This window comes from Phyllostomus discolor, chromosome 6, assembly GCF_004126475.2.
Source record: "Phyllostomus discolor isolate MPI-MPIP mPhyDis1 chromosome 6, mPhyDis1.pri.v3, whole genome shotgun sequence".
Taxonomy (NCBI): Eukaryota; Metazoa; Chordata; class Mammalia; order Chiroptera; family Phyllostomidae; genus Phyllostomus; species Phyllostomus discolor.
This window is the reverse complement of record NC_040908.2, coordinates 34431484-35008199: the sequence shown is the minus strand read 5'-3', so window position 1 is coordinate 35008199 and position 576716 is coordinate 34431484. Positions and strand designations below refer to the sequence as shown.

The window sequence follows — 576716 nt, the reverse complement described above, 5'->3', positions numbered from 1 at the left end:
GCAACAAAATACAGATCCATCTCTAATCTAATTAGCTGTTGGTATAAATATCTTCTTTCTTTTAGGCACGATATAACATGTGTCTATGCTTGTTAACATGTACCCATGGCTTGAGACACACTGGAACATTTCTCTAGTATAGGCAATTAAGATCCCCAAACGATGAAACAGTGAAAAGGCTCTAAAATTAGGAATCGCAGGAACTGCGCTTCTGTGCAATTTTGGTGGCTTTTTGGTTACAGAGGTGGGTCAGAATTCGGTATTCAAGACGTTGGGCGAGAGGAAAGCTGAGACGGGTGTCCTGAATTGTTAACTTTGGCACCACTCTCCCTGTGAGCTCAGACAAATGACTTCATCTCTTGTGCTTGTTTTTTCTTTTTTTTTTTGACCTCCCAATTTCTATCCTCAATCTTTTATTTCCAGAGGTACATGTCATCTGAAGCCTTAGGCATTTAGCTTGGTACGGTAAATCAGGACCAATCTAGGAGGGAGACTGAGACAGACAGACAACTACCTGGGGGGGACACCACGTTTCTACAGAAACTTTGTACTGTTTTTTTATAATGTTTTAATCTTCACCTGAGGACATTTTTTTCCCTTGCTTTTTTTAGAGAGAGAAGAAGGGAGAGAGAGAAACATATGCATCCAGACTGGGGCAACCTAGATATGTGCCCCGACCAGGAAATCAAACCTGCACCTTTTGGTTTACGGAACTACGCTCCAACCAACCGAACCACACTGGCCAGGGCTGTGTTAAGTTTCATTAATAATGGTGTTACATGTGTTGGGTCATTTCTTATACATTTCTCCTGGCCCTTGGAAAACTGGAGTCTCTATGAAACACTCCATGAATGATCATCAGCATTATGTTCTCCTAAAAGAACTGGGACCTATTTATAAACCACAGGAAACTGTTCTTGCCCGGGACACAATCTGAATAAGTCATTTGATAAATGGAAAACAGTGTCAGTCATCCATATGTTTTCTCTATTTACTATTTTCCAAACTGGCCTTGAGAGTTCCTATCTCTGTACCCGTGTCCATGCTGTTGTCCTCTCAGTTTGGAATATGCCCACCCCTTGTTCAAATCCTCTCCTCCTTGAAGGTTCAGCTCAAATGTCACTTTTTTTTGTAGAAATTTCTTTACTTTTTGACATGATCTTGCCATCACCCTTACCCCAAAAACCAGGAATCTCTTTTTTTTTTTGCAATTATGAGTCACTTGTAGCCCCTACCACATCACTCAGCACTTAACTCCTACCCGATATTGTTTCTCCTTTTCACCATTAACATGAACTGGGATTTCCAGAGAGAATGCAAACTCCGACATGAAAAATCAAGAGCATCCAACACAGAGCTGAGAGCATGAACGGCATCCAGGGTTATTGGTATGGGGTGGTGGTTTTCAAATGACCTAAAGCCAAATGAAAGAAACCCATATAAGCCCAGCATGAAAATAAACAGAAGATGACCTACTGTGGCAGAAGTTGGGGTGAAGGTGTGTGGATTGGCATCCTGTCAGCTGGACCCCCAGCTCTCTGAGCAGGCTCTGAAGCAGCACCAGGGTTCCTTCCCCACCTGGCATCCCTTCTCCTCGCCCCCTCCCACCGCCCCCCCCACCACCACCCCAGCCCTGTTGGTGCCCAGTGTTCTCAGCCTTCCTTGCTGGGAACCTAGCCTTCCCCGGTTCCCCGGGCTGCCTCATTCTGTTCCCTCAGGGCACAAGCATAACTGTATCTGAGCTGAGCCCAGCTGTCAGGTCTCTCAAGTGCAAATGTTACCCAGCCTCACAAGATATGTGCGTTCTCAGGGAGTTTTTCTGAGGAGCTCATGTTCACTTGACCCACGGATCTCCACCTAGGCAGTTGGGGAACTCAGTGTGGCCAATCACAGGCAATCTTTTTGGCCATATTCCCTCATTCCTTTGGCGCTAGCATATTCCACCAGGAATGCCTGCATATTTGAAATTCTGGTATTCCTATCAACCCAAATTTTCAATCAATACAAACATACTCTTCCCCAGAAACAATTTCTTTCACCTTCATACTCTCAGTTAAATGCAAAAAAAAAAAAAAAAAAAAAAACAGAATAAACAACACTGCTGGTGGTACTTTTAATGGCATAAGACACATCCCATTCAGAGCAACAGAAACAGAGTGAAGAGTGGCTGTACCGCCCACTTCTTAGTCACTCATCACTCCATCACTTCAGAGTGCAGCACTGAACTGCACTCCTCCAGCAATGACCAGTGTGGCTGCCTATTTTTCCTGGTTTCATGCTTGCTTTCTCATTCTTCCCTGGCCAGACTTGATATTGGGCCAACAATAAGTTTGTCCCTGACTTCACACCCTGCTGACCTTGAATATGAGGATCCAGTTTTCATTTCAGACACTAACTCAGGCCCAGTGATCTTTGCCATTGTTCACTGACCAGTGGTTCTTCCAGGTCCACTGATTCTGGTCATGTCAGTCATTTCAAGACACCAGGCCCTTCCAACCATAAATGATGAGCCACACTGGCAAGCTAGAACCTGGGGCTATTTTCCAAGAGAACTTCTCACCTGGCCCTGACCTTTCTGTGCTATATGCGCATTTCCACTCAGTCCCAAAACCTTGACTTAGCAACCCCAACCTCAGTAGCCTCCTGACTTGGCACTGTACAGTTCTTCCAGCTGTTCAGACTTGTGCTGACTTCTAAACTAGGGAGCTTAGTGTCTCCCTGTGCCCTCTAGACCCCTTTGCCTGCCTTAGCCCCCAGTACTTGCCCCACAATAAGGAGCGGTCACACCCTCACAATCACCGATTTGGGACATTCCACTGGCCCCCCGTGACTGAGCATGAGCCAGCCCAGGAAATTGTTTTAGGAAGAGGGGCTTTTGGATTTCCTTAAATGCATGGTGTGGGTCAGGAGATTATTCTCTGAGGGAAATATAAAATAGGGGATGTGAGTCTGAAGTCTCTGTCCAGTCAAGAAGGAGGTACACACATTTTATAAAGGAAAAATGATTTAATCTCCTTCCCATCATTCTATCAGACGAGATAAGGCCTGCTGGGAAGTGTTACAAAGGAAATGTTTATCAGGAGGATAAGTAAAGGATTTAGGAATTTTGTAATTCATCTTCTGTAATCACTCAGTTCTTTTTTGTATTTATTTATTTATTTATTTATTTTAGGTAGGAAAATGTGTTGGCTTGAACGCCTAGTGCTTTCTTATGTAATAAAAAAGACAAGCAAAGGGCATGTCTTAGTTCGGCTCGGACTCAGCAGACAAGCCTGCATGATTCAAGTGCTCGGAGTTGGAGGCTCTTTGGCCCTGAAGGATGATTATCGTGCAATTGCTCCTCAAATGTTAAGCCTATTTCCATACAAAGGGAACATCTCCAAGGCAGGCCATTATTCTGCTTCATCTGTTGTTGATGTTTTAACAAGTGTTAAATAAATATTTATGCTTTTATTGTGAGATCACTAAATTGAAGGCAAGATTTCCAAAAGCAGTTTCCCTTCTAAATGATCATGGCTACACTACCTCACCCATGTAGGTCTCTATTGCTCATCTGAAAAATAATGAGGATTGATCCCAAGCAACCTCAAAGATGCCCTCCAGTTTCGAAATTCTCCAGCTTAATGATGAATCCTACTTGGCATCCGGTAAGCCAGGTAAGATATTCTAAAATTGAATATGTTGGTATCCCTTAGCAATCATAGTACTAATTAAAGTTTTAGCTTCAATAGGAAATCACCTTCCTCTTCTATGAATAACTAAAATTAAATGAGATGACATATCCATGGGAACGTCTAGCATGGAGGGACACAATACATTTCAGTTAAAGAGGTATTTCCTATACTTGCATTTCCCAATATATAATTCTAGAAATCCTCTTCTTTCACCTAGATTCACCAAGGCAATTGTGTCCTAAAAAAAAATCCTTTATAATGATTTTTTTTCAAAATTCATTCAGGCTTCAATCAAGGCTCACAAACTGCACCCAGTTATTGGTTCTCTTTAGCTATTATTTATTTTTCGTCATCTGGGAAAGGCTTCACTTAAATTAATGTGGCATAGAAAGATGTCCCACATCAGCCTCAGCTGCCCTCAGATGAGACAGCCTCAAAACTAGTGACCTGGTCGCTGGGTTTGAAGAATCACAGGAACATCATGCTGATCAGTGTAGAGGCTCCTCTCTTCCTGGGCCAGTGCAGGTAATTTTGGCGGGATACGCCCTGGGGTGCCAATTCCCTTCTAACGCATGGGCAGCCTGTGCCCCTGACCAGCTGGGGCCATGAGCACTCCTTGCCCTGCGTTCTGGAGAAAGAATAATCTCATCTGGGAAAAGAATAATCTCTCAGAGGGGAGCTGTGTGGCTCAGATGAGATGGGTAGGGACTTGGCTGGTCCACAGTAGGAGCTCAAAGGATGCCACAGCTCCCTCTCTAGGGTCTCTAAATATCATACTCACTAAAACATAAATTTCAGTGACTCTTTTGGTCAAAATCACCTGATTTTAAGAATAAAGTTAGCAGCCTTCATCTTGTCATTCAAACCCCTCCAAGACCTGATACCTGTGTGTCCTTGCACGGTGACCTTCCGTGTTCCCACCAGGAGGGAGCACGTAACTCTTAGAGCTCCAGCCCCGGCTCTACCCTCTCGCTCATGTGCCTCTCCAAACACACTACCGTGTTCCTATCTCGGCACCTTTGTTTGGTGGCAGACAGGCCTGAGTTCAGACTCTCCTCTGTATCATCCAGTTCTAAGCAGCAAATAACCGAAATCAGTTCTGGCAGATTGAAGCAGAAAAAGGATCTGCTAAAGAGGAGAGTGAGTCACCCCCGGAATTGCTGGAGAACTAGGCTGGGAGGCAGTTGAAAGCAACAGCTGAAAGTAATAGCAACCATTAAAGGAATAGCAAGCCCAACTCAGAATGACTAAAACAAGGAAATTCACAGTTTCCTGTAATAAGCTCAACTCCAAAGGCAAGGCAGCCACAGGGGTGATTAATTTAGGGGCTCTGTGATGGACGCCCAGGACCCAGGTCTGTCTCTCTGCTTTCCCCACCCCTCCTGTGGTCACAAGGTGGCTGGAGCATCATGTCCACATGCAGAGGAGAGCTGGGCTCTAGTTAGAGTAAGACATTTCTGGAATTAAGTGAATTTCCCAGCATTCCCTGGGCAGCCCTCTCCTTCTCATTGGCCATGTGGGCATCCCATGCCTAGACATTGACCAGTCATTGACAGGGATGTGGCCCAATCAGATGGCTTGTCTATAGCAGGTGGGAGAGCAGATTGGTGCTGCCACCCCTTTGCAAACAGGCTTGGTATGGCCACCCAAGGGTGGGTGTTTGCATCCCTCCTGACCCAGCAGCTGCACTGTGCCGCAGGAGCCGCGTGGCGAAGTGATCTGAGCACCTCTAGGCTCACTTGCAGGGCCGGGTACCCATCGACCTGAAGGGGAAGGAGTCAGCTATGGAGTACTCACCCAGCGCAGTGCTATGCGGCAGGGGAAATGAACAAGTGCAGCCTGTGCAACAGGATGGATGAGCTTAACAGTAGGATATTACGAGAGAAGACATGTTTAAAAGATTATAAAATGTATCAGCATGTTTTACTTCCTACGATCTAAAAAGAAATCGTAACTTTTGGCGATCATGCTGATGACGTAAGTCTACCTATGGAGGGAAGCAGGGGAGTGATACAGCTGGATCCAGTCAGGGCGCCCTTGGGTTGGGGACAGGCAGACAGACCCCCCAACCCTGTGCTGGACTCCGTTTCCAAGTCAGTAAAATGGAGCTAACTGTCTCCTACGTGGGTCAATGTGAGGATGCAGTAAGGCAAGGAAGGTGCGTGACCTCATTAGTTATTTTTAATCTAGAACAATCCCTTCTTTTTCTTTTTTAAATAATATCAATATATGTAAGGAGTCCAGGCTGGTTATCTTGTAGAATATCACAAAATCTGGATATATGTGATTGTTTGCTCATTTTGAGATTAAGGTTTAACATATTTGGCAAGAAAACTACTTAAATGAGGTTCAAATGATTATTTCTTTTAAAACCACTTGTATTTTACCTTTAATATGTGATCAGATAGTACAGAAACACATAAGGTAGACAGGGAAAGTGCTCCAAGATGCCAGCACCAGAAATAAGCAGTATTTAAATTTTAGTATATGACATTAGATTTTTTTCCTTTACACATACCAAAATGAAACCATATCACTTTTGTAACTTGCTCTTTTTAATACTTGTTGCCACACCTTGGAGCACTTTCTATGTGGGTATATGTAGATCTGCCTCATTCTTTGTAGTGGTTTGTTTCCAGTTTAGCTATTCTTTAAAATTGAATTTATTGGGGTGACACTGGTTAATAAAATCATATAGGGTTCAGGTGTACAGTTCTATGATCCATCACCCACATACTGTATCGTGTGTTCACCACCCCAAGTCAAGTCTCCCTCCATCCAGTTTTCAGCTATTAGGAACCACCATCCATGTACCTTTGTCTTTGTATTCTTGTGTGAATGTTCTATGGGCTGTGTAACTGGAAGTAAAATTTCTGGGTCAACTTTGACATTTTAAAATTACCACCACAAAACACTATATGAATTAATATGCTCACCAGCAGTGTATGAGAGTGACTGTTTCCTCATATCTTAACCTGGTGTTGCCACTCTTTTTAACCTTTGCAACTGGAAGTGAAAATTGCTATCTCATCATCGTTTGAATTTTTAAACTATGAGCAAATTTTAATATATTGTTATATGTCTGTTTCCTAGTTTTTTTTTTCATTTTTATGAACTATCTGTATATATCCTATGGCTATTTTCCTGTAGGATTATCTTTTTCTTATTGATTTGTAAGACTCAGTTCTATATTAAAGAAATTGGTCATTTGTTTTCTGTATGTGTATTTTGTCCAGTTAATTGGAGCACCTAAGTGACATCCTATGAAATATGTTCCAAAGAATATACCTAACTTAGAAAAAAAACATATTTAGATTCTTCTTTTTGAACTTTCCATATAGTGAAGAGAGCCAGGGCACCTACTTGATTTAAATCTGTGTGTGTAGATAAAGTATGTGCTATGTATTCATCCACTTATGTGTGTGCATTGTATGTACAACTGGAAAGTGGTTATAAAAATGTTTTCTCTGTTGTAATTTTCTTTCAAAAAGAGACTATGTTAAGATACTTTAAGGTAAAGTTTCAAAAAGTAAACTCTGTTAACAGACTTTAAGGTAAAATTCTTCAAATTCTGGGCAATTGTTATGAAGTTGGAAATAGGCTATAAATGGCTAAATCCCATGTCCACCGCTGGTCAAATCTTTTTTTTTCCCCCATATGACTGTATATAGTTCGGAGCCCATCGCTCTGGAAGGTCTCAGGAAGCTCTGATAAGAAGTGTATCTTCAGCAGGTAGACTCTGTCCACTTCCTTTTCTCCCACCTTGAACTGCTGGGTTCAGGTCCATGGCTGCTCATTGGCAGCCTGCACATTGCGCTCTTAAGTGCACTGTGGACCTCAATTCAATCTTGAGAAATCCTCCCAAACAGCAATGACGTGCAGGCTAAAGTTTCTCTTTTTTTTGTTTTGTCTTTCCTATCCCAACCAAGTTGGAATCCTTTTCTGACAATTTGGATCATGTCATTGCATTTTGTATGAGCAAAATTGTTAGTTTCGGAGATTCCTAATTTGGTGATAGTGAATTATGTTCAGCATTTTTACAACATTCTCCTTAATCATCTCTCCCAGTTAACTGAATGTGCTGGCTCTGTGCCGGGTACAAAAATTAAAGATTAGTTAACTGTTGCACTAGGTACATTGCCACCAGCTCAATTTAGGATGCATGATCAACTCTCTTACCTCCCCTAAGTGCTGCCTTCACTCCTGTGGCCTAAGAGTAACATAACCCTTTTTTGTTCAATACTATTGACTCCTCTATGGAAAGAAACAGGGAAAGTCTCCAACTTTTGACACCCCAGAGGTGGACTTGTCAGCAAACTGGGATACATTCAGTCTCTAGTAACAAAACATTTTCATACGTTGCTGAAGTAAGTTAGGATACATGTCCTCAGAATTTGATTTCACACATGTAAGCGGTCTGTAAGGGTAAATGTAAGATATCCACCCTCAGCCCTCAGCACAGCCAAGGAATAGGAAATAGGGAAACAAACATATTTTCTGAGTGTATTAAACTATGAAATCAACACATAATGGCACTGTGAAGAGATAGGTAGTCCCCTTAAAGGGACAGAAATCAGTTATCTATCCTATGCGTTTAAGACTGCCAGCTCAAGCATTAACAAATGTCTAAAGAGAAAAAAAATAACATACATTTTATTTGAAGGAAAGCAGAAATGTGACATGACACCTTTTTGATTGTTATGTTATATAATTTTTTTCCATCATTGCTTTTCTTTCCATTTACATTTTTCCCAAAGGAGATACTGGAATGAAAATATTTTTCACTTTTATTTTTTAAGTACCTCATTTGCTAACATTGTGGGTCTGCTTCAGAACTGTGATTACACACACTCATCTGACTTGGTTGGGATAGAAGCTCCTATATGTACTTAATTTGTTAAGCTACAGCTGAAATATTTTGATAAGAAAAAACAGGAAACAGCTCTGTAAATAAACAAAGGTACATTCAGGGCAAATCAAAACTTTTTCTTCATGGGAAATAAACAGAGATATCTCTGTTTTCTTTTAGGGAAAGAGGAGCTGGCATAGAATATGGATTATTGTACCACTGGCAAATTTATTTAAATCAGCTCTTATGGGTGAAAATAGTGGCTATCATATTCTTTGCTTTGACTCCCCAGCAGCTGTCCAACAAATTAGGCTTCATAAACAGAACATTGAGAAAAATATTTCTGCAGCTTCCTGGACACGCCCATGATACACAATGGTCTCCCCCACACCCTGGACTTACTCATTCTGTAGTGCATTGTAAACAGCCAGTAATCAAATACGTGTTGATTTGATTGTACCACGAGAATATTCATCCTAGCTAATCATCTGTAAGGGGTATTATGTATCTCCTAAAAGCTTTTTTTTTTAGATAAAGGGTTTTATTGGTGCTTTCATCATTTAACAAGCACGTGGCAAAACAAGTATATGGGGGGCAAAAGTAGGTTTACAGTTATGAGTACATGAAAAAGAGTTTATCCTTGCATTATTATTTATTAATTATTGCATTACTTTCCACACGAACAACTAACTGTAAACCTGCTTTTGCCTGTATTTTATAGACAAAACCACAGATAGGTGGTTAAGTTGGGCTGTCAAAATACATCAAATTCTGTGAGGCTAAAGATCTTTTCAAAGCAAGTCACCAAAAATCTCCTTCGGCAACCTTTTTTGGCAGGGTTAAAATACAGTTTCCACACACGTGCTTTTTAAGAAACTCATTTGCCACTTAAAACGAGGGGCCCCGTTGGCGATCTCCCTTCCTCCCCTCCCGAAGACAGGCAGGTCAGAGGGACCACTGGAGGCAACTTGCAACTCTAGTTTCTCCATTTAAGAGAAGAGAACAATGAGGCTCAGCAAGGTGAAAAGATCTCCTAAAAACTAATGGCTTGAGATTTTGACTGAATTTTGACACTCAGATTCCATGGTCCCCTACCACCCTACCAGTTAAAAGAGAGAGAGAGGAAAAAAAAAACAACCTAACTACTGCACTCCTCATTCTTCTGATTTGAGCGATTGGGTGTGATTACTTAATATGCTTTTCATACTTTGCGGAGGCATTTAAATAGCTCAGATGTTTAACTCCTGAAACAGTGGTTAGTAGTCACACATAGGAACTATTTCCTTTAAGAAGTGGCACAAGGATGTTTATAATTTATTGCTAGGCTTGTTCAACATGGCATGCAAACCAGCTTACAAAATTTCACCTTGCCTCAAATGTGATCTTAAAAACAAAGGCACTGCTCATGCCCATCAAAGCGGGTCCCCTCATTTAGCAACACCATGGCACTGCTTTTCCACACTCCAGCATTTTCCTATATATTAAAATGGTCCCATCGCTAGATGTCGCAATGCATGTACATGGTCAGAACCACAAACACAAGTAAAAGGTGGTCAGGGCGCCACACTCGGATTGTTCGTAGAGCTCCAAGCTGTTGGCCTAAGGAGAAGGGGACTCCAAAACAAAGGCCTTGATGGAAACCACGGCCACAAGGATTTAGTGGTCACTGCTCATGGGCTCTGGGGAACAACTATACAACCTGCCCCAAATCACAGTAATGCCAATGAACTTCCGGAGTCAGTTCCTAACATCATAACTGAAAGCACAAGTAGAAAAGCATTTAGGCTGAATAAATGGATTCAGAGGTGGAAAGGACTTTGGAATAGGCCTGCCATTGCCTAGGACCACCACCCTGACAAAAACCCTCTCCACTGCTGTCAGCTTTCTGAAATTGCCTATTTCTTTGGCTTACAGCATCCTTAAGCCTTTTTAAAATGAAAATATTTGAGAGAGGGTATGCTGTTATTAGTTATTCATGCCTTACTATGAATAAGAAATGAAACATTCCTAAGATAAATGTGCCTACAGAGCACAGGGCTGTAGGAAGAACCTGCCTGCAATGGGTCCTGGAGGACAGGATGCTCCCGAGGTGAAGAGCTGTGGGCTTGATGCTTTGCTAATGGCCGCCCTGGTACCCTTCTTAAGTTGCACTCCCATGGAGAGCTCTGGTATCTAAGCTGCTGATCCTTCACAAGGCTGAAGCAAACAGGGAGTGAGTGACCTGGGTGCCGAGCAGAAGCAAGAGCTGCAGATCCACAGGGGCGGTGTTGTGTAGCAGAAAGCAATAGGGCTTGCTGTTGGGAAACACTTTTATAGCTCTCTGTGCTTATAGGTTCCCATGTGGGCAAGTCTCCTCTTATGAAGGGTCAGCCCTCACTAGATAGTTACAAAATGAACTATTGCAAGTTAATTCCCAAAGCCAGCCCAGCCCTAAGAGTCTGCCAAGGCACAGGGCTGCAGAAAGTCTTCCATAGCAAGGAATGGCAATTGGTAAATCTCAGGAGAATGGCCAACATCCCTCCCCCATTCCTCACTTGCTGCCACCACCATGTCTCTGCCCAGAGATTTAAGATTTGTTTTGCACCTTTCTGAGTGGATCTCAAAGCCCTTTACAGACAAGAATGAGGGTTATCCCAGGACAGGACTCTTAGTTTGTATTCATCAGATTACACTTGGCCCAAGCAACAGTCGCAGTTGGAAGCAGGGACAGACTTCATACTTCCTGAGAAATCTTGTAGGGATTTTGAAATCACAGGATGAATCTGGAGTATGAGGCAAGTCTCAGAGTAATGGAGAAATGTTGCAGAGTTGTGTCTCATTGCAACCCACACACTGCATACTCTGTTCTCCTCAATCCAAATGGCCAGGTGGTGGTAGTGGGCAGTGGATAATAATAGCAACAACAACAACAACAGCTAACACTTACTCTGCATTTACTATGCTCCAGACGCTGTTCTAAAACCCTTACGTTACTTGATAACAACCCGTAAGACAGGCACTATTAGTACCCTCCCCTTGGGCATACAAGAAAACTGAGGCACAGAGATTAAGCAATTTGCCAAAGGGCATGTGACAACAATAGAACTATTTTACATTTAAAATTTTCACAGTAACTGCTACTGTTACTGCCTTCATTTTTCAAATAAGGAACTGGGGCTCAGAGACCTAAATTAACTTCCCGAAGGTCACACAGTGTTAAAATAGCAGCATGGCTCATCCTTCACATTTGGGGGCCCCAGAGCAAGGGTACAAATACAGACCCCTATTCCATGGCAAAAGTTATACATCATGCTAACAGGTAAGTAAGGTATGTTCTCTTACCTTTGAAAAAATAAACATTCATTACATCCTGGAAGGCCAGATTCAAATTTAGAATGTTCAGACTCCCTGTGCCGAGCCAGAAAGAGGTGGTACGGAGAGAGTCTTGGCCCAGTCCTGGCCCAGAGCCCTGTCTTCCCACTCCTGAAACTCAGATACCTGTGCCCCAGTAGGGACCATCCAGCTCTTGTCCGTACTCTCTGCGGACAGCTGCCCCTACGCCACACTGAAACCTACAGAATATACACCCTTGGGAGCACACGTTTGTGAAGAGGCCTGTGCAGGTCCTGGAAGCAGGTTCAGGGCCACCACAGGGAATCCTGTTGTCTCAGTACCTGAAACTTGGCCTTGAGGGGGAGAGAGGGGCCATGTAGGCATGTTCCTTTGACCTGATGTGCCCTTCACTCCATGGGGTGGAGCACGGCCTGAGGAGGTCCAAGAGTAGGACCCCCTAGGGCTCACAGCTCAGCGGGGAGGGCCCCCCTGCCTGGGTCTGAGAGTGGCATTGCTGGTAGTCGGGGCTCTAATGTGCCTGCCCAACCCTGATGTCTGTGCCCTACTAAGCCACTGTTAACGTTCCCCAGTTTTCATGGCCCAGGAACTTCCAGTGGTAGAGGAACACCACAGGAGGGAGGGTACCCTAAGAGTGGGGGCCAAAGCGGGTGAGGGGAAGGAGCCTGAGAGAGTTCCCCTCACCCACTCTCCCATTTCCCCTTTTCCACTGGGTCCTGCCTCTTGGCTGCCTGCCGGGGAAACAGAAGCCCTGCCCAGAGCAAATCCAAGTCATGGCCACACCCTTTCCTTGTTTAGGACACAAAGGAGGGAGAGAATAGTAACTGCCTTGAAAATGATTCTTACAGAAACTGTTAATTCTCTCTTAACGTAAAAGATAAGACTTCTGAAAAATAACTTGCCTGGAGAAAAGGCCCTTTTCTTCCTTCAGACTCTAGGACAGAGGGGCGGGGGGCAGGCGGGGAGGGTTGCCTCCCTGCCTAGCCAGTCCTTGCCACTGCCGTTATTTCCTGGCACCTGGCATGGGCTATTTACATGGATTTAGGAGGGATCCTGTCAATCTGTCCAGGCTTCTAAATTTAGTTTCCATACATAAATGCAATTTCCTGTGTTAGCTCTCGAAATTAAAATTTTCCACAGGCTTAATTTTGTATTGTCATCATACACGGTGTCATGCTTCCTTTCTTAAAGAACCATGTAACACCCCCACTACCCAACAGCTCGCAAGCACCTGGAACTCAGAGTTAAAACTCCAGGGGACAGTGGCTGTAAGGGCTGGGCTCAGTCACACCTTCCATCCTTTTCCAAGGCACCAGGACAGTAAAGACAGATCTTGCGTCCCAGTCCTGGGACTTCAGAAACCCACTCAAACCAGCATGAACAAAACATGATGTTTTGTCATAAAGAGTGGGCCATGATTGGGCAGAGAAATGTATCAACTCTCTCTAGAGGAGTGGACACAGGAATAGCAACCCCCTGTCCAGCCACAATAATTTATTGTATCTCTTTTTCATCCTTGCATCCACTCTTCTCTGCATCCCCACTCTCTTTCACCCCATATGTCTGAGCAGGCAGCCCTACAGTTCCTCTCATTTGGAGCATTGACTTAACTGTGAGCTTCCAAACTGAGAACATCTGATTGGCTCAGCTTGAGTCAGGTGTCTATGTCTGGCCCAATCAGCTGTGGCTTGAGAGGATGGGTGGAGTCAGAGACAGTACAAATAAGCCTGCAAGTTGGATCCTTAGGATGGAGTGTATGAGAGGGTCTAATCCAACAGGAGGTGAGCAAGTGCCCTAAAGGTAGGTCTAGTCACTACCCAGGTTGTACACATATTTAAAATAGAATATTACCTCTTTACCTTTGCCTTAACTTTTTTGAATGATGAATGGTTTGAGGTCAGATTTCACATCTGTGCTTGTTCTGTTGAAAATAGTTCACCCTCATTTATCAGAAATCATCATCATGGCAATATCCTTATCCTCCTACCTGTCTGTAGGAGACCGTTCTGCATGGCATGGGCCCTGCTCCCACTCAGAGATGCACAGGACCCACGCCCATGGATAGGTTCTCCTGTGGGGAATCAGGCCTGCAATGTGCCTAGGCCGCTTTGAGTTTTGCTCTTGCTAAAAAACTCCCTCACCCTGAATTGAGGACATTTACTGCAAAGTAACTTCCTAAAATCCATGCTAAACCTTCCAAGGATGAGTGTAACTGGTTCAATCACTTTTGCCTTTGCATTTGCAAATATCCCTCTTCTGTGATGTGATTAGCAGCATTGACTCCTTTGTTTTCTATAAAAGGTAACCACCTAAAGTGAACCTGTGCATAGTAAATGAGGACCATCATGTAATGTGCTGAGAAACCCAATAAAGGCTGGTCACGGCAAGGGCCAAGGCTTTTGCTCCTCTTGAGAGAAAAGCCATGCTGTCCCTTTTCCTCCACTGGACTCAGTAGTCCATGTGAATGCCTCATTTCATCCATAATGACTCAGACACTGCGGGCCAGTGGCTGCATTACCTCTCCTCATTAATACCTTTTCTGGCTTTCTATTATGGAGTCATACCTATAGCCCAAACTCAGTAGAAGGAAGAACCATTGTTGAGAATCCAGTATGATCACTACTTAGCTCTTTATCTGGTTTAAGCCTAATTGGAACTTGCATAGAAAATGACTATTGTCAACTTAGTTCACTTTTAGGCTCCAAGCCCAAGCACAGCTCTCACTGCATTTACTTGGCTTGTCTAATATGTAAAACAATAGCCTATTCTACACTCTGAAATATCATAAACCTCTCAGTTCATAAATCTCAGACTGGGCTATCTGAGGAATTTCTGGCAGATCCACCAAGAAACATGGCCAATCTAGATGTTAGAGGAATTTCTTAAGTTTCAAGCCAAGCAAGGACATTAACACTTCACCCATATTCCAGAGGAATGCAATCGTTTTGTACAGTTGGACAGTCTTTAGAGGATGGAAATATTACTATTATGTATTTTAAGAAACGTGCATTTTCTTTCCCCGACACTTGAGTTCATGGGGAACAAAGCAGTCATTGCAAACTCAACTTGGGGCCCGGCTTAGTCTGTGCAGACAGATTAGATTCATTTTCTTTAAAATTCTTCTTGCTAGAATGACTAAAGAAAATTTCTGTACCGAAATCAAGATGTGAACTCAATTTCATTAATCCCTTCCTTCGTTCATTTTCTGTTCATGGCACATTTGCTGTGTGGGGGCACGGCACTAGATGCTGTGTACCCTGAGATAAAGGACACAGTCTTTTCCCTCAGCACATCCCAGTCCAGCAGTGGAGATGGATTATAAACCAAAAAAGACGGTGCAGTGGGCTGAGGGCGATAAGCACAGACCACTAAGAGATGAAAAAGCAGGGGCTCCTAACTCAGCCTGGGTTGGGTGGGTGAGGGAAAACTTCCTGGTGGAGTAAAGCCTGAGCTGAATTTTAAAGTTTGCAAAGGAGTTAACCAGGTAGGTGAAATGGATGAAATGGGGAGGGTGATCAGGCACAGGGAGAGGGTGAAAGAGCATGATGCATTATGGGTATTGACTATGGCTTATTTAGGGTGGAGTTTAGGCTAGCAGTAGTATGGATAGGGCTGGACAGGTCGGGCTGGGACACCCTCGGGTCACAAAGGACTTTAGGCCAGGCTGAAGTATGGGGACTTTATTTTGGGGTGATAGGGAGTCTTCAGAATATTTCACTTTTAAGAAAAACTTTTATTGAAGTGTAAAATATATGCAGAAATGTGCACATATGATAAATATTCAGCTTAATGAATTTTCATGAACTGAACACAGCCACATAGCCTGAAACTAGATCAGAATGTAACCAGGACCCCTAAAGCCCAGGCTTGTTCCCTTCTAGTCCCTACTCCCCTCTCCAAGGGGGACCACCAGCCTGGCTTTGTTTTGCCTGTTGTTGTTGTTTTTTTAAACACTATTTAAGTGAATTTTCAAAGTATGTACTCTTTTGTGTCTGGCTTACATCAACAAGCATTATGTTTCTGAGCATCATCCATCCTGTCATGTGGAGACACAGTTTATTCAATCTTGTGGTTGTATAATCTATGTATGAATTTGCCATAATTTATTATTTATCCTTTCCATCAACACTGGAGCTCTTTTCAGTTTGAGGCTCTTACAAATACTGTGGTTGTGGGTGCACATGTCTTTTGGTGAGTGTATGTATGCGTGTCCACTGGATAAAATACCTAGGAGTGGAATCTCTGGGTCAAAAGCTAAGTATATGTTCAAATTTATTGGATCCTGCCAGTTTTACAAAGTCTTGGACTAATTTGGAGTCTCAGCAGCAGTGTATGGAGCATTCCAGTTGTTCTAGTTTCCAGCAATTGGCATTGTTTGTCTTTTCTGATCTAGCCATTCTGGTGTGTGTGTGGTTGCTGAGGACTGACTTGTGCCCCACCACCTCAGATTCACATGCTGAAGCCCTAACCCTACATGTGACTGCATTTGGAGTTAGAACCTTTACGGAAGTTATTAAAGTCAAATGAGGTCCTAAAAGTGGGGCCCTAATTTGATAGAATTAGGTGTCCATACAGGATGGGGTGAAGATAGGTTTACAGCTGTGAGTACACGAAACAGAATTTTTTCTTATATTATTATTTATTAATTTATAATTTTCCATATGGACAACTGTAAACCTACTTTTGCTCCACCCTGTATAAGAAGAGGAAGGGATATATTTCTCTCCCCCGACTTTCTTACTCTCTCTCTTCCCTGCTCCACTCCACACACAGACAGAGGAAAGGCCATGTGAAGACACAGAGAGAAGACAGCCACCTGCAGGTCAGAAAGAGGTTTCTTACCAGAAACCAACCCTACTGGCACCCTGATGGTGAACTTCCAGCCTCCACACTGTGAGAAAATAAATGTCTCTTGTTTCAGCCCCCCAGTCTGTAGTATCTGGTTATGGCAGCCTAAGCAGACTAATAGAGTAGACTTGCACTCTACTGTAGTTTTAATTTGTATATTACTCCTCAAAGTGTTTTAAATACAAGAAGGAAGTTACTAGATTTGCACTTTAGCTGCAGGGCTAGAAACAAGGAAACTAATGAGAAAGCTAAAGGAATAATCTAGGTAAGAGTTTGAGAGCCTGAACAAACTTAGGCCAGTTGGGTTGGATAGATGGGGTTAGGTCAATAAAGAAGAAAAAGGCAGATTTAGCAGATTAATTAAATATGGGAGTGTAAAGGAGAGGGAAGTGCCAATTTAGGAGTCGGACTGCGTAAATTCAAACCCTGGCCCTATCATTTACTAGCTGTGTGACCTTGAACTACGGATTTTACTATATTAAACTTCCATGACCTCTACTATAAATTAATGAATTAACAAAAATAATAACTTCCTTCTAGAGTTACTAAATGAGGTTATATAAAGTACCTATTTGTAAAAAATTAATATAAATCCCAAATATGTTTGATTCAGCCTTGATTAAAATTAGAGCTAAAACCAGAGGCTATAATTTATTATTAAAATGTTCTATTTTTTATTATTATACTTGCATAAATGAAAAAATTTAAGTCTGATGAGGACTTGCTTTCTATTATTTTCTTCATGAATACATATAATTGTGGAATACACAATTATATAAAGGTCATATCCTATTCTAAAGGCAGTATCTTAGTGATGTCAAAATGCACGTTATTGAGGATGACAATAAGATTATATCTTTCAGTTTTATTCACCCATATTTAGCTGATGAAAAGTATAGGAGAAAATAGAAAGTCCTTAAAGCCATCTTTTTGCTCAGTTCAGGGCAAGGGATTAATAAATCAAAGGACTCATTAAATGACCTTGTGACGGATCGTATATGGTAGGTCAAGGAATGCAGAATGACTCCCTGTTTTCAGGCTGAGGTGTCACAGTAGAAGGCTCCATGTACATGGAAATAAGGGTGATCTAAGGGAGTACCCTGGCCCCACTAGCTGTGACTGCACCATAGTACTTCCCCCTTGGTAGGCCTGAACCACTGCTGCAGACAGCTTGCATGGAACTACTTGCAGGAAACCAGCTCCTGTCAGAGTGTCCCGTCAGTTACTTCTGAGAGTGTCTTGGAGTGCCTCTCATTGGAGCTGCAGGAGAATCCCTTGGGTTCTTCTCCTCTAACCTTCTAATTTTGTTTCTTGGCTGCTGCTATTGCTACTGTCATTGTGCTTCTGAGATCCTCACTCCCTTCAGCTGACTTATGAGTGACCACTGCCTGTGGATTTCTATTCTGGCCTCGGAAATGGGCTGTGCACTCTTGAGACTGGTCAGGTCCACAATTGCTGCCTCAGTCCAGCATCTCGAGAAACTGGCCCCTTTTCTGCCTTTTCAGCCTCCATATGGCTGCTAAATCAGAAAGTTAGTGTTATCACTCACCATTTCCATGTAAGATTAGCAGTTCCTCTGCTAGGACAACTCTACATTTCTTCACATCTCAGAGTCGGACTTCGCTGGCCTTAGGTCCTAGATCTTTTCCGTAGTGCAAAGCATGCTCTGCGTCCCATTTCTTGTCCTAAGAGAAATTGCTTCACAGGACGATAGAGCAGAAACATACATTCTCTGCTGGGAAACACTCCCTCCCACACACCAGCAGATGGTCTTACTCCATTGCTCCAAAGACCCACATGTATTCTCCTAAGATGAATCTTGTAGCAAAAATTTCGGGGTTCTTTGCAACCTTTTTATTAAAATTCAAATAAATTAGGTTTATTGGATTTATTTTCCTCTGCTTGCCATAACCAAGGGACATGGGAGGGTCTGGGAGCCTTTTTGATTTCAAGACATTTCCAGGAGGAGCATGTTGGGTGGATGGTCTCTGGCCCAGGAAGCTTGATACCAGCTTTTTTTGCTTGTCCCAAGTAGCAAAAAAAAACTTGACTGCTTGTCGCATCAAAAAGTAAGATTTTTTGGATCTGTGTTCTAAATCACAAATATTGTATAGTGTTTATTTTAAACATGGTAATTTCTATTAGAACTAAATAGGAAGAATAACTGCTCTTATTGGGAAGTCAAATCTAGCCACTAGTATTATTTTCCACTTCAGCTCTTCAGGGGACCTCTGGTTCACAGTATCAACTTACTGAACAAGCCTCATTTCCCGACTGCTGTTCAAAAGCTCAAGAGACACCCCCATGGCTTAGGGAGTGAGCAGGAGAAAATTCTACTCCTTTCCTTCATTAGAGAGAGTGGGGGTAGGGGGAGGGCACTGCTAATTGAGTTCTCTTATTTTTTGATTTGAGTGGATTATGTGGCTGCACCCTGCAGAGCTAGAGTTCCGAATGGGAGCCATAATGAGTCCTCTTATTATGGTTGTTTATCTGGTGAGCCAGACACTGAGCCCCTGTTTACTGCCCTCCAGGAACCTGTGGGTCAGTGAAATGGCAGAACACTTAGTCCTTATCGTTACTCACTTACATGTATGACTACAGTCACCCAATGCTCCCTCTGGGCCCTAAATTAATAATTTCTTAAAATGGCATCTCCAGGGCTGTGACACATGTCCCAGCCACCCCTGCCCCCCATCAGACACCGGCTGGCTCATGCCCTCTGGGCTCAGACTCACTCTCTCCTTCTCCCTTTACAACTTCGCTTCCAATCACTGTCCTTTGCGTCCTGCCAATTCTCTGTAGCCAGACTTTCCTCTTCCTGTGAAGTAAGTCATCTAAGGAAATTATTCACATTTCCATTTTCAAATTACTTTCGCCTTCTCATGTGGGTATTATTCCTGAACAAATTGGTTCAGCAGTGAAAGTGAGTAACGCTTGGTATCACCTGCCTCACTTGGTTTTGTTTTCTGGTTTCTCCAGTAGACTAAACACTTTTTCCAATTGTCTCTGTTATTTGTGCCTTTTATCTTATTTCTTAAAAATATTTATTTTTGCCCTGGCTGGTGTAGCTCAGTGGATTGAGCGTGGGCTGGGAACCAAAGTGTCCCAGGTTCAATTCCCAGCCAGGGTACATTCCTGGGTTGCAGGCCAGAACCCCCAGCAACCGCACATTGAATCCTTCTCTCTCTCTCTCTCTCTCTCTCTCTCTCTCTCTCTCTCCCCCCTCCCTTCCCCCTCTAAAAATAAATAAATAAAATCTTAAAAAAAAGGATTAAAAATATATTTATTTTTAAAATAATTCACAGTAAAATAGAAGGAAATCTACTTTGTATTCTGTGTAATATAACCATGACACTAGATGTTGCGTTCATTATTATGTACCAATTTACATATTAAAATTCTTTTGATCCACCAGTCTCTTCCTTAGTACTGTATACACACACACCCATATGCACAAACATATACTTATTTCTTTCAGATAACTTACCTTTTTTTTTATATGCTTACTCTTATAATTAGTTAATGTATGGGAAAAATTCTAAGTAGCATTTTAATGCCAGGTTTTTGAGGTCACCTACTCACCTACACACTACATTAACCTACTGGGGAATATTTATTGAAGAGCTTTTCTTGGTTATAGACATTTAGAGAACAGACTTGGGAAACTTGGCAGAAATTGCTCATTGACCTTGAACCAGTCACTTAAGTCGATGGTTCCCCACGATGTCGGTGTTGTCATCTCCAAAGGACCTTGGTGAAATGGGAGAAGTAAAGTCAATATTGGAAGTTTTCATAAAACCAAGTTAATATGATTTTTTAAAACCATGAAATTAAGATATTTTTACTTTTTGGAAATTAAGTGTCCTTTGTTTTTTGACACAATGGTGATGGTGACAGTAGATAATAACTTTTCCCCCTAATATCTTTACTTGGCAAAATAAAAATAAAATGATTATGGTTTTTGCTCAAATTCTGGATACTTAGGGATTATTAGAATCTCAAATCTGGAAAGTGACTACTTCCTCATATTTTTGTATTTGCTAACTTCCCTCCTACTACACCCCATCCCCATCCTCTGCCCTCCTCACCATCCCAATGGCATTTCTTATCCCCAAGTACATGTTGAAATTCAAGGTCTGGTGGAGAAAAGAGACCATGCAGTTTTCAGAGATGCTGGGTCTGCTCAAATTCCAAGATAGATCCAACCCAGTCTCCCTCTACCTAATCAGTGTAGAGTAAGTTAAATGATTCCCCATTAACTAGATGAGTGGACGGTCAAACATTCCACCCATCCCTGTTTTAGACTGTTGCTGTCTTTAAAGCGTGTACTTTTTTTCTCGATGGCTTTGAAAAACATTTAGAGAAGCAGCACGTTTTTACATTGCTCTTTGCTGGAGTGGTGGCTGTGGGGACGGCCTGGAAACTGCGGAAGCCTGCCGCAGAGTATGGACTTACGTTCTATTGTATTATAGCCTTTATTGTTGTTGTTCTATCTTTGTACATCATTTGAGCAAAGGCATAAGACAGAACAAAAAATATTGGATTGGAATTTGGGAAAGCTGAATTCTGCTCCAAACTCTGAGCGAAACAAAATCTCCTTGAATTTCAAAGCTCCTCAAGTAAATGTGTTAGCTCCTGATATGTTAAAGTATAATTTTCGAAAGGGTAAAAATCATGTCTCTCAGGTGAATTTAATATGAATACATATCAAAGATTTTCTTTATTGAGAACATTAGGATGTTAAAACTGGTCAAAAGAGCATTGGAGATTGTGTGTCTGTCTCCCTATGTGTTTGTGTGTGTATTATTTAATTTAAAGAAAATTATAAGCTTGCCAAGTTAGATAAATAAAACTGATTAATGTTAAATGGACAATACAACTGTAATCTTTGCACTTATCTACTCTCTCTCAGACAGAAATTATTTGCTTATTCACCAGGCAAAAGTTGTCAGGTTAGCCTCTGCACCTACAGAGTTGTAAAGTAAATAAAAAATCGAGGTCGTCACAGGACAAAAAGAAGGTGCAGAAATCTTTTCTGCCTATTTTCTGCCAAATGTCAGATCATTTTTCTGACAATATATATGAAAATAATACTGGTTAGCATTCCTTGAGCACTTACTATGTGCTGGGTAACACTTGGCATATATTTTCTTTTTAGATGCTCAGCAAAACCCTATGAGGTAGACACATTTTTTAAATCCCCATGTTAGAGGACAGAAAACTGAAGCTCAGGATGGTTAATTAACTAGCCTAAAGTCACATAGCCCATTGGTGGCAGTGAAGCAATCAAACTGAGGTTTTATTCCTAAATCTTAATTTTAACTCCTACCTATTATAATTGTTATAATTAAGGGTCAAAAAGAAGAATGAATGCTATAAAGATCATGAATGTGCTATAAAATAAAAAGCATGATTGTCGAATCTAGATCCTTACTAATGACTAAGGCAGTAAAAGTTTTGCTGGCCCAGTGCAGAGGGAGACACGTTAATTATGGAAAAGGTCTGTTGTACCTAGAATGCCTCTGAGATTTTATCTTAAATCTCTTATTGAATTGAGTAGTTCACTTAACTCAGCCTACTTTTTCCTTCCTCCTTTTTTTTTTTTCTGACAGTGGATTGAGATGGTCTCTTAGCCCATTTTTATTAAGTGGGTGGAGGAGAGGCATCCACACTGAAACCTTTCCTCATCTCTCTCCGTGTTTTCTTTTCTTGACCCAGTAGAGTGGAAAGAACACAAGTCTCAGAACTGGAGAGGCCTGACTGAGCCTGAATTTCGGCACCATGATTAAGTCAGTGAGACTTGGAGTAAACTACTTAGCCAAGCTTGTCTCAATGCCTATCCGACTGCATCAGAATCCCTCGGGGGAGACCGGTATTGCTTATTCCACATGCAGGAGAGGGTCCTGAAGAATCAGAAATTTCAGGTCCTAGCTGGTGAAAGAGCAATATTGGTACCTGCCTCGTAGGTGGTTTTGAACATTGATATCTAGTAGGACATCGGGAATGTCAGTTCTATTCTTCCCATCTTCTTTCCATTTTCTTAATAATTTGCAATTCTTCTCTCCTCCTGTCCCTCCCTATTTCTGTTTTCTCCCTTCCATTCCCCTTTTTTCCTCTTCCAGTCCATGCATCCCCTCCTCTCCAGTCCCCTTCCTTTCTTTCCGTTCTCCTCTCACCACCATATGTTGCCTTTCTTCCCTCCTCTTGTCCCCACCCCTCCCCTCGTGGGCCTCTCCTCCCCTTCCCTTAGGAACTTCTGGGGCCCTTTTCTATTCCAACTCTCACTTTATTAATGAGAGAACCGAGAACAGAGAGATACGCCCAAACCCACATATTCAGTGCTCCCCCTAACACATCACCCAGCTGCCTCTGTATCTGAGCTTTCAACACATTATAACTCTTCCCTTTCTCACTTCACAGTGAATCAGGAGACTGGGAGAAACAGGGCGATGAATCACTGCTGTAGTTTGTGAAGAGTGAGGTAAATTCTTCTAACCACCGAGACCGCTAAAGAGGATGTGGCGCGGTGACAAAAAGGTCAAACTTCACCAGCAAATGCTCAGCGTCCTCCTTAGCTGGTCAGGAAATCACAGCAAACGTAAATTGCAAGGAAACTCATCTGTGGTCATTTCCAGAGACGTGCAGCTTTTACACTCAATGTCCCTGGGAAAGGAACAACACAGTGTCCTGCAGGAGATAAGGCTGGAGAGGAAGAGAGATAATGAACTTGGTGAAGGCGGCCAGAGACTGAGCCAGCACACTAACCATGCCTCCTGCGAGCGCCAGAGTGGAAAATGAAAACGCACCCCCAGATTTCCTTTTCGTGCGTTAGTCCAGGAAGGTGTGCTTCCTGCCCCGCCCTCGCATGCTCACGGTGCCGGTTTTCACTAGTCCTCCTCTCTTGGCTCTAAATATCAAGGAGGGAAGCTGGGAGGTGGGTGCTAAGACGGTGCCCACCTCAGGGAGGGGATTCAAGTTAGAATGGTGACCTTGAGAGCCCCACAGAGCAAGCTACCTGTTCTAATAGATATTTTACACGACTCTGTTTAATTCCTTGTGTTATCTCTGAGCCTTTGGCAGGCTGGTGCAGACGAGCGTTCCGTTATGTGCACTCTGGGGAGGGCCAGTGTCCGCACTGGGGCCAGAGCACTGAATAGTTGTTGCCCCTACTTACGCAGGCCTGGGAGGACAGCAGGGGTTTGGAAGGCTTCTCAAAGGGCAGGGTGGAGGACAGGCAAGTCTTACAGACACAGGAGGTAGAGTGCTGGTTGCCAGAGGTGGGGAGGAATGGGGAGTGACTGCCAGTAGGTAGAAAATGTTCTGGAATTAGAGAGCGGTTATCATTGCACAATTTTGTAAATATGTTAAAGACATTGACTTGTATGCTTTAAATGGGTGCCCTTTGTGGCATGTGAATTATATTTCAATAAAAAAGTTTTTGAGGAAAAGAAAAAGCAAAGGTGAGTTTCGGAGCAATGCTTAGGTTTGTCAAGGCCAGCTGCTCCTCCCCAGGCATCCTGCCTGCATATCGTAACTATTTTAAAGTGTCTTCTATACTTCCCATAATTTTCATTCTCATGGTGGGATAAAGGTCCTCTGTGTATCACAGTTCATAAGGTGATCTTTCCAATATCGGTGATTTAGGAATGTTCCGTTTTTTGCTATTGTAGAGCTCTCTTTCCACTCTGCCACAAATCTTCATTATCCACAAACTTCCTTCCAGCATCTCCATTCCCTCAGTGCTGGACTGCACGCTGTCCCTATTCTAACTCTCTGTGCCTTTTCTTCTTAGGTTCCCCTTGTCCCCTCAGCCAGCCTTCTCTCTGCTCACCCACCCCCATTGTCAAAATCTGGCTCACCTGGCTTCATCTGTGTTTGTATTGCTGGACTCACTGCACTATTTTGTGATGTATTTATTTACCTACCTGACTCCTCTGCCAGACTGTGAGGCCCCTGAGGTCAGAGGCAGTGTCTTTTTAATTTCTGATTCCCTGTTGCCTCTGCTTGGCAGGTGGAAGGTGTGAAATATATGTTAATTGAATTTCATTGAATTGCTAAGACTCCAGAGAACAGTGCTGAGTGTGTCCCTTTGCTTCTGTTGAATTATTCTCCTTAGTGCTAATTGCAAAAACTGGAATTACTGGGTCAAAAGGCAGGGATGTTTCTCCATGCTTGCCATAGTGCTCTCTCAAAGGCAGCACTAATTTGTAGCTGCCTCTGAAATGAATGAATGTGCCAATATCACTGCCACCTTGCCCGCCCATCATTTAAAAAAATGCTAATTTAGTAGGCATCGAATGACATTTCAAGGCTGCTTTAATTTGCGTTTCCTTGATCACTCCCAGGGCTGAACATTTTCTCAGGTGTTTATTTACTGTTTCTATTTGTCCTTGGGGGCATTGTTTGTTCATGTTCTTGGCCCATTCATATATCAGAGTAAAGAAATATAGCTAATAAATTTCAATAAAATCCTTTTATATTTTACTTATGACCCTATAGTCTGTCATGTTTGATATATATTTTTTAATATTCTATGTTTTGTTTTCTTATGTTTTACTGTTTTTTATTGTACAGAAGAAAAATTTATGTATGTATTTACCTATCTCTTTCTTTATGATTCCTTATAAAGTTTCAAGGAAAAAAAATGTTCCTCACAAATCTGCTAAATCTGTTATTCAATATTGTGTCCTTTTTTCATAATAAAAAATTAACTCATTAATCCATTTGGAATATACAGAGTACTTAGCTATTTTTTAAATGGATACCTCTTATCAAATGTGCCTTGTATGAGTTACCATTGTGTGACTCCAAATAGCAGTGGCTAAGTACACAGAGGCTTATTTTTCTCACTTTACAAGAAGTCCAGAGGTCGGTAGCTGTCCTGAACTGTACTTGTGGGGTTTTAATTCACAGTATGACAGTGACAACATGGAGAAATCAATGCCACTGACTGCCACTGAAAAGAGAGTTTGGTACTTATGTGTCCTGACTGAAGAGGACCGGCCTGCCATGACACGTGGGACCACCGGAGATGTGTCAGGTGGTGGTTAGAGCTGGAGTTGGGGAACACCTAGGGCTGCGTTCTAATTGTTGTTTCCAAGGGAAAGGCAAAAGCAAGGCAGGGTAGAGCGAACAGTTGAGGATTGGCTAGTTTGACTAGTCTGGCGGGCGTTGGGCTGCAGGGTGGTCCCCAGTTGTCTGGTCCCCAGCCCTGATGTGATTTAGGGCAGGGGAGTTATTGGCTTGGTGTATGACAGTTAGGTAAAGGGGGTGGTTGGCTTTTGTGTGAGAAGTTCACTTCTCAAGTGAGTAGTTTACTGTCTGTAGGTGCTGGCTAGCTCTGGGAGGGTGGTCTCTCCCTGGCCAGCAAGATTTTTAAGACATCAAAAACCTCATAAGGTACAGAAAATTTTAAAACAGATTAATATAGATTAATATAGTAGCTTCTGGCATCATTTCAGTGTCTCAGTGATGTTGGGGCTGGAGACTGAAATTTTCTTGGCTTTTCCTTATGTTTATCACCTCATGGTCCCAAAGTGGCTACTGTTCATTACAGAAAATTTAGTATGTCCTGGCTGGCGTGGCTCAGTGGATTGAGTGCCAGCTATGAACCAAAAGGTCGCCAGTTTGATTCCCAGTCAGGGCACATGCCTGGGTTGTGGGCCAGGTCCCCAGTTGGGGGCGTATGAGGCAACCGATCGATGTTTCTCTCACACATTGATGTGTCTCTCCCTGTCTTTCTTCTTCCCTTCCCCTCTCTCTAAAAAAAAGTAAATAAATAAAATCTTTAAGAAAAAATGTTAGTGTTTCTTTTGCAGGCCTTCCCCTCTACTGGTCCTCTCTCTTTTCCATATCTTTTTCACCTCTGAACCAATATTGCTCACCTCTGAACCAGTAGCTGTGGCTGGAGGTGTAAGGGGGAGATGGAATTGTGCTAGTTAGCTTAGACTTGAGTTGGGGGGTTAGTACTGTTTACCCCCAAAACACATGAGCTTCATGTAAAAGGTTTGGGTGCCCCCCCTCCAACCTCCACTGCCACATCAGGGTGGTCACCAAGAATTGGACAATAGATGTTGAGGAGGCAACCACACAGTCTACCATGCCTCAGACACCACTTTTCCCAAGACGCCTGCCCTGCTATCCTAAGTCCAGGTTCCAAGTCACACCCTAGCACAGGAGACCTAACACAGGAGATCACACCCCAGTAGATCTACCTGTTTACGTATAGGACCAGACGGAAAAAAATGTATTTATAGTTTCTTGGCCACCTTTCAGGGAGGGGATTTCTCATTAATAGGAGGGCCTTTACATCTGAGATGTAAGATTGAAGTCCTCTGATAAGGAAGGAAGAGCCATACAGCGCTCTGCAGGGCAGACGCTGGGCCAGGAGCCTGTCACTGGACTGGGATACTGGTGGTGGGGAGGACAAAGATGCTAATGGAGACTTTTGGAGAGGAAGTCTATGTGTTGTGAAGTATGAACCCTCCCCTGGGCATTCTTCAGTAAAATATTCTTTTCTTCCTGGCCTAAGAGAGTGAATTTACTTTGAGAGGATGAAGAGGGGGCAAAGGTTTGCATTCAAAGTGGCAAGGCAAGAATGAGGGTGGGCTTTGGGACACCATGATGTTTGAGTTTTGCCCATTTGTACTCCTCCCTGGACTTTGGGTCCTGTGAGGGCAGGGGCCAGCTCTTCCTTGTTCACCTCTTTGTCTGGCTCAGTGTCTGGTGCACAGCAGCTTACTAAGTATTTGTGAATGAATGAGTGAATGAATGAATGAATGAATGAACTTGCTAAAATCAGAGAAACCTCTGTCAAATCCTAAGTGTGCCATTTTATCATCAGTGGAATGGGGAAAATGATAATGACTTTGTAACCTTTTGCGAGATGTAAGTCTAATTTAATAAACACAATTACCATTATTACCTCTTTCCAAATTCTACCAGCTAACCTACAAATACTGCTAATAATGACAACAACTAACATTTATTGAACATTTTCTTTGAGCAAGACCTTTTGGTGAGCACTTCACTTGTGTTACTTCCTTTCATTTTAATCCTCCCAACCACCCTGTAATTATCCAGATGTCTGCTATTCCTCCAGAACATCCCACATGCCCACCATCCAATAATATCTACTGTCACTCACAGCACTGAAATCTACATAGGAAAAGAAAGAATCCTTTGCAGCTCTGTTATTTGCTGCTCCACTCCCTAGAGATGCACAGCACAGTTGCCCTAATAAGATTAGATAAAATGTAAGTGACTGGCAGTTTACATTCAATAATGAAATGTGATAGATTCATGGTTGTTATAGCAACGAAAACCACATGACCTTAGAGGCAGACAGGGCCTAAGCCTGTGGTCATTAGTGATGGGAAAAGTCAAGGGTGGATTTATCAGCTTCAAGAACTGGGCTTTACTTTCTGGCAGGCTCTGTTTCTGGAAATAGCTGAAAATACTGAGGGCTAAATTCAGACTCCTGGGTGAGTCTCAAAGATTGCCTGGTGAGAAGGAGGAGAGAACAAGGGATCTTGTTCCTGTTCATATAGGTCCTCTGGGTATACAGAGTCTGTCCAGAAAAAGTCCAGCCATTGTTAATATAACAAGAATGGTTTACACAACATTGATGTAACCTGGCAGCCAAGGAGAGTAGACTGGAATGCCTGTGTGAACAATGACAACTTCACTGTACTAGTCAGGGGGGCAGTAGGTGCTGTTGAGTGAGCATGTGCACTGTGTGGTCATCATATTAAAAATGACTGAGCAAGTAGAGCAACAAGTCTGCATCAAATTTTGTGTTAAGCTTGAACATTCTTCCTCTGCAGAAACCACAGAGGAGTGTTCAAGGCTGCAGCTATCAGCAACTGCTGATTGGCAGCTTCATCATGTCAATGTGCCCACTCATGCATCACATCTCATGCAGCGTTTTTTTTTGGCAAAATATCAAATCACCCAGGTGACTCAGCTCCCCTACAGCCTAGATTTGGTGCCCAGTGACTTCTGGCTTTTCCCCAAACTAAACTAACCTTTGAAAGGCAAGAGCTTTCAGACCATCGATGAGATTCAGGAAAATATGACGGGGCAGCTGATGATGACTGGGAGAACTGTGTGAGGTCCTAAGGTGTCTACTTTGAAGGGGACTGAGGTGTCATTGTCCTGTGTACAATGTTTCTTGTATCTTGCATCTTCTTCAATAAATGTCTCTTAATTTTCATAGTATATGGCTGGACACCTTCTGGACAGGCCTTGTATTAAGATGTTGAGATGTTAGTTTTCTCATTTCTAGAATAGGAATAATACTATCTGATTCCTCATTTCTCATAGGAATATGTGGGTGTTTAAATTTCTCTGTGGAAAAATGCTACAGAAATATAAATTATTTTAGTAAGTAAGTATATAGGAGCTCCAGGTACACTCTGAGCTGTTGAAGGAAAGACAACACTCATTAAGATGACTTCTCCATGAGTTTCAGATCTGCGATGTATGCTGAAATCTCCATAGTCATACACTTACAGTTCTACACATGTATATAGGGTATATATAATGTATAATAGATGTACTCTTGCTATCCTGGGTGCTCTTGGGTGCAGAATCATGTGTTTGTTGCTGTTCTTAAGTCCTTAGATTTCTGACTTTTCAGAAAATAACAAGTGATCAATTTGACAATATTGTCACTTGCTTTCCAAAGTCAAAGGGACTGCTCAAAGCTTAAAGCAGCTGGTAAAAAAATAAAATGACATGAAAAGCTGACTTTAAGGATTTCAAATCCTCTAGACTAAAATAACTCCACTGTGCAGTAGAAGTGTTTTAATTGTAAGTAGTAGAAAATTTTAATCAAGAGTGCTAATGGACTCTGGTTGGTGTGGCTCAGTGGACTGAGCGCTGACCTGCAAACCAAAAAGTCATTGGTTCGATTCCCTGTCAGGGCATATGCCTGGGTTGTGGACCAGACCCCTGGTTGGGGGTATGCGAGAGGTAACTGATTCATGTATCTCTTACACATTGATGTTTCTCTCCCTTTCCTTCTCCCTCCCCTCCCCTCCTCTCTCTCTAAGAGTAAATAGATAAAATCTTTAAAAACAGAGTGATAATGGGACAGTTCCAGGGACACAGCAGTGAGGTCTTCATTATCGTCTCTAGACGTGCACCTGTGGAAGTTTTGACTCCCCGAGTCCTCCTTTCCTCCTTACTACTGCCCTGATGTAGGAGGTTGTAGCAGCTAGAGAAGCTTCTGGGGTGTCCTGGGCAGAGGTGGATCACAGTTGTCTGCCTCTTAGAATGGGCAAGGGAGCCTATATCACACGGAGTCGTATGGGCCAGGGTAGACCCTATGGGAGCAGCCACTCTGCGACACTGTGGCAGCTTCTCAGGGGGCTGGTTCAGCTCTCCACTTCCCTAGCTCCTACACCAGGTCCCATTTGGGGTCCAGGCAGCAGTTGGGCTGCTACCCAGGGCAGAGCAGACCAACCTCAGGGTTCTCAACCCCAGGGTTCTCAGGGTTCTCATAGGTAGGGACACCTACCCCTTTCCCATCAGGGCGTGGTAGGGAAAAAAAAGAATGTCCGATGAGTTAGAAAGTTATTCAAGCCTTCATGCCTGAAGACCCTGGGCTAGCCTAAAATCAGTTGCTATAGTGGATATAAGCCAACAACACAGCAACACCCAAACATTCACATGTAAAAACGGAAGATACTTTTGTTAACATTTCTGAAATTCTACTGGAAGCTTCATGTGTCAGATCTTGGACAAAACTCTCACTTTTGCACTTAAGTTGAACCTCAATTGAGTGACTTTGATTGAAATTAGTTAGATCTCCTTGGTATTTTTCATCATATCAAATATTGTTCATATTAGAGAAGACATATGGTAAGATAATTTGCAATATTTAGCTCTCTGAAAGTGCCTACCACATTTTAGAAGATTTACAGTTTTCAAATATTTAACATTCTTGGTTATATAATGAACATCTGTCTTTTACTCTTTTTCATATACTTTAAAATAAACAATTTTTTTTCTAAAAAAAAGAGTGATAATGATAGAATGATGATGATTGTCATTAAGTTTTGGTGGTTAAAAGGAAGGAGCTTCAGTTGCCTAAAACGAGTCTGCTGACATGGGAGACTCCGTTCTGTAACCGTGAGCTTTGTTGTAACTACGTCTAAAGATTTTATTTATTTATTTACTTACTCACTTTTAGAGAGAGGGGAGGGGAGCGAGTTGTAATGACAAGGAATTACAACAACTGTGAAAGCTCTTGCTACCAGCCGACTGGTCCTTCCTTACGTAAAGACAGATCTAAATGTTGTCAATGTCACACTTTGAAATAGTCCGGGGAGAGACGGTTGCTGGGATTGTTTTCAGTGGCTTTTTATGTATCTTAGGCATTTGGGAGTTTCCCAAGCACATGATTGCAGATCAATTCTTAGTCTTCATCTTGCTAGACATTTTGGTAGCATTTCACTTGGTTAATTGAAACAGTGCTTGAACAATTTCCTCATCTGGCTTCCAGGACCCTGGACCCACTAGGTTTTTCTTCCCTCTTCTCTGGCCACTCCTTCTTATGACCCTTGCTGGATCCTCCTCGTCCTCCTCTTCTCCCCTGTCTCCTCGTCTCCCCTTGTGAAACAGCCTCTTTTCTTCTCCCCCTGCACTCCCTTGGCGATCTCATTCAGGCTTGTGGCTCCAACTACTAACTATATGCTGGTGATTCTAAAATTAAACCCCCAATCCGGCTCTCCGCTCTAAATTCCAGACTAATATATTCAACTGCCAACTCAACATCTTCACTTGAACAACTAATCTCAGACTTAAGAAATCTGAACTTCTGATCTTCTCCTCCAAGCCTGCCCCTCCCACAGTGTTCCAAAATGCAGTAAAAGGCACTACAGATTCACTTGGCCAAGAACCTAGGATTCATCCTGGATTCCTCCCCACCCCGCTTACACGCCAGATTTCATCCATCAGCAAATTCTGTCAGCTCTAGCCTGAAAAGTTACCCAGAATCTGGCAGCTGTTCACCAGCTCCATCACCTCTACCTTAGTCCAAATCCCTCTCACCCAGGCACCTCTCACCTAGACTATCGCAATAACCTGCAACTGGTTAGTCTCAGCTTTCACGCTTGCCTCCAACATCCGCAGCCAATCTATTCTCCAAACAGCAACTTGTGATTCCTTTAAAATGTAAGTGATTGCAAACCCAACTACCTGTCCTCACACTTGGGACACAATCCCAGGTTCTTACCTTGGTCTGTGAGAGCCTGTGGGATCCTGCTTCCAGGTTTCCCTCCCTCACTCCAGCCTCACCAGACTTGTCCTTTTTTTAGCACATCCAGCATGCTCATGCCTTAGCACCTCCTCACCTTCTCCTCACTCAGTCTGCAAAACCATTCCCCCAGATACCTGCATGTCTCATTTCCTCACTTCATCCAGGTTCCATTCAAACGTCAGCTCGTCAAAGAAGTCTTCTCTGACCTGCTATTTGAGAGAGAGGCTACTTCTTCCATACCTTCTCTCATTGTTTCATAATAATAGGTAACCTTCCTTTCTGGTTTAGGACTTGTCTGTTGTGTTTCATGCTGCACCCATTGCTTACAATAATGGTTGGTACACAGGAGGTGCTTAATAACTGTGTAATGAATGAATAAATCAATATAATAGTTACAAATGCACGTTTTAGGACATGAATAGATAATTCACTCAGGAAAAAACAGTAACAGTAAGAAAACACTTTGGGATAACAATCAGAGGAACAATCTGTTCTTCCTTTTGCCTTGCTTCAGGGGCTTATGCAAAGTAGCCGCTGCAGGCTCCTGTTTCCTGCATCCTGTCTGCTCCATTAGCATGCTGCTTCAGGCTCTGATCTCTTGCACTCCCCACACAGAGGCTGCAGGTCCACCTCTGCAGGCCTGCCTCAGGCTCTCCACATTCTGTTGACCTGTTGGGGCCCTTTTCTTCACTCATACCCCTGTGCCAGTACTATCAAAGATCAACACATTAAAAGTAAAATAACAGATTGTAATGGCTTTATTATGCTCATTATTAAAGCCATACAATTTACAGTTAGAAAAAACATAGAGAGAATATAAAAATCTCTCTCACTCTTCCGAGATACCTTTCAAATGACTATTAACATTTTCCGTATCTATTGATAGGATCATGTGATTTTTGTCTTTGCTTTTGTTTATGTGATGTAGTATGTTTATCGATTTGTGAATATTGCACCATCCTTGCATCCCTGGGATGAATCTCACTTGGTCATGGTGTATGATCTTTTTAATGTGTTGTTGGATGCGGTTTGCCAGTATTTTGTTGAGGATTTTAGCATCTATGTTCATCAGTGATATTGGCCTGCAGTTTTCTTTCTTTGTTGTGTCTTTATCTGGTTTTGGAATTAGAATGATGCTGGCTTCATAAAAAGAGTTTGGGAGTTTTCCATCATTTTGATTTTTTGGAATAGTCTGTGAAAGATAGGGGTTAGCTCTTCCTTATATGCTTTATAGAATTCTCCTGTGAAACCATCTGGTCCAAGGCTTTTGTGTGTCGGGAGTTTTTTGATTACTACTTCAGTTTCATCTGCTGTTATTGGTCTGTTCAGGCTGTCTGCTTCTTCTTTATTCAGTTTTGGAAGATTATATTTTTCTAGAAATTTGTCCATTTCACCTAGGTTTTCAAATTTCTTGGCATATAGTTCTTCGTAGTAATTTCTTACAATCCTTTGTATTTCTGTGGTATCTGTTGTAATCTCTCCTCTTTCGTTTCTGATTGTGTTTATTTGGGTCCTCTCTCTTTTTTTCTTGATAAGCCTGCTTAAAGGTTTGTCAATTTTGTTTATTTTTTTCAAGGAACCAGCTCCTGGATTCATTGATCCTTAGAATTGTGATTTTAGTCTCTATGTCATTTAATTCTGCTCTGATCTTGATTATTTCCTTCCTTCTACTTGCTCTGGGCTGTCTTTGTTGTTCTTCAAGTACTTTTAGGTGTAGGATTAGGTTGTTTATTTGAAATGTTTCTATCTTTCTTAGGTAGGTCTGTATCACTATGAACTTCCCTCTCAGGGCTGCTTTGGCTGTGTCCCATAAGTTTTGGATTGTTGTGAGTTCATTTTTATTTGTTTCCAGGAACTTTTTGATTTCTTCCCTAATCGCATTCTTGACCCATTCATTGTTTAATAGCATGCTATTCAATCTCCATGATTTTGAGTGTTTTGGGTTTTTTTCCTTGGGGTTGGTTTCTAGTTTCAGTCCTTTGTGGTTGGAGAAAATGCTTGATATGATTTCAATTTTCTTGAATTTGTTGAGGCTTGTTTTGTGTCCTATCATGTGGTCTGTCTTTGAAAATGTTTCATGTGCATTTGAAAAGAATGTGTATTTTGCTTCTTTGGGATGAAGGGCTCTATATATATCAGTTAAGTCCATTTTATCTAGGGCCTTGTTCAATGCCACAATATCTTTGTTGATATTTTGTTTGGAAGATCTGTCCATTTTTAACAGTGGGGTGTTAAAATCCCCTACTATAATTGTATTGCTGTCAATATCTTTCTTGAAGTCCTTCAAGATTTTCTTTATGTATTTGGGTGCTCATATGTTAGGTGCATATATATTTACAATGTTTATGTCTTCTTGGTGGATTCTTCTCTTGAATATTATGAAGTGGCCTTCTGGGTCTCTCTTTATGGCCCTTTTTTTGAAGTCTATTTTGTCTGATATGAGTATTGCTACCCCGGCTTTTTTTCCCTGTCCCTTTGCTTGGAAAATTTGTTTCCAGCCCTGCACTTTCAAAGTGAATATCAACATTTTAGATTAGCTCAGCTCCAAGTAGGAAACTCTCTTGCCCCAGCTATGGTCATATGAGATCTGCCCTGTCTGGTTTAGTCCCTTGGTCTCCCAGACAGGATGAAGGAGAATAATAGAAATAATATACACTGAAGCATATTATAATTGGTGAATCAACAAAAAGAGAAGCATGTATAGAATGACTGGTACTATGCTAGTGAGGTTGTGATTTTCTAATCTGTATACCACTAATAACATTTTAAATTAGAACAGTATTCTGGTTGCATGACACTATGACAATATTTTGTTATAGAAATATGCATGGCTTTTTTTACATTTAAAATAATCTACTGGCAGAAAAAACTTACATGCAAAAAGATATTGCAGATAACCTATTTTAGCCAAAATATGGAAAATCATTTCCAAGTTCAATAATGGGGAAATAGTTAAGTAAATTGTGGTATGTAAATCTTTTTTTTTCTTTTTTTTTAAATATATTTTATTGATTATGCTATTACAGTTGTCCCATTTCCCCCTTTACTCCCCTCCCCCCTGTGCCCCCTCTCCCACCCATCTTCCCCCCCTTTAGTCCATGTCCATATGTAATACTTATGAGTTCTTTAGCTTCTAGATTTCCCATACTATTCTTGCCCTCCCCCTATCTATTTTCAACCTACATTCTATGCTACTTATTCTCTATACCTTTTCCCCCTCTCTCCTCCTCCCACCCCTACTGCTAGCCCCCCCCTTGTGCCCTCTATTTCTGTGGTTCTGTTCCTATTCTAGTTGTTTACTTAGTTTCTTTTGGTTTTGCTTTAGGTGTGGTTGTTAATAATTGTGAGTTTGCTGTCCTTTTACTATACATGTCTTTTCTTTATCTTCTTTTCTTAGATAAGTCCCTTTAGCATTTCATAAAGTAAGGGCTTGGTGATGATGAACTCCTTTAATTTGACCTTATCTGAAAAGCACTTTATCTTCTCTTCCATTCTAAATGAGAGCTTTGCTGGATAGAGCAATCTGGGATGTAGGTCCTTGTCTTTCATGACTTGGAATATTTCTTTCCAGCCCCTTCTTGCCTGTAAGGTCTCTTTTGAGAAATCAGCTGACAGTCTGATGGGAACTCCTTTGTAGGTTACTGTCCCCTTATCTCTTGCTGCTTCTAGGATTCTCTCCTTCGTTTTTACTTTGGCTAATGTAATTATGATGTGCCTTGGTGTGTTTCTTCTTGGGTCCAACTTCTTTGGGGCTCTCTGCGCTCCTTGGATTTCTTGGAAGACTGTTCCCTTTGCCAGTTTGGGGAAGTTCTCCTTTATTATTTGTTTAAATAACTTTTCCACTTGTTGGTCTTCCCCTTCTGGTACCCCTATAATTCGGATGTTGGAACGTTTAAAGGTGTCCTCAATGGTCTTAAGCTTTTCTTCGATTTTTTGAATTCTTATTTCATCATGCTCTCCTGCTTGGTTGATTCTATCTTCCTTCTGGTCCACTGTGTTGTTTTGAGATTCAGATTCCTTCCTTTCACAATTGGCTCTTCTCTGTGTGTCTTCCTGCATCCCTTTTATGGTAATCTGCATTTTTTCATGTAATTTGGATCCAAAATCCACCAGTTCCGTGAGCTTCCTGATCACCAGTGTTTTGAACTGTGCATCTGATAGATTGGCTATTTCTTGGTCACTCAAAAGGATGAGTCCTGGGGGTCTGATCTGTTCTGCTGGAAACATATCTTACGTCTTTTCCCGTCTCTCCTATTATTTTACTTATTTATTTATTTTTTCTCCGGCCTGGTCGCTCTTGTTACAGTGGGGGGCGGAGCCTTAGGTGTTCACCGGTGCTGGGCGCCCCAGTCGCTAGCTTGTGACGTTATATGTGGGGGCAGGGGCGGGAGCGGGGACAGGAGGGATCAATGGCGACCCTTCCGTTCTCCTGGAGTCAGACATTTCCCTGGGCTTCTGGGCTGTGAGCTCTGCCCTGATCCCCAGTCGCTGCCCCACTGATTCCCCCAGCCGCCGCTTGCGTACTCAGGGATCACCGCTACACCACTGCGCTCGCTCCTGCGTCCCGGATTGCTGTTGCGCCGATTCTGCGCCAAATTTCCCCCGACCTACACGCGCCTGCGACCCGCGCCAGCCCCACGCCTGCTCGCTCGGCTCGTAGTCCCCTACCAGTCTGGATGTACGGGTCTACTTCAAGTTCTAGGCTGTCCGACTTCCATTTAGATAAATCCTCTGACAGTTCTGATATTATGACTGCAAATCATTGTTGTAAATTATTGTGGTTCTGTTCTTGGTTGTGCGAGGAGGTACGGTGCGCCCACCTATTCCTCCATCTTGCCGGAAGTCGATGTGGTATGTAAATCTTAATGAAAATTACTTTTCCATTAAAAATTAAAATTATGAACAATATATACAAAATGATTATGATTTAATATTAAATAAAAAACAAACAAAATTAGATTTTAAAATAGGTAAACATATTCATGAATATGGACAATGGAAAGTGAGTAGAAGACAATACCTCCCCCAAAAGAAAGTACTATTTGAATATATATACTGTCATTGTTTTGATATATATCTTTTGTTTTATTACACAAGGACACAGAGAGGAAATAAAAATATGTTATCAGTGGTTTCTCTGCAGCAGAGATAGATGGCCATGGTGTGCCTGACAACTGTTTCCAACACCCTCCCTCCTTGCCAGTTTCCCACACAAAAGGTTGAAAATGCTGAACTGGATGTCCCAGCCCCTTTTGTGGCCAGTGCTGGCCATGTGACCCATTCCTAGACAGTGAAAACCAAGGGGAAGCCTTTGGAGTGCTGCTACAAAACCATTTCCTCCCGGATAAAGAAGCAAGGCCCATAAACAAAATCCTTTTTGCTTTTGCCTTTTTGCAGTGGGCAATCTTTTTTGCTCTGCAATCTTTGCAGAGCAATCTTTTTGCTCTGACTTTGTACTTAATGACGACTGATTCTGGAAGCTGTGGCCACCATCTGGCAATATCACCAGCACTCTGAGTAGGGCAGGGTGGGATGATAGAAAAGACCCTTAATACTAGACAGCATCACTGAGTCACTGAACAAACCCAAGGACAGACTGTCTCAAGAATTCTTTTTTTTAAAGATTTTGTTTATTTATTTATATCTTTCAGAGAGGGGGGAAGGGAGGGAGAAAAAGAGGGAGAGAAACATCAATGTGCAAGAGAAACATTAATTGGTTGCCTTTTACACCCCCAGCTGGAGACCTGACCTGCAACCAAGGCATGTGCCCTGACTGGGAATTGAACCAGCAACCTTTTGGTTCTAAGGCCAGTGCTCAATCCACTGAACCATACCAGCCAGGGCAGTCTCAAGAATTCTTGATAATGAAACAGTAAATGTCCTTTTGTTTCAAACCACTATTAGGTTTTTTAGGTTTTCTGTTATTTGTAGCTCAATGCATTCTAACTGATACCATTCTTTTCTTAAAAAAAAAAGATTTTATGTATTTATTTTTAGACAGAGGGGAAGGGTGGGAGAAAGAGAGGGAGAGAAACATCTATGTTTGACTATCTCTCATGTGCCCCCTACTAAGGACCTGGCCTGCAACCCAGACATGTGCCCTAACTGGGAATTGAACTTGTGACTCTTTGGTTCATAGGCCAGCACTCAATCCACTGAGCCACACCAGCCAGGGCTAACTGATACACATTCTGACTGATACAGCTAGACAAAAATAAGATTCATTGGCACACACATAGGTATTCCAAGTGTATAGGAACCACACAGTGACAGGAAACATCACCACAAATGTACAAATTAATTTAAAAGAATGTTACACGTTAGCCCTGGCTGGGTAGCTCAGTTTGTTAAGCATCTTCCCTACACACCAAGGTTGTCCACTAGATCTCCAGTCAGGGAACATACAAGAAACAACAATGAAAGTGTAAATAAATGGAACAACAAATTGATGCTTCTCTCTCCCTCTCTCTCTTTCTCTAAAATCAATAGATAAAAAAGGGTTTAAATGAATGTTATACCCTTTTACAGAAGGGAGTAAAAAACCACAAATATATTAAGTACTTATTTGTTGTAAGGTTCCCTGGATCTATTAATATCCTTGGTAGAAAAAATATTATATATATAATATAAATATAAATATAAATAACATAAATATTATAAATATAATATTTAGGATTAAAATAAGACAAGAATCTGTATATCTTTTTTTGGTGTGTACGTGTTAGGAAGCAGCCAGTCAGGGCATGACACAGCGGCTATTGTCTTCCTCTTGACAGCCTCTCACTCCTGTCCCCGGTGTGGAGTACTACTGCACTATGTGAGGTGGGGCCCCCTGGGGTTTGAGGACGTGCTGCCCAGGGGGTGAGAATGGGATTCCTTTATTGATCTGGTGTCAGGAGTCCCTTCAACCCATCCTCTGTCTCTCCTCAACACAGATCTGGTTTTGGAGATGATAATGAGTAATTGAGTTTGCTGAGAAGGGAAGTGATTGCCTAAAAGCCAGAGAAGTTGGTGACAAAATAGCTTGTTATAAATGGACGCTTTATTGGAAACACAGTTCTCACTTATCTTATTTTTTCTAAATGGCAAATGGCACAGCACATTAGCTGACTCTTAGGTTAAACAGGAAAGCCAGGAGAATGGACTCTGATTATTGTCTATGAGGTGGGGAATCCTTGGCTTGATTGAGGCAGTGAGAGTGGCTTTTAAATAGCATGTAAGCAGTAAGAGTGAAGAAATTGGCTGTGCCCCAGTGTTATTAAATGATGGGGGGCAGGGGCGAAATGACCACAACACATGTCATCCCTGTGGTCACTGGTGTTGGTTTGGAGGCTCGGGTTGGCTGGGGGGTGGGGGCCGAGGCAGGCTGAGGCGCCTCCTTCACCCTTTCCTGCTTCATGAAGCTCCCTCCTGAAGCTGCTTGGGGACACGGGTTTGCTCTCAGTTCAGATCCCAATTATCTGCATGTAACAGCAAACCCTTTCCGAAGAGTCTTATACAAACGTCTTCCTATTTTGTGTCTGTTTTCCCACACAACAAGAAACCCAGGAGCAGGCCGATGCTTTATTAGCTCACTGGGTGATCGACATTACCACCAGGCACCTGGTCTCTCTTTCTATATGTCTGTTGCTCCATCCTTAATGCACCAATTTTCACCCTCAGCTCTTCACGATTGCAAGATGGCTATGTCTCCATCATTTCCAATTCAAGGCAGAAAGAGGGGAGTGGGAGCACAGGCCACTACTAGCTATACATACTTCTAAAATCTGGAAAGCAGAACAATTCAAGAGACTTCTGTTTATGTGTTATGGGTCCAAATTGTGTCACATGGCCACCCAAGTGCCTGAACTTATTATGCAAAGTGAGTGCAGCATAATTTAGCTAAAGTGTAAAGATGATAAAGGTAGTAAGACCACTCCAAAATTACTTCAAGAATGGATATTTGGAGTCAACAAAACGTGAGTCTTCATTCTTGGATTGAGTGAAAAACAAACTGCAGAGGAAAGAAAGATTTCTAAAAACCTCTTTTCCTTCCTCTCATAAAAAGAACATTGGCAATCTCCATTGTCAAGCAGCTGTGTTGGAAACTGCTCTTATTCATCTAAGTTTGGGGTTATTTAAGATCTTGTACAAGTCATGACCCGTATACCTAAGTCTGATCCAAAAGAAACTCTCATGTTAAAAGAGGAAAAAAAAATCATTATATTCAGGAAGAGTTCAGCCATGGGAACAATGCCGAGATTTCCTAAAGCGTTTCCCAGATCTCACCAACTCTGTGCATAAACATGCATGTAACCAAAATGTAGTTTTGCGGCTTCTGGGCAGCTCTCGTAATTTAAAACATATCCTTTAAAATCAACAGACCCACCCATGTAGAAGAGTCAAATAGATTCTCACTGCTTTGCTGGCCAACAAGATCATTGCTTTTCCTAAGAAAACTTCTTCTCAACACATCCTGTAATGTGGGGAGGCTGACTGGGCAGATCAGGGGGCCTTGGTGGGCCCTGAACTGCCCAGCTCTAACAGAAGACTGTCAGCGGGCACTTCCAAAGGTGAAGGTTGTGCCCTGACCACACGGTGCTTATTAACCCATCCGGGGGTTGTTCACATCACAGAACCTAAAGCCAACTTGCTGGAAAACCTTTAAACTGCTCTGAGCGCAAGAAGAAAAGTGGATGACACTTGTGGTTCAAATTCCAGGTGTTTGGCTGAAATAGAAATGGTTCAAGTGTGATTGGGGGTTCCCCATCCAGGTGAGACTAAGAGACAGGTTACTTTGACCTTAACAGTTGTAGCCTACATTCTTTTTCCTTTATTTGCCAACGTGGACTCAACCAAGTCAAGTTAATATATCCATCAGAGTTTTTCCAGAGAAGCATAGTCTCTAGGGGTGACAGCATAAGGAACTTATTTTAGGGATTTGACCTTATTCACTGGTGGGAGCCAATGAAACAGTCTCTGGAACTTGAAGTTTGCAGGCAGACAGTGGGGGAAGTGAAGACACATGTGTGAGGATGAGGCAGAAATGGAAAGGATGTCTGGGCCTCAAACTGGACTCTCAGCTACCACAAGCCTCCAGGTCTATGAGGCAGGTGACCTGCAGGATGAGCTGGTGATTCTGTCCCGTGGAGAAGAGTGCGCCTGGCCTTGGAGCTGGAGAAGCTGACATAGGAAACCTGGTGCAACCTGGAGGAGCTCACACCAACCAGAGGAGCCACCAGATGTGCAATGATATGAGTGGCATCTGCATCCCATGCCAGTAGCATCCTTTGAGCACAAAAAGAATATGGCTGCCTCATTTCTGCATTCTGAATCTCAAACAAAATTTCTCTTCTGACCCTAGCCAAAGGTGCATGGAGCAGAATTCTGGGAAATGTAGTTCCAGCTTAGCTAAATTGACACACTACACATCCACCCTAAGGGGAAGAAGGCAGCTGGGTAGACTGCAGAAGTATTAGTATCTTGCTAGTGTTTCCAGATGGAAAACTGGATATAAGTAGCAACTTTATGGTCAAGTAGCCAGATTAATTGAGGGTGGGAAAAGGCAAGCATTTTCACATTACGTGACAAAAAACAATCTGAAATGGAGCCTATAAAAGCTAAAAGTTCCACATAAATTATTCAAATTATCAAAAAGACACCGAGAAAACGAATAGACACCTTGAGTAGAATCAAAGTGCTAAAGGCAATTGAATGGTCCCGAGGAAGGAATGAGCTTCCTTGAGGGGTCTTTAGTAGCAACAGGAGCAGCAGCTCCAGGGGAGAGGACCTCTTGGTCTTCACCCACGTCCCTTGGAGCAAGGAGCAGGGATGTATGCGCAGGAGATGAAACCACGGAGTTATTTTCATAGTTTCCTCATGGAGGAAAGAGATTCAGCAGCTCTAGTCAACAATCCGTGTCTCTGGAGAGGGAGTCTCTGCTAGATCCTCCGAAGGGTAAGCCGAGGCAGTATGCCATGATCCACGATTGGCCAGTCTCATCACATGATCAGCAGTTTGGGGGGCCAGTGGTGGATTTCTGATTAGCCTCCTAGTCAGAGGCTAATCTTTTTTTTTTTAATCCTCACCCAAGGATATTTTCATTTACTTTTTTAGAGAGCGAGAGGAAAGGAGGGAGGAAGAGAGAGACAAAAGCATTGATTGGTAGCCTAGGTACACACCCTGACCAGGGATCCATGCCAGGACCTAGGATCGCACACTTCTACATCCGGGGTCGCATGTGCCCATGCCCAGCCTGGGATGAACCCACAACCTAGGTTTGTGCCCTGACTGGGAATTGAACCCTCAACCTTTTGGTTATGGGAGGACATTCCAACTATTGAACCACACCAGCCAGGGCGGCCTCCTAGAATTCTTAACACATACTCTTTCTCAGTCTCTCTCCCTCCCTCCACCCTTTGATATTTCTCAGTCCCCATAATTTTCTCTAAAGGGAAATTAGAGTCTTGAGTCACATTCAGATGCGTAGAATGAATCAGCCATTCACTTTTAAGAAGAGACATGGCAGTTCTTTAGAACTGATACTGTGATAACTGCTAACAACAGACATTCTGAAATGTTTCAGAGACATTTGAAGGATGTATATTTAGCTACAGAGGCTTATGTTATTTGCAACTGTCACTTTTTCTATATATCATTAAGCTGTGCATCCTGCTAATTGCCTATGTACAGTCACCCTCAAGTGCACTTACCCGTGACCTGCCCTTGTTATAAATACTTCAGATCCATGAGCTTCTCGTCTGAAGAGACGACTGTGATTCATCCTTTCCTCTCTGGGTTGCAAACCAGGTTGCTCCTAACAACTTGAATAGAAAGCCAAGACCTATTATATAATATTTTATAATAATATTTTAAAGGGAGTGGAACTTTAATTAATATGAATAACATAAAATATAAATAATGACTGCTCATTTAAAAGGGAAATTAATGCCATGAAAATTTTAACTAAGAGGATATATATATATAAAACCTATATATATATATTATATAACCTATATATATATATATATCCTCTTAGTTTACATATATATATATATGTAAAAAGATAGGCATCTTGTTGATACTATAAAGAAACAAAAATTTCTCCCTGGATATCCTGCATTATCTACTCTGAGATCATTGTTTCAATGTTTGACAAGTGCTAGCTCTCTACATTTACTAGGTGTTAAGTGTTATTTATATTGACTGTCAATTCTTTCATTTCTGACCCATGCAAACTGGAAACATCTTCAGAGCACAAAACATGTATCAATTATTGAACATCTCAGCAACATAAAAATATTGAAATATTAATACACAGACTGTAGTACTTAACCCAAATATCCCCTGGGTTATTTCAAGATCTAATATAGTTCAAATCAATTTCTATCCAGAGATATATATGGTCACCCTTCTATGGTTCAACATTGTTGACATCAAAAATAGAATTTTAAATAAAGGCTCATAAGAAATGGAGGCTTGTAACTGCTTAAGGTCTCTAACGTGAAAGGGATTAAGATATATCAAGTTTCATCTGAAATGGAAGGTTTCTTACATGGTCCAAAGAGCCAAACAAACCTGCCATTTGGTATGAGTGGCACGCTCTCAGGACAGCTTCCTTTCAGGGGTAGAACGCCCCCAGCTCCTCTGGCATGGAGGCGCCTGAAACACAGGTCAGCCGCAGACCGCATACCTGCCCACAGCCTTCGTGCTGAGTCAGGGGGCTACCGTGGGTTTTTCTGATGAAAACATAACATTTGAAATTTTACACATAGGGTTTAAAATATGGTGCTCTTTCATTGGCTCATGGAGTCAAAACACAAATGTACCAAGGCACCCAAGTCCAGGGTGCCTTCCCATGTAAGCAAGACATGTCGTTGCCTGTCAAGCCCTTTATTTTGAAACACAAGTGTCAATTTTTAAAAACCAGTCTTATTATATCCAGGCAATTGCATGATATGTTAGTGCTTAAGAGGAGATTTTTGTCCAATAAAGAGTCAAGATTTTTAATGAAACCAAATCTAAAGTAATATTTGAGACTAAAATAATAAGCATATTTAGATGTTTTAAAAAATCTTTTCCCTTTATGTAGTGTTATGAATAGTTAACATTTGCAGCTGCACTGCTTTCTTTGTGCACAACAAAAAAAAGACTGATTTAAGAAAAAAAGTGAGTGGGGGCGGGGTAGGTAAAGGCTATTGAGACTGGATGTGGCCAGATGGGGGGACTACTGTGTCTCCAGAGGTAACTTCCTGGTGACCTTTATTTTTAAAAACAGTTCTTTGATTACAACAGGCTCATCTTCCTTCCCTCCACTCTTTTCCTTCTTCCCTGCGATCAAACGGAATGGCTATTTGAATGAACGCTTCTTCTCTCGCCTTTAGATACTACCACCTGGACGGGGGAGGCCCCTGTTCCTTATCCTTCTTTCCCTACCTCCCACTGAAGAACACTGACGCAGTTATGGGTAAATTGTCCATTTTCAAATCAATGGCATCTTAGTTTAATAAAATAAAATAGATTCCCCTGCGGGTAAAAGCAAGGCCTTCACTTAGTCTGTGAGCAACTCAACACCTTTCCGGCAGCTATGTAGACTTGGAAGGCGTCCTGGTGCCCCTGTGTCCCGGTGCCCCGGTGTCTCAGTGCCCCTGTGAACTTGGAAGGCAGCATAGCCTGGAAAATCCATGCCCATGTAGCTGCTGTTCTCCAGCAGTGTACCCTCTGCAGTACCCTTGGCCTGAGGGGGACGGAAGAGCATGGACTATTCCTGTTGATGCCTTAAGGGGAGCGGAACAAGGCATGAAACATTCCCACCACCCCAGAGGGTTCCCTTTAGACACCATTTTTGATTGTCCCAGACACCAAATGGGCTCTGGGTAGCTCTGAAACTAACCAGAGACTTCCGGTTTCAGAGAGAATCACAGCAAAACAGTGTGATACTGGCGACCCAGATCCCCAACAAAGGATCACTAGCCACAGAAGCAGATTAAGCCTCCTCTGTCCCTCTCGAAGCCTCTCACAACTTCCTGAGAATCAAGGGGGAGGCAGTGTCAGAGCCAGGTCCCATCCCCCACACGGCGCGGCACACTCCAAGCCTACTCTGGAGGAGAGAAGAGCTTTGAATCCCTTATGAAATTTGTTCGGACAAATTTTTTTGTTTACTAAAAGTGACTTAAGGGATGTCAAACATGCCTAAAATGACATTAATGAATGGGAAGGAAAATTTGACAACAGGGGATTGAAAGTGGTGATTAAAAAATATATATAAAGCCATTTTCTGCCCTGGCTGGTGTGGCTCAGTGTATTGAGCACTGGGCTGTGAACCAAAGGGTTGCCAGTTCAATTCCCAGTCAAGGCACATGCTTGGGTTGTGGGCCAGCTCCCCCGTGGGGGTATGCGAGAAGCAACCAAGCACGGATGTTTCTCTCTCCCTCTTTCTCCCTTCCCCTCTCTCTAAAAATAAGTAAATAAAATCTTTAAAAAAATAATAATGCAAATATACTATTAAAAATATATATATAAAGCCATTTTTAAATATTTTCTTCTTCAGGTTGAGGCTCCTCAAATAAATTGGTTATCTAAACGTATAATAGCTTAGTTTCTGTAATTTTTAAATGTAGAGATAAAACACCACCACGGAGAGAAAAAGAGATGGGCAAAAAAGCTTAAACTGTTTTTAGTTCTCTCCCCTGAGGACATTTCACCTGTCTGTGGAAAGGAACACCGAGGCAGCCTGGGATCACCGAGCTCGTGGGGCAGGGATTCGAGAGACCAGGGCCGAGACTCCAGCAACGACAAGGTCGCAAGCTGCCACAAGCCCACCGCCTCCCCTCGCTCGATTTCCTCCTCCATCAGACCGCCCCACGGCACTGCTTCCCCAGCTGCTTCCAATTTCCCCTTGACTTGCTCGTGAATGACTCATAACCTGATCTTTTATAGGGGCCCGAGCATTTGAAACACATCAAATGTAGCTTAAATATAACTCAAATAGTTATCCCAAATAAAACACCAATCATATAAGTAAAGAAATTCCTTCACTGCAGGGTTTGTGTGTTCCTCTGGAAGCCAGATTACATCTCTCCCATGGTCCCAAGAGAACTCGCTGAACGCACATCGATGACGCTACAGGAGCCTGATGTAATTGATGGCTGTGCAGGAGTCACCTGGGACCCCTGAAGTCTCCGCCCCATCAGCAAGTGCACCCTGGCCCCCAGCAGCAGGCTTCTCTGCTCAGGCCGTTGATATCTCAGTATTAAAGCTCAGCAGAGAAAACACTCCCACGCACCTACCGAAGGAGATGCTCATGGCTTTTTTTTCTTTAAGTTTTTAGAAAGTTAATTAGTATTTCTGATGAACAATAAGGTAAAGATAAAAATATAACAGCACACATCAACCTATACCTAGGTTTTTAAGCTATTAACATTTGACCACATTTGCTTCAGATAAAAAACCAACAAAAAGGCCCGCCAAGATGGAGGCGTGGGTAGAGACCTGTTGCTTCCTCGCACAGCCAAAAGGAGGATAACGACCAATCTAAAATCAATAAACAACTCAAAGCGCCAGAAAATTAAACTGCATGGAACTCTGACAACTAAGGAATTAGAGAAAAAATCAGCCAGAAAAACCAGACTAGTAAGGCAGTGAGTGGACCGAGCTGACTCAGAAAAACCACAGTGAAGCGGCATACTGTGGGACCTGGACTGAGTGCCAAGCTCTGCAGGCTTCGAGGGAGGGGCTGACTTAAGGACACTCAGAGGTGCTGTGGGCTATGGTGGTTGCAGCTGTAGCAGAAGCTCCCAGTCTCACATGGGAGTAGGGGAGCACGTTGAAAAGTGCAGAATGAGACCAGCAGGCGGCCACACTCTTCCCTCTCTGGCTCCTCCCACATAGGCAGTGGGGGCAACACAGGGTTGTCCCGCCCTGGTGAATACCTAAGGCCCCTCCTCCTTACAACTTATCAGCTACACCAAGACAAAGAAATATGGCCCAAATGTAAGAACAGAGTAGAGCCTCAGAAAGAGAGCTAAGCAAGGAGGAGATTGCCAACCTATGTGATGTAGAATTTAAAGCCCTGGTAATCAAAATGCTCACAGAGCTGATTGAGCTTGGTTAAACAATGAAAAAACAAATGAAGAATATCCAAAGTGAAATAAAGCAGAATGTTCAGGGAACCAACAGTGACAGGGAGGAAACCAAGACTCAAAGCAACAACTTGGAACAAAAGGAAAAAAATAAACATCCATCCAAAACAAAATGGAGAAACAAGAATTCAAAAAAATGAAGAGAATCTTACAAACCTCTGGGACAACCTGAAATATTCCAATATCTGAATTACAGGGGTGCCAGAAGGAGAAGAGGAAGACCAAGAAACTGAAAACTTATTTGAACAGATAATGAAGGAAAACTTCCCCAGTCTGGTGAAGGAAATAGACTTCCAGGAAGTCCAGGAAGCTCAGAGAATCCTGAAGAAGTTGGACCCAAAGAGGAACACACCAAGACACATCATCATTAAGTTACTCAAGGTTAAATATAAACAGAAAATCCTAAAAGAAGCAAGAGGAAAGGAAAGAATTATGTACAAAGGAGTTCCCATAAGACTATCAGCTGATTTCTCAAAAGAAACCTTGCAGGCAAGAAGGGGCTGGAAAGAAGTATTCCAAGTCATGAAAGACAAGGACCTACATTAAGATTGCTCTAGCCAGCAAAGCTTTCATTTAGAATGTAAGGGCAGAAAAACTGCTTCCCAGATAAGGTCAAGTTAAAGGAGTTCATCATCACCAAGCCATTATTATATGAAACATTAAAGAGACTTATCTAAGAAAAAGATAAAAACTATGAACAGTAAAATGATAACAAACTCACAAATATCAACAAATGAACCTAAAAGAAAAGAAAAACAATGAAAACAAAAACCAAGCAAACAACCAGAGAGGAACAGAATGAGAGAAATGGACATCTCACAGAGGGATTTCACTGGGGAGGGGGAAGGGAGGAATAGAGGGGGAAATGTACAAGGAAGAAGCCTGGTTAGTAGGTATAAGGTAGACAGGGAGAGATAAAAAATGGTATGGGAAACAGAGGACTCAAAGAACTTGTATGTACAACCCATGGACGTGAACTAAGGGGGCGGGTAATACTGGAAAGTTGGCAGGGCGGGTGGAGGGGGGATGGGGGGGAAAATTGGGAAAACTGTAATAGCATAATCAATAAAAAATATTTAAAAAACAACAAAAAAGAAGAAAACATTTTAGTTGCAGTTGAAATGCCTCCCCAGTCTCAACTGAGAAGATATTACCTCTTCTTAAAGGTAACAACGTTTCTTGTTGTTCATGTGCACTTTCCCTGCTCTCATGTTTTTATAATCATCCTACACATTTGTTTGTGTGTTTTACATAACAGGTATCATACTGAAAATGACTTCTGTAACTTGCACTTTTCCTTCAACATTATGTTTGAGATTAATCTGTGTTGGAATATGTAGCTGTTGTTTTTTATATATTTTAACTGCGTATGCATTTCATTGTATCATGATGAGACCATGATGATCTGTTCCACTGTTGGAGGTTAGAAACGTCTCCAAACTATTCACATTACAAACAATGCTGCAATAGACACCATGCATATATCTCCTGTACGGAGCGGCAAGTACCTGGAGGGAAAAGTGAGTCCTTGAAGGGTGTGCACACCTTCTACATTAGAGGATAATGCAAAATTGCTTTTCTAGGTCATTGTGAGAATTTACACCCCATCTGTCATATATCAGAGTTCTTGCTGCTCAACATTCTCCCTAACTATTGGTACTACTGAACTTTTGGATTTTAATCATTCTGATAAGTGTGAAATGGTATCTATCTCATTTATGCTTATAATAGGCATTTTCCTGACTGCTGGAGAAGGTGGGGATTTTTTCATTTATTTCTTGGTCTTTAGAGGCGTCTCTTTCATTAACTGTTTATATCTTTTGCTCGTTTTTTTTCCATTGGGTTGTTGCCTTTTTGTTATTGATTTGTATTTCCTGCTGTTTGGGGACACTCATCCTTTCTTGGTTGAAAATATGAGTTGCAAATATGTCTGTGTGGCTGCCACTCTTGTTGGAGTAGTAACTACTGAGGCTTGGGTTTGGAGTTGGGGATGGAGAGGAAGAGTCAGCTTTTCATTTGGCTTTGGCTTTGGCTCTGGCTCTTCAGGTGCGTACAGAACGCTGGACTTCCATTAGGTCCAGCCTTGCTCACCACAGTGCTGCAGCGAGATTAGGGGCTGAAGCTCCTGCAAAGGTTACTTGTTTTGTTTTCTCCTCTGTGCACCACTGTGTAGGAAGGGGTGGGTATAAGGAAGGGATTAGGATCCCAATGATCAGAGACCTATCACTGCTACTGCACATTCAAGTCACCCAGGAACTTCTAAAATTAATATGGATAACCTGGCCTTACCCCAGGACAATTAAATCAGAATTTCTGAGGGTGGATTCCAGGTATCAGTATTTTATAACTCTCCGGGTGATTTTAAGGTGCAGCTGGAGTGCTGAGCCTTTGCTTTAGACAAACACCTCTTAACCATGTCCCATGATTATTTCCAACACTTTGAACTTTAAATCAAAATGCCTGAGGATTAAGACTTATTAATTAACTATGGGGAGAGGTTAAGAGTTCTAAGATATAAAATAACAATGCATGTATTTTTAAAAGGCCAAGAGACTGATTACTATGTGATACAACAAAGCTTTCAAACCACTTGCAATGTTAAGGTCAACAAGCTAAGGAGTCTGTATTCCCACTCCCCACCCCCTCCATTATTTGATCTTTGTTTTGGCCTCCTTGGAAGACAAAGATGCTCAGTCTGTAACATTTTGGCAGCTGGAAGGGTGGTCCCTGGAGCCTGAAGGCTTCCTTTTTCTGAGGGTTGCAATGGTGACCCTGGGCAACTCACAGTATATTTCTCTCCTGATTACTCCCCTCTCTATTTTCCAGTTAATCCCCCCACCGCCCCACTCAGAATCTTCTCTGCTGTGTTGTGCTGCATTTTAGTTCCACAAAGGAGCCTCTGGCACTGACCTTCGAAGTCCCATTCTCCAGGGCATCTGTGAGCCTTCCTTGGCTTTGAAGCCTTCCTGGAGGTTGCGCCAAATGTCTCCTGCGTACATCGCAGGGGAGAAGAGAGGTTCTTGGAAGATGCTGGGTCTCAGAGGACAAACTGTTTCCAGATTTCCCTTTCGCACTGGCAGACTGTTCAAATGCAGTCCCAGGAACCCTTGGAGTACATGAACAGAAGGTAACTGGACTCTTTTCAAAAGGACTTGTGACTAAACTCTTAGAAGGAAATGCCTGCTGAAAAGAATCACTAGATGCTTTCTATTTTACTCTCAGAAACTCACTAATTGATTACGGAAGGCCACAAATTTCACTCTATCCGTCTGCCAGGTCTACACTGGCTTAGGGTTCCTTCTTCACCATTCCCCCTTCAACAGCATTAGTTTATTTTTTTTATTCTGATTTATTCTTTATTGTATTTTTTCCATTACCATTTAGTCCCCTTAGCACCCCCCCCAAGCAATCACCACATTGTTGTCCATGTCCAGGAGTCCTTTTTCCTTTTTAACAGTGTTCATTTAAAACTTCAACTACAGTGATGCTATTTAGCCTCTTCCGTGAGCCTTTCCCTTTCCCATGCTTTCCACTTCATCTCTTATTTTTTTTCTTTTCTTGAAAAACCGTTGTCCTTTATCTCACACTGCTTGTTTGCTTTGAGGTTTGGGTTTCTTTAAAAACCTTTTTTTACAGTACCCTCTTCAGAAGGCTTACCCCACCCTGCAAGCAGTGGCGTTAGTTACCTCAGGGGGAGTGAGCTGGAAGGGGACAAGAGCATTCACCTTTTCTTTATAAAGCTTTCTTAAAATGGGCACATTTTACTTTAACAAAAAAATTTTTTTAATGCTGTCACAAATAAAACTTTAAAAAAGCACACCCCTCGTTGGAATTTAGCAGCCCCACCCTGTGCACAATTTGTGATAAGTGTACATATACATGTACGTATATAAGTGCATTCGTGTTTATAAAGCATTTAGAACACCACCCAGCACATAGTGAGCCCAGCACATAGTAAACAAAAAGAAATATGTGTGCCATCATTTAACTAAAGCAGTTTTTGCGTTAAACTCATAAGCGAAAGGAAATTCCAAGTTCAGGGTGAAAATACAGTGCTCAGCCCAGCGTGGAATGTACTGCACTGCGGATGGGTAACTTCTGTTTTCTTTGTTCTCATTTGAGAAACTGGAATGAGTTAAATAAAGTTAAGGAACATGCTGAGGTTTAATTCGTTCCATAGTTCCAAAGTGACACAATGCATGATTTAAAGCCAGACAGCCTGTCCAAGCTTTTAGTCCTTAGCGGAATTGTCTGTCTTTGATTGATTACATAGGACTGGGGGTTCTGAACACCTACTGTGACTGACCCAGGGGTGAATGCACCCAGGCAGATGGTTTGCTGCATCCCCATAATTTTTCTGGTTCCAGTCAAAGCCCTTGGATCTGAGTAGCTGAGGGATTGATCTGGAACTCCTTGGCTGCTGCTAAACCTGGCATCCACTGCTATGGCCCCAGATGGTCTGGGCTATTTCCAGGCCAGATCAGGGCATCCTGAACCTTGGTCATATGAACTGACATGGGCTGTGGGCCTGACCTGTGCTTGGGTCACCTATGGAACTACAGCTGGGCTCTAAGCTAAGCACTGCTGAGGGTGGCAAGTGGGTTCAACCAGGAGCAGTCACGGCCGGCCGGGATGGCCTGAGACAGAGTCCTTCTCAGACTCCTGCCCCGCAGGGAGGTGAGGCTGGACCTGCTCTGACCTCAGCTCAGTGGGTGCTGCTGCCCCTGGCTCAGCTTTGGTTTAGGCTCAGTTGAGTTGACGTCAGTGCTGCTCTCGCAACTTAAAGCTTTCCTTGAAGGCAATCAAAAATTGGAGAGAATTACATTTGCAAGTATATAAATTTTTTTTGCAAATATATCTTTCTGATGTTAGTACTTTGTAGCTGCATTTTTTATTAGAAAAAATTTTTCCTAATTATAATCAACCAAAAAAGCTTACCCAGTGTTTACCTTGGTGGTTGGCAATGGTGCTCTTGCTTGCCTTTTTTTTTTTTTAAGTGTAACTTGCTTTCACTGGAACGGGAAATTCCGCAGGGACTTATGAAAAAGTACAGGGGCTTCTTTTGTGTTCTTAGGCACTAATTCAAAGAATTCAATTGCTCATGGATCAATAATGCTACAACTTTTATAACTTCTGAGAGAATTCATCCTGCTGGGGTTTCTTTAAGTTTAAAAGAGAATATTTTTATGAGGCTTACTTTAATAAGGAAGAATTAAGTGTGGATTCATGATTGCTTAGGGAGGGATAGTTCTGGAACTTTCCAAATGACTCCATTCAGAGTGAGGAGCCAAGTCCAGCCCCTGGGACTACACACGCATGTCCTTCCGGCTATTCTAGCTGTGGAGGGGAGTCCAGGAGCACCTCCTGTCCAGAGACGACTGGTTAGGGCGGGGGCCGGTCAGTAATATAAAGTGAAAGTTTGACATGTTCTTGCCAGCCATGTCCCAGGCCTAAGTTCTTACTGGGTTTCTTTAGCCTCCTGCTGCCCCTTGAATCAATGCCCTGTGAGGACGTGGCTCTCCCAAAGGGACAGGAGTTTATTTATAATGACTGCAAAAACAATCGACCAGGCTGGAAATTAATTGTATGCACGTTTAATATATAAAATAGCTACACATTTCAATTTCATTCTCATTTCATTTCAATTCTTCAAAGACATTTCCTGGCCAAAATATTGATTGTAATATTCAGACATGGTCTGGGTTCTTCTCTCTCTTGCTCTCTCTTTATTAAGGACAGATGTGCTTGTAGTCGAAGAGTGATTTCTCTTGCAGGCTGTGTCCATTTGATAACATAGCAGACATTCAACATGTACTTGTTAAATAGATGAGCAAAGAATAAGGGATATGTTCAATTCTATTCTGAAACATTTATCGAGTGCCTTGTATGTCTAGGGAGAACGAACACAAGCAGCTGCCCCCAAATCTGGCCAATCTCAACCTCACACTAGGGGTGTCATCCAAACAATTAAGATGTGATTCCCCTCTCTCCCCCACCTAAGCAGTTGTTCTGTGAGCACAACTTAGGGTGAATTTCTATATATTTACAATGGAATCATCGCACCTATATCAGCGTTTCTCAGCTTGGGCACTATTGGCATTTTGGACCAGATCATTCTTTGCTGTGGGGCCTGTCCTGTGGGATGTCTCACAGCCTCCCTGGCCTCTCTCCACCAGATGCTGGCAGGACACCCCCCGCCCAAGTCAGGACAATGAGAATTGTTTCTGGACACTGCTGCGTGTCCTCTGGGGGGAACCACCCTGTGCTGGAAACCAGGAATCTATATAAAAGAGTAATATGTGGTTAGACCATGTTAAACAATCCTAAAATTACAAAAACGCTCGATAACCCCCTTTTCCCCTCCTCAGTGAAGGAGTTCTGTGATGTTCTGTTCCAAGGAACACACATTGAATGCACTTTTCTCTGAGTAACAAGGCTTTGTTTATGGGAACAACAAGTGTTGCTTTAGGGCAGAGATTTGTAGTTCAAAAAACTTACAAAAATAATATTTGATTTCTTTGGAAACAGAGTAATAGAAAAGTGAAGACCCAAATGCTCACAATCCTCACTCTGATTAACTAACATTATAAAGGTGAAATTATTCAGTACAGGTGGTAAAAAATTAACACAAGAAGGTAAAAATAGACAACAAACATCTCCCTCCTTCTGCTCCAGTCCCCCTTCCCCTCCCCAAAGCTAAGCACTTTCAATATGTTTTATTGCATAAAAAATAGTTTGCCGTGTGAAAAGGTTATGCTTTCCTTTGGAGGAATTGGGAGAGACACAGGTGTGAACCTGAGGTGGAAGCAGGGTGGGGCCTTGAAACTAAGCCAATTCTGAACAGGCCAGAAAGGAAGACCTGGGCTTTACTTTCATGAACAGAGTCTGAGACTATTCATTACTTATCTCTCCTCCCTAGGAAGGGATAGTCTTCTTTTTCCCAGGGTGCCCTGGCTGCATATTTTGGAAATTTAGCTGTTTTTAGTTTAAATATGATAGAGTTTTCACTCCCAGAGCCAGCTTGCTGAGACCATTCGTTCCCTTGGCAGAGAGTTCTGTCCCCATCTTTGTTAAGGCTGACCTGTTGCGGGGGTGCCAGGGACTCATTTAATGCCCTTTTCCCTCAGCACACAGGGCACCCACTCTTTCACTGCATTATCGCGCTGTTCTGGAGTGAACAATCCGGCCTTTGTCATGCCGCTGAGGTTCCCGGCCAGGCCCTCTGAATGGATGCAGGTTTCTGGCGAGATGGGCACCCAGGGTACAGTAGTTAATGTCCTCTCCTTAAAAGGTGCCCATGGATTCCAGCAGCTTCCCTTAATGAGTCAGCTCCTCAGAAAAGTCCTGAATTTGTTTGATGTCTTGAGCACTTGCAGCTCTTTTTCTGAAAATACAGACATTATGAAGAATTCTCTAAGCATGCTTTTCATCCAGTGAATGAATCTCTTTATATGTCCCAGCCGCTAGCACCCGAAAGTTCAGATGCATACAAGTGAAAAGGGGCATTTGTAGGAGGAAGAGAATATTTCAGGACAACAGAGTGTTCTGATTATTTGTGAGCTTTCATGACATTTCCCATTTTAACATGTTACCATTTGTTCACTCACTTATTCATGCAGGCACAGACATTGATTAGACAACAACTGTGTACAAGAGACTTGGCTGGGCGCTGTGTGGGACACAGAAATTAAAGGAGGGAGCTGATCAGTGTGGCTTTGAGCTTGAATCTGGGGATCAAAACACTTTTCAGCTTTGCCCTTCTGGGCTATGTAATCTTGAGCAAATCACTCCACTGCTCTCAGTCTCAGATTTCACATCTGAAAAATCAGAAAAATAATAGAATCAACTTTACAGGGTTATGGTGAGAATTCATTGAGATATGCTGGCAAAGCCTGTGCTACAAAGCATATTTTAATAGCAATTTTGATGTTTACTTAAAAAAGAAAGCAACTTGTAGACTAAATGAAAAGCAGGTATTTATGCAGTAATTATATCTTACGTGGTAAAGAATAATAAATGCTATGAGAAATAGAAAGGAGGGTATATTAATAGAGTAAGTGGCACTAGCTACTATAGTAAATAAGCCCCAAGCCTGTGGATTAACACAACAAGGATGTTTTCCTAGTATGAAATTGGACATGCAAGTGACTCGGGCATTCTGGGCTTCTTCCATGTTATGGCCTTTGAGAGCTTCAGAATCATTCACCTCAAGGTACATGAGTAGACAAAAAGAGAGTGTGTGTGAAATAGTGCTGGGATGTTATATATAACTAGGCCTATATATTAGTTATCTATTGTGTGACAAATCACCCAAATTTAGAAGCTTAAAACAACTCAGTTTCTTTGGATCAGGAAGTCTAGAGCATTTAGCTGGGTGGTACTGGCTTTGGGTCTCTCATGGGGCTGCAATCAAGATTTGGCTGGGCTGCAGTTATCTGAAGACTTGAATGAGGTTGGAGCAACCTCTTCCAAGACAGCTCACTCACATGGCTTTTGGCAGAAGGCCTCACTCAGCTCTTTGTTGGCTGTCGGCAGAGGCCTCAGTTTCTTGCCTGTGGAGCTCTGCATTGGGCTGTTTGAGTATCTTTACAATATGGCAGCTGGCTTCCCCCAGAGCCAGGGATCTGAGAGAGAGAAAGAGAGTAAGGAGGAAGCTCTAATGCCTGTTGTGATCCAGTCTCAGAAGTCACATGCTGCCACTCCTGTTATATATGTTCATAGAAGAGAATTACTATGCCTGAGCTACATTCAAGGGACAGGAAATAAGTTCCAATCCTTCCTTCCTTCTTTCCTTCCTTCCTTCCTTCCTTCCTTCCTTCCAGAGAGGGGGGAAGGGAAGGAGAAAGAGAGGGAGAGAAACATTGATGTGACAGAGAAATATCAATCAGCTGCCTTTCCCAATGCACCCTGACTGGGACCAAACCTGCCACCCGGGCACTCAGCCTGACTGGGAATCAAAGTGGCAACCCTTCACTTTTTGGGATGATGCCTAACCAACTAAGCCATGCCGGCCAGGACTAAGCTCCAATTCTTGAAAGGACAATTGTCAAAGAATTTGAGGACCAAATATGTATTGAGCACAGAGCTCTTGAAACCCTTGGAATTTCTTAAGTGATAAGCAGATGAAGGTGAATGAAGTGTTTTTGGTTATTCATAAGAAGCCCCTGTTGACCACACAAGAGTTTATTTTAATGAGGTGACTTTTGGAAAGCCCCTAAGGATGGTGGGAGGCTAGTTGCCACAGAAACCAACCATGTGATCAGAGAGCTGGAAGTTTCAGCCTCACTCTTTGCAACCTCCAGTGAGGGGAGAGGGACTAGAGGTTGAGCTAATTACCAATCACACCTACATGATGAAGCCTCCATAAAAATCCATATAATTTGGGGTCCAGAGGGCTTCCTGCTTGGTGAACATCCATGTACCAGGAGGGTGGTGTACCCCAACTTCATGGGGACAGAAAATCCTGTGCTTGAGACCTTATTGGACCTTGCCCTGGGCATCTCTTCACCTGGTTGTTTATATCCTTTAAAATATAATAAAGGATAGTTCACTGGCAAATGTAAGTAAGTGTTTCCTTGAGTTCTATGAATAATTCTAGCAAATTATTTAACCCCAGAAAGGGGTCATGAGGACCTTGATTTATAGCCAGCTTGTCAGAAGTGTGGATGACAACCTGGGATATACAGTTGGCACCTGGAGTGACGGGGTGGCCTAGTGGAACAGGGCCCTTAGCTTGTGGGAGCCCAATGCTGATGCCAAGAAGACAGTGTCAGAACTGGATCCAACTGTGGGATGCCCAGCTGGTGTTAGAGATTGGTAGGTGGGGGGAGAACCCCACATGGTTGTCACAGATGTGAGTAGAGAAGTAGAGGAAAACAAATTTTCTCTTCATAGGTTCTGGTTCCTTCTTTGCTCTTCACTAGCTGTGTACCTGGGGCAATCTACTTAGCCTCTCTCAGTCTCAGTTTCCTCATCTCTGCAACGGGAACAATAATAGCCCTTTCAGTGGTATTGGGAGGATTTGAGAAAACATGCATAAAATATGTAGGGCAGTGAATGGTAATCCAGTGATCAATGGAGCCTCTTTATGGTGAATGAAGAAATGAGCCTAGACAGTTTTTAAAACTTGCTCAAAATTGCATAAGGAGGTAGTTAGGAATTGGATTGGAATCTCACATCAGAACCGGTATGAACAAAGGCACAGAGGTCAGAAATATTACCTGGGTCTGGGACAGAGGTGGCAGAGAATGGTCTGGGCAGAGAGGGGTGGGGCAACACCGGCCCAAGAAAGTAGGAGAGGAGCTTGAGCTTGAGGCAGTGAAGAGGATCTTCACGTCTAGGGCAGGGTGGTGTTGTATTTGCAGCAGGGTGGTGCTGCAAACGTATTCTGAGATTCAGTTGCAAACAGATGAATGATAAAATTAACACAGTAGACTTTGAATCAGGTCTAGGAATAGTCATTCAGCCACCAAGCTCCGTAGAGAAAGATCTACTCAAAAGCACCCAGAGGCTTTTCTCATGATTCTCAACCTGTAGTCAGGGAAACAAAGAGACTAAAAAAAGATATCACCAAAGAAACGCTGTTTTAACAATATCTATAAATGAAAGAAGGAAACCAGCTACATATTCCATGCCCACGTTCCCATGGTAGTTCATGTCTATATGGGTGATCACACCCATATAGTATGAGTGTGATCACCCATATAGCCCAGGTGTAATCGTGTGTGTGCTGGGGCTGGTGTGGAGGACCTACACCTCGTGCATGTGCCTCTGCAGTTGGGAGAGGGGTATAAGTACACGGGTCCCCTGTGGTGTTCCACAGGTGGATAAGAAATTCCCAGGGGCTTTTTTTCCCCTTCTGAAAACTCTCAAGTTTATACTGATGCCTGAACTTCTTTTCTGAGCTTCAGACCTAAATCTGACCTGGTTAGCAGACATTTTTATTTGAATGTCACATAGAGGTCTCATACTTCACATCCAAGTCCAAAATCATGATTAAGACCATATTCCTTGTTAAACTATTTTAACCTAATCTTCAGCATCTTAGTAAATGACACCACATCTACCCAGGTATTCAATCCAAAAATCTGGTCATCGTTTTTGTTCCTCCTCCTGCCTCACGATGTCCTGTTGTTTTAACATGCCAGGTGGAAGCAGCAGTCTTTTTATAACCTAACATCAGAAGTAACATAGCATCACTTCTGTGGTGTTGTTTTCACTAAACATAAGTCATTAATCCAGACCATACTCGAGGGAAGGGGATTGCACACTTAGGGGCCGTATTAGAGGCTGCCCATGACACTCCACCACTGTTGGGGTAGGCATGGCGAGATTGCTCTCATCCTCCTGCAATGGTCCAAGCCTCGCCAGGAGCGTCTCTTCTTACATTGCCACATGGTCTAGTGGAAGCAGTTATCAATGTTTCTTGTGGATTCCAGTGCTTGGCTTAGGGCCTAGCAAGGACCAGCTGATCTGAACTCAATTGTGTGTCTCTAAGGTATGGCCAGAGTATGTAAACAGTGCTGGAGGTTGGAAGTAAACTGAGTTGCTTTCTGAGATTTTCGCATTATGGCTAGTGAGCTGTGGAGTAGCATCCCAGAGGTCAGTTTGGGGCAATACAGAAAGTATCAGCTGGAACCTGGGATCTTGAATGCATGCAAATGGAAGCTGGTCTGAATAGGAATATGGTAGGCAGTATATGTCATGGAAAGAACTTGGTTCTTTTCCATGGGTCAGATGAACTTGCTTTGGAAACCATCCTTAGTTCTAACTCATCATAGGGTCTTTGGTAATTTGTCTCCTCAATATGTTAGTGTCTGAGGCTTATCAGTGACAGAAAATAATAAAGTCTACCTTTAGTGGTGTTGTGAGAATAAATACAAGTACCTGGCATATGGGAGACACACAACACATTCCTCTTTCCTTTTTTCTAAGAGTCTCAAACTTTAGAGTAGATAAGAGTCACCTGGCAGATGCTGACCTGGCCTCATGCCCAAGAATCTGCTCCACTAGCTTATAAGTGGAGCCCAGGAATCTGAATATTTATAGGGCCACAGGTGAGGTGATCACACAGCCACACATTGGAAAACACTGTCCTAGAGGAATTAGGAACTGCAGAAGAAATAGAAATCAAAAAATAGATCTCAAATGAGTACCAGGGTCCTTTCCTGGCTATTTGATTTCCCAAGGGGATGAGGAGGAGCCCTTAGGAGCAGCCAGATCACTTCCAGAGATGTCAGTCCCAGGGGCCTGGAGCCAATAAACTACATTTAAAGCAAAAGCCTTGTTTTTACGTTGAACCAATGTGATCTCTTTGCGTAAGGTCAGATGAGGACACTGAGGGCCACAGAAGTTGTACTTTGTCCAAATCCATAGTTGTTCATTCATTTGTGATTCTTTGGTTCATTTATTCATTCATGAATCGGATTGCCTGTTGCATGAAGTTACATAAAAGTATAGTACATGTTTTCTTGCCTCAAAAACAGAGGCAAGAAATATGACTAAATATGACTGTTTGAATTTCTATAAGGGACAGCAGTACAGAATGAGGACAAACCAAGCAGTATCAATAACAAGTTCTATAGCTACAGGAATTCAGGAGATGTGGGTCCACCAAAGTTCATTGGAGCCTGTGGGAAACTGCCTGGGATTTGAAAAGGAGCTTTAATCTGAACAGACAGAACAAGTGAGGGGGCACTCCAGCTTTCCCCCTTCATTGGACATTTTTTTATTTATTGTTTTGCAAATTGTCATATATTCTTTGGTCTGTTTTTAGATGTGTTACTAAGTTTTCTAGTTGTTCAAACCAGTACCTTGCACTGTATCATTAATTATTAATATGCTCTATTTCCTGGAAAAGCTGGGCACTCCTGTATTTCTTCTTTTCTAGACAGCTTTTAAAAAAAATTTTGTGATTTCATTTGTGTATTTTCCCCAACACATTTTAAAACAAATTTCTGATGTTAAAAAAAATTCCATTATCATGAGAAAAGCATGTGATTTGATTAAGTAATTAAGGAAGAATTCAGATTGCTGCAATCCCTAGTTTTCCAACTCAGAACATTAAAAACTCCTTTCAGGCTCACTTAGGTGCAGGCCTAGTGCCCTGGGTAAGCTTGTGCAGTGGCAAAGCTGTGTGAGGCTGAGATTTTTCCCAAGAAGGAGCAGTGTTGGTTTTCCAACGTTGGTCACTCAGAGGAGGATTATTGTCACAAAACCAGGACAGTTCTATGTCTAGAATCTTCTACTCCACAATGGCAGCTCCAACTGGCAAGATTAAACTACAGACGGTTGCCAGGCACCAGAATGATAAAGTCAGTGTTTCTCCCAGTCTGATTCCCAAATCAGGTAAAAAAGAAAAGGAGAGCCAGTGCCAGCCTGCCTAGTCCTGCAGGTCTCTCCAAACAGCTCCAGTGAATACTGAACGGCCGGGGTTCTGTGGAGATGCTTGTTAAAGAGAAAGGTGCTGATTGGCATTAAGCTTTTGCCAACGGGCCAAGTGCTTTACATCTATCATTGGTCCTTCGACCTCACACCTGTGCTGAGTTTACGTATGTTCTCTCCCTGTTTCTTCTCTTTCTTTTTACAACAATCTTGTAGGTAATGTTATTATATAATATGTAATATAAAACATAGAAAATAAAGAGCCAAAGGTTAATTCATTTGCACATTGACACACAATAGTCACCAATCCATTTGGCTTGAACATCCAGGCCTTTTCTCACCTACTGCACTGTCCAGCACCAGCACCAGCACCAGTACCCAGGCCAAGGAGGCATGAATACAGACACAGGCATCAACATACAGACGCCTCCTAAGTACATACGAACAGACATACATACTGTCCAAGCATAGGGAGATCTGGGTTTCCATTACGGAAATAATGGCTGCGATTTCTCCAGGGAAAAAATATCTGTAATATCTTGCAGCGTGGCCATATTGGGGAGCACTGGAGCCGGCTTGTATTGGCGTGCAAGAGCTAGTTGTTAAAATTTCAGGAATTTTGTGAGCCAGCTGTTATACCCAGTCATTATTAGAAATTAAATGATATAAACTTAGGATTAAAGAAATCATATTAAAAGGACATGTCATACATGCAACTCATCACTTCTTAATTATTTTATTACACTTTATTCTTACCTCTGCCCTTGAGGTCGGAAGTACTATATGATGGTATGCTATTGTGCATATCTCTTCACTGCTGGCATTCGGTAACATTGTTTTGGTGCCTGAAGTTGGCCATGGAGTTGTAGCTACACTACAGAAATTGGTAATTATTACAAACTAGGGCATAGTTTCTCCAGGAGAGCTGTTTTTTCTTTATTTTTTTATGTTTTAAATTGATTGTGCTATTACAGTTGTCCCATTTCTCCCCCTTCATTCCCCTCCACCCTACATACCCCCTCCCACCCATATTCCCCTGTTTAGTTCATGACAATGGGTCATACATATAAGTTCTTTGGCTTCTACATTTCCCATGCTATTCTTGCCCTCCCCCTGTCTATTTTCTACCTACCATCTATGTTACTTATTCTCTGTACCTTCCCCCCACTCCTCCTCCCACTCCCCTGTTGCTAACCCTCCATGTGATCTCCATTTCTGTGGTTCTGTAATTAAGGAAGCTTCCTGTTCTATTTGTTTGCTTAGTTTGCTTTTGTTTTAGGTGTGGTTGTTAATAATTGTGTTTGCTGTCATTTTATTGTACACGTTTTATATCTTCTTTTTCTTAGATAAGTCCCTTTAACATTTCATATAAGGGCTTGGTGATGATGAACTTCTTTAACTTGACCTTATCTGAGAAAAATGTGAAGCACTTTTCTGCCCTTCTATTCTAAATGAAAGCTTTGCTGGATAGAACAATCTTGGATGGAGGTCCTTGCCTTTCATGACTTGGAATACTTCTTTCCAGCCCCTTCTTGCCTGTAAGGTCCCTTTTGAAGAAATCATCTGAGAGTCTGATGGGAACTCCTTTGTAAGTGACTGTCCCCTTTCAGAACTTTATCTGTGCACGTGCACACACATGCTTATCTGCACCTCTGAAAATACGTAGGTGAAATACTGGATCATGCTGTCACTACCAGTTGTTTTGTGTCTTGCTCTGTTCACAATTACCTTGGAGAAGGTCTAGCTCATACTCTGAATGTATAATAGAGAATACCATTGTGCAGATGTACCATAAAGTATTTAGAGAGCTTTCTGTTGAAGACCTTTGACGTTTTCTTCAATTATTTGCAAATAAAATAATGTAGTAAATAAGCATCCATATAAATACATTCTTGCACAGTTATTCCTGTAGGATAACTATTAACGAATAAAATGATAGGGTCAAGATGCTGTGCATCTACAATTTTGATAACTTTTGTGAGTTTTCCTTTAAAAGAGTTGTACCTATTTATACACCTACAACATTACAGTAAAGTACCTATTTCTCCCCTCATTTTGACCAACACGTAATATGAATGATCTTAAATTTTGGCCCATCTCAGGTGAACACTTGTATCTTGTTCTTATTTTGCGATTATCTGACATCATTAACTTCTTTTGTATTTCTTCTTTGAATTGCCTGTTCATGCCCTTTGCTCATTTTCCAATTAAATAGACTCAAGTTTATTTAACTAATTTGTATGAGGTCTTCATATAGAGCCTTTTATATCTTTATATATTTGAGATATCACTATTTTATTACATGCTACAAATATTTTCTCTCATTCGCAGGCTCTTTTATAGCTAAATCTGACCTGTTCCTTCATGGTTTCTGGGTTTGGGGGGTCTTCTTTTGGATATTTTTAAAAGCTGGTAAGGCAATTAGAAAAAAAGCCCTGGAAGTTTGATCAATGTCATAAAAAGATAGCCAGCACTTAATACTTCACTAGATATTCTATTACATATGGAACCAAAACAAAAATATTTTTCCAATAAGATTAATAAAAGCTTTTTACAGATGAAGGAAGAAAATTCAGGGCGGAAAACTATATAGCCTTCTGTGAAACCTTCTGGAGACCCAAACAGGAGATGGAAGGGGTGTCCTGAAATGCATTTTCATTTGCCCTGGAGTCAGAATTTCGCACTGGTTTCATCTGTCTCTATCTGCCATGAGAAGAGGGTAGAAAGAAACTCTGAAATCTGTCAAGTGCTCTGTGTTTGAAAAGTGAGCATGGCTTTCCAGCTCAGGCTCATCCCAGCTTTCTTCTTCTGCTCGTGTTTTGGAAAACATGTATAATGGTTCTCTCAAGGGACCCAAGTGTGATCTGGTTAATGTTTAAGTTCTTTAAATGGAAACAAACTACCATATTTTGTTGTGTATAATGCGGTTCTGTGTATAATGTGCACCCATGCTTTTAGCCCAGACTTTCAGAAGGCAATCATTTTAATATTTTATTTTAATTATTTATTTATACTCAGAAACAGTCAATTATCATTTTCCAGGGTATTATTTTGCATACAAATATCATTAGTGCTTTCTAGAATTATACTTTTAATGCATAAGCATAAATAAAAGAATTAAAAACATTTATATAGATATGGAATTAGTACTACCCATATATAATGCACATCCTTATTTTCCCCTCTAAAATTTGGGCAAAAAAAGTGCACATTATATATGGAAAATATGATATGTTGTTATTTTGGAAGGTATTAGTGATTCTCTTAGAAACTTAGGATAGGTGGACGCACCGTGCCTCCTCGCACAACCAAGATTAGAAAACCAATAATTTACAACAATAATTTACTATCAGAATAACACCCAGATCCGGCAGAGGATTTATCTGAATGGAAGTCGGGCAGCCAAGAAGTTGAAGTAGACACGTTCATCCGGACTGGTAGGAGAAGACGAGCTGGTGGGCACGGGGCTGGCTCGGGTCGGCGGCTCGCGGAGGTCGGGGGAAGGTTTGGCGCGAAATCAGCGCAAAAGCCATCCGGCGCGCAAGAAGGCAGCGGTGATCCCTGAGTACGCAAGCTGCGGCTGGCAGACCCAGAGGGGTAGCGATTGTGGACCAAGGCAGAACTCGCGGCCCAGAAGCCCAGACAAGGGTCTGAGTCCAGGGGAACGGAACTACCGCCATTGTTTTCTCCCGCCCCGCCCCGCCCCCACATATAACGTCACAATCTAGCGACTGGAGTGCCCAGCCCCGGTGAGCACCTAAGGCTCTGCCCCCCACCGTAACGAGAGCAACCAGACCGGAAAAAAAAAAAAAAAAGGAGAGACAGGGGGGAAAAAAAAAAACAAAAAACAAAAAACAAAAAACTATGTTTTCAACAGAGCAGATCAGTCCCCCAGGACTCATCCTTTTGAGCGACCAAGAACTAGCCAATCTATCAGATGCGCAGTTCAAAACACTGGTGATCAGAAAGCTCACGGAACTGGTTGATTTTGGACGAAATCTAGATGAAAGAATGCAGATTACCATAAAACAGATGCAGGAAGACACGTGGAGGAGAGCCAATAGTGAAAGGAAGGAATATGAGTCTCAAAACAATACAGTGGACCAGAAGGAAGATAGAATCAACCAAGCAGGAAAGCATGATGAAATAAGAATTCAAAAAATTGAGGAAAAGATTAAGAGCATCCAAGACACCTTTAAACGTTCCAATATCCGAATTATAGGGGTACCAGAATCGGAAGGGGAAAAGCAACAGATTGAGCACATATTTGAACAAATAATAAAGGAGAACTTCCCCAGTCTGGCAAAGGGAACAGTCTTCCAAGAAATCCAAGAAGCTCAGAGAGCCCCAAAGAAGTTGGACCCAAGAAGAAACACACCAAGGCACATCATCATTACATTAGCCAAGGTGAAAACGAAGGAGAGAATCCTAGAAGCAGCAAGAGTTAAGGGGACAGTCACCTACAAAGGAGTTCCCATCAGACTGTCAGCTGATTTCTCCAAAGAGACCTTACAGGCAAGAAGGGGCTGGAAAGAAGTATTCCAAGTCATGAAAGACAAGGACCTACAACCCAGATTGCTCTATCCAGCAAAGCTTTCATTTAGAATGGAAGGGCAGATGAAGTGCTTCTCAGATAAGGTCAAGTTAAGGGAGTTCATCATCACCAAGCCCTTATTTTATGAAATGCTAAAGGGACTTATCTAAGAAAAGAAGATAAAGAAAAGACATGTATAGTAAAAGGACAGCAAACTCACAAATATTAACAACCACACCTAAAGCAAAACCAAAAGAAACTAAATAAACAGTTAGAACAGGAACAGAACCACAGAAATGGAGGGCACATGGAGGGTTAGCAGCAAGGGGGTGGGAGGAGGAGAGAGGGGGAAAAGGTATAGGGAATAAGTAGCATAGAATGTAGGTTGAAAATAGATAGGGGGAGGGCAAGAATAGTATGGGAAATGTAGAAACTAAAGAACTCATAAGTATGACACATGGGCATGAACTAAATGGGGAAATGTGGGTGGGAGGGGGGTACAGGGTGGAGGGGAGAGAAGGGGGGAAATGGGACAACTGTAATAGCATAATCAATAAAATATATTAAAAAAAAAAAAAAAGAAACTTAGGGTATATCCATTGGTTCTCTAAGCATTATTTTGCCTTTAATTAAAATATTAAAATCCTTATGCTTCTTTTGCCCTGAGATAATTTTTCTTTTTACTTTAAATGCCATAAATGACCAACGGCACTGTGAATGTCCAAACAATTATTAAATATTATTCCTCAACTAAAGAACTCAAATTTCATTACTCAAAATACCTTGTTTTAAATAGGACTCCTAGTACATGGGTATATAGTTGCTTAAAATATCTCATAATAGAGTGAGACAAAAAAAAAAGACTTCCATTTTCAGCATTTCAAGAATATATGTATGGCAAAACAGTGCTCAGATGAAACTCTACAAGCAGTTACTATGGACAGTATTGAGGATAAGTGAGAAAGGAGCATTGCAGGAGGCATGTTGCAGAGTAAGATGGCTGAGCAGAGTAAGGCTAAGATGATTGGGAAGGAGGCAAGAAACAATACATCTGTGCTCAGATGTGCACGTGCCATTGTCCAGGCAAGGGGCAATAATGAAAATGAACTTGCTATCTAACACCCAGAAATAAATATGACCTCATGGGCATTGCTGAGACTTGATGCAGAGACTTAGGGACAGAATAGGAGTGAAAGAATAGACTTTGTCCAAGAAAAAGAAACTATTAGGGAGATGAATATATGAGTATAAATTTAAAAACTCAGAACAGTGCTGTGCGGAGACTGCCTGGGTCCACACAGAAATAGAGAGGGTCAGAGCTGCACAGAGGTGGCCAACGTGCTGGCCTGCCCGACGTGTTAGACTTCCACTGTTGGACCGTTGCTCTGACTCTCTAGCTCAAGACGTAGGTGTAAGTCACAGATACCACCTAAATTCTTTGTGGGGAGGTGATCTGCTGGGGACTCTAGCTTTAAGAAGACAAACTATTGGGCTGGCCAGAAAGTCTGTATTTTTTTTCCCATAAAATAAAAGGCACATTTTTCATTTTCACCTATAACTTTATCGACTTGGATATTTTGAGTATGTCAGCTCTCTCCTATGTGGTATAGCAGTGATTGTTCTCAATGTTTTGATTTGATTGCTATCAACTTCAGCTGGTCTACCAGACTGTGGAGCTTCATTCAGCAAGAAATCTCTAGCACAAAACTTCGCAAACCACTTTGGACATGTTTGATCAGTCACAGCATCTTCTCCATACACTGCACAAATCTTTTGTGTTTTAGTTGCATTTTTACCTTTCTTGAAATAATAAAGCATAATATGCCAAAAATGTTGTGTATTTTCTTTTATCTTCACTATTAAAGTGGCTATACAAGAATTCACCAATTTTGATTAAGTGTTTTTTAAAATGCACGTTGATATGACAGCTCTTGCAATACAATCTAAAAAAATTGTTTCAAATGAAGTTAAAGACAACTAAGTGCTACTAGAGCCATCGTCCAGAAAAACCAAACAAACTTTTTGGCCATCCCTGTATTTTAAGATGATGACTATTCTGTGATTTCAGGTAGCAGCAGTGGAATCGGAGAAACATTGACTATATATTGCGTGCCAGACCAGCTACACAGTAGGCCCCACAGACGCAACATGTGAGACAAACAACCAAAGTGACACACAAACTGGGAAGCAACGGAAGGTGCAGGCAGCAGCGGTTGGCTCTGACTGGGGTTGATGGAGGGGGAGTCTGAGTTAGGCAGTGGAGGAATGAGAAAATGTTACAGATGTGGGGGCGATGTGAGGGCCAGGCAGTCCAGGCAGAGGGGACAGCGTGGATAAAGGTACCGCAGCCCAAATATGCCTGGCATGTCCTGGAGAGAGCAAATAGCTCCAGATATGAACATGGGGCTTTGGCCTGGAGGCATGGCTGCTGGAGAGGCTCCCTGACTGTGAAGGTCTTGTAGGTCCTTCTGGCAGCAATGGGGAGCCTGTAGAGAGTTTTCAGCAAGACTGAGACTAATCAGACGTAGGTGAGTCTGTAAAGACTGATTCCAGCAGCAGTGAAGAGAAGGGGCCACAGGGTATGGGAAGTTAACGGCAGGCAGGTCAGTGAGGAGACCATTGCCTGTGGATGTGTGGAGTGCCAAGTTCCTGCACTAATATGGCAGAGGCAGTGGACACAGGAAACAGGAAACAGATGGACAAAATAAATCTTGGTGACTAATTGAGAGGGAACATGAAAGTTTCTGACCCATTGGGTGACCTATGATGTAATTAACCAAAAGGCAGAAATACAGCAGGGGGAACATAGGAGGCAGGGATGGGTCTGGCTTGGGACATGTGAATATTCCAGTTATCTATTGCAGTTCAATAAACAACCTCAAATTTAGTGGCAAACAATAGCCATTTTATTATGAAGTGGGTGGGGTGCATCTCTGTTCTCCAATGGAAAGCCTCCCCTGGAAAGACTGGGGATGACTCACGCGGCTGGGACTGGAAGAGCTGGGGACCTACCTGCAGGAGCCTCTTCTAGGGCGACTTTCTCACCCTTGTGTCCAGGTATACCTGGTGAAGAAGCCTGGGTGGCTGGGCTCAGCCAGGGCTGTGGGCTGAGATGCATGCGTGCGGCCTTCCCTTTGTGGCTGCCTCTCGGAAGTCAAACCTCTTACATGGGGGCTTCGTGTACAGGTGAACAATGGCCTTTTATGATGTCACATTGGAAGTCTGATGTCATCTTCAGCCTTGGTCTAATGTGACTGCTCACAAGCTCCCCCAGATTAAAGGGGAGGGAGACACAGACTCTTCTGCCAATAGGAAAAGGGCCAGAATGTTTCAGGCCATGCTGTAAAGCCACCACAGTAAGTTTGAGGGGGAAAAAACAAGAGGGCAAATTTGAGACACCAGTTGATGCCAAATACCTTAGCAACTGATTAAATATTAGGTACAGGGGAAAGGAAGCCTCAAAGATGAGTGTGAACATTGATACTTCTCACATTATAATATCATTACCAGGCTAAGTGGACAGACTTGGAGTTAGACAACCTGGGTTGGAATACCAGCTCCATTCCATATTGACGGTTTGACCATAGGCAAGTTAGTTATTATCTCTGTGCCCCATTTTTCTTACCTGTTACCCTGTTTTAATGGGTATAACATCAGTAACCTGCCTCACAGGGCCAGTGAGGGTTATAGTTAAGACACGTCATGCTCATAGCACAGCACCAAGCACACAGCGCCCTCAGTGCATTCTAGCAGCTGTTATTGTTTACAAAGCATTGTTTTCACATGTATTATCTCATTTATTTCTCACTAACACCGTCTGATGATGTAGCTGTCCATATTATCATCATTTAACAGATGAAGGAACATGACCCTGAGTGGTTACGTAACATTATCAAGGTCACACAGCTGGACAGTGACAGAGCTGGAGCTTGGAGACCTGCTTTCCTGCTTCCCCAGTGTTGGCTCTTCCCACGGCAGCACAGCTGCTCCCTGGGCAGGCCCCCTCCTGAGCCCACCCACAGTGTGGGATTAGCTGCCTGGCAAAGCTACTGTGTTTCTGGCGCTGATGTCGCCCTCCTGGGAGACACCCCTATGGCTGCATCGGCCCTCGCCCACCACTGGCATGTCTGAAATTTACTAGAAGCAAGAAGCAGACAACTGTGACAGCAGGTGTGATTCCTGCGGACACCCAGCCGCCCTGCTTGAAGGCTCCAGACTGTTGCTTGTGCTCTGGAATGGGGGTGGGGTAGGGCATAGCCCTTTCCCCAGAGCCAGTCAGCACCCAGGACTGGACACATCAATGTATCCTGCGCTCCCTCCAGATCCAGCACCAGAACCAATGCCAGGCCCACATGTTCCTGCCCTCTTTCCCTGCTGGAGGGGAAGGCCCGATAGCTGTTGGGGGAGTGCTGAATAAAGACAGGCCAGCTTTCTGCCCCAAAATCCAACACAAGCCAGCAGCCTGGGGAAGGCTGTCAGCCCCCAGAGGTGGTGCCCGCAGGTTGGGCCTCTCACTCCGTGCCTCTTACCATGGTTAGCACTTTTCCCAGTCTCAACCCACGCCATCTTCCATTCTGGGGACTCCACATCAAACGAGGAAATATTCGGAGCAGTGACAGGTTTTTTCTTCCCCTTTGAACAGCCTAAAACATTGACCCCTCTGTGAGAAAATGACTCTCTCAACCCACCCGAGCCCCTGAAACTGCCTGGAAAGGAACAACGTGTCCTGCTTTCTGTTAAAGGTCACAGTCTAGGCCCTAAGGAATTTTTTCTGAATTACAAAGCAGGAACAGATCAAATGCCTGCCATAACACACTTCAGAAAACAAGGAGCAACCAGAAGTTCCCATTCATCTAAGGAATCCTTGAAAATCCTGCCTTGGGTGGAGCGACATTTGGTAACAATAAAAAGTTCACTTGGCGAGTGGCCCTGGGCGTGGCCAAAGCTCTGGGTAGACTGTCCCCTCCAGGGAGCGAGCCTCCCCTCTCAGGGCTTTCAGGAAGTTCCCAAGAATGTCAGGAACCCTGTCTGCTGTTGGTGGGTTCCAGCCTGCCTGCCTCCCAGGCTTCCTCTCCACCCACATCACAAAGGAAGGGGCCTGTGAAACAGAACTTTATTTTTCTAAAGACCAATGGGGCTTCTTCACCTTTCCCCACAGCTGAAGCTGACTGGGGTCAGTGTAGGAAGACGCATTCTAACAGATGTGTGTGTGTTTCCAAGAAGCTATTTAGGTTCCTGCCCAAGCCAGATTCTGAGGGGTGGGATCCTGGATGGCAAAGCCGAAAAACGTCTCCTCAGCTATGGGGTCTGAGTTAACAAATCTGCCGCTCTCCTTTACATTTTTTAAGCACTAAATCGACAACTAATATGTGTAATGTTCTTTCAAAGGAATATGCAGAGTACTTTCTATAATTCACATCTCACCATTTGCACACCATTCTTGTAGAGGTGGTAGGAAATTTTACCTCCTTTCTCTCTGCCTCCTCTGAAAATGTAATTTTGACTTTTTTGGGGGGTGGGTAGCTAGAAGCTCTAAAATATAACATAGGACTAAAGTAGGATAGAATTACTGTTTTTGTACTGTGTGAATTTACTGACAATAATGGCAGAAGCAAGATGAAGACAGGAACATCCTACTCGATCATTCTGCAGTGGGACGCCCTGCACTGCGCTCAGTGAGTTCTTTGGGCAACTCTAACAGCTGTGGTGTGACTGGTGTGTGAGAAATGTCAGCAGGACGTTGATTTACAAACTACCCTGTGGCCTGAGAAGAAAAATTTTAATATATGTATATATTTATATCATAAAATATGTTTCATACTTATAATACTATAATTATATTTTAATGTATTTATATATTTCATATAAAATATATTTCAATGTAAATATAATTACATTGAAATCTAAAAAATGTAAAGTATAAATATATATTATAAAATAAATGCATTTGGACAAAGCCAAGGTGGGGTAGGATTGAGGGTAGGAGGTGGGGATGGGTGGGTGGGGGAGGGTGATGAGGGGAAAGTGGAGACAATGGTGCTAGAACAACAATAAAATTTTTTTAAAGAACAAAGAGAAAGAAAGAAAGGGAGAAACATTGATGTGTGAGAGAAGCATCAATCGGTTGCCTCTCACAAGCACAAAAATAAAGAAAAAATTAAATAAATGCATTTGGTAAAATTCTTTTTTCTTCCTTTAAAACCCTCCTTTCCTAAACCACGGAAGTGGTCTAGTTATTTAAACAAACATTTTTATTTGCTCGTTAAAATTTTCATAGGATCATGGCTTTGAAGATGAGATAATGAAACCCCACATCTGTATGCTGCTTTATAAATTTTAAAGCATTTTCAAATCAATTCTCTTCTCCAGTTTGATCCTTAAGATCACCCGTGACTTAGCACTGAATAGAATCATTCTCACTTCATGGATTAGAAAACCGATGTTTATATAGATGAGGTGGTCTTGGGGATGGAAACTAGATTTTTCAGTATTTGGTTCAGTGTTTGGTCCAAGCTGTCAGAGATTTTCAGCATTTTTCTTTTAGCCCCCTGAGAGGGGATTACTGTTAGATGATACAAGTCAAAATGTCTATAAGTCTAGGTTCATTTCACTTCAGACAGACGAGCACATGCACATACACACTGCTCTTGAAAGTTTTCTCCGTCTATTTTATTTTATTTTTCAGTAAGCTGAGGATGTAAGTGCTTTTTGTGAAAGGAATGTTATTCCGTGACCTGGTGTGATGGTTGAAGTTTCCTGTGGCCAGGTGTGCTTCATGTGCGCCAAGTGTGCAGCGCAGAGGTGAGTGAGGAGTGTTAGGGTCATCGGACAGCCCCTGAGGAGGCTGGGCCTGGTTTTCAGAGGACTCAGGGTTTCCAAGAAGATTGGGAGGACAGTTGAGCTGGTCTTGATTGAACCATCCTATTGGAGTTGAGTTGGAATTAGTAGTTCCAGGTAAGGAAAGGGTGCATCAGAGCAGGGTGTAACATGGTTAAGAAAATGCCCCAAGTTCACTCCTGGGGCTCTCCTGACCAGGTCCTACATGTAAGAGACAAATGGGGTAACAGACAAGAGGTGTAACCCACTTCCATGGGAAAACCCCTCCCTTGTGGGTCCCCTTCCCAGCTGGGAGGACAGTGTGAGCTGGGAGGCTTAGAGGGTGGACACCTTGGGCCTAAGGTCTTAACCTGACAGCAGTGGTATTTTATTTGTTGAGCCCTATATTTACAATATTTCTGAACTACAGTGTTTTTAGAAAGAGGCTGGATTCCATTGTTAGTTATGGGTTCAAGCACCACCTTTTGTCTTTCTTTAATAAACAACTTTATTGATATACAAGTTCACCTGCAATAAAAATTTACCATTAATTGCAAAACAATTTCATCACCTCAGCAATAAGCCTTGAACCCATTAGCAGTTACTCTCCACTCCCCATCTCCAGCCTCCAGGCCCCCAGCCACTGCTAATCTAATTTTTGTCTCTATGGATTTGCCTATATTGGACATTTGCTCCAAATGGAATTATACAACTTCTGGCCTTTGGCATCTGGTGTCTTTAACTTAACTTAATATTATTTAACATTTATCCATGTTGTAGCATGTATCCATACTTTATTCCTTTTTATGCCCGAATAATATTCCATTGGATGGATATACTGCCTTCTGTTCATTCACTCAAACTGATAGACACTTGGGTTGTTTCTGTCTTCTGCCTATTATAAATAATGCTGCCATGACATTTGTGTGCCTGTGAGTGGGGGTGCTGGGTCATATGGTAACTCTATGGTCAACTTTACTTTTTGAAGAACTGCAAAAACGTTTTAAAGTGGCTGCACTATTTTATAATCCTACCAGAAATGAATGAAGGTTCCAATTTTTCCGCATCCTCAATAACACTCTTGTCCTCTTTTTGATTTTGCCATCCTAGTGGTTGTGAACTGATATTTCATTGTGGGTTTGATTTACATTTCCCTCTTCCCCATGATGTTGAGAATCTTGTTGTGTGTCTATTTGCCATTTATATAGCTTCCTTGAAGAAGTGTTTATTCAAAACCTTTGCCCATTTTTTTAATTGGGTATTTCTTATGGTGTATAATTCTTTTATTTTAAATTAACTTTATTGGGGGCAACATTGGTTAATAACATTTTATAAGTTTCAGATGTATAATTCTGTAGTACATCATCTGTGTATTGCATTGTATGCTCATTACCCAAGTCTAGTCCCCTTCTGTCACCATGTATTTGATCCCTTTTACCCTCTTTATTCTCCCCCTAAACCCCTTCCCCTCTGGTGACTACCATACTATTGTCTGTGTCCATGAGTTTGTTTGCTTGTTGATTTCTGTTTTATATCCCACATATGAGTGAAATCACATGGCCCATGTTCTTTTCTGTTTGACTTATTTCACTTACCATGGTACCCTCAAGACCCATCCATGTTGCCCCTTATGGCAATACGTCATTATTTTTAATGGCTATATAGTATTCTGTTCTATATATGTACACCTCTTCTTTACCCAATCATCCATTGAAGGATACTTATATTTTTTCTGTGTCTTGGCTATCTTGAATAATGCTGCAATGAACATATCTTATAAATAAGTGTTTCAAATTTTTCTGGCAGATACCCAGAAGAGAGATTCCTGTGTTAGATGGTCTACTCTTAATTTTTAAGGAACCTCCATACAGTTTTTCATAGAAGCTGCACCAATTTAATTCCCACCAGCAGTATATGAGGGTTCCTTTTCCTCCACATGCTCACCAAGTTGTTTCTTGTCTTACTGAGAATAGCAAATCTAACAGGTATGAAGGGGTATCTCATTGTGGTTTTAATTTGCATTTCCCTTACAGCTAGTGAAGTTGAGCATCTTTTCATATATCTGTTGGCCGTCTGTATGTCTTCTTGAGAAAAGTGCCTGCTCAGGTTGCCTGAATTGGGCATTTTTTTTGGTTCAGCTTATGAGATGTTTATATGCTGTGGATACAAACCTCTTACATGTTTGCAAATATTTTCTGTATTGGTTTGACTTTTCACATTTTCTACAGTGTTCCCTGAAGCACAAGTTTTTAATTTTGAAGTCCAACTTATCTGTGTTTTCCTTTGTTTCTGTGTGTGTGTGTGTTTTGGGTGTCATATCTAAGAAACCATTACTTAATCCAAGGGATAAAGATTTATATTTATGTTTTATTTTAAAGACTTTTATAGTTTTCACTCTTACATTTAGGTACATTTTGAACTGAGTTTTGTGTGACGTAAGGAAGAGGTCCAACTTTATTCTTTTGCATGTGGTCACCCAGTTGTCTGGCACCATTGTTGAAAAGACCATTCTTTCCCCATTGAACTGGCTTGGCAGCATTGTTGAAAATGAATTGACCAGAGTTGTATGAGTTTACTTCTGGAATCTTAATTCAATTCCATTGACCTATATGTTTATTCTTATACTAGTACCACACTGCTTTGATTTACTACAGCTTTGTAGTATGTTTTGAAATTGCAAACTATGAGTCCTCCAACTTTGTTTTTCTTTTTCAAGATTGTTTGGCTCTTCTGAGCTCCTTACATTTCCACATGAATTTTAGGATCAACTTCCATTTCTGCAAAAAAAGGCACCTGGGTGCCTGTTGCGTTGTGTTGACACAACACAGGTTGTTGTGTTGACTTTGTAAATCAGTTTGGGAAGTGTTGCCATTTTAACAATATAAATTATTCTAATCCATGAATATGTAATAGCTTTTCATTTATTTACATAGTCTTTAATTTCTTTTAACAATATTTTGTAGTTCTCAGTGTGAAATTATTATACTTTTTTGTTAAATTGATTCCTAAGTATTTTACCTATTTTTGAGTGAATATCACAAAGTTAAAACACCACAAAGCTCACTGTTCTTCCAGAGATTCAGCCATTTTTTTATTGAATCAATGCTCTTCCAATTGTGGGAAGTCTTTGGTGAATTTCCAGAGTTCTGAAACAGTTGCTTTTGACAATTTTTTCCAGTGTTCTAATTTCCTTTATGGAAGAGCGGACTTGCAAAAGTCTTCTTTACCCTGACATACCAGGAGTCAGAACTGCTTGATTTTTATACCACTGCCTTATTTCTACCCATGGTCTTCACATACTTGCCTGGGCTCTGAGGACATTTGAGTTTAAGGTAACATCTAGAGCAGGGGTGTCAAACTCATTTTCACCAGGGCCACATCAGCTTCATGGTTGCCTTCAAAGGGGCTGAATGTAATTTTAGGACTGTGTAAATGTAACTACTCCTGAACAGTTAAGCAAGAGCTCAGAACTGCCGCTGGGTAGAAACAAGGTGCTGGGCTGGATAAAACAAGGTGGAGGGCCAGATTTGGCCTGTGGGCCTTGTGTTTGCCACCTGTGATATAGAGGCAGGTTACTGGCAAACAAAAAGGTGTGCAGAGTAGTTCCTTGGGAGTTCATCTTGGTGATTGTCAAGGTTATATTAGCAGACAGATATACTGAGCAAAAATTCCCATCACTGAAGCCACAGGTGTTAGAAATTGTTCCTCAGTGATTGGAAGTGAGAAAGTAATAAAGTGTCCAATAGTGAGGCATATTTTTCATGTTCCTTGGTAGAGGCTCAACCCAAGAGGAATATCATAAAACCCCAAATGTAGGGATGACGAATGCATTTCAAGTGTCACCTTTAATCAATTCTTAGTTTTAACTTGGAGCTCAGTGTTAAGAAAATTCCTTAATGTGTGTGGCCTTAGTGCCAGTCACTGTATGGGTCAGGGCCAGCCATCAAATTGTGCCACTAGTAGGGGATGAATGAGGAGAGTTTAATAAGGGAATTACATAGGAAGCTATGGGAAGAGTTAAAAGAAGTTCATAAGGGAGGGTGTTATACTGTTGGCCAGAAATAGTGATTGCCAGTCTGAGGCTTAAATGTCCTTTATTAGGATTGATTAAATAAATGAGAGTTTTAATGATTAATGTAGTTAGTTCTTTTGGCCATTTCATAGTACCAAAATTGAGATTAATTGTAGTAGAATCAATACTTTGTCTTTAAATTTTTCAGAATTTCTTGATTGAAAATACTTGGGAATATTTTTAGAGCTAAACAAATACAATTTATTATTAACCTCTCCTATCAACTACTTCAACTCCATCTAATATAGTGAGAGATTCCACATTTCCCAGGAGTTTCACTATATACTTCATTATCTTGCTTAATCCTCACAGCAAATAAATCAGCATTGCAAAGTCTGAAAGTCTCCTCGACTGCCCTCACTCTGACACCAACTGTGAGTTCAAGGGTCCCCAAGAGGACCCTCAGGTTTGATAATTTGCTAAAAGGACTCATAGAACTCACTCAAAGGTCTTACACTTATGGTTATAATTAATTATAGCAAAAGGACCCATGTTTGAATCAGCCAAGGAATGAGGCACATGGGGCAGCGTCCAGGAAAGCTCCAAGCATGAGCTTCCTGTTGCCCTCTCCCAGGGGAGCTGTAGACAGTGCGCACTTCCCTCAGTAATATGTGATGATACACACGGAATATTGCCAGCCAGGATGCTTACCTGAGCTTTGGTGTCCAGAGTTTTTACTGAACTTAGCCGTATCATCATGGTTGACTGCCTGCATGGCCACCTTAGTCTCTGTCCTCTCCAGAGTTCAAGCTAATACTGTGTGGCCAAGACCCCCCACAATAAATCACATGGGTTCACATAGACCATCTGGCATGGCCTAAGACCCCCAGGTAAACAAAGACACTCTTATCAGGCAGGATATTCCAAGGTCTTAGAAGTTACCTCACGGAGCCAATGGCAGAGGCCAGGCCTCTCCTTGAGCAAGGTTAATCCTTTACTACACAAGTGTGTTAGGGTTGTAGAGACCCAGTATAAATCCTACAGGCAGGCAGACTTCTAATAGGGATTTCCTTTCATTCTTGTTGCTCAGTGACATTTTTAGTGTATGTAGGAATCACTACACACAAACTTGTGTATATTGGATGTCATGGGCTAAGGGAATTTTGACTATAGGCTGACCCTTAAACATACCTTCTATGTCCAACTCCAGCCACAACAAAAAACACTGAAGCTGCTGGTGCTATAAAGAAACAAACAAAAACCAAAAGCACCCGGAAAATGAAATTGTTTTTATAGAACTTAATCAGAAATTTAATTTCTGTGAGAGCTACCATTAAGAATCTAGCCACTAAAATGACATTAGGTCATACATTTCTTCAACTCATTTGCTTACGATTGTGAAACAAAGAGCTAAGAAGCCTGGGGAACATTTTTGGGCGTCTCCTTCTAGTGCAAAGTGAACTAGAGACTGAGGAAATCATGTGATCCATGAGATTATTTCAGAGGAAAACATTAGGCATCCTCCAGCTACAGAATGAAACCAGATAGTTGACAGCATCCCTTGGAGAAAATGTTGTAATGAGGAAATTCGCTCTTCCAGAGGTGTTCGGCATGGTTATCCACCTTTGACTTCCGTGGGAATGCAGCAGCTCCGGGCTCTGCCTTCCTGGCTGGAGTATTGTAGATCATCCTGATATAATTTATCAACCCAAAGCATTCTCTCCATAAATCTTAATACATTAGCAATGAATTTCTGTGGTGCAAAGGCTTTTTTCTCCTTTTTTTTTTTACATTTTGATTTATGTCACACCCGTGGCTGGGGCATGTTTCTGGGAGAACAGTGACTCTCACTAATCGTTGCATGCAGCCTACTCTTGCATCATGACTGTGAATGCCCGACAAAATATTCTGTTACCAATAAATATGTTTTATTTGACACATTAGCAAGTGCCCTTTCGAATTTGCCTTTTCAGAAAAAAAGAAGCACAACTTTTGTTGCACAATAAATTGAACCAATGGCTTCCAGACTATGTGACTTCATTTACCAGGAAAATCATTCCCAAAATCACAATTTTGGGGGAACTGACAGAGAATTGTCAAATGTTTCCTTTTGCCAAAGGAAGACACTGCAAGGAAAAAATGTCCTGATATCTAAAATCAGAGTCATCTCACGAAAGAAAGTTTTTGTAGGTTTAAACTTAGTTTAATCAATGTGATTTGGTAATTTGTCTTGTTTTCTGCTTATATCCTCTAATTTCTCTTCAGGTCCAATATCAGTCTTCTAATGACATCTTCTAGTAGTTATTTCAAAGGAGATTTGTAACTAACTCTCTTAGTCATGGAAGCAGCAGAGCATAATAATGAACACCATGGAGTCTGGAGCAGAATGCCTGTGCTTGACCTTGGGCAAGTTGCTGAACCTCCCTGCATCTTAGTGCCATAATCTATAATGTGCTAATATTAATATGATCTCTCCCAGAGGGTAGTTATCAGGCATCTCAGAGTGTGGGGATTAACACTGTGAGTTAAAATATACCAAGGACTTACAACAGTGCCTGGTAAAATTATACAAGCACTTGCTATCACTGTTAATCTGTGTATGTCTGAAAAATCATCCATATTTTGTTCTCATTCTTGAATTATAGTTCAGTTAAGGATGAAAGTCTGTGTTGACTATTTTTGCCTTTAGCATCTTTAAGATATTACTCCATTCTCTTCTTGAATCTGTTGTTGAGAAGTCTGTCGCCATTATGATTGTCTTTCCTTTACAAGTAGGAAGCTTTCTCTCTGATTTGCTTTTAAGGTTTTTCTCTTTTCATTTGATTATCTGTGGTTTCGCTATTGTTGTTCATGTGTGGATTTAATTTAATTTTTCTAGCTCAGAATTCACTTTGCTCCTTCAAACTGAAAATTTATATTTTTCTTTAATCCTAGAAAATTCTCAATCACTGTGTACTTTAGGGTTAGGGCCTCCTGCAAATGATTGAAAAAAAACCCCACTTCTTTAAATCAGAGTGGTTTACACAAGATAGTTTATTTCTCACATAAATTAGGCAATCCAGGTGGTGTTTAATGACATCAGGGGCTCAGGGACCCTTCTATTTTACTGGCCTACCACTCTTAGCAAGTAGATTTCTGCTCAAATAATGTCATCTCTATTCCAGCCACTAGGAAGGAAAAAGTACAGGGAAGGGCCAGCCTGCTCTCTTTAAGCACCCTTCTGGAAGTTGCACAGACTGCTCCTGTTATATCCCATAACAGAGTCATTTGGTCAAGGCACCTTGAAGGGAAGCAGGAAATCATGTTTTTATTTGAGGCAGCCAATTCCCGGTTGAAAATGGGTGATTCTATTAATAAGGCAGAAGGAGATATTTGTTATTGGTAACAAGTAGTAATCTCTGTTATAGCTATTTCTATTTCATATTTCTCCCCTTCATATTCCTTCTATTATATCCTCTGGGAGTCTTAGTAACAGTCTATTCCTTGTGTCTCTTCTTTTTAGGATTTCTTTTTATCTTTTTCTGTTGTACGCTCTGAGGTTTCTTCACCTGTCTTCCAATTTGCAGATTTTCTCTTAAGCAATATATTGTCTGAGTTAAGTTTTTAAAAAATTATATATTTTTACCTCTAGATTGTCTATAGCACCCCCATATGCCTATTTTTATGGTATTCTGACTTTTCAACATAGTTTTTATTCTTTTATGTCCTGAATCTTTTTATGCCTGTCTATGTTATAGTCTGTTTGCTCTATTGCCTGTAATTCTTGGGGCATGAATTCTGCTAACTCCCTTTCTAAAAGTTTTTCTTCTTGCATATGTGTGTATGTAACTATATATGGCATCTCATTGTGGGTGTGCCTTTCCATGAGGCTCATGCATCCAGGGTTATAAAGTGTTTGTTATTATAGGACAGTTTCGTATTTACCAGGGTCCTTCATGTTTCCCTGGTTCAAACTATTTTTTCTGTTGCTTTCTTGGCTTGGACACTGGCACGACTCATGAAGGCACATTTGACTCCCACTCCTGTGTACTGTTTGGGAGGTGTGTCATCTGAGTGGTAATCAGTTCGCTTCCTCCCCACATTCTCAGGCTAATGGGAGGAGATATTCTAGAGTCCTTCTCACAGCAGCAAAGCTCTTCTCGCATCCTGGCTCTCTGTTCAGCTCCAACTCCATGGCACATGAGGCCTCATCACCCCTTCCAGCTCAGCTATTAAAACCCCTGCCCCTAAATTCAACTTCAGATTCCATTTCTCCAGTTGCCTGTGCAGCCTGACCTCTTGTTCACCACTTTAGTGACCTCTTCATTTCTGGCACTCAAGGATTTCAATTTCTTATTTTAGTGCTTACTTGTACATTTCAAATGTTTCTGTTATATTTTAATCTGTGTTAGGAATGACAGATGCTTCCCAAATGGACTTAGTCCATTATAGTGTTAAGTAGCACAAGGAGCATCTTAAGTCCCCAAAAGCAGTAAAATGATAACATCTCAATAAAAGTGTTAGAATTATTTTCTTGATACTTCTTATACTGGCCTTGCTTTTTCATTTGTAATGGGCCAGTACTGTCCCATTGGTTGACATTTGGAAATACAGGTGAATTGGACTAGGCATTGGGAAAGTAAGGTTCTGGTCCTGGTTTTATTGCTTGCTAACTGCAAACTTGGGGAAATCACTGAAGTTCTCTGAGTCTACATTTAGTTATAAAATTGGCATATTATTATTTGCTCTGCTCATAGGCTTATTATAAGGATCAAATGAGATAGATAACAGATTTGAAAATGCTTTAAAGCTTAAAACATTGTACAAATTTATGGTACTAGTAATAGCAATGTTAAGGGTTGAAAACCATTAGCACATTCATTAAGGTATTCTTAAAAATATTAAATTAAATGAAAGATCATGTTTTTTGTTTGGTTTGGTTTGGTTTGGTAAGCTGAAAAAAAATTCTGTATCTTGGTAAAGGCTATTATTCTATTACAATACCTAATAAGGGAATTACTGTACTTGAAAAACATCTTTCTTGTGAAATTTAAGAGCATTATCTGTACTGACAGGCCATTATAACTTCAATGGACTATGAAATTCATCACAGAGAGATACCCTTAGCAGTTAAAAACAAAGACTTGAACCTGGAAATCATCATTGCATTTTGTTGTTATGTGCTTTCTCAAACAATGGATACTGAAAGTTTTATTACTGTTTTGTGAGAGACCATAAATATTTTTTTTAATGCAGAAAATATGTCCTTTTTTTAAAAAAAAAAGCTGAGAACCACCATCACAGCCTGTGGTAGTGGCCCACTAACTAGGCTCTTTGGCACCAGACCCTTTATCGCTCTCTAAAACATATTCTCTGAGAAAAAGGTCAGTTCTGTGAGGTTTGTCAGTAAACTGTGAGGCCTACTGCAGAGAATTTATTTACTGATGGTGGAAGTATGAAGTTTGCAAATGATTTACTTAAAAGGAAACTAGAGATTGACTCAAAATGGCAGGCAGATACACACATCTACTGTTTATTGCCCGCTAACTCTCAGGAAAATACCTGTGGATGGATATAGATAGTAAAAGAGTTTAGTAGCATTGAGAAACTGGGAAACTTACTGTCAGAAGAAACGCATTTTTAACTAATTAAAGATATTACAAGAACAAATGTGTGCCGGAACAAAACTAAAGGAAACCACATCTGGTCCGTGTAGAGACGGCTGCCGTGGAAGTAGGTCTTAGGAACGGTGGGCTGAGAGTCCATGGGTATCACGAAGTAGAAGGGACTCGGGGCATTTATCAGTTTGAGAAATTAGGGAACACCATGTGGAGCAGCAAATCAGTCATCCCCTCCCTGTGCTGCTTGTGCTGAGCACCGGGCAGCCGTGGTGGGAACTGAATCATCTCTGGGTCTGAAAAAGCAAGGTGGTGCCTGAGTCCCTGGGACCTCCAGGAGGACCAGAGACCCTATCAGACAAATTGTCCTCAGGTCCTGTCTGACGGCATATCCCAACCCTGTTCCAAAGTCAGGCCATAATGGACAGAAACAGCTTGTATTGACAGGGATCTCGAAATCTCATAATCAAAGAAGAGTATACAACCAAGAATCACTGAACATTGAAGAAAAAGGTACAATACCAAGAAAATGAGGCATTGCACTGAACAAACAAAACTTAGTAGACTTAAGAGAGGAAACAAAAGACTTACAATATTCTAAGGGGATAAGAGAGGCTGTTATATCTATATTGTAGGAAAGGTCTTATGTATTTAAGGAGCATGCATAGATCTTGGAAATTTAAAATAGAATACTAAAATTTTATAAATTTCAATAGATGGCCTGGCATAGTAATGGACATGGCTGGAAAAAAAATTAGTAGAAAGTTGGTGTTAAGGGGTTGTTGCATTGTTTAGTGAAGTACCAGGAGAAGAATAATGAGAGAAAAGTTAAGAGGCATAGAAGATAAATTCAAGTTTTCCACCATTTCAGCTAGTAGCTGTTCGAGAAGGAAAGAAGAGAGAGAATGGAAGGGATGGAAATAACTGAAAAGGCTGGAGAATAAAATTTTCCAGAGTGGGAGAAAGACAAGAACCTTCAAAGTGCACGTGTTTGAATTCTTTCACTTTTGAGGTTTGAATCATCCTCTTGGCTGTATTGCAAACAGAACAAGATTCTGTTTGATCTTTTTTGTGTGATTTGTAGTTTTCATTTGTGACCTTGTCTTTAATAGGGACTGTTTTTTCCTGTGGGTTGTGGAAATAGACTTTTGCAGTTGTGTTGTCAAGTACCTAAGTTATCACCAGCAGGATTTTCATGTTGACTTTGTGTCCAATGAGATGTCCTACTTATAAATTTAAACTCCAAACTGGAATATGGCACAAGCTTAAGACTATACTTTCTAACAAAGATTTTATCCACTAACTGTAGTTCCAGACAGAGGCAAACTTTCTTGCTGTCTGCCTGGTTGTATGAGTAGAGTTCTAGTCTGCCTTGTACCTTATAGGCCAGCTATTTGAGGGATCTAGCTTCATGCAGGTTTCAATCCCAACTCTCTACTTTGGATGTCATAAGTTTCCATTGATGTTCCAGTGCAGATTAAAACTCAAATTCTTAGCCTTTAAGACCTCTCTCTCAGTATGCTAACAACTGTAATGCTCTTTTACAAATGCACCAAAGTTTGCATTCTTATGCTCCAATTATAGAATATATAATAGAGTATACTATGGAATACTATGCAGGCATTAAAATAATAAGGTAGTCTACATGTGTTGACAAGGAAAGATCTTCAAGATATATACTGATACGCAAATAAATTCTGTATTTTGGAACATGAGGACTTCTCTGTTTTGTGAGCTTGGCTATACATTTGTTTGTTGTTTCTGTTTTTTCCCAGCACTTCAAGGTGTCTGTGATGGAAGGGATTCACTGTTAATCTTAATCTGTTATGTAAGAACTGGACGACCCCAACACACAAATGTATAATAATGGTATTTGTTTGTCATCTGTTAAAATTTCTGTAGTGGAGGAAAAAGAAATACAGATACACCTGCAGTCTTATTGATAGTACAAATAACAGTGTGCAACTGGTATGTTTCCATGGACATTTTGGCGGGGCTTGTAAATACTCTTTTGGCAGCAGAGGGATACTTCACCTACCTCTACTCATGCGCGACATATAGTTTCTCGTAGATGCATTCTGGCACACCATATGTACCAAACAGAATAGCTGGTAGAATTAACCACACTAAACTCACCCAAAAAAAGCAAAGGTTGACTCAGTGCCAGAAAGGATCTAAGTAATATAGAACACAATTTAGAAAACATTTTGATATTCTAAGTACCCATATGTCTTTGGATTGTGTGTTTTATACTGGAAGAGATGTCCTAAGATTTTCACACTCTTAATTACATATAGAGGGATTCAGAGTTTTAGAATAAGGAAATGTTAAATTTACCAAAGAATATTCTCCTTAAATTGAAATTTAATTATAGTAATAGTCATGATGTGATTACATGGGTCACTGATAGATCAGTGTGCATAATCTCATGCTCAATAAACTTATGAGGTCACTATCATTCTAATTTTACAGGTGAGGAAACCGAAGTCTAGAGAGATTAAGTAATTTACCCACAGGGTCACACAGCTCATACATGGCAGAGCCCAAATTTCAACCCAGGTTTGTTTGATTCCAGAGCCATAACTAATGACTATCTAAAGAGCCTGTCTTCTAACAGGTTAATAATATTTATTCATAAATAATGTGACATAGAACCCTGACTGGTGTGGCTCAGTTGGCTGGGTGTTGTCCCACAAAACAACAGGTCTCTGGGATTCCTGGGCAGGGCACATGCCTGGATTACAGGTTTGTTCCCCGGTCAGGGCACCTATGAGAGGCAACCAAATGATATTTCTTGCATTGATGTTTCTCTTTCTTTCTTCCCACCCTTCTTTCTCCCTCTCTAAAAAAATAAAATCTTTAAAAAATAGTATGACATAGAAATATGTCTCATAATCCATAACCTATTGGAGACCACTCTTAAAATTTTGGTATGTTGCAATTGTCTCTTTTTTATTTTCCCATTTATGTAAATTGTATGTTCTGAGGTTATTATTAAGAGAAAAAGCAAATGCAAGGGCCTATATGATGACTGTGAAATTTCTCTACATTCCAAGGATTGTATCTTTATCTCAAGAAGATAATTTATCCCAACTTTTTATTGGTGGACTTGAGGGACTGTGTTTGATTTCAAACGACTGCAGTTGCTTGAAAGACGTCTGCAATCTTCTCCCTTCTCTCAGGACTTCTGGGGCGTGCCTTGGCTGCCTCTCTGACGTCTGTTTCTGATAAGTGAGTTTTAGTCTCTAACAGCTCTTGGGGATTTTGTCGGAAGAGGCAGAGACCCGGTGAGATCATTTTGCTTTCTGCTGAATTTCCTTTCTCTGTTGTTTTGGACTGTTCTGAAGAGCATGACCCTGGAGCATTTAGTAATACCTCTGTTCCATTAGGGACTCTTGGCCTACTCCCTGGCTTTATCTCTTTCTGAATGAAGACTCCGTGTCGCTGGAAAGGAAAACAAAGTTGACATTAACCAGGGAGCACAAGTTGCTGGAAATGCGAATGAGTTCATGTGTTAGATCAAGACCTGGTGATTCAGGCACTTAGCTTTCTGCTTCTTCACCCATGATAATTACTGGTGAAACTTTTTTTTTTTTTTATTTCAATCATTGTTCAAGTACAGTTTTCTGCCCCCTACTCCCGTCCCGTGGTGAAACTTTTAAATGAATTATAAAGGAGGGTGCCCTAGAAAATGAGCAGGAATGGAAAAGCAGAAAGTCAGGGATGCAGTGTCTCACTATCTCACATGCTCAACTTTGCTGTCATATGGACTGTGTAAGTCTATCCCTATCAATTTTCATGTCTTCCTGTCTGGGTTGTGCTAGGGATACAATAGAAACTACAGTCCATAGACCCGAGGATTGATGAGTGCATCCCAAATGTCCACTAGTTCCAACAAAAGACTTAGCTACAGTGAAACATGAAAACAAACATTCGCAGTTGGGAAAAATCCAGCAGTTGACTATTACATTTCTGTTTGATCCTCCTGCAGCGCACACGTGAGCAGATCAAAAGTTATCAAACTGCGGCTTTGCTGATATTGAAAGTGAACGATTTTAATTATTTAAACCACATTCCAAATGCTGTGATCCAAAATTATGACATCATTCCTTAGTTTTAACTATGGCATGGTTGAGATTTTGTCTTATTAGTAACCATGTTAACTTGTTTAAATAGAGTTTGAGAAAGGTGATTATGGTTTGAAAAGGTTTAAATTTAGTTCTCATGTAAACATATCCCTTTCTCAAGTATTAAATAATTGATTCTAAATATTGTCTCACCTTGCCCCTGAAAGGCTCATTGGGAGTTTTCCGGGCATCATATTGGTGTATAAAAGATATGCATTCTATAAAATTCTTTTGAAGTTCTGCAGACGCATCAGGACAGGCAAGTGGAACTAAGAAAAAAAATGAGATTTGTGAAGTCTGGACAAAAATTACATTTGTGGGTGGATATAAAATCAGCATTCATAATATTCATGCTTCATCAAAAAGTGCTAATAAAACTAAGTTACTTTAAGCATGCAAGTCACTTACATATATCTAAATAATAAATGCAATGGATTATTTCTCTATGAAAGGAACCAAATTAAACTCAACAAATGAGCCCCACATGTGCAATTACTAGAAATTTAAAAACTAATATTAATGCTTTAAAAATCTGTTAGGTATACTTCTTGCACAGATACCAACCAAAGTTTTCAGAAAAGTGTAAGTACAATATATTTTTCAACTTAGTTTTACTCCTGGAAAGGCTATGAGAAATGTATACATAAATTGTTCCCAGCTAACACCAACAGAACAAACTGGAAGACCCTGGGGCTGCTGCAGTTGAAAACCTAATTCTTTTCATTTCTCATTGACAGGAGCTCAGAAAATTTGTAAGAGTATTAAACCAAGACTTTTAAATAATCAACCTGGGTGATGGGCAAATAGGGATTTTTATATTGGTCTCTCTACTCTATATTTAGTACTTTAAATAATCTTTAAAGATTTTATTTAGTTTTAGACAGAGAGAAAGGGAAGGAGAAAGAGACAGAGAATGGCGCTGATGTGCAAGAGAAACATTAATCGGTTGCCTCTTGCACACCCCCAACCAGGAACCTGGCCTGCAACCCTGGCATGTGCCCTGATGGGAAATCGAACTGGGACCTCTCGGTTTGTGGGACAATGTTCAACCCAGTGAGCCACACTAGTCAGAGCTAGTATTTAAATAATTTTTAAAACTCACTTTATTTTTAGCATTTAAGGTTATGTAAGAAGTCAGGATAATTCCTAATTTAGTGGCATAAAATTCTATTAAGCCAAAATTTGAAAATTCCCCATTTTATAAAACATATGTACATAACCCCTTGCCAGTGTGGCTTAGTGGTTGAGTGCCGGCCTGCAAATCAAGGAGTCGCTGGTTCAATTTCCAGCCTAGGACACGTGCCTGCCTTGTCAGCCGGGTCTCCAGTTGGGGGCACATGAGAGGTGGCCTTACCTTGATGTCTCTCTCCCTCTCTTTCTCCCTTTCTTCCCCTCTCTAAAAAATAAATAAAATCTTTAAAAAATATATGTACATAAGACCTTCTGTACACCTACCATATCTATGAAATGATAAGAAACTGGCAAGAGTGGTTTTGTATGGAAAGAGAATTAGCTGACTGAATGATAGAGGTGGATTCACTCTCACTGTATATCCTATTGTAACATTTGAATTTTGTACTGTGTGCATGAGTTACCTGTTAAATGTAAGATTTAAAAATTTTAAATCATGTCTTTAAAATTCGGGAGGATATACATGAAGGAAAAATATGTTGGTAAATGCACATTTATTAGGAATTCATCAATTCAGTATTCAACCATTGATACAAACTAATGTTACCAAGAATGATGAGTGTTCAAATATATATTACCTGATATGAAATAACAATCTTTTCCCAGTTAGTTGGTAAAAAACAAAATGCTAACTGATAACATGTACTTGATTTCCAATTGAGATCAGATATTCAAAACTCATTTCCTACCTAATCATTATCTTTCTCTTCAGATTTGCTAGCACACAAAAGAACAATAGGTGTCAAAGATTTAATAGAAATTTGTGGAAAATTCTAACATTGAAAATTCTAACCGTAACTACTTCTTCCCATCAATCGGAAAAAAGACTACCAGTTTCTGGGTGAATGCCTTGGACCAGCTCACAGGACATCAGTGTTTTCAGAAACACAGTTTGATAACTTTTTAAGTAACATAAAGCAGCTTTAAATTGAGGTCTTACTCAGGAAGGGTTAATGAAGTACCCCAAGCCTGGGCTTTGGGAGAAGACAGACATGTTTTCCCATTCCAGCTTCACCACATTTCCTAGCTATGTGACTTGGAACAAAGTCATTTAACTTCACTGAGATTCAATTCCATCCTCTCTAAAAATAGGAATAGAAGTAATTTGCTTTCAGAATTGTGAGGATTAAAGACAAAGTCTCTAGGATGCTGGGGTCAGAGTCAGGCAGGGGCCAGCTCTTCCGTGTTCTGACAAAAAGGGGAAGCTGTGGAAGGGAGAAGCAGCACAAACCTGACGAACTACCAAAATCTGTGAGGTGTTAGTGAACTGCTATAAAGGGTTGGTAGTAGCTTGCAGGAGGGCAGGGAGGTCAGGTGCAGCCAACAGAGAATAGGTTGGGGAAAGCTTTTGAAATCTGCTCTTGACTTTCCTGCACATTGCCTTGGGGAGATCACTGCTTCTTGCAGGGCTGCAGAAACTGGCAGAAACTGGCAGAAACTGTCTAGCCATCTGTTGTCAATTCAATAACATCAGAAGGGCACAGAAGTCCCTTTGGATAAGAAGGTGATCAAAAAAAGGTGTGTGCTGCCCCTTTGGGGATTTCCTTCACCATTCCCCTAGCAACCATCAGTGCTGGTGAAAAATGCCAAGAGATGTCCTTCTCTCAGTGATGCTTAAACTCTTTTTAAGAGTTTAAAGGGGAAAGAAGCAGAGTGCTGACCTGAGAACTGGTCTAGAGCAGTGACAATTGGAGATGGTCAACATCGTTTCATGGGGACTGATGCTCTCCAGCCCGACCCTTACTTTCTTTCCTGAAATTCAATGGGAGGCATGCAAGCCTGTCTTTAGTCTTTGCCTGCACAGGGCTGCTGATTCCCCTCAGGGAACCTGACCAACAGGGGTGTCCTTTTGGGGTCTCTGGGCCACCCTGGAAGAAGAGTTGTCTTGGGCCATACATTAAACACACAAACACTAACAAAAATGGAAGAACTGATGAGCAAAAAAAGTTTTAAGTAAATTTATGATTTTGTGTTGGGCCACATTCATATCCTGAGCTGCAGCGAGTTAGACACCCTGGACTATAAAAGAAAGACAACAAAATTTAAAATATATACTATGGGAAGTAGTATTACTAGAATCTAGGAACTAAAAATTAAAATAACCATAACAAATATCCTCAAAGATATAGAAGATATTATTATGAAACAAGAATTAGTGGTCATAAAAAAGAATCATATGAAATATTAGAAATAAAAATAATTAAAATTTAAAAGATAAGATAAATAACAAGATTCATGAGGTAGACAACCAGACTAACAAACTCTTCCAAAAGGCAGCAGGAAAGGATAAAAAAATAAAAATATAAAATAGAAGCTAAGAGACATGGACAGTAGAAGTACCAATGCTAGAATTCAGGAGATCTAGAAGAAGAAATAGAGAGAAGGAAATATTTGAAGAAATAATGCTGATAAATATCCAAGAATTAAAGTTCAAAAGCCTCAGATTGAGAGGGCTCACAGATTACAACACAGGTAGCAGGGCCAGGAGTAAGTGAGGCAGATGGGATGCAAAATTTAAGGGGTGCTTACATGATCCTGGGAGTGAGAGCCTCCTTAAATTTTACACCCTAGCCTTCTTACTTGCCTCACTCTCTTCTCAATCCTGTAGGGTAGATAAGGAAAAACATCTAAGACATTTACAGGGAATTTTAAGGTCATAATTCTAAATGTCTTCAAAGAGGAGAGGTAGGTTACCAACAAAGAAGAAGCAGATTTATATCAAATTTCAAAACGACATTGGATATAATGGTAACTGATTTAACATTTTAAAAATATTAAAGGAAAAGGATTTTAAGCCTAGAATTATTATATCCAACTAAACTGTCATTTAACTCTGAAGTCACAATAAAAAATATTGGGAGGTAAAGAAGGCCTCAAAAATATTTTCCCCTCAAAAAGTCCTACTTTGAAAAATTCCTAGAGGAAGAACTCAAGAATAGAAATAAATCAAGGAGGGTGCCTGAGGAGTATAGAAGAAAATACAATTTTTTTGTCTCCTTAAAAAGACAAAGACTAAAGAATAGAAAAATAAGTATCATACCCATAACACTGAGAACTAAAATTCTGCTGTTTAACATACTAATGGAGATCCTGGTGAATATTATTTTAAAAAGAAAAAAGTAGTATAATTATTGTAAAGAAAAAAGAAAAAGTTCCTTATTTGTAGGTGATTATAATTACCTGAATAGAAAAACCAGTAGAATCAATAAATGATGAGAATAAGGGTGTGGCAAGGTAAGCAGTAAGTGTATAAAAATCAAAAGCATTTTGCTATAATAACAGTAACCTACTAGAAAAGAAAATGAAAAATAAGATACATTTTCTGTAGGAACAGAATCAATATAGTATAAAGTTTCTAAAAGTTAACAAATAATTCAGAAGATCTCTATAGAAAAATATTTAAAGTTTTAACTTAAACAAAAAGAGTAGAACTAAATAGACATTTCATACACTTAGAAGGGGATATAGTATGTTACCACAAAGGAGACAATTTTTCCTAAATTAATCTATAATGTCAATACAACCCAATCGAAGTTCCCGCTGGATACTTTGAGGAATGTCATGAATTCCAAAGTTTAGATGGAAAAATAAAGGTCCATAAATGGAGGGGTCAACTCTGAAAAGGAAGAGGAAAGAATGGAAACTTTCCCTGTTAGATATTAAGAAAAACAAAAAGTTCATATAATGAAGACATTTCAGTACTGACCAACTGAAAATTAACCTAAGGAACAGAGCTCAGAGACAAACCCATTTATATAGTGAACACTAAGATACAATCAAGGAGGTCCCACAAGTCAACGACGGGAGTGTAGATTGTTTAGTAATCGGTGTCCAGAAAACTTCACTCCATGGAGAAAAATGGAAAAGCTCCCCTATTTACCACCACAGATAAAGGTGGAATCTAGGTCTAAAGACATAATTGTGGAAGGTAAATTGTTAAGAGAGGAAAATATAGAAGAATATTTTTGTGACCGAAGGGTAGGAAAACTCTTCATAAGCGACCAGTACACAACCCGTAGATGTAAACTTGATAAACCTGATCACATCAAAATTTAAGATTCCTGTTCAGTGAACAGCACCATGGGCAAAGCTAATAGAGAGATAGTAAATTGTAAATATTTGTAACATGAGAATGTAAAGGGATAGGACATCATGCATTTCATTCATTAAAGAGAGCAATTTAAAGACATTTTCAGACACATGTAAGGAGTGGGGCATTCCTAAACTCTCACAGAAAGAACCATGTAAGGACATTACAGAGTCTGTCATATTGGTGGCCCCAGTGAACCAGGCATCCCAGTATTCACACCCTCGAACAGTCACCTCCTTGTTAATAGGAACTGGCCTTGTGATTGGTTTTAGTGAATAGGATTTGACAGAAGTAGCATGGTGCCAGCTCTAGGCATAAACCTTAAGAAAGCCTTAAAGCTTCCGATTTTTCATTTTGGAGGGTCCTCAGCTGCCAGGTAAGAAGTCCAGCTACCCTGCTGGAGAAATCACATGGAGATACCACAAGGAGATGGAGAGGCCTAATCATTCCAGTGCCCTTATCTGAGTCCAATCTTCAGACAACCTGCCAACTGAATGCAGCCACGTGAGCACCCACCAGCCAGGCCAGCTGAAGAACTGCCCAGCTGAGCCCAGTTCAGATTGCAGAATTATGAGCAAATAAAGTAGTCGTTCTTTAAGCAACTAAATTTTGGAGTGCTTTATTATGCAGATAACAGATATTTCAGAAGGAGGTCAATTAAATCAATTTAAATGAATCATTTTATATAGTAGTGATCTAGAACCTCTCAAAATCTCAAAAACAATAACTTAAAAAATTTTCTTTATGCAGCCCAATAAAAGGAGAAGGGTAATATCAGATATTATAGAGAGAAATTCCTTACCCAGACATTATGCCTGTCAAAATTAGACATAACTGCCATGTTCACTTATGCAAATATACAAGACTTTTAAAGAAACCCACAGTAGTGAAGAACATCTATATGAGAAAACATCTCTGGGACTGGCATAAGAACAGACACATAGATCAATGGAACAGAATAGAGAGTCCAGAAATAAACCCATGTCTTTATGGTCAATTAATATTTGACAAAGGGGACAGAAGTATAAAATGGAGTAAAAATAGCCTCTTCAACAAATGGTGTTGGGAGATCTGGACAGCTATGTGCAAAAAAAATGAAACTTGACCACCAACTTATACCATAAACAAATGAAAGACTTAAATATAAGTTGTGACACCATAGAAGTCCTAGAGGAGAACATAGGCAGGAAAACCTCAGACATCACATGCAGCAATATTTTCACCGATATGTCCCCTAGAACAAGGGACATAAAGGAAGAATAAACAAATGGGACTTCACCAAAATATAAAGCTTATGCACAGCCAAAAAAAAAAATCAACAAAATGAAAGGGAACCAACCATATGGGAAAACATATTTGCAAATGATATACCTCAGACAAAGGTTTGATCTCCAAATTATATAAAGAACTTACATGACTCGACACTAGGAAGACACACAATCCAATTAAAAAGTAGGCAAAGGACCTGAACAGACACTTCTCCAAGGAGGATATACAAAGGGCCCAGAGACATATGAAAGGATGCTCAGCATCACTACTCATTGGAGACATGCAAATTAAAACCACAGTGAGATACCACTTCACACCTGTCAGAATGGCCATCATAAACAAATCAACAAACAACAAGTGCTGGTGAGGTTGTGGGGAAAAGGGAACCCTAGTGCACTGTTGTGGGGAATGCAGACTGGTGCAGCCATTGTGGAAAACAGTATGGAATTTCCTCAGAAAACTAAAAATGGAACTGCCTTTTGACCCAGCAATTTCATTGCATTTCACTACAATTTTACCCTAATAACCCTGAAAGACCAATCCAAAAGAACCTATGTACCCCAGTGTTTATAGCAGCACAATTTACAATAGCCAAATGCTGGAAGCAACCTAGGTGCCCATCAGTAAATGAGTAGATCAAAAACCTGTAGTATGCATATGATCTCACCTTTAACAGGAACCTGATCAACAAAACAGAAGCAAAATATAACCAAAGACACTGAAATTGAGAACAGGCTGACAGTGTTCAGAGGGGAGAGGGGAGGGAATTTCAGGGGAAAAGGGGAAGGGTTTATAGGAACAATTATAAAGGACACATGGACAAAAACTAGGGGTGGGTGGAAAAGGGAGGGAGGTGGGGAGGGCTGGGTGAGTGGGCCAGGATGGGAGTAAAAGATAGAAAACTGTACTTGAATGATAATTAAAATAAAATAAAAAATAAATAAATCTGTGGTATGTCTACACTATGGAATACTACACAGCAGAAAGAAAGAAAAAGATCCTACCCTTTTTGATAGCATGGATGGAACTGGAGATCATTATGCTAAGTGAAATACACCAGGTGGTGAAAGAGAAATACTATATGATCTCGCCTATAAGTGGAACCTAATCAACAAAACAAACAAGCAAGCAAAATATAAGCAGAGACATTGAAATTAAGAACAAACTAGACTTCCGGCAAGATGGAGGAATAGGTGGACGCACCGTACTTCCTCGCACAACCAAGAAAAGAACAACAATAATTTACAGATAGAATAACACTCAGAACTGACAGAGGATTTATCTGAATGGAAGTCGGACAGCCAAGAAGTTGAAGTAGACCCGTACATCCAGACTGGTAGGAGAAGACGAGCCGGGCGGACGCGGGGCTGGCGCGGGTCAGTGGTGCGCGGAGGTCGGGGAAAATTTGGCGCGAAATCAGCGCGACAGCCATCCAGGGCGCAAGAACGCAGCGGTGGACCCTGAGTACGCAAGCTGCGGCTGGGGGACCCAGTGAGGCAGCGATTGTGGACCAGAGCAGAGCTCGCAGCCCAGGATCCCAGAGAAGGGTCTGAGCCCAGAACAGAACTACCACCATTGTTCCCTCCCGTCCCTGCTCCCGCCCCTGCCCCCACATATAACGTCACAATCTAGCGACTGGGGTGCCCAGCCCCGGTGAACACCTAAGGCTCTGCCCCCCGCCGTAACAAGAGCGACCAGACCAGAAAAAGAAAAAAGGAGAGATAGGGAAAGATATAAGATATGTTTCCAACAGAGCAGATCAGTCCCCCAGGACTCATCCTTTTGAGTGACCAAGAAATAGCCAATCTATCAGATGCACAGTTCAAAACACTGGTGATCAGAAAGCTCACAGAATTGGTTGACTTTGGGCGCAACTTACAGGAAAGGATGCAGGTTACCATAAAAGAGATGCAGGAAGATATATGGAGGAGAGCCAATAGTGAAAGGAAGGAATCTGAGTCTCAAAACAATACAGTGGACCAGAAGGAAGATAGAATCAACCAAGCAGGAAAGCATAATGAAATAAGAATTCAAAAAATCGAGGAAAAGCTTAAGAGCATCCAGGACACCTTTAAACATTCCAACATCTGAATTATAGGGGTACCAGAAGGGGAGGAGCAACAAGTGGAAAAGTTATTTGAACAAATAATAAAGGAGAACTTCCCCAATCTGGCAAAGGGAACAGTCTTCCAAGAAATCCAAGAAGCTCAGAGAGCCCCAAAGAAGTTGGACCCAAGAAGAAACACACCAAGGCACATCATCATTACATTAGCCAAGGTAAAAATGAAGGAGAGAATCCTAGAAGCAGAAAGAGATAAGGGGACAGTAACCTACAAAGGAGTTCCCATCAGACTGTCAGCTGATTTCTCAAAAGAGACTTTGCAGGCAAGAAGGGGCTGGAAAGAAGTATTCCAAGTCATGAAAGGCAAGGACCTCCATCCAAGATTGCTCTATCCAGCAAAGCTCTCATTTAGAATGGAAGGGCAGATAAAGTGCTTTTCACATAAGGTCAAATTAAAGGAGTTCATCATCACCAAGCCCTTATTTTATGAAATGCTAAAGGGACTTATCTAAGAAAAGAAGATAAAGAAAAGACATGTATAGTAAAAGGACAGCAAATTCACAATTATTAACAACCACACCTAAAGCAAAACCAAAAGAAACTAAGTAAACAACTAGAACAGGAACAGAACCACAGAAATGGAGGGCACATGGAGGGCTAGCAGCAGGGGGGTGGGAGGAGGAGAGAGGGGGAAAAGGTATAGAGAATAAGTAGCATAGAATGTAGGTTGAAAATAGATAGGGGGAGGGCAAGAATAGTACGGGAAATGTAGAAGCTAAAGAACTCACAAGTATGACACATGGACATGAACTAAAGAGGGGGAATGTGGGTGGGAGAGGGGGTACAGGGTGGAGGGGAGAGAAGGGGGGAAATGGGACAACTGTAATAGTATAATCAATAAAATATGTTTAAAAAAAGAAAAAAAAAGAACAAACTGACAGTAACCAGAGGGGAGTGGGGAGGAAGATAATGGGGAAAAGAAGGGGAAGGGTGTCAAGGAGCACATATCAAGGACCCATAGAAAAGCCAAAGGGGAGGAGAATGGAGGGTGGTAGGTGGTGGTGGGAAAATGGAGACAACTGTATTTGAACAACAATAAAATAAATTTAAAAAATCAAGATTTAAAGAAAATTAAAAAGATATTCAAGTTCTTAGTGGTTACTCTACCTAAGAATTCAAATCAGACCCAAACTAATTACTTAAAAGAAGCCTTGTTAGTTGAGACTTACAAAAAATAAGGCAAAGTCTATGAAGAATGTTTGAAACCCACTGGTTCTTAGAAACTTGATCAAATTAAAATAGAAATTCTTCTAAATAAGGATACAACAAACAAGTTGGCATCTAGCCTTCTATAGTTTATTAGCAAAGCCAAGATTTATTCAAATACACAACTAACTGCTTGCCTTGGAGGAAACTTAGCCTTTACTCTGAGAAATTTTCTTAGCATTTTGTTTGTGTCTACTTAAGAAATATGAGTAATATTTGTCTGTTAGAAAGCCCATTTCTCTAAATAATATTATTTTGATCTTACATGAAAAGATTATTAATGTAAAAATAATAGTACAGGTGAATTTCAAAATATAGTGAAAAAAATAAAAAACTTGAAAATAATTACAGCAAGTAAATGTTATGTTACCCCTTGGTTCAGAAAAAGCAACACAAACTAAAATCTTATTTAGAAAATTATTTTTGCCTCTGTACCTGAATTTGAAATTCAAAAGAATGTTAAAATATCAAGTAGTTGATAAATAGCCAAAGTTTCATTGAAATATGAAATACCTCCCTCACAAACTAGATCAGCCTGTCCCATGTATAAAGTTGTATTACGTAAAACCCAGAATGAATACTTATTCTTACAGGGACTCAGATATGATGGACCATAGTCATTTGTTGGACTGGCTGTGGACAGAAGCCAGGAAACTGTGTGGTGGTGTAAGGCATAAAGGGCACTTTCACTGTCAGCACAAGATGACATTGCTGAAATGCCAAGGACCAGACGTAATTAAGTGGGCTGATGGAGCAGGATGACTATGAGATGACTTTTAATTGACATTAGTGCCTGTTTATATACACATTTTCTATGTCCGCATGCATAATCTGGCATATATAGACTAGTTTATACACATATTTCAAAAATTACATAAAATATTCTTTTCAAATCACTTTTACCTAATGTACAAATACAATCTAAAATATGAATAAATTGCAGGCCTATATTGGTGTGCTTGTCAGTTAAATTACATTATGACTTTAAAATAATCTGTTGGACAATATGTAATTGTCATTAAACTAATCAATAAATGTTGGTTGAGTCTGGGCATTGTGCTAGGACCTGGGATAAAGGAGTGATCTAGGCAATAAGAAATACCAATAAAAGAACAGACCGAGACAGAAGGAGAGGGCCAGGAGGAGGGAGAAGAAAGGAGGATAGGAGAGAAGTCAAGTGGAGGGAGTAAAGAAGATGCCTACCCCAGGTTCCCAAAGCCAGACTCTAACTCAATACTTAATTTAGTACAATGCAATAATTAATAGTAATAGCTACCATTGTTGCTCACTGTGTACTAAGAATGGTAGTAGGCACTTTATTTCTCATAACAGTGAGAAGTAACTGGAAGATCTAAAGGAGGAGAGTGGTATCACTTACGTTTTTAAAAGATCCTTCTGATGATAGTGTGGAAAGCAAATTACAGAGGAGAAAGGATGGAAGCAGGAGAGCAGTGGCTGCACTACATTGGTAAGATTTGGGATATATTTTGAAAACTGAGGTATCAAAATTTGCTGATGGGACTTCCGGCCAAGATGGAGGTGTAGGTAGACATACTGCACCTCCTCGCACAACCAAAAGGAGGACAATTTAAAAACAAAAAAACCCAACCAGAACTGACAGAAAACTGAACTGTATGGAAGTCTAACAACCAAAGAGTTGAAGACACACTCATCCAGACTGGTAGGAGGAGCAGAGTCGGCAGCTGGGCAGAGGGGACACACAGCAAAGCGGCGGCTGGCGGACCCAGTGAGGCAGTGGATTGTGGAGGGGTGCAGCACACAAGGTGGCTGGCGGACCTGGCAGTCCCACATTCTCATGCAGATAAACCAGGTGAAACTGGGGAGTGAGACAGACCCAGAGTCCCAGCTCGGGGAAATAAAGCCTCAAACCACTGACCGAAAACACCTGTGGGTGTTGAGGTGCCCAGAGAAACTCCCAGCCTCACAGGAGAGCTCACTGGAGAGACCCACGAGGTCCTAGAACATGCACAAGCCCACTCACATGGGAATCAGCACCAGAAGGGCCCAATTTGCTTGGAGGAAGCAGCGGAACTGACTGAAATCCCACGAAGAGCCGAGCAAACACCATTATTCCCTCTTGGACCCCTCCCCCACATACAGCATCACAACCCAGTGACGTGGGTTGCCCCACCCAGGTGAATACCTAAGGCTCTGCCCCTCACTACATAACAGGCACATCAAGACAAAAAGAAAATGGCCCAAACAGAAGAACAGATCAAAGCTCCAGAAAAAATACAACTAAGCAACGAAGAGATAGCCAACCTAACAGATACACAGTTCAAAGTGCTGGTGATCAGGATGCTCACGGAATTGGTTGAAATTGGTCACAAATTAAATGAAGAAATGAAGGTCACACTAAGTGAAGTGAAGAAAAATGTATAGGGAACCAACAGTGATGGGAAGGAAACTGGGACTCAAATCAATGGAGTGGACCAGAAGAAAGAAAGAAACAATCAAACAAACAGAAAATAATGAAGAAACAAGAATTCAGAAAAATGAGAGGCTTATGAACCTCCAGGACATCTTTAAATGTTCCAATATCTGAATTATAGGGGTACCAGAAGGAGAAGAGGAAGAGCAACAAGTGGGAAAGTTATTTGAACAAATAATAAAGGAGAACTTCCCCAATCTGACAAAGGAAAGACTTCCAGGAAGTCCAGGAAGCTCAGAGAGTCCCAAAGAAGTTGGACCCAAGGAGGAACACAGCGAGGCACATCATAATTACATTACCCAAGATTAAAGATAAGGAGAGAATCTTAAAAGCAGCAAGAAAAAATGAGAGAGTTACCTACAAAGGAGTTCCCATCAGACTGTCAGCTGACTTCTCAAAAGAGACCTTGCAGGCAAGAAGGGGCTGGAAAGAAGTATTCCAAGTCATGAAAGGCAAGGACCAACATCCCAGATTGCTCTATCCAGCAAAGCTTTCATTTAGAATGGAAGGGCAGATAAACTGCTTCCCAGATAAGGTCAAGTTAAAGGAGTTCAACATCACCAAGCCCTTATATGAAATGTTAAAGGGACTTATCTAAGAAAAAGAATATATAAAACATGTACAATAAAATGACAGCAAACACAATTATTAACAACCACACCTAAAACAAAAACAAACCAAGCAAACAACTAGAACAGGAACAGAACCACAGAAATGGAGATCACATGGAGGGTTACCAACAGGGGAGTAGGAGGGGGAGAGAGGGAGAAAAGATAGAGAATAAGTAGCATAGATGGTGGTAGAAAATAGGGGGAGGGTAAGAGTAGTATAGGAAATGTAGAAGCCAAAGAATTTATAAGTATGACCCATGGATAAGAACTAAAGGGGGGGAATATGGGTGGGAGGGGGTGTGCAGGGTGGAGGGGAGTGAAAGGGGGAAAATGGGACAACTGTAATAGCATAATCAATAAAATATTAAAAAATTGCTGATGGATTGATGTGGAGCATAAGAGTTCTAGAATGCCTTCTAGATCAAAACTTGAGCTATAGAAGTGGTATTTATTGAGATAGGGAAGGGTAGTGGAGGAAGGTTTGGATGGGGGAAATGAGATTTTCTGTTCCATCCATGCTAAATTTGAAAAGGAGATTAGATATCCAAAAAGAGATGTTAAGTAGGTAGGTGGATAATCTTGAAGTTTAGTGAAGAGGGCAGGGCTGGAGCAAAAATTCGTTCTTATACTAGTTCCTTGGACTTTACCCTTACTATTGTATTCCTTATTTCATCTGCTTTGGATAGTATCTCGAGTGTGCATGTTAAATAATATTAGCACCCTTGTCTCCTACTTCTCATCTTGTCACCTGTGTATCCACTTTCTTGTCAAGGCTGACAACATAATTATGTTCTGTAACCATATCCAAATTTTCTATAGTGTTTATAGATTGAGGCTAAAAGTTGACACCTGCTAAATAGCATTTACAATGTAACTGAATTTTGTTCACTTATGGTCCAAATATTGTTCCAGGACTACATTTCTTTCTGTGTCTAATGCCCCATGCCACTTGAAAAAAAGAATCTAGTGTCCATGTCAAATAAATCCTCTTTGCTAGGTGAAAAAATTATTTCCCCTGAGAACACTGAAGATGTCAACTACATTGTGTTCTACACTTGGTGCTGCTTGACTTTATATTGATTCTTATTCCTTAGATGGTGACTTATTTTTCTTTCTCTTTATGGCATCTTCTCTTTGCAATTGTTATTTTGCTATTTCATTGTGATATCTGGGTATTTTTTTTCTTTTATACTTTGAAGCACTCAGAAGACCCTTTTAATACCTCTTTTATTTTTTTTAAATTGTATTTTTCCACTACCATTTATCCCCCTTACACTCCGCCCCTCCCCCCCAGTCACCACACTGTTTGTACATGTCCATGAATCCTTTCTTGCCTCTCTTTTATATTGGGTAACTTCCTTACTATTATTCTAGAAGCTGTGTAGAGCACTGGTTATTACAGGTATTGGAGTTAGACTGACTTCAAATACCAGTTTTTGGCTGTGTATCTTTGGGCAAGTTACTTAAATTCTGTGCTTGCTTTTTATCTGAAAATTGAGAGTATTAATTGTATTACTATACTAAGCCATAGGGTTTGTGTCAGAATTGAATGAGTCAATATTTAGAAAGCTCCATAAAATTCCCCGCAAATAGTATGTTCTCAATGAATGTATTGTATTGTTACCAGACACCCTTGTGCTATTCCAGAAGAGCCAGTGGGGTCCTACCACTCACCGCCCATAGGGAAAAGCTCTGGAGATAGAGTCTGGTGGAAAGGAAAAGGAATCTTTTATTTAAAGTATATACAGCTTGAAATAATGGCAGGTTTCTGCTTCAAAGCCCATTTCCTTTAAAAGGTCCCAAAGAAAATTACCCTGCCACCCTCTGTCAGCTCAGTTCAACGTTGCACCAGGAACCTCTCCTCCCATCCAAAGTACCATCCTTTTTATACTTCCGAGTCTGTGCACCCAGGCCCAGGCCCCCTACCCGCATGACGCTTTCCTTTTCCTCTTGCTGCTGCTAATCCCACGCATTAGTGTGGTGGGTCCAAGGCCCTGCCTGGGCAGGAGGAGCAGGCTGAGCGGCAGCAATGGAGGAAGCTGCCGTTGTCTGGACCCTGGCTGGAGGATTGTGTGGGCGATACAGGGGCACTGCCTTCATGTTTTCCTGGCAGTGAGCCACTGATCTGCAGGGAGCAGCACAGGGCCAGCTGCTGATAGGCCCATACTGCAGGCAAGAGGGTGGCCACTGCTGATGGGACCCCCATGGAGAAGAATGCAGGTGGTGGATGGGTGGCCACTACTGATGGCTTCTGTAGGTTCCCCGCACAGAGGAGGACCACGGGGCTTGTGGCCCACCTGCGCTGCCTCCTAGTGTACTCTGGACCAAGCCTCCTCACCTCCACTCTTACCAGCCTAGCGCCTTCAGTGCTCCTGCTATGGCAGGTCCTGCAGCACTTGGGGAGGGGCGTGGGGAGTGCTACCAGACAATGCTGCTCCTCCAAGTCCAGCGGGTTCAGGAGCCTGAGCCCCTAACCACCCATCAGCCAGCTAGGGAAGGCGAGTACAGATGCATGCATTTTCTGTGCACTTGCTTTTAAAGACCCCATTATCCTCCTTGCAGAGGAAGTAGTTGGGAGGGAACGTTGCTCCCATCCAATCACCTCCCTAGCTCCAAAAGTCAGCCCTTTGTGCTGCTTTTGGTATGCATTGTCCTGGTTGCTGCTACAACATACACATGTGCTCGCTGGCCTGGCACTTTTCCACCCTTCCCCATTTCCGAGGGTGGGCTCCCCTGTTACAATATTGATAATTGTCTAACCTTCAATTTTTACTCTTTTTATTCCTGGAGCTCTGGGGAAGTCGGATCTTCCAGAATGATTCTCCATTTTGTTTTTGTCATCTCATATTTTCTAGCTTTATGTTATTCTTTTATGCTCTGTGATATTCAAGTAACCCTCTGATCCTCCCCACCCCCTTTCCCTTCTGTAATGCCTGTTGATTGCGCCTAAAGCCACTCGGGTTTTCTGAGGCAGATTGGCTCATGTTTACTGCATCTCCTATGTATTCTAGGCTATTGCTTCTTTGCTCTCTTCTATCCATTAACAGGCTTTCATTATTTTCACATTCCAGAAGATTCTTCCTTACATTCTCTTTATTTTTATGGCCAATTGATTTGTTATTATTCCACAGGGTCTTGGGAGGCCAGAGATTCAGATACAGTCATACCTCCGTACACGTTGGTTTCAGATTCGTCAAACTCTACCCTTCGCATTTTGATGAGAAAAAAAAATGTTTCAGCACGCAGCGCTTGCTTGGGACTCACTGCACTTGCTAGAACTTGTGAGTCACGCCACTGCCCAGCAAGAGCAAATGCTTCATTGTTCCGAACTCATCGGTTTGGCACTTGCAAGCTGTTTCAGAACGAATTAACAATGAGTACGGAGGTAGTACTGTATTTGTATTCTGTTTACATCCTAAATCAGAAGAGGAAACATTATTACCCATTATTACCTTTCTAAACCAGAGGCCATTGTTACAGGTTATCTGACAGTTAGCCCTCTCCCTTAAACACCACCATTAAGGTGACCATCATACTGAAAATGACCATTTGTCCTGACCTTCAACTAGCTGCCTTTTGTATGCTTAACTAGACTGGCCGCATCACAGAGGCCAGGAGGCTGAAATTAAGTGAGGGGTTGTTGACCTCTAAAAGTAATTCTTTGTTGTCTACTGTCGTGTTTAGAAGATTTGAAGTTTGGCTTATGAAATTTTGTATGGAGTGGGGACCAGAGTGGGTATTCAGAAATACTTTTTTTGTTTTTACTTAATCCTGCACTTCTTTAAGACTTGCTAAATCCTAATCCAGAAACAGAAATGACTAGGACATGGGTTAAGAAACAGATACAACTTGAATAAATGTGAACAACTGAGTTTATTATAATAGCGTGGTCAAGCAAAACAAATTTTGTATTTGAAATTGTTTTAATAGTGTGTGTAACAGTTCGAGTATGTCCTACGTTATGTTTTGTGGGATATCAGACAAGTGAGATGACACCCTGAAAAATGGCGAAGTGGGAAACACAGCATTCTTTACTCCTCTTCTTGGAAATTCATTATGTTTATGCTTAGAATAAGGGTTTTAAGAGCTTTGTAGTCAAATATATGTGTGTGTGTGTGTGTGTGTGTGTGTATCCATTTAACTGTATAAATTCAGTTTTTGCAAAAGTTACCTGACCACTTCCTCTGTTTTTTTGAGCATCTATAGACATAAAAAAGAGCTAGTGCCCCTCTGAATGCACTTTGAGAAATACTGCCTTAGAGTATTGCCTACTGTTTTAGTAGTTACAATTTTTAAAATTAGGTGGCCATAAAGAACAGAATGGTACTAAGTCTCTGACATGGAGTGTGGTGTTTAATGATCAATACAATTTTATTATATTAAATATGTTTGGAGATAAGCTGTGCCCCAGGATGAAGAACAAACTTGTCAAGGGCTGCACTTGCATAGTGTCAACTCCTGTAAAGAAGAAAATTTTTCAGGAGCTGCTAGCAGGTCTAACATATCTTAAGTGACAGGAGTAACCTGAGATAATAGAGAAGAGGTTTTACCACGGCTAACCTTACCTATTCCACAAGATGGCTTTTGCAACTTGCTGTGTTTGACTGGCAAAACCAATGGACATGCTGGTTTTTGGAAGTCAGTCCTCTGGGTGCTCTTAGTATCATAAGGTGGTTGGAAGTGATGTTCTAGTCCTTTATCATATGACCACCAGTCACCCTGTGTGGAAAGAAAAGGAAACACAAAGTTGGAAACTGTAGGACATTTCTACGTGCTTGTTGAATGTCTTTGAATGTTCTATAATTTGATTCAACAAGTCACGGATATTCTAAAACAAAGTTCTAAAATCTAGGAACATTTTTTCACATATTTTTAAAGACATCTGAAAATGAAATATATATATTTTTAGTTAAAATACAGATGCTAAATTCTTAAACTACCTATTAACAGATGGAGTTATAAAAATCAATAAAATAGTTATATTTCTGTTTTACACAATTTTATTATATATGTACACATGTATGTATATATTAAACAAGATTTAATATAAAAATTATGTTCTATATTTTTCACTATGGCAATATGATAATGTATTATTGTCCAAAATGGTGGTTTTCCAAGGTTGCAGTCCATGACCTGCACCGTGAAATACATTTTGTATTGTTACGCAAGAGCACACAAGGCATACACATACACAGAACTCAAACAGTATCGCAAAAACAGTACTTATTCGTACTGCATGCAGTGCAGTTAGCTATTTTTCTATTTTGTTTCATTACTTTTGCCTTCTATTTTATTTTATAATGCCTGTTGCAACCCACAGGGTTTTTGGGTTGGAGGGGGGATTCTGTTGGAGCAAGAAATCAATGAAAGGCTAAAAATTTGGAGAAGTACATTCATCAGAGCTTAGAGTCAGAGCTGCTCAACTGTAGGTTCTTTGAGAAGGGAAATTCTCTTCACAGTGAGAAAGATGGGATGAACACGCACAGATGAAGAGAGAGTTAGACCTCACTTTGCAACTTTAAATGAGTGCCAGCTATTGGGACAATGGCACATTGTAACCAGAAGTAACAAATAAATTTGCAGAGATCAAAGAAATTTAGGAAGCAGAGAATTTTGGAGAATAGGAGAGACCAGCTGCCTCTTTTTTCAGAATGGGTTAAAAGGTGAGTTACAATAAATAAAACTACTTGATGTAGATCCTAGGGATCCTAGAGCACAGTACTGAACAGATGGTGTCTTCCCACTATCTGGCGGAAAATAGCCGGGTTTTACTATTGTCAGCATGCCTGGTTCTTGCAGCCCCATGATTATGACAATGCTCATTACACCCAGAGGTCTAGGATGCATAGGCCTGCTCTCACGCTCACCACAATTCTACCAGGTAGGTGCACCCACTTGACAGATGAGGAAACTGCTGGCAGATTAAGTAACTTCCCAGAGGTACATCACCAGCAGGCAGGAAAACTGCCACAGTGCAAACCCCACCCACCCATGCATGCCTCTAATTTCCACACCACACTGCTGTATCAAATCTGCTCTGGAATGCAAAGCCAGATGAGCACACACTTACTTAAATTATTTCAAAAGTAAAAATAAAAGGGCAGGTGGGGAGAAAAGGCAGAAAACTGTGCTTGAACAATTAAAAATATATATTAAAAAATTAAAAAAATAAAAATAAATAAAAGGGCACCAAGTGGGTATCCTCAGAAAGATCTCCTGTGATAAGATTTTAAGGACTTGCACTTTCTATCATCTTCTTTTGTTGATTAGAAATCTTTTTGGCTAGTACCTAATAACTAGGAAAAATGAGTCTGGGAAAAGTGAACTGCTAGGAACTGCCTGGCAGATATAAATTAATTTCTCTTTCCTCAAACAGGAGTGTAATGCAAAAACTATTTTCAAAGTAGATACTGATTCAGCTTTCAAGAATTCTTTTGAATTTAGAATTTTACCAAAACGATCTCTTTAGTTGCACAGAGGAAATAATGAACATTTTTTCCTAAAGTGTCATTGATGACTTTAAGACCCCATAGTTGGTGCAAATGCCTGGTTAGTGCTGTAAATTGAATGGATTTTCATTTCAGCAGGATGAAATCCTATAGTTCAGAACATGTTTTTATCATTTCTATTTCTGGATAGGGTGCCCTGTCCCTGAAAAGTCTGGTTTGTTCCTGGAAGAGTGAGACAATGTTTGCAGAATGTTTGCAGCCCTGCACACATGCTTGCCTTTTTGGTCCATGCATTTGCTTATAGGAGATTATAAGATTAAAGATATAGGTGGAGGCTCTTTTTCCCCTTCACATCGTTCTAAAAAGAAAGACTAAAAACTTATTGCTCTGTCTACCATTTGTCTAGGCTTTAGGGGTCAGACCACAGTGGCAGATGGTAGAGGGGATTTTGTCTAAAAAGGATAATTGTTCCCAATTCAAAACTTTGAACCCAGCCCTGGCTGATGTGGCTCAGTGGATTGAGCATGAGGCTACTAACCAAAGGTCGAGGTTTGATTTCTGGTCAGGGCACATGCCTGGGTTGCAGGACAGGTCCCCAGGTGGGGGCACATGAGAGGCAACCACTGATGTTTCTCTCCCACATTGATGTTTCCCTCCCTCTGTTTCTCCTTTCCTTCCACTCTATCTAAATAAAATATTTTTTTAAAAATAAATAGAAATAAATACAATCTTTAAAGCAGCCATACAAAAAAGACTTTGGACCCAAAGATAGAAGTCAGTCCTCCCCTCTTCCAGCCCAAAACCTGTCTCTTTTCTTGCCCCAGGATGACAGTCTTTGAGGTTCCATGGTAGGGTGATGCCAGGAGGTTCCTCATGATGAGGTTCCCATTAACCCTGGCCCCTGGAAGGCCTAACAACCATGACACTATGAACCTGTTAGTCAAATTTGGAATCCACTGCAAAGCAGTCTCTGTGTTATATATGTGTTATCTCTAAGCCTTCAGAAATGTGTTAGTAAACATTGCTTATTTTCCATTCTTTGGGAAATTAAGGGAGAATCCTCAGGAGATAAGTAGTAAAATTAAGTGAGACATCCTGGAGAAACCAGTTGAAAGGAGCAAGAGGTGGTAAGCTGAGCCCCACAGCAGAGCCACAGTGAGCCAAGGGCTGGGCCAAGATGGCTGCTGGTGGTGGTCAGATGTGGGACTTAAAATCACACTTGGGGGGTTCCTAGGAAAACGAGGACTTTTTAAAAATCACTTTCTAGTGTTCAATTACAGTTGACATACAATATTATATTAGTTTCAGGTATACACCCCAGTGATTGCACATATAACTTACTAAGTGATCATCCTGATAAATCTTGTACCCATCTGACACCACACATAGGTATTAGAATATTATTGACTATATTCCCTATGTTGTACTCTATGTCCCTATGACTATCCTGTAACAACCAATTTGTAGTTCTTAATCCCTTCACCTTTTGTGCCCATCCCTATAGCCATCCCCTCCCATCTGGCAAGTGTCAAAGTGTTCTCTGTATCTATGAGTCTGTTTCTGTTCTGCTTATTTGTTTACTTTGTTTTTGGATTCAATTGTTGATAACTATGTATTTATTGCCATTATATTGTTCATATGTTTATCTTTGTTTCTTCTTAAATAAGACTCTTTAACATTTCATATAATATTGGTTTGGTGGTGATAAACTACTTTAGCTTTTTTGACTGGGAAGCTTTTTATACTTCTTTCTAAACAATAGCTTTGCTGGGTAGAGTAATTTTGGTTGTGCGTCCTTGCTTTTCATTACTTTGAATATTTCTTGCCAAAATCCTTTCTGGTGTGCAAAGTTTCTGTTGGGAAATCAGTTTACAGTCTTACGGGAGCTTCCTTGTAGGTAGGTTATTTTCTCTTGATGCTTTTAAGATTCTTTGTCTTTAACCTTGTGCATTTCAATTATGACGTGTCTTGGAGTGGGCCTCTTTGGGTTTATCTTGTTTGGGACTCTGCACATCCTGGACATGTCCATCTGTTTCCCTCACCAGGTTAGGGAAGTTTTCTGTCATTATTTTTCAAATAGGTTTTCATTTCCTTGCTCTTTCTCTTCTCTTTCTGGTGCCTCCATGATGCTAATGTTGGTACGCTTGAAGTTGTCTGAGAGACTTTTTACACCATCCTCATTTTTAAGAATTCCTTTTTCTTTATGCCATTCTGATTGTGTGTTTTTTGCTTCCTTATATTCTTGGCTTCATCTACTCTGCTGTTGATTCCATGTAAGTTATTCTATATCTCATTTAGTGTATCTTTCATTTCTGACTGGATCTTTTTTTTATGCTGGTGAGGTCCTCACTAAGTCCTTTGAGCATTTTTATAACCAGTGTTTTGCACTCTGCTTGTCTCCATTTGTTTAGTTCTTTTTCTGGACTTTTGTCCTGTTCTTTCATTTGGACATGTTTCTTTGTCTCCTCATTTTGGTAGCCTCCTTGTTTTTGTTTCTGTATATTAAGTAGAGCTGGTATGTCTCCTAGTCTTTATAGAGTGGCTTAATGTAGTAGGTGTCCCATAGGGTCCAGTGGCACAGGCTCCCCATTCACCTGAGCTGGACACTCCAGGTCTGCCCCTGTCTCTCATGTGGGCTATGTACACCATCCTGTTGTAGTTGAGCCTTGATTATGTTAGCACATCAATATGAGGGACTTCCCCCAGGCTGATAGGCTACAAGGACTGGCTGTGACCACTGTGGAGGATAAGCTATGCAGGGGCCCACCCCACAGAGCAGTACTTACTTCAGTGGGGCTCTGGTGCTCACTGAATCTGTCCCCTGAGTGTGTCGCTTATGGTTGGGTGGCACTGTGACATGGTCTGAAGCTGTCCACTGGGTGCTTTGGCTTTGGGGCCTCCCAGGAGGTGCAGGCTAAAGTCAGCTGTTACCTGTATTCTGCCCTGGGCCAGCTGGCATGAGCTACAAAGCAATCTGCAGATGGCTGCTATTTATGCAGGACTGGGAGGTGCCCCAGAGAAGCCAAGCTGCAAAGGAAGCCCAAGGCCGGCTGCTGCTAGTTCTGGGCCTGGGGCCACTTAGAGAGAGGTATGAAGCCAACTTGTTTGAGAGATCTTAGAAAAGTCTGAAGAATGAACCAAGACAGGCCATTCTTATGGAAAAGCCGCTGGAAATAGTGTGGGTGGGCCCACAAGTTGGGTGGAACGTGGCCTCAGAACCACAAGGGTGAGTGAATAGTGATAGGTTGGTGGAGACCCAGATATGGCTTCTGCCTTCCCACTCTGAGGGAGAAAGGCTCAGAAATGGAACAATGGCCTCTGCCAGCACTTCTGTCTGGGAGAAAGTTGCCCTTCTAGCCCTCATCCTGAGGCCAGAGAATTTAGTTCCTCCCTGTATGTCCCTGGTGCCTTTTAAGATGCTGCCCCAGCATTAGAGCTCAGAGGTAGTGAGTCTGAGTAAGTCTGGGTGCAGGCTCTTTAAAGAGGAACTGACTGGAACTCCAGAGCCCTCCTCACCCAGCCACAATCTCTGCTTGTTTCAACAACAACAAGTTATGAGGATGTCTCTTCCTAACACTGCAACCCTGGGAGAGGTAACTTGGTGTGAGGCTGGGACCCCTTGCTCCATATGGGGGACCTCTGCAGCCAAGATATCCCTCCCAATTTTTATCCACCATACACAGGTGTAGGGCCAGCCTGTTCTGCATCTCAGCCCTTTCTACCAGTCATGTGGCTCCTTCTTTATAGCCTTAGTTTTGAGACTTCTGCTCAGCTAGATTTTGGATGGTTCTGAATGATGGTTTTTCTATAGTTTACTTGTAGTTTTAATGTGGTTATGGGAGGATTTGAGAACTGCATTTACCTGTGCTGCTACCTTGACTGGAAGTATGGACTTTCAAGAACACCTTACACAGAGGCAATCACATTTGACTAGTCGAGCTTAGTGGCTTTAAAAATTGAAGTGCTGTCACATGGACTAGAGTTACATTCTACCTAAGTTCATCTCTAGTGTGCTGTGGGTACCAGAAGGAGTGCAAGCACCTCTTTGTAAGCAATTTGTAATGTCCCCAATAAGTTATTCCTAAATTATGTTCTGTGGAACATTAGTTCTGCAGCATATTAATAGGTGCTACATACAAGAGGTTTCTATAGTTAAATAAATTTGGGAAAAATTGAGATAAGGAAAATCAAGCAAGCTTATCAGGATTTCTCAGAACCTTTATATACTAATGTGAATTGTGAAGCTCTCAGAAGGGTAGATAAAAATATAACTTTTTGAAAACATTATGTGACTTTTAAATTTTATTTTTTGAGCACATAAGCAAGGCCTACTGCTCTGAAAAGTATATTTCTGGGGGAAAAAACCACTTTGGAAAATAGTGTGATCTCTTAAGATGCCAATATTTAAATTGGCATTTTAAATATTGATAACTAAAAGATAACTAAACTCATTTTCATTGGAAGTGATTGAGCTAAAAACACCTTTTTACGCCTTCTAACACCCCCAATTTTATGTCCCTAGGTAGACCTGTGTAATTGATTATTTTATTTAAAAATATTGTAAATAAATAAAATCAACCAATCTGGTGTTCTAAAGATATTATCTTAGCAAAATACCTTAAGATACCAAATATGTTGATTTAAATATTTGGGCAACTTCAGTTTCATTACATTTATTTTAAAACCAGCATTACCATAAATCAGTTACTTTTTCTAAAACTCAAGGTAACTTTTAAAAAGAAATCTACCATCTACAATAAAAGAACAAAGTTTATGAGTATGTGAAATGAGCACTTTATTACTCCACAGATACTTGGAAGTGAGTACATTTAAGGGCCTATTGTCGTTTTACTTTCTAAATATGAACATTCTCTTCACTCCATACCCAAGTCAAACATGCTTTTAACCCAGAGGCATTTTCAGTCTTTCTTTGTAACTTCATTTCTGTCTACTGTCAGCCTCTTACCTGCCCTCTTACTTCACTTCAGAGACACCCTTACCATCTCTTAAGGGTCTCTGACTCATTTAGCTTTTAGCACTAGTAAAGATTCTACGGCTGCTCTGTCACCCAGTCTTACTGGCAGCAGCTCCTAACACTTTTGTTCATTTACTTATTTTTTCCTATTTTGATTCTTAAATCAGCTTCTTTTCTGTATAGATTTATTTCCCCAATGTAGGCATAGTGTATCAATTTCTTTTAAATCCCAAATTAATTTTGATGAAATAAAATAGTCTTAAAACTGCCCTAGTATAAAGGATTACTACATGACAAGAACAGTTGATGTTATTATTGTAAAGAGAACCCTCTAAAAGCAATCTCCATTTAAATGTTAAGTTAAATCTCAGCTACACCTAACTCAAAACTATACTCAACCTGACCTGACAAAAGGAACCTCCTGGGGCCGATTGAATTAAGGATCTTGAGAAGGGGAGATTATCTCACTATCTGGGTGGGTCTAATGTAGTCACAAGGGGCCTTAGAAGAGGTTTGCCAGGAGAGGCAGAGAGAGAGATGTGAGGATGCTTTGCTGCTGGCTCAGACCAGGAAAGGGTCAGGAGCCAGGGAATGCAGGAGGCCTCTAGAAGCTGGAAACAGATTCTCCCTTAGAGTCCCCAGAAGGAACCAGCTCTGCCAACAGCCAATGAGACTGATTTTTCCGAGCTCCAGGACTGCAAGAGAATAAATTTGTGTTGCTTTAAGCTAGTGTTTAAGTTTGTGGTAATTTGTAACAGCTGTAATAGGAAACTAATACAATAAATTATACCTCAACAAAACTGACTTTGAGAAAAAGAAGATAATGGAATATATTTAGTATAATAGTGAATAAAAGTGTGGTTTGGCTAAAGCAACAGTCCTGGGTTGGAGACAGGACTATGACATTTGCTCACTATGTAATCTCAGACATGTTAATTTACTGTTTTGGAGTATGTTATCATCTGTAAAGTATTTCCAATAATACCTCCTAGAAATTATTGTGCAGATTCAAAAATATAACTTATATAAAACACTTAGCTCATTCCTAACACTTCATATACTCTCAATAAATGGTAGCTATCATTTTATAGAAAGTATCTGAATTACTAAGTATCATGGGAAATTTTTATGTTAGAATATGTCAAAAATACAATAGATTTTTTCAGTAACCTCCAAGCATACTATGGTGGCTATATATATATATATATATATATATGGAAGGAATCCAAATAATCATTTTTATAGAATGAATATGGAATATATATATAAAATATTATGGAATATATGTAATTACATATATGTGTGTATGTGTGTGTATATATACTTGTATGTAAAAATTATCTCTGAGAATAGTTCTAGGTTACTGCTTTTAACTAGTGGATTATAAAAATTATTAGTCTGAGATATGTCATATCCTTTAAGCAAAACAGCTTCTGAATCTAAATCTCTATTTGTATATAATGAACATCTGTCTGACCTGATTTTCAGACCCTTTCTGGGGCTCCATGTAGGGAACTGGATCATTGTATGTTCTTGCATTTGTGTCGATGAATTTAGCATAATATACTCGTCCTCTCCTGACACATGGTTTTGATTGTGGTGTATTTGTTGCAGGTTCTTTTTCACATTTGAATTCTTGTTTTTTTTCAGTCACATATACTACACCAGCATCTTCTATTGTATGTGGTCTGAAAAACAGAATTAAGTAGTAAATTATCCCCAATCAGCATTTCAGTCCTGGGAGTCACCACTGCACAGGGTACCTTCCCGCTCTGAGTCATCTGAGATAAAAGGATTTGTGTTGCTGACTACTCAGGACAGGCTGCCAGGGCACAGGCTCTCACTTGCCTGGAGTAAAGAAGTACTGAATGGATCATGCTTACAAATCATGTTTGCACTATTTCTTCGTGTGGCCATCACATAATCTGAACTCATTTTTAGAAGTTAGTTACCTAGTCGATTCCGCTATCTGGAAGAGGACAACTATTTAATTTTAAAAGCCCACCTGGCAAACTTATAAAAGCTACCGAATGACCACTACTATTTATCAAGAAAAGACCACCATGCACACGACAGAACAATTCAATTTCTTATCATTTTTTACTTCTGGCAACGACACTATATAAAAAAACGAAAGTTACTGAATTCTTTCAAATGTTAAAGAAATGCTTAGACATACATAGTGTATGGAATTTTCTCCTTTTAAATAAGGAGTAATAGACATTGTAAATGAGAGTACTTTAAATGTCATATACTTGAAAAGTAAAGGTAAGAATGAAGTATGTGAATTAGGATACTTTCACATAGAAGCTTTTAAAATCAAAGCCCTGGCCCATGAAAGGTAAGTGAATATGAGTCCAAATTTATAGGGAAAGTGAATGATTCTGTTTAGCATTATACATGGCCCCTACCTTACTTCAAACCAAAGACAGCTCCGTCTCCTTTATCAAGTCCTTTTTCAATTAGAAGCCTTAAATGGCTCCCCATTGCATTTACAGGGAAATCCTGTCTTCTCATCACAGTGTGACCCTGCTCCAGCTAACGTCTTCAGTTGTGCTCAGGCCTCTCTCCCCTCACTCCTCCAGCCACCTCCGCCGCTTCTTTCAGCACCAGTCTCTGTCCCCTCAGGCATTTGCACGTACCGCCTGCCTCTGCCTGGACTGGCTGTTCCCAGTGCCCTGCACAGCTGGCTCACTAACATTGACATGGCAGCTTAAAAGTCATCTCAGGTGCCTTTCTTGGGTTTCCCCTTTCTGACCCCACGTAGTCTTTATTTTAGTATTTCCTTCATTTTTTCATAACACCACAATTAATCATTTATGTACCTACTTTTTGTTTACTTGTTTTTGGTAAGCACTAATCAGTAAGTTCCATAAGGCAAAGATCATGTTTCATTCATCATTAGGTACCCGCCATCCGGACATTATGTATTTATATCCAGAGCCATTATAATATTTACTATCACTAGTGAATCTCCCGGAATTGGTTGTACTCTGGCTTTGTTTTAGCTGTACACTCTCAGCCCTTACTCTAAAGCACACACAGACGACTTTCAGTTTCCCTGGAGCTTAGCTTCCTGCATCCCAACAAAAATTGCTCTGTAAAGGATTTGAAAAATGGATTACTGGTAAAGTGTAAAGAACTTCTAAGGCTTTTTCTATTACCTTTCCAGAGATATTACCTTTACTATTTATTTAAAGATTGTGATTGATTCATCACTGATTTTCTGACATTAGTTTTTTTCAAATGCTTCCCATAGTTATAACCTAGCAATACGCTTGGACTGGAATCGGGTCCTTGGAGGAAAGGACTGTGGCTATCTGCTTGCATTCGTAAGCATTCATCAATTAAGTATTCATGGCGTATAACTATACATAAATGGGAAATATGATTCTATAGTAATCTTTTACTGGAAAGAAAAGACAGTGAAAATACTAATGGGCTGGAAGTACATCAGACCTGGGCTGGAATTGCAGCCCTGCCATTTACCCTCTGAGCCTTGGTTTCCTCAGTTGCAGAATAAGGACAATGATACCTATTGCAAGAGATGTATGAATAACATTGAATAACTCATTCCTTCAACAAATATTTATTGAGGTATGAGTTTTGAGGCACTGAACATAGAGGAGTGACCAAACCAAAATTCCTGCGTTCACGTTCACAGAGCTTACATTCTAGTGGGGAAGGCAGATAAGAAATAATAAGTAAAACATGTGCAGGCAGTCCTCGGAGATGGTGCCTGTTTGATTCCGGAGCATCACAATAAAGCAAGTATCACGATAAAACAAGCATCTCAATGAAGATAATGTAGTCTTTTTGCTGGTGGAAGGTCTTGCCCTCAATTTGTAAGGAGTGCAGCATCTGTGGAACGCAGTAAAGTGGAGCAGAATGAACCGAGGAGTGCCTGCATCCTGTTAGATGGTGTCAAGTGCTGAGGATGGTGACAAGGCAGGAAATGGGGGAAAAGGTGTGCACGACTGTGGGAGGCAGGTGGAACCTCAGATACAGTGACAATTGAAAATGATAGGTGGGTACTGGGGCAGAGAACTGCAGCAGAGTGAACTATAATGGCCAAAGCTCCGCAGCAGAAGTGCACCTGTCCTCAGAATGGTGCCTCTCAAAGCGTGGTCCTTACAGTAGCAACATTGGCATCAACTGTCAGCTTGTTAGAAATATAATTCATAGGGCCCATCCCAACCTACTAAAACATAATCTCTGGGACAGGTTCCCAGGAAACTGTTTTAGCCAGCTCTCCGGGTGATTCTTACATACGTGAGAACCCCTGACAGAGTGACAAAAATATAGGATTTGGAGGCAGTTACTACTGGCTCCACGTCACAACAAGCTTGATTCAATCATTCTTAAAATTGAGGGTACATCAGAATCACCTGAAGGCCATGACCAAACCCAGATTATTGTACCCCGCTCTCAGTTTCTGATTCGGTACATCTGTGCTGGGGAGCTTGCAGGAGGTGCGTGTCTAGGAGGTTCCCGGTTGGTACTGGTCTGGGACCACACCCTGACAGTCTCTGACAGCCAGGCGGCCTGTGTGCTGGTGCAGAGTGGAGTCAGAGTGCAAGTAGCAGCTAAGGCCAAGTCAGGGAAAAGGGGCGTGGTGCGTAGGCCCCTAACCATGTCGGAGCCTTAGCTTTTACTCTGCAGTGGCCAATGGAGAGGAGTGATCTAATTTATGTTGTAAAAAGACCACTTGGAATGCTTTGATGAGAAGCTGCAGAGAAACAAGGAGAGCAAGCAGCAAGGCTATTGTGGTATGCAGGTAAGAGACGCTAGTACTTGGACCAGGATGGGGACCATAGTGTAAGGCATTAACCGTGGTGAATTCTGGTTAAAATAAAAGGTAAAGCCTACAGAATTTGCTAACAAATCAGATGTGGTGTGTGAGAAGAGTGAGCGATTCAAGATGACCAAGAATTTTAGGCTAGACAATACCTGTAATGGATCTGAATACAGTAGGTGTCCAGTAAACAGTGCCCAAAAAAACAGTTTTAAAAAGTATCTCTGAAGTGCTCAACCACTAGAAATGAGAGGGAAGTGGGGGATCGGAAGAGGAAAAATCCTGATAGTCTGAGGACCCACCCCTCAGTTCTCACTCAACCTTCTCTCCAGGAGGAAAATATTGTTTTGGAAGGAGAACTAGAAAACCAACCCCCTGCACTTACTGCTGCTTATCATGCTTTCCCTCCATCGGTTCCTAAGACCTGACGCGAGGCAGCGAGGAGCGTCAAGGATGACCAGGGACTAAGCCCTGCCAGGAAACGGGCGCCCAGGGAACTTCGATTGTGACTCACACGTTGCTAAGCGACAGCGGCCCACTGGAGATTGGCCTCGGAACGCAGCTTGGGGGCGGTCCGGAGCACGCAGGCGCAGTAACCGGCTCTGGCTCCAGGGTTAGCTGGCTCCTCTGTGCTGTGCTGTGCTGTGCAGCGAGGCGGGCGGGGGCGGCTGACCGGATCTCTCGGCATGCTTCCCAGATCTACTCCAAGCTGAACACCCTGCGTTTGAACTTGGCCTTTCTGCTATCTGGACGGGAAGGGTATTTGTCAGGACCCACCTTATCCTTGGGGATCAGCGAGGGACCATTTTGGAACCTCCCTGTAGCCCTCACCCCTAGCCTCTGGGGGCAGTGCTGCTAGTGTCCCAGTCCCCCTCAGCGCCCAAACACTAGAGCCTGGCAGGATGTCGCCCAGTGCTGCCCGCAGCTGCGGGAGCTGACTGCAAAAGTGCAAGCAAGGCAGAAGAGAAACTTGTTTTCCCGTGAATCATTAAGCACTGTGCAAGTCATGATTCGCTGCTCCTGGGGGGCCTAGTCTTTGCAGGAGAACACTTGGCTGTCACAGTTCACGATTTCTGACAAATCCTCCTTCCCCGGCCCTGCGGCAAGCGTTGAAACAGCAAGGGAACACTCAGGTCTTGCAAATGAGACTCCCCGCGGTGTGTGCATCTGCTCCAACCCGAGCCAGGTTCAGAATCTGGCCAACGGGACTGGAGGCTCAGGCAGAGGGTTGGTGCTTGTTCGTGCAGCACTTATCCAAAAGAGCAAGCTCTGGGGAAAAGCAGTTGATGACTTGCGTCCACCTTCTGGTCCTGGAATTTCTTACCTCATTTCACCATTGCCTCCCCATTTCCACTACCTGAGCCAAATGTCTTTGGCTTCAACTCATGCATTTCCCTGGATAATGGGAGAAGAAAAATCTGTATTGAGTTGAATTTCTGCTATGTATGGGCTATGTGTGTGCAGATGTTTTGTAACCTGGATTCAGTATTAGTATGTCTTTACACTTACCTTGACCAAATGTGGGAGAATGGAGGTTGGTCATAGGACTTGTACATATGTGAGAAATCCTATGAGGAAGAAGAGTACATGAATAGAAGTTTGACAGCTAGTTACCTGTACTCCTGAGCTGGTAAAAAGACTGAAATGTGTGTGAATATGTGGTTATGTATATGTGTGTTTGGGGGGTAAGGAGTGGGTGGGTGAATATATATGAAGACTGTCTTAAACACCATATACAGTTATTTCTCAGTTTCCCCGGGGGAGTAGTTCCAGGACCTCTGCAGATACCGAAGTCTAAGAATACTCAAGTAAATCCCTTATATAAAATGGCATCATATTTACCTATAACCTCGCACATCCTCCCAGATGCTTAAAATCACTTCTAGATTACTTATAATATTTAATACAATGTAAATACTATGAAAATAGTTGTTATACTGCATTGTTTAGGGAATAATGACAAAACAGGTCTACATGTTCAGTACAGATGCAACCTTCATGGCCTAACTACATAGTGCCCATCAGCAAAACATTTTTTAAAAATATTTTTTGTGTGCCCTGGCTGGCATAGCTCAGTGGACTGAGCTCGGGCTGTGAACCAAAGTGTCGCAGGTTCGATTCCCAGCCAGGATACATGCTTGGGTTGCAGGCCATAACCCCCAGCAACTGCACATTGATGTTTCTCTCTCTCTCTCTCTGTCTCCCTCCCTTCCCTCTCTAAAAGTGAATAAATTAAAAAAAAAACCTTAAAAATATTTTTTGTCAGAACAAGTATAAAGGACACATGGATAAAAACAAGGGAGGTGGAAATGGGAGGGAGGTGGCCAGGGCTGGGGGGATGGGCTGGGATGGGAGTAAAAGTTAGAAAACTGTACTTGAACAACAATTAAAATAAAAAAAAACGAAAAAATATTTTTTTGTCCGCAGTTGGTTGAATTCTTGGATGAGAAACCAGGGAATACAGAGGGCTGACTCTGCTTATCTGATTTTATCCTAACCATCATATTGTGACTGGGGGCATATGCCTTGGGAGTCGTTAGCGTTTGAGTCCTGGCTCTGCCACTTCGGAGCTGTTTCTCTTGGGCAAATGATCCAACCTCTGTGAGCCTCAAGTTCTTCATCCACAAAACGGGAAAAGTGCCTGGGGTGTTGTGAGGTGTAGATGATTTAATACAGGCAGGATATTGAAAGGAGTGCCAGATACCTGTAACTCCTTGGTCGTTATTAGCTACTCTTTATTGAGCAATTTGGTCTTCATATGTTACCACATGTCTTAAGGCTTAGTCACCAATCTCATCATTCCCTTTATTTCTATTCCAACCTTTACCAATCTCTTAAGCTCCTAAAAACACTCATTATCAGGGGCACTCCCAAATGCCTGATAAGAAGAAATGAGGACATTTCTCAACTTTCTCCCTCTTAAAACAAACTCACCTGCAGCCATACAGAATGATAGTTGTTCACTTCTACTTTGAGTCATGTAGTATTACTCTAAAATGTAAGTATATTTATGTCAATCTCTTTCCAACTGTGAGGCAGTTTATACATGCATATATTTATTAAAATATAGAAGGAACATTAAAAAATTATGCCTATCTCAATTGTGACCACAAGGAAGTCACAATTTTTATATGAATACAAGTCAGACACACAGGAAAAATTTCTGATCAGCAATGATAACAGCATCATATTATTGATAGTCACAAGTATTAAATTTCAGTAGTAATAATACAATATTATAAAAATAAGCTGATTATTTACTATTGGTACATCCTCTGCAAAATAATGTAGATTTTACAATAAGTACTGACTTTGTATTGGATAGAAAAAGCCGTGCACTGCTGTTAGTTTTTTCCACTACTGGCTAGCTAATCTCACCTGGGAGAGACGTTTCAACCTCTCTGCTGTAGATTCTCACTTGTAAAAAGAAGTATTAGATCACCTTTATGATCACTTTCAGCTGCACAATACATTGATTCTATTGGAAAATTTATAACTGAGAATCAGTGAACTCAATAGTCTAGATAATATGTGCAATTTCTCATTCGTGTTAGGCAATTTGGATACTTGTCAGCAAAGAGTAATTCAAAGTACAATGGTTTACTAATATTGCGCAAGTTAAAAACACTGGTGCTATTTGAACTAGAACACCATATGTGAGGAAATACAATAGGATATAAATTGCTCTTTGAAGATGTTATAGATACAGAAAATTGTCACTTTATTTTTGAACCATAGGAAAATGCCAAAAATAATGAGTGGTATGGCTGTACAACCTGCCAGGAAGGCTGAGGCCCAGAAGATCCAGTCTCCTCTCAGTCATTCCTTCGGTGACATGCTTGTGGTACAGGCGAGAATCTCTAGAATTTAGCATAAACCAAAACTACCTTTAATTTCTTTCTTTAAAAGAGTTTATTTGTGCCCCGGCTAGTGTAGCCCAGTGGATTGAGCAAGGGCCTGCGAACCAAAGGGTCTCCAGTTCAATTCCTAGTCAGGGCACACACCTGGGTTGCGGGCTGGCTTCCCAGTTGGGGGCGCGTGAGAGGCAACCACACATTGATGCTTCTCCTCCTCTCTTTCTCACTCCCTTCCACTCTGTCTAGAAATAAATAAAGAAAATCTTAAAAAAAAAAGAGTTTATTTGCCTGGTACACATGTGTTGTAAAGATTAAATGAGAAAATACATGCAGAAAACTTATCCTGCATGTAGTAAGCACTTATTAAAAATTGGCCGTTAGTCTTCTTTCTATTATAATTAGTAGAGTAAAAGTTCAAGTACACTCATTACATTGTTTTTATTTTATTGCCTTAGATTATAATTTTTTCAAATTAAAATATACTTTAGCAGGCAATAAGAATGAGAAAAGTTAGTGTTAGATTTGCCCATCTTTGAAGGTGGGTGGGTTCAAAAGAATTACAGATATGAGAGGAACCCCAAATTTTCTTCTGGTTCAAAGCTGAGTGGTTTATATCACACTTTTAAGGGGGGGGAGAGGGAGAGAGACATTATAAAACAAATAAGCATGTTTTGCATATCTTAAAAGGTAAAATATAAATAATACAGTTCACTTCTGATAATATGTGGTCCTGGATAGTATATTTACATTTGTTCATATGGATATATATAAATAAATGTTTTTAATTGTATGAAATCTTTTGAGATAACTAATACAATTAGAGTCAGTCTGGGCTACTCCAAAATCATTGTTAGAAATCTCTAGTTTTGAAATTCATCTGATTGAAGAAAGAAGCTTATACTTTATGGATTTGGAGAGTTCTAGCCACCTCTGCAATCTCATGATTCAAAGTTCATCTTGAAATAACCCAATTATGCTCACCTATTTAGAAGCCACATGACCAAAGGAGGAATGAAAGTCGGTTTTGGGCGGTGAGAACAGTGAAGGACGGTAGTGGTGTCTTAAATAGAGTGCTCATGTAGTGGAGATTGGTCGAATGAATAGGTACAGGCATATAGCTTCTTGAGGAAGGAACACTGCAAAATGAGAGCTTGTTGGAGTGTTACCATTCTCAGAAGGTTAGATGTCACTAGTTTAGCTTGTCTGGTTTTGATGGTTTTCTTTAGCTTCTAGCAACTTTTTAAGGCTATTTCCCTTGTTCATTAGAAGAATTCCAGGTCTATGTGATCACCTTCCTTGCAGGCCATTACCACATCCTATTATCTAACTACGTAGAAATCCCACACGGGCATCTTGTCTGCTCAGGCCTGATCTCAATGGACTGTGAGACTTGGTTTATTCATTTGAGCTCCTTAGTACCTAGAAAAGCCCCTTACAAGTAATAGCCACTATTAATGAGGTTTACCTAGAAAAATTCTTTATATCCTACCAAATATATACAACTTTTAATTTTTAAGTGTCTTTGGTGGACTTAGACAATAATCATTCAACAAATTCCTTAGAGAATCTCCACAATTTAAAAATGGTAATTAAAACTTCCTTTTAAGCTAAGCAATTAAGTTCTTTAACTGTGATGGTGCAAATTGCCATTTCTGTACTTTCTCTAGGGCAGGAGAACTTGATAGTTATTGAATTTGTGGGTTAGACCTGAGTTTAAATCCTAGCTCTGTTATTAAAGCTCTGAGACTCTGGGCAAGTTATTTATATTTTTTGAGCTTTAGATTTTGGATATGTTTCTTGCTAAGCTTTAAAAAAAATAAAAGAATAAGACCCATAAAAGTAGGGTAAAGGAACTTACCTTGTAGGGCTGTTGCATTAAATAACACATGTGTAAAACACCAGACACAAAGTAGGCACTCAGTAAGTATTTCCCCCATTCTGTCCCACCCTTATGCATTGCCAAAGCATCCAGCTAGAGTGTGCTACAGCTAGGATTTGTTGTTAGCTCCATTTCTGTTTTTTTTTTTTTAGACCTCATTGCTTCTAAATCTAGTTTTTCCACCTCTTTTAAACATAAATCTAGTTTCTCCGCCTCTTTAAACCATGGCAATAAAAATTGAGTGTAAATTTCTAAATAAGGCCCTCCTAATGTCGACTAGACTGGAAAGATTAGGAACACTATGGTAGAAGAGTGGGTAAAACACCGAGAAAGACTAAAATTGGCTCAAGTTAAGAGCCCATGGTGAGTGAAAGCTTTTGAAGACAGGAAGGCTGGTGATGCTCAGAAGAACAAGATAACCATTCAGCGACGGCGGGGCGGGGTGGCGGACCGTGAGGAGAGCCAAAGTTCTGCACCGCCTACTTGCGAATGTCAGCACACACAATGCATTCTGACAAATGTGCAGCAGTTAGAGCTGCTGTTTAGGTTCCACAGATGGTAAAACAGAAACAATGGCAATCAAGAATAAGCAATGGAAATCACCACCATTGGGACTCACGACCTTACAGAGTGCCACAATTTGAGACGACACTAATGAACTGCTCAATGACAGTCATTCTTTTGATATGAATGGGTAGATCTATAATGTTTAATAATGCTTTCTTTCTGCAACAAAAGGGAAGAATTAGGAGATAACTTGAGCCTCCATTTCAAGAAAAACGAAGTTTTTTACCTAAAAGGAAATTACAGTTGAGGTTTTAAACAGAAAAGTGCAACACTTTCAATTAGTAAGGGTCAGTTGAGTTCACCTCAAATAACTCCTAGACCTGTATCATTCTCATCAAAATGGCGTGGCACATAAACATTTTACAAGTCACCACTTTTAAACCATCATTCTAACCTATCCTTTTCCCCTAAGGTAATTGTAATGGTATTATGTGCTTCAGGCTATAGTTAATTATTTCGGTATTTATAAGCTTTTCAAGAGGTTGGAAACTTAGCCATGTTTTTTATCCTCTTATCATAAGCCTGGGAGCAAACTATTTACTTGATTTCAGTTTCCTTTTCCTCCTTTCTTTGCCAAATTCTGAGGCTTTAATAATGGGTTGTAAGGTCCAGGAAAAGAGATTTTGCAGGATTTTCCTTTATTTTAAAAAAAGGTAGGCAACATTGGAAAGAAATCAGGCATTTCTGCAATTTTATGCCAGGTAGAGAATAGATACAGGAAGTACTAGTCCTTACTTCACCTGGATCATGATGAGTCACCCTTGTGGGGACTGTGGAGGCTTGCAGGCCCTTGCTGCAGGAAGGGGTTACCACGGTGAGCACGAACTCAGGCTCTGGTGTTGGAAACCTAGACTGGGCAAATCTGACCCCTCTGAGCCCCCATGCCCTTGTCAATGCACTGCGATCCTAAAATCTCTCCTACCTGCCTCAACAAGGTTAAAGGAGCAGTTACTCATGAAAGAGCTTTGTTGAGCTGCCCTTTGTTAAATGCATCAGCTGGGCCTAGCTGGGTCCTGACATCACCTTCTTGAGGTAGTTTCATAGTATAAGGCAACTGCAGCTTATACTTGCAACAGCCTCTTCTGCAAAACTTTTAATTGCTTTTTGTTTATATTTTAGATTATTTGTTTGTTGAGCCTTTTAGTAATCCTTATTTTAAGCCATATTTCATCACTGAAAGAATATTAGGCTGAGAAGCTCATCCACAAGATAATCTGCTCCAAAATCATACTTCCCTCTTTAAAGATGGGCCTGAATAGGGTAGATGATAGAAACAAACAATTAACTTCAGGCTTTTGCTTTCACTGGAATGTGGTTTGATTAGACTGGATGAAAACCTCACTAAAAAATATAGTAATGTATTTTATAGTAATTCTAGTAATTACTAATTACTAGAAAATATAGTAATTCTAAGTGTGTTATTTCCCTAATGAATGCTTATGGTTCATAAAATAAAATATATAAAAACCGTATAATTTTATCTTGAGCATACTTCATGGGGTTCTATCCTAAACTTACTATTTCTTTCTATCATTTTCTATTCATAGGTAGCAATGTGAGACTTGTGATTTCTTTCTTATGATTACTACTCTTTAAACTTTTTATGTTTACCTTTGCTAAGAAAAAAATTTTATACTGTTTAATTTAGATCCATTATAGTCTTCTTTCTGAACTGCATTCTGTATAGATAGGATCAAAATTTGCTTCTCATTCATATTTGAAGGGATGTATAGCACAGGCCATACCCGCTGGAGTTGAAACCACTTCTTGGCGATATGGCTTGCAGCAAGTTTTATCTTTCTGAACCTTCATGTCCTCATCTGTAAAGAGGTAATGATTATTGCACCTGCTTTTCTTATGGAGTTTTTGTGAGGCTAAAATGAGACGTAAGACTTCCTGGCACAACAGGTACTCAGTCACTTGTTATATATCAGCATTAATCAGAATATACACATCTGAAAAGCTGAGATTGTTTCATATGCGACTGTGTGCCCAGCCCCGGGCACAGTGATTGGCATCTGGCAGATTCTCAGCACAAGTTTCCTGAATGAATGAGAAAAGCATCTGGTCGGTTTTATTCAGTCTCTGCTCTTTGCCTGCCAGCCCACTGGTTTCTCCCTGCTTCTGGAATTTTTCACTGACAGCTACAGAGAGACTGGATTCACTGGGGTGTCCTGTGACCTTATTGTTTAGACAAGGAAGACTTCGTGTTTTTCATCAGACTGTATATTTTTCCTCAGGTAGTTTTTCAGCCCTCTCTGGCTTTGGACTTTACACTCTCAAAAGATGTAAGTCTGAGTCTTAACACCGGCTCCGTGGGCCCCACCACCCCACAGTTTGGCTCCTCTAGTCCAAACAGTCTGTTCGTCCTGTATTGCTCTGTTTGCAGATATAGTTTATACTTATGTGAACTGCTTTCCCTCCTATCTGGAGGAAGGAATTTATTTTCGCCTTAGTTCTTGGAAGGCAGCTCTGCTCACCACCATACCCCCAACACCAACTCGCCTTGGTTCTTGGGTTAGAAGAAACTGTTGCTTCATTTCTGGCATCTCTTTCTCCGCCCACTTTCACTGCACTGGAGAAAAACTTGTTCGGCAGACTCTCAGAAATGGGCACTGATTGGGACCGTTTCACTGGAGGGTGTGCTCATTGTATTAAAGGTTAGGGATGTGCACACCCCCGCCCTCTCTATCTCAGCTGGCCTGGACTTCTCAACCCCCTCTGTTCTATCTGCAGCTGGATGGAGTTGATGGGCCGATCATCCATGGCCATACAGCTATTTGGAAAAAGGGTACAGAATTTAAGGCATGGTGTATAGGAAGTAAGAAGGCCTCCCATCCTAACTCAATTTATGTAATTAGCTCTTACTTGAGTTCTGCATTGTTAAACTGGATCCTTGTTCAGTTAATGAAATCAGTACTTTGCTATTTTGGCTATCATTTCTTGTCTATATGCTCCTTCCACAGAGAATCCCAGAATAAGACCAAAGCCACATACAAAACCAAATCCTTGACACCATTCTCTCTCAGGGATGTCCAATCTGCGACCTGCAGGCCACATGCAGCCCCAGATGGTTATGAGTGTGGCCCAACACAAAACTGTAAATTTACTTAAAATCTTTTATTTACTTCTCAGTTTAAGTAAATAAACCACGGCTAACACTATGTATATGTAATGTGTGGCCCAAGACAGCTCTTCTTCTTCTAGTGTGGCCCAGAGACATCCAATGGTGGGACACCCCTGAGAGAACAACCTACTTTGCAAAACCTCTATAGCCAGCCACACTAAGGATATTTCTCTAAAAACTGGACCTTTCTTAGCGTTGAGAGATATGGCCTATTCTAACTACCACCTATTCACCCCGCTGATGACGGAGAGGTTCCTGCCTGGGATTACGGGGGTGGCGGAACACATGATACCCGACACTGGGCAGATTTGACTGGCAGCAGTTTATTAGCCATATACACAGCCAAGGGCAGTAGGACACCATGCTATGTAGGGCCACACAAGAACAGAATGAACATCAAGAGGCTGTGGGAGGCAGGCTTCACAGTGTCTAGAGGATGATGTCACTCCTGCTTACCCTGGAGGATGTTATTGGCTTGTCTGAATAATTTTGCAGGCTGTCAGGGAAACGGAAACTTGCTATTTAGGGATAAGCAGGAAGTGCGTCTGGTCCCTTAGAAGGAGGGTGGTTAGGCTAGGAGATCTTCTCTGTGGGTGTGAGTGGAGAAGAGAACGGACCATCGGAGGCAGGCCTGAATTTTAGGGCTAACGCAATACATCCTGCAGTACCATGACATCATTTGCTTATCACCTTGGAATTTTACTCTAGATTTGGTTTGTGAATGTCTTGTTTCCTAGTCAAATTGTGGGCTACTCAGGGACAGCCAGCACTTAAAAAACAATGCACATGTTGGCTGGGATAGAAAGGATTTGCACTAAAATAATCTCTTCTGTCATATCTCAAAGTGATGTTGTCAAATTTAGTAATGCAAATACCATTAAGTACACCCAAATTTTGTCTTTGGAAAATGTTACTATTTTAAGTTTAGCCAAACGTTTACTACTAAAGGATGTGCTGGTCGAATTTATACTTGTGTTAGTGCAGAGTTTCAACTGAGGACTGCCGGAGAGGCCCATGTGCGCACCCGCTGCTGAGCTGCAGCCCCGTGATCTGCTGTGGACCAACGGCTCTAAACATTCAGGGTTGCCCACATTTGATGACATTTGAAAATAGCTAATGTTTTTTCCCCTACTCTGTTTTCAAACAATGGGTGAAACAATAAAATGAATGGGACATTGACATTCTCTTTAAAATCAGAGTTAAGCTTCAGCCCGAATACCAGAATGCTGATGTCTCAGTTGTATTATTCAGACTGCACATTGCAGGCACTAATGGGGCCCATTCAGAGGCTTACTGTTGCTAAATTGAAGCAAACTGATATGAAAGCAGGATGATGAGGAGGTCACAGAGAGATTGGAAGAATTTACAGTATATTCTCTCAATTTTCTAAAAATCTAATTTAAATATTATACTCATCTTAGGTCCATTAAACTAATTTTGTTTTCTATTTTATTAAAATAGTTGTTAAATTGTATGCAACCATAAATTCAAAGCTCTTTCCCTTTTTAAATTATAATACACAGTTAGGAAAATGACTGAAAGTTTCAACATTTAACTGATTTTTATATTTTCAGAGTAATCCATGATATCCCTGAGGTGGAATACTTTTTCTTGTATTTCTTACAGATAACCCTGCCTAGAGTCATCACAATGCTGACAAAACGTTACTGTTGTAAAGAAACCATTGGTTTCACTTGAATGTGAAAATTTAAAGCTAATTTCCTTAAATTAAAATGAGGTTTTTGTTGCTACACTCTTCATTAACATAGAAATTTCTATCCAGAGAAAAGCACAGCTTTTCAGGATTAAGTGTTAATTCAGTTTCTATACTATTAGGTTTTAATTCTAAACATTTTCTGGTGGCTCTGGCCAGTGTGGCTCAGTTGGTTGCAGCATCGTCCTGTACACCGAAAGGTTGTGGGTTTGATTCCCAGTTAGGGCTTGTTTCTCTAACTCCCTCCCTTTCCCTCTCTGTAAGATCAGTGGGCACATCCTTGGGTAAGGAGAAAAGTAAGTAAATAAAATAAAAATAAAAATTTTCTGGTGAAATTACCACCTTTCATTTTATATTCAATATTAGGAATTTAATATATTCATATTATAATGTTTTAAAAATATTATAAAAAGAATTTTATTCTTTTTATATATTATATGGACATTATATGTCCATATTATATAGACATTTATATATGTCCATATAATAGTGGACATAGATATAAATAAAACAAAATTTTACAAGCTAGAGACAGACAAATACTGTTCAATTTCAGTGGATGTTTCCATTTTTCCCCTGTGAATCTGGAGCTGTGCCAGCCAACACGGTAGCCACCAGCCACATGCACCTCAGCCTCCCTCAACAACACTCTCTGCCTCAGACACTGTTTGGATTCCCCTTTCCTGCTCCTGCAGCCTGGAAATCCCCTCTAAGCAGAAAAATGCAGCAACTGTAGAGCTCACTTCATTTGTTTCCCTTTTTTTAGGCATCAGGTCCTGTACTGCCTGTTGTCCAATGTGTGAAAACAGTTGTTCGTATATTTCATCCAGTGTTCTAGCTATTTACCATGGGAGGTTAAGCCCAGTGCTTGTCACTACATCATGCTTGATAGTGGAAATTTTTTGTCACTTTACATGTCTCCTGTAATCAGCATATGTTTAGATTATATGAGGAATTTAAAGTATGCACATTTCAAATGCAAATGCATAAAGGTAAAGTAGACATACCACACTGGCTTGACGGAAGTAATTAAGAGAATAGCAAAGACATTTGAGTTTAGCATTTATAGAATTTCAGAGAAGACTCCAGATATTCAGTGTCTTTGTCGTTGCTTGTTTTTGTTTGTTTCTTTAAGGCAGAATTCTTCTCAAAAGATGTCTTAGGGAGCATCCTGATCATATGAAAGAGATGAGAACGGGGCTACACTGATTGGAGCAGGGAGCAGGGCCCTCACCTTGCCCTTCTTTCTCATGGCCCTTCTGCAGCTGTCCTCATGCTACCTCTTGGGAAGCTTCTGGCTTACTGGAATCCCACAGAAGTCCTGATTCAATCCAAATTCTTTTTTGTTTTTAACTTATTTCCCAACCAAAAGTTAAAATTTATAGTCTGAAATTGGAATTAAATAGAAAACCAGTATGTGTTTTGATTTTGCACTGCATATCTTTTGGTTGAGTTGCTCACTTATTTTATTTATCTGCAGGCTTGGCATAGTAGGTACTCAGTTCAAATTCAGGTCATGAGCTTGAGCTGGATTTGGATTTTTTTGACTTCGCAATTGACACCAAGGCACACAGCAAATTAATGGGTGGGCTGGGCCCAGAATGCAGGTCTTCTGACTCCTAGACCAGAACTTTTTCTACCATACTGTGCTGCCTATTTTAAGTTCTCAAAGTTAGTTCCAGACATGAAAATCTTTTCCTTTTAACCAGGTACTGAACATTCTATATTAATAGAGGTCAGGGAGAGCTACCATATGAAATAGATTTGTGGACTATATGCAAGCTAATTTTTGGATTGGATCTGTTTTCCTGTCATTAATTATGAGTAGAGAGATACATGTTTCTGAAAAAATTCTTTGGTAGACAAAGTTAAAAATATTTAGTTGTAAAAACAGTGACCAGTTTCAAGCCAGGTCAAACTCACAATCCTCCCCCTTCCCTTCTACCTGCCCCCCCATTAGTTCCCCCCTTCAGTGCTTCTCTGCTTAGTCAGCACAGCACCTACCTGGGAAGCACAAGCATTCTTCAGGCTGCAGGGTACTCCCAGTCTCAGATGACATCGGGATTGCTGCTTCTGGACCCTAGAAGCCCATACCCTTCCTAACAGAAAAACCTCCTGTCTCTCGTACACCCTGTTGCTTCCGGGCACCCAACCTGGCAGAGTCTGTCATTTGCATATTCCCTCCAGCCAAGAAAATTCTATTGAGCCTTCCTTCTTGAGTCAGGTTTTTTAAAAGATAGGTTTTTTTTCATTAAAACTTTTTAAAATAAAAACATCTTTCAATTACAGTTGACATACAATATCATGTTAGTGCTGGGTATACAACATAGTGATGAAACATTTATATAACTATGCAGTGATCACCCCAATAAGTTTAGTGCCCATATGACACCACACAGTTACTACATTATTGAGTATATTCCTATGCTGTAGTTTACATCCCATGACTGTTTTTATAACTGGTGATTTGTATTTCTTAATCACTTCACCTCCCCCCCACCATGCTCTCAAACCCCCTCCCATCTGGCAACCATCAATCTTTTCTCTATATCTATGTTTCTATTTTGTCTGTTTATTTAGTTTTTTAGATTCCACATATAAGTGAAACGTTATGGTATTTGTCTTCTGCTGTATGACTTATTTCACTTAGCAGAATGCCCTCTAGGTCCATCCAAGTTGTCACAAATGGCAAAATCGCATTCTTTTTCACGATGGAGTAATATTCCACTGTATAAATGTACCACATCTTCTTCATCCAATTGTCTATCAATGGGCACCTAGGTTGCTTCCATATCTTGGCTATTGTAAATAACGTTGCAGTGAACACAGAGATGCATATTTCTTTTGAATTAATAATTTTTTTGGAATCAATATCCAGAAGTGGAATTGCTGGGTCATATTAGTTTCCTATTTTTACTTTTTTGAGAAACCTCCACACTGTTTTCCATAGTGACCTCACCCATTTACATTCCCACCAGCAGTCTGTGAGGCCCCCTTTGCCCCACGTCCTCGCCAGCACTTGTTTGTTGGCTTATTAAGGATATTCTGACAGAGGAGATATCTCCTCTTTGTGGTTTTAATTTGACATTTCTCTGATTATTAGTGATGTCGAGCATCTGTTCATCTATCTATTGGTCCCATGTGGGTCCTCTTTGGAGAAATGTCTATTCAGGTCATCTGCCCATCTTTTAAAATTAGATAGTTTGGGGTTTCTGTGTGTGTGTGTTAAGTTGTATAAATTCCTTATATATTTTGGATATTAACTCTTCATTGAATGTATCATTGGCAAATATATTCTCCCATTCAGTAGGTTCTTTTCATTTTGTTGATGGTTTTCTTTGCTGTGTAAAAACATTTTAGTTTAATATAATCCCATTTGTTTATTTTGTTTCCTTTGCCCAAAGAGACATATCTAAAAAAAAAAAAAAAAAAGAATACTAAGAGCTGTGTCAAAGAGCATACTGCCTATATTTCCTTCTAGGAGCTTTATGGTTTTAGGTCTTACATCTATGTCTTTAACCCATTTTGAGTTTATTCTTGTATATGACAAAGTGACCCAGTTTTTCCCAATACCATTTATTAAAGAGACTGTCTTCACCCCACTGTATAGTCTTGCCTCCTTTGTTATGGATTAATTGACCATACATATAGGCAAGTGTTTATTTCTGGGCTTTTTAGTCTGTTCCTCTAATCTACATACCTGTTTTAATGCCAGTTTTAAAGGTGGTCATTTTTATATAAATATGAAAAATGAAAAATCATACTTCCATAATTCCAGAGAAGGGAGTGGGCATGTGCAGTGTGGAGACTCCTGGTTAATGGTCACTGAAGCAGATACCACCTTTTGCTTAATATTATTCTTTTTTTTAAAATGTCTAATTCTGACAAAGTTAAATGTATCACAATTACATAAATTAAAAATTCTGTGTAAGTTCCATATACATTTTGATATATTAATGTTAAATTGTAAAATTTTAAGGATTGCTTTTTTCTCTTGCCTTCTACAAATTCATCAACACCTACTTTTAATCATCATTTACATTTTTCATCCAGTACTAGAATTTAGTTATATATTAATCATTAAGCAGCCCTGACTGATGTGGTTGTTTGTGCAGTTAGGAGATCATGCCAGCCAAGTGTGATTTCCTTACCACAAGAGCTGGGGAGGGTGCTGTCAGGGATGGCAGGGTTACACACAGTGACACATTGGTGGCGCATCTGTGATCACAGTTTTTCTAAAATCACTTAGCCTTTTTAATTTATAAAGAGATTTTTTTTCAAACTTGAGTGTGCAAGAAATGTCTATTTTCTCTCAATCAAGTTGAGCCTGCTTTAAGCACCCCCTGCCTGGGAGGTGGGGAGTTACATCCATCACTCTGGTACTCTGCACCCTCTCTCGGGAGCACATGTAAAGGTCCATATGCAGAGAGAACATTCAGGAAAGACTTCTCTGGTCTCCAGTCCATACCAGTTACCATGACTACTGTCCAAACCACCATGGTCCTTTGTAATCAGACGCTTTGCAGCTCTTTTGGGAGCAGGAATCTGGCTAGAGCTGAGAGCCTCTGGGGCTGGGATCCCGCTTTCCTGGATGTACCACAGCTGTTCCCTCCTCAGGTTTAACCTTCCCCAAGAAGTGTGGCTGAGGAGAAAGGTGCAGGTCTCCATCACTTGGGAAATCCACGACCTTTGGTCCCTTTCCAAAGTTTAGGACAATATCCTTGTTTCTTTGGCTCTTGTCACTTCTTCTCTTCTACCTGTTAAAGGCCTGTATTTGCCTTTCCTCTCAACTCACAATATAATGCCCTCTTTAAAATCAAACCTTGGAAGGAAAGTTGTCTTCAGGGTATCTGGCACCAACACCCTCCTGAGGTAAGGGAACACAGACTTGTCTGCCTCCCCTGAGCCAGGAGTGGGGAACTACACGGGTGCAAATGGGTGTCTCAGTAGGTTCTCTGGGTGATGTTTGACATGTCATACTTAATATGCTGATGGTATTGAAAAAATGGGAAAGCTCTTTATTCCTTTAAGTGTATTTGGCAAGTATTAAAAAATACCTTTGTTATCCCCTAATGCTGTGTTGTCTTCTATATGTATTTGATATCAATATTATCGTCATCCACAGAGTTAACCTTCCAAATGAACAGAGTCGGCCAGCCCTCCATCTCCTTTTCGCAGTTCTGATCTGGCAGCAGGTAGAAGAGAGAGGCCTGCATTCTTTCTCCATGCCCTGCAGTGTAGCAGTGGAAACTGCTTCCACAGATCAGATGGTGGTTTCTCACCTGTATTCCTAAGGAAGTTGAAATTGTCCAGAGGACAAGATGCAAGAGGAAGACCAGACCAGGTGTGCAGGGTTCCAGGGACCTTGTCCCCATTTCGCTCATGCTGGTTGTGCTTTTTCACTTTCTTTATGTATTAAATTCCAGGTAAAATTTTATTTTAATGAAGGCCATATGCAAGTATATACCCCTTTGAAACTCCCCAGTATTTTGAGTTAAAGTTCTTCCTTTTTCAATAGTGTGATTCTGGGGTATAGAAATGAAACTTCCCCTTAAAATACTCTGTTGCTTAAAAATCATTTGCATGATAGACCAAGTTTAGGGGATAATATGATTTATTTAGACTCTCCATCAGTTCCTTTCTGGTTAAAGGATACCGGTCGTGGATGGTTGTTGATACAAATCTTGCTGCTTCCTCTGCTGAATTGTGGGTTCCCCTCAGTTAACATCCCTCCTCCCTTCACTACACAGAACAGTAAGTTCACAGAATGCATTAGGGAGCTCCAGCCCAAGTACCGAATCATGTTCTCAGTCAGAATTTAAAAACTTAACTCTTTATTGATGTTATTTTATGATTGTACTGATCATTTTATACATTTATATCTAACTATTGGTTCTTTTTGAGTAATTAAAATTACTCAACTTTAATAACAAATGATCCAGAAAGTTTTAGAGTTCAATTCAGACATCAGTACCTTAAGTGATTTTTAAATGGCTAATTTTATTTATTTATGTCTAGCCTAGCCAAATAACATGTGTACTATAACATTCATTAGAATCAGTTTCCATGAAACAAGTTTAAATTAACTATTCATATTAAATATTTTGTGATGACATTTTTTATTTTAGGACACTTATTTTTTGATTGGTAAAAACATAGTTGAATGAAACTATTTCAGGCTCAGACATTTTATTAATACATATAATGTTGCAGCTTTCAGAACAGAGTCCTTTTCTTACCCTACTCTACTACTATTACCCTAGTACACAGACCTAAGAATATATGGTGTCTATTGTGCAGGATGAACACTATGGTTTTTATTCCTATTAGTACCGAATACTGAAATTAGAATATTCCAGCTTAGAGATGGTTTTTTCGTTAGAAAAGTTTGTGCGGTCAATGCGAGAACTGGGACTTCCCACCTTGCTCAGCCAGGACTTCCTGCAAAACACAAACAGATACATGCAAATGAGCATGTCAAGTGTGTATAGATTAGCTAAAATGATCCCACAGTGGGAGTTTACTTCTACTAAGTAACTTTTGCATATAATGGAAAATAATATTTTTTATATTGTATACATCACATATGTATCAGAATACCAGAGTCTATTATATAATTACATATGGACAAAATAAAGTGAATACCAAATTAAATACAGTCGACTAGTGTTTTTGAAGTTATTTCACCCCTCTTAAAACATCCAAGGCCATTATTCTGTAGTTCTTGAGCTACAGAAAAGGATTAAAATATTTTTACAAAGAAGTAATAAAAATATTCTACCATTATTTTTCTTACTGCCCAGCACATGGTAGGTATGGTAGAATGGAGGGAGGAAGGGAGGATGAGAAGGGGGAAAGAATGGATGAAATAATAAAGAATGTGATTTTCCATAAACATTAAAATTAGATGAACATTTTTTTCTTATCTATTAAGAAACCATTCCTTACCATATATTAGCAAATTGGCTGCATTAAAGGGACAAGTTAAATGTTCTGAAATTGTTTTTCTGTTCATATAGTGCAATGGTTTTTCTTAACTTATTAGCAGTATCCATGTGTTTAATTTATGCATTTGGGTACTTACCCAAGATGCTTCCTACATAATTAAGGCTTATTGTAACATAGCTGACAACTCAGGCAATAGTTGGGAAGACATACAGTGGGACTGCAGGTTAAAAACATGGGGCCATTTCATACCAGTGGTGGCAGTTACCCCAGCTTTTGCAGAGATGTCCCACGACTTGCCTCATATCTCCCGGTTGTGAAACTCGTGCTGTGTAAGCTGTGCAATATCATATTAATGATCTTATGGAACCTTGAATTTAAAGCATTTTCTAGGCTAAAGTGGTCTGATTAGCTGAAAATTACTACTAGGCAAGAGAAGAATTCTAATGCTTCAAATTGCCATAGTGCTATGTAACACCCTGTCTGGTTCTTATTTGTAATAGTTTTACTGGGAAAGGTGAATTTTTCCCTTTCTTCTTTTTTGGAAGCCAACCCATGAACACAGCGGCACATGTTCTTTAATTCATTTAATTGAAATCTTAAGAAGTGAAAATTGCACATGTTGAAGAATAAAATTAGTTACCATGAAAAGGAGCTGATGACTTCAGTTTTACAAGTCAGATCTCCTTACAACCTTCTAGAAAAGAAAAGCCAGAAACAACAGAAGCTAACATTTATTGTGAACTAACTGCCCAGCACTGTGCTAGTTCTTTACGTATACTATTTCTCTTAGTTCACACATTAACCCTGTGAGTTGTGGTCCCTTATTACTCCTAGATTACTGATGAGGAAAGAGACACACAGAACAGTTAAACCACTAGTACAGGGTATTACTGTAGTTTACAGGGTGGTGATGGCAAGTGGTCGGATTCTGGATATATTTTGAAGGTGTAGTCAAAAGACTTGCTGACAGATTGTGGTGAGAAAGGGAGGGGACTAAAGGATGAGGTCAGGGTTATATGTTTGAAAAACTACCTGGATGGTGCTGTCACTGACTGAGATAGAGAGGCTGTGAGAAGAGCAGACGTGGGGAAGAGCGGAAGTTCGGTTTGGGGATGGTAAGTTTGAGGTCTCTGTTAGACAGCTAAACAAGATGTTGGCTGTGCAGTTGGATCTATGGGTCTGGCTGGAGGGGATGAAATTTGGAATTTGTTGGCAGATAAAACCGAAAGCCATAAGATTGCATGGGATCACCAAGAAAATGAATATAGATGGAAAAGGGAAGAGGTCCAAAGACTGACTGCATCTTAGATCTGCCCCATGTTAAAAGCTCAGGAAGAAGAGGAAGAACCAGCACACGGGGAGAGGAAAGCATCCAGTGAGGGAGGAGAAAAGCTGGGACAGCATCACGTCCTGAGTCCAATGAAGCCCTCTGGGAACAGGGAGGGGGGCATTGGGCGAGTCAACACTGCTGCTCGCTGGTCAGGTAAGGTGAGGACAGAGAAGTGGCCACCAGAGTTCACTGGTGGCCTTGACAGGAGCAGTTTTGGTGGATTGAAAGCCACAGTTGAACAGGCTCAAGAGAGAATGAAAAGAGAGAAAATGGAATCAGTGATGAATAGTGGGCATAGGAGCTGCAGGGGACTAATCCACCAGAGCTGATACTTCACTGTATTTAACTAGCTGAGAGCCTGACTGCCTGCCTTAGCTGGCCTTCAGCACCATCGAGAACCTCAGCAGCCAGACCTATGGCTAAGACGGAATCTATGTCCCAGTGGGGGCAGAACGGTCATGCTGTTAGGTGATTTGGCTCCATTTACACTCCGTGTGTTTGTGTGTGTCAGAGGAGGGCCACGTTGTGCTATGCCTCCCCACACGCCACCCCTGGTGCTAGGAACCATCTTGCCTGACCTGCCTGCTCACTTAGGAGTGTTCTGGTCACCAGTCACTTGGCAAGCCCTACGACCTCAGTCTTCATGTGCTGCTCCTGCAGTTGGCCCTCAACAGGCATGGCTCGGGTCTGGAGATGGCAGGACAGTTCTAAGCAAAAAAGAACTAGTCACAGATTTTCACACAAATTTAAATCTAATTACTGAGGATTGGATACACACACACAGACACACACTCACCCTTAGTGTGGAAAACAACCACAACCAGTTAATTCAATTACATACATATTTAAGTGGCACTGAATGCAAGGCATATTCTAGATGCTGGAGTTTTTTCCCTCAGTTGCTTACAATCTACTAGAAGAGTTTAGAGAATAATAAAAATAACTAATAAGGCAGGATGTTATGTGCAATGTGATTTTTATACAAAGGGGGAGAGGAATTGGGGCTAACTTCTGGTCAAGGTACTCAGGGACACCTTTGTGGTAGCAATGGCATTTGAGCTAAGTTTTAAAGAAAATACTATTGAGTTTTTCAAATCTTAGAATGGGGAATGGTAATTTGAGCATGACAGGAAACCAAGAAGCATAGGAGGACTATTGATAACATTAACCAGTTTAAAATGTAAAACTTTAACATTTTTAATTCCATTAAATGGTCAAAAAATGTCTCAAGCAGAGCCAAACCAAAGAGCAAACTGGAAACCTTATTTGCAATATTCTCACAATGTGAAAAGCACTTAAACATCAATATATAACCGTGGGAGGCAAGGAAAGGAGACAGGACGGGACAGAGGGAGAAGTTGGGCAGAGATGCGGCCTCCATTTAACCCTCAGCCAACACAGTGGAGCTCTGACTCAGGAACACCCTTCAAAGCTGTCCAGAGTTGAGGTGAGAGGGCTGGGTCTGCATATCCCCATATGAGCCAGTCCGTAGAGAGAAGCTGCCCAGAGAAGGAGGTGTGACCTTTAGTGACTCCCTTCTGCTGAGGCCATTCTGGACTGAGGGCCACGTGCCCGCAGCACCTCCAGCATCTGGGGAAGAAACCTTTCAGTCCTGAAAGGGAATCTGAGTCCACTGCACATGCTCTCACACGTGGGCAAAGGGAATGAACTGGAGATGCAAGACAAAGGAAAGGCAGTTGGTATGACGAGCTCCTAGGACAGGCTGGAAGAAACAGGACACACCTCATCTGTACAGAAGAGAAGGCAATGGGGTCAAAATAACTGGAGAGCAATTTGGATATGAAGAGGCATTCACAGGAGATGGCCTCCATTTTCTGAGTAAAATAGGAGGTAAGGTAATTTACTGATGGGAGGTGGAGGTAGTTTGAGGAATTAAAGAAAGGGTGTTAGTGACTGCCATAGGAGTTAACAAATGTTGACTGAAATGAAAGAATTCATAAAGAGTAATGAGGGCCCTGGAGATTAGACTGGATGGCCCGGGGCTGCAAACATGCCTGCCTGCCGTGCCGTGTGCTTCCTTAGAGGCCTGACCTGCAAGGGTGGTCCACGCTGGTGGAGGAAGGGGTCAATGCCTGGGCCAAAGGCTTCTCAATAGGGACAGTCCACCTGAGGGGCAGATTGAAGAATAGATGTTTCCTGGAGGGAGCAATGGAATGCAGGGTCCCCATGTGAAATGGACTTGACTTTGGCCAGCTACACAGCTGTGGTCTTATGTTTATTAGGGTGAATTGAATGAACCATTTCAGTGGGGAGCCTCTGACTGGGTATTTTTATATCATGTTTCTTGGACTGGTCAGGTCCTCCAGGGAGGACACATCCAATATCCTACCTAGAGTGCATACACCTGGCTTTGCATGTTCTGAGACTCTGGGAAGAAGGTCAAGTCCTCGACATTCAGTGTGTAACCTTCTCCGAATTCCTCTGTTTTCAGCTCCATAGCTTTTTTTCAGCTGTGACCAGTAGACCTCTCCAGGACATGAAACACCGGCTTCTGCCTGGGCGTACGGGACAGCTGCTCCCCAGTGTGGGGTGCGGGGAGGGGAACTGCTCATTAAACAGATTTTCAATCCTATTTTTAACCCCACCTTTCTATCCACTTCCATTTGCCTGCTTATTGTTGTGTGTGTGTGTGGGTCATTGTGTTAATTGGGCCATTTCTCTGCTCCCACCCACCCAAGCCTTATAATTCAGGTCTGCATTACCACTAGCTCACCTGCTTTCTAATTTCCAAAGTTTCATTGCTGTAGCTTTCTTTCCCATTCTTTGTCCTTGTGGATGTTTAAACCCTTTTTTAAAAAAATCCATTTTACTCATACTTAGGTGGAGTTTAAGAGGAAGCAGGTGCATGTATATGTTTAAAATGGTAACACCTTTAACTGAAAGTATGGCTTTATACTTTATATTTAATTCTTCAATCCATCTGAAATGTGATTGCATTTATGAAAAAAGATGTTTTAATTTTGAATGGCTAGATATTTTCACCAGCACAACTATTACCATATACTAAATCTGTGTATACATTCTATTTGGCTCCATTGGTATCTTTGGTTAATCCGTAAACTGGTTCCCAGCTGTTTTAATTATTATAGTGTTAGCCTACATTTTAATGTCCCGTAGTCCCTGCACTGCCGCCCCTGCCTCTTTAGTCTTCTGTTCCTAAATATCCTGTCTGTCCTCTACTGTCTGCTAGATTTTGGCGTAATTGTGTCCAATCCCTTCAAATCCCCTTTTGAATCTTAATTCAGAGAAATCTGATATTCTAACAAACATTTAACCTTGTCATCATTTTTCTCTAAGTCTTTATGTTCCTTATTAAAATTTTGTACTTTGCTTAATTCGGGTCCTGTATATTTCTTGATAAGTTTATACTTAGATATATTCTATTTTTCTTGCTATGTTGAGCAAGATGCTTTTTAGTCATCATGTTCTTAAACTGGCATACATGCAAACTAGTGATCTCTTACACTGCACAGATGCCTTATGGAACTGTCTTAGTTGTATGACAGTTTCTCTTTTCTTTGGGGCTCCTGGGCAAACCACTTTTTGTATTATTCCTGAATTCATCTTGCCAGTCTATTGTTATCACATTGCCAGGATAATTTCAAATTGCTCTTTATTTTAGGCTATCTAACCACATTGACTGCTTACATGTGTTTCAGAGAATTGCCACAGTAACTGTGCAGAGAAAGCAACATTAACAGCGTTCACCCAGCCAAGGGGTCAGTCAGCATGACCATAATACATCGCTCTGGCTCCAGCGTGTTTTATGTTTTATGTTTTCATTTAATAGACTCAAGAAATATTAAATGGATGGTTGGATGGATGGGTGAATTATTGGGTTTTCCAAAAAGTCTGTTTAGTTTTTTCCATAAAATAAAAGACATATTTTCTAATTTTCATCAATAACTTTACTGATTTGGATATTGAGTATGTCAGCTCTCTCCCACTATTGGCTTCTAGTGGGTAGAGGCCAGGGGAGCTGCTAAACATCTTCCATGCACAAGACAGCCCCACAGCAAAGAATTATTTGACCAAAATGTCAAAAGTACCAAGAAACTTTGTAATCACTTTTAACACATTTGATCACTCACAGCTTCTTCTCCATACACTGCACAAATCTTTTTTTTGCATTTCAGTGTGTTTTTATCTGTCTGGAAACAATAAAAGATAGTAGGCTGAAAATGTTGTGTTTCTTCTATCTTCAATATTAAAATGGCTTCACAAAAATTCACCAATTTTGATACGTTTAAGTGCACACTGATATGACAGCTGTCACAATAAAATCTAACAGTTGTTTCAACTGAAGTTAAAGACAGCTAAGTGCTACTAGAGCCATCATATGAAAAAAAACGTTATGGAGTTTTTGACCAACCTAATGTATTTTCTTAAAAGAGACTGAAGTCTAGCATTTATGCTGTAAATCTGAATTCACTTTGTATGCATATATCTTTCAAGTATTTTTACTTAAGAAACTTGATCCACTGTTAAACTTTAAAAAAAATAAGAAAGTTCAACTAATAAAAATGAAAGAATAAGAATGTAAATTAGAAAATTCTATTGACAGATATCATGTTACCTGATAACCCTTTAATATATTTTAAATGTCTAACATAGAGATTTTGAAAATTAAATCAGTTTGTATTAACTCTATTTTATTCCCTTACCAAAATCATATTGTCTTTTCCAATTATACAGTAATAATATAAGAAGGAATTTCATTATGGATACATTCATTACATGTTTGACAAAGATTCTACACAGCTTTCAAAAAAAATTTTTTTATGGAATGCTAAACGACAATGATCTTGCACGTATTACTTTTAAGTATTCTTCAGGCCATCTCTGCATTAAAGAAATGAGTAAGGCACAGAGTTGATAAATGTTAAATGACCAAGGAAAAATCTGTGTGTAATGAATTAACTGGGCTGTGTTTTTCTGTTTCTGTTCAGGCAGTCACCAACTATATTGGTCCCCTCGGCATCCCCACAGCATTCGAATCCTTTGGTACAGATGGCCCCCATTTAGCTATCAAGTACGTAAGTGCCACGCACTTATGGCCTTGGCAGCCAGCAACTAGGCCAGCTGCGGCCTTCTGAAACGCACGTGGTTGCTGCCCTCCCAGAGGCCCTTCTCAGACTCCCCGGTATCCGAAGAGGGCCCGCCCTCAACCTGTTGTGTGCGTCATGGAAGTTATCACATTCTGTAATTGCTATGTTTATGTATGCACTGTGTGCCCACTCCACATTAGAGTAAAGTTCCAAGAGGGCAGGGTTAGAGCCTTATTCATTATTTATCCCCAACATCTATCACTACACTAAGGGATAGTAGGCACTCAATAAATAAATACTGAATGAATGAATCTGTCACCTGCCTGCCTTCCCTGAGTGTGACCTTTCAACTCTTATTTCACCTCATATGAAACAAAACTCTTCTGGGTTTTTTTTTACACTCTTTGAAAAGGTAAAGAAATAGCTGCTCTTATTACAGAAAATTTTCTACACATGACAATCTCCTATGAAATAACACAAGTAATGACTATATTCGTCCCCTTACAGGAAGTTGGAGGCCTATCCATCATCTGACCTCACACCTGAATATAGGCATATGGACCAAGTTTACACATAGAATCTGTTTATTTATTTTTGTCAGTCCCCAAATTTTACTGTGTTTCTTGCGACTGTGAGTTTACTTATTATATTAACAAGCATGGTCAGGGTGGGTATTACAACACCAGAGGGGGGCCAAGTCCATCCTGTAAACCTAGTCATGTGACATGCTGGCAGCTCAGTCAAGTGCATTACACGGTTGTTTATATATGTTCAGACATATTGTGATTATCAAATAAAAAGCCTTAGACACTTTTCTTACTATCCCAAAGAGGTACAAATACATACTATTATATTTGTTGTGTTAACTCAGGATTTTAAACTGAAAAAAAAAAAAGAATCCTTTCTTCCAACATAATCTTACACGAAAGCTTAATACTTACAGTGAAGTGCTTCTCTGAAGCACGGGGATGGTGGGAGGGGCAGCACAGCACTTTCCCCAGCTGCAGCCGGAGCCCCTCCGGGGAATCCCAAAGGCTCTGAAGAGCTCAGCTGGAAAACTGCCCTATTAACCCATCACTGAGCAAGGCTACTGGGGAGTGGAACACACGGAGAATCCACCATATGTAGAAGTGGAAATCAACACAGAACTGTCTTTTCTATAATTTAAGTCAGTTAGTGTTTCCTACAAAATGTAGTAGGCTCCTCAGGCGATATAAAATATTCCATTGAACTAATATCCTTCTCTGAAACAAAGAGGTGAAATTAAAGCACTAGAAAGCCACTATTAATAATTCATAGCAGTTCTATTTCCTGGGACTGAAGTGGGGCAGCATAAATCCTGTCAGATATCTCTGCAGCACCAGTATAAAATGTAGAGCATAGCAAGAAAGCAGACAGTAGAAAAAGACATTTAATGAATTAAAAGCTAACGTGGTGCATGCTGGACAATATTGAGTTGCCTGCCCATATCAAGCTTTCAAACTAGCATTAATAATGGAAGAGTTGTATGTAATATTTTTGCTATTCTCCTTTCTTTAGCAAGTTTCCTTATTCACTTACATGTGGACAAATAATACCATACACTTTTTTATCAAGATAAGCATTTTTATGGTATTTGAATATAATGTCTAAATTTTCTGTCAGATGTATAGCCCATGACTAATGAAGAGTTCAATGATTATCAAGGGTGATCCAGGACTTGCATATCAAACCGAAGAGCAGATTCCTCATCTTGAAGATGGGGATACTAATGCTCACCTCACTGAGTTATTGAAAGGGTTAAAGAGAATGTATGTAAAGTGCGCTTAATGTGCCTGACACACAGAGTAGGTCCTGGAGATCAGTTATTACAGTGTTCTCTGCCTTTACCTCAGTTGGTGAGCAATCTGTTTTTGCAAGATCTGTGACCTGTGAAGTTACACACTTGTAGTGCAATTCCACTAGTGACACTTCCTGGTCTTGGCAGAGCAACTTCTCAGCTGCAGTGGGGAATGGTATGCCATTGACCTCAGCTGGGAGAGAGTCTGGAAGAGCTACCCCCGGATTCTGAGACCCAGCCAGCCGAATCAAAGGGCCTGGGAGCAGAGAAGGCAGAAGTGAGCCCAGGACTGAAGCCTCTAGCTCCTCTGCCACCCCTGTTTCCAGATCAGCAAAGTGACAGATACAATCTTCTTTATGCTTTGTTTACAAAGGGGAAAGAAATCAGATGCTGGCACAGTGGTAATGTAAGTGGACTCTGGGATCATTCAGCTTGGATGTGTATCTAGCTACCACTTCTTAACTGGTCATCCTGGGCAAGTTTCTTAAACTCAGTGTCTTATCTGTAAAACGGAGGGATGCTGCCCATCTCCTGGAGTTGTTATGAAGGTTAAATGAGATCATCTGTGTAAAGTGTTTAATACTGTCTAGGAAATAGTAAACAATCATTTTTTGCTATTGTATCAGTCAGGGTGCAGGTAATGAAAACCACCCCAGCTATTTTAAAATGGAATTTAACATAGGGAATTAGGTCCTTACAAACTCAGTGGAATGGCTGGAAGAAGAGATTTATATTGGGCCTCTTGGAGCAACTCTGTAGAATTGGCTGCTAATGTATCAAATGTGAAAACTGTGATTCTCATGCAAATAAGACCTGTGTCAAAGATTTTAATTCAATGCATTAACTACTAAGGGAACCTAGAGGACATTATGTCTGGTTCAGAGGAGAATTTAGATATACACACGCACACTTGTATGCATGCATTATACACATACAATCAGGAATGCTAAACTCAACTTGCTAATAGATGCAGTACATCCACACAGAATCTGAAAATTCCTGAAAGTCCCACTAGACAATACTCAGAAATTCCCTGAAGGATACCCTGTAATCTCTATTTGCAAGCCTTAGACAATTTTTTTTCTGATAGGTCCATTAGGGAACTGCTGGGAATCAGGAGGCTGCCACCCAAATCACTGCATTTATGAACACAGTACCCTAACTGCACTCCGGGCATCAAGAAGCCCCCACCCAAATTGTTGGCTCCAGAGCCACGTAATGTCTGCCAGACCCCCGTGCCAGCCAAATGGATGACTCAGGTGCTGCTGCTTCTCTCCCCACCTCAGTTCCAAATTTCACAGGAGGACTTCTGAGTGATGAAGCCTAAACCATATTTGAAACTCTAGCTGCAAGAGAATCGGGAAAAGAGTTCTCTAGCTCTCCAGAGTCTGCAGTGAAGAAAAGATAGCAGGAAGAGCTTGGAACAGGGGTTGAGCAAGACAATATGCCTTGTCTACCACCACTATTATTCACTTAAAAGAACTTCTTGAAATTCTACACTACACTATACAGAAGATTAGAAATGTTTTTTGCTGGTGTACATCATAACGACTCTTTTATGGACTCTGTCAGATCTTGAATTCTTTTCAGCCCCAGAACAGAAATCCCAAGGAACACCAACCTTGAAGGATCAGGCAGGAAAGCAGAAGCAGACAGGGGACAGGTGGAAAGAGTGATCAGAGGACAGGGAGATGACCACAAAGTATGGTGTTAGAAAAACTAAGGGCCCGGAGTATTTTAAGGAGAGAGCAGTCAACTTCCAAATGCTGCTGAGCTCCAAGTACAACATGAACTGACAAGTGCATTGGGGACCTGAGCAGGATCAGCTTCAGTGAAGTGGGGAGGGTGGAAGCCAGATGAGAATGATCTCAGGAGCGAGGGGGAAGTGAGTGAATGGAGACAGATGGAGATGGAAAGAACAGATCAATCTCTTTAGCTGTCTGACTGTGGAGGAGAGGAGAGACACTAAGCAGCTTTATGTCTTTAAGGTTCTGTTCTTGGCAAGCCACGCCTGCCTTGATTCTGAATCCAATGCCTTCCAGCATTTATGAGCACCTTGTCTCACAAGAACAATATTTGAGAAAGATTGCTTTAAGGACACATAGTCTAAGATGTTTTCTATTCCAGATACGTTAAAATGTGCTCCTACATGAAGCCAAATGAAAAGGAGTTGGCCAGACTCCCCTGTATTTTCCACCCCTCACTCTGACCCCTTCCACCTGCTCCCAAAATGCTCATGAGGAAATTGAGTTTTTGGGGTGAGGCCATTAGCAGATAGTTTAGAGCCAAAGTGTGACCCACCCTGAACAGAGGTCATTATTTTAGACTTTGTTAAAAGCCCTGTTCCTAGCTCTATTTTATCTCCCACCCTTGTTGTTGCTATTTTAATCCTTTTTCACTTTTCAGTTACCCTCTCCCATCACAGTTTTACATGTCCTTGTACATCACTTTAAATTCTGTTGGCAACAAAGAGAGATATAAACACACGAAGCGTGAGGTTATTTTTTTCCTCCTTGCTGATTCTGTTTCTTTGATTTTATAATGGAAATTATTAGGAGGAGGGGTAGGAATATATTTATGGAGTTCTGCTTTACAACAGACTTTCCTAGACACTTTTTCCATTAAAGTGAGGCATGCATTGTTCTGATGTTGTACAAACATGTATTTTCAGGCTGCCATTCTGTTTACAGCTTTGAACCTTGGGGCTGAAAGCTCTCTGCTGCAGCCCTTGGGCGAGAGCTGTTTCAGGCTGGACCACTCTCAGAGGAGCAACACTGGGGGCTCCAGCTACCACGGACTGTGCTGACAGAGGGCCTCGTGCAGCACCTTCCTGAAGCTGCTGGGGAGCCCAGGCCGGCTGGGCTAGTCTAGTGGAAGCCCCGCAGACAGCTGCATGCACGGGCTTTAAAGACAAATTCATAAGGCATCTCTCTCTGACAACCACTTTGAAAATAATTTGTGCAGAATTAAATAAAAAAATAGTTTGAAGGCAGAATGGAGAGGTAGCTAATGACACAAGGACCACTAGAAAAAAGATTCACTAGGTGGAAATTCAGAAAAAAATTTTTAATGTGTCTAAGACTGTTGGGCTGTGTTTTAAAGGGACCATCTGTGACAGAGCATATCATACTACATGTTGATAACTCTGCAGAGGGGAGCTTTCAGCCTTTAAACATCTGACAAGAATTCAGAATAGTGAAACTCTTCTTCCTGGGTGTGTCTCACAGTTAGGAAAATGGCTTATCTTTTCAACTGCTGGGTTTTTGTTTTTTTTGAAAATTAGTTTTAGATTCTCATTTCTCCTAGGGAGGGTGTTTTACCTTTAAATTCAAGTATGACTCAGTTCACAGGGTGGCTCCTGACAGGAGTGATGGGAGGTGAGAATGCTGTTGTAATGTTTCCGTTCCTAAGTGGTCATCTGCAACTGGTACTTGAATATTATCCTCTGAATATGTGTTCGGTATTAGTGTGTTAAATGCTCATAAATTTCAGTCTGTTATACAAATAGAGATTCAGAAAATACCCATTTCCTATCAAAATGTCTTTCTTTCTGTACTCATAAAAATACATGTCAGCTCATTTCCTTCTTTTCTAAAAGTGAAGAACAAAATAGAAGGTGAAGAAACAAGTGTGTATCTTTCTAATGTTAATGATGTGTTTGGAGGTGGTTAAAAAAGTTATTGCTAAACCCCAATGAACATGTTTCTGCCTAAAGTTTGAAAACAAAAATTGAGGGTACTGTTGTTACCCTAATAACAAAAATTTAAATAGTGTGTGCTTATTGATTGACTTAAAACTATTGTATTTCTCATAAAGAAATTTAATTTAGTAACAGCTTGATGAATCTCAGGCAAATAAAAAGATATCATCGCCCCGGCTGGCGTAGCTCAGTGGATTGAGTGCGGGCTGCAAACCAAAGTCTCGCAGGTTCGATTCCCAGTCAGGGTACATGCCTGGGTTGCAGGCCATGACCCCCAGCAACCGCAAATTGATGTTTCTCTCTCTCTCTATCTCCTTCCCTTCCCTCTCTAAAAATAAATAAATAAAATATTTTTTTAAAAAAAGATATCATCCATATATTCAAGCTGCCTATCTAGTGGGAGGTGACAAATGAAAGAGGGATGGATTAGAGGCTGAAAGGAGAAGGGAAAAAAAAGACTTAATTGAAGAGGTTGAGAGACATGTAATGATCCACTCTAAGAAAGATTATTCATAATTGTAATATTGCATTCTAAGATAGGCTCAATTTCTCTGACACCAATAAAATGACCAGAGAAAGTGTAGTCACCAGAATCAAAATGCAATTTAATTAATTATATTACATCTCCCTCTTTTGAATTGAAAGCTACTTCTATAATAGATAGATGGGGCCATGTTTAGTTTTCCAAATGACTTTCAGAAGAGGATGCTCAAACTAGGCTTACAAACCTGAACTCACTGGAGTGGTATGTTTGCGTTTGAATAGAATTAAAAGTCTTCCCTGACCAGTGTCACTCAGTGGGTTGGGCGGCGTCCAGCAGACCTAAGGGTGGCCGGTTCATTTCCTGGTCCAAGACACATTCCTGGGTTCCTGGCCAGGTCCCCAGTTGGGGGTGTGCGAGAAGCAACCAACAGATGTTTCCCTCATACATCAATGTTTCTCTCCCTTTCTTTCTCCCTCCCTTCCCCTCTCTCTTAAGTAAATAAAAATATTTTTTAAAAAGTCTGAGGTCTCAGAAGTTACAGTGATGAAGTTAAAGCCAGGAGGTGGGTCCTACTGTGAAAGAAACTGAACTCCCTGACATTGGTTCTAGAAAGTGCTGTTTGGACCTGGGAATCAGCTGGATGAGGACTAATGTTTGGGAGCCTCTGCTAATTACACACTATTTCCTGCCTCAGCTAAACTTGCGTCAAAGAAAAAAAGAAACTAGCAGCTTCCTGTAGAAGTCCTATGAGGCATCATTACACTGGTGGTCTTCAGTGGTCTAGGAAATTGATCTTAAAAGCTTTCTATGCAATGATCAAGTTTAGGGGAACAAATGCATGGTAACCAAATTCATAGGAGATCAATATATAAAATGGAATACCATTTACATTGGGCACTATACTTGTCAAGTACAGCATCTATCTGTTTACACAAGAACATTCCAACTGAGGAAGGGTACTGAGAGGGAGTTGCATTAGATTGCTCTTTCCCCAGCCTATGCATATTTGGCCTAGGAGATAGGTAATGATAGTAACTTCTGCCCTAGAAAACAAGGTAGAAGAAGTGGTAATATGGATTGCCTCTTTACAAACTCTACACTAACCACTGTTTTTCATTTAACACATCATTACGTCAGACAGGTCAATGAGGATATGTTTTTGTTTTGTTTTGCTTTGTTTCGCAGTTGCTTTGTTCCTGTCCTGTCTCTGGTCACCTGGATTATACTGAAACACACTGCAGTCTGTTCTCGTTTCTAGGGCAAAGGCACGGTAAAGCCTATCACTAATTGTACCATATTACAACCCACATCTTAAGGAAGTGTGCTTTGAAAGAGGTTACTTTATTTGCTTCAATTTTGTAAGGAAACACTTCTGATATCTTCCCTAGATTAGGAAAAGGTGAAGGAACTTAACCCCTTTCTAACTAGTGGCCACAGGAGGAGTAGGCGACTTCAAAAATGCCCCATTCAAGACGGCACAGTAGGTAAATGCTGTGTTCACCTCCTCCCGTGACCACATCAACATTACAATGAAATTACAGAACAAACATCATTGAGAACCACCTGAAGACCAGCTGAACTAAAAGTCATATAGCTAAAAATATAAAGAAGAAGCCACATTGAGACTGTTAGGAGAGGCAGGGACACAGAATGGGCAGATTCCCACAGTGTGGTGTATAAAAATTAGGAGGAATATCTCCACTCCTGAGGTTCCCATTTAAGAGTAAGGGGTCCCAGCCACAATAGGCTCCTCAGCCTGGGACATAGTGCCAGGAAGAGGAGTTGACACATTTGGCTGTGAAAGCCAGCAGACAGATTGTGTCTGAGTGAGATGGAGGACTTCTGGAGTCCTTTGCAGCCTCTTCAGGGGACCATGCATGGACTTGCTCACTCACACCCTCCCTAAGCTCCAGTGAAGGGACAGCAGCTTGAAAGTACCAGAGACACATGGGAAAGAATTAAATTGACTATGTTCAGGGTGAGTGCTGAAGGGGCAAGGGTCGGGGCACTCTCTTTGGGATAGAAGCACTGGCAGGCACAATTGCTCCTTTGTTGAGCCTGCCCCCATCCCCAACACACACAGCCAGCAGGTGCAGAGGGCCACCAAATCTGTGCTCTCCATTAACCTAACACCATTTACCCTGTCCTGGTGATTCCTTGAGATCCCTCCCCAACCAATTCTCACTCTCTGCCAAACTCAATCTAGCAGCTTTTCTACACAATTAGCCTGCCTTGGCTCATGAGGTGGACTTTCCTAAAGTCTCTTAAAGGCTCACAAACCCCAAACAAGCAGTGGCTGGTGCTGATGAGCCTTGTACCTCTTGCTAGGTGGCCTCAAGACTGTCACAAACAGCAAATGGCCTCAGCTTGCATTGTAATTTCCATCAGGTGGTCCCAAGCCTGACATAAGTGGTCACCAGTCTTGGCTTCGGACATAGTATCAACTAAGCCGCCACAGCCTGGCACAAGTAGCAGTTCACATCATGGTGCTCACCAAGGGTCCAAGCTAAGCACAAGTGGCAACCAACTGCAGATCACTTTGTATTCAATAGCTCTTACTAGGTGGTACCAAGCTGGGCAAAAACTATAGCCATTTGTCCTATACTAGATCCCCTTCCAAGAGGCTCCAGAGCCAGTACACAGGATGGTTGACTTCAAAACACACCAGAGTACCAACCATCTTCACAAATGACACACAAATTATTCAGCTGGCACCAGAGCCCCACTAAAGCAACTTCTCCTCCGTAAGGTCAGCCCAAACACAACAGCTCATCTACTGTGGTCACAGACAGCTCTCACAGCCAGTCTGCCTGAGGGTCGATCCCACCCACTGACATGTCAACAGCAACCAAGGATCAACTACAACAGGAAGGCACACAACCCACACAGGGACACTCCTGGAGCACCTGGCTCAGGTGACCAGAGAGACTGTGCCACAGGGACCCACAGAACACCTACTCTATAAGGCCACTCTGCCAAGAGTGGGAGACAGAGAAGAGCAACCTGATACATAAAAACAAACAAAGGGAGGCTGCCAAAATGAGGAGATAAAAAAACATGTCCCAAATGAAAGAAGAGGACAAATCTCCAAAACAGAACTAAACAAAATGGAGTCAAGCAATCTACCAGATATGGAGTTCAAAACACTGGTTGTAAGGATGCTCAATGAAATTAGGAGAAGAATAGATGAACTCAGATCTTCAACAACAAAAAAAGAAAAACCATAAAAAATGAAGTATACAATAACTGAAATGAGAAATACATTAAGGGAAACAACAACAGATTAGATAAAGCAGAGGATCCATTCAGCAATCTGAAAGACAAGTTAGCAGGAAACAGTCAACCATAACAAAAAAAGAAAAAATAATTTAAAAAAATGAGGATAGCAGCCCTGGCTGGCATAGCTCAGTGGATTGAGTGTGGGCTGCAAATCAAAGTGTCACAGGTTCGATTCCCAGTCAGGGTACATGCCTGGGTTACAGGCCATGACCCCCAGCAACCGCACATTGATGTTTCTCTCTCTCTCTCTCTCTCTCTATCTCCCGTCCTTCCCTCTGTAAAAATAAATAAATAAAATTAAAAAAAAGAGATTTCAGTCATTAAAAAAATGAGGATAGCTTAAAGGACGTAAGTACAATAATGGAACAGAACAGAGAGGCCAGAAACAAATCCATGCCTATATGCTCAATTACTCTATGACAAAGGGATGAAGAATATATAATGGGGTAAAAACAGACTCTTGAATAAGTGGTATTGGGGAAACTGGACAGATACATGCCAAAAAAAAAAAAAACCAACCAAAACCCAAATGGACAACTTTCTATGTTGTCCCCAAAATGGACAACCCCATATACAAAAATAAAATCAAACTGGATTAAAAATTAAACATAAAAGTGAAAACATAAAGCTTCTAGAGGAAATTACAGGTAGTAAATTCTTTGACATTGCTCTTACTAATTTTTTTATGTATCTTCTTGGCCATGGGAAATAAGAAAAATAAACAAATGGGACTGTATATAACTAAAAAGTTTTGTACAGTGAAGGAAACCACCAACAAAATTAAAAAATAACCTACCAAATGGCAGAATATATTCATCAACAATACATCCAATAAATGGTTAATAGCCAAAAAATATAAGGAACTCATACAAAAATAACAAACAATCAGATTAAAAAATGGGCAGATGACATGAACAGGCATTTTTCCAAAGAGGCCATACAGATGGCCAATACACTAATCATCAGAAAAGATGCTCAACATCACAAATCATCAGAATAATGCAAATCAAAACCACAATGAGATATCACCTCACACCTGTTGGAATGGCTATCATGAATAAATCAACAAACAAGTGTTAGTGAGGATGTGGAAAAAAGGAAACCCTTGTACACTGTTGGTGGGTTTGTAAATTGGTGCAGCCACTATGAAGAACAGTATGGAGGTTCCTCAAAAACTTAAAAATAGAGCTATCATATGACTCAGCAATGACATAGATGAAATTCTACCTCTGGGTATTTATCTGAAAAAATCCAAAACACCAATTTGAAAAGATATGGCAACAACTTAAGTGTCCATCTAAAGATGAATGAATAAAGAAGATATGGTATACATATATACACACACAACAGAATATCATTCAGCCATAAAGAAGAATGAAATCTGGCCATTTGCAATAACATAGATGGACCTAGAGGGCGTTATGCTAAGTAAAATAAGTCAGACACAAGAACACAAAAACCATATGATTTCACTTTTATGTGGAATTTAAGCAACAAAATAAATGAACAGATGAAATAGAAAAAGACTCATAGATACAAAGAACAAAGTGATGATTGCCAGTTAGGAAGGGGGTTGGGGAAATGGTGAAAAAGCCAAAGGGATTAAGAAGTACAAATTGCCCATTCTAAATATAGTTATGGGAGCCCTTGCTGGGTAGCTCAGTTGGTTATGACATCATCCTGATACACCAAGGTTGTGGGTTCCATCCCTGGTCAGGGCACATACAAGAAGCAACCAATGAATGCATAAGTAAGTGTGGAACAACCAATTGATGTTTCTCTCTCTCTCTCTCCTCCCACCTCTAAAAATCAATAATTAAAAAAAAAAGTAAATAAAAATAGTCATGGGGATGTAAAGTACCACATAGGGGGTGCAGTTAATATTGTAATAACTATGTATGGTGTCAGTTGGGTACTAGACTTATCAGGATGATCACTATTTAAGTCATATAAGTGTCTAATCACCTAAAACTAATATGATGTCTGCTGTAGTTGAAAAAAAATTTAAAGAGTATATATAAAAAAGAAAAGATGGTCACCAGTCTGGCTTTCTTATCCACCAAATGCTCACTCCCAGTGGCCTCCCTGGGAGTGACTAGCTCAGTTGGCTAATCACTTGAAGGCAAGTCAAATGATTTGGTCTGTTAATAAGGAAGTAAGTATTTACTCAGTGCTTTTTCTTAAACATTTCTAGGGATATACTGGGGGCAAGGGGAGGCGTGTGACCTAAACTAAGACCAAATGAGGCAGAACTGTGCTCCCGCTCAGAATTAATTTCTGAAAATGCCAGTACTGATTCTTAGCTCTCTTGTCATGCCAGATGGTTGAGTTTGCTGGTCACTTATTGTTTTAGTTGTTTTATTTAAAGCCCCTGACCACCCCCACCCCTAACAGACATGGGAGTTGTATTCTCTGATGGATTTGGAAAACTTGGATATTCTTCTGTGGTCTTTCATAAGAGATTTTTATGTACTATTTAAATCAAGCTTTTGAAGCAAAAATACTCAAATTAACATACACTTCATTTTCAAGAGAACTGGGGTCTCCTAGGTAATGAATTATAAATAAAACCAATAAAATGAAGAGCAACAGTCACTTCAGCTCTGTGTGGGACATAGGATATAAATAAGTCAATGTATAAATGAAAATAAACAGTAATTAAGCTTGCAAATGATGTTGGTTGTTTTTGTTACAACTCATTCATTCTAAAGAAGACAACGATTAGATGATGGGGTATAATTACTGTTTTTATAACTCTTTCTTGTTCAAACAAATTTCATTGAATTTGTACAATGGGAAAAAAGTGGAAATTGGTAAAATATTTTCTATAAACATCCAAGTTCTATGTTACTTCAATCTGTATTTAATTCCTTAGAAAATGACCCCACAATCAAGATCTTCCTGGTTCTCTCACCGGGAGTTACAACACTTTCTTTTACAAGAACGTGGTTTTGATTTTGGCTTTTTAATTTTACTTCATAATACCAGGGCCTAGAATTAACTTCCACATTACAAAAAAAAAAAAAATGAGCACAAAAACTCTAGCTCTGGTGATTTCTGTCACATGATATCTTTGCTCCTCTAATTCCATGAAGATGCAGAGCCTTAACCAACTGAAGTCTCATCTAGGCCCTGACATCAGCCTGTCCTCACATTTCCGGGGAGTCCTTAGGCTGATAACTTGCACCTCTCAGCCTGTTGATCGAGACACTGGTATTCACACAACATCCACTGACAGTGCCTAGTACTTGTGCACCCTTGACTTACTTTGTCCATGGCATTTAATTTGATAGACTAAATTAAATAAGTTATTTAAATATGATCCAGCAATCCCATTTATGGGCATTTCTCCAAGAGGACTGAAATCAAGATCTCGAAGAGATTCCTGCCCTGTCATGTTCACTGCGGCACCATTCGCAGTAGTCAAGATAGGGAAACGATCCAAATGTCTCCTGATAGGTGAACAGATGAAGGGAATGTGGTGGACTGCTGGTTGTCAGAAACTGGAGGAAAAGGGAAATGAAGGGTTGCTGGTTAACTGGTGTAAAGTTTGCTGAGCAACATGAACACGTTCTAGACACCCGTCGTACAACGTAGTGCTTATGCAGTAGTCCCACCTCACCCACGGTATTGCTTTATTTGGTTTCAGTTACTGGGGTTTCAGTTACTCTGGGTCAGCTGTGGCCTGAAAATATTAAACAAAAAAATCCAGAAATAAGCAATTCATAAACTTTAAGTTGCACACTGTTCTGAGTAGCGTGATGAAATCTTGCTCCATCTCGCCCAGGACGTAATGACCCCGCTGTCCAGCACAGACATGCACTCCATACCCTCTCTGCCAGTGAGTCACTTCGTGCCACCTCAGTCATCAAACCACCTGTCATTCTTTCATGGTGCTCGTGTTTAAGTAACTCCTTATTTTACTTAGTAATGGCTACAAAACTCAAGGTTAGTGACACTGGCGATTGAATATGCTAAAGAGAAACCATAAAGTACCCCCTTTAAACAAAAAGGTTAAAGTTCTTGACAATACAAAAAAATCTTATATGGTGATATATGGTAATAACAAATCTTCAATCCATTAATGTCCAATAATTAAGGACTGGTTAAATAAGTTACCATGTTTCCATATGAAGGAACAATAGATAACCAGTAAAATTATGAAGATTAATTTTTACTAATATATAAGTGTTTCTAATAAGGTGTTAAGTTTTTAAAGAGCAAGTTACAAAACAAGATTCTCCTGTGACCTCACTTTTGTAAGAAGATACATATATGTGTATGTATATATATGTGTGTGTGTGTGTATATATACATATATATAGAGAGAGAGAGAGAGAAATATTTGAAAGCTATGCATCAAAGTGGCAATAGGGGTTGTCTCTTGAAATGTGGGTAGTTTTCCTTGTTTCCTCTTCTCTTTGCTGTTTTCAAATGTCTCCAACAAATATGTGTGAGATTTAAATGAGTAAAAAATTATGAAATTGTTTGAGGAAATGCCTAAGGGAACAAAAACAAATGTTCTCCTTTTTCGTTTCAGTTTGAAATAATGATTGAAACATAAAGAGAAATATAAAATTTGACTTCTGTGATCAAATTCATTACAATGAATGCCAAAATTTTATTAACAACATCTTGCTGGGAGGTAAAGCCATCTGGAAGTAAATACTATCTAGTATTTTATCAATATCATCAAGCATTTTCAGTGGGTTTTGTAACTCCAATCTGGTAATGCAAGGAGTGATTTTTACCCTGTGTATAAGGTTTATATATTGAAAACCCTTAGACGAACATATCATGTGCAATTAACAAAGGAGAATGGTGGCCAAAATACCTGAACTAAGAACATTTAAGACACCAGGCATGTTGAGTGGGAGACTCCTGTGGATTACAGTGGGTTACTGGGGCTGGGGCTGGATGGTGAAGAACCTCACACAATTGCTTAGGATTTGGACTTTCTCTGTAAAGACACAGACCAAGCCATATTTCAGAATGAAAATTCAAGGTGCCCATGAAGGATAGATTAGAAGGAATAAAAATTAAAAACAGAGTATATTTATATTTGGGGCATTTATAATAATAATTTCTTCAAAGAAATTTTTCCTAACAAGGAAGAAAGGGTGAATGTTTAAGTTTTAGCTTCAATTTTATTCCAAAAAAAAGATATATATGATATATACACATAAAACCCATATCAACTATGTAAACTGCTATAGTATATACAATATAGTTAGGGATATATTTAATGTTGCATTGTATTATTTAACTAAATATTAACTTACAAAAATTATATTAAATTAGAACTTATTTTGTCCTTAACAAATACAGAAATCCATTTGGTAAATCAAGCAGAGCTTAGATATTCATTATAAAACCATACAGACTGACATTCCCAATTCACCTAAATGAGATTCACTTAATATGTTAGATTCTATAAATCTGCTTACCATAGTTTGCCATGCATAAAGCATACTTTTTGCCCAAGTGTTTGAGGAAAAAATAAGGATGCACATTATACACGAGTAGTACCTGAAATACCCTGTGTCTGTTCTTGTGTTTTGTAATTATTTATCACATAAAACTTCTTATACCATAATATATTAAAAAATGAATGCTAAAATTCCTTTATAATACAAAAACAAGTATGTAAGTATAAATAAATATACAATTGAATTAAAAATTAAAATGAAAGTATTATTTCCTGAAAGTTTGGGCCAAAAACATGGGTGTGCAATGTACACGGGAGCGCATCATATACAGCAAAATATGGTCGTCATTCCTTAGAGCTTAATATTCCTTAGAAAGGGGACTGTCAAATTCAAGGCTGATTTGCACTGAAAGCTATTGGTTTCTCCCTGTGACAGTCTTGGGAAGCACGTTCTGGGGTTGCAGAAATAAAGCCCTAGAGGATTTCCCTATTCCTATCTTATTCCAAGGCTTTGGGGAAAATGTTAAAAAATGGTTTTCTTTCTTAATCAGACACCAGAAGCTAGTAATAGTTAAGCAGTTACTAGTTAAGCAGTACTAGTATCCTTTCAAGATTAAAAGCTATTCATACTTACGAGATTTTCACCCCTGTCAAACAGACCCTCAGAGCTAGTCCCTGCTTTCCTATGGCTGGGAGTGGCAGAGCGAGATACATGACCGATAAGGAGATTCCAGCAGTCAGATGTTCTTGGACTTAGTTCATTGGTCTGGCTCACTTTTAGAGAATAGAGTTGAACTTACACAATTTAAGGGCTTATATAAATTTAACATTAATAAATACAGAAGAGTAGCTCAGTACAGTCATCCAGTAGAGCTGGAACATTTGAACTCAGGGTCAAAATAAACTTTGTTGGAGCATTTACTAAGACCGAGGTTATTTAGGCGAGGAAGTGTTTTCTTCTTTCATATCCTACCTTGCACAGAACTTTAAAATAACATTAGGAAGCCCGAAACATGATCTACAGAATTCAGAACCATCTCAGTTCTATACATTTTTTTGCAGACTAAAATAACACTGAGGATGTAAAAATTATCCACACTAAGAATAACCAAAATTTAATTAACATGTTTTCCTTTTCCTGTTCTGAGACAATAAAGCTAACTGTTATCACAAAGTGGTTTAAAAAATTGGAAGTCAGGACATTATGTGACTTGACTGCCTGTTTCCTGGATTGAAACTGACCGCAGATACGGGATTCAGTTGAAGGCGGGTAATGCACCACTGGTGGCCCTCCCCGCAGCAGCAGGAAACATCCTGCGTTGTGTCCGTCTCAGAGACACAGGTTTTGGTTCATGTAATGTTTTTGTTTCCTGCAAATGCTGTGGCTCACAAAAACAGTGTGGGTCCTTATGGCGTCCCCTATCCAAGCTGCCTTTACATAAACATTATAAGTTTAAGTAATTTTCAACAATAAAAAAGAGCAATGTTTAACTTCTCCCCAGATTTTTCTTTCAGTTTCAGAAAATGGTAGTTTTATAATTTCAATATGATGCTGGTCTTTCTGAAACTCAGACAAAACCACACCGGTGTATGCTGCAAATTCCTGTTTTTATTGCAAAAATAACCTTTGTCAACTGTTGGCAGTGCAGGTCTTTCCTTCCGCCCCACCTTGGCTGGGGATGGTGGAAGGGGCAAGACAGTTGCTGGGGTGTCTGCTCGAACGTCTTCAGGCAGAAAGATTTAGAAATGTTAACTAAAGACTTCAGTGAGATTTGAAGTTTAAAATCAGTAATTACACAATCCACAGATTCTATGCCTCCTGAGGGCATGTACCTTCATTTGGATTATTTTTGGCATAAAAAGAGAGCACTATTAAATAATGCACAAGTAACTGTATTATATCTTCTAAAACATTGTGTGTTTAAATTATAGACAGGAACATAAGATTTAGTAGTTCTCTACTGCATGCCCAAATAGAGACATTAAGGCATGTACCCCATTGTTTATCACTTATTCAAAATTCAGTTTGGACAGGGTCTAGTTTTATTAGATTTGAATAGTCAGTTTTGTCCTTTGTTGCTGTAACAGCAGCACAAAGACAAAAATAGCCCAAACAGCTTTATTAGACCCAGCTCTCACCTTGATCCTCTCTAGGCTTCCTGCTTTCCTAACCTCAATTTTTTGTTCTTTTGAGATGAGAACAAGGTGACCCTTGCTTGCTAACCATCTTGTGAAGAGGCTCTTGACAAATGCAGTCTTTGTAAAAGGCTCCACAGTTGAAATGCGAACCCATGAGGTTTTAGGCTCCCCACTCCCACAGGTGCTTGTGTTCTAGCATTGAAAATCTGTTATGCTGTGGCTAGGTGGCACAGTTGGTTGGAGCATTGTCCCATGCACCAAAAGGTTGCAGGTCCGACCCCCAGTCAGGGCACATACCTAGGTTGCAGGTTTGATTTCCAGTTGGAGTACATACTGGAGGCAACTGATCAACGTTTCTCTCTCACATTGATGTTTCTCTCTCACTGCCTTTCTCTCTAAAATCAATGGAAATACAAGAGGGGAACCTCCAAAAAATGGAATTATCTTCTAAAGGACAGGCCCCTTTGTAGGACAGGCTTCCCCGACTAGGTGAGTGTTCTAGGAACCCAGCTGGATCAGTGTACCAGCTGGCATTATTGTGAGAGGCTGCATTTCGGCTTCAGTGGGTTTTTTTTTGACTCATTCAAAGTGTTTGCTCAGTTTATGAGGGGTGATTTACAAGTGCACCTGCCCACACCACACTGAGTGTTCAGCAGTTTTTGATCCATGCCTCACCAGCCCTATTCACCTGATTTCACCCCAAGGGACTTTTTTCTTATTTTGCCCAATGAAAAAAAGTCCTCATAGGGAAACGCTGTGTTGTTGTGGAAGAAACAAAAAAACAACAGAAGCACTAAAAGACATCAACATTGATGAGTTAAAAAACTGTTTGGAGCAGTGGGCAAAAATGTCTCGATAGGTGTATTGTATCAAATGGAGAGTACTTTGAAGGTGACTGAAGTTTAAACATGTAAGAATAAATACACACTTTTTTTTAAAGATTTTATTTATTTATTTTAGGGAAGGGAGGGAGATAGAGATAGAGAGAGAGAGAGAGAGAGAGAGAGAGAGAGAAACATCAATGTGCGGTTGCTGGGGGTTATAGCCTGCAACCCAGGAATGTACCCTGGCTGGGAGTCGAACCTGGGACACTTTGGTTCCCAGCCCGTGCTCAATCCACTGAGCTACGCCAGCCAGGGCCAAATACACACATTTTTATAAATAAATTCCATTTTGGGGGGCCTCTCTTTGGATCCTTGGGTGATGATTAAAAATAAGTAAAGAAAATCTGTTGTGAAAAATATTAAGCCTATTTTCTTATTTATTCATTTTTTAGAGAGAAGGAAATAGGTGGAGAAAGAGATGGGAGAAACATTGCTGGGAGAAAGAAATATTGATCCATTGCCTCTTGTACATGTCCCAACTGGGACTGAGCTCCCAACCCAGACATGTGCCCTAATGGGGAACCAAACCCGCGACCTTTCTCTCTGCTGGCTGATGCCCAACCAACTGAGCCATACTAGTTAGGGCGCTATTTTCTTTGTTTCACTCATTCATTCATTCATTCACTCTGCATCAACAAACGTTCACTTGTTAATTTGCAAAGCAGTTTGAGTGATTCAAGAATGTAAAAAGCACAGTCTCTGTCTTTAAGGAATTTGCCATCTTGAAGAAAACAAAAGAATCTCTTAATGTGCATTCAACAACAGGGTCCACCTGGATCGTTTATTTGCTTTTTCATAGCACAGTTGAGGCAATTACAGCACAGAGAGGTGAAATGACCTGCCCAAACCACAGTGTTGGTGTGATCACTACTGGGAGAATGCAAAGACCACTGGCTGTAGAACAAACCTCTTATTCCATTACTTGCTATTTATATGACCTTGGACAAATTATTATTTAAACCACTGAGCTAAGCCAGACCTCAAAGGACTAATCTGGGTTAAAAACCTTATGAGAATGAGAACGGACTGCCTTCAGCAGGAAGTGTGAAGCTCACATACAAGATGAGGATAAAAGTGAACTGGTGCAGCTTCTGTATACCTACCTCCCTAGTTCCTCACTGACCCTTGGCCAAAGTTCAGGGGTCTGCAGCCCTCAGGGAGGGATAAACCTGCCAGGTCAAAGACTCCAGAGCCACAGGCCCATGGCCTTTCGCACGTAAACTGCCACAGTTAGGCACTTTGGTGTTTCATTTCTCACTACTTCTTGAAGACATAGCATGGAACGGCCTTCCCAACTATACCTGCTAAACTTCAGTTTCCACACCTATGATATTTAATTGTACACACACACACACACACACACACACACACACACACACAGTGGGCCTACGAAAAGTGCCAAGCCTGGTGCCTGATGCAGAGAAGGTGCTTCATAGATAGCTTTCTTAGTTGAGGAATTGAGAGTAAGATTCAAGTTTCCTGATTCTCCAGTCTATGCCCTTTTCAATACCCAGATACAGCAACTGCCATTTCATGGCACTCCCTTGACGCCACTGGAATGACACGTTGGGCAGGGAGATAAAACTCTGACTGCTTGCAGAAAGTATTGTATGTCTAGAAAGCCCAACAAATCTGTTTAAATTCATTAGCCTCTGAGTTTGTCAGAGTGACTGGGTTTATATAAACTGACCATAATTAGAGGTGTTCTTTATCATGATAACCACCAGCTCAATAATGTAATCAAAAAGGAAGAAATTTTATTCAAAATAGCAAAGAAAAGGGGGGGAAGGAGTAAACGTAATTGTGCATGACATTTATAAAGAAAATTATTAAAAATTTTATGAGCCATACATAAAGAAAACAACAAAGCTGTGTTGGAATATATAAGACAAGGTGAACAAATTGAGATGTATACCATGTTATTATATAGGAAAACAAATTTCACCAAGTAAACTTATTTACTATCAGTTAAATAATAAAATTCTACACTAACAGAGAAACCATGCTAATCTAGTTCCCAGGATATCCTAAAATATAAAGTATATTAATTAAATTATTAAAATAATCAAAGCAGTGTGGGACATATAAAAAATTAATGTATTACATAAGTGTCATGACATTAGAGAAAATAATATTTAATAATTCCTCATTATACTTTAATAATTGCCAGGATAATTACCTAACATTAAACACACACACACACACACACACACACACACACACACACTGATTTAGATCAGCTCTTATTCCACATAGCAGGGTAAGCCTCAGTGAATTAAGGAGTGAAATATTTCTTTTAATTCTTAGTAAAGCTAGGAGAAAAAAGAATCAATTTTTTATGAAATCTTTAGAGGGACAGTATCTCTGAAAAGCTAATGGCAGCCCTGGCTGGCATAGCTCAGTGGATTGAGCGCAGGCTGCGAACCAAAGCATCGCAGGTTCAATTCCCAGTCAGGGCACATGCCTGGGTTGCAGGCTATGGCCCCCAGCAACCGCACATTGATGTTTCTCTCTCTCTCTCTTTCTCCCTCCCTTCCCTCTCTAAAAATAAATAAATAATCTTAAAAAAAAACTAATGGCAATAATGGAGATCACAAAGGGAAATATAAATAGCTCAAAAGCATCAAGAAAACAATGTAACATAAAAAAACTAACAAAAATTAAAAGAAGAGAAATACAATTGAGAAACAGCTGTATTATCATGACAGAAAAGAGTTAGTATATATACTATATAACAAACTTATTAGAGAAATCATCCTACCTGATTTCAAACTATACTACAAGGCCATGGCAATGAAAATAGCGTGGTACTGGCATAAAACAGATACATAGGTCAATGGTATAGAATTGAGAGCCCAGGAATAAACCCATGCTTTTATGGTCAATTAATGTTTGAAACAGGAGACATGAACATACAATGGGATAAAGACAGCCTATTCAATAATGGGAAAACTGCACAGATACATGCAAAAATGAAACTAGACCACCTTCTTATACCATACACAATAATAAGTGCAAAATCCAATGAAAGATTTAAATGTAAGACTCAAAACCATGAAAACTCTGGAAGAAAACATAGGCAGCAAAATCTCAGACATCTCTCATAGGTTATTTTTTCTGATATGTCTCCTTGAGCAAGTGAAACAAAAAAAAGTTAAACAAATGGAATTATATCAAACTAAAAAGTTTTTGCACAGCAAAGAAAACCATCAATGAAATAAAAGGACAGCCCACTGAATGGGAGAACATATTCACTGTTATATCTGATTGGGGTTAATATCCAAAATTTATAAAGAACTTAGAAAACTCAACACCAAAAAACCCAAAATCAAAACCAAACAACCCAATTAAAAAATGGGCAAAAGACTTGAATAGACACTTCTCTAAAGAGGACATACAGAAGGCCAATAGACATATGAAAAGATGCTCAACATCACTAATCATCAGAGAAATGCAAATTAAAAACATATAAGATATCACTTCACGCCTGTCAGAATGGCTAGCATCAATAAATGAACAAACAAGTGCTGGTGAGAATGTGGAGAAAGCAGAACCCTTCTGCACTATTGGTGGGAATGCAGATTGGTGCAGCCACTGGGGAAAGTGGTATGGAGTTACCTCAAAAAAATTAAAAGTGGAACTGCCTTATGATCCAGTAATTCCACTTCTGGGGATTTCTCTGAAGAAATCTGAAACACTAATTCAAAAGAATATAAGCACTCGTGTGTTCACTGTAGTAATTATTTACAACAGCCAAGATTTGGAAGTAACCCAAGAGTCCATAGTAGATGAATGGATAAAGCAGCTATATTACATTTACACAATGAAATACTACTCAGCTGTAAAGAAAAGAAGAAAATTTTACCACTTGCAACAGTGTGGATGGATCTGGAGAACATTATGCCAAGTGAAATAAGCCAGTCAGAGACAGACAAATACCACTCACATGTGGAATCTAATGAACAAACTAAACTAACAAGCAAAAATAGAGACAGATTCACAGATGGAAAGCAGGCCAGTGGCTCTGGGGCAGGGTAAGGGATGGAGGAGGGATTGAGCAAAAGAGAAAAAGAACGAATGGACATGGACAGCAGTGTGGTGATTGAGAGGGGAAGGGGTGGTGGAGGTGGAAGAGGGTACAGTGGGGATAAATGGTGACAGAAAGAGACTTGACTTTGGTTGGCGATCACACAATACAGTGTACAGATGATATAGAATTGTACACCTAAAACCTCTATAATTTTATTAATCAATGTCACCTCAGTAAATTCAATAAAAAAACCAAATGGGACTTCATCAAACTAAGAAGCTTCTGCCCAGTAAGGAAACCATCAACAAAACAAAGAGACAACCTACTCAATGGGGGAATATATTTGCAAATGATATATCCCATAGAGTGCTGATATCCCAAGTATATAAGAAACCCATACAACTTAATGACAAAAAAAAATAGACAATCTGATCAAAAAATGGGTAGAGGACATAAAAAGACATTTCTCCAAAAAAGACAGACAGAGGGCCAACAGACCTATGAAAAAGTGCTCGACATCACTAGTCATCAGGGAAACGCAGATCAAAACCACAATGAGACACTACCGCACACCTGTCAGAGTAGCTATTACCAAAGTCAGCCAGCACCATGTTGGTGAGAGGGCCCTTGCACACTGCTGATGGGACTGCTGACTGGTACAGCTACTATGGAAAACAGTATGGAGGTGCCTCAGAAAACTAAAAATAGATCTAACATACAACCCAGCAATTCCACTTCTGGGTATTTATAAAAAAAACCCCAAAACACACACAAAAAAACAACTTGAAAGGTATGTGTACCCCCATGCTCATTGCAGCATTATTTACAGTTAAGATATGGAAGCATCCTTAGTGCCCACTGACAGGTGAATGAAGAAGATTATGTATATGGAATACTATGCAACAATAAAAAAATTGCCTTTTGTAATAGCATGCATTGACCTAGAGGGTACTATGCTAAATGAAATAAGCCTGACAGAGAAAGACAAGTACTGTACAGTTTCACTTATATTTGGAATCTAAACAAAACTAAACAAGAACACATTCATAGAAACAGAGACCACAGGGATGGTTATCAGAAGGAGGGGGGTACGTGGATGGGTGAAATGGTAAAGGAGAATGCAGTCACTGATGTTGTGATAAAGTTACACTGTGACAGATGATTACTACAATTAGTGACACAGTCACATTGTAGGGTATAAAAATATCAAAAGACTATATTGTATACCTGAAACTGATACAACTAATGTAATATTGTCTCCCAATTATTCTTAAGCAAAAAAAAATTCTTAAAGAAAAGTTCCCTTGTTTTTCTGACTTGTGTTTGCCTTTTTAAAGATGCCTTGGATCCTTTATGGAATGGAATTATGTGTAAATAAATAATTTACCAAATTCTTTAATCATTGCACCTAACTGAAAATTTTCATTTACTAAAATTAGAGAAAATACAAAACGGAAAACACACTTATTCAATCCTGGCTTTGTGACTTCATAGTCCACGACCTCATGTCAACTACTGAAGTCTGCAATGATCAAAATTGAATTACACAAGTGGTTGATACAGTTCGTATTAGACTTTTAGAAATGAAAATAAATCTGAGTGGAAGAGTGCAGGTAGGGCGGAAGGGGCAGTTTAAAGGAATTCAAGGCTGAGGCTAGGGCTCCCAGTAAGCAGGGTCGGCAGGAAATCAGTGCTTTCCGTACTGTCTTGGCAGTGTCAGTGAGTTTTTGTATATGTTTTTTTAAACACTCCTTGAAATCAAAAGGTGTAATACGAGCATGACTTGGACTTTAATTGAATTTCAACAGCTATCAACAGTGCTTAAAATGAATAGGGCCCCGATTCCCAAACAGCACAGTATTTTAAATCTATTTTAGATTCTGAAATAAGAACTGATTCCAGGAAGACAGCTCTGATCCCTTTCCCCAGCTGCAGAAATAACTCCTCTTCTTGCCCCTCTGTATGGAAAGATGTTCTTTTGCCAACGATCATTTCACTATTGTAACCCACAAATGGGATAATAAACTGTTGGCTTCTCTTCAGAAAGCTTATTTTCACACCATCCCCCAGAACCAAGTAGATAAATAAGAAAACCACAGAGTTCTTTTAATTCCTGTCTCATTTTACAAAATGATTTTTAATATTTTTATTACTTCAGCGATCTTATAAAACAGGGCTTACCTGTTAACAATTCAGTCACTATTGCCTTCTCCAAAATAACGAATTCATTCAAGGTTCTGGGACTGTTCCCCCTTTGTCCCTGTCGGTTTCTTAGGACTTTGCTCCGTTGTTTGATTCCCATTTTGCCTAAACCAATTCATTCTCCTTCCCTCCAGTTTCAACCCTTCAGTTTAGGGTGTACAAACCTCTCTCACTGGAAAGTGAAAACCTCTAGCACAAATTCACCCCTAGCTATTATTACCCTTATTTCTTCCCTTCACACCCAAGCTTCCAGAGCTAACAAATCCCTATTAAGTCGAATGGAAACTCTGACTTTGCTTTCAGACATAACAATGACTTTGTCAGGGCCCTCTCTGTGCCAGGCACTCTTACAGGCCTTCATTTTTTCTGGATTAAAAAGTGTGTGAATAATTCGTGTTCATTATAATGAATTAAATAATACAGAAATGGATAATGACAGCGTCAGTACCTCTCCTTCCCAAGCTGCACAGCTTATTTAAATTGTTACAACCACTACAAGAGATTAGAATTATTGACCCCATTTTATAGATGAGAAAACTGAGCCTGAAAAAGGTTCAGGGTATATACCCCGCAGTGTTTAAGGGGAAGAGCTTTTGGTCTGATTGCCTCAGTTCATTTTGTCACTTGGCCATTCATTATGTGTCCATCCATGAGCAACCTACTTATTTCTGAACTGCAGTTTTCATATCTGTAAAATAGGGCTGATGATAGTAACTTGTTCATAGGGTGTAGTGAGGATGTAATATGCCAAACATAAAAATATTGCTGTTTCCAAAGGAAAAAAATCAAAAAGATATTATTTTTAAATGACAGTTGGAAAAAAAATACTAGGAATTAGGGCCAAACCCAGTTCACCATTCTGACGCTACTGTAGAATCTGAGTTTTTAAAGCAGTTGGAAAAATTTACTCAAAAATACACTCTTATTGCAATGATGACACCATCAATGCACTTTATTTTTTAAGATCACGCTATTTTTTAAAAAGATCTAATAGTATGTCAGTTCTTCATGATTAACTAAATTTTATTCATTTGCTATAGTATCAATTCCATTATTTAACAATCTAATCTCAATTATGCTAGAATGAGTATGTGTGTTTAACATTTAAGTATTGTAAATGTACTTTACATAATGTTTTGTACTATATTTTAAAATTTTTGTAATGGCTCTATGTAACCCGGGATGATTGGGTCACCCCTGCCACCCGGCCCTGCCACCCTGGGGCAGCCCACCCTGCCAACACCCTCTGCAGACACATAACCTCTTACTGTTTCAAGTTCACCACAAGGTACATTTGCTCTGTATGAGTGCTATATTAGTAGAAGATGATTAAGCAATAGGGATTAACTTTCCCAGGGTAAATCATTACATATACCCTGGTAACTCAAATATTTTCTTCCCACTTCTCTACATGCCCTTCCTCAGAGGCAACAGAAATGACTGCTGGGTAAAGCTAATTCTTGGTTAGTTCCTCAAAGTCTCTTCTCTGACCATTCCCTTTCCAAACACAGTTTAATGGACTTTCCATGGGAAACAGAAGAAATTAACAAAGAGTACATCTCCTTCTCTTGTCTACCAACATTCTTTCCATTCTTTCCAAAGAACACATGAAAAGGTTTTCAGTTTGTTAGACCTTAGGTAAATGCAAATTAAAACCAACACCCAATAGTATCACACATCCACTAGAATGGTGGAAGTAAGAATGGGAGAGACCAGGGTAACAGACTTTGCTGAGATTTTGAAGAACAGACGTCACAAAGCTGAAGAGTGAGTACTGGGATATTGAAGAGTGGGTGTTGTGAGGCTGGAGGGTGACTGGCACAAAGGCTGGTTTGTGTGAGTCCCCCTTTTGTGAGGAAAATGGACACTAAGGAATCACTTCTCAGGCTGCCACCGACACAAGCATCTTGGAAGGAGTCCAAAGAACCCCTTCCCCCAAAACCCACCACCTCATGACTCCTGACTATGTCCTGGAAGACCCATACCCATACCAGTGTCAGAAACTCTAAGAGGAAACAGAGGAGACACAGGTGATAACAGAGACAGGTAAGGGCAGCTTGGGGACTGTCACATGTCCCCTGTCCCAGCTTCCTGAAGAGGGGGTGCCCCAGAACCCTGGGAACTTTGACCATACACTCCAGATCCTAGGTGGTGGGGTCACAGCCATGCAGTGACCAAAGCAGGGCAGGAGGAGGCCCTGCCACCTGCGGGGGGCCTGCAAGCAGCCTCTGCCTCTGTGACAACTGACAGCAGCCTGAAAAATGTCTTTCAGCTGAGGAGCCATGCAGCCCTCGTGGGGAGAATGCCCTAGAAGCCTTGGCACAGATTAGGGTCTGAGGTGACGGCTGGGGCAAAGGCCAAGGACGCAAAGACTGAAAGGTTCACCATCTTCTCAACAGCAGTGGATGAGGAGGAGGGCTGAGGTGGTGGAGGTGAAGCTGGCAGGTGAAGAAAGGGAAGGGGTGGAGGGAAACAGTGGTACGAGAGGTGCAGGACGAAGGACGAAGGATGAAGGACAAGGCCGGGCCCTGGCCCCTGAATGTGTATCTCCACATGAACCCTCTGGAAGCTAGCCAGCTGGAACTGGACAGTGTGAATGCTCAGGCTGACAGGGCCTTCCTCCAGCTAGAGTGCAAGCTTGGGCCGGGCCATGCGCCAGCGATACCTAGAGTGAGGACTATATCACTCAAAATATCCCTGGCTTCTGGGTCACCGCCTTCCAGAACCACACACATCTGTTTGCCCTGATTAGAGGCTGAGGTACATAACCAATTTGGAGGTGAAGGAGCTCAGACACCCAAGAACTGGCTGCAAGTTCAAGTTCTTCTTTTGAAGAAACCCACACTTCAGAAACAAGCCAACTGTCAAAGAATATGAAGTCAGATTCCCCAGTCAAGTGGAGTCTCTTTCCAGTCTGATCATATGGCGCCTGGCTGTGAACCCCAGCCCTTCGTTAGCAAGAACCAAGATGTCATCTGTAGCTTCTTCACCTGGTTTTCAGACCACAGCCTCCCAGAGTATGACAGAATTGCTGAGATTATCAAAGAGGACCTCTGGCCAAATCTACTAATTGGGTGACACTTCTCTAAGCCAAACATGATGCTATGACTGCACTGTCTTTTTCTGCACAGCTTGGTCTTTGTTTGTTCCCAGGGCCTCTAGTAAATAAAACCCTGTTTTACCCACTCTGCTCTGCACATGGCCTGTGGACAATTACTGGGTGTTAATAAGGTCAAGGGAGGCCAGCAGGGGGCCACAAGTCTATGTGATTTATGCAACCCCTTTGCTCTTCCTGCTCCTCTGGTCACCTATTGCTCTGCCTGCTACTGGGTACGCCTCCACCCCTTAGGCTACTGCTGGCTGGATGAACATTTCTAAGTCCGTTGTCAGCTCCATTTTCTGGTTTTGGTAAACAAGGATCTCCAGAACTGGTGATGGACCCAGGTTTCCTCCAAGTACATAAAAGACTTTATTCTTCCCATAAAAGATCTCAGCTCCTCCCCACCATTACCACCACCATCACCCAGGAGCCCTACGGTTTAACCGAGAGCCTGTGAGGAAGGGACACTTACTCTGTCAGGTGGCAATGGGAGGAGAAATACTTCTCTCAGGATTGGAATGAGAGAGCTGAAGGTGGCTGAAGTGTTAACTATGTTGCCTAGAGAAGGGTTCTTTTACAAAAAAAAAGGCAACTTGGGATGTTTTCTCTCTTGTTTTCATAGACCTTATATATGTGGAAGATTAACACTGAGCCATCATTTCACTAGGATTTAGTATAATCCTTTTACTTTCTCTGTTTCTGCTTACAGGGAAGTTTCGGCTGTATCAATGTTCTTTTGCTTTCATTCGGAATATGTTGAAGAATATCAGTCTCTTTCCTGTACAATAGAGACTCCTGCAAATATTTACAAGAGTTTTCAACTTGTTTCTGTTAAAACTACCTTTAGGGAACTTCCAGTCAAGATGGAGGCGTAGGCAGACATGCTTCGCCTCCTCATGAAACCACAGAGAGAATTACAACTAAACTTCAAAACAAATAATACCCAGAACTGTCAGAAAATCAAACTGTATGGAAGTCTGACAACCCAGGATTTAAAGAAGCCACATTCTACCAGAGAGGTAGTGTTACAGAAAAACCGGGGTGGGGGAGGAAGGCAATATACTATTATTGAAAGGAACCCCCCAGGCTCGTTATGTCCGCCACTTTATAGGAAAGATGTCTCTCAATGCCAGAGATTTGTGAAAAGGAAAGGAAATGTTTATTTAATGCTGTACAGACTTAAAGTAGTGACCTAACGTCTTCATCAAAATCCCAAAGTCCCTTAAAACACCCACAAACACACAGTCCTTCCTTCCCTCTTTGCCCATTCTGGGCTACCATATCTCAGGAAAGGGAATAGAAGTCCTTGGCTCAGGCAGCCCCCAGTTACATCTTGGCTGGTAGGCCTCCCTCAGTTCCCGGCACCCTCAGCTGTGTCGCTGGGATCTCTGCTAAAGCCGGGTGGTGGTTCCCCCTACTAAAGTTGTGGTCCCCACTCTGGCAAAGCCACGTGGTTCTCCCCCTTCAATGGCTGCAAGGAGGGGGGTCGCCACTCTGCCAAAGCTGAGTGGCGGTTCTCTGTTAGAGCCGCATGGTGATTCTCTCTCACAGAGCTGTGGGAGTCCCCACTTTGCTAAAGACCGAGTGGTTCTCTCTCCAATGGCTGCCATGTCTTGGTTTTTATCCCTGCACCAGTCCTCCTCTGCAGCCCCATTTCCGACTCCTCCTACAATTGGCTACACTTGCCAGCATTCTCATATCCTTCCAGCTTTACTGGGCTGCCATCGTGAGTCTGGGCAGGCGTAGCCCCATGTCATAGAGCCAATCTTCTTCAAGCTCCCACACAGGCACTGTAAGTCGGGGGACCTGCCCCCAGTTACGTCTTGGTGGGGAAGTTACTTCCATTCCCCTGGCTCAGAGCATGGCCACAGCTATTTAACATATCTGTGTAACCAGTTAAAGGCTATAGATATGTTAAATAACCACACCAGAGGTTAGCTGCAAAGCTGTTGCTATGCAAAATAGCTCTCAGTGGCCCTGCTCCATTTGTCCCTTCCCCCAACCCACACCTGTCGGGGGGTGGCAGTGAGGACATCCTAATATTTCCTGAACACCCTGAGTTCTAGGCCCCATTCCAAATCCCTATCTGGGGATCCCCTCTTGGCTGCACCCTGTAACAGCAGGACACATGGAGTTGGGCAGAGAGGTGAGGAGACATGATGTGGCATGGAGAGGGGATAGCAGCTGAATGGGAAGTCCCACACTCACGTGTGGTAAGTAAAAATCAGGAGGGATACCTTGGAAGCAAGCAATCCTAGTCCCAGGCCAGACTGCACAGCCCAGGGTTCCAGTGCTGGGAAGATAAATCCCTGTAACTTCTGGCTGTAAAAATCAGTGGGGATTGGTATAGCAGAAGAAACTGCTAGATTTTCAGAAGACTCCTCTTAAAGGGGCTAAATGGTCTTAGAACACACACATACCCACCCACTCTGGGATTCGGCACCAGGTCAACAGCTGGAATTGCCAGTCACATATGGGACGTAGGTGAAGTAGCTGGAAACAGGGTGAGTGCTGGGCAAACTTCAGGAAGGCAGGCAGCGACACAGTCCCATCTCTGAGCTCTCCCCACACACAAAGCCACAAAGTGGTGAAGTACGTTGCCCTATCCTGGCAAATACATAAAGCTCCGCAGCACATGATTTACAGTGTTTTCTACAATAGGCCACGCTACTAAGATAGGGAGTCAAAGCAGCTCTACCTAATGCACAGAACCAAACACAGGGAGGCCGACCAACTGAGAAGACAAAGAAATATGGTCCAAAGGGAAGAAAAGAACAAAACCCCAGAAAAAGAACTAAATAACATGGGGAAAACCAACCTATCAGATGCAGAGCTCAAAACACTGGTGATCAGGATGCTCAAGAACTCACTGAGTATGGCAACAACATAAAGGAAAAAATGAAGGTTACACTAAGTGAAATAAAGAAAAATCTACAGGGAACCAACAGTAAAGGGGAGGAAGCCAGGATTCAAATCAACTATTTGGAACATAGGGAAGAAATAAGCATTCTGCAAGAATAGAAAAAAGAAACAAGAATTCCAAAAAAATGAGGACAGTATAAGAAGTCTCTGGGATATTTCCAAAAGTACCAACATCTAAATCACAGGGATGCCAGAAGGGGAAGAGCAAGAAATTGAAAACTTATTTGAAAAGATAATGAAAGAAAACTTAATTTGGTGAAGGAAATAGACATACAAGTCCAGGAAGCACAGAAAGTCCCAAACAATTTGGACACAAAGAGGACCACACTAAGACACATCATAATTTAAATGCCGAAGGTTAAAGATAAAGAGAGAATCTTAAAGGTGGCAAGAGAAAAGCAGAGAGTTACCTACAAAGGAGTTCTCATAGGACTGTCAGCTGATTTCTCAAAAGAAACTTTGCAGGCAAGAAGGGGCTGGCAAGAAGTATTCAAAGTGATGAAAAGCAAGGACCTATAACCTAGATTACTCTCTCCAGCAAAGTTATCATTTAGAATGGAAGGGAAGATAAAGTGCTTCCCAGGTAAGGTCAAGTTCAAGGAGTTCATCATCACCAAGCCATTATTAAATGAAATGTTAAAGAGACTTATCTAAGAAAAAGAAGATCAAAACTATGAATATTAAAATGGCAATAAATTCACAACTATCAACAACTGAATCTAAAAAAATAAACTAAACAAGCAGAACAGAAACAGAATCATAGATATGGAGATCATATAGAGGGTTATCAGCTGGGAGGGGGAAAAGGGAGAATGGGGGAAAAGGTGCAGGGTTTAAGAAGCATAATTTGTAGGTACAAAACAGACAGGGGGCTGTTAAAAATAGTGTAAGAAATGGAGAAGCCAAAGGACCTATTCCATGACCCATAGACATGAACTAAGGTTGGGGATTGCTGGAGTGAAGGGGGTTACTGGGTTTGAGGGGGGCAAAGGAGGAAAATTGGGACAACTGTAATAGTATAATCAATAATATCTATCTATCTATTTATTTATTTATTTAAAAAAACTATCTTTAGAAATATAATTCAAATAACCTGATCTTGTTAGACTGAAGACTTTGGAAAACATCTTCATGGAAAAATAACACAAAAAATTTGGGGCTCTAATTGTCTTGACAATTTACTCTTTTCCTAAATAACAAAAATACTTGTGATATTCTTGTGCAAAATTGGAAGTGTACCATTGGCATATTTATCTTTCCCCATAGGCACAAGAGTAAAATAAAAGCATGTCAGCCTAAATAAAGAACCGAAAAAGATGGAAAACAACAAGGGTGGAAAAGCACACAGAGAAACCGGAGTGTGTGAACCGCTGGTGGGAGAGTAGCTTGGTATGCACTTTAGGACACTGTTGTCAGTATCTGTGCACACTCTCCGATCCAGCTCTGGAAATATACCTGATAGAAACATGCATAAAATGTTTACAGCAGCACAATTCTAATAGTTAACACTGGAAACTGCCCCAATATCCATCAATAATAGAAAAAGTAAAGTTTTTAAATATTTGCAGAATGGGATATAAGAAGTAAAGAATGATGCCTACATGCAATAATATGACTCTCACAAACGTGATGCCCAACACAAGACTGCATGCTATGTAATTCCATTTCCACATGAAGCTTAAGGAAAGGCTACACTGATCCTTGGTGGAAGAAACCAGAACAGTGATTACGACCAAGAGCGGTGAAGGGTGTGTGATCTTACCTGACTTACAAACTAACAGGTTAGCTTGCCTCCATCACAGGTGCTGAGTCAGAGATAAAGGATCTTACAACGCAATAGCTAGTGGCAGTACTCACAACAGCTTCTTGACCCCTAATTCCTAATTTTGCAATTCCAATTCCTAACTCTAGTTCTTGACCCCTACGTGACCCCTGCACACACAGTGGACTGCATTCTGGGAGAGGAACCCTGAGTTTGAGGAACCTGAATCTTTTGTAAAGAAGGGAAAGTAAGCGTTCCTGCCCTTTGCTGTGAAGGGAGGCATTATGTTTATTATACTGAGTAGTATAAACATATACTTTGCTCCAAAGAAACACAATCTCTTTTTTTCAAGGCTATAAGCAAACCTGCCCTTTGCTCTGGAGGGAAACACTATCTCTGTCTTCCAAGGCTACTCACAGATGTCCTTGAAAAGGTTTTCTGAACGAAGGCAGTTAACAAGCTCTGCTCACAAGCTGGGCAGAAACATCAGAGACCCACGAGAATCGTCTCCCAGCAGTTTGCGGGGTGGGTACCTGTTTACTAGGAGTGTGAGGGTGGATTCTGGAGGGCTTCTGTGTCCTCATCAGGGTGCTGGATACATGGGGATATTTAATTTGTGAAATACTTCTATCTGTGTATTATATGTTAATAAAATATGCTTAAGAAAAACAAAAATTAAAAAGAAACCCAAAATAACTGAAGAAAAATTTAAAAACAAAAAAAAATCCATTATTTTTCTGGAACCTCTATGCTAGAAAATGACTGGGCAATTTCAAAATATGTTTGAGAAATTTTCAGGTAGGCCATGAGTCCATATATGAGAATTCTAATAGGAATATTTACTATGCCACATTCAAATGGCTAAAATCCATTTCCTGAGAATAAAAGATGTTCAGTTATCTGGGTATGGGCCATCAACTTTTAGTATTGAGCACTCCTGCTTATTTTATCAACAGACCTTTATCTGAATTTTTTAGTTATAAACAGTTCATTAATCATGGCTTATAATGGCTCATTTTCAAAGCTCAGTTCTTCCAGCCAAATAAAGGATAAAGTCCACATAGCATTTAGTTCTGTTGTCCAGCAAGGATGGTGCTGTTCTGAGCACTGGCCCCACCATGTAGTGCTCGCTTTTTAGGATGGTACATATCAAAGCTTCATATCTTTTCTTTTGAGGACTCCCACTTTGAGGTATAAATATTTCTCGTGATAATTAAGAGTTAGAAGAAGAATTTCAAACCACACAGTTGGGACACAGCACTGAAGACTGCAGTATTAATAGCAACAAAATCTGTAAAACTTCTGTAATGAAATCATTTCATTTGGGCTTATTTAAGCAAAATCTTCCCATTTCTGTATATAGCAAGGTATTTGGGGACAACACAGATAATGCAGTGTTGAAAATGCAGGGTGTCTTTTTTTTTTACATAAAAGATATAAAAATAATTAGAAAAAGATTAACATTACTTTAGAAACATAAGGCAGATTTAATTATTTTTATAATTCCTACTATCAATTCATATAGTACATTATAATTTTATTTTATTTTTTTATACAAAACCCAACTTAAAAAAAAATATTTTGTGTATTTATTTTTAGAGAGAGGGGAAGGGAGGGAGAAAGAGAGGGAGAGAAATATCAACGTGTGGTTGCCTCTCACGCGCCACCTACTGGGGGCCTGGCCTGCAACCCAGGCATGTGCCCTGACTGGGAATCAGACTGGCAACCCTCTGGTTTGCAGGATGGTGTTCAATCCACTAAGCTACACCAGCCAGGGCTAATACGTTATAATTTTAAATGATGCTCAAATACACAGCTTGCCCTGTGGTTTCCAATGGTATTGATAAAAGCATAAGAAATACAGGATACTTTGTTTTATATAAAGGGGCCCACAATCCAAGTTTTTAGTCTGTTGTACCAAGATAGATGAGGATAGGGAAGGTGGTAGGGGAGATTTTCAATTTTAGCATTAAACCAGAGTCTAGAGCATTAAGCTAATAGCACTCTGAGTTATAAGAGGGGCACTGGGGTTTTAAGAGGGCTCTGCCTAGACTGTGGGCAAACCACCGAATTCGAAAGACAGTTTTCTTCATATTTTTTTTTTAAGATTTTATTTATTTAGACAGAGGGGAAGGGAGGGAGAAAGAGAGGGAGAGAAACATCAATGTGTGGTTGCTTCTCATGCACCCCCTACTGGGGACCTGGCCTGAAACCCAGGCATGTTTCCCTCGATTCATATAACCCTCGATTCCCTGACTGGGAATCAAACCGGCAGCTCTTGATTCATAGGCTGGCACTCAATCCACTGAGCCACACCAGCCAGGGCCTCCTGCTTTCCAAAGCAGGTTTGAAACATCACTTCTTCTAAATCTGGATTTACCTGCGCTTTAAATATATGCTTTCCACAAGGTTCTGTGGCCTCCACTGGCTTGTTTTCTCTGCACTCTTCCTGGGTGACCTTAGCCACTTCCAGATCTCCTGCCATCCCCTTTGAGATAAAACTCTTCAACTGGGATCTCGGATCCTGACTCCAGTCAGGGTCTGACATGTCCATGTGCACAGTTTCTAGAATAGCTCTCCTCCACATCCATTTTCATTTCTACATCTCTGGTCTACACTGCTAGAAATTTCCAGACTGCCCTTCCTGCATCTGGCCTTTCCACCCTTCAAAACTGTTCACAAAATGACCAAGTCCCTTTTGCACACATATCCTTGTCAACGCACCACTGTCTGCAGGGGAAAAAATCCCCTGTATTGCATTCAAGATCAGCTACAGCCAAGCCCCTGCCTAACAGTCTGGCCCAAGCCCACTCACTTGCCACACCCTTCTATTTATTACTCAAGCAACCAATGTACTGTTCTGCCTTTGCTCACCATGTTCCCTTATCTTGGATTCGTTCCCCACATCCTCACCTATGGAAATCTTACCATTCCTTTTGAAGTCAATTTAAATGCCAGCCCCTCTAAATAACCTGCAAAACCGCCTACCTCCTGCAGCATACACTTTGTAGCATTTATTTCATGTAAATTTATACTGACGTTCTTTCATATGTTAGTAGTTTGTAAATGTCTTTGTCACTCAATTATAGGTTATTTAAGAGCTGAGAGCATGCTTTAGTTATCTTTTCCTTCGATGATAAATAAGACACAGTCCCTGTCCTCAAGTGGCCTTGAGTCAAGCACAGGATGCTATGGGACACACGAGAGGACTACATAACCCTCACCTGAGGGTTGGGGTATCAGGGAAGGCTGATACTATTATAAGAGGTAGCTTTTAAGTCCCTTTCTAGACACCATACTAGACTGTAAGCTTCTTCAGAGTAGGTATCTATCTTTTCCTCCGTGTGTCTCTAGGACATTAGCATTGTATCTAGCACAAAAGAGATGCCCCCTAATTACTTAATGAATGTATAAATAAGAGATGCCCAGTCTTTGATAGCTCTAAACATGTAGAGTAGGAAACATATTAGTCTTTTGTAGTACTTTTGTATTTCACTTATTAGATGGTCAATAAATAATAATTGTCTGATGAAAACCTAATTTTAGAAAGTTAACATATTTTCAGGCTTGCGGTTTTGGAGCAGTGTTCACCGGCATGGCTGCCCATGTACGTCCTAAGACAGAGGAGCCAGTGCAGACGTCAGTCAAATCCCTACAAGCACCTTGGTTCTGCCTCTCAGAAAGGAGGAAATGTGGATAAGTGGGCTGTTTTACAATTATAGATCCGAATTGCATCAAAACTGTGGTATTTGCTCATTAATTTCTAAATTCATATAAGGAAAAACACAGTTGTTATTACAGTCCTTAAAAACAGGCTGTACTGATACCAGTTTTATTCAGCAAGACCCCACAGCAGAGCACCACCGTGCTGAGCACTTCATGTGCAGTAGTCCCTCAGCTCGCACACGACTCTGCATTTTGCAGGTGAGGAAAGTTAGACTGTGCTGAGGTCATGTGGCTTGTATCCAGTCACTAAGCCAGGCAGTGAAGCCAGGATTCAAACCCAAGTCTGACTCCAAAGTCTAATAACGATGTATGAATAGAAACACCATCTTTCATTTTGCAGTAGAAAATTGTTAATCAAAATAATTCACCCAATGGCTTTGATTTTTTCCAGTTGTATACAAACTTACATAGCATATAAAACTTTTACTAGTTCTGATGTTTATTAAAGTTATGACACAAAGAGTAAGTGCAAAAAATGACACAAAATCAGAAGTGCAGTGCCAATATGTAGTTGTTTATGCTTTCCCTTTAAATATTATAAACATGACCTAATTTCTTTTGTGATCCAAATACCACCCACAATGCTCTGGTTTCTCTTCAGAACGTACAAATCTTTCGCCTTTTACCAAATACCACGCAAATGAATAGAAGATGCAACGGCGCTGATGACACATCTTCCGTTGGTTTGGATCGCTTTGCTAAAGGCACCATCACAGCTGCAGCAGATTTTCAGGTGTCCCGTGGCTCCAGCAAGCTTTCCTCTGCTTTAATTCCAGAGCTCAGGCAGCAGAAGACATTGCACTTTGTCCAGGAAGACCAAATGGCAGAGGTCTTCTGGGTGGAAAAGGGATTATGTCACTGTCTAGAAATCTTTGATAAACTTGGCTCCTCGCGGCGGCCAGCTGGGGGAAGAATGCACAGGCAAGCAGCACATGCGAGGTGCCAGAAGTGGGATGGAAGGGGAAGGATAAAACGGGAAAATCTCAGGGAGGATGCACAATGGAAGAGAAAAACAGTCCTAAGAGAAATTTTGAATGTTAAGTTTGTATCCCCAAGGGAATACTAAAAGAGGGTAATTTTTTCTTTTAGTTCCAGCTTGTTTTCTAAAATAACTTTCTGACTTCTGGGGGGAACTGCAGTCTTCCTGTGGTTGGAATTTATTACTCCAGATGGGAGGAGGGTGGACTAGAAAGTGTTAGGTTTCCTTTGTGAGCTTTGATCCTATCATTCCAGGGAGGCTGCAGACACCCCTGGGGCTTCGCTATTACTTAGAAATAGGGTTAAACTCAATAAAGTGGAGATAGATGGATGCCTTCTTAACTTGACAAAATACATCTCAGCCCTAGAGTGACTACCGCACTTACTGGGGCAGCAGAGGCAACATTCCCAGTAAAGTCAGGAACAAAGAAATGCTCACTTGTCACTGCTGCTACTTAACAGTAACGGATGCTAGACAATACAATTAATAACAGAAAGAAACTAGAGGTACAGAAATTACAGGAGGCAATACAAGTATGACAATTTGTGATTGTTATGGAAAACCTGAGATATGCCACTGAAAATGTGCCACAAACAGTTAAGAAAATTTAGTAAAGTAGCATGATACAGAATTACTATATATCAATACATTTTGGATGAAAAAACATAGTGAATAAGAAGATGAAGTGAGGGATGAATCCACTTACAATAGCAACAACCAAAGATGAAACATCCTAAGAAAGAATTTTAGAAATACGTCAGATTTATGAATGCAATTTTAAAGCATTCCTGAAGGACACAAAGACTTGTACAAAGGGAAAGTCAGACCGAGTTCTTACACAGCAAGCTTCAACCTCATAAAATTGTCAGTTCCTCCTAAGCTAATATAGAAACTTATTGTAATTACAAAAACAAAGTCAAAAATTGAAAAAGAGGTGGAGGAGAGAATTAGACAAATAAATTCTAAACCACATATCAAAAAGTACACAAACCAAGAATTTTGAGAAAACCTCCAAAAAAAAGATTAGAAATGAGGGGATTATTCCTAATGCTCACGATAAAATAACATGAAGCAACAACAATTAAAAGCATAGTCCTGACCCAAGAATAGACAGATGAATAAATGGAACAGAACGAGAAGTCTAGAAATAGACCCCAGAACAGACAGACTTTTGTGTCTGATAAACGTGGCATCTGAAATCAGTGAAAAAAAGATGGACAACTCAAGAATTGTCTTAGACAACTGGAGAGACATTTTTAATAAAATTAAGTTGGATTCATGCCTTATGCTGTATGCCGGATAAATTCCAAAGGAGCAAAGATTTAAAGTTAAAATATGAAATCATAAAAATACTAGAAGAATGCAAGGCAGAATTAACTTGTGGGGGGGGTGGTGAGGAGGCTTTTCTATTTAAAATCTGGAGGCATAAAGGAAGAGATTGGTAAATACGTATACATGGAAAAATTTTAAAATATACATAGTAAGAAAAATCCCATAGAAGGGTCAAAGGAAAACTGACAAACTGGGAATACATAAATTCATATCAAGCAAAGTCTTAGGATGGTGAGACAGGGTGTACACTTAGGGCTGCAACTCACTGTTCCAGGGATTTGCCAAAGAAGGACGTTAATTTAAGATTATTTATTTTACCTAAAGCATCAAGTATATGTTTACTCTGTCAATTTTAACTCTATTTTCCACTGTAATGAAGGACAGCAATGACTGCCATGCCCCCAGGACAAAATGAGCAAGACAAGTCTGAAATCATCTCCCGGGATGTCAGTGACAGGCAGGGTCACCTCAGGACCACTACAGTCTGGGAGGCCGCTCTGTTGACAAGGCTGGTTGCTCCCTCTCATTCGATGCTGCGCTGCACTCGCTGCAGACTGCAGTGACTGCACGGTGAAGTCACCTCTCCAGTGGAGTGCAAGGGTTTGCACAGATTAACTCGAATGCTGAGAATACTTCAAACCCACTGTTGCCTTCACCAAGCACGCAACAGTCGTGCCGTCTGCACTTTCATTGGGCCCCGCATAGCTAATTTCTCCCAGACACTATTTATTACTTCATCAGAAATGGTTTCATACTGTTCACAGCAATACAGTTGACGAATCAGTCTGGTACCACTGGGATGTGGTTGGTCCCTTGAACAAGAACTTTATTTGATCATTCAAGAGAAGAGTATGACTACCTCTGCTTCTCCAAACATAGATCCATATCTCACAGAGGAAAAAAAACTGGAAAAGGTTTTGGCAATCTCCTCCCCTGACTTCAGGTAGAAACAACACAACACTATCAGAGGTTTTGATTAGAGAAGTTGGAGAGGAGCCCAAAGTTACTGCACCTTTTCAGTGGCTTTTTTTCAAATTAAGCCTACCTCCTGAGCACCTGAGTACTTACTTCACACACTTTTCTTTAGTAGAAGGTTTCCTTTTTTAGGTTCTATATCACACTTAAAGCAGCTGGAAATCTTAGAATAGTCTGAGAACACACTTCATTATAAGACTGCTATTTCCATGGAAATTTGGATAAGGATCAGCTGGCATATATTATAGTCCCCCCCCCCCCATAATACGCCTAAATTAGAGATTAATTCAACTTTTACAGTAACTCAATTGACTTAATTTCAAAAACGTTTCACGTGGCATGTAAAACAGTCACAAGCACTGGGGGAGAGGATGGGGTACTCCACTACGGTGGTCAGTCCTTGCTCCGAATGTGAGAAGACCATGCCCTTTGGACCGTGTCTATGACAGCTGGTCTCCAGCTAAGCAAGTGAAGGGAAAAGAACACAAGTAAAGGCTGCCTGATTATAAATGCAGATGTTATCAAGAAAAAGAAAATGTTACAAAACCTCAGTGAGGACAGAGATTCATCTCTGCAGCCTAAAAGCTTTCTCTCTAGAATTACTAAAATAAAATAAAGTGCAAAACCTGGGTTACATGTCCAAGGTGAAAGGGATCTTATTTTGCAGCATAAGCCACCGAATCCAGAAAAACATACTCATGGCCAGGCTTTTAGATAATAGAAGGCCCAGGTGTAGCGCCCAGGTTTTCTGACTCCACGTCACGGTTCTCTTCACCTCATCTGCTGAAGAGCTGCTCACCTCATTAGAGAACTGCTATTTTGTATAATAATAACCAGCAATTCTTGATTTTAGAGAGAGGGGGAAGAAGAAAGGGAGGGAGGTGGGGGAGAGGGAGAGAGAGAATGAAACAGCTATCTGCTGTTCCACCTATGCATTCATTGGTTGATTCTTGTATGTGCTCTGACTGGGGATTGAACCCGTAACCTTGGCATACAGGGGAGGTTCTCTAACCACCTGAGTTACCCTGCCAGGGTGAGAGTTGCTCTTTTAAACTGCTCACTTTGTAATATTAGCCTCAGTCTTGGGAATTTTGCCATTGGTATGCTGAGACAGGGGGTACTACAATGATGTACTTAGGACCAAAATAAAAATGGGAAAAATGAATAGTTGGAGGAAAAGTTACTGATGTTTAGAGGAGTTCTAAATTGGAGACAGCCTTTTCAACTTACTACTCAGAAAAAGAAACATCTCCAGAGTGAAGAAGAGTGAGTTCTCCATGCCACGAAAGTGTGATGTGTTACTCTTTGGAACAAGGCAATTTTCTTTTTTGATTCACTGCTTGCCAAGAAAGTTTCGGCACAGATGCAGGCTGATTCCTGAATAAGGCACATTTTCCACTCTAATTTAATAAAATGATGTCTAGTTCATTTATCACTATCTTCTCACTTAAGGGATTGTGATTTCATGCCTCATCTGAAATTTAGTTTCTTAAACTGCAACACTGAGATCATGGTGACCCTTCCTCCCTCTCCCCTGGTCACCTGGGGGCACCCTCCGTCCTGACCGCCTTCCTTACAGCAACCCCAGATCCCTCTCCACCGTCCACGTGGTCACACAGGGAGGAACACACCTTTACCCTCCTTCTGAGAAGACATTCCCACCTCTAATTATGGAACCATCAGCACCTGGACCACTGGAGTCATGCTTCCTTCTAGGGAACACTCTAACTTTTTAATCGGAGAGTACACGTACAATTTCTGTTATAAATACTTTAAATTTAGGTATAACTTATAAAGTCCTTAGTTTTCACAAGAGGTGAATCCTAAAAACAAAGAAGTGAATAGGTTTATATGTAAACATTTGACATTTAGAAACACTTTTGTCTTCTTCCCTATTCTGCCATGGAAACAGCATGTTTGGCTCTTTGGTGAGCCATGACCGAATTCCTCTATTTAGAGTTTGTTGGCCATACCACCCTCCGAGGCCACCATGGGTGGTAAAGTAAGAATCTCATTAAATTTTAGTTCAGCTGTGATAATGCTGTGCCCTGAATAACCTTGGTAGCTTAGATGGCGTCCTGGCGTTTCTTAGTCATTATGAGCTCAGTGTTTCTAACAGGGACATATGGTACAGCCTCAAATCCTCCTCTAGTTCATATCAGATGCTAACAATCCTGTTTCAGGGGTGAGGAATGGGAGGAGCAATGGGGTGGTGGACGCTTTCCTCCTCAACCTTTCCAGGAAGTGTTCATTTATTTACATCGTTAGCTTTATTCTAGACAAGAAAACGCAGGCAGTGGGCAGAGGTTCTGAGTTGATGACTTTATCTGTCCCATTTCTGTTTTTAAGCTGACTGAAAGAATAAGACAGAACCATTCTTGCTCTCCCTATAGGTAGTGAGATGTTCCAGTATGGCATCTTTCCTTTCAGGCAGAACCCCTCAGAGACATTCATGTAAAAGCAGCACAGCCCGAGAACATCAGAAAGACACGCTGATGACCTCCAGCAATCTAGCAAAAAGCTATTGGTGCCAGGGAGGCAAATACCTCACTATTGGGAAAGTCAAGTCTCTCCAGCCAAGCAGCTTTGACTCACACTACAGGTGCTTTCTGAGTGGCTACAATAACTGTACATTGTATGTATGTCTAGGCATAATAGGTGCATTTGTGACTTCTTTAGGGAAAGAAATTTATGTAAGACATTTAGATGATCAGAGTTAGGCTTTTTGCCCATAAAAGTGATGTATTCATGTGAGTCACTAAATAGCTACACACTAGATAGACATCCATTCAAACAACAACTGAAATAAACCAGGCAGTACCCAGGTGCTGGTCAATTTTGCCTTTGTACTTAACACACACCTACAATATTTTGCAAAAACAAGCTAATGAATTTGTATGTGCAGTCACAGGAATTATACCCGATGAAAAACACTGAAAGAGTATTGAATGCACATATTCATTAATTCACCGGAAAATAATGCATCTTATTTTGCAGGTGCTATGGACTCAGTTATGAATGTCGAAGCCCTAACTCCAATGTGATGACATGAGAAGATGGGGCCTTTGGGAGATAATTAGGTTCAGATGAACCTACTGAGTGTGGGGCCCTTATGACGGGATTCGTGCCCATGTAAGAAGAAAAATGACACCAGAGCTCTCTCTGTGCCATGTGAGGACACAGCAAGAAAGCAGCCACCTGCAAGACAGGAAGAGGGGCCTCACCAGAACCTGACCATGCTGGCGGCCAGATCTCAGATCTCCAGCCTCTAGAACTAGAAGACAATAAATTTCTGCTATTTAAGCTACCCAGTGTATTGTATTTGGTTATGGCAGCCCAAGCTGACTAATACAGTAGGTTTATTTTGTTTAATTAAAATTAAATATCTTTTACCATTTATGGAGCATAAATGATGAGACACCAGTTAAACTAATGAAAGCAATATTTTCAAACATATTAATGTTTCATTTTGCTACTATAGATAACAAGGGTAGATAAAAATGTGATCAATGATGCTATCTTTACATACAAAAGAACTATAGATAATAAAAATTGAAAGCCTTAGTTTATTTCTCCTTATCTTCTTTGTTCATTTTCTATAGAGAACTCTATCTTCCTGTATCCATTACCTGTTCATCACTCATTCATTCATCCCACAAGTAATCATTAAGCACCAAACTCTGGAGTAGGCAGTATTCCAGGGGTTGGGATAGCGCTGTGAGCAAAGATTTCTCTTCCTTCATGGAGCTTATATTCTAACAGAGGGAAAGAGATAATAAACAAATAAAAATGAAGTACATTATGTGTCATATTGTAGTAAGTGCCATGAAGAAATATAAAGCCAGGTAAAGGTCTAGAGTACAATGGGGAGAGGAGGCATGTAGGTAATAATTTTGAAAAAGTGATCAGGGAAGCATCTCTGGCAAGGCCACACTCGAGCAGAGGCCTGAATCACGTAAGGGAATGAGACTTGCGCATGTCTGAAAACGGTGTTCCAGGCTAAGGAGTCAGTACTTTCGAAGGCCCTTAGGAGTATTCTTGGCTTGTTAGACAGTCAGCAAGGTTGTTAGAAACAAGTAAGGGAACATGACAGCGTGTGGCAGGAGCCTGGGTCAAATAAGTTACCAGGGATCTATTTATGTGTTCCCAGAAAGTTAGGTATGAGAAAGCCCCCAGAAGGGGGAAGGAGAGAATGAGAAAGCAGCAATATGGAAGATAACAGCTGAGACTTCCCCAAACTGACAAAAGTCATTGATTCTGGTAGCTCTGTGAACCTACAGCAGGATAAAAAGAAGAGCACACCATGGCACATCATAGTAAAAAAGTTGAAAATCAGACTTAAGAGAGAATATCAAAATTTAAAGAAAAAGACAGATTAACATCAAAGGAGAAGAAAATATTGGATATTTTCAATATTGGCAGCTGACTTCTCACAAGAATTAAGAGAACCAGAAGAAAATGGGATGGTGTCTTCAAAGTGCTGACAGAATATAACCATGAACCTAGAATTCCCTACCAGTGGAGTTACTCCTCAATAACAAAGGGGAAAATGGACATTATTCAGGGGGAACCTGTACTTGTTCACCAAAAGTCTAAAGAAAATATTAAAGGGGTTCAGTTCCCAGATGGGAGCTCAAAGATGCAAGAAAGAATAAAGAACAAAAAGCAAAAATATATGGATAAATCTAAATTAATTTTAACTGAGTATAGCAATTGTTATAATAATTTATTAGGGGATTTTAAGCATATCTAAAATGAAAATGCATGAATAATAGCATATAAATTATATTTGTATTGAAGGAGACTTTAAAGCAAAAACCATTACTAGAAAGATATAGGAATACTTCAAAATGACAAAAGTATAAGTTCTTTAGTAAAAGATAATAATTTTACTTTTTTATGTTCCTAATAACATAGTCCAAAATTATATAGTAATCAAATATTGATAAAAGCAAAATAGAGAAACTAAAAAATCAGAGGGAATTTTATATACCTCTTTTAGGTACAACAGAGAGCATAATTTATAAAGATATAAAATATTTGAACAATACAATTCACATATTTGACCTAATAGTCACACATAAAACAGTGAACACTGTATCCCCAAACTGTAGAATATACACTGCTTTCCAATATGCACGGGTCGTTATAAAAATCAATCATGTGTAAAAGCAAATAGCTGCAAATTCCAACAAATCAAATTTACATAAAGTAAATTCTTTGACCACTAAGAAATTACACTAGAAATCAGTATTAAAAATGTTTAGAATGCTTATAAATTAAGGACTATACTTCCTAACAACTCATGGGCCAAAGAAGAAATCACAATGGACACTAGGACATATTTAGGTGTGAATGTTCTGAAAACTTGAGATGTAGTAAATGCATTTTAAGAGGAAAAGTTATCTCCCCAAATATATAATACAGAAGAAAACTTGTAAGACAATGAACTAAATATCTATTTAAAAAGTTATAAAATAACATATATAAAGAAAATAAAAGAACAAATATTAAAAAAATAAGAACAGCAACAAGTAAAATAGAAAACATACAATAGAGAAGATCAACAAAGATAAAACATGGTTCTATAACCACCTGCACCGCTCCCCTACTATGTAGAATAATAAAGAAATGCAGAGTAAGTTTAACTAACCAATATCAGGAATAAAAGAGAAAATATCGTTATCATTACAGAGTCCATAGATACTAAAAGATAAAAGATTATAAAAAACTTTACATCAATAAATTTCACATTTGTAATAAATCACCAAGTTTTATGCTCAACATTATGTGCATATTATGTATCTGTTATATTTCAATTAAAAATTCAAGAAAATATGCACCTTACAAAGTCCCGCAGCACAAGAAGAAAAAATTTGTGAACAATTCTGTATCTATTTTAAAATTGAATCAATAATTAAAAACCTTCTCAAAAACAAAATTCCAGGTCCAGTTGGTTTTGCTGGTTGATTTAAACAAATTAACATCTACCTTAAACAAATTCTTCTAGAAAATAGAAAAGAGAATGGAAAACACCCTCCAGCCCACTTTATCAGGCCAACATAACCTTGTTATCAAAGTATGACAGGGGCATTAGTAGAAAGAAAAACTGCAGCCCAGTTGCATTTACAAACATAGGTGCCAAAGGTCTAAGTAAAATGTTAGGTAAATGAATACAGAAATATGTAAGAAAGAGAGCTAATGTGTAATAATTAAGGTGAGTTTATTTCAGAAAGGAAGGTTAGTTTAACATTCACAAGTGCAATCAGTAATGCAGGTAATCTATAGTGACAGCAGTAGACCAGAAGGTGCCCGGGGCTGCGTGCAGGGGAGGGTGCGAGGAGAGGGACTGCAGAGAGGACTGCAGAGGAGCACAAGGAAGCTTTCAGGGGGCGGGATGAGTGTGTTCATGACTTTGAGTTCAGTGATGGTTTCACAGGTACATACATACTGGTCTGTGAAAATCATCAAACTCTATACTACAAATATGTGCAGCTTGTTGTATGCTACCATACCTCATTAAAGTTGTTTTTAAAAAATCGTTGTAATTTACTATAGTTACAGAAGAAAGAATCCACATGATTATCTCAACAGATTTAAACAAAATATTTGATACAAGTCAACTTCCATTCACGATTTAAAAAAATAATTCTTGGCTAATTATGTAGCTAGCTATAACCCTTATAGCTATAGGTTATAGGTTATAGGTTAACTATAACCCTTAAACTGATAAAGAGTATCTTTTTAAAGACCCCTATAGCAAAATATCTTAATTCAAGGTAAAACAGTGAAAATTGTGCATGTGAGACTGGGAACAAGACAAAGATGCCTTCCTGGTACCACTTCACCTCCTGCTCCATTATGCCCGTGATGTGGGCGACATTGACCATGACATCAGATACAGACTTGAACTATGCAGATTAACACCATTCCCTGTGTTCAGTGTATGATTCAGGAAAGGGCAGGGATAAGCCAGTCAATGCACTCCGATGCCCCACTCCCAGTAATTGTGGCAACGGCAACATGATATTTAAATTGGTCCAGTCAAAGGAAGCCAAGAATTTTGTCTGGGAGAACAGAAGCTCCCCATTCCCATGGGGAGTGAGGCACAAGGATGTCATGTTGGTAAGTGCTGCAGCCATCTCTAATCAATGAGGGGAGCCATGGGAGAAGACAGAGTGCAAACAATCACAGAGAAATAGAGCCCCGTGAAGAATCACTCAGTTGTGTGTATGAAAAAAGAGTCCCTTTATTTTGTGAGCTAGGGCAATTCTGATTCTCTGATATCTGCAACCCAAAGCCTCCTAACTAATTTGCTGCAAAAAGTACCATAATTAGTGCAGAGCAGTGGATACAATAAGGAAGACAAGAGTAAAAAGAATATATGTTCTAAAAGAAAATACAGATAGTCAAAAGTATGGTAGAAAGTCAGAGACCAAAAATGTCCTGAAAGGATTGTTAGGATCAAATGAAATAAAGTATGTAAATCACGTAGCACAGAGTCAGAGGCACACCAAACTATCAAACTATCGTCATTAACTGTAGACAGCAAGAGCTAACGGCGCAGCAGGCTGTGTACAGTGCCCAGGGAGGTGGGAACCGGTCTTTCACAGCAAAAGTATTTTCTTATTATTTGAAATTATATTAACTCTCTTGAGCAGATGGTCTTAAAGTTCAGGTGCCAATGAATGAGAAAAGTTAGCTTTTACTGAGAACCAATATTTGCAACTTTATATACATTTGTTTTTCATAATGACTCTGGGAGACAGGCATAATTCAAAACTGACAGATAAGGAAACACATTCAGAGATTCAGCAGCATTTAAATGGGGACAGCTGGGCTCTGAGCACGGCCCTGCCCCAAGCCCAAGCTCACGCTCCACCTCAGGCCACCTCTGTAGTGATGTGAGACGAAACTCAAAGGTGCACATGAATTATATCAACTGAAATAATTCACATGTCAGAAAGTAACTGCAGTTCCTGGGTGCGCCCTATATTTTAGCAATTTTTCTTCTGTAGATTTCAGATCCATTTCATAATAATAAAGTGATTTACTGGTCAGAACATGATAAATGCGCGGATTCCACAAAATAAATATTTTTGGGAAGAAACCACCCTGTATTATGTCAGTCGTTCGGAGAATAGCTTCCTAGCACAAGTGAAACTAATCTGGATTCTTTAAAACATTTTAGGGAGATTTTTTAACAGCATTTATAACTAGATCTAGGAAAGCATGGATGTTAGAAAGAACGGATAATTGTACAGTCTTCAGAGCTATTGTAAGATAAAACATGGAACCAGTTGGATAAACACCACATGAAAGAAAAAATTAAAATTTTTAAAATTATTTTCTTTCACAGAATAGAGGACTAGACTAGCAAATAAAGACTATTTAAATTATTCTCCTAAGTACTGCTATTTTGAAAATTTATCTTTTAAGGATACAAATCAAGACCTCCTCAAATCATATACATTCTCCAAAAGTTATAATAAGACAGAAAAACAAGTGATATGAATAAATAACAATTTCATATCTAATTATTTTTCCTATTAACATTCTAAATGGCTTGTGAACTCTACAATCAATATATTATATAACATATTGTGTTTTTTATTTTTTTAATTTTTAAAGAGAGATTTTTAAAAAAGATTTTATTTATCTAGTTTTAGAGAGAAGGGAAAGGAGGGAGAAAGAGAGGGAGAGAAACACGATGTGTGAGAGAAATGGCAAACGGTCGCCTCTCCCAGGCCCCCACCTGGGGACCTGGCCCACAACCCAGGCATGTGTCCTGACTGGGAATCAAACCAGCAACCTCTTGGCCCACAGGCCAGCGCTCAATCTACCGAGACACACCAGCCAAGGCATATTATGTTTTTTAAAAAGTAAGAGGTTGATCTGGGCCATAAGATATATATGAAAGGATGCTATTGAATTTTGTAATTACAGTATGAAAATTCATCTGCCATTCCACAGTCTTTGGATATCTAATGTCAGTGTTATATGATGCCATCTCCCATGGAAGCAGGCACTGCCATGGTGAAAAAAACAGTGTTAGTAAAATTAGTAAAATTTGACTCTTGCCTGGAACTGTAATGGCCTACCTGGCTCGGTGCCCTTGCTTCTCTTTCTCTCCGAGCCGAATCTACTAAATTAAGCCTGACTTATAGCTATGCATCTGATTCTGGGGCCAACTCCAGCCCTCGGCAGGGGGGATAACATAAGAAATCCTTTGTGGAGACATTCCTGCCTCTGCCCTGAATTACTGTTATTCTGATTTTACTCCAGTCCAGTGTGACTGGGTTCCTTGCCTTGTATACATTTCCAGTGGTTTCTTACTGTGAAGTCTCAATCTCCTTGTTAGGGGTCCCTAATACTTAAGAGGACATTCCAACAATATCCAATATCCAATTCCTGTTGGAAGAAACCTTTTTTTTAGGACTACCTCGTTATTTGGGCCACTTCCTAAATTATTTAGAACTTGGACTCTGTTAGGACCAGATTCCTCACCAGTCCACACCATCCCCTCCCCAGCAACACCTATGGGTGAACTATAAATCTACTTTTCAGATTCATGGGAGGCAGTATGGCACAGTGGTTGAGAGTGTTGTTTCTGCAATGAGGGTCCCTGGGCCTGAAAGACAGAACAGCTACGAATGACTCTGAGTGACATTCTTAACCTCTGTATAACTTGATTTCTTCATCTCCAAAATGGAGACAAAGACAGCATCTACCTCCCATACAAGTAATCTATAGATAACACATAATACTGTGTCTAGTAAATAATGAACACTCCATAAACGTTAGCTGTTGCTGTTATTATGGTTTCCATCTTTCCATCTATGGAACAATAGGCTATATTACTATCTTTTGACCTTGCTTAAGGTTCAAGATTTGCCTGCTCCCATGTGTTTATGAATTTCTGATCTACTTCTGTACTTGTATGTGAAGCATTCCTTCCTAATTCATAGTAAATGCGATCACTTTCCCGAAAGAAAATAAGGAACTGAAAATCATTACTTGCATCTGTCTTCCCTCCCCTGCCCTCCCCTCCCCTCTTCCCGTCTCCCCTTCCCTTTCCAAGACCTGTTTATAGTTCTCTGCATCTATGAGATGCTATTTTATAGCCACTCTGCCATCATGGCTTGTCTTGAAGAGCAGTTAGGATTTAGCTCTCTGAGCAGATGATTTGAAAGTTTTGCAAAATCAAGCCAAATGTTGGTAGTTTTGAGTACCAGTCTGGTTCATTCCTACAAGGCTGCTTAGATCCTCAACCCTGAAAATGTAAAGCTGTAACCAGATGTAGACTCTGAAAACAGGCATGCAGAGATCTCTGGTTCCCTTTCCACAGTTCCAAATACTTGTGGAATTAAAAAAAACCACACAAATAAATATAAATACTTATTAAATATGAATAAGAATAAAAATGATATAGCATTCATTTACAAGATTTGCTCTTATTTTAAGCAACACTGGTACCATTATTCATACACATAAAAATACCTCAAGTTGATAACATCTTAAAATATCACCACTTATTTCTGATATTTCAAGGCTTTATCATAAAGAACATAACATGTGTGATACCTTCAGAAGCATGGGGCCAGAACTGGTATGTATATTTTAAAAGTCAAGTAAAAAAGATGAGAGAGAGAAAAAGTGAGTGACTAACTCCAGACTCTTGAAAGGAAGAGCTGAACAAGGACCCCAATCCCTAAACACCTAATACTTAGCTAAAATGCCTTTAGAAAAAGAAAAACTTCTTACTCATTCTTTGAAAAAAGACACCCTAAACACACATAGGTATTAAGGCTGGATTTAAAACTGAAGGTATCTCTGAAGGTCCAATTTGGAACCCAAAGTAGCCAACTTCCAAATTCAACTCTCATTCAACATTTGTACCTCCTAGCTCTCAGATAGATCTTAGAAAATATGTATCTTTAGCAAAATAACAAGCTCTTACCCAATTTCATAGATTCAGACAGCTTTTTATTATTCCAGCCAAAGGTATTAATAAAAATCCTAAATTGTTTTAGAAAAGCTTTATCACATTTCCTCAAGCATCAAAATGAGTGTGCTACTAAGATTTATCCTGGGTAATAGGAATGCTGTATAATTTTCAATGTCATTTCTGAAACTCTAGCTTAGGAATAATTTTTATACTGTGCTTCTGTAGTTCCCTAAGTGTTGATTCACTGTAAGCGGTGGGGGTGAGGGCTTAAAGGAGGGGTGTAGCTGCTGCCAAATCTCAACCTGGGCAAGAAAATCAAATTGTGAAAGCCTCTGTGTTCCACTGCCGGGGCCGAACTCTGTCACCTCTTCTAGTATTTACTTCTCGGTTTCACGTGGGGATTGATTACACAAACTCCTCTGCTGACCCTCAGCCTATGAATTACCCTGCTGTTGCTTTACAGGAGCGCATCACAGAACGCACATTCACAGCTGTTTCAAATCAACACTTCTTTCTTATCAGAAATGGCTCCACTCTTTTCCTGACATCAATACATTATTGAAAGTTCTGTACTGTAAATTCTTTGTCCTTCCTGACTCTGCCCTTCCTTGCTGCCCGCAGCCAGTAATCACAACAAATTGTCTGTCAGAGGAAGCTGCAGTCTCACAAATGCACGTAGAAATTCCAGACGCTCAACATCTTTGAAAGATGGGCCCAGACTGATCTGGCAGAATCCATTTTTACTCACTTGGGTATTGAAATATTTTGTTTTGAATTCTGAACATGGGGCTGGCTACCAGGTTCCAAAGCATCCAGCATGTCACACGAATTTACGGTGACAGGGAACAACTTGGGCCACAGTGGTGCCGCTCTGGGATTTCTGCAATAAATACAAGTAATTAAGACCAGCCCGTTTGTTATACAACACTTCATTTTTCCACAAACTTTCCCATATTTTCTTTAAATGTTTAAGTTAAAGTAGGCACCAAAGCAGCAGTTCCACTGGAGTAAAACATGAGTTAGACGCAGTAGGGAATTTGGTTCAACACCAGCCTGCCCTCCACGCCCTGGGCTTCCCGCAGTTTTTCATCTCGGGTTCGCTTTCCTGTATTTCTTGGCATCTTCTGGCATGTCTCTCCTCTCTGTTGTGCAATGTATTCAGAAAATAAATGTGTAGTTTATTATTTGTCTGAGAAAGAAATAAAGAGGAAAGAAATGCTTAAAACCCTCAAGAGCCAAAAAAGATTACCACTAATTGGGAATAATCTTTGTCATTGGGTCCTTAGTAGTATAATCGATATATTATCCACTTATTTCCTTTAAAAGCTGTCAAATAGAAAGATCATTAGCAGTTTAACTTTTGAATACAAGAGAGAAAGTTACAAATGATGCCAGAAGATTTAGTGTCCCACAACAGAAACACAAACACGCAATTGATTAGAACCTCATTGGGACACTAATGTTCCTGAAACCTAATAAGTACATACAAAAACCTGAAATATGACAAAAACTGTAAAGAGAGGCCAATCCTGTCACTCCTCATCTATTAAAAGAAAAAAAAAGCATTATTACTGAAGTTTGTAACCAACCTTTTAAAATACCCTTAATATTTTTCTTTTCTGTGTGATTTCAACAGTCAAAAATATCATGGTTTATTTTTAAATCATCCTATTTAACCATGGAAAAAACGTGCAAGACCCAGTCACATCACCAGATTCTTTTCTGCTCTAATCCCTCTGCTCCGCCCTTTTTCCCTGGCTCGCGGCAGAGACGCACAGCTGTGCTGTCCACAGCTGTATCAGGAACTGCTAGAGGGCAAGTACCATGTCCCATCACTGTGTATACCTAGTAACTAAACACGATGCCCAGCACACTGCAGACATTCAACTGTTACCTGAAAGGATTGGCACTGACACTCACAGGTCCAGTTAAAGAGCCCTGTCTCTGCTGTGCACCCAGACTGGTGGTCCCTTTCCTGGCCATCTTTCAACCCTTTGGGATTTGAGGACTAACCAGTTCAACCACAAGCAGGAATGGATTTGAGAGCCAACTTCCTTCTCCGTCCCACCTACGTTTTTGCCCCACAAACACAATCTCTAATGTCTGGAGCTACTACTGTACAATATGAAGTACTTTCACGGATGTTTTTAGCTGACCCTCACAACCACCTTTGTAGTTAGGTAAGGCAAACATAATACCCATTTAACACATAAGGAATGAGAGGTTTAGGAAGGTTAAAGAATTTGGTCTGGGTCACACAAAGAGAAAATGCTTTTTGCAATCTTAGCATTAAGACCAGACTAACAGTAACAACACCAGTAATATCAACGTTTCCATGTGGAACCTGGGGACAACCCACTTCCAAATGCCCCTTATATTTGGGATCTGCTTTGTCTTTCTTTCACTCTCTTCCATATATTATTGCTCACATATTTGAAATACGCCCAATGCAATGCTTTAATACAGATAATAATATTTGTTAAATAAAAAACAGCACCACTGTACTCATGGAATGTAAAAAAACATGAGCTCTTCCAAACATCACGAAGGCAGTGTCTTTGGGAAGCTTTTTCTCATAGGAACTAACGTCTGCTGAATTACTAGGAAAACTGCCTCCCAAATTAAAGATGAACCAATTAAAATTATACTAGAAATGAGTGAGAATTAAAGTTCTTTTAGTCAACTGGTTTTCAGGCTTCTCCCTTTAAAAGTAATTCTGACAGGAATTAAAATTTTAGTGGCAAATCATGCAAAACAAGTCAGTAGTCTGGGCTCAACTAGAAGCAGAAAGCGGTTCTACAACCATTTGTAACAGTGTTGTAGAAGCTAGCGCTTCAGACAATTTAAATTTATAGTGCTATCTAAATTCTAGGTCATAGACAAACCAAGCTCTCAAATTCCTGAAGTTCTCTCTGAATAGCTAATAGGAAAAGTGGTCTGGAAAAAGTCCAAAAGAAGCTTACACCCAGATTCATTCTGCAATTTTTATAAATTACATTTTTGGAAAAAGGTATGAAGTAAAATTATAAAGATAGGCTTTTTCTTAGTTATGTATTTTACTTCTAAGGAGAGTAGCTTTTTCTTATATTAGAGATTTTCAATTTTCACCATTTAAAGTTAATTGAACAACATTGTTGGTTGAAAATTCAATGAAATTCAATTTAAAAATTTAAAATTCAACTGTCAGACTAATGGGACTGGTTCCAACTTTTGCCATTTTCCCAAGATAAGCTCACTGTTTTTGCTTCTAATGAGACAGAAATGGAACGGCACACACTGATACTCCAGCTTGGGTGTGGAGACATGGCTCCCAATGCCGTGGTGGCTGGGCCATCAAGGCTTCAAAGGGAGAGGAAAGCGATTCCACAGAACAGAAGAAGAATTTTGGGATGGGGCAGTTAACAGACAAGGCTCAGAGAAGAGGATAGTGAAAGCCTTGTATTTTGCATGGGGATCCTTACAAAAACTCAAAATGCTTGGCCAAGGCGTGTGCCGTAAAAAACGGGAAGGGTAGAACTTCACACCAGACTGACATTGAAAATCAAGGTGGCCTTCAAAGACACAGGAGGGGACCACACAATGTAAGGCCTAGGAATTAGAAATAGTGGGGAGAACTTTAGATTTTCATGGGTTAAAAACCACTAGTGTCCATGCTAACTACACGTGGATTTCTGACAGGAGAGGCAATTCCTGGAAAAATCTGGGTTATATGGCAAATAATCACTAGGGATAGCCCACCAACACAAATGTTAGATAAATCAGTTTATAAATTCTATCTTTTCTCTGACTTCCACCACCCTTCCAAACATGAACCCACTGAGAAGTCAGACAGACCTCAAGTCTTACCCTGGCTCTGCCCTATCCTAGCTGTGAGACTTGAGCTAGTCACATAACTTTTCTAAGCCTTACTTTCTTCTCAACAAAAATGAAATACACGTTTTGCAGTAGCTGGTGTATAGTAAGTGCTCAATAAATACGTGTTAACTGACAAGTTTGTTATGAAAATTGAATGTGATATGGATACCATCTGATATGTTAGTCATGGCTCCTATGCCATTCTGTTGTATGATTAAAGTACCAAAAAATTAACCAGGTTAATTTTCTTTTAAAAAAGCACTCCAACAACTTATTCTTCAATTATTCATTTCAGACATTTTACTCAATAAAGCTTGCAATGCTACTAGCCAAAAAAAACTCTCAGTTAATTAGAGTAGTGTGCTATTACTTTTCATCTAATAAAGCAATGAAGCAGGGAGTTAAGAGTTTAATGATGTATAATTATGCTTTTTCTTACATGAAAATATAGAAACCTATTTCTTAGACTACATTAGCCAGCTATTGACATAACAATCCCATAGAGCAAAGCGTCCCAAACTCATGGCTCATCACAAACTTATGCTCATGCAGATGGGTCTGTATGCTGACTGAAGTCTGGCATGTGTAGGCAGGGCTCGGGTGGGTGGCTCTGCTTCATGCTGAGGGTTTGGCTCAAGGTTCACTCCACCTGTGTTCACTCTGGGATCTAAGCTGATGGGGCAGCAGCTGCCCAGGAAAAGTTCTTCTTTTGCCAAATTACCAGAGTGTAAAACCAAAGGTAAACCATGCAAGTGTATTTGAGGCTTTATGCCACACCCACTAACATTCCATTGACTAAAGCAGTCTCGTGGCCAAACCATCAGCAGAATGGGGGCTGAACAATAATCAGAAAGTACCTAACAATGAATACTAAACTCTTAACTAGTTGGATGTAATTGCATTATTTCTACACGGAGTTAAATTCACATTATGAGACTCGGAAAGGAAAGATCTATGGTAACCAAGGAGAAGATTCTGGAGAGATGTGCTAATAGAGATGAAAATTCTAACATTCCAGTTATTAAATAAAAGAGGTAACTCAGCCTTCAGATATTTATTTATAATTATATAGGAAATAATTTCAAGCATGTTTTACATGTTTCAATTGAATCAAACTTCCTCTTTAATCAAACTGCTATGTCAAACCATCAAAATAATTGATCTTATTATTAAAATAAAAAGTAAGAAATCTTTGCTATTTTGTGAGATTTTTCACTTGAATAAACCTCTGTCATTTAAAAAATGTATAAGTGTATCTAGGGAAAGCTCTAACATACCTCACTTACTTGAAAGAAACTTTGCAAAAGCCACTGAGATTGACATCAAAAGGAAATGAAAACGTTAAGCCAATGGAAGCACTTTGAAGCTTAAGCATTTTCAACAAATTTGAAATTCTAGGTTGAGAAAATAATAGACAACAAAAGTATATTTAGTCAAAAGAGCACCAGTCTGTTTTCAATCATCCTATAAATTATTCAGTGAAAGCTGAGAAAAATGATTTTAATTAAGAAAGATTACTGTTGGATATTAATGATAAAATATGCTGACAATATTTAAAATCTATGTGGTGATAACAGGAACAAAGATTTCCTTAGCAATATAAACAAGTAAGTTCAACAGAAAATTTGATTTCTGGAGCTCCACTGTCCTGTAACTCGGAGCCCCAGTTATAAGAATATCAAATATCTGTTTTAAATACTGGAGACTACTTAGGACCAGTTGCTTTGGTAAAAACCTTACGAATTATCTTAAGTACTGAATAGAGGGTACAGCATTAGACATTAATTCTAATGAACTAATCTGTGAATCAGCATATTATTTTAAAATCTAACATATTATCATTTCTATTCTATGTTTTCATAGTCTACCTCTTTTCAGGAACCTGCAATACATCTGCTGATCTGAACAAGTCTCAAATCCAACTCACCGTGGTGGCATTCAAAACCCTCCATTATGTTGTCCCAACTTACTTGCTGTTGTCCCATGAGTACAATACTCTTGCTAAGAAGCTCTAGTGATTCAAAAACATATCTTAAGCATGTATTCCTCAATTTCAAAACTTAGACATCTAGTGCCTCCATACAATATTTGTCCCATTTTTAAGGTCCAACTCAAGCCCCACCTCTCACACTGATGATTTCTTAGTTGATCCCAATCTGCCAGGCAGCTCTTCTACCTCTAATCTTTGATAGCATGTACTGTGTGAATTTATCACATAGTTGTCTTGGACTGTTGAACTTTTCACATGTATCTTATCATCCCCTTGTAGATTCTAATGGCTTTGCATGTAAATTCCATATCCAAGATTGCCCATCCAAGACTCATTCTCCATTGGTTCCTTAGGAATAGAATCCACATTTTGCTTACATAGCCATGCACCCAGTTAAAAATACCCACCTTCCGAAATTCCCTGGCACACAGAAATGCCCATGTGACACTAGTTCTGACTAAAGAGATAAGAACAGAAGAATATTTGTAGAGACCTTCGGAAAAGCTACTGATTTCCCAATAGAAAGAAACAGAAAGATGCATATGGTGCTTGGAAGAAGAGTCTCACATGATCAGGACAAAAGCCATACATTAAGGACAAAAAACCTGGGACATGGATGATATCATCACACCTCTGTACCAGCCCTAGACTGTCTCCTTCCAGACTTCTCGTTTTCTTCTGAGAAAAAATAACTCCTGTTTGATTGAGCTACTTTAATTAGATTTCCATTACATACAGCAAAATGGCGATCCTAAGTGATGTGCTATTCATAACACTATTATGAATAAATTTTTTAAAATAATTACCAGTTGTTTAACACTTAGCATTGTGTTAGTATGCAGAAAATACAAAAATACATGTGCTCTCTGCTCTCCAAAAGTTATCAGTTAAAGAAAAGGCCCACAAAATATAAATGCTTAATACGAGTTGGGTTATGACTCACTCAGTCAATAAATAATTACTGAGCACATGTACATATACATGTAGCACATCAGCAGAGGGACCTAAAGGATAGAAAGGTAAATCAGTCAAGAATTATTTCCTCAAAGAGCTTACAATAGGTATATATATCTCTTGTAATATTTTACTATCTGGTATAAAACCTATCTATGCAGTATAGATATGTATCTGATGGTATGCATATCTATTACAATATTTACAATATCTATTGTAAAACCTTACTATACAATAGATATGATCTGATGGATATGCTAATAACTGTCAAAGTACAGGACTAAGCACTACAAAAATAAAGCGCTAATTAAATACTACCTACAAGGAAGACAAACCTACTGATTGAGATTAAGAAAGGGCTCTTGCACACAGAAGGTACACTTGTGAAGGATACTGAAGAGTGGGTAAAATGTAGGCTTGTGGGAATGGGGAGTGGGTGAAGGAGCATTTAGGTATTAAGGGATAAGAAAGAAAAACTAGAAAAAAGGTAATAAGATTTTGGGCTGGAATAATGGTGGCTTTATTAACAGAACTAAGGAACACTGAAGAAGGCGCATATTTGGGAAGACAAATAAAGTGTTGGAGACTGTACTGAGTCTTAGGAACAAAACAAACAGAGGAAGCCAGCTTTCCTTCATCCCTCACCTCACTCCAGGTACTGTTCTCTTCTCCTCGTCACACCCTGCTGTAGGCATGGGTATGACAGTTATCTCCCTGACAACCTCACTTGCATCCCATCATCTTTGCTCTAAGCTGCCTTTAACACGTTAAAGATCCATCGGAAATAAATACTACCTGACATAACTAACAATGAAAATCTCAAGCTGTGGCTGTTTAAATCTAATTAAAATCAAATAAAATTTAAATTCCATTATCAATATCATTAACCACATTTTCAGTGCCCAGTGGCCACATACACTGGACAACGGGAGAATACTTCCATAAGCGCAGAAAGTTCTATTGAACGGTAATGACCAAGAGTCTTTCTCTTTGAAGGTCAGGAATAAGGCAAGAAAGCCCTATTATCATCCCGATTTTCAATAGTTTTCTAGACTAGGTTTGAACCTATAATATAAGTCAATAATGGGAAATGAGATCTAAATAGTGGAAAGGAATGATTATCTCTATGGCAAATAAAATTAAAATGTTAGAAAATGATTAAAAATTAGGATATAAAACAAATATAATCAAATTCACATATATTTGTACTTGCAATAATCAGAAAATATAAGAAAAAGTTCCCATTTACAATAGCAACAAAGGATAAAATATTTTGAAATAAACTTAAAAAGAGTATAATTGCTACATGAATAAAAATGTCAATAAGAGGTAAAAATAAGATACAGATAAATATTATGTTATGGTTTTTTCTAGATTTATTGAGAAATTATTGACATAACATTCTGTAAGTTTAAGGTGTACAACATGGTGATTTGATATATGTATATATTGTGAGTTGATTACCTCAGTAAGATTAGTTAACACATCCATCATCTCATTGTTACCATTTTTTGTGTGATGACAATATCTAAGATCTATTCTCTTAGCAACTTTCAAGTATACAACACAGTATTGTTAACTAGTCACCATATTTTATATTATTTAATGGGGATCTATTATAAATGTCAATCCCCCAAACTAATTTTACATTTAACATAATTCCAATTAAAAAATTCAAGTTGCAACTTGAAAAATTATTCTCCAATTTATATGGAAACTGACCAGCTGTTAGAGTAGCCAAAAAACTTTGAGAAAAAAAGAGGTTTTGCTCAACCAGATACCATATAAAGCATGTTACAAGCAGTCAGTAATTAAAACAGTATGGATCTGGAACAGTAATAGATTAATGAAACAAAATTTATAAGTCTAGGAACAGACCCAATTATTTATAAGGGTTATTGTTTATAATAAAACTAGTATTTCAAAATAGTAGAGGGATGAATACTTAAAGGGTTTTAGAAATAAACAAAGATTACTTTCTCATAATATATAAATTCTATATTGGTTAAAGTTGTCAGTCATAAACCATCAAAGTACTAGAAGAAAATAGAGCTGAATAATAAAAATATTTATATGGGGGAGGAATTCCTAAGCATGATCCCAAAGGCAGAAGTCACAGTAAGATTGACAGACTGAACTAATAAAAATGTAAAACTTATGTGTAAGGTATTGAACAAACCTCACGATAAACAATTATAAAAGAATTCTCCAAATGACCTAACTTTTATCATCATAAGCTTTGTTGAATGAATGTATTTATTTATACATCAATAAAATGGAATGTCACACAGCCACAGGGACATATATTTATTAACATGAATAAAGAAAGATTATATGTAAGTATGTACAGTGTACTCCTAGTTTTATTAAAAATTGTGTACCTTCCTATATATTTACATGGCTTATTGTTCAATTAAAAGTATGAAAGAATATGAGCCCAACTCTTAATATGAGCTATTTCCAGAGAGTATTATAATAGATGTTTCTTTTTATTTAATCTATATTTTCTAATTTTTCTGTAAGTAAATATGTATTACATAGGTAATAAATAAGAAATATTTTTAAGTTCTTATAGCAAAAATAGCCAAGACATTTTTTTAAAAAGTTAAAGATAGCTTCTAGTAAAATGCAGTTATTTCTAAGTGGTAGGATTACAAGTGATTTAAATTTTTTTACATGAACTTTAAAAACATTTTTGTACAGGAATATATTTACTTTTGTAGTCAAATGTAATAAACCTAGAATTTATCAAATGTGTCTGGCTACTGCAGCTACAAATCATGCACCGCATGGTACAAGGACACGTGCTGACCCCACAGGAGAGCTGACTGTCAGGGGAGACACGTGAGCTCCTCTGTGTCACACCCTTATTGCCCGGGTCAGTATAATAAACCGCGTCAGTGTAATAAAACACGGCGTGTTTTACCATGTACAATGTGCACCTGTGTATATTGTACACCCATGTTTTGGCCCAAAGTTTCAGGAAAAACATCTTTCATTTTAATTTTTTATTGATTTATCATTAGATACTTGTTTTTTGTATTATAAAGGAATTTTAGTATTTATTTTCAAACATATTGTACAAGAAACTTTATGTAACAAATAATTACAAAATGCAAGAACAGATACAAAGTATTTAAGGTACTACCCACATATAATGCGCATCCTTTTTTTTCCCTCAAGAATTTAAGCAAAAAAGTGCACATTACACACAGCGAAATACAGTATGTGTGCCATGTCAGAAATAAAACCATTTTCTTTGTATTCTTTTAGTGTTTTCACTCCTGTTTTGATGCTGGGATCAGGGAAGCAGGTAGTAAAGGCCGGAAAGACAGACCACCACTCACAGGATCATCACTGGGTTGGTCCAGCCCCAGTCCAGCACAGGGAAATGCATTCTCGGTCAGCAGTGCAGGAAAAGGGAGAGCATCTGAGTCATGACTGATTACCAACAGGACAGGTAACTCAAACTGAAATTAAAGGGCAAAACAAAGTAGAAATTCTATGTGCAATTTGATGTTTGATCTAGAACAACTGTCTCCTGTAATGTGAAAAGTAATCCATCCACGTGGTTATCTGAAGATCATGCTCATCCTAAGTGCATTAGCCTGAGGAATCAACAAATCTTCCAAAAGATTCCTGGGTCTCCCAAAATAAATAAAAGTTCTGGCAATATGAAGATCAGTAGGACAACGTCTCTGCAATCCACAATGTGCCTCCACTAACAGACTAGCGTGGCCACAACATCACCAGGACTACTGCACCAAATTCACCTGTTCATCCATTCACCTTCCATGAACACCTACTATGTACCCAGCACTATGACGGGTATGGGTGAAGCTTACAACTAGCCCCTTATCAGCTGTAAACATGTTGCACCCTGACTGAAATCCTGCCAGATAGAAATTAGCTAAAAATAAATGAGAAAAAAAGGAGTAAAGCAGAGTTTTGGCATCGTGAAGGATTACAGGTTTGCTCCCTTTGAATTTTCAAGCACTATGTCCTACCCTTCTGGTCCATTAGAGATAGAAATATGAGTCTTAAAGTCATAGGAGAAAGAGTCCACTGTAATACAATACATACAGAAACAATAGATGTCATGTCAATGTTTAAAACACAAAAAGAGCAGGAGAAAAACTGGTGAGACAAGTTAAACTTATTCTTTGGTAAATGAATCACTTCTAATGTTTAGAAATTAAATGTAATCAGTAACACATGAAAATCTGAACACCATGGTTATCAAAGTAAAATAAAATAAAAATTATGAACTCAAACATAAAACCAACAACACTGCCCACTGACAGAACTCGACACAGCAGATCCCCAAACTGGGCCTCGTGATCGTCCCGGCCCAGCTAAGCAGACAGGCCTGCAACAGGCTCAGCAGCACAGGGACCGACAGTCGCTGGGTTTGTCTCTTAGAACCGAGGACAGGTCTGAATTCTTCATGACGCATATTTCACAACAGGGTCTGGTCATCAGATTTAAACATCACTGTAATGGTATATGTTAACGGTACAATAAAAAAAACACACTTATTTACAACTTTATTTAAATAGATACAATTTGGATTTAGAGCCCAAGTCTTTTTTTCACCATCAGAAAACTATTGCACACTCTGCAGCAGAACTTCCCAAACTTAGGTTCTGTAGATATATAAATAAAGGTCTTCAAATTCTTGATGATGTTTTTCAGAATATATATGCTTTAATTTTTAGGATAATCTTTTAAGAAGAAGTTTAAAGATAGTGTGCATCTCTTGGACGGCCCCACGCGACTGTGTGCTGCAGCAACATTATCATGCAGCACTTTGCATGGACAACCGAGTTCACGGCAGCTGGCACCAGGGACAGCGCGAGAACAGAAGGCCCCCTGGTCCCCACAAGCGCAGCGGTGGGGGAGCCCCATGCCATCTTTGTGCCAGCTCCTCTCAACTTATTAGAAATAAGAATGATCATGCCCTGGCTGGAGTAGCTCAGTGGATTGAGCGCGGGCTGCAAACCAAAGCATCTCAGGTTCGATTCCCAGTCAGGGCACATGCCTGGGTTGCAGGCCCTGGCCCCCAGCAACCGCACATTGATATTTCTCTCTGTCCCTTTCTCTCCCTCCCTTCCCTCTCTAAAAATAAACAAATAAAATCTTAAAAAAAAAAAAAGAATGGTCATGATATGCAAGAATGAATTTTTCTATTCCTGGCTGTAGCAATAATTGCATCATCAGATACCTACTTAATTGAACTAACTTTAGTTCAATTAGGCCAACTTCATCTTTGGGTGAGGAATGAAGCTTTATAGAATTGCCAAGTGATATACATCTTTAAAGCACCGTTCCAAAACTACTCATTGACAGAGCTTTATTAAAGATGAGGCTTGATTAACCCAGCTTCCAGTTAGAGACTTAAAAGTGTTAATATTGTTTGAATAACATACTTATGTAAACAGGCACTTGCTGAGTATTTTCAAAATGCAAATACAGAAACAGATGAACTACAGAAGTAGACCTGTGATAACATCTTTCTACATAATTCCCCAAATCAACAGCTATTTCAGCAAAGCTGTATCAGCCATCCCATTAAATTCATGTTGATCTGAACTGAATTACAATGTTCATTTGAATGATAATGGTTTTGTAATTTTAGTTATGTTTCATTTGTAAATTTATTTTGGTTTTATTCAGTATAAGAGTTGTAAGCATAAAACATTATATGTAGTTTTATGTTTGTGCATACTAAGTAACATAATAAGTGAAATAGGTAAAATAAGTTATTTAAGTAATATTATAATAACAATCTCAGTTAACCCTAAAAGTCCACAGGGATTTCATGTTTTGTAAGAGGTTGGGGCACATCCCCTAACCTGAGGAACACTGCTTTCTGCATACATTAGTTTTTACCTGGGATTTAAGAAAAAAGGAGGTGTGTTAACATGGTTCTCTGCTGGCAGTTTAAATTTACTTCTCGATTTGAAACTAAGTTTCTCTGCATCTTTGCTTCTGCTTTATTCCCCAACTTCAAAGTGCAAACAAAGTTCAATCCGGAGATGGCCTGAAACAGTAGGGAGAGATCAGGAAAGGGAACCTCTTTTGTAACAGCCCTGAATTTTCATTGTTCTCACTTTTTGTCTAAATTGTCAGTTTCTGCAGACACAGGACAACATCGGAAGTCTGGGAGGCTTAACAAATGGCAAATGAAGAAATGAATGGCTCCAGGTCATTTTCTCAACTCATTTTACTCTAGTCTGGTTCAAGGAAAATGCATCCGAACAATGTCTTAATATAGCTATTTTAATTATAAGAAGAAGTATATTTGAAATCTGTATAATTTTGTTAACCAGTGTCAGCCTAACAAATTCAATAAAATCAGAAGTGTATTTCATGTTGACTGAACAAATCGACACAACTGATTAGTAATTATTAACATCCTTGGAGACTAGCCTCTGGAGGAGGCTCTCTAAATGATAAGTGCTAATTCTAAGATGACACGAACAGTATATTCAAATTTACCAACAAAGATAAACATGAGCAACTTTTATCTCCTCTCCATAGAAATCATTAACTATAACATGATGAAAACATCACTCTAAAACAAGAGTCAAAAAATATGAATTAAAATATGCTATATATTAAAAAGCACCATTAAGAGGCATCATCTAAATATATTTTCAAAATCTACTAGTTCACAAAAATGGAAAGATTCCCTCCCTCCCCCAAATATCATATTTTAAGAAAACAGGTTTTTTTTTTTAATTTCTGGGTGGTTCTAACCTAGAAGCCAGCAAACATTCCTAGCTTCATTCTCAGGAACTGATGAAATACATCTGCAAAAATAAACAGCCTGAAAAAGCTGAGCTTGCCAAAATAAATTAAAAATAAAGTGTTTGTCATTTCCTCAATATTTTTTTAATAAAGGAGAAATCGAAAAAAGCTAATAAAGTTCTTGAGATTGCCTCAGTGAACGTATATGACCGCCCCAGACCCACGATCAGACAACAGAGTATCAGGACACCATCTGACAAATAACTAATCCTATAAAGTCTGATTTATGACACAGAATATTGCCCAATATTATATGTAAGGTAACAGTTTTTCTTCTTTTTTTTTCCCCCTATAAGAGGGACCTATACAGAGCCTTGAAAAAATATCTCACTTTCCTTCCAAAGTCTGAACGTAAATTCTTATCAGCAGGCTGTCTTCTAATGAGTTAAGTCAATCACTAAGCCACTATTTCAATTTGTGCTCCTGCAGCAAAGAGGCTTTGGAGCTAAGAAAGTCATTTCTGTTGTAACCTGCTATTCTGGACAGAAACTCATTTCCTGCTCAGCCCTAGGGGTCACATGAGGATGTTGAGCTAATGGAAAGTCATGTCAAGACCAAGCTCCCACAATTAAAGACACACAAATATGCACACACATATGTGTATGGACACACATACACTAACACAATTCTAGGATTTAAAAAGTAAATTGTAATAACCTTAGGAAAGAAAATACAGATGAAGATGCACATAAAGTGAAAATAAGAAATGCAAGACTAAGGACAGTATGTTATTGACATCAGGATCGGAACGGAGAGGGGGAGAGCGGGAGGACAGAGAAAGGGGGAGTGAGAGAAACACTGTAGGACTGCAGAGGGAAAGATAACAAAAAATATTTTTTTTAACTTGGAAACCAAGAAAAAAAAAAGAATTAAAGGGTAAGGGGCAACTAGAAGGCATCCAAGCTTGACATCTCCTTGAACTGGAAGCCTACACAAAACAAATGAAGAACATAAGCCAGGAGACACATTTTACGAATCTGTGTGAGGTCCTGGAACATTCTGTGTTATAACAATTTTAGGATTTTAGAAATTCCACAGGATAGCAAGTTGATTAGCCTTCTCTCTTTAATTCACATTTTGGCCAGTATTCTAATTATGTGTTCAAGGTTGCCCAATATCGATGCAGACAAAAACCTTGAAAGATAAGTTTCAAAGAACAAATGGAAACAATACTACTATAGGAAACTGACCAAAAATATATTATGAACAAAAAATCTAAATTGACAAAAAGTATGGTTTATGATTTATATGTATCATGTCCTACACATTCAACTTTGGAGTACTATGATATAAATTAACATCTTTACTACTGCAGAGTTGTACTAAATATTAAAGCCAAGCTACCAAAAACCTAGCAACCCTTATCCTTAATTTAGGTCAGGCCTCCCTTGATATAAATGTATGCAAGATGCTGGTGATGATTCACTTAACATGTCAACTTGGCTAGACTATAGTGCTTAGTTGTTGGCCAAATACTAATCTAGATGTTGCTGTAAAGGTGTTTCAGAGATATGATCAACATTTACAATCAGCAGGCTTTAAATAAATGGATTATCTTCCATAATGTGGGTAACCTTATCCAATCAACTGCAGATCTTAAGAACGAAGACTGAAGATTCCAAGACAAGGAAGAATTTTGCCTTCAAACTGCAGATAGGAAATTCTACCTGAGTTTTCAGCCTTCAGACTCAAGGCTGATCATCAGCTCCTACCTGAATTTCCAGACTGTCCTACAGATTTAGAGCTTGCCCACTGCCACAGCGATAAACCAATCTCTCTATGTCTATCTCTACCTCTACCTATGTATAGAATGTGTATGTGCATGTGTGTGTATATATAACTTAATAAATTTAAATGAATACACATATAAGTAATGTATATACACACTATTGGTTCTGCTCCTTGGGAGAATCCTGATTAGTGCTCAAAAGATAAATGTATTGTTTTTATCTTAACATTACTCAAGTTTTATAACTTGAGGAAAACATTGGCTATCATCAAATTTACATGGTTTTCAAATTGCTTAAAAAATCTGTGTTAGAACACAGGGTACCTTTGAATGTTCCCTCGATGGTTTACAGCTTTTATTACCCATATTAAGAGTTTAAAAACAGAATGTACCCCCTACATGGGAACATTAATCTGCATTTCTAAGTTATATTTTAGAACACATAAGTACATTTTATTTACTCTGTAATTAAGGAAAAGGTGACAAAGAGGATCTGATTAAACTAAAGTGAAGTAAGTGGCACACCTGTGCCAGGAAACAAAGAAGAGACAGTGATACCATGGAGACTTCATGTAATGCTAATAGGTGCCTGGTATAAAAATACAGGGTGACAGCTGCGAAAACTGTAAGACTCGGGTCTGTCAAAGCATAAAGGATAAATTATCTTGTTTGCAAAGTGCCTCTTAGTATATTAGTTTTGAATCAAACACAATAGAGATATCACTAATTATATCTTTAGCAAAATGACAGGCAACCAAATTAAATAAAAACTTAAAATAGGACGTTTTGGATAGAAACATTTTAGAAACAGCATAGGACTTGTTAAAAAAAAAACAACCTTTCTAATTGGTTAGAAAAACAATTCAAAGTCATTCTCTATGCGAAGCCAGCCATGGCAGCAAATAAGAGATCTAAATTGCAGTTCATGACCTGTGCCTTTAATTCACAACATCATCCATTATAAATATTTAAGAAAATGATTAGCAGGCAAATAAATTACAATGACATTTTGAGCCCAAAGTCCCAAACTTAAAAGTCAAATGCCTTCAATGATCGGAGAGGTAACAGTAATGTGGAAAATGCCAGGTGCACGCCCCATCAGAAGGTAAGTTTACATTAAAACACAGTAACAACTTTATTACATCCCAACAGAATATGTCAGCCCCAGGCTGAATTCAACAAACAGTTGCCAGTTTGTGATCCTTGAACTAGACAATAGAAGTAAATTAGAAGAGTAAATATTGAGTGGCCAAAAAGTTCAATTTAGTTTATTTTTGTACGATGGCTCTAGTAGTGCTTACTTGTCTTTAACTTCATAAAAAACAATTTTGCTAGATTGTATTGTGAACAGCTGTCATGAGTGTGCATTTTTAAAAAACTTTTCAAAGTTGGTGAATTTTGTGCAATCATTTTAATATTGAAGATAGAAGAAGATATGCAACATTTTTGGCTTATTATTTCAAAAAAGGTAAGAATGCAACTGAAACACACAAAAAAACACATTTGTGCAGTGTATGGAGAAAGAAGGTGCTGTGACTGATTGAATGTGTCAAAAATGAGTTGCAAAGTTTTTTGGTACTACTGACATTTTGGCCAAATAATTCTTTGCTGTAGGGCTATCTTATGCATGGAAGATTTTTAGCAGCACCCCTGGCCCCTACCCACTAGAAGCCATTAGCGGGAGAGAGCCGACATACTCAAAATACCCAAATCAAAAAAGTTACTGGTGAAAATGAAAAGTGGGTCTTTTATTTTACGGAAAAAACTAAACAGACTTTTTGGCCAACCCAATACATGAATTAGTAAAAGAGAAGATAGCCATAAATATCTAGAAAATATCCAAACTCTAAAAAGGGGGTTGTGCTTGATAAATACATTACTCATAATTATTGGTATATACTTAACCCTAAAGCAAACCTGTATCACATGAAAAGTTTAAAATTAGCTGCAGATGAGTATCCATAACCCAATTATGTGAGACCCGCTGGTAAATCTGCACAGATTAAAGTCTCTAGGGAGAGGGTTAAACTTTAGGAGTGGAGGAGAATTTCAGGAAAAGGGATTTAGGAAAGGGGTGAAATTACTTGGAAGAGATTACTGAAAAGGAGATACCTGGTGAGGTACACCCAGTCAGCACAGGAGTGTTGAGAGATGGGTCCCCACTGTCTCATGAGCCTGTGCGAGAAGAAAGCACCTCACATCAAGGACTGCCGCCTGATCTGCGAAGAGCCATCAGCTCAAGCTGCCTCGGGAAAGGGGTGGAGAGTAGGTGTGCAGTACAAGTGGTGGAGAGAGGAGATATATAGGAGGGTGTGCCAAGGTTTAGTCAGAACCCAGGGGCAGTGACAAAAAACAACAGGCCTCCCTGTCAAGAACTGAGCCTTCTCTTCCTCACAGATGGCCTATCTGCTTATCTCTGGGTGTCATCTTTTCAGTGCGACTTGCCTCCTGTGGTTCTTCATCTTGCCTTTGACTAAAAAGGTCTCTCTAGGCCCAGATGCTGTCTCACAATTTTTTTTTAGCTCAGCTCCCACAGGTTATTAGCAATATCTACCAGGGCCCAAGAGAGTTCACCCATCACACCGACAAGTTGCTTGGGAGAACACACTCCCTAACCTAAGACAGCAAAGAAACTTCAGAGACATCAAAGGGACTTAGCAGTTCACACTAGGAAACCAGAACAGACAGAATAGGCAGCTTCCACCAAGACCAAGTTAATGGAAGAAACAATTAAAATGTAATCATATTTAAGGGGATACACATAGAGAATAACCACAGAAATTGGGGGCAGTGTAAAAGACACATGAAATCTGGGGTTCAGATAAAGGATGCAAATGGCTAATATTGAAAACAAAAGTAGTAACCTGGAAGATAAAGCAATAATTACAAAAAAATGTAAATTACTGGTGGAACTATGAGGCATGGATGACAAATACAGGAAGCCTAATATGCAAATAGCAGGACTTACTGAAAGAAAGAACAGAAGCAATGATCAAATAGGAAAACTTCTCTGAACTGAAGAAAGAATTGAGTTTTCAGATCAAAGGAGTTTCACCAAATGCTCATCAATTATAATGGGAAAAAAATACACACAACTGAGATATTATGATGATGCTTTTGAACTCCAAAATACAAATTCAGTCTTATAGACTTCAAGAGAGTGCAAACAGGATATTTTAAAAGGCAAAATAATCAGACTGACAATGGGTCTTTCATACACCATACTAGAACCTGAAAGATGTATACAGACTTTAAAGATAAAAGGACTACATTCTAAGAATCCTGTCTCCAGGCAAGATATAATTCTTACTTGAATAATTTTCAGATTTATAAGGATTCAGGAAACGAATCACACATTTACCCTTTTTAAAAGGAAAGGAGAGTACCAGAAGTTAAAAATATTTTTTTAAAAATCAATCAACATAATAAACCATATTAATAGAAAAAAGGAAAAACAAACCATCTGACCAATTCAACAGATGCAGGAAAAAAAAAACATATGACACATTCTAGCACCCTGTCATGATTTAAAACCATTCAACATAGAAATAAAAGGGAATTTCCTGAGCCTAACAAAGGACATCTATGAGAAACCCACAGCGAACATCATACTTAATGATGAAAGAGTGAAAGATTTCCTTTTAAGATCAGAAACAAGACAAGGCTGTCCACAGCTCTGTTCAACATTGTACTGGAGGTTCTAGCCAGAGCAATTAGGCAAGAAAAAGAAATAAAGGGCATCAAGATTGGAAAGGAAGAAGTGAAATTATCCTAGTTGTGGATGACATAATCTTGAATATAGACAATCCTAAAGAATTCACTAAAACTATTAAAACTAGTAAATGGGTTCAGTAAGGTTATAGAATGAAAGATCAAATACAAAAATCAATTGTATTTCTATACACTAACAGTGAAAATTTTGAAATTAACAAACAATTCCATTCACAATATAATCAAAAGGAGTAAAATACATAGGAATAAATTTAACAAAAGTGCAAGACTATGTACAAAAAACTACAATATTGTTGAAAAAATTAAAGAAGACCTAGATAAATGGAAAGACATAAGACCTAAATAAATGTTCATGGATTGGAAGATTTAATATTGTTGGGATATCAACACTCCCAAAATTGACCTACATTTTCAATGAAACCTTTATTAAAATTCCTTTTTTTGCAGAAAGGGAAAAGCTGATCATAAAATTCATATGAAATTGCAAAGGGCTGTGAATAGCTAAAAAATTCTTGAAAAAGATTAATTTGAGAGATTCACACTTTCCAACTTCAAAACTTACTACTACTCTATAGTAATCAAGACTGTTTGGCACTGGCATGTGGACAGATACACAGGTTGATGGAATGGAATTAAAAGTTTAGAAAAATGCCTATATTTCTATGGTCAATTTATTTTCCACAAGGGTACCGACACTATTCAGTGGAGGAAGAACAGTCTGTTTAATAAATGGTGCTGAGACAACTGGATACCTAACTGCAAAAGACTGAAGTAGAACCCCTAACCTTAAACTGTAAGTAAAAGTTAACTCAAAATGGATCAAAGACCTGAATATAAGAGCTTAAAATATAAAACCCTTAGAAGAAAAAAATAGGTGTAAATCCTTGTGAATTTGGATTAAGCAAGATTTCTTACACATGACACCAAAAGCACAAATAAAAGAAACATGGACATGGTCAAATTTAAGAACTTTTGTACTTTGAAGGACAGCATCAATAAAATGAAAAGAACCCACAGAAAGAGGGAACATTTTTACAAGTTCTATGATGATGTAGGGGTCTACTATCCAGAATATACAAAGAGCTCTTACAACTCAACAATAAAAAGATAAACGACCCTATTTTTTTTAATGAGCAGAGGATTTGGACAGACATTTCTCCAAAGACTATATACAAGTGACTAATAAACACATGACAAAATATTCAACATCAATAACCATCAGAGCAATGAAAATCAAAACCACAATGAGATACCATTTCATACGCACCAGGATAGCTGTAATTAAAAAGACAATCGTTCTCATACACTGCTTTGTAAAATGGGCCGTTACTTTGGGAAACAATTTGGATCCTCAGCAAAATGTTCAACATAAAGTTACCAAATGACCCAGCAATTCCAGTCCTAGGAATATACCCAAGAGACCTAAAAACATACATCCATAGAACCATGTATATAAATGTTCATAACATCATTATTTGGGATAGCCAAAAGCAGAAACAATACTAATGTCCATCAACGTGAATGGATAAACAAAATGTAGTATATCCTCACAATGAAATATTTTTCAGCCATAAAAAGGAATGAAGTGCTGATTCATGCTACAGCATGGATGAACCCTGGACACATGTTAAGTGGAAGAAGCTAGATACCAAAGGGCATATACTGTATGATACCATTTATATATAATATAATACTGCCTCAGTGCTTGTCAGTGTCAGAACTCATCAAACCTGGCACTCATCACATTTTGAAAAGAAAAAAATGTTTCAGCACTTGGCACTTGCTTGGGATGCGTTGCCCTTGATAGAACTTGTATGAATCATGACACCACCCCGCAAGAGAAAAATGCTTCATCAGTGGTCACTTGGAATGAGTTAATGAGTACCGAGCTACCACTGTGTTCAGAATAGGTATGTCATATAGACAAAAAGTAGGTAGGTGACTGTCAGGAATTGAAGGTACATGGGAAGGGGGAGTGACCACTAATAGATACAGAGTTTCTTTTAGGGATGATGAAAATATTCTGGAATTGGATAGTCATAATGGTTGCACTGTGACTATACTAAAAACCATTAATTGTTCTTTTAATGGTAACAGAAGGGTCAGAGATTAGAAGCACAAAAAGGTTTCAGTGCATGGTTGCTGACTTAAAGATGGAGAGTCATGTGGCTCCTAGGAGCTCAAAGTGACCCCAGGAAACAGCCAGCAAGAAAGCGAAGACCCCAGCCCCACAACCATGAGGATCGAGATTCTGCCAACAACCTGAGCGGTTGGTTGGAGGTGCATTTCCCTAGTGCCCCTAGACAAGCCTGTTTCCAGCCTCGTGATCCATATAAGCAGAGAACCCAGCAAAGCCATGTCAGATATCTGGCCTACAAAACTATGAGCTAATAAATGAGTGTTGTTTTAAGCCACTAAGTTTGTAGTACTTTGCTAAACAGTGATTAAAAACTAACACTCCCCACCAAGGAAAGAGTGGCTTGGTCTTTATGAATGTCGCTCACCACTTCTATCAGTGAAGAGAAGAGGGGGTTAATGCCCCTGGGGGTAATGAATGGGAGAATCAGGGCCCAAGCAGCCCTAGGGTAACCAGCTCCCAGCTCAGCATCAAGAGCTCACTGGCTTTCCTTCCTTCCCTGGTTCACTCTCCCTTCTCCATCACTCTGCTTCCTGCAATCGACTCCCAGATAGACTGCCCAACCCAAACCTGGGTCCTCACATTCTGCTCTCAGGGGAATCCAAGCTAAAATAATCTTTAAGCCTCACTTTCCTCATCTGCAACATGGAAGTAATAATACTATCTAATATCATTAGCATCTTCTAATTCAGTGTTGTAATTAGGTACAAATCAGGTAATATATGTAAACTTCATTGTGCTTGGTACAGAGTAAACTTCAACAAATGCTATTGGATTGGCCAAAAAGTCCATTTTTTTCCTGTAAAATAAGACACATTTTTTCATTTTCACCAATAACTTTATTGATTTGGATATTTTGAGTATCTCCCGCATGATAGAATGTTGATTGTTCTCAATTAATGTCTCGATTTGATCGCTATCAATCTCAACTGGTCTGACCGTGAAGCTTTGTCCAGTGAGAAATCTTCCAACATGAAACTTTGCAAACCACCGTTGACACATTTGATCAGTCATAATATCTTTTCCATATACTGACCAAATTTTGTTTGCCTTTCAGTTGTGTTTTTATCATTCTTGAAATTATAAAGAATATGCCAAAAATGTTCCATATTTTCTTCTATCTTCAATATTAAAATGGCTACACAAAAATTTGCAAATTTTGATAAGTTTTTTAAAAAATGCATGCTGATATGACAGCTGTCACAACAATCTAACAATATTGTTCTGAATGAAATTAAAGATAACCAAGCACTAGTAAGCCATCGTATGGAAAAAAACAAACGAACTTTTTGGCCAACCCAGTACTTTGTTCATGACACCGGCACTGACTAACACTTAATCTATAGCAGTAATACTTTTTTTTTTTTAATTTCAATCATTGTTCAAGTACAGTTTTCTCCCCCCTACTCCCGTTCCAGCCTCTCCACCCAACCCTCCCCCCTTCCCCCCATTACCCCCCACCCCTAGTTTTTGTCCATGTGTCCTCCAAATTTGTTCCTGTAATCCCTACCCATTCCCCCCTGAAATTCCCTCTTCTCTCCCCTCTGGCCACTGTCAGCAGTATACTTTTTAAGAAAATCAAATGGGCAATTCAAATAAATATGGGGTTGTCTCTAGCACAGTGCTTCTTAATGGGAGCAATTTCAGCCCCCAGGGACATGTGGCAATGTGTGAAGACAAGGTCGTTTGCCACAACTGCAGTTGCTGCTGGTGTCTAGTGGATAACGGCCAGGGATGCTGCTCAACACCCCAGCGCACAGGACAGTGCCCACAAGGAAGACTTATCAGGCCCAAATGCCAACAGTGCCAAGGTTGATAAACCTGTCTAGCACAATATCCTGATTAAGATAGGAGCCTAATAAATACTTATTTAATGTAATTGACACTTTTTTTGAAATAATCACATCAGTAGAAAAAAATAAGTCTTGTAGAATATGTGTTTAGGTTGACCGCAGAAACGGAACCCTAGGAAACATACCTCATGGCTCACTTGGGAAAAGATGATAAAGTTTAAAAATAAAAGGGGTTAAATACAAAGGTGTGGCAGAAGTTTCTAGATACTCATATAATGCACATTTAGCCCCTTTCCGTTAGTAATAGAACCTCAATCTTAATTGACATGACAATGTGTCCGGCTAAAAGAATTTCTTTAACATCCTTTCTGAGATGGATGAAGCACAAGTCACTGAACGGAGCTCCTACAGAGATGCGTCAGAGGCAGCTGACCCAGCCAGGAAGCATACCCTTGCCTTTGTTGCTTCTTCCCTCTGGGCTGTGGATGTTACATCATAGCTACAGCTATGGAGGCCTTCTTGCAAATATGAGGTGACCTGGAGAATGGAGGTTGCGATCCCTGTAACCAAGGATCTAACTGCATGCAAGCCTCGAACTGAGTATCTTTAGACTTCTCAAAATTAAGAGAAAAATAAACCTTTATTTTGATTCCAGCCAATTTTACTTGGGATTCATGTGGCATGCAACTAAACCTATGCCTAACACTAACTCAAGAGATTCAATCTACAAACAACAGTCATGAAAGAACACTGAATGCCATAGGACATATATCTAAAATGCCATCTCTCAGTTAATTATCATGTCAAAGAAAGAAGTCCAGGCATCGGAGAAGGTCTGCTGAGCTACAGGAGGCTGGCTGAAGTGGGCTATGGCTGGCACTGCGCTCCCTCCAGGCTGGAAGCACTATGGGAAGCTAACCCTTTGCCCCCACAGCAGCAACAGTCCCAAAGGAGCTAACAAGGCTAACAGAAAAGAAACACCAGCCTGTAGGCAGATGCACTACACGATGTTCTGTGAGGACTAAATCCCGCCACTGAGAACTTAACTGAAAAAAGTGATGCAGTTTACGTACTGAGTTTTGAGGCCTCCATTCTGACCTAGTTTGGGGAGGTCTCAGAAACAAGCAAATGTATATGGTTCTCTTTTCCTAATTCCACTTGAATATTCATTAACAGAAAACAAAATATCCTATAATAGCTCCTGGAGTTTTCACAAGTAATACCAACTCAATATTTACAGCTTAAGTAATATCACAGTCAACTGACCATCCACTGTGTGGACAGCATTTTAATAAAGTTCAGGAAAGGCTTATAAAAGAAGATAACTTAATCTTAACCTAAAGAATTTTCATATCTAGTAGAGCATATCAAACATTATACTTACAAAGAGATTGATTATAACATTACAAAATAATGGGAAAAGAAGAAAAAATATTAGCACTTATAAGTGGGTTAAATAATAAAGGAAAAGAACAACATTAATTGTTGAGAAAATAAGTCTTTGATGCTGACATCACCTATTACTCCACAGATAGGATTTGTACTATATGTTTATATAATATATTGTAATAACAGATTTCCTGATAAAAAATATCCATCAGTCAGTGCATTTAAGTTTTGAATAGCATGCCTCATGGATGAAAAAGCTGGGCTGGACAAAAGTTTTAACTTAATAAGGGTGTACAGTTAACACCTTTCATTTCAGTTATGACGTCTTACTGCCCCAGAACTAACTAAAACCCATCACACCATGCTCCTGAAAGAAGATGCTGATGGGTTGAAAGATGACCCGTCTTGAGGTTTCATATGTCATGCCTATTAAAAACTCTGGTTTTACTCTTTTGAACACAGTAAAAATAAAGTCAAATGAATGGAATATTTTACTCTATACTTGACAATTTACCTTTTGACCATAAATTTTTATTATGGTATCCTTTGGCATATAAAGTTTTAAATACTTTAAGAACCTCCTACATTTCCTCCACATTTTGTTTGATTTTCAGTTTAAAAGGCCTTTTACTAACACCAAGGGTTGAGATCTATGGACTCTTTTAGTTCTTTAATGGTTTAATCTTTTACATTTAACTCCTAATCTAGGTAAGATTTACTTGGTAAAAGGGAGAAAACTAATGTTATTTTTCCATATGGTTACCAATGGTCTCAGCATTGTTTATTAAAATAATACAACTTAATCACATAGTAAGTGCATGTATCAGGGTCTGTTTCTGAACTTTCTATTGTATTTCTTAGCATTACACTGCTAAAATTACTGTAGGACTTACAATTCTTCATTCTTCAAGATGTTTTAAAAGCATTTTTTCATTTCTTTTTTTAAAAAATCCCTTAGCAATAATGATTACCATATTAGTTAACATGCTCTAGGCTGCAAAACACTGAAAGCCCCAAAGAGACCTAAGCAATAAAGAAACTGATTGGCTTTTATAACTGTGAGTCCAAAGGCAGATCAAATTTCAGGGGTGCCTGAAACAATGGCCCATCGATGTCATTAATAAGCCCTGTATTTCCGTCTCTCCTCTTCCAACTCTGCTCTCCAATGTCAAGTTCACCCTTCAGCAAAGCCCCCTCATGGATGCAGCATGGCTGCCAGAGGCAACCTGGACCACTGCATCCTCACTCACACCTAGCAGCACAAGCGAAGGCACCAGAAAATGATTCGTGTGTCATTAGCCTGAATTCTGTCACCACCCATTTTTTTAAATCAGTCACAACTGAGAGGAATAGCATCATAATGATTCACTTGGGTTAATCAGGGGCACCCACGGCCCTGGGATGGAATAGATGTTGGGAGGCAATCACAATTTTTAATACAATCACAATTGCTGTAAATGCATTAATTAACTTGAAATGAATGGATATCTTTATAATATTGAGTCTTTTTATCCAAGGAATGGCACTTCTCCCCATTTTTTCAAGTTTTCTGGTTTTCTAACATGTATTTTAGTAAGGGCTTATAGTTTTCTTCACATACGTTCTGTACATATATCTATACCATGTCTATTTAATTTTAGATAATGTTTATTGCCTGGTTTAGGATTTCTGTTAAAACTAGCTTAAGTGAGTAAGAAAGTTTACTGGTTTGTGTAACTGAGCAGCCCTGGGCAGCTCTGCCCTCAGACCCCAGCAAGACCCCTGCTGCCCCAGGCCCACGCTCTACAGGGCCACCACTTACAAAGACACAATTCCATAAATTCATTAAAGAATGCATGGGTGCCTCTGTCACCCAGGATGTGGCATTTTGAACTGAAAAATGCAGGCGCTGGTCCTGAGCTTTATGTAGCCTAACTCATAACTAAGTCCAGGGGTCAAAGGATGCTGTCAGGGTAGGATGGCTATGAATAGTCCAGTCATATCCCAGCCTAGCACCTCCAGTAAAAAGTGTGCTTTTTTCTCTAAGTGTTTATTAGTCCTGCTCGGATCACACGCTTATGCCCCAGACAAAATCATGGTACCCAGGGAACTCGGGGCCATGACCAGACCAGCAGCATCTCAGACCCTCCCCTTGAACCTGGGAGTTGGTGGGGGCACATGGAATGAAGGGAGGTGTTTCCCTAAAGAAAAGATGATAACAAATCTCTTGTCACTAATGAATAAATAACTCAAGGAACATGCTCTTCCCATAACATAGCAATAATTTTTTAAAGTATTTATTGAGAGTTTTTAATGGCATAATAAATACTTTGCTGTGCCATGATAAAAATTGGTGTAACATTAGATAAATACTCCAACAATAGGGAATTAGTTAAAGAAATGTGGTAAGTCTGTGTGATAGGATATTACATGGCCAACGAAAACCATGTTTAGAATAATACTTAAGTAGTAATGCTCTCAGCTCATCTTTGTCAGTCATGGTCCTCCCAGGCACACGCAAAAGGGGTGCCTGGGCAAGGATAAAGAAAGTCAAGGGGAGATGGAGTGCTTCCTTTCTCTGGGGGGTGGAGGACATGCCACCGTGCCCATTAAGATGTCAGTTAACAAGGGCTGACTCTGGGAGACAAAATTATGACTATGTTTTTTTGAGTATTGTATTAATTAGGATAGAGAGCAGTTCGGATGATATAGCAGAGAGACTTACATATTTTTCGGACTGTAAGACGCACTTTCCCCTCCCCCCCCAATTTGGGAGGAAAATGGGGGTGTGTTTTATAGTCCAAATGTAGCTTACTTGGCTCACTGGGGGGGTGGCCTATGTTATTTATGTTATTAAATACTTTACCACATTTTTTGCTTCAAAAATTTTTTTCTACTTTCCTGCTCTAAAACCTAGGTGCATCTTATGGCCCGGTGCATCTTACAGTCTGAAAAATCCAGTAAATAGAGGCTTAATTGAATTAGAGTTTATTTCCCTGTCCTGCAAATGTCTGGACAAGCTAATATGATGACTGACAGCCATCCAGGGCACCTGGTTCTTCTATCTGGTTGCTCTGCCACCCTGTATGTATGGCTTCTATCTCATGGTCCAAGAGGGCTGCTCCAGCTCCTGGCCTCACATTGACATTCCAGCAGACAGGAAGAAAGTAGGCAGTGGAGGGCATGCCCTTTCCCTTTAAGGGCACGATCCAGGTATCACCCATGTACCGCACACACTGTTTTCCTACACACCCCATTGGCCAATTTATTTCTATGGCCACATTAACTTTAAGGAGCTTGACAAATACAGTCTTATGAAAGGGAGCCATGTATACGGGTCAAGTTCAGAGCTTCTATCACTAAAGGGAACAGTTGGACATCAGGACACAATTGGCAATCTGTATCACAGTATGTATGAGTTTGATAATAAATAAACCTACAGTAACAAAAAAAGAAATAAGGGTTGCTGCTGTTGGTAATCTGCCTACTCCCAGAACATCAAGGACAAATCTTTCTCTTCCCTTAAAATTCTTGAAAATTCTCAGTGGGGTTCAGATATATGTGACAGAGGTCAGTGCCCTTGGTGACACAGTCCACAGAATGGTGTCAGGACTGAAGTCACGGGCTACTCTTACAGCAGGTGCTAATCTTTCAATACAGTCAGTGTGACATTAAGTAGGTGCCAGGTAGTTTAATGCCCAGAGTAATCAGGTAACCTGCTGTCAACAATCGCAGTCCAGAGTGATCAATTGGCATTATTTTATATTGAAAAAGGCAACATTCGAGAGGCAGCTTCTACAAATCCTTCTGTCACTAAGATCAACAGATAACACCTGGCTACCAAGTATGCTATTTTATTAAAAATTCGTCTTTATTGGTGAGTTCGTGACTTGTTAATCAGCATGCTAAATGTTCATAATGGATTATCACTGGTGAAATTAAAAGGTATTCTAAACATATGGATTGGCTCAAACAGTTCACAGATATTCTCCAATCCTTGCACATACACAGTATAAAGAATTTGGCAAATTACAGCATGGACTATTAGGGATGACATCAGGGGTTTGAATCTCTAACTAGTCCCAAAATAGCTACTGGTTTCAGAGGAGTTTTGACTGCATGACCTTTCTTGCCTTAAGGATGCTGTGTCTGTCTGTAATGAATCCTACATACAAGATGAAGTTGAAACACTTTCCAGAATATAACACTAAGAGTCCACTGGATTACAGAAAGTTTGAATGAACTGATTTGGTCCACTTGCTAATAAATGCTTGCTTAATTAATGTCTGAATTTTGTTTGAACCTTGCTTTCATTATTTCCTGGTCACAAGTTGATGAGAGAGTAGCTAACCACACCACCCCAAACCTCTTTCATAGCTATTTTTTATTCACCAAAAAGAACCTAAGAATTATGTATGTCTGAATTGGTTTAGTCTCGATTTGCAATCTGCTAGTTGGGCCAAATATAGAGATATCAAACGACGACAGTATCCTTATCCCTCCAGAATAATCTATATATATTCAGGATTGATTTATAGAAATATTTCCCCTTCCATTTTTAGGAATAAATATATTGATTTATTCATGTAAAATTCCTCCCTATCACTCTATTTTATTATTCATTCACAATAACAACCTGCAGTAAGTGCCAGCTAGTCAATGTTCTTCATTATGGATCAGTAAACTGCAGCCCGCAGGCCAAACCTGCTGTTTTCATACAGCTCACAAGCTAAAAGTGGCGTATGTTATAACAATTGGGAAAACTGAAAATGACACTATTAATAACACATAAAAATTATGTGAAATTCAGATTTCAATGTCCATAAATAGTTTTGTCGGGACACAGCTTCATTCATCTACATATTATCTATGGACGTGCTTGTGCTGAGTGGCAGAGGGGAGTAGTTTTGACAGATGCCATTTGACCAACGAAGCCTAAAATATTCGCTATCGGTCCTTCATCTTAAAAAAGAAAAGGGCTGAATCCCTTTTCCTGATGATGGGAGAGATCACTGAACAAGTCAGGAGATAGGCCCAATTCTCATGGAGCACAGGTTTTGGAGGGAGACAGAGAATAAATAAATATAAAACCATCCCATGGTAACGAGTACTATGGTTAAAAATAAGGTGACGTGGCAGGGAGTGACACTAGACCTTGTCTGATGGAGGGAGCAACAGCACCCTCTCTGAGAAAGTGATACTTGAGTGGGTAACTGAATGACAAGGCGACAGCCACGTGAAGATGGTGACTTCCCAAGCTCATTGTCCGGAAGGAAGAAGAGGGCCAGTGGATCAGGTGCACGACAATGGCAGAGAGTAACAGAAGAGTATGTGAACTCCCCATGCCACCACAGATTGTCAGGGCCAATAAGGGTTTCCCTGGAACTTGGTGACAGCAGCGGAAGAGTCATTAATAGCCACATGGTCAATGTGAAAGACAACATCAGAAGGGAGGGGAGGCTGAGGGATTGTACTATTTCCCTTGGTTTGCGACCCCAAAAGAGGTAGCAACTAATTTGCAAAATTCCCCTCTCCTCCCACTTTCGATCCCTCAAGTACCTGGGAAAAGACGTGCAGAACCGAGTGGAGGTCAATCACATAAACCCTGCAATGCGCAAGGTTGCCAAGCCACAAACCATAGACACAAGGGCTGTGAGGTGACTGCAGTTCACTTTCCCACCACAGCTCCTCTTGCCCTCACTCTGCTTCTACCGCAGGTGGTAAAGCTCGCTTTGTCTCCACACCAGCCCATTCGCTATCGTAGGCTGCACCCAGAGCTGCGCAGCAGTCAGTGCGGCTGAGGGTGTGCAGAGATGAGGGAAATCCAACCCAGGCCTCCACTTCAGTTGCTACAAATGTGCTCACAAAGAAAAGTATGTGACCACACTAAACAACTTCAATTTCAAATCCTTGAAATCTGTGTTTAGCAAACAAAACAAAACAAAACAACCCTTCAATTTCATAAACTTTGCTTAAAGCACTTGACTTTTGTGTTATCTCTTTGACAGGGTTTAAATATATATATAATATATAAATATGTATTTATATATATTTTTAAATGACTTTTGTGTTATCCCTTTGCCAGGCTTTAAATATACATAATATATATATAAGTATATATTAAAAATATATATTTTAATGACTATGGTTGGAGGGGATACAAAGTTTTAAAACCAATATTCCTATCAGTAGAAGCAAAGAACTTAGCACCTTTTTAAAGAAAAACAACTCAAGAGGAGAAAGAAATGTAATTAGAAATGTATTAAAGTCTAAAGAACTGTTTTTAGCTTGTTTCCTAAGAAACCAAAAATAGAACTGACAAGTACAATTTCCAAAGCAGCTTAGATTTACTTACTCTATTATTAAATTTTCCAGTTCAAAATTTTTAGAATCACTAATTTAAGGGGTGAAAAAAGCTCTTACATGAAATAAAATTAAGTTCCCAGTTAATTCTGTTTGGAATCCTTCTGCTAGTGAAAACTGACCTCCACGAACAAAAACTGCCAGGGCTGCCCTCAAACAGTTTCATAATGCATTTAGCAACCAATAACATACTGTAATTCTTCTATAACCACAAATGCCACCAAAGGCATTTACTTAATTTACTTAAGACGTAAATTCAGTCATCAGGAATTAAAACTCTTAGCAGAGAGACAACAGATAACTCATTCTTCTGTAACATTCCCCTTTTTCCACTTGGGAGGAAATGTGTGACTGAAAACTGAGCTCATGTATTTCTTTATGTTTAAAGCTCTTCTAGGTAGTTTTATAAGATGAAAGGATCTGTATTTGAGGCTGGATAGAGCAGACATCCCAAAAGGTGCCAGGAAACTTTGGGAATATAAGATAACCCAGGAGCTTCAAAAGCCACATGTTCAGCCTCACATTGCCCCAGTTCCCCACTGAGAAGCTACAAAAAGAGGCGCAGTCCATGGTCAACGCTCCCATCCAGGAGTTCCAGAGCTTCAGGAAAAGGGTCCAAAGACCAGGTGCAGAGAGCACAGCCCCCTTCCGTGGGCCTATCCAGTCCGAACCTGTCCTTCTCCAATTCCCTTCTCTTCACACGGCCACATTCTCAGTCCCTGCCTCAGACTCTTCACAGTCTAACCGGAGACACCAACATGCTTCCGACCATCTAAGAGGTCACACCTATTTCGTCATAAGTGTTTTAATAAAGTAGAACAGGATTCGGGGGTAAAAGTTTTCCTATTGTCCAGAAATGACAACCAAGCATCATTAAGTGTCACCAAATTCTAAAAGAAGAAGGGAACAACTGGAGCCAGTTGCCTCCTGGGGGCTTCTAGGGAGGACGACGAGTAGCCGCACCCCTCCCAGGCTTCAGAAGAAGATGAGAAGGGCGGGCAAGTCATGGGCACTGCCACGGTGGCCTGGTTGGTAAGGGCCAGTGTTCTTGGGGACTATGATAGACAGCCTCACTTAGCAGGGAACACGCAGTTCTAAGGTATGAACGCAAGGACATGACTGCCAATTCATTTAACCAAAAGTCAGATGTAACTATTCTGGGGAAGCAAGAAAAGGAAAGCGTGGCATAATCATTAAAAGAGTTACGTTTTATATAGAGAGGGTACATACAGAGTTACATCTTAGGACAGAGAGCTCATCTGTCCTAATAGAAAGTCAATAGATTCCTCTATTATAACACAAAATCAATAGAAAATGTCCAAAATAATGATTTTAGAGATACCAGTATATTATTTTGAAATGGGAGGAATGCCCAAAGAAATCACTGAAGTAGTTGCTGATGGATGGGATGGGTAGGAGAGGGGTGGCTGCTGGGGCTGTACTTGTTTGTGTGTTTGTTTGGCACTATGACTTTTTAAAATCCTCATCCAAGGACACGCTTATTGATTTTAGAGAGCAGGGAATGGAGGGAGGGGGAGGGGAGGAGAAAGAGAGAGAAACATTGATCAGTTGCCTTTTGTATGTGTCCCCACCAGGACTGCTCATCCATGCTCCAACCAGGACAGAACCTACAACCCAGGCATGTGCCCCGACATGGAATCCAACCTGTGACCTTTTGGTTCATAGGTCGATGCTCCAACCAAGTGAGACACACCGGCCAGAGCAGCACTGTTTGGCTTCTTAAAACACAAGCAGGTATTATTTTATTAAAAGTAAAATTAACTTATAAAAGCAGAGGTATTATTTTCCTTCAGGGAAAATCTAGTAATTTTTTGTGGACCTTTCCTGTATGCTGTGTCAAAATGTCTACAGTGAATATAGATATAGCTGGTAGATCATAGCTAGTCTTAAATTCCTTCAGGTTGAAGACTGTTTATCAAGTAGTCTCATGTGGCATCCAAATAAAGGTGAGTATATGTGTGCATGTGTAGTAATGCCCATTGATTTGAAACTGAAGTGAGTCTGGAGAGGGGAGGGCTTCCGGGAAGCACGCCCCAAAGCCAAACAAACAGAAAAACAGGCAGGGAGACCCAACACAGCAGAGAAATAACAGACAAGGACACGAGGACTGCAGAGCACAGTGGCCATCTGGTTTGGCACAAATGGCGCTGCGCATGTTAACTGGTCCTGAAAGATTCATCACCGGATTACAGACTGGAGTCGTTTCAAAAGGTTCGCCTCGACTAAATAACTCCTAACTCAGACAAAAAAAAACAAAAGGAAAGGAAGAGTGTAAAAAGAATACCATCTAAAATGGTTCAGGTAAAAACAGTTATTCTGTAACATTTCTAATTGGCTCTGGGCAGCAAACCCAAGATCTACAAATCTCGATGAGTGTACAGAAACGAAAACTGGTGCCAAAAACGGAATTTTGGCTCATCTTACCAGGGTTTCACATGGCTGCCCACTTTGTATGCTATTCAACTGACATGCATACGACACAAATTTTGCCTTTGTCATCCTCAGTCACCCAGAAAAGGGCAATACTTAAAATTTTATTTCAAATAGTTATAGATATACCCAGACTACAATGAATGTATTATCCATAATAATCATCCTCTAAAGTACTAGTGTCTTATCCATTTTACATTTTTCCAAGAGATACTTTATATTCATTTCCATGGCTTTTCCTCTTTATTAAATCATTGAGTTTCTTCATTAAATTCAGTGGTTACTATACATATATTTAAAAATAGCTGAGAAACACATAACAATAGTTAATTCTACTACACTTGTCTAAATATTATCCTAGTAAGTTATCTAAAATTATTTTACTAACACTTCCTTTGGTAATACCCAGTTACTTTTCATGGCCCCTAATTCACCATTCGCATCACTTTCTTCCTTCACGGGACACTCTGACGCAGCGGGTTTGCTGCGGTGGCTTGTGTAAGGCAGCTTTCGGTGGAATCAGTGGCAAAGTAGACATTTTGACGAAACAGTTTTGAGAAGTCTACATCAAAATACAGAAACAATTATTATAAACTACAGTAATATTAAAAGTAAAGAAACGGGATGGAGTGAGGCTCTGGAACAGGATGAGTATTTCTTTTTTGCACATTATGTGTTAATTTGTTCAAGTTGGCTTGTTATTTAAAATCTGTTAAACGATCCTAGATTCAAAACAACAGCATCTGTGTATATGGACCCAAGGCAATTCAGCCATCGCTCTGACTCTCCCCAGGTATCTCCTACTCAACTCCCTTTCCAATGGATCCTTCATGGCAGTCCAAGTACTGTAAATGAAATTATGGACATCACAACATTTTGCTCCCAAACTTCAGTATACAGCTGTGAAAAACAACATTTTCCTAGATAACTATGATGCTAGTATCACACCTAACAAACTTAGCACTGACTTCTTAATGTTTTTTAAAACCCAGGCTATATTTAAATGCCTTCCAACAATACCTCAAATGTCTTTTACAGCTGGTTTGTCCAAATCAGGGGGGTGGGGGTGGGAATCAGTGTCTACATTTGTGACAGAAATATTTTTTAAATTACAACTATGAAAACTAGATGTAGGTGTTTATTATGCTAGTCTCTCACTTTTGTGCATATTTGACAGTATTATTATATAATGCCCAGAAGAATCACCCTGGCTGGTGTGGCTCAGTGGATTGAGTGCTGGCCTGCAAACCAAGCGATCCCTGGTTTGATTCCCAGTCTAGGGCACATGCCTGGGTTGCAGGCCAGGTCCCCAGTAGGGGGTGTGCGAGAGGCAACCACATATTGATGTTTCTCTCCCTTTTTCCCTCCCTTCCCCTCTTTCTAAACATGAAATAAATAAAATCTTTTAAAAAAGAATTATATCATTACATCTTTGCAAATATGACTATATATGTGAAAGAGAAGTTTCTAAAGTATGCTGCTGGGCCCTGCCCTGTTCAATATTGTTATCAATTACTTGGACAATGATATAGAAAGGTTGTTTACCACATTTCTCAGTTGATGAACTGAGAGGAATACGAGCATACTACATAACTGAATCAAAATCCTAAAATATGATTACCAAACTAAATATAACAAGCACTGGTAAACAAATGAGTGTAGATACACTGGATGTGTTTTTCATGTTCAGCAAAAGCTGGAAGCAAAAGGTCCCCTAAGGGTTACCACCTAGCTTTCATAACGGCTAGACCAAATGCAAGTGTTGAAATTGTTAAAAAGAACAAAGCTGTCCCCCACCCGCACCCCCAACCTGGGAGCTACATCTCTCAGTTTTGTTGGATGAGCATGACCCCAGGCACTGGGACGGGAAATGTGAAGCTAGGAAATGGGAGGGGAGGTGGTATGGAAGGTGGGGGCACAAAAGCCAAATTGCTATAGAATCTTGATTTTAAGTTTCCATTGTTACGGGAAAACTTCAAGATGAGTACAAGCCAGCTGAACCATCTTGCTAGTGAGAAGGTTCAGACATCCAGTTCCGGCACTTGGTCTGACCCATTAGTCAGACACTACCTAGTCCTGTGCTGGACAGATTCCACAAGGACAGAAGGGTCAGCCGAACTGGAGATGGGGACACAATATGGACAGTAATAAAATGTCACAGCATCACAATGGATGCTGCCCTGATGTAGTGGTGCTGACAAGGAAAGCAGCAGGGTCTCAGTTTCTGGAAAGGGTCAAGTCCTTCATGGAGATCCCCAAACCCATGGGTCAGTCCTGCGTGCCTGGCTTCCTCCTGTGCTTACAGTCTGTTGACTCATCCATCTATTCTCTAGTCTTAGAAGGCAGAGATTATCTCACTCACCTTTGTATCCACAGTTTCCACACTCTACTGACACACAGTAGATACTTCATGAATGTTCATGGCATAAGTGAATGCTTGCCTACAGGACACATGCAATAATCAATGCATCAGCTCATGTACTGGAGGCTTTACATGCACTGAGTGCTCTAGAGCAATGCCATGGCCACAGGACATATACTCCCCTCAGTCTCCTTAGCTGGCCGACCAGACAGCATGATGTCCATAACTAAGGCTGTACCCAGACAGGAACGATGACAATGAGGTATCAATGGATCAGGCTCTAATTTTGATGGATGACTGTCTAAACTGGAATGTAGCGCTGGGGACTTCTCAGAAGAGACGCTCATGTGAATGGGTTTTCGTGCGGTAAGGCTTCATGTTTTCTGCAACAAGTTAGTCTGGGTGGTTCTGACTAAATACCCTTACGTGGGTTCCCAGAATTTTTAGAGAGATAATATTTTACAAAATGACCAGTGATTGTCAATAAAGAGCCCTCTGGATTTCCTGCCACAACATTCCTTCACCCACAGTCCAAGGTGCATTGACTTTCCCTTGGGGTGGGGGTGGGTGCCACGGGTAAGGAGGGAGACTCTCAGGAAGACTAGCTCAGAGTGCCTGGTACCGAGCCTCCTCCCCAGCCCGAGGCACTGGTGCTCAGATCTGACACAGCTCTGTGGGCCACGTTATCGTGGATGGGGCGTGGTGCTGCATAGCACTGCCTTCAACTGCAGTTTTGCTGTGCCTCAAGTCCTAGAGGACATTTTCTTGAGAGAGAGAGAGAGAGAAGATACCAGATGACTTTTTAAGTCCCTTCTAAATCTAAAATCTTAGGATGATTGTTTCAATACATTCATGACTGCAGGAAATAAGGCAGAAGACTGTAAAAGGAGATATAAAACCAAAAAGATAAATGTAAATAACATAATAAACTTCACTGGAAAGGCAATGCCATTTAACCTACCTAGTCTATACAGTGTCTCCAAGATGGCTAGTTGAAAAGTAAGGCCGTTTGCCACAAGCGGTACACACCAAAAGGATAGACACAGAGTTCCAAGGGTCCCTAGTTTCCCTTCACATTAATACATTTATCTTATCCCTTTATATTTTCAGTTTACAGTGCCTTTGCCAAATCTCTTATTTTCTGAAATTTTCTTTCCTGCCTACTGCCAAGGCCACCCAATGCAAGGGCCTTCCAACAAGTGTTTGACATTTCAATTCACTCCTCACGTTCCACTAACGACTCTTCCTAAGTCATCACAGTTAGGTCATTCACCCCCTAGCTCAGAGCCAGGGGCTCCTTGGTGCAGAGGGAATTAAGTCAGAACTCATGCCTGGCAGTTAAATCCTTACCAGTCTGGCCTGAGCTCATTCTCACAACTTTACCCGAACAAGAAGTCTGGGCTCTGTGGGGTCTGAGCTACTCCCCTGTGCCCACGTGCACCTTGGCCCATGCCCCCCTGCTCTCGTGGAGCCCCTGGCCTTCACTCTCCTCTGAATATCCAAACTCTGCCCACCCTCAAAGCCCAGTCAGACTCCACAATTTTAACCCCCTCGAGCCAAGAGCTACCCTTTGGTCCTTTGCGGTTCTACCACACTTCTTTACCATCTCACGGAATACTCCCTAGCTTGGTAATTAATTCCACAGGCATTTTGTTGTCTCAGGTAAACTGCAATCTCAAGATCAAAGATGTTACCTATTTTTTAAATTTCCTAAAATGCCTAGCCCAGTGCTTCACATGGCAGGTGCTCAATACATACTGAACACTCAAGGAATAATTCTAAACATTTATGAACCTCGGTTTTTGCATGAAATTATTTTGTCTGAAAACATACCACCAAACTTCAGAATTTTCTGTAGCTTCAACACACTATGAATGAGTTGGTTCCTCAATTAAACAAATAATGGAATCCTCAGGTATGCCCAGTGCTAATTATAATCCAGGGTCTCAGACACAGATTCTGGCAAACAGTACTCTTGCCATTTAGCAAGGGTGAGTCATTTTAAACTAAACAAGAGAGTATTATATTCCAGAAATTGTCTCTTCCCACTGTGATTGAAAAGGAAAACCTCACTGACTTAAGGAATACTAAACCAAAAGTATATAATCATAAGTCATAGATAATTCTCATATGTGGGCATGGTTATAGACTTAACATGTGCTATTTGCCTGGACAACATCCTACCTACTCAAATCCACATCACTTGGGAGCTTATTAACTACAGAGACTATTAAGCTCTACCTCAAACATTTTTTTAAGATTTTATTTATTTATTTTCAGAGAGAGGGAAGGGAGGGAGAAAGAGAGAGAGAGAAACATCAATGTGAGAGAGAAACATCAATTGGCTGCCTTTTATACATGTACCAAACAGGGACTGAACCCGCAACCAAGGTATGTGCCCTGACCAGGAATTGAACCAGTGACCTTCTGCTGTGCAGGAGGACACTCAACCAACTCAGTCACACCAGTCAGGGCTCTACCTTAAATTTATCGAATAAGAATTTTACCTCTGCCCTGCCCTGCCCTCAGTGGATTGAGCACAGGCCTGCGAACCAAAGAATCGTGGTTTGATTCCCAGTCAGGGCACATGCCTGGGTTGCGGACCAGTTCCCAGTGGGGTGGATGCACAAGAGGCAACCACACATTGATGTTTCTCTCCCTCTCTCCTTCCCTTCCCCTCTAAAGATAAATAAGTAAAAAAATTTTTTTAAAGATTTAAAAAAAAAGAATTTTACCTCTGAACTAAATCCATTAGTTATTTTTTAAAAACACTCAACGACCCCAAAAGTGGGCATAGCTTATTTCAAAGAATGAGTATTTTTTATGTAGGTGCCAGTGAGTACAGGATTTTTATCCTTTCAAAATAGCCTATCCCAGTGGTTCAAGCTGGACCCTACCCCCAGGGTTTCTGGTTCAGTGGGTCTGCGGAAGGCCCTGAGAATCCACACATCTAACAGACTTTCAGGTGACAGTGATGCTGAGGGTCCAGGAACCAACCCCTGGTTTACACAATCTAAAAATAACATGCTGCATGTTCTGGGAACGCTGCTGTAAGTGCGTTCCCAGTGGAAGGGAGAATACTGAGCTAGGAAGGAGGAAAGAGAAAAAGGGCAATGATGTTTCATTTATGTTACAGGAAAGTAGCTGTTACCACTCCTTCGTACACAATGGGGAAAAAATAGCTGAAGAGATTACTGTAGTAACAATTATGTCATCTGCAAGGTCTTTTTCTATCGACATTATTCAGAAAAGAAAACCTGTTTTACAGAAATTCTATTTCATCATCAAGACTTACAATAAAAACCATGGGAAACAACACAGTAAGGTAACATTACAGATTTAAGACAGATTGAAAATGACTCTCAGAGGCCTGGATGTGGATTTTTTGGTCCAGCAATGAAACAAACACAGGAGTTTGTATCTACAGGACTCTGTGACTAGAAAAAAAAAAGAGCTGAGAAATGTTGGGAATACTTATTACAAATATTTATTTTTTAAATCCAAAATAGTTCCTTTTTAAAACAGACTCAAAATGATACTAAAACAATATATAAACCAAAGAGCTCCACCTAGAGTTTGAAAAAAGGCTTATTACTTACATACAAAGCACTATTTATCCATATCTTACCTATCACATAAAAACATACACACTTTACATGATCTTCACACGCTCTAAAAAGGATAACTTTCTAACGTGTAAAGCACTGTAACTGAAGGAGAACTGAATTCTTTATAATGCTGCCTCTAAACTATTTTTCTTCTAAAATTTTGCAGGTTTTATTCATTACTGTGAATGATTTAGAAGCCATTGTCTTAAGGCAAATTATCAAAAAGTTGGAATAGTATTTAAAGCATCATGGGGAAGACAGCTTAAAAAGTTGATCCTTGCCTGAACTTGCTGTATGACCTTGAGCTTTTCATCAGTAGGGGTTAGACAAGATCAGCGACTCTCAGCCACACGCTGGAATCTCCTGGGAGCAATGGAAATCAGTTGATGCCTGGATCCCACTCCTAGAGCTTCTGCTAGTTGTTCTGCCGTGGGGTTCAACCTAGTTGCCATGAGAGTGCCCCAGGTGATTCTAACATGCAGACTGCTTTGTCAAATCAGACGATCTGCAAACTCTTTCACCCACGTGTCTGTTGTTCCAGGCAGGGGTGTCCAACCTTTTGACATTTCTGGGCTACACTGCAAGAAGAGTTGCCTTGGGCCACACATTAAATACACAGCCACTAACGAAAACAAAAAAAAAAAATCTCATAATGTTTTAAGCAAATTTACAATTTTGTGTTGGGCAGCATTCGTAGCCATCCTGGGCCTCATGTGGCCCGTGGCCTGCAGGTTGGACACCCCTGCTCCAGTCAGTGATTCTCAGGCTTCAGATACTTCAGTCACCCCGAGGGCTTGCTAAAAGTCTGGAGTGGGTCCCAAGAATTTTCATATTTAACAAACTGAAGATGCTACTGGTGCAGGATCATACTTTGAGAATAACTGTTCTAGAGGATGACTTCAAAATTACATTTTCCAAATTGCCAAAATCATTCTTCCTCCACTTTATCAAACCACAGTATGACATTATTAGTCTCCCTGATTCCCGTCTCTCTTCCTCCAGTTCCTGGCCCACACTACCGACACAGTTAATATTAACGCACAAGTCCTGTGTCACTCCCTCTCCCGCAACTTTTCAATGCCTCTCAAAGGAGACGGGAGAACTAATGTGATAATGTAAAGCTTTTCACAGTTTGACTCCAAATGAGCTCTTCAGTCTCAATTTCCAATAGTCCCTGTCATCTGTCCAGGCTCCAGGCAGTTGTCCCCAAATACACAGTGGAGGTTCTTTCAGCTCAGTGCCTTTGCACCTGACACCCCCTTCTCCCTAATGTCTTTCTTGTGTCTTCTCTTTCTGACACATGTATCACCATTCACTCTGCGTGCCAGGCACTCTGCCAGGCACTGGGAATTTGAGGAAGAAAGGACAGACAATCCCTGCCCTAAGGGATCTTGAGAAGTATGGTAGACATTTTTGAGTGGTGAACCCAACACCAGGCAGTCTTAATAACTCCCCCCTCCCTTTTAGCATTGTGCATATTTTTTATTTTCTGTATATTGTGTTTTGATATCTTAAAAAAAAACTTTCTAGGGACAGACTATCTTTTCTGAGGGCTTGCAATCTGAAGAGAGTAAAGAGCTCAGCCCTGACCATGACTTTAATATGCAAACTAATGAATTCAGAGCCCTACCTCCTCTGTGAGGCCTGTGCGCCCCTGAAGGTAATATTCCTTTCTCTTAAACGTGCCAGGGCCAGGTACCAGACAAGTAGGGACCACCCCTGTGACCCACAGCCCTCCAGAATTACTCAAACAAGCCTGACCTAAACCGCTCACCCTACCCAGCCCTGTTCGGCCTTTCTCCAGAAACCCAGCAAAAGCTCTGGCCTCCCTCTCACTCCCCGCTGACCACCCTGGTGTTTTCCCCTGTGACCCTGCCTGGCATGCCATGCCTTCCGTCTCTAGGACCTGTGAGTATAGTAAACTGGTGTTTTCCTCAGCCTCTCTGTCTCCTCTTGCAGCTGCACCTGACCATCTGATAAAAGAACACAAAACACTCACCCTCCTTACCAGTGGCAGGAAAAGCTGGTTATAGCTAGAGAAGGCCAGTAGCCTTGAGCGTGGGTGTGGTGCTGGGAGCAGGAGCACTCATCTCAGAACCACGGGGGGAAAGGACAACAGAATCCTTGTTCCCAGATCCTGACACTGATGATCAGCTGACCAAGTGCAATGTCCACTGACCTGCAGCCTCATTTATATCTGAGAAGAGCAAAGCCCCATCTGCTTAAGCCACTTGTTTATCAGGTTTTCTGTTACTTACAGCTGAAGGCATTCTGTTGGGGTGGAGGTGGGAGACACTAAGTCTTCCCAACAGCTGTGATGAGTGACGTGAAGAAGCAGAGCATGTGTGAGAGGGTATAACAGGGTGAGTGGGGAACCCTCCCGAGGTCTGGAGAGAGAAACAGGCACCCGCTCCAGGCAGCGGGTGGAGTGTCTGTAAAAGTCCTGTGGCAGGAAGAGCACCCTTCTGTGTGCAGACACACCCACGCCCCCACTCACACACCGTTCCTGGCTTCCACCCTTGTTCTGGCCACCCTGTGCTGAATTCACCTGTCCACCTGCTCTTCCCCAGGTAGATTGTTTGGACTTTTCACAGCACCTTTAGTCATCTTTGTATCCCAGCACCTAGCAGCAGACATGGGAAGACACACTAAACGTACTGAATGAAAAAAATGATCATGATAAAATACTTCAACTGTTAAAAGTTTTACCCAGAAGTCATAAGGGGGCTGATTTACGACTTCTGAGGCTCAATTCTGCGACCGAGCACAGATGTTTAACATAAAACATTAGGTTAACCTTTGATGAGTCTGAAAGCTTGACAATTTCCTGGTTTTGAGTATTTTTTTAAAATCACCAGGAGCTTGACTTTTAGTACAGTGAGAAAGAGCAAAATAGAAAGTTCTATTATGTAGCAAAATGTCTGTATTTGTTTTACAACAATGGGTTAATGGGTGATTTTATTTAATTCCCACTTCTTAATTTTTTACAATTAGCTTGATTCACTTAAATAACCTACTTTGATACAATTATTTATTTACAAAAGTACACAGGAGAACAAAACTTTCACACCTGTGAGTCCTTAGTTTACTCAGTATTAATTTGAAAAATACTTCATGATTTTTTACTGAAAAATGAATCACCAAGTTTTAATGTAAAATGCACATAGCCTCTGACCCATGCCCAGAAATCAACACTTCAGAAATATTGGGGAAAGCACACACTTAATGTTAAAGCACACACACACTCTGTTTGGGGGTTGGAGAGACCGGGGCTAGCATTGGTTAGACTTGTTGGCACAGGTGGTCATAGAAAGTGGACTGATTTTAGCTGGTTTTCTTTTTTATTTTTAAGATTTTATTTATTTATTTTTAGAGAGTAAAGGGAGGGAGATAGAGATAGAGAGAGAGAAACATCAATGTGCGGTTGCTGGGGGTCATGGCCTACAACCCAGGTATGTACCCTGACTGGGAATCGAACCTGCAACACTTTGGTTCGCAGCCTGCGCTCAATCCACTGAGCTACACCAGCCAGGGCTCTAGCTGGTTTTCTTATTGTTTTCAGGTTCCCCACACCCATGCTCCCTTACTGTCTGTGCTGGGCACATGCCCCTCACCCCAGACTCAATGCGAGGGCAGCCTCCTCTTCACCAGCAGCTCTCAGTCCAGATGTCAAGGCCTGGCCCTCCTCCCCGACTGGGAAAGCCCTTCCCTCATCATCCCATCTCAAGTAGGAAAACAACACTCCCTTCACAGCATTTACCACCATCTGAAAATACCCAGTTTACTGTTTGTTTGCTGGGCTCCCCACACAAGAAACTGAACCTTCTCTCTCCCTCACTGCAGCACCCCAGCACCTAGAACTATGTCTGGTACACACAGTAGGTACCAAGTAAATAACTGTGGAATAAATGAAAAAGATACATATGTGTGTACAAGGATGTTCACTGCAACACATTTCATAATAGCAAAAAAAAAAAAAAAAAAAAGGAAACTGCAACAACTTGAATGTCCAGCAATAGGCAAATGATTAAATATATTATGATTTATCCATACAATAGAATATTCTGCGGTGACTTAAAAGAACATTTACTACCATGTACTATGAAGTTTTTAAAGTTGCAGAAGAATATGTACAGCATAATCCCATCTTTGTAAATGATAAAGATAAATATAACTATATAAGTAGATAGTAGTGTTTTTTATACAAACAGAATTATACTATATGTATTTTAACATATACATCTTTTTATTTTTTATTTATTTTTTAAGATTTTATTTATTTATTTTTAGAGAGAGGGGCGGGAGGGAGAAACACAGGGACAGAAACATCAATGAGTGGTTGCCTCTTGCATGCCCCTATGAGGGACCTGGCCCACAATCCAGGCATGTGCCCTGACTGGGAATCAAACCAGTGACCCTTGGTTTTCAGGCTGGTGCTCAATCCACTGAGACACACCAGACAGGGCCATATACACATTTTTACACACACAGAAAAACAGTATAGGACTATGGTATTATGAGGACAGGCAAGACTTACATATTTTATTACATATAATTCTATAGCATTTGAATTTTTGGAACAGCCATGTAAACCTTTTGCAAATTAAAAAATATTATCATTTATTTTGCTGTGAATAGAATGAAATGGGTTTCAAACTTTTGGAAAATTAAGATTTAAAAAAATAGCTTGTGTTCACATTTCTGTATTCTAGGCTAACTTTAAGAAACATAAAAGTAAATACTAAAAAGTGTATTTTATTTACAGTATCAACCTTTTAAAAAATCCTCAACTGAGGATATGTTTATTGACTTTAGACAGAGTAGAAAAGAGAGAGAGAGAAAGAGAGAAATAGCTATCAGTTGCCTCCCATATGCGCCCTGACCAGGGATTGAACCCACAACCTAGGTATGTGCCCTGACTGGAAGTAGAACTTTTGGTGTCAGGGATGACTCTCCAACAACTGAGCCACCCAGCCAGGGCTATAGTATCAACTTTTAAAAAATAATTAATTTAATAACAGCTGAAACTTGGAAACAACTAAGACATCCTTTAGTAGGTAAATGGATAAAGTAACTGTGGCACATCCATACAATGGAATATCATTCAGCAAAAAAAAATAAATAAATAAAAACAAAAAAAAAACCCAAACCCATGGAGTGTACAACACACAGAGTGAGCCCTAAGGTAAACCATAGACTTTGGCGATGATGATGTGTCAGTGTAGGCTCATCTTGGTTTAGAAAAAAGGACCGTCCTGGTCAGTGACACTGATAATGTGGAGGCTACGCATGTGGGGGTTGGGGGTGTATGGGAAATCTCTGTACCTTCCTCTCGATTTGATTGTAAACCTGAAACTGCTCTAAAAGAGCAAAATCTTTCTGGAAAAAAAAAAGAAATGTTAGACAAAAAAAGTAAATGTTCCAAGCTACACAATAATCATCCAACCAAAATCTGTTTTGAAATATTTTTTTTTAAAAGCTATCAAGTCACCAAAAGGTACAGAGGAATCTTACAGGCATATTTACTTCTAAGTAAAAGAAGCCCATCTGAAAAGGCTGCATAACCATACGATTCCAAATACATGACATTCTGGAAAAAGCAAAACTGCTGAAACAGTGAAAACATTAGTGGTTGCTAGGACTTGGTGGGGAGGGAGGAGGGATGAACAGGCAGAGCACAGGGGGGTTTTAGGACAGTGGAACTGATCTGTATGGAGCTGTAATGGTGGATACAACACATTATATATCTGCCAAAACCCACAGAATGTACAACACAAAGAATGAACCCCCATGTAAACTACAACTTTAATAGTAATCAATATCAGTTCATCAGTCATAACAAACATACCACATTAATGCAAGACATTATAATAGAGGGTGAGAGAGGAGACGCCAAGTGTGAGGGGTACATGGGAACCTGTTGGGAACCGCCCTGACTGGTATCAGAAGCTGAAACCCCCGCCTAGGCTAAGGCTAAGGGAATGCCCTTGGAACCATAAGCCAGCAAGGAGACAAAAGCTTATCTCCCTGGCAGGAATGCTGCTTCTGCTGCTTTATTCATAACTGAACCCCAAAAAGCTTGGTCGGTTAGCCAAAGACAGGTAAGATTCCCCACGGGGGGAATGACCTAAGACAGGCACGATCACTTTGGGAGGCCCCCCAAAAGAAGGATTTGGGGGGCTGCAGCAAAAAGGGGTGATGGACCCTCAGTCCTCGGCTTTGACATAGCCTGAGTTCTCATCGTCTGGGAGAAAATCTCCTTATTGCCTTAGTTCCCTTGCTCCAGCTAAGCCTGAAACAATGACAGGGTGGTGTAGCTCTGTGCTGAAAAGGGCGGATTCCCTGGGTGATCAGGCCTAAGAAAGAATATGTAAATTACTGTGAAACCTTCTTTGTTTAGAATGCTCTCAGTTGAATGAGAGGGGTTCAAGGAGGAAGTTAGTTTGTTCCTCAAAGTCTTACAGCTCTTTGACCCTGACTCAAAATAGACCAGCAGAGTTCCTCGTTATCTATTGTTCCTTATTTCCCCCTAATGAGTACTGTACTTTACCTGAATTATTATGCAAAATGAGCCCAATAAAAGCAGGTATGGACTGTAAATCAGCACGCTCCCCACTAGGGGGGGTGGCCATTTCCACAAACTAGGGGGGTGGTCTGTCTCTGTGCATGTTTTTTCTCGCGTGTTTTCGGCGAGCCATCTGCAGCGCACTGTGATCACTGCTGGCCGGTGACCCACGCAACAGGAACCCTCTGTCCTTTCCTCTCAATTTTTCTCTAAACCTAAAACTGCTCCAGAAAAATCAATTCTAAGACATGGCTCCTGCAGTATGGGAGGTGACTCAGCACAGGGATCCTGGAGGCTGTTCCCTCAGTTTTCTCCCCAGAGCCACCAACCCGGACTCTCCTCAGGCGTCTCTAGTCCACTCTGCCCTCCCTTTGCCGGCACCCAGCACACCAAGTTACTATAAGTTCATGTGCTTTTGTATGGGTATTGTTTCTGCAGTTTTCATTTCTGCCATATTTTATTTTCATTGGTGGAGAGAGAACAAAAATGACTTGGAGAGGACCAGCGCTTACACAGATACTGAGAGTACAAGCCTCGAAAAGAGAAGAAGTGAGAAACGAGAAGTTTAAATGTCTCTGTAGAGCCACCCTCCCAAGTTGCGGGAAGACATTGTACTCTAAAACCCCTCTACCCAGCTTTAACCAACAGCATAGGACCTACCCAGGCTCTCGCCAGTTTTCGGCAGTCCCCAAGAAAGACAACAAACCAGAGCCAGTCAAGAAAACCATCAAACTATTGATGCCTTCAAGGATGACACTGGACAACTGATACCCTCTAAGGACTTTGATTCCATTCAAACACCCACCTGCATAGCCGCCAGGGAGGCCAACCCCCAAACGGCATTGCTTGCTTTGAAGGTGAATGAACCAAAAATTTCCTCCACAGAGATCCCTCATTCTAAAACACAATCTAAAAGGACATCTACTATTGAACCCGCCCAAGAATCACCTCTTACCACATCCATCAAGTCCTTCTCCTTTGGGCTGTCTTTAAAGAAGAATTAGCCCCCTCTTGCCCGCTTCCTCTGCTTCCTTCCCATGCTAGTTCACTGATAGTACAACCGATCTAGCAAGGAGTGCAGAAGAGCCACTAAGAGTCTGGGATGGTGTTCTGGTCCAGCCTCTTTATAAAGGATGGAATTCCAGCATAAGGGCCAGGCAAAAACAGCGGTCATGGCCTTGGAGCTGGAGCTCATTGTTCTCTGGGTGATACCTGTTTGTCTCCTCCTAACCCTTCACAGTACTCCCTGCTAATGCAGCAGCTGTGGGAGACATCAGCATGTAAATAAAAGCAACCTTTCAGGAAAAAAAATAATTCTATTAATTTTTGAAAGCAACTGCTGCTGCATTATGCATTTCTTTTATTAAATATGATTGTCTTATTAAATTTATGTATTTCAAATATGAACTTTAAAGCAAAAGCCAATATAAACATATTATATTCCAAAAGAAAATGACTTAGTATTTGAAGTCTAAAACCCTGGTATTAGAATTCCAACTGTGCTACAGATATTTTTTATGTTTCTAGTTTCCCATTAGAGTAATGTATATTAATTAGGTTATATCAATTTTTTCCCCAAACTTATGGCTCCTCCATGAATTTTTGTCCTCCTATAAAATGTATAAGTCTCCTATATTTCAATAGAACATCCACCAGAAAACACACACACGAACAGAACATCCACTGAATACTTTCTTAATAACCCCATCTTTTTGTGTAAGAAGGACCTTATGAACAAGGTATAAAATATTAGTTAAGTGCTTTGAGATTCTTAGATTTAAAATGTTAGAAAAAACTAGCAACTCTCGTTACATAGAAATTCATGCCACCAATGGTCTGACAGAGAAGTTATTTTTTAAAATATTAAACAACTTTGAATCTGGTACTACTAAATTTTTCACAAAATCCATTGCTTTATACCAAACCCCTAGTGTAACAGCTGGAAATTAAAAACAATAGCATTTCATAGTGAAAGCAGAATGCTGTTAAAATTTCACATTTCACACAAATGCTAAATGTCTGTGGAAGAGATAAATACAATAATACTGGTGACTATGTCTATCCCACTACTAACTCTTAAGCTGTGAACACATTTTAACTACGTGTATATTGTCGACCCTGTATAGAACTGTAGAATTTTAGTTAGATGGGACCTTAGAGGTCACCTACACGAGCCATAATCCAGTGAGTTCGATCTTCTACAAGCCCTTGACTTGTCTGAAATCTACAGCAGGGGTCGACAAACTTTTTCCGTAAAGGGCCAGACAGTAAACATTTTAAGCTTTGTGGCCATGGGTTGCAACTACTCAACTCTGTCACAGTAACACAGAAACAACAATAGATAAAACAGGAATCAGTGGGTGTGGCTGTGTAAACCTTCATTTACAAAATTGGCAATCGGCCAGATCTGTCTCAAGGTGTTGTAAATTTGCCAACCTCTAACACAGACTACTCCTAGGTCTTGATAGAATTCCACCATTAGACACATCAGATGCCTTCACAGGAAAATTCTTTACCAGATGAACTGAAATAAGCGAATTCACTAATAGCTACATCCAAAATGATTCCCCCTGGAACACAGAACATCTACCCTTTCCCACGTATCAGCCCTTCAAACAGTGGAAGTAAACTATCATTATTTCCCCAAGCATTCTTTTCTCCAGTCTGAATGTCCACCATGCCTCCAAGCACTCCTTGTACTATGATGTATTTGGGCATCCTCTTTTATATATGACACCTCAGTCTGTGAATGATGCTCTGAAGTACAGAGTACAGATGCATGACATGTGGTTTTAAAAATATGTAGCAATCAAGACATAATTTGAATTTTAGAACTTGGTCCTCTGTCTCCAAATACAAATGTTTTTTAGTTTTTGTTTTTTTGGTGCTTTTTTTGCAAAATTACCATTTAGTCTTCAAGAAAAATATATTTTTGTAGATATAGTCAAAGGTTTATGCTCAGTGTCATAACTCTTTATAAGAAATGGAGAATATTTTTATTTAATTTTGAAAAGGAAAAAAGCAGGTTTAATAAAAGAACAGATTCAAAATGGTTTCTATGCATCAAAACATGTCGGCAGAACTTACCCCTGCAATTCAAATCATATAATGCAAACCGCTAAACAAAGCCATCAGTCATTGTTTCTGAGAAAGAGAGTGAAACACAGACAGAGAAGAAAACACACACACACCCCTGCACGCGTCCTTGGGGGCTGCAGGCTCGCTGGCAAAACCACAGCAGGGCCGCTGCCACCGCAGCCAGGCCACCTCTAAATGATGGTCCCTGAATTCCACATTTCACTAACTTGGGAAGAAGCCACACCTGTATTTTTAAAGACAGTTAAACTCTATTTCTGTGATTTATTGTCACAGCATACTACTAGAAGAAAATAAACCAATATTAATACAGCTATAAATGCACTATGTTTAGTCTGGCCTTACAACTGATTTCTGTAACTTCTCTTACTCTGGTTTAATTTTTTGATCATTTATACCTTAAACACTGTACTGCTGCACACAGTTGATGCTAGAGGAATAAGTTCATTCTTTAAAGCCTGAGTATTTTTAACTGTAATGACATTTTATAATGTTTGTTAAGCTTGATTTACACTCTCTGGTGTCTGGTTCCTGCTTGCTCGTCGTCAGTCAAATCAGCTCTCCCTGCAGAATCCTGTCCGTGCACACAGCTTCAAACACCATCCACACACTGACGACAGCCGAATGCATTTCTCCAGCCCAGCTTCTCTGCAGGGCACCCATACATCTAAGAGCTTAGTGGCATTTCCACCAGGTCAGTCCAGCTGCCGCTAAAACAACATGTGCAAAGACAGCACAGCGTGGGTCATAGGACAGCAAACATTTACTGATTATGCACCACGCACTTTATGGGGATCTTCTCAGTCTTCCCAATACCAAGCCAAAGAGCCAGGGAAAAGAAATTGTCAAAAAAGACAATTCTCTTCTTCCAAGAGCCCAGCATTTACAGTGATATTAAAACATGGACAAAGGCAGAGAGGATTGTGAAAATGCAGAAACAGGGATAAACTGAACATCTAAAAAACTTTCTGAGCGGAATAAACAGTTGTAATTCCCAATCCTTTCTATGAGAATAGTATCAAATCTCTCAAATGCAACACAGTGTTATGGAACTATGCCTTTAAGATTCTGAATGGGAGATTATTTTTGGCACAGAATTTTATAACTCAATCAAATATGAGGGTCAATGAAGGTGGGCAAAAATACAGGTTTTTGGGGTTTTTTTGTCTCTCATGCACCTTTCCCTGGGAAGTTTAGAGAATTATGTTTTAACAAAACAAGGGAGTAAATCAAGAAATGTGAAAGCACATGACTGGGGAAATAGGAACGCGCTCCGCTCTAGCTGTCGAGCAGCCTTAGGTCGAGACCATGAGGGCGACAAGCTCCCAGGGAAAGAGCAGCTGCTCCAGAATGCACTGTGACATTTGGAGTGAGATCTGCTGCGGTGCTTAGAAAATATATTGATAGATATACAGAGTTTCTGACAGAGAAAAATAGTAGAGCATTAGATAAAACAATGTCAAATTGACATTTTGTAGGTAAAAATTTTGTCAAACATTGGCAATTTCATATTGTTCAAGCTAATTTACAGGTGAGTAATATGATGAAGAAAATTTGCTTTAAATATTCTAACAATAACGACAAAAAGTTGAAGGAATATGTAAAACCAGAAAGTCAGAAAATAATTTTTATTAAAACTGGGTCAGAGACACATGAGGTCCTCTGGTGTCTGCTTTCTCTATTCCTGTATACATTTGAAACTTCCACTACAAAAAGCTGCAAAAGAGAAAAATCATGACAACACCAAGATAAGTCTGGATCTGTTTCCCAGTCCTCACGGGGGAGGCACAGAACCTGTTCTCCTCCTGTGGGCACAGCCAGGGCCACCCCTCAAGGGAGACTGTCTAGATCTGTCTTCCCCGTCCCAGCAGCCCCGCCCCGCTGAGCTTGGTTCTGCAGTGGGACAGCTGGCTGCACCTAACCTAAACCTGTGGTGTTCTCCTCTGCAGGGGAGATAGAGGTAGAGACTCTAGCAGAGACTGACTGGTCTCCAGAGTAGGGGCCACATTCTCCCCGTTGGGTGCCTGACCATGCTGCCTCCAAGTAGGGGACCACTAGCCCCGTCCTCCTGACAGGTCAGGCCGCCCTACCAAGTTTGTGCTGTGTGGAAGGGGAAGTGGGGTGCAGCCAGCTTAGGCCCACTTTACAGTCTTTCTTCAAAGGGCTCTGGAGGAAGTCCAGGCAAACCCAGGGGGTGGCAGAGTAGTTAACAGGTGGACACTGACCTCAGAGAGCCTTGGACCTTTTATTGATCTGCCCTTAGCTCAGAGCTGCAGGAAGCTCACTCTTGAATACAGCGTGGCCCCTCTCACACATATCCAGGGCCCGTAGACACGGCCACAATCATGGTAGCTCCAGACAAGTAGCTAAGGCCAGTCACACACAGCATCTGACACCAACCTGCACCAGAACCCCACCCAAGTGGTCCCAGAAGCAACACGACCAGTGGTGGGCTTCCAACCTCACCAGAGCTCGACCAGTCACACAAATAGCACAGCCAAAGAAGAACTCCAGCAGGTACCAGAACCTGCTGGAAACAACTCCGCCTGGGGAGGGGGCAGCCCCTGAGCAGCAACTCATACACGGTGAACAAGGTCCATCCTTATAGTCAGCCAGCCTAGACCAATGGTGCTCTCTACCCACAAACTCCCCCCACGAATGGGACAACAGCGTTTGAGACTCAACTATAACAGGACGGGGCACATAACCTACATGAAAAACATTTCTGGAGCACTCAGCTCAAGTGATCTAGAAGATTGCACCGCTGAGACCCACAAGGTACCCTCATCAGAGAACCCTCATAAACAGCTTGGGAGTCATAGCAGATCTACGTAATACGCAGAGTCAAATACAAAAAGGCAGACAAAATGGGGAGACACAGATAACAGTTTGGTGCTAGCCAGAGGGAAAGGGGATAGTGCGGGGGAGTGAAAGAGGGCAAAGGGGTGACAAATGGAGACAAAAGAGATGTTACTGGGGGTGATGGATGCATGATGCAGTATGCAGATGATGTTTTGTTTGAAACCTGTGTGGTTTTGTTAACCAACGTCACCCCAACAAACTAAACAAAAATAGTAGTTCCAATATTATTTAAATTATTCCCTAATGAAGGAAATGATGGCAAACTTCCTTAACACATTTTATGAATGCAGAAAGACTTCAATGCCAAAACTTATTATAGTGACTCCTAAAGAAGGAAACCATATAATAAATATAGATGCAAAAACTCTAAATAAGATATTGGCAATGATTCAAAAGACTAACATACTGTGACCAGTCACAGCTTAATTCAAGGAACGCAAGAGTGAAATTCAATGTGATGAAGAATATTTACCAAAATCAACAGCAAACATCATGCCACCTGTGAAATAATAAAATCACTTCAAATGAAATCAGAAACCAGACAGGGAGTCCCACTATTGCTATTTTTACTATATGTTGCCTTGATGAGTCCAACAAATGAAATAAACAATGAAAAAACATGCCCCATTTTTGCTAATTACATAATTGTATATGTAAAAATCTAATAGACTACAATTTACAAAGAAAAAAACCCTAATAGGGTTTTTTAATGAGAATTAAATGAGAATATTTAATGAGAATTAAGGAGAATATTTGATAAGGTACTCTATGGTGTAAAATAAATATGCACAAGTCATTACGATTTTTCTATTCTAGCATAAGTATGCAGAAACAGAAATGAGAAAAGTATTCCATACATGATAGTGAAAGAAGGAAATAAAATATTGTGATGGACTGAATGTTTGCATGGTCCCCAAAATTCATACATTCACATCTAGTTGCCAATATGATATTTGAGAATGGGGTCTCTGGGAGAAATTAGGTCATAAAAGTGGACCGTCATGAATGGGATTAGTGCCCTTATAAGAAGAGGCCAGAGAGACAGTAGCCCTCTTTCTGCTGTGTGAGGATACAATGAGAAGTTGGCAGCTTGCAGCTCGGCAGAAGGCCCTCCCCAGAACCTGACCAGGCTGGCACCCTGATCACGGACTTCTCTGGTTTATAAATTTCTATTGTTTACAAACTAAACTGACTAAGACTATTGTTAGCGGCCCAAACTGACTAAGACAAATACTTAGTAATAGAGTCAGCAAGACAAGCATATGGTGACAACTGTAAAATCAGGCCCTGGCTGGTGTAGCTCAGTGGATTGAGCGTGGGCTGCAAACCAAAGGGTTGCTGGTTCAATTCCCAGTCAGGGAACAGGACTGGGTTGCAGGCCGGGTCCCCAGTGGGAGACACGTGAGAGGCAACCACACATGATGTTTCTCTCCCTCTTTCTCCCCACCTTCCTCTCTCTCTAAAAAATAAATAAATAAAATCTTAAAAAAAGACAACTATAAAATCATACTGAAGGGTAAATTTAAAAATCTGAGCCAACGAAAAGACATCCATAGTCTTAGATAGGAGGATTTAATATCAAGTCTCTTAATATTATAAAAATGTAGAACTAAAAAGTAGGCAAAATATAAGTTCCTAAAAGAAAAAAGGAACATTAGAGAAAAGCTGAGGAAATCTGAGTGAAGTGCAGATTCTACTTAATACTAATGCATCAACATGGATTCATTAACTGTAACATATGTATCACACTAATGTAAAACGTTAAGAGGGAAACTGGGTGAATAGTATATGGAAACTCTTTGTACTATCTTCACAATTTTTTTGTAAATCTAAACTTCTATAAATAAAGTTCTTTTTTCTTTTAAATTATTTTACTGTATTTTTTTATTGTTGTTCAAGTACAGTTGTCTCCATTTCCCCCCCACTGAAATAAGTTTATTTTAAAAAGCATATTTGTAAGACAAGTAAGATTTTAAAAATCAAATATAATTCCAATTACATGATAAAAGTATCTTAAACTTTAGAAAGAAAATTAATACCCAGTAAAACGAATACATGAATTAAAAAAAGGAAATATACTAGAGAGACACTTTAATTAAATCAGTATGGAGTACGTATTAGTCTAGGAATAAATAGGTAGATTAATCAGAACAGAGAATACAGAAGTAAACTCAGTTGATATGAGATTTTAATGTGACAAAAGTGTATTTCAATTGAACGGGAAAATAGTGATTATTTAACAAACGGTGCTGGCACAACTGGCTATCCATCTGGTAGAATACAGTCTGTCCCCAGTCTCATACTAAAAAATAAAAATTCCAGATGGAGTAAATAAGTAATGTAATAAATAAAGCATCCAAAAATCGGTAGGAAAACAACACTTACAGTCTGTTTATTAACCAGAAAAAAAAGAGAACCATATTTGAGTTTATAAAAATTGAAAATGCAAATTACAGTAAAAAATCATATAGCACTCTACCGCAATCAGATAAAAGGAAAATTAGAGAGCAATAATACCAATGACTGACAGGATAAAGAGAAAAAAATGTAATTTGCTTACAAGTCTTTAGAAAGCAGTCTGACAAATATTTTTAAATAACAGCACACGGACACTTCAACCAAGAAAGCACACTCCTGGGACTCTATCCCCTAAAAATAAAATCGCCAACAAAATGTCTATTATGGCATTGCTCTTAGTGCAAAAACACCAAAACACCAGGAAATGAAATGAATTCCCAGCAACAAGGTAATGAATAATGGCACATCTGTGCCATGGAACATGAAGCAGCCGTTAAAAAGAACAAATTAGAGCTATGCCAGTAGACTTGGAGAATGTTTATGGATGTATTTTTTACATCCATTTAAATGTATCCATCCATTTTTATATCCATTTACAACAGTGAGGTGCAGAAAAGTACATACACCATAAGCCCATTTTTAAAAAGCAAACATTGATCACTACCCCAAACTGTATATGTCCCAAGTGTGTGTGTGTGCATGAAAGGTGAATATGGAGACAAATACAGAAGGAATGCACCAGGTTCCTAACACAGGTTACTGGTCGTGTGAGAGGGGCAGGGATATGCAGGGGGTGGAAAGAAAAAATGGGCATAAAGTATATGACTGCACTGATGTTAATCAAAAACCTGCTACAGTATGGACTCAGATATAACATGATTGGCATGAATATCCCTCCCTCCTCCACACAGTCCCCACTCTCAATCTCCCTCCGAGTCATTTGGAATTTCCTTATGCATTGAACTATTAGTTCAGTACAATAGTAAGTCTCACTTTTCACAATTTTTTTCTTTTTGCCTGTTATAACAATCCTACCAAAAATATTATGTCCCATTAACACTTTATGAAATTGAATTTTTGGACCCACTTTTCAAGTTGGGGTGCAGTTTTACATACAAGCACAAGTAAGTACCTACCCATAAAGAAATTAGACAAAATAAAGAGTTAATGGTTACATATTTACTGATTGTTGACATCCATCAAATTACAAAACTAGTCACAGAAAAATATTCATAAAGTATTCTATTTCAATAAAAACAGGCAAAACCCTAATTATAAATGTATGCTTAAATATGATTAAATGAAAGAGAAAGCTTCAGAAAGTTGGCACAGGTTACACAAAGGGAGGGAAGTGGAGGGGGAGGGGTAGATTCTAGCTTTGCTTTTATATCTCCCTGCATCTTATTAGTTCACATATTACAACAGACAAAAAAAAAAGTATTGCTTTTAAAATCTGAAACATTAAGTAGTGAAAACAAAGATAAACTGCAAACAATAAAATAAAATGAATTGGGTATTAATTAGTACCTACCTCATAAGATGCTTGTAAAGATTACATGAAATAATCTATGTAATGTAAATGTTTAGCATATTGCCTAACATGTTGCTTATGCTCAATAAATGTTAGCTATTCTTTTTTTTTTAAAGACTACAGATAGCAGTGGAATTTACAAACCTAAAAAGATAAGGCCTTTGAAAATGACAGCACTTATTTCTGTATTTCTGAATCTGGTGTCCTTTGGTGTGCAAGGCCTCATACCATGGTAACCATACAGCTCATTAAACATACTTTCACTGACAGTAAAAATAAAATTACAATTAGTTAAAAAAAAGATTTTTTTAAAGATTTGGGTTAATTTTTTTTATTTTTAAAGATTTTTTAAAAGGTTTTATTTATTTTTGTTTTTAGAGAGGGAAGGGAGGGAGAAACACAGGGACAGAAACATCAATGTGCGGTTGCTGGGGGCCGTGGCCTGCAACCCAGGCATGTGCCCTGACTGGGAATCGAACCTGTGATGCTTTGGTTCGCAGCCTGCGCTCAATCCACTGAGCTACGCCAGCCAGGAAAAAAAAGATATTTAAACAATAAAAAGGAGATGAAAATCTTTTTGTGTTGAAGGCTAAAGGTAGCAAGAACCACCCTAAAGTGTATGCTTCTGTCTCAGCCACTTCAGATGAAAACACGTGGACCCTGGATATTTCCCCCCAGGTTAGAGGGGAATTAAAACAGAATTCATAGAGATTGGAGAGTGATGCCATTTAGCATTTTGAGGGTCTGACCCATGGGAAATCCATTCCTAAATGCAGAAATTCCATCCCCAGTTCTGATAATTTATTTGCTGGTCTGCCTAAAAACATGTTAGTTTAGTTATAATCTACATACTGAATTTGGTACATCAACACGATTCCTATTACCTAATGAAATATTCAAATAAGTTCATAAATTGCATGAGTGTGTTATTAGTCTTGCTACTTACATGGAATTGACTTTCTCTTCCGGGCCTTGCACTTGGCCTGTCACAGTGCCTTGGTTGGTGTTCTTCACCCAGCCAACCACTCCGATTTTCTTCGCCTCGCCTTCTGTGTACTGGTTTCAGGAGAAAAAAAAGGGAAAGAAAGTCCACGTCTGAATCGAAGTCTGAATTTACAATATACTTGATTCTAATATTCAAAAAATGCTAAGCTGATCTTTTCTTTCTCTAAAATATAGTCTATCCCCCCAAAATCATGTAGCTGGTCTACAGTAAGACCTCTATTTACAAGCACCTTCACTTAAGTGGAATGCTTTCTTAAATTCCACTTTCAATAAAGACAAGCATGTTATAAGAAAATAAAGTGATATTGGGAATTACTTCAAAAAAAAAGTTTCCATCATGGGTTCTGGGATCCATAAAATTCAGTCGCATTGCCCTTACCTCAGCTAATACTACATTACATTGTTAATCTAGGTTCCAAATGATGCTCACTCTGAAATTCTCAATCACTGAAAAATATCCAGTTATTATCAACAGAAAGTACTGGATAAAAATAGTTTTCTGTTGGCTCTGGATTTGCCACACAAATGTTATAATTCTTTACAGGTAACTTTATTCCTCCTATTATTCTTAATAGTTGTGTTTTTATTTTTAATTTCTTTTCCTGGTTCCAAACTGTTATGCTATTAGCAAGTAAAAACCTAGCAACATTTTGGTTTTGAGTTGTGGTAAATACATCATATTAAAATTCTTGTGGACCCAGTTGACTAGAACTTTTAAAAAACATGCTCTTCTGTTTGGAAGCCAGGGTGACCAAGATCTCTACACTCCGCATTCCACACAACGTGAAGCAACACAAACCGAGACAGTTACACCTAGGATGGTTGCAGCTAGGGCTGAGGTATAAGCCAGTTCTGATAATAACTCAAGCTCTAGGTAATAATGGGAAAGGGACAATCTGTAGAGGATGCAACTATCTCAAAATGTGGGGACTTCATAGGCGGGAACACAGTAGAGTGCCCAGAGGTTAGGAACAGACACCTAAGCTAATGACTGACAGCTCAGACGGTAAGTGAAAATACAAGCCACACTTAACTCTTAGGAAAGGAGCATGTTAACAAAATCAAAACTTAAAAGGCAACAAGGAGTTTTAACTTCTAAAACCCTGGGAACCACTACCTTATGAAGCATGTGCATTTTTAGTTATGCAATTTGAGACGCATATGCTTGTTGAGAGGATTTCTTCCATCCACAACAAGATCCCATATTTTGTATTTAACATACCTAATCAAAATGCTCAATTAGATCACCTCAAAAGAGGTATTTTGAAATTCATAGGCAACATTAGCTAAAGGATAGGAAGGCTGTAATGTTTCTAATGGACTATTTTGTAAAGGCGGCTCTAATAAAAATCTTAGCCAGTAATTTGTATTTGAAGAAGTACAAATATGCTTTTATTTGCTGTCAAGGATGGGAAATAAGCAGTAGACTAGTATAAGTAGAAAAGTGCTCTATCTTTGTGATTAGAAATAACTGTGGGAGAAAATGGCAAAAAATAACACAGATTGTATTGACTTACCATTCTGAAGCACACACCTGTATAAAAGAAAAATTAAAAACAGTCAGCTTGTTACCTCTAAAAAATTTTATATTTCCTAACTTAATTTTCATCGGTTGTACTAAACAGTAAGTAAATGAAATGAACAAAAGTTTTACTAACTGAATATAGTCAAAAAATGTTTTTTAAAAATTGTCTTCCCTTAAAATAAAAAGAGAAAGGGAAAATTACTTTGGAAGAAAATTAGTAATCTGAATATTTCATTTTATTTCAATATTTTATTCAAAGCATAATAAAATGTCAAACTTTATATTTATTCTGTTGCAGTGATTTTCACCTGGTGTGCTGCAAGAACTTTTAAAGCGTGCAATATGTGACTGTTAAGTCAGGGATGCTGACTTCTTTTCCCTTAGACTTCGAAAGGAAATACACCAGAAAGCCACTTTAATTAAGTCGGTGAGGAGTGTTACCGTATTTTGCCATGTATAATGAGCTTCCATGTGTAATGCACACCCAAAGTTCTGGTCCAAACTTTCAGGAAAAAAGCTCTTTCCTTTTAATCTTTTAATTCAATTATTTATTTATTCATATTTAAAAACAAAACCAATGATCATATTCCAGGGTATTATTTTGCATATGGATATTGTTATTGCTTTCTAGAGATATTTAATGCATAAATATAAGTAAAAGAATTAAAAACATTTATATAGATACGGAATTAGTACTACCCATGTATAATGCACATCCTTATTTTCTCTCAAAAATGTGGGCAAAAGAATGCACATTATACACAGCAAAATAAGGTAGTCTAGGAATATTTAGTAAGTAGATCAATCAGAACAGAGAATCCGGAAATAAAATCCAGTTGATGTGAGATTCTGATATATAATAAAAATATATTTCGATTCAATGAGGAAATAGTGATTACTTAATAAACAGTGCTGGCATAACTGGCTATCCATCTGGTAGAATATAGTCAGTCCCCAATCTGATATTATAAAATAAAAAACAAATTCTAGATGGAGTAAATAAGTAATGTACTTAATAAAGCATCAAAAAGTTAGAAGATTCATTAAAACTACAACTAAAATATAGAACAAGTATCACCCAGAACAATCAGAAATCGAGTTGAATGGAAGTCTGACAACTACAGAAGTAAAGAAACCACATCCATACAGACTGGTAGAAAGGGCAGAGATGCAGAATGGGCAGGTCCTACATCCACCTGTGGTGGATAAAAATTCAAGAGGGATGTCTCAGGAGTGACAAGTCCCTGCCCCACACAGGTACCCCCACCCAGGGCACCAGTTCCAGGAGGGTAAGTCACCATAACTTCTGGCTGCATAAACCAACAGGGAATGAGTTGGTGTAAGAAACTCCTGGAGTCCCAAGCAGTTCCCTTTGAAGAACCCACACACAGACTTATGCAGACTGACTCCTCTGAGCTCTAGTACCAGCGTAGCAGCTTGAAATGCACCAGTGGCATACTAGAAGGAACTGAAGTGTCTGGTGTCAAGGTGGGAACTGGGGGACAGCTTTCTCCCACACCAAAAGGCAGACAAAGGCCATTGTCCCTTTTCTGAGCCCTTCCCCCATAGAGTCACAGAGCCAGCAAGCACGTGCCATATCTGAGACTCCATCAACCTGGCTAACATTGTTTGCCCTGCCCTGGAGGTCCCCTGAGACTCCATCCCACCCAACTTACAGGCCCATCCAAGCTGTAAACATATACTTTTCCATATGAATGGCTAGTCTTGGCTCATGCTTCACAACTTCCAAACTCCTATCAAACAAGTAATAGCTGGCCTCATTAAGCCTCCAGCCACTATAACTCTTGCTAAGTAGCCCCAGGCCTGGCACTAGCAGCAGCCAGCCTAGATTCACAGCTTGGCTTTCCCTGCATACCTCCAAGCCCAACACAAGTAGCAGCCATCTCAGACAGCGTTATAGCTCATGCAGGGTGGTCCTGGGCAGAACACAGGTAAAGGCTGACCTTGGCCTGCACCACCCAGGAAACCCCAGAGCCTGCACACCCAGTGGATAGCTACAGACTATGTCTGAGCACCACCACCCTGCTTTGCACAGCTGATCCTCCACAAAGGGCAGAGGTTAGTGGTCAGTGGTCACAGCCAGTCCTTGCAGCTGACTAGCCTGAGTAAATCCCTCCCATTGATCTGCCAACAGCAACCAAAGCTCCACTGCAAGAGGGTGTACTCAGTCCACATAAAGGACACACCTGAAGTATCCTGCTTGGGTGATAGGTCAGGCTGTGCCACAGGACTCTACAGGACACCAACTATATTAGACCATGCTACCAAGACATGGAGTCAAAGCATCTCTACCTAATACATAGAAACAAACACAGGGAGGCTAACAAAATGAAGAGACAAAGAAACATGGCACAAATGAAAGAACAGATCAAAACTCCAGAAAAAAAGCTAAACAAAATGGAGATAAGCAATCTGTCCAATGCAGAGTTTAAAATACAGGCTATTAGAATGCTCAAGGACCTTAGTGAGGACCTCAACAGCATAAAAAAGATCCAGCCAGAAATGAAGGATACACTAATTAAAATAAAGAACAATTTACAGGGACACAATAATAGAGTGCATAAAGACAAGAATCTAACTAATGACTTGGAACCAATGACTCAGAACCAAGAAGAAAAAAGAATCCCCAAATATAAGATTAATGTAAGCAGCCTCTGGGACAATTTTGAGCATTCCACACATTCATACCATAGGGATACCAGCAGGAGAAGAGAAAGAGCAAGGGATTGGAAATCTGTTTGAAAAAATAATGAAAGAAAAATTCCCTAATTTGGTGAAGGAAATAGACATACAAGTCCATGAAGCACAGAGAATTCCAAACAAGATGGATGCAAAGAGGTCCACTCCGACACATCATAATTAAAATGCCAAAGGTTAAAGATAAAGAGAAAATCTTAAAAGCATCGAGAGAAAAGCAGTTAGTTACCTACTGGGGAGTTCCTATAAAACTGTCAGCTGATTTCTCAAAATAAACTTTGCAAGCTAGAAGGAATTGGCAAGAAGTATTCAAAGTTATGTAAACCTGAGACCTACAGCCAAGATTGCTCTACCCAGCAAAAACCGAAGGGCAAATAAAGAGCTTCCCAGACAAAAAAAAACTAAAGGAGTTCATTATCACCAAACCATTGTTATATAAAATGTTAAAGGGAATTTTATTTAAGAAAAAAGAAGATTAAAGCTATGAACAGTAAAATAACAGTAAATTCACAACTATCAACAACTGAATCTAAAAAACAAACTAAGCAAACAAGAAGAGCAGAGACAGAATCATGGATACAGAGAGTGTTTTGATGGCTGCCAGATAGAAGGGGAATGTGGGAGAATGGGTGAGGAGGTGAGGGGATTAAGAAGTACAAATAGGTAGTTACAGAATAGTCATGGGGATATCAAGTACAGCATAGGAAATGGAGTAGCCAAAGAACTTATACACAAGATGCGTGGACATGAACAGTGGTGAGGGATTTCCTCAGGCTGTGAGGGAAGTGCTGGTGGGTGGGGGGTGGGAAATATTGGGGCAATTGTAATGGTATGACCAATAAAATATTTTTTAAAGTTAATAGAAAACAACACTTACAGTCTGCTTAGTAATCAAAATTATAACTATTTTTGTCATACTGGCAAAAAAATATTTTTTGGCATGCCTCGGAATTTAGTAATTAGTTTATGTATACCATGAGATGATGAAGCTTGAAGATCGCTGTTCTGTTTTAAAATGATAAATAAAATAAAATGCTTATTACGAGGACAGTTGAGTATACTTGACATATAAAATTTACCTAACCACAGCTTTTAGAATCTCTTCTTTAAATACAAGAACTAAATCCAACTTTAAATGTAATAAAACACTTCTGTTTTAATTTTAATTCCACATTCCGGAAAAGGCAAAACTACAGTATAAGAAACTAATTAGCGGTGCCAAGGCCTGGGAGGGGAGAGGGGAGTGCCGCCCGGGGCACTGGGCATCTGGGGGATGACGACGCTGTTCTGCATTTCAGCTGCGGTGGTGATCACATGACTCTGCGGTTTTCAAAACTCCTTGAACTGTACACTAAAAAGGGTGAATGTTACTGAGTTTAAATTATACTTCATTTGAAAAATAAATTACAAGGAAAAACTCAGGACATCACAGGGGATACATCAGCCAAAAGATACTGCTTACAGCAATTGCACCTGGTGAAGAAAATAGAGAAGAAGGAATCAGAGGGCTGGGTAATCCTACGTATTTCTGTAAGTGGATCTATAGTAATAAGAGGTTTCCTGATGATAGTGTATTGTGGTACCAAATGAAGAAACACAGTAAAGCTATAAAGGCAGGCTAATATCACAAGTGGAATTCTTGTAGCACTATAAAAATACTTTCAATGCTACATACACAAGCTGGAGGAATGATGAGTGGAAGTGTGGATCTGAAAGGGAATCAGAAAGGCAATCTGTTATATAGATACAGGGAAAGACATTAGCTTGCAGACATAAAAAAAAAAAGGTGGCAGTAAACTCAGGAAAAACGTGTGAAACCAGACCATGCAGAAAAGAGAAACCTGGAACAGACGCCAGCCCCTGTGGTAATGAAAGACTCGAGCACGGTGTGCTGCTCAGCTGCTCAGCCGGGGCTCAGTCAGCTGCAAGTGGACCTCACTCTGTGGAAAGATACGTCAGTGAGGAACTCTGAGGTGCGTAAATTTGCAAAGGCAACCACACTTTAAATCTACAAAGGAATATTGGTATTCAACAAAATCACATCATGAATTTTAAACGTCAGCCTCCTGTCATGTAAAATCAGATTTTTCTGTTGTAACACACCCCTTCATCCTAGGACCTGGCTGCACACGTCAGCTTTGAATGCAGAAAGCCATCCAGTCCCCAGCTGACAAAGCAGCCCTTGATGATGCTAAACATCTTTAGTGGTTAGGAAGGACTTACTGACATGGAATGAAATTCTGCCTTGCTTTAACATTTCTCCATCCATCCAGGGTCCGTGCCCGGGAGCCACTCACACCACGACATCTTTCAAACAGCTGGAGCTGCCTCACCCCACTGTTTTTTTCTCCAAGCCAACTATCCCCAAGTGCTTTAATTTGAGACACTTTTGAAGTCCCCACCAGAAGCACAACCTGTAGAAGATATAAAACAAGCCAGCAGCTTGACCTTCAAAATACTATCCTTACTGTCTAATGAGAGACACAGATATGAGTATGTCAATAACTGCAGTGGAAAGCAAAATGGATTAAAGAGAAGTAAAAACAAGAAGTAGAACAGAAGTACAAGTGAAATGCTACAGGAACAAAGATGAGAAAAGGAATTAGAAGTTACTGAAACTAAGTTAATACCATCAGTAAAACAAACTTGAATTTCTAAAGCACAGGAAAACCAACAGATTGCCACAATCCACTTCCACAGGTGTCATTAGTATTCACCTGAGAGCTGGTAAAACATCAAAGAATCCATACACAGCTTAATCATTTTTCCTTTCAAACTTTCAGAATATATTATTCTAGATGTAACTGTAATGAAACATTACAAATCATGCCGCAGTTACAAATGCTCTTAAAATACAGGTGGTCAGCCTCCCAACCCTCATCTGAAAGGCCCAAAGCAACAGAAGTTGGTGGGGCAAAAACATGGAGCTTCTGGAAATGTGGAGATTAAAAAGTAGAGGATGGAGAGGGAGGAGAAAAAAGAGTAACTTCACAGGGAAAAAGCTGACAAACTGGATCTCAGCCAGGTGATCAAGGTCAACAACATTAGCGGTTAGTCATATCGATAGTGTGTATCCTTTTGACATGGTCTGATGAAAGCAGCACCCTACCTCTGTGGTCTTCCTCCCAATAACCCATAACCCTAGTCTTAGCAGGACAATAATATCAGAGAAATCCCAACTGGGGAGCATTCTACAAAGCACATAACCTCAAAGTACTTCTCAAAACTGTAGAGGAAACAAGGTAAGTCTGAGAAACTGTCACAGCCTAAAGGAGACCGAGGGGATAAGATGACTGTCATGTGATATCCTGAAAGAAGTCTAGAACAGAAAAGGGACTTTAGGTAAAAACTAAGGAAATCTGTATAGAAGTATAGACTTTAGTTGACAATAATGTACCGATATTGGCTCACCATTCCTGACAAATGTGTAACACTGATATAAGATGTTAACAATCAGGGAAACTGGATGTGGGTATACGGGAACTCTTTCCAACTTCCTATGAATCTAAAAATATTCTAAAACTTTAAAAAAATTATTTAAAAACAAAGTAGAGGAGGAGAAGCAGCAACAGAAAGCAGCAGCATCCCAAGGCTCTAAGTGTAGGGTCTGCAGACAGACCTGAGAGGCGAATCCACTCTTTGTAATATGGTTTCTATAAATGTATTTTCCTGAATTTCAAACAACTGACTTATGAACTAATTCTCAGAATACAATGTGTTCGTAAATTAGGGTGTGTGCATTTGAGAGCAGAGCAGGTACTTTTGATCCCTAGAACATATCGACTGCCATTTTGTCACCAAGGATGTCTAAAATGCAAACATTCTAAATGGAAATATAACAGCACCCCTTTGTTATGGTTGGAAAATATTTTGTCAAAAAAGTTTATGAAGCCAATTTAATTTATTGATCAATTTTCCAGCACAGGAGGGTTAAATCATTTCCATGTTCATTTTTATGTCATTAAAACCATTTTCATTGGGAATGTTTTCCATCTAAATATTTTACGGTAACTTTATTTATCACTTCATATTTTGTCCATATTAAATGTTGCCAGTTATAACTTCTCCCATTATAAATTTACTTAGTCATTAATTTTAACAAGCCAGTTCTCACAATTTTATTATTCCATACTTTTAAATTAAAAGTTAATCTTATAATGCTCTCCTTAATTATTATCCATTTTATAGTGTTAAAATTAAAATTTTCATTTTTGGCTATTTAGTGTAAATTATTTCTACACAATCACTGACTCACGATGACTCGGTTTATTTCTTAGGCAATCCACAAGAAAACTGTGAGATACAGACTGTTACACAGAAATAGTGACAGACATTGTGAGCAAGTGACAGAGTCAGAGGCTGCAGCTTTTGAGTGTGCTGTTTACTGACCAGGTCAAACTTCCTTGGAACCAAAAGTACCATAAAATTGTCCTCAGGGTCATCTGAGGAATAATCCAAGTGGCTGGGTCCAACAGTTCTGGGCCAGTGTATATATGTATTCAGTGAGTAAGTCAGGAGGAAGGCAAAAATAAAGGGGGAAAGGGTATTGACTGTAGAATCAATATAGTGATGAAGAGCATTGGCCCTGGCATCAGAGTGTCAAGGTTCAAATCCCAGCACTGCCACTTAACTCACTGTGTAACCTGGGAAAGTCACTCTCTATGGTTCAATTTCTGCATCTGTTAAATGAGGAAATGGTTGAGGTTACAGGATTGAGAATCAAATACATGTGAGACAATGCATGTAAAATATGGAGTACAGAGCTTGGCATATCCTAAATTCTCAGCAAATGTTGGTATATGTGTGTGTGTGTATGTGCAAATATGTGATTGAGAATTTGTCCCACAAACTGTTAACATAGGTAGTTAGCTAATTATTGATAAGAAAGGGAAGCAAAAGGGAATTAGACATCGAGCTTAATAATCTAGGAGCATAAGCTACAGCTTCCAGCTCCAGGGGATCATAGCATTGCCCCACCAAGGGAGTTAACACTCCACCCTTTCCCTCTCTGGTACCAGAGTGTTGGGGGTGTAAGGGGAGGTGCTGGATCATAGAGGCCTGTCAGGCTAACTAGGGGGTGTATACATATCAAAAGTCTGTGAAAACTTGGGAAGTTGTCTGGTTCTTTTGAAAAAGCACCGGGTCCACCCCAAGCCCAAGCTAATATAATCCCAGGGGAATGAAGAAGCATGTGCTTGCTCTCTCTCTCACTCACGACCCACACTCACCCATTCATTCTGGAATTATCTCTCCTCCAGGAGCATGCAACCACACGGGTCTAACAGCTACTGGGGCCTGCAGCAGATGGCGTGGGCTCCCGAATGACCAAGCTTTCATATGAAGCAGAGGCTCTGGACCCTGGCTTTTGTTTTGGCCTTGCTGAAGACCGTTTGAACTTTTTTAATGGCAGGACAGAAAGAAATGGGAAATTAGAAATGCAGGGGCAGCTTCTAGTTCCACACGAATAAACCATCTTGCCACACCACAATCTCCCCTCTGTGAGTCCTTGGAATGCTTTCCTCATGATGCCGTGGAAGAGCCTCATTTCCACTGACAACAATACTATGCCTTAATAAATCCATAGCATGCGTGTACTCTCTTCCACTTAATATACTACAAATTACAGGATTTATTGCCCTAAAGCTCATTTTTTTAAACGCCACTGTTTATGTATATTATGTATGTTATTTTTACCTTTCCTATATTTGTACTGATGCCCCAAATTGATTTTCATAAACCATATGACCCACAAGTGCAATTACACAATTAAAATCAATGTAAATATATTATGTATTCACAGAAAACACTCATAATGGAAAAGTGAACGTTTCAGAGTTAGAGAGGTGCAGGATCAAATCCCATTTGCCAGTTTAGGACTTGTCCAAATTACTGAACTTCTCTCTACTTGTTTTCTCATTGTTAAAACAGGAGTAAGATATATTGTTGAAAAATTGTGATAAAGATTAAGTAAATAAAAGATGCTTGGCACATGGAACACTCCCAGTAAATGTGACACACACACACACACACACACACACACACAACCTTAACTACTGCCATCTCTGTCCAGTGGACCAAATATTTTCTCAGGTGACCTTTGCCACCATTTTCATATATTATATATAATGTTTCAGTGACTTATTGTAGTGGTTTTCATTCCAGAGTACCATACTCCTGGTGTACTCAAAGACTTTCTACAGAGTGCAAACCATGGATAATTTTAAGGGAATCGGTTTCCAGATCCTCAACTTCATATGTATTCTTTTCTAAAACCGACTATCTGAGAAGGCACCTGTGGTCTGCTTCTCAGACCTACCCTCCTGCTCTACCTCCCTTCTCATAATCATTCCCTGAAAGAAACATCCATCTCTTTACAAAAGACATCATCTCATCCATCCTTAATCTTACCCTAATACATTGCCCCAATTTGTAAAAACCTCAGAGTACCAAAATAAAAGGATAATTCAATGCTTCCTTTAATCAAGATTTCTACTTACAAAAGAATTTTTCGATACAAATTGACTTTTTAATAACATTTATCATACTTTTTAAAGTATTTACATTATTTTCATCAATTGTGTTCTAATATAATTGCAATAGTAACTCAAGCCAAAAAAAAACTAATAGAGCTTTACGGACAAAGGAAATCAAGAAAATATATTACACCTATATATATGTGTATACATATACACATACATATTGTACATACATATTACAGAAAAGTTTGATAGGTTATCAATGAGACACTCTCAAGCACAACAGCGGGATCAAACTCTCTGGGGGAAATGAACTGGAAATCAAACTCCAAAAGGAAAACATATAATGTTAAATTTCCTAATGTTAAGAGTTTTATTTTAAACGAAATGATGGTATTAAATCACTACCAGCCCTGGCTGGCGTAGCTCAGCATATTGAGCTCGGGCTGTGAACCAGAGCATTGCAGGTTCGATTCCCAGTCAGGGTACATGCCTGGGTTGCAGGCCATGGCCCCCAGGAACCGCACATTGATGTTTCTCTCTTTCTCCCTCCCTTCCCTCTCTAAAAATAAACAAATAAAATCTTTTTAAAAAATCACTACCATATTTATATTCCCTTGTATAAATTTCAGTGATTTCACATTTTAATTTGGAAATATCAAGTTAAAATAAGCCAGACATTACATCCTTTGCAACTATTTAAATTAACGATGAAACAAAAATTACATAACATTTTAAGAATTCTTTTAAAAGTTACAGTTAAAAAAAACATATATATATATACATACTCTCCAACAGCGTGAACCCTGAAACATCATATGGGTGTCTTTCCTAAAGCTCAGGTCAAGCCTAGTATTTTCTAAGGCAAGTAACAGGATAACTTGTGTAAGGACTCTCCTTTTCCTACCCAAATTCATTTTTGCCCTTTCAGGCCGCCTGCCCCCACTAGCAAGGCCGCTCAGGCAGCCCAGGGGTCTCTCCGCCCCCTCCCTTTTCCCTCCCGCGTCTCCGCTCTTTCCCCGCCCCGCCCCGCCCAGCTCTGCAGCGCATGCGCTTTTCGCCTTCTTCCCACTCGCGGCTGCTGTGTCATGGCCCAGCGGAAGTCCCAGCCACTCCGGGGAAGGGGATCTTTAAGATGGGAAGGTCCTCTCCCAGTCTTGTCTCCTTTCTCCCTAACACCACTTTGGTTTCCCACAGTGGGGGGTGGGGGTCCCCTACCCTGCACTCTTCCGAACACCTCGTAGTCCACGGATTTGAGGGGCCCTGCGGTAGACATGGCGGCGAGCCCTCTGCCGAGGAGCTGGAGCGAGGTTCGAGGCACGGCAACTGCGGCGGCCGTGAGGAGGAGGGGGCACATGGGGCCGCTCGGCGCACCCCGCGCCAGTCACCGGCCCGGGACGCGCGCGCGCCGGGGTCACGCGTTGGAAGGCGACAAATGAGACTGCGGGGCCTGGGAGCGAGAGCCGCCGGGGACGTCTGGAGGAAAGAGGCCTCGGGCCGGGTGCCCCAGGCCTCGGTCCCTGCCCCGCCTTTTGGTGGCACCCGGCTGGCTTCCCGAGGAGAACACGCAGGCACCGCGGCGCTCTTTTCTCAGTGTTTGTAAATAAAAGCCGGGTGCTGTGCTCACGTGTCAATAGTTCTGCACCGAAAACTTAGTGCTTTGGAAATGAAAGATCTGCTAGCCTGGTGGTGGAGAGTGTTTGGTTAGTGACTGCCAAATCTATCGGGATTTTTTTTTAATATTTTATTTATTTTTAGAGAGGGGAAGGGAGGGAGGAAGAGACGAAGAGAAACACCAATGTGTGGTTGCTTCTCACGCACCCTCTACCGGGGACCTGGCCCCGCAACCCAGGCAACCCAGGCGTATGTCTCGGCTGGTCAACCGGGATTTTGAGCCAGTTCTCAAGGTGATGTCTGCTCGTCTCCATCTCCAACGATTCACAAAGTCACTGGGCTTGAATCCATCTTCTACCTGGATTCTGGTATATTCTGGTTTAAAATCTAAACCCTTAACTGGCTGGTGTGGCTCAGTGGATTGAGTGCCTGCCTGCGAATTTCAAGATCACAAGATTGATTCCCAGTCCGGGCTCAGGCCTGGGATTGGGCCAGGCCCCCAGTAGGGGGCGTGTGAGAGGCCACTGATTGATTTATCTCCCACACATCCAAGTTTCCCTCTCTCCCTCCCTTCCCCTCTGTCTGAAAATAAATAAAATCTTTTAAAAATAAAATGAAATAAAACCTAAACCCCTTTACTTTTAAAAAATATCTGTTCACTAGTATAACATTGTTACAGTTTTGATTACTATTCAGCAACACCGCAATTGCCTAGAAAGTTAAAACAATTTATGCTTAAAAAATTTTACTTTCTGGTGAGCTAATATGAAGTTTTAATTTAAAGCAACTCACCACTCCAAAGAATCTGGATACAGCTATTGATAATCTGCTGCCTTCCAGAATTCCAAATCCTTTTACTCATGAGAATTTGCACTTCTCAACATATTTGTTGGCTTCAATACCTTTACATATGTCTCTGCATCTGGCCATAGAGTTAAAATAATCCTCTGCAATCTGATTTGATATTATGTGCCAATTACATTAGAGAACACCAAAAATCATCTAAAACTGTTAGAATGCGGTTAAATCATTTTAAAGTAAAATGTATTCTGGAAGTGCTAATTTAGATAATTTTCATGTAATGAGTCCTGGTGTATTACAGAGACTTCACAATTTATGTCTTCCTCTCATCTCCCTTTCAGTTCATTCCATGGGGACTCAAGAATCAACATAGATCTTATGTCATTCTTTTCAATAGTATATCTTCAAAGTCTCTCTACACTGCATTCCAAATAAAACCAAAGGTCTTCAGCCTCCGTTAACCTCTGGTTATCTGCTTATCCCCAGCCTATTGGTTATAGGTACCCTATAGTCAAGACACTGAATTATTCTGCTCTTTCAACACACCCTGACCTTATTTTTAAAAAATATTTGTTCATGGATCTACTTTATCTAAATACCTCCTCCTACTCCCAAATCTTCCTCTGTCCAGTTCATTGGCCTGTGCAAGTATTGGATTTCATCCTATTAATGTCTTTCTCACTAGTACTATGCCTTCCAAGAAGTAATATCTCAGATTGGATTGAGGTCCTGTCACTATTACTAATCCTGTCACTGACTGGAAAGGTTGACGTTTTCTTTTTCTTAATCTGACTTTTCTCCACATTTACCAAGGGTACCCCTGTCAATTGTTATGTACCTTTATTGTAATTTTAGAGGTGCTATTGCAACAACTGACATTTGCTTAGCTAAAAACTTTATTATGTCTGTCAACACCACTACATTAGCAAAGAGAAATTATGTACCATTTAAGCATGATTGCCAACAATATGTGATTTTTAAGAGTTTAGAAATTTTAAGCAAATGTTACTAATATTTAAACTAATTTTAAATAATAGAAACATCTACTTATAATTAAAGAAATTTTTTAAAATAGAAGGAAAAGTTATTACCCTAACATAACCTTCACCATTTTTTAATACACTTCCCATATATTTTTAAGTAGTTAAAATCATAGTATACTCTTCACTTTGGGCTTTGTTTTTTTTTAAATACATTTTATTGATTATGCTATTACAGTTGTCCCATTACCCCCATTTCACTCCCCTCCACCCTGCACACCCTCTCCCACCCACATTCCCCCTCTTTAGTTCATGTCCATGTGTCATAAGTTCTTTAGCTTCTACATTTCCCATACTATTCTTGCCCGCCCCCTGTCTATTTTCTACCTACCATCTATGCTACTTATTCTCTGTAACTTTGCCCCCTCTCTCCTCCTCCCACTCTCCTGTTGCTAACCCTCCATGTGATCTCCATTTCTGTGCTTCTGTTCCTGTTCTAGTTGTTTGCTTAGTTTTTGTTTTAGATGTGGTTGTTAATAATTGTGAGTTTGCTGTCATTTTAGTGTACATGTTTTTTATCTTCTTCTTCTTAGATAAGTCCCTTTAACATCTCATAAAATAAGGGCTTGGTGATGATGAACTTCTTTAACTTGACCTTATCTGAAAAGCACTTGATCTGCCCTTCCATTCTAAATGAAAGCTTTGCTGGATAGAGCAATCTTGGATGTAGGTCCTTGCCTTTCATGACTTGGAATACTTCTTTCCAGCCCCTTCTTGCCTGTAAAGTCTCTTTTGAGAAATCAGCTGGCAGTCTGATGGGAACTCCTTTGTAGGTTACCATCTCCTTATCTCTTGCTGCTTCTAGGATTCTCTCCTTCATTTTTACCTTGGGTAATGTAATTATGATGTGCTTGGTGTGTTCCTCCTGGGGCCTAACTTCTTTGGGACTCTCTGAGCTTCCTGAACTTCCTGGAAGTCTATTTCCTTTGCCAGATTGGGGAAGTTCTCCTTTATTATTTGTTCAAATAACTTCTCCACTTGTTGCTCTTCCTCTTCCCCTTCTGGTACCCCTATAATTCAGATGTTGGATCATTTAAAGATGTCCTGGAGGTTCCTAAGTCTCTCCTCATTGTTTTGAATTCTTATTTCTTCCTTCTTTTCTGTTTGGTTATTTCTTCCTTCTGGTCCACTCCATTCATTGGAGTCCCAGTTTTCTTTCCATTGCTATTGGTTTCCTGTGCATTTTCCTTTCACTTAGCGTGGCCTTCATTTTTTCATCTAATTTGTGACCAAATTCAACCAATTCTGTGAGCATCCTGATCACCAATGCTTTGAACTGTGCATCTGATAGGTTGGCTATCTCTTGGTCGCTTAGTTGTATTTGTTGCAGAACTTTGATCTGTTCTCCCATTTGGGCCATTTTTTTTTTTTTTGTCTTGTCGTGCCTGTTAGTTATGAGGGGTGGAGCCTTAGGTGTTCACCAGGGCGGGGCAATCCAGTCACTGTGTTGTGATGCTGTATGTGGGGGCGGGTCTGAGAAGGAACAATGGCACTTGCTCCTCTCTCTGCCGGTTTTCAGTCACTTCCACCACTTCCCGCAAGCAAACTGGGCCTTTCTGATGCTGGTTCCCATGCAGGTGGGCCTGTGTACATTCCAGAACCTTGTGAGTCTCTCCAACGAACTCTCCCGTGAGGCTGGGAGTCTCTCCCTGTGCTTTAACCCCTACAGGTGTTTTAAATCAGTGTTTTCAGGCTCTATTTCCCAGTGCTGGGACCCTGGGCTGCACCATCTGTCTTGCTCCCCAGTTTCACCTGGTTTATCTGCACGCCAATATAGAACTGCCTGGTCAGCCAGCCGCCTGGTGCACAGTGTCTTGCTTCACAATTGCCGCCTTGCTGGGTCTGCCCATTGCCACCCTGCACCCGGGATCTGCCAGCTGCTGTCTTGCGTGCCCTGGGTGCCTTGCGCTGGTGCCACTACTTTTTGTGCCTTGACCCCTTCCGCCCAGCTGTCCAACTCCATTCCGCCTACCAGTCTGGATGAATATGTCTATTTAGCTCCTTGGTTGTTGGACTTTCATATAGTTTAATTTTCTGTCAGTTCTGGTTATTTTATTTCTAAATTGTTGTTGTCCTTATTTTGGTTGTGTGAGGAGGCACAGTGTGTCTATGTACACCTCCATCCTGGCCGGAAGTCCTGTTTGTTATTTTTCCGAGGCCAGAATTATCCTAATTCTAAAACTAGATAAGACAGTACAAGAAGAAAAAGAAAAGTATATGCCAATATCACTGATGAACATAGATACTAAAATCCTCAACAAATTATTAGCAAACTGAATACAGCAATACATCAACAAGATCATATACCCTGATCAAGTGGGATTTATTCCAGGGATGCAAGGCTGGTACAGCATTCACAACTCAATAAATGTGATTTACCACATAAACAACATAGAGGATAAAAACCACATGATCATATTAACAAATGCAGTAAAAGCATTTGATAAAATCCAGCACCCATTTATGACAAAAACTCTAAGCAAAGTGGTAATAAAGGGAACATATCTAAACATAATAAAGGCCATATATGATAAACCCACTGCCAGCAGCATATTCAATGAGCAAAAACTATAAGTGTTCCTTTTAAGATCAGGAACAAGACAGGGACATCTGCTTTCACCTTTCCTATTCATCATAGTACTAGAAGACCCAGCCACAGCAACCAGACAAGAAGAAGAAATAAAAGGCACCCAAATTGAAAAGGAAAAAATAAAACTGTCATTTTGGCAGATGACATGACACTGTGTATAAGTTTAAAACCCTAAAGATTCCACCAAGAAACTACTAGGTCTGATAAATTAATTCAGTAAAGTAGAGGATACAAAATTAATATTCAGAAATCAGTTGCATCTTTATATGCCAATATTGAACTAACAGAAAAGGAAATTAAGAAAACAGCCCCATTCGTAATTGTTTCAAAAAGAATAAAATACCTAGGAATAAATCTAACCAAGGATGTAGAAGACCTCTACTCAGCAAGTTATGACACTGAAGAAATAAACTGAAGAAGATACAAGTGGAAGCATATACTGTGGTCATGGATAGGAAGAATTAACATCATGAGAATGCCCACACTACCCAAAGCAATCTATAGATTCAATGCACTTCCTATCAAGATCCCAATGATGTATTTCACAGAACTAGAACAAATATTTCAAAAATAGATATGGAACCACAAAAGACCCACAGAGCAACAGCAATCCTGATCAAGTACAATAAAGTTGGAGGAATCATGCTACCTAATATCAAAGTATACTAAGGCCATAGTAATCCAAACAGCATGGTACTGACATAAAAACAGACACATAGATCAATGGAACAGAATGGAGAGCTCAAAAATAAACCTACACCTTTATAATCAATTACTATTTGACAGAAGTGAGCATATATCCAATACAATGGGCTAAAGATAGTTTATTCAATAAATGATGTTGGAAAAATTGGATACATGCAGAAAAATGAAACTAGACTGCTTTCTTACATCACACAAAAGAATAAATTCAAAATGTATTAAAGTCTTAAATGTTAGACCTAAAAACTAAAACCATAAAAATCCTAGAAGAAAACATAGTTGGTAAAATCTCAGACATTGCTCATAGCAATATTTTCTAATACATCTACTCAGGCAAGGAAAATGAAAGAAAAAATAAACCACTGGGACTACATCAAACTAAAAAGATTCTGCTCAGCAGAGGAAATCATAAAAATATGAAAAGACAACCCACTGAATGGGAGAACATACTCACCAATACATCTGACAAAGGGTTAATATCTAAAAATTTATAAAGAACTTATAAAACCCAACACCAATAAAACCCCCAAATAATCCAATTTAAAAATGGGCAAAGCACCTGAATAGACACTTCTCCAAAGAGGACATACAGATGGCCAGTAGACATATGAAAAGATGCTCAACATCACTAATCATCAGACAAATGCAATTTAAAACCACAATGAGATATCTCCTCACACCAGTCAGAATGACTATGATCAATAAATCAATAAATCTAGAGTATTCCATACTCTAGAAGTGAGGAAACAGAACAGGAAAATATCACTGTGCTTAGTACTGAGTGCTTTAGAAAACATGAAATAGCCCTGGCTGGTGAGGCTCAGTGGACTGAGTGCCGGCCTGCAAACTGAAAGATCACTGGTTCAATTCCCAATCAGGGCACATACCTGGGTTGCGGGCCAGGTTTCTCTCTCTTTCTTTCTCCCTTCCTGCCCCTCTCTCTAAAAATAAATAAATAGCCATAAAAACAAAGAAAACATGAAATATGCATCTGTAAGTCTTCAGCAAGACAAAAAGTTTAGATAAAGAGGGGACAATCAGAGGTACCACTGCTGGGACATATCATAGAGGCAACAGAAGGCAGAGCTATGTTTTGAACAGAGTGCACCCAGGCTCTGAGCTATGGCATCAAGATAGGGAAGGGGAGAAAGGGATAGGCGCCAACTCAGACGAAAAGTAGGTAATTCAGGCCCTTCCCCTCCTAATATCCCCAAGCACAGGCTTCAGCTAGTCTCAGATTTGCTTTTCTTATGGAATTAAGAAGTCTCTCTGGGGAAGACATCCCTTTGATTCCTCCTTAGTACGTAGACACAGAGACACGCACAGACACACACACTCTCTCTTAGTCCCTAAAGGCACAGATCATATTCACCCTCAGATCTGGGCTAGTGTGACCATCTTTAAAACAACTCATCCGTTCTTTGTAACTATCATGTAGTGATAGATATTAACTAAATGTATTGTGGTAATTATTTTTCAATATATGTAAGTCAAGTCATTATGCTATATACCTTAAACTTACACAGAACTATATATCATATCTCAATAAAATGAAAAATAGAAAATTTTTCCATTGGCCTTTAATGAGTGTCAGCCTGAATTACACCAACTAATATTAAAGAAGCAGCTTTGCTAGGTTGACAGTCATGCAACTTTCCCTATCCCCTGTCAAATTGCTGCTGAATATTAAAAAAAAAAAGAAAAGCAGCCTTGGCTGGTGTGGCTCAGTGAATTGAACAGCATCCTGCAAACCAAAGAGTCACCGATTCGATTCCCAGTCAGGGCACAGGCCAAGGTTGCAGGCCAGGTCCCCAGTAGGGGGCAATGTGTGAGAGGCAACCACACATTGATGTTTCTCTCTCTACCTCCCTCTCTTCCCCCTCTAAAAATAAATAAAACCCTTTAAAAAAATAAAAAGAAGAAGAAGACATTTCTGATTCTTTAGTGGTTTTTTTAAACCTTGCAGAGTGATCAAGTATTGGATAATTGGTAACTATTTTGTATAAAATTCTCTGAAATCCCAGTAAGAAATCAACTTACAGGGTACCTGAGAGATAGCAGCAAAAGTGGAAGCAGGAGAATGAAATAAAATTAAATCATTCAAAATTAACTGAATTGTAACCAAAGTGACCTCTGAAAAGGGAGGGTGAAGTGAAAAGCTTGACTGGTTCTGGGAGTCTAAAGGTTTGTAAAGGATGGGAACAGACTTTCAGCCCAATCACTGGTCCCTGGAAAATAAGGAAGAAAAAAAACAACTACTCTTCTATTTCATGATGGCTTTGTTGGAACACTGGATTGGTATAAACTATAAAACATCCACACAAATCTCTTTCTAGCTTCCTTTCCTGTTCTGCAGGGTTGGAAAGTTTAAAGCTACATATCCCAGACGTTCCTGCAATTAGGATTTGTTATATGATAGAGATTCCGCAATCAAAAGGACCGTGCTATGGGTGGAGGGAGAGTGTGAGTCACACAAAGCTGTCTGCTGCTCGTTCTGTGATTAGCTCAGTTATGGTGGACCGTAGTTTTTTGGGGCATTGTTAGTTGAGGTAACCGTGACTGTAGTTTCTTGGGCACCAAGAGGCAGGGTGCAGAACATTGTTTTATGAGTTAATATGTTAATACTGGCAGTTGCAGTGGGCTCTGGAGTGGCAACTTCCTGGAGGTGGCAGTTTCCAGACTACAGGAGCGTCCTGGTGGTGGCAGGAGAGACATAATTTTAAACCAGCAGCTTCCCAATTCAGCACATTTTGACTGCAGAAGAATCAGTAGCTCCCTTGGTGGCCCAGTTCTTCAGTGAGAGTTGATCCTGAAACATGAGCCTCAACTCTGGCTGTACACTGGAATCACCAGGGGAGCTTATTAACTATACATATATACATGCCCAAAGGTTTTGACTCAAAATGTGAATTCCAGAATCAATATTCTTGAAAGCAACCCAGATGTCTGTGATACAAAGCTAAAGTTGAGAACCACTGACCTAGGGACTCTTTCATCAGTCTCCACAACAACTCCACAAGCCATTTAATACCCAATGTTAAAGCCAATTCTGTGCCAACTGTCTAAAATGGATTATTTTTTCTGTAACTGAATCTTGGCCAATGCAAAGCCTTGGGGCAAAATCTTCACAATCAGAGTAAACCAAAGCTTAAACAAAATGAAAGTTCACATATCTCATCTCTTGCTGTCAGTAAAGGAGCCATAAAGTGTTCAGTGCTTACAAAGAGAAGAAATAAAGATTTTAAAGAAAAAAAAAACAAGCTAAGAATAGTAATAAAACTAAGCCCAGAGTTTTCAAAAATAAGTTTTTGTCAAGAAACGAGAGCATAAAAGCTTAGGTAACATATTCTGTAAATCAGTTACATCATGCTTATTTATTTTTGTTTGCTTGCTTTGCAACTGTAATGTTTTATTTTGAAAAAAAAATTAATGAAATACTAACACTCAAACCCTTTCCATGTCCTGTTTAAACAAACCATAATTTCTGGTCCATTGCTGCCACCTACCAACTATCTGAGGCAAGGCAGGTCATGCGAATATGATCACTACTCCATTTTCCAGAAACGTTAGTACCACCTATATTTTCTCTTATTTTAGTGTTATACTGTGAAATTACACATACTAGGAGCTCCAGTGATGCAATCGGTTAGAGCACAGTACTTATATACAAAAATATATGTACTCCTAGGAGCATGCTAAACCCTTAAATGATAAGTGGTTGAATTGTTAGGGCTCTTCACTCAATAGAGTATTTAAATATGAAGTTATCTTGATCATCAGTTACTGTTAAATAAATATGGTATAGGAAATGCAACACTTACAAGAAAATTCATTCAGCAAATGTTGATTGAACTCCTACTGTATAGTAGGCATCATGGGTTACAGAATGCTCATCTACATCCTTTAAAATTAGCCTTCTTTAAAGGCCATGTATTTTAGAGATATCTTATTCTATAAATAAAATTATTACCTAGCTATAGAAAACTTTTTGTATTATGGAAAGATTTCATCTAGAATTATTTACTTTTCACTACCATTTATAAAAATCTTGCCTTAAAAATGTTGACAAGAATGATTGTAATGAAGTGTCACTAATTCAGTACTTTCAATGTATTTTTCTGATTGAATATATGTGGTTTCCTTTTGAGTCAGTGAATAGTACACTAACTCATACCTGCAGTCGCATTTTACAATTATAGACACTTATGTCTACCAGCTCCCATTTGACGTTCATAGTAACCTGTGAACTAAGTAGAGCAGGTGCTATCTGTATTATAGAGACAAGGAAATTGCCTCCAAACATTTAAAGGACTGCCCAAGGTCACCCAGGTAAAATTTGGATTTCTTTCCACCATGCCACTCTACCTTCAAGCAGCCTTTCACTCACTCATTCAGTAAATATCACTTGAGTGCTTACTGTGTGGTATGTGTACGTACTGAAGAGAAGGTGGTGTCTAATTTAGAGACAGGGTGGGATAGGGGATAGAGAGATTGTCATGGAAGGTCTCTGAGGAAGTAACATCTGAAAGACGTATAGGAATGAGCCAAGAAGTGGGAGAATTTAATCCAGGCACAGAGAAGTCTGTAGAGAATGCCTGAGCTTCCCAAACAGGAGGAATTGAAAGAAGGCCAGTATGGCTGAAGCATTGTTAAAAAGGGGGAAGGTGATATTAATGTGGCTGTCAGTCCAGACAAGAAGAAACATATGTGCCAGGCTTATACATAAGCCCCTGTAAGGAGTCTGGTCTCTGTTCTAAGTACAACGGAAGGCAGTGGAAAGTGCTCGGGCTCTCTGCCCCCTGCTGCAAGTCAGGGAATTTCCTGGGTGGGGGACAAATCAGCACACACTGTTCAACTCCCTTCAGGGCATTTCCCTTCTCTCCCAGATCTTGGCACATCATGTCCTGGGTGCTTTAGCTCCTTTCCAGTTTCTTCACATACTTGGAGTTTTGTTTTGGTTTGGTTTCATCCAGTTTCTTCCTCCACATTTGGACACATTTATTTCTTATTCTTAGAGTTAATTATGTACACATTCTGGCCTCAGATTTTAACTCTAGAGTTTTCAGTTGGGAGGTAAAATTATAGCAATGCGAGGTGAAACCATATGAAGATTTATTCCCCTTTATATTTGTTATATATATTATTAAAACCAGGTAAGGATGTATCTCCTTCACATTAATCTTCTCTTCTGGGAAAAGAAAAACCTCTAGAGAAAAAAAATGATGTTTCAAAACCTACTTGATGAATCTTTTTTTTATTGTTGTTCAAGTATAGTTGTCTCCATTTCCCTGTCCCCCACCCCCAAGTGACTGGGAAAGGGGCAAGAGCCAAGCAAGCAGCATTATTCCTATTACCTCTCTAACTCCTCCCCCCCACACAGTGCTACAAAGTGATGAAGTGGTTCCCTTGCCCTGCTGAATACTTAAGACTCCGCCTTACAAGGTAACAAGCCCAGCAAGACAGGGAGTCAAAGCAGCTCTAGCTAATACACAGAAACAAACACAGGAAGGCAGCCAAATTAAGGAGACAAAGAAATACGGCCCAAATGAAAGAACAAATCAAAACTCCAGAAAAAGAACTAAGCGAAATTGAGATAGCCAACTTATCAGATACAAAGTTCAAAACACGGGTGATAAGGATGCTCAGAGAACTCATTGAGCACAGCAAATGCATAGGCAATAAGTGAAGGCTACACTAAGTAAAATAAGAAAAATTCACAAGGAAACAACAGTGAAGGGAAGGAAGCTGAGGTTTAAATCAATGATTTGGAACATAAGGAAGAAATAAATAGTCAACCAGTACAAAATGAAGAAACAAGAATTCAAAAAAAAATCAAGGAGAGAATAAGAAGACTGGCACATTACCAAACTTGCCAACATCTGAACCATAGGGATGCCAGAAGGAGAAGAGGAAGAGCAAGAAATTGAAAACTATTTGAAAAAATAATGAAAGAAAACTTCCCTAATTTGGTGATGGAAATAGACATACAAGTCCAGGAAGCACAGAGAGTCCCAAACAAGTTAGACCCAAAGAGGACAACACCAAGACACATCATAATTAAAAGACCAAAGGTTAAAGACAAAGACTCTTAAAAGCAGCAAGAGAAAGGCAGAGTTATTTACAAAGGGGTTCCCATAAAACTATCAGCTGATTTCTCAAAAGAAACTTTGCAGGCAAGAAGAGACTAGCAAGAAGTATTCAAAGAGATGAAAAACAGGGACCTACATCTGAGATTGCTGTATCCAGCAAAGCTATCATTTAGAATGGAAAAGCAGATAAAGTGCTTCCCAAACAAGGTAAAGCAAGGTAAAGAGTTCATCAAATCCAAGCCCCTATTATATGAAATGTTAAAGGCACTTAGGAAAAAGAAGAGCAAAACTATGAACACAAAAATGACAATAAACTCACAACTCTCAACAATTGAATCTAAAAAAAACAAAAACAAAAAAACCTAATCAAACAACTAGAACAGGAACAGAATCATAGAAATGCAAATCACATGGGGGTTATCAGCAGGGATGGGGAAGGGGGAGAATGGGGGAAAATGTACAGGGGTTGAGCAGTATATTTGGAAGGTACCAAATAGACAGAGGAAGGTTAAGAACAGTGTAGGAAATGAAGTATCCAAAGAACTTAAATGCATGACCCACGGACATGAACTAAGGGGAGGATTGCTGGAAGGAAGAGGGTACCTGGTGTGGGGGGCAAAGGGGGAAAAATTGGGACAATTGTAATAGCATAATCAATAGAATATACTTTTTAAAAAGAAACATACAAATACTTTAAAACAATGAAAATAAGTTGATATGCCTTAACAAACTACATTCATGTGAAGTTTTAGTCTTCTTAACAGGTGATGGCCAAAATCCAAACTGTAGAATAATACTCAAAAAATTTAAGTTCAATTTAGATACTAACAGGTGTCCATTTTAATAAGGCCTTTGAAGTGTATTACAGTTTCAGTGCTTCAACAAGATCATCAATGTCTTCATCATCATCTCCAATATCATCGAACTGGATTTCATCATCTCCAGGACCAAATGTATCTGTTTCATTGATTTTAGCATGTTCTGGAAGCTCGCCATATGCCTTCAGACTTCTAGCTTCATCTGCATTGTACTTTAAAATCACATCAGCTTTGTTATCCTGATAGTCTCGCAGACCAACCAATATAATGTCTGAGGTATTTATCCAAACCTTTTTTCTCAACTTCCCTCTGATATGGCATAACCTCCTTACACCATCAAAGCACATTGCTTCTAATCGTCCATTTCCCAACATTTTGATGACCTGAGCATACTCTTGTCCGTCTTCTTTAAAGACTAATTCTCTTTTTTCAGATTCATTCTCATTCTTACCTCTCCGCCTGTTTTTACCTCCTTTACCCTTATTCTTGGGCATGGCTGTGCTGATGGCTTCCTGGCATTTCCCACTCTGGTCCCGTGGTTCCTGCGCAACGACGATGCCTCCACAGAGCCCCGCAAGACGACACAATCTCGGGTGTCATGCGCAGGGACACTGTTGCGACCGAATTCTAGGGCGACGCGTAGGCGACCACGCTCCTGGATAAGCAAATGGGGTCGCTGCCGCTGGCGTTGCAGCTCTCCCCAATTTTGATGGCTGTCCTCAGCGGTTGGCTTGCCTGTTACAAGCTAACCTGAAGGAAGTCTTGGAAGACTATTTCATTACACCTCACCACCTCAGCTCTCTCACTTCCTTTATGTCCTTTATGTCCTTTATGTCTCAACGGATGGCCATGACTAATCCTTCAAGGAGAAAAGAAAATCCACAAACCCTCCTGCTAACTTGTAGCAGGTAAGGCAGGGCAGAGCTCTCAGCAGCCCCACGGATGCAGGGAAACAAAAATTGCAGTCAGAGAAAAACGCAGCCAGCACTGCAGCAGCGAGCCCTATATTTCCTGTGGCGTTTGCCCTGGGGACATTGACGAAGTCTTTAACTGTGCGAAGGTGAGAAGGCAAGAAACCAAGCAGAAATCATCTGCTAAGAAGATAAGCAGAGCTTTTGGCAGTTTCATGGCGCTGGTTAGAGAAAAATAGTTCAGGACCCACCAAGGAAGAAGGGCCCTGATACATTCCAGACTTCTGTGGCTACTCCCGCTACAGGGATTGGCTCAGGGAGGAACACGGTGTCTAAGCCAGGCCAACCAGAATCTTTCTTACATCCTTTGCTGGAACCATCAGAATGAGGTACTTCCTTAAAGGCTCACGAGACTTCTGTGTCATTTTTAAGTTCGGGCTGCCAGGAACCATTTTGCCTACAGGTGGAGAAAGCTTGCCTGAGAATAAAGACAAAAAGGAGGAGAACCACCCGAAAGATAAAAATCAAGTTCTGATGACATTGTTTGAGCACCTAGATCTAGCTGTTCCTGAAAGTAGGCCCACTTCCCTAGACTTTTCAGTTTCATGAGCCAATATATTCACATATTTTGATTAAGTCAGCTGAAACTGGGTTTCTATCATGGCAATAAAACGAGCTTTGATAAATGTAGAATTAAATCAAGGAGGCCTCCTGAACTGAAGTTACATAAGCCTAGAGCTCCCCGCACCCATCTCTTCCTCCTTAAATAAAAATAAATAAATAAAAATTTTTAAAAAGCCTGTCTGCAATAGAAGAATAAGAATAGCATATTCTCTGACATCAACTGAATTCTTGATCAAGTCAACCAAGGAGGCCAGCATCCAGATGAATGAGACAATAAATCCCCTATTTTGCTTAAGCTGGCTTGTTTTAAATCTGTCATTGTAACCAAGAATCCTATCTCTCTTTTTTGTATTTATTTGTATTATTTGTATTTGTTCTAATATAAATGAGATATCAATTACTCTAAAATCAAAAATAATAATATTCAGTATTATTGATGATAATAACAGTAGTGCCAAAATAGGGACTCTCGCACACCACTGGTATTTGGATACAAACATTTTATACAGTAATTTGACTATAGACCTCAAAAGTCTTAAAAGGAAGTTTCTTATTCTCTTGTGAGTGGGAGGAAGAAGAGAGAGATGAATAGGCAGAACACAGGGATTTTTAGGGCCATACCACTATTTGTATAATACTAAGATGGTGGCTGCATGGTATTACATACTTGTCAAAATCCATGGAGCCATTCATGGGTTCTTTGGAAGCCCTTTGGGCCCTCTGTCCACCTAATTCCCTTAAGTGGTGGGCACTTTTGGGGTGAACAATGGTACTCTGGAGTTACCTTGCCCTAGTGGGTCACCGTTTTTAGGAGATTACTTCCAAGAAGGCTTAAGCACAAGTACCTTGCACTCCTTAAAAATCTCCAAGAGCCCCCTAGAACCTACAGAGTTCAAACTGCTTGGCCTGGTAGTCAAGGCTTCCATTATGTGGTTTAAATGGACTGTTCCAGATTCATTTCCCATTCATAAGGGACTGTTCTTTATATTTTGGAAATATTAGCTCTGTTCCTCTATCATTGTTCAAAAATAGTCCTTATGTAGGCTGAGGCTAGGATGGTCCATTCAAACCACCTTCCACATATCATTCCTGATGTGGACCAAATAGAGAGCAAGTTAAAATGTGACGTGATTTGGTACAATTGGTAGAGTGTAAAAAATGCAGAATGTGTTTTCGTGCAATGCAAGAGACATTCTCTTGTGACTAAATACAGGGGTTCTTACACTGAAGAGGAAACCAAACGGTAGTTTTTGGCTCTACACTGAGCTAAATCTGAAAAGTCATAGTCACGTAAATGGTCATTTCTTATTTTTTACAGTTTTGGGATAAACTCACAGACAAATCGCAGAAGACTGAAGTGTGATTACAGAAAAGAGTATGTTATCCACCTGGAACACCGAAAACCAAAGTTGCCGCTGACAGAGCTTGGGAAGTACAAGGGTAGAAAGAGCAGTGAAAGGGACTGTCTGGGCAAAAATGCCCTCAACAAGAGACTCTCTCTTGGTTGGTGAAGTAACAGATAGAGGTTCCAGGATATTGTCTGAAATCAAAGAGGTGACTGGTAGGGAAAGCAGACATTAGTGACAAAATTATTTTGGGAGGAGGGAGGCTGACGTGTGCTCACCGGCCAGCAGTGACCGCAGAACGCTGTGGATGGCTCGTCGAAACTCGAGAAAGACATACACAGAGACAACCAAGTCCTGTGGGGAAGTAGGAACGAAATGGCCACTCTCTCTGGTGGGGAGAGAGCGCCCCGTTCCCCTGCCGGAGAGGCTTTTTATTGGTTTCGTTTGCATAAGAATTCAGGTAAAGCTCATTACTCATTGCTAGAAAGTAAGGATCAAACAATAGGTAACAAGGAAGTCTGAGAGCCTATTTTGAGTCAGGGTCAAAGAGCTGTAAAAAACTTTAAGGAACAAACTTACTTCTTCCCTGGACCCTCATCATTCAAATCATTCAACTGAGAGCATTCTAAACAAAGCAGGTTTCACAGGAGTTTACATATTCTTTCTTAGGCCTGATCACCCAGGGAACCCACCCTTTTCAGCACAGAGCTGCACCACCCTGTCATTGTTTCAGGCTTAGGTGGAGCAAGGAAACTAAGGCAACCAAGAGATAAGGAGATTTTCTCCCAGCCGAAGAGGACTCAGGCTATGTCAAAGCTGAGGGGCAAGGGTCCATCACCCGCTTTTGCTGTAGCTCCCAAAGTCCTTTCTTGGGGGCCTCCCACGTGATCGTGCCTGTCTTAGGTTGTTCTCCCCTTGGGGAATCTTACCCATCATTGGCTAACTGACCAAGCATTGGGGGTCAGTTATGAATGAAGCAGCAGAATCAGTGCTCCTGCCAGGGAGATAAGCTTTTGTCTCCTCGCTGGCTTACGGTCCAAAGGTCATTCCCTCAGCCTTTGCCTTGGCGGGGTTACAGCTTCTGATAGCAGGCAGGGCGGTCCCCAACAGGAGGCAGAACAAGAGAGCTAAATTTGTGCTCATCAAGATATCTAAATGAAGAAATAGCACATTTGGAAATTTCAAGGTAATCACAAAAAAACCTAAAAACAGAAACTGTTAAAAGGAGTTTCCTCTGGAGAATAAGTTAAAAGGACACCAAGAGGAAGCAATCAGTCAAATCCAGAATATGGGACATTCCACAAGACAAGTGACCTAGTTTAACAAGTCAATGCCATGGGGTGGAAAAGTGAGTTACGGAGTAAATAACACTTAGGAGAGAAAACAGCCGAATTCAATATGGAAACTTCATTTGGGATCCTTATTAGAACAATTTTGAAACATTCAGAAAACTTTGATTATGAGCTAGATATAAAGTGATGCCTGCTGTAGAGGCCTTCACAGGTGTCAGCCTTCCAGTTCTGTAGAAAACAGACAGGTGATTCAAAGAAACTTCTGCAGTCACCAGAGGTCAGGGAGGACATATTCTTTTCATATATTTTTCTCAATATTTTACTTTGAATATTTCCAAAACTTCCAAAAAGCGAAAAGAATGGCACGATTAACACCCATACATTCTTCATGGAGATCAAATAATTAACTTTTGTCGTGTTTGCTTATCTTTGCCTCTCATATCTATCTGTCTCTCTCTTCATCTTTTTAATGAGAGCAAGTTGCAGACAAGAGAAAATTCCACCTCTAAAAATTCCACATTCCTCAACATTCATCTACATAATCACAATACTATCATATCCAGGAAAGCTGACATAGATTTAATAGTGTCATCTAATATAGAGACTGTATTTTAATTTTCCCAGTGAGGCATTCTCTGAGCACCAGCCTCCAGGGCTTTTTTCTCCCACCCCCTCTGGCTGGACTCAGATGGGAGGAAGAGGGCAGTGCAAGGTGAGCAACTGACTGTGTGATGAGTGCCCCCCCCCCCTTAGAAATTGAAGCCCATTTTTGCTGACTCTTAAAGTGTTTCTTTCCTAATAAGTAATACTATTAAATGGTTAAGAGTGATCAAACATCCTGCTTAAATGATGTTACTTTTACTTGTATTTTTAGAAAATCAATAAAAAGAAAATCAAACCTGAATTATTCTTAAGGTAACAGATAAACCAAATTTCTACTTCTTAGGCAGTCCTTAATGGATACACTTTTCAAGATCTTAAGGATGCTGACATATAAATCATTCTTGTATTTTTATAGTCAGGGATCCCTTCTCATCAGGTCCACCTTTCACCTAGAAGGTAGAATTTGTTCTTTTGTTTTTTAAAGGTGGTTTTGCCCAGAATCCAGGAGGTTGTGAGACCTTATTCTGATCAGATTGGGCCCCTTTTCTGGGAGGGTGTGGGGTCTACGATTATCAGCAGGATGCTGAAGCCTCATATCAGCCTCTCCACAGCAGGCAAGACTTCCCTAACGTGCCTGTGGAGAAAGTCAGCCTCCACCACATGTGTTCGGCTCTTTTCATCCTCAGAGTCACCACCATTCCTTCCTGCCACTCTGTTTACTTCACTCCCCCAATGGTGGCTCTCTATAAACTTAGGACTATCACCTCTCTCTTTTAAAAAATATTTTATTTATTTACTTTTAGAGAGATGGGGAGGGAGGGAGAAAGACAGCAGGAGAAACATCAGTGAGCAGAAGATGCATCAATCAGTTGCCTCTCACACACCCCCAACCAGGGACCTGGCCCACAACCCAGGTGTGTGCCCTGATTGGGAATCGAACCAGTGACCTTTTGGTTCACAGGCTGATGCTAAGCCCATTGAGCCACACCAGCCAGGGCTATCACTCCTGAGAGTAACAGCCCACTGGGACTTGTCCCAGTCAAACATTCTGGGACAGCTGTGGGATTTTAAATCTTCATGGCTCACAAATAAATGTAATCAGACCAAAAAAAGACAGGTGTGCTGCCTTCCGAGTGTCAAATGTAATGGAAAAGGAAGATAATGCATCAAGCCTCACATGGCTTGCCTTTGCTGCGGTCTCTGTCTGGGAAGCTAATGCACTCATTGATCAGTCTTCAACAGAGACATCATTCTCAAATTGATCCCCAGCTTCAGGTGGCAGGCTAATATTTGTGTTAGCTTCAATAACCATAGGAACAGATCCCGTTGCTGGGAAGACAGGGGCAGCTGTTGCCTTGACAACACAGCATGCAGGATTCTAGTTCTCTCCATAATTCCCGTAAGAAGATAGTGATTACTTATCAGCCCTACCTAGGAACTTGGGTTTTGCCTACAAGATAAGGTTTATTAACCCGTAACTCAATCACTGAAAGTTTGCCAGTACTAGAAAATTTCATCTAGATTCACATTACAAATCATATAAAACAAGATTAAAGACATGAAAGGCCAGCTTGACAGCCCTGGTCATGGGAGACATAGGAAGGACTCAGGAAGACCCAATAAACATAGAAATGGGCTCAATGGCCTTTGAGGATGTGACTGTAAACCTCCCCCTGGGGGAGTGGGCCTTACTGGACCCTCCCAGAAGGAACTCTATAGAGATGTGGTGCGGGAAACCTTCAGGCACCTGGCCTCCTCGGAGGTCATATGATAGACTCTGTGAAGCAGAAAAGGGTAGTCAACGTGAGAAAATTTCAGCCCTATTTCAAATCTGAATCTGAAGAAGAAAATTCTTCCTGGAGTAAAACAGTGGGAATACAGTGTGTGTGGACCAGTCTTCATGCATCACCTATCCCATAAAAGGCACGCCAGCAGTCACACTGGACACAGGCAGTTTGCGTTAGTCAAAGTACAGAGAGAAGCCATATCAAAGTAACGTGTGTGGCAGCGCCTTTGGTTATCTCCAGTGTCTTGAGAATCATGGAAGAAATCACAGTGGAGAGAACACATACAAACAGAAGGAAGGTGGGAAAGCTTTCACGTGGCTCCAAACCCTTCAGAGACACAAGATCACAGATGCAGATGGTTCTTATAAATGTAAAGTATGTGGGAAAACCTTTAGTTCTTCAACTTCACTTGAAACATGCGAAAGAACCCACCCTGGAGAGAAGCTCTATCAGTGTGAAAAGTGCAGTAAAGTGTTAGACCCAGTCCTCTTCAAAGACGTGAAGGCGCTCACAGTGCAGAGAAACCCTATGGCTGCGCGAGTGTGGAAAGGCCTCAGGTAGCCAGTTCCTTACAACCACATGAAAGGCTTGCGCTGGAGAGAGACCCCAGGGATATAAGGAACATAGAAAAGCATTCAGACACTACAGTTCCTTACCGTGACATAAAAGTTCTCACACTGGAGAGAAAACGTGTGACTATAAAAAATGTGGTGAAGCATTCAGGTATCCCAGTAGTCTTGAATACGTGAAAGAACTTGCAGTGGAGAGAAACCCTATGAATGTAAGGAGGGTGGAAAAGCCTTCCGATCTTGTAGTTCCTTATAAACACAAGGAAGGACTTAGGAGAGAAACCCTATGAATGTAAATGTTGTGGTAAAGCCTCTAGTTCTGACAGAAGCACTTGAAGACACATGAAAATGCATACTTGAAATATACCTTATCAGTATTAGGAACACGGGAAAGCATCCACTTACTTTAGTTCACATCACAGTCGTGAAAGAACTCACACCGCTGGGAATGTAATAAGTGCCTTGTGTATAAGTGCCCTTAATATATTCTGTTAACTGACCCCCCAAAAAAGACATGAAAGGCCATGATAATGTAGAATGTTAGATTTACAAATTGATTATTGGGGGGGTGGGGCATCTTATTTTAATAAGAAAATACTTTTACTATAAAGGAATTGTACACGTGTACAATTATGTATTCTGACATAAAAACAGGAACGATGAAAACTTATATATATTTTAAAATTTAGCTCCGTCACTAGAAACCCTTTTAAAGTCATACCCTTCACGTAGCTAGTGATGCACCTGTTGGATCAGGATTAGGAATCAGGGAGAACAGTTTCACACTGAGGTAGAGAAGAGTTCAAGTTTGGGGAAGGGTTTGTGAGGCTCTTGTGGTCCCATCTGTGAAGCAAGCAGAGACTTGAGAAGTGCTTGTGCATTAAGACTTGTTCATGCTTACGGCACTTGAAATGGTGACTGCCCAAGAAACCCAGGCAAGCTTCCTGGCAGATGAGAGGCATGTGGCCTAATCATCCCTGGTGCCTCGGCTGATAGCCAGCCAACCGCCAGCCATCACAGTGAGGCCATCCCATCATCCAGTGGCCAGTCAACTGGCCGGTTGACCACCCACCAACTTGTGAAATCAGCTGAGCTGACTCACAACAGAACTACACCGCCAATCAGATCATTGGATGTCTGAAAGTATAAGCAAGTACCTGCTCAAAAAAGAAATTCTCTCCTGTCAGGTATATACTTAATGATGCAGCATATATGACAAAAATGCACCAGGCTCTTTTTTATGGGAAGCATTTGAGATGGAGTTTATCAGAATTCCTGTGCTTATTAGGGCAAAAGCTACAGCAGTACAATAAACAGAACCGAGGGAAGCTACATGTGTGCAGCCCCCCTAATTTACTATCAATGAGGGGAACATAAATTCATAATCCACCACTACAAAAAGGACACTGAAGACAACTGTTAACCACATATGATCAACTCAATATAAAGTTTTACACTTTGAGATTGAAGATTTAAGAGTGTTATTGTTCAAGGAAATTTGAAATGTCCTGAGATCTTATAAATCACGTATGAAGTGTGACAGAAGGTTTTCCAAATTTGACAAATCAGCACAATTTCCATGGCATTATGAAAATGTTGTAAAACTAAAATAAACTTTTTTAGGTTATCAAAATAAAACAAAACATATCTCGATCAATCATGGAAAAGGAAACACTGGACTTCCTTTGAGATTACAAAATCTCTCTAATGTTATTTTCTTATGAAGAAGACATAAAAAAAACAATGCATCCCAAAAAGTAGGAGGAACATACCATGAAGATGTGTCAGGCAGGTAATAAAACAAAAATATTGCTGATTTGGGGATATTTGAGACCTTTTTCATCTTCTCAAAGTTCACGGTTTGGTGTGATTTCTCATGCTAATTAAATATTCCCATTTGAACTTAATTTTGCATCTGTAATCTTGTGTTCTTTTTCATAAAGAGAACTCTGAAAATTGTATAAGATTCAAAATGCTCCAAAATAAACCTGGGTCAGCCTTAGTCAGATTTCAAGGATTTTTTGATGGGACTCCCTCGAGTCAATCATCAAAGATTTCCTTTCTTTCCATCTCTGCTCTGACATCTGTGGTGTCAGCATCATCCTGGCGCTGGCTCCCTTCGTTGTGACAAAATGACTGCAGTAGTTCCTTCCACCCAGAAGGACATCCGGCTTTTCCATTGTCCTCTTCAGAGAAATTAAAAACCTTCGAGAATGGAGCCCCCAGTTATTAGCCTAAATTAGTCACCTGCCTTACATCAGTCACTGGTTGGCTTAGGGTTGGATTACCTAAACAATTTAGCATATGAAAATGATGGAATTACTGGAACGAGGTCCATCGCCATCTAGAACCTCCTGGCTGGTGCATGGTGAAGGTGAAAAGGAGGCTGGGGAGACAAATACCATGTCCAGTGGAAGACATGGGAAAGGTAAGATGCTTCTTCATTTATTTAAGGCTATGCTATCTCCCTAGAACACATGGACTCAATCCTAAGTCAAGTGTCAGAAATCAGGGAGACAAAGATGAATGAGAATTAGATACTTCCCATCACTTCCTAACTGGGGAAGTCTCCTTATTTTATTTTAAAGATTTAACTTATTTATTTTTACGGAGAGGAGAAGGGAAGGAAAAAGAGAGGGAGAGAAACATCGATGTGTAGTTGCCTCTTGCACATCCCACCCTGGAGAGCTGGCCCGCAACCCAGGCATGTGCCCTGACTGGGTATAGAACCTGTGACCCTTTGGTTCACAGTCAGGTGCTCAATCCACTGAGCCATACCAGCCAGGGCTAGGTTCTTTATTTTAGAAGACTGTTTCGGGTTTGGGATATTTGATTCTAACACTACAAAATGAATTTAGAATCTACAATAAATTCCACATTTGAGTATTTACATATTCAGTAAATATTTAGCACATGCCTACTGCCTACTTATCACAGAGAGGGATACAAAATTTAGTTTCTGACATCATGAGCTAAAAAGTTTGTTGAAATATCATAAATGAAAAATTAAAATGATAAAATGTCTAAATAGCTAAAATAAATAATACTTGTTCAAGATGGCAATAGAAGAGATGATACAAGATAGTACAGATGAATTGTACAGGTAATAAAGCTACAGGAGTTTAAAAGAATTTCTCATATATAATTATATATTTTATATTAAATATAATATAAATATATGTGTGGAAGCTATTACTTCTTACTGAAAAAGTAAGTGGCTGACATTGTCCTAAAGTGTATACTTGAACGTGCACTTTTAATTGGGGTTTGTTATCAATGATTACTTCCAGTCTGCATGATAAATAGAAAGCAGATACCACTATGCACTTTGGACTTTAGCGTTACTCTCAGTATTCAATTCTTTTGGAGGACAACAAACTTCCCTGTGTCAGAGATGAGACAGAAAGGGCAAGAGATACTGCTGAAGTAGGCTGAGCGGGGAGTGTGTTCAACACAATCCTAGTCTAGCACTTTGTGACTTTGTCTCCTAGTTTCTAGAGAAGTGAAGTGGTACACTGGAAAGAACATTATTAGTCCAGCAGCCAGAAGACTTGGTTTCTATTGCTCATCCTGCTGCTAATTTATCTGACACCTTGGGTTGCCTGTCACTCTTCCCTTATAAGCCATTTATCTGTATAGTTACCACTTTCTCTGCTCAGAAGCCTTTCTTTCTTGTATCGGCTGGTTTTGTGCTTTGTTGGTAATGATTTGCCTCCTCCAGCAGCCACGCTGCAACATTCCATGCACTGAACATTGTTTAACTTTCATCACTAGCTCTGCATTTAGCCCTTGGAATCTTTCATTGCACAAATATTTTTTGAGTGCCTATTGTGTGCCAGCTACAGAGTTAGGGATAAAATGTTGAGCAAAAACTATTTGCCCTTATGGAGCAAACAGTATATAGATTCACCAAGGAGTCATAAACTCAGGTCTTTTGTCCTTTAAATTCTTAGGTGAGTGAAATTCTTCAACTCTTAAAGTCTCTTATTCTGCTTTGGCTTTGATCTATTTTGTGAAAATGCATCTTAAATTTTAACAAGAAAGAAAACCAAGGTATAGAAGATAAGTGTATTAAAAGTAACTCACTGGGAGGATAGTTGTATTTGTTTTGTATACAAAAAAGCATATTATTGAAAATCTGAATTTTACATATGTGTGTGTAGATGTGTATGCTTAATAAAATTAAATATTGTTTTACTTACAAATAACATTTATCTAGAAGATCCTGAAAACCTAGATTAATGTTCAGAGTTAAATAGAAATCATTTATAGAAATAATGAAATCTTTATATTCACAAAGGTAAAATTACTAAGAAACTTTCAGGACTCAGTATAGGCAACTGCTCAGTGCTGTCCTTTTCACACTCCACGGGACCCTTATCCGACCACTCCCTGTGAGCCACATCTACTCCAGCCCTAGCCAGACGCCTGCTGTGCCCTCTTTCTCCCCTCCTCCACCCTTCTCCAGGCCCACCAGTTCTTCCAAGGCCCTTCTCCAAGGCACGTTGGTCTTTTCTTCTTGCTGGTTCTGGAAAGTAAAATTAAACTTAGATTTTTCAGTTGAGTTTCTATATGATCTACTGACCTTCTTATCTAGTTAATATTTTCTGATTCATTTTATGCAAAAAAGCCATTTTTAATTTTTTCAGTACTTTACTGACTGGGTAGACTATTTATGCAGGGCATGGGGCTGAGGGGCAGGAACCTGGCTTCTAGGCCTGTCTCCACCACAAACCAGCAGTGTGGTCTTTCCTGACCCTCCCAACCTTTCTGAGCCACCACTCTGCGACCTACAAAATAAAGGACTCAGACCAGATACATTATTTTTCCACTGCTAATTATACAAATGATAAGAGCATATATTCTTCATATCAATGTTTTATATAATGCAGATAGGTTTAAAGTCCCCTTTGAACTTCCCCTATTTCCTCAATTCCTGTTCCCTTTTAATCTCTCCATTATTATCTCTTTGATAAATCTTCCAGAACTCTCTGCATTTACGTAAGTTCCCTATCAGGTTTAATATTTTACTGATATAAAACTAAACAGCCTTTGTGTGAAGAAACAAGAGCTGAACTTGTGTTCAAAAGTATGATTTTCCATATGGGAACATTTTCATTTCTGGGCCCTGGTGAATATTTAAGAAGGAATGTTAACTCTAAAATCAAAACACTTTTAAAATGCAAAACTCACAATCTGCTATAAGGAACTCACAAAATATGAATGTTAATAAAAAGGAGAAATGTCAACATGAATGACATTTTAAAACTTTTAGTTTTGTAAAAAGTTTAGAAAAAAGGAAATTTGTAAAGGTAAATATGTCATTTTATTATTAGAAATTATTTTTATCATCTCCATTATTAACTCTATCACAGCCTAGTCAGTCTGTCAGCCATCACTGCCCATTGAACTTTTATTGTGAATTCCAAGCTATATCCAGAACTGCTTCTTTGGCAAATTAACACTGCCATTTCCTAAACTTATCCAATCTCTGGGACCAATGAGAAAAGGAGAAGAATAGGCCTTCTGATGGTTGATTTTATGTGTCGACTCAACTGGGCCACTGCACCCGGATATGTGGTCAAATGTTGTTCTGAATGTATCTGTGAGGGTGTTTTTGGATGAGAGATTAAGATTTGAATTGTTGGACTTTGAGTAAAGCTGATCACTCTCCATAACATTGGTAAGCCTCATTCAATCAGCTGAAAGCCTAGATAGAACAAAAGATTAACCTTCTAGCAAGAGGGAATTGTGCAGCAGATGGCCTTCAGACTTGAACTTCAGTGTCTACTCCTTCCCAGGTCCCCAGCCTGTTGGCCCACTCTACAGAGTAAGGATTTGTCAGCCTCCATAATCATGTGAGCCAATTCCTTAAATCAATCAATGAGTCAATCAATCAATCCCATTGGTTCTTTTTCTTTGGAGAACCCTAATACATGTGCTCTCTCTGTCATCTGTCTCTCTCTCTGTCTCTCTTTCTTACTTTATATATATATATGTATAGACTGCATTTTATATAGAATTCACATATTATATAATTCACCCATTTAAAGTGTGCAATGATTCAGATGATTTTCAGTGCATTCACAGAGTTGTGCAACCATCACCATAAACAATTTTAGAACATGTTCAAACTTAAACTCTGTGTCCGTTAGCACTCACTCTCCATTCACCCCTCCTTCCCCAGGCCCAGCAACCCCAACACAGCTTTCACCTCAGTGGTTTTGCCCACTCTGGATATTGCATACAACCAGAGTCCTACAGCATGTGGTCTTTTGTTTCTGGCTTCTTGGACTCTTCATGTTTGTTTTCAAGGATATCTAATTTGATGCACATACCAATACTACATTCCTTTCATTCTAAATCATATTCTATTGGATGGGTACACCACATTTTATTGATCCCTTCATCAGTTGATAGGTTTTGGATTGTTTCTAATTCTTGGTTATTGTAACTAATGTTGCTATAAATATTTGTATACAAGTTTTGTGTGGACATGCATTTTCATTTCTTTTGAGTATACAGTAAATCTTCAGTAAACATCGTCCATAGGTTCTGCAACATTAAGTGAAATGTTATATGACACCAATTTTGCCATAGGCTAATTGATATAAACAAGAGTTAAGCTCCTATGGTATCCCATCAGTGTTATAACAAAAAGACACTTAACGAACCAACCTTAGAAGAGGATCTGCTGTAACTTTATGTTTAAACTTTTGAGTAACTGCCGGACTATAGAATGGGGTTGCACTATTTTACACTCCCAGCAGCAATGTATGAGAGTTCCGATTTCCCGACATCCACACCAATAATTGTTATTGTCTGTCATTTTGATTATAGCCTCCTAGTGGGTGTGAATGATATCTAATTGCAGTTTTGAGATTTATTTTCCTGATGACTAATTACTATGAGAATCTTCTCATGTATTTATTGGTCATTTGTAAATCTTCTTTTGAAAAATGTCTATTCAGATCTTAGCCCACTTTTTCAATTGGGTTATGTTCCCTTTTCTTACTGAGTCATAATATTTTAGATACAAGTTGTCTGCCTTTTTATTATTGAATTGTAGTATTTTAGATACAAGCTCCTCAGACACAATGTTCTCCCATTCCCTAGGTTGTCTTTTCATTTCTTGATGTCTTCTAAAGCACGTGTGTTTTTAATTTTCATGCAATATGTTATATTTATTTATTAATTTTATTTATTTTATTGCTTGTGCATCTGGTGTCATATCTAAGAAACCATTGCTTATTCCAAGGTAACAAAGATTTACATTTATGTTCTTTTATGCTTTCGGTTGTGACAGTTAAGTCTTCAATCCACTTAAAATTAATTTTGTACATGGTGCAAGGTAGGGGTCCAACTTCCTTCTTTTGTATGTAGATATCCAGTTGTCCCAGCTCCATCTGTTGAAAGACTATTCTTTCCCCCATTCAACTGCTTTAGGACTCTTGTCAAAACTCAATTGATCATGAATGTAAAAGTTTATTTATGACATTTCAATTCTATTCCACTGATCTGTATCTCTAGACTTTTGTCAGTTTAACACAATCTTGATTAATGTAACATTGTATTAAGCCTTGAAATCAGAAAATGTGAGTCCTTCAACTTTGTTCTTTTTCAACATTGTTTGGGTCCTTGAAATTCAATATGAATTTTAGGATCAGCTTCAATTTTCATGTTTAAAAAGACTGCTGGAATTTTAATAGGAATTACATTAGATCTGTAATCAGTTTGGAAAGTATTGCCATCTTTCTGATCCATGAACATGAGCTATCTTTCCATGTATTTAGGTCTCCTTTAATTTCTGTCAATAATGTATTATAGTTGTCAATGTACAAGTTTGCACTTCTTTTGTTAAATTTATTCCTAAGTAAATTTATTATTTTTAATCTATTGCAATTAAATTACTTTCTTAGTATCATTTTTGGATTGTTTATTGCTAGCGTATAGAAATACAATAGACCCTGCATGCTGATTTTCTATACTGAGAAGTTGACAAACTTCTTTATTAGTTCTAAGAGTTCTTTGAAGATTCCTTTAAATTTTCTACATACAAGATTGTATGTAAACAGAGATCATTTCATTTCTTCCTTTCCAATTTGGATGACTCTTATTTTATTTATTTATTTATTTATTTATTTATTTACCTAATAATACTGGCTAGAAGTAGTGAGAATGGACTTCTTTGCCTTGTTCCTAATCTTAAGGTAAAGCTTCCCATTTTTCACTATTAAGTATAATATAGCTGTGGGGTTTTATAGATGCCTTTTATTAGGTTGAGAAAATTTCCATCTAGTCCTAGTTTATTGAGTGTTTTTATCACACAGGGTGGTGTATTTTTTGTCAAGTAAAGAATCGTTCTTAAAAATTCTAGTTGTTCTTGAATTGTTCTTGAATTCTATTTTTGCTTAGATACCACTTAAAATTAGAGTATAGTTTATAAAGCAACTAGAGTTTTAAAGGTGGGGGGGGGGGTGGTTCTCTGGAATCCAAAGGGTTTAACCAGTGGACTTTTCTCCAGTTCTGGAATAGTAGATGTTAAATTATTCTGGTGTTGAGGATACATAAAGGAGCTAAATAAATGGGATAAGATCCTTATTATTTTTTTTTTTTTTTGGTTCACAGGCCAGTGCTCAACCCACTGAGCCACACCAGTCAGAGCTCTAGATCCCAGTTTTTTGATGCAGGGTTTATACTGAAGAGGAGGAGCAGCAAATATAATACTTACTCTCATGAAATCACTTAACTTGTGTTTGACTTCATTTTAAAGCACTGCAATGATTTAACTCTGATTAGGATTTTGGGATCCTCATCACAAGGCATTTTATAAGTTATGACTGGACACTTGCAGAGCAGATTCCAAATGTATTGCTTCCTAAGAAGTAAAGCATCTTGAATTCTAATTTATCCCACAGAAGTATTCTAAGTTAATTTTTCTCATTACAATCTGCTCTATCTTTTATTAAAGTCTGCATATTTTAGTGACCAATGTTTTTAAACACATGTAACTTGCTAACTACAATTATGCTATTTGCATAGCTAGAGTCAAAAATTTACTGGCACAAAAATTTATTGGACCACTTACATATTCATCCACTGGTCACCCTCATTGTGCTTCTAAATATAGTGGCAATACATGAATCTTTTCATTTATCCCATATTTTGCTTCATTTTGGCAGTGGAAGATGTTTCAAGTTCTCAGGGGAAGTGGTAGGTGGGGAATGCCAGGCAAATTATCTCCGTATCTGACAAAACTGAACCACACTCTCCCTTGCTGTGCTCACTGGTATACCCCATCCTCCTGGCTACTGTCAGTGAGCATATTTTGATGCTGACCATTTAGTATCAGGAATTCTATAGTCTGGCAATGGCAAGTATAGCTAAGTGGAATTCCAAATCAGAATTCAGTTGATTTCCAACTTCTGAAACTCCATGTGACTCTGGACTAGGGCCTACATCTTGGCAATCTATTCCTCCTGGACAAATGCAACTCATGTTGACTAATGAAGAAATAAAAGGTCACTTATGTGTTTACAATATAAAATAAATCATATTATTGGCTTAATAAGAATTTCCATTTGGCATACTTCCATAGCTAATTAGAAGAACCACTATTATTTTTTAAAGATTGTATTTATTTATTTTTAGAGAGAGGAGAAAGGAGGTAGAAAAGAAGGAGAGAAACATCAATGTGTCGTTGCCTCTCAGGTGCTCCCTACTGGGGGACCTGACCTGCAGCCCAGGCATGTGTCCTGACTGGGAATTGAACCAGTGACCCTTTGGTTCACAGGCACTCAATCCACTGAGCCATACCAGCCAGAGCAGAAAAAACATTATTAAATACCACATTTATTTTCCTTATTTTAAGTATTTATAGATATTTTTGACAGGGTTGAACAGATTACTCCTGATCCCCAGTGTGTGCCATCTATCAACATTTGGTTAATCATTCTCACTAACTCAGTTGTTTTCTTCACAAAACAAAACAAAACAAAACAGTAACAAAACTCTCTTTAATAAGAAATATATTTCTACTAAATGAAACTAGTCAGGTTTGCTTTAAAAAACACATGGCTATATTTTATGCTCTCTTTACATATTATAAATAATGTTTTATAAGTTAAATCAATAAGAATATTTAACATAAAATTTTATTATATCACCTAAAATGGCTGAGCCAATAAATATATGTACCAGCAGCCTCTTTCTCAAATAGCCTGTATGAGATTACTTACTTTATTAACTACAACTAAATAATGTTTAAGTTAAGATACTTTGGGCACATGTAACAGAAAATGCTAGTGCCAGCTTTACCAAAAACAGTAAGAGAGGATTCAATATAAGGACACAAACATCTCAAAGAATCCAATGCAAGAATTCAACCAGGCTTCAGAAAAGAGCTGGAAGTAAAAACTGAAAAAGCCACCGGAATCCAGGGAGTTGTCTTCTTTGAACCTAGTTTACCCTGCTCTTTCTGCTGAATAGCTTTCCATTCTCCGTTCACACAGGAGGGCAGCAATGGCCAAGCCCAGACTCAGGAGCAGGCAAACTAATTCCTCTCTCAAATTCAACAAAATGATGTTATCCCTCCTCTCTCGGATTAAAGTGACTAAAGAAGCAGAGAAAAGCCCAAGAGCTTTAAAGAAACAAATGTCTCCCCACTTAGAAATACCAGTTACAGTATAAGAATAAGTGAAACCAGCTTAATGACAATCAACCAGACAACTTCCATGCCAAAATATGCCTGTTGATTGGTGTCAAACCAAATAAGGAGCGGTCATGCTCCCTTCCTCAATGTTTCACTTAATCCTATGGGTCACCAAACAGAGCTAAAAATATTCATTGCTAAAGGTAAGCACAGCGCTTAGTCTAATAATAAAACAATTTGTGCTTACAACCTGTGTTTGGAAAAGGCAAACAATTTAAATGTTAAAGAGTCACTGAGCTAATAACTATCTGTTGTTTTGTTAAGTTTTACTTTCCCCTAAGGGTTTGCTAGTCCACTATCTGGACTTATCAGTAAGTATGAGATGTCTTGCCTAGAAAAAAAATAAATCATTTTCAGATACAAATTCAAAGTTGAGATGTTTTTAAAAAGAATTTTAGTGGGGAGGGCCGGGTGGGTGGGCTGGGATGGGAGTAAAAGATAGAAAATTATACTTCAACAAAAATTAAAATAAAATTAAAAAAAAGAATTTTAGGTGCAGTTACAACACAGTGCCCCCTTAGGGATGAGTACTTGCTAGACTGGGCTCTAGGAATGCCTGAAATCCAATTTTTTCCCCAGCAGATAACAATTCATGTTAAGTAGGCTCTCTCTAAATATATTCTTCTAGTGTCATCTTCCAATATTATCTGCTAAATTTAACCACAGATACTTCAGTTACATTTTTCCCCATAAATGGTGTTAAACAAAAGTATTCTAAAGGGGGGAAGTGCACAGTGAAAGGTAGAATTAAACCCTAATTTTATTTCTGATTCTCTCTCTGACACTGGAGAACTTACTATTTTAGCTTTTTGTTCTGTAAATTTTATACAACAGCAATGCCTCACAGCACTGCTGGGAGGAGAAAATAAAATGTGAAAGCTGAACAAATATAAAAATTGCTGCCATGGCTGGTGCTGCTGTTGGTAATATTGCTCTGGTTAGAGGAACACAGATCTCGTTTGCCCAAGACCTGAGTTCCAGAAATTCAACCATTAGGGCAAGCAAATTAATAATAATACATACATTTGTATAATGCTTTATTGTTCATAAATAATTTGTGTAAATGTTGCTCATTTAATGCTCACAAATATTATATAGCAAAGGTGTTACTGTCTGAGGTGACAGAGGCTGAGATGTCAAGTGATTTGGCCAAGTTCATTCGACTGGTAGTAAATCACAATTCAAAGCTCGATTAAACCGTGTCTTTTGACTCCAGGTGTAGTGTTTTCCCTTCACTATAGTGGGGCTTATCTGATGTTTTAAAAAGCCTCAGATCCTATTTCTCACCCTAATTCATAATATAAGAGCCATATGAAAGATTTCAAAAATGTTCAGACATCTTTCATGGATTGATCAGAGATCCTGATGATTTCCTTTAACCACTTCAATTTTCAATTCTTTACCTACTCACCGTACTTATTCATTAATTTATTTGTCTATGCTTTTCTCTCTATGATAATGCAAAACACCATGTCTTCAAATAGAAACACTGTAATATATTCTGAATTGATACCAGTTGAGAGAACGCAGAATAAAGGAGAGGAGCAGATGACAAGGAGATGATGCTGTGGCACAGTGGTTTCGCATGGGCCCAGTGACACCCATCTGGGTTTAAATTAGAATTTCTAAATGTGGACCTCAATTCCACACAAAGTAGGGTCAGCAGTACCTAGTTCACATGGTTAAAGTGAGAATTAAATAGATATATAGAGTGTGAAAGTGTATAAATATATATTTACTAGTGATGGGCAGAGTAACTGGTCAAAATAAGTGCACAATAAATGGACATTTCATGATATTGGGGAGAGTTGTAAATAAGTCAAGTTCGGAAAAGGTACTAAACATGGCTGGACTTCCACTGAGGAGCCTGTGGACACCAGTGAGCAACAAATACTAGTTACAACTTCTGGAGGTTAGGTCGCGATGTCAGTGCTGATCACAGTGGACTTTTGGCAACAATTCATTCAACTGAGGGTATACCAACAAGCCCAGAAAGACATTTAAACAATGTCTTTAAACAGAAAACAAAATTTATAATTTTCTCATGAATGGAAATGCTGTACATCACTTTCTAGTTACCACTTGTTAAATGTTTTATTCACCAGTTATGTGTAAAAAGCAACACCCATGCACAACAGATGGCAGCCCAAATCTGGCCTCTCTAAAATTGCTTTCCTCCTACTCATAGGAGCTCAAGTACGTATTGACATGAGTGTTGCAGATGAGTCCTCGGCACTAAATACTATTTCACAATGTGACTCAGAGACCAACAATATTTCTCCTCATTGGTGAGAGCCAAGCATTGAAACATGGCCTGGCCCTGGCTAGGTAGTTATGATGGTTAGAGCATATGCCAAGGTTGCAGGTTCAATCTCCAGTCAGGGCAGATACAGGAAGCCATCAATGAATGCATGGATAAGTAGAACAACAAATTTCTCTCCATCTCTCTGTCTCTGTCTCTATCTCTGCCTCTGTCCCTCTCACTCTCCCTTCCCCTCTCTCTCTAAAATCAATTTAAAAATTAGAAAAAAAAATAAAGGAAACATTGGCTGAATTCAGAGTCTGGATCTGAAGGCAATTTTCAACTTGTCATCCAACTCCAACAAGCTTTTGCCTGTAAATAAACCACAGAAGGTTAGAAAAATCCATTCAATCACCCATTAAGTCCTTGACAGCAATCAAGGCTTTAAACAAAGTAGTTAAATTGATGTAGGCAGAAAACTGAGGACCAACCTCAATGCCTCTATTTTCCTTTAGCGCTCCCCCCCACATTCCAATCACAGCAACTGCACTTGCTGAACAACCCTTGCACCCGCACCCTTCTCTCTGTCTCTTAGTCTCAGCCAACATCATCTAGTTCTCTGTCTCCCTGCATTTAATCTGGACCCACCTCACTGCTGCCTGAGAAAGTGCCCCAAAACGCAGACTTCATTCTGTCACCGCAACCACTCTACTCCTGCAGCTTAAAAGGCTTAAATGGCTTCCCTTCATTCCTGTGACAAAGGTCAAAACACTTAGCGTGGTCGTTAAGGCATAACGTTCTTAGTTACCACAGTGTACTCAGTAATCAGGGTCTTCGTTTCCAACAATAAAAATTGACTCTGGCTGATTTAATGAAAAAAGAAATGTATCTGAAATTATGACCACTAGAAAAAAATTGATTCTGGCCCGTCCAGGTAAGAAAGATGTTTATAAAAGGATGTGAGCTGCCAGGAGGGCTGGGGGCCAAAGTGAAGAAATGGATGCCACAGCTAGCAGGGCCAACGCCTGGAAACCACTGCTGGAGACACTGCCATACACCTGCCGAGAAGAGAATTCTTCACTGTTCCACTTCAGGTTACAGATCACATACTTGATTGGCTGAGGCTAGGTCATGTGGTCACACCTAGTCACCTGGAGCTGAGCTTCTATAATGGGAGGCCAGCCAACCTCCCACCAACACTCCTAAAGTGAGGAATCCCCCAAATGCACGGAGTGCATTTGCTCAAATGCTGAGCAACCAAAACAAAGAGAAAGAAAACCATTTACTACAGCCTGTGACCTACGATTTGGTCCTTGCTTCCCCTCTAGCATCATCTCACCCTCTCCCTCTCTATGTTCCAGCTACATGTCCTTCCTTCAAACACTTCCCCTATAGGGCTTTTCCCTCTGGCTTGAATGCTCCCTTCTCTACCAGCAGCCCCTTCTCCCTCTGATCTAGGCTGTGTAACGGTCCAGGTACTGTTAGGAAAAGAATAGCAGATTCATGGGTGAGTTGAATGAGGGGACTACTTACAAAGGTGTGGGCCCTGTTAGCCAACCACTTGTAGCACAGCTTCCTGGACTAGTGACAGCAGGAAACACTACATGGGTAAGAGATGGGGGTTCTCGGAACCCAGAAGAATGGCTGTGGCTTTCAGCAAAGAAAAGAAGTCAGTCTATACAGGCAAGGAGTGGAGCAGTAAATGGCCTGATTTCACCCAGCTCCCACCCTCTAACCTCCTACTGATGCTTGTTATTGGCCAAACCCAAGCGGAGGACAGAGGGACAAGTTGCCTGTCGCTGGACGCCTGTGGGGCAACCTCCTGGAGCGCAGCACAGGGTCCAGAAAGATGGAGGGTGGATCTGAAAGGGCTCATGGAAAAAATCCAGTGAAGTCGGCGTCCTCTGTTTTAGGTTCCTTTCCTTAACAGTACTTAGCTCTATTGTCACTGTACAACAATAAGTTGTTTTTTAAATTGTTATTAATAGGTGTTAATAATAATTTTAAATTCCTCAAGATGAGGGATTGTAAATTCTTTAAGGCCTATCTTTGCTTGCCATCGTTTCCCTGGGCACTGGCACAATACACAGAGAAGGGCCTCAATAAATATTTCTTGAATTAATGAAAGAATCTTCAATGTGGAATATTGTGCTTTAAATGGTTGAATCCTTGAGCCTTTAATAACTAAAGCAGGGAAATTATGCCTTCCTACTTCCTGGTCATACAGGTTCTTTCCCAGTTTCTTCTTTGTCCAACCAGTGAAATGGCCTGATGTCATAAAATATCCAAGGCCCTGCCTGGATTGAGCTACAATTCTAATAATTCACTTTTATTTTGCCCAAAGTTTCTTCTGCTCAGGTAATTTTTCTAGCTGATTTAGTGAGGGCTCACTCTATGGCATATGTGCAGAAAGTGAACGTTCTCACGTTCACGATAAACAGAAAGTTTAACCTGCAATGCACAGCAAGCATTTCAGTTTAAACCTTTTTGCCTTTGTGCTATATTAAAACATGCCTTGAAACAGGCATAATGCCATGTGGTGAATAACATATGGTACCCGGTAGTCCCTATTTATATGGAAAGTATGCTAATGATATCCTGTAGAGGAAGTAAAAGTGGAACCAGATTTACTTTTTCTATATAGGTTTATCTGGATTCAGCATCTAAAAATACTGATTTCCAAACATCACAGAGGGCATAATAGGAGGCTGAACAGAGATGGTTGGTGTGCAAGTTCAGTTAGAAAATAATTCACCAGAGAAAGACAGAAGTAACCCATGATCTAGCTAGTCAGAGTCAAAGTAATGTTAAGGGCTAATGAGTTCAGAGAAGCCCCTGAGCCTTATCAAACAGTCCTTCAATGCTCAGTTCTATCCCAGGTTCAGAGGACTCCTGCTGACCTGTGGGAAACAGAATCAGCATTCCCCAGATGTTATTTTCACTAGTGGGTTGTGTTTGTTTTTTGGATTGTGTTTTACTGGCCAGAGCTCTATCAGGCCTAATGGCCCCTGTTTACAACAAACATTTTGTAATGCCTCCTCTGCTATCCTGAAATTAAATTCCTAAGTAATATAATTTACCCAAAGCACTTTAAACCAATATAATGATCTAACTATAAAACAAAGAATAATAAAACACACAATACAGTAATATAGCCCTGGCTGGTATGGCTCAATGGGTTGAGTATCAGCCTGGGAACTGAAAGGTCGCTGGTTCAATTCCCAGTCAGGGCACATGCTTGGGCTGCAGGCCAGATCCCCAGTTAGGGGGGTGTTAGAAGCAACCGATCCATGTTTCACACATCAGTGTTTTCTTCCCTTTTTCTCCCTTCCTTCCCCTCTCTCAAAAAAAAATAAAATCTTAAAAATAAATGAACTGATATATATATTAGTGTATATATAAATATAAATAATCTAAATATAAATTCAGGATATAAACTTAGGCACTCAGAGGCTCAGACCTACGGGTGCCACCACTGTGAATTCAACCCCAAACTTGATCACAGACTGAGGATGCACTTACCATGAACACTGTTGTCGGAGTGATGAGTTTTCAAAATAATGAACTCTTCTTAGGAATGGTCCCCAGTAAACCAGTAAATGATGAATGATCTTTTCTTGGCTCACATGGTAGTTACATTCCTAGAACATTTAGTGATCTTAAAATATGTGAAAACTACTTAGAACTTTATACAAAATGAAGTTGGGTTCTAGGCACAGATAACTATAAATGAGTTTTATGTCTACATGAAACTCCTGTGAGACATTTGAAAGTCTCATTCAATTCATAGAACAATTTTTTGATGTATGTGTTTGTGTGGTACAGTGTAGAATATCTAGCATCTCTGGTTCTAGCCCACTAAATGCCAGAGCACTCTCCATTCATTTTAACAAGCCAAAACAAGTCTACAAGTTTTGAGAGTGCCCCATGGGCAAAGAGTATCTTCTCCCATAGTATCTTCTCTGTTGAGAACTGCTGGGGTGAAGGACTTGGTAATCAGTGTTCTGACTCTGATAGTATCACTGTGATGTTATCAGTGTGTAACATTCTAAACCTTCCTGTGGCTGGTACAATTCTTTCCAACAGGCCAGAAACAAGATCCTTCTAACTTAAGGGGAAAAAAAGTTTATGAGAAGGTTGCTGGAACAACTCACCCAGCTGAAGGGAGAGCTGAACAAGTGTATCTTTTAGGATTAAGTTCCACTAAACAAGATAAAACACCCATAATAACAGTGGCTTAAACAAGATAGAAATTTCATTCTCTCTCACATAAACTAAGCTGGGAGGCAAGAAGTCTAGAGTTGGTACAGCAGCTCTGCCCCATGCAGCGCCTGGGACCCAGGTTCATTTGGCCCATTGGACACACCTTAGGGCATGGCCCTTAGGGAATGGCCCTGGTCCTCATGCTCCCAATTGGCAGCAGAATGCAAGAGGGCAATGAAGCAGAGTGCAATGAAGAACCAGGGAAAACACAACTATATTCTAAGGAAGGTTCTCAGAAGCTTTCATAATGCAATTCCACTTATACCTCCTTGTTCAAAATTTAGTCACATGGCCATACCTAGCTGCAGGAAGACTGACAAAAGGGTTTATTCTGGGTCATCATGTGACCAGCTGAAACTTCCATGACTGAAGAAGAGAAGAGAATGGATATTGGATGATAAACCAACAATCAATGCCTCACTTGGGAAAAGGGAGAAGCAGGGCAGCTCTTCGGTCTCAGCTCACAGCATAGTTTGTGCATCTTCAGTGTCAGTAGCATTGGGGGTTTACAACTATGCCGTGGTGCAATCCCGCTGGGCTCTTGGCTGTTTGGACTTCCTTGATGCAGTTGGCTAAACAATCCCCAAAGACATCTATGTCTTATTCCTGGAACCTGTGTGTATGCTACCTTTCATGCTAAAAGGAACTGTGAAGGTGTGATCAGATTACGGGTGCTGAGGTGCCGAGATTATCCAGGACTATTGGATGTGCTAAGTCATCACCAGAGTGCTTTGAGGAAGGAGACGGGAGACCAGAGGAAGAGGAAGTGTGTCGGCGAGAGCAAGAGGGTGGGAGGATGGGAAGAAGGGGAAGCCTCTAGAACCTAGAAAAACAGAAGAAAACAGTTTTTTTCCTCTGAAGCTGCCAGAAAGAATGGATCTTGATTTTCTGTGTCTGACATCTAGAACTGTAAGAAAATAAATGTGTTTTGTTTTGAACCACTTCATTTGTGGTAATTTGATAACTATTTTTTGAGCCTAATTCTAAAACATTCTCATAAATTTCCTGAACTCCCAATAAATACTGTTCCAGTAAATCCCTTTCCTGCTAAAGCTAATCAGAGTTGGTTTCTATTATGTCCAACGAAGGACCCAGCCTGGTGTAATCATAGACCATCCCTCTAGGGGCTACCAATAAGAAAAGCCAGCACCATGGCAGCTTTTGTCTCAATCATTTGCTTCTGCTTAGCAGTCATATTCCCAAGAATACAAAGCCAACTTTCCAGCCCTGGCTGGTGCAGCTCAGTGGATTGAGTACCGGCCTGTGAGCCAAAGTGTCACTGGTTTGATTCCCAGTCAGGGCATGTGCCTGGGTTGTGGGCCAGGTCCCCAGTAGGGGGCACTCAAGAGACAACCACACATTAATGTTTCTCTTCCTCTCTTCCTCCCTTCCCCTCTCTCTAAAAATAAATAAATTAAAAATTTTAATAAAACAAAACAAACCCAACTTTCCAGATTATATCCCCCATCCATCCCTGTGGTCAGGGGACTGAGGTCCTGTGAGTGGCAACCCCACCAGAACAAGGATTGGGGAAGGAGCACTTCGCTCAAAGTACTAAGCCAAGTGCTTTCACCACAGTAAGTAGGAAAATAATACTGGCCAGTCAAAACCAACATATTTTTATAATTTAATATTTCAGAGACTTATCCATGAGCCAGATGGCCAAAATAAAAAACCAGTAAGGGACTTCCACTTAAATATGGCAAATTAACTAGATGTTATCTCCTCTTTTTCTGAAAGTCCATACACACAAAACAAAATTAAAAAAACAGTTTAAACCTTCAGGGAAAATAGGAAGTGAATAATTACAGACAAAACCAACAAATTTTTGGAAGCTGTGAAACAGATGGAAGGATGGTAACAGATATTGCTGAGCCAAAAAAAAAAAAAAAAAAGCTAAAAGCTAAGTATTTAAAGAGGAGGACACTAAGAAGCAGGCAGCCAATCTACCCTGCAGATATTCAGAAAATATAAGAACTTAGAAGCATGAGTACTCCCTGCGCATAAAAAGAAGCATTTTGTGTCTCATTATTAAATGTGGATGAACAGAGAGTTTGATAAAATTCTGTTTCATAAATATATGTTTCAATAAATTAGCATACCCTACTTACTCTGAAGAAAATTGTTAGATTATTAAAAATATACTATGAACCAACGTGTTGCCTGTTTGATTCACAGTCAGGGCACAAGCCTGGGTTGCAGGCCATGTCCCCAGTAGGGGGTGCACTAAAGGCAACTACACATTGATGTTTCACTTCCCTTCTTTCTCCCTGCCTCCCCCTCTCTCTAAAAATAAATAAATAAAATCTTAAAAAGTATAAATTTAAAAAATAGATTAATTAAAATAAATAAATAAGCAAAAATATAAGTAGACAACCAGTGACTATGAAATATTTTGAGGCAGTTCTCTAAGATCAACAACAAATCCTAGAGGAAACAAAGATAATGGAAGGAATAGAATAAAACTTTATTAAAAACTGTAATTGATATCATCAAACAGAAAAAAGTTATTATATTTATGAAACAAGAGGAAATGATTGTTTTAAGAAAGGAATAATCAGAACAAGAAAACATTTATGGAAATTGAAAGTAAGATCTTGAAATAAACAAAACCATTCAATAAAAAGGATTAAAAGAAAAAAGCAAGGAAATATCCCAGAATATAAAATCAGGAGATGAAAGAGATGGGCAATAAGAGGAGAAAAATAAGATGCTTAAAGGATCATTCCAGAATTTCTAAAATCTGATTGATAGGATTCACAGAAAGGAAACAAAAAAAGGGATGTTTTGGCTGGTGTGGCTCAGTGGATTAAGTGCCAGCCTGAGCACCAGTGGGTCACCAATTCAATTCCTGGTCAGGGCACATGCCTGGGTTACAGGTCACATCCCCAGGTGGGAGCATGCAAGAGGCAACCACACACTGAGGTTTCTTTCCCTCTATTTCTTCCCACCTTCCTCTCTTTCTAAAAATGAATAAACAAAATCTTAAATATATATTTTTATTTAAAGAGCCAGACTCATTTTAATAGATTAGTCAAAGAAAGGAGATGAGAGGCAATAACCTGATGACTGGCAAATTCTCCCTCTGGCTGAAGCCCTCCATGCAATCAGACTGCCCCAGCTGATTGCTCTCTGTGCTGTCCCCATGTGCCAACTTCTTCTATCAACTTTCCAATAATTCCGATCTTCAAACCCAGCCCCTTGGGCCATTTACAGTTGGAGATCTCAGAAATCTCACTACAGGCTCTGTTGAGAGTGAACCGGTAAAGCCCTCTGGTGGAAGATACAGTACTGCATGGTTCTTCAAAGATTTGATAAGAGCAATTAGGTTGAATTAGAGATTACAAAGGCAATTTTTAGTGGTGGGATTATCTTGTATGGCCCTGGGGTGGTATATACACACTTATACATTTTTCAAAATAAATAGAACTGTACATTACAGAGTGAGCTTTTTTTCAATTACACCTTTGTTATGTTTTTTGAAAGAGGGGAAGGGGTGGGGAAAGGGAGAGAAATGTCTATGTGAGAGAGAAACATTGATTAGTTGCCTTCCAATTGCACCCTAGCTGGGGATGAACCCATATCCTAAGCATGTGTCCTGATCAGGAATTGAACCAGTGATCTTTCAGTTTGTAGAACAACTCCCAAAACACTGAGTCACACCGGCTAGGGCTTCAGTTAGTTTTCTTTCAATATGAGTTTGTACTGGTTTCAGGTATACATCATAGTGGTTAGATAATCATATACTTTACAAAGTGTTCTCCCCGATATTTCCAGTACTCACCAGGCACCAGATATATTGGGATGGCCAGAAAGGCTGGTAAATTGTTCCATCAAAAAAGATACATTTTTCATTTTCACCAATAACTATTGATTTGGATATTTTGAGTATGTCAGCTCTCTCCTGCTAATGGCTTCTAGTGGGTAGAGGCCAGGGGTGCTGCTAAACATCTTCCATGCACAAGACAGCCCCACAGCAAAGAATTATTTGGCCAAAATATAAATAGTACCAAGAAACTTTGCAAATCACTTTTAGCACATTCAATTGGTCACAGCACTTTCCCCATACACTGTACAAATCTTTTTCTGAATTTCAGTTGTGTTTTTACCTTTTTTGAAATAATAAAGCATAATGTGCCAAAAATATTGCAGTTTCTTCCATCTTCAATACTAAAATAACTACACAAAATTCACCAATTTTGCTAAGTTTTTTTAAATGCATGCTGATATGACAGCTGTCACAATATAATCTAACAAAATTGTTTCAAATGAAATTAAAGATAACTAAGTGCTACTAGAGCCATCTTAAAGAAAAAAGCAAATAAACTTTGTGGCCAACCCAATACTTACCACATTATTATTATTGACTATATTCTCTTTACTGTACAGAGTAAACTTTAATATATACATTTTTTTTAAATCAATAGATGATGGAAGAGTCTAGAATTGAATGCAGATGGTGGGCAATGCCTCTAACTTATTACAAATGCATGACACAATGTTGTTGAAAGGGGTGGGGATGGACCTGACCTAAAGTAATTTTGAAAATGGCATATAATCAAGAATTGTAAAGCTAAAGATAAAAATAATTGCACATAAACACTGTATTCTAGTCTATAAATTAGCTTCTTACAGAGCTCAATCAGCTTAAGAATTCTACAAGCACTTTACATCCATACTAAGGTTGACAAATGATAAATAATAAACAGGGTCCAGCAGAAGTAAGGCCTCCTTGAGTGTGGTTGGTAGGGTACATGAATGTCTCGAGCGAGATGGACAGCAATTTGAATATTTCACCTAAAGTGTCATATGGTGTACTTGAGTGTGAAATTATTAGGTTATAGAATTACATGCTTATGCTTTTGTAATAAAAAGGGCCATTATTTGTGCCAGACTCTGTCTAATAGAAGCCAGTTTTTTCACAGTGAGGAAAAGGTTGCAAATAAACAAGGGGAGACACTAGAAAAACCCTGAGAGACTGTGTTACAGTTGGGGACATCAGTCTGGACTCACATTCAGGTTAACATACATTAGCTAGACAGATAGATGATAGATAGATAGATAAATAGATAGATAATTACGGATATGTGTGTAGACACAGGTATACATGCATGCATTTCCTAGCTCTGCCCATTGAGAGAGCCTGGGAGCAGTGTCCTCTCAAAAACAATAAACACCCCTATACAGGAACAAATTTGGAGGACACATGGACAAAAACTAGGGGTGGGGGGTAATGGGGGGGAAGGGGGGAGGGTTGGGTGGGTGGGCTGGAATGGGAGTAGGGGGGAGAAAACTGTACTTGAACAATGATTAAAATAAAATTAAAAAAAAAAAAAAAAAAAAAACAGAAAATAACCACAAACCAATAAACGCCCCAAGGCCCAGATCTCGGTTCCAAAAAACCATTCTCCAACAGAAGGTGCCGAGGCCCCTTAGAGAAATGGCGGATCCTACGTCTCCGGCAGGGAAATGCAAGATGGGACTGGAGAGGGGTTCCTATAGTGCCAGGAAGTAAGGAAGTGCCCAGGAAACAAAAGGGACCCAGGAGCCCATCTGGAAGAGCTGCCAGTGGCCAAAGCTGGAAGAACGTGAACAAGTATGTTGTTCTGAGGTGTGGAGGTGAATTTTTTTTTTTAAATACCATTAAAATAGTAGAAAGTGGTTGATTCTTGGCAGTTAGAAGCAGCAGAGGGGCAGAGACTATTGTTTGTCATCAAAGACCTTGAAAAGTAAGTTGATACTTTTAAACCATGTTCTTATATCTTTGAAGGAGAGAAAAATAAATTAAAAAGAGCAAACAAAAAAAGAAAAATGTGATGTTAACAAGGGAGGATTTTGACAAGAGAGGGTTTTATTTGCTTGGTTGGTCTGATTTTTCTGTTTTATTTAAAGGGAAACACATGTAGATAGGAGGGAGACAATAGAGGGAAAGGATAAAACTACAGGAAAGAAAAAGGAGTGATTGAGAAACGCATTGGTCTGGGGAGGCGAGGCAATCTTACGGTTTGATGGGAGGGTTTACAAAGGACGAGGGTGGCACTGGTTGCTCATCATTTCTAACATACCACAGGACATTGGCACATGCGGAATCTCAAAAAACCTGTCCTGGTCCCCTCTTCCTTTTTGTTGAGTCCTGAGATATACCCATCCTTCCCTACTGTGGGGTCTCTCTCATAAACCCCAAAAATACAATCCCCAGAAATCACAAGGGCAAGTCTGTCACTTCCTCTTGTGTCTAAACTAATTATCTATAAAGGATGTGTGAGTGTCCTTGATACCACTGTACACTTAAAAATGGTTGGAATGGTAAATTTTATGTTATGTAGGTTTTACCACAATAAAAATATTTTTAAAAACAGGATATAAAATAAGGGAAAGCCATCCCTAAATCCATAACCTGGCATTCATCAGATTATCTTTAATGATGTAAATGATGGAGTGAGACTCAAGGTTAACTGTTAACAGTGAGGTGGAAGATCAACTTTACCTGCACACACAGCTGTGGAACTAGCCTTGATTGGGAGAAAGAACTCACTTCCCACATCTTGGGGGTAATTTTGTCTCCTTAGCACCTGAAGACTTTTCTTCCAGAACTGACTCACCTTTTGTGGGGGCAGCTTGTTATCACAGTATGGCAGCTGAGGTATTTCCGTTAAGTAGAATGGTCATTGCATATTAATACATTTAAAACTTTTTTCAAAAACCCATTTCACATTTTAAAAATGTGCTTTCAACTTCAAAAATAACTTTAAAAGGATAAATGCTGCCAAAGACTACTTTTAATTATAGTAATAAGCAAGGAACTAATAAGGGGTATTCAGTCAAAACAGAAGAAAAGACTTCCACTTGACCTTACTTCCACATTTCATTCTTCACTTAGCCCAAACCATATCTTAATACAATACCATCGATTTATTTGTGACAAGGTGATAATTAGTATGGAGTCCTAGCAAAAGGGGCTTGGTGCTTTGTTTTGATGTGCAATTTCTTTGGTTGGAAATATCGCACTAAATAATGGTATGGCAAATGAAACGACTAAGCAGGCCCACGCAGTGAGAGAAGTATTGTCAATGGCAAGTTGCCTTTATATGGGCATATTTCTACATTCTAAAATAAGGTCCCTATTATCTTGGTTAGAGTTCAACTCTTTTAAATCTATAAGAAATATGCAACGCATGTGTGTGATGATTCACAAATTAGAAATAACACCTACTCTACTTCAGTTCTGGCACAAAATGTGTCAGCGAAGCCTGCAATTAAGGAAATTATCTTCGCCTGTCTTGCCACAAGGACGTCAATATACACAGCCAGAGCAGAGAGGTGTTAGCAAAGCTGAGTTTAGAAAATAGTTCTACTCCTGCTCTGGCTGTGCCTTGGCACGTTTGCCATATCATCTAGATCTTTGTCATTGGTAATGGCACTAATAACATCCACCGAATGCTGCTCTGCTCTTTCAGTCTGCACAGCAGTCCTGTGAGATAGGTACTGTTATGCATCCAATTTTACAGATGAAGAGAGATTAAACATGTTCCCAAGATTGTACAGCTAGCCAGCGGTAGAGCTGGAATTTAAATCCAAGTCTCCCAGACTCAGAGGGTCACTCTCCTGAGCAGGACTGGCTATGTCATTCGAAGGGACTGGTGCAAAATGAAATGTGAGGGCTCTTGTTCAAAAATTGTTCAAAATTTCAAGTGGTGACAGAGCACTAAACCAAGCACAGGACCCTGGTTACTCAGGTTGTACACCCATGGAGCTGGCCCTGCTCATAACAACTGTATTGCTTCCCTCCACGTGTTCTTCACCCCCATGCTGCAGCCTAATTCAGCGAGTACTTTGTCCAAGCCACAACCCCACTCTGAGAGGTCCCTGATGGATCTGTGGGAGACTCCGTTCTGCCTGGGCACAAACAACATTTATTACGCAGGCAATCCCTTTACTTGCTGAGATTTCATACTATGCTCAACAGCAAAAAGCATCCCATAATTTCATGTTTTGAATATCCCTAAGACCTCTCTTTTAATTAGTCTGTTTTCCTCTTTAAAAGAAATAATAATGACTGTAGCCATTTTCCACCGCAGTTTTAAGCATAGAACATCATAGTGTCACTCACGCATTGCTCCTTCCTGCTGGGACTATTTGCAGTTGCTTCATCCTAATGATGGGAAAAGGCCTCAGATCCTTGTAATTGTAGGGCCCTGATTAATGAACTCTGCCTGTCAAGATATTCTTTTGAAGATCTTTCCAAACCTTTCATCTGGCACCTTCATTCAAGTGGAATGTCTGAAGCTTGGTGGATGGCGTGTTTTAGTGTAAACCTTTTACTATCCAACACGTTCCCTGAGAACAAAGGGAGTCTGTTTACAGTGGGTATAGAGTAATTGGGACATGAAGTTTACATTTCCAGGGTCAGGGAGGGGCTGAGTGTATATCTGTATGTATTCGCGCGTGCGTGAATGTGTTGGGGAGTTTTCAAACTTGAAGGTGGAAGACAGACAGAGAAAGCATAATCTCCGCCCCTGGTGGGGATTGCCAGGTAATTTGATGCCCAGCCCCAGAGTCTCCCATTCTCACATCTTTTTAATTGTGATTTCCTTTTCCAGAAGAAACTGTGGCACTTCCTATCTTTAATTTCTTCCTGATATGGGACAAGGAGCTAGAAATCATGGGCAACTGCCACCCGAGACTTCACACTTTAGGATTTAAATGTGGGTTCCTGGGATGGCTGCCTTCTTACCTTTTATGGATAAAGTTGGATGAGATTGTACATACTTTGTAAATTTACCATAAAAAGGATAAGGTACAAGCAAGTATCTAGAACAGTAGTTCTCAATAGTATTAGACCCACTGCCCCTTTTTTATTATATAACGAAATATCCCCTTCACTGTCCTGAAATTCACATATGATATAATCTACCCACATACACAAAAAAATGTTAACATAAATCTGTAAGTGAAATGTAAAAGGAGAAATAAAATTAGAGTTAAGGTTTATGTTCAAATAATTATAAATAGGTTTTCCACCCATATCAGTGCCCTGATGGATATTTGGAACTTGGGCATTCTCTGTTCTGTGGAATTGTTCCACACATCTGTCAGCCCCGGCCGCTGGCCACCAGACACCAGTCAGCATGCCTTGAACGATGCAATAACTAAAAATGCTCCCACAATTCCCAGAACACATCCTGAAAGGTGAAAACCACTGGTCTTGGTAAGAGTGCCTGTGTACAGGATCCCTTTTGCTTTTCCCTTGGTTAGGATTTCCAGGTATCAGGACAAGATACACTTGTCATACTCCCAGGCTAAGAGTTCCAGGGCCTGGCAATCCTGACTCAACATGCATGCATTTTCTATTATTATACAACTATTTTTAGGCCACCAGTTTTAAAATAGTACACACACCAAGGTCCTTGACCACATAGAGTCACAAGGCTTCGGTCAGGGAGTGGCCGTGCTGTGCACGGACTGATAGTTATATAGAGTGAAGTAGAACAAGCATTTATTTTGTGCCGTATTTAAGATGTGGGAAGATGGAAATGATGGGTGTGTTAACGTGGCAAGTTGCTAAGACAGGCTAGTTGGCTTTGCATGTTGTTTCCTGGGCCTCACTGGCCCTCAGCCTGGATTAAAGGAAAGAATGGATTGTAAACATTTTTTCCCTGGCCAAGGACAGGTACTAGTATTTGCCTCTCTTTCTGCCTGCTGAAAACAAACTAGAAGCCAAACAGAGACCCAAAGGGAATGAGTCCCCTCACCATCATGCCCCTTGACACACACCTCTAATTAGGATCAATTGGAACATTTGTCGGACACTTATAAAGATACTGAGTTCTGGCCAAAAGGAAAAAGAAAAGAAAAGTATGTCATGGAAACTTCTGTGAATCACCCTCCAGCATGTACCAGAGTCAGCGTTTTGCTGCCAGAATAAGCTAATATTTGAGTGGAAGGTGAGTAAACAATCTAAAGGAAAACTTAAACAGCAACGTCCCTCTGCACCATGACCTATGATATAACATTCGCCCCTTTGCAATTATTCTCATCTAAAAGTATGTTTACTAGCTTAACCCCAAGCATGGTTAAGTTCTGGGTGGTATAGTTCTTATGTGGGCCATTTAAAATAAAGTGCATTTGACTGAATGGATGGGAGAGAAAAATTTATTCCAAATGGGGAAATCATCCATTCATGTATGTATTCATTTGATAGCTTACTCAGCTTAAATTAATTTGTACTACATTGCCTGTGCCCTCAGCCCCCTCACCCCCTGACACTTTGAGTCTAGTGACTTTGAGTCACTAGATCATGCTGAACGAGTGCACTTTAAATTATGACCATGAACCTTGAGTAGGCCCTTCTGCTGGCAATCATACTATATATTTGGGTGGTCCTTTTATTCTTTCACTCTCCCAGGTGAGATTTCATACCTTCTCCTCTGTCCACAGACTTTGAATGCCCACTCACCACCTATTTTCACTCTCTGTTGATGGCCTTGCATCCTATCTCGCTGAGGAAACAGAATGAATCAGAAGAGACCTCCCGTGAACACCCACCACCTGCATCAGTGCCCACATCCTGGGCTTTTTTCTTTCCCATGGCTGCAGATGAACTCTGTGCCTCTAGAGAAGGCCACTTGCTCTTCTTATAGAAAAGATGCCTCTTATTCTGACCCGCTCAAGGGTATCACTATAGCAATTCACCTCTCAATTCTTCCCTTTTTACTGGAACTTTTCCATCAATTTACAGACATTATTTCTCTCACCTTTGAAAAACACTCTCTTGCCCCTCCCCACTTTCTCCTCCAGATACTAGCTTCATTTCTTTCTTTTCTAGAGCTTATCTGTATTCACCATTTCCAGCATCTCCCTTTCCATCCTCCCTTAAACCTAATAGAGTCAGGTATTTATTTGATCCATTCCAATTAAATTGCCCTCGACAAGGTTCCCACGACCTCCTTGTTGCTAACGCCAATGGCCAAGCTTCAAGCTTCATCTTACTTGATCAGTTAGCAGACTATGATCACTCTGTCTTACTTGAACCACTTTTCCACTTGGCTTCCAGAAGCAGACTTATCTGGTCTGCATCTTACCTTTTCAGTGGCTTCTTCTCAGTCTCCTTTGTTGGGTTCTCTTCATCTCTCTGACTTCCAAAACTTGAACTGTTCTAAGATTCAGTCCTTGGGCCTCTTCTCTTTTCTATCTTCACTCCTTTGGTGATCTCATCTAGTCTCATGGCTTTAAATACCATCTACTTATGCAGTGTCCAGCCTGCATTTCACCCCCGAAGTCACCCTGAACTCCAGGCTCACATGTCCAGCTGTTTCCTTAATATCTGCGCATGGATGACTAACAGACATCTCAAATTTAATGAGTCCAAAACTGAACTGATCTTCTCTTGCTGCTGCCCTCCCCCACCAAACTCTTTCTCTTCTACTCTTCCCCAGGTGCTCAGGCCGGAGCCTTCAGGTCATCTTTGACGCCTCTCTTTCTCTCACACCTCAGATCTGATCTGTCAGCTTAACTTTAACATATGCCAAGAACGTGACCACTTCTCTCACTCCCGATACTACTACCACCATCTCTCACCTAAATGAGTGCAGAAGCCTCCAAACTCATCTCCCAGCTTCCATCTTTGACAGCTTGCAGACCCTTCTCAACACAGAAGTCAGAGTGGTATTGTTAAAACTAAATCAAAGAGAGTCACTCCTCTGCCGAATAACCCTCCATTGGTATTTTTAGTAAAAGATCACCTCCCAAAATTCTTTTAAAGCCATGCATGCTCTGTTCTCTGCCCTTTGCCTCTCCACCTTCACCCCTTGCTTCTTTCTCCATTGCCTGTTCCATTCCAGCAGCACACTCCTCACCCTTTGCTGTTCCTAGAAACTTCCAGGCTGTTCCCGGGATGTTCTTCCTCCAGACACAACTCACTCACCTGCCTCCCTCAGACGTCACCTTCTCAGGGATCACTTCCCTATTTACCCATCTGTGATTGTTCATTTTATGTATCAACTTGTCTGGGCCACGGTGTGCAAATATTCTGGGTGTGTCTGTGAGGATCTCATTCTGGATAAGATAAAACACGTGAACTGGCAGACTGTGTAAAACAGTTTGCCCCCCTACAGGCGGGTGGGCCTCAACCTAACATTTGAAGGCCTAAATATTTAGAACAAAAAGGCTGGAGTGAGAGGAAACTTCACCTGCCTGGCTGCGGGAGCCTCTGCCTTTTCCTGCCCTTGGCCTGGAACTTACGCTATCTGCTCTCCTGGTTCTCAGGCCTTCGGACTCGGACTGCAGCTCCACTGCAGGCCTGCTGGGTCTTCAGTTTGCCGGCCGCAGATCTTGGGACTGCTTAGCTTATATAACCACGTGAGCCAATTTCGATTTTTTATTATATATTTATATATATATATGTATCTGTATCTGTCGCCCATTGGTTCTGTTTCTCTGAAGAACCCTGACTGATACATCGAAATTGCAACTCCCAAGTACCCCCATTTTCCCTTCCCTGCTTTATTATTTTTTGTAGAATTTATTGCCATCTATCACAACATAGATTTATTTTACTTTTTTTAGTTTGCCTTTATCTGACAATCAGAATGTCAACTCCTCAAGAGAAGGGCTTTGTCTGCTTTATTCATTGTATCTTAACACCTAGAAGGGTATCTGACATATATGAAGTATTGGATAAGTTGAATGAATGAATGCCTATGATTATATATGCAAAGCATCAGCTTTAGGTACTAGTGAAACAGAGACGAATCAAGTTACCATGCTTAACCCTCTGTACTTCCGGTTCTTCATTTGTAAAACTGAGGTAATGATACACCTCAGAGGACTGTTATGGGGATTAAACGACTGAACATTTACATAGTGCTTGGAATAGTGCCTCATATAGTAGGGTAGTAAGTAAACTAAATTTTTACATATGCCTTCAAGAAGCTCACATGTAGTAGAGAGGAAAACATATCTGCAAAAAAGTACAGAGTGTACAGTGGTAGCATAGATGATGGGAAGGGTCAATTTCCCCTTAGGGTCCAGGAAGCCTTCACAGACGAGGTAGTGTAGAGAGGCCAGCAGAAGTAATGAGTGTGGTTAGTAGGGTGTGTGAATGTCTCACACGCAATGGACAGCAATTTGAACACTTCACCTGAAGTGTCATATGGTGTGCTCGAGTGTGATATTGTTATGTTATAGAATTACATGCTTACAATTTGGTAATAAAAAGTTTTGTAATAAAAAAAGGCGGGGGCATTATTTGTGCTGGACCCTATATAACATAAATCTTGGAGAATGAAGAAGTATATACTAGGCCAACAAGAAGGGCATTCCAGGACAAGGAGCACACGGAAGAAATGCTTGAATCAGGAGATTCAGAGGTAAAAATAAAACTGTCCTCCCACCTTCCAGAAAGTGATGATCCAGAGTTGTCTCAATAAATCCTGCTTGGTTTTCCTATTTTATGCTTTAATTTCTTTTTTATATAAGGGCAGGTGTTGGTAACACTGAATATTAAATTGTAGTCTTTATTGTGTAGGAGAGCAAGTTTTGGAAATTTTTACATCCTGGGGAAATGTTTCTCCCACTCTGTTTGATGCATTTGATGAAAAGAATCTGCTAGCATTGAGTCACCTCAATATTTTTGAAAGAATCTTCAAGTTTCTTGTAGTTTATTGATACTTTTAATATCTTATCTGCTGACATGATCATTGATAAATATTTTGCTAAGAAGTGTTATATTAGAATTCATTTGTTTAAAAAAACACTTATTTCAATTTTACTGTATGCTTTATTCACTTATTTTATTATTTAACTAAAATTGGCCTTATTTATTGTTACACTGTTAGAAATATTATCACTATTTTATTTTCTTTTAAATTGGTGAATTTTTGTGCAGCAATTTTGTTTATTTTTCTTTTTAAAGATTTTATTTTTTAGAGAGAGGAGAAGAGAAGGAGAAAGAGAGAGAGGCCCTGGCTGGTGTGGCTTGGTGGACTGAGCACTCACCTGTGAACCAAAAGGCCATCAGTTTGACTCTTAGGGCATATGCCTGGGTTACAGGCCAGGTCCCCAGCTAAGGGCATGCGAGAGGCAACCAATCGATGTTTCTCTCCCATTTTTTCCCCTCCCTTACCCTCTCTCTGAAAATAAATAAATAACATATTAAAAAAAGAAAAAAGAGGGAGAGAAACATCACTTGGTTGTCTCTTGCACATCTCTAACCGGGGACCTGGCCCGCAAACCAAGCCTGTGCCCCTATTGGGAATGAAACCAGTGACATTTCAGTTCGCAGGCTGGTGCTCAACCCTGTGAGACACACCAGCTAGGGCTACTATCACTATTTTAAAAATAAAACAGCCCCACCCTGGCTGGCATAGCTCAGTGGATTGAGCACGGGCTGCGAACCAAAGTGTCGCAGATTCGATTCCCAGTCAGGGTACATGCCTGGGTTGCACGCCATGACCCCCAGCAACTGCACATTGATGTTTCTCTCTCTCTTTCTCCCTCCCTTCCCTCTCTAAAAAATAAATAAATAAATAAAATATTTTAAAAAGAGTATATTTAAAAAATAAAATAAAATAAAGAAAACAGCTCTAGTGTCCATTTAACTGTTTCCCAAGAGACTTTTTTCTACATTAAAAAAAATGTTACATGGGGACATTATACACCTTTGACTAGGTCCTTTTAAGTGAACGACTTAGAAATCTGTGAAAAGACACCTTGCAGGGAAGTGGTCAAGGGCTATCCAGGAAAGGCAACAGGAGCTGCGCGGTGTGCACTGGGCCCCACAGTTAGAAACTTGCTCCTGCCAGGGTCCTGAGTGCAAGCCTTGAGAGATTGCTTCCAGCACAAGAGACAGAGGTAGACATCCAAATGCCACTTGATTCATTTACAATGAGAAGTTGAACTCTCACATGGACCAGAATACTCTCAATGGCATAATTAGCACATTTTCTTTTTGAAGTCAAGGCAAAGAGAGGCAAATTCATACTCAGAAAGTACTTACTAATTTGCCTTAAGAAATCTCTGTCATGGAGACAGAAACCTTAATTTCTGTATGAGGTATACATTTTCTCCTTAGAGACAGCCTAAATAGGAGTCAAATCATAATCAAAATGTTGGTCAGTAATAAGAATAAAGATTGGTCATCAAACATATAGAACTGGACCAAAAGACTCTGTGGCAGATGGAATACAGGCCTCCAAAGATGTGTATACCCTAATACTCAGAATCTGTGAATATGTTACCTTACATGGCAAGAGGGACTTTGCAGTTCTGATTACATTAAGGATCTTGAGAAGATTTTCCTGGATTATCTATGTGAGCCCAATATAATCATAAGCATCCTCATAAGAGCGAGGCAAGGTCAAAGGTGGTAAGAGAGTAAGTGGTGGCAAAAAACAAGAGATTTGAGTGACACTAGGAGGGGTCTATGAGCTAAAGAATACAGAAAGCCTCTACAAGCTGAAAAGTCAAGGAAATGTATTTCCCCCAAAGCCTCCAGAAGGAACACAACACTGCTGACACCTTGATTTTATCTTAGGAAGATTCCTGACTTCCAAACTATAATAGAATAAATATGGTATTAAGCCTTTAGGTATAGTAATTAATTATAGTGCAATGCCCCCCCCCCCACCAAACCCAAAACTAATATTGACTCTGAGGCATTTTAGGATTAGCTTCAGCAGTGAGCTAGGATTAGGTTCAGCGTTGACTGGTAAAACTCCCTAAAACTCCCTATCAGTACCTTGAACAAGATATAAGGTCTGTCCAGAAGGTATCCAGCCACGTAATATGAAAAACAGTGACATTCATTGAAGAAGATACAAGAAACATTGTACATAGGACAAAGACACCTCAGTCCCCTTCAAAGTAGGCACCTTGAGACCTCACACAGTTATCCCAATTGCCATCAGCTGCCCATCATATTTTCCTGAATCTCATCAACAATGTGAAAGCTCTTTCCTTTCAAAGGTGATTTTAGTTCTGGGAAAAGCTAGAAGTCCCAGGGTGCCAAATCTGGGCTGTAGCAGGGCTGAGTCACCTGGATGATTTGATGTTTCACAAAAAAACTCTGTATGAGATGTGATGCATGAGTGGGCACGTTGTTGTGATGAAGCTGCCAATCACCAGTTGCCTATAGCTGTGGCCGTCTGAATCACCGAATAGTTTCCATGGAGGTATGTTCAAGCTTAACGCAAAACGTGATGCAGATTTGTTGCTCTATTCGCTCAGTCATTTTGAATGTGACAGCCACACAGTACACATGCTCACTCAACAGCATCTACTGCCCCCACTAACTAGTACAGTGAATTGTCATTATTCACACCTGCGCATTCCAGTCCACTCTCCTTGGTTGCCAGGTTACATCAATGTCACGTAAACTGTTCTTGTTGTATTAACAACATCTGGACTTTTACTGGACAGACCTTGTATATATGAACAAGTTATAAGCTCTCATAAAAATCAAGTCCCGATTAAACAATACGAGACTGCTAGAGCAGATTCAGCATCACCAGATACTCAGGCTCCCTTTAATCTTGTTGCTCTTCCATCGTCAACACATGATTTCAACACCATGGTTCAAGAAGCTGCTTCATCTCCAACCATCACATACACATTCTAACCAGCAGGAAGAAGGAAAAAGTAGAGGAAATCATGCCCTTTCCTTATAAGGAAACTTACTGAAGTTGCAAATACCATGTTAGCTTGTGTCCCATAGACAAACAGGTAGCCACAACTAGTTTCAAAGGAAGACGGGAAATATGGTCCTTATTCTGGGTGACTTTGTACCCAGTGAAAAATAAAAGGTCCTATTCCCAAGGAAAAGGAAGAGGGGAAATATCAGGTGCTGCTTACAATACCTACCACAGCATCAATTTCACTGGAGATTATATTACAAAAAAAAAAATCAAGCTCCTCAATAATCTATTAGCTATCACTCCCTCATCCATCTCTACCAGAACCAGAAACATGCAAGCTAAGAATTCCTTTCCTCTCCTCTGAGCTTAGATGGGTACTGCCACTTTGTCTGTATGTCTCTGTATCTAGGAATAGAAAGCTAATCAATCCTTTTTTGACAGATATCTTTAGAAATATTAATATATCTTCAATCAGGTTATTGACATTTTAGCTGGTACAAGTCAGTCTGCCTCCAGTTTATTCTCAGAGGGCAGTCTTATTTCCTCATTAACAAGTCCTTGGAAGGTACTACTTTATGGCCCCAAAGAACAGTAACAAATTCTAAAGGGAAAACATCTGCCCTTGGGTTAAATCCTGTTGTCAACATATGAGTTTCACTCTTTTCTATGGTCATTAATCATGGCTAGCCATTCCAATCATAGAACTGTCTAAAAATTGTCCCAAGTGAAGCAAAATGTGATTATGTAGGGTTGACCAAAAAGTCCATTAAGTTTTGTCAGTAAAACTAAACAAAATTATTTCAAATGAAGTTTAAGACAACCAAGCACTACTAGAGCCAATAGGAAAACACCTTTTTCATTTTCACCAATAACTTTATCGATTTGGATGTTTTGAGTATGTCAGCTATCTCCTGCTATTGGCTTCTAGTGGGTGGAGGCCAGGGGTGCTGCTAAACATCTTCCATGTATAAGACAGTCCCACAGCAAAGAATTATTTGCCCAAAATGTCAATGGTACCAAGAAATTTCGCAAACCATTTTTGACACATCCCATCAGTCACAGCACCTTCTCCATACACTACACAAATCTTTTCCTGCATTTCAGTTCTGTTTTTAACTTTCTTGAAATAATAAAGCATAATATGCTGAAGATATTGCATCTATTCTTCCATTTTCAATATTAAAATAGCTGCACAAAAATTCACCCATTTTGAAAAGTTTTTTTAAAAATACATGCTGATGTGACAGCTGTCACAATACAATCTAACAAAGTTATTTCAAATGAAGTTAAAGACAACCAAGCACTACTAGAGCCATTGTATGGAAAAAACTAGATGAACTTTTTGGCCAAGCCAATAGATGGCTGAATATAAATCCAATAACTCTGCTTGAAAGACAATTGTGCAATTTGCTTTTGAAATTCTTTTTAGCTAGAGTCAGGGCTGGTCTAACAAGTAGGTGAAGTGAATATCTATGGTCGTGGAATTACAATGTGGTAGGTATAATTAATATCCTCATTTTTCCAAAGAAGAAACTGAGGCCTAGAGAAATTAAGCAATTTACCCAAAGTTAGGGCTACTAAATGAGAGTGCAAATTGAAACCTCTAAAGCATAGTCTGGCCTCTCAACCATTACATTATTGATATTATTTGATATCAATATGGGGGATGTTTCTGCTGTAAAATATTTGCCCATTATTTTTCAAAATGCCTGATTCAAACATTCTATTGGTCTGGAAAGCAAATATACTGGGAAAAGAAAAGTAAACTCTTTAGAGAACACTGGGGAAGGAAACCATCATGTTCTTTCTATTTCTATGATCAGTATTTTGTATTTCAGGCCACCATCATTTCTCACCTGGATTACTGCAATACCCATCCATGGCAGGCAGTTAGACAGACATGAGCAGAGCAAGGATGATGGCCCAGTTACAGAAGGTCACCAGGACAGAAAGCCCTGAGTGCCTAGCAAGAAGCAAAACTGGAAATACAAGGACCTGGCTCCCAGGGTGACCTTTCCTCCCTTAGTATATCACCAGTTATGTGGTTCAAACCCCTTGACCTCTTATCACTGGTCATGCAGTTTGGACCCTCACCCAACCTTTCATATTACTGGTCATGAGGTTCGGACCCTCCCCTGACCTTTCCTTCCCTGGCATGTTGCTTTTCATGTGATAGACCCCCTTAGAAGCGTAACAAGGGGCAGGAGAATAGCCTCGTATGACCCCCATACAAGCCCTTGAACGACCACTCCCTTAACCATTAAGCCCTAGAGATAACATCTAGACTCAGTTGTGTTACAGCTCCAGGCCCAGAAAAGCAGCAAAACCAGACAAGCAAGGTCATGGCTGATATGAGGACCAGTTGCAATGACTCATGTCCCCCTATCCTGGTGCTAACCCATCAGTAGAAACCATAACACTGAAAGGACACACCTGGAAAACTGATGGATATTCTATTGGGATCCTCCACTGAGACCTCCAGGTAGATACCCTCAAGATGAGGACTCACTACAGCTCTCTCTATGGAGCATGCCAGTGCCTTTTCCCATCCTCTTCCCCAGGCATGTTTTCCTTGCCTTTTCTTTTTCCTAAGCTCCAAATACCCTACTTTTGCCTCTGTAACTTGTTCCCTGAGCCTACGCAGCTCAGCTGGCTCACTTTTTCACTGTTCATTTCTTCTACCCTGTGACTTTTAAATAAATATTTGCTTGTATTTGAGTCTTGCCTCTGAATTCTTTCTTAGCCAGAACTCAAGTACTGAGGTTGCTGAACCGAGGTTGGGTCTGACTCCACTAGTCTAACACCTGGTGCCATTTTTGCCATGACCTAGTACACCCAATTGGTCTCCATACTAGCAGCCTGAAAACTTCCCCCTTATGCTAGTTAAAAATTTGTTTTGCAACTTCTATTTCTTTCTTGAGATAAAACTGTGCTTCATTTGAGATTTAGAACCCAACAAAAAGCTCTCCAGAAGCTCCAGTGAAGAAGATATTTAGGGAAGGGATTTATGAAACCAGAAAGAATAACAGAAGAAGGAAAGAGAGAGATAAATATTCTCACTTCTGTAAAAGCCACAGGAGGTTTCCTACTGAAAATTTATGACAGAATGGAGAATAGAGAAGATAGCTGAATGATAAGTACCACATGAAGTAAGCCCTCACCTAACATAGGTTCTGCAACTTTAAGTGAAACAACACATAACAAAACCAATTTTACCATCGACAAGCCAATATAAACAGGAGTTAAGTTCCTATGGCATCTCATCAATGTTGTAATGAAACAACATTACTCAAGGACCTGTATTTTGAGATCATCAGGTAAAATAAGCAGGACCATAGCCCCACCCTTATCTTGGACACAGGGGCCCAGAAGCTGAAGAGGGAGGTTAGCCATACAAACTGAAAGGTTTCCATTCCCTAGTGAGCCCCACCCTGGATGGATTCCAGTAAACTTCTCAGATTCCATTTTAACCACAGATTCTTATCCAGTGTCCCAGTGTATTACTTTGTTTACTAAACATTTCTCACTTCTCATGCTAAATGCTAAGTTAATTCATTCAAAAAAAATTTTCTTACAGAGCCTTCTCTGTATCTGGCACTGTTCAATAAACTTCTTGTGACACTTATATTTGAGTGTGTGGCAGTGCTAGTAATAATAACACCTCCATTCAAATATATCAGATGGCCCTAAGTGTCTACTGTTATATAAAGAAGTGGTACATATATTTATATAATGGAACATTCCTCAGCCATAAAAAGAATGAAATCTTGCCATTTGCAAATGACAAATACTATACAATTTCACTTGTATGTGATATCTAAAGGAAAAAAAAACAAACAAAACAAACTCATAATACAAAAAATAAATTGATAGTTCCCAGATGGCAACCGGGGTGGATTAACGGGTGAAAAAGGTGAAGGGATTAATGGCTACAAATTGCTAGTTATTTTTTCTAAAGATTTTATTTATTTAATTTTAGAAAGAGGGAAGGGAGGGAGAGAGAGAGAGAGAGAGAGAGAAACATCAATGTGTGGTTGCCTCTTGAGTGCCCCCTACTGGGGACCTGGCCCACAACCAAGGCATGTGCCCTGACTGGGAATCAAACCGGTAACCCTTTGGTTCTCAGGCCAGAACTCAATCCACTGAGCCACACCAGCCAAGGCCAAATTGCCAGTTATTAAAACAGTTATGAGGATGTAAAGGATACCATACACAGGTAACATAGTCAAGACTATTGTGATAACTATGTTTGGTGTCAGGGGTACTAGACTAATTGGGGTGATCACGTCATAAGGTATATAAGTAAGTGACTAATTACTATGTTGTACACCTAAAACTAATATAATATTGTATGTCAACTATAATCGAAAAGTAATTTTAATTTAAAATAAATAAAAACTAGAAAAAATAGATGATGGTAAATGTTATATATTTATTTTACTTGTTTTAAAGATTTTATTTATTTATTTTCAGGGAGAGTAAAAGGGAGAAAGACAGGGAGAGGGACGTCAATGTGCAAAAGAAACAATCAGTTGCCTCTCACACACCCTTAGCTGGGGACCTGAATTGAACCAGCGAATTTTTCAGTTTTCAGGCCAGCATTCAATCCACTGAGACACATCAACCAGGGCGGTACATGTCATATTTTTTTTTTTAATGGCAGAGGGAAGAAATAGAGATTTTGTGGGGGAGTGGGTGGGATTTAAAATAGAGGGTCAGAGAAAGCCTTCTTGAGAAGTCAACATTTTGGGCAAAGGACTGAAAGAGGTGAGGGCCCATGCCATGCAGACACATCTGGGGAAAGCATTCCAGACAAAGACAACACAAGTCTTGAGGTGAGAACATTTTGGCATTTTTCAAGGGACAACAAAGCGTTAGTGTGGCAGAGGGAGAAGGGGGAGTGACAGGTGAGATCAGAGAGGGAGGAAGGGCCAGATCACTTTGGGCCTTGAAGGCTACTATGAGGACTTGGGCTTTTACTCTGAATGAGATATGAAACCATTCAAGGGACAAGGAGTGACATGATCTGACTTATTTCAATAGGACTATTCTGGCTACTGGTTGAAAAGATGGTAAGGGACAGAGTGCCAGGACCAGCTGGGGGATCCTTGAAACAGCCCAGGCCAGAGGTGATAGAGGCAGGGATTGTGGGTCAGGGTGGCAGCAGAGGAAATAAGGTTGGGAGGAGTAACCAGATTCTGATAAATTACTCCCTGAGTGTCATATTCACAGGTACAGGGCTGTGCTTTTTATGGCATGGGGGAAACAGAAGGGCAAATGCAAAACAAAGATAAATTCAACAACTAATCTATCAAGGGGAATTTGACTATTTCAGGAGTCCCTTAATATCTTTTCAACTAGCAGCCAGAATGATCCTATTGAATTAAATCAGATCAGTATTCTATAGGTATCATCAAGTACAAAAACATTCAGACATAGATATTCTGAAAACTAGAACAGCCTTGAAACTATTTTAACTGAAACCAAGTGCTCTGAAAGTGTTTATGAATTTGATATCTCCCTCAAGGAGAGAGTCCTAAATGGACAAATGGAGATTAGATTTTTAAAAAACACACCAAAGGGGATACAAATAGAAAATATACCTAGATGTCACAATGTATCATATTATCATCTGATATTTACAAAAAAAACTAACATCAAAAGTATGAAAGCATATTTTTGAATGGTACAGAGCATTTTCCAATGAAGAAAGGCCAGTCAATAGAAATAAAAAATGACTTCAAAAAAGCAAAATATAGCATTAAATACATGTGACTTTAAAAAAATTAAGAACTACATAGCAGAGGTCTTCCCCCTTATGCTATTATTTGAGAGAGAGAGAGAGAAAGGGAGAGAAACTACAAAAATGTTATGTATTCACGAAGGATAACATAATACAAAGCTGAGAAAGGAGGAAGCAGGAGACATTTTTGAAATGTCGTGAGACAGTGCCAGTGATGAGTATTTCTTCCAGGGAATAGCACAAGAAAGAATGTTTTATTCAAGAATATCAACGGAAATAAAAATTACATTTAAATGGGACATATGTCCGCTACATCAAAAGTTTTTAATGAAAAACAGAAAAGCATCTTCTGGGAATAAAAGTGTTATATTTTTATTCTGGGAATAAAAATTTATTATACTATGTATAGTCTAATAATACATGATTACTTAGGTATTTAACAGCTTGATTGTCTTTGTTAAAATAACACAAACAACATTTAATCATTTATTGAGACCTTTCATTTGATGTTGTCACCAAGTAGCCATGATTATAAGCAATGCCACATGTCTTTTAGCCTTTGTTCCTCACCTTTCTCCTAAGTACAATCAAGGGAGGTTGTTGGAGAGAGAGAGAAAGAAAGAGCAAGAAGAAGGGAGAGAGAGGGCAGAATGTTTTGACCTTGGCAGTTGTATGGGCTTTTAACAGCTGCGGTCTGGAAAAGAGGCTGTAAACCTCAGACCACCTGGCTCTCTAACCATAAGGAGGAACTGTAGTTTATGGTAGCTTGATCCACAGGTAAGTGGGTGTTTTTATAAAGGCAGGCCTCCGCAAAGGCTCGGGAGCCGCAGGACCTTTGGTTTAAGCACCTGGCCTGTGAGTCATCTCCACATCCTCTGAATGGGGAAGCCAACCAAACAGGCAAACGCTGCACTTGAAAAGGCTAGACAGTGTCAAGATTATATTCCTTTAAACATTTGTTGCTTTTTAACTACATTCTCTGGATGCCCTTCAAAAAACACCAAGTTCTTTAAATTGTTCTTTTTTTTTATTAAGATTTTATTTATTGCAGGGAGAAAGAAAGGGAGAGAAACATCTATGTGTGAAAGAAAACACGTATTGGTTGCTGAGAGAAACATCTATTGGTTGCCTCTCACATGCCCCCAGAAAGGGACCTGGCCCACAACCCTAACTGGGAATTGAACTAGTTGCAGGCTACTGCTCAACCCACTGAGACACACCAGCCAGAGCCTAACTTTCAATTGTTACTGGCATTCAGGGTAAAGGACAAAATTTAAGGGACTGAACTTCAGTGCACTTGGTTATCCATGAACTGAGAAGTAGTAAATACTTTCAAGAATTACTGGCAACTGGGTGGTTATAGCTGAGCACACAGAAGTTTCTGTGCCCCATGGAATCATGCCAGGGAAGGTTATGAAATTCAAAAACAGGGGAAATAGCATCTCATGGGGCACCTGGCAAAGGTATTGATCCTCAGTAGAGTCCAGGTCCTAGAGGTGCAGGCTTTAGAAACAGGAACAGCAGTTTTGGAATCAGCTACTACTGATTTTCCAACTGAAACAAATTCAACAAAATAAGATGAGAAACCTATGCTAGTTTCAGCAAACAAGGACTAAAAGAATTTTATCAACTTGATAAAGAACATCTACAAAATACCTACCTGTAATATTATACTTAAAGGTGAGAAACTAGAAACTTTCCCACTAGGATCAGGAAAAAGGCAAGGATATTGTTTCCTCTCCCACTCCTTTTCAACATTTTACTGGAAGTCCTGCCTAATGGAATAAGATAATAAAATAAAATATAGACATATTGGGAAGAAAGAAATAAAACCACCTTTGTTCACAGATGACGTGATTGTCCATGTAGAAAGTCTTAAAGAATTGCCAAAAACTGCCCTGGCTGGCATAGCTCAGTGGATTGAGCGCGGGCTGCGAACCAAAGTGTCGCAGGTTCGATTCCCAGTCAGAGTACATGCCTGGGTTGCAGGCCATGACCCCCAGCAACCGCACATTGATGTTTCTCTCTCTTTCTCCCTCCCTTCCCTCTCTAAAAATAAATAAATAAAATCTTAAAAAAAAAAAAGAATTGCCAAAAACTGTCTAGAGACTAATAAGCAATTATAGCAGAGTGGCAGGATATAAAGTTAATATCCAAGTCAATTGACTTACTCTTTACCAACAATTAAAAGTGCAACTTGATATAAATAACAATTTCATTTATTAATTAGCCTCCAAAATTTTAAATACGTAGATATAAAAACTAACAAAAATATGTACAAAATCTATATAAGGAGAACTAAAAAACTCCAACAAAAAAAACCACAAAAGAACTAAATAAACGAAAGATATACTACGTTCATTGGCAGGAAGTCCCAATATTGTCAAGGTGTCAGGTCCTCCCAAATTGATCTATGGATTCAATGCAATCTAGGTCCAAATCCCAGCAAGTTATTTTGTGGATATTTACAAACTGATTCTAAAATTTATATAAACAGGCAAAAAGACCCAGAATAGCCAATGCAATGTTGGAGGAAAAGAACAAAATCAGAGGACTGACACTAATCACTTTTAAGACTTATTATAAAGCTAGAGTAATCAAGACAGTGTGGCACTGGCAAAAGAATAGAAAAATATATCAATAAAACAGAATAAAGAAACCAGAAATAGACCCACACAAGTATAGTCAACTGATCTTTGACAAAGGAGCAAAGGTAATACAATAGAGAAAAATAATCTTTTTAAAAAAGTGCTGCTAGAACAACTGGGTATCCACATGAAAAAAGTGATTCTAGACACAGATTTATACCTTTCACAAAAACTCAGTCAAAATGGATTATGACCTTAAAACTAACTCAAAATAGATGATCACTTAAGTGTAAAATGAAAATGTATAAAACTCCTAGAAGATAACATAGAGGAAAACCTAGATGCCCTGTGGTATGGTGACTTTTTAGATACAACACCAAAGGCATGATCCATGAAAGAAGTCACTGATAAGCTGGACTTTATTAAAATTTAAAATTTCTGTTCTGTGCTACACATTGTGAAGAGAATGTAAAAACAAGCCTCAGGCTGGGAGAAAATTCTTACAAAAAGATATATCTGATAAAGGACTGTTATCCATAATATACAAAGAAGTCACAGAACTCAACAATGAAGAAGAAATCAACCTGATTAAAAATGGGCAAGAGACCTGAACAGACACTTTACTAAGGGAAACAAACAGATTGTAAATAAGGTTGTGAAAAGGTGCTCAACATAATATGTCATTAGGGAATTATGAATTAAAACAATGAGATACTACTATGTATCTATCAAACTAGATCTATTTATTGATTATGGCCAAAATCCAGAACACCAATGACACCAAATGTGAATGAGAATGTCAGGCAACAGAAACTCTCATTTGTTGCTGGTGGAAATGTAAGATGGTACAGGCATGTTGGAAGACAGCTTGGCAGTTTCTTACAAAACTAAATAAATTCTATCATATGATTTAGTGGTTGCATTTTGTATTGGTATTTACCCAAAGGAATTGAAAACTTAAGTCCACACAAAACCTCCACACAGATATTTATAGCAGCTTTATTCATAATTACCAAAATTTGAAATCAAGCAAGATGTCCTTTAGTAGGTGAATGGATAAACAAACTGTGATACATCTAATCAATGGAATATTATTAAACACTAAAAAAAATAAATGAGCTATTAAAACATTTAAAAATATGGGGGAAGCTTAAATACATAACACTAAGTGAAAGAAACACATCTGAAAATGCTACATATTGAATGACTCACACTGTGACATTCTGGAAGAGGCAAAATTATGGAGATAGTGAAAAGATCAACGGTTGCCAAAGATTAGAGAAGGGAGAGGGATGAATGGCCAAATATTTTTAGAGAAGTGAAACAATTTGTATGATACTGTAATGGTAGATGCATGTCATTATACATTTTCCAAATCCATTAGGGCAGGGGTGTCAAACTCATTTTCACAAGGGGCCACATCAGCCTCACGATTACCTTCAAGGGGCTGAATGTAATTTCAACTCCTTAACAGTTAAGGAGTAGTTACATGTATACAGTCCTAAAATTATATCAGCCTTTTGAAGGCAACCACAAGGCTGATGTGGCCCCCAGTGAAAATGAGTTTGACACCCCTGCATTAGGGTTTTCCAAACTCACTCTTTGCCAAGAGTAAATCCTAAGGTAAAATATGGACTTGGGGTCATAATGATGTATCAATGTAGGTTCGTGTGTTGTAACAAATGTGTCACTCTGGTGTGGAATATTGTTAGCAGCCTAGGTTGTACATGTGAGGGGTCAGTGGGTATATGGGAACTCTCTGTACTTCCCACTCAAATTTTAAAATTTTATTTTATTGATTATGCTATTACAGTTGTCTTAATTCTTCCCCTTATGCCCCCTACCAGCCAGCTCCCCTCCCTACCCCTTCAGGCAACCCCCACACAGTTGATTATGCCCACGGGTCATGCACATATGTTCTTTGGCTACTTTATTTCCTATGGCTGTACTTTAAATTCTCATGACTATTCTGTAACTATCAATTTGTACTTCTTAATTCATCAACTTTTTACTCATCCACCTGACCCCTCCACATCTGGCAAACGTCAACAAATTCTCTGCATTTAGAATTCTGTTTCTGTTCTGCTTGTTTGTTTGTATTTTTAGATTCAGTTGTTGATAGATATGTATTTATTGCCATTTTATTGTTCATATTTTTATCTTCTTTTTTAAATTTTATTTTAATTATTGTTCAAGTACAGTTTTCTCCCTTTTACTCCCATTCCAGCCCACCACATATTTTTATCTTCTTCTTAAAGAAAACCTATTAACATTTCACATAATACTGGTTTAGTGGTGATGAACTCATTTAGTTTTTCCTTGTCTGGGAAGTTCTTTATCTGCCCTTCAATTCTAGATGCAGTTTTTCTGGGTAGAGTTATATTGGTTTGTGGGTCCTTGCTTCTTGTCACTTTGAATATTTCATGCCAATCCCTTCTAGTCTGCAAAATTTCTTTTGAGAAATCAGCTGACAATCTTGTGGGAGCTCCCTTATAGATAACTAACTGCTTCTCACATTCTTTCTTTATATTTATTTTTTAAAGATTTTATTTATTTATTTTTAGACAGAGGGGAAGGGAGGGCGAAAGAGAGGAAGAGAAACAATTTGTGGTTGCCTCTCATGCACCCCCAACTGGAGACCTGGTCTATAACCCAGGCATATGCCCCAACTGGAATTGAACTGGTAACTCTTTGGTTTGCAGGCTGGTGCTCAATCTGCTGAGCCACACCAGCCAAGGTCATTCTCTCTTTATATTCAACACTTGGTATTTTAATTATGAGGTGTCTTGGTGTGGGCCTCTTTGGGTCCATCTTGTTTGGGACTCTCTCCATTTGGATGCCTATTTCCTTCATCACATTAGTGGAGTTTTCTTCCATAATTTTTTCAGATAGGGTTCCAGTTTCTTGACCTCTCTCTTATCCTTCTAGCACCCCCATGTGAGTGTTGATACACTTGAAGTTGTCCCAGAGGCTCCTTACACTATCCTCATTTTTTTAAAATTCTTTTTTCTTCTTGCTGTTCTGAATGGTTCTTTTTGCTTCCTTATGTTCCAAAACACTGATTTGATTCTCGGCTTCATCCATTCTACTTTTGATTCCCTCTAAATTGTTCTTTATTTTAATTAGTGTATCCTTCATTTGTGCTCAAGTTCGTTGAGCAATCTTATAACAAGTGTTTTGAGCTTGCCTCTGATAGATTGCTGATCTCCATTTCATTTAGCTCTCTTTCTGGCGTTTGTTCTGTTCTTTCATTTGGGCCATGTTTCTTTGCCTCCTCATCTTGGCAGCCTCCCTGTGTTTGTTTCTATGTGTTAGGTAGAGCTGCTACAACTCTCAGGCTCGGTAGAGTGGTAGGTATCCTGTAGGGTCCAATGGCACAGCCTATGCATTTACTCAGGCTGGGTACCAAATGTCCACTGTGTGGACTGTGTACACCCTTCTGTTGTTGAGCCTTGACTGCTATTGGCACATCCAAGGTCAGCCAGTGCCTGTGTTCTGTCTGGTATGACATAGCATAAGCTACAACATGATCTGTAGATGGCTGGTACTTGTGCTGGGCTTAAAGGTGCCCCAGTGAGGCCAAGCTGTGAACCAAGGCCAGCTGCTGCTAGTGCCAGGCCTGGAGTGACTTAGCCATATGTACTGGGTTTGTTGAAGCCAGATGCTTCTTGTTTGAGAGAATTTAGGAAAATCTGAAGCATGGGCCAAGATAAGTCATTTGTATGGAAAAGCCACTGGAAACAGCATGGGTGGGCCAGTAAGTTGGGTGGGGCTAGGACTCAGGAAATCACCAGGGTGAGCCAGGTTGATGGAGTCTCAGATATGGCAACTACCTGCTGACTCTGTGGCTCTGTTGGGGCAGGGCTCAGAAGGAACAGTGGCATCAGCCAGCACTGCCGTCTAGGAGCAAGCTGTTCCCCAGTTGTCACCCTGATGCCCACAGTTCGTTTCCTTCCCATATGTCTCTGATGCCTTTCAGTCTGCTGCTCCAGCACTGGAGCTGAGAGGGAATGAATGTGAATAGTTCTGTGCATGGGCCCTTTAAGAGGAACTGCCAGAGAGTCCAGCAGTTTCTCTCTTCCACAGCCTCAATCTCTGCTGGTTTTTATAGCCAGAATATATAGAGACTTCTCTTTCTGGCACTGGAAACCTGGACAAGGATCCTTCTCTCCTGAGATACCCCTCCTAATCTTTATCTACACACATGGGTGTGAAACCAGCCCATTCCACATCTCCGTCCCTCCTGCCAGTCTCGATGTGGTTTCTTCTTTAATTCTGTTAGTTGTCGGACTTCCATTCAGCTTGATTGCTGACAGTTCTGAATGTTGGTCGTTCTACAGTTTGGTTGTAATTTCAATGAGGTTGTGTGAGGAGGCAAGCTGTGTTTACGTATGCTGCCATCTTGTCCAAAAGTCCCCACTGAATTTTTGTATAAACTTAAAACTGCTCTAAAAACTAAGACATTAAAATTTTAAAAAAGCTATGGTAAGAGGAATGCTTTTTTGGCCTAATAGAGAGTAATTTTATTATTTTATTTTTTCTTGTTTATTTTTCAATTACAGATGCTATTTAATATTATTTTATAGTAGTTTCAGGTGTACAGCATAGTGGTTAGATATTTATATAATTTATAAAGTGACCTCTCTGATAAGTCTAATACCCACATGGCACCAAACATAGTTATTACAATATTATTGACTATATTCCTTATGCTGTTGTATATTATAACTGCCAATTTGTACTTTTTAATCCTTTCATAACAGAGGGTAATTTTTTTTAAAAAAAAGATTCTTGGGTCTTATCCCAGATCTACTGAATCATTTCTTTAGAAATAGAACATAGGAATCAGCATTTTTAAAAATAAGCAGCCAGGTGATTATTTTTTATTTAAATATTTTATTGTTTATGCTATTACAGTTGTCCCAATTTTTCCCCTTTCCCTCTACCACCTAGCCCATCCCCCACTCCCATAGTCAATCCCCACAATGCTGTCCATGTCTATGGGTCATGTATATATGTTCTTTGAAAAATCCCTTTGCTTTCTATCAACCAGTCCCCACCACTCTTCTCCCTCTTACAGCTGTCAGTCTGTTCCATGTTACTATGCCTCTGGTTCTATGTTGCTTGTTAGTTTGTTTTGTTCATTGGATTCTACTTATAAATGAAATCATATGCTATTTGTCTTTCCCCAACTGGCTTATTTCACTTAGTGTAATAGTTTCAACTTCCATCCATGTTGTTGCAAAAGATAAGAGTTCCTTGTTTGTTTTTTAACTGGTATGTACTGTTCCATTGTATAAATGTACCACTGTTTTTTAATCCGCTCATTTACTGACTGGCACTTAGGCTGTTTCCAAATCTTGGCTATTGTAAACAGCGCTGCTATAAAGATAGGGGTGCATATATTCTTTTAAATTGGTGTTTCAGGATTCTTAGGGTATGGTATATTCCCAGCAGTGGAATTGCTGGGTCAAAATGCAGTCCCATTTTTAATTTTTTTAGGTACCACCATGCTGTTTTCCACAGTGGTGTTACCAGTCTGCATTCCCACGTACAGCGCACTAGGGTTCCCTTTTCTCCACATCCTTGCCAATACTTGTTGTTTGTTGATTTATTAATGATAGCCATTTTGGCAGGTGTGAGTTGATATCTCATTTTAATTCACATCTCTCTGGTGACTAGTTATGTTGAGCATTTTTTCATATATCTAAGAACCATGTGTATGTCCTCCTTGGAGAAGTGTCTATTCAGGCCGTTTGCCCATTTTTTAATTGGATTTTTTTGTCTTTCCCCAACTGATTATTTTGATCAGGCAAGTTTGGGAAACACTAACTTCAGTTATTCTATAGCTGAAAGCAGTCACAGCAGCTGATGGTCAAAGACTAAATTTGTTGGCTCACAAGATGTAACACAAGTAGAATTAGTAGACAGAGCTCGCCCTAAATGTAGCACTGAAGGGGTAAGAATTTGTCCTTCCATCTTCCCTTTGAAGTTAGAAGGACACACAACATGCTTTGGCCAATGGAATGTGAGTGGAAGTGATGTTAGTGGAAGAGATGTGCTACTTCTCAGCAGAAATTTAAAGAGTCAAGGTATAACTTGTCACATTCCCTTGTCCTTTTTGGGATGATCATGGACAAACCTATGAATATTCTGTCGTGCTAGTTCCTTAAGTTAATATAATGTGGAAAGAACTCTGTTCCAATCCAAGATGGATGTGTAGTATGAGTAAAAAATAAAATGTTCTTGTTTCAAGCCACTAAGATTTTCAGGTTCTTTGTTATTGCAACATAACAGCCTGTGTCCTAACTGGTAGTTTTTTCTTCTTCTTCTTAGAGAGAGAGAGAGAGAGAAGAATGGAGAGAGGGAGAGAAAAAGAGGGAGAGATCCATTTGTTGTTCCACTTATTTATGCATTCACTGGTTGATTCTTGTATGTGCACTGACCAGGGATCAAGCCTCGACCTTGGCATATCAGGACAACGTTCTAACCAACTGAGAAACCTGGCCTGGGCCTGATACAGTCTTCAAACTCACAGGGATGTCCAACTCGTGATCCACAGGCTGCACGCAGTGCAGGATGGCTATGAATGTTGCCCAACACAAAATCGTAAATTTACTTAAAACTTTTTTTTTGCTTATCAGTTTTTATTAGTGTTTGTATATTTAATGTGTGGCCCAAGACAACTCTTCTTCTTCCAGTGTGGCCCAGAGATGCCAAAAGGTTGGGCATCCCTGCTACAAATTTCTAGGTTTTGTAAGAAAACACCACTATCTCAAATGCTGCTTAAAAGGACGAGTTAATATGGACAGGTAAATTTTTCCCCTAGAAAAGGAAAATTCAAAGTGTCAAATTTAACACCTCCTAATTAAGTTTATGTTCACAGGAAATAAATTCTAGATCCTTATGTCAGATTATCCATCTTGGTAAATACTCAATATTTCTTTCCCTCTCACACTGACTTTAAAGTCTCTGGCCTGGTATTTGACAACAATAATCAATAGACTTTGGGAACATTATCTTGCCTGAAATAACTACACTTGAGATTGGAGAATAGATTTTTCTAAATTTAATGGGTGTGGAGACAGTCCTGTAATAATTTGTGTCTTATTGACTTTTTGGACCCTCTAGAAACTCAGGAAGAGATCTGATATTATTTCTCTCTAAACTACAAGTCCTCACAAAAAAATTTCAACCCCATTTAATTTTTAAGAACCCCTCTAATAAAGAGTGAGTGAAATATGAAGTGGAAAGGATGAATTTTGGACATTAACTTCTTTGAAGTTTAAATCTCCAGGGCAAGAGAATTTGATTTCAGGCATTAATTCCCTTGGACTTTTAATTTGTAAGGGGTTTTAAATTTTAGACTTTAAATTTCTCTGGGAATTCGATAATGGGAGAGAATTTATGGTCAAATTTGGAGGGTCTCTGTATTAACTGCATTTTATTATCAAAGTATTGTAATGGTGCCAAGTAAGCTCATAGAAAGCCCCCTTACATGTGAGATCAGACAATAATAATGAACGTAATTGGTATGGAAAATAGACAAAATAATAAATTTTCAGATTTAGAATTTCCATAATATACTATTTTTGGTAGTTATAAAACATGGCCTGTTTTGTGTCCTGTTTTAGCAACTTCTCTCTCATGCAGGGCTTGGTCCTAAAAGGCAGCTCATGTTGGTTTTGAAAGTTCACAAAACCTAGAGCTCTAGCACCATCTGATCATTTCACAGCTCCTTGTGTTCACCTGAGAAATGAAGCCCACAAAGCTTCTGCCCCATTTCAACTGCTACCCTCAGGCGAACTCTCTAAACTGTAATGCCACGTGTCTTTGGGGGCATCTTTTGGTAAGGTGTTTTGTTTTGGGTTGGCTCCTTCTACCTCCTCTCACATGAGAATTGCTGTCATGATGTGTACCCTCATGTATATATTTGCAAGCTCATACTTCGCTACCAAAAGATGTTATTGATGTCAATGGGTTTTAGCTTTTTCTATCCAAGTTGCTTTGTTTTTGTAGGAAGGGAATATTAAAAAACAATGTCATTTCTGACTCCCCAGAATTCTCTCAATTGAAGGGATCAATTTTCATGATCCCTTCATGTAGCAAAGATAATTATATGCCCACTAAGTACATTTTCATATTTCTTATACATTGCCTGCCCCCAAGTAAGTGAGACCATGTGACTAGATCTAGCTAATGAAATATGAGTGGAAGTAACAGGTGTTACTTCAAAGTCATGGCAGTGAGATCCCTGGGCATCACGTCCTCATCTCTGTTTCTGTCTCTCTCTTCAGCCCAAAGACTGAAGCAGCCTGGATCAGTGGATCTCAGGATAGAGGATAGTTATCTACTGCATGGTTTGCATTAGAAAGAAATAAACTATGTTTTAAGTCACGATTCTTCGGGGGTTGTTGCTACAGCACAACACCAGACTACCCAGACACTTCTCCACCTACTTCCTCTGTTAACTATCCTTATTTTACCTCTTCCCCTGTAAATATATTCAAGTATCTCCTATCCAAAGAGCCTTCCCTTGAGTCTACTGTTTCTCAAATTATCATATATGCCCCCCATTCACTGATACATTTCTGGAAGGAAAATCTATATTTGCTACCTCCACTTCCTCAGCACCCACTCACTCCTTAAATCCTGAGGATGTGGCATCTGCTTTCATCATTCTTCAGAAATTATTCTTTTAAGATTACCAATGACCTCCTACTTGCCAAATCACACTCAGTCCTGCCTTCTCTGGTCAAGTGGCTTTAAATCTTTTATCATCACAGACCTCTTGAAAGTCAGATTAAAAAGTATGGATCTAATTTCCAGAAAAATTACATATACATGCATGTAAACTTTTCATTAATGTTAAAGAGATTTTTTACAAATGAAAATGGTGAGACCTTTCTGTCTGAGACCAATCCTTGTCTCACCTCTCTCTCCTTCCCAATGTTCACAGAAAGGATAACATACCCCTTATGTTGAAATAACCAGTTATTTGCTCTCCTGCCACCTTGAAAGAAAGAAAATTATGTTTTTGCCACTGATTTATCCATGCAAAACTCATCTCATCACTCTTTTCTGGGTCTGAAACTGCTGTCTTTAAAAGTGCCATCTCATTGTGCTTTATTCGGTTAGTGCTGGAGAAACCTTGATTCGTTTATGTACAAAACTTTTTAAGTTTATTTTGAAACTTTGCTTCTTTAGGGTTGGGGCGCACTGCCCATCCATCTGGCTGTGAGAGCTCTCTACCCTTTGGGCTGACAGTGTGCTGGCCTTTGAAAGTTTCTTTCCTTACCCAATGCCTTCTTTCTGGTGAGGTTTCTGTGAGGTCTATCAGGTGCACATCCTGCAGCTTATTGGCTTAAAATGTACTCTTTTTTTTGGTGTGGTCTCTTTGGGGGCCAATTGGGAGAAAGAGAAACCAAAAGTGCAACTTTTTGCTACTGAAAATTGACAACTGTCTTTTTAGTTCACAGGATGGGACTCAATCCACTGAGCCACACAAGCCAGGGCAACAAATGTCTTTTTTAAAATAAAGAACCAGCCCTTCCAAAAAATGTTCGTGTTTTGATCATCACGAACCCTCTCATCACCCTCTCTTAAAGCCCATCCACAGATAGCCTAAACATCTCTGTACTTTGAGTAAAGAATTCTGCCCTGGTGTCCACCTAAGAAAGAAATAAAAAGTGGTCATCCATTCCCACAAAACTGTCACATGAAGCATTCTTTCACTTCCTAAAGTGGTTTTCTATGTCACCCTGAAGTTTTCTGTCCTCTATTCTTTTTAAATATCTTTCATTCATTCGTTCATTCATTCATTCATTTATAGAGAGGGTGGAAGGGAGGGAGAAAGAAAGGTAGAGAAACATCAGTGTGTGAAACATTGATGGGTTGCCTCTTACACACATGTCCCCAATCCGGGACCCAGCCCACAACCCAGGTGTGTGCCCTGACTGGGATTTGAACTGGTGACTTTTTAGTTTGCAGGCCAGCACTCAGTCCAGTAAGCCACACCAGCCAGTGTTCTCCCCTAATCTTTATATTACCATCTATTTCCTCATTTATCTGTCTGTAATCAATTGATGGAGTACTTGCAGAGTTAAAAAAAAGTGTTTTCCTCTTTTCCCAAAGGAAATGACAGTATAGCTGGGAAAGAGGCATGCTCACAATAAAATTTGAGTAGTAAGAATATAAATAAGTGGGAGACACACCGAACTATTTCTAAAGAGGGGCCAAATACTGCTTTCTGTAAGATAGGAAATGTAAATTGGGCCTTGAGAGATAGCCTGGGCTTTTGATAGGTAGATAGGGAAAACGGTGTGATAAGTGGAATAGAAAGCTGTGTGTGCAACAAAAAATATGTAAGTATAAATGAAATGTTGAAGTAGGTCTTACATAGACTGACCAGAGAGCACACAAAGTTAGATAAAAACAGAGGAATAGGTTGGAGTCGGTCTCGTGTCAGCCTTGAGTATCAGGTTAGAGTGGGCTTTAGTTTGTGGATGTAGGGAGACATTGAATATCTCTTTTCTTTATTGTTTACATTACAGATATCCCTATTTTTCCCCTTTTTGCCCACTCTCCAAGGCCCTTTGCCCCCTCCTTCCCTCTGGCCATTGCCACACTGTTGTCCGTGTCTATGGGTTATGCATAAATGTTCTTTGGCTAATCCCTTCACCTTCTTTCATACCATCCCCATTACCCTCTCCCCACTCCCCTCTGACAGCTGTCTGTTCTGTGTGTCCATGTCTCTGTTTCTATTTTGTTCATCAGTTAATTTTGTTCATTAGCTTCTACATATAAGTGAGAACATATGGTATTTGTCTTTCACCAACTGGCTTATTTCACTTAGCATAACAATCTCCAGGTCCATCCATACTGTCACAAAAGGTAAGGGTTCCTTCTTTTTTTACAGCCATGACACTAAATATTTTTGAACAAAGGGCTGATGGGATAAAATGATCTTTTAGGAGATTAGTCTGCTAAAGAGTTCAACAGAGAGGTAAACAACTGTCCAAAAGGAGGAGAGTTAGGAGACTCTGACAATCCATAATCTGAATTTATGAACTCAGAACTGAACTGTTTGAGTAAAGTGACATTAGCATGAAGATTGCCTGGCCTGGATCTCCCTTCAGCTGGAAGAATGCAGTTAGCTAATAATAGCCTCCAACTGCAGCACCTTTGGGACCTACCACAGTGGAATTCAAACTGAGGTCATCATCTTCCCATGAAGCCCCCACCTGTGACCGAGCACGGCAATGTTACTAGGGTCTAGCCATTTCTACCCAGTGCGGGACTTCTCGAACAGGCAACCTTGGCTCTGGAGCGTCCCATTGGAGCGGCTGGCTTAGACTTCTCCAGTCCACATCAGTCTGAGGCTCTCCCTGTCCAATCCTGTTTCCTCCCTTTTCTTGCACAGGTGACCGAGAAGCTTCCAGGCCTGTAAAGCTTTCCCCACTTAGTGAATCTTCCTTCCACCTTCTTTACTTCTCATAGGGGTCCCATCATGCTCCCCAACTTAGGAAAAAACTTTGGAAATACATGAAAGTTACACATTATAAAACTTATACAAGTAAAAATTAAATTGATAGTACTGAATTGTGTCTAATAAAGACATATTCTAATTTTATTTCATATACCAGAAAACTAAGAAATGTGATAATAATGATCTTTGTATTGAGAAAAACACAAAGATCACTGAGATATGAGTGAGTTTTCTACATCCTGAAATCTCTTTTGGCTTAACTTGAGATTAAATACAAAACTAAAGTAGCTATTTGGAAACTTCTTTATTTAGAGGAACTAATTTACTTTAAAGAGAATGTTTTCATCTCACAACTGAAAGCAATAATGGGATAAATGGGACAGGTGAGCAGGGGTGGGTGCAGAGACAAGCACTGCAGCTGGGGGTCAACAAATGGAGTCAGTATGCACACTAAAAATGTCTCTCAGATAGCAAAGATTCTTGGAGCTTCTTTGAAATACTCTTTATGTCTTGTGTTCATGAGCCACTTTTGTGAAAATGGAAACATGCTCCATGGCAGGATGCTCCTGCCATAACAGTGTTGAAAGATATATATGTGTAAATAAAAAGAACTGTCACACAATACACCAACTTGATATTCAGAATGTAACGGAAACTCTACATGACAGAATAACACTATCAGCTGAACATAACCACTCTTCCTGTTTTCTTTGGTGGGGGAAGTTATAGCATAATGTTAAAGGTATATTTTGTGTGTATGTTAGCCTGGGGGAGATTATTTGGTCATTGAGTTTCAGTTGTTCAACTGTTAACACCTAAGTGGTTTTTAGTTAATAGTTAACCAAAACTATTTGGTTAAAGGCCTAATCATTTCATTACTATTTTTAACTGCTACCAATACAAGTTTCCTTTTGAAGTTGACCCTGGTAGACATTGAAACATTTCAATGATATAAATTCAAATTGTTGCCTCTCATTAATAAAACAATTGGAATATAATTCTACAGTCCTCTGTAACCCCTAGTATGACCCCTCCCCTGCCAATTTTCTATCTTATACATTTGCTTTCCCAAATTATTTTCCTCCTTACTCTACAAATTCCCAATTTTCTACTTTTTCCTCACATCTTTTCACAACCCTCTGCTCTCAACTGAGGACACTGCCTCACACTTCTCTGAGGAAAGAGAAGCAATCAGAAGTTGCTCATCTTCCCATTCCCAAATCTACTATTCTACCTGCACCTGCACATTTTCTACTTCTTTCCCCACGCCCCCACCATTTCAATGGAGGGAGTGTCTCTTCTGCCATAATTTTATTCCTGCTCAGGACCCAATCCCTCTTTCTCCACATCATCATCTCTTCCTTTCTATTTCTTCTGAACAAACACGTGCTAGTATCTCTCATCTGTAAAAAATCTTTTCTTGAGTTACATCCTCTTTAAGCTATGTTTCCTTCTTTGCTTCCCCTCACAGATAACTTGAAATATTCTGTCTGTAAATGTTCTACACTCCCTCACCAAGTCCCTCTTGAATCCTCCCCAATTCAGCTACCTTAACCCGCCATGCACCTGAAATTGTTCCTGCAGAGGTCAACAATGATCTCTACGGAGTGGGGCAAAAGTAGGTTTACAGTTGTGAGTGTGCAAAACAGAGTTTATGCTTGCATTATTTATTATTTTTCGTAAGAACAACTTTAAATCTACTTTTGCCCCAGCCTGTATATTATATCCATCAGCTACTTTGGTCCTTACCTTGATTTTCAACAGCATCTCTCTCCCTGAAAATATTCTACACTCAGCTTCTGTGATGCCACTCTGTGCAGAACAGTTAAGATAACAGGTCTGAGATTGTTATTTTTCAAAGGAGCTTACAACATTGGCCCTTAGCTAGCATTTGGGAGCTTTATTTTTCAGGAGTGTTCCCATTGTCCCCTAACTGGTAAGGATGGCTCATTGTGCCTAGACTATATAAACAATGTAGTTTATGCTAAACACCTGCTTTCCTTCTGGGAATCTGGAATTTTATAGGCAGAGGGTGCCTACCTATGACCAGACCCCTCCTTACACCACCTCAGCCCCCCCCCCCCCCCCCCCCCCCCCACCGCCGCCCAATTCTTGGGCACTGAGTCTTTAATGAGCTTCTCTGGGCAGATGTCACAATCATGTTGCTGCATTTTCATTCCTGGGGGAAGAGTATGCTCTGCATGACCCCTCATGGGAGAAAGGATAAGGAAGCTGCTCATGGATTCCTCCAGACTTCACTAGTGTTTTTAATCCAGTGTTGTGTGTTTACTATGTATTACTGTGGTAAATCTTAGCTGTGAGTACAATTACATGCTGATTCCAGTAAATCTCCTAGTGAATATCTGAACACAGTGGTTTTGAGGACATCCAACATTAATCTGTTCAGGTTTTCCTTTTCTCATATTCTGTTGGTTTCTCCTGCTCTGTCCCACTTGTAGGCCTCAAAGTTTTACTGTCTTCTCTTCTTTATACTGTTTTTTAGGTGATTAAATTTAGCCCCTTAATATTAAATATCATCTATATGCTGACAACTTCCAAATTTATATCTCCACTAACTCTAAAAACTGATATCCAAAAGACTACTCAAATCTTCATTTAGGATCTTGTAGTACTTTTTTTTTTTTTTGGTTAGATTTTTTCCATCTACATTCAAATGGGATTAGTCTAAAATTTCCTCACTCAGTTTTGGGGTCAAGTTCAAATTAGCTCTAGTTCCTAACTGCCGACTACAAAGGCATTTTTTTTTTCAGCCTTCATCGTCTACCTCTGAAGCATCTCACTGTTCACTACTGGTTGTCCCTTCAATATACTGTTTATTTTTGTTATGACAATGACAATGATGTCCAGAGTTATCTTTGTAAATTACAAGGCTCTGCATGTTATGCCCATGCCTCAGTGCTTAGAGCATTAAATTGCAAACACCTTAGGAAGGCACAAAACTATCTGTAATCTGGTCTCAGCTTACCTTGTCGTCTTTTCTCTAGACATTATTCACCTTTCTGTGCTCTTACCATACGGTACTCATTGCTACCTGGCCTAACCGGGCCCACTGAAAACTCCAGGTCTTTCCACATACTGGTGCCTCTGCCTGGGGTATATGTATCCACATAACTTCAAGACTTCAAGACCCAGATGGGGAGGGAGAAGGAAAAAAAAAAAGACTTCAAGACCCTAATGGCACCCCTTCAGCTTCTCCCAAGTATTTGGTGATGGCCCACAGCACTATATTCATATAACTGAAGTAGCTTTTAGAATAAAATCTAAAATTCTTAACCCAACTTATAAAACATTACATGATCTAACTCTGCTTACCTCCTCAGCCTTATCTTCCATTCTCAACCTCCCTCCTTGAGCACATAGGTCCTTTCAGAGCTTCTCAAACAAGCCAAGTTCTTCCCCCACCTGAAGCTTCCACTCATACTGTTTTCCTAGATGGATCATTTTTCCTTCTCCTTTTCAATAGATCATTTATCAAATGCAACTTCCTTAAAAAAGTCTTTCTAGGTCCTCCTGTTCTACACAGACAGAGCACTCTTTATCCTATTACAGGATTTAATGAGATTATAAATACCTGTAGAATGAGTCATTTGATGTCTGCCTGCTCCACTGGACAATGAGCTCCATGATACCAGGAAGTACAGTGAAATGGATCTTTTAGGTAAATAAATATTTTATGTTAACTTTTAACTTGTTTGTATTTCTAGCATATAAATCTATTCTCACCTTCAACCTGTCTACATTTTATTTATACACACATACAAAGTTTGTATGAATGATTTGCTGAATGGAAATTGTGTAAACTAAGAAAAAAAAAGGCAGGTTGTATGTTTGGATTAAAGCATTACTAAAACAGGGACAACAAAAGCCTCATGGTAAGATGATGACTTGACAGAACTAGCTTAGCAGAAGCTAAAGTTTAGAGCCAAGACTGGTTATAAAAACATAAGCCCTTAACCTCCAAAACTGATGGAATTATTGGATGAGGCATTCAATTTTTCAGTCTGTGTAAGGGAGTTTGAATTACAGTAAACTCGCAGTGTCATCAACAGGTTGTGCCTTTAAGTACACCAAAGTGTTAAAAAAAATTAAAAAAAAAACAATTTTACTGTAGGCTAATTGAAATGGACAAGAGTTAAGTTCCTATGGCACCTCATCAACATTATAACTAAATAACACTGAGGACTTGCTGTAGTTTTATCTAGCGATCTTAAGGTGGGAAGATTCCAGATAACATTCAGTTATAATTTTGTTTACTTGTCTGTCAGTTCATTAGACAGTGAACTCCTTGTGAAGAACTATATCATTCATTTTATGATCTCAAAGTTGGCACTCAGAGGTAGTCAATACATATTTATGGAATTAATGGATATATAATTCACTGTGGAGAACTAGGGATTTGATATATTATCCCCCTTATGAGTCTGTAAATTTCACAATAGATTCTGGTTACTACAAAGAAATGATTTCAAAAAATAGCATTTCAAGCAACAGATAAAGTATGAGTGTCTTTGCTGGCTATTCAAATTATTCATGCAGACAACCGCATTCTCTGCCTATGAACAAGGCCTATTCTTTTTATAAATATAAAAACTGGAGGTAGGTGGAGAGGGTGTATGTGCTCTTTGTGCATTGGTTATTATCTCTCCACTGACTCTATTGTTAATTTTTCCAACTACCATTGTAAAAAGAAAATCTCTTTATTATAGTTGATTTTGAGGGAAGCTGTGACCTCCTACATTATTCACAGCTTGTCAAAGAAGAAACACAAAGAGCTTCAGTGGTGCTGAAAAATACATTTTGCATTTAAATATTCAATAGGTGCTTTAAAAGTAATAAATAATAAATTATGTTTTAATCATTAAATAAATACAGCTTGGTGGATAGGCAGCACCAGTGGTCACCTATGTGATATGACAATGCTAAAAAACCTCTTAGTAGTTTACGATTACCCCCTTTTGATCCCAAAGATGTCTGATGTTCAATATTTTAGAGTTAGAATTTCATTCCTGAAGGGTCTTCCAGTTTCAGCAGCATGGGAGCCTAAACAAATGTAGGAATCTCTTATAAAGGAAAGCTTCATTAAACACAACAACAACAAACAATAACCATAGATGAGCTCACACATCTTTGTGGAGCTTAACTATTGGATCTGGAAATAGCAATTAAGTTGGGTTTTAATATCTACTCAGAGACAGAAGTTGAAGCCTTGGACCTAAGAGAACTGGAAGGAAAATAATGTATAAAGACAGAACTCTCCAAGGGTTGAATTTCCAGCCTGTAACTTGCATAGGTTAAAAATCCAAATTTATATTAAATTAAAAATGAACATAAATATTAATTGGTATTGGACCTGGTGTAAGGAAGCACACACACAAAAAATGCTCTGGGTCATATGGGATTCCCACAGAATAAAAAAGCTATCTGAAGATAATCGCATAATATAAAAAATTATAAAACATGCTTTGGCTGGAGTGCCCGCCTGTAAGCCAAAAGGTCGCTGGTTCGAATCCCAGTCAGGGCACATGCCTGGGTTGTAGGCCAGGTCCCCAGGTGGGAGTGTGTAAGAGGCAACCAATTGTTGCCTCTCTTCCTCTCTCTCTCCCTTAGCTTCTTTCTAAAAATAAATAAATGAAATCTTTAAATATGAAAAAAGAAAAAATTATAGAACATAAGTAAATGATCCACCATGAATAAAGGTCAACAAGCATAGCATCCCTAAGAATTTAAGATACTGGAAAGCATGCTCAAAATGATTATCTGAAATAATTAAGTATTTCTAAAATGATTAAAAAGTCATTGGAACCATAAAGAATAAAACTCAATGATAAGTAAAATAGGCAGATTTGTCAAAGAACTAAATAGACTTCTAAAATTAAAAATATAATCCTTGGAATTAGAAGATCAATGGTCAAGTAAAACAGCAGACCAGATAGATGCAGAAGAACAAAACATTCTCAGAAGCAGAAACAGATCTGATAAAGTTATACAAATGAGGAAGAAAGACAAAGACTTGGAAAATATAATTAAGAAATATAAAGATTAACATGGACAACAGTTCATGGGGGGGTATAAGGAGACTAAATGGTAATGGAAAAAATGTAATAAAGGTTAAATTAAAAAAATAAAGATTAGAATGAGAAGGTACACATGTCTAATCGGAATTCTACAAGGAGAGAAAAAAATTGTGAAAAGATAGTGGATAAAAATTTTGTATGGCTGGTAAATTATATAAATCTTTTTAAAAGAAACACAAATTCCCAGCAAGATTAATAAAAAGAAGCCCCCATCAAGTTATATTGTAGTGAAATGGCAAAATGCTGAAGAGAAAAACTATAAAATAATAATAGAAAAATTAATTGCTTTATCTGTGATTTCTTGTTAAAAATTGAACTCCATGTACTTTACTTCAAATGAAGTGAAGTGGATACTGTGACTGGATAAAAAGGGTTTTGGATTTAAATATGCAAGACTTAAAAATCACATGGGAACTAGAAAAAAAAAGTCCTCATTTCTCAGATACTATATTCTGCTGTCCTTAATAGCTGTAATGGCAAGAGTCTGGATATTTGATTATACTAGAATGACTCATTTTTAAACATTATGCTTTTAAAGATTATGCTCTGGCAACAGAGATTCATCCACTTGCCAATATACCCCCTTCCTTAAATATATCACATATAGAAAGAAAGTAAGGGAGGCTAAGACATGAAACTAACAACCTGTCATTTTGTTCTCTGCTAATGTGGATTATCAAGTAGTGGGCCAATAAGTACATCAAAGACATAAATATTTGATTGATAATTATCCCTGCAAATTCCTCCAGCTTGAGGAGACACCTCTCTTTCAGAATATTTACCATGAAGGGAGTGTACTTTCTGGGTGTTTCAAGAAGGGTGATTACAGTCAGCTTCTTCCAGGGGTCTGATAAGAAGCCACTGTCTCCCCTCAAGGTCTGCGTGAAAGGATAATTGGCTGTTACCTTTGGCAGAGAATCCTGAGCTCTAAGAGATACAAAATGCTTGGGAGTTGGTCTGAGGAGATAAATGACCCCAGATTTTGGGCCTGTCTTTAGGGATGAGTAGACTATGTTACCCAGAGAAACTTAAGGTCTCCCAACTTTCCCATTTGAAGGGGTTTTGTGGAGGAAAAGGGTGCACATACAAAACCTGACAAGCTCAAGGGTGGCCTGCATGGTGGCCTTACAAACTCAGAGACCCAAAGTAACCACAAAGGATGGTCTGAAATTAAAACATTAACTGAAAGAAGGTCATGGGGGGAGGGGGCAGTCATTTCCATAAGCTAGAATCTTCCATGATAAAAAGTCAATCTTTACCTTAATTGGGCTTATTGTATTTTTGCATCTATGATAATACACCTTTGGAATATCAGGTAACTTCCCTTTTTCCAAACCCCTGGGGCATAACCACCACACCAGAGCAGAGACCAGGAACCCTCTCATTGTTATTGTTATCATGTTAATTGGTGACTGTCACTATCCTGTACCCACCTATGTAAAAGATGTGCCTATCATTTTACTTTTTATCCAAACCTAGAGGTTTCTCCACTTTGCTTTCTCCAGCCTCCCTCATCTATAGCCAATGGATTTCATGTAACCCCCTTATGCCTCCTCTTTTGATTGTAATGTATAAAATAAGGCTGCAAAACTGCCATTTTCCAGGGCATTTTCTCAATCCATTGCAGTTTTGCCTCCCAGCAACTGCCATCAGTTTGGCTCATATAAATGCATAAAATTCTCACGTTTCCATATTTCTTACGTTGACAGTTTCAGTAGTGTTTTCTACTAAACTTCACATGGAATAACAGAAAGATACTTCATCTCTTTTGCTCCAATAATTCCGCTGTTCCAGCTCAGACACCTCCTCCCAGGAAATTTGAGATTACCTGGAACTGCTTCTTTGAAATAGTAAATTCAAGCATTCCTGTCCTTCTAGATCCCTGCTCAGGCTAATCCTTTCATATTGTTCTTGTACCTCATCAGGATCTGGGCACCTTGACCTCTCTACCCTCTGCCTATCTGTCCACTTCTCTCTTCACTTTGACTTGGAGGGGAACAAAGTTTGCTACCCTAAAATATGCCTTTTAAGGGTATTGATTATTTTAAGTTATTTTTTAAGAAAAAAAAATTCCAGAAAAACCTTTGACATTCCCCGCTAATTGCTTAAAAAAATTTAGATAGAAGACCTACTCCAGGAAGAGCCTTTCTATGTCTTACTATTAAAGATGGCCCAGCAAGCATTTGCTTTTTCCATCTCCATGTAAATTGCCTTCTTCCCTTTTGAAGCCTCAAACCACAACTTCCCTCCCCCGCTCAGTCCAAAATGGCATATAAACCTCAAATGCCCGATTTGTCTCGGTCCCCTATTCTTATGAAACCCTCATGTGCATACACAATAAATTTGGTTATTTCCTCCTGTTAATCTGTCTCATGTCAATTTAATTATTAGACCAGCCAGAAGAACTTAGAAGAGTAGAAGGAAAATTACTTTCCTCTCCTACAATTTCAGACAACTTAGACATTAACCACTCTCTTTCAAATATTCTCAACTCAATTATCTCTATTTAGAGAAGAGAATCCAATGGGATAATGTAGGTAAAGCACTGGGTGAGAGAAACGCTCAGCAAATGGTAGCTAACATCACTGCCATTACCACCACCCACATGTATAGCATTCCCTTACTCCCTTGTCATTCTACCATACCAGCTTGTATATACGGAATCCTGGGCTGCTTAACATTATTGGAGGAAAATCACTAAATTGTGTAGACGGGTGATAGTGAATTCATGCTTCCAAGCCTTAAGTGCCATGCAATTCTGTTTTGCTAATCAGTTTTCTGAATTTTTTGGAAAATGCTCAAGAGAAAGATTAAAAGAAAAGATTTTATTTATTTTTTTAGAAGGTAAAGGAGGCCGAAAGAGAGGGAGGGAAACAGATTGGTTGCCTCTTGCACACCCCAACTGGGGACCTGGCCCACAACCCAGGCAGGTGCCCTAACCAGAGATCAAACTGGTGAATTTCCAATCAGCAGCCAGTGCTCAATCCAGTGAGCCACACCAGCCAGGTCATTTTTCTGAATTTTGAGACTACTCTAAACCTTCCAATCTCCTCAAACCCCACACCCATCCCTTCCTCCCATCATTCTCATTCTGTTGCTTCACAGGAAAAACAAAACAAAACCAAAAACCAAAACCAGGAACCATCAGAAAGAACTTCTCAAACTTCCAGCCACCAAATCTGCAAACCTTTCTGCATTTGCACCTATTCCTACCCCACCGCCCTTCTTGCTTTCCTCTCTATGGAAGTGAAGTAATCTGGTTAAATGCTAAGGGCCAGACTCACATTCTCTTCCCTTCTCTGTCATCCTCACCAACCTACTTTCAATCTCTCTCTCCACTGGCTCCTTCTCATCAATATTTAAACAAATTTAAATATATCTCACCTTCAAAAATTCCTTTTGATTCCAGCTACCTCCTTATCTCTCTTCTGTTGTTCTTACCCAAACTTTTAAAACCAGTGTCCACACTAGCTACCTCTATTTATTTACTTCACATTTGTCCATTGTCATTTCAATCTGGTTTCCACTCCTACACTCCACTGAAACTGTTCTTATGGTCTTTCTCCTCTTTCTCTGTCCCAGACTATGGAGTTTCTCAGAGTTTGGTCACGAACCCTAATCCTTTCATACAGTTAAATCAATTGAACAAGGAGGGCATTAGACTGAGGTGGCTTTGGCAGCCTAGTTAAGCAAACTAGGCGTGCCTCAAGGTTATGAAATGTAAATGCTAAGGACAATCACAAACAGATCACTAGGCTTGAAGTTATAGCCATCAGAGTTTTCTTTCTTTACTTCTATACCTTCTCTATCGTGTATGTCCTCAAGGGTCAGTGGAGCACCCTTGACCACTTACGGTTTGGTGCTACCCAACTGGAATAAATTTTTGGTCACACAAACTCTTCAAAATTTTAATGCCTCAGTTCACCCTTTAACAATACTTTATATCTCATTCCTTCCAATCCACCTATATGCTAATCTATGTCCTAGTTTAGATCCCCCTCCTCATCCATATGTCAAAATATGTACTAGCCATCCCTGCGGCATTCTGCCTCCAAACCTGTTTCTGTAGCGTTCTCTAGCTCAGCCTCAGGGGAAGGCTTCACTACGTACCCACCTTCCCAAAACAGAGATTTGACATCCTTCTGTCCCTGCCCTCTCTTTCACTCTTAACATTTAATCAGTTATCAATCCCAGGGCATTCTACTTGCTGAAATAGCTCTCAAGTCACTTCAACTAACATCCAGGTCATCATGTGACATCTTCTTTGAGAATCCTCCAGTGTCCAATCTTATCTGTTCTAAACCATTGTCATACAAAGAAGAGTGATTCTTCAAACAAATGTAAATTGTATCATGCCGCTGCCCAATGCTTAAACTCTTTGTTTCTTGTTGCCTTTAGGATAAAGCTCTGAAGTCCCTAACGTTTCCTCCTCAGTCCCAATTCTCCACTCTCTTCTCTCGGGAGCAATCTTCAGCCATTCTGAACTTCTTTGAATTCCTAGAGTGCCTGCTTCAAGCCTCTGAGGTGTTCCCTCAGGTGAAATACATTTTCCTCTTTTTCTAACCATCTCTGCATTTAACCCTTAAATTCAATTAATGTATCAGTTCTAGTACACTACCTGACACTCTCAAACCCACCTCACCCCAGTTCGAACACCTCTTTAGGTGTTCCCAAGACATCCTGTACTTATCTAGCAATTACGAGTATTGTCTTGTAATTGCTTATTCCCCAGTGTATTTAGTTTGTTTGACTAAATCCCTGGGGGGCAAAAATCTGCTGCTCCTAAACGTTCCATCTCCAAGGCCAATAAGAAGCGTCAGACACACAAAACATTTCAACTACTTGAATGAATAACTATTCTCTTCTCTGGAACGAGAGAGACTAATAGAATACCAGAAAGATGAGGGCTTAAAGGGGGGCAGAGTAAGAAAAAAAATCTATAAATAACACATGGGATGGATACAGAGTACCTAGGCTTTTCCACAGACTGGGCGTGGAGGACTAGGCCGACTGCCCTGCCTAAGGCTACAGCGACTCCGGGCTCTTGAGGGGCAGACGTTGGGAGTGCGCAACTCCAGGCAAGGACGGACAATAGCTTGGAATTCGGCCTCGTGTTTCCGGTGGGGCCGCCTGGCGCTCCGCCGGTGAGGCGGAGGGTGGAGGCTCCGAGCCCAGCCCACGGCGAGGACAGCTAGGACAGCGAGGACAGCGCGGCTTCAGGAACTCCCGCCCGAGCCGCCATCACCTCCTCCACCTCCCTCGCCCCGCCTCGCCCCGCCCTGCCCCGCCCCGCCCCGGAAGTGGCTTGAGGCCCGTCCGGAACCTCCGGCCGGCGGCTGCAGCGTCACTACCCGAGCTGCTGCCGAGCGAGCAGAGCGGCTACAGCCGCCGCCAACGAACCGGGATCGCGCGGTGCCAGCAACGCGCCGGCCAGGGGAGGGGGCCCAGCGGTCCGGCCGAGGGTGACCGGCCGCCGGCGGCCGCAGGGCGACGACGACGCTAAGGAGGCGGAGCCCGGAGAGGGGTGGGGGCCGGGGAGGGTTCGGGTGGGAGGGGGTGGGGGGGTGTCCGGGGGCTCATGGAGCCGGCCGAGCAGGCGGGCGGCGGTGACCCCCCGGAGCCGGGCGGGAGTCCTCGGCCCTTCATCGCGCAGAAGGAGATTGTCTACAACAAGCTGCTGCCCTACGCCGAGCGGCTGGACGCCGAGTCCGACTCACAGTTGGCCCAGATCAAAAGCAACCTGGGCCGGGCCGTGCAACTCCAAGAGCTGTGGCCCGGGGGCCTCTTCTGGACCAGAAAACTCTCCACGTAAGTGGGACCGGGCCTGCAGGATGGGTCAGGGGCAAAGGTTCAGAGGGTGGGCGTCCAGGGCGGGGGGAGGCTGGCTTTTTGTCCACTCCTGATGGCTGGTCCCCCGACTCGACCCGTTCTCGAGCCGGTGGTCCCGGTGCGGTAGTTCCAGGGTCGTCACAGAAAGAAGCTAGGAAAAGCACTCAAGCCTTCTCCCTACCACTTTCCTACGGGACCTTCCCGGTTCTCACTTCTCTTCGTCCTCCCTTGTTGCTTTTCCATAAGGGTTCGGAATGTTGTCTTCCGACCTGCGGGGTCAAGAAGGAAAGAGATAAGCGGTCCCCCAAAGGTTCTCCTTGAACCTGTGCTCGTGTGGGAAGGGGTGCAGAGGATTAATCTTTGGGGGAGCAACTCTTGACTTCTGGTTCCTCCGGTTCTTTTTAATGATTCTTCGTAGCTCTCCATTCGCGTCTCGCAACTTTCTGAATGGGAAGGAGGCCGTAGGGAACTTACAGGTTCTGCTTTTTGGGGCCTGCTCAGTCTTTTGTGGATTTGATTGAAAAGATTGGTTTAAAATCAGCCTTTAGCGCGCACTTGGGCTGTATACTAGACGTTAATGTCGAGACTTAGAACTTAGGGAAAGTGTATATTTCTCCTGTTTGGAAATGTATGATACTAAGGAAACAGAACAGACTTGTCAGATTGTCTTGGACGTTATTAGTATCGGGCGTGTGTTAATTTTGGGCCGCTTTCATGAGTGTAAATTATCGAACTCAGCTTCAGGAGTTACATTCTTCTTTTATTGTTATTGTTATTTTGCATAACCTGGCTGCAAACTAGTGCGACTGAAATTAGGGAAAAGCGAGGAAAAGACAGTTGCGGGGAGAGGGGGAGTTAGAGACTGTTTGCTAAATGGGCATCTTCACTGTGTCCGAAGAACTTTTTTAAAAAGAATTTTGCTGTGCCTTGTTAACTGTACATGAAATCTGGTAACCTTGGATGTTTATGCTTTGAGCTATGAATGGATGAACACATAAGACAGCAGTCACTTATCCAGTGTTTATCCAAATTTGCTGAGTGAACTGGGTGATGACTCAGGGTTTTGTAATGCAATAGTCCGTCTTAACATTTCCTCACAGGATGATACTTACGTGCCTATTATTAGGGGGAGCCTCTGACAAATTTCTCAACTGCACTTGGCGGTGGTGGTGGGAGTAATGACCTCTTTAATTAAAAAGCAAAACTAAAACACTTAATTTGATCTTTTCAAAGAGTGACCATAAAATGTCAAGGTTAACAGCTCTCCTAGAGAGTAAAATTTGTGGTGTTCAGATCCATAGGAGGTTTGTGGGGGGGGGGGGGGGAATGCAACAGGGAGAAGAATCGCTTTCAGTCAAAACAGAAGAATGTTTTATGAATGATTAAAATTAACATGATTTTTCAAGTGAGCCTTCTAGGTGTTCGTGTTACTCAGGCACAGTAAAAATAAAATTAAGCAGTTCCAGTAGTTCCCCATTTTAATCTCTTGGATTAGATTTGCGAGCGAATAACCATTTTGGGAGACACAAACAGTACCTTTTAGATGCACAGTATGTGAATATACCGATGTGTGAGTATGTATCTGATTTGGATTTAAAAATCTAAAATCTAGACAGGCATAGTTAAGCATTGTTTATTTACATTTACTGTTACTAACTTTGGCACAGTATCACATAAGGTGGTTTTTTGGTTTTTTTTTTAATTTTTTGGCTTAAGTGTAAGCAGCTTTTATCTTGGAAGAACTAAAAATACATTTGACACAGTCCTTGGTGCTTAGGGCAAGATTGCAGTTATATGGCTTGATAACCCATAAAACCATTTATATCTAAATAGCTAGCAAGAAATGCTATCAGAAGGAATTTTATTTGGGGGCAGTGGTTAAATGCTGCAAACTGATTCTTGGGATTATGCTATGAGATATTTTGAACTTGGTGGGACATGTTGTGATCTTGGGTGTGCTTTTTCTCCTTGGTCATGTTAAGGTGACCTGTTTATGTTTATTCGTGCTTGTTGTTTATTAAGCCTTGGTGTGTTGCATAAGTTTACATTTAAATGATGCCAGAGTATCTGCTGATAGCTATCAATTACCTGAGTAGTGATCATATTTAGTACTTTGTAGAAGAGTGGAAAGTAGTAGTAAAAATAAAATCTCATTTTTCCCACTAGCTCTGTGACTGGAAATTACTTCAGTCATGTGTTTCAGTATTCTTGGGAGAGAAACGAGGGGGGTTGGACTAAATAATTCCCGAGAAACGTTCTTGCTCTGGTATTTTATGATTTTTATTTTTTTATCCTATAGAGCCTCAAATAAGTCAGTGTATATCTTACCACAAGGACTGGGCAGGTTGTAAAGGATCAGGTACGTTCCTGATGAAGAATGGAATGTAAATGCTGTTCACAGGCACTGGGACTGGACCCCTGACCAAAAATGGACATCCCCCCCAGTCTAGGTGTCTCAGATCTGGGGTTTGGCGGGGTGGGGGGTAAAGTCCTGGTTTGAGAGGCACTCAGGAGCCCCTTTATTGACTTTTTCCTTCATTTTACTAGTTACCATAGTTCTGTTTGAGTTCATTTTGAGACTTGTGGGTCTCTGTAAAGAAAGGTTACTTCCGTGTATTTAAAAAATTGGTCCTGTAATGTAACATAACTTTTCTTGTGCAGACAGTTTAAAGTATTAGAACCTGTTCAAGAGAAGTTGTGTGACATAACACAGGACCATTTCCTAAGAAGCAAGAAAACAGAAGAGAAGAATAAACTAATGGTCTTTTTTTCCCTCTTTTTTTAAATTGTTGTTTGAGTATAGTTGTCCCCATTTCCCCCCATCTGTCCCTCTTTGACTTTGTCCATGAGTCCTTTGTACATATTATTCCTTGGCCACCCTTCCCCAAACTAGTGGTCTTTAGAAAACAGCAGTAGACACTTCATGGACACTAAGTGAAAGGTATATGTATACCTTGTGGAAACTGGTGGAAACTTGGTGGAAACTGGTGTGGCCAGTGTAGAGAATGGGATTGAAGAAAGATAATCTTGAAATTTGCTTTTTCTCCCTTGCCCTTCCAGACCTTTCATACGAGGCACTGGAGTCTAGTTTATCTGTACCCGGCTTTGCCACCATTATCATCTCCGTCCTGCTGAACCTCTCGTAGCTTTCAAGTCCCCTTTTGGAAAGGGGGAATGTAGACTATTAGTGGTTTTTCAAACTTAAAAATTTAGCAATGTACTGTTTTATAAAATCAACATCTTAAACACAGAACTAGGCTCCTCAGGCTAAAGGAGTACTGAATTTTTTTCTTTGTAACACTTCATTGAACTCCTGATGGCTGCTTAGGGCTCTAAAACATACTGTTTGAAAAATCATTACTGAAGTAGTCTCTAAGGGCCCTTCTAGCTAGCACTCTGTTACTTTAAATTGGTCTGGAGGAAGAGCAAAAGGAGGGACAATAAGTGAATGGGCTACTATTTCCTACAGGTTTACCCCATTCACGATCATTTCTTTCTTTCACAGAATTTTGATTTTTGTGAAGTGGGCTTGGAGTATTATAAATTTACATGCCTTGTTTGTTACAACAGAAATGTTGTATTCTGTGATGTTTTGTAATGAAATGACTGTATTATGCTGAGCAATCATCTCATTTGCTGATGAAACTGTAGCTCCCTTGTTTTATTATTAAGAACAGTATGTAGTCATCTTCCAGGACAGAAATTGGATTATCCTAATTGAAGCCACATAATGTATTAAATTTAATCAAGATATGAGTTATCAAATACACAGACTGCCTCTTCTGGAAAACATTAATGTGAACGCAGGAGCACCCAAATTCATATTATCTGTTTTGGGGAAGAAAGTGAAAAGTGCTAACTACCGAATCTCAGTTGCTTAGTAACACGTACTTAATAGAGGTCTAATGTTTGAGTGTTGAAATTGTGAAGTACACAGTAAATACTGGGTGGGCCAAAAAATCCCTTGGGTTTTTTCTGTGTGGTATCTCTAGTATGCTTAGTTGTCTTTAACTTCATTTGAAAAACGATTTTGTTAGGATTGTATTGTGACAGCTGTCAGTCACATCAGTGTACATTAAAAAAAAAACCCTTTTCAAAATTGGTGAATTTTTGTGCAGCTATTTTAATATTGAAGATGGAAGAATATATGTAATGTTTTCGACGTATTGTGCTTTATGTAAATGCAGCTGAAAGGCAAAAAGGTTTGTGCAGTGTATGGAAAAGGTACTGTGACTGAGTGAATGTGTCAAAAGTGGCTTGCGAAGTTTCTTGGTACTATTGACATTTTGGCCAAATAGTTCTTTGCTGTTTAGGTGTCTTATGCATTGGAAGATATGTAGCAGCACCCCTGCCCTTTACTCACTAGAAGCCAATAGCGGGAGATAACCGACATACTCAGAATATCCAAATTGATAAAAAGTTACTGGTAAAAATGAAAAATGTGTCTTTTATCGAAAAAACTAAATGGACTTTTTGGCCAACCCGATACAAGTGCTTTTTATTTGTAAAAGAATCTTGAAATCTTGACAAATTACTTCATTCATTAGGGAAAACCAGTTAGAAAAAGTAGTAGAAAAGGTTTACCTTTAATCAATAACCACACTCAAAGTGGGAACCAAAATTTCTTTGCAGTGAGAAAGTTGATTTTCCATAGAAAAAAATAAAATATGTGAATTAAGTGATTTTGAGGACATACATTTTTTCTTTTAAAGATTTTATTTATTTAGTTTTAGAGAGAGGGGAAGGGAGGGAGGAAGAGAGGAAGAGAAACATCAGTTTGTGGTTGCCTCTCGCATGCCCCTTGCTGGGAACCTGGCCTGCAACCCAGGAATGTGCCCCAACTAGGAATCGAACCAGTGACCCTCTGGTTCACAGTCTGGCACTCAGTCCACTCAGTCACACCAGCCAGGGTGATTTTGGGAACATAAATTTTCCGACAAAGTTGTATAATAGCACACGCAATAAGCTATCCTTCACATTAGATTTTTAAAAATAAACAAATTTTATTTTTTAAAGCAGTTTTAGGTTCAGAGCAAACTTGAGCAGAAAGTACAGTTTCCATGTACCTCCTCCCCCCACACAAGCACACATTTGATTTTTCATAGCACTGCCATACTTGAGGCCCCTCCCATTTTCCAGGGACCTCCTGATCATTCTTTTAAAACACCAACTCCATGTACCCATCACCCATCCTCAACATTCATCAACTCACTGGCCTATTGTGTTGTTTTCACCACCACTGTACCTTCTTTTGCTTCATTCATAAGTGCTTCCAGTATGAATCTTGAAGGGAAAAGGAACTAGACCAAAACAGTCAATACCATATCAAAAAATACCAATACCAAAAAATTAGCAATAATCCACTGTCACTTTGATCAACCTCATGAAGTTCTTTTTGCAAAATTAGTGATTTTACTTCTGAGTTTCCATTTCATTTACATTGCTTTGTCTAAGGTTTACTACGAACAGACTTCATGAACATGTTTTAAAAATAGTTCATTAAGTCCTGGCTGTTGTGGCTAGGTGGATTGAGTGCCAGCCTGAGAACTGAAAGGTCGCTGGTTCTATCCCAGTCAGGGCACATGCCTGGGTTGTGGGCCAGGTCTCTGGTTGGGGGTGTACAAGAACAACCAATTGATGTAGATCAGTGTATCTCTCACACATTGCTGTTTCTCTCCCTCTTTTTCTCCCTCCCTTCCCCTCTCTCCACAAGTAAGTAAATAAACTCTTAAAAAATAGCTTATTAATGAACATTTTGATATTATGACATTTCTTTTCTTTCCCTTTAACTTTGGAGATACAGAGTAAGTCCTGAACTAACAAGAACTCCCTTGGATTATCTCCATTTTAGAAGTGAAGACACTGATGTTTGTAGGTTAATAGTTGCATACAAAGTAGTAAAGTCAGGAGTCTTGTTTGAACAAAGTATTTTCTGAGTGCCTCATGTAGACGGAAGTTTTTGGCACTTAGGCTGTGCCAGTACAGAGTTTTCCCCTCGGGAAGTTCCAGTGTGCTCTTTCTCTTAGGCACATTTTTGTTTATTTGGGACAGACTACATAAGATGTATAACTCTATTAGGAAATTGGGGAAAAGAAAATATGAATTCTGAGTTCATTGGTTTTAAAAAAAAATTCTCATTCTGACCGTTGTATTTTAACATCCTACATTAAGAAAGGCAGAAAAATAATTAGTAAAACTACCATTAGTTCTTCTCCTGAGATCCATATATATCATTTAAAAACAATTTTCCCAAGTGGCCTTGCAGTATTGCAAAATAAAAATTTGTGAAGTGAAATGATGGCAGATTTTTTAAAAGGGAAATTTACTTATTAGTAAACACGGGCACAACTGTAAGCCTGTCCTTATTGTGAAGCCTGTGTATCTACTTTTTTTTTCCTAGTGAGACTCATTTCTAGTGAATCATCTTCCACCTTAACATAAAATCCAAATCTGTTTCCCTCTAATCTTTGTAGAAACTTAGATAGAAAATCTCAGTTATACTGTGTAAACAGCAAGCTGAGAACATGGTAATAAAAGTAACAGGGAGCAAACAATAAAAAAGCTTTATATTCATTGAGATCACCACTGGAATGTTAAAAGCAGTACATACTATAAATATTCTCATTTGGAATCTTGAGGTTGCTTACTTCCATATTTGGCCTAGGCTCAGCATTTCTTCCCTTTTAGTGCACTGTCTCTTGATCTCTTATTCATGCTTTTCTATTCTTGTGTACACATCTTCCCTCTGCTGTGATTTATCTTGAGGTCGGTGTTTTTCATATTTCTCTCTCCTTCCCTCCATTGCCAGTGTTTACTACAGTGGTATATACTTTCATAGGTACTCAGTAATATTAGAATCAACTCTTTTTTGTTATTTGAAAACTAAAGCATTATGCTGATCTAAGGATTTTGTTACTTTATCAAAATAGAGAAATGAATCTGGGATGAGCTCTATTTTAATACTGGGCTCTAAAGAAAATATATATTTATTTTTTTATATATATATTTAAATATATTTAACCAAAGTAGTGGAGGGAAGCATTTTGGTTAAGGAAGAAGTTGTATTTCATAACCAACCCAAAGTTAGAGAAGAAAGCAGATTATATTGGTTGTATCAGGGAGTTTGAGATTTCATTTAAAAATAAATCTATAATATTGTATGGTTGAACTACATTCAAATGTAGTTAGATGAATCGTAAATTTTTGGTAGTGGTCATTGCCTTTTAATGCTAATTTGGCTGCTTCATAATACCTAGACCCCAAATTTTAGAGTTTAAAAATATAATAAAAGCTTTTTCTCTTTTTTAAAATTCTGAAAAAATTTACTGATTTTAGACACACACACACAGGGTTTTTGTTCCACTTACTTATGCATTCATTGGTTGCTTCTTGTACGTGCCCTGACCGGGGATCAACCTGCAACATGGCGTCAGGATGGCACTGACCAACTGAGCGACCCGGCCAGGGCAAGGCTTTTTCCCTTTCTAAGAAAAAACACTGTTGCAGCTGTGAAATGAGTTTGAGAGTAGTATTGTAGTTCAAATAAGTTGGAGATTGCTTAAGAATTGTTAAAAATACTTTGCAATCTTCTAATGGTAGACAGTCTAAATAGAACGTATTAATAATTTCTGAGCTGTTGGTGTGGGTGTGTCATTTTACTTTCTGACAATTTTCTTTTTTAAGCAAAGGATGAAGTTTTTAAGAGCTAGAAATTTTGTGAAGGTAGCCTTTTGCATGTGAAAGTTTTTAGTTTGAGCAGATTCCTAAAAAATTTATTTGGGATAACTTGTGTTCTGCAAGAAGGCAGGTTACATTTCAGAGATCCCAATAAATGAAATGTCAAATTCTGTCAACAAATACCAAAAAGAAGTCCCAATTATGTGTATGGCAGGAGGAAAATTACCACTTAACAAATTGAGGAATGATTACAAATGTAATCTTTTTAAAAATTCATAATTTAACAGACAAAATATCGTAAGACTTTCACTTCGTGTTTTATTTGCTTGCTTGGTTGCTTGTTTGTGGGGTCACACAGTTGTTATCTCTGTGTTCATTTGTTAGTGTTTAATTGAGAATTTCCCAAACTGTGGGTTATGGCGAAAGGGTAAATCATTTAGTAGATCTTGACCAGTTGTTTTGGCAGTGGGTGGGGGGAGGGTGGTTTGTTGATTGGTGAACTAAATTAGAATCATTAGAGTGAATTTGGAAATAATAAGGGGGAGTTTTTATGACTGTTGTTTCAGTTCTGTATATCTCTAGGTGTATACTGGATTATGTATTTATTACTGTGGTTTGTAGCCAAACAACATGAAAGCTACTGATTTTACAGGTGTCTTTCAGATCATATCATCAATACCTATTTATTAAGCTATAAAGATACAAGGGATGGAAATGAAAAGTTGTGACAGTTTAAAAATATTAGTAACCTTCCTTAGTCAGGTTACTCAGTTGGTTGGAGCATTGTCCCGTACACCAAAAGGTTGCGGGTTTGATTCTGGTTAGGACACATACCTAGGTTGTGGGTTTGATCACTGGTGGGGATGCATGAGGGAGGCAACAGATTAATGATTCTCTCCTCCTCTCTCCCTCCTTCTCCTCTTTCCTCTCTGAAGTCAATGAACATATCCAGGTGAGGAGATACATATATATGCACATGTATATGTGTCAGTAACCTGAGGGATCTTACAAGAGCACATTATTATAGATGCTACTTACCATAGGTTGAGGGTTCAGGATGTACTTGCACTATGCTAAGGCTTTACATTTATTATTTCATTTAATTTTCACAACCCTATGAACTGTAGGCATGTTATTGTCCCAATTTTACCACTGAAGAAATGAGACTTAGAGAGGTTACATGTCAGCATATTTGCCTGATGACTACAGGGTTCTTGCTCTTAACCATGTGTCCAGAGGAATGAAAACCCCTGGGCTTTGTAGCCTAGAAAGACTGTACTGGGAAGGAGGACTACAGCTGAACCTGGAGGTAGCACTGGGTTGGTTAAGGAGCAGTTTGGAGAAAGCCACTTACTATGGTAGAACAGAGATGTGAGCAAATTGACCGTACAGCTGTTAAAGTCTGTACTCAGAGCTTCATATTGAATTAATCGGTTACCTGTCTCCCTGTCTAAGCTGTATGCTCCAGGGCAATTTCTTAATTATTTTTATGTTTCCATCGCGTATTGCCATGGCTGGCTATTAAGTGATACTCTGTAAAGCATTTCAAGAAATGAATGCCCATTATCCATGCCTCAAGGGAAAAAAATGAACCATCATTATTAGGTGTTAGTAGTAAATGACTTTTATTCTAGAAATTGCCATGTCAATTTTAATATCTCACAAAGAATATAAGTCTGAAATACAATGTGCTGAAATTCCAAGTGAGCGTTGTTTAACCTGTGGTGGATAGGGATAAAGAGAAATGTATGAAGTTTATCTGGAAAAAGTCTGGCTGTTGTTAATATAACAAGAATGTTTTGTGTGACATTGATGTAACCTGTCAACCAAGGAGAGTGGACTGGAATGCATGTGCGTGAACAATGAAGACTTCACTGTACTAGTCAGTGGGGGGCGGTAGACACCATTGAGTGAGCATGTGTGCTGTGTGGCTGTCACATTCAATATGACTGAGTGAACAGAGCAATGACTCTGTATGGATCTTTGTGTTAAGCCTGAACATTCCTCTGTGGAAACTATTGGGATGATTCAGAAGGCAGCAGTATGGGCAGCTGGTGATTGGCATCTTCATCATGACAATGCGCTGCTCATGCATCACATCTTGTGCAGAGTTTTTCTGCGAAACATCAAATTACCCAGGTGACTCAGCACCCCCTGCAGCCAAGATTTGGCACCCTGCTACTTATGTGTTTTTTTTCCCCCCCAAAACTAAAATCACCCTTGAAAGGGAAAAGATTGCAGACCATCGATGAGATTCGGGAAAGTATGATGGGGCAGCTGATGGCAACTGTAACTGTGTGAGGTCCCCAGGTGCCTACTTTGAAGGGGAATGAGGTGTCATTGGTCTATGTACAGTGTTTCTTGTATCTTCAGTAAATGTCTCTGTTTTTCATATTACATGGCTGGATACCTTCTGGACAGATCTAGTATACATACCCCAGACCTCCTATCTAATGTGAGATCTTCCATTAGAATTATTGTACTTAATAAAGATGACAGTTCTGTTTTTTAGTGTGTTTTGGAAATGTACTCTTAATGTTTTAAAGCCAGTTTGCTTAATTTGATCAAATATTTATTGTTAATTTGAAGGGTTTTTTTTTTCCTACTTTAAAAAAATTGAATTAGCTCTAGTGAGCCATTTGTAATTACTGAAGCACACTATACTCCTCAAGGTATACTTGTATATTCAGTCAGTTGAAAATAATGTTTCTCAGAATGTCTTTCTTTCTTTATCTCTGGTTAAGAGGTAAGGGCTGAATAGGTGTTGTGGAGGGTTGGTATCTGCCACCTAGTATTTTTCAGTCATCTAAAGAAATAGTAATATATACATACATATCTGTAGTACGAGACAGCATATGAAAAATACCCCAAGTTTGGTACAACTGTTAAGGGGCAGAGAGGACAGAGATAACACTTTCATTTGGGAATGAAGGAAGACTTCAAGAAGGAGGAAATCTTAAAGGATAGATTGGTTTCTAAGAATATGAACAAATAATTCAGAAGAAAATAATTATACAGTAAGCAAGCATCTTAAGATATATTTTATGTCATAACTAATGAAATATAAATTGAAACATTGCATTAGTATTACATTTTTAATGACTGGAATAGATTTTAAAAAGCATGTATCATGCCCTAGTCAGTCTGGTAAGGGGCAGTAGTTCTCAGATGTGTCAAGACATCTGGGAAGCTTACAAAAAAACAACTGGAACCTGGAGCCCCCCACCCCACCCCTTTCTAGAGCAATTAAATTGAATGTCTTTCATGTATGTTATTTAATCAATTACCCATCACCATAGCCTTGTGAGGACACCCAGGTCTTACACACACATATATAATATAATTAAATGACTTGTCCAAGAGACTTAACATAGAGCAGTTCGAATTCTCAGCAATCTTCAGAACCATGTTCCTCCTGCTTGCTTGGCTAATATGTTGAAATCAATAAATCTGCCTATCCAAAATTGATTACAATGTCCACAGTTGCAAAGAAGCTAGAATGGAAACATAAGACATCCTCCATATTAAGTAGAAATTAACTTGCTTTTGTTCCATACCAGTAGTCACTTGGAATTAATAGCCTTTATTATTGTTTGTTTGTGGTAGTGCATCCCCTTTCTTGATCCTCAGCTTGACCTCTTTGGAGAGGAAATGGGGGAAGAAGAAACATTTTCTTGGTTGTGTCTTCTGGCCACAGAGTTCCCTGTTCTTGCTCTGTTCTTCTATCTAACACTGTCTCCTGTTCCTCTTTCCCCCAATATTCAGGTTATCTTGATCTTGGGTTGCCTATTCAGAGTGATGACAGCTTTCTAATCTTTTAAGATTCAGTTCAGTGATCACTATATATGGTGAAACTTTGCTTTAAAATAAAGAATCATAAAACTCTAATAATGCTTCATTTGTCCCCTTACTTCACCTTGCATTTGGTCTCCTCACATCTAATTTGTAAGTTCTTGGCTTATAGGAACTGTTTGAATAATAACTTTCATTGTGTACATGTTATTTGCTTTAGAAATGCTTTTTGAAAAGAAAAGAGGTGGATTTATGAAAAACACTTGATTTTAACCATTCATTCACTCTTTGTGGCAGTGAGAACTGTTATCTGCATATTTTCTATTACATGTAATGACAAAGGACTTAGTCCTGTAATAAAGTCAAAGTGATTAATTTCATCTGATCCTCCAATTTCCTCTGCTAATTTTGCCCTTTTTTATTGCTTATTTTTTCTATTTGGTGACACCTTATGAACAGAAGGAAAAGACTAGAACTGATACAGTTACAGCAGAAGTGTGTTATTTATTTTGGCAGAGGGATGATTTGCAGTTACTGTTTGAAATTAAAATTTGGAGTTGTGTAGGGATTTCACTGGTCATGGTAGTATTCCTTGCTGTAAATATTTATCATTTAGTCCTAATTTTCAGATATTAAGGCATTAAAAACTATTCTCATTTTACCATTGAGTCAGATATTTTACATTTTCGTCTTTTATTGTTTTAAAATGTAATTCCTGCACATTTTAGAGAAATTTATTTTTGTTGGTATTATGAATGAATGGAACAATATTCCTTCAACCATCACTAGTTTCTTTCTTATTTATTTATTTATTTATTTATTTATTGTGTGGGTGCCATACAGGAAGGCTGCTGCTTTAAAAAAAAAAAAACACTGTAGATTTTCTTACATGGTCTAAAAAGGTTTTTTTTTTAGTTGGTTGCTTTGATATTTTAGGTATAATCATAGCATTGAAACTATACTATTCTACCTTTCCTAAAACAATTACCCTTATTTTTGTTTCCTAGTTTACCTTTAGTCTAGATTCAGGATAATGCCAAATAATAACAGTAAGAATAATTGTTCTCCTGAACCTGATTTCAAAGGAAGTGCCTCTTTGAGGGGGAATGCCTTAAGTCTGGGTATGGGCTATTTAATTTAATTAATATTCATATGTGTGTTGTAAAATGATTTGGTTTCTTTTTGTTACACTTTAGTATTTTCTAGTTTCCATTTTATTATAATTAGACTATTTGACTATAATAACATTCACATGTTAAAATTAAGTGAGGTTTTCTTTGTGACTAGTTTATGACCAGGTACTCCACAGAAAGATGATTGAAAAGAAGGCATTGTTTTTGTAAGCTTACATTAAAAAAGAAAACAAACCATTTTATTTATTTTTTTATAGAGGGAAGAAGGGAGGAGAGGGAGAGAAACATCAATGTGCAAAACATCTATTGCCTGCCTCTTGCACTTCCCCAACTGGGAACCTGGCCCCACAACCCAGGCATGTGCCCTGACTGGGAATCAAATCAGCAACCTTTTGGTTTGCAGGATGATGCCTAACCCACTGAGCTATACCATTCATGGCTATATACTTAAAATTTTTATTTTTGTCTTTTAAAGTCAGTTTTATTAATGATGAACTTCAGTCAAAGTCAAACTGAGATGTTAGACACGTGATAGATTTTGTTGCTGTTATTCTGCACATAAAGTTTCATTTTCTTTTTCAAGACTACTTAATAGGTAGTATTGTATACTTTTATTAGAGATGCATAATTCCTGGTTCTCTTTTTGTTTGTGAGGTTAGTTGCCATCCTCCATGCATTAGAAATTGCAAAATGGTGACGCCTTTCATCCTTATTAACTTAAGTTCTCTAGAGAACTTTTCCTTACCAAATATTGTTTATCCTGAAGTAAATTCCCCTTATTTGAGGGTCAGGATGGGTGCTTGAGTGGTTCTCTTAATTTACCAGTATTTAAGATAATGCCTTGGTTCTTAGCATTCTTGAAAAGTGAGATTTGTGGGGTTTTCTTTTTTGTGTATGTGTTTATATTTTTTAGTATCATTATGAACTTAATGGATTTGAACATCCATTGCAATCAGTTGTGATTCACACTCCAGTGGTATCATTTTTGGCCAGTGAGAACCATACAGCCTGACTCCTGTGCTCTACTAAATAGAGCTTGACTTGAGTAGTCTTTTACAAGGGGTATTTTTATTTAACATAAGTGCATTAGAGTCTAAAGGTGTAAACCACATTTTAACAAACCATTCTTTTATTGGGGTGTTTGTTTCTTTTTTTCTGCCAGAAATTTTTACTGCAAATGTGCATTGAAAAACTTTTTGCTATTTTGACTTTGATAGTCTGAATTTTTTACTTGTTTAGGACCTACTGCTTGATAGGTGGAGCTTAAGAAAAATCATCCATAAATACTTTTTAAGTGCTTGCAATGAAAAATTCTTTTTTTGTTTTTAAATAATTTTTTTAAAGATTTTTAAATTTAATTTTAGAGAGAGGGGAAGGGAGGGAGAAAGACGGGGAGAGAAATATCCATCTGTTGCCTCTCGCACGCCCCCAAGTGTGAGCCTGACTCACAACTTAGGCGTGTGCCCTGACCAGGGATCAGACCAGTGACTTTTCATTTTTTGGGACAGTGCCCAACCCACTGAACCACTCTGGTCAGGGCAAAAAAAATTCTGGTTTTTAAATTATCAAGTCAAAATACCTTCTTTGTCTTTTGAGTAGAACTACACCAAATAAAGCATTTGCTTAAGGTTAATATCATTACTAGGTGTTGTGTATGTTTTATAATTACAAATAGTTGTTTTTAAAAGATTTATTTATTTTTAGAGGAGAAGAGAAGGAGAGAAACATTGAAGTGTGAGAGATAGATTAGTTGTTTCTGACATGCCTGCAACTGGGAACCTGGCCCGCAGCCCAGGCATGTGCCCTAACTGGGAATTGAACCGGTGAAACTTTGGTTTACAGGCTGGTACTTAATCCACTGAGCCACACCAGCCAGGGTTAATTGCAAATAGTCTTAATTCAGTCCTCTGAAATTATGTTAATTTCACTTTATTGACGGATATATATGGATTAGAAACCCAGTGATTACCTTAAGAAAAACAACTGGTGACAACAAGGCTTGTATTGAAAACCAGTATTTTTAGCCTTTAGCCAATCTCTAATTCTTAGTCTATTCAATAGTGTTGTATAATTTTATATTTTAACTTTAAATTTCCTTGTAATATATAGTAAACTATCAAGAGGTATAGTAGAACCCTGGCCTGGTGGCTCAGTTGGTTGGAGCCTCATCCTGTGCGCCAAAAAGGTGAAGGGTTCATTTCCCCGTAAGGGCACATACCCTGGTTCCCGGTTCAGAGCATGTACAGGAGGCAGTGGATCTGATTGATGTGTTTTTCACATCGATGTCTGTCTGTCTTTCCCTGCCTTCTTCTCTCTCTAAAATTGACAAACATTTCTTTGGGTGAGGATTGAAAAAAAGATATAGTAGAAAAAACCTTGACAGTATTGTGCATTTTCTTAAATAATCACTGTCCCTGGCATTCCACAGCCCTTCTTTGCTTCAAATGAAAACATTTGAATAATTATAAGGTTGTTAGGAGGAAGCAGCTGAAAAGTGCTTTTGTACAATATTACCTTTCACTGTTATTTTTTCCCCCTCTGTGGGAGGAGGGAACATAATGACTTGTCATCTATATATTCTGGATAGTTTAAGAAATAGTCTCTTCAGAAGTTCAATCGTGACTGTTACCAAGGTTTCCGAGTATTTTGAGACATCTAGTAGTAATTCTTTGTACTAAAATATAATATGAAAATTAATTGGAAAAAGGAAATGAGCTAAGTATGGCTTAAAGTGGGATTTCTGAACATAAATATACAGAAAAACCAACTGGAATAGTTTTGAAAAAATGAAATTCTTAGTCTTCAAAAAATATTTTTTAGATTTTATCTATTTTTAGAGAGACGGGAGGGGAAGGAGAAAGAGAGGGAGAGAAACATTAATGTGTGGTTGCCTCTCACACACTGTCTCCTGGGGCCCTGGCCCACAACCCAGGCATGTGCCCCAACTGCGAATCAAACTGGTGACCCCTTTGTTGGCAGGTTCCCCTTGGCACTCAATCCACTGAGCCACACCAGCCAGGCCAGAAAATTCTTAGTCTTCACTCTCAGTATTTTGTTTATAAATCCCCCCCTTTAAGAAACACTTTTATTGCATATAATACTCTCAGTATTTTTGATGGACTAGATTTAAGATGGAGCCAATGGATATGCATTTTAAATCGTCTAATGTCTAATACACATTTACTAGGTAGTAATGTCAAGCAGTTTTTCCCACCCTAACATATGAAAAGTCCTGTTCTCCACATTCTCTGTCAACCAGGCTGTGTATTGTTAGGCTTTTAAGTTTTAGCCAGTCTAAGGAGTGTGAGGCGGGACCTTTCTGGTGTTTTAATTTGCCTTTACTGTTGAGTATAGATGTTGAGTGTCCTTTCATATGCTGTTAGTCATCTGGATGTTATCCTTTAAAGAGTGCCTGCCTGAGTCTTTTGCCCAGTGTTTATTTGGGCGTCTTTTTCTTACTGATTTGAAAGAATTCTTAGTATAATTTATATCTGAGTCTTTTGTCAGATATGTGTATTCCAAATGTCTGACTGAGCTTTTCACTTTTAATGGTGTTTTATTGTGAATAGATGTTCTTAATTTTAATGAAGACCAATTATTATTTTTTTCTTCAGTACTTTTTGTACTCTTCAGAAGAAATCTTGGACTGCATTTTGAGAAATGCCGAAAGCAGAATTACTTTCTAGTTGGCACGAACTATTTGGTGGTTGACAGGGAAATAAACGTTTTTGAATAATTTCCCTAAAAATCTCTAATTTTGTCAACAGTTCTAGCTCCTCTAGAAATCTGTTGGTCTCTTCATTAGTATTAAATTTGGGGCTTTGAAGTTTATTTCAGTGGTTTAGAGCAGTGTTTCTTTAATTTACCCTTGTAAGTGTCCCAGCCATGGGGGAAAGTGAACCTACAACCCTGGGGGCTTCTGGAGTTCTGGCAAGGCCTGAAGCAGCCATTGAAATCAAGGAATGCTTCTTTGAACTCTTCTGCTTTCTTTTTAAAGTGTGTACAGGGTTTAAAAGATACTGTTTGTTTTCACTTGGAAGTAGCATTTAAATGATTCTAGCTTTTACTTTGAAGGAGGCTTCAGGACGAGTCTGTATCATGTTTATTCAGTAGCCTGAAGAGCCTCCAGCAGCCCTGGCTGTGTGGCTCCGTGGATTGAGTGCTGGCCTGTGAACCAAAGGGTCGCCAGTTCAATTCCCAGTCAGGGCATATGCTTGGGTTGTGGGCCAGGTCCCCAGTAGGGGAAATGGGAGAGGCAACCATCCATTGAAGTTTAGCTCCCTCTCTTTTCTCCCTCCCTTCCTCTCTGTCTAAAAATAAATAAATAGAATCTTAAAAACCAACCAACCAACCAACCAACCAACCAAACAAAAACTTCTGGCAGCCCCAGGCTTATGATCTCTCTATCTGCCTTCACTAACCCCTTTGCATTAGCAGCCCAGGGTGGTTAAGAAACGTTCACAAGTCATTGGTAGAGGCAGAACAACATCTCAGGTTTTATTGTTCTGCCTCCCATACTGTCCCCTCGCTGTTTCATACTAAGGTGTAATCATGGGATTGTACTTTGAAGTGACAGAAAGGAGCTGAATAAATAAATACTCAGGTGCCTGAGAAAATGAAAAAGAGTGCTATCAGTGGACAAAGATTTTTAAGGAATTTCTGGAATATGGAAAGCATTTAGGTATCCTCATTTAGAAGTTAGTCATGTTTTTAATTTGAAATTAGCTGTTGGATAAATGCCAAAGATCATATAAAAAGTATTAATACTATCTTTTCTGTTTATTTATGTATTTAGTTGTCTGTAAAATGGTCTTCCTCAAAGGAGTTTATAATTTTAAGTATCCAGTAATTTGTTCTAAATAACTTTTGGTTACTTAAGTTTTAGTTATTTCTGAATCCTTAAATGTGCTGTGATTAGTCATTCATGCTTTTTGGAATAAATTTGCTTATAGCTGATGGTTTTGATTACATTAGTTCTCTAAAGCTAAAAAGTTGAAAATGTATAATTTTGAGGCAAAATACTACATTATTTTTTATAGTAACTTTATTATAGTCACGAATAACTCTTGGACACATGGTTCATGTTTTGTGACTTTGCTGTATTGTTTCAGGGTTCTAAGTAAGATGTGCATTCTTAAAAGATTTCTAGTGGTTAAAACAGATGCAGGCTTATGTATCTGTACTCTTTTGTTCTATCTGATTTTTTTATTATGTTGTGATTTGCTGTTAAGTAATTTCAGGGAGTAAAGTGCTCATTCATTATCTTGATATCATTATCTTCATTATCAAGACACTTGCTTAACAAAGAAAGACGGGGAGAGGCACTCTTTTCTGGTAACTTACCACCAGTGGCCAGTTAAGACCATGAAGCAGTAAGAGAACGGTGTGTTTTAATTGGTTATTAAATATTGATAAGAATTCAGTTACCATTATAAGCCTTTTATTAATAAAATACTCATTTGGTGGCCCAGGCCTGGTAGCTCAGTTGGTTATAGCATTTTCCTTATATGCCAAGGTTGTAGGTTCTATCCCAGGTCAGGGCACACACAAGAATCAACTAGTGAATGCATTAATAAGTGGAACAACAAATTGGTGTTTCTCTCTCTCTCTCTCTTCTCATTTCAAATCAATAAATAAAATAAATTTAAAAATTAAAAAAATACCTAGTTGGTGATCTTTTTTTTAATTTTTTTTATTTTAATCATTGTTCAAATACAGTTTTCTCCTCTTTAATCTAGTTGGTGATCTTAATGGCATTCAGAATAATTCTTTTCCTCATAAGTGGATATAAAATGATTAACACCAAAGACATTGAAATTGTTACAATACATATTTTTATTAAATTTATTAGGGTGACATTGGTTAGTAAGATCATATAGGTTTTAAGTGTACATTTCTAGGATACATGATGTATATGTTGCAGTGTGTGCCCACCACCCACACTTCTGTCACCATGTATTTGGCTCCCTACCCTCTACCACCTTCTTCCCTTCTTCCCTCTGGTAACCATCATACTGTTGTCTGTGTCTATGAGTTTCAGTTTTGTGTCCCTCATGTGAGTGAAATCATATGGTTTTTAGCTTTTTCTGACTGACATTTTCGCTTAGCATAATATTCTCAAGGTCCATTTATAGTGTCACAAAGAGCAGTATTTTATCTTTTCTTGTGGCTGAGTAGTAGTTCATGTACCACCTGGTGTCTGTCTGTCTTGACCACTGTGAATAAAGCTACAGTGAGCATAGGGTGCACATTACTTTGCAAATAAATGTTTTCGAGTTTTTTGGGTGGATACCCACAAGCAGGATTGCTGGCTGACATGGTAACTCTATTCTTAATTTTTTTAAGGAACCTCTGTACCATTTTCCATAGTGGCTGTATCAGTTTTTGTACATTCTGACCAGCAGTAAATGAGGGTTCCTTTTTCTGCACAACCTCTCCAACACTTGTTATTGCCTGTCTTGTTGATAATAGCCATTTTATAGGTATGAGGTATAGTATCTTACTGTAGTTTTGATTTGCATTTCCCTAATAGCTAGTGAAGTTGAGCATATTTTCATGTATTTGTTGGCTTTTTGTATGCCTTCTTAGGAGAAGTATTTGTTCAGGTCCTTTGACCATATTTAATTGGATTATTTATTTGGTGTTGAGTTGTATGAGTTCTTTGTGTATTTTTGGATATTAACCCTTTGTTGGTGCTGTTATTTGCAAATATCTTCTCCCATTCAGTTGGCTACTGTTTGTATTGTTAGTGGTTTCTTTTGCTGGGCAGAAGCCTTTTAGTTTCATATAGTGCCATTCATCTATTTTTGCCTTTACTTCTCTTCTGTTTGGGGTCAAATTCATGAAATGTTCTGTATGACCAAAGTCCGTAAGTTTAGTGCCTATGTTTTCTTCTGTGTAATTTTTTATTTCAGATGTTATATTTAGGTCTTTAATCCCTTTTGAATTTTTGTACATGGGGACACATCTTTTTTAATGTGGCAAGACACAGATTTATTCTCTCAGCAGTTTTTAAGTTTGCAGTACAGTATTGTTAACAGTATGTACATTGTTGTACAAAAGATTGAGAACTTTTCCATCCTGCAGAACTGAAATTCTGTATACCTGTTGAACAACTCCCCGCTTCCTCTCCTGTTCTAGCCCCTAGCAATCACTACTTTCTCTTCCTTTGAGCTTGATTATTTTTTTTTTTAAGTTTTTATTTCTTTTTAGAGACAGGGGAAGGGAGGAAGAAAGAGAGGGAGGGAGGGAAACATCGATAGGTTGTGTCTTGCACACCTGCAACCCAGGCAGGTTTTGGTTTTGCCAGGACACCCAGCCTACTGAGCCACACCATTCAGGGCTTACTACTTTATTTATTTATTTTTTTCCAAAAGGTTTTATATATTTATTTTTAGAGGGAGGAAGAGAGGGGAAAAGGGAGAGAAACATCAATGTGTGGTTGCCTCTTGTGTGCCCCCTACTGGGGGTCTGGCCCACACCTCAGACATGTGCCCTGACTTGGAATTGACCCATGACCCTTTTGTTTGAAGGCCAGCACTCAATCCACTGAGCTACACTAGCCAGGGCATCAGGGCTTACTACTTTAAATACCACACTTAAGTAGATTCATATCTGTCTTTTTATGACTGGCTTATTTCACTTCTTACCCTAATGTCCATAAGGTTTATTTGTATAATAGCATATGACAGAAATTTCTTTTTTAAAGGCTGAATAATAATTCATTGTGTATATACATATCACATTTTTAAAATCCATTCATCTGTTGATGGACATTTATGTTGTTTCACAGGGATATTGTGAACAATGCTGCAAGGAACATGGATGTATCACCATACCTATTTTTAAAGGCTATATTGATTTTTTTCTTGCAGATATATTCGACTTTATGGAAGAAAATTTAGCAAAGAAGATCATGTACTTTTTATCAAGTTATTGTATGAGCTGGTATCAATTCCAAAACTGGAAATCAGCATGATGCAGGGATTTGCTCGTCTCTTGATCAACTTGTTAAAGTAAGTCAGTTTTCCTTTGATTTTTGATAAGATTACTTTGTGTGTGTGTGTGTGTGTGTGTGTGTTTTCAAGGTTTTAGGGAATGAGAACTAGATGCCCTTTTGATAAGAAGACCATGTCCAAAATTGCCAGTTTAGAAAAAGATTGCAGAAAACTTTTTAAGTTTAAATCATATGCATGAACTTTTTAATTACAATGTCATCTTCTCCATGAAGCCTTTTCTTCTCAAGGACACATTAAAGTATATGTTCCTTATGTAGGTTGTGAGATCCTTGAAGACAGGGATAATTTAATCTATTGGTTATCCCAAGGCATGCAGCACAGTGTTGGAAACTTTACCCCATAGATAGTATGGGAAAGTGTGAAACTCATCTACAATAATGGTGGTACGCATTTAAATGTCCCTCTTTACCAGGTGCTCTTTGAGGTTTGAACAGCAGTAAGAATTTGGTACGTTGCTCTTCCTGCTGCCTGTCATGTTCTGCCAGTGAGCAAGCTGTGGATGAGGAGAAGCAAAACCCACTGTGATGGCAGCAACGTTTAGCAACTGTCCTCCCCAAGTAGTATGTGTAATAGACACACACCTGTGCACACACATATACATATGTGTTTACCTTCCTCTAATTAGGAAAAAGGAACTTCTTTCAAGACATGATTTGGAGTTACCTTGGAGACCACTTTATGACATGGTGGAAAGAATATTATATTCCAAGACAGAGCACCTAGGATTAAATTGGTTTCCTAAGTAAGTATTTCCATTTAAAGAACTACTTTGGGAGCACGTGGGGGTTTTTAGGGGTTTGATTATAATAGAGAAATACTGAGTTATTTGTGATAACAAACAAATGTACAATTTAATGTATCCTTCCTGTGTAATTTAACTCTTAAAGCAGTTTTTGCCTTCTTTAAATTATATTTGAAGCTGTACTTAAGAATTTCCCATCAAGATTTTTCTAACAGTGCCATATTGTCATTAAAAGTAATACATATTTGACATTCTTCATAATACATGCACATGTGTGTTAATTCTTCAAATAAAATGAATGCTTCAAGAAGAGGAGCTTTGCATATTCCAGGGGGCCCACAGTCCCACTTGAAAAAGCATCAGTGTTAGTGTTTGATTATTCTGAGAGCACAAGCTATTCAAATGTATAGTCCTTGGATTATGTTACATTCTAGTGATGTTTAGACATAACTAAGCTTACAGATCTCTGGCTGATTATGGCTTCTTGTGTGTGCATCTTGACTCTTCCAGATCTCTAATTTTGGTGTGTTTTGTATTCTGAATTTATGGAGTATAATAAGACCATCTGCCCTTTTTGGTTAGTCGTGATTTCAGACTTGACTGCAAAGTATCCTTTTCCCCTGTTAACAGGGTTTGTCCATTTGTGATGTAGCTGTTAATTGTCTCAATCTTAGCATGTGTGTCTTAAAATACTCAAGTTATTTGAAATTGAGGTTTATTTTTAGGAAATTTTTCCTTCTTTAGCTATTTGCCTCAACCTAGAGTTGTCATATGGCTATACATACACTCATTTCTCAAGAGCACCATTTTATACTCCTGTATTATTTTACTTTTTTACAAATTGTCTTTAAAGATTTCTGTGGTTTCTCTCTCAATCTTAGACATGTCTATTTTACTACTACTTGTAGCCTTCCTAGTTTACCAGTTCAGTTCATTTAATCCATGATTAATCCTCGGGCTCCACTTAAGTGAGCCGGTTCTTTTGTAGAATTTTTTGAAAATCACAGCAGATGGCAGACTTTAAGAGATTTTCAGGTCATAGGTAAGTAAGTAGTGAAATTATGTAAATGGAAAGAGTAAGAATGAATATGACTATAGTTGATCCTGAACTTAGGCCTTAATTGGCTTTTGAAGAGTGCTCAGCAGTCATTTATTTCTTTAAGATTTCATATGTTAAAACCAGGAAACCCATTTTTTAACCATAAAAAAATAGAAAATTCATCATGAAATTAAATGGTATAATCACAAATACGTTTTTATAACATTTATTTGATTACTTACTTATTTTTAGACAGAGGGAAAGGGAAGGGAGAGAGAGGGAGAGATACATCAATGTGTGGTTGCTTCTCATTCGCCCCCTTCTGGGTACCTGGCCTGCAGCCCAGGAACCATCGACCCCTTGGCTCTCAGGCTGGTGCTCATTCCACTGACCACACCGGTCAGGGCTATAAAATTTATTATGAAAACAAAAAAATTTAATGTAACAACTTTGCAGTAAAGATTCCTTATGAGTTTTATTTCTGCTCCAGGGACTGAGTTAGGTGTATTTTAAATCTGAGCTCATTGAAGTTAGAATTGGAAACACCATTTCATAAATTTCATGGATCTTTAAACTGTGTTCAAAATTAGTTACATATCTTTCTGAAATTTCTCTGATTCAAGTCCTGTGTGGTCATTAATAATATCTACGGCTTTCCTCTTAAAGGAATACCAACTGTTTCCTGGAAATATTGTTAAAGCTTATAACTAAGTGTCAGTCAGTACCTGTAGTTCATCCCCTGATTTTAGATACTGGGTTTATTACTGTGTCTTTGCCTGAAGCTCCATGTCATCCTTGCCCTTGTGAAAACCTCTTTCTTAAACATTTTACCATGGATATTTTTGGTTTTTTGAAGAGAAATTGTGTTTTTACCAAAATTATCATTTGGTTTAAAGCAGTGATTCTCAACTCTTAATATACTCAGCATCCCCTTTTCTATTTTGCAGTTAACTATTTAAAAATGAAATTCATAAGTAGTATAACCTTATTATCTATACTCAGTGACAAATATAAATATAAATGTTTAAACCATAGAAGAGAAATAATAGGAAAGTATTTTAAAAACAATAAAGGGGGGGGCAAAAGTAGGTTATGGTTGTGAGTACACGATACACAAGGGTTTATTCTTGTACTATTATTTATTAATTATTGTACTATTTTCCGTACAAACGAGTGTAAACCTGTTTTGCTCCACCCTGTATAAAACATGCAGGCATTGTTGCACTAAAAGACACTAAGTATGGCATTCAGATTTTCCATCTACTTATGATGAGTAAGTTTGGAGTTAAAAGAAAAAGGTTAGAACACATTTTGTGTAAGTACAAGAGAATGAAAAAAAAAACAGCATTATGAGCGGACATTGTAATAACAGCTAGTTCTAGGATAAAGAATGACATACGATTTAATTAAATATGATGATACAGGGAAATAGCTTTAATTTCAGACCACTGAACTGAGAAAAAAGGAAGTTCAATATTCTTACGGATCAGCTGGCCTTATTTATAACAGTGTCAGAATATTTTTTTGTGTAGTTATTTTGTATCACAAAATGTTTTTGAACATCATTACATGTGAGGAATTAGAGGCAAAGGATGAATTAGGAAAAGACTCTTTAATATATGAAATTATAAAGACTATAGAGAAACTATTTATGCAGTAGATTTCTGGGATGGATATCAGAGTAAGATTAAAAGCTAACAGGCAAGGCCAAAATAAATAATGTCAATATATAATTTTCACAACATAAACTGCCTTTTGTATAATACGAAAAAGGATTACAGTAATGCAGCATTTTAACAAAGAAATTATTAATGAAATTCTGTGACATCCTTGTGTTTTGTGTCTCTGCTAATTGCCAATGTGATGACACTTGCTTCTAAGATTATTAAAACAGTCTTTAGTTGTAGTTACATATTTGCATGCAGCAGCTACATGTTGACAGGAATATGGTGTTGACAAATCGGGGTACAATTGGAATTGCCATTATGGTGTGATTTCTTTTTTCCTTTTTCTCCAGGAATAACCCTCGGTAAAATTTTCAACAAAGTAAAGTGTACAGCCTCGTTCAATTTACCTACCTGTTTGTTGTATTTCCAGGAGAATCAGTGTCCATTAAAACTATGCAAAAAATACTAAATGTTTAAAGCATTAACTTTTAGTTTCAAAAAAATTTAACTCCTATGACAGTGAAGTGGGGGGACATGTGAAAGTCTTGCAACAATTTTTTGTTGTGACTGGTTGTTGCATGAATGGCAGGATATCTAATATACCTGGCTTCTGATCACTAAAGGTCCATTGAACCTTCCCCAATGATTGTAATAATTAAAAATGCTCCATGCATTTCTAAAATGCTCTTTACATATGGTTCAAAGCTCTAGTTTTTCCTCCTGTTATCTTGCATCTGTACTATTAAAAGTTTTCTGTTTTATTAATCAGTCCCTCCTGTTTTCTTATTACCAGTCCAGCACTCTTTGCTTCTCTCTCCCCTCACTCCCCACTTTTAAATCTCTAAGGTCCAGGTGTTCAAGTGTCCAAAACACTATTTTATTTTCTTCTGTACCAGTGATTCTCAGACTATCTACTTAATAATCTCCTTCCCTTTCTCCAAGGCTCTGAGGTATTTCCTGAGGAGATCTAGTGTGAGAAATGTCTTGGAAGTTTCACATTTTACTTAAACATTTATATGTGCATTAAGTTTATTAAGTAATGTTTCCATAAGTAAAAATTCTTCCTTATATATCTGTTGACAAAAAGTGATGCTGCAGACAGATGAACCGTATTGGTCCAGTGGCTTGTAGCACTCACACACAGGACTGTGTACCACCTCTACACAGAGTACACACTGTGAAATGGAGCTCTGTTCACACAGCCTTTTTTAAAAAATGGTAATGTGTTCCAATTTGAAGGGGTCAGAAAGAAGACTGGGGATCTGGAACTGCTTTTGAAGGGGCTCTTCCTTAAAATATTTGTCAGGACTATAATTTATTCCTTATTCATTTTCTCTAATTTTCTGTAATCTTTTTTACTATTACATATTTTTACATATTAACTCTCCTTTCCAAAGAATTACCTTATTTCCATTCTGATCTCTCTGTATAAAGTTATAAAACTTCAACTTTGAAAGATTTTCAGATTCTTTGACTCTTGGGCTCTCTTCACATTTGCCTTGATTTTAAAGTTAGAGGAACCTCATAGTTCAGGTTCTTACGCAGAAATGTTAGAGAAACCAGTTGGCGAGTTACATGATTGTACTTTTGTTTTGCTTTATTTTTCTCTGTCCACTAAATTTCTAAGAGGGAATCAACAGTGTGGTGATTGTAGGGTGGTGGGAAGAGGTGGTTGGAGGTGCAAGAGAGTGTGCAGAGACAAATAATGATGGAAAAATTAACTTTAACTTAAAAATATTAACAAAACATTTAAAAACTTATTTTTCTATTTAAGATTGAATTTAGAGCACTAGTATAGCAAGTGTTTCTAGTCAAGGGATAAAATTAATGACTTTTACAAGCATTTTATTTCAGAAAACTCTTTACAGAGCCCTTTTAGTACGGCTAACTTTTGTATTTGTTATTTTGGGTATTTTCATCTTGGATGTATTCTGGCACATTTTGAAACAGTTTTGTTAGCTGACTGCCTGTGTTTGTACTATGTTTAGAATACTATTTTTATAATCAAAAGTGAAAGATCACTTCATTTGTTAACTGTTTGTCTTTCAATTCCTAAACTCATGTGCCTTAATATATTTGTCGTTATTAAAACCACTGCTTTAGAGTGTCATGCATTGCCACCTGATTTAAAAAAGCAGTTATATTGTTCAGAGCAAGGATTATTACCCTTTCTTCTCTCTTTCCTTTCCTCTTTTCTGGTATCTTCTCTCTCCCTCCCTTCCTCCTTCTGCCTTTCAGTCTTTTGCTTCAGGAGCAAGGACCTCTTTCACTCTCCTCTGTATGTACTTTTATTGAAGAAATAGTTTAGGTCTTTTTTTTTTTTTTAATGGAAAAATCAAAATGGAAAAGGAGTGCTACGTAGCTGTGAACTTACCCTAGCAACATAAAAATTGCTTATTGTTTACTTCTTGAAAGGAACATTTGAATTTTATGGGAGTAGCATATTGCAAGTTACAAATGTAGGCAGCACACTAATGAAGGGTATTGCTAATAACAAAATGTGAAGGGAATTATGCATCGAATAGCTTTTACAAAACAGGCCTGGACAGTTCACATTTGAATTATGTGTATAAATTTATTTATTTGGTGTTATCACTACCAATTTTGTTTTTCTGAGTTGCTTGGTATTAAAGATTTGCATATTGCATCATAAGTAGTTTGGGCCTGGATAACTCATTCTACTTTTTTAAACTAAATTTTTTTAGTTCATCTATACTTTTAAGTATATATTAATATATTTTAAAGTGTATCTATTTTTCTTTCATATATATTCTAAGAGGATCATATAGTATTAAACTTTCTGTTTTCATATTAATTTGCCTCTGGGGAAATCGGTAGTTCCCTTTTCTGGTACTTGCTCTTCATGGCATTTGAATTGGTGCTCTTATCCTCAAGATTCAGTTAAATCTTTTGTTCCCCCTTCAGCACATGGAAATAACATGTTCTTAACTTCTGTTGGGGATTTCTTGACGTATGTGGCCACATTTTTCTAAGCTTCAGTTTAGAAATTCGGAATGATCTCTAGTGTAGAATAATGAAATGATGTGAGTAATTTCTGAGGAGTTGTTGAAGTTTTAAAATAGTTACAGTTTTGTTAATAAACTGATTGTTAATATGGTATTTGCAGTGTTTTTTAACATGGTATTTGAGGAACATTCTGTGTGCTTTAAAAAAAACTCTTACTTGGAAATTAGAGACTTGTGGTTGATTGTTATCACTGACATTGATAGTGTTTCTTCCAAAAGTTGTCTCTGTGCCACAATGATCTTTCCTTGGACACTGTTCTTTTTAAAGCTGTTTCCTTTTCTTTCTTTTTTTTTTTTTAAATTGTATTTGTTTTTAGAGAGAGAGGATGGAGGGAGAAAGAGGAGGAGAGAAACATCAATGTGTGGTTGCCTCTCTTATGTCCCCTATTGAGGACCTGGCCCACAACCCAGGCATGTGCCCTGGTTGGGAATCGAATCGGCAACACTTTGGTTTGTAGTCTGGTGCTCAATCCACTGAGCCACACCAGCCAGGGCTTAAAGGAGTTTTAAAAATGTCTTAGTTCATTCACGTTTATCAGGCTTACTATCGCTTACAGCAATTTTGCATGTTCTTTTTACATGAGTAGTCAGGATTATGACAACTTCACACTTAACCACAGAGGCATGCTTTAAAAAAAAGTGATAATGAAAAACCAGTGTTAATGCTACATCATTGATGGAGGTGTTATATATACTTTATTTGTACCTTTGTTATGGTAAAATTATCTTGACCCTCATTTGTGTGAAGTGGCTGTGAAAAATGACTACTTGCTTATTTAACTAAGCAATATTAGCTCTGAAAGATTCCATATAAGATGGGTAGTGTTTGACTGATGGTGGAATTGTTTAGATTTAGCAGAAGCAGGTAAAATTGAGTTCTTTTAGATGAAGTGTTAAGTACATTCTTAAGAAAAAAAATACTATATAAGCTGCTATTACCATTAAATTATAAGGAAGTTTCAGCATAGGTATGTAGAGTATACCAAGTGTTATAGTCTCCCCCTGCCCCCTTTTTTTTACATGAAAAAACAAATGTGACTTCTCAAATTTTAATTCAAGAATTGTCAAGTGAAGCTGAAATTACTTATGGTTATGGGCAGTCCGCACTGACCTCATCTTGAACATATCATTTGCTGTACATTTCTTTTGATTAGAAGTGAATATTGTCCTGATAGGTAAGGGAGGGGGTAGGAAGCGTAAACATTTAGGTTTATATAAGTCTGCTGTCTCAGTAATTGGAGTAACTGGAGATTAAGGCTTTTGGCTTTCCTCAGGCCTCTCTGCTCCCTATTTGGAATTTGCTTTATTAATATCATCATAGGGAATAAATCATAAAGAATGTCATCATACGGTAATCGCAGCCCAGAGAGGAAAACTGACACACAGTCATTTGTTGAATCTGGGTCAAGAGCTCAAGAACTGGGACAAGAACTTAGTCTCTGCCCTAATAAGTAGGCTGGCAGTTGGGGAAGTATTTTCCTATTTTGATATAGTTTCCTAAATAATAAATTAATAGCTACCCAGAGGCAGGAGAATAAATATGAAAACAAAATGAGTGTAAAATTTAGTTCTTAAGGAAATTGAAAATGTAATTTACTTTTGCTAAGTATGAAATATTTATAGTTATTGTTTATTGCGATTAATTTTGAGCCAGATAACTGCTTTCTTTACAGTATCTCATTTAATTTTTGTAACAGCCTTATGAGAGGTGGGTATTACCGCTCTTAAAGATGGAAAAGCTCAGGCTATAACATTGTACTAGTAAGTGGCAGAACAGGTATTCAAATACAGATGTCTGACTCTAAGCCCAAGCTGTGAACCATTACATAATTAATGTACTATGGCTTTCTTTGCAATTTAACATGCCTTTACTAAGAGGAAATAGGGTATGAGAAAACCCATTCAAAACTTAGTCTATCTGTAGATCCTGGTTGACATTTAAGAAAGTGTTTTGATTTGTTATTACTTTAATGATAAATTTCCGGCAATTGGAAAAGTATGTAGTGATTACTCCCTCTAAAAACTAGTAAAAATATAGTCTAGTAGCATCTAGCCTTAACCTTTTATTTTATTTTTAAACAGAAACATTGTTTACTTCATCTTGAGAGATTACAAGAATCACAAAAGGTCACTATACAGATATCACAGGTTAGAGAGATTGTACTCTTTTCTGGATAAAGAGCTTACGTCCAAGGGGTTGAAATTGACTTTATTTAGATGAACTAAATCACATTCCCACATACCCTCTTCCTCTAATGAGTGAATCTTGAGAGCTACCTTAACCTCCTGTACTTCTGAAGAGTGAAGGGAACTGGAGAAAACAGCTGTGTAGCCTTTTGTGACTTGCTTCCTAGAACCATTTTTTACATTATATGAAAGTTTGTTGGTAGAATACAAAAGTTACCAGTGAAAATAGAAGGTTTTCTGTGTAATACTCTCAAATGAGTTGCCAGAGAAACAATAAAATGAATGAAAATTTAATATGGACACAAACTTTAGGAACTTTAGAATTATAGATCTTCTGCTTATATTCTTGGGCAGAAAGTTTATTATTTTAGAGTTTTCTTTTTTAAATCTGTATTTAAGTTGATCTGTTATTTATTTTGGAATGAGATGAGTCTTCTAACATTGCCTGTTAATTCTGTGATTTGTTTCTAAATGTGATTCTTCAGTCCAAACTAAAAGACCCAAAGATCTGTGTTCTTTATTGCCCTGACAGAATATGTTTATTGAGCATTTTAAGTAAGTAAATAAAATACAAATGGAGATGAATACATAGCCTTGTTATAAGGACTTTGGCAATGCCCAGAGGAAAAAATAATTGTAGTAGTCCTTATCTTCAGGGAAATGTAGTTGGAGAGAAGCTTGACTTTTTCTAACCAGGCAACTTAGATGTTTTCTAAACTAAAGTCTGTTTTTCTGAATTGCACATCTTTTTTTATGAGAGAAGGTAGAATACCTCTCTGATAAGCAGACAGAATGCTCCATGACTGTTCTCTGGCCATATGACCATCTGTTTCATTTTTTGAGTAGCTCATGAGTTGTAGCCAGGCTTCCTCTTCAGTTAGTTGTTTCCTGAGTAGTTTGGAAATCAAAGAGGATTCCTTCTTCGTCAAGTAATTTAGTTTCCACTCTTGGTTATATGGTAAATTGATTATTTGTGCTGAGTTTAGTCTTTATTATTCCTTGGAATTTCTTTGCAGATTAGTTCTCAAGCTTTCAGAGAGATTGGGTAGACTTCTGTGTTTAAGATCTTCAGGAAGTTTAATGAGGTGTCAGGTTGAAGCACTGCCTGAAAGTTACCCCTTTCCTCCATAATATCTTTCTGGAGACTTACTTTTAGTTGTACATACATACTATAAGTAGTCACACATTTATTTTAAAATTCCAGTTCAAATTACCTACTGCCCCTTTGTTTTATTTATTTCCATTTGACCGTTTTTTGACTGCTGTCTAGTTAGTATTTTTAAAATTCCATCTGGCCATGTGAGTTTAAACTAATATTAAAACCAACATGTTTATTATAAATTAATATGCAAATATTTATTGTTTTCCATATTCACTTGAACCACCTACAAGGTGGAAAATAAGTTACAGCTTTTAGTGTTACTCAACTAACATTTTAAGGAGCCCAAAAGGTGGCTGTTGCTGTTTTGATCATTGTTGCTGGCGACCCCTACAGGGTTATAGAACTCTCATTAGTCGGCCACAGAAAAGTAGTTTCTGGCAGTTGTTGATAGAATCACACCAAATTTTATCTGCTCTTAGTTTCGATGTAAAAAAACTTTAATAAAAATTTAAAATTCATATTTGAAGTTTTAAGCTACTGAGCACTTTTCTTGATGTGTTACCAAGTATGGTTGGTCATTGCTGCTGACTTTGTAAAGATTGAAAACGACTTGTTCTTTCCTAGTTTTCTTCCTTTTAGTTCACAGCAGAGAATGAGCGAAGGAGGGCAAAGGAAAGAGCAGATTATGGAGTGTAGGTAGTTAATCCTTACACTTCTTTCTGTCTGTATGAAAGAGAAGGATTAGCTATTGCATGTATACAGAGAATAGCTAAATTTATGAACATATCTTAGAGAGTCTTTTTATTAATTGAATTAAAATAATTATTTAAATATACCAAACTAATTCATCAAATGGCTTTTCTCCCCCAGTTCTGTAGAAAATGTTCTCAAAACACTCGTGAAAAGCTGCCGCCCGTAAGTAGCTTCTCAATTTACAAAGCCTCTTGTCATTTCTCTGGGATCTTCCCTAGCTTTAGTATGTTTTGAAGAGGGAATAAAAGTACAATGTTGTGATGTTAGTCACTGGGCATAACATGTTATCTTAAACTCTTGAACGGAAATTTTCAGGTTATATTTTTAGATTTAGAAATTTTTAAGTGGTGTGGGTATCAGTCACCCATTATAAAGTAAGGATGCCATAATTTATGTATAATCTGCTTTATTTTAAAGGTTTTTCTAGATTATTGTTACTTATATTAAAATGTTTTTCAAAATGAGTATTGTAGGGGTATTCCATTAAAAGCAAGTAATAACAAGTGGTCCATACATGTTTTCTAGTATGATCTCTTTCAGTAGAATATTTTATTTAAACTACCTCTTATTCTGATGTTTAAAGATGAATGTGCATAGAATTTAGTTTTAAGTAATTAAAGTCCAGTTCTTTGGACCCGAAATATTTTCTGATTTCTTGTTTATTAGGCTGTTTTAAAGCTATTTATTCTGCTGTGGATACAGGGAATTATTTTGAATGGAAATCCCTATGTTTATCATATGCTATAATAAAGAGTTAAAGTTATTTTATAAATCATATACTTGCCGCTGATCTACTATATTATTCAGCCTTGGGCAAATGCATTTTTGGCATATAAAATGTCTCCCTTTTAAGAGGCTTAAGATGTAACTTGAGTCGTAAGCCACTAGTGAGCAATGTCATTGTATACTAGGCCCTTACTCTCTCAGCCTGTGTTTCCTCACTGAGACACTTGATCATCACTGAGGTACTCACTGGTTCTTAGATTGTGGGATACATTCATAGAACACCCAAGCTTTTATTTTAGATTACTAGGCCAATAGTTGACTCTGAAAAATCAGAAAAGTGAACTGATGTGTGAAATCTTTGAAGGCAGAATATGTTATGCTTTGCTTTTTTAATTCTGACCTATTGTACAGTGACCTAGCATGATGAGCTCAACAGAAGTATTCCGAGAAATGTAATTTCATTTTTAACATCAAATAATGAAGTGTGATTCAAATGAATACAGACTTATAAAAAATGTCAGGGATTTGAAAGGGTTTTCTAACTTTTTGGCCATACCCAAATCAGAATTCCTTATATATATATATTTTTTGTTATTTTAAACCTCTTAATGGGCATTTGAAATACTGTACATGGTCTTCTGTTCATTTTCCTTCATTTTGTGTGTGTATGCGTGTGTGTGTCCATTTTAGATTTTAATTTTGCCAATCTCTAGCTTGTAGCTCAAGGACACTCCTGTGCATTTCATAGAATTGTGCAATGTCAGAGTGGGAACAGATCATCTAGTCCAGTCCTGTCTTCTGTACAGGACTTTGTGGTCCAGTGAGGGTAAATGATTTGTCCAGAGGAGCCTAGCAATTGATGTTCTCTTTCTCACTTCACTGATTATCCAGTTTTTTTAAAGTATATAGACTGGAGTTATATACACAGTTTTTTCTATTCCAATTACATAGCACACAGTATGAAAAAATACAACCATGTTTAAATTTGTAGGTGATTTGAATTACTTTGTATTTTATCTGAGTTTTGTCAACTTTGTAGCATTTTTCTAAATCCTATAGTGTGTTGGGTATTTAATGTAGAGTTGTTAGAATGTTTCCTATAGGCTAACATGACATTCATAGTGTGTGATGTATCTTATGAAAGCCTCTCCTCCCATCCTTTTTTTCCTCCCTTCAGTCATGTATTGATGTAGAATTTTAGCAATGATCAGATACGTGAAAACCTTTTTTTTTAAATTAGGTATTTTCCAGCAGATGCAACAGCTGAGATGCTAGAAGAATGGAGGCCTTTAATGTGCCCTTTTGATGTAACAATGCAAAAGGCTATCACTTACTTTGAAATATTTCTTCCTACCTCCCTTCCTCCAGAACTTCATCATAAAGGTTTTAAGTAAGTATTTATATCTCTTGAGACATTCTAGAATATCGCAGGACATGTTGATACAGGCAAACAAGTAAAGCAGTACAATAGTTGCATTACAGATTTTTACTTTACAGTAGTAGGTAAAGAAAAATTTATTAACTCAACCATTATGTTTATACTTGAAGTGTTAAATATAAGATTGTAAATACAGAATAATGCTTATATGTCACACCAAATAAGATGAGGGCTTTAATTTAAGAAATCAAGAGAGAAAGAATAATGAAAAAGGAGTGGAAAGCATTAATAAATAGGCAGTGATAGAACATTCAATTGCATAGAGTTTAGGGGAAGGAAAGTGTTTTCCTAAAACTTGGTTTTAACTCTCATCACAAGTTTTTTTCTCTTGGGTCCTTTTTATAATTTTCTTGGTAGTCTTTGCACCATTTTTAGGAACTACAGTGAAAAAATATTTTAGACTGTGCTTTTAAGAAAGAAAAGAAAAAAGACTAAAAGGATAATGGTAATTATCACTCTGTTGTGGGCTTATGCTTAGTTTTCCTCCCCCCTCCCATTTGCTATTTTATTTCTGTCAAGTCGGAAATTTTGTGTGTAGCTGTATATTTGTGAAAATTTAATTTTTTTATTTTAATCATTGTTCATATACAGTTTTCTCCTTTTTACTCCCAATCCATTCCCCCCGATTTTAAAATTCTAAAATCTCTCAGTTTTTTTTGACATTTTTAAAGATTGATTAATAGTATTAAAAATTTTTTTTGCCCCTATATTCTATTTCTTTGTGATAGTTTCCTCCACTATAATTTAGTTGCACCTAGCACTCTGTGGCTCATTTCTTTTGTGGAGCATTTCCTATAGTGCTAGTTAATAGCATAATTACTAATTGGGTTATTAAAACAAGAACGTAAGGGAGAGTTACAAGAACAAGTAGTAACAGGAAAACATTTAATGAGAAAGGCAGGAAGAGGTAGGAGAAACTTATAAACAGTATTAGATAGGGGTGGACAGTAGTTGCTTAACAGTGAAGTAGAAGTATTATGAAATTATTCATTACAGCATAAGTAAATTGAAAGAGGAATATTCAGACAAAAGTAATCCTTTGTTACATTTAGTTTGTAACTTTCAGTATTATTTTTTCTAGGTTATGTAGTTATCTGTAATAATAATAGATTAAAATGTACAGAGGATACCTGGCTTTGAACCATTTTCTATAATTCACTTGCTACTCATAACAACGTTTTTCTTCTTCAGACTTTGGTTTGATGAATTAATTGGCCTTTGGGTTTCAGTGCAAAATCTCCCACAGTGGGAGGGGGTGAGTATCCCATTTTTCCTCCTATACTTTATGGTTTGGAAATACATGCAGTCATTTGATAAGTAAGTTCAGTTCCCTAGAATTGGCTATTAGCAGTGTTATAATCAATTTTAAAATTTTATTTGCTGTAATCTAACAGAAGCAGACATTTCTTTATTTTGATTTTGTTAATATGTGGAAGTATATGAAGGTAATGGGAAATGCATGAAACCATAAGACCCTGTCTGTTTCCTTTTGTATCCTCACTAGCCCAGTGCTAGACACGTAGTGGATGTTTTCTATATGCCTATTGGATTAAGATTTATTTTCCTGTTTGCACTGTGGATAATGCTTTATCATTATCCTTCTATAAGTATTTCAACTGCTATTGATTTTAAGTGGGTGTCAGGAATCAGAACTTAAATTTGGAGATTAAAAAAACTAAGTTATAAAGCATATGTTAAATTAAATTATGCTAACACTGATTGCTCAAAAGAACATATGAATAAGAAGTATGACTATGCCACTTAGAAACAACAAATGTAGTTACTTATCTTTCTTTTTTTTTTGTTTACTTTCAGCAACTAGTAAACCTCTTTGCACGATTGGCTACAGATAATATAGGGTACATAGATTGGGATCCATATGTACCAAAGGTAATTAATAACATCTGAACATATACAACAGCACTGCCATCACTTTTATGTCCTTAAGGGGAAGTGTATTTTGTATGCTAATTCCTAGCTCCACATAAAATATTTTTAGATCATCAATACAAACAACCTACAGGGTGGATCCTTTATTTACAGAAAGTAACTGGGTCATGTCAAGATACCAAAAATGTGTAATTTTTGTTTTACCTATGTAGGACATGAACTATAAGTTTCAGAATGAGTAATATAGAAAATACAGGGTGTTATACATTCATACTTTCAAACAAATTTTGTATATGGTATTTGATTGCTATTATAGAGTCTTTTCTACTCTTAGGTCCCATTATATATTTCCCTAGGTTAAATGAAGTTAGAGTGTCTCTGGGTGCAGTGTTTTTAACATTGCATCTTCTGTATTGTTTCACTTGCAGTGGAATCACTAGTGGCACTTCAGGAGGGCTGGAGTGGGCATCCAGGTGATTCTGGTGCCCACAGTGACAGTAGGGCAGGGCTAGGGACCAGCAGAAGGCAGATGCTCCGTTTGCTTTGCCTGTGCTGTCTTCCTCTGTTGCTGGCCAGTAAAGTAATTTTCCCCCACCTGTAGAGTCCCTGTTAGTAATGGCAGATTTAAAATATAAATTCAATTATATCAACATGTAATTATTAAATAACAGATTAAAGTGCAGATTCTTAGGGGGAAAGGTCAGGTCATTGTTAAAATTTAAAGAGGGAAAGGAATTCACCAGAAGACATTTCTGTTTTGTGCCATTTAGAGAGGGAGAAAGGAGTTAAAACATTTCCTGTTTAAATTCAGGTAAAGAATAAAACAGATTACTAAGCAGTATGTAATTTGCTTCAAAACTGATCAAATGAGAATACATCTAATAACACCAACACACAACTTTTAAGTTATTTAAGGAAAGTTATTTGATAACTGTATATATTTTGAATTCTTTTCTTAAAGATATTTACAAGAATTCTGAGAAGCTTGAACCTCCCAGTGGGAAGCAGTCAAGTGTTAGTCCCAAGATTTTTAACAAATGCCTATGACATAGGACATGCCGTGCTATGGATCACTGCTATGATGGTTTGTAATGCGTTGTATTTGTTTTATATAGTTCTCTAAATTTTGTGTTAACTATACAAAAATTATATATAATCGTGTCAGTCTCTATCAGTGGCTTCGTCAGTCATTTGGTTCTTGGATATTTTCACTCCAGAATGTAGTCATATGTACTATTTATAAATGTCCATAACCAATGGACCTTAAAGTTAGAACCAAAGTTTAGAGTTTTGAAAAATTCAGAATGTCTGTAACAGTTTTATAGACCAGGAACCAGACTCAGATAAAAAGGTACTCCCAAAGTCAGATTGAGAATGATAAAGGTGGGATTAGAATTCAGGGCTCTGCACGTGCTCAGTATGAATGCATTCAGTGTAAATGTTCATATAAAATATTACACTAAATACTAAGCTTACTAGCAAAGTAATCTAGTGAAAGGAAAAGCATGACGGATTATTTTACTGACAGCATTGAAAGCAATATGTATTATGCTTGGATTTCAACATCATCATTCAAATAAGACTGTAGAACAAAATTGTCATATTGCTTCTACAGATGTCATTTTCTTAACTTATTTATTCTGTGTTTGGTACTTCTAGATTATGTTGTTTGGTTGATTTGTGTTGTTTCTGTGGAAAAGGCAGAATGGTTGTGAGAGTTTAGCTTAAGCTCCCTGTTTTTGCTGTTTCACTATTAAATGAATCCCATTTTCTTTAGGATATTAAATAAGAAAATGATACAAACTCTTGGATGTGTACTATCTTACATAAACAATGAATTGGAACTCATTTTTTAGGAGCTGCTGAATTGGATGGTGATTATTATCAGCCTCATTTTACTTAATATTGCTGGTTTTTCTAACACAGTTGTTCTTACTGGCAGCTTCATTTTGTATTAAATATGAATATTGAATATAATAAAAATCAACGATAATTCTTATGTTAGAATTCTAAACACTTTGTTGTGGAGTTGTTACAGTCTCTTAGTAGTTGCCCTGCTCTGCAGAGCCAACATGAATGTGGCTTCATTTCACCAGGAGGACAGATTCCTAGTGTGGCTGACATTCTACCTTCATCTGTGCTGTTTCTTGAAAGAAGATCAGCTTGAGGCAGATAGGCAGTTTCAAGATCTCTGTCCCCAGGGCTGTTTGACTTGATAAAAAAGAACACTAGCTTTTTGTCGTCCGCCCCCCCCCCCCCCCCCCCCCCCCGCCAAGTTTTATTGTTTGATTTGTTTTGTTTTGACAGTTAAAGATTTTTCTGTTGAGTCAAAATGTCACATATAACTGGTTTAGTCATTTGAACATTTACATTTAGAAGTAATAATAAAATATTTTAATGCACTTGTGTAAATCTTACCTCATATCCTGCAGTGAGGTATTCACTTCTTAAATCACTTAGGGAATGTTTATTATGCCTGATAATAGCACTCTTGGTCATTTTAAGATGATAATCTTAGTGATGAAAGATACTCGACTGCCTGAGTAAAAGATACTATTATTCTAAATTGAAAAATGTCTTTTTTTTAATTTGGTTTCAGTAAGTTTCCCTTATTTTTAGTAGACTGTTTGAAATCAGTTTGTATGAAATTCATTGAGGAATGTTTTTTACTCCTATTTAGAGGTAGAACTGATTTTTGTCAGCAGAATAAATATGAACCATATTAGAGATTTACATGTAGGCTTGGGCCTAATAACCTTCCCATTTTTACAGTATAATGTGGTTACTGATCTTTTTTACTCTTATACCTGAACAGGGTGGACCAAGTAAGCTAGTGCAAAAACATTTGTCTGGTTTGTTTAACAGCATCACATCTTTTTACCATCCTTCAAATAATGGGCGCTGGCTGGTGAGTATGTTCATTTTTCACTCTTAGGTTTTGGAATTTTTTGCGATAGGGTCACATGTAACTATTACCTATTATGTACCCTGTAAGGCATTTTCTATCCTGCATGTAAGCTTTGTGATTAAGTTACTGTGTTCATAGGACATGTAAATAAACTAATATAATACTGGTGATGTTAAATGGTGACAAAATGCCACATTCTGGCAACAAAATTGTCACCAAAAATGCCACCAAAGCATGACTCATCTTTTCAGTTTTATTTGTGCCATTTTTTTTTTAAGTTGTCTGGTTAAAATGGCTTTTCATGTAATGGCAGATTAATGTGTACTGGGAGTTAAAACTGAAATTCGAAACATATTTGTATTGATTATTGTCAATAGTTAATTGGTAAGAGTATTCTGTCTAGATACATTGTGCACGTCTTTGTAATAAGATTGTAATAGCCATTATTTTGAAAATCTTTACTTTGAGGGGTACAGAGGAACCATGAATATCTATCTGGGACATAGAACCTACCTTGGACTTTTTGTTTCTGTGTCCCCAGAACAAGTTAATGAAACTACTCCAGCGGTTGCCAAACAGTGTTGTTCGAAGATTGCATCGTGAAAGATACAAGAAGCCTTCTTGGTTAACTCCTGTGCCTGATAGCCATAAGCTTACTGATCAAGATGTTACAGACTTTGTACAATGCATTATTCAACCTGTCCTCTTGGCTATGTTTAGCAAAACTGGTAGTTTAGAAGCAGCCCAGGCTCTGCAGAATCTTGCACTCATGAGACCTGAGTTAGTAATACCCCCTGTACTTGAAAGGTAAGCGTAGCTTTACACGTTTGTTGAAGCCTCAGTGGTGGCTACAGTTATTCTGGTTATCTCTTCCCTCTACCCTTCTGCTTGGTTTTCTTTGCTGCGGCTTCTCTATTGCTTGTATTGGTACTTATACATTTTCCTGGAGGAGAAGCAACGTATTTTAACCTAATGATTGGTGACTTCATAAAGGTTTATTGGAGAGTAAAATTTGACATGATATGGATAAAATAAGTATTTTGTATTATTTGCACATTTTAGTTACTCAAGGTTTTGCTCATAAATTAAGCTCTGGCTGTTTTCATCAAAATATGGGTGTCACAAAATACTGAGAATATGACAGTGAAAATGATTTTGGATTTCTATTATTTCTTAGGACCAATGACGTAAGAAAAATTTGATTGTCTTTATTATTTTCATATCCTGTATAATCTTATGTGGATTGTTTCCACAAGGTAGACTTTACTGCATTCATTTGTTTTTTATGTTGAAACAGTAACAAAATAGTTCTCCTTTTGCCTCGTCACTCTTACAACATAGGCCTGATATACCTTCCAAGAGAGACCTACTCAGTTGTTTTGAGGGTTTTGAGAGCAGGTTACTTCAACTCACTGTTATTCCTCTGATGCCTGAATCTGACCTTTATGATTTCTTTCTAAATGTCTTTGTCAAAGGTAGTTTAGTTTTAGAGTCCAGAAGGATCTAACAGATTGAGTTCCATAAAACTCAGATTTGTCCAAGGTCGGTCGTGGGAGAATGCAAATGACGGTCAGTTTTCTGACTCGGTTGAGATAGGATAATTGGTCACATTTTCCTGGAGAAGGGTATCCTGTTAAAGATCTTAACCCAAATGGTGCTCCATTAAATTTGAGTAGCTTATACTATCTTGCACTGTCCTCATTGCTGTAAATATTCCAGTTAAGTTGTGCCTCGCTTTCTCAACATCTTAGGGTGTGCATGCAAAACTTCCCACACACATAACTTAGTTAGGAAATGGAGTGGAAAAGTTACGCAGTTTCTACTCTGATTTCAACCCTCAATATTTTTGCCACTTGGCCTCCATGTGGTAGCAGAAGCTAACAGCAGCAGTCTCTTGATGTTCCATTGAGAGAGGAGGGACTTCAGTTGCTTGCATGGTTAAAATTTTGGAGTTTGAGGGGTTTTGCTGTTTCTTTACTTTACCTTTGTTTTGCCTTATGTCAGTATTTTCCAATTGATGACTTATGCAGATACATTTTTATGAGACTGAAGCGCTATCTACTGTGCTAACGAGGCATCTAGAATATTAAGAAGGAACAATTTATTTAGTTCTCAATTTTGGCACAGAGTTAGTATTAGCATATTTAGTAATGTGTGCTTCACTAAGGTAAATACTTAATTGACAAAACTGACACCACAGTGTCGTTTTTCGAGATTCAGTTTTAATTCTGTTCTTTTTAGAAGTGGCATGACTACCTTTTTGAATGTTTTTCCTTTAAAAATGCAAAATGTTTTAAAAAGTAAAATGTAAGAAAATATTAAGGCATTTAGTTTTACATTTCCTAAAAACAACCTTTGTTAAAGAGTTTTGGTTTGATTTCTTTATGTTTTAAAATAAGGATAGGCTTTGTGCTTTTTAATTCAAGTTATAAAGCCTCCCTTGTTTCCTACTTAAGATGAACTTTCCCTTATATATCTTTTATGCGTAAGAGGAATTTAAAATGACTGCATTTTAGATTTTTTTTCCTTCCTATAGGATAGATTCATAAAGTTACATTACAGAGTCAAAGAGTGACTTGAGTGTCCTTGGGTCTTATATACTTAGTGATCAAAGATTGCATTTACCTTACTCCTCTCAATTTGTTCACTCTAGTGTCAGGGATATTCTCATATATTTCTGATAGTCGATTTCCAAGTTTAAAATACCAGTCCTTTTAAAAGTATAAAATAGAAATTTCAGCATTTTAGTAAGGTGGTTTTACCTGTAAAAAGAGAAGAGTGGTTTGTACTTGTTATTCCCGAATTCTAGTAGTGACTATCCTATTGGAATGTGGAAGTGGATTAGGATGTTTGAAATAATGCAGAATCTACTGATTTCTGACCTTGTTCACTGGGGAGTTTGCATGAACAAAGTTGGTGAGATGTCAGGGGTTTGGGGAAACATGTAGCTTTCCTTTATTTCCTTTATTTGTGTGGTTCTGTTAACTTTGAGAGCAAATAGTCAAAATATCTTCTAGCTACAAACCTTTTAACCAAAATACATTTTATGAATTTATTGTACTTAGAGTATCATGTATGGTTATCTGCGATGTAAATTTTTTAAAATTCTATTTTCAAATTGTAGAACATATCCTGCACTAGAGACTTTAACAGAACCTCACCAGCTCACAGCTACTTTAAGTTGTGTAATTGGAGTGGCCCGCAGTTTGGTATCAGGGGGCAAATGGTTTCCTGAAGGTCCAACACATATGCTACCTCTGCTGATGAGAGCGTTGCCTGGGGTGGATCCAAACGACTTCAGTAAATGCATGGTGAGCATATTTATGACTCTGTTTGATATCCAAGTGATAACGGTGTAAGTGGATATCCTGTTAATTTTTTTCAAAGACTCTTTAGAACTTAGTTAATATATAATTTGTTAATGGTAACAGAATTATATCTGTAGATGCCTAAGTTTAGGTCTGTGGATGGTAAGTTGATCTCTAACATCTTCCTTTGTAAGTAACTTGTAATTACCTTTATTCATTTAATGATCACTTGATGTTTTAAAGCTACAGGGTCTGGCCTTGCTTGAATGTGGTTGGTAGAGTAAGAATATGGGTGTAACAATTTATTGTTTTAACTTGAACATTTTCACCTAAAATGTCATATGGTGTGCTTGAGTGTGACGTTACAAAATTGCATGCTTATGATTTTGTAATAAAAGATTTTATAATAAGAAAGCAGTGTTATTTGTGTCAGACCCTGTATATTTACTATTTTCCTTAAGCAGAGACATTAAAAATTATATGATCATTTGCACTTACCTTCATCTACACAGGTGACAAGGGAGCATGGTACAAGTTACTAGGTATAGAATGCCAGATCCTGGTTATACACACATCTCCCGACATTGCTCATCTTCCCTTCTCTCTAGTTTCTGCATTAGCTAATTTACCCTTAGTTACGGTTACATTTTCAGGAGGGAGACAGAGTAACCTCTGAGTGACAAAAAAGGTTGGAGAACTTTGTGCTTAAATCTAATAAGTAACTACAGGAAAATAAATGTAGTATAATTTCATTACTGAAGTAACAGCTGGTTCATTTTGAGGAACCCTAAAATGTTCGATTCTAAGTGAAAAATTTCCAGAAACATTGTGGGATTCCCTCAAGATAATTTATTTGGGTAAATTACAGTATGCTTGTACTTTTGAACTAGAACTATGTAATTAATGTTAAATTTGTTGCATCTCCCCACAGATTACATTCCAGTTCATAGCAACGTTTTCCACTCTGGTGCCTTTAGTAGATTGTTCATCTGTACTACAAGAAAGACATGACCTCACAGAGGTAAGGATGCCTTCTGGTTGTAAAGGAATTGATTTTCTAAGCTCTAATTTTTTATTGTGTATGCATAGCAATATTTGCTAGTTTCAGAGCAACTTTGGATAGGTGCAAACAAAATGACTGTTTTGGGACTACATTATACAAATGGAATCATGTCATCTTTGCTATTTTGCCACCCAGAGGTGTATTTCAGTTTGTCACTTTTTAATGTTTTGTTAAGCAGAGATGGTGCTGTTTTGTTTTTTCATTTTCTTATGTTAGTAATAAATCTATTGAGGGGATTGGCATCTAATGAAGAGAGATTTTCTTTATTACTTTCTGGTTCTTCTACAACTGTTTTCCTTTTAATTGTGGGCATATTACTACTTGACTTTTGTCATTTAGATGTTTAAGTAGGGAGGGATAAGCCTTTACACATACACCAGAAGTTTGAAACAGTTTGAAAAATGTAATTGATAATAAAAATGGCTGCTCGACTTCTGGTTTGGCCCTTATAGAATACGTGATTTCTTATTTTGGTGCCTGGAGTTATTCTAAATTGATATGTGATTATGGTGTTATTTCTCACAGTACACAACACAGTTATTTAGTGTTATATCTATATAGTAGACCATATTTGAGTTTTGTTCAGAGAAAAAAATCAAAGGCTATTTTTAATTTTTCTCCTCATAATGTTATAGGTGGAACGAGAACTGTGTTCAGCCACAGCTGAATTTGAGGATTTTGTCTTACAGTTTATGGACAGGTGAGTATGTACTTCAGACCTGCCCTTTATCTGAATCTCAAACAATGATTGTTCTATCCCAGCGGCTTTAAGCTCTTCCTTAATTGGCATGTTCTAACAACTACCTCAAGGGATGGTGCTTCTGAAGTTATAACAGGACACTTGATTTGTGAGCCCTGTGCAAATTCAGTAGCTGCCAATTGAACAGTTATAACAGTAGAGGTTTGTCCAGTCATTAAAAATGTTAAACCAGTTTTTAGTTGCTAAAATTATGCTTTCTTTCTTTGCATTATTTAGATGCTTTGGACTTATAGAAAGCAGCACATTGGAGCAAACAAGAGAAGAGACAGAAACTGAGAAAATGACTCACCTGGAGAGTTTAGTAGAGTTAGGTCTGTCTTCTACATTTAGTACAATCCTCACACAGTGTTCCAAAGAAATATTTATGGTAAGAATGCATTACTACAGGAAAATTAAATTATAATCTTGTAATTTTATTCGAAGTTATAAAAATAAGCTACTTTAACTGTGTATATCAATGTCAGTTTACCCTTTTCATACTAAAATTTGGAAGAGATACACAATTGATGCTCATTATTCACAAAATCCATATTTGCAAATTTATCTACTGGCTAAAATTTATTTGTAACCCCTAAATTAATACTTGCATTGTTTTTGTGCAGACATGTAAACATGGTAAAAGTTTGAGTTGGACATGTTTCTGGCTAGGGTTGAGTAGGTGATGCTCTGCCTTTTTGTTTCAGCTCTCATACTGTAAACATGTTCTTTTTGTGTCTGTCTAGTGCCACTTTTTTACGTTTTTGTGTTTTTTGTTGGTGATTTTGCTGCCTTTTAAAAATGGCTTGAAGAGCAGTGCTGAAGTCATATCTAGTATTCTAAGCATAAGAGAGTTGTGACATGTCCAGTGGAGAAAATAACATGTTTTAGATGAGCTTTGTTCAAGCATGGGTTATAGTGCTATTGACTTTTGAGTTCTGTGCTAGTGAATCAAGAATACATATTAAATAAGTTGTCTTTTCTTTTCAGTTTTATTTGTTTATTTTTAGAAAGAGGATAAGGGAGGAAGAAAGAGAGTGAAAGAAACATCAATGTGTGAGAGGTATGATGTGTGAGAGATACATTGATCAGTTGTCTCTCACACACCCCCAACTGGGGACCTGGCCTGCAACCCAGGCATGTGCCCTGAGTGGGACTTGAACCAGAGACCCTTCAGCTCATAGGCCAGCACTCAATCCACTGAGCCACACCAGCCAGGGCTAAAGTAAGGTGCCTTGAAACAGAGACATATTAACACAAAATTCATCATTTGATGAAAATATATCCAGAGCCTTGTAGCAACTTAATCCTGTATTTCCCCTAGGAACAATGGTTTTACTAGCTAGCAAATTAGTATTTAATAAATCAGAGCTCTCAGCAGCTTTACAGAACATAACTACTATAAACAGCAAGGATTAACTGTAGTTTTTATATATATTTTTTTTTTAGATTTTATTTATTTAACGCCCTGGCTGGCGTAGCTCAGTGGATTGAGTGCGGGCTGCGAACCAAAGTGTCGCAGGTTCGATTCCCAGTCAGGGTACATGCCTGGGTTGCAGGCCATGACCCCCAGCAACCGCACATTGATGTTTCTCTCTCTCTCTCTCTCTCTCTCTCTTTCTCCCTCCCTTCCCTCTCTAAAAATAAATAAATAAAATCTTAAAAAAAGATTTTATTTATTTACTTTTAGAGAGAGGTAAAGAGAGAGAAGGAGAGGGAGAGATACATCAATGTCTGAGAGAGAGATCTATTGGTTGCCTCTCAGGCCCCAAGTGGGGACCTGGCCCAAACCCAGGCATGTTCCCTGACCGGTACTCAAACCAGTGACCCCCTCAGTTCACAGGCCAGCACTCAATCCATTGAGTCACACCAGCCAGGGCTAAGTGTGGTTTTAAAGTTTGGAATTAAATACAATTTGGTAGAATAGTCTTGGAAATTGTTTATACCATAACATGATGGAAATTAAATCCTAATTATAAAAATCTGGCCCTGGCTGATGTAGCTCAGTGGATTGAGTGCAGGCCCGCGAACCAAAGGGTCGCTGGTTTGATTCCCAGTCAGGGTACGTGCCTGGGTTGCAGGCCAGGTCCGCAGTAGAGGACACATGAGAAGCAACCACACATTGATGTTTCTCTGCCTCTTTTTCTCCATCCCTTCACTTCTCTCTAAAAAGAAATAAAATCTTTTTTAAAAAATCTAGCAAATTATGATGAATGAGAACATTTGTTGTCATGTTGCATTTTGTCAACATTCATTTCATATTGGTTGATATCTGTTATGTACAGTATGGTCTTTAAAACTACACTTTATTGCCCTGGCTGGTGTGGCTCAGTAGACTGACTGCTGGCCTGTGAACCAAAGGGTCATCGGTTCGATTCCCAGTCTAGAGTACATGCCTGGGTTGCGGGCTGGGTCCCCAGTGGGGGGTGTGCAAGAGGAAACCACACATTGATGTTTCTCTCCCTCTCTTTCTTCTTCCCTTCCCCACTCTCTAAAGATAAATAAATAAAATCTTTAAAAAGAAAACCAAACTACACTGTATTTCCATTTCTGTTTCTTTTCCCCTCATCTGAGATCATCACTGTTCACTTTGTTTATACTGGTGAAAAGCTAACCTGTTTTAGAGCTTCATGAAATATTTACTAAGATTATACGAGTATAAAGAAATTAACATAAGTATTTTATTTAATGGAAATACTTTAAAGGGAGTTGTTTATAATTTTTAACAGTTAATCCATGTATAGAGCTTTCCTTCATTCAGCAATTAAAATTCTCTGACTTGATTGTAAAATTAAGTAGACTGCTTCAAGTCTTTTGGATTAGAGATAAATGTTTATAGTTGTCGGAATGACAAAATGTATATATTGGATATTCTAAAAAATGTTCTTTTCTTATATTAGACTAGTTGTATTCGCTTCCAGAAGTTGTAATTTTGTGTTTGGTGTTTCTGTAGCAAATCAAGTCTTGTGCTTCAGATATTTCATTCACGTAAAGGGTTGTGCGAAGATTGTTCATAGACATGAATGTAACATAATTAAGCAAATCATATAAATTCTGATGGCTAAAAATTTCCTACTTGGTTACTTTTAATACAGTGTGTGCATCTTATAAAATATTTTATGTTTAATTTTCTTTAAAATGCTGATTAGACATTTTCATTTTTTATGTATCTGAACCAGGTGGCCCTTCAAAAGGTTTTTAATTTTTCTATTTCACATATATTTGAAACAAGAGTAGCAGGCCGTATGGTGGCAGACATGTGCCGTGCTGCTGTGAAGGTGAGTTTGGTTTTTTTGGACTAATAAATTAATGAATTAGTAACCAATCAGTTTATGTGGTTAATTATTTTAGATGTGCTTGTTGTACTTATAATATGTTGTTCTTTTAGTAGCTGCTTATGGCCTTCATTTGTCACTGAAAATAGTGCTAGTGCAAACTTTGTGACTATTAAATACTTGTACTTTTCAAAAAAAAACCTTACAAAATTAAATGTGTTTTCAGTGCTGCCCAGAGGAATCTTTGAAGCTGTTTGTTCCCCACTGCTGCAGCGTTATAACTCAGCTTACAATGAGTAAGTCATAAGGGCATCATTCTGTATTTATAACTTCAGATAAATGTTTTCCTTGGTTTCAGGAACTCTGTTGATGACAACAGTTTCTTTAAGCTCTTCGATAGTTTAATTTTGCAGTTTTGGGGAAAATTGCTCAAAATAAGGTATTACCATGTTGATAGGTAGCCCTCAGAATTTCTATGGTAGACCATAGAAATTTTACTTTGTTAATGAATATTTTCATACATATGAGACCCAGTCAGAGGTTGCCATAAAAATACCAATTATTTTGTGATATGTGCAGGGTCAGACATTTTGGCTGATGTGTTTGTTTTCTTAAAAAATGAGTTTTTCCCTCTTTTGGTTCAAGTTCAGCTTACCAAGGAAGGTATTGAAAAGTCTCCCTAGAAGAGACTTTTTTGGTTATTAGAAATATTAAATATAAATATTTTAAAAAGGATTCATTTAGTTGGATACATAGATTTTTCTTTTTGCCCCTCTGATGCCATTTTACCTTTTTTAGATGATGATGTATTAAATGAAGAAGAGCTAGACAAGGAGTTACTATGGAATCTTCAACTTTTGTCTGAGGTATTGTAAACCTTTGGAATAAGAAAATATTACTATAAAAATGTTGGCTTGCTATTAGGATTTATTCTTTTCTGCAAATTTGACATTAAAACATGAAAAGTCATAAGCCTTAAATATTTCTTGATATGGCTGCAGAAAGTCAGATAATGTCATTTTCTTGTTATCAGAGTAGTATAATTGTTGATTACTTTATGTTCAGTTCTGGACTTTTTACTGATTAATTCTAGTATGGGTAATTCATGAACTGAAAAGTGTTTTGGATTTGGGAATCCTTTTTTTCTCTCTATTCTAAATTTGGCCATCAATCAAACTTCAAGGGTTTGTTGTTGTTGTTGTTGTTGTTGATGGGTTAGTTCAGGAACCAAAGAATACAGAAATACAATTAAGTTAATTTTGCCTCCTGAAGGAAGTAGACACTTTTGAGAAGGATGGTACCATGCCATGGCACATGAGAGCCCAGGCTCAGAAAATGAGTTTTGCTCTTAGAAAGCAATAAATTGTTAGAATATAATTAAAGTGGAAGTTCTAAAATGAATTAAATTATAGTGGCCAAACATTCACCTTTACATTAATTGTTGATTTTTGATCTGTTAACCCACATATCTTCAACTGTTTCTTCCTTTTTTTTAGATTACTCGAGTAGATGGGAAGAAGTTGCTTCTTTATAGGGAGCAACTTGTAAAGATTCTCCAAAGAACCCTACATTTAACCTGTAAGCAGGGTTACACTCTGTCCTGTAACCTTTTGCATCACCTTCTTCGTTCTACTACGCTCATCTACCCTACGGAATACTGCAGTGTGCCAGGTGGCTTTGACAAGCAGCCTTCTGACTACTTTCCTATCAAGGCAAGCATTTTCATGATTGAGGATTCAAGGATAGAGTCAGTTATTTTCCTAAGGGATTCAAAGTATGTTTTTTTTTCCTTGCTGTGTATGAAGGTGTCACTTCTTTATTTTTAAAGTATATTATGAAAACTTACTGGATTGTTAGTTTTGAAGATCTAATTGGCTTTATTAAGTGATTCCTGAGTTGGGACAGCATCCCTTCCGGCAACTGTAAGGGCGCTCCCTGGAATGTTTTCAAGTTCCAGCGTAGTACTGGAGCTAACTCCAGTTTTCTTCTTTTCTGTTTTTGTGCGCGATGGCGCGATATGCCACATCTAATCTCTGTAATTCCACATAATGTTATTGGGGAACACAGTAGACTCACGTAAACTTACTCTCGTAACTAAACTAATATTTGAGGGGTTCTTCAGGGAGTTATTTAATGAAGGGGTAGTATGTTTTCATGCCCTTTTCTTGCTACCTTAGATTTGGAATACTCATACATATTCTTTAAAACATTTTAAATTATGTAAATATGTTTGTTTTTTTTTCAACTTCTTGATCTGCTGAACAAATGCTGTTCTTTTCTAGGACTGGGGTAAACCTGGGGACCTTTGGAACCTGGGCATCCAGTGGCATGTTCCTTCTTCCGATGAAGTAGCTTTTGCTTTCTACCTGTTGGACTCTTTTCTCCAACCTGAACTCATCAAACTCCAGCTTTGTGGGGATGGAGAACTCGAAATGTCTAGGTTAGCTTTAAAAAAAAGTAATAATAATTAATTGGTGTTTGTTTTATGGTTGCAAACTAAAAAATCATTTTTGTGCCTCTCCTATGTCATATCTGATGTGTTCGTGTTCATTGTGTTTTGAACATCTCCATAAGTGACATTAGAAAATAGTGTAATACAGCATTGTTTAACAGAAATTTTGTCATACCATTTAAACAGTTCAAATGGAAAAGCAGGGTTTTTTGTAGTTTATAGTGCTTTCTACTTAGCGGTTTCACTTGTGCATCTTTCAGGACGAGTGTAGGTATGCCCCCTTTGAAATGAAATTCCTGCTTTTCTAGATTCAGCTTAGATTTACTGGGTTGTATCCTCTTAGCAATTCATGTTATTGACATGAATATTACTTAACAGGAAAAGCATTATGATATAATTTTTCTCTCCTGCTGGGGGCTTTTATAAGAAACAGTCTAATCTGAGGTCATTAGACTTCTATAGTTTGGATCTTTGAAAGTTCATAAAATAATAGTAAGAAAATTATTATGTCAAATACGAACTTTTAATAGCAAATTCAGTAGAAATGAGATTGGAGGAAGAAGCAGGATTGACTTAATGTCAACTATGTATTACAAAACTGCCTTTTGAAGTAAACATTTAGCTATTCTGTTTTTAATAGATGGGGTATTCTGGGATATCTGTAAAAATGTTTTTGTTTTTGTTAAGGTAAACATGATTACATTCAGAATTGTTTCATAAAGGGTATTTAGTTGTTACTTGTGATTATTTAAAACTTGTTTAAATATAAACAGGTCTTTTTTTGTTTTTAAGATTTGTTTGTTTGTTTGTTTGTTTTTAGAAAGAGGGAAGGGAGGGAGAAAGAGAGGGAGAGAAACAATGTGTGGTTGCCTCTCACACACCCCTACTGGGGCCCTGGCCTGCACTGCCCTGACCAAGAATCGAATGGCCTGGTTCACAGGCCGTTGCTCATTCCACCAAGCCATAGCAGCCAGGGCTTGGCTTTTTCTTAAAGAGGGATTTGGAGTCTCCTGAAATGTGAAAATACCATTTTCTTTTCCAGAGATGATGTTCTACAGAGTCTGACTATAGTGCACAACTGTTTAATTGGTTCAGGAAATCTCTTACCTCCATTGAAAGGAGAGCCAGTCACTAATTTGTAAGTAAAAATAGTTACTTTACATATTTTGCTGTTTTTCCATTTTGCATATTTTTAAGTCTTAGTAATATAACGAGCCCCTGGTTTTGTGATTACTGGTGTTGTTTCTGTATCCTTTAACCTTTTTTTCACTGCTAGGCAACAAATATCTGAGGCACAATCTGGTCTATAAACTTTAAGGCTTACTTAGACTTTATATGGTGCCAGGACAACTTTCATTGTAAATGAGTTTTAAAATATGAAGTTGGAGGTATTTAAGCTCATCTGTTAGTGTACTGAGTTAATTAAGATAAATACTCCTCTTTAAAAAAGGAAAGAAAAATACTAGTTTGTTTGCAATCAATGTTGGTTAAAAGATTTGGTAGCAAAAAAACTAGGGTGTTTTTTAATAAAAATTTGTTCAAAGTTATTCATTATGATTTTGAACTTTTAAATCTGATGAGTTGCCCTTATGAATTTAAGTGCTTTTCAGAGTATTATTTTGTCTTGATTTAGTCCATGGTTAATGCTACCATTTAAGTTGGAAAAAATTGAACAGAAATCAGCAATGTGTAACTTTAGCCCTCTTAGTAAGTAGATAGCTGCTAGTTTCGGTGTACCATCGTAGATCGTTTTCTGTCGACATCGACATCTCGTTCTCACCAGTATAATGAAAATCACATAAAAATGAGTAAGTAATCCCTGCCCCCTCAAAAACCACAAAATAATTATTTGTGGATTTTGCAACAAAAATATTAAAAAGCTTCAAGGATTTGTTTTAAAATATGGCTTGTCTTCCCTATATTTGCATAATCGTTATTTAGAATCATACTTTTTCATAATTCCCACTTATTTCAATCTAAAAACTGTCTCTGGGCATTGAACTTTAGATTGCTTATTAGACATAAGGTGGAGAAGTAGGGTTATTCCAGGTAAGGAAATCTGTTTTCAGTTTACCTAGGATTTTACTGAATTTTTAAAAACTTTTGTTTCTTGTTAGTTTTATAGTTTGATATAAGCAATTTTACCACAATTTATTTTTGTTAAGAGAGGTTGATTTTAAACAATATTTTAAGTGAGACCTACAGAAATGGTTTTGATTTTGTTGCTGATCTTAACAGTGTAATACATTGAGAATTAACTTTTTTATGGCATGCTAAAAAGTGATTTCATACTTACTACATTAGTAAGTTTAGTTGTGCTTGAACATGCTGACAGTGAGAAATATCATCATTTAGTCCAACAATTTATTTATGAGCAAAAGCATGTACAACCTGTGTATATGATGATGAGATTTTTAAAAAATATATACATATATACATTTTTTAATCCTCAACTGGGGACGTGCTTATTGATTTTAGAGAAAGGGAAAGGGAGGGAGAGAGAGGGGGAGAGAAACATCAACTAGCTGCTTTCCATGTGTGCCTGACCTGAGACTGGAACCTGCAACCCAGGCATGTGCTCTGACCAGTGATCACACCCGTGGCCCCTCAGTTTACGGGATGACGCTCAATCAACTGAGCCACATTGGCCAGGGCAAGAAAGTTTTTAGTATTGAGTGATAATTAGGATGCACTGCTTGAAGGGTCAGCTCAAGAGGCTTAGAGGTTGTTGTTGCAGTTCATACCAGCATGTCCCCTTTTTACACCATATACACTCTTAATAGTGAATTGAAGTAGTCTTTATCTTTTGAAATAAATGTACACTAGGACAAAATTGCCATTTATTTTATAATTATAACCCAATTAGGTTTTTAATAGTGAAATGCATTTTCAATAAGGGAAAGAATACCATGTAATACAAACTTTTATGGATGTGATGGAGTATAATTAAGTAGTTTGTTAGCTTTGGTTACTATACATTATAAGCAATAAAGTTGGTCCTGAGTATTATTTATAGATTTTCCCAGAAAATTTGAAGATGAAAGATAATATAGATTGAAAAGTTTTGCTTTAGAATTTTCACTTTTGGTGTAAAAATTTAATACAATGAAACATAATGAAGTAATAAAAGTTGTATTTACTATAAACATAATGTTTATGCTTTTAAATATATTTAAAATGTGTGTATAAAATGTTTTATATATGGGGTGGGGAAAGTAGGTTTGTAGTTGTACATATGCAAAACAGTTTATTTTTGTATTATTTATTGTATTTTTCATATGAAGAACTGTAAACCTACTTTTGCCAACCCCAGTATATTTAATAATACATAATGAGATAAAATATAAAATGGTGAAAATGTCAATCTTTCTAATAATTGAATAATACACATTTTCAGGGTTCTTCATAGTTACATATATCTGTGCAGGATAATGTTTATACGAAGTAGAATTAGGATGGATGAGCAAGCCCTTTGCCTTTGAGTTGCCAACACAAGTTTACAAAGTCTTTCCTGGGCTTTTAACTAGTTCTTAACAGAATCCTTTCCTTTAAAACTAATTTCTGACTGGTATTATCTTCATCTGAGATTTTAATTTGTTTGGTAATGTGTGCCTTATTACATTTATTTACTTTATATAACATTTTGACTGTTTGGATTGATAGTAAATTAGTTCTCAACCAAAGTATCATAAAATAAAGTCAGCTTTTTAAATTTCTGAAATGCTTCTTTAATAAATTAGTTGTCAAAATCCTCTAAATGTAAATTGATTTAAAAAATTAAATGATTTAAATGGTGGTGTCATTGTTTTGTGATATTAGTCACACTGCCTAGTGTGAAAAAAGAATATCTATAGCATAATTATTAATTAAATTATCAGCAGCAGGTCAGTTTGAAACTAGTAGATGGAAAGAAAACCCTTAGGACATTAGTTACTCCGTAGGAAGTAAAGTAAATGTACCAGGTGGGGGAGAAAAGGAAATGTATGAATGTAACAAATGCTTTTGTGTAACGCCTAAGGTGCCTGAGGGGAGTCACTCTTGTTCATAACATTTTTGCCTTTGTATTATGGGACATTATGGATTTTCTGAAATATTCAAGCAGTTTTTGAACGCACATAATAACTCAAACAATTTTTCTTTATTTTTAAAAAGATTTTATTTATTTATTTAGAGAGAGGGGAAGGGAGGGAAAAGAGAGGGAGAGAAACACTGGTGATTGAGAAAAACTTCAACTGGTTGCCTCTTGCATACCTCCTACTGGGGGCCTGGCCCAGGCATGTGCCCTGACCCTGTACCAAACCAGTGACCTTTTGGTTCACAGGCCAGCACTCAGTCCACTAAGCCACACCAACCAGGGCTCAAATAATTTTTAAAATTTAAACATACGTTTTTATTTTCTTACATAGATCTCAATTAGGTAAAATACTCTAGCTGCCTTAAATTTTTTTTGAAGGGGGGGGCCAAACGATTCATTATTAAGTTTGCCTTGAGCATGTATAAGCAGTATCTGTCTTCTGGAAAATTGTAGTAATGAAAAACTGGAGGCTTAGTTGTGAATTTTTCTATAAGAAAATCTTAGTCCCTAATAGAGTATATGGGATGGTTTTAAAATTTCATTGTTCATGGAAATGACTACTACATGTGAAAATCAGTTTTCTGAGCTAAATGATTAAAGACTGACAAAAAATAAAAAAGTTTAGGTGAGTTGATTATCCTAATAAGGATAAACTAAATAATATACCTAGTGGTATCTGCATTGTAATTTTTGGCCTGTAGCAGCGTAGGGGGTCACTAAATACCTTGTACGTGCTATACATTTTACTGTTTCAAATGATGGGTAAAATAAGGTCCCTTTAGGATAATTTATTTTTTCAGTTTAGTACAATTTTAATTTCTTTTTTAACAGTTTTGTTAAACATTAAGTCTCCTGAAGTAATCTTAAAATGGAATCTCTATTTTGCTCTTGGAACCCTTAGGTAATGATTTAATAGAAATATCTGCGGCACAGTTTATACTCATAGTTCTACCATTATAGATGTGGAAGTTGGAGTATGTCTTTCCAGGGTTACAGGAATTTTGGGCACTTGTCTTTAATCTGCAAATCATTATTAGCTTCTCCTTTTGCAGTCCACTCATAATCTTCCTGAGTCTAACCAGCTATCACATAAAGCAAAAACCTAACATCTATAAAAACAGCATTACTCAAGGTAGAGGAGTCCTCATTTTTCATCTCAAATATTTCTTCTTTACTTTGTGCCCCCTTTTCTCTGATAGATCTGTTAGGTCATTTGTAGGATCTCAGCTTTTACTAACTTTTCATTCAAGAAAAATTCATACTTAAGGTCTAGGAGTTTAGACCATTTCAGTAATGTGTGAAAGGATGTGTTGTTATGCGATGAGGGGCAGGGCTAGCTAACCTCTCTTGGCACCTCCAGGGAACTACCCAGCTCTGCTGGGGGAGCCGCACACAGAAAAGGAAACAGTTACTACTCCACGGTGAGTAATCCTGTTTTCTCCTTATTTCACCTTCTGACTGTTTTCATTGATTTTTAAAAGCTTGTGTGTCAGACATGGAAATAGTTCTTATGCTCAGCATTAATTTTAAGCCTGGCACTATATAAGATTTCTCTTTCTTTACTTAGCCACCTTTTGTGCACACGGTAGAGTAAGAGCCAGCTTTTCATTTGTGTTTATTGCTGTTATTGATGCCTAGGATTGAATTGCATAACAGAACATGGAAATAGGCCAAATAACTCTTGTGAAACACTCATAATCTTGAATGGAAAAAATATCTGTTAGTGGCTTGGTTTTATACTGATGTTTGTTTTCACTTGGGAGGGAAGGGATTGTTGGAAAGGGTACCCTGTTCTCTCACTTACAGACAGGAATAGTTGTTATTGTTTGCAGTTCTTTCCTGACAGTTAACTTAGCCTTCATTTACATATTTGACTTGTATATTTTGTTTTTATATTACTAGTCATTTCTTCCTTTTTCACCATCCTTTTCCACCAGTGATTGTTTTCATTTCTACTCTGTCAAATCTAAAGAAGATTGCCATCTAGTGGTGCAAATAACATAGTTGTGGAAAACTTAACAGGTGTTCACCACCCCTACCCACCTCCAGTGGCACACACATTGATCAGATTTTGTTATAAATTAGGTGGTCTGGTACTATTTAGTTCCCATGAAGCTGATTTAACATTATTATTTTTAGATATAAAATAGATATTGTTTTTAGTTATTTATATTATGTTGTTGAAATTACGTGTCAGAATTTTATTTAGTTCCTTTGTCAAATTATATTAATGTGACCACAAAGAGATAAAATCATAAAATCTTAGGTCATGAATTTTATTTTTTTAAAGATCAGAAGAAACAATTTGGTATATATATTTCCACTTGCTGAGAAACAGAGTATAAAACTTGTCAGTCCAAATGTACTTTAGTAAATTTGTTAGACTAGAAGAGATCAATTAAAGCTGAATGTTAGGTAAATAAGCATAAAAGGAATTTGTGATGGCTAAGAACAAATAAAACTGTAATATATTTCTAACCAGGTGCCTTCTATACACTTGAGTTATGGGAGATGTATTTTAATTCAAGTTTTAAAAATAAAATCCTAAGTCATTTTTACTTAAATATGTTACTTAATACTTTAAAATCCCATATGAGCTGATAATTTAAAATAATTGTAATAACTGATAACCTTTCTTTAAAGTTTCTTTTTGGGAGGAAACAATTTAGAGTGATACATGGATTTTAAAAATTAGTGTCAGGGCTTTTAGATGAGACTTGTTTTTAAATGTGATTACAAAGACCCAATAATTAGTGTTAGTGGGTCTGAAATGCATACAAGAAAAGCATTTCAAATTCCCAGTTGATATGTTTTTGTTTGTTTGATTGATAGGTTTATCCTTCCTTTGGATATACTAAAAATTGTTCAGGAGTTTGCTATAGAGATTGCTTTTTATGTTACTTGAAAGAGTAATTTTGTGATAATTAAAATGCATGTGTGGTTTAATATTATTTAGTACTAGATATGGAATGGGTAAGGGACAATTGTATTCCTGCTTTAGTAAACTACTTATATTTATAGCAGCAGTGAGGAGACATGTCTTATCATGTGACAGCCTAAGCAAGCACTTCCCTATCTTCTACCCGGGGAGATGTCAGGTTGGGGGTGGGTAACAAACAGTCTCATGCTTTATGCTTATTAAACTTGAGCACAGCTTTTTTCTCTTTGCTGGTGAAATCTAATTTCAGTAGACATATTGGATGGACTCCTTGAAGTTCATCATAAATTAATCTGATTTTATTTTTACTGACTAGATTTTGGATACATACATATTTTTCTAGTATGTATAATTTTTAGAAAAACAATTTTATTTAGTTATTTATTTGTTTATTTATTTTTAGAGAGGGGAGGAGGGAGGGAGAAAGAAAGAGAGGGAAACACTGATGTGTGAGAGAAATGATATGTTGCCTCTTGCACTCCCCCAAGTGGGACCTGGCCCACAACCCTCCCAACAGCCCAGGCAAGTGCCCTGCCTGGGAATCAAACCTGTGACCTTTCTGTTTGCAGGATGATTCCCAATCCACTGACCCACACCAGTCAGGGCAGTCATACACAATTTTACAGGATGTTCAAGCTTGCGAGCTATTGTCAAAGGTTGGAGCTTTATAGAGTGAAGATCAGGTTTTAAGAATTAGAATTTGAACTCTAAAGTGTCTGAGAAGTAAATTAGCATTTTATATTATAAACTATTTCCATTCTTTGTTTTGTTTATACTCTGTAGGATTGGTTTTGAAACTTGAGGTGGTATTTTTCCATCCTAGGCACTAGATTGTGGGTTGGGGGATGTAGTTAAATAATTGGCATTTTAGTAATCTTAATATTATTACCATTTAGGTAAATCCCAGAATTTAAACTATGAAATATTACAGTAAAGACAACTTAATTCATTTTAAAAAATGCAATAGAGATGGGGGCATGTTGATTTTAAAAGTGTTTTCTTTATTACAAGGCTGTGTAATTCATGAGTGATGAACAATATATAAAATTTCTGTTTATTAGTAATTAGCCCTGTATCAGATATGCTGGCTCCATGTTTTCTTGGCATTTGTGCCTGTTTTTCCTTAGAAAGCATTATCTCTTTGTTTATAAAAAGTTATTGAATCGACTCATATTTTGACATAAAATGTTGAAAGTTAGTATATTTTTCAATGAAGAAAATTTAGATTTCAGTTATAAAGGTTCATATTTACCAGTAAAACCTGTTCTTATGTTTAAGATTTTACTTACTTATTTTCAGAGAGAGGGGAAGGGAAGGAGAAAGAGGGAAACGTCAAATACCAAGAGAAACATGGATTGGTTGCCAGGCCTGTGCCCTGACCGGGAATCAAACCAGCAGCCTTCCGGCTCACACACTTGTGCTGGTGCTCAATCCACAGAGCCACACCAGCCAGGGCTAAAATGTGTTCTTAAATACTCAAAAAATGACCTTTAACCGTTTACTGGGTTTATCTAGGTTGGTTTGTTGTAATAACATACTTCTTTGTGACCGATCTTTAGGAATTGCAACATCTTTTATATCTGAACATCTTCAGAAGTAGTGACATTTTTCTGCAGGTGGCAGGAGAGACGGGTTTGGCTGGTTTTAAAAGAAAGGCTGATTATCTAAAGAAGCTTGTTTGCTGTGCTATATATTTTACAATAAAATTTGAGGGGTTTTGGTAACTAGTTTTAATCTTTATTATGCCATTCATTACAAATATGACTTTTCTTTGTGTAAATGTTTATCATTAGACTTAAGCTTTTATACTTGAATGTAGAATGTCAGTACTTTGCTCATTTTTGCAGTGAGTTTCTCCCCTAAAGTCATTTAATGTAATTAACATTTTCTTTAAAGATGAATAACATGTCCTTACTGATGAAACAGATAGCATTAATCCTCAGAAGGATAGAATAAAGAATTGGACTGTGGAAGATGGGAATTCTATGTTTGTTAAAAGAGCATCATCTTTGTTTTGATTTGAACATTCTAGCAATGACATTTTCCCTTTTAATCCTTCTTGTTGGTATTATTAATAAATATAAGCACTCTTGTTTTTATGCAGGGTACCAACTATGGTGTCCTTGGAAGAGACAAAGTTGTATACTGGACTTGAATATGGTATGTGAATCCCAATCTGAGTAAATCTGTGGACATTTTTTTGTTGTCAATTACTCTACAAGTGTTAAAATTGAATAATTTTGTAGTTACAATTTTCCTAATCTTTGTATAAATAAAAATGAATATTAATTACACAATTGTGTTTTTCCTTTTTCTAGAGAAACTAGAAAATTATTACATAAGGCCAGTAAAAGATAGAAATTGGGTCAATAAATAAGTATTTGGATATTTTTTTTATGTGTAGAGGCAGACTTTCATATATTGTAATATTTATATTTAGAATTGTTTTAGAACTGATATACTTGATATGAGTGGGAATGTTATAACATTTATGTATTCTTTATATTTTTCTATCATAGTTACATTTTATATAAATATGTAAAACATTTTATTTTGTTAATGTTCTGAATCTGACAGTAATAGAAATTTGACACATTTTCTTATTGCTGGATTAACACTGGAGTTAGTTGCATACATTACTTGCTAGAGTATACTTTTAGCTTGCTTGATTGAGGTCACCCATAACTAATTAGAGAATCCTATGCACTTATGGTCTCTAATTAGTGAATAGAGCCTTTGAAATATTGGCAAAGATGGGTTTTTTTCCTCCCACCTCCTTTCCTATCTAATACAGTTTTATAAGCAGATTGTTGTAAATGTGAAGATTATTCTGTATCATGTCTAGCCACTAATCCAACTATGATAAAGGCCGATCCATTTGGTTTTTTCTTGAATATATTATGTTCTTGACACAAACTGTAAATATAATCTTCAGAGGTATGGGAGCATTTCATGGTGTCTAAAATAAATTCTCTCATTTTTCTAAACTAGATCTATCTAGAGAGAACCACCGAGAAGCAATTGCTAGGGTCATAAGGAAACTTCTTAGTAAGTACATATATGCATTTAACTTATTTTCACTGATAAATAGGAATTTGATTCTGTAGCATATGTGCTTTTACTTAACATATTTTATTCTAAATGGTGAGAATATCAGGCAGTGTCCCCCCCTCCCCCTCAACTAATAGATTTTAACTAATGGATTAGGGGTACTGTAGTAATTCAAAATATTTTAACCAAAATCCTATTTCTTCTCCTGTTGTAGACCACATACTTAATAATTCAGAAGATGATACCAAGTCCTTGTTTCTTATAATAAAGGTAAATTTGTTATCTAGTAGTTTCATAATTGCTAATATGATTGGTTGATGTGATGACTTATAAATACAAAATTTGAAACTCTTTGACACAGATTATTGGAGACCTTTTGCAATTCCAAGGATCTCACAAGCATGAATTTGACTCCCGTTGGAAAAGCTTTAACCTAGTAAAGAAATCAATGGAAAATCGGGTCAGTATTTTCACCTACAACTTTAAATTTTTTTAAAGGTGTGTAATATTGATATAACCACCTCATCTAACAATTACTCAGCATGGGGAGGAGGTTTTCATAAGCAAAAATAGATTTTCAAGTATATCATGGTATAGCCAGAAGGGTCCTAGAAAAAAATGTATTTTTCTGATACAAACTCTTCTGTCAATTTCCATGATAGCCTCTGAACTCTCAGAGGAAATTTGGACTGTGATAACGTGGCGCCATCTTTCAGGTTGCCTTGTAAGAGCCTGAAGTACTGAGTAAAAGATGGGAGCAGTGACCAAAAGCATGAATTTAAAGCATTGGACTTTATGTAGATTTGAGGAAAATATATCTTATGTTGTATTTGTGCTTCAGGGGAAGTCAGAACAAGTTTCTCTAGGGGCATGGAAGAAAAAATATTCAAGTCAGCAATTTGATGTTTTGGACAGTTTTCTTTATAGGAGACATTTGTTGACATTGAGTCTAAAAATGTTGTGTGAGTTCCTTGTTTAGATAAGAGGTGCTAGACAGAGGGAGTGGCATATAAGAGAGTAGGGAGATTGTACAGACATGGCATGCTTTAGGAAACTGGCTGTAGGGAAGAGTGGTAGGTGGTAAACCAGGTCATTTATAGTTGTGTCCTCAGAAAATACTTCAGTTTTATATTCAGTCAGGGTGTTGTTAAAGGTTCTTACCTAGGTTTGACCTGAATATTGGAAAGAGCAATATTTAATTCAATGAATTTTGAAAAGCTCTGTAATCAGTACGAAAAGTAAGCAATGGGAGATTGAGACAGGAAGAAAGGAAGATGGTGAAAGTATAACAGCCCAGATGAAAAAATAGCCTGAATCAAGGCATAATAAGCATTAGGGTGGAGATAAGGTGTTTTGAAAAAAGAAGGAATTGTGGAGACTTGATGACCAATGTGACTGGTAGAAGACTGAGGGTGAGGGAAAGCTTAAATGATAACTTTCAGAAAAACAAAAGATATTTTATAGTAAACATACACAGTTATCTAGAAAGTCTACCTAAAAATTAACAGAGCAAAGGAATTTTCTTTGTAGGTTATTTTTGTACTTTGACTGAATAAGAACCAACTCCATTACTTTCCCATGCATGGATCCATTCATAGATTATCAGAAAAACAGGGTGTTGGATGAGTCAGTTAAAGGGAATATTTCTAGTATTAGACATAACATTTATTGAAATAGTGCATTTTAATATAAGCCTGATGGCTTTAGAATAAATGAAATATCTCTACTGCCCACCAGCCTACCATGACCTTCTTTGGACTAAAGTTTCATTAAGGGCATCAGGATGATCCATTGTTGAGATTACTGAGGGAAAATGTTGAATGAAGTGTTTGCTACTTTGTCTTTCAGCTCCATGGGAAAAAACAACATATCAGAGCACTGTTGATTGACAGAGTAATGTTGCAGCATGAGGTAAATATCTTTTTACATGATGACTTTGTTAGGTAGTTTTCTAGACAAATATTTAATTATTTGTGATACTTCATAATTAAATGAACTTTTACTATAGACTTTGAGATTTATATTGTTTTCTTTTCATAGCTACGAACACTAACTGTTGAGGGTTGTGAATACAAAAAAATACACCAAGATATGATCAGAGATCTTCTTCGTTTATCTACAAGTTCATACAGTCAGGTAAGGCTAGTCTAAACACTGCCCTCGCTGACTCTCCCATTTTACTACATGTAGTCCGAATACCCCCATTTTAACAAGGGAGTTTAAATTTATTGGCATAGAAAACATCTTTTAAATTGAAAATATATTCAAGCTAATGTTACTAGTCTTTTTAAAATAATGTTTATTTTTACTATTTGTAGTTGCTTCTCTTTTTTTATATATATATATTTTGATTATGCTATTACAGTTGTCCCATTTTCCCCTTCACTCCCCTCCACCCTGTACACCCTCTCCCACCCACATCCCCCCTTTAGTCATGTCCATGTGTCATACTTATAAGTTCTTTAGGTTCTACATTCCCCATACTATTCTTGCCCTCCCCCTGTCTATTTTCTCCCTACCATCTATGCTACTTATTCTCTGAACCTTTTCCCCTCTCTCCTCCCACTCCCCTGTTGCTAACCCTCCATGTGATCTCCATTTCTGTGGTTCCATTCCTGTTCTAGTTGTTTGCTTAGTTTCTTTTGGTTTTGCTTTAGGTGTGGTTGTTAATAATTGTGAGTTTGCTGCTATTTTACTATACATGTTTTTTTTTTTAACCTTCTTTTCTTAGATAAGACCCTTTAACATTTCATAATATAAGGGCTTGGTGATGATGAACTCCTTTAACTTGACCTTATCTGAGAAGCACTTTATCTGCCCTTCCATTCTAAATGAAAGCTTTGCTGGATAGAGTAATCTGGGATATAGGTATATCCTATACCTTGTCTTTCATGACTTAGAATGCTTTCCAGCCCCTTCTTGCCTGTAAGGTCTCTTTTGAGAAATCAGTGGACAGTCTGATGGGAACTCCTTTGTAGGTGACTGTTCCCTTATCTCTTTCTGCTTCTTGGATTCTCTCCTTCATTTTTACCTTGGCTAATGTAATTATGATGTGCCTTGGTGTGTTTCTTCTTGGGTCCAACTTCTTTGGGACTCTGAGCTTCCTAGACTTCCTGGAAGTCTATTTCCTTTGCCAGAATGGGGAAATTCTCCTTTATTATTTGTTCAATACGTGTTCAATCTGTTGCTCTTCCTCTTCCCCTTCTGGTACCCCTATAATTTGGATGTTGGAATATTTAAAGATGTCCTGGAGGTTCCTAAGCTTCTCCTCGTTTTTTTTTTTGAATTCTTATTTCTCCATTCTTTCCTGTTCGGTTGTTTTTTTCTTCCTTCTGGTCTACTCTATTGTTTTGAGTCCCAGTTTCCTTCCCATCACTGCATTTTTGCATGTAATTTGTGCCCCAAATCAACCAATTCTGTGGGCATCCTGATCACCAGTGTTTTGAACTGTGCATCTGGTAGATGGGCTATCTCTCGGTTGCTTAAAATGATGAGTCCTGGGGCATTGATCTGTTCTTCTGTTTGAGACATGTCCCTGTGGGGTTTTTTTTGGGGGGTGGGGGGTTGTGGTTGCTTCTGTTACGGTGAGGGGCGGAACCTTAGGTGTTCATTGGGGCTGGGCACCCTAGTCGCTTGATTGTGATGTTATATGTGGTGGCAGGGGCAGGGGAAACAATGGCGATAGCTCCATTCTCCTGGGACCTCAGTCCCTTCTCTGGGATCCTGGGTTGTGCGCTCTGCCCTGGTCCACAATCACTGCCTCACTGGGCCTGCCAGCTGCCGCTTGCGTACTCGGGGTCCACCCGCTGCGATCTTGCACACCCCAGATGCCTTACATGCCCCCAATTGCTTTATGCGCCCAACTCTCTCTGCCCTCCTTGCCACGACCTGCGCCCTGACCCGCACCCAGCTGCTCCTCTCCGCCCCTCCTACCGGTCTGGATGAACGGGTCTACTTCAACTTCTTGGCTGTCCGACTTCCATTCAGATAAATTCTGTCAGTTCTGGGTGTTATTCTGCCTCTAAATTGTTGTTGTTCTAATCTTGGTTGTGTGTGGAGTTACAGTGCGTCCACCTATGCCGCCATTTTGCCGGAAGTCTGTAGTTGCTTTTCAAATTTTTAAAGAAATTACTTAATGTTGAATAATGCTAATGAACTATTACTGCCACTTAATTAAATCACATCATGAAGGCTATGTAATTCCTTCTAGGTGTTAAGCTTGGGTTTCTACTTAAGAAGGCTGCTACTGAGTCAGTTGTGGGGTCTGCCCTTTAAAGTAGCATAGGACAAAGAGATTACCTGGTATCTCCAAGCACAGAGAACTAGAAAAAGTAGAGATTCATGTACCACCAATTATTCTGTTTTTATAAAATAATATAAATTGGGAAATTGGTCTCTAACCTAGAGATTTCACCTACAGTGATCTTTAAAGGAGTTTGAAATATGTACAGTGCTTTTACTATAATCAGCTATTATTTATTATTATTATTAACTATTTCATGGGTTATACATTTATACTGAATCATTTCTGTTCAAAATATGTGAGCAGTACTTAAGGTTTGTGCTGAAAAAAGTTAAGTTCTCTGTTTTAGAGAAAGTCTTCTCATCAAGAGTGACTCAAAATAAGTATAATATTTTGCTGATTGTGTTAATGATCAAATGCATGTTGGTCCCATTCAGTCTCTTCCTAATGTAACCTAAACTGTGGATACAGTTGGTGGTCATGCTTTACTTTTGATAAAAAGAGAATTATTTGTTTCTGATAAAGTATTTCTGTGATATATTTTCTGTTATTACAACATTTAAATTATTACTTTTTTGATCATTAATCATTTATAAATTTTTGCGGTTCGTCTACCATTGAACAAAAGTCCTCTGTTAATAATACCTTCTCCAGGTCAGAAATAAGGCCCAGCAAACATTTTTTGCTGCCTTGGGAGTATATAACTTCTGTTGCAGAGATATCATTCCCTTGGTGTTGGAGTTCTTACGACCTGATAGACAAGATGTCACACAACAGCAGTTCAAGGTACAGGATTTTTGTTTTGTTTTACTATGAAATTTTCAAACATACAGAAAAGTTGAAATTCTGCAGTAAATTATCCATACGTCCACTGTTTGGGTTCTTTATTTACCATTTTGCTATATTTGCTTAATCACATACCTGTCCACCTTTTCATCTGTCTTTTTTTCCTCTCTAATTATTTTATTTACATATATTTTTGATCAGTATTATGATGGAGAAAATGTAGGATGTAACTTGAGTCGAGCACCAGAAGATAAGTGTGCTGGCTGGCATGTGGGAGAATGGGGTGAAAGACCAAAAACTGTTCAGGGTAATGGTGACCAGCATGGAGGGAGTGTAACTTAGTAAGTTTGAATAACTGTGTGATTAGAGCAGAGAAGGAAGGGAATGGCACCAGATACGGAAAATGCTATCTCATAGGGATGCAATATAGCATGTAGGTGGAATACAGTGATTGCTGTACCATCGGGTAGAATTGGGTTGACTGCAAATGATTTAGGAGGGAGAATTGATATGACTTGGTGGTTGGGTATGAGGGGACTGAAATAAAAGGAGCTATGAAAATTGTTAAAGTTCCAGTTTGTATAACTGGTTGTTGGGTACGTTAGAGAAAGGGAGAATAGATGATAAATTAGTTTGTTTGGACATGTTTAATTTGAAATAGTTCCTGTAAACAAAGAGTCAGTTTCAAGTAGGTAGTTAGACATGTTAGTGTGGAGTTTAAAGATAATGTTTCAGTTTGCGTTGCTGGAATCTTTAGACATGGGTGAGAGAGCCAAGGAGATTGAGAAGAGGACCTCGAGGTAGGTGTTGAGAAAACTTCATTAGAGGGCTGAGAAGGAAAAGCTCAGAAATACATCAAAAAGTGAGGAGGAGGAATTACAGCCCTGACTGGTGTGGCTCAGTAGGTTGGGCTTCGTCTCTCAAAGCAAAAGGTCACCAGTTCAATTCCCAGTCATGCCACATGCCTGGGTTGTGGGCCAGGTCCTGGTTGAGGGTGTATGAGAGGCAACAGATTAGTGTTTCTCTCCCACGGCAATGTGTCTCTCCCTCTCTTTCTCCCTTCCTCTCTCTGTAAAAATAAAGTAAAATCTTTTTAAAATCTTTTATTTATTTTTAGAGAAAAAGAGGGAGAGAAACATCAGTGTGTGGTTGCCTCTCATGTGCCCCCAAACAGGGCAAAATAAAATCTTTTTTAAAAAAGAAAGAAATGAGGAGGAATTACAGAAGATAAGGACATAATCTTTCCAGGAGGAAGACTCGATCAGCACTGTCAGTTGCTCTCTGGAAAGAGTTAAGATGAGAGCTTAAAATGTTCCTTGAAGTTAGCCTATGAGGACAGGTCAACAAACTATAGCTTTGGCTCAGTTGCTGGCTTTTGTAAGTAAAGTTTTATTGGAACATAGCCACATCCATTCCTTTATGCATTGTCCGTGGCTGTTTTCATGCTGCAGTGACAGAGATGAGTGGTTGCAACAGAGACTATATGGCCAACTCTATACTACCTGACCCTTTATTGGGAAAGTTTGCTGTCCCCTAATGTGTACGTATAATTCAAGAATGTATAGAAGGTCTAACTCACTGGGTGGTATGTCGTTGATCTAATTGAGAGCATTTTAAATGGACAAAATTGGGTAGGTCAAGTAATATCAAAATGTAAAATATCTTATTAGACTAGGAAAACTGAGCTTAACAATAACCTTCTAAGAGCCTGTTAAGAGTAGAGCATCGGGTGGGTAAGAAGCCAGTGTGGAATTTAGTTAGGGTAAATGTTTAGGAAATAAAATCTTTGTTGGTACTAATTGCTCTTTTCACTAAAAAGGGACACCTACTGTCATCAGAATCATTCTGATTAATTGAACTCCTATGAGTAGAAGATGCACAGTATAATTAAGTAACCCCATTTTTGTATACTTACAAAATAACACAAGATAAGGAAAATACTATCTCATAGGGATGAGATAGATGTTAACTACTATTTTAGAGAGTTTTCCAAACACTGTGCCCTGTAATGCAAAGAGTGGCACAGTTCATGACATTTGTGATGTAGTTGTAGTACAAGAGAATTGTAATGAAAGCTATGTATTAAAAAATCCTTTCCTTTTTCTATTATCTTAATAGCCGTTCTTTGAGCTAACCCTCTATTAAATGATTTAGAGAAAATATTGCTGGATGACGATTACATCAAGTTCAAATTTCTAAAAGTAACATGTTAAATAAGTGAACCTAATTTATTAAACAGTATCAAACACCTTAATTGGTGTTTAGTAAATTTAAAAAACATCATGTAGGTGAGTTGGCTACAATTAAAGAATGCTTCTTAGTTCCCATATTAATCATTTTTTCCCGCAGGGTGCCTTGTATTGTCTCCTTGGAAATCACAGTGGTGTGTGCCTGGCAAACCTTCATGATTGGGACTGTATTGTACAGACTTGGCCAGCAATTGTTTCTTCTGGTCTTAGCAAAGCAATGTCCCTGGAAAAGCCATCTATAGTGAGACTGTTTGATGATCTCGCAGAAAAGATTCATCGGCAGTATGAAACAATTGGCTTGGACTTCACAGTAAGCATAGCAATTTTGTAACTCAGATTTTAGTGGAAATACTGCCTTGTTACAATATTTTAAATTTCCGTGTCTTTTTTTCAGTAATAATATTTTTGATATTTAATTCTCAGCGTTTTATGCATTTGTTTCCTGTTTCCTTTATGATCATTACTGTAGATAGCAGGGTGGAGTAGGAGGTTGGAGAATGGCCAGGAGCTAGCTAGGTGCTTTTTTTCCAATGAGCCACAAAGAGTTATTATGTTGTCGTATTTACCATTATTTCCTGTATGTCTGTGGCCTCTCTGAGAATTGGTGATATTTTAGCCAAAGTTGCAGAATATTGGCCACAGGGTTCATAATTTATAGTGAAGAAATGTCTGGTCCATGGGTGCTCAGACGGAGAGAGGTAGCAGCAAGTTTTCGGGTGTACACTTACCCATCAGCGTTGGGGGTGGCTCGGAGTGGGGTGAGTGCATTCAAATGCCCCGCTTGTCTGTGGTAGTTATGTTGGACATCATTCCTCTGGTTTTAAAATCACTGGTCTAAATGTATGCCTTTTCTGTAAAACAGTTTTGCCATTTGCACCTGTTTTTAAATTAGGCCATCTTAAAATTTGTTTTAATTGAAATGTGATTCATATTCCAAAAAATTCACTGATTTAATGTGTTAGGTTCTTATATCATCACAAAAGGTTATTCACAGGGCTGTGTAACTATCACTGCTCTGATTGCAGAACATTTTAACAGTCAAGGAGAAGCTCTGTATCCGGCAGCAGCAGTGACCCCCAGTCTCCCATACCTGTAGTCCCCGGAAACCACTCTACTCTCTTTCTCTGTGAATTTACCTATTTTGGACATTTCGTGTAAATGGTATCTGGCTTCTTTCACTTAGCATAATGTTGTCAAGATTCATCCATGTTGTAGTATGTGTCAGTACTTCATTTTTTCCCCTGGCTTTTCTTTTTAATAAGATTCCAAACTCATGTGTCCGAATAGCAGAATTACTTCAGCAATCAAAAAACCCCTCTACCAACCAGATAATGCCTAGCTCAGAAGAAATAAAAGAAGGACTTAAACGCCAACAAGAAAAGAATGCTGATGCCCTAAGGTAATTATAAGTGCCTACTTGTCAAAATAGATTACATTATAGATAGTAGGTTTTAAATATCCCTAAAATATGGTGAACCATAACTATGCAAGAAAATTTACACGTCAATTCTGAAAAAATACAGAAGTGTTAGGAAGTAATCATTGTGAAGATCCCTGGTTGTCACTTTTAGCTGTGGAGATTTTTAAGTGCGCATATCAGTCAGATTTATACAAATTTGGTATCAAGATATTAATAAACTTCTTAGGTTTTTGGAACCAAAGCATTTTAGCACTTCAGTGATAAAACTCAGGGGCCTTCCTATCTTGATTTGTCTCTTTGCCTTATGAATATGCTTATCATTTTTTTCCCGCATGTCTATATAAAAATGATAAACTTTTATATAGTAGTCTACCTTATATATTCTTGGAGTGCCATATAGGTAGACCATTCCCAACTAATTGATTGCTACTCACAAACTTACTTTTGAAAAGCCCGCTCAGGGACAGTTGAGTTACTCAGTGTACCTAGCACTTTTTTTGTTTTCTTTGTACCCTTCACGTTCTTTTCCTACTGTCTTTGTTCATCCATCTGCTTTTTCTCTGGTTTGCTTCTCACCAGTAAGAGAGGGTGAATCTGGCCAGAATTTGAATATCTGATGTTCATCTTAATATTGTATTAAAACAATGCCTCACCTGAATATTTTTTTTTAAGGAACTATGAAAATTTGGTAGACACTTTGCTAGATGGTGTGGAGCAGAGAAATCTGTAAGTAGAAGAATTTTTTTTTTTTTTCATTCTCAAAGCTTTTATTCTGAATATTTTAGGAGGTTTCTGTTCTGGAGGCTATGAAAGACTGTATCACAAAATACAGTCTTGTGTGATTTGTTGGTGTGATTAATGAATTTGTAAGATTAAGAGGCAAGTTTGGGGCTAATGATAGGAGTGCTATTCTTCAAGATACCTGTTTTAATTCTTGTGAAACTTAAAAATATTTCAAGTATAGTTTCTTTTTCTTTTTTTTTTAAGTGGTTTTATGAGCAATGTGTTTTGTAATTTTCCTCTCCCTCTCCCCTTTTTAGGCCCTGGAAATTTGAACATATCGGCATTGGTCTCCTGTCTCTACTCCTGAGAGATGACCGAGTGTTACCTCTTCGTGCCATACATTTTTTTATTGAGAATCTCAACCATGATGCAATTGTAGTTCGAAAGGTAGATACTTTATTTTAGTTGAATACTGGGTTTGAGAATTTTTATGTCACCTAAAGCCTTTAAATTCTTCACAGATGAGACCCACTTAATAAATATCTTGAGGTCTATCTCTACTGGTTGAGAGATAATAATTCATGTAACAAATATGAGGACATGTTCAGACACTACATTTCAGCACTGGGGCTATAACAGAGAACAAATTTATAGGTTAATGGACAAGATTGATTTTGAGAAATTAATTGTAGGTATGAAGTGTTACAGAAAGGGGAAGATATCTGGGGATAGTTTTTGACTTTACTCACAAAGCATTAGTGGTGTACAAGATGGGGCTGAACTAGGCTGGTGCATAGGAGGAAGACCCTTAAAAATGTTTAGGCTGAGATTTGAAGAATGAGCATGCATCGTTTTAACAGTGAAAAGGTCTAGCGCGGATGAAGGTTCTAGAGCAAGAACCAGGAACGACTCCTTCCCGTCAGATTCAGCGCCCGCTTGACTGTGCCACCCGGTGTCACTGGGCGAAGCGTTTCCCTGCTTTTGAAAGAAACAGAATCCAGCTTCTGCTTTGTTTAAGGCAGGCAACCATTTAAGAGATTTAAACTGTTGGTACATCTACCTTAACCATTTGTTTTCTAGATGGCAATCTCAGCTGTTGCTGGTATTCTTAAGCAGCTAAAAAGAACCCATAAAAAGCTGACCATCAACCCCTATGAAATTGGTAAGTACTGCCAAATATAATTAATAGTTCTCAGGAGACTTGGAAAGTTTCTTTAAAAGTATAAATTATAGTTCTTGATCTTAATTATTTTCCTATACAAATTATAGAAATATAAAGGTATGAAATAAAGAAAAACAGTTGGCTTAGTAAAAACTAGTGATAAAAAAGTATAAGAATAGATTGAGAAAAAAAAGAATAGATTGACCCTTTATGTCTTCATAATACACATACCTTTTGTACATCTGGGTGAAAATATCATTTACTTATCTATTTTGCCAACTAAGTAATTACACTATTTATCAAACTATTTCAAGGACTTAAATACCATCATCATTAATACTAATGTGTCAATATGTTAAGTTTCTATCTGGGTCATAGGATTAGGGACAAGGTTAGTTTTCTTCATAATTCACTGTATTATCAGACTTTTTGAATAATAACCTAATATGATCAGAAGAAATAATAAAGTAATTTGAGTTTGAAAGAGAAGAAATGTTTTTATTCCTTTGGTTAAAGGAATTTTTTAATCTCTGATAACTCCTGTGATATTCAAACAGCTATGTTTACCTCCCCCCCCCCCCCCTTTTTGGGAGGGGAGCATAGGTATGTATTGCCATCTTCATTTTGGGGCACTGTAAAATGATGCTAACTACATGTGGGAAGACTTTCATTATTTCCTTACTACTAATGTTGTCTTATCTTCACTGAAACACGTTTGTAAGTCCCGTATTATGGATATTTAATGGTTCAAAAAAAGAAAGTTGTATAAGTGTATATGTAAAGACAGACTGGTGAAGTACATGTGATGAAGTGTTAAATTTTGTAGCATCTGTGGGAAGAACATATGGGGGGAATTCTTTGAGCTCTGTAAGTCTAGCATTAATTCAAACCTAAAAAGTTGTAACAAAATTAATCCTTTTAATTTTAGTGAAAGAAATAAAGGGGATCACACATGATTTACTTTCTCTAAATAACAATCCAAACACTATTTGCTGGATAATCTTTTCCCCTTGGGTTTGAAATGCCTCATATACAGATGATCAGTATTGCCTTGAGCCTGTTTTGGGAGTCCTATTATAAAGACAGGCATACTAATCCTGTTGATTGGAAGTTGAGAATAATTATCACATGGCTATTTTTAAGTTCATCAAATATAATTTTCTTTTCCTTAGGTGGATACCCTAAACCCACCCAAATTCTTGCTGGTGATAGGCCTGATAATCACTGGTTGCATTATGATAGCAAAAGCATACCAAAAACTAAAAAAGAATGGGAGTCAATTTGCTTTGTGGAGAAAACTCACTGGGGATACTACACCTGGCCACAGTAAGTTGCATCTTGCCATGCACCTTATTATTAAACAGGTTATCTTTGATATGATTTGTTTTATCATCTTTGAATTTCTGGGGGATGTTCAGAAGCACTAGAAGCAGTTAGAAGGGACTCCGTCATGAAAAATACTCACTTTAGTTTTTTTCCTCTTCACTCTTCCTCTTTTTCTTTGGCTCTTGCCAATGCTATGCCTTGGACCTGCCTCTTTTCTTGTTTTGTTTTTTTTTTCCCACCGAAACCCTTAGACTTCTAGTCCCACCATTATACGTCTAAGGCGTTTGTTAATAGCTGCCCTAAATTATATTCCTACCTGTTAATATTAAACATGTCTAAACCAGCCCAGAGAAATACTTATTTATCTCTTATTGTTGACTCCAGTAATTTATGTCATAAGGATACAGTGATCTGATAGATTTTTGAGGCCAAGACTTTTAGTGATGTACTCTTATCGCCAAACTTAGCATCTAATTAGAGTTTATTAAAAGTGCCTTCTAATGCTTTTTATCCATGAAGCTCTAATATTTTTTTCTATGTGTGTTACAAATATAAACTCTTACTGTGTAGGAATATGGTTGTTTATGCTGGTGTGGAAGAGCAGCCCAAGCTCGGCAGAAGCAGGGAGGATTTGACAGAGGTAAGCATTCCATTTTCACCATGTGTAAACACTTATGGTGGTTCAAATGCATCTTAGTTTTAGCCAGATTCAATTTAAACTCAGTTCATGTTTTTCCCCCAATTTGTGTATTTCAGTATAGCCCTGGGTTAAATATTGGTAAATGCGTACTCCCTACTCCACCCCTACCTCTCTCTTGTTCTCCCCATTCTAGTAAAGCCAGTTGTCTGGAGTCTGTCTGTGTCTAAGGTTACTCTGAAGTTACTGCCCCACTTAGCACTCACTTGGGCACCACTTTATGTAGTGATGTGCTTGTTTTTTGTACCATTTCTGTCTGCCAACAAACAAGCTTCTTGAAAGCAAAGACTGGCTTTTAGTTTTTTATTGCATATAAATGATGGGTACCCAGTAAATAAATGTTTTTAGTTTTAAGTTGGAACTCCTTAGTCTTCCTGAAACATTTTATCATTTTGAAAATTGATTTAAAGACGTCGTCTAATTTTATGTCTTCCTCAGTTAAGTTACTGGTGTTGTAGCTTCATTTTCTAATTCTGAACATAGTTTACTTTTTAACCTCTGATACTTTGTAAAAATTTACTGGGATTTAGTTTGTAGTTTGGGGACTTTTTCTAAATTGCACGTAAGATGGTACACAGTAGCATTACGTCTTCATTTCTCCAGCAGATTTGCTGGTTTGAGAAATGGAGTCCAAACTTAAAAGATCTGAAGGAAACTTTTAGCTATTCTTAAGAATTTAGCAGTTTTAGGAAGCAATGTTATATTGGTTTTAGAAAACTTCTAAGCACTAAAAATTCTTTGGAACAAAAATAGCCTACTGTTGAGTATTAAAACTTTACAGATGAATTTTAATGTTTTCAGAATTATGTTTTTAAATATATTTTAAACATTGAATGTTGTTCTTTTTTAATTTTATAGGCAGAACAGATTATATTCGATCATTTTTCTGATCCCAAGTTTGTTGAACAGTTAATTACTTTTCTATCTTTAGAAGACAGAAAAGGAAAAGATAAATTTAATCCTCGACGTTTTTGCCTCTTTAAGGTAACTGTGTTCTTTATATACCTTCTTTATAAAGCTTAGTGTTTGTCATTTTGTAGGTTCATGTATTTTAAAGTATTTGATTAAAGTTTGAATTTATGCCCTTGCTGGTGTGGCTCAGTGGATTGAGCACTGACCTGCAAACCAAAGGGTCCCTGGTTGATTCCCAGTCAGGGCACGTGCCTGGGTTGTGGGCAGGGTCTCCAGTTGGGGGCGCGTGACAGACAACTACACATTGATGTTTTTCTTCCTTCCCCTCTATCTAAAAATAAAGAAATAAAATCTTTAAAAAAAATAAAGTTCGAGTTTAGTCATTTGTTATTTTCATTTAAAATGACTCCAGACGTTATGCCAGTCATAGTGATTGTGACTTAATGTCCTAGAACTCTTGCTTAAAAAAGAAGAAAAACTTTTTAGTATTTATCTTTAATAATTATAATTAACAGTTTAAGCAAACAAAATACCCCAGCAAACTATACTCATTTGATTTTTTTGAGGGGGGCGTGATATTTTTAAGGTATAAAGATTATTTGTCTTTTTTATTGATTAACAATACCTTTAAGATAAAATGGTAAGAATACTGCCATTTTACATATCACATTAAAATATAAAGTTCTGGAGGAGAGAACTGTTGGGTTTTAAAAACAGCAGCAATATAGTAAACAAATACAAGCATAATCATGGTGGAGATGATAGTCATTTAAATACTGAGGAACTTTCATTTTTTGTTTTTACAGGGTATATTCAGAAATTTTGATGATGCCTTTTTGCCCATTCTGAAGCCCCATTTAGAACGTTTGGTTGCAGATTCACATGAAAGCACCCAGCGATGTGTTGCAGAAATTATAGCTGGCTTAATCAGAGGCTCCAAACATTGGACATTTGAAAAGGTGATGTATTTGTACAGTACACTCTGTGTTAAAACTACATTTTCCAATTATGCAGCAGTTCCCAACATATTAGGTATTAATACTTAAATGAAATGTTCAATTCCATATTGCTTTTGAGTATAGGCCACAAACCATTGATACATAGGCAATATTCAGTATCTTCTAAATTTTGAATTATTTGCCAACATTGTAGGGGGGGGTCAGGATATGTCATACAAAAAGATTTTGGTTTCTCTTGAAAAATAGGAAGATCCTAGAACACTGGTCCCACATTATGCACTGTATCAGTTGGCTAGTGCTGCTCACGGGTTTCTGCCTTCATGGGGCACTCTCCAGCTTCTGCTTAAATTCCTTCTCGTAGCCTCCTTGGCCACCTACATTGCAAACTTGGTCTTGTAGGCCGTTTGAATTGGACATACACATACACCCTTTTTTGGAGGGCGGGCATCCCACTATTTAAAAAAGTTTTATATATTGGCTCGAAGGTTAATTTCTTAGCAAAATGCACGAGACTGAAAATAACCTTGTGAAATGACTGGAATGCTTGAATATAAGGCAGGCCATCATTTCTTCAAAGAGAAGACAAGTAATTGTTTTTGGCCAACTTAATTACACATAGTTTTAGGAGGCCTATGGACACTTTTTAATATATTAGTTATATATAATCAAATCTCCTATTAAATGAAAGTATCTTAATTATATTTAAGCATGTCCACATACCCTTGTCATCTTGTCTTTTTTTAGTTATTTCTTTTCCAGAACACATATCCCTTCCTTATAAATTAAGATACAGCTTTAAGTTATTTTTGTTTTTTTTTTGTTTTTTTGGTTTTTTTAATCAATGCTTGGTGCTACCACTGGAAATTTTATCCTAAGCCCTCCCTCCCCATTTGTTCTATATGTGAGAGAAACATTAATCAGTTGCCTCTTGCCTGCTCCCAACTGGGGACTGAACTTGCAACCCAGGTGTGTGCCCTGACTGGGAATCAAACCGTCAACCTTATGGTTTGTGGGATAAAGCCCAGCCCCCTGAGCCACACCAGTCAGGGCTCTGTGTGAGTCCTTTTTAGTAACGTGCAGTCCCTCGACCTGCAGTGTGGGCATCATTTGGGAGTTTGTTAGAAAGGTAGGATCTCAGGCCCTACCCTGATTTAATGAACCAGCCTGCCTTTTGTCAAGATCCCAAGGTGATTTGGATTCCTATTAAACTGTGAGGAGCATCTGGATACATATTTGCAGTCTCTGTATAACTGAACAGTTTTAAAAGACTATTGACAGCGATCCAAAACTTGAAATTTGAGAATTATGCTACAGATGAAGACTAAATTGTATTAAAATGTCATTGCTTCCTATATTAGAATTCAATCATGTGGCCTCAATAAGCATGCAAAATTTTGAAATGATGCAGATTTTTTTCCAGCCCAGTATCCTCTGTTATTTAAAATTGGACCTGGCTGGTGTAGGTTAGTGGATTGAGCACTGGCCTGTGAGCCAAAAGGTCACCTGTTGGATTCCCAGTCTGGGCACATGCCTGGGTTGCAGGCCAGGCCCGTCCAGTAGGGGGTGTGCAAGAGGCAACCACACATTGATGTATCTCTCCCTCTCTTTCTCCTTTTCCTGTTCTCTAAAGATAAATAAATAAAACTTAAAAAGAAATTTTTAAGAGAATTTTTCAGTAGCATGATATTGTAAGGAATCATGCAAGGTGTCTCCTCTTTCCTGAATAAGTTTTTTGGAAAAATTCACCTTATAACTGGGTATGTCTGATGAAAATACAGTGTACTTTCCTGGATTATTGGAGTGTTCTAAGAAGAAATTTAAATGCAGTTTTTGTGTTTGTATGTGTTTGTTTCTTGGGAAAGATAGTTGAAGAAATATGTTCTAATTATCATGAACTTTTTCCTGTGTTTTTTGTTTGAGTAGGTGGAGAAGCTTTGGGCACTTCTGTGCCCTCTGCTTCGAACGGCGTTGTCCAACATCACAGTAGAAACTTACAACGACTGGGGAACTTGTATAGCGACATCCTGTGTAAGTTCTCCTGCTTGCTTTTTGTGTCTATAACTCACCTATTCAAACATTATGCTCTGTCTCAAAATCTGACATCTCATTATACCTCTTGAATCATGAAATTTTATTCATAGTTGTATCATCTTAACACAATTGGAAATGGATCTGTTCAGTCTTGCAAATAAGCCTTGAGTGATAACTTTAACAGATTATTATATCTTCTTGGCCATGGTTTTCACAGTATTTTAGATTAGGCCATAAGTCAAATCATATGTGACTTACATATAGTAAAAGCCAGATGATACAGGGTTATTGGTGTTATTTTTAATGCTAAGTAAATCCATAGCTCATATACTTTGATTTAAGGAAAATCTATTTAGCTAACAATTTTCTCATTGTTAATCTTTGTATATGAGCTATGATAACATATTTAGATTTGACTCACTTGTGAGTTTTAATTTGATTTTTTTCCTGTGCCTATAGTTATATATGCATTTATTTATAGATAACACTTATATTTCTAAAATAACAGAATTTGACTTATTTACAGAATTGTAGACACCTGTTTTAATTGTTTCATATTTTCAACGCAGGAGAGCAGAGATCCCCGGAAACTTCATTGGCTTTTTGAGCTGCTATTGGAGTCACCATTGAGTGGTGAAGGCGGGTCCTTTGTAGATGCATGGTAAATAAAAAGAAACTTATGTAGATACCAAAAGACTTTACAGCAAAACCTAACATGTATGTGCTTGATGTATGAATGGAAGTGAACTGCCTGTGCTCATGAAGGCTAGATAATGTTACTGCAGTTAAACCTTGAACAATATGGGTTCAAACTGTGCTGGTCCACTTATGTGCAGATTTTTTTCAATACATATGCAGTCAGTCCTCCATACCCCAGCTGTAGCACCCAAGGATTCAGCCAACCTTGGCTCAATAAAGGAATTCACGGATGCAGAGGGCCAACTGTATGCTTTGTTGTACATCGTTTTATATTGGGATCTTGAACATTGGATGATTATGGCATCCCTAGGAGAATCCTGGAACCAGTTGCCCTGCAGATAGTGAGGAATAATTGAAATTTGGGGGATGTCAAAAGTTACATGGGGATTTTTAACTGCCCAAAGGTCAGTGCCCTTAACCCTCATGTTGTTTAAGGGTTGCCTTACTTCTGTGAGATAGGATGTGATCCATTTCAGTACAACATAATACTAAGTAGAGTTACTTCTCAATTGGGAACAAGTAAGAGAAATGGAAACAAATAAGTTAGATTCAGCCTTCACTTTTCTATCAGGACTGCCTTTTTGTCCCAGGACAGTATTAACTTCTTTCTCACAGCTTCTCATTGTTTACTCTTTCTTATTAGGAAAAATATATTGGGTGGAGTATCTTTCTCTTATAGTGGATAAGAGAAAGAATCCTAAATAATCCTGTTAACAAGAATAATTGTTTAATTCTTGATAGTAGACATAAAATGAGAATACAGAGAAAATGAGGCAGGGAAAATGAAATCTTTATAATATAAAGGTTTTTATTATTAGGTGAGAAAATGGACACTTTTCAGTGGATACAGACATCGTTAATCTATACTGTCAATATGTAAAGACCCTGACAGAGCTCTCGTGTGCTTTCGTTTTAGTCGACTCTATGTTCTGCAAGGCGGCCTTGCCCAGCAGGAGTGGAGAGTGCCTGAGCTATTGCACAGACTGTTGAAGTACTTGGAACCCAAACTCACCCAGGTTTACAAAAATGTCAGGGAAAGAATAGGGAGGTAGGTATTATTTTCTCTGTGGTTCGGCATACCTCTTAAGCTCTTTTTATTAAATTTTAATATCTAATGATACACTGGTTATGTTACTATTGAGTTTCATGCTGTCCTCTTCCTCAAATTTTGTTTTGTGTTGTGGGAACTAGACAAACCGCTCTGAATGTCACATAGGATGGCGGTGTGCTTGAAAGCCAGAGTCATCGCACCCCAGTTCTTATCTCAGAATTGCAGGCACAGGCACAAAAGACCCTCTCCAGGAATTGTCTTTGTTGAGTTATAAGTTCTGAACCCTAGTTTTATTGAGAACATGGGATCTCTTCTTTACTGTACGTATTTTCTTTTCCAGTGTGCTGACCTACATATTCATGATAGATGTTTCTTTGCCAAACACTGCGCCAACCACATCCCCTCGTGTCCCTGAGTTTACTGCTCGCATTCTAGAGAAATTGAAACCCCTCATGGATGTGGATGAAGAGATTCAGAACCATGTTATGGAAGAAAATGGAATTGGGGAAGAAGATGAACGAACTCAGGGCATTAAACTCTTAAAAACTAGTGAGTAGCAAGTTAGTAGAAATTTGCTTAAAACAGACATTTATTTATATTTTCCTGTGGCTTTTTTCTCCCTTTTTTATTATGATAAAATGTACTTAATATAAAATAGTAGTAGCATCAAATGGATTCACATTGTTGCGCAGCTATCCCCATGTGTCTTGAGTACTTTTTTCCATCTTACAAAATTGAGACTGTGCCCATTAGGCAGCAACTGATTCTCCCCTGGCCGCAGCCCCTGGCAGTCGCTGTTTTACTTCCTGTCTCTGTGATGTTGCCTAGTCTAGGCACCTCATATAAGCGGAATCATACATGTCTTCTTTTTTCATTTTGCATAGTGTTTTCAAAATGTTTATTTCTCTGTTGGTGGACATGTAGGTTATTTACATATTTTTGCTATTGTGATTAATACAGCTATGAGCTTTGGTGTGGAAGTATCTGAGTTCGTGCTTTCAATTCTTGTGTATAAATTGCTAGGCCATATGATAATTCTGTGTTTTAACTTTTGAGGAGCCACCAAGCTATTTTCTGTGGTAGCTCCACCGTTTTACATACCAGCAGTGCAGCAAGGTCCATTTCTTTCAAATCTCTGCCAACACTTGTTTTCATGACTATAGCTATCCTATTGGGTGTAAAGAAGATATCTCATGGTTTCGATTAGCATGTCTCTAATGTTTAGTTATTGAACATCTTTTCGTTTGCTAATTTTCCATTTTTGTATCTTCTTTGGGGAAATGCCTATTCAAGTCTTTTGCCTGTTTTTGATTTAGGTTTTATGTTGTTGAGGAGTAGTTCTTATATGTTCTGGATATCTCTTATTTGATATATGATTTTCAAATATTCCCCATTTTGTGGATTGTCTTTTTACTCTCTTGATAGTGTCCTTTGATGCGCAAGCGTTTTGATTTTATAAAGCCAAATTTATCATTTTTCCCCTTTTTACTTTTTTTACTTTTGGTATCAAAAAAATCATTGCTATATCCAATGTCATGAAGTTTTTCCCTTAGGCTCTCTTCTAAGAGTTGTATTTATCCCTTATGTTTGAGTCTTCCATTCACTCTAGTTTTTGTGAATGGTATAAGGTAAGAGACCAGCTTCACTCTTTTTGCTCATGGATGTCCAGTTTCTTAGAACTATTTGTTGAAAAGACTTTCATTTCTCTATTGAATAGTCTTGACACTCTTAAAAATTAATTGGCCAAATGTGTGAGGGTTTATTCCTAGGCTTTCTAGTCTGTTTCATTGGTCTGTATGTCTGTCCTTATGTCAGTATCATACTGTTTTGATTACTATAGCTTTGCAGTAAGTTTTTAAAATCTAGAAGTATGAGTCCTCCAACATAGTTCTTTTTCAAAATTATCTTGGTAATATGTGGTGTCCTATTGTTTTTATATCTAAAAGTTTTTCAAGGATTCTAAATATAAACAACTAACATAAGTCATTATTTTTGCTACTTTGGGATTATTGAAGGCTAGTTTTATTTGGTAGACTTGTTAATTTGCTGATTCATTCTTTGAGAGTTGCTTCAGCATTCTAGCTTGGTTAACACCTTTTATTGTGAGCCCTGTGATACTGCTAATTGGTGTCTAACTTATGAAGCAATATACACAATATGTTTATTAACACTGAAGCACTGTCAGAATGGCTATCTGACACCGGCATTACAGTACTGTTGTACTCTGTGGTGTCTAATTGGATAACAAAGACTGATTTTGCCTATTCATTTCCAAATAGTATTGAAATGGCTAATGGCAAGTGCAGGAAGATCCTTCTCTACAGCAGTCACAGAACAACTTCAGCTTTTACCTTTGTTTTTTAAGGTACGTTTATGCCTAAAATTAAGAATGCATTGCCTTTTGACCTTCAAAAGAGATTTATACCTATCATCTGAGGGTTAATAGGTTTTCAGACTGTGTTGTATAATTTGGTTGTGTCTCAAAGAAATAGGATAGCCACAGGAAAATCATTAGGTGATAGTAGTTCAATATTTGTTGAAATACCTTTGTAATATTAGGTAGGAGTAGGATCTTGATAAGGTGAAAAGTTTATAGACAGAACATTGTTTCACTGATAGGCAATGTCCAAGTAATAGTTAGAAAAATACTAATAGCTAAAAAGAAAAGCCACAATGAAATTTTGGAATATAGCTATTTCTGACTTTTTAACACAGTGTGTAATGGACCTGAAGATCAAAATGGTTGGTATATTGTATTTATTTTACAGTGCTAAATGGCACTGTAATTAGTTCTAGCAAATAACTATGGGAAGCCACTTAGGTATATCTGGTAATCATATGACCTTGAAATTTTATTTGACAAATGGTATAACCTGAGGTGGTTTTAGTTACTCCTCTAGTTGGAGGATGAAGGTAATAAAACTGAGATAGAAAAAAGGGGTCAGGGGGACTTCCGGCAAAGATGGAGGTGTAGGTAGACACACTGCTCCTCCTCGCACAACCAAAAGAAGGACAACAACAATTTAAAAACAAAAAACAACCAGAACTGACAGAAAACCAAACTGTATGGAAGTACTACAACCAAGGAGTTAAAAAAGACACAGTCATCCAGACTAGTAGGAGGGGCAGAGTTGGGCAGCCAGGTGGAGAAGACTTGAGGCAAAGCAGCAGCTGACAGACCCAGAGAAGTGGCAGATTGTGGAGTGGGGCACGGTGCACAAGGCAGCTGGAGGACTGAATGGTCCCACATTCACACACAGATAAACCAGGTGAAACTGGGGAGCGGGACAGACCTCGCAGCCCAGGGTCCCAGCTCGGGGAAATAAAGCCTCAAAACACCGATTGAAAACACCTGTGGGGGTTGAGGTGCTGGGAACGACTCCCAGCCTCACAGGAGAGTTCATTGGAGACCCACAGGGTCCTGGAATGTACACAGGCCCACCCACTCAGGAATCAGCACCAGAAGGGCCCAGTTTACTTGGGGGAAGCGGAGAAGGTGACTGAAATTTGCCAGAGAAGCAGAGCAAGTGCCATTGTTCTCTCTCAGAACCCTGCCCCACACACAGCGTCACAACCCAGCAAGGTGGGTTGCCCCACCCTGGTGAACACCTAAGGCTCCACCCCTCACTATGTAACAGGCGCGTCAAAACAAACAAAAAAAAGAAACGGCCCAAACAAAAGAACAGATCAAAGCTTCAGAAAAAATACAACTAAGCGATGAAGACATAGCCAGCCCAGTGACTATCACATGGACAGTTCAAAACACTGGTAATCAGGATGTTCACAGAATTGGTTGAATTTGGTTGCAAATTAGATGAAAAAATGAAGTCTACACTAAGTGAAATAAAGGAAAATGTACAGGGAACCAATAATGATGGGAAGGAAACTGGGACTCAGATCAACAGAGTGGACCAGAAGGAAGAAAGAAACATTCCAACTAGAAAAAAAAGGAAGAAACAGGAATTCAAGAAAATGAGGAGAGGCTGAGGAACCTTCAGGACATCTTTAAATGTTCCAACATCTGAATTATAGGGGTACCAGAAGGGGAAGCGGAAGGGCAACAAGTGGAAAACTTACTTGAACAAATAATAAAGGAGAACTTCCCCAATCTGACAAAGGAAGTAGATTTCCAAGAAGTCCCAAAGAAGTTGGACCCAAGGAGGAACACACCAAGGCACATCATGATTACATTAGCCAAGGTAAAAATGAAGGAGAGAATTCTAGAAGCAGCAAGAGAAAAGGAGGCAGTTACCTACAAAGGAGTTCCCATCAGACTGTCAGCTGATTTCTCAAAAGAGACCTCACAGGCAAGAAGGGGCTGGAAAGAAGTATTCCAAGTCATGAAAGGCAAGGATCTACATCCAAGATTGCTCTATCCAGCAAAGTTTTCATTTAGAATGGAAGGGCAGATAAAGTGCTTCCCAGATAAGGTCAAGTTAAAGGAGTTCATCATTACCAAGCCCCTATTATATGAAGTGTTAAAGGGACTTATCGAAGAAGGTCAAAAATATGAATGGCAAAATGACAACAAACAACTATCAACAACTGAGCCTTAAAAAAGAAAACTAAGCAAACAACTAGAACAGGAACAGACCCACAGAAATGGAGATCACATGGAGGGTTAGCAACAGGGGAGTGGGAGAAGGAGAGAGGGGGAAAAGGTACAGAGTATAAGTAGCATAGATGGTAGGTAGAAAATAGACAGGGGGAGGGTAAGAGTAGTATGGGAAATGTAGAAGCCAAAGAACTTACATGTATGACACATGGACATGAACTCAAGGGGGGAATGTGGGTGGGAGGGGGTGTGCAGGGTGGAGGGGAGTGAAGGGGGAAAATGAGACTCTGTAAAAGCATAATCACTAAAATATATTTTTAAAAGGGGGGGGCTCAGGAGGATCCCATCTGAAGTTTGGGTAAAGAACAGGGTCTTTGTCACAGTAAGGTTTTGGTTAAGTTCCATTTGTTATGGGCATGCAGAGAAATGTCATACTACTAAGCTTTGAGTATTTTATGTAAGTTGATACAATCCTTGGTGTGTTAGAGAAAAATAATTTGTTCTTGGAAATTTATACTTAAAAAAGAAAATACACTTAGAATATTTTCGAGAATACTTATTTAAGAGTTAGAGACAAATAAAATAAGGTAGAATGAATGTACGTTGTTTTATGAATTTGTCTTTGGGACCCTAAAACAAAATTAAATGACAGAAAAAGGCAAAATTAAATAAATGAACCATGCCCCACTGTGTGTCTGTTTGGTAGGATAAATACACAGAGCAGTGACTTTTAAAAACTTAGAAATTCATACATGCCTTGTAGATGATGTCCTTACTAATTTTATTGGAGTGAAACTATTATGTGTATTGTATAATAAAGAGCAAATAATAATTGTCAGTAGGAATCAAGATTTTTATCATGAAAGACAAGAGATATAAAAAGTCCTAGCTGTTTAGTAAATCCCTGTAATCCTAAATTTGAAACTATGGTTTTGATCTCATGACACATTTCTATTTAGAAAATATGCTTATTTGCTAGTAGTGTCCACTGAAAAAGCCCAGGACCACTAATCAACCTACTAGCAGGCAGTACTCCTAGTGCCCAGCCTGCAGTTTCTAAGTGTCATCTCCCACTAGAAAAACCAGGGTTGGTTGAAGAAATGGCTGATTTCAGGATTAGACCAAGAAATGTGTACGATATACCTAGGTCATCTTGTCATAGTGGAAACCAGGGATGCTATAATCATTGTAAAGGACCTAGGAGCCAATTTTAGCATCAGTAAAAAGAATAACTGCAATGGATCCAAGTCACTGAGTTTGTTGAAATTCATTCATTCATAATGATACTATTTTTTCTTAATCATTGTTCGCTTTTGGAGGTTAGAAGGGAAATCATTCTGAGTGTGGGAAAGGAGGTTGCCTTTGTACTTATTGGCTGTTATTTTTCAGTTTATGTCTTTGGTTTGTTTTATTCTCTAGATTGCCCCAGTAGAAAATGACAATAGCTATGATGAACTGAAAAGAGATGCAAAGTTATGTTTATCACTAATGTCTCAGGGGTTGCTTTACCCTCATCAAGTGCCTTTGGTACTTAAGGTGCTAAAACAAGTAAGTGTATAACAAATACATATATATATCTTTTGGTTGGAAGTTTGGCTTATCATTCTAAGAATTTCACAAAGTCAGCTGCAGTGCACAGCAGTACCTGATACTTGTTTTCATTTTGAGTTTTCTTTTAGTATAAAAGAACACATGTATAGACCAGAGAACAGACCTAGATTCCCTTATCTGGCTGTCACCAACTTCTGTGGCCTTGGGCAGGTCACTCAACCCCAAGTTCTTCTGTATACATAAAGAGTTCATGTTGAAGCACCTAGGGTACGAAGCGCTCATGAGGGGAGGGAATGGCCATTCTCTTTTATCATTTCCCCATTATTTTATTCACTTAAATTCCTGGCTGATGGTGGAAAGGCGTAGGTGATTTTATATTTTCTGACAGCATTTTTAGTAAACTGCGAGCTCAGCTTTATTCAGGTCATACATGTATTATATAATACAAAAAAAATGAACCACATTCCCATGGTTTTCAGATTTTTTAAGTTTGAATAACACTGAAAAATGTTTTAATGGCTCAAAATTTTGGTATTTTTGTAGTGGAATGTAGTAGTTCTCAATCTTTTTTGTTTTCAATGCCCTGCTACTATAAAAAATAAAATAAAACAATGTGCAGCTCTTAGAGGAGTGAGTCTTTAATTATAAATCATTCTTCTCTTCTAAAATTGACTTGTGTTTGTGTGTTCCTTTCCCTTTACTCTCAACCATTCATATATCCTGAATGCCTTTACCTGAAATAGCTCATATAACAACCCTTCATTTAGAAGGAACTATAAGGTGCGGTTCCTCTAACTATACCTGTAAAATAGGTAGAGTTTTTTTAGAAGATTATATAATTTGTGGGTAATTTCAGTGTCTGTCATCTTATTCTCTTGTCAGCATTGTTTTCATTGTTTTTACTTCTCATTCTCAGACAGCAAGAAGCAGTTCTTGGCATGCTAGATACACAGTACTGACCTACCTCCAGACCATGGTGTTTTATAACCTCTTTATTTTCCTCAACAATGAAGATGCTGTTAAAGACATCAGGTGGCTGGTTATAAGTCTTCTGGAGGATGAACAGCTGGAGGTAAAATTTAAGTTAAAGCAAATCAAAATATAATAAATTTAAAGAAAGCATCATGGCTCCTTTTAAGTAGTATTTACATATTGATGTGTTCTATTAAAGTGTAAATTTTAAAAGTGACTTTCATTTTAAACAGCCCTACAGGATTAGTTTTGATACCCTAATCGTGATTTCCTGTAGTACAAATGGTAACAAACGTTGGCCAGGTCTTGTCCTGGTTTCTCTTTTGTGAACCAGCGTTTTCTTATCTATGAAATTGCATGTGATAATACTCTGTGTATCTTGCCAATTTTTAAAGGACTTATAAAAATGTACATGAAAGTGGTTTCAAGAGAATGAAAATCTACATGTAAATAAATGCATGTAGTAAAATCCCATAAACTTAAAGATAGAATTGTTGTCCCCTATTATTTTCTTTGGTAGAGAAATTAAAAATAAGTTTTGTGGTGGGACTATATTCAAGTTTTGTATAAAAAGGTATATTTACTAGTTGAAATAGCCTAATATAAGAATAGCATGTTGTAATAAATGTGGAATAAGATATAACTTCCAAAATTGGCTTTAGGTTAAGAAAATGTAATTGAAAATTTTACTCATTTTATTTTATGGGCTTAATGGGTTTTCCATGTAGTGGAGCAATGCCAGTTACTATGTATTGTATCTGAGAGCACTGAAAATAGAGTATATCTATAGGACTTGGGAATGGGGATTTCTCCACCTCTCTAATGAGCATATTCATTCTCCAATCCAGCTTCCTTAAGTTCTTTGAGTGAGACAGTGTCTACCAGGGGTGTCCATCCTGTAACCCGCAGGCCACATGCAGCCCAGGGTGGCTGTGAGTGTGGCCCAACACAAAATCATAAATCAAAACTTTTTCTGTTACTGTTTTTAACTAAAGAACGCAAATGGGAAGGTGGAACTCGAAAGTCAGTGTTTAACAACTTCAAAGACTATAGCAGTTGAATTAAAGTTTAACATTTTCTGGACCTTGTTTTACAGCATTTTTATATATTATTTTTATATTTCTGTCCAGGTAGTTGGCTTAAACACAGTTGTTGCCATAAATATAACCATCATGTTTATTAAAACTATCATTTTTAAAATGTGCTGCTGAATATCAGTAATAGTTAAATTTATGGTAATATTTATGGTAATATTGGGAAAAAACTTTGTTTGGAGAAATGTTTAAAGAAAGCTTTCAGTAGGAAAATATTTTGTGGAGTTTAATTTTATATAAAACATTTACCCAAATGTGGCGGCTTTCTTCCACTTGGGGGTTATAGACCCTTTGACAGTGTGATAAAGTCTCTGTATTAATATTGTTAAAAACTGCGGTGTCAGATGGGTACTAGCTTTATCAGGGTGATCACTCCATAAGTTACATATATGTCTAATCACTGGGTTGTTCACCTGAAACTGATACAATATTGTGTCTACTATAATTGAAAAATAAAAATTATTTTTTAAAAATCTGTATTAAGAAACTGCAAAAGAGCATTTATACAAATGCCAAGGACAGTGCCCCCCGCAGCTCCCATACTGCCCTCTGGTCTCTGTTATTCCACCAGGTTTGGGACCCTAGCTCTAATAAAGTGATTGTCTCTGCAGGTTCGAGAGATGGCTGCAACCACCTTAAGTGGTCTGTTACAGTGTAACTTCCTTACCATAGACAGTCCTATGCAGATTCATTTTGAACAACTTTGCAAAACAAAACTACCGAAGAAAAGAAAGCGAGACCCTCGTTTTGTAGGAGATACGATTCCTTCTGCAGGTAACAATACTGGTAGGAAACACCACATTCTTTTGGGAATTAACCAGGCTTACTCAACAAATATTTATTGAATATTGTATGTGCCCTAGAGCTGTGCTAGGTACTGGGAATAGTTGTCTGTGTTTTTGAGGAGCTTCGTGTATAGAAGGCAAGTCCTGGTATTGTAAAAGCTAAAATTGAGATAGGAACAGAGAAACCTGTACACTAACATAAACAAGAGAAACAAATCAATTACAATGTCATGTTCAAAGAAAGATTTAAATGTGCTTGCAAAGAAGCATCTGATTTTGCCATAAGTAACTTCAGTCATAAGAATAATGAAAAATAAAGATTATTAGTAAGTAGGAAGCTTACTGAATTTGCAGTGAGTGCTTCAAATATGAAGCCCTTAAATGCTGATTATAGCAGGCACTTAATGATGTCATATAGTTACCTAATAGCAACTTCCAAAGAATTTCCAATGTATATTCTAGTTTCTTTACTTGAGAACTTCATGTATTAATAACTAAGTACTATAGGAGTTTCAGGTCTTTATTATATTACTAAATGGCATTCTTTACAATTTTGATGACTCCAAATTCCTTTTTTTCCTTTTTTAAATATATTTTATTGATTATGCTATTACAGTTGTCCCATTCCCCCACTTTATTCCCTTCTGCCCTGCACTCCCCTCACCCGCATTCCCCCTCCTTAGTTCATGTCCATGGTCATACTTATAAGTTCTTTGGCTTCTACAGTTCCTATACTGTTCTTAACCTCCTCTAGTCTATGTTTTACCTACAATTTATGCTTCTTATTCCTTGTCCCTTTTCCTCCTCTCTCCCCTCCCACTCCTCACTATAACCCTCCCTGCGATCTCCATTTCTCTGATTCTGTTTCTGTTCTAGTTGTTTGCTTAGTTCACTTTTGTTTTTGCTTTTTTAGTTTTGGTTGTTGATAGATATGAGTTTGTTGTCATTTTACTGTTCCTATTTTTTATCTTCTTTGTCTTAGTTAAATCCCTTTAACATTTCATATAATAAGGACTTGGTGATATAAACTCCTTTAACTTGACCTTATCTGGGAAGCACTTTATCTGCCCTTCCATTCTAAATGATAGCTCTGCTGGATAGAGCAATCTTGGATGTAGGTCCTTGCCTTTCATGACTTGGAATACTTCTTTCCAGCTCCTTCTTGCCTATAAGGTCTCTTTTGAGAAATCAGCTGACAGTCTGATAGGAACTCCTTTGTAGGTTACTGTCCCCTTTTCTCTTGCTGCTTGTAAGATTCTCTCCTTTAACCTTGGGTAATGTCTTCACTTCTTCCTCTGTTTTTTGACCGAACTCAACCATTCCTGTGACCATCCTGATTACCAGTGTTTTGAACTGTGCATCTGATGGGTTGGCTCTCTCTTTATCACTTAGTTCTATTTTTGGAACTTTGATCTGTTCTTTCATTTGGCCCATTTTGTTTTGTCTCAACATAACTTTTATATAATAAGGGGCAAAGCCTTAGGTATTCCCCATGGTGGGGCAACCCACATTGCTGTGTTGTGGCGCTGTATGTGGGGGAAGGGTCCAAGAGGGAACAGTGCTGCTTTCTAGGCTATCAGTCACTTCCCCCACTACCCACAAGCAAATTGGGCCCTTCTGGTGCTGATTCCTGGGTGGGTGGGCTTGTGTATGTTCTAGGACCCTGCAGGTCTCTCCAGTGTACTCTCCTGTGAGGCTGGGAGTTTCTCTCACTGCCACCTCAATCTTGACAGGTTTTCCCAGTTAGAGGTTTTGAGGCTTCTATTTCCCTGTGCTGGAGCTTTGGGTTATGCAGTCTTTCTCACTCCCCAGTTGTTCTTCCCAGTTATCCGCACACAAATGTGGGGTTGCCTCCTACCGGTCTGGGTGAATGTTTCTTCTTTAACTCCTTTGTTGTTGGGCTACCATGTAGTTCGATTTTCTGTCAGTTCTGGTTATTTTTTGTTTTTAAATTGGTTGTTTCCTTCTTTTGGTTGTATGAGGAGGCAAAGTAAGTATACCTACGCCTCCATCTTAACCAGAAGTCCAGATTCCCTTTTTCTTAACTTCAGTTCCTTATCCCCACCACGTTTCATGTATACCATATAATACACTTATAAATACATAAACACACACATCTTTATTAAAATATAATGAAAATCGGAAAACACTTTAATGTAACTTACATTGCTAAAGAAAGAATATAGACCCTGTAGAATACAAATACATTGCAGTTCTGTTTTGAGTTTGTTTACCTAATAAATAGAGAGGTAGTTGTATCCAGAAAAGAGGGGTCCAGTTTTTATTGGAATTTGTTTTAAGATCAAGGATTACACTTTTGCATATGATATGAACCAATCACAAAGGCCATTATTTTGTTAGTTTTAGCAAATCTATGACATTTCTGACCTAGATGTAATTAGGCTATCATTGATGGACAGCTATAGGATGTCTTTAGTTCAGCCTCAAACTCATGTTTTCAATGTACGAGGCCTGCCCAGAAGTCCAGCCATTGTTAATATAACTAAAACAGTTTGCACAGCATTGATGTAACCTGACAGCCAAGGAGAGTGGACTGGAATGTGCATGCATGAACAATGACAACCTCACTGTACTAGTAGTCACTGGGGGGCAGTAGATGCCATTGAGTGAGCATGTGTACTGTGTGGCAGTCACATTCAAAATGACTGAGCTAGTAGAGGACTGAATCTGCATCAAATTTTGCAGTAAGCTTGGACATTGCTCTGCAGAAACTGTTCAGATGATTCAGAAGGCTGTAGCTATGGGCAGCTGGTGATTGGCAGTTTCATCACAACAACATGCCTGCTCATGCATCACATCTTGTACAGAGTTTTTTGGCAAAACATTGAATCACCCAGGCAACTCAGCCCCCCAGCAGCCCAGACTTGTGTCCTGTGACTTTTTTCCTAAAACTAAAATCTCCTTTGAAAGGGAAGAGATTTCAGACCATCAGTGAGATTCAGGAAAATACGATGAGGCACCTGATGGTGATTGGGAGAACTGTGTGAGGTCCCAAGGTACCCATTTTGAAGGGGACTGAGGCATCCTTGTCCTGTGTACACTGTTTCTGGTATCTTCTTCAATAAATGTCTCTCTTTCATATTACATGACTGGACAGACCTCGGATGTGCTTAAAGATTCATTTTAAATGCAGAAATTTACACGCTGAACACAACTAACATAATCTGAAACTAATTTTATTTCACTGTACCATGTGCAATGGAGTCCTATAAATATTTGCATGTATATTGCTGTTTTCTTTGCAGAGTTGGTCAAACGCCATGCTGGGGTGCTAGGACTTGGTGCATGTGTTCTTTCTAGTCCTTATGATGTTCCTACCTGGATGCCCCAGCTCCTCATGAATCTGAGTGCACATCTGAATGATCCTCAGCCTATTGAGGTAAAATATCTTCCTTGTTAGTTTCTTTGCATACATATTAGCAGTGATGTTTTGTATTACACTATACTGATCATTTCTGATACACTCTGGACTGTCTGCTTATCAGTAATTATTAAAGTCTTGCAGCGACTCTGCTCCTGTGTATATTTAAGGTCTTTTGGTAGCAAGGAAATGACTAAACTATCCTTCCCAGTCCAGTGAAAGTAAAGCATTGTCAGTGTTGTCAGTATAATCTTATACTTCTATTTTACTAGCATGTTATACAAGGGCGGGGGGTCCAAAAAACCCAGAATTTATTTATAAAATATTGTGTATTTATTCTTACGTATTTAAACTTCAGTCACCTTTTGAACTCATCGATTTTGATGCCTTTTAGTGCTTCTGCTGTTACTGTTTCACCTCTGCCACATCAGCAAAATGTTTCCCTTTGAGGGCTTCTTTCATCCGTGAAACCAAAAAAAAAAGTCTCTTGACCAGATTGGGTGAATAGGGAGGGTGGGGTACAGGGGTTGTGCCATTTTTGGTCAAAACTGCTGAACATTCAGTATGCAGTAGGCAGATGTGTTTGTAAACCCCCCCTTATGAAATGGGCAAACTTGTTGAAAGAGTCTTCAAAAAAATTCACTGAAGCCAAACGCAGCCTCTCACAACGCCACCAGTCAGCACACTGATACAGTGATGGGTTCCTAGGACACTCACCTAGCAGGGAAGCCTGTACTACAAGGGGCCTCCCCTCCAGAAGATAATTCTTTTTCGGGGATTCCCCCCTTATATCTGCAAAGTATCGAATTAGGAGCTAATATGAAACAGGAAATTAGGGTGGTAGTATTTAGTGAGCACCTATGTACCTAAATTAAACAACTCATATGCTTTTGTCCTTTTCACCTTAGTAAATAGATATTAGGTATATATTGGAACTTGTTTAATAATGTTTAAGTTTCTGTAGCTTGTCCAGGTGATTCTAAAGTGAGCTTGTTGGCTTTGAGAAGTAAGATTGGCCTGTTGGTTCTGGAGCATTTAGTGAGCAGTGAGATCTGAAGTCTAGAGGGTATGTGGCTTAGCTGTAGGTCTCCTAAATATAACCCTGTTCAGTGTTCGGTGAGATCAAAATAAATGTGTGTGGGTTGCCCACTCTACAGATGACTGTAAAGAAGACCTTATCTAATTTCCGAAGGACACATCACGACAACTGGCAGGAACACAAACAGCAGTTCACAGACGACCAGCTGCTTGTTCTCACCGATCTCCTCGTGTCACCTTGCTATTATGCATAGAAGGGTAAGTCAGCTGGGTGCCAAGTTTAAAGAAGTCTGACATGTCAGGCAAGTGTCACTGGTTTGATGACTGAGAAGTGGGTGTTCGTAAGTTTTTTCTTTCTGCTGATAGTCTTAGATGTCATTGTTTAGATAAAGTATTTTTAGTATAATTTTTGCTGTGGCCAGTGGAAGTAAGTTCCCAGAGAAGTTTTCCTTGCTTTTCTGCTTCAGGTATTGGACAAAGTAGGCTTAGTAGCATGGAAGTGATTGGACAAAAGAAGTATTATTCTTAGTTGCCTCCCAAGTGAGGGGCCTGGCATTTTGGGTTGCCCCGAGGACTCTAGGTTCTATGTTGTAGTGAGAACATTTCATCTGGGTTCCTTTTTTTTTTTAATTTAAGCTTTTGTTTATTTATTTTAGAGAGGGGAGAGGAGGGTGGAAGAGAAGGAGAGAAACATCGATGTATGAGAGATCAGTCAGTTGCTTCTCACCCACCTCTGACTGGGGACCTGGCCCGCAACCTGGGCATGTGCCTCAACTGGAAATCAAACCCGAGACCTTTAGGTTCACAGGCCGATGCTCAATCCACTGAGTCACACCAGTCAGGGCTTCACCTGGGTTCTTAAGAATTTATTATCTATTTTGTATTGAAAAGGGGGACTCAGAAGTCTTTCTACTGGGATAGGAAGAATAGAGAGGTTCACTTACAGGGCCTTTAGAGTTAGATGCCCTGTTGCCTGACTGAATTTTTTTTCCTCCCTGATACAGATTATTCCTCACTTCAAGCTCTTGTCAATCAAAAATTCCAGATCCTCAGGTACCATCTGCGGTGGCTCTCTGCAGGTTTTAAAACTCTGCCTTTGTTGAGCTCTCATTATTTTGGTGGTTTCTGTGTTTGGTCTCATGAGTCTGCATTCCACAGGTTGTCAGCTGCCATTTGGTTTCCTAACTTGTCCGGAACTATTTCCAGAGTATTGATCATTTTTTTTGCTTTGAGGCATCTGACAAAGCCACAATGTCTCAGACTTAGAAATAATTACCCAATATAATCATGGCATCGAAGACCAGACAGAGTCTAGGAACTCCTTAAGAAACAGCTTACTTGGAATGGAGAATGCCCATCTGTTAATACGGGTCCTGTCATTTCATTCATCTCAAAATATTTTGAATTCTTTCCAAATGGCTGTTGGGTTTAGATGGTAGTAGGGCTGTGGGCCGTAAATCTGAAGCCCGGAGAGCCGTGGAAACAGAAGGGAAAGAGGACGAGTCTGAACCCTAACTAAGGGCCTGATGGATTGCTCGACGAGACACAGAAGTGAGGTCTGCGTCCACCATGCTTCCCACGGGCTGGAGTTTTTGGTGCTGAGTGGAAGAGCAGTTGCTGAAAAACTGGGGGTTTGGTGAATAAATTTTTTGATTGATTGTCGTGTGTGTGCACAATGTGTGATTTTGAAAATAAACATTAGCAACAACAAAAACCCTGACTGGTTGACTTTTACCTGTATTCTTTACAAATATTGTTTGACTCTTATTTGAAAACTGTTACACTTAATGGGAAACTGCTGTTTTTGCGGGGATTCTGTAATTTTTTTTATTTTATTTTATTTTTTGCCTGCAGAATCGTTGAGAGACTAAGAAGTCTTGGTATTTAATTGACTTGTTTAATAAATGTTATATAGATGTAAAAGACTGTATAAACTGTAGAGATAGCATTAGCCAGACTTTGTACAAATGCAACCTTTTACATGGCACCATTGTGTAATTAATTTGTAAAGATTCCCATTAGCTCTTTATTATAGTGATTTTTGGCTTTTGTACCAATTGAATGCCACTTTTTGCGTTTTTAAATTATTTTCATGTTACAGAAGCTGAGGTGTGGGGCTTTGTTTGAATTCATTTAATGTTAGAATGTCTGAATTTTTATGTAACTTTTTTGTGTGCATCGCTGAATGCAAACGTCACGTGTTTGCCTTTGACAAATTTATAGAATGCAAGGTATCTTCTAGGTTAAAGTAATTGGCAAGTTGGTGAAAGTCATCTTGCAACACACTCTGTATAGTCTTCCTTAAAGGAACACTACAGTATATTTTTAGTATCTACTTGCTCAATGACTCAATGCGGACCTAAGCACAGCACTGGTCCTGGTACAGTGTCAGCATACACAGGCGTAATCCCTGTATAGAGTAGTGCCAAACTGATTATTTCATTGTTTAACTAGTTTAAAACCCAATAAATGGATTGTTTTTAACACCTGGCTTTTGTCTTCATTAAGTGGAGAGAATAGTCCTGTAGGCAGTGACTCCAGTGCATTCCTTTTGCATCCATAGATCTGGATCCATGAATTCATGGCCCTCTCCAAAATGAACTATGTACATTGGGCCTGTCTGCCATGGTAGCCGTTAGCTACTTGTGGCTATTTCCATTTAAATTGAACTGGAATTCATTTCCTCAATTTCAGTAGACACATGTGAAGTGCTTATTAGCCACCTTGTGGCTAGTGGTTTACACTACTGAATAGCATGTCAGTGTCACCAGAAAGTTCTGTTGGACAGCATTGATCTAGATGATTGATGTGATAAGAATAATGGGGGGGGGGTTGCAAAAATGTGAATTGAATTCATACTCCCAGCTCATGGTATTGATGCCTTTTCCTGAGACCACACTTGGAGCAGTGAGGCAGTGTGTTAGCCACTTCAGATTTTTCCAAGCTGTCGTGAAACCGTGCCTGAGCAACATTCCTGAAGTGGAACTTCAAAAAATACAAGATACTGTGTTCCTCTGTGTTTCTCTGGCTGGGACTCAACACAACATCTTTGTAAAGCTCCATAATGCTCATTTGTGCAGCCAAGATTGAGTGCCACTGGTGAAGACTAAGGCCCACAATAGACCAAAACGGTACAAATGAGAGTTTCCAACATGTGTGCCCTATGTGATTCTGATACCAGGTTTAAACAGTGCTTACTACCTTGACACCTCAGTCTGGTTAAACTGTGAATTATTTAATTCCCTTTTTACTGGTGGGCTTAAAAATGAAAAGGAGGAGGGAAAGAACAGGGGTGGATGGCTACTGTTGTCTAAGTTCTTAAGTGCATGTCTCATTGAAAAGAACGGAGAGCAGAGCTGGAGCGGTGCTAAGGTAGGTTTCCAGAAAGCAGGCAGTGAGCAGTGGACGGGGAGAGAAAAGCCTGTGTCCTTGAGGTAAGAGCCACACCAATCTTTGTTTCTGAACTGGATCTTTTAAATAAAAACTTCACAAAGTGTGTTTCAAAATTCAGTAGGAAAATTCACTGACCTATTGATGTGAATGAATACATTTTGGTGTCAAAAAGCAATTATAAACAGGTTGAGAAGGCTGTTTTCAACTATTCGAAAGGGCATTGCCAAGCCCCTTAGGTTGAAGGCCAATTTTGGTAACTAGCACTATGGCCAGAAAGAACCAGTGAGAAATTTTGTTGCATTGAAACACATTAATTTTTCCTACGTGGTCTTCATAGTTATTTATTTTTATGGACAGCAATCACTTTTGTTAACATAATTGTGAGTATTCCCCCATTGTTGGACATCAAGGTGGTTTTCAGTTTTCCTTACTACAAGTTACACTGCAATGAACATTTTCATACCTTCATGCTTAAAACTTTTTCAGGTATCGGTATATTCCAAGGAGTGGGGTTTTTAGGTCAAGAATCTAAACTTATGTGGCTGTGGTAATGCTTTCCTCCAAGTGCACATCGGTTGACTTGCGTTGCCAATGACACTGTGTTAGAACGCTGTTTTCCCTGCAAATTGATGGCCCATTCATATTTCTGTGTGCCATAGCCAGCCCTGCTTGGGGTTGACTACTGAGCCAGTGTTCTTTCCGGATTGGCACACTTGTCTGGTACACAAAGTAGCGGTAGCCTTGCCGATGGTGCTAAGCAGTTCTGGAACTTCGGTAGTTCCTGATTTCCTCTTCAAGATCTCTAGGATCCTTTATAAACCTGTAAGTTGTCCCCCCCCCCCCCCCCCCCCCCGTATGAGATAATTTCTTCCACAGGTGTAAATCTGCTGCATTCCAGCCCTAACCTGTCATAATCTGGCATGACCCAGTGCCGGGAATGAGCTGGCAATTATGCAGTAGCTAATTCATATGGAGAGGGATATAATTTGGAGTTTCCATTCTCAATACTGTCTTCTTTCCCTGTCATTATTTCTAGGGCCCCAGGTCACCATTAATGACAACCTAGAATAGAACTGCATTGCAAGAGGTTGGGAGTGGAGTATTACATGGGAATTCATGGGAAATTTTTCTTTAGAAGTAAGTTCATTTCTCACCAATTCTGGGAGCATAAGTCACCTGCACTGAATGTCTACTCCATAAGTTATCCATCCCTTTTTGTTTTGATGAAAGCACAGGGGTACTTGGATAGATAAGTGATATGTATAAATCAAGTTTTTTGGTGCTTGGTACCAAACAGTTTAGCCAAAATAGGATTTCAACAGCAGTAGTCTCACTTAAGTATTTCACTTGAATGGAATTAAGTTTCTGGTTTTCTGGCACCGGGGTGAATGCAAGGGCATTCAAATAGCATTCTCATTTTTAAAATAACTACCCCCCAGAGGTTAGAAAAGTAGTAAGATTCCAATTATTCAAAATAGCCAACATACTGAGGAGTGTTAGTTGATGGCCCAGACTAAAATGAAACCAACTACATGAGTTCATTGTTTTGGACATGTGGACTCTAGAAGAGTAAGAGAGTGGTAGTTTGGGTTTCTGCTCTTGCTTACTAATAATGAGCCCAGCCGCATGTCTACCACCACTGCTTTCCATGATTTTGAACGTTTCACATTCACGTCCACGATTTCCTGGTTTGGTTATTTGCATGGGTAGTTCCTTTTTACTTTGCATTTGTTTTCTGGTAATTCCCCTTGCTGAGCTCCTTTAGTAAATTCGTTAATACTTTTAGCTGAGAGGAGAAAAAATAATTCTTTTATATAAAGTTGGTTTGATTTAAATTGTTACTATGGCTTGATTGACAAATTCTAACCTTCAAAGTACGAAAGTGGGCAACGATGCCAATTTAGGAGAAAACGTATCAAGCCCAGAGAGGCGCCGTGGTGGGCCTGGAAGCCCAGCAAGGCCGCCGGGCCAGGGGTCAGACAAGAGGCCACCACCTGCCCATAACGCGCCCATAGCGAGGGTGCCATGGCTCTGAGGTAGAGATCCCGTGGGTCGCAGCCTCCTGTGGGCCCCCACCCTTCCCTCCTTTCTACCCTGTCCTCCTGCCCTTCTTCCCGTGTGTCAGCCTTAGCCTGTATCAGGGAGCCTCGACTCCCGAACGGCGAACCTCGCGCGCCGGTGCAGAACGGGGAGCGGGGAGCGGCCGGCGCCCCTACGCACTCGGGGCCCGCAAGCCAGTGAGCCTGCGAGTGCAGGCGGGGCCCCGGGCCTGGGTGTCCGGCGCAGGGGGCGGCGCCCTCCGCGGCTCCGTGACTGCGCCTCTGCGCCCCCGGCTCGTCGCGGCTCCCGGGATGCGCGGAGGCAGCGATGGCGATGGTACCTGGAGCTCTGGCTCATCCCCGGCGGCGCGCAGAACTGGGGTCCGGGTTGCGAGATGGAGGAGGAGGGGCGCAACTGCAGCCACCCGGCAGGTGAGAGGCCGCGGGCCCCTGCAGGAGGCGACTCCGCAGGGACGGGAAGGGTTGGGGGCCCCAGAAAGCCGGCGGGTTGGCGAAGAGTGCGCTGCGCTGGTCCAGGCCCGGCCGCCCCGCACCTGCAGTCCTGGCGCAGCTCGGGGAGGGGGGGGGGCAGCTATGTGGCCCCTACCCGGCCCTCTCCCAGGCTCCGCGTGGCCGTGGAACTCTCCCCACCTCCCACGGCCTGGCCGAGACCTCCTCATCCCACCAACCTTCTACCCTACAAGCTTCCTGGCCCAGCATAGGCCCTACTTACCCAACTCACCCCGGAGCTCCTACTCATCGCCAGCTCCTGGCAGGGGTCGACGCCCCACCCCATCTCCATTGCATACCTAGACTGAGTTGGGGTGGTGGTAGGGTGCTCCATAGCCTCCCCACACCCCTCAGCCACTGACCCTACCCTACCCCATCCGCTGCTCCGGGTATTCTAGAGGTAGTTCAACTGGGGACCAAGAGCTTGGGCTCTGAAATCAGGTAAATCTCGCTTGAATCTTAGTGACCTTGGGCAGGTCATCTAACTTCCCTGAGGTTTTCTGGATCAATACAAATACAATGGGAATGATAATACAATGGGTGAGGGTTAGACTCTGAAAATGCCCGTCCTTGAGAAACGAAAGGCATTATGAGGAAAGAAAATGCATTTAGGTCCTGAGTTGACTTGGGAAAGCTCATATAAAATGTATTCATGTACTAAAATATTAAGACAGCACACTAAATTACCAGACTCTTCACACATCTTAAGGTGAAATCACTGTCACAATACAATACATTTTTATTTACAATTCCTTGCTTACTAGTTATTTTAGGATCCCTCCTCAGTTGTAACAAGATGCACGTGTTATGAATTCCATCCATGTTGTTGTAGCTAATATGCCTGCATAAGACAGGTGTTCCAACTTAAAATTTTTCTGGGTTTATGATTTTAATCACATTGTTCTCCAGGACCTATTTATGGTCCCAGAGATAAAGAGTAGCTTGTATGCTGGTGTTGAAAAAAAACGTTAGCAACCTTTATTTAATATTTAATCATAGCAAATAGCTATTCACTTACCCCCTCCTCACATCAATGAGTTTTGTAGTTCTGTCTTGACAGCTTTGTTCCAAATTGTGTTCTCAGCCTCCTCTTTCTTACAGTCCCAAAGTTAGTACTAGGACCTAGGTTTACTGAACCCTCCATTTCCTTTATTTCTCCTCAACCTTCTCTGCCAAAACCTTTACTTCTATTCTGTCTTCTGCTTTCCCTCCTGTTTCTCTTCAGCCTCTGATTCCTAACTTTTTCCCAAATTACCCAATAGGAGTGGTTTATCATTACTTTATACCAGAACCATAATTATCTACTTTGACAAAAACATATACTGAAGTACGTATCTGTGTGTGTACTCAAACTTTGGGTTCCAAGAACTTTGACCTGAGAAGAGATAGCAATACCTACTTGATTATAGGATTATATTGAGAATGAAATAAAGTTTGATAATTTATGGAAAGCTTCTAGTATAAGTGCCTTGGCAATTAATAAGCACCCAATAAATTATTCCCGCTGTAACGATCTTCTGATCTGGGATCCTTCCCTTGATCTCTTCACTGTTCTGTTTAGCCTGGTGGAGAAGTGTGGGTTTTAGAGAGTAACCGCCTAGTTCAAATCCATGCTCTACCACTTTAAGTTGGGTGCTGTTCCTCTGACTCAGTTTCCTCATCCATAAAGTGGAGATAAGTTATAGTAACTGTCTTGGAGTTGTGAGGATTCAGTACTCCAGCACTGAGAAGAGTGGGCGGCAGGCACATCATGAGCACTCAGTGAAGTTCACACACTAGTAATGATACTGGTCATTGCATTCCTGACCTGGAAGTCTCCATTAGTTTGTCATCTATTGAAGAAATGTTCGGTTTATGAAAAAATTATAACTGTACAGAAAGTGCAGTTTGCCCCTCATCTGCTCCAAATCTTCTTTCCTCCTGCCTCTTACCTTTGACTTGGTTTGTCAATACTGGTTTGTCATTTCATTTTCCTTTTGACAACTCCAATTCCAAACATGTCCTAGCTGGGCATCTTCATAACTTTCCTCCCCCCTCCACTTCTTCAGTATTGTCCACTTACTCAGTGTTTCCCTTAGCATCCTAATTCCAGACTCTTCATCCTTCTAATTTCCCGCAAACTAAATTCCGGCTTCCCTCTTCACCCCTGCTCATCTCCCTACTTCCAAAGAGGAAACCCTTGGGGTTGGGGTGGGGGGTGGGGAGGAGAGTTTGTTATAAACATTAGTCTCACCTCTGCCCTTCCTGTCTCCTCACATTGGGTTTTCTCTTCCACTTCTGTTTGCATCAGTTAATCCTAATCCTCTAATTAACAATAAAAAAACATAGTAAAAGGGTATCTTTTTCACCACATGAGCATCAAAAAGTGTTCAGAAACAGACCACAATCTTAAGTGAAAACAATAAGCTACCCATTATTATTTTTAAATTTCAAATTATGAAGAAACAAAAGGTCAGGAGTTGTATTCTTCTCTCTCAGTGAACTTTTGTGGGGAAAGGGCAGAACAGTCGGCCTCACTTCCCAGGGGGGACATTCATCTGCTGCCATGACCCGCCCCAGCCAACCATCGTAACCATCGTGACCATCGTGAACGCAGAAGACGTTGTCTTGTCCCTTCGTGAAGGACACTAGTCAGTTACGTGGGTCTCCCCAGGGCAGCAGTTTTGTCTGATACTCACTGGCACAGCCATGCCCGTTATGGAAGGCTGAGAGGCTTCTGCACATTGGGTGGTCCGTAGCTGCTTCTTGGAGCCCCCAGTAGTCCCTCACTGACCTAGCCCCTTCCTCTGCATCCCATGATCCAGCCCCAAAGGGTTAACCTCTGGCAGAGCTGGAGGCCTCAGCCTGAGCTGGCGGTTAAATATTCTGAACATCAACCCTGGACCTCCCCAGTGCTACTGGTTATTCCTAAAATGCTGGATTAAAGCAAATACCTTTTGGTTGTCAAGCGCACTGCATCAGGCTCCAAGGAACAACTTCAGCTGTCTCACTTGGAAGCATCTTTGGGAACAGGGTGGGCACCAAGCCACTCAGGGCTTTTGGCTTTGGAATAACAGAAGATTTGTGTGAGTGTACTTTAAATCTCATTGCAAAATAGTGGGGAGAAAGGTTACAAAAATAAAGGAGCAAGAAGAAAAACAAGATCTTTCTGTAGAGCAGAGGCTGTGTCTTACTCATCTTTTTTACCCACAGCACCTGGCACAAAGCTGACATGTGGTGTGCGCGTGGTCAGTGTAAATGGCATGAATGAATGCGTGAGTGGGTGCTCGCCTCCTGCTTCATCGTGAGGATGCTCTTGTTGGAATAATGGTAACTCACATTTATAGGGCAGTTTAAAGTTTACAAAGTGGTGCTTTGCACCTTGTAAATCTCAAATATAATTCTGATACTCTTCGTTACTTTCATTTTTTCCGCCTCAAATATGGTCCTACACAAAGTTTTTTCCCAAAGGAGTGTATAGAGTTAGCCAAGAAATCACAAACAGGGAAGAGAAATTGTAAATAAAAGCAATTAAATGGTTCTTCTTCGGAAAAGAAATAGGATATGTTAGTGAGTTATGCAAAGGGCCACAGTATACTTCAGCGATACCCTCTGCTCATATTTCCAGCACATGCTGTTTTTCACTCCAATCCTGCTACAGAGACCTGTCTCCTGCCCTGACGCCCCCGCCCCCTCCCCCTCCCCCTCCCCCCAGCTCCTCTTCATCAGGACTCCTGTCAGCCTCTTGGCCTCTACCCTGGCTTGGATCAGGTTCCTCTTCTCTTTCTTCCATAGCGCTCTGCTATCCTCTATTTACCACATTAGGCTGTAATTACCCAGTTAGGTTGATCTCCAACTAGATTGTCCTCTCTTTGTCCGGCAGGTTTTGGTCTTGTGTCTCCAGTGTCTGACACCAGAGTGTTTCTAAAAGTAACTGCTGGCCCTGACTGGTGTGGCCAGGTTGGTCGGGCACTGTCCCACATCGCTGGTCCAATTCCCTGTCAGCGCACACGGCTGGGCTGCAGTTTCGGTCCCGGTGCTTATGAGAGGCAACCCAATGATGTTTCTCTCTCACATCGATGTCTCTCTCCCCCCTTTCTCCCTCCCTTCCTCTCTCTCTAAAAATAAAATTAAATCTTTTAAAAAATCATTAAAAAAGTAACATCTGAACACCCTTTAATCAGAATCTCAGTGGGTGAGACCCAGGAATCTGCTTTTTTATCTGCTCTCTAGGTGAAGCTTAAAACTAGTTCGAAAACCACAGTGTCCTAAAACCTCAAATTAGCTGGATAATTGTATTTGGAGGTGTGTGTGTCTTTTCTACGTTGGGCTTTCTGTGTACTGGGTCAGAGCTGACAAACTTGTGCTTTTCGCAAAGGTCATGAGGTCACTCTACTTTCTGTTTCAGGATTTGCCTTTTTGTGTGCAGGCCTTTCTGCCTCGGGTCTCTTTTGTCATGTTTCGCTCACCTGTGAGTCTGAGGCCCTGACTCCCTTCCCACAGAAGGAAGAGACCTTTCGCTCTGAAGATGAACTCAACAGACCACCTCCAGGATGCTCCCAACACCACCTTGCTCCCCGAGCCTCACTTCCCGGGGGGGAACCATACGGCTCTCCAGGCGGACCCCCATGGTCTCACCCACACGGCCACTTTGGTAACCTGTACTTTTCTACTCGCAGTCATCTTCTGCTTGGGCTCTTATGGCAACTTCATTGTCTTCTTGTCCTTCTTTGATCCAGCCTTCAGGAAATTCAGAACCAACTTTGATTTCATGATCCTGAACCTGTCCTTCTGCGACCTCTTCATCTGTGGAGTGACGGCCCCCATGTTCACCTTTGTGTTATTCTTCAGCTCAGTCGGGAGCATCCCGGATGCTTTCTGCTTCACCTTCCACCTCACCAGTTCTGGCTTCATCCTCATGTCCCTGAAGACAGTGGCAGTGATCGCCCTGCACCGGCTCCGCATGGTGCTGGGGAAGCAGCCGAACCACTTGGCCTCCTTTCCCTGCACCTTGCTCCTCACGGTGCTTCTCTGGGCCACCAGTTTCACCCTCGCCACCTTGGCCACCCTGAAAACCAGCAAGTCCCACCTCTGCCTTCCCATGTCTAGTCTGGTTGCTGGAGAAGGGAAAGCCGTTCTGTCTCTCTACGTGGTCGACTTCACCTTTTGCGTTGCCGTGGTGTCTGTCTCGTACATCATGATTGCTCAGACCCTGTGGAAAAATGCCCAAGTCAGAAAGTGCCCCCCTGTAATCACAGTTGATGCTTCCAGGCCACAGCCTTTTGTGGGGGCGCCTGTGAAGGGAGGTGGAGATCCTGCCCACTGCACCATGCCAGCCCTCTACAGGAACCAGAACTACAACAAACTGCAGCACATGCAGACCCATGGATACACCAAGAGCCCTAATCTGCTGCCAACCCCTGCAGCCAGCCGACTCCAGCTGGTCTCAGCTGTCAATCTCTCCACGGCTAAGGATTCCAAAGCGGTGGTCACCTGCGTGATCATCGTGCTGTCTGTCCTGGTGTGCTGCCTTCCACTGGGGATTTCCTTGGTGCAGGTGGTTCTGTCCAGAAGTGGGAGCTTTGTCCTATACCAGTTTGAACTGTTGGGATTCACCCTTATATTTTTCAAGTCAGGATTAAACCCTTTTATATATTCTCGGAACAGTGCGGGGCTGAGAAGGAAAGTGCTCTGGTGCCTCCAGTACGTAGGCCTGGGTTTTTTCTGCTGCAAACAGAAGACTCGTCTTCGAGCCATGGGCAAAGGGAACCTCGAAGTCAACAGAAACAAATCCTCCCATCATGAAACAAACTCTGCCTACATGTTGTCTCCAAAGCCCCAGAAGAAATTTGTGGACCAGGCTTGTGGCCCAAGTCAGTCGAAGGAAAGTGTGGTCAGTCCCAAGCTCTCGGCTGGACAGCAACACTACGGTCAGAGCAGCTCAACGCCGGTCAACACTCGGATTGAGCCATACTACAGTGTCTACAACAGCAGCCCATCCCAGGAAGAGAGCGTCCCGTGTCGCTCACAGCCGCTAAACTCCTTTGGGTTTGCCAGCTCTTATATTGCCATGCATTATCACACCACCAACGACTTAATGCAAGAATATGACAGCACTTCGGCCAGGCAGATTCCGGTCCCCTCCGTTTAGAGTCACAGAGACCAGAGGATCTTGTGTAAACTTTTTTTTGTTTCTGATACTAATTGATTTTTTTTTTCACTTTTGTGAGGCCGGTAGTGGAACAAAACAAAGATTCAACTAAACGGTTGGCAGTGATGATTTTCTTTGGTCTGAAGTACTAGCATCTATTGGTTTGCTCTGTGCTTTCTTGACATTTAAAGATTTAATGTAAAAGTTTATTATTTAGATTTTTACCCTGACCTGTGTTCCAAACTTTTATACTAAACTTTCACATAGATGCTCTGCATCCGTTTAAAGGGATGACTCATGCTACTCTGTTAAAGTGGAAGGTGAACTGATGGTGATCGTCTGACTGAGTGTTATAGTCCTTCGAAGTACATGTGAGCTGGGTAGTTTAAAGAATGTAAAGGTATGATCTTTGCTGAGATGTTATTTTTATTAATTGAATTATGAACTTTGATTCTTTGAAGTATTGAAATGGGGAAATATACATTTTTTGGTAGCAGACTTATTTGAATAAATAATATATTGTTAAAGCAGAAAATCAGAAATATATTATCTGTAATGATCTTTACCAAAAATACACAGGTATTAGGCACTTTCATAAGGCAGTCCACCAAGAATATAGTATTATGATTTTTATTATTTCTTACTATAGACATTGTTCTGTGTCAGTGGAGTAGCTATATAGTTCTTTTAAAAAGAAAGATGTGGAGAAGCGGGAGGAGACTGCACCATGGCTCCGGGGCCCTGGTTCTCCACATACGATTCTACTTGCCAAATCACACACAAGAGGTTGCTGAGAAAATTCAACAATGAAACCAGTAAGAAAGAAATGGTGGAAATACAACCAGGGTCCAGCCTGATGACGGGAGGGGCCAAGCAAGGCGTCCCAAACCCTTGGCCCTTTGAGGAGCTGGAGGAGACCAGAGGCTTGGGTTTTGATGAAACCCGGCAATGGCAGCAGAAAAATCATCCAGGGACAGGACACAGGCCTTGATGCCCTTTCTTCTGTCATCAGTCTCCAGAAGCAAATGGGGCGAGAGATTGGGAATGAGCTGGTTGAACCAAATGAGATGTTTGATGACCTCGCCAACCTGGTGGAGACAACAGGCGAGAAGCTTTGCACTGACACCAGGTGTGTGAACTTGGTGGACAGAAAGTCAGCACCTTGCAGGATGAGAATGGTGATTTTGCTGCTGCTCGCGGCTGTCGTCGGTCTGCTTGCGGTCTGGCCTGCCACATGGTGGCAATAAAGAGACCAGCAGCTGTGACCCGCCGGTGAGGGAGGAAAGCTTAGCACCCATGCGATACATGAAAGCTGCTCTCAATAAATTCCCTCAAAGCTCTGGAAGAAAAGAAAAAAAAGAAAAAGATGTTTTTCCGTGATAAGCGTGAATTATTCTATTTCGAATGGTCTTACCCAGGAGTCCTAGTGAAGAAGACCGCACCCATGGGAGAGGTGTGCTGTTTTGAGGGGAGGCGGTGCTGCAAGGGTCCACCTCAGCCGCGTGCTGTTGTGTGGAAAGCAGCCCGGCTGCTGCATGTTGGACGATCTTTATTTCCCAAGAAGGGATAAGGATGAGAATGGGAATGTTTTGATTCATACTTTCCTTCTGTGTGAGAATGGCTTGTTAACAACCTGACAAAAAGTTTCTGAGTAACTATTCAGAAATATTTTTTGTCTTACCTATTGTGGTGGAAAAATTCTTAAGATGTATTTTTAAACGAATTGTGTTAGTTCCCTCGCATCAATCTTAAACTGGAGATGGGCAATAAGGAAAAATGGATTAAGTATTTCTACACCTAAAACTAATTTTATTATATACAGTACTCTGTGATTTCTAGCATAACAACTGTAAATTCATATTTTTATGTCAAAATATTTTCATTCTACAGTTAGCATTTGAACTTGTTACAGTTTTGGAACAATAACTGCTAGACACAAGATGAGCATCAAGAAACAAAATCTATCTTTATAAACTGTTGTATTCAAGAACCGTCATTGCAGATTGGAAGGCATTTTATTCCTGCGGATGAGTGATCATCAATTCACAGCACCCCCCCCCCCCTCGCCCCCGGGCTGTTCCGAAGCACAGAGGCTCAGGAGATGCTGGGCTGGAGCTCTGCTCAGCCTCCTTGCACGGCTCTTACCTTTCGGTGCCAGCCGGGCACTCTTGTTTCTGAGACTGGTATGAGATGTGGGTTTGATTTTTTTTTTTTAATTCACCTTTTAGGGCTCCTTCCTTCCTGTCTTTCCCTTCTTCCTTTATTTTTGCTATTCAATTTTACAATAAAAGAGAAAATATCCACTCTTTTTTTTTTGTAATTGAGTGCTATTTTTGGAAGTCACTATGACCTGTTTCCATTGTGCTTTTATTTTTACTATAACACTGTTTTATTAATGCTCTCATGAGATAGGTTAGTATATTATCTCTTTTTTTTAACAAAGAAGTATGATATCTAGTATCTTCTCCCAAGAGCATTTGAAGAATTGTGGCAATTTAGAAATCAGACTTTGTCAAAATCAGAGCCTAGTATTTATTCCAATAAGCCAGACAGCTTCATAATTAATATTAAGAAGATATTTCACACTTTTAAAGGTAGTATTCCTTTTTGGGCCAGGCATTTCAAATGTGATTCAATAGAAGATTAAAAATAATAATTTCTACTTATAAAATTAAAGATGACAGTTTTTCCTTTGTGACCTTTGAGATGACTCATTTTGGGGAGGTACAGATTGTAGTGTAAAGAAAACTAAGCATGTGCATAGGAGACCTCTTTGTGCTCATCAATGAATTGTTGATTTAATTTGCATGAAGTACATGTGGGCTAGGTTCTTAGCCCTCCTCCACATCTGCATCTGCAGACACAGATCTACAGACACAACTTCTCTCTTCATAAGGGCTAAAATGAGAACTGAAAGCAATGAGAATTCAGTGGAGTATGACTAATTATCAGGGTATATTAACCAGTTCTCTTCATGCTTTACTGTGATGCAAATCATGTGTGTATTTCAAGCATTTTATAATTGTTCTGATGTTAACCATTAGGCCAGATTTGTATTTCTGATGCTTTTAATGTTCTTTTAAAATAATGTTTGGAAAATAAAAATATTGAAAATTCTAACATTTCTGAATATCAATCAGATGACTATATTATGACTTTTCTGTCCAATCATTTGAAAACAGAGAATAACAGTGATCATTATTGCACAAGAGATAATATATTGAAGCTCAAAGACAGTTATTTTCCTTAAGAGATGAAATAATTTGACATTTTATAGCATGCATAAATGCTGAGACTAAGAATAACTCCGGCCTGTGAACCCAAGGGTCACCAGTTCAATTCCCAGTCAAGGCACACGCCTGGGTTTCAGGCCAGGTCTCTAGTTGGGGACATGCAAGAGGCAACCACACATCAGTGTTTCTCTCCCTTTCTTTCTCCCTTGCCCTCTCTCTTAAAATGAATGAATGAATGAGTGAATGAATCCAAAGGTTAATTATTTATTAAACTAAGTTTCTCAACCAGTAGGAAAAGTCCCTTGAGTAAACATTTCAAAAACCTCTTTAAAACAAGATTAAAACCTGGAAAAATATAGAGTTTTAGAATTTGTAGCTTATCAATCAGAGTTTGGTTTGGAGAATCAGAAAATATAAATTGAAGCAGAAAGCGGTTGACTATAGGAAATTAGATGTCTACTAACTCATTAGAAGTTCAGGGCTCTACGACACGTTTCCAGGAAAGACGGCACAATAACACACTGCCAGGAGAGCTCCCACTTCTGCTACAACTAGGAAGAGAGGAAGCCACTCAGCCTCCCTGGACTCTGACTTCAAGGGCACCCTGTTGAAGTAGTTACCAGAGGTCAGGAACCTGTCACCACTACCGCCACCTCCACAGCTAACCCTCCTGACATCTCCAAAGCAAGTGGCTGAACCAAAGCACTGCTGCGGGAAAAGTTGGGCAGGGTGCATGGAGTTGGTGGAACCCAGTTTGCATTTATAACCCCACCTTCCTGCAAATCTGGAAACTGGTTACACTAAAAGGGTAAACTAAAAGGAGGTTCAGAACAGATGCTGAGTTGTAATCTCTGTCCACAGTGGGCCACCTTTTTGGTCCCCAACATTTGTATTCACTCCTTCAGGCATTCTCCCACTTGAAACAATGCAACTTCTCTCATTTAAACAGAAACATGCCTTCTTCCCTCCAGCCTGGCTGCTTTTATTGTTGTCTGTATCTTTGGTGTTCTGCAGTTTTAATATGATATGTTTCTTTTCATGTATGTGAGGATTTGTTGGACTCCTTGAACCTGTGTCCTCGTGTCTTTCATCTGTTCTGGACAATTATCTTTTCAAATATTGCTTCTGTCCCATTTTCTCTACACTCACCTTGGATTTTCACCCCATGTCTTTGTTTCTCTGTTGTACAGTTGTGCACTGTATAATGACATTTTAGTCAAAGACAGACCACATACACAATGGTGGGCCCATCAAATCATAATGGAGCTGAAAACTTCCTAGTGATGTTACCATTATAAGGTCATAGTGCACCCCATTACTTACGTGTTTGTGGTGATGCTGTGTGAACAAACCTGCACTGCCAGTCATAGAAAAATATAGCACACACAGTATGTATAGTACATACTACTCGATAATAAACTGATTTATGTATTTACTGATTTACATATTTACTATACTTTTTATTGTTATATTAGAGTGTACTCTTTCTACTTAAGAAAAAAGTTTGTCATAAAACTGTGCTGTGTTACACTGGCCACAGTCTCATACATCTTGTGTTTACTGTGAATTTTGACTGCATCATTTTCTCTTGTGCTGGATTTAATCTCAGGTTATTTTGTTCATCACGGCCCCTAAGTGTACAAAATCCACTGCTGATGTTGCTAGTAAGAGGACATGTTGGGTGATTGACCTACAACCAAAATTAAAAGTGATTAAGGTGGCAAATGAGCTTGCCAGGAAGGCATGTCCCATTCCACCATAGCTACAACCCAAAGGATAAGAACAAAGGGACAGAAGTCGTGGAAGGATATGCTTCATTGGGGGTGAGTAGACTAAAAAAATTTGGGAAGGCCTCTCTCAGACAGAGGAGCTTCTAATGACCTGGAGTGAAGGACAGACACAGAAGTGTGTCCCTCTCAGCACCATGGTGGTCCTGGCCAAAACAAAAGTTTGTCATCTTCAGAGAATAGGCTAGATGCAACTATGGTGTTGAACTTACTGCTAGCTCTGGGTGGTGTAAATGAATCAAGGATTGTTACTTATTACATAATGTGGAAGTGAGTGGTGAGGATGCAAGTGCCAATGGGAAGGCAGCTGAAAAAAAGTGTTAGAAATTCCTAGATACGCCGATTGTGGAAGAAAATTACTTGCGAGAGCAAATATTCAGTGTGGATGAAGTCTCTCTGTTCTGGAAACTGCTGCCTGAAAAGACAGCCACATCAATGCCAGTTGAAGGCTTTTAAGGACTGGATGAGAGTTTTGCTTGAGAGCAGCATTGCAGGCTACCAATGGGCTCCCTCTGTGATCCGGCACAGTGAGAACCCCACGCCTTCAAGCACATCAGGAAGCACACAGTGCCAGTGCATTACAGGGACAACAAGAAGTCTTGGATGACCCAGCTCCTCTTCCACGACACACTCTGAATTGCTGTGCCAGTGAAATGGAGAAGTACTGTTTGAAGAATAACATATATTGTAAGATTTTGCTTATTGTTGATAATGCTCCCGGATATCCTCCTTTTATTGGTGTGTTTCATCCCAAAATCAAAGTGGTGTTTCTTTCTTCAAACACCACCTCTTTGATCCAACCAATGGATCAAGAGCAGCTTTTTAGCCCCGACTGGTGGGCTCAGTGGGTTGGGTGTCATCCCACAAACGAAAGGATTGCCAGTTTGATTCCCAGTCAGGGCATGCCTGGGTCAGACCCCTGATTGGGGGCGTGCGAGAGCAACCCATAGATCTTTCTCTTGCACATCGATATTTCTCTCCCTCTTTCTCCCTTCTCTTCTCCAAAAATAAATAAATACAATAATAAATAAATAAATATTTTTAAATAAAAGAGAGTTACAGTAGGTTTTAAGACATGCTATCTAAGGAGGACATTTGTCCAGGCTATTGCTGCAACTGAGGAAGAGACTGATACAATTCTGGAACAATTACAACATTTGCATCAAGAACCGTGCTTGAGTTTGGAGCAGTGTCACCAAGGAGTGTGTGAGCTGGGAGAAGACTCTCCAGAGTTGGTCCAACGGCCTCAAAGAATTTGCCAAGGATGAGGAGTTCGCAAAAATCAACAAGGTTGTGGTTGAGATAGCAAACAAGATGAGCTACTTTAACCTGGGTGTGGATAAAGAGGGCACTGAGGGGCTCCCAGACATGGTCCTGAGGAATTGACTAATGAGGAGTTGTTGGGACTGGAACAGGAGCACCTAGCTGAAGACGAGGCAAGAGAAAAGGACACTTCAGAAGAGAAAGAAGAACTGCCCCCCTGCCACCAAAAATTCACAGAGAAGGGTTTAGCAGAAGCTTTTGCAGAACTCCACAAATTCCTTGAAAAGTTTGAAAACATGGACCCTGGAAGCGAAAGATTTTCATTAATAGAGTTAATAAAGTGTTCATGGTGCATTATCTGCTTATAAGCAAATCTAGGATGCAAATAAGAAACAAGCCAAGCAAACCATCGTGAACATGTTTCTGCAAACATGACTCCTTAGGCAGAGCCTCAGACAGGTCCTTCAGGGGGTGTCCCAGGAGAAGGCTTTGTTGTCATAGGAGACGACAGCGCCAGGGGTGTCATTGCCGAGGCTGACCTTCCGGTGGGACACGCTGTGGAGGTAGAAGACAGTGACATGGGTGATCCTGACCCTGCGTAGGTCAAGGCTAATGTGTGCATTTCTTAATTTTTAATTAAAAAGTTTATCAAGTAAAAAAATTAGAAAAAGTAGAAGATAAAAGAAAATATTTTTGTACAGTTGTACCTTGTGTTCGTGTTTTAAGCTAAGTGTTATTATAAGAGGGGTTGTTTTAAAAGTTAAAAATTTTAAAGTTTCTAAAGTAAAAATGTTACCAGTAAGCTAAGGTTAATTTATTATTGAAAAAAATATTTTAAATAAAGTTAGTGTAGCCTAAGTGCAGTGTTTATAAAGTCTACAGTGGTGTATAGTAATGTCCCAACCTTCACATTCACTCACTGCCACTAACTCACCTGGAGTAACTTCCAGCCCTGCAAACTCCATTCATGCAGGTGTACCATTTTTAACGTTTTATACCATATTTTTTACTGTACCTTTTCTATGTTGAGATACACAAGCACTTTCTGTTGTGTTATAGCTGCCTACAGTATTCAGTGTACAGTACCATGCTGTACAAGTGTGTAGCCTAAGATTGATAGGCTACACACACCACATACCTGTGTGTGTAGCATGCTGTACCATGAGGTCTGTGTAAGCGCATTCCATGAAGTTTGTGCAGTGCTGAAATCGCCTAGCAATGCATTTCTCAGAACGTGTGTATCGCTGTCATTAAGCAATGACTGACTGTATTCTGAATAATTTTTTCCAATTTACCTTCCAGTTCATGAGTTCTCTCCTTACCTAAATTTAATCTGTTAAAATTGATCAATAACTATAATGTTAACTATTTTTACTATTTTTCCTTTCTGGAGATTTTATTTGATCATTTAAAAAAGCCTGTTAAATTCTAATTTTAGAGTTTTCAGTTTCTACATATATTTAAAAGTGAACTGTTTATTTTCTTAAACAGAGTAAGGATAGTTTTCTAAAATAACTTTGATAATTTCAATATTTTATTTTTTAATAAGCCTCTGGTCTATTATTTTTGTTGGTTCTCCCTCATGGTGCCTTGTTTCCTTCATGCTTTGTTTATTTTTATTCTGAGCTGCTAATTTTCCCTGACAAATTTTCTGTGAAAATTCTTGCCCTTGTTGAGGGCATTGGTTTAGATGAAGGCATGTTCCTCCAGAAAAAATTGGCATCTACTTCTTTTTTCCAAGCATGTAAGTGTATTACCAGTCTAAGACTGCTTTAAATTGAACTTGAAGTGTTTTGGAACTGCCTAGGTTATGTGAGGGGTGCTTAGCTACAGGGTCCACCACAAATAATGCCCCTTTTTATTACAAAATCATAAGCATGGAATTCTGTAACATAACAATACCACATTCAAGCACACCACATGACATTTTAAGTGAAGTGTTCAAATTAAAACTATAAATTATTACACCCATTTTATTACCCTACTAACCACACTCAGGCAGGTGTTACTTCTGCAGTAAGCTCGTGGAGACAACCTACAGGGGATTTTTTTCCCATTTTCCTTTTAACTTCCAAGACAAGCTTTCCTGAGGTCCTCTAGAAATGGAGTAGATTAGAGTGGGGTAAGCTTTCTTCTTCTTTATCTCTGCCCTGAGGATATAGATCTTTGGGGGTCCCAATTTTATGGGGAATGGATCTCCTTTTAAGAGGAGGCGAGGGTCATCAAATTGAAGCTCAGTTTTTCTAGGTTTGGCAAATGCCTTCAGGGCAAAAGTACCCACCATCGTTCACTTACCTCTTAATGTCCTTATTTTCTCTTACATTTCTGCCTTGTAATCTCTTACTTCCTTAGTGGCTCTTTGGTGTTTTTAAAGAACACTTTGGAGGAGGTTCTGAAGTTGAAATGTTTATTGTTAACTAAATCAAAGCAGCACTTATTACTATGAAGCTCTAGCCCAAACTGCTCCATTTAATAATAATAGTATCTACATTTATTGACAGAAGCATCACTATGTAGCAGGCACCTTACATTATGAGGTAGGTACTATAATTATTCCCCATTTACATGTGAGGAAACTGGGGATCTAGAAAACTTATGTGGCCTCATGCAAGCCACACACTGATGTGTTCTCTCATCTTTTTTGGCCATAATCCACTGTGAGAAGTATACCTTATGACAATTCAGTTCATTTATACTTACAATGGTTTCATCAAATAGCTCTTACTAAAAGCAGCACACTCTGCACCCCGATGTGTATGGGATTTGAGCCCCACCCTTATGGCCTCTTTTACCCATAATTCCCTCTTTGAAGGCCTTAATTCCAAACACAGTCATCTTGGAGGTTAGAACTTCAAATATGAATTTTATTCAGTCCATAACAATTACATGTAATTTTTACAGGCTGTCTCCCCCACTGGAATAAAGTTCTCATACAGTAAACACTGCCTATTTTGTTCAGCACCAAATCTTTTGTACCTATCTGTCCTTGGCCCTAGTGGGCTTCTGGTGCATAACTGTTGAATAAATGAATCAAATAATAAGTGACTGAATGTATGAGGCCTGGAAATGATTCCAACCCGAATCTCTATCTGGCTGGCTTACAATTTCCCCATGTTTTCCATTTTTTGAGTCCCTCTCTGTGGTCCAAGGTTGATGATCCGCAGGACTCTAATGAAAGGGGCTGTGGGTCTTGATTTTGGAGGATTAAAAGGCCTGTTGTCTGTTTCCTCAGAGTGTCTTTTCCCAAGGGACCACCTGGCTTCCCCGGAGCTGCCAGCTGGCCAACATTCTTTCTCATTGGAAACCCTTGGCTCATTCTGCAGCCCGAGGACACTGACAATGAAAGCACGGTCTTCAGCAGCCTCAAGAGTTAAAGGAGAACAGGGGTAACTGGTTCTGGCAGGGAGGGAAGAGAGGGTACCAGTTACATTTAAAGTATGTGGCACTTTGAATAGAGGTGCAGATTTAGTGAGATTTTGCTTTCTGTAAGAGAGTTAACAGACAATCTCTTTAGGTCCAGTACCTTTGATATTAATTTTACCAAAGTAAACATACCACTTCATGGCTTATGGACAAATGAGTGAATTTTCCTTCCTCTGGCCCAGTAAACAGATAATTTTGCTTTTTTAAAACTATACTTAGCTGGTGCCAAGATATGTTCAGTTTGCTTCTCTGAGTTCCATTTATGTGCAGGTTTGCCCCTTTGACACTTCCCGGAACCTTCGGCTGCCTGCCTCGAGCATGCTGATGAGTGGGAGACCCTTCAATTGACTCCCAATGCAGGAACCTTGATTTTCATGCAAAGCCTGATGTTTTTGCAAAATGCAGCTTGTTCAGATGCCAGATAGACCTTAAAAAGTGGAGCAATTCACAAAGAGTGCTTTATGCCTGTTTTCTGTGGCTGCAGCACTAGGATCGGTTTTACAACCTCTGTAAAACGCTTCAGGTTCAACACATGCCACATCTGATATTAGCAAGGGCTAATGAGAGCTTTTTGCTCATTTGTTTGACATTAGCAAGAAAGTATGTCAAAGAAATTATAAGACCTGATTCTATTAACATTGCTCCAAGGAAAGAGGTGACTGGGCATTGTGTTCTTCACAGAGACCATAATGTTAGACACTTCCTCTGTCGGTACCTTAGAACTGGAATGTTTTCAGTTTACGGAGCTGGAGACTGAAAATACAATTGTGGCCCTGAGTGGTGTGGTTCAACTGGTTGAGCATCATCCTGCAAAGCAAAAGGTCGCTGGCTCGATTCCTGGTCAGGGCACATTCCTGGGTTTGTAGGCCTGGTTCTACTTGGGGCGCTCGTGAGAGTCGACTGATCAATGTTTCTCTCCTAATTTCCCCTCCTTCCCTTCTCTCTAAAAATAAATAAATAAAATAAATCTTAAAAAGAAAGAAAATGCAATTCTTTTCTTGACCTTAGAAATCAGGGATTTTACTTCCATCACTGCCAATGAATGGGGGAAATAAAATAGGAGACACAGACACTGTACTCTTTTTTTTAAAAAAAATATTTTAATGATTATGCTGTTACAGTTGTCCCATATTTTTCTCCCCTTTATTCCCCATGCACACACTCCCTACACTTAGTTCATGTCCATGGGTCATACATATAAGTTCTTTGGCTTCTCCCTTTCCTATACCATTCTTAACATCCCTGTCTATTTTGTACCCACCGTTTATGCTTCTTATTCCTTGTACCTTTTCCTCCATGCTCTCCCCTCCCCCTCCCCACTGATAACCCTTCATGTGATCTCCATTTCTCTGATTCTGTTCCTGTTCTAGTTGTTTGCTTAGTTTTCTTTTTTAAGGCTCAGTTGTTGATAGTTGTGACTTTGTTGTCATTTTGCCATTCATATTTTTGACCTTCTTCGATAAGTCCCTTTAACACTTCATATAATAGGGGCTTGGGAATGATGAACTCCTTTAACTTGACCTTATCTGGGAAATACTTTATCTGCCCTTCCATTCTAAATGATAGCTTTGCTGGATAGAACAGTCTTGGATGTAGGTCCTTGGCTTTCATGACTTGGAATACTTCTTTCCAGTTCCTTGCCTGTAAGGTCTCTTTTGAGAAATCAGCTGACAGTCTTATGGGCATTCCTTTGTAGGCAACTGTCCCCTTTTCTCTTGCTGCTTTTAGGATTCTCTCCTTCTATTTAATCTTGGGTAATGTAATTATGGTGTACCTTGGTGTGTTCCTCCTTGAGTCCAACTTCTTTGGGACTCTCTGAGCTTCCTAGACTTCCTGGAAGTTTGTTTCCTTTGCCAGATTAGGGAAGTTCTCCTTGATTATGTTTTCAAATAAGTTTTCAATTTCTTGCTTTTGTTCTTCTCCTTCTGGTACCCCTATGATTTGGATGTTGGGACATTTAAAGTTGCCCAAGAGGTTCCTAAACCTCTCCTCATTTTTTATGCTGTTCTGGCTGAATGTTTATTTCTTCCTTCTGGTCCAAACAGTTGATTTGAGTCCCAGTTTCCTTTCTGTCACTGTTGGTTCCCTGTACATTTCCCTTTATTTCACTTTGCATAGCCTTCACTTTTCCCTCTATTTTGCAAGCATGCTCTACTCAACCATTTCTGTGTGCATCCTGATTACCAGTGTTTTTAATTGTGCATCTGTTGATAGGTTGGCTATCTCTTCATTGCTTAGTTCTGTTTTTGGAGCTTTGATCTATTCTTTCATTTGAGCCTTTTTTTTTTTTGGTCTCTGAGGGCCTGTTACTTAGTAAGTGGCGGAGCCTCAGGTATTCACCAGAGCAGGGCAACCCACATTGCCGCGTTGTGGTGCTGTATGTGGGGGAGGGGTCCAAGAGGGAACAATGCCACTTCCTCGGCTCTTGGCTGGCTTATAGCCAGTCACTTCCCCTGATACCCACAGGCAAATTGGGCCCTTCTGGTGCCGATTCCCAGGTAGGTGGTTTTGTGTATGTTCTAGGACCCTGTGGGTCTCTTCAATGAACTCTCCTGTGAGGCTGGGAGTTTCTCCTGCCACCACAACCCCCACAGGTTTCTACAGTCAGAGGTTTTGAGGCTTTATTTCCCTGCTCCGGAATCCTGGGTTGTACAGTCTATCTTGCTCCTCAGTTGTTCCTCCTGGTTTATCCGCATGCAAATGTGAGACCGCCCACTCAGCCAGCTGCCACCTTGCTCCGAGTCCTCTCCACCCGACTGCCTGTCTCACCCCTCCTACTGGTCTGGATGGATGTTTCTTTAACTCCTTGGTTGTCAGACTTCCATAAAGTTTGATTTTCTGGCAGTTCTGGTTATTTTTTAAGTTTGTTGTTGTCCTTCTTCTGGTTGTGTGAAAAGGCAAAGTGTATCTACCTATGCCTCCCTCTTGGCCAAAAGTCCCTCAGACACTGTACTCTTGTTAGGGAGAAGTGACATACAGAGCCATGCCTGAGAAAGCAGTGCTAAATGAGCAAAAAAACATTTATATAATCTAGTGCAGAACCTGACTGAAAAGAAATACAGCTGAAGCAAGTTAATAATTCTACCTCTTTTTCTTCCCTAACCATTGTAAAACTGAGAAAAGTAATTTTTCCCTCAAGAACCAAACACTGAAAAATAAGGACTGGTAGGAAACCCATGGGAATTGGGGTAATTGGGGAAGATTTTATATGGTGTGGGTAGAAGATGAAGGTTCATACATTTATTCAGCAAATATTTGTTGAGGGTCAATTTTATGTGAGGTGTGAGGAGAAACAAAAATAAGATATATTCTTTATTCCAGTAAATAAAAGATGAAGGAATTCTATCATTAAATCATTAATACAATCTGGATCTAGATAAATGGCCAATGCACTCCCACTGTTCACCATCACAAAAGGATTATCAAAGAAAGGAGGGCTTGATGGCATTTAACTAGGCCAGAAGTCCCAAGTGGCAATTTAATCACACTAGCGAATTTCCATTTACCAGGTTAAGAACAGTGAGTGGTGTTCCATGATAAAAATAATATATGGGGAAAAATGCATGTCCTGTGTTACCAGGACAAAAACCAAGCATCTCTCATGTTTTACAAGGCATTGTGCTGAGCGCTTCGGTGTGGTCTGTCAGGTGGGAGAGGATAACAGAGAGTGGTCCGTGGGTGGAGGACGTTTCCGTGAACAGAGAGCACTATAGTCCATTATTTACAAACGTGGACTTCAGAATCTGAGTCGGTTCAAATGCTGGCTCAGCCACCTGTAGTTTAGTTCAACGCTTTGAGCCTCCCTTCCCTTATCTGTGAGTTGAAGATAGTAAACCTGCCTCATAGGATTGTGGCCACAGGGTATCTGACGTGTTTAGCATAGTGCTTAGTATCTAATAAACGTTGGATAAGAGGCAGATATCAAAAGCAGAGTCTGGGGCAGCTTGTCATCTGAAATTCAAGGAATATTGACTCAAGATTTTCACAACTGGCTTTTGGGGCTCAAATACTTTCTTGGAGCTTTTCCAACAAATGGTTTCTCTCAGCATAGCTTAAGAATATTAATAACTGTTAAGTATGAAAAACTAATCCAAGGGAAAAACAACTTCCAATTTTCTTCACCAGTTATTAACATTTTCTAATCTATAGGATTGTATTTGGAGCGCTGGTAGAATTCTCAAATGAGTAAATTAGTTTTACCACTAATTTAGGATTTAAGGCCACTGATGACTAACTTGCAAATTAGTATTTTATTGAGGACAGAGAGGCTGTTAGAACCAAGCAACATTCACTGTTTTTAGCTATATTACTGAGTAAATTGAGTACAGGAGATTTTACTTACTGGGTCTTAACGTCTAAATTGCTGGACTTTCGAGAAAGTTTGATTTTTAGTATTATTATATGTTTACAAAACAAAAATCATGTTTCTGCTTCAGGGAAATATACTAAAAGCTCCATTTTTTTTCTTTTTTTAAAAGATTTTATTTATTTATTTTTAGAGAGAAAGGGATGGAGAGTAACATCCATTGTTACTCTCCATCCGGTCTTAAACAACCGGGGACCTGGCCCACAACCCAGGCATGTGCCCTGACCAGGAACCAAACTGGCGATCTTCCGGTTCACAGGCCAGCGCTCAATCCACTGAGCCACACCAGCCAGGGCTACATTTTGTTTCTTAAACTCAAGGCAAAGCATAATTTAGACTATCAAAAGGTACTGGAAAGCAATGGAATAGCTTTGAAATACATCATGTAGTAGCATGATTCCATATGAGATGTTCAGCATTATTTTGGTTTTACAAATGTCTTCAGTAGTTGAGATGGCTACCATTTCCTGAAGTTTTGCCTGATTTATTTGTTTTTGGTGAACACTTTTCTTTCAAATAGAAAACCCCCTAAAATGCTTAAAAATGATCAAATAGGTGTAGAGACAAATATTACAAGTCCTGTATTTCATTTCTTTATATTTTTTCCTTCTTATTTTGTAAGTTTTGAGACTGTCAGGCCTACCATTATTTTCTCTAAGTGGTAAGGAGTGTAATTTCAGTAGTCTTCTAAGTGTAATGTCTTCTAATTGCCAGTGAAGAAAATTCTTCCTAATCACTGTGCCATTTCCAATAGAGAAGTCTTAATGATACCAAGCTCACAGTGATTGCAGGCATGGCTGGTGGAAGTAACCTATTTACCTCTACCTTTAATTCTGACTAGTTATCCGACAGTCTGTCCAGAAAGTATCCGGCTACGTACTATGAAAGAGAGACATTTAGTGAAGATACAAAAGAAACATTGTACATAGGACAATGATGCCTCAGTCCCCTTCAAAATAGGCATCTTGGGACTTCACATAGTTCTATTGCCATCCACTGCCCTGTTGTATTTTTCTGAATCTCATTGATGGTCTGAAAGCCCTTCCTTTCACAGGTGCTTTTAGTTTTGGGAAAAGCCGCAGGGCATAAAATCTGGACTGTAGGGGGGCTGAGTCACCTGGGTGATTTGATGTTTCATCAAAAATTGTACGAGACATGAGGCATGACTTGGTGTGTTGTCATGATGAAGCTGCCAATCACCAGTTGCCCATAGCTGCAAATAGTTTCTGCAAGGAATGTTCAAGCTTAATGTGAAGTTTAATGTAGATTCACTGCACTAACTGCTCAGTCATTTTGAATGTGGCGGCCACACAGTACACATGCTCACTCAATGGCATCTACCACCCCCAACTGACTAGTACAGTGAAGTCATGATTGCTCAGGCATAGGCATTACAGTCCACTCTCCTTGGCTGCCAGGTTATATCGATGTTGCACAAACTTGTTCTCGTCATATTAAGTGGCTGGACTTTTTCCAGACAGACCTTGTATACCTAATAATGTGTGGTCTTGATGCTATTATTTTTTCTGAGAGGCAATAGGGGCATTTAGTGAATGCTGTAAAATGGTGAAAATGAATAATGATGGCATCCCTATCAACCCCTCTACACATGTATTGCCCACTCTTTCCCTCATATTGCCGTTTTATTACACGAAACCTGATGTATGAATGACTGTATGCACCAGTGTCAGTCTACCTATTAAATATTAATGAAACTTAATTCATCTTTGGCAGGTGAAAAAATTAGTAGAATTTCAAATATTTTTCTTCCCACAGTCCACTGGATCATTTTGCCTGCTGTACGACCTAGTTTGAGACTATCAACATGTAAAATAAAGCATGACCTGTGGCACGCAGTGGTCCGTGGTTTCTCCTGGACCACCTCCGTGCCCAACAATGGAACAAAAGAAACTGAGAAATGAATTTCGTTTTAAGCCATGTCGTCAAAGCAACACACTGAAAACTTTTTCCCAAACAGCTAATGATAACATATAACATCCATATATATAATAGTTCTGTTTCTATGTTCAAATGGAAATCAAGCACTAGTAAATAAAATTACCCAAGAAGGGCCAGGAAGACTTTAAAATTAGATTCTAGTATAGCTGATACTTTATTTTCACTTGAAATTCTGATAGAAAATCCCATTCAAAATTTAAGTCATTAAAAAAAATTCCGTTTAGCTAAAGCTTTTTGTTAGAACTTTAGTGCTGCTGGGTTGGTAATTTGGCTTGGTTGTGTACCAGGAAGTTTAAGCATTGTCAGAAATCAGGTCAGGCCTTTATTGATCAGACTGCACTGAAAAGAATAGTTCACCAGGGTCTATACACAAAGCTTCCTATTCAGTTTAGCTGAGGTTTGTTGTCCTTTGCTGCCAAATTCCTGTTAATCAAGGACACAAGGATATAAAGTAGAGCTGGCCTATAGGCCCCATCTAGTGGTATCTTGGAGAAAAGCAGGTAAAGCTAAAAAAAGTTTTGTGTCACAATCTTCCTGTAAATATAAGCTACTATTTATTTCCCTGAAACCCTAATCAGGAGGATTAGTATGTGTGAAATTGTTAAAAGTGAAGTTCCTATGTCCGTGGTTCTTAATCACTGAAGAATCTATTTAAAACAAAGAGAACCACTGAGGAAGTAGTTAAAATGCAGGTTCCTAGGCTCTGCCTGAAAGAATCTGATTTGGTAGGTCTGGGGTAGCGCCCACCTTAATTAGATCTCCACTTTGAAAAAGACTTCTGAAGTGCATTAGGCATATTATAGCTGAGCCATTTCCCATCTGTTAGGAAGTCAGCCTACTTATGTATACAGCAGAATGGCTGCACAGTAAAGGTAGCAGCACACAATTTATAGAGATCAAATGAGACTTTACAGAGTACTGATAGGGGACCCGAGATTTAGAAGTGGTGCAGAGATACCTGGCATAGCCCTCCCCTCAAAGAAGTTGAAGCTATTAGCCAAGACAGAAGGCTTATTTTTTAAAAAACCTTTTTATTATGAAATAATTATAACTTATATTTTCAAGATTTTCTGAGGTAAACTATTCTAATACAGTTTAAATATCACGCCCCCCACCCCCAAGAGAAAGCATTTGGCCTAAATATTTTCAAAGTGTCTTCTAGCACTGAACTTTCACAATTCAAATTCCCTCCCCTCCTATACCTATAATCTAAATGTGAGGTTAATTCTATTTATCTTAATTCATTGGTATAATAAATGATTCAATAATTTATTAAATAAATTTTAATGGCCTTGGTCTCTTATTCTATTATGTTAATAGGAGACAAGGGCAGTATTAGAAAATAAACTCTTATTGGGAACCTGGTATCAAGTACTGGGGCTAGGCTATTTTTTTAAAAGATTTTGTTTATTTACTTTTAGAGAGAGGGAAAGGGAGGGAGATAGTGAGGAATACAAACATTGATGTGTGAGAGAAACATCAATCTGCTGCCTCTTACACATATCCCCAACTGGGGACCTGGCCTACGACCCATGCATGTGCCCTGACCAGGAATTAAACCAGTGACCTTTTGGTCTACAGGACAACACCCAACCCACTGAGCCACACCAGTCAGGGCCAGGCTTTTTATATACAGTAAAATTAATGCACTGATACAAGCACCTTATTAGGTAAGTAGTCTCTCTACAAAAGAAGGGAGGCCCCAAAAGGTTAACTGATCTGTCCAGGATCACACAGCCAGTAAGTTACAGGCAGTATCTGGACTTAGGTTTGAATTCGAAGTGCATGCTTTTTCTATATGTGCTGTTTCCTACTAAAGTCTACAAATAGCCCTCCAATAGCCAAACTGTATTAACTGTTTCTCAAACTAAAATATCTTTGGCCAGAATTACTGAAAAGGAGGAACAGTATTTTATGGCTACTTTTCTGTCCTTATTTAGATATGTCTAAAATACAATGTGATAAATTTGTGTGCCACAGGGTAGCGGGCAAAAGAAATGAAATGATCTGCCATTGACGACATGACAACACAGCTTGTGGACATTTTATTCACTGTAAAATAAATATTGTGCTGTAAAACTGTCCAGAACTGAGATCTGTGGTACACGGGAGGCAGGTATGAAGGAGAGCCAGCACAGAACGTTTTGTTAGAGTGAATCATTCACGTCAAGAGAGAAGCATCACCAACTGTACACTTGGAACATACTCAGGGAAAACACATTTGTATCAAGGAGAAAGAAACAGATAAAAGTTCTGAGAGAAGAGCAACCTATTACAAACTAAGAAACTAAGGAGTTTCTTAGGAGTAACAGAGGTGAAGAAAACTTGTATGTGAGGCTCTACTATGTGACCAGCTTTTAGTTCAATACCTGGTAGAGGGCGGTTGCAAAATAAAATTTGCTGAAAGGATTTCAGTCACTAGAATACATATTTTACATGGTCTCCCATTTAAATAACCTCCTATCAATTTCTTTCTTCATTATCTTTACTTCGTCAGCTAGTCATATATACTATAATTTACATAATAAATCTATTATTTAAAAACTTTCAATAGGTACAACAATTATGGCATTTCATTAGGCTGGACTCTAACTTGCTTGGATATTTACTTTGGAATCACATTATCCAAGCAAAGGAAAAACACAATCAGTTAGTGAGACACAACAGAAATGATAAATGTGGGACAAATGCCTGCCTTAGACATTTATCAATAACCTCTTATATACACATATATATTCACAAAGTGGTTGAGCGTCCTTTCGTATGATCCTTTAGATGAGGTCCAGTGGCTGAGAACTCTATAATAAGACACATGGTCAGACAGAAATCATCAAGACTTTCAATGATATTTTCTTTCCCCAAACTTTATTATCCTTTAGTTTGGGAGAGAAAGAAGTCCATTTTCATCTGCTGTATCTAAGATTTTACAGATCACTGGAGATTCAACCTAAAGAACAAAAACAATAAAATCATTAAAAAGTTGCTAAGCTGAATACTTTCTTAATTCAATATTATTCTGCTGAATGAATACATGTGTATAAATGTGTTAAATGTGTTCAAATCCATGTTTTGGATAAACCATCCAATGTTATTTGTACAAATTGAGCTTTTTGAAAACAATCTTTTGTCATCCATATAAAATACCAAAAAGGTAGAGAAGATATTTTTTATCTGTAAATAAAAGAGATGAGAGAGAAAAAGAGTAAAGGACAATAATTGAAGAGGATTATACTAAATATGATGGAAGAAATAATGAAAAAGGAAAATAACATGAATGGGTAGATGGGGAATTTTAGTAGAGAAAAGCAAGCGATAAAAAACTAAATGGAAATGATAGAAATAGCCCTGGCTGGTGTAGCTCAGTGGATTGAGCACGGGCTACGAACCAAAGCACTGTAGGTTCAATTCCCAGTCAGGGCACATGCCTGGGTTGCAGGCCACAGCCCCCAGCAACCGCACGTTGATGTTTCTCTCTCTCTCTTTCTCCCTTCCTTCCCTCTCTAAAAATAAATAAATAAAATATTAAAAAAAAAGAAATGATAGAAATAAAAAAAAAATACGGCAGAAATAAACCCATTCAAAGAGCTGGATGGGATACAGCATAGGAAAGAATCACTGCACATGAAAGCAGTTCAGCCCAGTAGAAATGACCCAAAGTAAAAACAAAGAGGGAGCTTCTAACTGGGGCCTATTTCTATTTTTATTTTGTCTTTCTGGTCTGAAAAAAACCCTAACATTTAATAAAGGGAACTGACACTGGGGGAAAAAAGACTTGGTTGACTTGGTTAGACACTTCACAAAAGAGGATATATGAAATAATCACATGAAAAGGTGCTCAACACCATTTTTCATATGGAAAATGCAAATTAACTACTCAAATGGCTAAAATCAAAAGACTGACAATACCAAATGTTGACAGTGAGAATACAGAGCACCCAAACTCTCGTACATTGCTGACAGAAGTGTGAAACAGCACAACTACTCGGAGAACTGTTTGGTAAAAGTTAAACATATATCTAATCTGTGATTCAGCAATTCTACTCCCAGGTAGTTAACAAAAGAGATGAAAACATACGGCCACAAAAAGACTTGTAAAAAAATGTTCATAGCAGCCTTATTCATATAATCAAAAATGAGAAAGAGCCCAAATATTCATCTACAGAAGAATGGATAAGTGAATGTGGCATACTTATACAAGAGTATTATTCAGTTATAAGAAGACAACAAAGCACTGATACATACAATATGACTGAGTCTGAAAGACATACCGAGTTAGAGGCCAGACATGAAAAAAATTTGTGTGCTATATAATTCCATTCATATGAAATAAAAGAAAAGGCAAAACTGTTCTATGGTATCAGAAATCAGAAAGGGGTATCTTCAGAGATTCAGTAATATTGACGGGGAAGGGGTTACAAGAAAATTTTCTGCAGTAACAGGTACCTTGTTTTGGGTGAGAGTTACATGGGTATATAAAATTGTCAAAATTCATTAAACTCAACATTTAAAATCTTTGCATTATGTCCCAAACGGTAACAGCTTTTACAGAAGTAGTGTTACATTTTAAAGACTACTGAAGGTCCTTCCAGAAGCTGAATTCTTAAGTATTATTATTTTTTTACTTACCCCAAGGATATACTGACAGGAGTGAGGCTCTAGCATATATACAGTAACAGCATGTGGAGAATCTGATTCTTTACACCTAAAACAGAGAGTACTTTGAGGTGCTGCCCCAAACATACAAAATTATTTTAAATTGTCTTCCTCTTAAATGATAAAAATCCCATATAAGTGAGTCCGTGTAATTTAATAAACAATTGAACTAATGTTGTTTTTATTATCATTTATAATTTAGTATTATAAATAACTTGTGAATAACAATTACTGAAATTAGTTTTAGCAAACTTAGAATAAAAGAATAATCTTATAATAAATTATTATGAATAAATACTTCATAATTACATTGTATATTTATAAAAACTTTTGCTCAAAGAAAGGAGGTTAAAGAGAAAGGCAGAAAGCACAATTTGGCAGTCCAACTTACTTTAGTTTTACAGTCACCTGTCTTGGTTTGTCAGTTATATCACAAATATCTCCATTCCCATAAAAATGTGACACCATCCTGAATCAGAAAAACACGGACGCTTTATTAAACTAAAATTTCACTAATTTAGAGTCATTGTGATGAGTAAGGAGAGAAGATGGTCAGTTTTGTATTAGTTAAAAAATCTGCCTATAAAATACTTTAAAAAAATACATATTTTTACAGCTATGTCAGACAGTCTTTCAGATTCTGTAAAGAGAATTATACAGTTGAGATACTTTGTAATGTTTTATAAAAATGATCTTCATCTTGCAATGTTTACCTGCATAGGAATAGTTAAGATTAAATTGGTTTTAAAAACATTGTTCTTTTAAAATGAACCATTTCTCCACGAACTATTTTCACATGAAACATATACAAATATAAGAAAAATCCTTCTGTTTAGTATATTCTGATTTTCCTAATACTTAAGTGCTAACCTCTTAATATTGCTAACTTTGATTTTGGTTAGCCCAAGAAGTCAGCACCTTCTAAAAACAGTCTCTCATACCATCTGTACTAGGAAGAATAAAGTGAACACCTAGGAAGGTGAAAAAAGATGAATAATTTAAAATTCACTGGGCAAAAGACAACTGGAAAAGCTAAAGTTTAGTTATTCTTGGGAAATAAGAGATTAATTTACTTCAGCTCTAGCAAGATATACTTATAGAGCCCAAAAGAGATGAGACAATTTTTTAACAAGCCACTGTTCAACTATTTTCAACCATTACCTCAAAAAAGTTAAGTAACAAAGGGAAATGCTAGAATATAGTAAGTAGAACCAAATAACTTAAAGGGGTAAAGATTGTGTATGGAAGAGGCAAATGCTTTGTAAAAGCCTCAGACCTGAGACCTGGGAACAGAGCCATTGTCAACTAACACCACCACCACCCTCACTGCCATACCACCACGCACTGTGAAAGGAAGCAGCCAAAATTTACTGCATGCTATTGCTAGGCACTATGCTTTATCTGAATTACCTGATTTAAATGTCACAATAATAGTATGAGACAAATACTACTAGATAAGAAAAGTGAGGCTTGAGAAGATTATGTAATTTGCCCAAGGTAGTATATGGATTCATTACTATATGTATGTCTCCTGACTGGGAATTGAACCCACAACCTTGGTGTAACAGGACGATATTCTAACCAACTGAGCTACCTGGCCAGGGAAAAAGCCAGAATTTGAATCCAGAGTGGTGGACTTCAGTGAGCTGCTTTAGCTATTATACTAAGTTATTTCCCCACAAAAAGAAAACTACCCTAATGTCCCTGAAAAAAACTGATCAGAGATTATATATGTTTAAATTTCATTTTTCGATATTCTGAGTTTCAAATATTCTACTAATTAGATCCAAAGGCAAATAAAGTTAATCTACCTGACTGTCTGGGTACCATCGTCTTGCAGGTGATAGGCTCTAGCAGTATTCTTTTTAGCCCATTCAATATGCTCTTCTTGGTTCCATGTCCCGACAACCACAGATGTTTTTCCACTATCCTTGTCCTAATAAATGAAGAAGTATTTGTGATAAGGTATACACACTTGATAGCATCAAGGAGACATTAATGTGAATGGTCTATAAGCTATAGTCCTTATCCTCATATTCACACTGGATATCTATGTTTAGAGGTAATAATATTTTAGTCAAACTTGACTAGTAGAAATTTGAGCTTGTTGTCTTTATTCCTTGTTTCTTTTTTTAAAAAAAGATTTACTTATTTATTGTTAGAGAGCGGGAAGGGAGGGAGAAGGAAAGGGAGAGAAACATTAATGTGTGAATGCCTCTCACATGGCCCCCACTGGAGACCTGGCCTGCAACCCAGGCATGTGCCTTGACTGGGAATTGAATTAGCGACCCTTTGGTTCACAACCTGCGCTCAATCCACTGAGCCACACCAGCCAGGGCTATTCCTTGTTTCTCTGAAAAAATGAAACTACGTTCTAGTCAGACTAGCTTTAAACACAGTTATTTTTAACTCTTCTATTTCTTTCCTTTCCCACATCTGTCAGTCCTGTCATTTTTTTCCCTAGAGTTGTTCTCAGCTTCAGACTCTTCCTTTATATTTCCACTGCCAACATTTCACCCCCCAACCAAGAGTTTACTCTCTCATACCTAGATGATATAACCACGTACTACTGTGATTCTTAATGAAATTTTTGGCTTCTATTACCCTGAGCCACACTGTAGCTACATGCAGCCTACCTTTATCTTATTTCTACTCTTAATTGCAGACCTTCAAACTACACTACTCTTCACACTACTCATTTGACACCACACTCATTTCTGCATCAAGACTGTTCAGAAACCCCCTTTCCCATTCTGCTTTTATTATTTTTAAAACACTAACTATATGTTGTCTTACATGTGGACTTCATTCCCTCTCCTTCCTTTTCCTTCCTCTAGTCCTCTTCCCTCCTGTTTTCCCTTCCTTCTTTCTATTTTATGCTGGGCACTAATATACATCTGATTAGAATTAAAAGCCCTTACAGTGGCAAATGAAACAGGCATGGCTACTGCTCTAGTGGACCTTACTGCGTAATGGGAGAGAGAGCCATTGAACATCCTTTTAGCAAGTGGACTGTACATTCATAGAAAGACATGGATTAAGAGGTTGCAAGACTGCCTGGGTTTGAATTCTCCTTTCACCATTTACTTCCTATACGATTTTAGGCAAATTACTAAATCTTTGCTTTTGTTTCCTCATCTTGGAATAACAGCATTTACCTTTTATGGTTGTTACGAGCATTAAATGAGTTAATATGTATAAAGTGCTTAGAACAGTGCCTGGTATATAGTATACAGTGAGCACTATATTTGTTAGCTGCTATTATTTTTATATTTCCCAATGCTCCATCAGAGTTCCTCTGAAAGTTCTAGGTTATATGACCTTGACCAAAATAAGGCAGATAGAAACCTAGTGTAGGCAAGGAAAACAGATATTGTTAATGGGAATGTAAAGTGGTCCAACCCATTGGAAGACAATTGTTCAGTATGCATGTACTTTGCCCTAGCAAATACATTGCTAGAAATGTGCCCAATGAATATACATGCAAACGTTAACCAATGGAACTATTTAAAACTGCTCACTAAGATGCCATCACAGCAAAACTGGGAACAACTTAAAGGTCTATCAGTAGAGGTCTGGCTAAATACACTGCGGGTACAGACATAATCCTACGTAGCTGCTGAAAAGATCAGTTGTTGCTCACAAGGAAAGATCTCCAAGACACTAAATGAAACGAATAATTGCAGAGTAGTGCAGAGTACTTAGTAGACATTTTCTGCATAAATCAAAAGGTTATGCCAACATTTATGCATATGCATTTGTTTTCTTGTGGAGGCTTAACTAAGAAAATGTTAACAACGGTTATTTTTGGGAAATGGAACAATGGTGAAGGAGGATTTTACTTTTCATTCTAAATTTCTGGCATATATTCATTCCTTTAATTAAAAAAAGCTTTTGGGTATTATCTGGACTATAGTTAGATGATATGTATACTTTTTCATTTTTCTGTACGAATAAATGTTAGTAAAAATAAAACATCTATAAAGCAGCAAGAATAAATGGAAAGAATAGTGAAATTAAACTTCTCAGGTTTAAGTGAAGAAAAAAATGTCCTAGTTTGCAAATGCTTCATAAATTTGGAATAATTTAAATGTTCAAGTTGAGTTGGTTATCTTTCCTGGTATGATCCTCTTGGAGTTTAAAATTGGCTTAAAACATCTCAAGAAGCCAAAGCCTTTTAAAAACAGCCAGATCAATATTTATTAGTGTTTGTGTCCAACATCTAGTAGTTTAACTTACCAAAGTATAACTATGAAAAAATTATTGGTGCGTAAACTTCAGAATTTAAGCAGCTTGGCCAAAGTGTGGGAGAATATGCTAATTTATGAAATTATAAATAGAAGGGAGAATAAAAAGCCAATGTGTGTAATCTTAAAACTTACTTTATTTTAAACTTAGTATAATATGGTACCTTCTTTTGGCTGAGAAACTTGCTGTATTTACCCTGTTTTACTAATTCTAGTGCTAATGTACTATATTACCATTCACCTTCCTAATTTAAAGATGAATTATAGCTGAATAACATAATTTTTCAGCAATAAAAAATAAAATTTTGCCATTTGTCACAATGTGGATGGACCTAGAGAAGCGATTTTCAACATTTTTCATCTCATGGTACACACAAACTAATTACTAAAATTCTGCGGCATACCAAAAAAATGTTTTTTTTTGATATCTGACAAAAAACAGGTATAATTTTAATTCATTCACACCAGATGGTTATTGTTGGTTTGGCTGTTCTAATTTTTTGATTTGACAATCTAAGGGAAAAGAGCTCAGTGCCCTTGACTACATAGTCAGATACTGCAAGTTTTAAAAACTCTTACGGCACACTAGTGTGCCTCTTGCGATGTACTGGTTGAAAATTGCTGACCTAGAGGGTAGAGGGTATTATGCTAAATGAAATAAGTCAGACAGAGAGATGCTGTATGATTTCACTGATATGTGGAATCTAAAAAAACAGAATGAATAAAACAAAACAGAAACTGACCTACAGATATAGAGAACAAGGCAAAAGGGAGGCAGTGAGGAGTTGGGAATAAAATGTAAAATAAAAAAATTACAAGAGAACACTGATTTCTTCTTTATTCACAGAATTGGTGTTGGAGGAACCCCAGCTAGACAAACTCTCAGTTTAGGGGTTCTTCCAGTGGTGTTAAAGGATGGTGACCAGAAGAGTGAGCTGTTAATTTGGCAGATCACCTTAATTAATTTCTGAATGGGGAAAGGCAGGTCTAGTACTTAGTTCAAGGTTTTCAGTGTAACGGTTATTTGAGTCAGAGAATAAATTAGTATGATTGTGGATGTCAGCAGCCAGCAGCGAGTGAGGAGAGAACAGACAGCAGGGATGCCTGAAAAGGAAAGATGGACTGAAAGGAAAAAAAGATAAAAGTGAATTATGACAATGACTAATTTCTCAGTCAAAGCTAAAGAGTTAGCCATACTAGCTTATTATTCTTTCAGGCTCATAGTAATATAAGAATCTGAGCAGTTAATACACAATGTTACTTTAAGATGGCTGACTGAATTAAACACCAAGTTTTACATTTTCCAGAATTTAAATAGTTCAGTGAATATTTCCATATGAAAATCATGTCATAATTTAAATAACACCCTCCCCCTGTTTTTTTTTTTCTACAAAAGATTTTAAAAACTTTAATCCATCTAGTGGCAGACTGGAATACAGCTGTGCTATACCTCATGGTATTGATGCACGTGTTTGCCATAGCAGAATTCATATTTCCACCAGCCAACACCCTATAGGAAAGGAAACAGATCAAGTTATATACAGAGAAGGCAGCACTGGAGCCTGCCTCAATATTGCCACAAGTAGCAAGAGAAATATATATAATTAAAAAAACCAGTAATAGCAGTAATATGATTAAAAATTAAAAAATTACTGACATAAAACAGACAAACACAGAAAACAACTGCTGTACATCCTTGATAAAATAAAATAAAAATTCCATTTGTAAGTAAGTGTATTTTTCACTGGAGCTATTAGTCAGAGGCAATATTTACTTGTGTAAATGTTAACTCAAGTTTTAAATGTGATCGCTGTACAATCACTGATGCCTGTTCCTGTACAATCCTGATACATGTAAGATTACATGTATCTTAGTTATACATATTGTCTGTCAAATACAAGTCAAGTTTTAGTTTGTGAGTAAAGATTATAATAATGGCCATGGATTAGAGCATGGTAAGAAGCAGAGAGAAAATGTCCAATGGGAGGCTTCCAGATACTTGCCATTTCTCTACAGACCAAAACCTTTTTCAATGCTGTTAATGCCCCTTGAGTAAATAACACACAGATGAAAGCTGTAAACTAAATATTTAAACGGAAGGTTCACTTCTCACCCCATGAAAGCAGTAAGAGCCACTAAGAAACTCTTTTATGAGTTGGTCATCTGTCAATTTGGATATGTGGGTTGTTCCAACAGTGAGCATCAGCTGAGAACCAACTGCAATGGGTTTGTGGATTGCTGGGAATCTCTCTTCTTTAGTTGATTGCAAATCTTCCTAAAATTAAATACATATATGTTTAAGGCCTTCTTTGCCACACTTAATTTTTTCGGTTATGACTTAAATTATTATTTTTACATTGTAGGAAACTTGGAAAATAAAACTTATCCATAACATATTTAAAAAAATGAACTTTGCAATGCTTAGTAGTATAGAGAAAGCTCTAGAAAAATGTAGTTCCATTTACTCATTAGGGGTATGGGGACCCCTTCCACTGAAGACATAATTTCCATTTCACACATTTTGTCACATTATTTTTAAGTACTTTGCTATTTGTTAGATTTTGTGTCTCTGCATTTAGTATTAAAAAATGTGGTTACTATGGGTAAAGAAAGGATAACAAGCAGGGAAAAGAGAAACTGAGTGAGAGCAAATATGAATATTAGTTACAATTATTCAAATGTAGCAGGGCCTGGAGGGAACTGTCATTTAATAAAGGAATACACTAACTAATAAGGGTGAAGGGGTCAGCAGATTCATAGAGGTAGCGGTGATTCAAATAGATTCTGACAATGAACTGAAACACAATGAACTGAGACGTAAAAACTTCATAAAGAGAAAACCCTCATTTAATTCATAAAATAGAAGTAATAATTTTCAATTTATGTGAATGTCTGTGTATGTGTTTTGTGTGTGTGTGTGCATAAGCACGTGAACCCAAGGAAGAGGTAAGAACAAAGATGAGAGAAGGTTATGATATTTAAAGGTAAAGAGGTAAGTTAGGTACTATGTTGTAAAAAACTCTATAATCATAAGAAGTTTGGACATTATCTTACAGGCTTCAGGCAAAGATGTGGAGTGATCAGGTTTTTCAGTAATCACTGGAGCAGTGGCAGGGAAGAATTAAGAGCAGGAAGAAGTCACGAGGTGGGGCACCAACTAAGGAGCTGCAGTAACCCAGGCCAGAGATGAAGAGAATTAAAAGTAAGGGGATGACACAAGAGGGGTGGAGAAAAGAGAACAGTTTTGAAAGAGGTTAATAAGTTAGCATCTGGTAGTTAGCTGGGTACTGACAGTGAGTGAAGAGGAAATGAATCTAGATGAGAATTGAAGAAGCGAGTGTACCAATTATAACTGAATAAAATAATTAAAAAAAACAAATGGTAAAAGGTTTCCGGAAAATGTTCAGTGGACACAGCCTCTCCTTTTTCACTGGCTGTAGGTGCCATTGACCAACCGTGGTTCTGTCCTACTTCAGCTTGGAGAAGTCACCGAAGAGTCCCTAGAAACTAATCATCTTAACTCTTTCTCTCCTCTAACATTAAGAACAAAGACTGCCAAAATGGCTTCTTTTTTGAAAGGACCTTGAACTTTATGTATAACTGTTTGTACATTGAGAGACTGCTATGCTCTTGGCACTATTTTAAGTGCTGAGTATTAAAAATAAAACAGAGTAACTGCTCCTAAGGAGCTAAAGTCTAATAGTCCAAACATTATTTGGGACTATGGGTCCCATGCATCATTTAGAATGCATGGGACCCATAGCAAAGTTAGTTAAGAAAACCACTACGGTGAAACCTGAAACTGAAATAAGGACAGGAAGTAGGAAGAATAAAAGTGTGATTATCCATGATTGCTTCTTGTGGAGAGAACACCTATCATTTTTTTTACCCTCATCTGAGGACACACTTATTGATTTTAGAGAGAGGGGAAGGGAGAGGGAGAGGGAGAGAAACACTGATGTGAAAGAGAAACATTGATCAGTTGCCTCTTGCACGTGCCCCAACTAGGGACTGAACCTGTAACCCAGACATGTGTCCTGACCTGGAATTAAACCCGCAACCTTTCAGTTTACCCACTGAACCACACTGGTGCCAAGGCAACATTTACTGTTTTTAAGAAAAATTATTCAGTGGATTGAGCGCGGGCTGGGGACCAAAGTGTCCCAGGTTCGATTCCCAGCCAGGGTACATTCCTGGGTTGCAGGCCATAACCCCCAGCAACCGCACATTGATGTTTCTCTCTCTCTCCCTCTCTCTCTCTCTCCTTCCCTCCCTAAAAATAAATAAATAAAATATTTTATAAAAAAAAGAAAAAAAAAAAAAGAAAAATTATTCCAGTAAAAACAAGATGATAGTAGGTTTTGTAGTAGGGTTTAAAAATTCATTAAAAGCGCTCTTAAAAGTCCAGTAATCTCCAAATTAAAGTAATCTAATAACACAGGCAGAATATCAAACCAGGATTCTGTTAGCTAGATTTGTATTTTTGCATAAAAAATTATTTAATCCTTATAATAAAGCTTGATCTGCACTTAAAAGGCAAATCATAAGCTAAATAACAACCTTTAAAAGAAAAGTTATGTGTAACACACTAGATTTATTTAAAAAATGGTTCTGAAGTAAAGATGACTGATTTTAAGTGACTACTTATCCTATAGTATTACCTAAGATTTTCATATACAACATGGACTCTAAAGATCCTAAGTGCTTTGAAAGCATTACCATCTATAGCTTTTTAAAAATAGTTTTTCTCAACTAGGAGATTAAACACATTAGAGAAGTAAATTGGCACTTTTTCATTGAAGAGTAATTATAGTTGAGTCCTGGCTGGTGTGGCTCAGGGGACTGAGTGCCGGCCTGTGAACCAGGGGGTTGCCAGTTTGATTCCCAGTCAGGGCACATGCCTGGGTTGCAGGCCAGGTCCCCTGTGTGGGGGTGTGTGTGAGAGGCAACCGCACATTAATGTTTCTCTCTCTTTCTTCCTCCCTTCCTTGCTCTAACAACAAATAAATAAATCTTTAAAAAAAGTTACTAAAGTTGGGATTTGTGAAGCATTTTGATAAATCTGACTTTTAAGTTCCTGTCAGTATTTAAATCACTACCAAGGAGAAGACTAGAAAAAAATTCCATTTCCAATCTTTTAATACAGCACTTCAAGTCAAATGTAGATTAATGTCAAGATAATTTTCCCCTTTTATCAGAATGGCAGTGTTCACAACATCCACAAAGAGGCTGACCATACTTTTGTAATAAGTACTCAAGAGGAAAGGGAGAAACAGGCCTTGCAGCTAAATGTTAGTTATTTAAACCACTGTTAAGCACTCACAGCATACCAGGTATCACGCAAGGAGCTGGAAAACTCAAAGTAATGAAAGCACAGTTTATTCTTTATCCATTTAATGTTAAGAACTATATGGAAAATTAGTAATTTTAGCCATGTAAGGCTATAATGGAGGATTAAATAAAAGATAAGACCATGGAAGAGGAAACATTCACCTCTCCCTGAAATAACACATTAGAAGTCCTGGCTCATTTGCAAAGAAGTGACATTGGAAGCATGTCTTCAAGCTGAAGAAGTAGAAGTTTCTCAGGTGTAGGGCAGGGAGGGGAGAAGGCAACAGAAGAATGGAAACAGTATATAGAAAGGCAAGGAGGTTAGGAAAAATGTGGTATTTTTAGAAAATTCTAAGTTGTTCAAAATAGCTAAGGTAAAGGGAATGGTGATAGATGAGGTTGAAGCCCAATCACAAAAGTGCTTGCATTCCCCCTTGATAAAGTCATTGTACGAGCAACAACTTTATCCGGAGGTACAGTTCATGTTAACTGCCGAAGGTTTAAATACATAAGCAAAGGTTCATTACAGAAAGAGCATTTCATCAGCTCTTTCCTGTGTGGAAAAGATTAGAAAGGGGATGTGTGAGGAGGCTTGTTACTGGTCTTAGGAAATGATGAAGTCCTGAATTAATGACAGGATAGATTTGAAGAGCATTTAGAAGATAATATAAATAGCTCTTAGTGAATGATTAGAGTTAGAGATGATGAATCAAGAGATAGGTAAGAAAAATGACTTTGGCTTCTGACCTAACAATTGCGTAGAGCACAGTGCTTTAAAAGCAACAGGGAAGACAAGAAAAGGGTCAGTGTAAAAAGAGAAAAAGAGAATGAATGAGCTTGAGATTTTGAAACCTTATCTTCCTGGTGGATGATGAAAAGGGAGGACAGGCCATCAAAAGGAAGAAGCAGGTAGGGAGAAGTGGTTAAGACAGGCTCCAGAATCAGAGTGCTTTGATTCCAACCTGTAATCCATCCAATCACTTCCCCTCCTAAACCTCAAATCTTAATCTGTTAAGGAGGATAATAACAGTATATCTTCTAGGATATTGTGAGGATGAGGAAGTTGCTGTTAATACTCAATACATGTTAATTATTGTGACTGTGGTTTGAGTTCAGGAAAAAGGTAAGTCTAGATAGATGTGTATTTGGAACTCCTGGGCATATAAAGGGAAGTTGAAAGAGTGGGTATGAATGAGCTCACTTAAGGAGACTATAGATGGAACCGTGGGGAACATCAACATTTTAGGGCAGGAAGTAGAGAAAAACTAGTACATAGGAGAAAAGAACCATAGACAAGTAGAGAGAATGACCTGAAGTAAAGGGAGGAGAAAAAGTTTCAAATATTCAAGCTTCAAATATTCAGTGTTTTATGTTACTAAGATGAAGTTATGTATATACCCAGTGAATTATAATGAAAAGAATGCTAAGATGAGTTGTAGTCTATTATTTCAAGAAGTTTGCTTAGCTGGGAAGTCCAGTCAACTACTTAAAATTTAAAGTTAACTAGAATGAACAGAATGTCAAACTTTAAAATATTATAAAATCAAAAGTGTCAGAGTGCTAAAATAGTTTCTGAGAAGTACCAGAATAAGAAAAAGAATTAAAATCAATAAAAAGAACTGGGATTTAAAACTGAGTCAGGAAAGTAAATTACTACTATCCTAAAAAATCATTGAAATATTGATATATACTCTATAAACTGGAAAAGGAAGCACTGAGAAAATACTGTTAGATGATTCTCCTACCTCTTTACTTCTCCTAAAAGGCACCCTTAGAATTTCTTCCTGCTGTTCCAACTGTCTCAGGGTGAGGGGTTTAAATGGTGATCCTGGCAGTGATTGGCAAAATATATCATTCACAGGAGATGCTCTGAATCTGTTCAGTACAAAAAAGAACAAAGCATTAAAGTTAAGCATGTGGCAACTTTAAAGAATGCACATTTCATGTTTAAATATGAAATCCACATCCTACCTATATTTAGGATGATTGCACAAGAGTGGTGTCAAAATGACAACTTCATATTCACAAGTTGTAACTTCAGCTACTGAAAGAATTTCATGCTTTGATTCAGGATGACATATGTACATCACAGTACTTGATCTGGGCCGGTTCTGTTTCAAACTACAAGGTGTACCATTTCCCATTCCCACTGGATAGTAGGGTGTCATCTGACCTTCGATATTTTTAGTGGGAATCTTAAAAAAAAAAAAGAGTGTAAGACAGACTTTTCATTAGAAATGGGGGTAGGAGTGAGGATGGGAGAAGCACTTATTTTGAAAGGAATACAACTATATTTTATTTATAAACTAACATTTATAAAGGTAACGTTTATGTATTTTTGTAAGTTCTCCCTCTGATAGTCTTTTGATTCATGAGTTCTTACTTGAGAAAACATGTATTTTCAGAGCTTCTTTAATATAGCCAAAAAAAAAAAAGAGATATTTTTATTTGGCACTAAAGTTAAGATGTTAAGTAAGTATACACTTATATAAAAGGCTGTATCATTATTAATATGACTTATTTTTAATAGTTCTAAAGAAAGAGACTAAGACAAAATGTAGGAACTTACTATGTTGAGTTGGTCAGAGCTTTCTTCACTAAACTCTCAGTGCAAGGCTGTGTTAGAGTTTAGATTCTACAGGTGTAAGGTTTGATTTGTCAAAATGTAGAATTACATAATTAAACACTATCTTCTAAAATGGGAATCTACTGTACTGGTTCATTAATCTGCTTATTCTTTTTCTCTGTTTTTAATATTAATAGACATATTTTTTTCAGCATATAAACTCACACAAATCTATTAAAGCCAGCAAAAGACAAATGGAGAAATTTTCATGGGCTGGGGGAACAAAGGAGATGACCTCTGAAGACAAGGATTATTATTAGAGAGTTATGCTCCATACTATAATCTATATAAACACAAGAAAAATGTAATGTAAGGGCTTTAAAAAAATATCATTAATAATACCTTCCAACAAGCCCTTTGGAGGCAAAGAGCTCATCTTGTATCACTGTCAGTGCATATCCAAATAGGCAACAAATAAATGTTTACAGGGATAAATATTTTGAGATTTCTTATACGCTATTTTCATGCTAGTGTCTGTAGAAAGTCCTGGGTTCAAATCCAAGCTTTCAATTTACTAGCTTAATAACTTCGACTAAATTTCAGTTTTGTTATTTGTAAAAATAGAATAATAATATACAGGGTGGGGGAAAAGTAGGTTTACGGTTGTTCATATGGAAAACGAGACAATAATGAATAAATAATACAAGAATAAACTCTGTGTTATGGGCACTCACAACTGTAAATCTACTTTTCCCTGACCAATATGCTCAAAGGTTGTGGGGAGAATTAAGCATTATCTTTTATTACATGCCTGGCACAGCACCTGGCTTATAAAATGGGGGTCAATAAATGTTAGTTTTCATCCCTTAACTTTTTCTTTCTCTCCCTTTATCATTTCACACTTTGAATTCTATCTTGCTATACTCTAGAGCCACAGTAAATAAATATTTTATCTCATAGGTAGTTTGTAAAATTAAAATCTTTTAAAATAGCAGTGCTATGTGTGTCTATAATTAGTTTTATCAATGCCCCCTAAAACTATCCTTTTAAGTTATAGGCATCCCTTTTAAGTAATTTTTAAGGCCTGTTGCCATTTCACTGTACTTCTAATAAGAGTACCATTCTGATATGAAGCTGTTTAGAGAAATATCCTCTATTAATAAGTTATTTAACTCTGGAAATTCTAAAGATACAAGCATTCCTTGAACTATAGGGGCATTTAAAAAATGTGATTAAACATCCTAAGGAATCATTCTTTTTAAATAATTTTATTCAGTATTAAATTATGCATTCACATTCAATAAACATTTATGAGGTGTCTGTTATGTCTGGTACTCTGCTTTGCACTGCAGGGGGTAAAAAGATAAAAGACAGTCCCCGTTTGTAAGATGCGTAAGTCTGGTAGTTTGTTATTTACATATATAGTTTTATCTGTTCTACCCACAGGAGATAGGGACCAAACAAAAAAGCTGTTAGTATCAGTGTTTCCATGGGTAAAGAGAGGGAAGCACTGTTAAGCATAGAGGTGATGAAATGCTATTACAGAAACTTTTCCAGACATGCCTTTGGTAAGGTTGCTTAGTTTTGTATGATATAAAAGTAACTTTTAAAATTGTAGTGTAACTTCTCTCAGAAAAACCTAGCATATTGCAAATTTCTCTTATCCTGTCTTTTGATATTTGATATAGTTAAAGAATACAAGACAACGTTCTGTCAATTAAGTTGTATAAATTCATGCCTACTAGATGTTAAGACAAAAATTGTCACCTGCCTCTTTTGATTTTTCCTTTTCTTCTGCTTCTTGTTCTATGAAATAATAAAAAAGAAAGGAAATGTAAAGAATGACCAGTGATTTTACATATAAGAAACAAATGACTAAGTTTTCTTTTTTTCTTTTTAAAGATTTTATTTATTTATTTTTAGAGAGGGAAGGGAGGGAGATAGAGAGAGAGAGAGAGAAACATCAATGTGCAGTTGCTGGGGGTCATGGCCTGCAACCCAGGCATGTACCCTGACAGGGAATCGAACCTGCGACACTTTGGTTCGCAGCCTGCGCTCAATCCACTGAGCTACGCCAGCCAGGGCTACAAATGACTAAGTTTTCAATCAATTCTGTCATCTTAAACTTCTTTCCAAAGAAGACTCCAAAAATGCATGCACTTTTAATTTTACTAGTCTTAGCAAATTTTCCCTGAAATGGTTTTGTGTGAAAGAACCATCATATTTAATCTTTACCTAGGGAATACTCTATTTGACACAGAAAACCTAGCCGCCACAGCAGTACTTTTTGAAGTATTTTTATCTCAGAGAAAGTTTAATCTTAAATTAGTTAATCAATTTGAATAGAGATTAGTAAAAAATTTCAGAATTTGAGGGATACATCAACATGTCTATTTAGATATATAAACTTTGCTTAAACCAAGCAAGACTAACATTATATAAATACAACACTAACACGTATATCTTATCAGATTAAAAAAATATTAATAGGTAAAAAATAGCATGTTTGTTAAAGCAGAAAATAATGAAAATATCTTTTTGAAAAAGTTTTCTAAGAAATTGTTCAGAAATTGATCTTAGTGTTTTAAAATTACTAGTCTCCAACAAAATTTTTCAAATTCCATTTTAAACATTTATTTTATATCAAATTTCAGCATTACAATCAAGTCACTATAGAAACAAACCTTTTTCAGATAGAAGGTTCTTTGCCAACATATTCCCAAGGTAGTACTCGTGAATATTTACTTTCTATATTTAAAAAGAAAACAAAAATATAGTTGAGATTTTGCAAATACATTTTTCAAGGATACAGATTTAAAACCATTAATCTCATTATTAGAGTTCTCATTTTATAATAATCCATACTTTGTATTTTGAAGAAAAACGATACCTGACCACTTTCTTTCTCTTCATGGTACTGCCGAATATGTTTTCCGTGACATACTTCATAAGTCCAATAAGACTCAATCTAAGAAAGATGGATGTATTTAAATGAACAAAAGCTGTATAACTCAACTGAGTTTCTTTTTGATACTTTAAGTAGATGAGTAGATAGCCCCCAAGATTTAGAGTGAGCTTTCATTAAATGAAACATACTCTTATGCCTCAGGAAAATATGAAATTTCTGGTCTATTCATTGTTTTCACTAATTAGTTATATGTGAAAATTCTGTGAAGAAAACAGGTCTCGAATAATCACCTAACTTAGGGTCATTTTCCATATAACTTAAAAATAATAATTAGTATTTTTAATTAAAATGACATATAACTTCTTTTGATTTAAAAAACATTCAAAACAGTTTGGTGAGTGATATTATTTGATACTGGTATTACTGGGTGCTTGCCACATATATTATACAAGAATTTAAATTAACAAAATACTATTAAGCAATTGCTTAGATTTATAACCAAAAATTTGATATAACATAAAAGAAATGGAGAATCATTTTCAAAGGTCTATTGGCTGCTGGAAATTTATCTTCTAGTTATCAAGTGAACATAATATACATACTCTGTAAGAACAACTGCTTTGTTTAAATAGTGGCTCCAATAGCTCTCTTGGATTAGGGCCTTTATAATCCTTTTCTTCTTCCTATGAAAGAACTAGAGTTTAATACTTAGAATTATTCTAGAACTTCACCCAACTGTGCTGTTCGGTTATTAACTCATTGGTCAAATCACAAATGCTTGGAAATAAAAATGGGGAAAAAAAAGTCAAAACCTTTAGTAATAATCTATAGTATACCATTTCTTTCAAAAGAACTGAAGTAGAAAATATGGAGCCACAGAATAATCTTCCATTCTTTCTTCTCTTAAGAAAACAGGATTTTCTTAAGGATTAGGTTCCTAACAATTCTTGTAAACCTATTTCAGAATTTTTAAATGATTGCATCCAAACAAATTCTAGCTATAAAAGGGTCAGAATAGTTGAATCTTATAGCATGTATTGGAAAATTTTAAGGTAGTTCTTAGTTTTCTATGTATTTCCACATTTCAGATTGCCAAATGAATGCCAAATATATTCATATGTGTGTGACTATGTGTGAGTGGTTTGTCTTAAGTAGAGTTAAAACGAAATTAAACTGTCTTTCACAGATTTCAAATCTGAACAAAAACTAAGAAAGCACTCACTGAGTTTTATATTTCCATTTCACAGATCATGAAAATATTACATAATTAGCTCAATACATTTATTGAGTGGAGGAAATGAGTTTCAAATTGTTTCAAGGTTCCATAGCTAACTATAGCCTATACCTCAGCCTCCTGGCTCCTAGGCTGATGTCCTTTCCATTTTACCATGCTGCCTCTCCTGTTTCATCTTGAAAGAAGTCATTGCCTTAAAGGATGGATAAGAGGCAGTTAGTTAGGACATTTTAGGAGGAAGAAATGGGCATGAGCTAAGGCAGTGAGAAAGCGTAAGGTACCTATAGATTTATTAGCAATTCTTTATTAAACATGTCACATATACATTTAAAAATTATATCTTGTGTCAAAACTCTTTTTTTTTAAAGTGTCAGTATAATTCTTCATTGAGAATTGTGTTTTTTTTTTAAAAAAGATTTTATTTATTTAATTTTAGAGAGGGGTAGGGAGGGAGAAAGAAATGGAGAGAAACATTGATGTGTGTGAGAGATACATCAATCAGATGCCTCTCATGTGCCCACAACTGGGGATCTGGCCTGCAACCCAGGCATGTGCCCTGACTGGGATTGGAACCAGTGACCTTTTGGTTCGCAGGCCAGTGCTCAATCCTCTGAGCCACATTAGCCAGGGCCAAAACTCTCATTTCTATAAAAGAAAGCAAGAGTGGAGTTACATTTTCATTTAAAACATCAATAATATGGCGAATTTTTCCAAGCTGAACTCTAAAATCAAAGACTTCAGGATAATAGTGATTACTATTTTTATGGTAAAATAGCACTATTGAAAACCTGTAATTCAATTTTATTTTAAAGTATGTAGTTGCAATGTTTTAAATAAGTGGCTTTGGTGACAGGGATCATTCAATATACTTATAAAAACGTACCTCATCCCCACCTGTCACGAGAGGAAGAATGCATTTGTATTTTTCTTTATGTGTGGTTGTCATGATGACATAATTATCTTCTTTATAAAAAACTCCAGTTGTAGGCTAGAGATAGAAGAAAAAACACCCATTACTTTCTCTGGTTAAATTGTATTATATTGCATAACTTACAGTCCTAAGTCAAACTAATGCATCACTTCAACAGAGGATTTTTAAACACATTTTCAAAGGAAAAGCGAAAAGAGTCTGTATTTTTTAATGACAAAATGATGATAAACTTTATCCTGGTGTTACAATATAACAGAAAAAAATAAAAATACAGTTTGGAGTATAAAGAAAGTAGTGGTAATGCAACAGACTGAAGTTAAAATATGGATTAAAAAGCATTAAGAGGCAAGAAATGTTTATGAATACACCATTGCTGAGTACTTTTACTCGTCCTAACAATTACCACCTAAATGTAAGCATCTATAACACTTTCCAAAGGAATTCCCAAATGTATTGCATGGGATACAATTTTTCATATTTGGGTAACATATGGATGAAAAATCACTGAATTATCTGTGATGAGTTATTATTATTATTTTTAGTATATATCATCGGTCAGTAAACCTTTTCTATAAAGGGCCAGACAGGAAAATATTTTATGCTTTGTGGGCTGTATGGTCTCTGTTGCCACTACTCAACTCTGCCACTGTAGTAAGAAAGTGCATAAGCAATATACAAGCAAATAGGAATGACTATGTTCTGAAAAAATTTCCTCTATGAAAACAGGTGGTGGGCTAGCTCAAAGGTAGAAATTACCAACTCCTGGTATATATTAGCAAAATCATCCTTAAAGCTTTCTATACTATGAAGCCAGACAAATTCACAAATCCAATATGCATCGATGTAATTCAAATGAACATTTCAATTAATATAAAAGGTATTATTTAAAAAGGTATCTCTGTGATAGCAAATGTGTCACTAACTAGTAAGGCAGAGAGATTTCACAGTCTATGATATGAGTTCTGTGATAATTCAGTTTTATTTTTTCTCTTCTCACAGTACTATGAAACCACTCTACTATTCGGCTATCCCTAGCAAGGAAAGAATTACTCTTACTAAGTACCTTTGTTCTTTTCTCAATTTCACCAAACAACTCTTAACCAATGTCCTCCTAAACACAAATGCAAAGTAGGGCAATGTTTTCCAAAGACAATAAATCAAAACAAAAAAATAGTAGTAAATACGAGCTGTATTAACTACACCAATGTACCACTTTAAGTCTTTTACATTTTATTAACTCACTGATCCTCAAAACAAGTATTCTATCCATCTTGCAGAAAAGGAAACTAAAGCCCAGAGTTTAGATAATTTGTCCAAGGTAACACAGTTAGAAAAGCTGCACAATCCAGAGATGAAACCAAGTAGCTGCTTCCATATTCTGTGCTCTTAACTGTTTTAATATATTTGAATCAGCTTTTGTTAACATTTTCTTAGATTACAGACTCTTGGATTATGGCCAATGATCCTTTTTTAAGAAACTAAATTTATTGGGGTACATTGGTTAATAAGATAATATAGGTTTCAAGTACACATTCTTTTAAAAAAATTTTATTTACTTATTTTTAGAGAGGGAGAAAAGAGAGGCAGAGAAACTTCAATGTGTGGTTGCCTCTCCCGTCGTCCCCACTGACCTGGCCTGCAACCAAGGCATGTGCCCTGACAAGGAAGGGGCGACCCTTCAGTTTGCAGGACAGTGCTCCATGCACTGAGCTACACCAGCCAGGGCTCAAGTGTACACTTCAATGATACATGACCAATATACTGCATTGTGTGCCAACCACCCAAAGTCAAGTCATCTTCTGTCACCGTATATTTGGCTACCTTTATCCTTTACTACAACCCCAAGGTTCCTTTTTTAAAAGTTTATTGTAAGTGAAGAGAGGAGTCACAAAGATTTGAAAGTGAGAGCTGCAAAATCAAATTTATGATACAGGAATCCTTAGAAACTTTTATTTAGGTGAGCCAATAAATTGTTATAATATTTATAATGCTTTTTAATATTTTCAGATATATTAAAAAACCACGACACTGAATTCTGCAAAACATGACTCACATTCACTTATCAATGGATGAAGCATTTTACTGAAGGCTTGTAAATGAAGCATATCAATGGCTTGTAAAATCACTGCTGTACTGTACTGAAGGCAGATACTAGGACTCATATATATTCATCCCTATTTGTGAAGGTGCTGCAACTCTCATGTTCAGAGTTGAATTCTATAGCAACATTGACTTATTTGCCAACATGTTCACCAGAATGCTAACAATGAAAAAAACAACAGCTTGTTTGGAACCACAGCAAAGAAAGAAAGACAATTCTTTTTTTTTGTAATAAAAACTACTCTTAGGTTTTATGTTTATATGATAAAGAAACTCATTTCTCTACCTATTGCTTTTAAGGTTTAAGTAAGGGGTAAAGAGAAATAGAAGTCATCACTATTTTTGTGTGAAGACGCAAAGATTTGGTTTTCATTAGTTTAGGAAGGGCTACTTTCCTCATCGATAAAACAGACCAAATAGAAATTCTTCCCTCTGAAAACACTAAAATAGTGAGGGACTTATCGGGATCATAAAATAAAATTTGTAGCAAATTTTACCCTACGTTTTTGTAATAGAAATTACTGGGAAAAAGTAACCTTTTTAACCTCTTGTAATTCTTTAAGTTAAAAAATTTTTTTTGATCTACTACTAAAATGCTTCCGATTTTGTGAAAGGTTCTTATGTAAGAAAATGAAATATAGTAAGTTCTCCATGAAAAGAATTAGATAGTGTAAAAAACTTGTTTTATGTAACACGAACCTTAAAGTGTTTTAAGTGTAAGAAGTTAATATTAGTGATTTGATAAAAATCGGATTTTAATATAATGACAATAAACAAAGAGGGCTTGGTACTTTAAGGTTAAGAAGCTTTACAAATATCTTGGCAACGGAGAAAGTCCTAATGTTTGACCTGAGTCTGCAGGCGTTAAGATAGTCAGAGGGGGAGAAGGAGAAACAAAACTATCCCGGAAGCAGCCACAAAATAAACTCAGCAGCACAGCCTACCAACATGCATAACTGGCTTGCAACAGAGCTGGTCACCTCTTCCCAAGTGCAGTGTTTGGGGAAAGTTTTTGAATAGAAATAGGAATACATTTCTATATTAACAACAGAAGTAGATAAAATTAGACTTATTTTGTAGCTTTATTTTGGTGAAACCCATGAACTCTGTGAAGTAATGAATAACTGAACATTTTAGTGACCTAGAAATATTTCTGAAGGAAAATATATATACGAAAATAAATTTTAATGCTAAAAACCAGTAAAGAATATAATTCTTAATTAATTAATGTAAACATTTTAGAACTTACAAATTTTTGGTGTTTAATACTGCTCCTCAATATATTTGAAATCAAAATTGTAATGATTATACATATTTTTGACCTATATGAATGGGAAGGTTAAAGCACAAAAGTATTTTAAACCTAAAAAAAAATTCAGATCTAATCCAGTCCCTTCCAATTTTAGATGGCAGAGAGATATAGTCCCTCTCCTTAGTTCATATGGCTGCTTAGTTTTATTGTAAGTGTCCAACCAACTAACACATAAAACAAAACAAAACAAACAAAACAAATGACAGTGCTAAGTGAGGAGGGCTATAGTTTCAATTATATAAAATATGAAAGGGAAGAGTTAAGATTATAAAATATTTTTCAAAAATCAAAATACCAGTGGTAATGTCTCTAGGGGCTTATTTTTGGCAAGAGGGCCACAGACCTTTTGCCAACTCATAGAAAAATGTCTAGATTTTTCTTAAAGTAACTCAAACTTAAAAAAAAAAGAAAAAAATTCTCCTAAGTCTTCAAATGAGCCCACCTTAGATTATGTTGCATTGCCAAAGTATTTAAAAACAAAATTTCAAAATAAAATTGACAGATATGTGAAAAGCTGGTACAGCATAACCTCCTTTTAGCCTGCAAGCAGCAGTGACAGAAAGAAAACTGAAGAATAATTTGATAGTAACCACCGAAAAGGCTAGTTTAAGCCACCTACTTATAGGTCAGTAAATTTGCAGTGCTGTTAGCAGCATGTGTTTTTAAATTAAAAAAAAACACAGGTGCAAGAATAAAAAAATTTAATGATCACATTCTTTATACTTTGCCATGTTCATTCCAGGTGTGCTCTTTGGAAACAATAACCCCAACCCAGCTAAAGTTATATCTGACTTACAAGTATTATATAAGCATTTAAATATGTTATTAATATTTCATGGCATTAACCCAAAGATAAACGGGGCTCCAGAGAAATATTTACTTATGTAAATTTGAAATACCAGAATGGGCGAACTGAAAGCAGGGGGGTGAGGTGGGGAGAAACAAACCAGGTGTGAACTATTACAAAAATTAATATTTGCAAATAGAAAGCAGTTGTGGTGATGATGCATCCTTTATCCTAATCTAAATTGTTCTGACATGATGGTATCACTTACTCATGTTTCAATACATCGTAATAGAACATACTAAAATAGTTTCACATGAAATGACAATAGGTGATTGGAATGAGAATTTTAAAAAGTTTTGCATTCTCCAGGACTTAATTTGAAACAAATGAATTAATCACTACACGGTAAGTATCATATAAGACCACAATTTTTTATTGGTCTACAGTGGTTAGGAAGACTCTTCAGCAGTCGATTTCCCAAAGAGAAGGACTGCAGATTTTCGTTACTGAGGTTATAAATATGTTCTTTACGGTAGGAAAATTGATCATAAAATCTCGTATTTTGGGGTCTTAACAGTCATTATAAATAAAAACTGTAAAAGATATTCTGCATAGAGTGTCGTTAACATTTCAGGCCAAATAGCCATCTCAAAGACAACCTTGAAGGGAAAAGAGCTGTGCATATTTGTACGTGTGGCATGCCAGAGAGACAGAACAAATATGATGACATAGGAAACTCACATCTGCTCTGCCCACACACACGCATCGGGTGTGTGTGCAGGCAGGGCGGTGTGTAATACCGAAGGAGAGAAGGCTGCAGGTGGTGGGAGAGCCGCAATTGACTTTCCAAAGAGAAGATAAAAGTGCACGCCTGACGTGGTTCTAAGAGAACTTCTTCCACAGGGAGGGAGTGTTGGTAAGCAAGTCTAGTGAGACATTTAAAAACGAGGTGGGGGAGCAGGTGACTGCTGGATCCCCAATGCTTACCATGGAGGACACATTTAGGTATTGTGTTCGATAAGCACTTGTTGTATGAATGAATGAACGCGAGGTAAATGAAGTTTCGGAGTGGGGAAGGAGACATGCGCCTGCAGAAGTGGTTCTAGTGGGGGGGAAAGCGTAGAATACCGAGGGAAGGGGCCGAACCCTTAGTGCCGGGAGGAAGAGAGACGGCTACGGGGTTTGAGAAGGCACTGACCAGAGAGAACTCGGTGCCGGGCCAGTTGACTCGGAAAGGGATGTCATCGCTGAGTTGGGGGAGCGCTCGGCCGCCGCCGGACGCCTCTAGGAGGCCGCAGAGGACCAATAACACGGGTCCTCCTGGGACTAGACTCCGCGCGCCGCCGCCTCCTTCCTCCATCCTCCACCGCCGATTTCTCCAGCCACCGACACACGCTCCTCTGCTACAGTGGAGAGGAGTGGGGGGAGGAGGAGGAGGAGGAGGAGGCGGCGGGACTACTAAAACGCCCAGGCAACCCGGAGCCCAACCGCCGCCACGTCTCCTTCCGGAGAGCCCGGCAACACCGCCCTTGCCCTTTTGGGCCACCTGGCACAGCTTCCGGGGCAGGCGGCACATCAACATCCGGGGCCGCCGAGGCCCCCGCCTACGGAAGCCGGGACACCGGCAGGGCTTTGCTTGTTTCTCACAACCTCAGTTTCGCCGGGAGATCGGACGTCTCTTTCTCCCGCCAGGGGACTCCTTTAGACCGGGCCTCGGACCAGTCTTTTCGGCAGAGAAGTGGGGGCACAAAGAGCCGGTGAGTCCGGGAGACCGTGACGCGCGGCTCTGCAGCGGGTGGCAGCAGTTTGACCCACACTAGAGCGGGAAAAAAGAATGTGAGTAGGGCAGGAGCTGGTCTTTAGACGAGGAAATTCGAAGTAGGAATAAGTGAGAAGTGATAGTTCCTGACTGTTCTTCACTCTTGCTGCTTTTCCTTTTCCCTCCTTCGGCCTGTAGCATCCTCACGCTTCATCTATCTGGTCTGAAACGTCTCTCTGCTTCTTCTGCGGTGGGTGGTGGTTATTATCTCTGTACTTTGCACTTACGGCTAACGCGGGCAGTTTGCTCAGTCTCTGCAGAGACTGGATTAGGGGATGCCTGAGTTGAAGAAACCTGTCACAATGTAAGAATAGCCTGTCACAATGTAAGAGTACTGCAATTCTCTGAGGTTGGCATGGACGGAGCCTCTCACTGTCCCCTCATTTTTACCCCACGTGGGACTCTTCTTTAATCCTATAGACGAAGCGTTGAATTGTTTTATCAAAGAAGCTAAATTTCCTTATGTGAGCTTCAGCGCCAGGTAAATGTGAGGTTATGAATCATGTGAGGTCGACACGTCTGCCTGCATTCAAAATAAGACAAAAAGTTTTGGATTCTTCTTCCCATGTTTTATAAAAAAAGTCATTGCTGCCCATGTAGGGTGTCTCAGTTGGTTAGAGCGCATCTGGATACGCCACAGTTGCAGGTAAAGATCTGGTCAGGGCACCTACAAGAATCAACCAATGAATGCATGAATGAGTGGAACAAGTCCATGTTTTCTTCCTCTCTCCATTAGAGATTTGTATTACAAGTGCCTTTTCTCAGTGTAGGGTTTGCACACATATTTGAATACTTTTTTAAAAAATTACTTTATTGTTGTGGTCATATTTGAATTCATAATACATAACACCTATTTGTATTGGGTTGGCCAAAAAGTCTGTTTAGTTTTTTTCTGTAAAATAAAAGACACATTTCTCATTTTCACCACAAACTTTATTGTTTTGGATATTTTGAGTATGTCAGCTATCTCCCTCTATTGGCTTCTAGTGGGTAGAAGCCTGGGGTGCTGCTAAACATCTTTTAATGAATAGGACAGCCCCACAGCAAAGAATTATTTGGCCAACATGTCCATAGTACCATAATTTTGCAAACCACTTTTGACATGTTTGATTAGTCACAGCACCTTCTCCATATAGTGCACAAATCTTTTTCTGCATTTCAGTTGTGTTTTTCCTTTTCTTGAAATAATAAAGCATAATAGGCCAGAAAGGTTGCATATCTTCTTCCATCTTCAATATTAAAATGGCTGCACAAATATTCACCAATTTTTATGTTTTTTTAAATGCACACTGATATGACAGCTGTCACAACACAATCTAACAAACTTTTTTCAAATGAAGTTAAAGACAGCTAAGCACTGTTAGAGCCATCATGGAAAAAATGTAACAGGCTTTTTAGCCTGTTTAATATTCTGAGAAATGGGAGCCTGAGTTTTGTGTGCATTATTAGGTTACAATGAGAGAAATTGTTTTGAAAGTGAGTTTTAGGGGCAGTGAAGAGAGACAGTTTTGCTAACAAAGGTAAGCTCTAGGTAACTTTGTGTCTTTGTTATGATTCTTTCTGTTTTGTAGTCTCCAAATCCTAGCTTCTCTTCAATTCAGTATTGTTTAACTTCTCCATTTTGTCATATTTTTCCCTATTCAATGAAAATAAATATCCACATTCCCAGGCCTTTTGGAACAGGGCCTCCCTATAAATGTTGATGGTATACCACATTATGTTCATATATTTTCTTATCTAATTTATAACTGGAAGCTGGAAAGGAATATACATAGGGATCACAAAGTAATCCCTTCCCCTGATATTTTGTTAACAATTATATGTGATGTGGTAGAAGAATCACTGGGGAGTCGCCAGCTCCTTTGGACCGAGGTCTGTTTGTAAAATAAAAGGCTTAATCTTTGAATTCACCTATGTGATTGTGAACTACAGCATGTGAATACTGGATAGGCCCATTATATTTGAGGGAGTAGCTACCAGTTAACTCTAACATCTTTATGTAACAAATTATGTACTATTTCATTATACCAAACAGTCTTTTATACTTCTTGAAGATTCAGGGTAGTGAAGATGGTTAAAGTCAGGTGGTTTTTGAAATATATTGTAGAAAGACCTTGTGCTTGCGTCAGAGAAACATGGATTTCTGCTACTTATTAGTAACTGTATGCAAGTTACTATGGAAACAAGCTTACAGGCGTTATATTGAGAAAATGCTTCCATATGTAAGGTGCTTGGAATATTCTCTTTAGATATCCATTAATGAATGTTAGTACTTTTCTTGTTGCACAGGACAAGTGAAATGTCTTCTGGAAAACTAATATTGAAAATGTTGGAAAACATTTAAAAAGCTATATGGCTGAGTAAATTACAAAGTAAGGTGTTAATAAATAGAACTAGAAAAACATGAAAAGGACTACTGTTCCTACTATGTAGGACAGCTTTATTTTTACTCTGTATTTAGTCATGCCTGGGTTTGAAGAATTTTTATTAAGTTTCTTTTAGATTTATGTGATAAATTCTTTTCATATTGAAAGATTTTTAGATACTATATATCCTATTGAGAAATAAATCACTTATAATTAGAAGGAATCTGATTAGTTTGGATCAAGGCTAATTCTACATGAATTAATAATGTATATGGATAATTCCTGCTTGAGTGGCATCATCAACACTATTCAGTGGCTACCTCTGTTTAGGTTACAAGACAGGAGGGGAAAAAAGCTGTGTAGCACATGACCTAGCAAATGATCAGGTCATGCTGTTTCTTACTTAAAAAATTTACAATTCTAAAAGCCATTTCAAACACCAGACCTTCACTTTATATGTTTGTTAATTTGTCATATCAGAACCCCCTCAAAAAAAGAAAGAAAAAAGAAAACCCATCTTTAAAAAAAGTTTCAGTATAAGATTAATACAAAGTAAATGACAGACTACATTGCTAGTGGATTTATGTTATGTAACTTGTGCTTTTTTAGCTGAATGAGTTTTTTCTGTGTAGTAAAATGCATTTATTCAAAAAGGAGAGGTACAGTACATTATAATTCCAAGGAATTTTTTGTATTAAAAATGCTAATTTTTTGGCTTAAATTGGAAAGGGTATTACTTAATACCTCAACGAGGAATTCACAATCAAGACTGAAATCTCACAACAATAATTAAGACTGAAATCTTATCTATATTACTATATATTTCTAACTATACATTATTTTAAGCTTATATATTTTTAAACCATGGTTACAGAGTTATTGCATAGGAATATATTAAATGTATACCTTATTGGATGTCCTGGACCAATTTTAGTGTAATTCTCTATAACTTCAAAATAGTACTGTGATATGAAACAACAAAATTGTTTTTACTCTGATAAAAAAACAAGCTGTAAACTGAGTCTTTCATTGTATTTGTTTTTTAAAGAACTCACTTCTTACAAGTGTTCATTTTCATGTAGTTAGGGAATCATTATATTATTAAAACTTGAATTTTTTCTTTAACTATACCCTAATATTTTGAATACATATGTGTTTCAGGACATTTGCAATTAAACTACAAATTGTAATATCTTGACTGCAACATTAAAAATAAATGAGATCTTCCAAGTAAATATGTTTCCAAATCATATTGTCATTGTACAGTGAAACTATTCTCTGAAGACTAAAAGTTCTGCTTCTTTGGAAAAATCAATGATCAGGTCTTTATAAGCAATTGAGGTTCTGTTTTCCTTCTAAACGTTCTTTTACTAATTTTTCCAAAGAGAAAAGATGCTCATCTGCTTCTTCTGGCACAAGATTCCTAATAGAATTTGCAAGTTCAAAAAGATATTCTGTATTTCTTCCACTTGGACCAGCTGCATTAAAAATTTGTTCAGCAATGTCTTCCAGAGGTGCAGGACCAAGATAATTAGGATTATCACATGTTCCAATATATAGCAGCACTCTGAATGGTTTTGCAGTGGGATCTTTTGGGTAAAAAGTGACTGTCGTGGTCCTATAGCCTCCTTTCTCTCTGAAGTCAAGGTATGCTTTCACTTCTTCTTCCTTTCCTACTGGCAGTTTGTAAGCAACACCCCATACACAACCCTATTGAAAAATGAAAAGAATATATTATTTATCATTTACAAGGCTAATGCAGGTGAAAATATGTTGTGATCTAAGAAAATATCTTGAATATTCCTAGAAATCAATGCAATTCTCTTTACTTAGTGCATTGAAGAGGTACATACTAAAAAGTACAGGAAATCATTTTAAGTTTTTCAACCAGAAAAAAATTATTTCCTTGCATACCAGGATATTTATTTTTTTTGTTTAATTTTTTGAAAGTATGTCTTTTATTTAATGAGTCGAAAATTAAAAAATAACAGGTCTTTATTTGGTTATTAAAACTGTAGTTCTAAAAATTTAAATCTATAGGCACCTCACTAATGGTATAGGGCAGTAGTTTCTAAACTGCTGCATGGAGTGTTATAGTCATCCTGGAGTCTACTTCAAAGGCTGTCTAGATATGATTTTTGGGGTGTTGGCACCAAGGGTTTGGATACTCCAATCCCCCCTCTTCAGCTAGGAGCTGAGCATCACTTACCTTTTTACATATTAGGTGTTTCCTTTTTTTTTTTTTTTTTTTGCAGAAAGGGTTCTATGTTTTAAAAGCTCTGAAGTAATCGACTACTTAAGGCCATAGCATTTTCATATTATTGGTTCATTTCTTCAGTGCCTAAAATTTCAAATATCCTTTGTAAATATCTCCATCCAGAATACTACATGACAACCTCTTTTTGTCAAGAGATCCCCTGAGAACAATGTGTCAGTGAAAATAATGTACTTTAGCTGCAAGTATTTTTTTTTTTAGTATTAATAAAATATCTGTGGGAAGACTAAAAGCTGATAGAATCAAGGTGTTGGCAGAGGTAAAATGGCTCACCTCCTCACACAAGCACATCAAAATTACAACTAAAATATAGAACAACCATCAACTCATAACCATCAGAAATTGAGTTGAATGGAAGTCTGACAACTAAGGAATTAAAGAAATCACATCTGTCAAGACTGGTTGTGGGGTGGAGATGTGGAATTGGCTGGTCCCACATTGATGTGTGATGGATGAAAATTTGGGAGGAATATCTTGGGAGCAAGAAGTCCCAGCCCCACAGTAGACCCCCAAGTGCAGGGTTCTAGTGCTAGGAAGATAAGTCCCTATAACTTCTGGCTGCAAAATCTTCAGCAGGGATTGAGTTGGTGGAAGAAACTTCTGAGTCTCAAGCAATTCCTCTTAAAGAACCTACACATGGACTTAGTCAGACTCACTCACTCTGAGCTCCAGCAATGAGCAACAGTTTGAAAGGCACCAGTAGCATACAGGGAGGAACTGAAGTGTCTGGTATCAAGGCAAGAACTGGGGGCAGCTTTGTCTCAGGCAGAAAGGTGAGCAGAGGCCATTGTCCCTTTTCTGAAACCTCCCCACACAGCGCCACAGAGCTGACAGGTGGGTGCCATATCTGAGACTCCATCAACTTGGTTAACACTGTCTGCCCTGTGCTGGAGATCCCCTGACACTCTGGTCCCATCCTACTTAAGGGCCTACCCAAGCTGTTAATAGTGACTTTTCCATATGAATGGCTGATCTTGGCTCATGCTTCACAACTTCCAAAATCCTATCAAACAAGCAACAGTTAGCCTCAGTGAGCTCTCAGCCCCTGTACCTCTTGTGAAGTGGCCCTAGGCACTGCACTAGCAGCAGCCAGGCTAGATTCACAGCTTGGCTGCACTTCAGAATCTCCAAGCCCAGCACAAGTGCAGCTGTCTCAGGTTACTTTAGAGCTCATGCAGGGTGGTCCTGAGCAGAACACAGGTGGGGGCTGACCTTGGCCTGCACCACATGGGAAACCCCAGAGCCTGCACACCCAGTGGATAGCTACAGACTATGTCCGAGCACCACCACCCTGCCCTGCATAGCTGATCCTCCACAAAGGGCAGAGGTTGGTGGTCAGTGGTCACAGCCAGTCCTTGCAGCTAACTAGCCTGGGTAAATCCCTCCCACTGATCTGCCAACAGCAATCAAGGCTCAATTACAGGTGGAGTGTGTACTCAGACAACAAGAAGGGTGCACCTTGAGTACCTAGTTTGGGTGATAGTGGAGGCTGTGCCATTGGACCCTACAGAACACCTGCTACATTAGGCCATGGTGCCAAGACTGGGAGTCATAGCAGCTCTACCTAATACATAGAAACAAACACAGGGAGACTGCCAAAATGAGGAGACAAAGAAAGATGGCCTAAATGAAAGAAGAGATCAAAACTCTAGAAAAAGAACTAAATGAAATGGAGATAAGCAATCTATCAGATGCAGAGTTCAAAACACTGGTTATAAGGATGCTCAAGGAACTTAGTGAGGACCTCAGAAGCATAAAAAAGATCCAGTCAGGAATGAAGGATACACTGATTGAAATAAAGAACAATTTACAGGAAAATAGCAGTACTGTGGATGAAACTGAGAATCAAATCACTGATTTGGAACATAAGGAAGCAGAAAACAAGCAATCAGAGCAACAAGAAGAAAAAGGAATCCAATATAATGGGGATAGTGTAAGTAGCCTCAGGGACAACTTCAAGCACTTCAACATTCACATCATAGGTATGCTAGAAGGAGAAGAGAAAGAGCAAAAACCTGGAGATCTATTTGAAAAAATAATGAAAGAAAACTTCCCTAATTTGGTGAGGGAAATAGACATGCAAGTTCAGGAAGCACAATGAGTTCCAAACTCATGCAGAGGCCCACTCCAAGATGCATCATAATTAAAATGTCAAATGTTTAAGATAGTGCATCTTAAAGGCAGCAAGAGAAAAGCAGTTAGTTACCTATGGGGGAGTTCCCATAAGATTGTCAGCTAATTTCTCAAAATTTGCAGGCTAGAAGGGATTGATTCAAAGTCATGAAAAGTAGGGACCTACAACCAAGATTACTCTATCCAGCAAAGCTATAATTTAGAATCAAAGGACAGATAAAGAGCTTCCTAAACCCCCCAAAATAAAAAAATTTAAAAAAAGTAATAAAGGAGTTCACCATCACCAAACCATTATTATATGAAATGTTAAAGGGACGTATTTCAGAAAAAGAAGATCAAAACTATGAACAATAAAATGGCAATAAATGCATATTTATCAACAATTGAATCTAAAGTACTAAGCAAACAAGAAGAACAGAGACAGAATCATGGATGTGGAGAGTGTTTTGATGGTTGTCAGATGGCAGGGTGGTATGGGGGAATGGGCGAAGAGGTGAGGGGATTAAGAAGTACAAATGTAGTTACATAATAGCCATGGGGATGTAAATATATAGGAAATGAAGTAGCCAAAAACCGTATACACATGACCTATGTACATGGACAATAGTGGGGGGACTGCCTGAGGGAGTAGGGGACATTGGATGGAGGGGGACAAATGGAGTAAATTGGGACAACTGTAACAGCATAATCAATAAAATATAATTAAAAATAAAAATATATCTGATATATGCAAGATTTGCAGTTTGTAATATGGATTTTCTAGTTTCTTGACAAAATTTATTTATTAAACTTTGCATTGCTAAAGCATCTTGAGTGAATTAACATTCTGTAGAAACAGAGTGCCATTTATTAACTTTCACATTAAGAGTTATAGTTACTAGTTTAAAGCCATTTTTATAAATGCTTTTCCTAATGTAAATTATGAAAGCATTTCATAATTTTACCATTAATCATCTGCTGACTTGTGTATATCAAAGTCCTTTCCAAATTTAAATATTTTAACTTCACAGTATAAAACTTTAAATCTGTACCTCAATTAAATGATTGAAAATATTTAAGAAACAGAGGACTATTGAGGAAGTAAACGTTTTCTAGTGCTTCCAACCTGTTAAAAATGTGTTGTGCTATTGTTAAATTTAGACAATAAAGAAGGTAACCATTCCTGCTTGTGATTTTTGCTGAAAATATTAGACTCCTAGTAACTGTGTGGAAAGCTTTAAGGCTTCCATTTGATTCTTTTTTTTTTTAAAGAGGTTTCTACAGCCTAGTTATCATAGACTTTCTCATCTTTCTCCCCATTTGTCTCCCAGCTTTTTAAAAATATATTTTATTTATTATGCTATTACAGTTATCCCATTTCCTCCCCTTTATTCCTGTCTGCCTTGTACTCCCCCCGCCCGCATTCTCCCTCCTTAGTTCATGTCCATGGGTCTTACATATAAGTTCTTTGGCTTCTCCATTTCCTATACTATTCTTAACCTCCCCTGGTCTATTTTGTACCTACCATTTATGCGTCTTATTCCTTGTACCTTTTCCTCCATTCTCCCCTTGCTCCCTCCCTGTTGATAACCCTCCATGTGATCTCCATGTCTGTGAATCTGTTCTTGTTCTAGTTGTTTGCTTAGTTTGTTTTTGTTTTTGTTTGGTCCAGTTGTTGGTGTGAGTTTGTTGCCATTTTGCTGTTCATATTTTTTATCATCTTCTTTTTCTTAGATAATTTAACTCCTTTGTTGTTGGACTTTCATACAGTTTGAATTTCTGGCAGTTTTGGTTATTTTTTTGTTTTTAAATTTGTTTAAATTTGTCCTTCTTTTGGTTGTGCGAGGAAGCAAAATGTATCTACCTACGCCTCCATCTTGGCCGGAAGTCTCGGGTCCCATTTGATTCTTAGTTGGTAGTTGGGCTGGATCCATTCATGTCACAGAGGACTGCAAATTACTCAATCAACAAACTCATTAAGAAAAATAAATGAGACTACATGCCATTTGGTTTTCTTTTGTTGTTCTACATTCCAGCTTTTTTCAACAGGCAAATACAGAGAAGAATTCTAGATCTAGTACAGTTCAAATCATCTGTAATGACTTAATACAATTTCATTTTTTATTAAAACTGAGAAACACCTCAACAACTTACATGATTAAAGGCCATTAAAAAAAAAGTTATACCATACCCCAGGGTCTTCAACAAGAGTCACAACTCTTCCAGGCTGTTTGAAAAAAAGTAAAAAAATTGTTTTCCTGAATCAAAGTTCATCAACTAACCAGACATTAGCAATTTATTATTGACATGCAATATTTTAACTTCATTTGCTCATACTAAAAGCTCTTATGTTTTTGATAACTTTTAAAAAAAGACTGATTTACTTATTTTTAGAGAGGGAGGGGAAGAAAGAGAGAGAGAAACATCAATGTGCGGTTGCTGGGGGCTGTGGCCTGCAACCCAGGCATGTGCCCTGGCTGGGAAACGAACCTGTGATAGTTTGGTTCGCAGCCTATGCTCAATCCACTGAGCTACGCCAGCCAGGGCTTTTGATAACTTTTAAAGTGAATTAAGCAAAAGAATCTACTTTATCCAAACTATCTTGGCCTTTCTAAGCCATTCCCTTCAACTTGTATGTATTAGGTATATTTTATGTTGACTTAAAATGGATATATTAAAAAACACACCTGTGACTAAGGCTCATCTGAATGAAAGGCAGAAAGAAGAGGCAGTTATAAATAAAAATATATACAGTTTATTAGGGAACAAAACATGGCACTCCAAGGTGCTTTTTATAGGGAAGTGTTTCTTAAGATCAAAATTACTTGGAGGGCTTGATAAACACATTGCTAGGTCACACTCTCAGAGTTTCTGACTTGTATAATTGCCACCTGGTGCCAAAGGTTATGTGTGTACTGATATGTCACCATCATTAGTGAGAATGTTGAGTTATAAACCACAGTTTTACTTACTTGATGCCCATTGTCTAGCATATAGCCTAAATTTTTAAGATTATTGGTGTCATCCTTGTTGCTGTTTCCTTCTAGTCTTTGTCTACTTGTATAGACAATTTGTAATCATGGAATATATGGCATTTTGGATTTTGTTTATTTCCCTGTTAGCCTTCTCATACATTTTAATACCTGTGTAATATTCTATAATCAGTGAAGTATAAACATTCCTGTGTTTATATTAGGACATTTAGATTTGATTTGTTTTCTACTTAAGATAATGTTATAGTGAGAGTGCATAGAGTGTTGTGGGTCATGTAGGTACTGCCACAATAGTTCCCATTTCTAAGTGAATTAGCTATTTCTAAGTGAATACATACTCTGTGTTGTAGAGAAGATAAAACCTCGATTCTTACTTCTAAGAGTTTATACTGGAATAAGAAGTGGACATGAGAAATAGGTAGAGAATACTTAACAGCTAAGATGTATGGTATTTATTAAGTGTAGTAAGAATTCTGAGTCTTGAGTGATCAGAATGGAACATAAAATTCTCGCATAAAGGCACTGCTATTGAGGAGCGAGGGCCTAAAGACAGAATTGTACCAGGCCAAGTGTCTGACTTTAGCAAAGGGTGCCCCATGTAGGGAAGATGATTCAGAAAGATAATTGCAGAAATAGGACAGAGGTCAGCTTTGAAAAGCCAAAGAGTAGAGTTGAAATTAGGGGACAGTGGGAAATAAGAAGTTGCTGAAATTTGGGAGAAAAAGGAAATAAGGAGCCACTCTAGAACTTAGCAGGAGGTGACTGGCACGATAAAAGAAGTGTTGTGGGAAGATCATTGTGGTAAAGTGTAAAGTATGCAGAGTAGAGTGGGAAGGAGGTGGATTCTCAGTAAAAAATGTAGTGGTCCAGGTGACAAGTTCTATACTGCACCCTTCCTTGCCTCCTTTTACGTCCATCCAAGTCACCAATTCTTGATAGCTCTGTTTTCTGATCATCTTCTGCATCTCGTTCCTTTTTCATCCTTCAGGGGCTTTCTTAGGGATCTCACTGCCTGTTTCTAGTTTTGCTTCCCTTCATTCTGTTCTCTACTTGGGCCTAGAAAAACTTTCCAGTGCAAAAACTGGGCCACTCCTGTGCTTTGAATTTTTCAGGGTTATTTTCTACAGTATAAAATACAGATTCCTTAGCATGACTTAACCACAAACCTTATTTCTTACCACTGTTCTCCTCAAGCTATACTGAATCATTTATAACTTTTATGAACAGTCATACTTTTGGACGTACCAGTACCCAGTGTGGAATGCTCTTTCTTCTTTTATATTTCTGTGATATCCTCCTGCCACTTTCTCCATAAAGGCTTGGCTGACTCCCCAGATGACTGCAACAGTAGCTCCTTTTTCCTAAACTCTCATTGTACCTTTTATTATTTTCCTTTATAGTAGTATCCAAGTATTGTTCTTTGCATAGGCATCCCCCAGTTATATGTAAGTGCTCACTAGTAATTTTTGAAAGGAAGAGGAGGGGTAGTAGAATCTTGGACTTAGGTGGTGGCAGTTGAAACAGAAAACAGTTTTATATGGGGAGTCATCCTAAGGGAAAAATTAATGGATCCCTGTGACTGCTTATGGATATAAGACATGGACTGCTGGTAATACTGACATATTTACAAGGAAATATTTTCTAAAACTTAAGTTTTTTTCTCCCTAAAATGTAAATATATGTTATTGAGCAACAATGTACACTTGTAAATGCACTAAATTGCTTCTTTGGGGGGGATTGAAACTGAAGGAGGGGTCTTTCCAGCTGACTGGAATTGGAGGATGTTGTCTGATTCTACTGTACGTCATGGTCATGCTGCGTGCTTTCATTGGGTAATGAATAATGTTTCCAATCTAGAAAAGTTAGAGATTTAGTAAGTGTTCATGATTATATAGTGTTAAAATGTTTCCTCCTTTTTGAAATTTGTAGTTTTATTTTCTCTGATGTGAAAAATTTTTCACATTTAAATAAATCTTTAATTTGATGAGAAATTGCTGGTTTGTTATGTATAAATGAGATGCTTGATTAAACTTAGTAAAAGATTAAAGTTTAATGAAGCCAGAAAGAAAGCATAAATTAATAAAGCAAATAGGTTCATTATTTTTCCCCACAAATAACACATTGTAGTATGTGGAAATAAATTTAACATTTGTTTAATAATGTTACCTTTCATACATAGTAATGACTAATGTAGGAGGAGCATATGTTGCTGTAAAAACACAGTCCTGTACAGCATCTATGCTGTTCTTTTAATTTGCAGGATATTTCTGTAGGCTTTTGTATTCTTGTTTGTCAGACAGTTAATATTTACCTAAGGCTGGTGAGTCATTATAGTGAAAAATGTGAAGTAAATTATGTTTTTCCCATTTTTTAAAAACAGCATTATAGTTAGAAAATGTTCAGTACTTAGTCTTTCCTTTAATTTGCTATGATGGGTTGTTTAAATAAAAGTAGGTGTCAAAGTATTACATTTAAAAATGATTGCAGTTGTTCCCCCTAACTTTCCTGCCTTATATTTTAGTAAGTTTAAGTAAAAAGAGAGATACTGGCTTTTATAGCTGCTTTCTTTTAGAGAACTGTGTTGTATTGACTTGGCAATTTCTTATCAGTCTGTTCCCACACTGTACATATCTCAATGTACAGTGTAACAAACTTGTACATTTTGGTCGAGACTAGAGTAGTAAAATATGCTATTATAGCCTTATACGTAAATATTTAATACTTGGCCATTAGGCTGTGACCAGGGTGACTCAGTTGGGCGTTGTCCTGCAAAGTGAAGGGTAAGTTTGCTCAGGCCACATGCCTTAGTTTCCAGTTCAGTCCGCAGTTCGGGCCTGGAGCTCGTACCAGAAGCAACTGATCGATGGTTCTATCTCACATTGATGTTTCTCTCCTGCTTTTTCTCCCTCCCTTCCCCTCGCTCTAAAAACAAATAAAATCTTTTAAAAAAATTAAAACTGGATGCTAGGCTAAGGCTTTTCTTTCCAGAATGGCAATATTAAGTGTTCATGCCTGATAACTCAAAAGACATTTTATTTAACTTAGTTCCTTCAAGTCTTAAATATTGTTTTATAACATTCTTAGAGATACTTTGGCCATGAATTTTCCCTGCTGGCCTATAAATGTGCATTTGCTGTAAGTCACTCCCCTGTTTTCAAGTCATCTATTTACCTTAAAGCAAACTTCTTAATTAATCAACTCTAGTTGAGACAAAATGGCTTCTGACTCAGGTTCTTTTCGTGGTTATAATCCTATGTCTCTTTTTATGAGCAGGTGCAAACTACTGTACGGCCTTTCCCACTTCCTCTTTCCACAACTGCAGGTATTTCTTTGGAATTAAACCTAATCTCTTTCTACAACTGATTTCTAGCATTTTAGATATCATGCTTTTGGGCCAATATTAATCTCTCTAAAAAACAGTAATTGAACTCAAAACTTTCAGAGTATTTTAGAGAACATAAGCAATACAAAATGTTAAACTCTTTCAAAAGTTAGGAGGTTAATTAAAACAAATGTTTGAATTATGCAAATGGTTAGTTACCCCAAACTAAATGTTACTTATGGGTTATTTGTGTTATAGTCACTACAAGGCTGATTTCCATAAGCAGTGAGCTGTGACTAATAGTCTATACAAATAGATTGAGATGAGTGTCTTTGGGTGATTGACTGAAAAATGGATCAAAGAACTTACATTTCACATTTATAATTTAGAGAAGAACCATCGAGAAACATTAAAGTAATGCTGGATATAGTAATGGATACTGTGTACTCAGGTCACAAACCAGGAGCTTTTTACTGTAATTTTGCTAGTATGGTACCTGACCACCAAAGTGTTCAAAGCTTCATAATAACCCCAGGTAATTTTGGAAACTAGTTTTCTGATTACAGGTGTCATAAAATAAACCTTTGGAAAGATACTAAAGAAAACTCAGAAATAACATACATGTTTAAATTCAAACCAATGAAAGTCTGTCAAATGCAGAAATGCCAATGGATTTAATTGCCAAAAAGCTGAATCTGCAAGTTGATACTAGTATTTCAGCTCCGTTATGACTCAAAGATTGATCTTCCCGCTTGCTTTCTCTTTCTTTTTTCTTTTGGCAGAGGTTGCCAAGACAGGGGGCCCCTTGCCAGCACGTCAGCTTTGTGCGAGCTTCAGTGCTTGTGCCCATGTTTCTTGCCTGCTCAAGAAACTAACCACTAGATTCTCAAGTAGATTTGGAAGGAGTACCCTAGGTTTGGGAGAGGTGGGAGTCAGGTAGCTGAGGAAGTTGCAGAGATGTAACAGCATTATCCCTAACCCACATACTTGGCCCTGGAAAGCTTTAGGGTGTGGGTCTCGCAGAGATGGGCAAGACGGTGGCTAACAGCACCCTGGGGACAATAAGTGTAGGGCACTGGCTGGCGGCTCACCTTGCCGGGGACTCCGCGGTGGTCTGTACTGCCTTGCCAGAAGCGCCTGCTGTAGCCTGTGATGTATCCGATCAGCTTGTCCTGATATGGGAAATCCACCTTCCAGATCAGGGACCCGTAACCAAAAACCCACATTTTTGCCTGCACCTTAGCGGCAACAGTGGCGGGAGTGCTGGCCGCGTCCTCTGCTTGTCCAAGGCGAGTTACCGGCTGAGCAGGGCGCAGGCGCGGTAGGAGCATTGCCTGGCTGGTGGCGCAAAATACACTGGGACATGAAGTTCGATGTGCGTTTTTCAGCTTTATCTTGGTCAACGTTATTATTTTATTTTCTTCCTTAGGGTAGCAAGTAGCATTGACCTTCAGCATTCCAAGCAAAGATTGTCCTGCTGCCTCTGTAAACCACCTTTAAACCTTCCTCTGTTGCGCGGGTGCGGAGGACTACAATACCCACAATTCTTGTCTGGGATTTGTGGCTGAGGTGGAACTGTCAGCTTTTTTCGAATTGGGGTAGGGCTAGGGAAAAGGAAAGGGCAGGAGTCTTGGCTGTGGTCTGGATACTGAGAAGAGGTAATACGTGAATGGCAGTAGGCATGTAGAACAACTTTTTGTTCTGCTTTAGAAACGGGATTTCTGCTCATATAACAGCAGCCATAGGAACGCAAGCTGGGAATGCAATCCGTATTTGACTTTATTACACTTTTAAAAATCATCTGCTTTTCAAATAAAAGAAGGAAGTTTATTACAGAACTTTTATTCTTGCCAAAGAGCTACTATTGATGCATCAAAATTTGCTTATATATTTAAATTTTACTTGCAAAACAACCTTATACGTCTTCAGTATTCTTAAGCAGCTTTCTCAGAAAAGAGTAGGCAAAGGTTCTCAGCTCATATACAGACTTTGGAAACTATCTGGAGAACCTCCTGAAATTGTATACAATATTTGAGGTCTACATGCATTTTTCTGAGAAGAAACTTTATAGCCTTCATGAGTTCTCCAGCAGGTCAAGGGTCCTAAAATATGTTACAATCTACTGGTTAGAGCTAATATCACCACTGTTTCTGTATGTTAAAGTAAAAGCCTTATGAAATAATTGTTCTTTTTTGAGGATTTCTGACTATTTAGTGGTCTTTAGCTTATAAAAAAAATGCTGTAACACCCAGGTTCAGAGTATTATTTGTGCTCTTAAGAAATCACCAGGAAACTGCTACAAAGACAAACTGAGTTTAAGAATATCCAAGTCTTTTTATATTTTGTCTTAAGTTGTAGTTTCACATTGTGTAAGATGGTTAGTTTCCCTCCATCTCCCCCGACTTTTTTGAAAAATTTCAAACATACAGAAAAGTTGAACATTACGGGGTGGAGGGATAGAGCAAAAAGGAAAAAGGACTCATGGACGTGGACAAGTGTGGTGGTTGCAGTGGGGAGGGGACTCTAAGGGGGTTAAATGGTAATGGAAAAATACAATAAAAAAAAATATTTCAAACATACAGAAAAGTTGGAGGAAAAAAAGTATAGTGATCATTCATATATACCCTCAATGTGGGTCCAATAATGTTTTTGCCATAGTTTTATTTTTTTCTCTGTATATATTCTTTAAAACATTTGGGATAATTTGTATGTGTTACAATTTTTCACTGCTAAATACTTATAAGAATAAAGACATTCTCCTAATAACCACCGTGCTATTCATTATCACATCTAGGAAAATTAACTAATTATATCATCAAATGTCTATTTTATATTCAGATTTCCTTAATAATCTCAAAATTGCTTTTGTAGCTATTTTTGTCACCAATCCAGGATCCATTTGAGGTTTACACGTGGTTGCTTGCACTCTTTTAGTCTAGAACAGAGGAAAGTTTTTATGAAAGGAGATCTTAAAAACAGTTTATGTTAACTAGTTAGTGTTTAGGGTTGAAGGGAATGATCCTGATATTATAGTACATTACTTTTGAGTTCTCCTTTCCGTGAGAAGCTCGCAGATATTGCCCAGTTGTGATGTTTTTCCAGATTATTGCCTATTAATCTGGAACCTTTAACATTGTTCCTAATCATGAGAAAAGTCAGTAAAATTTTGAAAAAGATGCATACCTGTTTCTACTTGAATGCTGTTTTTACTGCCTTTGGAGTAAGGTTATTATTTGTGTTTGTGTTTTTCCTACATAGAAAATGTTTCTTTTGTGTGTTAAATAAATACGCTTATAAATTTCCTTAAAGTGTGTGTGTGCACATGTGTGTATAACTTGGATGTAATGGCCATGGCTAGAAATTAGCATGGTTTGAAAAAAGTATAGCTTAACATTCAAGATTCTCCACAGTTTGGCTTCAGTTACCTCTATAATCTCATTTTCCTACTGTTCTTTGTTTATCTAATCCTCCTTACAAAGTGAAAAAATTGTTCCCCTTATTTACTGTCCTCTACTCACCCTTGCTTGTTCATTTCTGTAGGTCTGGTTATGTCTGTCCTTCTGCCCATTGTCAAACCCTCCCTATCTTTTTCTTCGCCCAGCTCATACCTGTCACCAAGTTGAAGTAGTTCTCTCTTTTTTGGCTTCTATGGTTCTTTGTACTTCTCCTGTGGCATTTTCTGCTTTTTTATTTTGAATCATATGTATTATAATTTCTATGAGACTGTATATGACTTGAGATAGAATCTACATGTTATCTTTATATCCTTTCCATTGCTAATCATCTAGTTGGTGCTCAGTAAATAACTGTTAACTGAATAATTAAATGGTTTATAATAAATATCTTTACTAATAATGGTCCAGCTGATCTGATCAAATTAATCCGTAGCTAACCTTAGCTGTTTGGCTCATTGTAGAATCAACGTCTGCAGTTACAGCTTTATATTTAAATGTGACCATGGATAAGTTTAAATTTAATATGGGAAATACTGTGTACTTTTTTTAAACCTCTTCCCTCAAACCTTCCTTTTCTGGATAAATGATTTATAATGTGGTTCTAGAAAGTTTTTCACCTGTATCAGACTAGACATGTCGGTGTTTTCTGAATTATCTCCTATGATGATTAGAAAACTAAGAGGAAGGATGAGGTCAGAATGTTACTGAGAGAGTCTACACCGTGGGAGCTAACTATTCCCCTGAGAATCCTGAATCTGAGCCCAATCCACCTCACAGTGTGACTAACAAGAAACTGTCTCTGTGAGAGTCACATACTGAGAGTTACATCGTACACTTACTTGAAATGAAGATGAGGAAGGGGGCAATATGCTGTGAAGAAATTTCTGGGCTGGTGTAGGAAAGGTGGACTCATCTTTTTATTATGTTCTTTATGCGTTTTAATATAGTCAGTCAGTGGGACTGTTTCATCAAAGAAATAGAACCTGAGTGTTTAGCTCCTTCTGGAAAGGACTACATGGGGCAGGAAAACTAGATTTACTACTTATCTTTGTTCTTTTTAAATCCTTACTCAAGGATATGTTTTTGATTTGAGTGAGAGAGAGAGAGAGAGAGAGAGAGAGGGAGAGAGAGAAACTTGAGCCAGCCAATCAGGGCTGTCTTTGTTCTTTTCAATAAAATGTTCCTCATTTCTTTTCTAGCCTTACTGGGTTTAGCATTTTGCTGTAAAGGGCTATAAATGAATTCTTGAGGCTGAGCATTGCCGATCACTAAATGACCATCTCTTTATGCATTGGGGTTAATTGGAGGCATTTAGAGCTAGTGTGCTCGCTCTCTCTCTTTCTCTCTCCCCCCCCCTTCTCTCTCTCTCTCTCTCTCTCTCTCTCTCTCTCTCATTAACAGAGTTCTAATGAGTACATTTAAGTGGGATATGAGTAGGAGCAGAACCCTGCATGAAGGAGCTGTTCAGACACCATTGCCAGAGAAGGAATGATAGAACACTTAAAATTCCCTTGATATCTTTGATAAGAACATTGCAAGGAATTTCAGTTCCCCAGAGAGACTTCCTGGGTTAGACTCTAGCAGAGGCTCAGGCAGGACAGGTCTATTTCTCCATCTCGGGCTCTTCCTCAGCAGTCATGTGAGAGATGCTAGACAGGCCCACTTCGATCTGTTAATCTCTAGGAGTTTAGTGTTGTTTTATTGACTTTAGTGTTTTCTTTCTGCCTTGTTTTGTAGACTGGTCAAAAGAATGGATTTTACAGAGGCTTACTCTGACACATGCTCCATGGTTGGACTTGCTGCCAGGGAAGGCAATGTTAAAGTCTTAAGGAAACTGCTCAAAAAGGGACTGAGCGTTGACATTGCTGATAATAGGGGATGGATGCCAATTCACGAAGCAGCTTATCACAACTCTATAGAATGTTTGCGGATGTTAATTCATGCAGGTAAAGTAAATTCAAGGTATGGGAGGGTGAGCCCGCTATTCGGATTAATAAAAATAGAACAATGACAATATATGACTTATTTGTTTGCCTTTCTGTAACCATGAGATAATGGCCTGTGCGTTATTAAGAATGATAGGATTGCTTGCCTTGGGTTGTATATGTTCTAGCTGGACATCTATAAATGTTGTCCTTTATATGGAAGTACATGTGCCTGACACATTTTTATTGTCTGAGCGTTTGGTAGTTACTGGTCATGGTGGTTCCTTTTCTAAACAAAAGGGCAGTGTTACTGATATTGAGGGTATGAGTATTTTGCTTAAATCAAGCTTTTAAAAAATACTTTACAGTGTCCTTAATTTTGGGAATCTTTCCAATTAACTTTGATTTTGTATTTGCTGAGAACGATCAGAAAACTGGATGGATGAGGTCCCTCCCTTTATGGTGCTGATCTTTGTGTCAGGAAAACAGACGATAAATAACTAGACAGTTAACCAAGATAATTTCAAAAGTAAAAAGTGTTGTGGAAAAGAAATAAAACAGAGTAATGGGACAGAACACTCAGGTGCTACAGCACATTTCCAAGGCTGTATTAGTTGACTTTATGCTTGTAACTAGAGATAAGCTATGTGGGAATATTTACACCACAGAAATCAGCCAATGCTACAAACCAGTGCTATAACTGGGCTTTTTCCCACTTTCCTGAGCAAGTTATACATTTGCCAGCAGTGAAAGGCTCAGAAAATGAGCCTAAATGGGAGATTTTGACACGCAGGGACCAGATGAGAATTAATGGTGGTCATAGAGCACTGCTTTGTAACAGTTGTCATACTAGATGCTTGATTTACATTATTTGTCTAATATATATAAAACTGTTATTGAGGCAATATTATTCTCACTTTACTGGTGAAAAAACTCAAGGCTCAGAGAAGTTGACTTGTTATAGGTGATATAATAAACTAGGATATTTGATGAATCATGCCATTCATTATTAAATAATTTACTAACTAAAGATCTTATAACTTAAAATAACTTAAAATCTTGTAGTTAATTATAGCATATCACTAACAAATATTTTAATTTGGCAAATATATTAACTCATAGTACTTCTTTAAAAAATCCTCACTTGAGGATATGTTTATTGATTTTAGAGAGAGAAGAAGGGGAGATTTTAGGAGGGGGAACATGGATGTGAGAGAGAAACATCAGTTGGTTGCCTCCTATGCACACCTTCTTATAGGGAAAGGAATAGAGAGGGTGGTAGTCGATGGGCCAATACAAGATAGATAAGGTCTCCTTGTTTCCCACATATTAATTCAGGAGGGCAGTTTATCATTAGAACTTCCAAAACCAATTTATATTTGGTCCTGAAAACTTTATTAAAAAGGTATTTTTGAGACTATTCCAAATTTGTAACAGCTGTGACAGTGCATAAAGACTGTAATTCTACTGAATCTCTTTAAGGGTTGCTCCCTATTTTACCCATTTTACTGTTAGGGAAGCTGCATCTCAAGAGAGTTTAAGTAATCTACCCAAAGGATCATCCAAACCATAACCAGCAGAGCGAGAAGTGTAGTTCAGATCTTCCAACTTCAAATCCATTGCTTTTGCTAGACCATGTTACCTCCTAGTTCAGTGGTTTTAGAGTTAGCTAAATAGATCTATTTTTTTGTATAGGTAAAAATCTTTTAATATCTCAATTAAGTAGTAGTAAATTGCTTTTAATGTTTTTCATTCTGAGAAAAACATTAAACCTTTTCTTTGCTTCCTAGATAATTGTACAGGAGGTTTTCCCCCCTTTCCTAAGATATGTGTGTGTGCATATCACTAAGGGTGGCCCTCACTGAGGTGGGAATTAAGCACCTTTCCTCGTGGGGGAGTATCTACTACATACATTACTTGGAATTCTGATATTGGGAATATATCTTCTCTTCCATTTATTTATTCATTTTTTATCTGCATGGACTCCTGGACATTTTATAATCCAATATAATGCTATTTATTTTGTTGCTCATATTGTTCTGCCTTGGTCATTGGGATTCATATTGGCTCCTGTGTTTCTTTGACATGTCCCCATTTTTTGTTTTTTGAGCACTGTTCAGTTTTCTGGACCTACAAGATACTCTAGGCTCATTTTGTATATTGTGTGTGCCAACCCTAGAATTAGCCAGTCTCCTAGGAGCTCTGGTTCCTTTTATTGTAGAATGGTATTCAAAACCAACACCTGGGTACTGGGTGTGCTCATTGCTATTTGCATGTTATTACTTTTTAGCCTTTCAGCAGAGAGAGCTAGGAAATAGTATTATAACCCCTGTGTATCCACCTACCTGTTAGTATTTCTTTACCTGTCCATCTGTATCAGTATTAAAGGTAAACACAAGTTCATACTGATATCTGGGCTCTAATCCAGTATCAAATGGTTTATTGTAGTCTTCCACCTTCCTTTGAAACCTCCCTCACCAACAGGGAGAAACCTGGCTCTTACTATCAACCATCCACCTATTGATTCATTAAGTCTTATTGTACATATATAGTGGTTTCAGAATTATTAATCTGTACTCCTGTAAGATACAGCTTCACCAGGTAGACTGTAGGGTTTATGTACAGTTCCTTTTGTCATTAGCCTTACTATTGCTATTCATATAACATCATTTTCCAAAGTTACTTAGGCCAGTCAGTATCTTTTTTCTTTACTTCCTCAGTGAGGTTGTATAGTCCTTTGTAATCCAGTTAATGCTTTCATCAGTCTGTATTCTGTCCTAGGACTCCCCCACTGCCATCTCCTGGTTGATTTCTTAAAAATCTTAAAGTTTTGTGGATATCTGAATGAAGGTGAGCTTCTGACTAATTTGGGAAACACTGTTTTGTGATAACGAACTTTAAAAACATAACTACTTCGCTTGTCATTTAGTCCTGTATTCTGTAAAGTTTGAGGTTCTTTTCTTTTAGTATTTATGCTTGCAAGCTGTTATTTGAACATTATTATGGCTTAATCTGCCAATTTTATCAATGAGTTACATTAACAAGAATTATTTAAATACAAATGATTATTTTAGTGAGGAACATTGATTTTATTTTTTAAAATTTAATTTTCAATTACAGTTTACATTCAATATTATTTTGTATTAGTTTCAGGTGTACAGAATGGTGATTAGAAAATCATTTACTTTACAAAGTGTTTTCCTTGGTATTGCTAGCACCCACCAGGCACCATGCATAGTTATTACAATATTATGAACTATGTTCTCTATGCGGTACTTTATATCCATGTGACTATTTTGTAACTACCAGTTTGTACTTCTTAATTCCTTCACTCTTTTAACTCAGTCCCCCAACTCCCTCCCCTGCCTAGCAACCATCAGTTTCTGTTCTCTGTGTCTGAGTTGTTTCAATTTTGTTTCTCTGTTTATTATGTTCTTTAGATTCTACATATAAGAGAAATCAAATGGTATTTGTCTTTCTCTGACCTATTTCACTTAGCCTAATACTCTCTTGGTCCATTCATGCTGTTGCATATGATAAGATTGCATTCTTTTTTTTCTGACTGAGTAATATTCCATTGTATATAGGTACCATCACTTTTTATCCACCTATCCTAATGATGGGCAGTTGGGTTGCTTCTGTATCTTGGCTATTAAAAATAATCTGTAATGAACATCGGGGTACGCATATTCTTTCTTGGGTTTCTTCTGATATACATCCAGAAGAGGTATTACTGGGTCATAAGGCAGTTCTATTTTGAATTTTTTAAGGACCCTCCATACTATTTTCTGTAATGGCTGCACTAATCTTCAGTTCACCAACAGTGCATGAGGGTTCCCTTTTCTTTACATTCTTACTTATTCTTGTTTGTTGATTTATTGATGATAACCATTTTGGCAGGTGTGAAGTGATATCTCATTGGGATTTTACTTTGCATTTCCCTAGTGATTAGTGACATTGAGATTCTTTTCGTATATGTATTGGCCATCTGTATGTCCTCTTTTGAGAAGTGTCTATTCAAGTCCTTTGCCCATTTTCTAACTGGGTTTTTTTTTGTTTTGATGTTGAGTTGTCCAAGTTCTTTATACATTTTGGGTATAAACCTCTTATCAGGTGTATCTTTGGTGGAAATGTTCTCCCATTCAGTGGGTTGTCTTTTCATTTTGTTGATGATTTCCTTTGCTGTGCAAAAGCTATTTAATTTGATTTAATTTTGTCTCATTTGTTTATTTTTTTCTTTTGTTTCCTTTGCACGATGAGATATACCAGAAGAAATATTGCTGTTAGATATACCTGAGATTTTACTGCCTCTATTTTCTAGGAGTTTTACGGCTTTGAGTCTTACATTTAAGTCTTTTCCATTTCGAGTTTATTGTATATGGTGTAAGGTTTTCTAGTTCATTTTTTTGTATGCGTCTGCCCAGTTTTTCCAACACCATTTATTGAATAGACTGTCTTTATCCCATTGTATATTCTTGCCTCCTTTGTCAAATATTAATTGACCATATAGGCATAGATTTTTTGTAAGTTCTTTATTCTGTTTCATTGATTGGTATGTTTGTTTTTATACTATCTCGATTACTGTGGCCTTGTTGTGTAGTTTGAAGTCAGGTAGTGTAATACCTAGGAGCATTAGTTTTAATTATCGTATTCTAGAAAATATTATTTAAAGTATTAAACATTTTTTTAATTATAGCTCTCAGAAATGCCTTCACCATTCACCTTACAACCCATCCTTCTATTGTTGGAATAGAGTTTTATGGTTTTAGAAGCAAAGATAAGAAAGTCAGTTCTCAGTATTACTGAACTTTTTGGACTATAAGATGCACTGGTCCATAAGATGTACCTAGGTTTTAGAGGAGGAAAATAGGAGAAAAAAATTTGAAGCAAAAAATGTGGTAAAATATTTAATAACATAAATAACATAGGCTGCTGGCCACTGCCCCCGCCCCCCCGCCCCATCCCCACGAGCCAGGTAAGCTCCATTCGGACTATAAGATGCACCCCATTCCCCCCCTCAATTTGGGGGGAATGCGTCTTATAATCCTAAAAATACAGTATCTTTTGCTGTGGAGTTACAAAATTTTAATGTAAACATTTCTATAATTTGAAAGTTATGAGAGCATTGAGATTTTATTAACAAATAAACTTCAGAAATTTTAAAGAAAATGAACTTTTAAGTTCCTTATAAATTATATACTACTGTTTGATTTCTTTGGAGTGCATTTTATTATTTTGCAATGTAGCCTTCGTTAACTAATAGACTGTAGTCTTATGTTAGACAAGGAAGGTTTTTTGGTTATATTTTGTTTTGTTTTTTATATTACATCCTCATGACTTACTTATTTTATAACTGGAAATTTGTATCTCTTGATCCCCTTCACCTATTTTTCCTACCCCCAGTCCCTCTTCCCTCAGGCAGTCAGTAATCTGTTCTTCGTATTCATAAGTTCTATTTTGTTTGTTCATTTGTGTTTTTTAACCTATCTTTAACTATATTTTATTGATTATGCTATTACAGTTGTCCCATTATGCCCCCTTCATTCCCCTCCACCCTGCATACCCTCTCCCACCCACATTACCCACCTTTAGTTTATGTCCATGGGTCATATATATAAGTTCTTTACCTTCTACATTTCCCATTCTATTCTTGCCCTCCCCCCGTCTATTTTCTTCCTACCATCTATGCTACTTATTCTCTGTATCTTTTCCCCCTCTCTCCTCCTCCCACTCCCCAGTTGCTAACCCTCCATGTGATCTCCATTTCTGTGGTTCTGTTCTTTTTCTAGTTGTTTGCTTAGTTTCTTTTTGCCTTTGTTTTAGGCGTGGTTGTTAATAATTGTGAGTTTGCTATCATTTTATTATACATTTTTTAATCTTCTTTTTCTTAGATAAGTCCCTTTAACATTTCATATAATAAGGGCTTGGTGATGATGAACTCGTTGAACTTGACTTTATCTTAGAAGCACTTTATCTGCCCTTCCATTCTAAATGAGAGCTTTGCTGGATAGAGCAATCTGGGATGTAGGTCCTTGTCTTTCATGACTTGGAATACTTCTTTCCAGCCCCTTCTTGCCTGTAAGGTCTCTTTTGAAATCGGCTGACAGTCTAATGGGAACTCTTTTGTAGGTAACTGTTTTCTTTTCTCTTGCTGCTTCTAAGATTCTCTCCTTATTTTTAATCTTGGGTAATGTAATTATGATATGCCTTGGTTTGTTCCTCCTTGGGTCCAACTTCTTTGGGACTCTCTGAGCTTCTTGGACTTCCTGGAAGTCAATTTCCTTTGCCAGATTGGGGAAGTTCTCCTTTATTATTTGTTCAAATAATTTTTCCACTTGTTGAGCTTCCTCTTCTCCTTCTGGTACCGCTATAATTTGGATGTTGGAACATTTAAAGATGTCCTGGAGGTTCCCAAGCCTCTCCTCATTTTTTTTGAATTCTTGTTTCTTCATTTTATGGCTGGATGTTTATTTCTTCCTTGTGGTCTATACCGTTGATTTGAGTCCCACTTTTCTTCCCATCACTATTGATTCCCTGTACATTTTCCTTTATTTCACTTAGTGTAGCCTTCATTTTTTCATCTAATTTGCTACCACATTTCAGCCAATTCTGTGAGCATCCTGATTATCAGTGCTTTGAACTGTGCATCTGGTAGGTTGGCTATCTCTTTGTTGCTTAGTTGTATTTGTTCTGGAGCTTTGATCTGTTCTTTCATTTGGGCTAGTTTTTTTGTCTTGATGCACCTGTTACCTAGTGAGGGGTAGAGCCTTAGGTAGTCACCAGGGCAGGGCAACCCACGTTGCTGTGCTGTGACGCTGTATGTGGGGGAGGGGTCCAAGAGGGGACAATGGTGCTTGCTGCGCTCTCTGCCAGATTTCAGTCACTTTCCCTGCTACCCACAAGCAAATTGGGCCCTTCTGGTGCCGATTCCTGTGTGGGTGGGTTTGTGTACATTCTAGCACTCTGTGGGTGTCTCCAACAAACTCTCCTGTGAGGCTGGGAGTTTCTCCCAGCACCTCAACCCCCACAGGTGTTTTCAGTCCGTGATTTGAGGCTTTATTCTCCCCTACCATGCTCCCCCTCTTCCCCGCACTGGGGCCCTGGGTTGCACAGTCAGTCCTGCTTCCCAGCTGTTCCTCCTGGTTTATCTGTGTGCAAATGTGGGACTGCCCAGTCCGCAATCTGCCACCTTGCTCATCCACCCGCTGCAGCCTTGCCAGCCCCCGGTTCTCCAGCTGCCACTTTGCTGTGAGTCCTCTCCATCCAGCTGCCTATCTCTGCCCCTCCTACCGGTCTGGGTGAGTGTTTCTTCTTTAACTCCTTGGTTGTTGGACTTCCATACAGTTCGATTTTGTCAGTTCTGGTTGTTTTTAAATTATTGTTGTCCTTCTTTTGGTTGTGCAAGGAGGCGCATAGTGTGTCTACCTATGCCTCCATCTTGGCCGGAAGTCCAGAAGTGGAGTGTTTAAACTACCTTAATGTTTCTAGTTGAATAGCAAGAAGTAATGCTAGAGATGAGACCATTTCTTTCATGGATTTATAGAAATAAAAAAGTCAAGTTTGTTAATACTTCAATAAATCTTGCTTAAGCAAATCTTTGGTGCTGCATCCTCTTCAGATTTTGCTTTTGTGTTACCTTTCAACTCCTGCCGCTTCCTTTCCCTTGCCCTCCAAAAATTAGAGAAGAGGAAATGAGTGTGTGGGCAGAATTTTTGTGTTAAGAATACCAGAAAGCTGTTCATACTGTGACCCCTGTAGAACATTTTTTATTTTTCAGATTGTTTTAAACTATGAGACCTCCTATTTATAATTATGCTTTGATATTTCTTGAAATCTTTGCTTTTTAATTCCAAGAATTAAAATTGATATCTCCTAATTGATGGTTTTTTATTTCATAGATTCATCTGAAAACTACATTAGGACAAAGACTTTTGAGGGCTTCTCTGCATTACATTTTGCTGCAAGTCGAGGACATTGGAAGGTTGTACAGATTCTTTTAGAAGCTGGGGCAGATCCTAATGCAACCACTTTAGAGGAAACCACACCACTGTTTGTAGGTGAGATATACTATTTATGGTACAGATGCAACTTTTTATTCTTAATTTTTTTTTTGCTGAAGGAACTAAGCTTAATCCCCCTCTCACCATGCTGTTAACACTTAAAGTATGTTCTTTGGCAAATATAAAACTACCACTTCTTTGATTCAGAACTCAAAAAGGTATTTTTAAAGGCTGCTTCCTTGTTTTTTCACCCTGAGGTGATAGCATCTGGGAATATTTTTAAACGTTTATTTAAATTTCTAAAATCTATTCTGAATTGTCATCATCATTATTATTCTCAATGTTGTTCTGAAGACCAGGTAGAGTATTTTATGTTTGCTTTTTTGCTTTTTGTTAGCATTAAAGTATTAAGATTTTATGAAAGAAGTTACTAGCTAATCCTTTAATGCCAGTTAATTTGTTGCCTATATGAATCACTATTCAGACTTCTTTAATTATGGACTATTCTTTTAATTCCATGAGGACAAAAGCCCGGTCCTTAAGGGCACATTTCCAGTACCTGTCTCTTTTTTTCCCAAAGTGTCCCTTCCCTTCCTGGGACACTTTGGTTCTCTTCCCTTCAGGGACATTAAGTTGAGTGGAAGATGAGAACATTAGGAGAATAAAATATGTGTTGAGAATTAGTACATCTGAACCAGTTTTAGCCCTGTCACATGTAACTCATACGTTCATACATTTATTGAATGTTTCAGTGTCCTTACTTATGAAATGAGAGTAATGGTACCTACATAGTCTTTATTGGGCTGATAATAAAATGAGATATGTATGAAAGTACTTTTTTCCTCATAAACCTAAAAATATAGATTTTTAAAATTTATATATAGTGAACTTTATTCTTTTTAGTGTACAGTTCTGTTTTTTATGTATGTATAAAATTGTGTAAAGGCAACAACAGTTAAAACACAAAACAATTACATCATCTCCCAAAATCTGTCATACTGCCTATTTTAATCAACCTTTCTTGCCTCCGCTTGCCCTTGACAACTACTTGTCTATTTTCTTTCCAGTAGTTTGCTTTTTTGCAGAATGTCATAAACATGTGGAATATTATAACACGTAATCTCTGAGATTAACTTCTTTTTTTTTTATAAATGAAGTCTTTTTTTTTTTAAGATTTTATTTATTTATTTTTAGGGAGGGAAGGGAGGGAAGGGAGGGAGGGAGGGAGGGAGGGAGAGAGAGAGAGAGAGAGAGAGAAACATCAATGTGCGGTTGCTGGAGGTTATGGCCTGCAACCCAGAAATGTACCCTGGCTGGGAATCGAACCTGGGACACTTTGGTTCCCAGCCCCGAGCTCAATCCACTGAGCTACGCTAGCCAGGGCTGAGATTAACTTCTTTCATTTAACATAATGTTCTCGATATTCACATTGTTGCATATATCATTGATTTACTAGGTGATAGGCATTTTAATTGTTTTCAGTGTTTGGTGATTATGAGTAAAGTACTGCAAACATTTGAATGTAGGGTTTTGTTTGAATATAAGTTTTTGTTTCTCTTGGATTAATATTTACGATGGTTGGGTCATGTGGTCAGTGTATGTTTAACTTTGGCAAACAATATGGAAGTCTCTTTTATTTCTGCTGTCATAGAAAATGATGAGTTGAGCAGAAATTTTATTTCTAAACTCTTCCAGGATTATTACAAACACAAATAAAGTATCCTTTTAAGTGTCTCAAATTGAAGGTACATCATCAAAGTAAAACATGACATTAAGAATTCATTTAGGTTGTAAGATTTCCATGTTATTTTGTTTTTAATCATTTGCAATGGTCTCTAAGTCATATTTTAAAAGTTTTTTAAAGACTTGAAATAATGTATTATTTTAAAAGTATAACCACAACTATAAAGTAGAGGAACTTAAGAAGACAAAGATCAGATCTGCTTTATGTACGGAATGGGGAGATCTAATATGCGACACATTAATCATTCCTAACAAGTTTGGTAAGAAACAGCTTCTGTATTTAGTGTTAAAAATAAAACAGTCTCCTCACTTACAAAAATCAAGACAACATCAAGAAAACTGTTTTCTTGAGTCTCAGAGGCAGTCACTTATCACTTTGTGCCTGAAGGCATTCCTTGGTGAACTTCTTTCGATTGTTCAGAGTGTCCAGTGTTCAAAGCACAGGATCTGGGCTCCCTGAAGTGGTTGCTTCCTGCTTGCACACCTATCAGCAGGGCATTCTTGCAGGCATTCTGCAGACAGTATTGTTGAAGCCCTGCAGGCCCCTGAGAGACCTTGATCCTCTTTGTGGCGGCCTCCATCTTCAGCTGCTCCACCAGGCACTGTAGGGCGCTCCTGCTGGCTCCAGAAGACATTCCGGCGGGTGCTGCCATTTGGAGGTTTCTTATAAAGTGGCCAGTGACTATCCTTTTGCACTCCCTCCAGTAATGTTTGAGGGTTTCAGTTGCCCCATATTTTCACCAACACTTGGTGTTGACACGTTTTTCTTTTTTGTTTTTACATTTTTCATTTTTTTAATAGGGCTTTGATTAAATGGTATCTCATTATGGATTTAATTTGCATTTTTCCTGATAGCTGATGATGTGTGATTATTTGCCATCCTTCCTTTTCTCCCCAATTAGTCTTGTGTTTAGACATTTTGTTTTGAAATAATTTCCGATTTACAGAAGTGTTCAGTAAGAGTGCTAAAGGATTCTTAGATACCTTTCACCTAAATATTGTTCTTTTGCCATATTCACTTTATCATTTTATTTCTCTATACTATTTATCCATGTGATATTTAACCCTTTGAGATTAAACTGTAGATATAATTCTTCTCTACTCACAAATACTTCAATGTGAACTTCATAAAAGTAATGACATTCACTTATATAACTGCCATGATCAAACTCAGTAAGTTAACATTGATACAATATTTTATGCACATGTCTTACACAGTTTTGCCAGTTCCACTAATTTCCTTTATAGCAAAAGGACATAATTCAGGATCCTATCCATGATCACTTGTTGTCTTTAGTTCTTACGACTCTTTAGCCTACTGTAATTTTGAAGTTTTTCAGTCTTTATCTTTTATAATTTAAAATTTTTTGACGAGTTTAGACCATTTATTTTTAGAATGTTTTTCAGTTTGGGTTTTCTGATGTTTTTGTCTTGTTAGAGTTCAGGTTATGCATTCCTGGCAGGAATACCACAAAGTGAAATATCTTAGTGCATCTTATGGGGAAGAATGTGACACATTACCAGTAATTTTGTAGAAGTCTTGATATAATATGGTTTGAGTTTTCCATAGGGGAGATTGCTTTTTTATATAAAATTTCTTTTTTTCCCCGACATCCAACTCATGTTGGATATTCTGTACAACATAGTAAGCTTTCACTGAGGCCCAGCTATATGCAATCTCTATTCTAGTTGCTGTCTTTAAGGAATCCATGGAGAAGTGAATATAATGAATTAAGTCCTGTAAAAAGAGAAAAAATGTTCAAGATATTAAAGGAGGAAAAAATAAGTCACCTTGGATGACAGAGGAAGACATCATGTGCCTCTAGAGAGCTGTATTAATTATAACAGTAATGGTTTTTGAGTAGAATGTATACCAAGCCCTGTGTCAGGTATTTTACATGGATTATTAGCTCATTCAATTTTCACCACAATTCTCTGAGATACATATACTTATTATTTCCCTTTTACAGATGGAGGACATTGTAGAAACACTATATTTAGGATCAGACAAGGTGTATTTGAGTCTTGATTCTGCTATTGTCTGTGTATTGTTTAGAATAGCATTTCCTGAATTGATTCACTGAACTATTAATAGATATTTGTTGATAAAAGGGTTTTTGATGACCATATGTTAGGAAATACTATGTACTATATTCCCTAATGTAGGAAGACAAAAACATTAGCCTTCTAGCTTAATGTGTTCACCCAGTCTGAAGTATCTTCTGTACTCTGTTATCTTATATTAGTATTTTTATAGCTCTTATCACTGACTGCAGTTATTTTATATATTAGCTTTTTTGTTTATTGACTGTCCCTTCCACTACAAGGAATGTTCCATGAGAACAGACATTTTATTTATTTTACTCACTGTCATAACTCTCAAACCCCGATCAGTGCCTGGTATATGGTATGCACTCAGTAAATTATTGAGTGAAAGAATGAAGGTCTCTGAAGAGGCATCTTATAAAACAACACTTGTCAAAGACATAAAAATAATTAAAATAAAACATACTTGTCTTGACTCTAACTCACTGTTTTGAAATGTATTTGACCATAATCTTGTTTTCCTTTGTCAAACACAAAGAACAGTAATATTTCATGGAACTGTTTGAAAAATGCTACTTTGGTCACTTATTTTATACTTTCAAAATGTAATAGTCCCATTTATGAAATTTAGTATTGTGTTTACTTATATAGGTATATGGAGAAAATTAGAGATTCAGAGTTTTTAGTGATTTATATTTTATAATATAGTTAACTTGTAATTTTTTTATGTTAAGGAAGAGTTGCTACTGTAATTCAAACCTATGGATGACCTTTAATTACTTATTTTTAATAGTAGGATTTATTTAGTTGTTTCTTTGGCAGCAAACTTAACATTCTAGGTATTTTGCCTTGGTTAATAACAAAAAATAATTTGAACCAAGCAGGGTGTTTAAACCAAGGAGATGTAGTTATATAGTACTTTTACGTACACAAGTGTTGCATCAATTATATTAGGTCCTTGTTTGGAAGTAGATCAGTATTTTTTTAAAGTGGGAAATTACTGTCTTAGTTTTTGTAAGAACATAATGTCAAAGACTGGACATATGGCTTTTTAGTTAGATAATCTGGTCTCTGTTGTGTGCTCTGTCCATAAATAATATGACAAACTTGAGCAATTTACTTTGCTTCCTGTGTCTTTCTGCTCTTTTAAATAACCATAGCAATCCATGTTTTAATCTACAATGGAAGAGAGTCTTTTCTTAAAACAAAGTCCAGAACACTTCAAGGTTTGCAAAACTAAAGATGATAATCTCTAGGTGAGAAAGAGTGGCTGGAGCAGGTGGATTTAAAATGAAAAAAGGAGACTGCCCATCTATTATAGCTTCCTTCCCCATCTGTAGATATCTTCTTTGCTGAAACTTCAGTCTGTGTTGCCCCCTTTCCCTGAGGGAAGCTATATTCACATGCACGTTGTATGGCCCAGTAACTGGCACCAATGGCCCAGTTACTACCTAGACTGTTGCTAGGAGCTATACATATAAAACCAGAGGATCAGGGTATAAAAAATGAGTACAAAACTATGGAAACTTGCCAGATGACTGGAAGAGTCACTGACATCAGTGATGAGTGATTGAACTGAAAGTTAAATGCAGAGAGTTAAAACATTTACTGCTCCACAGTTTACAATGGCAGCATTTCCCCCCTGTACACAACTCATCAGGATTTTCATAAAAATGGTTTCAGAAGGAAACTCTTTAATTTGATGGCAGTAAGAAATTAGAAAACCCCACAAGAAAAGGGAACTTCAGGAAACGGCTTATTTTTCCACGTGAACATTATCCTTCAAGAATATTTTTTGACTAGCATGCAATTTAAAGTTTATGTTTTAATAAGGAGCCTACCCCCTTATTTATTTTGCCCTTATCTCCTCTTTTCCACACTTTCTTTTCCTTGTCTCATAAATGCAAATATAGTAAATATTCTAAGGATAGATTTGTAAAATTGCTTTGGAAATAAGAATATTCTTATTTATAAATATAGCAGATTCTAAGTGAAAATCCAGCTAATTATATAGGAAATAGATTTTCTGTCTATTTTGCTGTGTATAAAACAACACTGATAAATTGGAGGCTCAAATCCAACCCAATGTGACTTCATAAAACAATTTCTGTGGGAACTGCACAGCATGCAGTTCTGGCTTTTGATGGATTATTTTTCATTTTTTGTTCTTCTGAGTCTCTGCTTATTCTGTGTAACCTTCAATGTTAAACATAGCAGTAATGTTTAATGAGAACAAAGTGTTTTATAAACAGTGTTATGTGAGACTGTCTATTTCAGTATTTAACTATAAAAATGTGCTCTACTTCAGCTCATGTGGCATATCTTTTAACTCTAACTCTGCTGATGTGTTCCAAAAGTGAACAAATCACTGTTGATTGTACTTTTCACTATTTTCTGGTGAAACAATCATTTATAGTTTTGTTTTTGGAGGTGCTAGGAATTGGGGGGTTAGCATTCATATACTTAATATATATTATATCAATTAAACTTGATCTTTGGAGTGATTTAGTTTTAGATTTTTAGTAGAAAGACAAATCATCTTAAGGATTGTAACATAAACTTTTTACTTGAGGTCATATTAGTTCTTGAAAATACAGGTTTGAGTTTTCCTGGATCAAAAGTATAGCATTCACTACGTTACATTTTTAAAATGTTAGTTTTACGTTTTATTTACTTTTACCTATTTTATATGGTTTTATGTTTCTTGATGTAACTTTTTGTTATTTTATAGTATACTCTTCAATGTTTTAAGACTACCTTTTTGTTCCTTAATGTAAGCAGTTAGGAAACTAAGATATTTACTATCTTTCTTATATTTACCTTCATGCAATTAAATATATTTATACAGTCTTTTTATTAGTCATGTTTGCTTGATAGGTTTAAACTTGTAGCTTTTAAAAATGAGGAAATCAGTATCTTTATATTGTTGTTATGTACTTATTTTTCTTCCTCTCTTTCCAACTTTTGTTAGTTGTGTTATATATGCATTGTCAGAGGAGTTAACAATTTGAATCCTGTTCTGGCATTTTAATCCCTTCTTTTCATTTTATTCTTAGCTGTATAGTTAAATAGCTCCGAAGTTTACCACCAGTTATTTTGCCATGATTTTTCTAGTCTTGCTTGGTTAACTAAATTCTACCTTTAGTAGAGATCTCTAAAAGGACCTATGGAAATAATATTCCCTGAGTTCTTGCCTCTTCCTAATTGAATAATGATTTTATATTTGGTTTTATACAGAAGTTTGATTAGGTATATAATTTTTAATGGTAATATATTATGTTCTGGAATTAAAGTTTAAGACCAACCTAATTTGCTTCTTTTTTTGTGTGTGTGACAGTATTTTTCCATGTCTGTTCTGTATCAGTTTTCTCTGAGACATGGTATACCCTCTCAACATATAGATTCAGATTTTCTTTATTTTACTAAATCTTTCTGGAATTATACCTTTAAATATTTGTTCTATTATTATGAATATCTTCTTGGGCTCTAGTTATTCTTATGCTGGATATCCTTCTGTTTTTCATATCTACTATTTTTTCTCTAATCTTCTTTGTCTTTATTTTCACTTTACTTTCCTGTTTTTTTTTAAATCTTCTTTGATTCTTTTTGGAAATGTCTATTTTCTCTAGTATTTCTTCCTGTTCCAATCGCAGTCCTGTGATTGTTATGTTTTTTTCCAGGCCTATCTAAAGTTGCCCATTGTTTTCTGTTCTCTAGTTATCTGTTACTTGAACACGTACATATCCCAGTGTTGTGCTTTTTTTCACTAACTTAATGTTTTTCTTTTAAAGATGCATAGCAGAAGGTTTAGCCACAATTTTAATCCCTTGTGGTATTATTTTTATGATAAGAGATTTTTTGGGGGTCTACTAATAGTTTTTCCTATAAATTTCTCTCCCCTCTTTTTTATATAGATGCATACTTGTTCCTTTGCGATGAGTCATCAGGAAACATGAGTTTGTGCTCAGTCAGCTATTTTCAGATTTTATTTTCATTTTAATTTATTTATTTCTATCCTCACCCGAGGACATTTCTTCATAACATCCATGAGAGACTGGAGACTGAACCCACAGTTTAGGGGTGTGTGTGCTGTGACTAGGAATTGAACCTGCAACCTTTTGGCTTATGGGACAACACTGCAGGCAACTCAGCCATTCTAGCCAGGGCTATTTTCAAGTTGTGAGTGGTAGGGAGCTACAGCCATATTCCTGACTAGCTAGTTTTTCTTTCAACTCAGGGTTTTGGGGTGTGAGTTTATTTAGCCACTATCTTGCACCAGTCAATGGGCATAGGCAGCTGTGGGCTTTGCAGTGCAGCTTCCCTTCTGTAGTAACAGAGACCAGCTGCTCTTGCAACTATAGCTTCTTTGTGTGATTCTTTGTTAAGACCCTTCTCTTCTGACTTTCAGACTAAAATTGGATCCAGAGTTCTGCTGTCAGCCCATGAATCTATCCTTTGCTGAGAATTTAAGTTTTGCATCTCCGAGGGAACCTCTCACCTTTGAGAAGTTTACTTTATCAGCTCTTTCTGAGACATCCAGCTGGGACATCTTCCCACCCCTTCCTCCCTCAAGTACCCAGGATTGACCTCCATTCTTTTATGAAGTTCTTTTACCTATTTTTGATCTGTAGTTTTAGCTGGATCCTAGTTTTGCTAATAATGGAGAGAGTGTTTTTATTTCTTCTTCACTGATTTTGGATTAATCACTTTTGTATGCTTTCTAAGAAGAATATGGAGCCCTGGCTGGTGTAGCTTAGTGGATGGAGTGCGGGCTGCGAACCAAAGTGTCACAGGTTTGATTCCCAGTCAGGGTACATGCCTGGGTTGCAGGCCATGACCCCCAGCAACTGCACATTGATGTTTCCCTCTCTCTATCTCCCTCCCTTCCCTCTCTAAAAATAAAATAAATAAAATCTTAAAAAAGAAGAAGAAGAATATGGGGGAATGCTTACTTTATGCCACAGTATTAAAATTGGAAGTCCGTATTAATTTTAAAGTAAAACAAAAATTCTCAATCTCAGTATTTTGCAATAATTTAATATTCTAGTGTATGGTAGAAATAGACCTAGATGAGCTCCTCCTCACCACCATCCCACACATTCAGTGCAATCCATGTTCCCATTAGGTATCATAGAGCAGTGCTACTCAAAATGTCAGTGTATTGATATAAGGGGCCGAGCCAGAATATAAATCAGTGTACTGCTTCCTTCATCAAAGAAATCATGTTTCAAGAACAATGTCAGCTGAACTAAACAGTGTGCTCAGGGACATAATTGCTTTACATTCTGACCAAAACTTCTTACCTTATTGAGGACTGGTAACAGTTTGCAGATTGACAGCCAGTCTATGAACGATATTGAGTAGCACTGCTGTACAACTTGTGTGGTCATCAAACTGGATCATTGCATAGTTAATTCAGTTGTCTCTTCATTCTTCATAATAGTTATTGCTGCTGACCAATTATGTGATTATCACTGGTTAGTATGGCTGAAATAGAAGTGTTGCTCTTACTTAGATAGGAGTCCCGGAGATGAAGGATAGTTTGCCATGTACTTTTTCTCTGATAGGGATTCCTCAGTGTAACTGTTTATTTCTGTAAGTTATACTATAGGGATCATACCTACAGAGGTGGCTCCCATTAAGAGAATACTGCTATGCAAATGCTTCAAAAATGGGAATGGATAATTACAGAAAGGTTTCTGATGTCTAATTAGCCATTAGACTTTTCTCTGTCAGAAATCATGAGTCAGGCCATGTTGTCTGTGCCAACAATGTAGAATTGGATTGGGACATTCGCCACACCTTTTTGTCACATTCCTGTCATAATGAATTTTGGACATGAGGTCATAGTTTTTCCTGTCAGTATACATCTTTTAAGATTGTTAGTCATTGGACAGACATGAGGTACTTTATAAGAAAGAAATGTAACTTTTTATTATAATCTTAGAAAAAAATGAACTATCAATGAAATACTATATTTTAGATTAAAGATTCATGGCCAAGATTCATTGTAGGAATCTATCTGAATATATAGAATGGTTTGAAATTTCATATATATCCTTGGTGGAAAAGCTCTACTTTATAAACATTCTGATTATAAACTTTAATTTTGAAATGAGTAACTACAGATAGCCCTACGTACCTAGTGACATTCTTTAACTAATACCACATCCTTGCCAGTCATTTTGCCAAAGTAAGGGTTGCATCTAATGTATTCTGTTAGTGGAGTTCATGTAGTACTTTAATAATTCTACTGTCTTAGATATAGGTAAAGTATTAGAAAAATATAAACTCTGAAGTCACATAGAATAAATTAGCAGTACCAGCAAAACAAAAAAAATCAATTTTTTGCAGTCTGGTTTCTTTTCTAGTGCCACCAGATGTCAGTATAACCACGGCACCAGGGAAGTATTGCTGTAGATAAATGGCTTATGAACATTCTTTTTGCTTTATGAAAGAGGTAGGGAAAAAAGTTTTAGTACAAAGATTATTTTATGTTAAATTGTATAGAAAAATGAAAAGCATAATGGGGAATAGAATACATGTAGAACCTAGAAAAGCATAGATACAGTTAAATGTTCATATAGAAATCAAATATACTTATTGAGTATATAGGTGATCTCTGACACTCACCAAAATCAGCACCTGGCTGCTATAACTAGAGTGGTTGAACAGTGTGTGGTTAAACTGTTCACTACTGCATCACTAACTGTGATGTTTGTCATTAGAATTGCTATCAAAATCTGAGCCTCAACATGCATATATTTCTACCTTATAGATGTAAAACTCAGCTCACTGTGATTTGCATTCAGTACAGAACTTATCTGTAGTAGCTCCCTAGAACACATAGTCATTTTAGGCATTTTTCCAAAAGAACATTCAGTAGGATAATTCCATTTTTAAAAGTCTCTGTTTTTTAAAAAATATTTTTAAATGAATGTGCCAGTAAGTAATAGTCATTGTTTACTACTCCTCCTAGTTACATTTATCGTTTACATAAGTGTATAGATCTGCCGTATCTGTCCCAGATGGGAATCCTACGTTGAGTTTAGGCCCTTGTAAGTCTTCATGTAGGCTTGTGACAAATACTCTGTGTGTTGCACACCTCAACTGGGTTAGAGTTTGGTTAGAAGTTTTGTGTGGGTCAGAGGCTGTTTCTAGTTTTTAAAATTTCTTTTCAAAAATATTTTGTTACAATGTGCTTTCCCAGATTACTTTCTTTTTGCTTTTTGCTTTTCCCCTCTAATTCAGAGAATGGAAAAACTTGCTTCTTCAAATATATAAAATGCCCCCTTAGAAATTATTGCAGGATATTCTCATGTCATTTTTGATATCTTAGATTTTTGCTCATACAGGTTACATCATATTAATGACCTGTTGTGAGAGAGGCAGTGCCCCTACCCTCAGCGCTTTTGATTTTTCAGGAATCTTATAGACAATACCTGTTTGGATTGAAGGGAGGAAAGCCTTTCTCCCATCTCTGTGTGTCTACGACACTTTAAGATTTGCCTTCCAAAGTGGGGAATTTTATTTCATCCTTATTCTTTATCCTTGGGCTCTTGTATCTATTGAATGCCAGTGTAGTACCACATCCTGTGATTCTGCTTTCTTTTTTCTCTGGGAATCCACAATACTTTTCTAGGTTCTAGAATTACTCATTTCCTTTATTTCCTTGAACAATAACTAGTGGCCTGGCTCCCAGTCCCCACTGCCAGGCAAGTAGCGTGGAGGTAGATATGCCTAGGATTCTAGGTTAAATTCCAATTTAGTTAAATTTTAAACTCTAGGCCAGTGCTGTCCAATAGACCTTGGAAATGTCCTACATCTACACCGCCCAGTGGGATAGTCATTAGTCATGTTTGGCTCTTGAGTACTTTAAATATGGCTAGTTTGATTGAGGTACTAAAATTTTACTTTTATTTAATTTTAATTAATTTGAATTTAAAGAACTACATGTGGCTAGTTACTTCTCTGTTGGTGAGTGCAGCTCCTCATACATCTTTAATTGTGCAGTTGTCCTCTTCTGTCTTTGAAGCATGTGCCTATGTCCTAGCATGCAGTACTAGATGGGTCCCACAAAGAGAGACAAGGGAGCAAAAAACCACCAGCTTAGCCAATCAGCTCTGCTTGTCAGTGGGATGGTAGAAGTTGTTGCTGAATTTGCATCTGCTACTGATTAGGTGATCATTAGGGTTCTGCCCTTGATTCCTGCTTTCAAGGCCTTCCTATCTAATTGGGGATAGTATAATAACTAGCATTCAAGGCAAACTATAAGTTTTATAAAACGCACAAAGTACTATGAAGGTTAGTCTGTTGTTTTTCTGTGCAGGTTCATCTACTTCCTTATCACCTCTCTCTTTCTCTATTTCTTTAGGTTTCAAAGCATTTTTAATTAGTATACAAAATGTGACCTTAAAATACTATGTTGAGAAAGTAGGAGAGTGTTCAGTTAGATTTTAATTCTGATATGTTTTTTAAAATTTGCATTTATACACTTTAAGAAGGTTTTAGATATTCAGTGTTTTTGGAATTCTTATTTGAAATTCTCTTCAGAATTGGCGGTAGCCTTTTTGTTTTTAATACTTCATGGACAGTTTAAAAGTATAGAGGAAAATGTAATAAATTGCCATGTACCTAATACTCAGGGCCAATCTTAGTTATACTTCTACACATGTCTCCACTCGTTATTTTATTTTATCTTTTAAAGATTTTATTTATTTATTTTTAGAGCAGGAAAGGGAAGGGAGAAGAGAGGGAGCGAAACATCAATGTGTGGTTGCCTCTTGAGTGCCCCCTACTGGGAACCTGGCCTGCAACCCAGGGATGTGCCCTGGCTGGGAATTGAACTGGTGACCCTTTGGTTCACAGGCTGGCACTCAATCCACTGAGCCACACCAGCCAGGGCTGCACTCATTATTTTAAAGGAAAACTGCATTCATCATATTTAAATATTTAAAACATAAATATTTGTGTATGTATCTCCAAAGGATAAAGATTTTTAAAAACAATTTTTTATATCCTCACCTGAGGACATTATTTTCATTGCTTTCAGAGAGAGAAATATTGATGCCCGAGAGAAGCATCAATTGGTTGCCTCCAAGATGTGCCTGAACTGGGAATGAAATCCACAACCTAGGTTGGTGCCCTGATCAGGAATTGAACCCTCAACTCTTTGTTCATGGGGCAATGCTCTAACTGAGCCACACAGGCCAGGGTATGATTTAAAAACAAAAACACCAGGTGCTTTTTCAAAAGAACCAGTCAATTTCCCAAACTTGAACAGACTTTAGATGGGTTTACATCCCTTAGTTAGACTGACAGGCCTCTATGGTTCAGCACCTCTCCCTGAGTGCCCCAACAGTCTGGTGCCAGAGGGGGGAAGGGAGGAATGTTAATTCCCTTGGGGGAGTGCAATGCTGTGGTTCCCTGGAGTGTGTAAAGCTGTAGCTTCCTGGTGAAGCAAGCAGGTTTATGCTTCTCAGTTTATTAAACTCAATGTCTAATCCCCTTTTGCTCCCCGTTTTTCTCCTTTCTCATCAATAATTATGACAATGACAACCAGTGTAGTTTGCTGATTTTCTCAGATCTATAAGTCAATATGACTTTTTTTTTTTTTTTTGGTTATAGAATCAAATTTTGGAAAATTCCAGTCATTATTTCTTTAAGTATATTTTTTTCTGTCCTATTCTTACTCTTCTTCTGGAATTTGAATTATATGTATGTTGGACTGTTTGATGCTGTCCCAGGGTCTGAACAGTTGATATTTTCCTTCAGACTTTTTTCCTCAGTTTTTTAGATAGGAGGGTTTATATTGATGTCTTTAAGTTCATGGATTCTTCTGCCATCCCTAATTTTCTTTTTTTCTTTCATTTTTTCAACTCTAGAATTTTCATTTTTTCTTTTAAAAAAATAGCTTAATTTCTCTGAGGAGATTCTCTATATTTACCTGTCTTTATGCCATATATAATAGAAATAAAAATTTTGAATCTATTTTCCTTAAAATTTTAAAGCACATTTATAATAGCTGCTTTAGTTAATCTGCTAAATTCAATATATGGGCCATCTTTGGGTCAGTTTCTTTTGACTGTTTTCTGACTCACATACTGGATATTGTAGATAGTATATGATAGAAACTTGAATTCTATTCTGTTCATCTGAGAAATCTTGATTTTTTTTAAAAAAGATTTTATTTTATTTACTTTTAGAGAGGGAAGGGAGGGAGATAGAGAGAGAGAGGTAAACATCAATGTACAGTTGCTGGGGGCCGTGGCCTGCAACCCAGGCATGTGCCCTGACTGGGAATCGAACCTACGACGCTTCAGTTTGCAGCCCGCACTCAATCCACTGAGCTATGCCAGCTAGGGCGATTTTTTTTTTTAACAGGTAGATTATGTACTGGTTTATCACCTTGAAATTGTTTAGGTTTGGTTTTATGCTTTGTTAGACTAGATCTGTGGAGAGCTTAAGGTGTTTCCCAAGCCTGTTTATCTTGGTGGGGTGCACCTCTCAATCTCTGCCTCCTTCCTGATCTTTTAGGCTTAGAGCAGATCTAGAGTTGGTTTACTCTCAGTCGTGGGCCTTACTCCTAGGGCTCAGCCTTTTGGGTCTCGCAGCTGGATGCCCAGGGTGTTCATGAGGTCCTGTGGTTTCACTACTTTGACCTGGACAGAACTTCTAAAAGTGCCATTGCCTCTCAGCACTGTTTGACCTCTGGTTATCTCTGTTTCATTTTGAGCCCTTGACAGTTCTCTTGTAGGCTTCTACCTTGCATTACACTTGCACAGCCCAGATCACAGCCAAGGATTTTTGGAGAACTTCTACACTGGGGCTCTCCCCTCTGCATAATTCTGTTTTCTCTGGGGCCTTGCCCCACAGATTTCAACTGCTTAAACTTTAATCCCTGTTTCCTTAGCTCAGCGGACTGCTGGACTCTGCTTGGACTATTTCCTGTGCTTGAAGCCCTCTTTCCTCAATCTTAACCTTGCTCTGCTTAGACTTTAGCTTACTATACCATAATCAAGAAGTATCCCCAGGCAGAGAGCTGAGGCGATCATAGGGCTCTGTTGCACGTGGGTCACCGGCCAGCAGTGATCACGGAACGCTGCGGATGGCTCGATGAAAAACACGCGAGAAAAAACTTGCACAGAGACAAACTAGTTTCTGTGGGGAAGTAGGGACGAAATGGCCACCCCCCCTAGTGGGGAGTGCGCTAATTTACCATCCATACCTGCTTTTATTGGGCTCATTTTGCATAATAATTCAGGTAAAGTACAGTACTCATTAGGGGGAAGTAAGGAACCATAGAAAACAAGGAACTCTGCAGGTCTATTTTGAGTCGGGGTCAAAGAGCTGTAAGACTTTGAGGAACAAACTAACTTCCTCCTAGGACCCCTCTCATTCAACTGAGAGCATTCTAAACAAAGAAGGTTTCACAGTAATTTACATATTCTTTCTTAGGCCTGATCACCCAGGGAATCCGCCCTTTTCAGCACAGAGCTGCACCACCCTGTCATTGTTTCAGGCTTAGGTGGAGCAAGGGAACTAAGGCAATAAGGAGATTTTCTCCCAGACGATGAGAACTCAGGCTATATCAAAGCCGAGGAGCGAGGGTCCATCACCCCCTTTTGCTGCAGCCCCCAAGTCCTTCTTTTGGGGGGCCTCCCAAAGTGATCGTGCCTGTCTTAGGTCGTTCCCCCCGTGGGGAATCTTACCTGTCTTTAGCTAACCGACCAAGCTTTTTGGGGTTCAGTTATGAATAAAGCAGCAGAAGCAGCATTCCTGCCAGGGAGATAAGCTTTTGTCTCCTTGCTGGCTTACAGTTCCAAGGGCGTTGCCTTAGTCTTAGCCTAGGCGGGGGTTTCAGCTTCTAATACCAGTCAGGGTGGTTCCCAACAGGGCTCACCTTATGTGTTTTCCTTCTCTCAGGAATCAGTCTTTTGCCTGCTGTTTAATGACAGAAAAAGTTGTTTCTATATATTTTGTCCACTCTTACGATAGTTTATGGTGGGATGGCTAGTTTAGTACCAGTTACAGTGTTATACCCAGCAGCGTAATTCCAAAGCCTATTCAGTTTGGAGAGGGAATGTATTTTTAAAAAGAAAGAAATCTTATTTTTCTTTAGACTTTTTTTTTCTCCATTCACCTGGTCAATGATTATTTATTGCCTGTCTTCCGTCTTCTGTCTGTGATTGGCTCTGGGAATGTAAGGGTTTCTTTTCTCAAGAAGTATACTTCTTAGAAGATTAAATGGTCAACAAATAGGAAGCTTGAATCTATTTTTTTAAAATTAACTTTTATTGATGCATAACAGACATTGTCATGGTATGGTTCCTCCAGTGTGGTAACTTGTTACATAAGGACAGAGGAGGTTAATCTGCCTTTTCCAAAGGAGAGGTGTTGGCAGTAGATGTAAGCTCTTAATACACTTTGGCAAACCACTACTTTTAAATATAGTAAACCACTTTCTAATTATTAACCATTAAATTTGCATTATTTTGAAATAATTAGAGCTATAAAATATTATTTATCTTCTCATGTATGGTTTCACTAGAGATGCAGAATTCAGTTATTTTAATGTATTTATGATAATAAAAGTGAAACAACTTTTGTCTTTGAGTTCTATAGTGTATTTAATAATCAAAATGAGTTTTTTCAACTTTCCTTTTTTTTTAACTTTCATTTTTATAAGATTAGCCTGACTTATGAAAAACAAACTTACCTTTACTCTGCTTCATATATCACCTCTGACAACCTGATAATCTTCAACTGAGTTTGGCTATAGAATAATTTTTGCCAGCAATCACTGATAAATGATATATGAATTGGATATGAAACAGATTTTCTCCCTTTTCTATCATGACCTCTGTCCAAAATTAGATTGACTTTAGATTGATTATACAAAAATAACAGCTTGAAAAACTGTTGTTTTTGCCTAGTAAAATGCCCTTGAATGTTAACTTAGAAATAAGATTTATTAAACTTATTCTGTAGTGGTAGTGTCTCAAATATAGTGGTTAAATTTCTGAAACCTCCCAGAGTAAGAGAATTCTTCATTAAAGAACTTCTGACAATTCTTGTGGGGAAAATAAGCTTTAGTATAAATTCAATATATAAAATTAATAGAATATCAATGGCACTGTTACCATTTTTAATAATAATGAGTACATTTATTTCTTATTTCATACTTTTAAGTACCATATTTTCTCATGTATAATGTAACCCACATTTTTGGCCCAGACTTTCAGGAAAATCTTTTGTTTTAATTTTTTATTTTAATTCTTTATTTATATTTAGAGACAAAACCCATTATTGTATTCCAGAGTATTATTTTGCATATGGATGTTGGTATTACTTTCTAGAGTTATACCCTTACTGCATAAGCATAAATAAAATAATTAAAAACATTTATATAGATACGGAATTAGTACCCCCCATGTATTATGACCATCCTTATTTTTCCCTCATTATATGGGCAAAAAAGTGCTCATTATAGACGGCAAAATACAGTATTTTATTTTCTTATTGGTACAGTTATATTAGCATTTTTCAAGTGTGACCATTCATCCAAATGTTTAGTACCTTTCTAATTTTTGAGTTGTTGATTCCTGCTTCTTACTACAATAGAAGATGTAGAATAACTGTCTGCTTGAAGTAAAGTAAAAAATCTTATTTGTTTTTCCCTTCCTGTTACCAAGCACATGAAATCTGACTTTATACACATCTCTGCTCACTTTCTTTTATAGATGCTGCTATTTACCCAAACTTGTAATTCTAAGAAGTCATTGCTATAGCCTGACACTGCATTCACAGTATACCTTATTTACTTATAGGTGTATGTGTGTATGTGTACTTATTTAATTAAGTACTATGAAGCTCTCTTTCTGCATTGTGTATTTTTTTTTTTTTTCCACTAACTCCTCCAGGATTACTGGCACCTTCATAGCAGAAAATTTTGTAGTAGATAACATTCTGGAAAGTTTAACCATACTTGTTTGCTCTATTAACTTAACAGTATTACCCCTATGTTCACCTTCGCTAGGTAGGGTTTGGAAGCTGTTATATGTACATGATATTAGAATGCACATATCTTGTGCTAACATTAAATTATATGCACATAATATAATTATTATATTATATTATAATAATTACTTATTACTTATTACTAATAATAAGTAAAAATAGTAATAGTAATAATTACTTATTACTATTTAATAGAAAAAGTAATAATTACTTATTACTTATTACTAATTACTTATTACATATTACTTATGTTATATATTATGTGCAATAATTATATACATATATGTGTGTATATATATAAATAAAAGTAATTGGGTGAAATTAGTAAAAAGGCACATGATTTTTAGGTATCTAAAGGAATACAAACTATCCTTCAAAGGACCTACTTTACCAGCAGCTTAGGAGCCATTAATTTTAGAAATATATTTTATTTTTTAAATTAAGTGTATTGGGCCCTGGCTGGTGTGGCTCAGTAGACTGTGTGCTGATTTGTGAACCAAGCAGTTGCTGGCTCAATTCCCAGTCCGGGCATGTACCTGGGTTGTGGGCTGGGTCCCCAATGTGGGATGCATGGTAGGCAACCATACGTTAATGTTTCTTTCCCTTTCTTTCTCTCTCCCTTCCCCTCTCTAAAAATAAATAAAATCTTTAAAAAGAAAGAAAGAAAGAAAGAAAGAAAGAAAGAAAGAAAGTAAGTATTGGGGTGACATTAGTTAGTAACATTACATAGTTTCAAGTGTGTAATTCAATAATAATAATACATCATCTGTATATTGCATTGTATGCTCAGCACCCAGTCTAGTCTCCCTCCATCACCATAAATTTTTGCCCCCTTTACCCTCTTTATCTGCTCCCCCATAACCACCGTTCTGTTGTCTGTATCTGAGTTTGTTTGTTGCTTTCTGTTTTATATCCTACATATGAGTGAAATCACATGGTTCTGTGTTTTCACTTTTTTCATGTTTTATGGTTGTTCATGTACAGTTGTCTCCATTTTCCTGCCATGACTCCCCCCTGACCCCAGCTCCCACCCTCAATTCTTCCCCCCTTTGGTTTTGTCCATGGATCCTTTATACATGTTCTTTGATGACCCTTGCCCTTCTTTCCCCTGTTGTCCCTCTTCCCCTGACCATGTGGTTAATTTTGCTTAAGTGTGATACTCTCAAGATCCATCCATGCTGTTGCAAATGGCAGTATTTCATCCTTTCTTGTGGCTGAGTAGTATCCCTTTGTGTGTGTGTACCACATCCTCTTTATCCAGTCACCCACTGAAAAATAATTGGGCTGTTTCTGTGTCTTGGCCACTATGCATAATGCTACAGTGAACATAGGAGTGTATACGAGGTCTGTCCAGAAGGTATCCAGCCCTGTAATATGAAAGATAGAAACATTTGTTGAGGAAGATATAAGATACAAGAAACATTGTACATAGGACAATGATACCTTAGTCTCCTTCAGAGTAGGTACCGTGGAACCTCACATAGTTCTTCCAATCGCCATCAGTTGCCTTGTTGTATTTTCCTGAATCTCATTCATGGTCTGAAATCTCTTTTCTTTCAAAGGTGATTTTAGTTTTGAAAAAAACCAGAAGCTGCAGAGTGCCAGATCTGGGTTGTGATGGGGCTGAGTCACCTGGGTGATTTGATGTTTGGCCAAAAAACTGCATGAGACGTGATGCATGCTTGGGCGTGTTGTTGTGATGAAACTGCCAATCACAGTTGCCCACAGCTGTGGCCTTCTGAATTATCTGAATAGTTTCCACAGAGGAATATTCAAGTTTAATGCAAAATTTGATGTAGATTTGTTGCTCTACTCGCTCAGTCATTTTGAATGCAACAGCTACACAGTACACATGCTCATTCAACGGCATCTACTGCCCCCCACTGACTAGTACAGTGAAATCATCATTGTTCACCCGTGCATGTTCCAGCCCACTCTCCTTGGCTGCCAGGTTACATCATTGTTGTGCAAATTGTTCTTGTTGTGTTAACAATGGCTGGACGTTTTTCAGACAGACCTCATATATTCTTATGAGTAAATGTTTTCAAATTTTTGGGGTAGATACCCTGAAGAGGGTTGCCGGGTCATATAGTAGCTCTATTCTTAATTTTTGGAGGAACCTCCCTACTTTTTTCCAAAGTGGGAATCTTTAGGTTTAGTTACTATAGTTAAGTTAAATGCATTTCTTTAGCAACACTCTTTAGTTTATCTTCAGTGCCCTTTTAGTTCAAATAAGCAAAGTTTTATTGTTTTTTTTCCTCAAAATTTCCTCAAAATAAAATAAAATTTTGTTTTAATAGGTCTTAATATTCTGTGACAGATTTTTGATCAACTTGTTTCCATTAAAAGTACTGATTTTAAAAACTAATAATTTAAAAAACTGCCACACATACACAAAAGCAAATGGTCCACAAAACATTTTTTTTTCTTGAAGGTTTTATGATGCATTGTAATCATTTACCAGTCTTTTACTATTAAACTTAAATGGCCAATTGAGACAAACATTCTGAGATCATTCTCCCATCACTGATTAAGACTGGGGTGGCAGGTGTGGAGGATAATATTCATTTAGCCTTCTCAGCTTTCTGGGCAGACTTAGTGGCTTTATCAGTTCCAGCTGCCTTCTTGTCCACTGCTTTTGATGACACCAACAGCAAATGTCTCCTGTCACAGACAGCAAAGCAGACCAGAGAAGGATAGTCAGAGAAGCTCTCAACACACATCAGTTTGCCGGGAACCATATCAACGATAGCAGCGTCTCCAGATCTCAAAAACTTTGGGCCATCTTCCAGCTTTTTCCCGGAACAATGATGAATCTTTTCCTTCAGCTCAGCAAATTTGCAAGCAACGTGAGCTATGTGACACTCTAGAATAGGTGCATATCCTGCACTGATTTGGCCTGGATGGTTCAGTATAATCACCTGAACTGTGAAACCAGCTGCTTCCATTGGTGGGTCATTTTTGCTCTCACGAGCCACATTGCCACAATGAACATCTTTGACAGACATGTTCTTGACATTAAAGCTTGCATTATCCCCAGGTAGAGCCTCGCCCAAAGCTTCATGGTGCATTTCAACAGACTTTACTTCAGTTGTAACGCTGACTGGAGCAAAAGTGACCACTATGCCAGGTTTGAGAACACCAATCTCCACTCAGCCTACAGGGACAGTAATATTATCACTGATTTTGTAGACATCCTAGAGGGGTGGATGCAGGGCTTGTCAGTTGGACAAGTTGGTGGCAGGATGCAATCAGAGCTTTAAGCAGCGTGTTTCCATTGGCATTGCTATCTTTATGGATGACTTTCCATCCCTTGAGCCAAGGTATATTCGCATTTGGTTTCAGCACGTCGCCGGCATTCCAACTAGGAATTGGCACAAGTGCTACCGTGTCAGGGTTGTAGCTAATTTTCTTAATGTAGGGGCTGTCTTATTTAATAGTTTCCCCATCTGGCCGTTGGACAGCTCAGGGGAATCTGTTTAGCTAACACCAACAATCAGCTATTTCATACCCAGTGTGTAAGCCAGAAGGGCATGCTCATGGGTCTACCCATTCTTGGAGATCCTTGCTTCAAATTCACCAACACCAGCAGCAACAATCAGGACAGCACAGTCAGCCTGAGATGTGCTTGTCATCATGTTTTTGATTAAGTGTCTGTGTCCTGGGGCATCCACAATACTTGCTGGTCTTGAATTTTCACAGGGAGATACCGGTGGTGATTCCATGCTCACAATCAGCTCTCAGTTTACCCAAGACCCAGGCATACTTGAAGGAGCTCTTCCCGTTCTCAGCAGCCTCCTTCTCAATTTTTTCGAAGGTTAGTTTATCGATCCCACCACATCTGTAGATCAGATGTTCAGCAGTGGTGGACTCTCCAGAATCTTGTGTGTCTAGTGACCACAGTGTGGATGTGAGCCTTCTCCTTTCCAATTTTGGCTCTGATTTACTGGCGGTTTTCACAACACATGTTCTGGCGGCAGACCTGATGCGAAAAAGCTGTATTTTTATTTTTAACAGTGATTGCTGTGTATGGCAAAAAAATACCTAAGGTACAGAACTTGCAGTTATTTCTCTTTCAGTTGCCAGTGACTTGTCATTTTTGATCAAGTGATAATGATAGGAAACCTTTCAATCATTTTGAGACTCTCTTCTAACCTGTTTGCCCCATTCTCCTCTCAGTTGCATTTTTAACAAAATAGGAACGTATTGTCTCCATTATCAGAGAGAACAAATGTTTGCTTCTTGTTTTTGTTTCCCCTCTTTATCTTTTAAAACACAGTTGTAAATAATCTTTATGTGTACAAAGAGGATGTATATATTAATGGGTTTGGGCTAAGAAAATTGTGATAAATGTTTCGGCATTGCACAGGGCATGTGTGTTTTGATTTGTTGATAGGAATGATCACAGCATTGTGAGTTGCAAGGTGAGTAAATGATGAGAACATCACCAAAATGTCTAGTCCTACAAACATGTCTTTCTACTGACAATTTTTTTGACTGCTATGTTGCAGCTGTGGAGAATGGACGGATAGATGTATTAAGGCTGTTGCTTCGACATGGAGCAAATGTTAATGGGTCCCATTCTTTGTGTGGATGGAATGCCTTGCACCAGGCTACTTTTCAGGTAACTTCTGAATTTATTATTTCATCTTCCTATAAATTGTGTGCTTTACCCTTTTAAAATGACAGTTCTATACAGTTTTTGCTTCCTACTTGCCTGTGATTTATGATGGTTAGTATAGTGCAGAAAAGGCAGTCTAAATGCTAATGATCACTCTGAATAAGCCAACTGTTCTACTAGTTTCAGCAGCTTTGGGACAGGGATTATCTAAGTTTTTCAGATGTTGATAGCGTAGTTAAGAGACCATCAGAATAGTTGGGATATAAACTGATAAGGAGCAATGGCTTATTTTAAGTATAGCAGTGTGCTTAGAAACTATGATAACTCCTTAGTGCTTGGGCTAGCAAGCTAATTTTATAGGATGTTATAAGGATTATATTTCCTAGAAATCAGTATTTATCTATTTGTTTAATGGGCTTGCTAAAGGCGTAGAATAATTTGATTATTGGGTTGGCTAAAAAGTCTGTTTAGTTTTTCCCATAAAATAAAAGACACTTGATTCATTTTCACCAATAACTTTATTGATTTGGATATTTTGAGTATGTCAGCTATCTCCCGCTATGGCTTCTAGAGGATTGAGGCCAGGGGTGCTGCTAAACATCTTTCAATGCATAAGACAGCCCCACAGCAAAAAATTATTTGGCGACAATGTGAATAGTACCAAGAAACTTCTCAAATCACTTTTGATACTCATTCAGTCACAGCACCTTCATATATTGTACAAATCTTTTTTTTGCATTTCAGTTGTGTTTTTACCTTTCTTGAAGTAATAAAGTATAACACACTGAAAATCTTGTATATTTTCGTCCATCTTCAATATTAAAGTAGCTGCAAAACATTCACCAATTTTGAAAAGCTTTTTAAATCCATGCTGATATGACAGCTGTCACAATACAATCTAACAAAATTATTTCAAATGAAGTTCAAGACAGCTAAGTGCTACTAGAACCATGGTATGGAAAAAAACGTAACAGACTTTTTGGCCAACCCAATACTTCCTTCCCATCCAACTTTGTGAAAAAGGTTTTTCCTTTAGTGAGGATCAAAAAACAAAAAGCCAAAACAAAACACGATAAGAAAAGAGGTACCTTCTATTTTCTTTGTTTTCTCTTATTTAAAATATGAATCTGTGCTTCAGGAAAATGCTGAAATCATAAAATTGCTCCTTAAAAGAGGAGCAAACAAGGAATGCCAGGATGACTTCGGAATCACACCTTTATTTGTGGCTGCTCAGTATGGCAAGCTAGAAAGTTTGAGCATACTTATTTCCTCGGGTAAGATTAATCCATTTGCCTTTGCACTGTTGTGATTGTGAGTGTTAACTGTGTGTCCTCCTAGGAAGAAGAGTTCTTGACCAGATGTAAATCAGGTTGTGAAATTTATGGTTTTTATGTTGGTGGTAAATAAGACTACATACAAGTTGATTTATAAGTCTGGGTACTAAGTGTCTATAACTAACATAATGCAATGTACAGCTACTAATTTATCTGGAGAGAAAAATAATGATCTATCACTAAAGCAGGTTTATTGGAAGCTGAATGATGAGGCTGTCTTTTCTTAGAGGAACCTGATCAGTTCCAACTTTCTAGGATAGAAGACTATTTTAGGATTGATTAAGTTTATTAGATAGCTATTTTTTTATATTAAGTCTTTGAGTTCTATGTTTTGATCAATTGCATGATTATTTACATGGGTTTATTTCAAAGAATGTTTATACTTTTTTATGTTAATAGTAACATAAACCTACTAAAGATTTCGCCATGACAACCATTATACATTCAGCGTTGTCAGAGAAGATGGTATTGTGGTGGCTTTCTTAACTCTGTATGACATTTGTGACCAGAAGCATATGTTATGTAAGGGCTTTAAAATTTCTCCAAACACCTTGTATGCCCCGCATGAGTGCTAACCTGACCAAGCATGGATAGTGAAGATCAGAAGGGAAATACACCAGGTTTGCCATCAGACAAATTAAAAAATTTTTTTTTGATTACATTCAATATAAAATTTTTAAATACCTATCCTTTTCATATACTTCCTGTAATACCTAGGCTTCTAATAAATTACTTCCAAATATATAAAAGAAAGTATTTACACAGCAGGGCACATATTTTCTTATTTTTAATTTCTCTTTACAAACATTCAAGTACTCAAGTTGAAGTAGGAAGTGAAAGAAACAGTCATTCCAAATTAAGATATCTGTTACAAACATGAGTCTGTAAGTCTTTTGTTGAGAGGAATCTCCAAAATCATTTATTTAGACATGTGTTTTTATATTAAGAATCCCAGGTCCTGAGTGTTTAAGTGTCTTGCCAAGATCTGAAAAATATCTCTTGGCAGAATCAGGACTTGGACCCAAGCCTTCCAACTCTCATCCTCCTTCTCTTACATTGTACCCTTCTGAGGATTGTCCTAATTCATTTTAAAGCTTCCAGCCCCATAAATTGCAATTATTAGCATATAACTAATATTTAGAATAAAATAGGCTAGACTACACCTTAATGACTTTCCTTATGACAAGCCTGTCTCTTGGGATGTTAAGCACCTGTTGTTTTGCTTTGTTCTTTTTTTTTTCTTTTTCTCTCTTTCCTCTCTTAATAATTATGAACAGCAAGTTGAGAAAAGGTATATAGGTGTGTTTATAATGTGATTATTTATGTTTCTAACCCCTTAAAATGACATTACTTTCAGTGAATGTCATTCTTTTCTAATTTTTTCACCTGTAGTCTTACAGGGACTGGATTTCTTATTCTCCATACTCTGATACTTTGAAATTGTCAATCAAAATGAAACATTGCTTGAAAAAGAATGTTAAATAGGCTTTTTTCTTGACTTAGTATTTCCTCAGTAATAGTGTCTACTTCTTTCTGAGGCTGATAGTAGGTGAGGCGTCCACCTTGTATTAAAATTCTACTTGTCTAGATATGTTCAATGTCCAGTTGGAAAGCTGACTTATTTAAGTGGGTCCATAAACTCATTCATGTTTTGCATAGTTTTTACCCATCTCACGGCTTTGGTTTATTAAAGCTGTATTTATGGAACATCCTTTTAAATAAAAAATAGTTTTTTCCCCTTTGATAATGATAATTTTACCACCAAGATATGCTCCAGAAATTTAAAAATTCTCCCTATTGTGTAATAACATCACAGTTAGCATATTTAACACATTGATTGTCAGTTAGAAAAGTTTGGGGAAGTCTTTCGGTTATTTTCAAACCTTTACAAATATTGAGGTCACTTTCAACTTTGTATCTTTATATACTTGTATCTGGTACCTAATTAATTGATTAGATTTATGCTTTTAAAAATTCAGCTCAGAATCCACTTACCTAAACTTTTTTCCTTTTATTATAGGCTCTGTCATGCATTGGCTGTGAAGAAAAGAATGTAGTAGTTAATATGAGTGTAGTCAGTATGAGTTTTAAGGCATAGCCCCTGTGTATGTCATATCTTCTGGATTTTTTTTTTTTCATAAAACTTAGCCTGAATTGATTAGTGGCATCTACAAAGGTTCATAATTTAGTTTTTTTTCTTACATTTGTCAGTAATTATCAGAAAGATTATCCATATTTAATGGTTTGCTTTTAACCTTTTTAAACGATTATTTATTGGAGCCACAGAGTGTTTTTTGAAAGAGGGGTTAGAATGAAATGAATCCTTTATTGACTAAGACTTTTGTTTTAACAAAAATGAATTCTAAATTATTAATAACTCATTTTTTCTTGCCAATAAAAAAGCAAAAACAATTTAAATGTTTTTGCAGTTACAACAAGTTAGGTAACTCAGGGTGTTTATACCCCAATATCCACTGAGGAGAGAAAGCTATTGCACAGTTGACCCTTAAACAATGTGGGGATTGGGGCTCTAACACCACCCTCTCCACACACAGCTGAAAACCTGCATAAAACTTTGACCCCTGCACAACTTAACTACTGAGAGCCTACTGTTGGCCGACAGCCTTACTGATAACATGAATGGCCAATTAACACTTTTTTTGTTTTATGTATTATATACTGTATTCTTACAATAAACTAAGCTAGAGAAAAGAAATGTTATTAAGAAAATGGAAAGAGAGAATACATTGACCATGCTATGTATTTATTGATAATAAATTGTATTTATTAACTTACCATCATCTGTTTACAAGATGGAAAAAAGTCCACATATAATTGGATACCTGAACTTCAAACCTGTATTGTTCAAGGGTCATCTGTACTATGAAACTCTTTTAAGGAAGCTGCTTTGAAATTTGTGTTCATTATTATGTTTTTTTAACCCCATAAATGAGGATCATCTGTTAAATGTTTTATTTTGTGTTAGGTGCAAACGTCAATTGTCAGGCCTTGGACAAAGCTACTCCCTTGTTCATTGCGGCCCAAGAGGGCCACACCGAATGTGTGGAGCTTTTGCTGTCCAGTGGGGCAGATCCTAATCTCTACTGTAATGAGGACAATTGGCAGTTACCTATTCATGCAGCTGCACAGATGGGCCACACAGAGTAAGTGTTAAAAATGGAAAATAAAAATAGTTATAAGGAGTAAGTCTTCTGGGCCAGACCTATTACCTCCAGACAAAATCCTCGGTATCCCCTTCTCTACCAAACTGCTGAGTGACTAGATCCACCCCAACCTCTGTCTCCCATGCTCTTAGTCATGCACTTGTCCAATGTAGGGCAGGTACTGTGGCTGGAAATGGGACAAGCTCAGGGGCTTTCTCAGGATGTTAAGTCTTCCCCCCTGACTTCTCAAGCTATAGCCATACTCATGCTATTCTCCAGTTTTATCCCAGGTATCTTTAGTTAGCTCTCTGATGGTCTTCTTACTTTTTTACCTTACTTCTCTGACCCCAGAAAGCTTTTAAGTTGTGCCCCCTGTTGGAGTCAGTCTTTTGTGTGGTCTGTGTAGGTTTTCCATTTTGAACCCTTTGATTAGACTTCTGTTTATCTACTCTCAAGTCCAAACCAGTACTTTTCCCTGCTCATATTATTCTTTCTCCCTAGCCAGAAGTTCTCATGAAACTTTTGGTATTTTGAGAGAGAGAGAGAGAGAGAGAGAGGGAGGGAAGGAGGGAGGGAGGGAGGGAGGGGGAGAGAGGGAGGAAGGGAAAAGGTGGTTGGAAACCCTTGAAATTGGGGGTTCCAGGAATCTTGGAAGCTAATAATCTGGTTATACCTATGAGAATACAGTGGTTTATCTTATCATAAATTGGTAACGAATGGGTTTTTAAAATATATGATTAAAGTCTTTAGAGTTACAATTCTACAATAATAACTTTATAGCTATTGTTAGTTTTATTTAATTAAAAAATTATAGTGAAATTGTCATTAGAGTTTGTTTGTTTAGTAGAGTTTGTTTAGAACTGCAAATTGTAACTGCAATTTGGTTATTATGACACTAGGTGGCATGGTATTTTACTGTTTGCTTAAAGATACTTGTTTGTGCCTCCTAGAAGAGTATTTCTCTGACTCATTAAAAAAATTAAACACGTTTAAGATGTTTAAACAAATTCTTCATTTTAACACAATATTTGGGTTTTAAAATTTGGTATTTTTCTTAATTTTCAGTTGTTTATTTAAACATAAATCTTAGGTATAAGCATACAACATAAAGCCCAGATCTTTGAATCTGAGCTTTAAATTGATGCCAAAACCCTCTTGGGAATTTGTCCTCATTCACTCTCAATTTTGAGAATTCTGTTTATCTCTGATGATTTCTTCCATAGACTACTTCTAAGGTAAGGTCTGTAAGAGTAAGCTCTCCTTTAATGCTATTATCATCTTAGGCCTACCTTAAATAAGGAAAAGCATCAGAGAGAAAGAACATACTTTTTCCTGGCTTTCATTATCTCTAGTTTTATTTTTGATTTTGGGAAAGTAGACTAGTCCTTTCTCTGCAGCTGACTGCTGGAGGCAAGCTTACAAATAATGGAAGGACTTCTGTTCTAATGATTTTCTTAAGAACTTTTTCTGCTTATCAATCAGTTTTTTTTTATAAATCTTCCTCAGTGTTTAAAGAGCTCATATTCTTTTTCAGAGAATAGAATATTTGAGCAGAAATTCTTATTTCTTCCTGATGAAAATACTGTTGATTTCATGTTACTCACTATTTAAAAGAAATTCTTATTAATTAGAAAAATAAAACTTTAGTTTGTACTTTAAGAAGGAAAATAACATATTTCTTGATACAAGTTTATATTTACTACAATGAAGCTTGAAATAATTGATTAGATCCTAAAATAATCTAACGTAAAATGTGAATTTGGGGGAGTAGGATCATGATGGTAAGGTAAATAATTACTGAAAAAATAAGAAAGAACATCCTGTTACCTATTTACTTATAAGAACACTGTTCTGTTTCAAATCAATTTAAAGATCTTTGTACTGAGCAACAATAATAAGTGTAACATTTTGGAGTATATAGCCTGTAACAATTTAATATAGGTAGAAGATATGCTGAAGACAGACTTTGATTATGTGTATATCAATAGGTGACTTTAAATGTATGCTATAGAAATGTTGCCTATACATATGTGCATATAAACACATTAAGTGCTTTTACATTTGTGTACTTGCAGAATCTTGGACTTGCTAATACCGCTTACTAGCCGGGTCTGTGACACTGGGCTAGACAAAGTGAGCCCTGTCTACTCAGCAGTGTTTGGAGGACATGAAGACTGCTTGGAAATGTTACTCCGGCACGGCTACAGCCCAGATGCCCAGATGTGCCTCGTCTTTGGATTTAGTTCTCCGCTGTGTATGGCTTTCCAAAAAGAGTATGTATATTTGCTATATTTTTATTCTTTTTTTCTATATGGAGATGTATTTCTAACTCTTGACTTTCTTTTATAATGAAGCTTAGTATCTCTTAGTGCTAAACTGTTACCTTAAAAACAAAAAACAGACAAACAGAAAAAAACCCTTTATGATGTACCTTGTTCAGTCCAAGTACAGTAAAAATGAGGTGATAATGTTAAATTTTTTTCCCTCTGCTCTTTGGATCTGGGAAATAAATAAGAAAGAGGGGGAGGAGAAAGAGAGGGAGAGAAACATCAATCTTTCACTTTAAACTGGGGACCTGGCCTGCAACCCAGGCATGTGTCCTGGCTGAGAATTGAACTGGTGACCTTTTGGTTTGCTGGCCAGCATTCAATCCAGTAAACCACACTAGCCAGGGATGGATTATATTTTTTAGTGTAGCACTTTTAAATTTTAATTAAATTTTTTATAATAAATTTTTAAATTGTATTAAATAAATTCAGGAATTTTCTGTTATCCTTTGTCTCCAAAACAATTTATGAATTAAAACAAACTTCCAGTTGTATGATGAACAAGGTCTGAGGGCCTGAGTGTAACATGGTGACCTATAGTTGATAACACTGTATTGTATAACTGACATTTGCTAAGAGAGTAGAACTCAAGTTCTTTTCCCCCTCCCTAAAGAAGTAAATTCAGTGGAGGGATTTTTTTTTACAATGTATACATTTATGGGATCATCATTTTGTACACTTTAAATATCTGTTCAGTCTTATTTGTCAAATATACCCCCAATAAAGCTGGAAGGAAAAATTGAAAATGACTGTATCAAATAAGGCATTGACTATGTTGTAGGGATGACCACTGAGTGGCCTTAAGCTGTTCTTCCATAAACTCGTAAACAAAATGGAAGTCAAGTTGATGGAAATTAAGCAGTTCCTAAAAAAATAATTACAATGTGAACCTAACTAGGTTATATGCCTATCCAAATAGATAAAGCAACAAAAATCAATACTCTTTAAAGGATTGTAACAGGACCCAGAGTCTGTACAACATTAACATTCACAATGTTCGGGATACATTCTAAAATTACTTGACATGTGAAGAACCAGTAAAATATGACCAGCTCTCAAGGGAAAAGACAATTAGTAGGCACCATCCCTGAGATGATACAGATGTTGGAAATATCAAATGTTGAAAGTAACTATTAAAATTATTCTTTATGAGGCAAACACACTTGACGTAAATAGAAAGGTAGAAATTCTCAGCCAAGAAATAAAAACTATAAAAAAGGAATCAAACAGCAATTTTATAACTGAAAAATAACTAAAATGCAAAATTTATTGCATTAGCTCCATAGCAGAGTGGAATTGACAGAATCAGTTGACTTGAAGATAGACCAATAAAATTACCCAAACTGAAGAACAGAGTTCAGAAAAAAAAGATTGGGAAACCAAAACAGAACAAAAAAGGAACAGAGCCTCAGGGACCTGAGGGACAATATGAATGGGTTGACATTCATATTGTTCAAGTTCAGAAGGATAAGAGAAAGAGATTGGCACAGAAAAATTATGTGAATTAATAATGGCCAAAAACTTCCCAACACTGAATGAAGATGTAAATTTACAGATTTAGGAAACTTACTAAACTGATGCAAGATGAAACTAAAGAAAAACATATTCACAATAATCAAACTCTTGAAAACCAAAAGTAAAGAAGCAGCAATGTGGTATATAGCAGTTCTTGGGTCACAGACATGAGCTATCAACCTTTGTTTTTTGCTGTTCTTGGAAATTCTGCTCTGTGAAGTGGCCCTGTGGAACATAATTGAAATCTGGTTTGTTGGTTTTAGAAGGGCTTATCAGCTATTTGCTTCCATGTGGGAGCTTGTAATTGGACAAATGTATTCTTAGTTAGTAAGGTAGTTTTTCAGTTTTTCAGAAATCATTAGAAGATATTATTTGTTAGCCTGCAGGGAAGAAGGTAAAACATTAAGATACCTGTTTCATGAGAATAACTTCTCCTAGTCTTTCTAATTGACTTTTCATTTGCCTGAGATCCATGGCAATAGACTTCATTTTTGTACATCTTTGCCATTTGTTAACTACTTTATGGGGGTGTATCAAGAGGGTAATATAGCTGGGTGTCTGGGGAAAAAATCAAAATTGAAAAATTTATTAATTTTTTTCAGTAAATGTGCCTCTTAAAGTTTGGATTCTCTACAGCAGTGATTTTCAACTTTTTTCATTTCATGGCACACATACACTAATTACTAAAATTCTGCAGCATACTGAAAAACATACTCTATTTTTTGCCTATCTGACAAAAAAATTAAGTATAATTTTTATTCATGCACACCAGACGGGCTGTTGTTGTCGTGGCTGTTGTCATTTTTTTTTTTTATTTGACAATCTAAGGGAAAAGAGGTCAGTGCCTCTGACTAAATAGTCAGGTATTGCATGCTTTAAAAATTCTCATGTGACACTGGTTGACAGTTGCAGCTCTACAGTATCATACCTAAATTAATTAAATTAACTAGAATTCCCACTTAAAAAGCAAGGAAAATTTAATGTAATTTGTATTTAAAATAACCATCATGTTCTATTGCTCCTTAATGAAACAGTGTTTGAATTTTCTGTATTCCATTTAGCAATTATTAATGAGGAATTGAGTTTTGGTCATAATGGTACTAGGGAAATTAAAAAACTCCAGTTTTTAAAATTAATTATTAGTCAAATTTGGAGAGAATTGGTAATAGATAGTGAGGTAAGTTTAGTGATGTAAATTTAGAAATTTTCATAGCAACAGTATGTTATTACAGTAATTTTAGTTTGGTGTGAGATGTTGTATAAAATGATTTGATCAACATTTATCTCATTTAGGTGTTAATGAATTAACAACTTTTGTTTCCTCATTTGTGTGTATGTGTTTTTTGGCACTTCTCTGAGGTCTAGATATTTAAGATTTGTGGCTCTTCTGGCACTATTGGCCTATTGTGTTGTAGTGAACTTCTGTCTCTTTTATAAATGCTACAATTTTAATATCAAATGGTAATGAAAATAATAAGCATAAATAATGGCTCTGTGTTTTATGCTTTTCCTTCTTCATTGTTTTGTTCAGCTGATTTAACTTTAACTCAGGATTAGCATCCTGAAAGGTTTTTGCTGGGTATCCCTTTCAGAGGACAGCTTCCATTGGAAGCAGTGACCTTTCGCGTTTCTCACCACCCTGAGGAATAGTGGAAAGGTGTCTCCTCCACCACTGGACAAAGCAGTCTTTGTCTCTCAGGCCTAAAAATTTAACAGCTACAGTGACATGAAAGCCAGTCTTTTAAGGGCACAGTTGAGTAATTCAACTGAAATGAGAAAATACAAGAAAATAAAAACTCCTTTAACTGAAATGTGTGAAAGAGGAGGGAAGTTGAGAAAGTTGAGGATAATCTGAACAAATATTAATGACTTTTATATATAACTGCAGGAAGAGCTCATGGCTTCTTTGACCTGATTTTATATTTTGAATTGATACTGATAATTGTTAGCCTATTTTGTAGTAATTATTGTGTTTTTTCTTATCATCACACCACACATAGGTACATCTGATAAGACCTAATGTCTTTATTTTGTTTTCAATAAATGGCTGAAAGCCATTCAGTAAAACTTTATGATCTTTGATCATTCAGCTAATAAGAATGGTCAAGCTGGTTAGATTATTATTTTTTTGGCTAATTAAACACAAAATGCTCCAGATGTTTGCCCATTTCTGTTTGTTTAAAATAAATCTTGTTAAATTTAATAAATCTTATTAAAATAAGTCGTGTTGGATTTTCTTTTACTGTGCTTCCTTTGACCTGGGCACTGTTTCTGTGCACATTTTTTAACTTCAAAGAGCAGAATAAGGAAAAATGTACAGGCCCAAAGATAAAGTTTAGACATGTCTTTTTTAGCTTTTAAATTTCTCCTCTTTCTCAGTTATTTGATGACTTTTCACTGTTTATATAACATGCAGTCTCTTAATGCGTCACATTTAGTTGATATTTATATTAAGTAGATCAGCAGACTTTTGGTCCTGTCCAAAATGTCCGTGATTAGAAAACATCCATGGTTCAGCTAGCCCATAATGTTTACTTTTACTTTTGGTTTCAGACATAAAAAATACTACCATGTTTTATTGTGTTGTGGTGGTATTGTCAATAATAATTTTTCTTGCTTTGGTAGCCTAACTGGTAATGGCTCATGGAGTATGGTAGATGGGTGGGGGTGGATCAAGTGTCTCTTTGGGCATTTTGGTACAGGACCAGTTATATCAAGGACCTTTTGGCATGGACCGAATGTATTTTGGATGTTTTGATACAGGACCAAGTATCAAGGACAGGAGTGCATGTCCCGTAATGGTTAAATAGGATGCACTATTTCTTTTTAAACTTTAGGACTTGAAGAATTTTTTTGATTCTTCATCAAGATTTAAGAGAAAATTTGTTTCATAAGAAGAGAATTTGTTTCAAGTCTTGAGAGAAATGCATACATATGTTCATGGAATTATCATTTAATCAAAGGTTATCTATGCCCTAGGGGCTACTGTTGCTCAGTAACCCATATTATCATTCGTTGCTTGTGTTTCTGGACCTTGCACTTGAATTTGAGACCTTCAGCCTTCCCAGAAGCCCAGGGCATGCCGACAAAGTTTTATAATTCTCCAGTTTATTTTATGTCTATTATTCACCATACAGTGGGTTGTTTTGTTGGAAATAGGGTAATATTGTAGCACTAGGCAGTTTTATAAGTCTTTTAGGAGTGTGCTTTTGTCTCTTCTTACACAAGGCTAATTGGGAGAAGTTTAAAGCTGGGTTTTCCAAAATGTGTTTTTGTAGAATACTAATTCTATAGATTGCTAATAGATATTACATGGGGTGAAATAGTTAAGTTTAGAAAACATAGGGTTAAGTAATGTTAAATAGATTTCTTTCTTAAAGGGCTTCTAAGAATTTTTTTTAATGGTGGTGGTTTGTGAATTATTAAGAGGGGAATAAATCTACAAAAGTTTGAAAAGTTTGAGAACATAGGATGAACTTACGTTTACAATAATTATACCATTGTTCCCATGCTTGTAGACTTTTCGGGCACTTTATACTCTATATTATACTTATTTGAGGTTAGTGATTGTATCCTTTGCTTTAATTTTAAACCTACTTCTCAGAGGTGTCTGGAGGTTGACTACTTCATGAAAGTGTTCAGTTTTCATCTCGAGGGGAGATATTTCACATATTTGCTGTGTTATATTCAGTTAGATTTTGGTTTGACATTATTATCACAATTCTACTAGTCACTAGTTCTGTAACAAAGCTTTCTTTAATTTTTCCTCTAAAATGGAGATAACAATAGAATTTAATTCTCAGGGTTGTTGTGAGGATTAAGGCACATCTTCCATGTAAAAGATTTAACATGGTGCCTGGTACAGAATAAATACTGAAAGTTTGTTTTAGGGAATTATGTGTGTGTATGTTCCTCTCACATTTTAGAGATTGATGGTTTATCTTTTGCCCTTATTCTTAACATTTTCTTAGCATGAGCCACATGTCTGGGTACTATGTTGCAATTTTCATAAGAAAGTCTCTTGGTTTTGTAGTTCTTTATTTTCTAAACGGAAAATCTATAACAGTTTGATAGGTGTATTTATGGCTCACATTTACCTTTGTATTCTACAGCAAAAGTATGCTCTCTTTAAGAGCTATTGATCGTTTCAAAGCACTAAAGATGGCTTCAGAGGGAAGAATTTAGCCAATCCCTGAGCTGCACATATAAACACACATACCTTGAAAATTGCCAGGCTTCTTGAGAATGATGTATCACATTTGTAACAAGTCAGTGCCTTGAGCTTTTCTTACAGTTTGCCTGCATAATTTTTTGAAATATATTCAGTAGTCCATATATAGTTTGTTCTATAGTGGATTCAGCAAATAATAATGCAGGCAAAATAATGAGAACCTAATGGGGTCGCAGTGGTTGGAATAAATAGGCGATAACTGTTTAGAACTGTAAGTCAGAAGTACATCCTTTAACATTTCTTGCAGTGTAGGACTGCTGGCCACAAATTCTCTCAGCTTTCCTGTGTCTGAAAACAGCCAGAGGAGCATATACAAACATACAGGACTGTTTTAAGAACAGTGATCTAATGATAGACTTCTTATCAGGAACAAATAGCAAGATACTAAACAGACAACAAAATTACTAATTTTTATAAAGTTTTAGAATATAGATTTTTAAATTGTTGTGAAGATAGTTAAAAGTAAAGAAAATATTGTTTAATCTTTTAACTAAAGAAAAGAATCCCAAATTGGGGTATAAATGAAATAGATTTATAAAAATATGTATGGGTTAAGTGACATTTTACTAATGTATATAGTGTTTTAACTGCTTTAAAACCTTGGTTTAAAGTTCTATAGTAAGTCCTCAGAAGTAGCTGATCTCACTTGAGCGTGGCTTAAACATGTTATATTGACTTTACCTACAGTGCCACTTATTTAGATTCTATAACACTATGGTTAAATATTTTTATTTGTTTAAAATAACTTTAATGTCAGTTTCAAAAGGAGAATAATTTCATGCATATTTTTTCATAGTTGTATATATAGTAAACGTGTTTATTGGGCTTTATAGCAGTTACAATTATAAATAGTTTTAAGTGGTCAAACAACCATCATAATTGCAGTTTTTGATGAATATATCATATTTTGTACTTACCTGCTCTTATTCAACATTTAGGCAATTTCTTTCTTTTTAAAGTCTGTTATTGATAATACTATGGTTAACATTTGTGCAAATAAAATATAATTTTTAAAAATTGTACCTCCTGGATAATGTCCCATGATTTATGTTTACTATATTTTATTTTAGTTTATATGGTATTTTACTTCACATATTATTTATTTTACAAATACTTATGGTACATAGGGCTAATTCTGTGCCAGAAAGGTTAAGTAACTCATTCAGAGTCACATAGCTACTAAGTGGCTGAGCAGACTGTCTCCAGGGTCTGTGCTCTTACAACTTTGCTATTTTACTTTTTTTTTTCATACATCTTGCTAGTTCACTCTCTCAGAAAAGGATCACACTTATTTTCAATCAGTTTAACCACAACTTACCAGCATTGAATGATAAAATATTTTAAAAATAACCAGTTTAATAGGTACAAAGTGATATACTTTTATTCTATGAAAAGTACTTGAGAAAGTAGATTAATTTAGAAATAAAGCTATAAGTTAAATTTTTGTTCATTAAAAAAGATTTTCTATATGATTATTTTTACCATTAGACATTTGAGAGTAAAGGGGACATTGACTAAGGTTATTGCCAAAGGAAATGGTGTTTCAGAGATTGCTAGAATGAGTCATCTGTCTTTAGAGACAGATCACAATGTTTAATAACTTCATTTAACAAGTAGTGTGTAAAAGAGATACTTAATTGTACAAAAATACAAATTGAGAAGAGCTTTCTGTATGTCAATGATAGTTTTTAAAATGATTTAAGATGAATGTTTAGAATTCTAAGGGTACTTCCTGTTCATGGGTGAAAATTTAAAACCATGCAGGAGAGTGTAAATTAAAAAGTAAAACCCTCTGCCCTGGCTGGAACTCGATTGGTTGGAGCAGCATCCGGGAACACCAAGGTTGTGGATGGGTCCCCCGTGCCCCCCCATACCCTATCAGGGTACATATAGGAGTCAACCAGTGAATGCATAAATAAGTGGAACAACATATTGATGTTTCTCTCTCTCTTTCTAAAAGTCCAAAAAAAAAGAAAAAAGTGAAACCCTCCCTCTCTCTTAGTCTCTAATCTCAAATCCACTAGAAACATAAAAACCATCTACTATCCCATCTGCTGTTCTTATTTTGCAGCTGTAACTACTATTAATTATTTGTAACATTTATTCTTATTTATTTTTTATGTAAAAGTCTAACTTCTTTCTTTTTTTTTTGTGGTGGAGCTGTGAATTCTTTGGAATTGTGAATATTCTTTTGAAATATGGAGTCCAGCTAAATGAACTTCATTTGGCATACTGCCTGAAGTATGAGAAGTTTTCGGTATTTCGTTACTTTTTAAAGAAAGGCTGCCCATTGGCATCATGGAACCATACGTCTGAATTTATAAATCATGCAATTAAAGTACAGGCAAAATACAAGGAATGGTTGCCATCTCTCCTACTTGCTGGATTTGACCCACTGAATCTTCTATGCAATTCTTGGTAAGCACTCCTACAATAGTGGACCTTACCTTTTTGAATGAATATACGACCTTTAAGTTCCCCTAATTTCGTGAGACCTCATTTTGGGATGAGGGCGTGTGCGTGCGTGTGTGTGTGTGTGTGTGTGTATTAGACTGTGATGGTTGGATTGGGGGGCTGCTAATAGTGAGATTGAATGAATGTAAGGACAGATTTTTGCCAAAAGGTAGGAGGTAACTGGAAGGGAGTTGAAAGGGACAGATTCTAGTAAACTCTTCTGAGAGGTACTGTATGTCTATTTAGGCCATCTCTCATGCTGTTAAAATGTCCCTGACAGAATGGTGTAGCTGCTTTGGAGATTTCTGTTATCCCTTAGTCAACTAGATCGAGCACTTCTGTTGTATAGCATCTTGTTTATTTGAACTTTGTCTCCCTTAACAACTACTAATTTCTGAAGTAGCTGAGGATATAACTTGTTTACCTCAGGTAGTTTCTTAGAAGGGTAGCCTCTGCGAGTGATTATACTGAAAGATGGGTTAGGATTTTTCTTGGGCAAGAAGAGGAAAACCATTTCTACAGCCTCCAGCCTTGGCAAAAGTTGTTAGTGTCCAGTCAGGGCTGAGGAGGTGATTGTAGAGTGAGAGAACTCTTTTGGCCAGATAGTGCAAGTAAATGAGAAAATAGAGTAAAAGTCTCCAGGAAAATAGAGGAGAGGGTATTTTATAAAGTTTCAATAAATCATTTTAAAAGGCTTAATTTTTGTGTTTCAAAATCTACCATTTACTAAAATAATGTTTAGACAAATACTGAGATTTTGTGTGTCAGCAGAAAAGTGCTTTGATATGTTACTTATTTTTTTCACGTGGGATTCTCTTGGGGTTCATGCAGGTGACAGAATGGTCTCTGCCTGTAAGTTTAGTTTGGATTGCTGGAGACTCCATTTTCTATCTGGTGGCTTCTGCATCTGTGTGTGAAGAACAGGTCTTTATTTGGCAGTATCCCAGCATTTCATCTTTTTATTATGTCTGCCATTATAAATAATTCAGCAATTTTCACTAAGCAGGGTTTTATGCTCAGGGATGAGGTAAGTGATTTTGAGGAATGTAGAAGTAAAGGCAAAGTTTAGACACACCCTCTCATTTCCACTTTATTTGTGTGTGTGTGTGTGTGTGTACAGCAGGTTGAGTGTTTGATTATATTTACCCCATTCTCTGACAGCTGATTAATACATAGTTATCTGTTAATGTTCATTGTTTCAATTTCCTCTATATTTTTTAATACATTTTCACAAAAACTTTGTATTTTCAAGATAACTGAATGAAATATAAAGATTATTGAGAGCTTATTGGGAAATCTCTGATTTTTTAAAGTTATTTGTATGTGTATATTTAACAGATGTACACTCACATGCATGCAACTAAGATATCAACACTCACTAATGAATGCTATATCTAGCTATTAATAAAGCTGTGTAAGTATCCTTAACATTTTACTTAGTGAATTTTATTTTGCGTCTGGGCTCCTGACAGCTAGCAGCAGTTGCTCTGCACCATTCTAGGATTCACCCACTGACTACAGCTGTAAATCCAGCCCAACACGTTGGGTAGCTGTTGGCAGCCTTGACAGTGTACTCCCTTCCCTCTCTTACCTGCCTTGGTACTTGTCCCCAAGGCACCCACATTCTTCTCAGCCTCATCTTTGTGGTCCGCTGTTGAAGCTGCTCACTCAGCTCCATATTACTGGCTCACTACTTTCAGTTTTCTGGTTTCAGTTATATTTATTTCTGGCTTCTAGTTTATTTCTTTAACCAACACCTGGAATACTACCTGACACATGGTAGGCACTATTTTAAATTCTTTACTGTACTAACTTATTTACTAAAAAATACACTAGATACTATTATTTTTATTTTACAAAAGAGGAAATCAAGGCATAGCGATTAACATACATGCCCAAGCTTACACAGCTAGTTAGTGATGGGACTTAGATTTGAACCCAGGTTGTGCTGTAGTGTGATTCAAATCTGCCTTTCTGACCACTGTGCTATATAGTTGTATCACTTAATTTTGGGTATCGTAACCCCTTGCCTAACCTGTTGATCTGTGCCAATTTATTTTGCTCCTTTCAACTCTTAAATTAGGAAGAACCTATGCAGGGAAAAAAATTAAACATTGCCTTTTTTTCCATTCCTCTTCAGTCAATTATGTAGACTGCTGGGTGGAGAGGGAATTATTTAGCTTTATTCTCCTAGAAGGCTTTGTAAAATTGACTTTCCCATACCAGTTCTGATAGAGACTTTCCTCCCCCAGTGTGACTAGCTCATTTGAGAATTTTTGTGGTAATAAGCTGCTAAATATAGTGTGAGCTGTATTTATTGCATGGGTTAGGATAGAAAAGAGTTAAGAACCAATAAACTACGAATTATTTTGAAGTAAATTATAAAATTTACAGCTTTCTGGATTGAGAATGCCAATTGTATATAGTTTACTCAGAAGGGGTGACTTTAGTCACTTTATGTTCATTAGAAAAATACAGTAGAAAATTTCTCTCTAGCAATATGCTTAACATGGTCATATTTTTGCTCAGTGTTCTTTTATTGAATGGGCAAAGCCACTGTTTACACTGAATATGATAAATGTTTTGCTTTCTTTGATCAAATTTACATTCATAGAGCTGTTATAAGAAAAATTCCCCCATAAAAATTCAATGTGCTGTTAAAGTGGATTTTGGTTATATCTTATTTATATCACATGTAAGTCTGTTGCTTAATCTTTGTCATGTAAATTATAAATGGCTTTCCTAGCTTTTTTTTGTCTTGAATGTTCTTTAAAAATGTATCTCGCTGAATAATTTGCCTATCACAACATAATCTACAAAGTTGAAATATTTTTTCAACTTTAAATGCAAAACTAGGTACCCCCTACTGAATGTAACAAGTACCATGTTTTGCTGTGTATAATGCACAGCCACGTTTTTTGCCCTTTCAGGAAAAAAATCTTCTGTTTTAATTTTTTAACTCAATTTTTTACTTATTTATATTTAGATACTTGTTTTTGTATTATAAAGGAATTTTAGTACTTATTTTTGTACATATTATGGTACAAGAAATTTTGTATGACAAATAATTACAAAACACAAGAACAGATACAAGTTATTTCAGGCGCTACCTGTGTATAATGTGCATCCTTATTTTCCCTAAAACATTTGGGCAAAAAAAGTGTGCGTTATATATGACAAAACACGAGTAAGTAATAGAAAGTAAATGTCATTTGTGCATTTAGTTGATTACCTGTCCCTCATTTATGATTGTACAGCTGCTCTACAACATAATGTTCAGTGTAGTACACAGTAACAATACATTTTTAGTGGCATTATCAGCATTGGTAAAATTAGTTATATTATCTAAAGTAGTGTAAATGGATTTATTTATTGTGTGTATGTTTAGATAACTACCTGAAAATGACTTTGTATTTGGTCTCAGTGAGACCTAAAGCACATTAATGCAACAAAATGAAACCATTGAAAAAAGAAATAAGGAACCAGAACCAAGTAACCTTGGGTGTGGGGTTCCTAGAAAGTCAAGGAGATTTTTTTTGCTTTTGAACATACTTTATCATTTCATTTGTTCTCAGTATTTCCTGATAAGTTGTGATTTCATTGAAAGCTTCTTGAGAAGTATAATGTTTTCCCAAGGCATTTGTGCAACATCAAGTTCTTTGTTATATAGAAGTTTGTATATTAGAGAAGTAAGAATTTGGGAAATAATTTTTATACTCTAATCAGTCATTTCAAGAATATTTTGACTCTGAATAACAAAAAGTAAGTTGTGTTTGAGATGAATATTATTATTTCTTTTTTTCCTTCTGTTTTTTTCCCCATCTTTAGTCTTTGATCATTAATGTGTCCAAAAAACCAACCAACCAACCAACAAAAATGACCTTGGAAAGAATTTCTGTTTTTGAAGTAATTACTGGAGGCTGTAGTCATTTTCTTTTTCCTCAGACAGTGTGATGGTAGGGAGCTTCTAATTGAGTTACAAGATGGGTAATCTTGTTAGAATGTGTTGTCCTCATTAAGCTTTGACTGAATTTCATGTCATCAGGCTTGCTGAAACTTCCAAACCAGTTGTAGTATCTGGTTTGGCAAACATTTATGTAACATTTTTGAATTTTAAAGTATGTTTACTATATTTTCTCATATTATTGTCCCAATTAGTCCTCTGAAATTGTCAGGTTAAGTATTTTTCTCATTTTAGAGGGCCAGGCTCAAGGGCTTAAAGAGTTTCAGCAACATGTTTATAAGTGGAGGTGGTATTAGAAATCAGAAATTTCTTTGACTAGTACTTTTCATTAGGATTCAAGTGCATATAAAATCTGGGGAGGTCTCTTTTGGGTAGGTTGGTAGGAAATCTGAAGTTATTTTGTAGAAATGGAAAACTGTCTTGAACAACTTCTTTCTGATCTTAGAGATGAAACTGATTCTGGTACATTCTTTAGAGGTGAATCTAAATGTGGAAGGTTCTAAGAGGGGAACAGTTGTACATCCCTGGGAGTTGGGCAGAAACAAGCCATTTTCTCCATGTACTTAGTTTAGGGATGGATTGGGGTTTTTAGGCTTTATCCTTTTGGGACTGTTAAAGCAAGATGGTCCAGTTGGGGGAAGACAATGGCACATTCTCTGATGACACTGGTGCTGTCTCTGTCTTTTCCCCAGCTGGTGAAGGGGAAGGATAGTTCCTACCTCTTTAAGAGTAGAGGTTCCTCTTGTCATCTATGGGACAAACCACACATGGAGTCAATTCAGTTTCCTGTAGGAACCTGTAGATGCTTATTCATATACCCTGAGCTTGCCTCCAGTAACAGGAATATTTTCTATGCCCCAGTTTTCTGTCTGCCTTCCATATTAAGGTGTGGTAAGAATAGATATGTGGTGTTTTTAGGACAAATCTCTGTTGTATCTAATGGTGTGTTAACATCTTGCTAAAACAGGATTGAAGCAGTCAGTGATGACACCCTTATCTTCACTTTGGAGTTTACTAATTGGAGGAGACTTCCTCCAGCTGTGGACAAGATGCTCTCTGCTCGGGCCTCAAACTCCTCTTGGGCCCTACGGCAACATATTGGTAAGAAAGTATGATTTTTAAACATACCTTACTACCTTTTCTTCTCTAGCTGTGTTGTAATTTTAAGAATTGTCAGCGAACGTACTAACTTGGGCATGTTTAGTATTTTCTTTATGTGGAAGAAGGATGGGATTGTGAGGGGAGATGATAGTAATTTCCTTCCACAAAAAGCATAAGTTTATAGGTTTATAAGTTTATAAGTTTAGCCTAAGGAGCATATAAAGAAAAGGATGTATTTACTGATATTATAATTTAATGATATCCTTTTGTTTTTCCTAAGTATTACATAAACAAAAATGAATTATAAAAATCTTGTTAGTGAATATTTAATTTGTCAGAAAATGCTAAACTTAATTTTCCTTTTCATGGTGTGTTTGTATTTGTGTTCTCTCTTAAATATTTTATTATTTCTAAAGGGAAGTATTACCATGCCTTATTTCTACCTGTCCTTAGTGAATGTATACTGATGTATTGGTATAATGTAACTATGGAGGTGAGCTGGGTGACAATTCTGTGAATTGATTGATATTTTATATGACTGTTTTAAAACAAATTCTCAAGTTACTCTCACTTATTAAGAAGTTTAAACTAATAAAAAAAATTAAAGAGCATGTAGTAGAAGATTTTGCACAGGGAAACTAGTTTAAGCTAAATATATGCAAAGTATTTCTATTGTGTTTTTCAGATTTATTTTCCTTTAACTATATTTTGTTAACCAGATTATGTGTCTTGAGAAAATTATTTCTTCACTGCTACTTTTACATTAAATGTAGCTCTGCATAATACATGTAGAATAAGCTTTTAACAAGTGAATTTATGTATATGTAGAAATGTCTTCTTATTTTTAGGAAAATTATATTTAAGTAAATTTTCTCAATCAAAAAACATTCAGGAAAATATGCTTTTGAACTGAGGCTTATTCAAACTGTCAGAGAGGTTATTGTTGAAGAAAAAAAGTAATCTGGAGTCTCCGAACCTTTTAGTACAGAATTCGTTGGAAAACTCACTTGCATGTAACTCTTAATGTGGAGAATTGCACCTATTTTTACTAATTATGTATCTGCAGCAGTGGAGAACAATTATCTATTCGGAACAGATATGGGACAGTGGACTTGGGAACAAAAAGTCAAAAGAGGGAGCATATGCCAAAGGGAAAATTTACTGCAGCATATCAGTTAGTAAAGATATGTGAGAGTTTACTCTGAAGACTTTAATATGCAGCAAGTTTGTCCAGATGAAGGTAAAAATTGAGCATGAGTACATTACCCTGCAAAAGACTGACTCCATTGGGGGTTCTTGTTTAATTAGGCACTAGGTAGAGCTTGCGTAGGGTAATAATTATCATCTCTAAAGAGAATTTTATTTTGGCTGAAGATTTGTGAAAGCCTTTTTCAGAGGCTTTTCTGGTCCGTTTCTCTAACCAAGACCTCTCTTCTTGGTTCCAGCCCCATATATCCAACTGCCTTTTGGATCCTTCTGCTTAGTATATCCCACGTTTTGATTTATCCAAAATTTGAACTTGTCATTTTTTCTACAACTCGTACTGTTCCTTCTGTCTGTTTTCTGGTTAGAAGGTGAGATGACTTGGGAGTGCTATTTACTAAGAAAGTGAGTTATCCCTGGCAGCTATTTATTTGTTTCATCCATAACAGTGGTGTTCAACAAGAATGACTTGGCCCCCTCGCCCCCAAGAAATACTTGGCAATGTCTGCAAATAGTTGTTGGTGTCACAGTTGGTAGGGGTGCTGTTGCCATCTAGGGGGTGGAGGCCAGACGTACTGCTGAACAGCCCTTGACACAAAAGAATTATCCGGCCTCAAATGTCAGTAGTGCTGAGGTTGGGAGATCCTGATTGACACCTGTTGTCCAGTCTTAAGGTCTCTTATTACTATCCTGGAAAGACATTTTAACCCTGTTCTTACTGCAGATTACTTAGGAAAAGTGTGTGCTTTCCTCCTAGTCATGTTGGTGTAACAGGGTATTCTTCAGTGGCTCCTCATCTGCAGAGAATGGGAGCAATTACAATGCTGGATTTTAGTAAGGCTGGGAGGAATCAGGTTTGTCTTCAAAAAACCTTTTTTAAAAAATTTAATCTTTATTGTATTTTTTCCCATTACTATTTAGTCCCCTTATGCTCTCCTCCCCCACAAAATCACCACAATGTTGTCCATGTCTACGAGTCCTTTTTCCTTCAGAAAATTTTTTAAATTTAATTTTTATTTTATTATTATTATTATTATTACTATTATTATTATTTTCTAGAGAGGGAAGGGAGGGAGAAAAAGAGAGAAAGAGAAACATCAATGTGTGGTTGCTGGGAGTCATGGCCTGCAACCCAGACATGTACCCTGACTGGGAATTGAACCTGCAACACTTTGGTTAGCAGCCCATGCTCAATCCACTGAGCTACGCCAGCCAGGGCCAGAAACTTTTTTTGCATCAGAAAGGAAATGTGTACCAGGTAAAATTTACTGACTGGTTACAGCTTTAATAACAATTATTTTTTATTTTTCAATTCAGTTGACATTCAGATTATTTTGTAATAGTTTCTGGTATACAGCATATTTAATTACAGTTTTTTATCATGTACCTTTTGCATACCTCTTAAAACATGAGTTTAACCAACACACAGCAGTTGACTTAATAAAAAAATTTGCCAATCACTGGCCAGCTGTCCAAGATCAAGTGTAAGAAACTTAATTCTTATGGATAAAAGCACTGCACTTTAATTCATCTAAAACCTTTAATGATCACCTATGTACAATTCTATCAATAGCATTATATGGCTCTGGATTCTACAAAGGACCCTAAAAGTGCCCTAGGAAACTCTTGATCTATTCATTTCAGTGTTCCTCTGCTTTGTTCTAAAAAGGAGTTAAGACAGTTTGTAATGTAGACTATCATAAAACGGTACAAGTTAAAAGTAAAAGCAAATGAAAAATAAAGGTGGGGATTGATATGAAATGGGGTCACGGAAAGCATAGCATGTTAATCTGAAACTCGTTAGGCTGTAAATTTGGCTCTAAGTGAACTCTAGTCATTGATGGTAGGTTACAGAGTTCTTTTTAAAAATTTATTTATTTATTTAGACAGAAGGGAAGGGAAGGAGAAAGACAGGGAGAGAAACATCGATGTGTGGTTGCCTCTGGAGCACCCCCCACAGGGGGCCTGGCCCACAGTCTAGGCATGTGCCCCGACTGGGAATTGAACCAACAGCCCCTTGGTTTGAAAGCCGGTGCTCAATACGCTGAGCCACACCAGCCAGGGCAGGTTACAGAGTTCTTTTTTTTTTTTTTTAAATTTTTATTTTAATCATTGTTCAAGTACAGTTTTCTCCCTTTTACTCCCATTCCAGCCCGCCAACCCATCCCTCCCATTACCACTCTCCCCCTAGTTTTTGTCCATGTGTCCTTTAAATTTGTTCCTGTAAACCCTTCCCATTCTCCAGTGAAATTCCCTCTTCTCTCCTCTCTGGTCACTGTCAGCCTGTCCTGTATTTCAGTGTCTTAGACTATATTTTGCTTGTTTCTTTGTTTTGTTGTTTAGGTTCCTGTTAAAGGTGATCATATGGTGTTTGTCTTTCACGGCCTGGCTTATTTCGCTTAGCATAATGCTTTCAAGCTCCATCTATGCTGTTGCAAAGGGTAGGAGCTCCTTCTTTCTTTCTGCTGCATAGAATTCCATTGTGTAAATGTACCATAGTTTTTTGATCCATTCATTTACTGATGGGCATTTAGGTTGCTTCCAGCACTTAGCTATTATAAATTGTGCTCCTATGAATATGGGGGTGCAAAGGCTCTTTTGGATTTGTGTTTCAGGGTTCTTAGGATAGAGTCCCAGCAGTGGAATTGCTGGGTCAAAAGGCAGATTAATTTTTAGTTTTCTGAGGAAGTTCCATACTGTTTTCCATTGTGGTTGTATCAGTCTGCAGTCCCACCAACAGTGCACTAGGGTCCCCTTTTCTCCACAACCTCTCCAACACTTGTTGTTTGTTGCTTTGTTTATGATGGCCATTCTGACTGGTGTGAAGTGGGATCTCATTGTGGTTTTAATTTGCATCTCTCTGATAGCTAGTGATATTGAACATCGTTTCATGTGTCTTTGGATCCTCTGTATGTCCTCCTTGGAGAAGTGTCTGTTCAAGTCCTTTGTCCATTTTTTAATTGGGTTGCTTGTCTTCTTAGACTGGAGTTGTGTAAGTTCCTTATATATTTTGGAGATTAAACCCTTGTCTGAGGTATCATTGGCAAATATGTTTTCCCATACAGTTGGTTCTCTTTTAATTTTGATACTGTTTTCTTTAGCTGTGCAGAAGCTTTTTATTTTGATGAGATCCCATTTGTTTATTCTTTCCTTTATGTCCCTTGCTCTAGGGGACATGTCAGTAAAAAAGTTTCTGCGTGAAATATCTGAGATTTTCCTACCTACGTTCTCCTCTAGGACTTTAATGGTGTCACAGTTTATATTTAAGTCTTTTATCCACCTTGAATTTATTGTTGTATAAGGTGTAAGTTGGTGTTCTAGTTTCATTTTTTTGCATATAGCTGTCTAGTTCTCCCAACACCATTTGTTGAAGAGGCTATTTTTACTTCATTTTATGTTGCTGCCTCCTTTGTCAAATATTAATTGACCATAGAGACTTGGGTTTATTTCTGGGCTCTCTGTTCTGTTCCATTGGTCCATGTGCCTGTTTTTATGCCAGTACCAGGCTGTTTTGATTACAGTGGCCTTGTAGTATAGTTTAGTGTCAGGTATTGTGATCCCTCCTACTTTGCTCTTCTTTCTCAAAATTGCAGCAGCTATTCAGGGTTGTTTATGGTTCCATATAAATTTTTGAAGTGTTTTTTCTATATCTGTGAAATAAGCCATTGGTACTTTAATAGGTATTGCATTGAATGTGTAGATTGCTTTGGGTAGTATGGACATTTTGATGATATTAATTTTTCCAATCCATGAACACAGTATATGTTTCCATTTGTTTGTGTCTTCCTTGATTTCTTTCCTCAGTGTTATGTAGTTTTCTGGGGTTACAGAGTTCTTAAGATAAAACAATATCATTGCTCAGAAGTAAAGATATTCTTGGATGTTGTAATGAACAGTTTCCTAGACAATATTTTGGTAGTAGCCATGGTTCTTGGGGCTTTATTTTACCCATCTTCAGTGTATGTGGAGCATTGCTATCATACCAGAGTATAATTCAGTACAAACTGTTCTTAAGTAGTCAGTATAGCCTGGTCCAGGTACTCAGGTGTCTGTTGCTCTAACTTTATCAGGGCTAGAATTATACCATCTGGAGGAGTGGATAACTTGTGTGCCCTTTGAGCAGTTCTCTTTAAATATTGTTTGTCTCAACTCAGTTTTCAACAGTGGTAGTTAAGACATGAGTTCAGAATTAGACTACCTGAGATGTGTCAGTGTGCAGCTATTTTGTGTTGCAGATTGAGTTGAGAACATATTTTTAAGAGATAGTTGATTTTAAGTACAGACAAAAGAAAAGTGAAAAGTCAAGTTTCTCTGTCTTAGGCTAAGTATTCTGTTGTGGAACCTAAGGAACATTATGAGGACTCTTTAAATTTGATGGACTGAGCAAGTATCTACAGTTTAACCCACAGTTTCCTTTGAAACTGAGTACCGTTCCTAGTTTTGAGCGGCGCTCCTTCCTCATATACCCTTCAAGATAAACCACCAGTTGTAGTGAGTACACGAAACTAACTACACATGGCAACTTATTTTATGAGATTGCTACATTTATAGTTGGTGATTGGGGAATAACTACCAGAAACTAAATTTAGATGTAGGAATAGTTGATTTATAATCAACTATTGATTTATAATCATTTCTGGTAATAAGAACTAAACCTTTGTTGTATTAAGATACTGGTTTTCACTGCCTGGCTTATTTCACTTAGCATAATACTTTCCAGTTGCATCCATGCTGTTGCAAAGGGTAGGAGCTCCTTCTTTCTTTCTGCTGCATAGAATTCCATTGTGTAAATGTACCATAGTTTTTTGATCCATTCATTTACTGATAGGCATCTAGGTTGCTTCCAACACTTGGCTATTGTAAATTGTGCTGCTGTGAACATTGGGGTGCATAGGTTCTTTTGGATTGGTGTTTTAGGGTTCTTAGGATATAATCCTAGCAGTGGAATTGCTGGGTCAAAAGGCAGATCCATTCTTAGTTTTCTGAGAAAATTCCATACTGTTTTCCGTGGTGGTTGTACCAGCCTGCAATCCCACCAACCATATGATCTCACCTTTGACAGGAACCTAAACAACAAAACAAAGAAACAAGCAAAATATAACCAAAGACACTGAAATAAAGAACAGACTGACAGTTCAGAGGGGAGAGGAGAGGGAATTTCAGGGGAATTTCATGGGAAAAGGGGAAGGGTTTACAGGAATGAGTATAAGGACACATGGATAAAAACTAGGGGTGTGTAGAAATGGGAGGGAGGAGAGGAGGGTTGGATGGGTGGGTTGGGATGGGAATGAAAGATAGAAAATTGTACTGCAACAACAATTTAAATAAAATTTAAAAAAAAAACTGGTTTTTAGGATTTTATATGTCATCACAGCACAACATAGCCTGTAACCAAGCTAACCTATAACCAAATCCTGTATCAGAGTCAATGACCGAGGAAAGGTTAGTAAAAGTTACATATAATGTAGTAAGTAGTATAATTGGTAATGAGTATTTATATGAATGCTTTGTGATGGAATAGCTTAACTCAAACCTACCTGTTTCTTACGCTTATTTAAACACTGATTTGCAAAACCCCAACTTACAGTTTTTAGATAAAATGTTCAATTAAACTGAAAAGTTTGGTGGGGACTAAGGACATATGGGGAGTAAAGAGTTGCCTTTTTAAAACTAGGATAAATTGTTTGTTGTATCTAGTCACAGGGGCTGTGCCCATAGAATTAATAAAGGTAAATATTTGGTGAGATTCAGAGCCCACTTCACAAGAGATTTTTAACTCTTGGAGGTATTTCCTCTGGATGCTATTAATCTGAATGAGGCATTATCACTAAGATCCCCATCAGTAAGTATGTTTCATCTTGAAAAATGAAACATTGATCTATTTGTAAAGCAGGAAACTTTTAAAAAAATGTTTTAATTATTTATTTTTAGAGAGGGGGAAGTCAGGGAGAAAGGGAGAGAAACATCACTATGATTGCTTGCTTCTCACATGCGCATGCCCCAACCCAGGCACTTGCTTGACTAGGAATTGAACCTGTGATCTTTTGCTTTGTGTGCTGACACTCTACCAAGTGAGTTATGCCAGTCAGAGTGAGCAGGAAACTTTTGACCTCACCTCTCAGATGCCAGTCATACTGGGGGCCTACACAACTTCAGCAGAATCACACTTTCATTAATAGTGTCCTGCAGACTGTCCTTATTATTAGATTTAAGAGCCAGACTTAGTTTTATTTTTTTTAATGAAAAATTTAAAAATACTTAAATTTAATTTAGGTATTTTTTAATGAAAAATACTTAACATTTTTTTAAGGTTTCATGTGCCCATTGATAATTTTACCTTCACACAGCCTCTTATGCATCCTTTTTTTGGTGGTGTTGGGGAAATCCTTACTAATCTAGGAACTGATTGGTTGCATGCACATTTGCTAGGACATTTTGCCGTTCAAGCTGTTTTTGTGTTGTCAGCAGTCTGTTGGTAAGTTAAGGGAGGAGAGTTTGTTGCTCTAGAAATTAAAACAATTTTTTAAAAGCCTCCAAACTGTTAGGTTACCAATACTATTTGAAAGCCCATTTTACTCTTCCCAGTTATGTACTGTGTTGGATATGTGAGCTGGCAGATCCTTGGGGCAGCTACATCCCAATCAAAACAAAAGAAAATTATTCTCCACATCCCAAATATCTATTTTCAGATGGAAAGGCAGTAAGGACAGAGCATTAGCTTCTGATAACTTTATTTGAGAACATTTAACCTCACAGTCTATAATTTCAGTTCTAAATGTGGACCACATGTAGAAGTTTCAGTAAACAGAAGTTATCATGTAAGTATTTCTATAGGTGGGCATTTACTAATCTAGATATTTATATCCATAAATTTTTCAGTGAGTGGATTCTTTAATTACATGTCAACTATGTATCAGATACTGATTTAGAATCTATGAGTGAAAGACAAAGTGAATGTAGTTTTTTAATCAGTGCAGTGGCTAAAAGGGAATGATGCAGGGTCATGGCAGAATTTTCTTCTTCCTGTTAGGATAAGGGAGGCTGAACATGTTTCCTAGATCAAGATGTCTCAGTTTGTAAACAAATAAATAGAAGGGAAGGAAGGGAGGGAGGGAGGAAGGGAAGAAATAACCTAACACACACACAAACATGAAAGATTTGGAGACAGCCCTGACTGGCATGGCTCAGTGGGTTGAGCATCCTCCTGCTAATCAAAAGGTTGCCGGGATGAGTTGCCAGTCAGGGCACATGCCTGGGTTGCAGGTGGTCCCTGGTTGGGGCATGCTGCGAGAGGCACTTGGTTGATGTTTTTCTCCCTCACTTCCCCTCTCTATAAAAATAAATAAATAAAATTAAAAAATAAAAAGATTTGGAGGGTCCTGGCTGGCATAGCTCAGTGGATTGAGCTCGGGCTACGAACCGAAGTGTCGCAGGTTCGATTCCCAGCCAGGGTACATTCCTGGGTTGCAGGCCATAACCCCCAGCAACCACACATTGATGTTTCTCTCTCTCTCTCTCTCTCTCCCTCCCTTCTCTCTCTAAAAATAAATAACTAAAAAAAACTTTAAAAAAATAGTTAAAAAAAAAGATTTGGAGATAGCTCTAGCCTGTGTGGCTCAATTGGTTGGACGTTGTTCTACAAACCCAGAGTCCCAGGTTGATTCCTGGTCAGGGCACATGCCTGGATTGTGGGTTTGGTCCCCAGGTGGGATGTGTGCCAGAGGCAGCTGATCGATATTTCTCTCTCACATTGATGTATCTCTCTCTCTTTCTCCCTCCCTTCCCCTCTCTCTAAATCAATAAAAGAAAACATAATACAAAAGATTTGGTGATGAAAGCATTAGTTCATGTAATGACATTTCAGATAGGTCAGAGGGAGAGGTGAATAACCTCAAATAGGTCTATTCCTTTTAGGAGAGCAGAGATGAGGATGGGTGGGTATAGGTAAGTTTATAGTTTGAGGATTTGAAACTCAGAGGAAGATCCTAGAGCACCTTTGGTTTTTACTTTGAATTAGGAGGTAAAATCTTGCTAAGAAGAGTAAGGGACTTGCTAAGAGAGTTGGGTAAGGGACTTGATGATTTAGAATGGTTGTTTTGGGAACCAAATTGGGAAACAGTGAAAAAATTTGCTGAGCAACCCTGTGGGCCTGGTGGAGGTGGGAAGTGGTACTAGTTTATGTGGTTGTATGATCACTTTTTCCCCAGCATTCCTTTGCTTTCTCTGTATTGGGGTGCCAAAGGAAAGTGGTTAGGTTGATCTTGGGGGTTGTCAGAGCAGGTACAGAATTGAGATGATAAAGCAAAATGACAGAAGTGATGGGCCCATAGAATTCAGTCTGGTTAGGAAAAGAAATGAGAAAGGAAAGGGATCTGATATACCAGATTGCAGGAGTTGTTGGGAGAGCTAAGGTCTTAATGATATTAAAGCTTGGGTGTAGTGGCAGTGAGGGGGAACAAACTCTGGGAGGATCAGAAGTGACATTTGTTGGAATTTAAAGACAGAAACATGGGTCTGAAGATGGTGCAGAAGATCTGTGAGGGTGCTAACTTTGCTGTCTGAGACCTGTGATAGGTGTGGAAAGGTGTGGAAGAATGAGAAATTTCTATGTAATAATTGGTCAAGGAAGTCATTTCCTTGGGAAGATCAGGCTTCTCTGAGGACAAGAGGTGGAGAGAGGATGTGGTGTACAGTGTTCTAGGTGTAGGCAAATTTGTTAATGGTAGAGTAGGGATTTCTGAGAACTTTATGGAAAGGTTTTAGAGGGAGTTAAAATTTGCTTTATAATATTGAGCTTAATTTTTTCCTATCAGACTGCTGTGCTATAGTTCCCTAAACAAGTTAGGGAAATGAAAAATGGATTTTTATTTTCTGAGTGATTCTAAGACCATGATTTATTCTTTCATTTGGTAATCACAGGAAATGCTTATGCTAGATGATTTTACATAGTTTTTAAATATTCCAGACTTTAGAGAGGCATCCTAAAGGTGAGAGAGAGGAAGATGGTCTTGTTTATCATGATTAAGTTCCCTTTCATTTGATCTTTCTTTAATAGTGAGGTTGTAGTTGTAAGAATTGCACTTTCTTCCTTTTTCCCCACCATGGAGCACACACACCTTGTATCTGAGTATCCATATGGTTTAGATCAGTGCTTTCCAAAGTGGGGTGCATGGGGGTTGGTCATGCAGTCACACTTGTGGTGTGCTTTAGTGTCTTGCAATTTGTTGTCATTGTTCAGTGGACCTATGGTTGTATCATCCAGTTTTATCTTGAGCAATTAAAAATTGGTAAAGTGGCTTAAAAAGATTTCTTCAAAGAACTAGTGTTTTGTGCAGATAATACTTAAGGTACAAGTCCAACTGAACCAACAAAATAATCACAGAGCTGCACTCCTGTTCTTTATCAGATAGCCACGTTATATGCTAAAAGTGACAGTCAACTAATCTGAGCTGGCAAGAAGTTTAGAAGTATTGAGAAAAATATTTAGAATATGGTTCACCTTTACTGGTGTTAACAGTGAGCCTGACCTGAGGATGTAGTGTGTCTTGAGATACTCGGTAATGACAAAATCAATCAGCAAGATACTATAATCTAAGCATCCAGAACATGAAGACAAACTCTGTTTTTCCATTAATATTTAACTCATATGATGCTCAATTCATTATTTATATAAAACTTACTAAGCATAATGGTAAGTGCTTAGAACTCTTTTTAAGGTTTTTTTTTTTTAATCCAATAGTGACAAGACAAAAAGTCACATGCCATTGGGGAAACATGTTCTTGCTGCCCCAGTAAAACTGGCTGAAATAATATGAGGACAAGGTAAAATACATTCTTTGTTAGCAAATATTGTTGAAAGAAGTATGGAAAACATGCTAAAGAGTTAAAGAAAACAGTTAAAAAATAATGCTGCAGGTAGAAAGTATGGTATACTAGTTTGGAAGAAGATATATTTATAGCATGTCTCAGGTTAGGGTATTTGTTAAAATTCTGTTTCTTTAAGAAAGTAGTTACTTCTCTGAGGGCTACTAAAGGAAACATGTATCAGAAAAGATATATTTGCCACAGTTAAAACTTCATAGAAAAATGTTTTTTGGAAAAGCTATATAAGAATGACTTACATTTTGGTAAATGTAAGGAAATGGATATAACCTCATACATGAAATGAGTTTATTGCATCATTAATAGGTTAATACAAGAAATCAGAGGAGTTGAAACCAGAATTGCATGAAATAATAATGTAAATAATTTTATAAAAACATGACCTTTAAAATATATTAGTCTTTTTAGTACTTTATAATGAGATGATAGTGATCGTGTTTATACATGCAGAGGCTTGCTCATTATCTTGTGACATAATATATAAGAATCCTTGAACTTAAAGATGAATTATCTGTTTTTCTTTTATGAAAATACAATTGTTCCAATTATCTTAACTTTTTTTTTTTTTTTGGTGCTAAATAGCTATCAGTAGTATGAGACCTAGTAAATATTTTCTAAAAGTTTTGTTGATTTAAGGTAAGGATGACATTTTAACTGATTTCCGAAAGCAACTTTGCTATGGGGATAATATTTTGAAATCAGGTTCTGGGAAATATTTCTACTGTTATTGTTATTTTCTTGCCAAAAACAGTGTATGTCACTTAGAAAAACTCATACTGACACGTTTAAAATACTTGGAAACAGTTTCTATAGGTTTTAAATGCTTTTTGTAAAAGTGTAAAAAAGGTAAACTCTGAAGAGCTTGTAAGCTTATTGATAGAAGGAAAAATAGAAAACTATCATGAATTTTGATGAAAACTTGCATAATTGATAGATGGGATTAGGGTAGTATCTTGCTTAGTTCAGCTAAGCCATGATATACTCTCCCATTTTGATCTACGTGCTTTTGTAAGATTTTTTTCCAGCTGCATTAGTCCTTAAAACCAAGTATCAAAATCAACTGGACCTAGAACCAAGTCTTAGAATTGCCAGATCACCAAGATTTAAACTGATAAAGCTTATTCAATCACCTTATTCTTGTTAAGATATTATTAGTATTTTTAGTAAAAACAAAAAGGGTTTTTTATACCGTTAATAAAGTTATTTAAAATGCATGTCTTATTTTATCTTAGCCTATTCTTTTAATTTTGTTTGTTTTATAGTGCAAAAAATTTAATAATATACACATATAATTTATATAAGTAAATAGTCACACATTGGGGCTGTGTACTCAAAGACTTTTCATTAATTGCATGTGCTGTCAAAACATTTGGAGATCGCTAGATTAGATCTCGTGATCTAATTTTGTATGATATTTTGTGGTTTATAAAATGCATTTGCTAATGTGTTCTAACTTGAACCTCATCAAGACCCTTTTGATGCAGAGAGGTGTCATGCCCATTTTATGGAGGAGGAACTGAGGGTCAGTGTATTTAAGTGACTTGCCGAGTGTTGCACAGTTAGTAGTGGGGAGGGCTGGGGGGTGTGGGCTGGGATGAGGAAAAAGGCAGAAAACTGTACTTGAGGAACAATTAAAATAAAAAAAAGTATAGCATGGTTTCAGACATCATTTTCTAAGCTATGATCAGTGCTACAACCCAAGAAGAGAGAGATTTACTTAACAAACGGAAATCTGGTCTTAACGGAAGTGTGTTTTACAGCTTCTGGGCTTTTTCATACTCTAAATTCAGTGCACGGCTTGATCTTCTCTCAGCCTCGTGGCAACACATCTGGAAATACTACCTACGCATCACTAAAACTTTCATGGGGATTTTGCATGCTTTGAAATATTGCATATATGATTATAAAATTCTCTTAGATTCAGTGGCATAATAAACTAAGACGTACTGATGGGTATATTATTGTCTTCGTTAATCTACAGATGAAAGACTTCTTCAGTTCAAATGAATATGGTTCTGACCTCTAATTATTCATCAGTCCAGTGATCTATTGTGCTCGTGGGGAGGAAATCAAAATGGTGCAATTAAAGTTGGAACCAATATCTGAAATAACTATATTCTTTCCTTTTCATTATTGTTATTATTAAATGGAAAGATCTTCCGAAAGTTTCAGTGTTTCAGATGTTAGAGAATTATTTTGGGCTTATCACAGTTTAAAGCAGTGATCTCCAAACTTTTTGGCATCAGGGACCGGTTTTGTGGAAGGTGGTTTTTCCACAGACCAAGGTGGGGGAAAATGGTTTCAGGATGATTCAAGCATGTTACATTCAAGCTTACCTCCTGCTGTGCGGCCCAGATCCTAACAGGCCCAGACTGGTACTGGTCCAGGGTCGGAGGTTGGGGACCCCTGGTTTAAATAACCTTAGACTTGGAGTCAAATCACTTGGATCTGGTGTCAGTTATGTTGTTGATTGACAGTGTCACTGTGGGCTGGTCACTTAAGCTTCCCATAACAAATGTGTACTTCTTTATATGTAATAGTTGAACACAGTCTACCTACTTGTTGAAATTGAACCTGCTTACTCCTTTGGAAACCTGGGGGTGGGAGCATTGCAGTTTGGGTATGCTCTCCATATGTACTCCTGCTGATTCCTCCAGTGCTCACTTTACCCGTTTTTCCATCTTAGAAGTAAGAATGATGATACTTCCTTTAAGTTTACAGAATAGGGTAAAATTTCAACAGATATGAATGTGAAAACACTGGAAATAGAAGTGCCATACATTATAGATGCTGTAGTGTTCTTTACAGTGGGGAGTGTATTACTCCCCATTTTTTAAGAAAATCCTCATCTCTTCTTAGACTTAGGTTTTTGTATGAAATCAGATAATTATGCTTTCCTCATTTGGCATTTTGAAAAACTCTGGTTTGAGGAGTTTCCCAGACTCTTGCATAAACTAAACTTAAGCCATATGCTTAAACTAAATTGTAAGATGACGGATTATAGTGGTTTAGAAGGAGTTGAAGGTGTTAGAGAATTAGTATGTCTCAGGCTTTATGGGGTATTAAAGTTTAAGAAATCTTAGACTTGGAGTGAGACCAGCTGGTATGGTATCAGCTGGGTTCTTCACACTATTTGTCTTTGTTGCTGTGTTCCTGGTCTGTTAATTATGTTCCATTTCATGCAGATTTATGCAAGATTTCTTGGACTAATAAAAGGCATTACATTTCATTCATATAAAACCACTAGCTGTTTTGAGTACTCTCAATTTCTATGGACATTAATTTCTTTAGTTAACACTTTTCATCGTGGAAAATGAAACTGCTATTGTATGACTCTTAATTAAGTGCATGGGGACTGTCCTTTAATTGGTAATTAGCTTTTGGCAGCAGTTGTTTTAGTGTGTGTGCATGCTCACGCATGCTTTGGGGTCAGAAGCACTTGAGTTTGAATTCTAGCTTTACCACATACAAGATGTATGACCTTTGGAAAGTTAGTCAAGCCTGTTTTCAAACCTCTGTTTTCTTATCTCTGTAGGAGCGTGGTAATATATACCTCATAGGGTAATGAAGATGAAAAGAGAATGTGTGAAGTGTATGGGCATTTAGCATGGTAGTCACTTTTCTCTTTGTGTCAATTTTTAAATTTTATTTTATGTCATGGATAAAAAGTGGAAAACTTTTGTAAACTACACATTTACTAATGCGGTAGGTCTGGAGACCATTGGCAAAGAAACAGAGTAAAGAGGGATGTAACATACGTTGTTGTGAGCTCTCATTTCTAATGTTAGTTCATCCATTTCTTAAGTAACAACTGGTATTTCCAGATCGTTAGTTTGAACATTTAATTTTACATGGCCCTGGGTATTGACTTTGAATGTGTGACCAGCAAGTGGAGGGAGCGGAACCAGGTGAAGGCTATAAAACAAAGTTTATTATGGTCATCCTTGCCCAACTAATCTTTCAAAGTAAGTCTAAGTAACATATCACTCCTCTTTTACTACATAGAGATGGGGGAAAAAGGCATTTACCTTAACACTTAAATTTTTTCATCTTCCTTTTTTGATGTTTCTCCAGCCGCTGTTCCATCCCTGACCCACCTTTGTCGTTTGGAAATTCGGTCCAGTCTAAAACCAGAACACCTACGATCTGACAGTTTTATCTGTCAGTTGCCACTTCCCAGAAGCCTACATAATTATTTGCTCTATGCAGAGGTTCTGAGGATGAATGAAGTTCCGGAACTGGCAGTTATTCAAGATGGAGAAATCACCGAAACTATTTAACATATCTTATGTCTTACTTTGAAAACCACCAAGAGTAAGAGCCACGGAGTACAGAGTTTTCATGATTTTATAGTCACAAAAGATGATTTTTGTTTCAGTGGTCGGTTAGGTTTTTTTGTGGGGGAGACATTAGTTTAATGCAAGTGGGGGCTTCCTGAGCAAAAATACTATAAACCCCGCTTACATTACTTTATTACAGTTTTATCACCAGTACATTTTATGTTGTGATATTTATTTACCTAGCCATTCTTTGCCTTATTCTGTTAATGAACTGTGATTCTGCTTCTAGTGCTGCACATGGCACATTCCCACTGATGATTCTGTATTTATCCTATGCTCGGGGCTTAGGATGGACTGCATACAGCCTGACTGGAAGTGGACACAGAGTGGGTCCGTTATTATCATTATTTCATTTGAGGTTGAAGATTTCTTGTGTTCCTAAAAGAATTATTTTATATTTTGTTCTCATTTCTTAATTTAGTCACTTTTATGAATAATTGATATTCATTGGCGTTTCATGGGTAAACTCAGAAGAATTCTTTAAAAAAAAGAATATAGAAAATAAATTGTTTTGCTGTTGTTGTTTTTTTTTCTTTTTCAATTCCTTTGTACTCTGTTTGGCTAAAAAAGACTGTTTCTGCAAAGGCAAGAACAGACCTAACCTCAAAGATATTCTCAGTTGAAAAAAAAATTACGTCAGTATCGGGATAAATGAGCATTTTGCCACATTTAGAATACTAATCAGGAGACTGGAAAGGGCAGAAAGGTATGTATTCCTGAGTTACTTAATATCAAATACAAACATTCAGTCTCCATTCAGCCTTCAAATCAGAGGGCAGCTTTGACCCTATGAAGCAAAATTGCCAATTCTATTAATATTATAGTGTTTTCTTTTTTATTATCTAGATAGGTTATCAAATAGTCCATGAAATTTAGATGTCAGAGTCCTAGGTTAATGAGACTTTGCCTCATTGATTTTATAATGGCTCAGTCTGAATCTACAGTCAGAGAGGACTAAACACTGGATCAAATGAACTATAGTAAGAGGCTCTGGGGACTAACCTTGAAAGAAAAGTTATGAAAGCATTACTGTCATGATAGACACCTAGAGATGGCGTCCAAAGGAGGGCAAGTCTTCTGTCCTGTTGGGATCCTGTGGCTTAAAATAGGTGGGGGTGGGTCAACCAGGTCCATCTCCAGTAGTCTTTGGCTGTTTGATAAATGCAATGATGATAGCAGACCAAATGATGGAGGCATTGTTAAAAGTCCGACTGAACTCAGTGCTAATTAGAGCTATAGTTGCTGCCTGTGGAGTAGAGATAGAGTTTGAATGTGGGTATACAGGCAGAAATAGGGAGGGTATGGAAAACAGGTGGAAATGCTGATGCTTAATAAAATTCCAAGAATGTATGTACTATGTAGTATTTTTAAGATGTTGTTTTAAACTTCATTTTTTCAAACCTGAAGTCTGTGATTTTTAGCATAGCCAGTTTTTTGTTAGGGCCCAATATAAATAAACTGTTTACATTTGCATGTGAGTCTTTTCATGTGTTTTTGTTCATGTTCATAAAATAAAAATTCAACTATCCATTACTTATCATTGAGCTCTTATTCTTAAAAATCTGAAAATTGATATTTCAGAGTGATTTAAAAGCCCTTGGTATTAAAACAAATGATTTTACTTAGTATGTATAATGTATTTTTCAGATATTTTATAATAAAACATTTATGAATTTTATGACCTATAGCAAGGAGTCAGTGAGAAAACTTAAAAGTACCTAAAGGTTTGTGAGTTATAATTATAGTTTCTGATCAAAATGATACATCTAGTTAGTGTGACCCTTAGGCTTTACTCTACCTGCACAGTGGTCCTTTAATACTGTTTAAAGTTACTTTGAGCCTAATGAAGAATCCCATACAATAGTTCTCTAATAGTGGAACATATTACCAGAGCTGGACTCAGATCATATTATAATAATAGTTGCCAAGACTTCACCCTTCCTTGATTGGATGTTATCTTTTAAGTATATTTCCTGCTGATCCTCTGTGTTACATTGTAAGCAATCCAGCATTCTTTTCTGTGATCATTTGATGTCAGGATATCTTTCTGTAATCATTTGATATAAAAGTGGTAACCTGAACTGTGTCTTTAAATTTTCCTCTTTGCCAACTAGCAAGTGTCTTGATATGCAGCTTTCTGGTGGCCCAACTTCCCAAGATCAGTTATATTCCTCCTGTGTCCCATGATCACCTATGACTGATAATCCTTGACACACAGCTTGTGTCATATTTATATTGTGTAACCAGTTGATATCTCTAACTTTAAATCTGTTCTTCCCACCTAAGTCCGTCTGTGAATCTATGTGAACGTTGTGATGTTTATGGATCTTCAAGTATTGTGTCAAGTCCAGGTTGAAGACATGTGAATATTTTTGACTGGTTACTCCCTAAAATTCTTCTATAATGTTGTTGGTTTTTAGAAACTTACAAGTAATAATCCTAATAAGAATGGAAATAACTACATGTGTTCTCTGGACCTGATGGTTCCTTCAGAATGGAATCAATATAGAAAGGAGTTGAAAAATTCACCTAAAAGTTTGCCTTTCACTTTCCCCTAATTATATTTCTTACTTAGTTTTAGGAATATTTGTTTGAAGAGGAACTAACTCTCAGTACAATTAGTGCCAGGAGGTGTCTATTTGGGAAAGATTTTAAATGGTGAAATGGTTACAGGGCTAGTGAAGTTGCAGGAATGTGATCATTTTCAGTTTCATGATTATTATTTTTATATCTAACAATTTGGGGGGAACAACCAGTAAAACTATACACTGTCTTCTAATTTTATGAGTTCATCCTCTATGTATAGCCAATACTCAAATTTTTTAAAAAATATATTGTTTATGCTATTCCAGTTTTCCTGATTTTTTCTCCCTTTGTCTGCCTCCACCCAGTAGCCCTCATTCCCTCAGGCAATGCCCCCACCCTTGTCGCATCCATGGGTCATGCATGTAAGTTGTTTGGCTACTGCCTTTCCTATGCTGTACTTTACATCCCTGTGGCTATTCTGTAACTTTGTATTTGTACTTCTTAATGCCCTCACCTCTCACCCATTCTTCCACACCCTCCTCCATCTCTTTATTTTTACCCTTTAGCATTTTAATTATGATGTGCCTTGGTGTGGGCCTCTTTGCATCCTACTTGTTTGGGACTCTGTGCTTCCGGGACTTGCTTGTCTATT

At 38.7% G+C, this 576716-nt stretch overlaps 11 protein-coding genes and 1 pseudogene across 21 annotated transcripts; 5 read left to right on the top strand and 7 right to left on the bottom strand.

Annotated features, from left to right (window-relative positions):
* The first annotated feature begins 29667 nt into the window (after positions 1-29667).
* On the top strand, positions 29668-30403 carry LOC114498706 (annotated as a pseudogene).
* Positions 30404-84240: 53837 nt separating this feature from the next.
* On the bottom strand, positions 84241-115282 carry C6H2orf73 (chromosome 6 C2orf73 homolog). Its single transcript, XM_028514322.2, has 5 exons — positions 115103-115282; positions 111400-111610; positions 103061-103214; positions 85708-85823; positions 84241-84871 (listed from the first exon to the last, which is right to left on the bottom strand). The coding sequence occupies exons 1-5, from the start codon at positions 115126-115128 to the stop codon at positions 84557-84559; spliced, it is 822 nt and encodes a 273-aa protein (XP_028370123.1). The 5' UTR covers positions 115129-115282; the 3' UTR covers positions 84241-84556.
* A 16175-nt stretch (positions 115283-131457) lies between these two features.
* ACYP2 (acylphosphatase 2) lies at positions 131458-341906 on the bottom strand. Of its 4 annotated transcripts, XM_036027955.1 has the most exons (6): positions 341666-341906; positions 334193-334272; positions 332350-332412; positions 246947-246963; positions 245371-245480; positions 131458-132302 (listed from the first exon to the last, which is right to left on the bottom strand). In XM_036027955.1, the coding sequence occupies exons 4-6, from the start codon at positions 246947-246949 to the stop codon at positions 132188-132190; spliced, it is 228 nt and encodes a 75-aa protein (XP_035883848.1). In that variant the 5' UTR covers positions 246950-246963; positions 332350-332412; positions 334193-334272; positions 341666-341906; the 3' UTR covers positions 131458-132187. The 4 variants fall into 4 exon arrangements, with proteins under 4 accessions (XP_035883848.1, XP_028371948.1, XP_035883846.1 ...); XM_028516147.2 differs by lacking the exons at positions 332350-332412; positions 334193-334272; positions 341666-341906 and adding an exon at positions 257367-257708; XM_036027953.1 differs by lacking the exons at positions 131458-132302; positions 332350-332412; positions 334193-334272; positions 341666-341906 and adding exons at positions 174095-175517; positions 257367-257735.
* Positions 269669-270335, bottom strand: LOC114500032 (eukaryotic translation initiation factor 1A-like). Its single transcript, XM_028516612.2, has 2 exons — positions 269871-270335; positions 269669-269807 (listed from the first exon to the last, which is right to left on the bottom strand). The coding sequence occupies exons 1-2, from the start codon at positions 270294-270296 to the stop codon at positions 269802-269804; spliced, it is 432 nt and encodes a 143-aa protein (XP_028372413.2). The 5' UTR covers positions 270297-270335; the 3' UTR covers positions 269669-269801.
* A 346-nt stretch (positions 341907-342252) lies between the features above and the next one.
* Positions 342253-435639, top strand: PSME4 (proteasome activator subunit 4). Of its 2 annotated transcripts, none has more exons than XM_028516497.2 (47): positions 342253-342503; positions 363001-363141; positions 363770-363886; positions 373778-373822; positions 375627-375776; positions 377016-377079; positions 377640-377714; positions 378676-378798; positions 380530-380622; positions 381164-381429; positions 383747-383933; positions 384862-384951; positions 385629-385693; positions 385970-386120; positions 388909-389007; positions 389231-389300; positions 389803-389870; positions 390501-390716; positions 391287-391444; positions 392499-392594; positions 400574-400629; positions 401461-401517; positions 401735-401790; positions 401882-401980; positions 403369-403431; positions 403561-403656; positions 406418-406549; positions 408899-409108; positions 410061-410197; positions 410891-410944; positions 411259-411388; positions 412022-412103; positions 413276-413429; positions 414000-414069; positions 414985-415110; positions 415845-415997; positions 417921-418025; positions 418598-418689; positions 419644-419775; positions 420119-420327; positions 422058-422143; positions 425753-425881; positions 426801-426956; positions 428562-428724; positions 432002-432135; positions 433275-433413; positions 434160-435639. In XM_028516497.2, the coding sequence occupies exons 1-46, from the start codon at positions 342274-342276 to the stop codon at positions 433407-433409; spliced, it is 5520 nt and encodes a 1839-aa protein (XP_028372298.1). In that variant the 5' UTR covers positions 342253-342273; the 3' UTR covers positions 433410-433413; positions 434160-435639. The 2 variants fall into 2 exon arrangements, with proteins under 2 accessions (XP_028372298.1, XP_035883838.1); XM_036027945.1 differs by having other exon boundaries at positions 428562-428736.
* Positions 435640-438819: 3180 nt separating this feature from the next.
* GPR75 (G protein-coupled receptor 75) lies at positions 438820-448357 on the top strand. Of its 3 annotated transcripts, XM_036027946.1 has the most exons (3): positions 438868-439019; positions 443485-443730; positions 443816-448357. In XM_036027946.1, the coding sequence occupies exons 1-3, from the start codon at positions 438983-438985 to the stop codon at positions 445225-445227; spliced, it is 1695 nt and encodes a 564-aa protein (XP_035883839.1). In that variant the 5' UTR covers positions 438868-438982; the 3' UTR covers positions 445228-448357. The 3 variants fall into 3 exon arrangements, with proteins under 3 accessions (XP_028371549.1, XP_035883840.1, XP_035883839.1); XM_028515748.2 differs by having other exon boundaries at positions 438820-439019; positions 443485-448357; XM_036027947.1 differs by lacking the exon at positions 443485-443730 and having other exon boundaries at positions 438856-439019.
* On the top strand, positions 445937-448360 carry LOC114499514 (syntaxin-8). The gene is given in 2 exon segments (XM_036027951.1): positions 445937-446185; positions 446187-448360. Coding segments are annotated over 2 exon segments (519 nt in total). The 5' UTR covers positions 445937-445954; the 3' UTR covers positions 446475-448360.
* A 14920-nt stretch (positions 448361-463280) lies between these two features.
* On the bottom strand, positions 463281-488821 carry ERLEC1 (endoplasmic reticulum lectin 1). Its single transcript, XM_028515752.2, has 14 exons — positions 488526-488821; positions 483081-483185; positions 481566-481646; positions 480946-481023; positions 480740-480803; positions 479827-479861; positions 477461-477684; positions 477235-477364; positions 472272-472433; positions 471609-471668; positions 467723-467847; positions 466303-466380; positions 465885-465960; positions 463281-464205 (listed from the first exon to the last, which is right to left on the bottom strand). Exons 1-14 carry the CDS (start codon positions 488685-488687, stop codon positions 464134-464136), a joined length of 1452 nt encoding a protein of 483 aa, XP_028371553.1. The 5' UTR covers positions 488688-488821; the 3' UTR covers positions 463281-464133.
* Positions 488121-575069, top strand: ASB3 (ankyrin repeat and SOCS box containing 3). 4 transcript variants are annotated; one of them, XR_004903666.1, is made up of 11 exons: positions 488949-489084; positions 507407-507615; positions 515493-515651; positions 537914-538026; positions 539162-539297; positions 542344-542521; positions 544597-544794; positions 552755-553012; positions 557980-558113; positions 573023-573163; positions 573273-573384. XR_004903666.1 is itself a non-coding variant. In XM_036027949.1 (10 exons), the coding sequence occupies exons 2-10, from the start codon at positions 507420-507422 to the stop codon at positions 573476-573478; spliced, it is 1578 nt and encodes a 525-aa protein (XP_035883842.1). In that variant the 5' UTR covers positions 488121-488243; positions 507407-507419; the 3' UTR covers positions 573479-575069. The 4 variants fall into 4 exon arrangements, 3 of the variants coding, with proteins under 3 accessions (XP_035883842.1, XP_028371551.1, XP_035883841.1); XM_036027949.1 differs by lacking the exons at positions 488949-489084; positions 573023-573163 and adding an exon at positions 488121-488243 and having other exon boundaries at positions 573273-575069; XM_028515750.2 differs by lacking the exon at positions 573023-573163 and having other exon boundaries at positions 488582-489084; positions 573273-575069.
* CHAC2 (ChaC glutathione specific gamma-glutamylcyclotransferase 2) lies at positions 491941-503734 on the bottom strand. Of its 2 annotated transcripts, XM_028515756.2 has the most exons (3): positions 503306-503722; positions 498091-498126; positions 491941-493222 (listed from the first exon to the last, which is right to left on the bottom strand). In XM_028515756.2, exons 1-3 carry the CDS (start codon positions 503669-503671, stop codon positions 492839-492841), a joined length of 786 nt encoding a protein of 261 aa, XP_028371557.2. In that variant the 5' UTR covers positions 503672-503722; the 3' UTR covers positions 491941-492838. The 2 variants fall into 2 exon arrangements, with proteins under 2 accessions (XP_028371557.2, XP_028371558.2); XM_028515757.2 differs by lacking the exon at positions 498091-498126 and having other exon boundaries at positions 503306-503734.
* Positions 515665-518117, bottom strand: LOC118501090 (guanine nucleotide-binding protein G(I)/G(S)/G(O) subunit gamma-10-like). Its single transcript, XM_036027956.1, has 2 exons — positions 516989-518117; positions 515665-516727 (listed from the first exon to the last, which is right to left on the bottom strand). The coding sequence occupies exon 1, from the start codon at positions 517988-517990 to the stop codon at positions 517709-517711; it is 282 nt and encodes a 93-aa protein (XP_035883849.1). The 5' UTR covers positions 517991-518117; the 3' UTR covers positions 515665-516727; positions 516989-517708.
* LOC118501089 (elongation factor 1-alpha 1-like) lies at positions 535952-536583 on the bottom strand. Its single transcript, XM_036027952.1, has one exon. The coding sequence runs from the start codon at positions 536471-536473 to the stop codon at positions 535967-535969; it is 507 nt and encodes a 168-aa protein (XP_035883845.1). The 5' UTR covers positions 536474-536583; the 3' UTR covers positions 535952-535966.
* Positions 575070-576716: the final 1647 nt, after the last annotated feature.

Excerpts from the sequence above, each read along its gene's own strand:
- C6H2orf73 (XM_028514322.2), bottom strand. The coding sequence starts at position 115,128 with ATGGAGGGAAAGCATGATAAGCAGCA. Across the intron at positions 103,215-111,399 it reads AGAAAGGGTCTGAAAATCAG|GGTGACTGGTGGTCATATGA; the intron begins GTCAGACAGATG and ends CTTTCCACACAG. Across the intron at positions 85,824-103,060 it reads AAAGCCATCTTGTGGAATAG|TTCCACTTGCCTGTCCTGAT; the intron begins GTAAGGTTAGCC and ends TTTTTTTCTTAG.
- ACYP2 (XM_028516147.2), bottom strand. The coding sequence starts at position 257,505 with ATGTGCCCCCTCCTCCTCACGGCCGCCGCAGTTGCCGTGCCTCGAACC. Across the intron at positions 132,303-245,370 it reads GAAGAGAAAGTCAATTCCAT|GAAGTCCTGGCTGAGCAAGG; the intron begins GTAAGTAGCAAG and ends TGTGTTTTGCAG.
- LOC114500032 (XM_028516612.2), bottom strand. The coding sequence starts at position 270,296 with ATGCCCAAGAATAAGGGTAAAGGAGGTAAAAACAGGCGGAGAGGTAAG.
- PSME4 (XM_036027945.1), top strand. The coding sequence starts at position 342,274 with ATGGAGCCGGCCGAGCAGGCGGGCGGCGGTGACCCCCCGGAGCCGGGC. Across the intron at positions 389,008-389,230 it reads TGTGCCGTGCTGCTGTGAAG|TGCTGCCCAGAGGAATCTTT; the intron begins GTGAGTTTGGTT and ends ATGTGTTTTCAG. Across the intron at positions 413,430-413,999 it reads GGATACTACACCTGGCCACA|GAATATGGTTGTTTATGCTG; the intron begins GTAAGTTGCATC and ends CTTACTGTGTAG.
- GPR75 (XM_036027946.1), top strand. The coding sequence starts at position 438,983 with ATGGAGGAGGAGGGGCGCAACTGCAGCCACCCGGCAG. Across the intron at positions 439,020-443,484 it reads CAACTGCAGCCACCCGGCAG|GATTTGCCTTTTTGTGTGCA; the intron begins GTGAGAGGCCGC and ends TTTCTGTTTCAG. Across the intron at positions 443,731-443,815 it reads TCACCCACACGGCCACTTTG|CCTTCAGGAAATTCAGAACC; the intron begins GTAACCTGTACT and ends TCTTTGATCCAG.
- ERLEC1 (XM_028515752.2), bottom strand. The coding sequence starts at position 488,687 with ATGGAGGAAGGAGGCGGCGGCGCGCGGAGTCTAGTCCCAGGAGGACCC. Across the intron at positions 483,186-488,525 it reads CCGGCACCGAGTTCTCTCTG|CCTACAACTGGAGTTTTTTA; the intron begins GTCAGTGCCTTC and ends TTCTATCTCTAG. Across the intron at positions 464,206-465,884 it reads CCTGTCAGTATATCCTTGGG|GTTGAATCTCCAGTGATCTG; the intron begins GTAAGTAAAAAA and ends TTTGTTCTTTAG.
- CHAC2 (XM_028515756.2), bottom strand. The coding sequence starts at position 503,671 with ATGCTGAAGGTCAATGCTACTTGCTACCCTAAGGAAGAAAATAAAATA. Across the intron at positions 498,127-503,305 it reads ACCGCGGAGTCCCCGGCAAG|CCTGGAAGAGTTGTGACTCT; the intron begins GTGAGCCGCCAG and ends TTTTTCAAACAG. Across the intron at positions 493,223-498,090 it reads CTCTTGTTGAAGACCCTGGG|GGTTGTGTATGGGGTGTTGC; the intron begins GTATGGTATAAC and ends ATTTTTCAATAG.
- ASB3 (XM_036027949.1), top strand. The coding sequence starts at position 507,420 with ATGGATTTTACAGAGGCTTACTCTGACACATGCTCCATGGTTGGACTT. Across the intron at positions 539,298-542,343 it reads GAGCATACTTATTTCCTCGG|GTGCAAACGTCAATTGTCAG; the intron begins GTAAGATTAATC and ends ATTTTGTGTTAG. Across the intron at positions 553,013-557,979 it reads AATCTTCTATGCAATTCTTG|GATTGAAGCAGTCAGTGATG; the intron begins GTAAGCACTCCT and ends TTGCTAAAACAG.
- LOC118501090 (XM_036027956.1), bottom strand. The coding sequence starts at position 517,990 with ATGGCAGCACCCGCCGGAATGTCTTCTGGAGCCAGCAGGAGCGCCCTA.
- LOC118501089 (XM_036027952.1), bottom strand. The coding sequence starts at position 536,473 with ATGCACCATGAAGCTTTGGGCGAGGCTCTACCTGGGGATAATGCAAGC.